The 548,526-nt window shown below is 38.0% G+C and overlaps 1 protein-coding gene and 3 pseudogenes across 4 annotated transcripts; 3 read left to right on the top strand and 1 right to left on the bottom strand.

Annotated features, from left to right (window-relative positions):
- Window positions 1-214,817: 214,817 nt before the first annotated feature.
- KCNH8 (potassium voltage-gated channel subfamily H member 8) lies at window positions 214,818-483,923 on the top strand (the record flags this gene model as incomplete). The annotated part of the gene is made up of 16 exons (XM_084903270.1): window positions 214,818-214,893; window positions 312,689-312,922; window positions 340,149-340,280; window positions 368,661-368,788; window positions 374,123-374,363; window positions 392,621-392,778; window positions 397,473-397,680; window positions 422,373-422,576; window positions 429,504-429,703; window positions 430,701-430,950; window positions 438,497-438,711; window positions 458,223-458,261; window positions 462,144-462,499; window positions 463,690-463,796; window positions 466,403-466,479; window positions 482,965-483,923. The coding sequence occupies 16 exons, from the start codon at window positions 214,818-214,820 to the stop codon at window positions 483,676-483,678; spliced, it is 3,339 nt and encodes a 1,112-aa protein (XP_084759396.1). The 3' UTR covers window positions 483,679-483,923.
- LOC311631544 (ferritin light chain-like) lies at window positions 272,266-272,799 on the bottom strand (annotated as a pseudogene). Its single transcript has one exon. The product of its transcript is annotated as a ferritin light chain-like (transcript).
- LOC311632142 (large ribosomal subunit protein eL6-like) lies at window positions 432,331-432,908 on the top strand (annotated as a pseudogene). The gene has a single exon. The product of its transcript is annotated as a large ribosomal subunit protein eL6-like (transcript).
- Window positions 450,928-452,200, top strand: LOC311632145 (small nuclear ribonucleoprotein G-like; annotated as a pseudogene). Its single transcript has 2 exons — window positions 450,928-450,981; window positions 452,022-452,200. The product of its transcript is annotated as a small nuclear ribonucleoprotein G-like (transcript).
- Window positions 483,924-548,526: the final 64,603 nt, after the last annotated feature.

The raw sequence follows: 548,526 nt of genomic DNA on the forward strand, positions 1-548,526 counted from the left end.
ATGTCAGTTCCTCCAATTGTTCCTTTGACTTCATCATCTTCTGATTTCTCAAGGATTTTTTCCCCATCTGTCCTTCCTTTCTCTATATTTTTCCCCATCTGGGATTTTCCCTATCTAGTGTACTTAAGTCTACCCCCATGTTGACAACAATAGCAAAAATGCCTACATCTTGCTGCCTCTTCTCTTAGCTCACCATAAAATATGTTTATATTTTGTTTCCATCTCTTTACAGTACTTAACTCAAAACAATTGATGTGATTTCTGTACATCTGACTGTATTAGACCTCTTCAAGTATCCTTTAAACCAGTTTTAAAAACAGTGTCCTTTCTTCAGTCCGTATCTTAGTTGACCTCTTCTTAGCATTCACATGTCTGGCCACAGAGCACCTGGCATCTTTTTTCACTTTGGCTTCCTTGACCTTACTGATTTTTCTTTTCCCCTTTACTTGTTACACTTTCTCTTCCTATCATCTAAATGTCAATTTACTCAAGGTTGATCTCACTTTTCTGTAATTATATTGAGTCAGGCATTATTCTTTCATTGAGACTTTATTATATGGAGATAGATGTCTCTGACACCTGATCTAGAACATGCTCCTCTATTCCACTTCCACAAAAAAATCTCTGACTGCCTACCAGTTACTTCTACTTTGAAATTTATCTATCATTACCCACTTAGAGAATCTGCAAACAAAAGGCTTATCCATGTTCACAAATAGTATCATCATTTTTCACCTAGTTATAAGAGGTTCAAACATTGGAATCCTCCTATCCATACCCACAAAATCTCTGTGAGTCTTCCTTCATAAAGACTTACAATAGATTATTTAATTTTATTTCCCCATCATCATCCCATCTTTAATCTTTAGCAAATCGATCTAAATTATAGTCATGTTCTCTCCCCCTGATCAATTCGACAAACTGGTGACAAATTATGTAGTAATATATATATTTTTTTGCCAATTATTTTCTTCTCCATAAGCAATGGTTAAAGAATTTTCTTCCCCTTATATTCAAGACCTTCTCTTACTCAATCCTAATCTTACTCTCTAAATGTTCATCTCACTCATCATAGGGAAATAATGAACAACATAAACTGATGAACAAAAACAGACCTGGAGACAGGGAGCATCGATCAGACTGTCAAACCTCAGAGGGAAGGTAGGGGAGGGTGAGGGTAAGAGGGAGAGATCAACCAAAGGATTTGCATGCATAAGCCTAACCAGTGCTCAAGGACAACAGGGGGGTGGGGGCATGCATGGGGAGAGGTTTAAGATGGAAATGAGGGGATGAGGACAAATACGTGATGCCTTAATCAATAAAGAAATTAAAAATAAAGAAATAAAATATGTTGCTATAAATTAAAAATAAATATAAGTTCATGTTCCAGAGACCTGTAATCAATGGGTGATGCATCATTACCTTGCATTCCTGTCTCCAAGCACGGTATTTTTACTTCTTTGAAACATTTTCTTTCTGTTCTTTTCTCCTACTCATCCTTTGGTTACCACTCCAAATTCTGACACTTGCCTTTTGCAGTTGCCAATAATGTGCCATTTATGTTAGCATCTATCTTGCTGAGCAGGTCTTAACTCTTTCAAAGTCACGGGCTACTTTTTTGACTTACAAATTCCCAATATCTAAAAGAGAATTTGTTGCTGTTGATGCTAGAAAGCTTTACTAGCTTTGTTTCTAAAACAAAAAGGAAGCAGCATTTCATAGTGGTAAACAGTGCAGGTGTAAGACTTGAGTTTGTATTTCAACTCTGCTATGCATTAGCTGTGTGACCTAAGTCATGTTATTTCAACTTGCTAAGCCTTATCTTAAAAATGCACATAATAATAGTACCTGTCTCAAATGGTTGTAAGAATGAAAGAGATAATATATGTAAAGTGTTCAGCATACTGCCTGGCACATATTAAGGAGACAATAAATGTTAGCTATTTCATAGTGCGTACTCAATACCTGTATGATGAAGGACTGAATTAGTATTGTATCGCTGAATTAGAAAATTATACACTTTATAATTTTAACATGTTCTTCAAGTCCTATTTCTACATTAGTTTATCAAAACTTGAAAGACTAAAATGAATTAAATGTGTATTGCTGAATTACTTTTTACCAGGCTTGGGCTGGGAAAAGTCAGTGATATTTATTCAGTCGCTGTTGAGTGTACAATGCTGTAGGAAGCTTATAGTGCTTTTGGGTATAGATTAGACTGACTTTCTATTTCAGAAGAAAAGGTAGATTAGAAATATTTGAGTCTTGACTCCATTAATAATTAGTTTGTTGATTCAGGGGAGTTGTTTACCTCTGTGAGTTTTTTAGCCTTTTTGAAATGTAAAAAGAATTCAGTAAAATATGTATTTAAAATATTCAAATATTGTGTTCTGTAAACAAAAATGCTATATGATTGATGCCCTTACATGAATATTTTACCTTTAAAAGGGCTATAATATAATTTTTAATAGGTTTAGAACTATTTTCACTGATTTTATTATTTGAAATATATGCTTTATTTATTTTCTTAAACTTTAGGTCTTTGGTTATTCAGAGTCATTTTTCTGGCTAATGTATTATAAATGTATGGATTACTTACTATGTGCTAGGGACTGTATTAGGCATACACAAATACATACACAAATAGGGAATATGATGACGTTTAAAGTATTACTAAGTGGTAAGTGACCACAGAAAAGGGAGAACTTAGACCAGACACATCAAGGCAATTATTACATGATCTTACTTAAATATTAAATTCATAATAGTCAAACTCATAGAAACATATTGTAGGATGGTGATTGCCAGAGGCTGCAAGGGGTGGTGGGAAGGCAAAATATGTTAGTTGAAGGGTACAAAGTTCCAATTATGAAGATGAATGAGTTCTGAAGATCCAAAGTACAGCATAATGATGATAGTTAATACTGTATTATATACTTAAAATTTACTCAGAGGATAGACTTTCAATTTCACTACACACACACACACACACACACACACACACACACACACACACACAATTATAACTATAAAGAGGTGATAAGTAAGTTATTTAGTTTGATTATAGTGCACATATATACACATATATCAAAATACCAAGTTGTACCCCTTAAATATATACATGTTTGTATGTCAAAGGTATTTCAATAAAATTGTTTTTAAAAATATAGTGTAATTAATTATTCCCTTAAGGAGAAGTAGCAAAACAATGAACATTTAACATTTTTCTTGGACTTTAGAGATTAAGTAAGACTTTTCCAGATATACACTTGGGTAAGTAATAACAGCATAAGCAAAGGCAAGGAGGCTTGAAAGTGCTATGGTATTCACAGTCTTAGATATTCTGCTCTGATTATAACATTGAAGTGTGTATCTGTCTTAGAAGTAGTGGTGTGCTTGGTGTCAACTCATACAAGCTCATTCATGAGAGCCAATTATCCATATCTCTTCCTGTCTTTGCATTCACTAATATCATATTAGTAGCTTGAAATTGGCCATTGTAGAATTATTTATATCTGGAAAATTGGCATACATTACAAATCAGAATTTGTTATTGTGTTGTTATTGTTATTTTTCTTTAGAGCTGATTGTTAAACATTAATCAGCACAAAACATGTTAGAAGTGGAAATTTTGACAAGGTTAATCTTAAAATTAAATGAAGTGATTTTGTGAATGGCTTGGTAAGACAAAATAAAAAAGTTGACTTTTTTTCATCCTTACTTGGGATGTTTTATTTTAGTGGCCAGATTATTATGATCTCTGAATGCATAATAATCTGTCCACTCAGTGTATATTCTATATAATAAAAGGCTAATATAAAAATTGTCCCCTTGACCAGGAGTTCGACCAGCAGGCAGGCCAGCCAACTGCCCTTGTCCCTTCCCCCTGGGCAGGCTGGCCAGACCCAACCCATGCACGAATTCATGCACTGGGCCTCTAATATATACACTGAGTGGCCAGATTATTATGTGTTCAGAGATCATAATAATCTGGTCACTCAGTGTGTGTGTGTGTGTATCAATTAGTTGCCTCCTGTAGGCACCCACAAGGAAAAACATTTAGAAAATACTTGGTTGTCTTATCAGGTGAAATAAATGTTCTCTGCAAGTGTTGAGAATTGTTAAGAGTCATTTTAACTATGTAAACACTTCTTGGTGTTGCTGGCATTTCCTCTTGACAACATTTCATATTTTAGCAAATAACAGGTAAACATTAAAAATTATTTTAAAAAACCTTTTGTCCTTGTGTTCCTTTTAGGAAAATGTGACCGGTGGAGTCTTTAATATGTATTAGGAAAGCATACTAAAGTGGAAGTGGCAAATTAGGTAACTCCCTTTAAAGAGATGATCAAACCCAGTTCTATGTAGCTTGTTGTTCTAGAAATAAAATAGTCAATGAGAGCAAGCTAATTACTGAACTAATCTTGAATATCATTTAACTATGTTATACAATCTGAAAGAAAGAACAAAAATAAAAAGAGATCAAAGTAGAAAGGGGGGAAAAAAAACTATAGAGAAAAATGGCACAAGTTTGTGCATGTCGACATTGATTTTTATTAATAGATAAGAGCTTTTAAAGTGTAATTTTGAGCAAACTCTCTGTTAATAAGGATAAATGCACTTTTTGAGTGCTTATCATATGCCAGGATTTGTTCTACAAGTTTTACATACGTTTTCTTGTTTGATATTCTCAACAATTCTATCATTTGGATTATTCTTATTGTTTCTATTTAAGTATGAAAAGGTGTAGATACAACTTCAAAGAAAAGAGTGAGTGGCAGATACAGGATTCAAACTCAAGTGATCTGCCACTGTAGGAACACTCTTAACTTCCACCCTATAAAATAGTTGTTTAACTTCCACTTAACTCCCACCCTATAAAATAGTGTTTGTCACAGTGTGAGCCCTAGAACAATAGCAGCAACCCTAACTGGGAACTTACTAGAAATGCATATTTTATAGCAGAAGGAAATCTGAACATCTCACAAATACATTGTAATTTAAAAACACACATGGAACAACCAACGGATCAGAGAAGAAACAAAAAGAAATTTTAAAAAGTCTTGAGACAATGAAGAAAACAAAATAACAAAACTTATGGGATGCAGCAAAAGAAGATGTAAGAGCTGATTTATAGCAATAAATGCATACATAAAGGAAAAAAAAAGAGCTCAAATAAACAACCTAACATTACATTACACCTCAAGGAACCAGTAAGAGAACAGATTAAGCCCAACATTAAGAGAAGGAAGGAAATAGCATCAACGATAATAAAATACTTAGTAATAAATTTAACCAAGAAGTGAAAAATCTGTACACTGAAACCTGTAAGATGTTGATAAAAGAAATTGAAGAAGACACAAATAAATAGTAGAAGAATATTCCATGCTCATGCATAGGAAGAATTAATATTGTTAAAATCTCTGAACAATCTAGATCCATTTATAGACTCAATACAAACACTGAAGTTTCTTATGACATTTTTAACAAAAATAGAAAAAAATCCTGAAGTTTATATGAAACCATAAAAAAAGCTAATGGCCAAAATAATGCTGAGGAAGAACGGAGCAAGGGGCGTTAGAATCCCCAAATTCAAAATATATTACAAAACTCTAGTAACCAAAACACTATGTATTCGCATAACAACAGGCACATAGGTCAAAGGAATAGAAATAAGAGGTCAAAAACAAGCCCATGCATATGCATTCAGCTGAAATTTGACAAGAGACAAAAACATTCAATGGAGAAAGGATAATCTCTTCAATAAATGTTGGGAAAAGTGGATCTTACACAAAAGGATGAAACTGGACCCCTATCTCAAAGTACTCATAGATATTAACACAAAATGGATTAAAGACAAAGGTAAAACCTGAAACCTGATACTCTTAGAAGAAAACATAAAGAAAAAAAATTCCTTTACTCCTTGAGTTTGACAAGAAATTTTTAGATATGACACCAATCACAAAAATGACAAAAATAAACAAGTGAGACTACCTTAAACTAAAAAGCTACTGCACAGCAAGGTAAGTGATCAACAAAAGGAAGATACTCTATGAAATGAGAGAAAATATTTGCAGACTTACATGTGTGTAAAGGGGTTTATATAAAACACCTAATACAAGGATCTCACATAATTTAATAGCATAAAAACAAATAATCCTCTTTAAGCCCGGGCAGAGAACCAGAATAGACATTTATCCAAAGAAGATATTCAAATAGGCACAGATACCTAAATAGGAGCTCAGCATCACTAATGATCAGGAAAATGCAAATCAAAACTGCAATGAGATATCACCTCACACCTGTTAAAATGGTGATGATAAAAAAAAAAAAGACTGAAAATAACATGTGCTGAGAAGGATGTGGAGAAAAGGGAACATGTGTGTACTGTTGGTAAAAATATATATTGGTGTAACCATTATAAATAAGAGTATGGAAATTCTTCAAAAGTTAAAAATAGAAATACCATATGATCCAGAAATTTCACATCTGGATATATTTTGAAGGAAATGAAAACATTATTTTGAAGATATATCTGCACACCCCCCCCCATGTTCATTGTAGCATTGTCTACAATAGCTAAGACATGGAAGTAATCTAAGCATCCAATGATGGGTGAATGGAAAACACACACACACACATACACGCACACACACACACATAAACACATTATATCTAAATATATAATATAAAATATATTCAGTCATAAAAAGAAAAAAATCCTGCCATTTGTGACAACCTGGATTAATCTTGAGGGTATCATGCTCAGTGAAATAACTTAGATGGGAAAGACAAACACTGTATCATCTCACTTATATGCAAAAACCTAAAAAAACAAAAACAAAACAGAACTGAACTCTATAAAAACAGAAAATAGACTGGTGTTTGCTGGAGGTCGGGCATGGGTGGTCTAACAGTACAAACTTCCAGTTATAAGATGAATAAATTCTAGGGATGTAACTTTTTGCTTGGTGACAATAGTTAATACTGTATTGTATACTTGAGAATTGCTAAGAGTAAACATTAAAAGTTCTCAACACACACACAGTTGCAACTATGTGAGATGATACATGTGTTAACTAACCTTACTGTAAGCATTATTTTGCAATAAATACATATATCAACTTATCAATTTATACAACTTAAACATACTATGTTATGTGTTATTTATAGCTCAATGATGCTGGGGAGGAGGAATAAGAAGGAATCAAGCAACAACAACAACAACAGCAACAACAAAACCAAAATCCCAATTTGAAGCTCATGTTTATTAAACCAAGAAAGAAAAGCAGGTTTTTAGGCCCCACCTCAGACACAGAAAATCTGCAGTGGGACCCATAATCTGGATTTTTAACCAGACTACCAAATGACTTTATTTTTCCTGCTAAAATTTGAGAACATCTACCCTATAGTAGACAACCTATATTTTCTAAGGATAATGTTCTATTGAAAGTGGCCTTATATTATATAAACAACATGTGGATGAGTGATCAGAAAATCCTTGTACGTGTTCAAAAAGCAAGAACTGACACTTTTTTCTATTAATACTTCCACTGTGAATGTGCACTTCACATTTCACAGTCAGGAAAAAAATTTCCCCCTGACACAAACTAGTACTTAATAGGATCACCCTGACGGCACAGACATGTCCCAAGAAGAGTCAAGTCTTTACTATTTTCCATTATTTTGGATTCTAAAAATAATAATAATAATTTGATCCCTGCAAGAAGCCAGGGATGTTAAGGAAATAGACTCATGGGGGTAGATGAGGCCACTGTCAACATCTTTTGACACAGTGCATTGCCTTTATTTGATATATGTCTCTCGTCATAATCCTCTTAAATTCTCCAGGGCAAAGACACATCATATTTTTCTTTACATCCCTTATGTCTCACTCGATTTGATTTGATGGATTAGTTGATAGTTAGACTGCATCAAACATAAGATAGGGGTTAGACTGCATCAGATATGCAGAAATTAGAGGCAAATAAAGAAAGAACTAGTCCTTGCAGAACTTATATTCTAGCAGAATATCCTACATAATAAAAGAGTAATATGCAAATTAGCCATTACTCCGCTACACCCACCAGCCATGCCCACCAGCCAAGTATGCAAATAAACCCAACCAAGATGGCTACGGCCACAGAGAGCAGGAGGAAGGCTTGGGTTTCCCAGGCAACAGAAGAAGTAAAGCTTTCCGCCTGCTCTTGCCAGCCTAGGCCTCCACTCAAGGCTACAAAGTTTCAATTATAGAAGGTAAATAAATCCAAACAGAAATGGCAGCAGCCATGGAGCTGGAGAGAGCAGGCTAGGGTTGCCCCCAGCAAGGGAGGAAGCAAAACTTTCTGCACACCCTGGCTGGCTCAGGCCTCTGCTTAAGGCTACAAAGTCTAAATTATAGAAGGTACATAAGTCCCAATAGAAATGGCTGCCGGACAGGAAACTTGGCTCCGCTCTAGGCTACAAAGTTTCAATTGTAGAAGGTAAATAAATTCCAGATACCAGGGCTTCTGCTTGGGTCACCAGGGGGCATGGCTGGCCTGCAAACCACCACAGGCCCCTTGCCCAGGCCACCCCACGCCCCAAGGGAACCCCCACCCTGATCCAGGACACCCTTTAGGACAAACCAGCTGGCCTCCACTCATGCACCAGGCCTTTATCCTATCTAATGAAAGATTAAAATGCAGATTGACCATCACTCCAACACACAATATGGCTGCCCCCATGTGGTCAAAGATGGCTGCCCCCATGTGGACACAAGATGGCCTCCACAAGATGGCCAGGATGAGAGGGCAGTTGGGAGGAACCAGGCCTGCAAGGGAGGGCAGTTGGGGGTGACCAGACTGGCAGAAGAGGGAAGTTATGGGCAAACAGGCTGGCAGGAGAGCAGTTAGACATCAATCAGGCTGGCATGGGAGTGGTTAGGGGTGATCAGGCTGGCAGGCAGAAGCGGTTAGGAGCAATCAGGAAGGCAGGCAGGCAAGCAGTTGAGAGCCAGCAGTCCTGGGTTGTGATAGGGATATCTGACTGCCCGTTTAGGCCCACTGGGATCAGGCCTAAATGGGCAGTCAGACATCCCTGGAAGGGTCCCAGATTGGAGAGGGTGCAGGCTGGGCTGAGGGACACACACCCCCACCCCCGTGCACGAATTTCATGCACCGGGCCTCTAGTATAGATAATAAATTAATGAACAAATAAACATCAAGTATTATGCAAGGTGGTGATAAGTACCATGAAGGAAAACAAAGCAGGACCAACAGCGGCGACTGTAGTATGCTATTCTAGATAGGGTGGTGAGGAAAAGCTTCTTTGAGAAAAATCTCAGAGCTCCTGCCACTTATTTGCCAAAGGGGTAGGTGGATGCTTTGGATATGCAGCAGTAGTCCAGAGGCCAAGGTGAGGGCTTAATGAGTGTGCATAGAAGTGTCCAGTTGTGTCTTAGTTTGGGTATTAGAGTACTAATAAAGTCTTCTTCAAGTAGATAAAATTATCTTGGGTCCCAAAAGGCAAAGACAGGTGAGCTGTGCTTGGTTAGTAGAATTTTCAAGAGGTTAGGGATCACCTTTAGACTGGATCTTGTTGAATGTTACCTTGTCTTATCTTTGTGGTAAAAGTCTAATACACACAACAGTTGTGGTGTGTTTAGAGAAATAAAAGAGGAGCAGCAAGTCAGGGAGAGACTAGTAGCTGTAGAAATGAGGATCAAGATAATTTATGGGTATACATAGAAGTCATGAATAGCCCAGAAGGAAACACAAGGCCTTTGCACCATCTATGCCAAAACACCTCTTTCTCCAAATACCCCAGAGGAAGTTAGTCCTCACAGAGCGTCTGGGTAAGATCTTGCTGATCTGTCAAAGTGGCAAAACCCTGTGCATCACCGACATCTTTAAAAGATGAAGAATTGGCGAGTCATAAGCATATTGAGCAACTGCCTGGGCTGGCTCTTTCATCTTTACATATTTAAATATTCTAATCATCATCGACATTTTAAATCTGATATGCATATATTCAATACATATTTATTGAGCCCTTCCTAGATACCAGACACTAGCCTGGAATTGTTGCGACCTCAAAAAAAAAAATAAAAAATCAGTACAATTACTTTATCAATTAAGGATATGGTACCTTGTTGCACTTGAATAAAAGAAAGGCCTTCATTGGTTCAAAGCATGTTTCCTTCCTATTTGCTTGCCTTTCCTAGGAGATGCTGTATAAACTAGTCATGAAAAATTAATTGCATGTTTAAAGGTACTGGGGTCTGTATGAAGGCCAATTTCAGCTTTGAAAATGTGCCCTAGCTCTAAGCCAAACCACCAGTCATATAAGCCATGGTTCCATTTAATGCATGACTCCTCTATCTTCTCAGGAACAAGCTTCTTCCACTTCACATTACAGAGGAAACCAGGGCACACAGAATCTCAGAGCTGGGTAGAACTTCAGAAGCCACTGATTCTGTTATCTGCACTTCCTTCACAAGTCAGCTAGGTCTCTGGCTTCTCTTTGTAAGAAAGCTGAAAAATCACCATAGAGAAAAAAGCATGGGGTTCGAAGATGAAGACCAAGGTTAATTCTAGCAATGCTTCTGCTCAAACATTAAAAAAACACACACCAAGTAATTATTGATCTTTTACACTCTGGCCCTATTCTAATAAATGAAGCTATAGTGGTACTCACAATAGAAAAAGTTTGTGGTATCATGGAGCTCAGCTTAATTTCTGATTGGGGAATAAAATAATAATCCTACAACTAATTAGTGAACTGATAAGTAACCAGGATAATTTTAAACAGTCATTATGCTACTGTAGCAGAGTTGGTTGTCCACTAAACTGTGCCTCTCTTGTGTTATATACTGCACTCGTAGCTAGGAAGTGGCTGGACAGTCCTTGTAGCTGGTTGTGTGGTCATGAGATTCGCTCTCCCCCAGTGGAATGTAAGAGAAAGCAATATGTCTCACTTCAAGGCCAAGTCTCTCTTTCTGTCCCAGCAGCTAAATATAAGTTTGGAGAAGGGCAGAGCCACCATATGGAAGCATCCTGGGTCTTTGCATCATTGCAGATAAAAGACTCACCCTTTTGTCAGGCATACTCAAAGTGCTATTGAATGTGAGAAATACATGCAATATTGTCTTTGAGCCATTCTGATGTTGGGGAGTTGGGTGTAACTCTGCTGCAAACATAACAGAATGAACTGCTAGAGAACAACAGAGGGTTGAGCAGAGGGCAGTCTGGCAGAGTGATAGAGGAAGACCTCTCTGAGATGACATTAGTGATGCTAATGTGTATGCTAAGTCCAGTCATGTTATGATCTGGAGAAGAACATTTCAGGCAGTTGGAATAGCAAATGCAAAGTCCCTGAAGCTTGTAGATATCTGGTATTTACATTGTATTATAGTCACTTACCCACTTGGGAATAAGCTCTGTAAATCAAGAGGAATCTTTGTTTCTATCATGTCTGTTGCCTATTGGACATTCAACAAATAGTTATCGAATGAAACAAAACCAATCCAACATTAAATTTAAAGGACTTTTTCAAATATATAGATGAGAGATGAATCCATGATTCAGAAGCTGGGAGAAATTCAATTGAAATGGGACAAGGCTGAGGGAAGATGACTGAAAATAGTCTCATATGGTAAGATACCTCCTCAGTGGTAACTGGTGCAAGAATATTTTGGCATATTTCAAGATATAGAGTCAAGCTCACCTCTGCCTCAGAGAGAGCAAATGGACTGTGACAGCACTTTGTAAATTGGAAATCATTCCACAAATATTAAATGATATTTTAATAAACTACACAGGTAGTATTTATTGTTATCATCCTCATTATTATTAGCATTTGTGATAAACTCATTTTTCCATCCAAAAGATTAAAACATCTTGGGAGTTTTCTTAAACATGCACATGTTCTTGTCTGGAAGAATGCTTGGTGATAAAGGTCACTGTGAACTTATTGAGGAGCTCAGTGGGATGGAGGCGGCATTTATTTATGTATATTTATGTGCTTATTCACTGATGGCTTTGCTGAGGAAAGCTATTTTGTCAAGTGCCCTAATTAAGAAATAATAATGTAATTGATTTTTTATGGATTATCTTCAATCGAGTCCTTTTACAACAGCAAGCTCTCATTGACTACTGGGGTAATTGATGGCTTCTTAGCACAATGCCCTTGGCTGATTGCAGAGCCGTTGATGATGTCTGACAATGATCATGAACAATTTCCTTTCTCACAATGGCGACCCCTAGAAAGGCAGCAAGCTGAAGGGGCAAGGGTACTGTTAATCCACCCAGTAACAAAGGTCAAGTCACTTTCATTTCTGTAGAATGAGGGGGCTAACCTAAATCAATGGTTTGGAAACTGAAACTAAAAATTCATCTGAACAAATTTTACATAGGAGCTATGTAGGTAACAGGGATCCATGTGGTGTAAAATGACATGTAGTTGGAGTCAGCCTGGGTCTCCTACCACCAGAGAGAACCAGGATGTACAATTTGAAAGCTGATTGGCTAGATGACCTCCAAGTATGAGTCTAGTTCTAAATTCCCAGGATTCTGTGAAATGACCTCAGTGACTTAGATAAACCAAAATAACCATTTGTCTCACCTTGCAGTAGATGTATCTCAAAGCATTTGCTTCATGGTCCAGTCAGAATATCAAACATGGCTTGGAACACGCGGTGGCATTCGTTAAAGCCCAGTGAAATAGTCTAAGCCCTTGAATTTAGTGATTTTGTGTGAGTAGGCTAAAATTGAGATTATTTTGATGGAGACATTTGGAAAACTCAGGGCATTTGAAATGCTGTCTTAAGAGCCAGGTAAAAAAATGCCACAAGTGGGTAGAGAGCCCCTCTCCCCATTGTTTTTCATGGATCTGTAAGTGGATTCAGTTTTTGCAGCAGAATTGAAAAGTTGTCCAGAGGAGAAAAGTCTAGTGAAGGTCACACTTGCAGCCACATGATCCAAAGACCTCCCTCAGAAGAATGAAGTCATTGGGGGTGAGGGTGGGGTGCTCAGATCACAGCTTTATTTATATATGTGCATATCTTATTTCCCATTTTTAGCTAATAAGTTTTAATTGGATAATATCTCTGAATGAGCTTCTAGAACATATTTCTCATGATAGGTGATCTACAAGTGTCTCTTGAATGAATTAATATTTAAACAGGTGAATTTATTTAAGCAGACTAAGGAGATTTAATTATTTTATCAAAAATTTAGCAAATAGCAGGTCAAAAATGTTTTTGGAATTTTTTATTATTTAATCTTGCATCACAATGCCTTGCACAATGCTTTAAAATAAAATACTTAACTTTTATTTAGAGAATACCCCAGTGCTAAATCTAGTCAAGCTATGTATTATTATAAGTTTGGCTAATGGAATATCAACATTGAATTTTTGTTTTTGAATAAGAAAAGCAATGATTCTGTTGCTCCCATGGAAAAAATATACCCAACCAAAAAAATCTAATACAATATAACTTTCTAGATTTTTCTATTAATAGCCCCAGTGAGTGCCAACAAATGTTTGGAGTTTACCGCAATGCCCAAATCAAAACCCTCAAATGGTGTGACCACAAAGGCTGTGAACTCTCAAGCCAGTAAGCTAATGGACAAGATGCTAAATATCAACTTAGGACCAAGATATATTTTTAATTACTGTTGGCGTTTTGCTCCTGCTTAATCCATTACATAGGAGCCAACCCCATGTCTTTACCCCCCCCTCCCCCCAATTTCTGACTTCATCCATTGCTGGGACTCAGCTTCAGCCAGTAACATTAGGGAGGAGGCCAACCACTAAGGAGGGTGAGTGATTGACCTGGATGACACATCTGTACCACAGACAAAACCAAATGAACCTAAAGCAGCATACAGACAAAGTCTTTAGATAAGCACTGCTAATGTTTTGCAGGATTTTATGGTTCTTAAGCAAGATGCTATATTGAATTCCAGGTTGGGATAAGATCTTTATTTTTCTCTTTTCTTTTTCTGATAAGAGTGAGATGAAAAGCATCATTGTGAAAAGGGCCAGGCCTAGGAGACAAAAGACTTAGGGTCAAACCTTTGCACTGGGTAACAGTAGATGAGGCATTGAATCTTTTGATCCTCAACTAATTTCTAAAATGAAGATAGATACCTTCTCTATTTTTTTCATTGCATAATGTGAGGGTCAAATGACAAAAAATACTATATACATCAGACATATTTTTTGGTAAAGGTTGATGACTCTATTTTTATAATCAACATCACAATCCCAGCTACCAATGAGGTATAATGTGACTATGTCTAATTTTCCATGGTGATTTTCTTTTGCTCATTTTTCTAAACTTATTTGTTCTTCTCCTGACACTGGTCCCAGTCATATTTCCCCCCCCCGTCAGATGTTTATATCAATTCTCCTATGTACAGATTTCTCTCTCTAGTGTTTGATGAAGCGCAGCCAAAAATCAAAAGAGTAAATAAGCAGTATTTTAGCAAATGCTCTTCAAAAATCCACTTATTCCTTCCTCCCAAAATCTAAGAATTATACCAATCAAATAATGTCATGTAATAGACATTTGCACACCACATGTGCAAATATTTCTTACCTGTCTATAAGTCACTTGGTGTCTGAATGTCTAGGCTGAGCTCTACTGGGTGGGTTTAGCTACATGTCCAGCTGGGTTTGGTATTTTGCTCTCAGCTGATGTTCAATCTGTTCTCCACATATTCAGTCTGTGGCCCTGGCAGAACGGGTAGCAGCTACCCTGCTAAATCCCTCCCTGCCTTAATATGAAAGAGGTGTACTTTGGCAAACACAATGAATCAGATACCTGGGTAGATTTGGCCTCAGAGGATGTTGGGCAAAATACTTATTTTGCAGCCAATTCTATACTAGTAATTCTCTCCTCAGATAAAATGTTCAGTTTTATCACACATTTCATCATATGTTTTCAGATGAACCTTTTCTGTGTGTTTTCAAGTTTAGACTGACCACAATCACAACTTGTTCACCTGGTTGAGTACCGCACTGTTAAAACTTTTGTGTGTATGTATGGGTGCAAACAAATGTGCATGGACTGTTTTGATTGCTTATTGTGAAAGGTAAATTTTCTTCAAATGTTTTATTCTTAATTTTCAGAGTCTTAAAAAGTTAAAACATAAAAATGATATTTTAAAGCAATTATTAAGACAAAATATGGATACAGGAAATATAGGAAGATTTTTCTCTGGGTGTGAGTCAGTGAGTGTGTCTTGAAAATGAAAGTTTTATGAGGGGAGGACTGTGTCTTTCATGAGTCATATCACACTCAGATTTGCAGACCAGGACTAGTTGACTACTCCTACCAGAGTTTGTTCTACTGTTAAGCAGTTTTGGCCATTTCATTAAAAAATGTTTGAGTTGAATTGTATGCTTTATCATTATGATACTGTGTTCTCTACTATGGTAGAAACATGGTCAATTTTCATGAAAGAGAAGGAAGTCAAGTTGATTTGTGATAAAAATCCAGTTAAAAGCTATCTTTTTTCTTTGAAGAACTACTCAAGTTAACATTGCAAGTATTTACTAATGAAGAGAACTGTAATCATCTCTCTCTCTCTCTCTCTCTCTCTCTCTCTCTCTCTCTCTCTCTCTCACACACACACACACACACACACACACACACACACACAGGCAGATACACACACATTATAAATGTCTACTTTGTAGAAGGGTATCTTGTTTGGGCCTTTTAATATTAATTAAACAGTGAATAGATTTTAGACAATTTATATGGACCTTTACTAAAAACTGAAGAAATTTACTTTTAAGATGAAATTAGGGCTTCTTTGCAAATGCTATTTAAACATTGCATTTAACTGAATAGGTTTACCTTTCTTGGCTTAAGAGGACTAAATTCTTATGTCACAATAATCAATACTTTTTCATGGTAGCATTTCCATCATTGAACCTACTTTAGGAAAGGCATCCATACTGCTCAAAATACAATCCCTGAAAGGAGTATGTCTAACACCAAGCCATTTTTGATAGAGTACTTCTTGGCAAGTTAATTTATTAAAAATATGTAGCATTCAAATCATCGTCCTCTCTCTCTCTCTCTTTCTCCCTGAATAATTCTTTTTAAATCTTAGTTCTGAAATCTTAAATGGTTAACATATAATCATATTGTTTAAATTAGCTTTAAAAGGTACCTAGTGCCAAGTCTCTCATTTTCATTTTCCATCTACCTTGTGCTCATCTCCCAATATACCCATGTTTATTAATTTTCTTACAGATATACAAATGTAATGTCTTATTAAAAGGTTTATTTTGCACCCCATCTCTTTATATTACAAATATGCAAGAGTATATATTATATATACTTGTCCGTATGCATACACCATGCACAAAATCTGTGTCAGTTATGTATTGCCATACTACAAACCACCTCAAGACACAGTAACATCAAATAATTTGTTATTTCTCACTATTTTGTGTGCTAGGAATTTGAGTAGTGCTCTCCTGGGACTTTCCACTGCTCTATGGTGTCAGCTACAACCAGTTATTTAGCTTCATTCAGCTACTGACAGGACTGAGCTGAAAAGTCTAAGAAAGCTCTGCTTACCTATTTGGATTGTAGCACTATTCCAGGTAGCTTCTCTCTTTCCAGGTGACTTGGGCTTTCTAAGGGTAGATACACTTTTTTTTTTTACGTGGTATCTGGCTTCGTAGCGAATGTGCTAAGAAGTAATGGTACAATTTCTTGGGTTCTAAATCCTCATGTCATAGTAATCAAAGGGTCCAACAACCACCAGGGGACCATATTTGAGATTTAATAATTTTTCATGATTGCTTTTCCATTGATGGGTCCATTTTAAGATTACCTTAGGACTAATATCTTAAATCTGAGCCACAAAAGAGTCATTTCTACCAGATTTCACCGGATAAGACAAGGCCCCAAGTCACCTCTGCTTCAAGGGGAGGGAAATAGGTTCTGTCTTTCTGTTCTTTCAGTGGAATAAGTGGCAACAATTTTGCAGCCCTCTGTAATTCACCACAATATCTGTTTTATTTTAAACATGTTTTAAAGCCCGTGGACTTCAGCCAATCAGAGCTAGAAAGATGTCCGCTAATATACTATAAAAGATTTGTTTTAGGTTCTCAAAAAATAATCAAGTTACTGGAAAATGTTGATATAAGAAATACAAATAGTTTTTTAGAAATAAAAATAGTTTTGTTTTGTTTTTTTAAGATAAAGGCTTCAACACCAGCTTATAAGTTGACTTTAAAGCCCACATTTTTGTAACACAATATGTTGTTAATTTTAAAAAAACAACCTCACTGAAGTATTTTTAATCACTGGGACATGTCCTGACTGCCAATTTGTGGAAAGGCCAGTTCCTTCACGCATGTTTTGACATATACATTAAACCCTCCCTTACTATTCTCCTGATGAATCTAATTCTCATCAAACCTGTGACATAACCTATAACTATCACCAGCTTCTTTGTGGGAGTTTACGATCGTTGTGATATATGCCTTCTGAAATATACGTCCATAGGCTTATGGTAAAATTAATAAAACAGAAATTAAAACTGACAGCGCTGAAATGATATGCTACCCTTAGCATATGGAATAACTACCGTGAACACTTATGGGGTTTGTTGCAAGATTATAGACAGTTACCCAACGGGGGATAACTTTCTGAACTGTGCTGCTAAATCTCATTTGACAGGTTTTGGATTTGGTATAATTTTTATATAGCATTTTAGTGTTGGATGAGCAATATGTTAACTGTGATTCAGCTGACATTTTATGCCGAAGTCCTTTAGTCTTTCCCCTCCCTCTCTTCCCTGTCACACACCCCACTTTAGTTCCTTCCCCCTCTCTCCATACACTCAATCTTATCTAAATATTTTAGCAGTTAGTTCATGGCTAGGGGATTCTTTTTGAAATATGATAATCAAAATCCCTTTTGTCTGGCTGCAAGTCTGAGTGTGCACATCTGCAAATCTAAGGGTACATATCAGAGTTTTATCTACCTTCCTACCTATCTGTGTATCTATGTATTGATTTATTATGGTTTTCTTCTTCATACCCTAATGTTTATACTGTTGTTACTTCTATGAGGGCAAAGATATAAATTGCAAGGATGTAGTCCTGTTTGTTGTGTTCGGTGATTCAAACTTTTATAAAATTTGTGTTGGCCCCATTTAAGAAATGCATATGGACATATACACACACACACAAACATACATGCATAGCCTCCCCCTTCCCTTTCATAGATCTGTGTATCTCTTTTTCTTATGAATGAAGGACAGTCAGCCAGATGTTGACTTTTTAAAGGGTAGCACTATCCTTAAAAGAAAACAAAAAGGATTTCTGCAGTTTGGAGGAAAAAGAGTTAAGAATTGGTTGTTACACTAGCAGAGAAATACTCATGCATTGTAATTATGCTAAAACTTCAGGATTCCATATTCTGGAAACTATGTGCTAGATTAAAATAGAAAATGGGGCCAGAAGGAATTTGAGGTTCTTTTAAATGTATCCCTCCTTCCCTATCCCAGTTTTACCTTGAAAACATAGAAGTTATATAAGCATGCTTCCAAGTGAATTAAAAAATGAACACATATTAACCAATTTAGTCATAAATAGATATTACTCCCTATTTAAATTTAAAGTACTTTCTAAACTTTTTCTAAAATTAGGTAAACAGTTGCTTTTGTTATAGTTTAGATTGGTCTTTAAACAACTTTTTAATAATTGTTCCTAAATGATTTCTATCCCTGCAGTTGGGATCATCCATTGACGTGAAGTTGTTTTATAAATAATAAGATGCTACACTAGTGCTGTGGACATTCTTGGTTATTGACTCAACATCAAATTCACTTTTCTTTCTTGGCAACAGGGATGCACTGCCCTCTTAAATCTTCATGTCTCAAGCCTTACTTCAGTTGAGAGTGAACTTGGCTTTGAACAATGAAAATTGTAAGCAGAGGTCCACTGGTTATGACCTGGGAAGATTTTCCTCTTTTTACAGAAGGGATGGTGCCACTTTCCCATCACTTTTCCCTTCTATTGCTGCCTTATGAGGTTGAGATGTAAAATATGTAGCAGCCATATTGTGACCACATAGCAAGTTAACATATTTAAGCACCCGTGGCCCTGACAATGTATCATTGCTGAACCCATGCTAGCAACTGTCATCTTCCATGATTTATTACAAACTAAAAAACAAACAAAAAACAACAACAACACACCTATCCATTTGTTTCAACTACAATGCGAAGCTTTTTGTTGCTATCAGCCAATTCTAACTAGTTTAACTGATGAGTAGATATAAAAACTCTATGGATATTAAGTTTATAATTTTGATGTTTGCATTGTTCTGCCCGTATTTTTTTTCTGTTTTTTAACCCCCAATTCGAATAGGTCCCAGACTCTGTGCTTTGGTGCCTAGAGATGTTTGCAATATACTACCTGGGTGTTTCCTTCAAAAGCTTATTTAGCCAATGTGGAGTTTCAAGTTGGAAAGGGGCATCTTTCAGTCTAAAACATTTCCCTGGTTTGGGGTCTATAGGTCTAGTAAACCTTGAGGACTAAGCTTTGTGAAATGTGGGTCTGTGGAATATCTGGAGCTTGGATTTGAGGCCCAGAAATTCCAAACCTCATTAAAGAGTCTGCATTCTAACTATAGAGTCCAGAAGCAGCAGAGACAGTGGATCTGTTAAGAAAAACCATCTTGCCAAAACCGGTTTGGCTCAGTGGACAGAGCGTCGACCTGCAGACTTAAAGGTCCCAGGTTCGATTCGGGTCAAGGACATGTACCTTGGTTGCAGGCACATCCCCAGTGGGGGATGTGCAAGAGGCAGCTGATCGATGATTCTCTCTCATTGATGTTTCTAACTCTCTATCCCTCTCTCTTCCTTTCTGTAAAAAATCAATAAAATATATATAAAAAAGAAAAGAAAAGGAAAACCATCTCAATTGAAGTCACCATCATCCTCACACCTCTGAGTGAAAATCTCTTGTCTGATCTCTCACTATTCTTTCCCATTTCCTTGCCACATGTACTCTTCAGGTGAGCTGTCTCTGAGAGTGACATTGGTGTTCAATAGGATGGCCATCTGGTGCTCGCCCATAACCAGAGGTGACACAAGAGGTCTCTTCAAGGCTGCTCAGACAGGGCCATCTAGGCAAACAGTGTGAATACCGTCTCTATGCTCCTGATCTAAGGTAGGAAGACTTGTTGATGACACTTGTTATCACCTGGTCAACTAGAATAGTAGTAGGATACAAGGCTCCTCTACTCTTAGAGCCATAGAATTATGTCAGGATTCTACTGTCCCTTCTTCTCTTTAGAGATAACTCTGAATTGAGGGAGGGTGCATGGGCCAAGACCCTTTGCCAGAAATAATTGCCTTATTTTGTATTGTGAGTCATAAGTCCCATATGAAAAGTACACAAGACATACATATATAGTTCAGTGAATTCTCACAAAATGAATACCCATGTCCCTCTTTCCCAGTCAGAAAATTTAAAAATGCCCCTTCCCCCAAACCCTCCTCAAGCACTCTTATAATAATCACTCCATCATTCTTCCCTGAAGACAATCCTGATTTATCAATTATCTTTTCCCTTTTTAAAACATATTTTATTGATTTTTTACAGAGAGGAAGGGAATTGGATAGAGAGTTAGAAATATCGATGGGAGAGAAACACCAATCAGCTGCCTCCTGCACACCTCCTACTGGGGATGTGCCCACAACCAAGGTAATGCCCTTGACTGGAACCGAACCTAGGACCTTTCAGTCCCCAGGCTGACGCTCTATTCACTAAGACAAACCAGTTAGGGCTCAGTTATCTTTTTCTTGATTTTACTTGTAGTTTTACTATGTAAGTGTGAATGACTAAACACTAGCTTTGTCTGTTTTTAAATTTTGGATAAATGGAATTATACAGTATATACTTTTTTTGCTTTGGGCTTTTTTTCACTCAAAATTACTTTGTGAATTTTATACAAATTATTGTATGTAGCTGCAAATCATTAATTTTCTATTGCTGTACATTTTTCCATTACATAAAAAATACCAAACTTTATTTTGCATTTAATTGTTGAAAAGGATTTGAGTTATTTTTGGTTCTTAGAATAAGAATTCAGATGGTTTTAGTAAGAGCATCCAGGCTCAATAGTAATACACAGGACCCATTTCCCAAACCACTCCCACTCCGACCAACTCCCATTTTAGCTGCTTAATCTGTAGTTGAACCTGTGTCATAGAAAGAGTTCATCAAAGTGTCCTTAAGAGAACTCTCCCTTTAGATCATACTCAGCTGGTTCAGGAGGATGCATGGTATGAAGTTTCTCCAATGAGTGCCTTCCTAGGAATTTTGAATTGAACAGGAGAACGTATGTCTTGGAGTTGCTAGACTATAGCCTGTAAACTGAGGAGCTATTGACAACTATGTTTCCCCACTGGACTGGAGAAAAATATTAGAAATCTCTGCAGATAGTTTAGCAAATGGTGCATTCTTTATTAGAATATTTCCTGGTGCATAGCAGGCACTCAATAAATATTTGTCAAATGGAAGAATGAATGAATGACTCTCCACTTGAAATATTTTATATCCCAAGATCTAGAACATTAAGCACATGTCCTAAGGATGTCTGTTCTCATTTGAGCCTTATCATAAATCCCTATTCCTTATAAAAACCAAATGCAACCATTCAAACATGTGCGGGCTTCTGCACTGGGGGGTTTCAGAACCGAAGGGGTTAATGTGGAGTCGGATGCCTCCACAGGATTTCTGTGAAGCACAAAAAGTACAGTGCCAAGAAAATCCCCCGAAGAGTAAACAAAACTTGGAACTGTTGCAAACAATAAATTGTCAATACCTTATAGAAGCAATGGATAATGAAAACTTATCATGCCTATAGTTAGTATCCTCTTTAAAAGAATTTACAGAGTCTATGAAATTAAATTCTGTGCACAGTTCTCTTAATTTGTCCTTAATTAAACAATACTCCATAAATGGTGCATTCAGTGACCAAATGTTCAGAGACAGCAAAATGGTGGGTCCCAAGCCATTAGGAATGAAATAAAGGCAGTCCCTGGGGAGTCTGCAAGAATCTGGTCTCTCTAAGTGACAACTGATGGTTTAGGAAAGATAATTAACTTTGCAATTACAAACTGCAGCATTCACCAGTGCTGTTTTCCCCGAGTATCATCTTTAAAATATTGGATTATTTCCTACAATGTTGAAATAGTTTGCTTGGAAAGGGGAATAACAAACAAATACTCCACCTTAGTCTGCTGAGTTCATCAGGAATTTAAACCTTATTGATTGATTTAATGGGTCTTTTTATTCCTAATGTTAAATCAATATCCATGTAATGTGCAACCCTATGCAGATTCTAAACACTAAAATTTCAGCAGTAAATTTATACAAATAGTAAGACAATACTTAGATTTTTACACAAAACCAGAAAAGATGGATTTTTATCAGAAAATAAACATGAAATTACTGTTCAATAAAGAACTAAAACTTTTAAAGAACCCTCATTTCTGCGGTAGATTTAGTAATGTTATGCCACTTTTTTTCCTGCTTAAGTGATTCTCTGAAAATCTCATTACTTTATTTATTATGGATTTTTAAATTACCTCAGTACGGGAATAACCCAGTTTTCCCCCTTCACTCCCTAAGAATTCAGTCTACCTTAAACTCTACCTGGCCAGCTTTTCTAAATGTAAACTGACACTATGCATTAGGCAAATGTTAATGGCAAATAAGAATTTTTTTTTCTAATTCTAAGATTTGGCTGCAGAAAGAACAAGTTCATTGTGTTTATGCAGAAAAAAAATTGTGAACTGTAAAAATGTTCTGATCTAATTTTGGAACCAAAGTATCTATCTTCTCCTCAATACTATACAACTCATCAGATGGCAGTGTCCCTCTTTAATTTTTGTGGACTGGTCCTGCCTTGGGGTCTCATGGGATTTCTCAGCTAAGCCTGGACCACATCATTATGGGTGGGGAAAAGAAATGAAGGAACACATTCAACTGCTAACCCCTAGTCCCAAACTTCATTCCCTCCTTTTTGGATAACATGTGACTCTGGCTTATTCCCCCAGCACTCAAGTTTATTATCTGCAATTTCAAGATGAATATATCTATGGCCCTATTCTGATCATACTGTTCACCAAATCGAAATCATGTTATGAATCATGTGCTTTATTTGCTGCACAGAGCTACATTCCTCACGGTAGGGAATGTATCTTGTGCATCCCTGATAACTAACATAGGACTTTGGTGGAGTACTTCAAAACATTTACTCAAAAGATGCTAATTTTGCTGAACATCAATGTGCATTTTGCATGGACAGTTTCCACCAGTAAATTTAGGAATCACTAGCCTAACAAAACTTAAATAGGTTTCTTCACTGCAGGACTTGCCTGAGCCTTAAATATGTGAATGTACTTGTAGTATTCCAAAAGGAAGACACAGGATATGTCAGGTGACCCTAGAGCATTTTTAACAGCTGGTGCTAGTGCTCTGTGGACTACGCATTTAGTGAAATACAGTTACACAAAATAGAGATTAAAAAGATTTTGTGATATGATCTCATTTCCCTTCCCATTTTATCCTATTTTTCATCTGTAAATTTCCCTTTATTAGCTTGATATTCTAGGCAAAAAGACCATCTGTTATTCTAACATAGCCGACGCTTTGCTGACCACTTGTGTTTGTTCCTCTTTTTATCTACTCTCCCATCTAACCTTCTCCAGTTAAAAATGTACCTTTAAGACCCCAAGAAATGTCTTCTTACCTATTTAGCCTTGGTTTTTTAAATAAATATGACTTCCCATGTTCTCAAACTCTATAATCCCATTTTTATGGCATATATCTCTATCTTTTGAATATTGTGGCTAATGATGATAATTTCCATTACCAGTTTACCAATTCTTAAAGGAATACTATTGTATGTTTAGCTTTCAACATGAGCTAGCCACACTTATAGCCATTTTATTAACTTATTTACTCATTCATTCATTCATTCATGTATCTAGCCCCTTCTTTGATCCAGCAATTCATCATATTATTGAGTACCAAAGCATGTTCTGGAGTCAAGCATTGGGACTACAATAGTAAACAAGGTAGAAAAAGCACATTCCTCATAGAGTTTATATCCTATGAAAGAACATGGATCATAAAACGGGATAATGGTATAGAGAATAACCACTAAGGATAAGATGATTGCATTAAGTTAGAGTGGCCAAGGCATTTTGCATACACTACCTCATTTAACCTTTTGAATAACACTCTGAACTACTTACTGTCATTACCAGTTTATATATGGGCCAAATGAAGTTAAATAAAGAGTTCTATGGGTTGGCCAAGGTCATTTAGATCATCAGTATTAGAACAGAACTAATGCATATGATTGTACAGGGGTGCACTGAAAAACCCCAAACAGTAGCAAGCATATCCTATGCTATGTAAATAATATATATATTAGTTAGAATGTGATAGAGAAGCAGATCCACTAAGAGTGATGTGAAATAAGGGTATTAGATTAGAGATCGGGCCTTACATAATTGTGAGATCTAATAGTCTATGGAAAGTTGTTGCCTCTGTCTGGTGTGGGATGGAAGTCATTGTGGGTGACTTAGTGCTAAGTAAATATTACATACAGTAAGGGGAAGCAAGAATAAGCTGACAGTCCAAGGAAAAAAAAATGGATCCCACAAGGATAAACTGGATCCCAGAGGAAAAACTGGTCCACGTGTCTGTGTCTCACTGCCTTCAAACTTATGGATGTGGGTGATACACCAGAGGAGCTGGTGCCTTTCATCTGTGGCTGTACTAGTAGATGCACCTGGCCCAGGTCTCAGAGAGGCTGAAGGAGGAGCTTCTGTGGGACCTGGAGGAGTTGTGGCCTGGCTGCTGCCTGTACCTACAAGGTGAGCCATGAGATTGTACCTACCAGGTAAGCCACAAGATCGGTGACATTGTGCACAAGCTATAACAGTGCACACCTGTTCTACTGAGAACTTAGGGTGTAATGGCTGCTGATTCCAAACCTTACACAAATTTCTCTTGTGACTCATCCCAGCTAGAATCATACAAGGAAAAGAAAGAATTCCATCATAGTAGCTCCAGCTTAACTAAGATGACACAGTGGCCCTGAGTTGTGCAATGCAAACCTTGCATGGCCATACATAGCATCCTTTATGGCAGAGATAGGCTTTGACCTAGACTTTGAGACTCCAAAAGTTGCATGCCTTTTTTTTCCCTAAATATATGGTTTATTGATTTTTTTTTAGAGAGATATGAAGGAAGAGAGAGAGAGAAACATCACATGAGAGAGAACCAGATTGATTGCCTCCTGCATGCACTTGGACTGGGGATCGAATGCAAAACCCTGGCATGTACCCTGACTGAGAATCAAACCAGTGACCTTCCAGTTCATGGCACAGTGCTCAACCAATTGAGCCACATTGGCCAGGGCCAAAAGTTTCATACCTTTTGCTATATACCTCCTTCACAGGAGACACAGTATATCTCATATTCCTATAGCTCACAATACCTATCACTGAAAGAATAGTTAGTAAATAAATAATTCCCATGGTATTAATGGTATAGGCCTGACCTGAAAGGGACTTTAGAGAAAAAAAAAATTCTTACATAATTGATCAGACTGTAGCAAAGCACACAGGCTGAGGGGAGGGGGTGGGGGGGGATGGAAATTGACCAGAGAAAAACAGAATAATCTCTTTATCACCAAAACACTGCTTTTAGGAGAGTGGGGCTAACAGTCCCATTTCTATACAGCATTTCTGTTTCTGTATTACTAGACCAGTATTACCTGGGAACTTGTTAGAAATAAAAATTATCAGGTTTCACCCCAGATCCACTGAAATTCTAGGGGAAAAGTGTGGTGATCTGTGTTTGAATGAGTCCTCCAGGTGAGTCTGATGCATGCTCAAGTTTGAGAAGCCCTGATTTGGTAATGCCACATTGCTGGGCCAGTGAATAAAAGCAGAAGCTGAAGTAGGACTCCTTTGGTGAATCTGCATGTTTGGTGAGTAAAAGAAATAATACAAGGAAGCAAAAGTGGAAATGGCAGGAAGCACCCCTAGAGGCAAACGCATGCAGCTGCAAATAGAAACTCAGTCACCATAGGTACTGTCCGGGATTTCACCAAAATTCTGTGACAGATCCTTTTCCACTGATGCTCCTGGCGAATGGGTTGCTGATTTCTTGTTATTGGGCAAGTTCTGGTTAAACAGAGGAATTACGTCCTGGGTTCACACCATGTTAATTATGCAATTTGATATAAATGTTCATGAAAATGTTCATGAAATAGTGGCAAAATCACATTGCCTCTCTAAGCTTATGTGTGGTCATGTCTCTCAAAGCTAGCTCCTGTAGAACCACCCATTAAAAAGCCCTAGTGATGACTCGGTTCTGAAGAAGGCTAAAGGATTCTCTTGGTTGCCTTTTCCATCTACCTGCAGTTAGTTTTTAATCCAGTTCTAATCTCCCTCGTTCAGGGATCCTGCTCCATTTCCTCTTTGTAGGCACATGCTTATCTCTCCAACTCAATGAGTGACATTATGGTAGAGTAACATTTTGAAGTGCTAATCTGTGTGGAGATTTTTTTTCACCCTTTGTTTCCTCCTTGCTCCTCTGTCCCATGATCAAAGCTGAAGACCTAACTCTGTGGCTTTCTGTTCCAACATGCTAAGACTTTAGGGGATCTTGGCATATATTTTAAAGCCAAAGAGAGAGGACTGAGCTATAGACAAGAAGTCTTTGTAAAAAAACAAAAAAACAAGCCCTAACCGGTTTGGCTCAGTGGATAGAGTGTTGGCCTGTGGACTCAAGGGTCCCAGGTTCAATTCTAGTCAAGGGCATGTACCTTGGTTTCGGGCACATACCCAGTAGGGAGTGTGCAGGAGGCAGCTGATCGATGTTTCTCTCTCATCAATGTTTCTAACTCTCTATCCCTCTCCCTTCCTCTCTGTAAAAAATCAATAAAACATTTTTTTGGGGGGGCGGGAACAGAAGAGGGGAGAGATTTCACTTTGGTTGAGGGTTAGAGATTCAAAAGAGAAGAGAGAGGAAGACTGAACTAGAACTTCCAAATAGCCTAAGAGTGGAGAAGGATTTCAGGAAAAGACATGGTTTATCAGGTATATGTAGGCCTATGGGAGCAAAGAAAGCCCCAAAGAGGGATCCCAAATAAGAAATGTCCTGCTCCTGTTTACACAAAACATAACATAAATGACCAGTTCTGTATGGTTTTTAATATTATTTTGCTCCCAAAAAGGTCCATTTTTTACCATAAAACCAGTGAAACAAGCATTAAGGTCCACCAGTTACATTGACTCCCTCTAAATCCCTGTGCCTAATCTTATATTCTTAATTTAAGGTAATTTTTTCCCCTTAAAGAGGGTAATCTAGATGATGTTAGCTTTGGACTCACAAAACCTGGATTCATTCTTTATCTCAACTTTTGTTGTTATAACCTCCAACCTCAGCCAGTTGCTCAGCATAGTTTGATAGCTGTACATCTTAACTCCAAACATGCTCTCAAATGCATTGTTCTTATCAACAACCACCATTAAAAATAAGCTCAAAGGAAAATACACCAAACAAAAAGAACAAACAACTTGGAGAGTCCTTGAGCATAGAGTGTGCTGGGCCCTGTGGGATTCCAAAATGAGGACAAGAAGCCTCCTCTAATCTGCACCAAATGGTGATCTTTGTTTTTTTATTTATTTATGTATTTAATTTGCATGAGGGTTCCGGTGTCCAGTGAATTACCTTGGGGAGAAAGACCATTTATAATATTCCTGGTCTCCCACCATTTTTTCCAGGTTGTGAAACCTCAATTGCTTTGGAGAGAAGAAGGAATAAAATTAAAATGACACTCATTAGCATATGTAAATGGAAGCATCCTGCCTTACTGTGTGTACTCATTAGGAGCCAGCAGCCACGGACTCCAGAATTTGCCTCATTAATTAGGTGGTAGAATAATCCACCTGCCCGGTACTCCTGAGCCGGATGGGAGGACCCTGGGTGTTATGACCTGACCTGGCGGTGGCTCTGGGAGATTTCTGTATCTGTAATTTACACATCCCCACTACAACACGGGCCCTACTCCCATCTGTCATTGAAATAACCATCTTCGGGTGTCAAGTATGCACTTAAATTTAAATCCTATTTTAGAAGGAAAAAAGCAGACATATCTCTTAAAACTTTATGGAGAATTAGGCAAGATAGCCAGGGTACTACTGAGATCATCTCAGAGAAAACACCACCACCAACAACAAAACATTTGTGTGTTTTTTTTCCTTTGCCCTGGACAGCAACATCCCAGCCATGCTGACTAATGGGAAGTTGTAGACTTCATACAAATCACCTGATATTTTATTTTGTATAAACATTGTGCATGGCTTCTACTCAGTGTTTAGATAGACCATTTATTCCCTCATGCTTCTATATGAAGGGGACTCTAAAAAAAACAAAAACAAAAAACACTTTAGGCTCTTTAGCACTCTCTTACTCCTTCCTACCCCAGGGAAGGAGAAATCATCTGATGTGTGAGTTTGGGAGGAGGGTTTGGGAGTTCCGTGAGCAGTGCCTTCCTTCTTCCTCTCTTGGAATTTACTTGTCTATAGAAGTGTGCTGTCTACCATGTGGTTAGTATCCCTGCTTCAGGGATAACAGCCCTGATGTTATCCAGTGATACTTATGACTAGATATGGTAGTCTGTTTTGGATTATCCCTAAAAACAGGCTGCCAACAATGTCTCCTCTTCCTATACTTGCTTGCCCATTCTCTTATCAACAAGTGGAATCTACTGCCTCACCCTTTAATCCAGGCTGGCCTTTTGATTTATTTATACCAATAGACTGCAGTGGATGGGATACTTTATGAGTTCTAGTCCTTGAAAGATCTGGCAGCTTTCATTTGGACCCCTCTTGGAATCTGGCCATGCTATGTGGAAGTTCAGGCTATCCTGCTGGAGAGAGAGGTAGTGGATAGAAAGCATCATGTGAAACAAGAAGCAGTTTGGAAGAGAACTAAAGTACCACAGCCAACTTCCAGCACCAAAGGCTCTCTCACCAACGTGTGAGAGAGCTCCCTGAGACCATTCAGTCCAACCTACCTGCTACCTGAACAGAGCCATATTGAGTGACCCCAAATGATATTACATGGAGCGGAGGAATTGTCCAGTCAGCCCACAGAATCATCAGAAGTAACAAAACATTGTTTTAACACAAGATTGAGGGGCTTGTTACACAGCAATAAATAACTCATCTTTTTTATAATTTTATATTATTTTAGGGTTGAAGACTTAGCAAGCCCATTTGGATACAGTCTTAAATCATGTCCCACAAATAGCTTTATCAGTAATTAAGATGATATTCTAATCTTCATCTTTCTACGCTTGGGTCTGCTTATTAATTAAGTCCAAGCCCTGGAGAGGAAGAAAACAGTGCTATGTATTGACAGGCTGATTCCTCAACTGGAAAGTATCTTATTGATCTACCTAAAAACCTATATATCCTCCAAGATCAGCCCAAATATTGCCTCCAAAAATTCTTACATGATTCCAATCCCTCATCTTTGTATTTTCCCAGAGTAAAGATTTATCACAACATGTATTTTCACTGTTTTCCATATTAGTCTATCCATGTTGAAATCAGAGGACATGTTTTGTTTGTAACTACATCACCACATTCAGAATGAGGCCTAGCATAAAGGTATGTTTAGAAAATGCCTATTGAATGTAATACTTGAGAAACTTTAACTGGTTCATTTCAGTAAATAGTATGAAACTATTTCATTTTCTTAATCTTTTTGTTTGTCTAAGTTTTCCTTTCAATGTTTTGGTCTACCATTAGTTGATGTGGGAAGAGCACTAGCTTCTGGCCAAGATGGAGTTGGATTTTAAATTTAATCTCTGTTACTTTTTACTTATATAGCTTTGTGCAACCACTTTACATTTCTGAGCTTTAATATACTCATTGTAAGATAAAAATGATTATTGTTAGAATTTCGATAATGACTTTTAAAAGTTTTGTTGATATAATTTACACATCATACAATTCATACATTTAAAGTGTATCCACTGACATATAGCAGAATAATACCATTATCCTCAGAGAAATGAGGATGCAATTTATATTGCTCATGTAAACTGCACACACTTACACACACACACAGAACCTGAATAACTCTATAGTCCCGTCTATACCTGAGATGCCTTTAAAATAATTAGTACAACATTTAATTTGAAATAAAATTTAAGTCTATTTTTAGGTCTCTTGTAAATGTTGATAGAACATATCTTTTGATATCATCATATTTTTAAGTTTTTAATACCTTAACAACTTTCTTTCCTGTAAGTTAGATACTAAGTCTTCTTTTATTCTCTCTGAAAAGAATTTTCCTCCCCATCTACCTCACAACACAACCCATCTACATTGGCTTTGTTTTTTTCTACTCCTCCCCCACTTGAATATGTTAATTTTTCTTCTACCACTAACTATGCTTTTACCAATGTCAGTCACTCAGGCCATTGAGAGTGACTTGCTGTTCTCTCCCTGAATTATTTTCCTAATTCTATACAATAAAGACACAAAGTCTAAGCTGGCAGGCACTGAATTCTCCTTAATAGTGTGGGGGAAAACGTTTTAAAAACTCAAACACTAATTTTTGTTTCCTGTTCACTATAAAAAGATTGCCAATGTTGAAGTCATCTGGTGATAAAAATGTCAATCATGGAATGGTAAACTGAAACCCTAACATATAATGTCAAAACAACAACAACAACAAAAATTAATCTTATTTTAACTCTTATTCTCACTTATTTTATTCTCATTCACTTTGAGAAATGTAAGACATCTTAGCAGACATTTTAATAATACCTATCTCATAAAATTAAATTATATACCTAGCATAAAAACTACTTCTTCTTCAATAGGTTTTCAATTAATGTGGATTATAATTCTATTCTTTGCCTCCTATTGCATAATAAAATTTGTACATACTAAGAACAGGAGAGCACCCACCACTCCTGTAGGCTTCTACTAGTTCCTTTAGATCTTCCTGAACATATAAAAATATGCCTAGAATGCTGGCAATGATTTTCTAGGATTTAGCAGGTGAGAAAAGGATCTTCTGAGAGTGTCTTAGGGTTATTCACTAACATATTTACTGTACAGATGTACATTGATATAATTTTAAAAGAAACTCATGCAGTGTTCCACATTTGCATTAATTAACACAACACTGGCAATTGACACTGTGCCTAATTTTTAAAATATTTTAACTCACTATTATTTATGTCAACCTCTTGAACTTCTAAAATGGTAATATTTCCCTTACCAAAATAGTTTTTTCTTCTGCTTTTTGAGCCTTCTGTTTTCTCATTGGATGCCTTCTCTTAACTATTTTCTACCTAATAAAGTTTAAAATTAAACATATAGAAGAATAGAAGATAGACAGATAATTAGACAGACAGCCTTGTTTTGAGGTTCTAAAATACTAAATTATCTAAAATGCTAGAGTTTAGAGGTAAGCACCCTTAGACTGGAGAATTTCTGTATTCCAAATGTATACAGAAAATATCATTCATCAAGAAAGTGAATCTAGATGCCACAGAGCTATGAAAACATTCCACCACCTAGTGACATGTTATGAACCACTATCACCACTCCTATTACTACCACCACCATCATCACCACCATTGCTACCTCCAACTCCTATCTCCCACCAGGAAATTGTCACTGGGGAAAGAACTCAAGGAAAGTCCTCTTGTCAAATGCATAGCCTATATCTACTAGCTCAGCTAAAGTGAATCTGTGGCAATAATTGGGTTAAATTCAATCAGTGGAGGCAATCAAACATATATCCTTTAAATGCATAAAGGATTCTGCTTGACTTTGATAATTGACACATGTCTACTTAAATATAACATGTACCATGAATTTCTCCTTACATTTCAACCTAAGGACATGTATGTATATTTTACCTCGCAGGAAAGAAAATAAGAATTTGGCATTGGAGACATAAAAGAAGAAAATGATGTGACAAACTAAGACTGGGAAAGGAAAGAATCATAAGAACAGATGATAAATTCACAGATCAAGAAGACCAGGCTATAGGTCATAGGTAGTTATAGAAGAGATATCTGTCACTATGTTTATCACAGCATTATTTATAGTAGCTAAGATATGGAAACAACATACTTTGACGGCTTTCTGCTAAGTGAGATAAACCAGATATAGAAATACAAATATTGTGTGATATCACTTACATGTGGAATCTAAAAACGCCAAAAAAACGGAGAGTAAAACAATGGTTACCAGAGGCTGGGGCGGGGGTGGTGGGACTTAGAGAGATGTTGTTTAAAGGGTATAAACTTGCCACTAGTAGATAAATAAGTTCTGGAGATTTAAAGTGCAGCATAGTGATTATAGTCAACAATACTTAAAAACTTCCAAGTTGCTAAGAGAATAGATCTTATGCTCACTACAAAAAAAGGGGGTGGGGGGAGATGACAATATTGAGGTAGTAACTAATACTATAGTGGTAATAGTATTATAATATGTAAGTGTATCAAATCAACACATTGTACATCTTAAACTTATATTATGTTATATGTCAATCACATCTCAATAATCAAACGTGTCTTACAGAAATAACTAAATTTATCTATCCATTGCATCATAATGAACTTCGATATTTAAACTTTGCCAGTTTTGTCTTCTGTCATTTACATTTATTATTTTACTCTGATGTGTTTGCAAAAGTGCTTCATCTCCAATAAAAATTATAGAAAGAGTTCTGAGTGCAGGTTTCTGAAACTTCCAGCTCATACCATTGAGCTGCATAAGAATAAGCAGAACAGAGAAAATGATGACTTCATATAACTACTCAGAAAAGATCTAGATAAACAAGAATTAATTACATGGACTAAATAAAATAATGAAGAAGAATACATTTTATGCCTGTTTATTTGAAACATCACTGGTTCTTCAATTTTTGTTTTCCATATATAAGACAAACTACCTATGACCTATAGCAATTTGGTGAAATATATCTTTGTAAGCAAAAGTAAAACATTTATCTTTTTGTCCCTATGTTATCCTTTCAGAATTTGGACACTCTTAGTGAGTATTCTTATTTTTATGGCAATATAGCTACTTATGTAAGTTCAAGGAGCGTGTGTCCTTACAACAGGACATACTTGGTTATATTACTACAGAACACAGTTGGAAACATTGGTTATGTTATCAAGCTTTGACTGGAATGTCATTTTTGAGATAGACATACATAGAATCAGATATGGCCAGAAAGCTTTAAGGAACAAAGATTGATTTTATGGCGCTAATAAAACCCATTAGAAAATCAGCCTGGTACCTTGCTTACTTACAGGGTTCTTGGCAGCCTTACAAGGACAATCAAAAGGTCACCTCCTGATAAGCATAGGAAGCTGAGAATATTTAGAAAAACTTGATGAGAGGGATTAACCCAAAAGAAGTTATTATGGGTGAAATCTGAAAAAATATTTGGCTTGGCTTCTTAGCCACTAGAGATTGTTAAAGTTTAATCTGGAGATTCCTTATTAAGTTCCAGCAAAGTAGACTTAAAAGAACCCAGGTGATCTATTGCTATCCTTGCTACATTTATGCAAATAACAAGCCATGTTGACTGAAACTAGATTTAGTTTGCAAGCAAATTGGTCTTAATTTGTCTATCTTTGGTTCAAAAAAATCAGAGTGATTTTAGAGAAAAAACATGCATTCCAGTGGAAACCATAATTCACACTCACAGGTATTAGATTTTAGTTCTATTAACTTCTTTTGAGGTCTGTTATTTACCCGTAAATTGCACTGAACTGAATTTTTCTAGGTTCCTCATTTGGCAACAAATCTCCAAACTAAAGTTTTTAGTTTCCTCACATTCTTTGATTTGAAACAAAGTCCCTGAAACCCCGTAAATGGAATGTTTAAGACTTGATATAAATAATTTTAGAGAAATTACAACAGCTCATGTTTAGACAATCTTCTTCATGCCCACTGTCATTCAGAAAGTTTACCTGAACACCTGATGATGCCATCTGAGACATTTCAGATTGCCTAAGATGCTTTGACCCTGACATCCAGAGATCTTCTTGATTGCGTGTTCCCTAGGCTCAGAAACTAATTGATAGTCTGCTCCAATCATTAACCTTTGTTTTTCTCTTGTTTCCACAGAAATGCTTTATGAAATAACTGATTTCTTGCACAGTATAGATCTACCTTTGGGAGCCCACCTGCATGACCTGTGTAATGAAATGAGACACAACTTTATAACCAAACTATTTCCCAGGACTGGGAGACTGGTTCATTGAGATGGAACAATTTACCAACTTAGTTTCTGGACTGTAAAACCTCTTGGAGAAATTTCAAAAGCCAGACTACAGGGGAACAGAATTTGTCATTCCATAATTATGTTTAGACTAAAGATTATATTTGGATAGTTATCTTTAAGAATAGAAGCTCTGAAAACCAAGTAGAAGTTACCCTTTTGTAAGAGACATTTACATGTATAAGGAAAATCTCCATTGCAAGGTGTCTCCCTCACTTTACCAGGAAAAAAACTTATCAATGGGGAAGACCAGACTTTAAATCTGCATATCAACCTTACCCCCTTACCCTTTTTTACTGCGCTTTTCCTGGTAACTTCCTATAACTGACATCCCACCTTCAACATATTCTTTTGTCTTTAGCTGAAGATGTTATTTAAGGTAGTGGCCTCTGCTATTTCAGTTTGTTTTTTCAGTTTTTCTGGGTCTCTCCCATGTGTACAGAAGTTATAAGTGTTATTAAACTTCAATTTGTTTCTCTCCTGCTAATCAGTCTCACGCCAATTTGATTGTTAGACCAGCCAGAGGAACTTAGAAGGGTAGAAGGACATTTTTTCCTCCTCAACACACCAAAATCAAGTTGTAGGTAGGGTTGGCTTTTTCTGGGAACTGTGAGGGGAAGATCTGTTCCAGGCCTCTCACCTGGGCTTGTAGATGGCCACCTTCCTGTTCATAGGGTATGCTCCTGTATGCATGCCTGTGTTCAAATACCCCTTTTATGAGGACACCAGTCATACTGGGTTAGGGACCTATCCTACTCCAGTCTGACCTCATCTTAATTAATTACATCTTCCTTGAGCCTATTTCCAGAAGAGGTCATATTCTAAGATACCAGGGGTTAGAATTTCAACATGAGGATTTAGGGAGAGCCACAACTCAATCTATAGCAATGTTGGTGAACAAAACTCTGTGGAAGTCATTTGTAATGATCCCCAAATAATTCTGAAGGGCCCTATGTGCCTTTGAATTTTATCCTAAAAGCAATGAGAAATCATTTAAAGGTGCTAAAATGAAAAAGAGTAAAACACTTTTCAGATTGGGTAGATAACATGAGCTGTGTAGCAGTTACTCCCCTTAACCCACTTAATTTTATTGCAGCCAGGATAACCAGCTCTGCATTTCTAGCAGCTTAACATCTCCAGTGCACACAGCAGTGTTTCCTCACTTTTCTGCCTCACAACTTTTTCTAAAGCCATGGAAAACAAAGCTAGGAAGTGCAAGAGAGTGGATACCCTTAAGGCAGTCCTCAAGCTATAGGAGACAGTGGTTGAAAAAGAGACTCCCCAGTTTTTTACCCAGTGGAGGAATGATTACAAGGTACATGTTCTATATGGTTCTTCAGAGGGTCCCCTAGCAGGATTGAGTCCTGGTGCCACTAGTAGTAACCACTCAGTAATACACACACTTGATCAATTTTCCCTTGTTGTCTTACTTGCTTGCTCTCCCTGCATCATTATATCTTTCTGGGGTCACCTCCAGAAAAATACTTGTGCCCAAATTTGTGTCTCAGGCTCTGGTAACTGGTAAATCTGAGTTGATATAAATAGCAAGGTCAGGTACGATGTGTTGTGTGTTCAAGTTTTGTTTTGTGTTGTTTTGTTTTGTGTGTATGTGTTTTTAAAGAAGATAAACCCTGGCTCTCCTACAAACATAAGATAAATACATGTCAATTATTTTATTTAACGTATTGATTAATGAGGGAACTAGTAAGATGTTACCACTGGTTCAAAGGAGAATTCCAAGCACTACACAAAAATAGCTCAATAGGGATTACTGACATAAATTTTCAGATGCAAAACTGGTGTTTTTTTTTTTCTTTTGTTTGTTCCCTTTTTGTTTTTTTTTTTTTTTTGAGCAAGAAGAGGTCAATTGTTTATTCATCAAGCAGAATAATTTGCATGTGTATGGACTGGATTCATTTGTATTGCTATCATTTATCTACAATTAAAGAATTGTAAATAGGTCAAAGGCAATAAAAGGCTGAAACAGCCTGGGAGGATGCCCAGCAGTTTGTTCAGTCTTTCACAGCTTCCCTTACAGATGAAAGAGGGGAAGGTTGGCAGAGAAATCTTAGAAGCCAGCTTAACATCCACATGACAAGTAATAAGAATTAGAGTTTAAACTAATGGGGAGAGAGTGAACCAAAGGAACTTTTGGACGATAGAAAGAAAGTGTTTGTCAACAGACTGGATGTGGGGAATGTAACCTGGAGAACTGAAAGATAACCAAGTTAATGAAAGGCAATGGGATGCTCTCTCCCATTTATCAAACTGAATTTTTTTTTTTTTTAAATGGGAAATAATGGTAGTAAAAAAAAATTGTTGCAAACATTGGTGAGGGAGAACAGTAGTTGTCACTAACCAAATGAGGCATTACCAACATCTTACTGCTTTCATAAAGGTGAAGCAGTTAGGAAGTGGGAGGCAGTGCAGCTCAATAGGTAACAGCATGGGTGTTGAAGTCAATCAAACACAAGTTGCATCATGATTTACCACTTCCTGGCCATGTGCTGTTGAAAAGCTGTGTAGCCATTCTGAGATGCGGTAGCACGGTGTTTTTTTTCCAAAGTTGATGTAAGGATTAACTGAACTATTGTTTGTAAAGATCTTATCTTGGTGCTAAGCAGGTAGCACAGAGCCATCTCTTCACATATAGTAGCTGTTATTATTTATTCAGAATTGGAAGAGTATTTTGGGCTCCATCTGAACGCACCAAAGGTCTGGAATTATTCTGTTGCAAGGCTAACACTATTAAGCCTTTTATGTGGAGTTTCCTATCTATTAAACGGGGACATGGTTATAACTTGCACTTGCTTTTGTATTTGAAAGTGTTTTACTTTTCATTAGCTAAATGAGATTTACACGAAGCTGGCATTTATCTGAAAATAGAGGAGGCATCATCACCAGTGAATTATTCACTGCTACCAGCTCACCTGGAGAAGCCACTTACATTTTAAAGTTTAAATTGAAACTATACTGGCAAGCTGATTTATTTAGTCATTCCAATAATATCTGCCCTCCCCCCATATATCATGGTGGTTAAAATTTTATGTTAGAAGAAGATTAGACTTGGTGAGAAGACTCTGAGATATTGTGCAATGGAAGGCTTTTTTGGTACATAGACATGCCTTAGTCAGAAGTTAATGCCTTTCCAGCTAGAGTTTCACATTGTCTGTCCTATGTGTTCACAAGAATAACAAAATATCCCAAACTATTGCATCTTTGTCTTCTTTTAGGAATCATGAAGTGTCATGATTCTTAAAAAGGAGTTCCTGGCATTGGTGGCATGAATGATAATGATGGTGATGGTGAAGGTGATGATGATGACAATGGTGTTGGTGATGGTGATGATAGTGATGCTGGTAGTGACTGTTGTTATGGAATAGGCTCATTACAACTTATGTTTAAATACATACACTTTGTCTCACTCAGTTCTAAGTGTTATTCCCCTTTTTCTCAGGAGATGTGTGCCCACCCCTTCTAGTATTTAATAAAGCCCTGGACAATCTAACATGGGATGGTAATAAAAAAAACCTAAGCCTGAGGACAGGGGGGAAAAAAGAGACAAAAAGTGAAGATAGAGATTTTTCTTAGAGTGGAAAAGATTACAGATTGGCATGTCTCAAGACTTCTCATTATTCTGAGTGGACACTCTGGCCTCTGAATATATGAAGGTAAGGGGCATGAGAGTAGAATTTAGGTATGAGAATTCTTATTCTCACAGAAGCATCATATGACCTTAGTATTACTAAGAAACAACAGAGCCCTTGGTTAGACTTAAAGGAGCCAGGACAATGGGAAGTCATTAACCAGCAATGATAGAAGGCTTTCTACTACTTTATTGCTAGGATGATAGTAGGGCCTTTGGATAGAACTTTGTGTGTGTGTTAGAGACTTGAGGTTTGGACTGAGTCAAGTGACCATATGATGATGATAAGAGGTGTGACTGGTTTCAGGGGTTATTTATCTCAGGAAAATATCACATTCTGACAACAACCCGAAGATAGCTACTACATGTAAGTATGGGAAACTGGAGAAATTAAGTGAGTTGTGCAAGGTAGAGAAGCAAAGGAGCTGTGCCACCATGACTAAAGCATGGTTCTATTCAACCCCCAAACTCCTCTTTTAACGACTATAGCAGAGACTTTCACTTCTGACCTCAAAGCTGGCTTTACAAGGTCGACAAACAAGATAGCTGGCACATCAATGGCATTTGATAGCTTAGAGAAGATGCCCCTGCAGAAAAGTATTTCCCTCTGAGGTTTAGAATTCTGGGTAATAAAGCCATTCCCAGAGGAGGTGGGTGTGAAGTTCTTTCTTCTATTTAGCTACTTCCAAATGGAGTTGGACACCAGCTCAGAGGTGAGGATGAGGTGTTTATATTGAAACAGCTGTGAGCTGTGAGGCTATGGAGATCTGGGGCAGAGTGAGGAATCTGGAGGCAAGCAGGGCCATCTTTACATAGGAAATGGAGACTGATAATTATGTGCCTACTTCATAGTTTTCAAAACGCTAACTCTGCCCTTTTTTCCTGGTGCCTCTGGCAGCCTGACAATCTGCCAAACTAAAGTTTGGGAAAGGTGGTAAAATCTTTGAATATGACAACTGGAAGGGAACTTAATATCATCTTGTCCAGTGGTGTGTCAAGTCATTCTGGATGAGGAAGGTGGTTTTTTTTTGTTTTGCTTTTTTGTTTGTTTGTTTGTTTGTTTTTGCTAACAGATCCTATCTGAAAGCCAGGATCCAGGGAGCAAAAACATCTACCTTCTTATAACCTCACAGCCAGAGTAAGAGCTAAGTTTTATCCCCCTTTTACTGATGGGGAATCTGGAGTTCAGATAAAGTGACTAGCTGAAGACTGCAAAGAAGTCAGTGCAGGAGCTAGAACTTAAATGCAATCTGTCTGACCCCCCAAATTGTCATTCTCCCAACTATATCACACACACACACACACACACACACACACACACACACACACACGTTGATCATACAGGTTTATACTTAAAAAATCACTCAACACAGAATGAAAAGGTTTCCACTTCCTTAATTGAAATCACTGGACAAACCTATCAAAATAGTTGTCGAGTCCCAGCTATAGCTGTGTACTTGGATGGACAGTGCCTCAAGTCCTAGTGGGAAGCAAAGGACAAGAGAAAGGTAAAGGGAGGAAAGACACTGCCCTTGAAAACATTGCAGTTCTGAGCTTGGAGCATACTCCACAGGGGTGCCAGCAAGATGAGAAACTGACCCTATATGTTCAGTGGGAAAATCAAAAAGTAGGCCAAGTGCACATTAGTTAATATTAAAGTGAGAGTCTCTGGAATTGTTTCTGCAAATCCCTCACTCACTGGTCTAATTAGGGAAAATGGAGGATCCCAATGTATCAGTAATTTCACACCAGTGGAAGCATCAGAGTTACATAAATGTTTACCTCAATAATCCAGGCACTGGGTTATGCATTCCCCTGAAGAGTTTGTGAAGGAGGAGGGACATGAGCGATTGCCCTGGGTTAGAGATGTTGCTCCCAGAATAAGAAAATAAAAGCTTGCCACTGGTCACTGGCCACTCAGCACAGAACGAAACGGTACGACTGACTCCCACAAATTCCATTTTCTGGTTGCTGCCCAGCACTGCTTCTCTCCCAGTCAGAAGCCCCCTTCCACTGGGTGAAGGCCTGGGTATAGAACTCTGCAGGTCTCTCATTTCTGGCAAAGCAGCTCTACGATGGAGGAAATGAATTGTCCCTTCTGTCTCTTTTTCCTCTTGTTTACATTTGTCTTAAAACACCACTGGAAACACATGCCATGAGTGACTACAGAGAACAGCATCACTCATCGCCTCAATGTATTATGTCTCTGGCTTTGTGCAATGAGGATGCATATCTGCATAGCTCTGTGAAGTTTACACAACTCTTACACAGCATCAATTAATTACATTTTCATATAAATACTGCTGGGAAGCAGGCAGGGCTTTTTTTTTTTTTTTTTTTTTTTTTTTTTTTTTTTTTCTAGAGCTGTAGAAACTAACTCTCAGCCAAGTTCAGCAACTTTTCCAGGCTCACACAGCTTATGGGTTATGAAGCCAGAGTTAGAACCCCAGGTCTCTGACTGAATTCAACCATATGGCCCTCCTCACTGGCATGGGCCTCCTTTGTCACTAACATGTTTTCATCTGTCTTCCTGTTCACTATGTCTCTCCTCAGGAAGACCTATCTACCAGCCAATGACAATGTAGCAGGTTTTTTTTTTTTTCTTCAATTCTCACTGAGTGGTTTTCCAATAATTCCAAAATACTCACCAGTAAAACATTTCTACAAGGTTATTAAGTTCTTCACAAGCATGTGAGAGGGCCCCTTTGCTGGCAGCCAAAAAATGTATTAATATGTTCTTGTGTGAGAAGTAGGTTAAAAATAACATGTACGCCGGAGATAATGGAAACATGTTGACATTATTAAGGTTATAACACATTTGAAGTTACCTTAATTGTGATATTGAGCAAATTAAAGACTATCAAGTACAGTGTCCCTGAACATTCTGGAGCGACATCTTTCCCCATTTGACTAATTGCTGTGACACTTGAGATCTCAGTGTGATGTTTTCCTCCACACAAGTGGAGGCCACCGCACCTCTTCAAATAAACAGGCAGATGTGCTTAAATAATAAATTAATTTATCCGGAGAAGTCAGCATGGCAGCCTTGATCCTTTGGCTCTGCCACACACATCCCCTGCCAGCTGAACAAAAGGGGGGTAGTTTCGCATTTGCTCCAATGAGCATCTGGGAAAAGGAGTTTGTGTTACTGCTTTCCCCGTAAGTGAGCCCATGTCCCCAAACAACTATGACGCAGAGTAAGGGCTATCAAACATTTGTGTCCAGATAGTAAATATTTCAGGCTCTGTGGGCTGGAGGTTTTCTGTCCCTACTACTCAACTCTGCTGAGGAAGTAAGAGAGCCAAAGAGGACAGGTAAACCAATGGGCATGGCTGTGTTCCAATTAAACTTCATTCTCAAAAGGAGGCAGGTGCTGGGTTTGGCCGATGGGGGCACTGTCTACTGCCTACCCCTGAGCCAGTGGATGGAGGCACTGGCTTGGAGGTCATGAGAGAGACAGGCGCATCCTGTATTTGAATCAGTCATGCTGTGTGACCTCAGATAATTCATTTGTGGTCCTAAGCCTCTGCCTCCTCAAAAGTTACTTCTCTGACAATCTGAGACTGAACCTTATTCCTGAAGAGCAGTTAGGACCAGAAGGGGGTCTAAATCAGAGATGAAAAATGTATTGATTGCAGGTCCGGTCTATGTTTGAGTTCCCCTCCAACAGACCCTAAGATGGGATTTGGGTGCAAGTTATTTATTTTGGAGGTGATGCCATGAAGCATGCAAAGTGAGTCAGGAAAGTGGCTATGGTTAATGAAGTGTTTTGTTGAGTGGGTTACCATGGTAGGCAACTGGGACCCAATCCTGCTGGGAACTCTCTGAGAGACTACCTGGAAACACTTCAAAACTGTCTCACTGGGGTGGCAAGGAAGTTGGGTCTTTATCCAATAACTCTCACCCCTCATTGGTTGATGGTTATTGGGGAGTAGTTCTCTGGTACTTCTGGCCTGGTCCACAGATGTGCCAAGTACACTCTGCTGGGAAGAGAATAGCCTCAGGCAGACAGATACAGGAAGCCATCTGAACTGTCTGAAGGCAACCTCCCAGGCAGGCTGAGGGATTATGGGTAGGGTTTGACAGCATCTGCTACCTACAGCTCCCACACAGGAAATGGGAATGAGTGAAACAGGCCAGTCCAGGAGACAACAGGGAATAGTGGGGATTGTGCCAAATTGAATGGCACTTCTCCAGTCTAAAGGAATTATTGATTTAGGGTGCACTGGCAGATTGTATTAGTCAGAGTTCTCCAGTAAAACAGACCCACAGACCCAATAGGAGAGAGAAGGAGAGGGAGAATGAGAGAGAGATTATAGGAACTGGCTCATGCAATCATGGAGATCAAGAAGTCCCACTATTGGCTAGCCTGAGAACCAGGAAAGCTGGTTACAGAATTCAGTTCAAGTCTGAAGGTCGGAGAACCACTAGTGCTGGGATAGGAGAAGATGGATGTCTCCATTCAAGCAATGAGAGCAAGTTTGCCACTACTCTGTGCTCTGTTCGGACCCTGGAAAGACTGGATAATGCCCACCACATTAGTGAGGGTGGTTTTTACCCCTACTGAGCTAAATGCTGATCTCCTCTGGAAACACCCGCACAGACACACCCAGAAATGTTCACCAGCTATCTGAGCATCCCTTAGCCTGGTCACATTGATGTTTCCATTTTTCAATTGCAGTCAGAAATGCATTTTTTAAATATGAAATGATTTTTATTTTTTAAATCTTAGCAACTAATTCAAAGTTTGAAACCCACAGCACTGACTAAAGAAAACGAAAATCAGGGTTAGCATACTCTAATGATGATATAAAAGCAAAGAATCAAACTTCCAAAGTGAATAAACCAATGAATATAGGATTGGCTGCTTCAGAACCACTTGGTTCCTCTGTGCTTTATATACAAACTTGATGTTTTTTTTTCCTTATTTGAGTGACTGGTCCCAACCTCCATCCATCCACTTACTAAAGCCAGAAGAAAGCTATCTTGAGATTTTTTCCTAATCCTTTTTTTTTTTTTTTTTTTTTTTTTCCATTGAGTACTGTTTTGATTTTGTTTTCTGGATGCCCTTGAGTTCTTTCTGTCATTTTCATTCCCAGTGCTTCTGTTGCTTTATTTCAGGAGCTAATCACCTTTTACTTCTATCTTATGATCTTATCACTTTCACTGTTGGTATAGGCCAGTGGTCAGCAAACTCATTAGTTAACAGAGCCAAATATCAACAGTACAACAATTGAAATTTCTTTTGAGAGCCAAACTTTTTAAACTTAAAATTCTTCTAACGCCACTTCTTCAAAATAGACTCACCCAGGCAGTGTATTTTGTGGAAGAGCCATACTCAAGGGGCCAAAGAGCGGCATGTGGCTTGTGAGGCTGCAGTTTGCTGACCACTGGTATAGGCTGTGTGAGCAGATTATCCAGCAGCTGGTAATGTTGTCTTCAACCTGACTTTCAAACTGCAGGTAAACTACTCATTCTGAAACACTGAGCTGATCATATGGCTTTCCAATTTAAAACCCATGGGAAGGGATCTCCATTGTCTAATTATTAACTAAAGTATACATTCTTACTTTGGTTTTTAATGTGTATCATTATATTGGGCTCCATTCACTATCCCTCTGCCATTGTGCAGGGCCATTCCAAGCCACCTGCTGTTCTCCACAGTCTTTTGCCCACTGGTCTACAATCTCTTACTGGAACCAGGACTTCTTTTTTTTTTTATAAATATATTTTATTGATTTTTTACAGAGAGGAAGGGAGAGGGATAGAGAGCTAGAAACATGGATGAGAGAGAAAAATAAACCAGCTGCCTCCTGCACACCCCCTACTGGGGATGTGCCCACAACCAATGTACATTCCCTTGACCGGAATCGAACCTGGGACCTTTCAGTCCACAGATCGATGCTCTATCCACTGAGCCTAACCAGTTTGGGCTGGAACCAGGACTTTTTCACCTTCAAACCACCCAAATTTTCATGCACTCACACTAGTATCTCCATCACCCAGTAGCCATGAGATGCCTGGGGTTTTCTTGATACCAGTGAAGAAAAGGACCAACCTTTCCCAAAGAACATGGAGAAATATGATGCCCACCTTCCCCTATAGGTTAGACTAGAGCAGTGTTTCCCAACCTTCTCTCATGATGAGAATCACCTGGTGGAGTTGTTAAAACACAGATTCCTGAATCCCAACTAAGAAGTGCTAAACTAGGATTTTTGAGAACATATAGGTAAAATTGCATACCTAACTTAGTGCTCTGTATATAACATCTGTGTTAGAGCATTAGTTAAGTATACAATTTTACCTATATGTTCCCAAAAATCCTAGTTTAGCACTTCTTAGCTGGGATTCAGGAATCTGTGTTTTAACAACTCCACCAGGTGATTCTCATCATGAGAGAAGGTTGGGAAACACTGGACTAGAGGATAGACTATCTCATGCTACGCTCAAAGGAATAAAGTTTTCTTGATGCTTATAAATGGAAGGCACCTTTCCACACGCTACTGTCTCCATGCCCCTCCTAGTCTAGCCCAGTCCCATCAACATGGCAATCTACTTTTCATAATTAACAAATAAAATGGAGACATCCTTGAATGTTTCTCTTTAGGGATCCCACAAAGTGGTTATTTCTTGAAGCTTGGGAGATCTTTGTACTTGTGATGCACAACACCTGGCAATTAGCTCTGTAACCGTCCCCAGATGCACCCAGGTGCTCAGACATTGAGGCACCAAGTGTATCACTTAAATCTATGCATGTCCTCCACCTGTGTCCGGATGCACACATCAAATTAAGAGGAGCATTACAGTACAAATCTGACATAATAAATGTGGACGGAGGAAAAAGTCTCTCTTATCTAACTATATTGTAATTATAAATCTACCAGACAAACCAAAGCAAAAGGATATGTGGACTACTACCAGATATTTAAATACTAACTGTAAGGTTATAAGAATTGTGATCCATTATAAAGGTCTTAACTAGGGGAACCAAATCTAGACAGGGGAGACAGCCCTGGCTGGTGTTACTTAGTGGTTAGAGCATCAGCAGGTACACAGAAAGGTTGCAGGTTTGGTCCCCTACCCTTGTTGCAGGGTGTTTGGGAGGCAACCGATTGATATGTCTCTTTCAATAGATGTTTCTCTCTCTCTTGCTCTTTCTCTTTCTCTCTCTCTTTTCTCTCTCTCTCTCTCTCTCTCTCTCTCTCTCTCTCTCTCTCCCTCCCTCCCTCCCTCCCTCCCTCCCTCCCTCCCTCCCTTCCTCTCTCCCACTTTCCCACTCTTTCTAAAAATCAATGGGAAAATATCCTCAGGGGAGAATTAAAAAATAATAATAATAAACATATAAGGCAGCTTTAGAACCTCTATGGACCTTACAAAAAATGCAACATGTATGAGAGAATGTAATGCACCAAACCTGATAACAAAACAATAAGGTGAAAGCCTGCAATTTTTTGCCCCTGAACTTGGGACCAACTACAACCATAGTTCTATCTGGGTGTCCCTTTCTTTTAAAGAACCATCACCAGGTCATGTACCCACAATGCCCATTTTCATTGTCCATGTGAATCATTTTCCAAACTGGTCTCTGGGGTCATCTCTGGGAAGGCCGCTCTGATGGCTCCAGAATTTGCTTTTTTCCTTCATGGCTCCTTTTGAGCCTTGCTGAGAACTTTATAATTCTCACCACAGGGCTGTTATGCGTTCATTAATCTCCCTTAGATTTTGAGCCCTTCTGAGGCTTGATATTTTTCTGCCTATGAATTCTCAGTCTCTCAAGTAACTGACCTTTAATAAAAGCCTGTGGGATGAACGAGGAAATAAGTCTGTAGGTGAAAGGCTAAAGGCCCCTCAAGGTTGGATAATCCAGTAGGAAACCAAGCACATGCTCAGAATATCCACAAAGCAGAGGCCCCCAAAAATTAGAAAAATATTTTGAAAGATTTTATTTTATGATCTTATTAAAAAGTACCATGGGAGAAATCTCAATGTTATTGGATTTCTTTACTCTTGTTTACAGTTCAGAATTGTTTTTATATTATTTTGAATTACACAGGGAGGCCTACCATCTTTTAAAAGCTTAGGGTTTTAAAAATCTAATTTCATCCATGAGTTTCCTTTTTTCGTTTATCTTTCAACATTTTACCCATTCACAAGGTATCAAGAACTGCTATATAACAGGTCTTATGCTAGTGCTAGAAATGTAAAGAAAAAATTGTTCACTACTTTTATTTACCTCTGCTTCAACGTGTACTTCAGTCTTGTATAGGTTATATATTCTTACTGTCCAATATTTCTAAGAAGCCACTCAAACTTTTTCTTCTAGAATACCAATTCTTCAAGATCCTAACTCTACCATTTTGTCTTGTAAGACATCCAGCTCCTAACCAGGAAGATGTTGCAAGTTTGTGAATGTATTTGATGATCACAACTTTTCCCCAAATATAGGAATACCTCTGTCAAAATAAAAGTACTTTAGAACTCAATTTGTCTCTCTGAAATATTTATTGCAACAAACCCAAACTTGTCCAAATTTTTTTGCTCTTAATTTTGTTCCCCAAGAAACATAACTATTTGTTGTTATTGCTGAAGAGAAAGAATATGATGCAGAGATATCAATGGAAGGGACTTGTTTCCTTAGGTGCCTCAAGCAATGAAAGGAAGATAGGAGATAAGAATCTACGACCACAATGCTTTTCAACGTACATGTGAAGAATGCTCACATTTGTCAACTTCAGTTGATTAATGGGCCAACCCTTTCGGGTTGATAAAGGTTCTTAAAAATGTGCAGGTGTTTCTCTATGGGAAATTGTTTTGTTTTGGTGAAGAAAAGAGGTAGTTCAGAGAACGTTTTGGTTTTTTTTAATCACTAACAATGTGCCCAGAGGCACGTGCAAGAAGAGGGTATCCAACCCTATTCTTTCTTCACATTAAAGGGTTATTAGAGCATGAAACTGGAGTATCGGTCATGGTTCCCAATGGGTTGACCAGAGTCTGAAAGCCATGTGGATTTTCCAGGCTGCTACATCCAGTAGCTCAGTTCCAATCAGTTCATTTCTAAGTCCTGAAAACCCAGGAGCAGAGAGTATGCATGCCCACGCTACCCAGGGTTGGGGAACAATGAGGCCTAAAGCAGAGCTCATGCCTTTTTAAACTAAAACCCTATTCCCAACACCAGTTTAATGGAGTATGTGCACTTAGAGGCATCCATCAGGGCTGCCCTCAAACAAATAGCTCCACGGGAAATGCACAGATCCCCTTGCCAGTCCATTGTTCAGCGGCTGTCCTTGGGGTTGATTCTCTGCCTTTTCCTTGCTGCAGAAAATGGCACCATGCAGTTGCATAAAACACCAGTGAGCACTGTTCCAACAGCAGCTATCCTATCCCTCCTTGACAAGACTTTGTCTTAAAATCACCCCTTAGACACAGGGAGCCCAACACAAACAGACTTAGATCAGATGGGCCTCCCACTTGTCCCCAATAAATTATTTGAAGTTAGCAGCACTTCCACTTGGAGCCAATCAGCATGGGAATGCTAGAGGGCAAATGCCAGGCTACATGGGAGGACGTAAAAGCAGCCCCACAGGCAAGGTTGAGGCTACGCACGGCTCTGCATTAAGATGCCACTTTTATTATAAGGGAGAGAGAGAGAGAGCAATCTTTATCCAGTCTCTCTGTGTGTTGGATTGTGGCTTTAAATAAATAATTCCTCGCTCAATGTTTCAGTCTCCCTTATCTAGTTAGAGTTGCAAAGGGGAATATAAAATGGCAGAGTTGTGCCACTGGATTGCCCCAAGGAATGATCTTAATATTTGACTTGCAAACTCTGATTAATACTGCATAGGTAATGCTTTTTATGGAAGGCAGAGATAGTGATCCACATGTTGTTTGGGGAAACTTGAAGCCAACTAACGATACATAAAAGGAATCTGAAGAGTTCCTCCCTGGCATCAAAGAGTCCCGGTGGATATCTGAAGACTCTGGAATTCTCCCCTGGAGGAAAAGGAGCCAGGAGCCACAAGGAGGAAAAAATCCTCCCATCATTTTGGGAGGGTACTCAGGTGGGAATATTTCCTCCAACAGAACATGGAGTCTGCTTCACATTTTACTTGCCACCAATTGTGAAGCTCATTTGCATATAAAGCATCTGGAATAAGCAAAACTAATTTGAATCTTCTTTTATAAAATGTTAGCTGGATTAAAGGATCAGGTAGCTGGTTCCCTTACAAGATTCACTGGAGGAAAGTCATACAGAGAATGAGATAAAATCATTAGGCCAGTCCCACACTGGCAACTGTTCCTGTGTAAACTCAGTCTCTAAAAAGGGGTATACTGATCTGGCAGCGTCCTTTCTTACCTTCCGACCGCCAAGCAATCTATAGCACAGCATTCTTCAACTGTAGATACACCTGTGACCCCCTTATCTCCCACACATTTCCTAGGTCCTCTGATCTTTGGCCTCACCACAGGCCGGGGGGCACCCATACGGTGTCCCACTTTAAACACCTGGGTAGGTCAATGCTATCGTTTCTACTGGGGACTTATTTTCTGGGTCCCCATCGCCAGTCCTGATGGTGAGGACAACATCTAACCAAAACAACAATGGCACCATTCATGTATCTAAAGATAAGTAATTTTTAAGTATAAAAATTTGTAGCATACACAGATTTACAGAAGGCAGAAATCAAAAGACTTCACAATCACCTCTAACTCCTTCAACTGCTAGGAAAGGAAACAAACCCAAAGATCCAGAGGGCTCTGGGCAATGCGACTACACTTCTGTTCTTGAGACTTCCTGCAGCCATGTTTAGACCATACATTTCTTTTTTTTTTTTCTTTCTTTTTTTTTTTTAATATATTTTATTGATTTTTTACAGAGAGGAAGGGATAGGGATAGAGAGCCAGAAACATCGATGAGAGAGAAATATCGACCAACTTCCTCCTGCACAGCCCCCACCAGGAATGTGCCCGCAACCAAGGTACATGCCCTTGACCGGAATCGAACCCGGAACCTTCCAGGCCACAGGCTGACGCTCTATCCACTGAGCCAAACCGGTTCCAGCTAGACCATGCATTTTTTATACATACTTAATTTTCTTGTAGTTTCCAAGTGACTTAATTTTTCTTGGTGATAAAGGAAATATAAAAAAGAAAGAAATATACACATTCACACTAACAGTCTTGTCTTAGATGTGCAGAGCCCGTTCCTACTGTTGAAAACTACTTATGAAATAGATGCCCTGGTACTGTGGATATCTTCCAGCATTAAATGGCAGTTCCTACGAGCCCATTCTCAGGAGAAAGGACCACTAGTGGTTCAGTGTAAGGTATAATGAGGTTATCCTCAAACTAACGCTCATCAATACTTTTTCATCCAAAGAAGGAACACTCATTCATACTGCCATCATTCACTTAAAAAAAATTAAGCATAGATTGGTTTACTTTAAGATGATTTAGACATCACTAAATCTTCGCAAGTCATATCATAAAAGTCATTATTCCTATGTATGGATGAAAAAAAGAAAACAAGGAGACTTAAGAGATAGTTTTTTGTTGTTGTTTTTTTTAATTTCAGCACAAGCTAAAATGGTTAAAAACAAAACTGTCCAGCTTGAAGTCTCGTCAATCCTCAACCCCATTTATGACTTCAGTGCATCTTAATATGTCAACCAACATTCATTGAGCACCCAAGCTCTGGCATCTCCTACTTACTATGTGCTTTTGGTTCCCTTCTTTATGAAAGTATTGGGATTTTGAGCACAATTAATTTTAAAAAATCTCAAATGCCCTATTAGTAGAAAGAGTCCATACTTGTGAGATTTGATTGGATGTTTTTCGTGGAAGTAATTGGCAATGTCCAAATGAGTGTTACAATGTCATTGCCTCCCCGCCCCCATTTTTTAATTTGGCCACGCAGCTAATTCCAAGAAATCTTTTTGCAATATTGTTCCAATTTGCCTGGAATTCTCTTATCTCCTGACCTCATCTGCCTTTCTTTAGCTTTTTAAAAACACTGTCTTCACTATTTATATTCTCTCTACAATGACTCTTAAAGAATAAAGATACATTGGAAGAAAACTATACATTTCTCGATCTTTAAAAAATATCTGACTGCATACACATCAAACTGCTTGTGTTTGCTGTCTTTTGATTATGGAAGTATGGGACATTTCTATTTTCTATTTATTATATGTTAACTATGTGTGCATTTTGTGTGTGTGTGTGTGTGTGTGTGTGTTTTTCCTGTATGATTATTGAGGTATTTTAATTGGTTCCACCTGAAATGTGAAGGAAAATTATTAGGTAGATAGGTTTACTTTTGTACTTTGATAGACAAGTGTCAGAGATAAGTGGTGATTGTCTTTCATTATTAAATGAAACACAAAATCATTTTTATCAACTTGCAGTGAGTATTCATAAACATTTCCTGGTCATCTGACTAATCTAATTTTCCTATAGTTTTTTTCTTCATTTGTATGATTCTCTTCTTTGTACTTTCTTTTTCAAATAATAATAAAAAAAATATTTCAAATGTAGTATGAAAATGGTCTTGAGGGTATAGATTTTTATCTTATTTGGCTTTGGTTTTTTTTCCTAATCCCTGATGAAAGTTTGTATCTTAGAATGTGGTTATCAAAAGATTTAAAAGAGAGACAAAAAACAATGCTTCAATGGAAAATATGTTGGGCATTACCTTCTACCTGTCCAAGGACATAGCTTTTCATGCTAATCCTACCTAATGATATCCTAAATAATAAAAGAGTAATATGCAAATTAACCATCACTCTGCTATACCCAACAGCATACCCAACAGCCAATCAGAGAGAGTATGCAAATTAACCCCAACCAAGATGGTTGCCACCACAGAGAACAGGAGGGAGGCTTGGGTTTCCCAAACAATGGAGGAAGCCAAGCTTTCCATACACCCTGGCCGGCTCAAGCCTCCACTCAAGGATACAAAGTTTCAATTATAGAAGGTGAATAAACCCCACAGTGCAAGCAAAAGGCTTGGCTCCGCTCCAGGCTACAAAGATTCAATTGTAGAAGATACAATGAATCCCAGATACCAGGGCCTCCACTTGGGTCATCAGAGGGGGGGGGAGGGGGGGGCGGCATGGCTGGCCTGCAAACCACCACAGGCTCCTCGCTCAGGCCGCTCCACACCCCAAGGGAACCCCCATCTTGATCCTGGATACCCTTCATGGAAAACCAGCTGGCCCCCACCCATGTACCAGGCCTCTATCTAATCTAATAAAAGAGTAATATGCAGATTGACCATCACTCCAACACACAAGATCAAGATAGCTGCCCCCATGTGGTCAAAGTTCCTGCCCCTATGTGGACACAAGATGGCCACCACAAGATGGCTTATAGGGAGGGCAGTTGGAGGCAATCAACCCTGCAGGAGAGGGCAATTTAGGGTGACCAGGCCGGCAGAGGAGGGAAGTTGGGGGCAAACAGGCTAGCAGGGGAGCAGTTAGATATTATCAGGCTGGCAGGACAGTGGTTACGGGGTGATCAGACTGGCAGGCAGAAGTGGTTAGGGGCAATCAGGAAGGCAGGCAGGTGAGCAGTTGGGAGCTGGCAGTCCTGGACTGTGCAAGGGATCCCAGATTGGAGAGGGTGCAGGCTGGGCTGAGGGACCCTCGTTTATAATATTTGACTTACCACTAACTACCACAAGGTGGCAAAACTTGTGACCTGAACCATTAAAATCTCATGACCTTTGGCTGTTAATAGGCAAAGGCCTGTATTCTAAAAAAAAAAAAAAAAGAAAAAAAGAAAAGAAATTTAGTGACCTTTTACTTTAAGACCAATATTACATTTTTAGATTGCTTCTCCTGAAAAGAAAAACAATAAAAATCTATAATTAAAATTTATCATTCTTAACTAAGCATTACAAACATGAAAAATAGCTAATTATTCACTGTGAGTAATTTTGTAGAAATAAGATTTGCTGATTAACAAATAAACTTATAAAATATTTCCAAAATGTTTTCTCATAAATCTGCTAAGAATAATTTTAAAAAAATTGTTCATAATAATAAGTTTTTAATAATAATTAACATAATAAACACAACAATAAATTAATAAATAATAATAATGTTAATAATAAGCATAATAAATATTTTTTATTATTCTCTTATTCTGAGAAATCCCTCCAGATCTGAGGCCTCTCATATAATCCCCTTGAACACATTCTTAAAATCCTTTAGCTTGCATTGGTAGTCATCAAATATATTTAAATATTTGGCAAGAAAATTAAAATATAAAAACTCATATGGCAATTGCCCCCAAACACTGAGCTTCCCAAGGAGACTGCGATGATTCTCCTTGGTAAACTATAGAGGATATTTGGAATTTAAATAATGGTGCTACATTCTGACAGTGCTTTTAACAAAAATAAGCTGGCCCAAAAATATAAAAAATAATTAGTATAAAGTAGATAGATTTTATCTGAAAGACAGGAAACAGGTAGAACGAAGTTATCTGCAGGGCTATCTTCTATTGAGTAAAGTTGATGTATGAAATCCACATATTTAAGGAAAGCATTTTATGGAGTACTTATTCACCTACAAAATAATAACTTTAGAATATTTTTCAAAATAACTATACTTTGTTAGTGCATTGAAAATATGATTCAATTTAGGAAAAAAATTAGTTCAACTTTTTACAAACATAAATATTACATAAAATTAAATATGCATGATTATTTTAATTTGTATCACCCAAGAGAGCTCAGTTATACTTGTATGCATTATCTTTATATGAAATTAGAATCTCAAGTCACAGAAAATATCATAATGGAATTTTTAATTGAGATAAGGTTAAATTTATGATTATATTGAGGATAATTAACATTAATTTTTTTTCAATTACACTTGACATTTAATATTATTTTATGTTAGTTTCAGGTGTACAGCACAGTGGTCAGACACATATGATTTATGAAGTTATCTCTTTGATAAGTCTACTACTCATTTGGCACCATACATAGCTATTATGATGTTATTGACTATATTCCCTATGCTGTGCTTTACATCCCTGTGACTATTTTGTGACTACCAATTTGTAATTATTGATCCCCTTACTTTTTTCACATAGTCCCTCACACGCTCTCCCATCTGGCAACCATCAGTTTGTTTTTCTATATCTATGAATGTTTCTCTTTTGTTTGTATTTATTTTGTTCTTTAGATTTCACATGTAAGTGAAATCATAGGGTATTTGTCTTTCTCTGACTTACTTATTTAACTTAGCATAATATCTTCTTAAGTCCATCCATATTATCACAAATGGTTAGATTTCATTCTTTTTTATAGCCATGTAAAAATATATATATCACTTTTTATCCACTCATCTATTGATGGGCACTTGGATTGCTTCCATATCTTGGTTATTCTAAAATAAAGGCCCAGTGCACAAATTCATGCATTGGTGGGGACCGGCCAACCCCACCCCTGATTGGGGTGTGAGGCCAATTGGAGGTGGGGCTGTGTGGGGGGAAGGGACATGGGCGGAGGGCCAACTGGCCCCACTCTCTTGTCCAAGTCCTGGTTGAACTCCCAGTCGAACTCCCCATTGAGGGGATAATTTGCATATTAGCCTTTTAATATTTAGGATAATGCTGCAATGAACATAGGGGTGTATATATCTTTTCAAAATAGTGTTTTGGATTTCTTCAAATATATTCCAAGAAATGGAATTATTGGGTTATAAGTAGTTCTATTTTTATTTTTTTTAGGAACTACCATGGTCTTTTCCATAGTGGTTGCACTAATTTGCAATCCCACTAACAGTACACCTAATAGGTTCCCCTTTCTTGCCAACACTTTGTTGTTTGTTGACTTATTGATAGCCATTTGTTGATAGCCATTCTGACAGGTATGAGGTAATGTATCATTGTGATTTTAATTTGCATTTCCCTGATGATTAGTGATGTTGAGCATCTTTTCATATATCTATTGACTATTTTTTATCTCCCTTTTGGAGAAATATCTATACAGGTCCTTTGCCCCTTTTTTTAAAATAAAATTTTTATAGATTTTAGAGAGATAGGAAAGGAGAATGAGAGAGAAACATTGCTAGGCTGCCTCCAGTCACACCCTAAAATGGATCCTAGCCCACAACCTGGGCATGTGCCCTAACTGGGAATCGCACCAGTGACCTTTCGTTTTGTGATGCCCAACCAACTGAGCCACACCAGCCAGGATTCCTGACCATTAAAAAAAAATATATATATATATATATATATATATGTATATATATATATATATATAAAATTGATGTTTTACAGAGAGGAAGAGAGAGGGATAAAGAGCTAGAAACATCCACCAGCTGCCTCCTGCACACCCTCTACTGGGGATGTGCCCGCAACCAATGTACATGCCCTTGACCGGAATCAAACCTGGGACCTTTCAGTCTGCAGACTGACACTCTATCCACTGAGCCAAACCGGTTTTAGCCCTGTCCATTTTTTAATTGGATTGTTTGTGGTTATTTTTATGTTAAGATGTATGAGTTTTTTTTTATAAATTTTGGATATTAACTCCTTATCCAATGTATCATTGGCAAAGATCTTTTCCCATTCAGTGCACTTTTTTTTTTTTTTCATGGTTACCTTTGCTGTGCAAAAGCTTTTCAGTTTGATGTAGTCCCATTTATTACTTTTTTTTTCTTTAGTTTTTCTTGCTCAAGGAGATATATCAGAAAAAAATATATATTTCTAAGAGCAATGTCACAGAGTTTACTGTCTATGCTATCTTCTGGGAATTTTACGGTTTGAGGTCTTAATTTAAGTTTAATCCATTTGGAGTTTATTATTGCAAATGTATAGGAATATGGTCTAGTTTCATTTTTTTGCATGTACCTGTCCAGTTTTTCCAATATCACTTATTGAAAATACTGTCTTGATCCCATTTCATATTCTTTCCTCCTTTGTCATAAGTGACCATAAACATATGTTTATTTGGGGGATTTCTATTCTGTTTCATTGACCTATGTGTCTGTTTTTATGACAGTACCATATGTTTTGATGATGATAGCCTTTTAGTGTAGTTTGATATCAGGTAGAGTTATAACCACCAACTTTTTTCTTTGTTCAAGATTACTGTGGCTATTTGAGATCTTATGTTGATTCCATATAAATTTTAGGGTTATTTGATCTACTTCTGTGAAAAATGTCACAGGTATTTTTATAAGGATTGCATTGAATCTATACATTGCTTTGGGTGATAACTGACATTTTCCCCACTTTCAGCCTCATATCATTCTCTACAGAAGTGGAAAGGATAGCACTCAAGTACTTTGGTCAGAAAGATTAGACACACACAAAAATTGGCAGTAGTTGTCTGCAAGTATCTCCTTGGCCAGCACCATGGCGAATGGCCACCCTAGGAACTGGGGTGGAGCTTAGGAGAGATCTCAGGTAGAGAGACTGCTTGGGCAATTGTCAGTTATGGAAACTTGCAGAAGCTTTGTGGTGGATGAAAGAAATCTCCCAAGGATGGTGTGCAGAAAACAAATGATTTAGGCCTACAGCCCACACCAGTTAAGATGAGCAAAGTGAATGACGTCTACTAAGGAAAAAGAGGAGTCAGCCAAGGACACTAGGAAAACACCAGCGACTGGAATCACAGAAGCCAAGGGAAGTATTTCAAAAACACGTGAAATTTTTAAAAATCAAGATTTACAGAAAGATAAGGATGGGAGGATATGTTTGTGTCAGGGTGTCCATAAGTGTGCAATGTTTTATCTTCTCTTTTTTTCCTGCCACGGCACATGGCATCCAAAACCTGCTAACATGCCCTCAAACACACGAAAGGTCCTCATTGAATTTAGCGGCTATTAGCTCTCATTCTCTTCTCCTTCATAATTTCCTCAGGAAACATTTAAAAAATAATATAGTCGAATTTTGAAAAGAAAGTTTATTTTTAAGAATGTTCTGTGAGTCCTCTAACCTCCCAGAATGACCACTTCCCTGTGTTTAAGCAGCAGCCCCTCAACGGGGCCAGGAATAGGGGACCATTCCTCTGCTATATTCTGTTTCCTTCCTATCTATCACACTTAGTTCAACAAAAACAAGAGCAAAATCAGAAAGAAAGAAAAAATTTAAAGGAGGGGTGAGGGTGGGAAGCTCTTATCTGCACAGTTGTGATGAATAGACTTGATTGGGCTCTCACACAGCAGGCAGGTGATGGCCATTGCCTGTCTATTTCAGGACTAAACTTTAGACTGGCCACAGGTGTTTTTCCTTTTTTGGCTCTGCAGCCCTGCCATCATTAAGTTTGCCTGAAGCAGCAGACAGCTTCTGGGAGACCAAGAGATGGGGGGAGGCAGGGTGCAGAGACAATCCAGCTGACATTTTAAGCAGGAAATGCAACCATCTGAATGTAAAGAAGATAAGCCCCATCTCTACACAGCCTGTTCACTCAGGGGAAATTGAGGTAAAACATTACAGAATTCAGAGAAGGGAAATACGAGAGCATGTGCCTTTGAGACCACCCTTGCTCTTGCCATTTTATTATAAGTGGTCCCATCTCGTTACCTAAACATACTGAAAAAGAGGGGAAGGAAGTTCTAAGATGCCACTGGCAATTTATAATTTGGTGGAAATGTTTTTTTTCTTTATCAACTTCAATAAATATTTCCAACATGGACTCCACCTAACAATATAAAACAAATAATATAAGACAAATGCAAATGTAAGTGAGCATTTTGAGGCTTCTCCTTAGTGTGGGGAGGCACTGTGACTGAATGCAGTCAATATAATGTTTAGGATACTGGACAAGATGTCTTGCCTCCTCTTTCCCACTCCCATCCCCATCCCCAGGAATTTCTCATGTTCCAACTGGTGTTCTAAATCCCTTAACAGGAGGCAAATTTGAGTTCAGGCTTGATATATCAGATAATAGGAAAAAGTGAATACATTATCTTAAATTTATGTTAGGATATAAATGAATGACATTGTAGCTTGAAATCAGGTTATGATACAGGCCTCTCATTAGAACCAGAAAAGACAAGATGGTGTGGTGAAGTGACAACTGTGAAGACAAGTATCATTAAGAATTTCACAGGAGTCTGGACTTTTTTACTCTGACGAGTTTGTAAACTTCACCCTTGAGTATGTATAAGTAAATATATGCAAAATGCACATTGAATTTATGCATATGAAGATTTTTAAGCCAGAAGAAGAAAATTATGTAAAATAAAATGAACTACATTGCTTATATAATTCTTAGCTTAAAAGTACAGATTCATATGCTTTTAAAATATAAGACCCCTGGTGAAAGTTAATAGTTTTGTTTACTTGTGTGTTTGTGTGTGTGTTTGTTTTTTTGTTGTTGTTGTGTTTTTTTGTATGTGTGTGTGTGTGTGTTTTGTTTGTTTTTGGGGGTTTTTTTGTGTGTGTGCGCGTGCTTTTTTTGCTTTTTCAACAGAGTAGATGGATTCTTCACCAGTTATTAAAAGCTGATTTCTGGGATACATGGAATCACAATTCTTAAAAAAAATGACCGAAAATCTTTTATTTAAGACTAGAGACCTGGTGCATGAAATTTGTGCACTCGGGTCCCTCATCCAGAGCTGCGCCCTCTCGCAGCCTGGGATTCCTCAGGGGATGTCTGACTGATGGCTTAGAACCGTTCCCTGTGAGGAGTGGACCTAAGCCGGCAGTCACTCAGGAGGTGGAAGAGGCTCCCACCACTGCTGCTGCACTCACCTGGCGTGAAGTCGGCTCAGAGCTTCTGGCTGAGCAGCACTCCCCCTGTGGGAGTGCATTGACCACGAAGGGGAAGCTCCTGTGTTGAGCATCTTCCCCCTGGTGGTCAATGCATGTCATAGTGACCAGTCATTCCACTGTTTGGTCAATTTGCATATTAGCCTTTTATTATTTAGGATTACCTTAAAATCTTATGAGAGCTCATTTATTTTGTAATTGAAAAGTGTTTTTTTAAAAAAATCAGAAAACATTATCTACTGTGATATTCCTATACTTTAGGGAAGAAAATGATGCCTTAAAACATTTAAAAAAAAAAAATACTTTTCAAAGATCAGCCCAGCAAATTGTCAGCACTTCCAAAGTGGTTTTTCTTCCAGGTCCCTGTTCTAATCCACAAGATGGTGTCTTTTAGTTATCTCATAAAACTAGCCATGTAGCTCCAGAGAACAGATACTTTTTTCATCAAGTAAGCCAGGGACATTCTGGCAGCTATTTTCTACATTACTACCAAGACTTTTTTATGCAAGGTCATCCACTTCCACCCCATCTCCAATGCGAATTGAATTCAAATTGCATACTTATTGCTCTTATAGGAGTAGGTATTGTTTACATGACTGTGTATATTTGCATGTGTTGTTTTCTTTATGAAGGGAAGGGACCTCATTAAATATAGAACGTTTGGTCTACTCAGTTGTTGCTCAAGGACCTCCACATTTGGCATCTGGGACAGGTTTTCTCAAGCTGGAATCACTTAAGGATGCTCTAGGGGAAACCTGGATGCTGATCGGCTGGAGGAGCTGTGGTGAACAGAATCTGGACTTGCATGTGAATCATTGCTTGGAGGAACTAACGATGATAAACAGTCATTGACTTTGAGTTTCATCCCAGAATATGTGTGCTGGGCTAACGGATAATGGAGAAGGATTAGACAGATCAAGTATGCATTCCAATGGGCACACACACACACAGGCATAGTCTATTAAGAGACAATGTCCTGGTACTTGCAATTTGTCAGTATAATACTTTCAAGGATGGACAAGACAGACATAGTTTTTGGAGTTTTAAATTCCTCTATGTATTTATGAATCATAGAAGTGTACAACCCAGTCCCTTTGCGTGGATTAAGAATAAAACTAAAATGAAAGAAATTATAATTATAAATCAGCTGTCTTTTTTAGCATTGTAATGGGATACAAAAGAAATATCTCTGTTTATAGTTCTCCATTAATAGTTCGCAAGAGTATAATCTTCCTAATGGCGAGTTCCAATGGCAGTAACAGAAGGAAGCCTCAAAATTATGGGCAAATCGATCATGTTTAGTAAAGAAACCTGGTTGAAACATGCTGCTCAAGGAAGAAGGACCAATTCTAGGATACAGAGTGGGAGTGGTAATGGTTCTACCTGCCCTCAAGGATTTTAGAGTCCATCAAACTAGTAAACACAAATGTAGATAATAAGAGTGTAGAATAAAAATCAGTAAGTTCTAGAGAAGAAACTGTGGGAAGAGCTATAGGAGAAGAGTGGACACAGATGTGCTACTTGAAGCCATTGGCAATCAGGGAAGGCTTTTCTGTAGAAGTGAGATGCGATTCTTGCTTTAAACCAGGGGTGGGTACATCTGGAGGATTCTGTCATATAAGGTCTCAGAAATCACTTGTTTTGGCCCTTCCAAGGCATTATGGGTGATTTAATTAAATGTTTGATAGAATATAGCAAGCTAATTTTTAAGTTGATAATTTTGTATGGCCCACAAATCTATATATCTAAAAGCCTAAAAGCCTAAGCAATGGAACGGAACGACCAGCTGACCAGTCGCTATTATGCACACTGGCCACAAGGAAGCAGATGCTCAATACAGGAGCTGCCCCTTGGTGGTCAGTGTGCTCCCACAGCCAACCTCCCACAGCTGGCCAACCTTCTGTAATCCCTCCTCCGGGCTGGCTAGTCTAGATCGGCCCATTCAGGGCCTGACTGCCAACCTCTCAGGGTCCCTCCCCGAGCTGGCCAGCCTCTTGCTGTCCCTCCCCATGGCTGGCTGGCCACGATGGCCCCAATTGCCGGCCAGGCCAAGAGACCCCACCCATGCACAAATTTGTGCACCAGGGCTCTAATGATATTATAAAATCTAAATGACCCTTTGCAGAAAAACGATTCCTCACCCCTGCTTTAAACAATAAGTGGGATTTGAGTGTGGATAGATGGGAAAGAAAGGAATTCTAGGTGGAGAAAACCATACAATCAAAAGCTTGGAGAGCCAAATAGAAAAAAAGCCAAGTTTTGGAAACAGAGAAATACAGTTTGACTAGATTTTTAAATTACTCTTTTCATAAATGAATTTGTTTAGTATGCCTAGTAAAATGTATCAAGTTGCAAGAATATTTCATCTACTCGACATACAAGATTAATGCTTAGGCCTGGCCAGCATGGCTCAATGGTTAAGTGCCAACCTGTGAACCCAGGATCACGGTTTGATTCCAGGTTGGGGCAACTGCCTGGGTTATGGGCTCAATCCCCATTGTGCACTGTGCAGGAGGCAGCCAATCAATGATTCTCTCTCATTATTGATGTTTCTATCTCTCCCTCTTCCTTCCTCTCTGAAATCAATAAAAATATATATTTTTAAAAAGCATTAATGCTTTTGTAAGAAAGAATAAGAAGTGATAGAGAAGACCATACAGAACAACTGAGTTCATTATATGAAAAAAAAGAAGAGTCGGTGTTTACTTGGGTAAAGGTAATGGCTCAAGTATCTCAAAGAAATCCTATTTGGAAGTAAGTTTATTGAGTGTGTAGAATGCTCTATTGCCTAGAATTTCTGGGATAAAGTTTTTTGGACCTCTGGATTTTATTGCATTTCAGGAAAGATGTGTCTGGTTTTTTGTTGTCTTTCTATGGGACCATGGATCATTTTCAGACTAACTTAGGTTTGTCTTTAAGATTCAGCAACCAATGCTACCACCTCCATGAAGTTTTCTTTCCTCAACACTTCCCTGAAAGTGTTTATCATATTGCTTATCAGACTCTAATATAACCTTTACTTTTAACCTGTCTGTCCCACCCCTGCCCCACCCTGGAAGTGGCACTTACTCATCCCCAATTATCTCTCAGTAAGTTCTCAAATAACATAGTTGATTGGCAAAGGGAAAGTGATAAATAAAAAAATTAACTAATGATTAAAGCAATATATTTTAAAACTGTATTTTTAATTTTATTATGAGCCACATGTACATATGCTGGTTCTATTTTTCTTTCTACAAAGAACTATTGATTTGACTGGGTAACTCTTCTTAAGGAAATTAATACCTACAGAGTCCATTCCCTCTGCAACCCACCAAACCCACCTAGCACATTGAGCTTTAGAGTCAGTGCTCTGGGTGTGTGACCTAGGTCCAGTGTTTTACCCAACCAGGGTCAAACAAAGGTATCTATTTACAAGACGTGGAATTTTTTTGTGTGTGAGACAGGGGTTAGGCAGGGTATGGAAATACTGTCTAACTGGAACAGTCTCTTACCCACAGTTTTAGAATCATTTCAGAGATTATCACAGTCAATTTTGATTTATTCTCTTTCCAGAATTCCATTTCTTGTCCTCACTTTCCTCCCTTTTGGATTTGTGACCACTGAGATTCTTGGTGTCTTCTTGACTCTTCAATAGTGCTGACGATCTGCAATTCCCTCCTCCAGTTTTTGAGTATCAGTTTTTTTAATATAGCCTATAAACCACCTCGTTAATCAGATAGTGTAAAATCCAATTAGAAACATTAGAATCCAGAAATACAAGTGTTAAGGAATATATTTCTTGATTGACAAGGAAGCCAAATAGACCCATCTATTTAGAATCTTAGCAACAATTAGCTGCCTTAGTTTCATTTATTGTGACATAAAAAATCTGGTTTATTGAGAGCTCTATTGAAGAAGATTTCTATGATATGCACCATGAGAAAATATCTTCAAACTAAAATGATTGTTTTGCTGTAATAAATTGAACCATATGTACACTATGTTATTCAATCTTTTTTCTTCAAGGCATAAATTGATATTAAAGAACATTTAAGTCATAACACATGGTTATCCAGGCATGAACGAGGCAATAACCCATATAAGTTGTCAAGGTGAAGCCAAAGCATTTATTAGAGGTTTGTGTTGTTTTTGAAAAGTGCATGGTTGGATAAACATGGATTAGTGCTATTATGCTGCTACGATGACTCAAGTGTGTTTTTACAGTGTCAGTAATTTTTATGTTTAAAAATCACTGGTGCAGTATATTAGCTATAATTTATGTTTATCATCTTGTGTACTTTAATAGGTTTCAACAAACCATTTAACACTTCAGCTTGTGCATATACATTACTTAATAGGTATTTATCTTAAAAAAAAGAGATACTTAACGGGACTTTCAAAGCTTGCAACTGCATGCTAAGAGAGAATACTGCAGTGTGTCACATTAACTTTCTTTTCCCTGTTTGCAGTTAACTTTGAGCATTCTGACCACTTGCTTCTTTGTTCAGTGCACCTCCGAATGGCATAAGAAAAACCTAGTCTGTTAGTGTCCTTGTCAGCAGGAATGACATCAAGTTCTCCCAGCACCCAGTGTCCGTCACACTTGCTGAGAAGGGTGGATGTCCTCTATAGCCAACGCAGCTGAAAGTGTGACGAAGGTCCAGCGATCAATTGCCACATTGGGGTGCCCTTTCAGAAAGGGCTAGTTTGCTTCTGACAGTAGCTGTGTCTATGCAGCTTTTCGGGTTCATGTGACCTAGACTCTCGCTTTAGAAGAGTCTCTGAGAGAGCTCCGTATGTATAGGAGGAGGGGTTGGTGGGGAGTCAGTTGGGACTTCCTAGTCACAGGAGGTTTGTTGCAGCAATACAAGAGGAGACTTCATTTATCATGACACTATTGATTCTTCCAAATAGTGCTATGCTTATTGTTTCTGCTGCAATGATGACCTATTTCTCTTTTGGATATTCTAGTAGATGAATTACCAGTGTTTAGTCTTTTCATAAAGGAGATTGATTCACTTTTAAAATGTACCCAGAGCTGGTGATGCAATAATACAGTTTTAGTCTCTTTTTTAAGTTAACTACTTTTTGACTTATTGCCAGCAGAGGTGGATTTAGAGGGGAAATACACATGAAACTCTAGTTACCACTTAAATAAATGATTCCATTTTATCCATTTGTGACATGACTGGATAAAAGTTTGTTTGGAATCCTGAAATTATGACTATGGTGATCCATTGAGTAATAAATTTTTAGAAAGGGGTTATAAATTCTCTGAAGTCAATCAAGCACATCAATTAGCTGAGTTAGCAAATGGAGAATATATTACTCGCTGGAGACAAATCAACCAAGATGGGCTGTGTATTATTGTGAACTATCATTTTCTTTGTAAAACTAGTAGTGACATTTTGACATCTTATCAGAAAGACCTGTTAAATCTTGATCTTTTCAGTCTTGGCAACTCTGCTAACTGAATCCAAACTTGCTTCCTAAATATTTCAAACTTCACTATTTTCACGATAACATCAAAATTATACGCAAAATACTATGGGCAATTTATATAAAAATACACGTGGAGTGAGTTTTCAATGAAGAAAATAAGAGAAGAAAATCTCGTTAGCATCTTGAATGAATAGTAACAAAGATTCAGAAGAATCACAAAGAATAATAGTCTAGCCCAAAACTTCTAATGGACTTTCTAGAATTATGGAGAACTTTCTGGAATGATGCACTTCTTTGCTTTACAATATAGTAGCCACTAGCCACATGTGATGATTGAGCACTTGAAATGCTCAACTTAAAATGCAAGTGAACTGAACAACTGAATTATTAATATACTTAATTCTAATTTTAAGGTACATAGCCATGCATGGCTAGTGGTTATCATGTTGGACAAGGCAGAAAATTTCTTTAAGAAAATGCTTGAAGAACTATTTACCCATAGGAGTAATACTGGGTGGAAGGAGCAAAAGTGATGATAGCAGACTGGTGCCCTCTTTTAAAGGAATTTAGAACAAATCAAAATACTTGAGAAAGAAGGGTCATATAGGTTCTGAAATTTGAATAGTAAGAGAGTTTACTATAAGAGTAAAGATATCCACACATGGAAGTTAAGAGCTATACAAATGGGTAAATATGGGACTTAATTTTATGAAACATAAAACGGTAAAATATTAAAAACATATTTAGAGAACATAGAGAATATTTAGTAATGAAGTATTTAAAGTACTTAGGAACCATTATTGATGTTATTATTTACTTTTTCCCCTCAATGAGGCATTTTTATAAGTAAAACATGAATATATGTGTTTTTAAACATTAAGAAAGTACTGAGATGCTATCAAATGAAATACCTTTATGAATTTAATAGTTCTCATTTCAGTAAATGATAATTCCATTTCTAGACACCCAAGCTTTTTTCCAATTTCTTCCAGTCTGCTCATTTTTAAAATGTAATCAACACCAATCCCTGTCTTTATGTGATACAAATAATTCATGGTGCTTCTCTTCTTTTTATTTCATTGATCATTACCTTTCTTTATGCCCTTTTCTGTCCAGACTATTTGATGTACATCCTGGTTATCTTCTGGCTTGAAGTTTCCCCTCCCCTTCCTCTTTCTAGTCAACCCTCCCTTTAAGTACCAAAGTCATGTTTCTTACTTGCCTAAAATTCTTATGAGTGCTATGGACTGAATGTTTGTGTTTCCCTCCACTTCAAATTCATGTGTTGAAATCCTGACCTCCCATGTGATGGTATTAGGAAGTGGGTCCTTTGGAGGTAATAAGGCATGAAGTGGATCACTCATAAATGGGATTGGTGCCCTCATAAGGAGAAATGTGTGAGAACTTGCATCACCTCTCTCTGCTCTTTGCCATGTGAAGATTTGGCAAGAAGACAGCTGTCTTCAAAACAGGAAGAGAGCCCTCACCAGATCTGCTTAGCACCTTGATCTTGAATTTTACAGTAACCAAAACTATGAGAAATATATGTTGTTTAAGTCACACAGTCTATGATTTCCTGTTATAAATGCATTATTAAAACAAAGGACTACTAATTAAATAATCTCAAATAGATGGATTAATGAAGAGGCTTGTTAGGTAATTACTATATACAAATATTACTTTTCAGAATTTTGCGATACTGGTGGTATTTTCAGCATTTAAAAGTATGTCATTTAACTATTTTCCCATTCAAATACTTCTCAACATATTCATATTTGTACTAAATTTCATGTTTACAATTCTATTTCCTTTTTCTTAAAAAGCATTACCAAAAATTGTATAAGCCTTAGGTCTTAAAAAGGAAGGCCAAGGTGCTCCACTTTTTATGTGCAAAATATCAAATCAGAATTGACATTCTCTTAAAAAGACTGAAGATAAACCTTGATGTAAATTTGGGAAGTCAATTAAGCTCCTTGTAGTTCCATATCCTTTCTACTAAAAGAGTAGGATTAGATTATTGTAACACTCCTCCAGCTCTAAATTTTATGACTCCTTTAAGTCTAACAAAAATTAAAAACCGTATGATTAATTAGTTCATACTCATAGCATGCATTGTGTTCTATGATTATAAATTAGGAAAATATTCAACCTCCTCCTTCAAATTACCTTATGTGTCATAGAGAAATGGGAAGACAGGCTCCATGACTGGTGGCAGGGCATATTAGTACATTTAGTTGAAAGAATTTAAGTCTGGCTATTGTAACAGGTATTTTGGCAGAGCTTACTAAACAACTTAATTTGCTCAGTTGACAACTATAAGAATACAAAAATACAACAATACCTGCCCCAAAGGACCATACATGGTAGTAAGACAGATAAGCAAGCCCCAAATGACCCATCTGGAAAGCCCAATGGAAGGGGGTGAGTATTAAAGGTTCCAATGAATCTAGACAGGTAAGGAAACATTGTGTAGAGGTAGGTGAAGAAATGAGGTTGGGGTGGGATTGGGGTGAATTTCAGGCAGAATCTTCAATGTATATAAAGTCCTGAACCTGAGAAAGAATGTATTGCACATGAGGATCTAAGAAGAAATATTGCTTCAGAGGTGGTACCTTTAATGGCTACAATTTTCCAGGCAGGATTGAGAATAAGACAATACAAACTGAGGAAGGATGTGCTCAGCCAGAGCTCTCACTCTCTCTGAGGGAGGATGTCAGCTCACAGTTCCAGTAGACTTATGTCTCAGAGAAGGCAAACCTGTTACTACCCTGTTTCCTTGAAAATAAGACAGTGTCTTATATTAATTTTTTCTCCCAAAGTTGCGCTAGGTCTTATTTTCGGAGGATGTCTTATTTTCGGGGAAACACGGTATTACTACAAGGCAAGAGCCACAATCATAATAAGAAGGGGTCACTTTGGCATATAGGAACAACATGAATATGGATGACATGAATAAATAATAGACATGAATATAAGGAAATACCAACTTCATATCACTGGTCTAAAAAGCAAGACATGATTTCAAACCTGTATGTTTTAGAGGCTTAATGTAATTGGTATTATTACTATATTAAAATTAAGAAGTTCTCCTTTATTATGGTCTTCTTAAAAATATATCTTTGGGAATGGATGGTATTTAAAAAATGTGTTTTACTGATGAAAAAATGAAAGCATGCACCAAAATAGAAAGATTAACATCATGAACCCTAAGTACATATTATCCAGCTTCAACAATTATCAACATCTCACCATTCTTGTTCAACCTCTCTCCTCACTCTTCAAGTTCAAGAGAATGCATTCCTTCAATATTTCTCCAAAAGATAGGAATTTAAATTATTATCACACTAAAAATATTCAGCAATTCCTTATTTTCTTCTTATTTTCTTTCTCTGATTGCTTAAGAAATGATTTTTTTTCTTCCAATTTGCTTGCCTAAATCAGCATCCAAAGGTTAGTACATTTTAAGTCCATTTTAAAGCACTTCTCAAATATGATTTTGCAACAAAGTTATCTTAAAGAAACAGCAATACCCTCCATAATAAATGCATAAAATGGGCTGTGCTTAATGATCTTGCTGGTTGCTTTTACTCTGGAGTAAGTTTTCCTGAGTTTAAATCCAGACTCTGATCATTATTACTGTGTGATCTTGGGTTCAACCTCTGGCTTAAATTTCTTCAATGTAAAATGGAAATTAAAAAGTATCTCATAGAATCCTACCCAGATTAAATTAAATGAGCTAATATTTGAGCATCTAGAATAGTGCCTAGTCTAAGGCAAGCCTTATGTAAGGGTTTGTTAAATAAATAAAAGCAAGTAAATAAATTCAGCTTTTACCCATGACATATTAAAATGAATGAATTACCTAAGGATGGTAGGAATGATTCACTTTTAGGCTAGAAATGATCTACAATGCCTGATTTAAAATTCTGTCTACAAAACATTTTCCACAGAAGTAAGCAGGCCACACATGAGCACACACATTTGTGCAATAAACAAAATCCATAAACCATATACTAAAGAGTTGTGGAGAATACCAAGCTGAGTCCCTGGAGGTCTGATTTCCTTGGGTGGTGGCACTTGGAGAGCCAGGCAGGAGACTGGAAAATGGGAGGAGAAGGCGGTCTAGGTTTTGTGTACTCTGGTTCCTTCCCTGCCAGGCCTAGGTCAGCAGTGATGCTTCCTCCACTGAGGACCACTATGCATCTCAGGCAGCCTCTGGAACTGGTCCTAGCAACTGCTCCCTGCACTGTGCCCTTCGGTCCAGAGGTGTTCAAGTTTCCCCAAAATTATCATCTAGCCTTAGGTGTTCTCTTTCCCCTGTTAGTTTTCCTTTATGGTCTCTTCCTTAAACTAATCTCCATTATTCATAGGAGCCTGACTGATATAACCTAGTAACGGGTCAGATATGAAATATGACCTCATGTTCCAATTGATAATAGCTACAATGAGGGAGACTGTCCTCTATGCTGGGCATTCCAACATGCATTGCATTCTTAACTACAATATAACCCTGGGTGGAAGGTACTATTGTTTTTACAGATGAGTAAGCTCAGGCTTAGAGAGGTTTCCTGGCCCATGTTGTGAGATCTAGCTTAAGAGTCAGGTCAGCCCAGCCTGGTGGTTAAGAGCACAGATTCGAGAATGTGACTGTCTGGGTCTAAATTCTGGCCATGCCACTGTGTGCTCTTGGCCCTGGGTACATTTCTACTCACCAATTTCCTCAATTATAAAAGGGATAAAAATAATACCTACTTCAGAAGGTGGTTGTGAGGATGCAATGCATTAATTTATGAGAAAAGCTGGCTTATAGGAGATGCCAGTATGAGTTTGCTATTATTATGTATGAATCCAAAGTCCACTCACTACTTTATAGTTTCTGCTATCAGAGATGGTGTACATTTTCTTTAGAGTGGAGGATTCTTGTCCCCATTTTTAAATAACTTGTGTGATGTTCTCTATTGTGTGTAGTGGATAGGCTGTTATTTAAACATGATTAATCTTATGTTTAAAAGCAAAATAGGATACTTGTTCTTTTTTCATTGTCAGAAAGGCAAGTGTCAACAGCATCGTGGGAAAAGTGGTGGAATCTCCCTGTTTGTGTATTGAAGGAATTACAAGAACACAGATAAAATCTTAAAGACGAAGGGCTTATGATTCTTTTCACTTATATGTAGAAAATCTCGAGAAATTTGGCTACAGTTTCATTATTGTTATTCTAGTATAAAAAAAGGGGGGGGGGTTCTTTTTGGACATTGGTGTGTTTAATATGTAGATAATCTTCTGCCTTGGATAACACAGTGAGACTCAGATTCTAACACCCTTTCCTAACATCCCAGAATGAATTTGTGCAAACTTCATGAACATCTATAAACTCTGTATTCTTTAAAGACCCAGGAAGCACTGAGCTGAAATACACTTGGGAATGGATGGGTCAAGCTATTCCAGATATGAAAAAGCATACCAGATAGTTGCTGCTCTTAGAGAAATATTCTGATCACCATCTTAGCCTTACTTTATCTCTATTGTCATATCAAAGGAATACTGTGACTATGTAACAAATCAGTATATATACGCAAACCTAAACTCTGCATTTTTGCCTCTTAATACAAGATATCAAAAATTATAACTATCCAAACATTTAAAAACAGTCCTCATAGGTAAAACCATATTTTGGTATGCATACTCCCACATTGTTCCTTATAGTGTACTATGTATGAATTGTTACATAAAGAAAATGTTACTTATGTTACTATTTTAACTTGGCTTTAAATGTCTTCTAAAATGTACGCATTTTTAGCAAAGAGATGGCACTCGTAGTAATTATCAATCATATTTGCCTTTATCCCTGCTTTACTTATTGACACATTCATTCCGGTACTCATCACACACCTGACACTCCATGTGTCTGGCATTTGCCAAGCACTGGGAATGTTAAGGCACATAAGACATGGTAGCTGTCCCAAGATGCTCACAGTTTAGAAGGAAAGACAGAGGACAAAACCATAAAATTACTAATGACTTAGGGTGCCATGATTGGAATTCCATGGTTGGAACAGGCAGAGCTATAGGCACATATGTGTGAAGTTTCCCCTCCTGGAAAATTCAAGGCTATTGAGAGGCTAAGTCATAGAGCGGGCCTCAGAGAGGGAATGCTGGGGGGTGGGGGTGGGGGGGAGGCATGTTTGGACAGGGTGAATTTGAGGTGCCTGCAAGATATCTAGATGGAAATGCCAGGCCTGCTGCTGGAAGTAAGGGTCTGTGGTACAGGAGAAAATACTAGCGTGGAGATTGGGGAGTCAACAGCATTCCAGCAAGAGTTAAAGCCAAGGGTGTGGAGAGGTCCCCAGAAAGAGCCCGCTACAGGCGCTCAGAGACAGTGGGCTCAACCTTGGGGAAATTCACCCCAGTAGAGGCCAGAGGACAAAAAGTGGTCTACACTGCCTGAAAACCTTTCAAATACTTTACGGAGAGTGAGTGTGAAAGGGCATCATCAACACAAGAAAGCAGGAGAAGGTGCTGTGAAGCGGGGAAGAGAGGAAAACATTGGGTTGACTGTTTCCATGTCAAAAATCAAGAATGCAAACCTAGTATTCACAGCCCACCCTGTATCCCCACGGAAGCCATGGGCCTAGGACTCAGGGAGAAGTTCTGAGTATGCACATTCTTTGAGAGGCAGAATAAGAGGTTTTGTGAACTTAAAGATGGGTTTCAGACCCACTGTCCGAGAGTGATTTGTAAAGATATAGATTAAACTTCCCCATAAAGTTAGGTTGGAAACCAAGGATGAAAGTGCTTGCTGAGAATGCTGATGCAAAACTGTCTTGGAAAGGAGAAGAGTATTATTTACCTACATAAATATGCCTCCAGGTTTGACTTCTCTTGTTATTATAGACAGTTGGGAAAGAAGGTGTGTAACAGGTAATAAAGTATATGGAGGACAATACCTTTGATGAGCTGTCTCCTAGTTATCACTCCCTGATTTCATCTCCTGTGGGTCTGTGCGGACAGACACAGGAACTCCCGGCACACAGGAGCCTGGGTTGGGCTGGGAGCCTCAGGAGGAGGTCTGCTATGAGTTTCTAGACACCTTTCCATGCTGACTTGCTATCTCTGTGGCCTTGGGAAACTTCTGGAACATCTCTGAGCTTCAATTTTCTCATCTGTAAAATTAAAAGTCCTTACCTCTTGAAGATTCAATGTGATCATCTGAGCACCTGCAGAATGAAGAATTTGCCTTGTTCTGAACTGGTTCCCAGTTCTTAGAATTATAGGTACTTCATAAACATTTGTTGAATGAATCAGTGATTGTATATACATAAAGTATGTAAAAGTAAGTGTGTCTAGAAGATATTAAGTGCTTAATGATTATTTTAGTATATATATATACAATATATATATATATATATATATATATATATATATATATATATATATGAGAGAGAGAGAGAGAGAGAGAGAGAGAGAGAGAGAGAGAGAGAGAGAGAGAGGAGCATAAAGTGATGAGAGAGAATCATTGATCAGCTGCCCCCTACTGGGGATTGAGCCTGCAACCCAGACATGTGCCCTTCACCGGAATCAAACCAGGGACCCTTCAGTCCACAGGCTGACATTCTATCCACTAAGCCAAACTGGCTTAGTAATTATTTATTCTTTTCCAGAAATTAGTTTGAGCACTGCCTCTTTCCATGTCCCAAGCTCATTTGAGTATCCTTCCATCTTATCTGTCTTCACATTTTATAGAAGTCTATAGATTAAGCAAACACTATTGATCAACTTTCATGGATGTAGAAGACTATGTCTGAAAATGAATAGAGATGAGTGGATGGAATATTGTTACTAACCAGTATTTCACAGTGTTCAAATGGTTTCCTATGGCTGTGAATAGGAGTGATGTGGGAGTAAAAACATGCCAAATCTGAAAATGTTGGGGACTACTGCCTTAAACAAGTTTCTTTACCCTGGACCTTTCAAAGCCTTCACTCTTCGTATGTACAAAACTACACTCTCCAAGAGGGGAACAGAAAAGTTGGCTTCCCAACTGTATTTGACTGGAGGAAGCTTTGATCATAGACTATCTCATGAGCCTTGTATTGGTATACCTCCTTAGGAAATGTGGATGTAATTATTAGCTAGAAAAGCAGGCACAAAACAAAAAGGATTTATTTTTATAGGACTGTAAAATGCTCTTTTTAGGTCAGGGAAGGCTTATTTAGGAATGAAAAGTGGAGTTCTCACACCCAAGGCAGTCATCGAGGACATTCCATTTCAATGAAGCACTTAGATGTGTGAAAACAAATGAACATAAAATAAGTATATAATAACACCTTGGGAAAATGAAATGTCTCTCCATTTAACATCTGTCACATAGATAATCATAGCAACTAGATTGATTGTGGAAGAGGAAACTGAAGGTTGGGAAGGGAAGCAGCTGAATTTGCTTATACCACCTGCAATGGGGACTACTTCCTTTGGCAGACTGATATTGCACAACGGTTTGAAGTTTCATTAAAGAAGCATGGTTGGATGGCGGAACCATGTGTGACACAATGTGGGTATGTATTCAGACACAATACATTGCATTTAGACTATCAGCGGGTATATAGTGGTAGAATACATGCATTCTGGATTGTGTTATGCCTTAAATGACGTCTTTTCGCAGGGAACTACATAACATGGTGGCATATCTATAATGATGAAAATATGACCAGCATACTGATTATAAAATGACAGGCAGATTCCTCTGAATCATGATTTGGTATCAGTTGGAACTTTTCCCGCCTTATGTAATTTGATGATATTTCCATGTCTATTATAATTTCAAAGTCCTGCTTATGAAAAATGAGGAAGAATTTGTTAAGTGAACAAAGCCAAATGGCACAACAAATATCCTGAGTTCAATTCATTTTCACTTAAATTCTGTGTGGATGAGTGTCCACACCTGCAGATTATACTTTCTTCTTTTCATGTAAACTTCCTGCTGAAAGCAGGTCAGAGTTAACAGCTGGATCAACTTGGAGGTTGTTGTTGCTTTTTTCTTTAAAAAAAAACACACAACAATTACTTTTATGTTCTTTTAAATAATTGCTTCATTATATTTTGTACATCTGTGCAGGGTTCTGATGATGACATTGGTAAATTTCCAAAGAGCTGTAAAACTGGGGAATACCAGTTAAGCAATAATATAACCGACTTGTGGGTGAGAAAAAGAGGCTTTATACAATAGTGCCCCCCCAACACACACACACACACACACACACACACACACACACACACACACACACAAATTCCTTAAACAAAAGAATCGATTCTGCTTTGTGAGGAAATGGCTCTGCCTCAGGGGAGGATATCAGACATTGTATGTTTAAAGACAGGCTGTAGGTAGTTCAGAAGAGACCCACAAAAATGATAAAAGGTTTGGAAAACAGGACCTGTGAGAGAAGGGTAAGAGCATAGGGATATGCATTCTACTCGAAGGAGGCTGAGGGGAAATATAACTGTCTACCTAAAAGCTAAATAAAGTTACAAGCAGAAGAGGTATTCCTTGTTACTAGAAGTAGAACAGGGCATTTAGAAGCAAAAAAAAAAAAAAAAAAAACCTACACCCATTTTGCTTAATATTAGGAATACTTTTTCTAACAAAGAATATCCATATGATGAGTTATGTGCCAGAATTAGCAGCTATGGAATCAGAGTGACTTTATAGCAAATCCTTCAGAATAATGTGAAGTATAATGACATCAGTCTGTGACCTGAAAAATGGGTTGGGACTTGGCTCTTCAGTTATAGGTGAACATGTGAATTTTTCATTGCTACAATAATGTGTTGGGCCAGGAAAGAAACGTGTATCATGACATTCACAGATCCATAAATCATCTCTAAGGATCAAGCATCAAAATTCAAAATAAAAATATCTTAAATATTTAAATCACAAATGGCTGGCATTTTCAGCAGAGATGCATAATTAACAAATGCAAGAGTTTTGTATCACTTTGATTTTCATGTGGGAAACCATACTACTCTCAACCTCACACCATGAGTTTCAGGAGGAGTTGATCCTGCTTGCGGCCCCAGGCATAGGCATGGGACTTAGGCCTGGCCAATGAGAGCTATTACACTCCTGGTCTCAATGACAGATTCCGAAATGGACTTGAAAGCCAGGCTTTAGTCTTACATTGGGACTATTGGAAGGGTGACATCCTCTTTACTTTAATAGTGCTCAGTTGGTAGAAAGTAAACTGGAGTTGCTGGGGGTCCCACTGCATAGCAAAATTTTCCTTAGGATGAAGGGGGAAAATAAAGCAGAAAAGGTGAAGAAACAAATGCCACCCTGGATACAGCCATGCCTGCAGTTGACTATTCCTGGACTTTTATGCAAACAAATAAATTCATTTTAGCTTTTGTTTTTTACAATATTTTTTAAAAGCAAGGTCTCTGCCCCATAGTGGAGAGACTAACAAGTAATACACATAATTAAACAGTAAATTGTATAGACTGGTAGAAAGGGACAAATGTAATGGAGAAATGACAAAAGCAGAGCAAGACGAGATGTGTGTGTGTGGGGGGGGGGGGCGGGAGAAGCACGATTTAAATAATGGGTGGCCAAACTAGGGCCCTCTGAGATGGTGACATCTGTGTAAAGACTTGAGGATGTGAGGGACATCTGGAGAAAGAGCACCACAGAGAGTATTTCTGAAAGTATAGACTTTAAGATAGGAGATTAATAAAAGGTCTTTGCAACAAGACCCAAGATGCAAAGCAACAAGAGCATCTGTATTCTACCTTCCTTTCTCAGACAGAAGAATGCTATATTATTTTCAATGTATTTCAATTGACCTTAGACAGTTACTCATTAATAAGGAGTAAAATTTAATGCTCAAAAGAACTTTCCAGATTTTAAATGCTGAAATTTAGAGCAAACTTTATTAGCCTAATCCATGTACATAATTCTTCATGGGCATTTATATGTATACATATATATATGTGGGGGGGGGGCTTTTAAGTTTTCTCAATTTCACTTATGGATAAAGTTTCTAAATATGAACTATTTGCCCTTTTCCTTTGAAGAATAAACCAAATTTAAGTCTGTGTACAATGATTCCACAATCAGAGTTTAGAATATTTTCTAAACAACCACTTAGACAAACTATACTAAGTAAGAAACAGAAGCAACCCTGGCAAACAATTATTTTCATCGCAGCACCGACAATTATGTAAATGTGTTTGGAACAGCAATGGGCACCTAATTATGACACCTTATTATGCCAATTTATTTATACACCTCCTTGAATAACACTTTATTTATAACTCCCCCACTTATTCAAAGACAAGGTAAAGTAAGCAGACATCATCCTTAGATGATTGCCTCATCTTTGCACTATGAACACAGCCAATCAATATGAACCTGAACTATCTGGAGTATGCCCTCCCACGTGAGAGCATTGGCTTTTTGCCTGATCACTTTTGCGGGTCAGGAAGTGAGCAGAAGTGACTGTGGCTCAGGCTGGAGAACTGATAACATTAGCTGTCCTGGTAAATACTCCTGGCAGAGAGAGCTATCCCATCACATCCTACTTAAGCAAAAAATCAACACTGGTAATTCCTTCTAAGTGTGAGTAAATTATTATATTCTAAACCACAAATAGAGTGAGAATAACTCAAGAACTTAATACTATCACCATAGCACAGGGTCATTTTCTGTCATTTAGATCAGTGGTCGGCAAACTCATTAGTCAACAGATCGGCAAACCGTGGCTCGCAAGCCGCATGTGGCTCCCGAGCCACAGCTTGCCGACCACTGATTTAGATGGTTCCTTTCTTTAGGTTTTATTTCTTTTATTTTAGAACCTAATAGCATTTATTGGAATTAAATGGCATTTATTTTTTTATTTTATTTTATTGATTTTTTACAGAGAGGAAGGGAGAGAGATAGAGCTAGAAACACCGATGAAAGAGAGACATCAATCAGCTGCCTCCTGTCCACCCCCCACTGGGGATGTGCCCACAACCAAGGCACATGCCCTTGACTGAAATCAAACCTGGGAACCTTCAGTCCACAGGCCAATGCTCTATCCACTGACCCAAACCGGTTTCGGCTAAATGGCATTTCTTGACTTTGATAGAGGAAAGTGGCATAACCTCTCTCAGATTAGTTCCCTAGGTGGAGAGCCTGGAATGAGGACCATTGGGTGAAAGAATGGATTAAGGGAGTGCTCAGATAAGGGAAGTGAAGGAAGCTAGGTGTGGCAGGGAAAGGACCAAGCAAGGAGGTTAACTCATTTGGAGTTAACTCCAACCTGAGCAAATGGGGAGTTCTAGAGCATGAAATTCACTACAGGGTTGAGCCTTCCTTGAGGTGAGGGAGCTGGTGTTTGGAATCCCAAAATGACCTAGTCATCCATCAAGGTCTTGGGGCATTGGGAGTGAGGGGTAGGGATTCATAGCCTCTGGGCCAGGAGGTTCCCATCTGACCCAGAGATACCCCCCTCCAATCCTGCGCTCACAACAGGGAAAGGGGGACATCAAGAGATCTGGACGAGGTACAAACAGCAACCTCTACAGCATCACATATAACAGATGGCTGGCACATTGCTTGGATTGTCCTACAGAGTTTGAAGCTTGCCCCTTATATCAGCATAATGGTTTTAATTTGAGAAATGTGAAATTAAGCCTCAAATATATTCTTTCCTTATATTTGAAATGCTAAAATGATGCTGAACTAACTAATGGACACAGACAACAGGGGGGTGAGGGCATGAATTGGGGGGGGGCCATCGGGGGGTAATGGGAAATAGGAAGACATATGTAATGCCTTAATCAATAAATTAAAAAAATTAAAAAACAAAATTATGCTGAAAAATGTTAAAAATATGGATAATTCTAGGGTTTTATTTATCTATAAAATAAAGAAATTAGGAGATACATTACCTCTCAGTTCTAATCCTCTCCAATTCTAAATGACTTTTGAAGGATTTTTCTCTTTTCAAAATGTGGACCTTAGCCTACTATTGTGAAATATCTACTTTGTACTTGCATATTGCATAGTTAAGGGGCCAGGAGTAAAGGGATTCACCCAGGTCTGAGGTTGTACTTTGACACTTGAACTAAAAGTGTGTTCAGCAGACAAGCAGCATTCCCCGGGGGCTTGTTAGAAATGTAGCCCCAACTGAGAACTATTGAATCAAAATCGGCCTTTTGAGAAGATCCACAGGATCTTTGCATATTAAAGTTTGAGAAGCACTAAAATACTGGATCTTGATGGAATTAATGGATAATAACTTGATAAGCCCTTCAAACTTGGGTCCTTTGGCTACAGAGGGATTGGGGAACAGGGACAGGCAGTTAAAATTTGAACTTATTTAAATATCCCCCCCTAAAGCTGGAATTGAAACATTTTCTGACCTGGTAAATAGTGAAGGCTGCTGTATATGGACCTGTCTAAATACCCCATTTCCATCTTAGTATGCAACTGTGAAAAAGTTTGTGTAAATTATTAGCCTTTATAACCTATCATATGCCTCTTCTGGTTCCTGTTTTGGCAAATCAACTGAGGTATCTGAAGGAAACTATTAAACAAAACTTTAAAATTTTTAAAAAATTTTTCTACTAAAATAGAAAATTTTACTTTCATGGGTTACAGAAAGCAGAAAACCCGAACTGAATTTTGACTGCCAAGGAGAAAGGAGTGACTCATTCTCATTTGATGGTTGCCAAATCATCAATCATTCTAAATTAATTCTCATTCCCTCTGACACTTGAAAAGCACCAAAACACACTTGATGAAATGTCCCAGAGAAAGCCTAGCCTGTAACAGCCGTTATTTGTACTTGTAAGGGCTAACACCTCGAGAAGTTAATATTCCACACCCATTGATCAAGCTTAGGATTGCCAATCAAGTTGTAATATTTGGCAAGATTCATTGGAACTCTGTAGGCCTGAGGGCACCCATATATTCCATACAATTCTTTTAAAAAGTATTATCAACTTTTTAAACGATACAAATATGTGGAAGAGCTATAAATTCTCCTGTTTTAAATATCATGCTGTCCCTTTGGGAGAACCTCATAGGCATAGATAATTACTTCTATATGGGGAATAATGAATCACAGCGTTTTTTGATTCATATCTACACTCTTCTGGCAGATCTCTGGCAAGAATCACATGTAAATAAATTAAATGTTTTCTGAATTTTACTAGTACAGATATACTATACCTTAAACTCAGAAAATATATGTAAGATGGGGTAAGATAGAATATTTTTGTTTCACACATTCCACTTCAAAGCACGGTATAGAAAAAAAAAATAGAATGGACCAATCTCCCATCTCACTTGATAGAGTATTCAAGAACAAGGTTGTCTACAGCCCAAGACAATATATACCGAGGGTGGAATGAATTATTAGGATTTTTTTTAAATGTCTAAATTCTATTCAAGTTTTTAGATAAATCACACAGCAGTCTTATTTTCCAGTGTCATGTAACATATGTTGTTTGTTTAATCAGTAATTAGTTACTGTGCTCCTACTGAATGGCTGGCACTTGGCTAGCTTTCTGGGGGATCCAAAAAAGGAATAATATCTTCTATTTATTCTTAATAATATAAAAGTTTAACATAGGAAGCAAATGCTCAAACCAATATTTGATTTAAAATCAGGCAAGTGTATAGTTAGATAAATGAAGAAAGTACTGTAGATGTGCAAGGTGGGTTTACTGTTGTTTGTATGGAAAATTATACAATAAATAAAAATAGTAGAATAAACTCTGCTTTGCATACTCACAATTGTAAACCTACTTTTGACCCACTCTGTATAGAGACGGAGTTACTCTCTCTGCTAAGTCACAGATGGCTTCCCAAAGAGGATGGTCTTTAAGAATCAGATTTCTCCCTGAGGATAAGGGGAATAAAAGCTTCCTAGACTAACAGTAATACTTGGGTGATAATAACCACAATAAGGGCTAATATTTGTTGCAAATTTGCCATGTGCCAAAGCCTGTTCAAGGGCTTTACTTTTATTAGTCTATTTTAATCCTCACACCATCTACATAAAGTATTTAATATTTTATCTACATTTAATACAGGAGTAATTTCAGGCCCATAGGGATTGATTTGTAAAAAATGACACTCATGGTCCTGGGAATATTTGTGAGTCTTGATACCAATCACAACATCACATCAAGCATGGTGGGAGCAACCTCAGTGTATAGGAAGACAAGAATGGAGAACTATACTGGGCAAGATCAGAGGTACCTTGTCATCATGCTAAGTGAATGGAAGTGTATCCTGTCAGAGATGTGGATATCAGAAGAGTTTTGAAGCAGGAGAATGACATATGAACTTAGTTTTAAGTAAAAAAAGTTAGTGGTCCATGGAGAATAAATTGAGAAAGTGTCAAAACTTACTGTATTGTGTTATGGAATTGCTTATACAGCTAGGTATGAGAAAATGATAAATTTCAGAACTACAGATAATAAAAGAAATTTATTTCTGAGATAGTATGGGTAGGTCTTGAGGACTAATTGATTGGCCATTCTTTGGTTTACATAAAGGGGCTTAAGATGACTTGTACATTTTTAGACTGGGTCTCTCAACTAGGCAGATTTCTAGAGTGGGTAGCTATGTTTCCCCAAATCAGGATACTACAAGAGAAGCACATTTTAGGGAGACTGGATTTTTCTGTGCCTTTGGAATTGTAGCTGGAATGACTGGGATATCCAGTTGAAGACTTCTAGCAGGCAGTTGGAGTTCAATCGGTTCAATCATTAAGTTAAGAGCATTGTTGCAGGATCTAATGCTTTGCATACTGCAAAATCTAAATAAATTAACAAGTACTCACTGAATGATGTCACCAACAAAAAGATGTAAGCTCTATGGTTGAAGTAGGTTTTAATCCACATCACCCGAGCTCTTCTTGACATTTCAAGGACAAATTATTGTTGCCCTCTTTTCTAAACCTGAAATGTTTATTGATGAAGTGGTAAAAATTGCTGCTTTTCTTTTTATCATATTTTAATGTTTTGCAGATTGAGGGCAAGGTAGATGGGGGAAAATCCACTATCCTTCAGCGGCTATAAAAGGATATTCAGAAAGATGTAGAAATTAAAGTTACAGTTGATCTAAGTTGGAAATAAACCTTTACACTAATGCCTATGTTAGAAAATCTGTTTCATCATCTGTGATTGTTTTGAAGTTTCTCGAGAGCTACCTTTGTTTTATTATAAAAGTCACAGCCATATTCTAGTGCCTCCATTTCTCCCTGAAGCAAGGAGCAGGAAGTGATCATAGACCAATAAATATTTATTTCACAAAAGATCTTGTACAGAAAGATCTCTGTAGATTTTTAAGAGCTTACTGGCTCTTTAAATATCCTAAAGATGGGTCAACCTCATGGTAGAAGCTATTAAATTTTTAAAAATGCATTTGCTTATACTAAATATAGTTGTAGCTTGAGGCAAGGCTTTATTCATATGATGCCTTTCACTATTGTCAAATATTAATTGAACATCATACAAACACAGAACCAAATAGAAATGAAAACCCACTATCTCAATGCCAGAATCTCTTCTCACTTTGCCATTTCTCTATCTCAGTGCCAGTAAAGCAAATTGCTGGTAGATACAGTTCTCCAAGCAGTGTGGCTTGACTACCAAAACAGTAGTGAGAGTAAGTAAGGCTCAGAAGAAATTCAAAGGATAAAGAGGAGGAGGAAAATGCAGTGGGGGAGAAACTGATTCAATTCAAGGCCTTTTAAAAAACAACAAAAAGAAAATCTTAGGTGAAAGAAAATTTTCCAGTAGGAAGGGATGTCCAAATGCTTAAAACAACTCAGGCAAACCTCTATTAAAACAAATGGCATATTATAAAATATGTTTAAATGATCATGCAAAAGACAAAGAGGAGATAACATGCTTCCTTTGGATATTTAAAGAATTGCACTCCCTGCTAAAATGATGAAAGGAAAAACAATGTCCTCTCTTTAAGGTGAAAAATATTCTTGTAAAGCATATGCTTACTGGGTTCCGCATTGAATATATTTTAGCATTATTGCTTTACACTCGTTTCTTTTTTTTAAATATATATATATATATTTTTAAATATATTTTATTGATTTTTTACAGAGAGGAAGGGAGAGGGATAGATAGCTAGAAACATCGATGAGAGAGAATCATCCACCAGCTGCCTCCTGCACACCCCCTATTGGGGATATGCCCACAACCAATGTACATGTTCTTGACCAAAATCGAACCCAGGACCTTTCAGTCTGCAGACCGACACTCTGTCCACTGAGCCAAACCTATTTCAGCTAAAATATATTTTTATTAATTTCAGAGAGGAAGGGAGAGGGATGGAGAGATAGAAGCATCAATGATGACAGAGAGTCATTGATAAGCTGCCTCCTGCACGCCCCTACTGGGGATCAAGACCTCAACCTGGGCATGTGCCCTGACCAGGAATTGAACAATGACCTCATGGTTCATAGGTGGACACTCAACCCCTGAGCCACACCAGCCAGGCCCTACTTGGTTTCTTATCAGCATCTGGGTGAAGAGGGCCTTGCTATTTGGGTTGTTGTCTTAGTAGAAAGAAAAAAAACAAAACCTGGAATCAGCCTATGTGGGATGGACACCCAAACTTTCACTTTCTATATATGTAATCTTGGCCAAATCGCTCTGACACTTTAAGCCTCAGATTCCTCATCAGACAAGTGAAGCAAGCATCACAGACCTCTTACGAGGCTTAAATGCAAACGGCCTTGAAACAGTATACTTTCGTCTCATGGGATTCAGTTTGAAAACGTTATCTCAAGAGCCTGCCGCATCCATGACAACTTCAGAATCTGAGAAGCTGGCTTCAAGAGTTTTTCCAACCATTAGTGTATGGCAGCCTGGGCTGGGAATACTGTAGGGACGACTGAAGAGGAAGGAAAACATGTGGGAGCCTGCTCTTCATTCCTGTTTCCAATAAACTGCGCTGACTGTGCTGAGCCAGACTAGACACTGAATGAACAGAGTTCTTCTCTGGGTCATCCATAATACAGTTTCTCACTCAGAGAGGTAACAAGATAGAGTGTGCATGAGAGAACTTGGAAAGCGATAGCTCTGTTTAAATGCATGACACTGTCATTATTTCTCAAGCCTCCGGAGCAAGGTATGCACACGCCGTGTTATGCTAGCTTTGGGCAGTGTGCATCCCTTAAATGGAGGTCAAATGCCCGAATCCCTACTTGACTTGAACCACTGAAGCTTCCATTATCCTCTTCATTGATCCGGAGAGGCAAGCACAAATAAAACCCAGATGACTGTCTCCGACAACAAGGAATCTTTAAATGTGCATCATTTGGCAGTGGCATTATCTTTAGACGATTATCCAGTGTATAAATGTTTATTGCCTTGCTTTAAGATGCACAATGTAAGATTAACAATCATGGTGATTTTTGTATAAATGCAATATTTCTGCTATTGTGTTTGTGGAATTCAGCTAGATAATAATTGATTCTGTGACAGGGATTGGCTAATTTGCCGACAGTATAGTATAAAACACATTTATACAGTCAATTACACCCAAGTGCATGGCCTATTTGCTTTATAATTTCATAAACTTGCCAGCAATTTAAATAAAAAAGTTCCATTAAATTATCATATCGTGTGATGGAATGATATTGCCAAGTATATTAAAGCATGTGTGTTCAGCCAGAATTAATTAAATATTATTACTTTTTTCTTATTAACACATTGAACCTACCCTTCCTACTCTTGAACTTATCCTTCCTACTCTTTTCTCGAAATAGAAGCCTATTAGTGAACAAAGTAAACTTAAGGGCAAAGTTTAAACATTTTCCTGAGGGTGTTTCATTAAGAACCCTGGTTCTTTTGTTTAAACATTTGCTCTTGGTAAATGTACTTGTATTGTGAAAATATTTTATGTTCTTAGATATGAATACTGGAAAAGTTTAAAGAAATACCTTTTCTTGAATTATTCACATATTCAAAAGGGGGACATTAATGTCTTCAGCTTTGAAGAAGTTGTGATATAAACTATTTCAATATTATTTGTTTATAAATCTATTATTATTTGTGATTCCATAAATCTATCTAATCTTAGGAAGGAAAAGATACAGGGCTGGATAGTTCAGGCAATTCAAAGATGAATAAAATATAATACTTTTCAATACAGAAGATACCTGTTTCATATGAAATAAATTAACCTGGCCTCCTCAAGGGACTCACAGTTCAATAAATCCACAGTGAACAATAAGAATTAAACCCTTAATATTAAAGCCCTTGTTTTATTTTATGAAAAGTGAAACATAGAGGTGAATTTCTTCCTGACATATACTAAATATACTAATCAGATGCTCATGGTTAGTCACACACTTTGACCTTTATTCTCAGTCTTTTTTTTTTTTTTTGTCCACATAATTTATCAGGTTGCCCCATATTTTGCCCATTTAGAATTACAAGGGTTTTGGATTTTATTTCTAAACAGTCTATGCTACTTCTTTCATTACATAAATAAAAAATAGTTTTTTCCTTATTCATAAAGCAAAACATACATAGTAGTCAGAAGCAGACTATGGCCGGGACTGGTTTGGGTCAGTGGATAGAGCGTCAGCTGTGGACTGAAAGGTCCCAGGTTCGATTCCGGTCAAGGGCACGCACCTTGGTTGCGGGCACATCCCCAGTGGGGAGTGTGCAAGAGGCAGCTGGTCAATGTTTCTCTCTCATGGATGTTTCTAACTCTCTGTCCCTCTCAATTCCTCTCTGTGTAAAACCAATAAAATATATTAAAAAACAAACAAACAAACAAACAAAAAAAAAAAAAAAAACCCAGAACCTGGAATGTTCCAAGAGCTGGGCAGCAGGACCCAGAGCAAGAGTCACCTAGAGGAATGGCTGGGTTCCATGCCACCTCTGGCCCTACAGTGAATCTTATAGCTAAATTCTCCCATGTCTCTGAGTCACTCTGTTCAGCATCAAAGTCTTAGGAGAAAGAGCATCACTTGTGTGCCTTAAAGCTCCCAGTGAAAAGAACAAAGATCTGGTCTCTTCAACACCCTTGGGGACGGGGGGCGGGGGCACTGTCTCAGCCAAGAGCACAGGACAGGGACTTCTCTCAAAAGGAAGAATAAAGTGAAAAGAGAACAGTGAGTGTTTGGATGCTGGAACACAGCACCAACATAAATAACATGAACAATTCTGTACTACAACTTGATAGTTGTGAAGACTTTAAACAATGAAGAAGTAAATAAATAAAAAACTGAAAATGCCTTCATAATTGGACTTGGGGGATTGACAGTTTTACAATTTTTAGTTTCCATCTTTCCAGTGTTCTATATTTACATATATAAATATATTTACTATATCATATCATGTATATTATTCTATAACTGTATTTAAACTTTTACTAATAAATAATTACCTGTCATAAATATATATATATATATATATATATATATATATATATATATATATATATGGCACAGAGAGAGAGATTTATTCAATCCATCTTTATGACTTCCTAGTAGTCCATTAATTGGATTTTCATAATTTATTTAACCAATTTCTATCGATGGGTATTAAGGCTGTTTTTCATTTCCCCCATTACAAATATTTTTCACATTCGTCTTTGCCTTCTTCTCCAATTATGTCCTTAGGAATAATTCTCACAAGTGGAACTTTTAGGTCAAAGGGGATTCTCATTTGAGAAATACTGCCAACTTGCCCTCCAGAAAGATAGTGACAAGTTACACCCCCACAAACAGTCTGTGAAATATAGTCATCAGCATCACCAACTTCATCGTTTTTCTTCTGAATCACCAGAAAGGTGTGAAAAAACCCTACACTTAAACGTAAAGATTTATAATTACCAGCACTTACCTTAATAAGACAGTGCTTGGAATTGGGTAAGCATAACTTTAATGCCTCCTCAGACTCAGCAGAAAAAAAAAAAGAAAGCTATTGCAGATATTTAATTATTGTAGTCAAAAGAACCCACCTTGAATAACACTGTCGACAAGAGTCTTTCACAGACTGTATATTTTAACTTGCTTCCTGTGTACTTTGTTAAACATAGTGTTAGTTATTCTCTGTAGGTGACTTTAAATTTATATAATTGTACACATCAAAGCTATGGTCAGACAGAATTCTGCTTATTTGTGGTGAGATAATATTGTAAAGGAGACTTTGCCAAGAGAATTCGAGTTTGGACAGTCATCCTTTTCCTTCCACATGGTTACTGAAAATCCACCTAATTTCAACAATCACTCAGAAAAATTCTCACATTGATGGAATCCTTGTCCCCTTAAAGTTTTATTGATGCTTATTTTGAAATTTTACAGTATTTCCAAAGTATTCCAGAAATTAAAAACAAACAAACAAACAAAAACTCCCTGGACAAGAGGAGACTGTGTTAATGCCAAACCCGAAAAATGTGAAGATTTTGCTTATTCCAGTGAGTGGTAGTTTTGAATAAAGCAAAATCTATAATCTTAGTAAATATTACATACTATTATTAAGAAAGCAAAAAGGAATTGTGCTGGAGTTAATTAAAGCTTTAAGAAATGCCTGCTTTTATTGGCAATTTTTTTTTTTATTGCAACAAGAAAACTAAAAATTAAGAGGATGGTTGGCAGCAATATTGATATGCTAATGGATAAACATGCTAATTTAGAAAAAACTAATCAGCAAAGACATTACTAATGGAAATGTACAGGAAAATGGCTAATGCTGTATGCAAACCTGGTATCTACAAAATTAAGCAGAAACCAGTTTTGTTTTCATAATTGTAACTTGAGAGCCGGCTCTTCTCAAACTAAGCTTTGCTACAGGAAGATACTGACAAATTTGCTGCATGCTGGGGGGGGGGGGGGGGCGAATTCATGTGCACACACATACACATGTAGACATACATATATGTATATACACCTGTGTGTATATATTTATATAATTATTATTATATCCACTTATATCCAAGAGGGTACTTAAGCTTCTATTCTTCCTGTCACATGGGGTCTAAGTGGCATTCTCTTTATGAGAAAAGCAGGCATTGACTTCTTAGGTAAAACAGCTCTGAATTCAATGGGCATGAAGTGGTAATGTCATTGACCAAGTTTAATTTAATAAATATAATTCTTATTCTCCAGCTAAACATATATCTTTCAAGCAGTTCCTTTCCTTGTTTTGTCCCCTAAACTGAAGATAGGCACTTAAATACCACATGCCCCAGACTAGTCATTTAAATAAATGAAGTGCTCCAAGAATAAGACACTAAGGAGTGGTAGGGATTGAGGCAAACTAGAGAACTAAGTTTAGGGGGGACAGAAAATAACCAGTTTCAGTGAAGAAACTGCAGAAACCACTGGTGTTGCCAGATCTTCTAATTGTATTAGATAAGCTGGAAAGACAAACTTGATTCAAGTTTAAAGCCACTCAATTATAACTTTTTTCTCCTCCCATTCTCATCCTCCTTGGTTGATAGCTAAGGTCTAAGAGGACATGAGGTGTCATGGCCTGGAGGGGGTGGGGGTGGGGGATTCCTACGCAAGTGTTCACATTCCGTCCTGGCTGGGATCTGCTGATAAATACAACTGCACTTAATCCTCAGGGAGGGCCAGCCATCCATATTGTCATCAGAGACTGAGACTGAGAATGCTTATAGTATAGTGCCTCCTTCAGAGTGAGCCTCCAAGCACTAAACCTACTGCTTCATTTCTAACTTTTCTTCTACCTTCCTGCCATCCTGTGTGATTGTAACCTAGTTTGGGCTGATGGCAATAATTTATTCTGACTCTCATAAGTCCTTTTTGTATCTCGTTTTTGTGACTGGGTCTTGGAATCTGATGCTCCAGAGGCACAGGCTCTTGATACTCTAAACTGCTGATTTTCTCAAAACTATTACTTGTTTGCCTTGGAATTACAGTGTCTTTTCAGAAGCTCATGAGCTTAATATAATCAATTTCTGTTTTTATTTTTGCGGAAGCAACTAGGCCCAAAGACTGGGAGTTAAGTTGAGAGAGGATATTGATTCCTACGTGAAATAGTATCCCAACTCATTAGCTATCATTATAAAGATTTTATTTTACCTTGCATATCCAAGCATCTTATTGAAAATTGATAATTACATGTGGATTTAATGAAAAAAGGGTAACTTGGTCAAATAAATATATTCTTATAGCAGAGAACAGAAATGTAAAAAATAGTAAATGTAAAAAACAAACAAACAAACAAACAAACAAACAAACAAAAAAACACCTTCCTTCCTTGATTTATGTATAGGATATTAGGCTTTACTCTATTTTATAAATATACTATCTTTATTAAGAGGCCTTCCTTTGGAATACAGAGTAACTTGGTAATATAGCCCAAAACTGTGTCTCCCAAATGTAAGGAAAAATATGCTCACTCTGATGACATTCTGAGAGTTACACTTCATTTGTCACCTCCAACTTAAAGCATTCACATCTCTGAGTAAAGAAAGCAATTGTTAACTTCTGTAATTGATTAAAGTCAGCCGAAACCACTTTGGCTCAGTGGATAGAGCATTGGCCTGTGGACTGAAAGGTCCCAGGTTCGATTCCGGTCAAGGGCACGTACCTTGGTTGCAGTCACATCCCCAGTAGGGGGTGTGCAGGAGGCAGCTGATTGATGTTTCTTTCTCATCGATGTTTCTAACTCTCTATCTCCCTTCCTCTCTGTACTCTGTAAAAAACAAGCAATAAAATATATATTTTTAAAAAATAAAATAAAATCAATAAAGGTCTTAAGGCAATAGCCAACAATTGAAAAGTATCTTAGTTGCTACTTTGGTTGGGTGAAGGGAAATTTTATTTTTCAGAGTTGTATTTGCCTTACTTATCAGCAGAATTCTTGCCTGGGAGCTTCTCTAACATTTGGAGATAGCTTTGGGGGTTTAGAACTAAAATAGGATTCACCACTAAGAAGTTAGAGCCAAAGTAAGTCCTGGAAGTAAGAAGTAGAAAAGAGCCCGGCCAGAGTGGCTCAGTGGTTGCGTATCAACCTATGAACCAGGAGGTCATGGTTTGATTCCCAGTCAGGACACATGCCTGGGTTGTGGCTTGGTCCCCAGTGAGGGGCATGCAGGAGGCAGCTGATCAATGATTCTCTATCATCATTGGCATTTCTATGTCTCTCTCTCTCTCTCTCCCTTCCTCTCTGAAATCAATAAAATATATAATAAATAAAAAAAAGTAGGAAAGAGAAAATAAAATAAAAAACACCCGTTGCTCTGTCATTTCATTATGGGAAGTTTGAACCATAACCATAATGAAAAACTTGAATCATAGTATTGGCTAATGTGAAATTTTAAAGTCACCATTGTTTTTCAGAGTGATCAACAGGTAGACAAACTCCAAGTGAAGATCTAATAGCAAACAAATCTAGTCCTAAAACATGCATTTGTCAGTCTGAAACTTTTTACACCTGAATTTAGCATACTTTGGGACTCTAAGGACAAGGAGGTCAGTAAGACATTTAGTGGCCTTTCAGGACTGTTAGCTCAATGAATCCTGCCCTCCCTGTTATGGGAAGCTCATGCTGGTATAGAATGCAGCTGTTTACAAAGTGGTCCCAATGGGCTTGTGTACCAGCTGGCTGTTTGCAAATGCAATTTCATGTGTTGAGTTTCCATCTAGTCATCCCCTGCCAGTTTGGTGCTGTGTTGCCTTAGAGACTGTTTTCTCTATATGTTGTCCCCTAGCAGCTGATGTCAACCAGAAATTTCCTTGTCATCACATCAGCTGGAGATGGATGAGAGCATTAACAAGCAGTTGGACATAATCTGAGATAGTCTTGCTCATGGAATTTTCTTCTCCGGAATCTTCCTTATACTGATTATTTTGTATATCATAGCAAAATATACCTCACACTGATTAAAAGACTGGAAGGTTCATGGCTCCAGAGTAGAAAGAGTATCTGGGAATGTTTTTCTCCCCACGCCTTCCTTCTCTCCCTCTTTCCTCCTCTTTCCTTTTCATTACATCCTGTTCTATCACTCCATTCCATTCCATTCCATTCCATTCCATTCCATTCCATTCCATTCCATCCCACTCACATCCAGTCCATTCTGTCTTGTTTCATTCCATTATATTAACTCTATCTTCTCTCTCTCCCTCTCTCCCTTTCTCTCTTCTTCTCCTCTCCCCACAACCCTTCCCTCCCCTTTGCATCTATCCTCTCTGCTTCTCTCCCTCTTACACCTGCAGGAACACGAACACACACACACACACACACACACACATTTTCTTAGACATCTCAGAGCAAACTTGCTAAAAGAGCTTCAGGCTATATCAAAAGTGAATAAATGTTGTCTTTACTGAGAACTTTAACTTTTTCTTTGAAGTTTAATTTAGTTTCTTAATGTTAAAGACGATATATTTGATATCTGTAAATCTGTCTGTACTCGTCTGTGCATGTGAATGTATATACATGAGCAAAATGGAAAAAAATAAAAAAGAGGAGGAAAAAAACCCTCAAACTTCTGCTTTGACTGCAAGATTAGAGGTTCTAACTTCTTGATTATTCCTTAACAAGAACATTTTAGAGAAATCAGTATCTTTTGTCCTCATTCCATATAGATTACTGCAGTTTGCAGACAGCCCTTTTTGCATATTATGTAAATAGAAAGTTACATTAACAACACTGTAGGTAATGTAGGAACATTTTTTTTAATTTCTCTCTTTTTTTTTTCCTTGTAGAAAGAGCTTCTGATTAAGCGCCATGAGTGCTGCTCATCTTTATTTCCTTGCTGACTCCCCAAGTGCTGCCTGGGATGCCTGAGACACTTTTTGTGTAACCATCATTGCTGCCATTTGCATTCAGCACCACCTAGCCTGAAAAAGATGGCAACTTGGCCCAGTGGAAGACGTAGTCTTTTGAATATATCCTGCTCCAGGTTACTTAGGTGAGGAGTAAAGCATGTGGAGAGGGAGGGGCGGGGAGGGGAAAGTTTGTTTTCAAAATTAAATTTAGTATCCAAAGGTAGCATCTTTACCAGACAGAGTATTGGAGATCTGGGAGGTGGTGGGAGGAAGCAGACTTGCAGAGCACTTCAGAGCTGGTTAAATAAGCTCTCACTCCAACAGGGAACAGGAGGGAGTGGGAGAGGGAAAGAGTGGCCTTGATGCCCTTCACGGGGTGTGTCAAGTTCTACATACATAAATAGAGTCAGTGCTTTTGTCAAAGCATGCTGGGAATTTTGCAAAATATTAGAATAAAGAAATGCTACTTGATAGCTTAATAGACAACAACATGTAATAGGTGCACAGAGAGACATCTAAAGGTATTTCAAAATTTACCCCCAAGGATAATGCAATAGTTGCGAAAGGCTTCACTTAGAGCAGGGGTCTTCAAACTACGGCCCGCGGGCCACATGCGGCCCGCAGAGGAGTCTGATCCGGCCCGCCAGGTTTTTTGGGCAGTGAGCGCAGCCGAGGTGTTACAGTAGGAATTAGTAGTTCATATAGTCCGGCCCTCCAGCTCTCTGAGGGACCGTGATCTGGCCCCCACTTTAAAAAGTTTGAGGACCCCTGACTTAGAGAGTGACATTAATTTTTAATAGAAACGAAACAGTCACTTCGCAAACTAAATTGGTAGCCCTGGCCCCCTGGCTTACCAGAAACTGGAGCCATGTGGTTCTGCCTCAGCATTGGCTTCCTCAAGGTCCTTAACAATCTATGGAAGTGAATGATTTGCCAGCTTTCTCTTAAGGCAGAGGAGAAAGTTGCTCCATAGAACCAAGTATGAGCAGTGTCTCGTTATAATTTATCCAGCTACCAAACATTATATGGTTCTATCTGTTTAGGAGACTGTCTCACCTTAATAAGTCACTCCAATTTCTCTCCTTGAGCAAATAGAGTTTATAATGTTTCTATACCATCAATGTGGAATGGATTCCCCCATGCTCTCTTTGCAAATGTTTGTTGTGATAGCGTATGGCACAATTTACTTATTATTGTGGCAGAAGTTTAATGTGATTGAAAGCCATCAAAAGGCAAAGCTTCTAAATGTCATACATGACTTGTGTCTGTAATTCCAGAAGATGTGGATGCCTGTTGACTTTCTTTCTCGTCCACAATGATTTTCCCCCCTTTCCACTAAGTGGCACTGTGTCATTTGCATTTTTTTCTGATCAGGTCAAGTATCTGAACATTTGGAATGCTGGTATGAAAATCAATTTAGAGCTTTGCTGTAAATTTCTGCTAAATAGGTTAGATAGGGGATGGGGGAAAGCAGCAAATATATATATATATATCCCATGAAGCTTACTCTTTCTGTATTTAACTCTTTCCCACTTTTTCTTTCCAACTCCATTAGCCTCCAAATAAGCACCATATTATATATGTCAAAGGAAGTTTTATTTAGACTTATAGGGGCTGATCTATTCCCATGCTGTTTAAATTAATGTTCAAAAAAGAATTCAAACCACATTCTAACATTTGGACTATGTAAGAAGGAAACAGATTTTTGGGGGAAGAAAAGATGTTGTTTTAGCTAGGCAGAATGGGCGGTAGGAACACAGACACGTGCAGACGGATTTCTAAATGTGTGTATTATCTGATAAGATCTGGGCTGCTGGTGTATCAATTCAGAAAGTGAGTGCATGAGCAGAATTTTTTTCCTTCCTTCTTTCTTTTCTTCCTTTTACATTTTATTTTTTCTTTCTTTCTCTCCTCCTCTGCCTCCTTTACTTTTCTAAAAATTTGGAATTTGCTTTTATTTTAGACATTTGCAGCCTAAGGCTTAGAAACACGGGTGCTTTACCTAACTGGTTCCTTGCAGACCAAATTAGCTTCAAAAAAGAAGGGTGAGTTTGAAAAAAAGAAATGAGAATCTCTTGAAATAGAATGGCCTCGATTTGCATCAGAATAACATTTTGAGAATTGAGTTCTGATAATCCTCTCCAAATACAGCACATTATGGACAGACAGAATGCTGTTATGGTGGCATCTACACAATGATCCCATCTCAAAAATAGTTTGGGGGGGGGGCAAGACACAGTGTTACTGATTATGTGTGTGAGTAGCCATATTTAGATTTCAATGCAATGAATGTTTCCAGTTTCTCAAGCACAGAAAAATAATAATAAAACCCAACCTGCCAGATAAAGAAGCGTAAATGCAACCTTGGGAAAGGGTTGAGAGGCCAAAATTCTGTGCGTATGTGTGATTGTGTGTGTGTGTGTGTGTGTGTATCGAGTTCTGTTGGAAACTAATGAATTACATTTCAATTAGCCAGCTTTTAGCAGCAGTTACTTTCTTGGTGTGTTGGCTTCTATTTGTAGCACGTATGGTAATATATTTTTTCTTATAAGTGAAGGGTATGTTTTTAATCAGAAGGAAAAAGAAAAGAAATTAGTGAGCCAGAGGAATGTCAAAGTCTACCTTTAAAACATATATATACATATATATATGTATGTATGTATATATATGTATATATATACACACATATATGTGTGTGTATATATGTGTGTGTGTATATATATATATATATATATATATATATATATGATCACCTTCTAAAGAATAACACCACTTTCTTTTCCATGTGCAAAATATTATACACTTGCTTTTGAAACTAGCTAACTTTCAAGAAGAGAATGAGTTTATAGACTTCCTCAAATAAGTGGATTACAGAGACCCTGGAGCAGCATTGAAGCCAGTACCATGCCATGAGCTTCTGTTGACAAGGAGGGAGGACTGCCATGATGTCGTCTCATGAGGACAAAGGCTGGTGAGGTGGTGGAAATTGGCATGCATCCATTGGTACACAAGGCCTTTTGGATAGTCCTCAAATAGGCAGTATTTTATTGGGGATGTTTTCATTTCTTTACAATAGGCTTGTGAAGATTCATAAGCCATTGATGAATCTGAAACAGCCTAAGTAGTTTATTCAGTTTTTGTTCAAATAAGTTTTCCCCAAACTTGTTTGGTCTTGCATCCCCTTTTGCACATCACATGTATTGTCGTCCCAGTGAACTAGCTTAATAGTCAGGATAGGATAGTTTAAGCTTCGGTAACAAAAAGCTTCCCAAATATCAATGTCTATTTCAATATAGGTATATTTTCTGCTTAGGTTCTATGTCCAATATGTCCGTAGGGAATAGTTGGAATATTATATACATAGGAGTCACTGGTGGACCAAACAGGAAGAAAGAACTAGCATATAAAGTGGGTCAGTTGCTTTGCTAGAAAGAAAAGATAAAGCTGTATAAAGTCTCATACACACAATGACCATTAAATGCCCTGGATCAGAGGTGACTCAGCATTTCTGATCACAATTGTGTGAAATTAGTCTACCCAAATACAACGATGCAGGTAATGTAATCCTAGCAAGCATGTGCCCAAAAGGCAAAGATCCTAAAATAGTTTGAGAATACTTGGATGACTATCATATTTTTTATTTTTCAGAATATAGAGTTGCACCTGGGAGAAAGGGAGGAGAGACTGCCACAGTATTTTGGAAATACCTCAGTTATGTGAGCAACACCTTTTTGCATTGGAGCTACATCACAATCAGTAATGTGAGTAGGGAACAGATTATGATAAGCAATTTTTTTTTCTTATAAGGAAACTGAGACATATGCAATGACCCTTGTGAGCTGATATGGCATGTAAATGGTCTTTATAAATCAGAAGGAAACACTGGGATTTTGAGAAATGTGAATAGGTTCAAAATCTGAGACAGCTGGACTAGCAAGAATGATCATCACAGTTCAATTGTATTCAGAATTCTACCAGATTCGTCTGGGACTTGTGCGAGTGTTGGGGAGATTACACAACAGACATGAAGTGTGAAATAAAGCTCACTAACAAACATGTGAAGGGATAAAGTTTTGGTGAGGTGACAATTTGTTTCATAAATACCTTAAGAGCTTCTGGCCACTGAAAGCAATGAGCACTGAATCATTAAGGAAAAAATTCACAGTGCTTTGTGTGAACCTATTGCTTTAGTCAACAAAAGGACAGTTCAATGTAACGGGGGGGAGGGAAATAAAAATAAATCCTCCCCCTTTTATGTGCTGTTGGACTCCTATTGAGGAAAATAAATTCTGGTTTATTGCTGTCTGCCTGAGAAAGAAGGATGGAGGCACAGAATATTTTAGAGCTTTGTTTGGTTTGTCGGTGTAGGTGGGGCACCAGGTCGTGGGAGCTGGTATGCCATGACAAGCCACTAGCAAAAGCCACAAGCCACGCTGTATTACCTATTCCACGTCCTGCCTCACCTCCATCTCCCCCAGCCCTCGAATCTGCCATAATCAGTCTTGCAAGGCACACATTGCCACAGCCGCACGCCTGAGGCATTATCTCCTATCTGTGGTCTGATGCGCTGTAATCCCACAGCTAAATGTGGTAACCCAACTTTCAGAGAGCCTCCGTGGCAGGCTCGCTGAGATAACCCATCTCGGTCCATGAGTGCCAGGTCGCACGGAGCCTGCAGGCTTGGAGTGCTGTGGATTCTTTGTGTCGCTTCATCCCACGCACCCTATAGCTTACCCATCCTTCCAGAGATCACAAGAACCCTAAATAGCAGATATGGCATCCTAACTAGAACACCACCTGTTTTGTGCAAGTATACATGGGTTTCTGCCACCCGGCTGCTTCTCTCTCTCTCTCTCTCTCTCTCTCTCTCTCTCTCTCTCTCTCTCTCTCTCTCTCTCTCGGAGTTTAGAGTCTGCTTCTGTTGTCTGGCTGACCAAATACACGTAAAACTGGTAGCTATAGGCTTCTTGTACCCAGGCTAACGGTACCTATGCCACCTACACAACAACAGTGACCTACATATATTTCTCACACATGATGCTTTTAAATATGCTTGCAGGTGCTGAGATCCTAGGCAATGAAGACTGTTGCTTGACAAGCCTCTTTGTTTCATGCTTCAGAATTTTTTGTGGTTGTTTGTTGTCAAAAGAGATATTCTCTCTTTTTTCTTTCTCTCACACACACACTCTCTCTCTCTCTCTGGTACTGATATGGAATTGCTTAGAAACATGCAGGTTTTGACATATGCTTTTACCTAAAAATGTATCTATTCCTGCTGCTTTATTGGACCCCCTAATTACTTGTAAAAAATAATAATAAATTGGGCAGGTGTTCGCTCTTCCAGTTGATTAATTGACAATGATTTTACTACAATTGACGGCAGAAAGCTAGGAAGCTGCCGGTTGGAGTTCAATGAGGAATACACATTTTCCTACTCAGCCGTGTGCATCAGCTTGAGAGGAGAATTTACAAAAGGCTCAAATTGCCAGCAACTATCTCTGTGTTTCATTCCAGACTTGGAGATCTCTTCATTCCTGTTATAGACACGTGAAACTCTGGAGCTGACAAAATGAGTTTAAAAATGTCTTCCCCCCTACATGAAAAAGATCACCCAGGTCAGTCACTATTATGTGTGGAAAGCAGTGCATCCTAGTAGGAACAATGAGATCTGATGCAAAGTTAACTGGGCTTTTTCACTGTGTCAGTGGTGTTTTGCTTTTCAGTTTTGCCAGCAGCAGAAACAGCAGCCTCCAGATTAAGATGGTCTCTGAGGACTGTGCCTCCCAGAATATCAGCACTGCGAAGTTGGGGCCATTCTGTTTTAATTTTTTAAAGAGCGTCAAAGAAGACCACACAATGTTTTCAGACCACTGAGTAAATAGAAATAAATCTAAATTTCAGAAACAGAGAAACAAAACCCAGTATTTTTCTTCCTTTTTGACTACTATGAAAACTTCTCAGGTCTTATAAGAATTCTAATGATCTTCAGGAGACGTGGACAATTATGATTTTATTAGCTTAATTAAGAAGAGTCCAAAGCATAAAGCATGACTTCAGACCACCAGGTTTGCAGAAAAGAAGTAGTTTGGATAATAGAATTTTGCATAAGATAAGAAAGTGGTGCACCATATAACATGAGTTAGATTCAAGGTCTGGCTGGAGTTCAGGCCGTATTTTTATGTTGATCCTTAGAACTCATTCATTCCCTCTATTTTTATTTTACAGCTGGGCTGGTAAGCATGAATAATGTAGATACACAAATAGCATAGAAAGTGAGTGTAGCCAGGAGGTAGTAAGAGAGAGAGAGAGAAGAGTCCATATTTCCTGAAAACAACTCCAAATAGAAAAGACATTTTCATGCTTTTTAAAAGACAATAACAAATAAAGAAAACTTACCAATGATGTATATCAATTCAAAGTACCCATGGAAACATTTTTTTTTTCTAAACATAGATGCTAAGAGACCAACTTTCCAAGAATTACCACAACCATTTTATAGCATTTTTCTTACTGATCAAATTTATAAAAGAAAAATAATGACATTCCTGAGTCATATCACTGAAATCATGAAATTGATGGCCTTCTTTTATCTTTAAAAAAAAAAAAAAACCAACCCCTCAACATATGATTGAGATTCAAAGTGTGTTAAAGGAGCATTTCAACAAAACTAGCAGGTCATTTAAGAAAGACTGAATATATAAATGAACTCTTAAAAGTTCACATAGATCAGTGATCGGCAAGCTCATTAGTCAACAGAGCCAAATATCAACAGTACAAGATTGAAATTTCTTGTGAGAGCAAAATTTTTTAAATTTAAACTTCTTCTAATGCCACTTCTTCAAAATAGACTAGCCCAGGCTGTGGTATTTGTGGAAGAGCCACACTCAAGGGGCCAAAGAGTCACATGTGGCTCCCGAGCCGAGGTTTGCTGATCACGGACATAGATGAATCATATTCACTTTGATGAAAACAATAAGAGAAAGACTGGGATTTTTTAAATATTGCGTATTTTCAACAAAGGGCTCTGTTCTCATCCCCACTCTCTGAGACGCCTACCTTTGGCCATGAAACTTCTGGTTATTTTGATATTCTGATTTGTCAAGCAGTTTAAGGGTTCAAATCTTCCAACTTATCCATTCAGAAACACGAGGTTGACCTCTCTTTGTGGACAGGGTATGAGTTTTCTTCTCTTGCTCCTAGGTTAAAAAAAAAATCTCTTCTCACACATTAACCTTACTAAAGATTTGCATGGTCAACATTTTTAGCTCTAAAAAGTCAGATTGAATGTTATCACTCTGATGAGTTTACACACCACTCTCCCTGCCACTATACAGTTGGAAAATAAATCAGATGTTCGTTCTAAGCCTCAATGAACCAAGGGTACTAAGCTTCTGTACTTGACTCCAATGATGTGTTTTTAGAATTAAGACTTTTCTAAGAAAATGGTAGCAACCATTAAAAAAAAAAAAGTATGTATTTTATACAGGTGAATTAATCTCACTGCCCCAAGAAAACATAAAACACAGCTTCTCCAAAGATGTCCAAATTAAATTCACTTTTCAAAAGGGAACATTTGAGAACTATGTGTAGAAAATATAAGCTTCCCTTTCATAAAATTCTCCATTTCCCAAGTTCTAGCTAAGCACCTTGATTGCTTTATGGATTAAACTGTGTATACTCAATGCCTGCTCAGGCTAGGCTGTGAGTCAGGGAAGACACAAAGCAGACAGGCATATCCCAGCTGTAAAATTGCACATTCTACCATAAGTGAGCCATCCAGACTACCTACTTCATCTCCTTCTACCAAAATATTGCGTTTTCTCTCCCAATAAAGATGTTTTATAATGGCAATGAGGTGCCGTAACTCATGGAGGTTCTGCTGCTTACTTGCTCTCTGTGTCCTGTAACTCCCACTCTATCGTGAGAGCATATGTTGTATCTCTGTCATGAATTACTATTGGGCGATTCCATGTTGGAATTTGCACTTGGAAGGCAGTTTCTCCACCCCCAGCGCAAAGATTCCAGCTCATTCATAAAAGGTCCATATTGTCTATTGGCTTCTGTGTTGTAAAACAATTCCTCAGGTGCTGCATCCAGGAGCTCGGTCTCCTAAATTCTCAATTAGCAAAACCATCCTGAACTTATATAGGTACCTGAGGTGCTGTGCCTCTTCATTTTGAAATAACCATTTGTACGCGCTGCATTCTAGGAGACGATTCGCTCCACAATGAGCAAACTCAATGGCAAAATATTTCACGTGACAGTGCTACAAATCTCACTGGCACAAACCAAGGGGAAGACATCCTTCTCCTCCCCCACCCACCCCCATGCACTCCATCCTACCTTTCTCCCAACTTGTTCATTAGAGGATGGAGAGTAATAAGATGAGTTTTGTTTTAGCCTTTGTGATTCTGACTTTCATCAAAGGGATTCCAAACTCTTTTTCTATGAATAGGTTTTCTTTCAAGTGAGTATGTATGGAGCATCTCCTATTAGTGGTACATTGGCGCCTGTTCATGCTGGCCCAAAAGAGCCGACAGGGCTCATCCCTTCTCAATCTGCACATTTAGCAGATGACTCATTATTAACGATATTAGCCAGTGGGGGAGTGTTTACACCATGGAATCAACAAATGCCATTAACCAGGGCTTTCTTGGGAGAAGACGGGGGTTAGATGCTAAGCAGGTATCAGCATATTGCTGTCTCCTACCTAGTAAGTAAGGTATTATACAAATACTGAAGGTATGAGATAGAGTAGTACTGAAACAAAAGTGGTTAAACTCTAGTTGCAAAAGTGAATACATAAGGCAAAGTTGAAATAGTTCAAACTAGCGGTAGGAAAGATGTTAGGATGGCAGTATAACTTACTGGGTAAAGGCTTAGGTTTGGTTGGTCTACTTACTAGTTAAATATCCTTCAGCAACTCACTTCTCTGAACTTCAATTTTGTCCATTGTATAATGAAAATAATAAAGGTTAGCTTCCTTATGCTGTCATTTTTTTTAATTGACTGAGATAATGCCTGGTGCTTGGCTCATACTAAGGGCCCAATATATTTTAGCCACTATTATTAAACACAGGTAGTTAAATAAAGACCAATCTCAATTCAGTTGCAGTTACTTATTTACTTAGTTCCAAACACATGTCTTTTTTTATTGTCCTAAAATACACCCAAGTATTTTACTCGGAGCCTTTGCATCTGCTGTTCCCACTGCCTGAAAAATCCCTTCCTTGGACCTTTGCCTGGTTGGTGCCTTCTCATCATTCCAGCATCAGCTCAGATGCTAGCTTTTTAAAGAGGACATCCTAGGTTACTCTTCCTTGGCATACATTTCTATTCGCCTCCCTTTAGTCAAGAAGCTCCAGAATCCCTGTACTGTGTTCTTGTATAATTTTTCATCATAAGAAGTTTCTGCTTTATTTGGTGATGTGCTTATTAACCATCTCTCTGACTGAATCTAAGATCCTTGAGATCAGTGACCCTGCTTGCCTTTGCACCACTTAACCCTGAGCCCAGGAATGGTGCCTGGTGTGTGGTAGGGGTGCAATAATTATCAGTAAATGGTGAATAAAAAAAGGTTGCTTTGGAGCCAAGAAAGTTCATTCACTACATAAGTGGAGCAGATAAATCCTATCTCTAGTCCAATTAAGGGTTGTTTCTGATAATAAAACAGAAATATTTATGGATCCACAGGAGGTAAAGAAGTTTATTAATACTCTGGGTAAATAACAGAATGAGCAGTAGAAAATCCATTGACAGATTTAATCAGGAAATTGTGAAAACAACCAGATATAACTGATTTTGCAAGGCATGGAAAGATTGAATTCAGAATAACTTGATTGGATGAATTTGAAAATATTTTCTTTCCTTACGCACAACTAAAGGTTTATTTATCTCTGTGATCTTAGCATAATGATTGGAAATAAGAAAGCAGAATTTAGTGTGGATCATTAACCATTCTGATTATTACAATTTTGGGTGGGAGGAAAGATATAATGTGGACTAGCCTTCTTGCTGTGAGTTTCCATAGACTTTTATGTAGGTGTGTGGGTAACATTTTTCTTCCCTCAAAGTATTTGTTTGAGCTTATAAGGAGGGGGGATAGTGGGTCCTGGAAAAGGAAAGAGAAAATAAAACTGTTGGAATAACTACTTTGTAATTTTTATGGTATCAAGTAAGGAATTAAATATTTCTATGTTAGGATATTTTTTAAAATGAGCATGAGAGATTTGGAGAGCTTTAAAAAAATTCATTCCAAAAGTGAAGGACTTCAACTAAAAGAGAAAATATTTGCTACATATTACACCCATACAATAGAATTAGGACAGTGTTATTAAGAAGAAATAGAATTTTAGCATAGACATCTATGTCTTGCCTTATTGGGGAAAAGACATTTTATAATTGGAAAAGAGAATATAAATGCAAGATATGTGGAGGTAGAGCTCTTTATCTTGTATCTGGATTAAATGCTCAAAGTCCAATATTTTTCTTTAGTTTTCAGATTAGCTAGGATAAAACAGGGGTAACATACATAATGTTGGGAGGGTTTTCAATTAAATTGTAGCTAGATAGTTAGGTTGAATATCTGAAAGAATTACCTACAGTTTCAGTGTGTGTGTGTGTGATGATCATATTAATCATATTATCACCATTTATTCTTTCATAACACTCAAGGGGCCAAAGAGCCGCATGTGGCTCATAAGCTGCAGTTTGCTGACCATGAGCCTAGATGAATCAATAACTATGCAGAATGGAAAGAGCCAGAGAACAAAGAGTATGTACTATATAATGCCACCTATATATAACACTAAAAAGTTTAAACTAATCTGTAGGGACAGGAAGTAGATAAGTGGTTGTCTGAAAACAGGGTTGGGAGTGAAGAAATTATTGGGGATCATGGCTATGTTCACTATCTTGATTTTGGCAATGGTTTCATGGGTTTATAAATTCATCAAAGTTATCAAATGATATACTTTACACATGTGCATTGTACTCTTTGTCAATTATCCTTTAATAAATCTATTAAATGTATGGTAAGTACTTATGGTGACTAAAATGTAATCTAAACCATGGGACAGATCATGGTATTCTTTCCAAATATTCCTGAAACCCCCAAATTATGATACACTGCTTACAGGAGTACTCCCTCTTTCCACCCCACCTGAATCCCTCACTGAAATATCGAATTGCAGGGAAAGGATAGCATCGGCAGGGAAGTCTGGCTCACAGCAGACAGAATTCTAACTCTTCATGCCATTTAGCTCTTTCTAAAAATGATGGAAAGTTGCCACCTTTAAAAAAAATCACTATTTTTATTCTCCACAGGTAAGTATTTTTAAAGCAAATTGTACTATCAGTATCTGATTGAGCATATTTCTATTCCCCCTAGATTTAATGTTTTCCATCTGCAATATAAAAGGAAGATAATGCACAATTATGCTCCTAAGATTTGTGCTTTCAATAGTGTTTGCGCTTCTCAATACCACGTTTAAAAAAGAAATAGTAGCACTTGAAAAGTTAAGTAAGAAGATGAACAAAATTGAACACAGAAAAAAAAATAACTGTCTGAAGATGCGCTGAAAATACATTTAAAGACTGTCTGGGACAGCAGCTGATCCGGCGCACTTATCTCTCAAAATGTTGAGAATCATTCAGGTGTAAATATTGGACCTGGAGACCCAAATGGGAGAAGGAAGTCCAATAAAAATTATCAATGGATGAAAAATTGCTTCATCCCAGGAATCAGGCAACTGAGGTCCTAAGTTCTATCTCTCTGAATAGTATCAAGTTGTCACTTCTTTCCACTGTGCACTTTGAATATACACAAATACTGCGCTTAATGACTTTCATGTATTTCTGAAAACTCTATCCCTAAGGGGAAAGTTATTAAATGGAAAAAGGTTTCTTTTATTTTATTTACATATTTATTTTTTTAATTTATTGGGGAGACATTGGTTAATAAAATTAAATAGGTTTCAGGTGTATGATTCTATAATATATCATCTGTATTTTGTATTGTTTGCTCACCACCCCAAGTCAAGTCTCCCTCCATCACCATTTACCACCCCCCCATCCGCCTTTATCTTCTTCTACTCTCCTCACCCCTCTTTCTCTCTTATAACCATCACACTGTTGCCTGTGTTTTTTTAATCCCTTTATCTTTTTTATCCAACCCCATATGTCCCTCCCCTCTGACAGCTATCAGTCTGTTCAGTCTGATTCTAATTTTTTTTTGTTAGATTATTTTGTTCATTTGATTCCACATGTAAGTGAAATCATATGGGACTCGTCTTCTCTGACTGGCTCATTTCTCTTAGCGTAATACTATCCAGGTTAAACCATGTTGTCACAAAAGGTAAGATTTCCTTCTTTTTTTATAGCCAAGTAGTATTCCACTGTGTAAATGTACCCAGCTTTTTCATCGACTCATCTACTATGGGCACTTGGGCTGTTTCCAAATCTTGTGAATAATGCTGCAATGAATATAGGGGTGCATATATTCTTTTGAATTAGTGTCAGTGTGAGTGAATCAAAATTATACCTATTTTTGTCAGATTGGCGAAAATATATATTTTTTGTGTGCCACAGAATTTTAGTAATTTGTTTATATGTGCCATGGGATGAAAAAGGCTAAAAGTCGCTATCTTACACCAATGGCTCATTCCTTAGTCTAAATATTTCCCACACTTTAGTACATGACTTAAGCAGCCCTCTGACCTAAAGCCCAATGCGGTATGATGAAAATTCTATTGACAGCATCAGCCAATCAGCAGCTCCAGATTTAGTTTAGAAGTGGTTCTGTAGCTCAGTTTCTTCTCTGTATAACTAAATGGTTGGAATAGATGATTCCACAAGTCCCCTTCCACTTGAAACTCTACGTACCACATCCTGAGTTTCTCTTAACACATTCAGCAATCATCCCACCAGAGTTTCCAAGACTCAGTGTAGGATGGAAGTTTCTCTCTTTGATGATAAAAATGATTTGCCATCTAAACAAAAACCTTGTGATCTTTACAGTTTTGGATTCTTCCCAGGTTCTAAGTCCTGGCCTATAACTATAGAATCTAATAAAAAAAAGTGATGAGTTTGGAACAATGTTTTTGTATACCCATAAGTTCAATGTGGAGTCTGACTGTAGTGGCTAGCAGATAGGTTCCTTAACTGGAAAAGGGGTTTTAAATGAGGTTTGATGGACTAAATATCTTTTGCACCATCACAAAGAGGAAAATAGAGAAATCTCGTAACTGAAGAAAGTGAAATCCACTTTACTTAATGTGGACCTCTGTCTCTGGTGTGTAGGTCCTCTGTGTCCAAAGATAATTAGCACTTCATAATGCTAATTATTATAATTATGTCTGAGAAAAAAAATCATTAGGGGGTAAGTCCGTTCACGGATTTTCAATTGCCCCTCTATTTAAAAATAAGGTCACTTTTCTATGAAATAGCTTTAGGAGCTCAAAGCAGAAAGAGGGTTATGGGATATTCTGTGTAGGTATAGTCCTGAGTTTTTAATATTCTTTTAAATCTGTGATGTGTCTGGGAACTGAACAGGGAGGAAAATTGGGAAGCTATTTAGTCTAGGAGACTAGTACTTGGGACCCAGAAGAACAAATGTTTCTGTAAAAGTTAATCATCAAATAGTCATTTATTTACTATTCACTGTGTGCCTGGCTCTGCGTGGCTATGCTAAATTGTTTCCACATGCTACCTCGTTTAATAATCTTTTTTATTGATTTTAGAAAGAAAGGGAGAAGAAAGAGAGAAAGAGAGAGAGAGAGAGAGAGAGAGAGAGAGAGAGAGAGAGAGAGAGAGAGAGAGAGAGGAAGGGAGGGAGGGAGGGAGGAAACATTAAATTGTTGCCCCACTGATTTATGCATTCATTGATTGATTCTTATATTTCAAATATATCTTTATTGATTTCAGAGATGAAGGAAAAGGGCAAGAGAGAGAAAAACATCAATAATGAGAGTCATTGATCAACTGCCTCTTGTGTACCCACTACTGGAGATTAAGCCCACAACCGAGGCATGTGCCCTGACTAGGACTCTTAACTAGTGAGCTCCTGGTACATGGGTTTACACTCATTGAGCCACACTAAGTGGGCCATTGGTTATTGTATGTGTTCTGACTGGAGATTGAACCTGCAACCTTGGCATATTGGGACAATGCTCTAACCAACCGAGCTACCTGACCAGGGCTCATTTAATAATTCACCACAATTCTATGAAGTAAATATTAGCACCTCATTTTTATTTTTTATTTTTTCAAAGATAAAGAAGAGTTGTGTCATTTGCCCAATATCCTGTATATAGGAAGTGGAAAGCTCACTTCTGACTCAGGTTTGCTCACTCTAAAGTTCATGCTGTTATGACTTCACTACCATGTGTTTATGCGAAAATACACCATTTATGTTGGTGTATTAATTAATTCAATATTGAAATACTGAACTCATGTAGGGGAGGATGGAGTGGCCCAGAATGGAAATCCTATAATACAGGTTACTTGAGAGAAGCCCATGATCAGTTGGTAGGGAATAGAGCCAAGAGGAAAACTGAGAATACTTTCTGAGAGCCTGGAAGTACAGCTGTGGCCCAGAGGGAAGAATTTGGATATGGGGTGAAATAGCCTGCCTATGAGGACTTAATCCATGTCTGCCTTTTGGGGCCACCATGAAAGTCCCTTCACTTTGCCATGCCTCAGTTATTAATTCCTAAAATGACAATTCCAATTGCCCTTTTACTACTAATCCTACTGCTACTATTATCACCCCTGTGACCATGTGCTGAGAACTTGCTAGGAGCCAGGCAAAGTCCTGAACACATCCTATGCATTGTCTTACTAAATACTCGCAAAGTGTTGCTGTTAACCCAGTTTTAAATATAAGAAAAGTGAGGTTCAAAGAAGCTAAGTAACTTATCTATGAACATGCTTTATAATATATAAAACACCATACATGATAGTGATTGCTTTTACTAAAAAACTGTCAGCTGAGGAGGAGGAACTGGCCTTTCATCTTTTTAAGATGAACAGTTATCTTTCTGTTTAATTGTTTTTTTTTAAGAATCCCCTTGTGACAAGCTCCAGAGGACAAATAATTTATTTCTTGTGGTGTATGGCTCGCTAAATGAATTAATTGATAGGCAGCCCATTGTCAGTCTGAAGGATATGGAAATAAAACAGACATAAGATGTTCTCTACCAAACTAATTTGTACTTTAAACACATAAATATTATTATTTTTAAAAAGTAAGTGTATGTGTACTTTCTCCTTCTGCTGGTCTTAGGAGGGGAAAGGAAAAATAGTAATAATAATTATAATAATAAAATAACAAGAGCCATCTTTTCAGGGGCCAGAAGGCCAAAAGTATATTCATAATATTACTAAGATACTATTTGCCTTATCACTGTGGTGACACTTGCATTGCCCTTGACCGGAATTAAACCTGGGATCCTTCAGTCCTCAGGCCGACTCTATCCACTGAGCCAAACTAGATAGTTAGGGCTAGTAGTTTATTCTTAACAAAGAATCGTGAATTGGTAAAGACATTTACTTACGAAAATAAATACAAGTACATTATATAAGACCAAAAACACCTGTAAATATCCAGGGTATTGTTTGCATTAATTTTAGTATCCCCTCAAGATGGAATATCATACAACCAGTAAAAATATTTTAAGATAACTTATGGCATTGAAACGTTAATAATATATTGACTTTAGAAATTATATAATACAGTAGCTATAAAATAAACTTATTTTGAAAATCTAGATTTAGAGGATTAAAAATGGCAGCAGAGTAAGTGGATGCTGCACGGACATGCTCCCAGGAAAATCTAACATGAAAACATCAAAAGTGGTTGAATAGTAGCACTTGTATATTGTTCAAACTAAATAGTTCATCTATACTAATAATAGAGGAATATGCAAATTGGTCAGGATGCCACCATGTAATGGCCAATCAGGATGGGGGTGAGGGCAGGGCTGAGGCAGAGAGCTCTTAGCACACCTGCACAGGGGGTCCGCAGGGTGTAGAGAGGAAGGGAGAGGAGATAAGCAGTTAGGGTGATCAGGCCAGGAGGGGAGAGCAGATAGGCAATTAGGGAAATTAGGCCAGCAGCAGATAGGCAGTTAGGGGATCAGGCTGGCAGCAGAGAGCAGTTAGGCAATTAGGGTGATCAGGCATCAGGGGAGGGCAGTTAGGGGGATCAGGTTAGCAGGGGGGAGCAGTTAGACAGTTAGAGTGATCAGGTCCGGAGGAGAGAGCAATTAGGGGGATCCAGCCAGCAGGGGAGAGCAGTTAGGCAGTTAGGGGGATCAGGCCAGCAGGGAGGGCAGTTAGAGGCAACAGGCAGGTGAGCAGTTAGGAACCAGTGGTTCCTAATTGTGAGAGGGATCCTGATTGGAGAGGGTGTAGGCCAGGCTGAGGGACCCTCCCCATTCTTTGCATGAATTTTATGCACTGTCTCTAGTTTAATATAATAGATTATTCCCATATATAGTTGAGGAAATGAAAATCAAAGGTTGAATAACTAGCTTGCAGTAACACATGTTTTTATAAAACAGATCTTCCTTTCTCCAAAGTTTTCTCTTAGACCAGCTTGAGGGCATGATATTCTAAATAGTCACATGGGATATTTTCAAACCCAAAAGATTGCATGCAATTTCTTTCTAGAAAATCTTGGTCTGCATATCTAAGATGGTAAAGAACTCCCTGGATAAATAAGGTGATTAAAACTATTTGATGTGCCCTTAGTCAATAATTAGTTTAACTATTAGTAAAGTTTGTAAACAAAAACGTAATATTTAGTTATAATATGTATTATAAATTAAGACCAGATACATTTTCAAGAATTCATCACTTTGTCTATTCCAAAAATAATTTTGAGACTCTGTTTAGAAGAGGAAAGTAATCTATGGAGTTCACCAACCACCTGACACCACCCCTTTAAAAAAAATAACCTTAAATAAAACAATGATACATAAAAATGTCAACTGCGTTTTGGGTAACAAAACCAAATAAGAGCCCATTGAAGGTAAGGAGGAAAAAAATACTTCAAGAAAAAAATAATTGGAAGGACATACCAAAAGGAAAAATATTGGTCAAAAAGTAAGCTCAAATAGAGTCAACCTCTTCAAAAAAAAACTGGAAGAGACAAAATTAACAACAGACAAATCGTATTTTAATAGAAGATGTAATTCAAAAAATAAAGTTGAAAATTCTGAAGCACACTCTAAATGTTAAGCCATAAAGGAATAGAGATGACCTTGAGAAGGGAAAAATGTAAAAAACTTGGATGAAGCTGCCCCAAGACCATCTGGGTGATTATTTTTGAACATAACTTACTCTAGGCATAACCAGGAGAAGCAAGAGCTGCAAATAGAATTGAAAAAGGATGATATTAATATTTTACTGGAATGATTATACAGAGTCCTAAAAACAGAATGGAAGATCGCAAGAATCAAGTCAAAGGTTTTGAACATAAAGAGCCAGAAGACACTCCTCCACGGAAGCAAGAAGGCAAGAGAATCCAGAAAGTTGAAGATAATGTAAGAAACCTCTGGGACAACTTCAAGTGAACCAACATCAGAATTATGGGGGTCCCAGAAGATGAAAGAGAGCAAATATCGAAAACATACTGAAAGAAATAGTGACAGAAAACTTCCCCCACCTGGTGAAAGAATTAGACTTACAAGTCCAGGAAGCGCACAGAAATCCAAACAAAAGGAATCCAAAGAAGACCACACCAAGACAAATCATAATTAAAATTCCAAGAGCAAAAGACTAAGAGAGAATATTAAAAGCAGCAAGAGCAAAGCAGATAGTTACCTATAAAGGAGCACCTATACGAATGTCAGCTGATTTCTCAACAGAAATCATACAGGCCGGACAGGAATGGCAAGAAATATTCAAGGTGATGAATAGTAAGCCAAAAATAATCTATCCAGCAAAGCTATACTCAGAACTGAAGGCCAGATAAAGAGCTTCACTAATAAAAAAAAGCTAAAGGAGTTCATCACCACCAAACCAGAATTATATGAACTGCTGAAGGGGGTTCTTTCGGAAGAGAAAGTAAATAAAGATAAAAATTATGAACAACAAATACGTAACTATCAACAAGTGAATCTAAAAACCAAGGAAATTTTTAAAAAAATCTGATGAACAATATTAACTGTTGAATATAATAGAATCAGAGGTATGGAAGGGGAGTGAACTGACGATTCTTGGGGAAAAGGGGAGAGGGGAGTGTGGGAAGAGACTGAACATAAACTGTGCACCTATGGATGAGGACAATGGGGGGTGGGGAAAGGGCAGAGGGTGGAGTGGGAACCTGGTGGAGGAAAGCAATGGGGGGGGGGAGAGGAACATTTGTAATAATATGAACAATAAAGATTTATTTAAAATACATATATATATATATATATATATATATATATATATATATTTTTTTTTTTTTTTTTTTTTTTTTTTACTGGAATGATAAGTTTCAACCTGCGTGAGAGAAAAAAACAAAATATAGGTTTTCCTACCAATAGGTGACCCTTTCTCATTGGAGCAGACTTACAGGAAGTGTCATTCTGTCTTCTCAGCTTTGAGGGCTTCCCTTATTGGACTGGTGGACTTTTCCTGGGACTCCAGGGTATTCTGAAGATTAACTTTTTCTTAACTCATTGTATTTTTTTGACACTTTAAGTTTTCATCAATAGATTACCTCTCCCCTGACTTTGTTTGTGCTTCCCATAACACAGTTTTTCTTCTAAAGCAAAGCACAATTAACCTCAATATAATCATTTCTGTACACACCCATTTTTTCCCCTAAACAGTAAGTTCCTTTGGGGCAAAGGCCATATCCAGTTCATTATAGCAAACATTCTAGTTGTTCCCCCATATCTGTTTTCTTCTTTAACCATAATAGAATATTAAGTTTTAGCTAAGCACACAATCACCCAGAATTAAAACTATATTTCTCAGCCAGTCATCTTCATAGCTAGGAGTAACCACATGATAAAAGTTTTATACAGTGGAATATGAGGGTTAGTTATGCATATATTTTCTGGGCATTTCCTCCCTTTTGCCAATTTATATTTCTGCTAAATATCCCATAGATATGGTGGTGTAGCTTAGAATATTAGTAATTACCAATCCTACATGTAGTTTTCTACATTTACCATCCTCTGATACCAATAAGCTGGGATCATGTAATTATTTATTACCAGAAAAATGTGATCAAAGCCTGAGTTTTGTCACTTGCAGAAGGAGCCAATTATCTTCCAATGTGTCTTCTCTATTTCTCTTCCCTTGTCACAGTGACCGTGTAGTCCACTAGTTCCAGATATACAGCAATGAGGATCACTGAGCCCATATAAGGCAACTCAGATTTGGAGCATATTTTTCTCTGTGGTACAGCCTCATGTTATTTGACTGGAGTAGATAATAAACCACGTTGAGCCATGAAGTCAAGGTCAACACATCAGTGGTAACAGAGCCACAGTATAGAAGGACTGAGGGTCCCTGACATTGTGGAAATGACATACCACTTCTAAACAATTTACTTCTGAGCTTTATGTGAGAAATAAATACCCATCTTGTTTAGTCCACCACTAATTTAGGTCAAGTTTGCAGCAGTCTAATCCATTCTAATACCTTTCCATTTCTCATAGTGTCTCTTCTGGTATCTCAGTTATCCGAGATACTCGATTAAACATTTAGTGAATTGTCATTGAATAGATGAGATGACAGCATGACAGGGTAAATGGAGGTTAAGCAAGAGAAGATTGAAGGGTAGTCCACTGAAGAGGAAACATTATTTAAAAAGTCTAAAATTTTGGACAAAATTTCCAGGCATTTCCCGACATATCAATTGGGAAATATAGTCCTAAACCAGAAGTGTCATCCTGTCAGCCTACAGATCTAATCACACCTACAGATGGGTTTGGTTTGGCTTGCATTACACTTCTTTCTAAATGTGAATTAGTTGCCAATGTTCATAAATAGAGTTTACATGGAAATCTATATTTCTGGCACCTTTTGAAAAAATATGGCAAATTAGGGCACATATTCTTGTAGGGTAACAAGTTGGTTAAGACTATTTAGTAAGGAAAAGAGTAACCAGTTAATAATGACTATGACAGTGTCTCTCTGACATTGAGGCTATGTGTCTACTGCCATCTAAATCAGAGTGCTAGCTTTCTTGCTTTTCAAAAACTTGGCCTCCTTCCAAAGGAATCTTACACATAACTGCAATTGAAAGTCTTACCTAAGACACTGAAACACATGCCTCAGACATTTGTTTAACAGGTAAGATCCTAGGGCACAAGGATTGAACAATAAGAAAAAAAGGAAGAAAGAGGTAACAACAGAGTAGCACTTCCAAGAGAGAGATCTCAGACAATAAGTATAGTAAAGGTAAAAGGCATGTATTTGAGCGAGTGCGATGAGAGGACAATGGTCCCAGTAGGCTTATGACCATCATAGTCTCTGCCTGTTATCTTAGCCCCACCAAAAGATGAAGTGGCCCCCATACCCCAGATCTAATGTAAGAACCATATGCTATTGTGCTCCTTTGAGCTCTGCTCCTAGATCTTGATAGAATTCTTGACAACTAGAATGGTGATTGGTGCTTCTCCAAAGGCTTGAAAGATTGAGAGGAAAATAGATAGTCCATACGTCTCCCCCTATTCATCTTGGTTTCAATAAGACATGTTATGATGAAAGGTGAAATGCAAGCAAAGACAAAATGAGGTTGTAAATCAAACACTTTCTTGCTTTCCTTGCTCAGTAAAGCCTGTTGAGTGCTTAAAAGAGCAACAGAAAGCACAAGATGTGGAAAGGGGGAGAGGGAGGGGACCAGCATTGAGACAAAGGGAAAGTTGTATTGTTGTGTTTCAGCTTAATCTCTTGATGTTGGTGGGTGTAGAGCCCCAGATGTTAGAGCTAATGCAATATGCATTAGTTCATCACATTGGGAAATCTTTAGTCCCCGCAACAAGGAATTAATAAACCTGGTAATTGTGTCATGTCTGTAATATAGGCTAGGAAAAGAAGTTGTGTAAATCATTTGGTAAATGTGCATGCCCAGATAGCATGTGTTTCTGAGGCCTTCCATAGGGATTGACCCAAAAGGTTGCCCAAGCATTTCCTCCCTTCCGCTGGGCCCTCTTTAGGGGGAGCTGGTATGAAACAGAATGGTTATTTTTCAGTGTATCTCTGGCCTTCAATTAATAGCATATAAAACCGATTCTCTATGCTTTATTTCTTATCAAACCCTCCCCAAAACACGAGTTCTCTAAGGTAATCAGAGATAATCACAAGCTTGCCAAAAATGTTCTTTTCAATTTTCTAAACATTAAAATCAAATATGGTTCAGTTTAGCTCTTCAGAAGCTCAGTTTTTAAAAAAAATAAAATAAAATAAAATGAACAACTAAGCAGTTGTCTCCAGCATCAGGACACTAAATATGTATCCAGAATGGCATATGCAATATGCTTTGTAAAACATTTCTGAATTTCTCTTTTGATTTTTCTGCAGCATGGTGAAGGATATGAAATTTAAAATTATTGTCACATCATCATCGATTTTTTTGTACCTCTTCAGTGTGCTAAATTCCACACAGAAGTATGGATGTGGGAGAAGTAAAAGAAATTTGAGAAGTGAAGGGAGTCTGAATAGGAAGTGTCTTGAGGACAGAATCATATTTACCACAATTGCATCAATTTATTTGCTGCTGGAAGATTTCCATATTATTTAGTATGGTAAGTTGTGTAAGCTTGAGTAAACCTATAGACAATAGAAAACTATGCCCCCATATGTACTCAAAGTGATTAATCTCTTAGAGGCTGAGGACACAGCAATTTGAAGGTACCACATATCACAATCAATACAAACTATTATTGACTATATCAGCTTGGATGAACCCTTTAGCAGGATTGTCTTATGCTAGTCAGAAAACTAACATATTCATATTGCTATATATATGCCTTCTGTCATCAGTAAGTTTTGGAAGGAAAATCCACCCCCACAGTCTTGCTAACATTAGCTTGATTTTGCCTCTTTCTAGCTTGTGGATCCAAGAGGGCCAAATATTTTTAAAGTGTATATTTTTATTGATTTTTGAGAGAGAGGGAGGGAGAGGGATAGAGAGATGAAAACATTGATGAGAGAGACACATCAATTGGCCACTTCCCACACACACCCCATTGGGGATCGAGCCCACGACCTAGGCATGTGCCATGACCAGGAATTGAACCATGACCTATTGGTTCATGGGTCCATGCTCAATCACTCCAGCCAAGCAAGAATTTTTTTTTTCTTGTATGTCAACCAGGATAGTTTTATTTGTAGCAGCTCTTAGGGCACTGTGCTCAGGCCACTTCCAACTGCAGTGCTGCAATCAATAGCCATGTCTAACATAGGTAAAGTAAAGGGAATACTGTGGCACAGTCTCTGAGAGTTTGTCAGCCTGCCCTGAATTCATCACTTTTCACTTCCCAGAGACTCTCTAGTTGACTCTTAGCTATCTCCTTTGTGAGATTCCTTTTGCTGTGAAATGTTCGTGAATCAACACTTTTCACTCAAGTAATATGGAGCTTAGAATCTTATTAGAAAGCCTGACACTTCTCAGTCAGACCCTCAGTACTCTTGCATAACTTCAGTACCTTATTATTCAAACAATAAAGATCAGCTTCTTTAGTAATGTGAAATGTGATAATATATCTTTAAAATTAGTCTAAAAATGAATGAAAGACAAAAAAAATTGTCTAAGGATCTAGAAAACCATTTTAACTCTGAAGTTTAGACCTGGCTAGAGCTGGGGGAAAATGGCAGAAGAATAGAAAAAGCAACAAAATAAAAGGAGTTGGCTGAACTTCACATGTTAAGTGACAAAGAAGCCAATGAGAAATTTGACTGCAATAGTGAAGTGTGTGTGTGTGTGTGTGTGTGTGTGTGTGTGTGTGTGTGTATATATATATATATATTCAGTGGCTTGTGGAATTCTGTCTGGGGAAGGAAGAAGTTGGGATGGCTCTACTATATTCCCTTAAGATGATCATTACTATAAAAAGAAAAGTGGGAGTTACTGATTTATTAGAGGGTATGAAAGGGGACTATGTATAGAGGGAGAGAGAGAAAAAAAAAAAAAGAGTGAGAGAGAGAGTAAGAAAGAGACCAAGAGAGAGAGAAATAGAGAATACAAGGAAATGGCTTATGCAACTATAGAAGCTGAGAAGTACCACAATCTGCCTGCCAGCTGGAGACCCAGAAAGGCTAGTGGTGTCATTCCAGTCTGAGCCTAAAGGCCTGCGAAGTAGGAGAACTGATGATGTAAGTCCCAGTCCCAAGGCAGGGAAAGACCCATATCCCAGTTCAAGCTTTCAGGCAGAGAAAGCGAATTCTTTCTCTCTTTGCCTTTGTTCTATCCAGGCCCTCAATACATTGCATGACGCCACCCGCGTTGGAGAGGATATCTTCTTTACTCAGTCTGATTCAAATGCTAATGTCTCTGAAGACATACAGACATACCCAGAAATAATGGTCAACTAAACATTGAGCACCTCATAACCTAGTCAAGTTGACATATAAAACTCACCTTCACACATAGTAAAAGAATAAACTATTAGACTGGGGAGGAAAGGCTAGATATAATATGAGAGGTTAAATGGTTTTGATCAACATCCTAGGAGAAAATATAGAACTGTGAAGTTTTAAAACAGGCCTGCACATTGTGCTCAGGGAAATGAGTTAAATAGTATGTGATTCTGCTTATATGAAGTACCTACAGTAGTCAAGCTCATAAAGGCAGAAAGTAAAATGGTGGTTGCTAGGAGCTAAGGAGAGTCACTGTTTATTGGATATAGAGTTTCTGTTTTGCAAGATGAAAAGAGTTCTGGAAATGTAAGGCGGTGGTGAATGCACAACAAGGTGAATGTACTTAATACTACTAGATTGTATTTGAAGAAATGGTTAAATGTTAAAATTTATGTTATATGTATTTTACCATAATATAAAGTTAAAAAAAATTTTTTTTAAAGTCTGAAAATTATGACATTTCCATAGAAAGATAAGGTCTAGTTTTTCACCTAGGGCTGGTAGTAGTCTTAGTGACTTATCTTCAGAGGCTAGTTCATGAAAAGGGGTACAACTTCATATCCTCTCCCTTTCTCTCTCTCTCTCTTTCTCTCCCTCTCTCTCTCTCTCTCTCTCTCTCTCTCTCTCTCTCTCTCTCGCTCGCTTTCTATCAACATGAACCTTTGGGACCCTGAGCCACAACAGAAAACATTATGCTGGAGAGACCATGTCAAAAGAACAAAAAGATAGAGAAATAAGGTGGACAAACCCCAACTGTTCAGCCCCCACTTGACTGAGCCACCAGGCAGTTTCAACCTTCAGACATGCAAATGAAACAAGCCTTCAGTGTCCTGGTCACCACTGTTATCCAACCATGTAGAGACTCCAACTGCCTGGCTGAGCTAAGTCAACTCCAAGACCATTAGAAATAATAAAGATAATAATAAAAAATTTGTTTTAAGCCACTAAATTGTGAAATGGGTTGTTAATAATAATAAAGAACCTGAATTATCTTTAAATCATCTTTTTTTCCCCTTTCTGGACCTCTTTCTGCTCATCAGCTATAGAAGGAGGCCAACTCTAAAAGTCTTAACAATTCCAAAATGTAGTGAAGAATCTATGCTGAAGCTGATGCCGCTGGATAATATTTGAGATAATTTTCTGATTAGATTATCCCCATATTGTGCCTCTTTCCCTTCTTCTCTTTCAAAGAACAGACTTGCTGTCTAGCATTGCCTCAGGGGATGAATGTTGCAGGCCTGGAACCAAACCGAACCCTTTAGAAAATTACATGCATTTTGAAAAGGTGAAAGGAAAAAAGCAAAGTAGCATGCAGGAAAAGCAGAGTATCTTGAGAAAAAAATTTAGAAGCAGGAGAGAGACACCCCTCCCCAACTAGAAAATTCCTCTGGACTAAAGATGAGGTGGAAAGAAAGAAGGCTCTGAAGGTCATGCAAACAGAAGGGGCTGTGTGCATCTCCCTGGCAGCAGCCTGAGGAAGGAGTAAGTCTCCAGAGGAGAATGGGATGCCTGGACAGTGGGATTCTGGGGGGGCCTTGAGATAGACACCCATGTCCCAAACATGACATGAAACCCCAGAGAATGATCAAGCAAGAAGAGCCTGAAAATCAACATGGGTTGATTTATAAAAAATAAAGAGATGTGATTTTTCTTGTCTCCTAAGTCTGTGAAGAATGATTCATATATCACACTGGGAGTTAGACGTAATCAGAGATATTTCAGGAGCTGATGAGCTGAGCTTCCAGGATATGAAGAATTTTTGCTGGTTTGGGAGAAGGGTGAGATTGTTCTTGCCTGTGAGAGGGTAATGAAAGTCCAGGAGAAATAGGGAAAGAAACCAGAATGTGCCTTTGAAGATGGTCTTTTCCAACCACATAGATTTCTGTAAAGGAAGGGGGGGGGAAAAAAAGGAAGTGTGTGAGAGAGACGGATTAATTGTGGGCCATGAAAACACAGTCACACCAGTGCCCACTTCACAAATGGCCACACAGTGTGGAAAACTGAGACCTTTTCCCTCTCATCTGAACAACACAATTCTGCTGCAAGAAAGAAGTGGGAGGCAACACCGCTGAAAGTCAAGGAGGCACGAGCAGCAGCGACAAGGTGGGGTTCTAGAACTGTGGGCTGCATTAAGACAGAGGAGCAGGGCAGAAAATCCAGAAAAGACAGCTCACGTGTTCATGTGACATTTTCCTGAGGATCTCCAGAAACATTTAGATGAGACTTTGAGAGGGTGGAGTTTTTAAGGTCTGCACATTGAGACAAGATACACCAAGAATATTATTTATTTGCCATAAAAGTAACACAATATTACTTATAGAGTGATAGAGTCTGGGAAAATTTAGGTTCCAAAATCCATTTTTTGGAATCTAGAATGAGCATTCTAAAAACAATTCTATGATCTAATTGACAACAACTAAGCTTCTGATAGACCACTGTGCAAATCTAATTCTATGATTCTTGGTAATTGAGAAATTAAGTTTAGCCAGAAAGCTTCATTTCCCTCTATTTCTTAAACCATGATCTAAATAAACACTGCCTTTGAGAATTAATCTCTTTCCTACATGCACTTGTAGAAGTGTGATTTTTTTTTTCATAGTAGCAATTATAAGAACCCTATTTGGGTTAGTCTTATGTTGGTGGCTGACTCCCCAAGAGACTGTGAGCTCCTGAAGGGCAGTGACCTTGCCCTTTTCTTTGTGTGCTTCTCACTATCCTCCTTACAGTCATCCATTCATTGAAAACATATACAGCATATCTGTTTTGTGCCCAGCACTCTGCTCAATAAATAATTCAGAGAATTGAAAATTAAAAGCTTCTCATTTGTGGTAACAAAACTATTAGGAAAGCTAAGCTATTTCTCCAAAAATAAATTTTAAAGAAAAAGTAGTTACAGTCTGACTGGCATGGCTCAGTGATTGAGCATTGACCTATGGACCAGGAAGTCACGGTTCAATTCCTGGTCAGGGCACATGCCCAGGTTGCAGGCTCCATCCCCAGTGTGGGGTTTGCAGGAGGCAGCCAATCAATGATTCTCTCTCATCATTGATCTCTCTCTCCTCTCTCTCTCTCTCTCTCTCTCTCTCTCTCTCTCTCTCTCTCTCTCTCTCTCTCTCCCTCCCTCCCTCCCTCCCTCTCTCCCTCCCTCTATCCCTCCCTTTTCTTTCCTTTCTGAAATCAATAAAAATATTTCTAAAAAGAGAAAATAAAGTAGCTATAAGAAATCTGCCTAATCACATTTAAATATTTTATTTAGGACATTTGCCTCAATGTTTGTTCATAAATAGAAATGAACCTACAATTTTCAGGTTTTCCGCTAACTGGTATTTATATAAGGGTTATAACAGATTTACATATTATGCTGAAATCATCGCTTTTTCATGATCTCAATAATTTTTGTACTGCAGGGATCTGTTCTTTTAAGTTTAGTATAATTCATTGGTAAAATCATTTAGGTCTAACATGTGAAGAGTTTGGAAGTCATCACTGCTGTCCTTGCTACAAAAAATAAAATAAAAAGCTGACCCAACTGAAAATCAATGACTCTTGGATACAATAGAGAATTGAGGTCACAGGGCAAACCACTAACCCCAAACTGGAGAGACAGAAAGATGGGTATGGAGAGTATCGTAGGTGATTGGGAACAGAAGCTACTGGAACTAGGAACTGGTAGGAACATATAAATGGCAACTGACCAATTGCTGGAGACTGAGCATGGACTAGCTTAAGAGATAAAGAAAAACTACTGGAGGCTTAATATTAGAAGGCTCCCCACACTTCTGAGAATTTTACCCTCAAGACTCAAGAGCTTCACTGGCTTATCACTGTGAACATCAGAGACAAATCTCCAGGTGCTTCTGGAAAAGTAACCATTATGGAATATTCCCAGGGCATTCTGTTCTCCTTCACAAAGACCTCCCTTCAAGGGAAACCACTTTGCTGGAACCTACCTGATATCTACCCAGCCTGAGCTCTCAGGCTGCCCTCCACTGCTCAGCAAACAACCAGGACCAACTATCTCTGTTGACAATCACACCCATGTCCCAGATGACCTCCCTGTTCACCTTCTCCCTTACCTCATCCCAGAGGGGTTTGAGATACCAATAGTATGTGCCTTTCAGTAACCTAAGCTACCAAGAAATTGAAACAATGTCTCTCTGTTGGTACAGATAACCTTTAAGGTGTCTCCAAAAGTGAGTAGTGTGAACTCTCTTTCCCCAAAGCGGGAACATTAAACTTTACTGTGCTGTGAAAACATTTTTAAAAAATTAAAAGATGAAGAGTATATTATGTTAATATTAATCAAAGAAAACTGAAGTGGCTATATTAATAGCAGATAAAGCAGATTTCAGAAGCAAGGATACTTTTTCAGAGATAAAAAGTTATTACATAGTGGTAAAAGGATCGATTTTCCAAGAACACATAATAATCCTTAATGAATATGAGCTGAACAACAATGCCTCAAAATATATGAGCAAAAACAGACTTGAAGGAGAAATAGACAAATCTACTATTATAGTTGGAGACTTTGGTGCTCCTCTATTCATAATCAACAGATCCATCAGGCAAAAGTAAACCCTACTGTCCTTGGATATTCTCCTGTATTTAACTCCCACCAGCACTAATTCCAGAAAGTTGTGTCTTCTATCTTCCTCATCTCCAAAGCTTTACTTCATATTACAGCATCAAGAATTATAATGGTTTGAACTATGTAAGACCTCACAAATCTATAGGTTTGTAGACATCAATAATCAATGACCAAGAATCTATGCTTGTAGAAATCTGACCAATGACTGAGTTATGTCAATCCCCAAGAAGCCCTGGGCTTGTTCTCAGATGTGCTTTGTGTTCCACTTATTTGATTATTTTCACATGTATAAATATTAAACAGTATAAGTTATACTGTTCTATGCATCTTTAAACTGAATATCTGATACCAAAACTTTTGATTTAGGGAGGAAACAAATCCCAGGACAGGAGACAAAATGATCTCTGCAATAGCATTGTCTGTTTTCAGTCTATTTTACCTTGAAGATTTTTACATTAACATTACTTTTTAAATTTTTCTTATGCTAAAAAAAAATGCTCTTGAAAAGTGCACCATCTGTGCTTTGTCTGATTAGCTGGTCCAAATGGAATGGATGTCAAATTCTAAGTCTCTTTTATTTTTATGAAAATAAAAAGAAGCTTCACTTTTAACTCAGCTTTATGACTGAATCAATGAGAAGTCATCTACTGCATAATCTTCCCCCTAGAAAGTGATAAATATTTACAGTATATAATGAGATTTTATGTCAAAAATTGATGGTATTTATTGTGTTTTAATAAAAGCAGATTTGAAAACATTAGTTTTATTAAACAAAAAAAAACAATATTGTTTTAAAAAATGCCATTTTCGTATTTGCTTTTTCTGTGGAAACTTATATACAAAGGCAGACTTTTAGCTAACTATATTACTATGGAAATCAGCTCCAACTGAATAGAAATAGTACAAAATAATGAAAACACTAATACATCTTTACACATTGTATTATTCATCTATCAATTACTTTCCCTTTTGTGGGGCTCCCTGTTCCAGGTTTGGCTGTTTAACAGTCGTATTTTTTCCAATATTTATTCTCAATTGCTTTTCTCAATCTTGATCCTAAGAATTAACTAAAAAAGAATATTTAAAAGGTCATGTTGTCCTTTCTTGTGCAAATCTGGGAGATAATGCTGTTACTAACGCATTTTCTAATTTTTTAGGTAAATGTTAAGGGGAACAGTTGGTTCTTTTATGAAAAAATTTTCACAAGCAGGTCAAAAAACACAGATTTTTTTTCACCTAAGTCCCCTAACTCCTGAGCAACTGGGTTCAAAGGGATCATCTCTCACCTTGGTTAGAGGATCATCGAAAACTCTTGAATTGTAGAAGTTACATCTCTCCCACAGTGAAAAGGCTGCTAATGGTCCCTACAGCCAGCGATGAAAACGTCTGGTCACAAGTGACTCTGCATCCGAGATTATTACTCAAATGCTTTTAAGCTTCTGGTATGAAGTGATAGATGTTTGGTGACTGCCACAAACTGGAAAGTGCAGGCTCAGGTAGACCCAGGATTCACACTTTGAAACAGCAGTGTGCTGTCCAGAGAAAACACATCTGTGTGCTAGATTCAGCCAATGGGGCACCAGATTGTCATCCCCAGACCACCTACTATGTCAAAGCTTATGAGGCTGATTCTGTCCTTTCCTGTTTCACACTCATCTATTAGTCTGCTTCTTCTACTTTGAGTTATTTATTTGTGATAACACGCTCCCCACAATGTGTTTTTAGTTATTTGCTCTTTCACTGAGGTTTTGTTTTCCTAAATAGATAAGACATTTTTTTTATTCATGTTGTTCAAAGTGAAGAAAAAAAAATAAAGTGATATGAAGTACCTTGCTCTCACCTCTACCTGCCTTTATGTATTCGGTTCCCATTTTGATTTCTATACCTTAAAGATAACTTCTATTACTGTTTTTAGTGTTTCCGCCAATCCTACCTAATAAAAGAGTGATATGCAAATTAATCATCACTTCGCTCCATAAGCCATGCCCACAAGCCACGCCCACCAGCCAATCAGAGCGAGTATGCAAATAAACCAAACCAAGATGGCTACAGCAACAGAGAGCAAGAGGGAGGCGTTTCCCTGGCAATGGAGGAAGCCACGCTTTCCTCCAGCCCTTGCCGGCCTAAGCCTCCACTCAAGGCTACAAAGTTTCAATTATAGAAGGTAAACAAATCCAAACAGAAAAGGCTGCCTCAGGGGCAAGCAAAAGGCTTGGCTCCACTCCACTCCAGGATACAAAGTTTCAATTGTATAAAGTAAATATATCCCAGATACCAGAGCCTCCACTTGGGTCACTGAGGGGTGTGGCCAGCCTGCAAACCACCACAGGCCCCTGGCTCAGGCCACCCCACACCCCAAGTGAACTCCCACCCTGATCCAGGACACCCTTCAGTGGAAACCAGCTGGCCTCCACCCCTGCACCAGGCCTCTATCCTATTGAATAAAAAAGTAATATTCAGATTGACCATCATTCCAACACACAAAATTAAGATAGCTGCCCCCATGTGATCAAAGACTCTGCCCCTATGTGGACACAAGATGGAAGGCAGTTGGGAGGGACCAGGCCTGCAAGGGAGGGCAGTTGTGGGTGATCAGGCAAGTAGGGGAGTGCAGTTGGGAGGTACCAGGCCTGCAAGGGAGGGCAGTTGAAGGCGATCAACCCTGCAGGGGAGAGAAGTTAGTGGTGACAAGGCCGGCAGAGGAGGGAAATTGGGGGCAAACATGCTGGCAGGGGAGAAGTTAGACATCAATCAGGCTAGCATGGGAGTGGTTAGGAGGTGATCAGGCTGGCAGGCAGAAGCTGTTAGGGACAATCAAGAAGGCAGGCAGGTGAGCAGTTGGGAGCCAGTAGTTCTGGATTGTGAGAGGGCCGATCCCGGTGGGATCAGGCCTACATAGGCATTCAGACATTCCTTGAGTGGTCCTGGATTTGAGAGGATATAGGCTGGGCTGAGGGACAACCCCCTCCCTGCCCCCATACATGAATTTTGTACACTGGGCCTCTAGTTTTATTATAATTGTATGCAAGCAGAAAAAATATACACAAGCACATATACATACAAATACTCTTATACTCCCCATTACAGACAAAATATTATATTATATACATATAGTTTAAAGCTATTTACTTGAAAACTACTTTTTACTTAAACATAAATATCTGTCTATAAATATACACACATTTTAGCATATATGTACTCTAGTGACATATGTCCTTATTCTTTTATAAAGCTGCATTATATTCCTTTTAATATATTATATATATTACATATATATTTGAAATATATAATATAAATTCCATATATTATTAATATAATATATATTCCAAAATATATATTATAATTTATTTAACTAGTCCAATATTTATTTTCTTCCACATTCCAAGATTTATTCTAAATGAATAAGGTACAGAATTATATTATCAATTAGCTGTACATTATTATTTATGTTATTTCAACATTCTATATACTTATTTTCATCCACTTGATCTGACATGGACTGAGAGTGTTTAATCAATGTCTCCCACTAATGTTGTTATGTCTATTTCTGCTTCTATCACTTGTAATTTGTGCTTTATGAATGTTTGATGCACAGATATTCATAACTGGAATATGTCCATTATAAGTTACATACTGCTACACTATTAGGTTATCCCTTTTAATACTATTTGGCTGGAGTCATTATTTTTATTTGTATTTTCTAATCTACCCTTCTTAATTTTTTTTTTTAATTTCCACCCTTACTTAAGTACTTTATTTTAGATGAGTCTGTGCCATAGAGAATAGAATTGAGTCATATAATCCATGTTAAAGATTCTCTGCTTTTAAAAGCTAAGTTAAGCCTTTTAATAGGTGGGTTATTGATATAAAAATTATGTCCTTTGTTCCATTAAATCTTTTGTATTGAATTTTCTTTGTGGTTTTAAAAATGGTCATTTATTATATATTTATATTTTTCACTTTTTGTGTGTTGTTTTTCTGCTATTCAACTAATGTGGACTTTTGTTGTTGTTATTACCTTTATCATAATAATTTTATATTGGACCCTTAGTAATGTACTTCTTTAACTACGTCTCTAAGTTTCCCATTATGAATTATATTTAAAAATTAGACTAGTTCCTCTTCCATTTCCCTCTCCTTTCTCTTCTCTCTTACCTGACTCTCATTGCTATTAGTGTTTCCTTTTATTTATTTTTATTTTTAAATATATTTTTATTAATTTCAGAGAGGAAGGGAGAGGGAGAGAGAGATAGAAACATCAATGATGAGAATCATTGATCAACTGCTTCCTGCATGCCCCCTACTAAGGATCAAGCCTGCAACTTGGGCATGTGCCTTGACTGGGAATCGAACTGTGACCTCCTGGTTCATAGGTCTAAGCTCAAACACTGAACTATATGCCAGACAGTGTTTACTTTTAAAAATTAAATGAGACAATGAATTTGTTAATTTCTAACCTCCTTTCTTGCCTTTTCAATGTTTGTTAGTTATGTCATTTCTACATAGTCAAGGCACATGCATTTATTGTACATTTCATTTTAACATCTCAATCCCCATATTCGGTCTTGTTTAGATTCTACAGGTGAAAAACATTCAATATTTATTTCCTGTTCTTTTGCCACTATTTACCTACTTACTACTCTGTTAGCTAAAATTCATTGTCTAATAACTCTTTCAATAAGGTCTCAATGACACAATATTTTCTGAGGTCTTGCAAGACCAAAACTGGCATTCTTTACTTGGATATCTAGTTGCTCTACAGCTTTCTTGTATTGAATGCTGATAAGAAATCTGAAGCTAATATCTTGTTCCTCTTCTAGGGATGTTTATTTTGTTCCTGGATGCTGCTGTAGTGGTGGCTTCTCTATCTTCTCCTTTATGTTGAAATCCAAGTATACTTAGAGTTGACCATACCAGATTCATTTTTCTCATTACTGTGTGTCTATTTAAAATATTAAATCATGATTCCAGAAAACAACAAAGGTTTAAAAAAAATCCCCTTACTCTTTTTTGTTCTAGGAAACTGCTTATTGCAAAGAAACACCTCTCCATACATGACTTAGAGAAGACTCATGGATTCCTCCTGCTTACCCCTGACAAGGGCAGCACAGATCCTCCATAATCCCATTCTCTGCCTCATCAATGATTAGCTGAACTGTTTTGTCCTCTGATCAATCAGAACAAAATGCCTGTCAACTAAACTTTGGTTAATTCTTCTCTTCTGCCCCTAGGTATCTGAACTTGGACTTCTGCCTACACCAGCATACTATTCCTTGTTAATGGTCTGAATGACAATAGGCTAGCCTCAGAGTAAAATATTCTCTGTGTTATTGTCTGATCATAGATATTTTCCTGCTCCTTCACCATTTGGGCACAAGGAAACTTAAGTCTTGCCTTCATCCTCCCATGCTACTAATGAAATTTTTGCATTTTTTTCACTTATATTGAAATCCTCAAACTCCATGGGTATTCTACCATGTCTCCTGGGACTAAACATACATGGGGAATTAAGCATGGAGAAAGCCTAGTTGGTGACTCAGAGCCTCATTGCTGGAATCCATAATTATCCAATTTTGGTTGGTACTCTCCACTTTTTCTTCACCATTCCCCTATTTCATGAAATATTTTCCTCTCCTCAATAGCAGGAAAACATTGATTCAGAAAGATCTTTAATTCTAAATCTTTTTATCTTGAGCATAAAACAAGACTTTTAAAAATTAAAACTCTCCCTGCATACCCCCTGTCCCTGCCCCTAGCTTTACTACATCATCCTGTGAGGTAAGCAGTCCTGAGTGAGAAGTCACCAAGGCCTGAACACAGAGTAAGGAGGTAGAAGACAAGAATCACAAAAGGAAAGAACAGAGTCGTGTCTTATAGAGGATATGAGTTGGGAACTGTCTCATTCGTACGGTAGAAGTACCCCGAGTCATCTACATTTTCAATCTGCCCTTCCCCCAGGTCCCACAAATCTGCAAGATATTTGGGTGAGTTTGGGGAAGGGTGTCTCCATTCCCTGGACAGAGCTCAGCAACATTTATGAACATATCAAGTCCAAGGCCAATAGATAATAAAGGCTGGAATTAACTTATCTCGAGGACCTCTGGCCAGATAATAACCAATTATATCTCTTCTCTCCATCACTGTTTTATGTTCTCAAGATACAGTTTGCTGCTCAGTTTCCTGTGAATAACTCCTTATTTTTCATCCCAGAATTTACATACTCCTCTTCCTTTTATAAGTAGAAAATATTTCCATCTCCACAAGTCTCTCTTTTTTTAACCCATAAAATGAGGGTTATTAAATCAACTGTATAGGTGACATGCATATGACCCTATCCTGAGAACATGCTAAGGCTAAAGATCTGGTCCCATTGTGGAAACTGGAAATGGCCATGTTATAAGTAACAGTTTATAATATACAATAATTATCATGATTATAGAAATATTAGCACACAAATCTGAAAAAGCCTCTAAAATAGAGAGGGGGGGGGGATTAATCACTGGGAATGCTAACTTTCCCAAAGCCACTCAGATTCTAGGGCTGTGCATTCATTTAAAAATTAAATATTCCTTGAGTTTTCTCTCAAACAGGTGCTCATCTAGCCTCAGTTTGCAACAGTTAACATCACATAATATGATCAAACTCAACTGGCTGAACTAGATAGAGCTATGATGTCTGTATCCAGCAAGATGAAACCATCAAATGACAGTAGAGTGACTGGCACCTAAAATGTGCTGTATCTGCTGTTTTAACTAGCCTGTCCTCAAAGGTCTAATCCACTTTCAGGAATTCCTACTTTCCTCAGGGAGGGATCTACTTCTTGATATGGCTTATCTTATCTTCAGAAAGAATGGAGGGGGGGGGGGGTGCTTGTGTAGCTCCTATACATTTATTTTCAGCAGAGCCAAGGAGGGAAAAGGAGGCCTAGAATTCAGCATGAGGTTTCCTTCTGATCCTAAGTGAGAGGGCATCCTGGTAGCTCCATGGCTAGCTGACTTTCATTATTGTGGCAGGTCACTGTGATCATTCCGTATAACTGGCTGACAGAGCCACCTATTGTCAGAAAACCCTGACCAGAACCATCCAATCACGAAGCTCTGAATCACAGGACAGAAGGAGAGCTGCAATTATCTGCATTTTTTTCCTTTAAATAAGGTTTTTTCCTGAAAGCAGGTGGAAGGATGCACCTTACAAGGCCTCTGTGATTGGCTCCCAGCCAGTCTTATGCATTTTTCACAGCTGGCATCAAGATAAACTAATTTTTTTTTCTAAATTGACCCCTATTACTATCATTTTCATAGCTCATAACTAATTGATGGAATACAATTTAATACAATGCAATTAATGTTGCCGCATCCTTCATAGCAAAGCATTTTTTTTAAAAAAATGTTAAAACCTAAGTCTCTCACAAGTGTGGGTTGAAGATTGAGATACAAAATAGAGAAGATAAATAAACCTAAGAGGAAAAAACAGTTCTAAGATATAGAAGACAGATTTCTGCTGCCTGTAGTGAGAGGGAAAGGCATTTTGAAAAACAAGAGAGACAACAAACGGTCAATAATTACTTCACAAAGATGCTTCTAAGAATTCAAGAAAACTTCCCAAAAGAAGTGACATATAAGTGGAGCCCTGAGAAGGAGTGAGGGAAGGAGGACACCAAGCTGTTGAGAACAAGGGAAACTATTCCAAGCAGAGGAGGATATATGAACAGGAGCAGAGGGCTGTGTGGAAAAGCAGATGTGGCCCCCATGATCTGACACCTGCCTTCACCTCTCTGTTAATTCCTACCACCACCTGACTACCTGATGCATTTATTCATGTATTTATTTCTATATTAAGTCAGACTCACGTGTTTCTATGTTATGGGATGGATTATAATCCATTCCTAGCATTATTTATATCAATAGTCAAATTGCTCTAGATTTCAGACATCGATAGCCCTTTCAATGTATCTTCTGTGTTTTTTAGACACACCTCCAACATTTCTTGAATACTTTCTAGTTTCTTGAACAACTCACTTTGTACTTTTTCAGCGTTAGCTTTGATATTGATCTTTCCTCAAAGGGGCCCTGGTGTGTTGTTTTTTTTTAGTGGTAAATGATATTTAGGAGCCAATATATGAATGAGAGCTGCGCTCATCGCTACCAGTATGTCATTGCTTTCAACCTCTTTCAGTGTTCAGAGCTAGGAAAACACCAACAAAAATACACACATATTTCTGTATCTACCTATTTATACATTAAAAATAAGTAATTTATCTGATTATTCCAAGTCCAGTCCAACCTCATGTGTTTATTCTAGTTGTTCCCTTTCCATATTTATAACTCCAACAGAGAAAAATCTGGCACTCTTTGTGCAATCATAGAACACATAGTTATTTTGAAATTAGTTGTCTATACCATTATGAAAATCATTCTTCCTAAGTAGACTGTAATATTTATTTTTAGAGAGTAAAGAGTACAATACAATATATAAATCTGAAGTGTACAATTTCATGATAAATGCCTGTATCCATGTAACTTACACTGCTATTAAGATATAAAAGTTTCCATCACTGTAGAAAGTTCTCTCTTGCCTCTTCCTGGTAAATCCTCTGTCCAATATTTAGTGGTTCCTGTTCTGCAAATGCATACATTAAAAATCCATAGAGTGTGTTGTTGTTTTTTGTTTTGTTTTTGTTTTTTTTAGTATGCCTGGCTTCATTTGCCCAATTTATTGTTTGAAAGATTCACCCATGTTGTAGTTTAAGTCAACTGTTATTTTTATTTTATTTTATTTTATTTTATTTATTTTGCTTAATAATGTTCCACTGTATGAAAATTATTTATATATGAATTTAAAAGAAAAAAAAGATGTTTTTAAGAGATAGCACTGCCAAAACCACTTTGGCTCAGTGGATAGAGCGTTGGTATGGGTACTGAAAGGTCCCAGGTTCGATTCGGTCAAGGGCATGTACATTGGTAGCTGGCATATCCCCTGAGGGGGGTGTGCAGGAGGCAGCTGGTTGATGTTTCTCTCTCACCTATGTTTTTAGCTCTCTATCCCTCTCCCTTCCTCTCTATGAAAAATCAATAAAAAATATTTTTTTAAAAAAAAAAGAGCACTAATGCGAGGATATTTGACCTCTCAGTACCCTACCTCCCTTCTGCCTTTCTACTTTCATCCTACTTACATAATGCTGTCAATTTAAATTTCCTAAACTATTCTCATCCTATTACTTCTTACTCATCAAAAACCTTTAATGGCTCCTGATTGTCCATATAATAAAGTCTCAACAATTTTAATATGTCATTCAAGGTCTCTCATGATTTCTCCACAACTTATATTTTGAATCTAAGCTTCTGCTGCTCATTTTCATTCACCTTCAATTTTGTAGAAATGAATTTTGATAAGTCCTTGACCCTGAGACACCACTGATTGAAGAGTCCATCGTTCATTTAATACACATCCTACTCCAAAGCCTAACAGATAATAAGTTTCTTTTGAAATTGATTCTAAGACAACTCATGGTATTCTAGACATTATTATTTTTTTTAATGTAACTGGGAATTAAGGAGAGTTCTCATTGTTTTCCATATATTTTCTGCTTTCTCTTCCTGTCTAGAACAATTTCCTCTGCTCTACATGATATATATTCAAATCCTAACTATCTAAAAATCTATTCAGATGTCCCTTGTCCTACAAATTCTGAAGAATGTGCCTCTTCACTGAGGTCAGTATAATAACTCTACATGAACTCTCCTAGAAAAGTATTAAAACCACTCATAGGCACTTGTCACTTCCTACTCTGGGTTGGCAACACTTTTTCTCTGCTATTATTCTACAAGTTGAGGGCAATTCAGCATTAATTGGATATTTCTCACTCTCTTTTTGTCATGCCAACTCTAAGTTCTAAGTACAATGCCTATTGGGTATTGTGCAATATATATTTGTTAAGCAAACAGCTCAATGAAAAACACACAATTAATAAACCTGGGGTTTCTAACAGTTTCTTTTCATTTTGTCACTAATTAACCATGTGACCTTAGATAATTTACTTAACCTCACAGGGCTGAAGCCTCACATAATAGATGCAATAATGGGTGTGTGAATTCTCTGTATAAACGATAAACGGAAAGATCAGTTCCAGATATTAGCATTGCTTCCTCTTCAGAGAAATGAGGCAGTTGAACCTGATCTATTTCAAAAAGTCTGGAAGTAGCACTTGCCAATGATATGAATACAAAATGCTGCTTTTTCCTTAAGTCTGTTGGCTCAAAGCATGAGATGACTAGAAACCCCAGTTATGGAAGCTGCCTCAGAAAGCTGCTCTGGGTAGTTGTGATTACCATTCCAGACAGCTTTGTCCCATGTGGACAGACCAAACGAGACCAGAGTATTAGGAACCAATGCTGATCAGGCCTCTCACCTGCGCTCTGACACCAAAGATGCCATTCTCACAAAGAAAGAGTTAGGTGTCATTGCAGCAATATTAATCACCCAAGAGTTTGGGCACAGAACTTTTTTTATTAGCTAAAACTTTTATTAATAAAAGTAGATTAAAACATATTAACAGTTCAAAATTTTAAAGAATCACCCTTAGGAAATAGGCATATGGTGGTTGGTGTTGGCTCTAATGATACACCATCATTAATAAAAGAACTACAGAGTCATGAGTCTCATATCTGTGCATTGTGGCAGATTTTTCCAGGCCAGTTCAATATGGTTCAAATCAATTCACTTTAATTCACTTTATATTTGTTTCCACTCGAGGCAGCATTAAGATATTATAGAAAGAACATAGTCTTTATTTCCCATCTTTGAATTCATGGACTTCAACATCAACTCCTGTGTGCATGGTATTTGGCAATCTACCTAATCTCTCAAAATTTTAATTTCCTCATCTGCAAAAAGAAGGTAATAACCCAGCAGGTGTGGCTCAGTGGTTGAACACTGACCCAGAAATCAAGAGATCGCTGGCTTGATTCCCAGTCAGGGCACATGCCTGGGTTGCAGGCTCAGTCCCCAGTTTGAGGTTACTTTTATAGATTAAGAACTGAGGTCACTTCTGTATGAACCCTTAATCTATAAAATGATTCTAACAACACCAATCTTTTTAAAAAAATATATTTTATTGATTTTTTACAGAGAGGAAGGGAGAGAGATAGAGAGCTAAAAACGTCAATGAAAGAGAAACATCAACCAGCTGCCTCCTGCATGCCCCCTACTGGGGATGTGCCTGCAATCAATGTACATGCCTCTGACCGGAATCGAACCTGGGACCTTTCAGTCCGCAGACCAATGCTCTACCACTGAGCCAAACCAGTTTCGGCAACAATACCAATCTTATAGGATATCTATGAGGTTCAAATAAGAAACTAATATATTTTCAGGTTTCTAAGAGACTTCTGAATATCAATGAACTATTTTTTATGTGTCCCTAAAAAAGAAAAGATGGCTGATACCATGCTTTCTTACCACATAGAATAGTTGTTTTATAATTATTGAAAGAGATCTTTCAGTGTTAGGTTGATATAATTATCATTTATCACCTTTGGGTGATATATAAAAGAAATATAAGTGAAATAGTTTGGTTTGGTATTCTTGATGAGTTTGACCACTATGAATGAGTTTTTACTCTGTTTTACTACCCAGCATCACCCTTGGTTCTATTAAAGTGTTGTTGTTGAAGATAAAGCTTTTAATAGATGGCTCCACCACTGTCTCCAGGAATTCTTCCAAGTTACTGACACTCATTGAATCTTCATGCTGACACTTTCTTGATCTTACCAAAAAATGTCAAATGTCAGACAACACAGAGACTTGTATTCTTTTCTTAAATGGTTCTTACGTTGAAGATTGTTGGCTAAATACTCAAAGGATTTCACTTGCTTAGTCATTTACCAGGATTAACAACAAAAGTCGTGTGCATACACAAACATTGGCAGCTATGTCATAACTGTTGTTTGGCTGAGGAGGACTGTCAAAATGTCGTTGATTGTAAGATATTTTTTCTACATTTGGAGTGTAAAAAAAAGAATATGTTAAATTTTATCCCGCAGAGTCTTTGCAAAGCTCTGAGAAGATAAAGGAATATCAAAGTATTTGATAAAGATAAATGAAATAGAGAGGAAAAAAAACTAGCAATTTTACTCATCTCAGTTCCATTATTAATTACCTGCATGGCCTTCCTTAAGACATGAATCTTTTTACCTATGAAATAGGAATAATCTATGCTGTGCTGATTGTATGTGACAATACATAGGTGAATGGTGTTTACCTGTAGAATGTCATGCTAATGGGGAGTTGGAAAAATCGACATTGGAGCACAAAAGGAATCATGGGTTGGGTCTCTTTGGGAAGGGCAGACTGAACTAGTATAGTTCCTCAGAAAAGTAAAACCAAGAAACCCCTAATATTTGCTTTGGCCACAAACATAACCTGTTGGAGGTGAGAGAAGATTTTGATCAGGAAATTTTGATCAGGAAAAAGAGAAAATAGTGTTGAGGTTCTAGGCCAAAGTTGGACATGCTAGCTGGATAGTCTCAGACCATCTAAGTCAAAGTTGTTCTGTCTGTCCTGGGCTGTTTGGCCACAGTGGGTCAGGAAAAGCCATTGTTTGTGATGCTGGGGTTTGGGGAATCCCACTTCTCCATTTAACCTGAATCCTAAAGTCCCTCAGTCTGAGAGAAAAACAATGTTGCCTCAGCTTTTTGGTTCTGAATTGTATCAGTTTGACCCCCACAGTCCCCGGATGTATCAAAGACTTAAGATAATGAGGCCAGCACCAGAGAGAAATCAGTCAGGATAAGGGTCACCCCTCTCCTACCCCAACTTCCACTGTTACAGAGGATCCCACAAGTTGCACAGGGCGTTGCATATTTCACTTGCAATGATTGTACAACAGCTGTGTCATCGATGTTGTTGAAGATATGAACATTGCCCAGAGTGTGGCATAAATGTCCACAGTGAGCTGCAAATGTGAATAAGAATGGCCCTGCCTGCATAGTAATTGGTATTATTATTGAAATGGATGGGAAAGCCACATATGGATGAATGGGTGGGGCCGTGAAAGGGTGCAGCATGGGAGAGGAATGATAGCTTTATTTTTCTCTTATTTGTGCCTGTTCTTTCAAAATCCCCAGCCCGCGGAGGCGGCGGAAAGGGATACGGAGTGGGAATGTGGTGGGGAAAGAGTGAAGCTGCTTACCCTCTATTGTATATCACGCTTTTCCTCTCTGTTAGTGCCCACTCTTGTTAGCTGGAATAAAGCACATCACACATCCCCTCCCTGAAAGACTATCTGTTAGGAAAGGGTAGAAGGATACACTCAGGTGAAGTAGGTGGGGGTGCGGGGGAGACACAGGGAAGAGAAACACTTCAGGTTAATTGGAGCTGAGAATATAAAATACTCGTCTTAAAGAGCGTGCTTCAGTTATGAGAAGGAAAGTGTCGCGATCATAATGTTTTCTGTGCAGGATTCAACACAGCATGGGTGTTTTAAAACAAGCGGTAATCATTTCTCATGGAGAAATGAGAAGCCGCAGCTCCAGGCTGAGGACAAACGCTGGGGAGACTTTCTCTTCATTTCCCCAGGGAGACACAACGCGACACAGGTTAGCGGCTGAGCCCCTTGCACCAAATGGCAGAGTTAGTGACAGGGAGAAGGCTGTAATTCGTTCAACTGCTTTACATGTTTAGCAAGAAAGCACATGGAATTCCAGAATTCTGAAAAGTAAGGAGGCAAGACATTTTGGTTTGGAAAATCAAACTGCCTGGCTTCCCAAGTGATTGTGAGGCAAACTGGTCGACTTTGGAATCAGAAGCTAATACAATAGTGTAACAGTGATGTCTTGGGCCGGGCTGGCTATATTCCTTCATTTAAGAAATAGGACCTCTTTGAGCCTAATGCAGAAACAGCCCCAGCCTCCTTACATAGCTTGCTGTCATCCTGTGTGCATTCAGGTTAGGTCTCTGTGTAAAGATTCATTTTTTACTAAATAACTCCTCTCAAATAATAAACAATGCACTCTATAACACCAAGTTTAAAATTCTTAGAAATAAATGCAGGGAAATTAGTTACAATTGCTCACAGAGTTCTTCAAAATGGCAACACATGAGAAGAAAGAGGGGTCCCTCTCAATCTTTTTTTTTTTTTTGAAGACCATCTTTGTTTACTCCATTCCCAAGTATTAAGAGATTGCATGAGCCATTTGCATAGGATAACTAACATATACCACATCATTTGCACGTCTGCAAGTACACGTGAGTAACCGTAATTACACGTGACACCAATTACTCTATTACTTTGTATTAAATTATAATGGAAAATTCCACTAGAGAATTGAAGCCTAATTGCATCTTAATTTGCATAATTTTGCATATTAATTACATCTCAGATGAATAATAAATTTCAGCAGATTTTTAATTTATGCATAGACACAAAAACAAGTGGAGAAATAATTTAGAAAAAAAAAATACCAGCAACTATTACTTAGGGCATTCAACTAATTTTGCTTAGTTTAGCAAAACAAAACTTGGTTTGTTTAATATAGCATCTTTAGGCTGATTGCTGTTTATTGCACAATATGTCAGTCTCGAAACATAGGTGCAGACATGGCTTTTCTTAAAAAAAAAATGGTCAATTAAAGCATTTTAAATTTGGGACTTTCTATTTTGATAAAACTGTCTTGGGGATAACATTGTTTAGTGGAAAGTATCTTTAATTGTGATACATTTTTATTGAGGCTTAATTCCTGCTGCAGTTATTTAAATGCAAAGGATTACCAAAAAAAGAGAATGCAAAACTATCATGGTGAGGGAGATCGCTAATAAAGTATGTCAAATGCTTCCTAATTTCAAGTCTAGGAAGTCACCCAAGATTGTTTTTGATAATTTTGCATGAACAATTCAGAGGGAGAAATTCCATACACTTTTGTTTTGTGGAGAATAGCAATTTATAGGAATGGCTTTTAGAGACTATTAGTATTTCCTAATTGTTTTCTTTGTTTTTCCTTGCCTGCATGGTTCACAGTAACAGTTTCTGAGAGCTAGAGACTTCGGTTTGAAATTTAATCACCTTTGCTTTGGATTTATCAAATAAACGGAGTTATTTCTATGAGATAATTCATGCATTTTAGTTACATGGCTGGATGTGGGTTGACAGTGGTAAGAAAACCCCAACTTGGGGGTCCTCAAATGACAGCATGTAACTGAAAAATCCATTTCACCTGACTCGCGCCTAAACCCAAGCCTATCTCTTTCTACCTGCTGCCACTGAGAGGAGGGGGACCCTTAGCTTTGCCTCCACTGAGTCTAATACTGTGATCATTTGCCAAATTATACAAAAGAAGAGGATGACAACGTCCCAATAAATCAGGAAACTGTCAAGATTCATAATCTCAGCCGTCATCTGGTTTCCTATAAAAGCCCTACTGGCATCCAATATCTCCCAGTTTGTTTTGCTGCTCTGCTGGTGCAGAAACTGGACCTGTGCCAGCCGGTGCCTTGCGGCCTCGAAGAGGCCATTCTATATGTCCTTCACCACATTAATCTGGGTTTCACAACGGCACTGGTTTGAAGGGCTGTAAGCAAGAATTCTTTATAAACATATGTTCCCCTTCTCCGGTTACCGATCACTGTGATCCTTTGCTGTTTAACAGACAACACTTGGAGCTAAGGGTTTGGGTTTGTCTTTGTTTCTACATATTTCGATATATCCTGTGCACATCCAAAAATAAATAAATAAATAAAAGTTTGCCTTGTTCTTAGGCAAACTATGAGCAATGGAAACATAAAGACCGTCCGTGCTTTCTTTATTACATGCGTTTCTATTAGATACTTGACTCTGGTTTTTAGTTTCTGTGAGTCAGGCTGCAGCCCTAGCAGCCACCTTCAATTATGTGAATGCTAAAAAGCTGAAATACTTCAGCTATCGAAAAATAGAACTGCATCAACGATGGCATCTGTCCCTTTACTTTTTTTGTTGTTGTTGTTCAACCCTTTTGACCAGGTTCTTATGTGAAAGAGAAATCTGAGCTGGAGGAATTCCTCAAAGGACCCAATTCTTCCAACATTTAAACAATGGTTCCCCCTTGTGGCGATGCTGGAGTACTGCTACTTGAGGAAGTGGGAAAGTAGCATTTCTTGCAACATTAAAACGGATTAACTACGAACCATACTGTATTAAGCTACTTGCAGATTTTATTTGGAGGGCTTCCCGGGTCTCCCGGGCCTTTCTTACCTGTTTTTCAATCAAGTACAAGGACTTCTCCTTTGAGATAGAGTGTCCACATGTTAGGACTATTTTGAAAATGTTAATGAGGATGTTGGGGAAAATGCCTTTTAGGCTTTCGTGGAAGGCTTCAGAGATGGAGGTAGAACTTCATTGTTCACAACATCGTCTCCTGAGGAAACATTACAAGCACAGAATCAAATCTAAACTGTTCTTGTTCTTTTGGGCATTTTATCATCAAAGTTCGTTGGAGAGAGGGGGGAAATCTTACACACTTAACCAGTTGCTCAAAGATGTTCTTTCCAAGTACCTTTGATATAATGCTCTCAAAGATTTATTTTCAGTAGCATTTCCCAAGGGGCCACCATCTCACACTCTCCAAATTACTGTGATGGAGAGCATTCTTCTAACACAGCAACTGTAAACAGCTCGCAAATGCTTTCTTTGGATGTTAAGCTCTGTGCAGAATGGCAACAGCCGAGAGATGTCCCCGAAGTAGATTTTTCTTCAGATCATGTTTAATGTAAAAGTAAAGTGGTGTTAGCAACAGAGACAAGAAGCTGCTCTTGCGGTCATTTGACCAGAAGTATCTAGGGGGGATCAAGATGGATGCGATGTCTCTTAGTATACTTCAAAATCCCGGGTAATAAAAATACCATCTTTCAATGCGACGCCAAGGGTCCTTTTTTGAAGAATAAAAGCATTTGTATTTGTCAGGCCACTTTCAAGCTACAATCCTTCTCATTCACCACAGAGTTTATTTATTTAGAAGTTTAATGTGGGGACTGAGGTTTGGGGTGGAAATGAACACTTTATGGGTGTTCAGGGGGGGTGGTGGAAAGAGAGCTATTTGCCAAAAAGCGAGAATGTAGAGATCATATCATCACTAACACCAGGTTACTGACTCTCCTGTTCCCAATCCCTTCCTCTCTCCCCTACCTCCAGCCACTTCAGGCTCAGTCACCACGTGCCAAGGCAGCAAGGCCAAGGCTGGCCACCTCTGCATACTTCACTGACCAGCCTCCGCTTTATGCAGAAGAGCACAGGCAGTTTAATCTTTAACTTCCCACCTGCAAGATGAGTCATCTAAGAAGCTCACGTAACAGAGGGAGGTTATATGTTCAAGAAAGAGGACTAGCATCAACGTCACATTAGCCAGAATTCCAAAATGGAAAAGAATGACTTTCTTCAAATAGTGAACTTAAAAAATAATTCCTGGTGGTTTTTGGCTACCTTTTCCATGCTCAATGGGGTTGAAGGTGTCCCTGTCACTTCCCAGGGAGTGAGTGCCAAACGGGTACCTGGGATTGCTTTCCCTAGACTTCTCTTCCTGCCTTTTGGTACATGACAGCAATACAAAAGCAAATGACCGGTGGCAAGCTCCTCCTACAAATGCACAATTATTAGCATCTTGTAGGGTTGTTTTTAATCATCAGCTCGTTTCTATAGGATGTGTGCCCTCAAACTCTTAATCTCCCCCTGTCCTTGCTTGTGCTGAGTCTATCACTGTTACTCTCTCAGGTTAGCAGGCTAAAGCCGAATAATTCCTTAAAGGCACATAGAAAAATAATTTTAGGCATGATAGGAGGTGGAATTGATCACATTCACAGATGCTAGCAATGAGAGCAAGGACCCAAGAAGATGTAAATTTCCCAAATGTGCCTTCTATGTTCAACCACTGAACCATCATATCACTATATAGTAAAGATCGATAGATAGATAGATAGATAGATAGATAGATAGATAGATAGATAGACACATACATATATGTTGAGATATTCATATATACACATATGTTGAGATATATACTCCCGGGACCCTATTCTCATTAAGACTACAACCTAGGGTTTAGCTACGGGAGACCATATGTATTTCTTACTATTACCCTACAATATTACTCTTGGCCAACCCCTTCTATTGTATTTTCAGATTCTCTTTGATGAACTTGATTCCTGATACTTAGAGCTCAGAGCCTGCGGCTATCATGGGCTTGTGGGTCTTTAGAGTTAGAAGTGATCTGTCTCAGCCTGCCAACTGCTTGGAAGAGGAAACTGAGGCTCAGGAGGACAAAACAAACTGCCCTTCTGAATGCCCAGCTGCTGCCTTTCCACCCCAACTACTCGAGGGACAGAAGGGGAAATCATGTGACAATTTCCCACTTTTTAAAAGAGAATTTTTAGGGGTAATCTAATTATTTTATATTGCATTAGGAAAGAGAGAGGGAAGGAAGAGCAAGCTGCCAAAATCAGCAGGGCAAACTCGATGGAACACTTGCCTTTATCCAGCTGGTCATAGCCTTGGGAGCCAGACCAGAGGCCCAAGGACAGTCCAGGACCAATCCATTCTTGGCAGAAACCGTTTTGAGGGGGTGAGAAATCCACCCGCTAGCCTTTTTTCCCCCATCTCATATTCCAGATAAAAACAAGTGTTTAAAAACTGTGCTAAAATTTTCAAAAACACCTTAAAAAGATTCCATTACTTAAAGTGATTTGGATAATTGTGTTCAATGGTAGCCATTATTTAAAAATATAATTAGTTGCTGAACTCAGAGAAGGAGGGAAATTTCTGCAGGTGTTTCTCATTATTTGCTATGCATACAAACTATCTGCATAAATTACCATTATTATTCCAATGTATACTAAGAGACAATAAAGCATTAGCAAGCGAAGAAGAACGCTGTTGACCCACAGACTGTGAGAGAGGCCTGGATCCGCAATAATAGCGTGCTGGCCTTCAGAGCGATTGCTGCACATGTGCGACGCTTTCAGGATTGAAAGAAGCAATTTTTTCACCTGTAACAACATTATATATGGAATGTAACGCCATCAGAGAGATATTGAACATGGAGGAGGGAGCAGAGGAAAACAGCCAGGACACAATGTGAAGAGGAGCAGTGTCTGCTCTAATTGTTTCCAGAGCTTCCCACGTGCTCTAGGTGGGTATTTTGGGATATGTCTTTGAGTTTAAAGCCCCCACAGAATGCACAAATGGGTGTTTGTTAAGTATGTGGAGTCTTCCGCATTTTTATCTTAGGGTGTTTCTAGCGTTTAATGGCAATTGTCAGCACTGTCCAACAGAACTTACTGTGATGGTGGAAACTGTCCGCACAGTTCAACACCACTGGCCACATGTAGCTATTGAGCACTTCAAATGTGGCCAATGCGACAAAGATACTGATTTTTTAATTTAATTTTAATAAATTTAAATAACCACATGCTGAATTGGACATCCAAGAACAACTTAATGTCACTGAATTGTCCCTTGTCAATAAACATAGTAACTAATACCTCTTGAGTATTTACCACATACCAGGCACTGGGCTAAACATTACCTCATTTAATTGCCACAACAAATTTATGAGGTTGGTACTCATTTATGGTAGAGGAGACTGAAGTCCATAAAAATTAACTTACTTATATTGAAGTCACCAGAGTAGCATGTGAAGGCGTTGGGATATAATTTAAACAGTCTGACTCCAGATTTCCCCCCATGGAACTCTTGTTGAAATGGTATCGAGAAACATGCCATTGGATTCACTCTAGTTATCCACAATGAGTCAACTTCTATAGGCATATAAGAGGCGATCAAATGATCAATGAATGTTATAGAAATGTGTGACACTGGAGAAAAGATTACCCAAAGATCACTCCAGTCTTACTATTGATAAGATGGGATCCCATAGGAGCTGAGTTCCAGTATATTAGTCAGTGGTTGGAAAGCCTAGAACCAAGGCCATTGATATGTGTGTGTAATATGTGTGTGTGTATTATATATATATATATTACACACACACATACAAACAGCATGCCACATAGTAAACATGTATAAAGGGGTGAATTTGCACCCCAGGGTAATCTGATGCAGCAGCCAAGAAGGAAGACATGTTGGGGCCTGATCGTTGCCTGGCAAAGAAATGAAAAACACTAACTTGGAAATGAAAGCAAGTTATTGACAGCTTAATGCATAATTCTGCTTTTTATTTATCATCCTTGCTTTGCATGAGGAATGCTCCACCAATATACCCCAGCCTCCTGTAGTTCAAGAATTCACAAGCCTCCTCATGCTAAGGCTCATCCAAGAAAGGAATGATGGATGCTAAAAGGGTGGTCAAGGAAATAAGAAAGACGGAAAGTTGGTTCAGCTTATTTATCTCTCATAGTGCAGTAGGTGTTAGGAAAAAAAAAAAAAAAAAAAAAAAAACATGTGGAATCCTGCTACTATAGCCTTTGCAGTACTCCTGGAATTCATGTAATCTTTCTGGGGGTTCTTCTACACCTCTACTGACTAGACATGTAGCAGCATAGAAGGCCTTTAGGCTAGAGGGTCCAGAACATAGAAAAAAAACTTTCTTTTATTAACTGTGTATTAGGCATTGTGCACATCCTGGTTTGGTAAAATTCCTTCCACTAAATTTCAGAGAGGTTAAGTAACTTGCCCCAAATCATATAGCTCATGATCTAAAAAGTTAGGATTTCGTTTCTGACCTATTGAGATTTGAGGATTGGCCCTCTTTTTATTACTCAGACTTGCTTCTCTCTGCCACACAATTGGGTCTGTGACACTGGCTTTTAATCTGAATTTAATACAGTCTCAGTTTTTACATTCGATGCAACAAGTTTCAAAGACACATATCAACTCATCAGACCTGCATATTGCTTGCTGATTCTGTTCAACTGAATGAGACACCACACTCTCTATCCCTACCCCCTGCGTTGTGCCATCTCTCACAACTTTCCAGATTTCTCACTTTTCACAGTGATTTTACCGCTCATCTGCCCAAACTTCCTCTGGGGAACAGAGTTAATTATCCCTCCCTTTAGCTCCCACAGTCATTCTTCTGTGTTTGCACCTATTGCACAGTATCACAGTTACTCCTTTAGGTGCCCATGTCCTCCCCTCTGCTCCCACAGGTGGGTTCTAACCCTGATCCTTTCTGCATCTTCAGCCACCACGAAGAAAGTGCTTACACACAGTAGGTGCTGAAATGTGTGTTGGATTGAATCAAGCAGCAAATTCACACAAACTCTAGCCAAATACTAATTAAACCAAGATATGCAGCATTTTCACCTTGACAATATTATTCAGTGAGCTAGCCATAACAATGACATTTTCATGGTTTTATTTACATACTACTCTTATAACTGTTTGCGTTTGACCCTGCTCCCCCACCGACTGTGAGCCCCCTTTAAGGGAGTATCTTATTTATATCAGTATAGCACATACATTAAGAACACTGACTGGAGCCAGACAGCCTAATGGGTCCCAAGTTCCTCCTCCTCCTTACTAGCTTTATGATTGAATTGTACCTGAGTCGTAATTTATAAAGGTAACTGAGTGATGACAGGGAGAGGTTGATGTCATTGAAAAAAAGCAAGATGTGTGGCACAACACTAGGGGGCAACAGGAGGAAGTGCCAAGTTCAGGCAGGAGGCAGATGAGGAGTGAGAGGAAAGCCTACATAGGTCTGCCTTGAGAAAGGCTGCAAGGCAGGGCAGAATAAAGCTCAGAATGGACTAATTTGAAAAATTTCAGTAGGTTTGGAGCTATCAGGATGATCTCTAGTTGCCTGATACCTGGCCCTATGATTACTTAGGCAAGGGAAATATTGGCTTGGCTTGTGAGAGGTCATAAAAGGGGTAGTTGGGAGAAAGACTAGGGATTGGTTTGCATATACAAGTCATGCTCCCATCTGAGCTCTTTGCCATCTGAGAATTGGCTAGCCCTAGGAGAGGCAGTCTTTTCCCAGACAGCAAGGGTTTTAAGATGTTAAAACATTATAGAAAATAAAAAACAAACACATGATCTATACAATGACTTTGACAAGATGTTCAACCTCTTTGTCTCGTGTTCCTCACCTGAAAGATGGGGATAATAATTACAACATCATAGGGCTGTAGTGAGAATTATGTGAATAAATATGTAAATCATACAGAACAGTATGTGACATAGGAAATACGATATAAAAATTAGCAATACCCTTTGTCACTATAACACCTCTCACAATGACTCCCACTAAGTAGGAGATACTTGGAAAGAAATGAATGAATGCATGAATGAGTGAAGAAGTTCCCATGATTATGCACCTTAATGTTAAGCAACCAATATTTTCACTTTCTTAGAGACAGAAAATGAATCCATGAGTAAAATTGGCACTGGAGTGGAAAGATGAATCAAATCTAGAAAAGGAATAAGATTCCCAGCAAGTAAGTACAGGCTTTGCTGCCGTTTTCCTATAATGCTTCTTTTAGTTCATCTATCTCTGTCTCAATATTTAAGGCAGGCATTTGTCTTTCAGGTTTCTTTTGGCATCACTGCAGTCATCAAATGAAACATAATTTCCCCCATCCATAACCCGGTGAAGTTTAGTTGGACTCGGTACCACTACTCCTGCTCCCAATTTAAAAAAAGAAAATTTGCATCTTCAGACATCAGCAGCATGATACAACCTAAGAAATAAGTGCGCATTAGGACTCCAAATAGACTTTTCCTTTATTATCTGTACATAGCATCTATCTAATGGAAAACGAAGCAACAGCATCCATCTCCTTCTACTGCCATTAAAATTCAATGGAATCCAATGAACTCTCCTTGTTACAAACATAGGAGCTAGTACCATGCTCTACTCTTAATGAACCTGGCATCTCGGGTGCATAAGATGTTTAGAGTAAGCAAACTGGATGACATTTCATCTACCCCCTAAATTTCCCTAAAGGAAAACAGTCCAATGCCCCATCTGCCATCTCTTAACAATTATGGAAAAAGGTTTCATTTCTATGCATTCAAGACACTGAGAATAATGTCTTGTTTTCTTAAATCACCACTGTGGCCCAATCAATGCAGATATTTACTGGTATGGATACAAGATGCTTACTTCAGTGAACAATGAGGCTTGAAAATGTCCACCTAATGTATGCTTGATGCCAAAAGCTTGGATGAAACAATCCATATTACAAGATAGATAAGTAACTTCTCCTCTTATACATTGGAATGGGCTTTGGATGGAGACTTTGGAGGACTAGATTTGCCAACCTCTAGCTCAGAGAATGAGTAAATTATTTAAACACTAGAGGCCCGGTGCACAAATTTGTGCACCAGTGGGGTCCCTCGGCCTGGCCTGCAGAATCGGGCCAAAACCGGCTCTCTGACATCCGCCAAAGGGTCCTGGATTGTGAGAGGGTGCAGACCAAGCTAAAGGATCCCACTGGTGCACAATCAGGGCCAGGGAGGGATGCAGGAAGTTGGCCAGCCAGGGAGGGACCATAGGAGGGCTCTGGGGCATACCCGAACTGTCTCGCTTGGTCACGATTGGCCAGACCCCAGCAGCAAGCTAACCTACTGGTTGGAGCATCTGCTCCCTGGTGGTCAGTGCATGTCATAGCAACTGGTCAACTGGTCAACTGTCTGTCTCCTGGTGGTTAGTACACATCATAGCAAGCGGTTGAGTAGCCTTAGCATATCATTAGCATATTATGCTTTCATTGGTTGAGTAGACAACCAGACATTTAGCATATTAGGCTTTTATTATATAAGATTTAGAGTCTTTATTTTCTTATCTGTAAATTGAGAACATTAAACCAGATATTTGAGATCTTGCATTTCCTTGTTTGATTAGAGGTTTTATACTCAAACTTTATGGCACTAATTCCCTACAGGTCAGTTTAGTAAGTCTGAATATCAACCCATTTCACACAGACATGATGTGAAGTTAAGCAGACAGTATGATAATTTCATAAATGTACTTATTTATACATTTATCTTTTTAAATTTTTGTAGGCTATTTCCTATAACAAGAGGGCCAATTAAAAAATGAGTTGAGTTATAGTTCTTTATATGGCATTCATTTTTTACACACTTGAAGTAGAAAATGTTAGCTACTTAATTAGTCAGTCTCGTAATTTAGTTTGTAAACTCAGAGACCATATCTAGGTTTTACATAATATTGATTACATGATCAGGGCTCATTAAAGGATAATAATTTAAAAATCACTTTTAAGTGTTAGCTTTCTCTAGCTAATTTCCTTTCCATATGAATGCTTCATATTTTAATATATCACCCCTTTCTCCCATTTATTTATTTATTATCTTTACTCTAGAAAACCAGTGAGAATTCATCTAGAATGATGACAAAATTAATGGAAATTTAAATGAAAGTGTAATCTTATTGGCATTTCGTTTTTGATGACATAATAATAGGCTTATATAGCACCTTTCATCTATGGACCTCTAAGCACTTTACAAACATTAGTTAATTCGTACAACAATCCTGTGAGGTTGGCAATTATAATCAGCCCCATTATGTAAATCAGGGAAGAGCAACACTGGGAGGTTAAGTTCCTCAGGCAGAGCCAGCATCAGACCACAAGCTTTCCCACGCTGAGCATTACACACCCAAAAAGACTTGTGGGAAGCCTACCATTTGTATTGGTTGCAACGGAAAGACCTCTTTTCAAAGTCCCAAAGTGGTGTCTGATGTTGTCACTTTCTCAGTGTTCCCCAGGGGATGAGCAGGAACCAGAAGGGTAGGGCAAGGCAGAGGGGAACTTGCCATGAAATGTGAACAGAACTGGTGTTGCCATGAATTTCCCACCATTGAAGGCTCCAGCCAGAAGACTCTGTAAGACTCCATCTATTGATCAGAAACACTTAATGGAAATACATATTATCCCAACTACTAATGTGACTAGCAGAAAATTATAATAGCAGAAAAGTTTTATTGCTTATTGGTTGAAGGGCCTTATAGTGGGTACTTTATGTTTCCTCATTTAATCCTCCTAATAACCTGAGTGGGCATTAGCCATTGCTGTGTAACAAAGCATCCTAAAATTCAGTTACTTCAAATAACATTTATTCTCACTCACCTAGCTGTGGGCACCTGGGGTTGGTTGGATATGCTGGGCTTGGCTCCAAGCTGCAGGTCAAGCCCAGGTTTGCTCCAAGAACCTCACCTCCTCGTAGACGGTAAGATAACTAAAGCATGTTTTTCTCATGGCAAGCATACTTTCAACTGTTACTGCATCATCTCTACTGATATCCTTGGCCTATGCAAATTATATAGTCAAGGTCAAAGCCAAAAGGTGAAGTACCCTCTGCCATGCATGAAGTCAGTCAAGTTGCAAAGCCAAACCCACCATCAGTGAGGTAGAAAAGTTTATGATGCCCATAAGGTGGTGAAAAAAAAGTGTAACTTTGAAGAATAATATAACCTATCGTTGTAGGTTCTTGTTCTCATTTTGCAGACAAGAAAGTAGGATGCAGGCAGGAAAAGGTTTGGAGGGGTTTTTTTTCTATATTTCTCCCAACTCCTGCTCCCACTGCTATTTCTCTTGAAGCACTGAGCATACCAAAGGCTGCTTTCTCATCCCTCAGATCATTCACTCAGACGCGATACAGACCCACCTTATACTCTTCACTGGAGACTGATGATTGAAATTACAGGGCCATGGACCTCTCTCCATTCTGGTTACAGCTTAAGCAAAGGCTAAATAGCCCTTTTTGGTTCTGTGCCTACAGTTCCTCATGGGACCAAGAAGCACTGAGCCCGCCTCATCTCTTCATCACTAGTGCATTTAAGCCATTAAACCATCCTGCTGCATTTCAAAGAACGATGCAGACAATTCACAGAAAGCACCCTTTAGCTTTTGGATGTATGAATTAATCATTTTAGCTTAACTAGATACAAAGTTCACCTAAGGTCTCTGACCTCCTCAAGATAAATATTAAATGTGTCAGGCTCACTCAGTAGAAGCCATGCAAATTACCAACAGTCCCTGGGTCAAGGATCTCAGAAGAGATACGAAGTTCATATAAATCAGATCAGGAGGCCAGGCAAGAATTTTATTACTGGTGTGAATACTGTGCATCGTCCAACACCAGCAGGGACACCAGGAAGTGCGAGATAGGCTGAATCAAATCCTGTTATTTTGCTGGCTGCTCTATGCTTCAACTTTATTTTCAGGCTGCAAACCCATGAGCATAGGAAGAGAGAAAGATTTGCAACTTCATTAGTGTATGTTTATTGATTTAAAAGGCACTAATAATATGTAATATCTGCGAAGCTATGAGGTGCCTAGAAGCTGCGACAGTCCAATGTTTGCTTTGCAAAGTCAGCTTTGCAGAGGGCGAGGATTCCCTGGCAGGGCTAGGGGAGCAGCTGCAGGAGGGAAGAGAGAGGCAGAGGTACAGTGCCCTTGGCCTCCCCTCACTCCACTGGAGCAGCTGCATTTTTATCTGCTTTATCAATTGAAGTCCATTATGATTACATTTGAATAAAAGCATTCTGCTGCTTAAAATGTGGCTGAAAAGCCATTGGTTTTGATGATGTCTTTCTCTGCTATCATATCTGTTTTCTATTCCCAACAACAGTGTTTCTCTTGAACATGGCCTTAACATTTATTTATTTACGTTTTGGCTCTTTGTGTCTCAGCAAAGAATGGAACTATCGTTGACATGCTTTGGCTTCTTCTTTCCCCCCTCCCCCCCCAAAACATGTCCCATTTTATTTTGATGGTTTGACATCTTTTTGTGCTCTTCTCCTTCTGTTCAAGCCTCAAAATTGCTATTTTACTCCTAGCCTAGGGACAGGCATGTTAGATACCATTTCAAATAAACAGTCTAACGGGAGATTAGAGAGGAAAACACTGTGATCTCTCAAGTCTAGGAATGGCTGTGTTTCACTTAACTTGGGCAAAGCCTTCTGTGGCTCATGCCCTAAAGTTTTCTTTGGAAACCTGACCGCTACCTTTCAGGAGAGAATCAGCACAACCCAAAGGGCTTTGTCCAATCACATCCACTTCCCATCTCTTTTTCCTAAGTGTCATGTATGGAGCGGAGAAACTGCAGACAACATGCAGGCTATTCCCTGAGAACCAAGCTGCTCTGTATTTATACGTGCCCACGGGATCTCTTGGACAGGTACAGCGGCCCTACATTGAGGAGGATGCAGCTTTCTCTTTTAACACAATATCCCAAACCGCCCCTTTTCGTACCAAATTGAATACTGCCTCACGTGGAACCGTTCCCCAGTTCTTGGCTCTTGGGAACTGTTCCATCAGTGTAGCAGAGAAGGAAAAAACAAATTTAATCTTCGGTGCTGGCCATGAACTCCTGGTGTCTTTTTGTGGCACCATCCCTAGTGGCAAACCTCTGACCCACTTAGATCGCTGCAGCTGAGGACTTCATGACAATCTCTTTGTTGAGTTCTTTATACATGATCATTGCATCTGCAATTATGTTGAAATAGAATTCACGATGCTTCTTGGTCATGTTTGAGGGTTGTTAAAATAAGTTGGAATAGTCATTATGATCCTTAAACAGTGGGACTCTATTGACCCTTGTTAAATAAAGCATAGTCCCCTTCCATGTGACACAGAGGTAAGCCTAGGTGAGATCCTACTGACATTTTAAGTTCTTCCTCCAGCACTCAGCATGGACTTACATGCAAATCCTGATTCTGCAAAATGCTATTTACCCAATACCTTGTAGTAGGTGCTGTCAGTGCCCATAGGTGCTCCATGCATGGAGAGCCAACTGCTAGACCCTGGAAATCCTTGTCTGAAGGCTTTCCCTAGTGGCCAGATACATGTGCAAATGTATGATAGGCTGAAAGCACAGAGCATGAAAGCCCTTTGGGGAGCGGCCCAAACCCATGACTGATAGGAGTCCGAGTATAAATATTCCAGGTCCATCAGTGTTTAGGTGGGATAACTCTGAGGGACATCGTTCTACCCTGACTTCCAGAGTCCTCCTGTGGGATGAATCTCCAATTGTCCTCAGTGGTAGCTGACATAATAACACATAATTTTTCTTTTTTCTTCCCTTCCCTGACTCATTTCCCAAATGTCTTATTGGAATCTTCTGGAATTACCTCCCAAATAAACAACTTGCACTCAGATCCTTGTCTCAGGATTTGTTTATGGAGTAATCCAAACTATAATACCACTTCACAACTTAACTCTATCATTACTAACAGGAGGTAAAGTTTTTCATAATAAAATCTTTTTCAGTGTGCTCTTTATATATTTTAGGGTATTTATGGTTAGACTCAACCATCATTAATTAAGTGCCTGATTGGCACAAGGTATAGTGTTGACCACAAAAAGACAATTTCCATGCACCTCCAGATCTGCTACATTTTTATGTAAAATGCTGACAGAGCTCTCTTTCCAAAAGGCAAACCAATGCCCTCTCATGTTGAAACCTGTCTTCATATTTTACCGGCAATCTTTCTGTCAGTCAGTTCAGGATCCTATTACAGAATACCATAAACTAAATGCCTTAAAAAAAAAAACCTCAGAGTTGCAGCCTCGGTCCAACGTGCAAGAGGCAGCCAATCAATGATTCCCTCATCACTGATGTTACTATCTCTCTCTTCCTCTCCCTTCTTCTCTGAAATCAATAAAAATATTTTTTTAAAAAACAATTTAAAAAGCCCAGAAATTTATTTCTCACAATTCTGGTTGCTGAAGTTTGAGATCAGGATGCCAGCATGACATGGTTTTGGAGAAGGCCCTTTTCTGCACTACAGGCAGCTTTTTCTTCACATTGTATCTTCCATAGTGGAGAGAGGGAGAGAGAACTCCTTGTGGTCCCTTCTATAAGGTCACTAACACCATTCCTGAGGGCTCCATCCTCGTGACCTAATCACTTCCCAAAGCCCCACTTTCTATTATCATCACATTGGGAGTTAAGATTTCAACATATAAATAAGGGGAGCAGTGCAAATATTTAGTTCATCATATTTTCCATCCCTGGAAGGTAGATTGTAGTGTTAGAATGTCGAGGCTTATTGTGCTGTTGCACACAAAGGATAAGGGGAGAGGACCCATGTAGCCCTTACCTACTACATTGATGTATGATCCTAAGTTTATGTTGTTTTCTCTTTTATGCTTTTATTTCATCTTTTTTATTCCTAATTCCTGAGAACACTTGTTATATATACATAAGAGAGTGGTATACCAGTGTCCTAGACAATAAGGTGTACAACTAATTTAGTTTTGCTCAGGATTTCTCCATTTTTTTAGCCCAGAAAGCCCATATCCCAGGAAAACAAGAAACGTTAGTTACCCTGCATAAAGAATGATGACAAAAGGGTTGGATCTGTGAGGAAGAGTGGTAATTAGCTGGTGAGTGGTGATCAAATAGAGCTCGGAGCAGTTTTCCAACCAGGAAGTTACAGATGCTGAGAGAATAAAGGTACTTTCCTGAGAATCACAGTGGTCGGCAAACTCATTAGTCAACAGAGCCAAATATCAACAGTACAACCATTGAAATTTCTTTTGAGAGCCAAATTTTTCAAATATAAACTTTTTCTAGCCCCACTTCTTCAAAACCCACTTCTTCAAAATAGACTCACCCAGGCCTTGGTATTTTGTGGAAGAGCCACACTCAAGGAGCCAAAGAGCCGCATGTGGCTTGCTAGCCACAGTTTGCCCACCATGGTCCTAAGAGATGCAGGACAGACAGATCATTAGATGTCCCCAGGAACAGGGAAGACAGACTATTTAAAAGGTATAACACCAGAAGACTGGGGAACAGATCCCAGTGTTTCCAGTTTGAAACCATTTTTATAATTTTGGTAAGTGCTGCTAAGAAACACAGGGCTCGTTGAGGACATGTATCTAGATGTATCTAGAAAAGTCTCCCTGAGGACATGAGTCCCCACTCATATTAAATTTGAGATCTTCCAGGCGGATTAATTCTCTAACATCACTGACATAAAGTAGTGCCTTCTAATGAGTACGATTTATAGTGACTTTTAGTGACTCCAAAAAGGACTTAGAAACCAGTATTAGAATTATTATAATTCTGATTTTAGCTACTTAGAGCAATTTTTTACGGGCTTTTTCTCTTCCTAGGCAACTGCTCTATCCTCAAAATGTGCCAGACTTGAAATCTCTTTGCTTCATTTCTACCCTAAGGATGATATTTTCCCATAAACTAATTCTGCATAATGTACTAATATCATGTAATTAGAGAGTTTATCTTCTCAGATAAAGTCATCCAACACAAAGGAGTGGTGATAACACTGGAACATTTTAGCCATCGTGTAGAGTGTTGGCACGCATAGTTTTGACTACACAAATCTCAAGATCTCTCCTGAATAAAGCCAGTTTCCAGAATAAACGAGAAAAAAAGTTATCTTTAACCAGGTGGTGGCACCTTCCTCGAAGCCCCACTGAACCCTGCTACCTGGGTAGCTTGTCCATGCAGGAAAATAGAGCATGCAGCTTTTTAAAAAAATAAAGAATGAAACTTTTTTAGCTTGTCAATAAAGTTCAGTGTTACCAGAGTCATATTTCTGCTAATAGGCTGTGATCATGTGCTTGCTGTTTCTGCTTACAAATGATATCTTTGCTGCTTATTGGGTCAAAAGACCACTAATAGAGCTTCTCTACCTAAAGAGAGCACCCACAGGTATTCTTGAAACTCATTTTGAAAACACAGGCTGCAATGAAGACTCTATATGGCAGATGCTTGTTCTTCAGTAAAAATCCTCATACATTCTGAACTGAATAAATCCAACCTAGATTATAAATATTATATTATGCCATATGATTTCACTTATATGTGAAATCTAATGGACAAAATGAACTAACAAACACAATAGAAACAGACTCATAGATACAGAGGACAGACTGACAACTGTCAGAGGGGAAAGGGTTAGGAAGCTGGGTGAAAAAGGTAAAGGGATTAAGCAGAGAGAAAAAGAAAAGCTTATAGACAGACAACAGTATGATGATTACCAGCAGGAAAAGGGAGTGGAGGAAGGTAGGAGAGGGTAAAGGGAGATAAATGGTAACAGAAGGAAACTTGGTTAGGGGTGCAAATATGCAATACAATATACAGATGATGTATTATAGAAGTGTACCCCTAAACCTTATAATTTGATTAATCAATGTTACTCCAATAAATTCAATTAAAGGAGGAGGAGGAAGAAGAGGAGGAGGAGGAGGAGGAGGAGAAAGTCTGGTGGTTGCCTAGGAGGTGATGAACAAGAGCCATTTGGCCAAAGTTCTTTGTCATTATTCAGTGGCTGGGTGGCGTATGGGTAGATCATCACCTACATAATTGTCATATCAGCTAATGTCAATGTGTGTGTGTGTGTGTGTGTGTGTGTGTGTGGTGGGAGCGAGGGAGGAGGGACTGCTTTCTGCTTATCAGCTCTCAGTGCTAGAGAACCAAAAAGAGATTGGTTATGGCCAAGAGAAAGAAATCATGGAGCAAACTACTTTGACTTCATTCTGTTTGGAACTTTAAAGGTCAAAAGCATTCTCGATGGTTATACTTGATGCAGCCCAGCCTGCTGAGCTAAGAAAAAGCCCTGGAATTCAACTCCAAACATGATCATTATGTGTGAATGATACACCTTCTTATCACCCAAGCCTCAGAAGCTGAAAGGAATGTGCGAAGTCAAGTACAAACCATGGTTTCCCAGAGAATTCTTTTCAGCCAAAAGTCAGTTATTCTCATAACCTGTTTTCATGTGCTGAGTGGTATTTTACTGTATAAGTTGTCTGAGCAGCACACAGTGGATTTCCACCAGCCTCCAGAGCTGTACGAAAAGAAAATGAATGCTTCCGTATCTCAGTGGCTTATCAGGAAACATGAAAGAATTAATGTATTTATTCTTCCTTCTGAGAGTAAATGTAATTGCTTTAAAAAGATAATCATGGTATTGTTTGAATTGTATGCATTTCTTATGAGGCACTAATACACTTTCCGGTAGCCTGACACAGTGTATGGTCTCTTATCCTCATTTCCCTGTGGATAAATACTTTGTTAATTAATAAAGTATTATATGAGCACTTAGTGTCTGCATTTAACAGTGCAAGGATTTCATTCAGATTATGTTAATAGATTGTTCGCATTATTTCTTGCATTAATTACAACTTCTTTCTGTGGTTTCATCATAAGAGCATTGTCTCTGTGAATACAGGGGGCTTTTTGGATTACATTCTTGTTTGACTGCTAAAGTAATGCATATAAAATATTATTATATTGAAAATGACTCGCTAGAACTTGGATCAAAGAAAGAAACAGATATTCAATTATTTCAAACTCTTAGAGGCGACACAATTAGAGTCCGCCCTAGTTGAATTAAAATCAAACAATTAGGGAATTTCTCTGGAACCCACAGTATCTTAATAACAAATTCATGAAATGGGTATTCCCCATCATGATACTTTAGGCATAATTATGAAAAAATAAATAAAAGGTTTCCTCCTCGTAATTGATAAATGTGAGATGCAGAGGAAGCATTTCATTCATACCAGTGGAGTGGGTGTGAATCTTAGGCCACAGGTGTGCAGGAAATTTCACTTTATTCTCCACGAATCAACTTAGTTCTGACTTATCCTGCTGGTCTTTTGGGAAATTTAATCACAGTTATTACATGACATGTCCCTCCCGCTCACCTGAGCCCAGTGCTATACAAAAGTTCTGGAGCCTTAGGTAACTTCTAGAGATGAGGAAGCAGCAGGGTCATCAGTCAGCAGTCTATCCTGTTTATCGCTGAGCATCATGGTAGTTCTCAGGGTCCCTTCCGGTCTGACTGTGCTCTGTGCTCAAGCAATGTGGCATATTTTGGAAGGCTGGGAATGACTGTGTCCACTCCAGCGAAGCGCTTCCCCAGCCATACAATAAAATGCATCCCCTTATCGGTCTTCAGAGGGAGTACCCCACAACAAACAGAGCATTGCCACCCTCTGATTCTCTGTCTGAACCTCTTCTTTTCTTTTCTAGGAAATAGCTCCCTCCTCACACCTCTTGCTCTAAAGGCCCTTGTTGCTCTCAGAAGTCATCTCAGCGTTACTATTTCAGGGAGACTACTTTTAGGGAACTGAAGGATTCTCCCAGTCTCAGAGATCTATTTGCAAAAGAATCAGTTATTTGCTTAGAATTCAAGTGAGAGGAATTGTCAGGGCAAACATTATTGTCTTGGAACACAAATATATCCTGGAACATTAACTGTTTTCCAAAGAAATGGAATTTTATTTTTAATAAATTAAACTTTATAAAACACAGTTGAGTTGTCATTATTTCATGTCAAAAGAGAAATTATTTAGCAAAATTAACTAGTTTGAATTCAAAATGTACAAAGGTCCATATTTGATGTTCTAGGTGACAATGTGATAAAACATTAGCAGTTGATGTTTTATCTGATTTTATTTGTTTATAAAAATACTTAGGTTATTTTCTTTTTTATTTCTTAAATATCCCTATGAAGCATAACTCTTGAAAGTAGGAAGCATATTTTTTCTTCCCTCTTTATGCCCACCCACATTGTCATCCTCACTTCTCTAGTTCTGTTCCAAACCCTTGAACACACACCGTGCCACATGTGTCTCTCTCACTCATGACCAGCTCTGATTCTTTGTGTCTAGGCTTCTCCCATATCTAAGATAGTAGAGTAAGCGAATAAAAATATAGAACAGGCAATTAACTTTGAATTTCTGATAAGAATAAAGTATGTCCCATGTAATATATACTAAAAATGTCCTCATTGTTTTTCTGAATTTCAAAGTTAGCTAGTGTTCTTCTGTCTTTTACTTCATTGTTTTTCTGAATTTCAAAGTTAGCTAAGTGTTCTGTCTTTTACTTAGCAACCAGGTTAAGATTTTTCTCCCCCAACTTCTCCCACCTTCTCTCACAGAAGACTGCTCCATTTAAAAGCTATGGTCACAAATGTGAAAGAATCTTCAGAGGAAGCCACTGTTGTTTGAATACCTCCAGATCTCTAATGAATTTCACAACCTATGCTCCCAGACCCTGAGCTGTCTGAGAAACAGGACACTGGCCTTCAGAGGCTCAAATCTAACAGCTTCAGGATTCCGCATTTAGGTAGAAATAAAGAGTCGAGATAGAAGTTAATTTTAGGTTGAAAGAGAGTTTGTGCTACATTAAAAAAAATGAATGGTTTAGAATAATCAGGCACTCTGAATTCATGAAATAAACTTGAAAATGATTTTATAGTGCAGTTGAAATGAAAGAAGGTTTGGGATGTGTGATTTTTTTTTAACTTGATAATAGATTTAGGAAAGTAGTCTTATTCCTTCAATAGTTCCCTTTAGAAATCATCCATTTGAAATATGAGACTCTTGTTATAGCGAGAGGTGTAGCTGGGGAGGCAAAGGCCATTGAACTTGGCAATTGTGCTTTGTCAAGCATTTAATGTAGTCAAGCAAAGGTAGAGTAGCAAGGATTGTCCCTACAGGAAAACAGATTTAAACTTACAGGCTAAGCTTCACAAAATAAGAGTGCAAGGGCAAGGAAAGTAGAGGCTTTTGTTTCCAGGCAAAATAAGAGCTGTATAGGATATGGTCCTTCTGGTTCAATCAAGTCTCCAAGATGCTTTCAAGTTGAACATGTTTCTGAGCCTTGCAAGGATATTTCATAAATGGTTTTTCTTAAGTTGTTGCTTATTAAATCAAATCGGAATCTGGCAAAGTAACATCATGGGCCAGGGGAAAGCCAGTAGATGATGCATTAATGCAGCCTTGAAAATAATTTTCAAGTCTTACTCAGCAACAAAATTTGGTTACATTGTGCTTCATATGGAATGATTTCATTCCACTGTTTTCCTGATCAGCCCATCTTCTACAATATCCATTTACATAAAGCATTAAGGTTATCAAAAAGGTATTTCTCATTATAATTAATTCTAAGGGATAGCCGAAACCGGTTTGGCTCAGTGGCTAGAGCGTTGGCCTGCGGACTCAAGGGACCCGGGTTCGATTCCGGTCAAGGGCATGTACTCTGGTTGCGGGCACATCCCCGATAGGGGGTGTGCAAGAGGCAGCTGATCGATGTTTCTCTCTCATCGATGTTTCTGACTTTCTATTCCTCTCCCTTCCTCTCTGTAAAAAATCAATAAAATATATTTTTAAAAAATTAAAAATTAAAAAATTAAAAAAAAAATTCTAAGGGATAGGAGAATACCACCTTCTTTAGCAAACAGAAATGAGATTCAACCATTCAACCATTTTTATACAAAAAAAGAAATGGCTGTAGATTAAGGCAGATCTGTGTTTAAAGCCCATCTCTGGCACTTACTAGCTTTGTGACTTGGGTAGGTCCATTAACCTCTCTGAGTCTCTTGCCTTAATTGTAATATGCAATAATAATGTCTCGCATACATGACAGTTGTAAGAATTAAAAGTAATATGTGTAAAGTGCTTCACACATAATAATACCTGCCATTTAATGAGGTTTATTAAGATACCCCAAGGCTCATAAAAAAGAATTGCTAAGACCTCTAGAGTGACATTTCTCAAAATGTGTTGGGAAAACATTAGTCCTTATTAGTCTTTTAAAGGGATTCTACTATCAAGTTAGTGGGGGGGGATGTGTTCTATAGGCACCTATTAGAAATTGTCAAACTCATTCATTTTTTTAAAGACTCTAAGAAACCCTGCAACCAAGAGATCTGATTTTTTTGTTTGTTTAACACTGAATTTTCCAAGCTTAAGAATCTAGTAGCCTTTCATTTGGCAGTGACAGAAATTTCAGTCTTGGGAAAATCTTGCTTCTTTCATCAAAAAAGAGAAGGTAATTTATTGACAATTTATTCGGTGGAGGGCACATTTCCACTTGTGTTTATTTCAACATTGTTACCTCTCTTTTTCGCTGATTTTTTTTTAACATCCAGTTTTAATTCATGAAATCTGGAGGAAGTGCCATTTATTAAAAATGTACCAATTCATCTTCTTTCTGAGGGATTTTTCTTGTACAACTATTAAGTTTAAAACTATTAAGGGACCAAGAAAATACATGGATCCTCTACCTTATGAATAAATCATTCTGCTTTCCCAGAATCTATGGATTTAGATCCTGAATTTCCTGCACTTGCACACTTCAAGCCCCTCTCCTCAGCTCATCTTCCATCTGCTCTGCCTTCACTGCTCTCTTCACCTAGGTCATCACTTCATCCCGATAAATATATAATACACTCATCTGTTTGTTTTGTCCTCAAACTTTATCTCTTCCACACCTAGGATCCCCATTCCCATGAGCACTTGTCTATAAGCAGCATTTCCATAAACAGCTGTACAGATTGTTGATAAAACCAGGCCATTTCCCCACCTGGGTTCTACATTTCCTGCATCTGCTTGACTCTCCTGCCTCTTAGATTCTCCCGACAGAAATATTCTCACCTGATCTAACCCAATTTCAAAAGTTAGCTCCAGATATTTTTTAATAACCCGGAAGCAAGTTGCTAATAACCAGGAAATCACAAGTTGTTGGTAATACATAGACAGGGCATCAGCAGTGGTTGTTACATGAATGGTAGAGATGACTTGGCATTCAAGACAATGACATCTACTAGCAGATTAATAAGACTCATGTACTGTGGCGGTTCTTGGGAAGAAGTAGTCTATTGGTAATAATCTAGAAGCTGCCAATTTTCTCCCGTCGAGCTTTTTTGAGCATTTTCATACCTGGCCATTGTGCAATGAGCCCAGAGATCAACAGCTCCAATCCCACAGGCCTTGTAGAGCGTGCCAGTGTGAGAGGCAGCCAGAACATTCATCTCACAATCTCACTTTCTAGAACATCAAGCCATCAAACAGCCTGCTGGGTTGGCAGGGGCTGCCTCGGTGATGTCCAAGACCAGGGCCATGGCGGGGAAAGGGCTGAGGTGTTTTGGCAGCAGGGATGGAGAATGGTTTCTCAGCACCTGCCCACAGTATGCTTGCTTCCAGGTGCTATGACAAACACCTTGGCTCTTTTATGGCTCTCTGAAATTATTCCTCAGCCCAGCATAAGACCATAAACAAAGAGGAATATGGACGAGCTCCCCGAATAGTGAAACATAAGACCCCTATTAGAGCAGAATGCAATCTACCTACTCATAATCCATCTCCGGTCGTGTGTTTTTTATGTTGTTGACTTCTTGCATATAAAAACTCATTGCAATAAAATTTAAGTGTAGGTGTTCCATGAGGTTTCAACTTCCCAGGACAGGAGGCTTCTGAATAAAAACTCTGATAACAGCTAACACACACAGCGTATATTTTCCCAGTACAAGCACTACTATTCTAAATAACTCACGTCTATTGACTATTTTAATCCTCACAACAATCCTATGAAGTAAATACTGTTATCATTCCCATTTTAGAGATTAGAAGTGAAGTTAAAGAACTCAAAATATGGGTATGAAGCACTATGGCTGATGGTGAGCAGATATAGAACCAATAGTCCTATTGCGATGAGGAGGCAGTAGGTATGAAAAAAGGACTTGAGGTTAACAGGAGACCTTTGACATCATGACTGCCTGAATGATAATTGGAAGAAAGTCATTGTACTCACATTTGGCCTCAGTTTCCCTATCTGTAACATAAACATACACTCATCTTTTCCCAGAGTATTTAAAAACCTCATGGAAATTCATTATGACTATTGTGAATGACAAGGGAACTACTATTAATAAGTAACTGAAAGCTATGGAAATGTAACAGCCAGGGTCTGAGCCATGATTACACCCAATTCTTTGTACAGCGTTTTGTCTCCTGCAACTAGAATTAGGAAATGACTTAGAGTGCTTTTTCTGGAACCATTCAGAGGACAGGACTCTGAGTATCAAACTCTTAAGGAAAGGAGGCAGTCATATTTCATTCTGAGAGATTTTTCTAGTTTGGTTCAACTATTAGGTTGAGCCAAATAAAATTTCCATATTCAATCACTTTTGACTTAGAAAATGGTAATTACATATGATCAATCTAATATAAAGTCCTACTTTATGGAGTTTCTAGGGAAAATCATGTTTGCTTAGGTTAGGTCCGCAAAAGTATAGACTAAAATATCTAGACAAACCAACTAACCTATACCAAACCTATAGCAACCTTGAATACATGATGGGGAGGTTGATTTGCAAACTCTATGCATTCTTTTGTTGAGTCAGTCTATGAGATCACAGGTACAAGAAATCTTGGTGCAACCATGCTTAACCTTTTCAGCAGGAAATTGTAAATACAAATCTGTTAGACCTCTTGCAAAACAAGACAATACTAATAAATCCTCTGCCTGTGATTATTCCTGTTTGTTTTTTGCAACGACAGTGAGGTAATACAATGGAACTCTGTAATATACTTCTACAACCCCCACCATAATCTGTGATATATCCCTACAAAAACAGATTTGGAGTCATTCCAGATCATGCTGTCAGTTTGGACTAAGACAAGAAATACAAACGGGCAGACAATTTTTTTGATAATGAAATCTAGATATTTGTTTGGAAGACCCTGAGCAATATCATTGGCTGTCTGATACTGCAGTGCCATCAGCATGAAGTGGAACAGCTCTGCTCTAAAGTGCCTGGCAAAAAAGGCGCATGTCTCTGCATCTCAGGAGCACAAGCAATAAACATCATGTTACTGTAAATTCCGTTTTTATAGCAGAGATTAATAATGCATCAGCGTGCATTGCTTACTGCCATTCCAATGAATTTCCAGAACACTTTTAATTCTAAATTTTAAAAAGACTTATTTATATTTGTTCACATTATGATGTGTGTGCTGTACGTGTAGTAAAAGATACAGACACATAAAGAGAAAAAACAAATTATGAATTTTGGAAGAACCATTTTTCTATCCACAGCCATTTTTGGTGTCTCTGGAGAGATCAAACGTGTCATTGCAAATATTCAGAAAGTAAGACGAGAACAGAAGCATATTGGTGCTATTGCTTTCTGGAGATTTCATTATTTACAACAAGTGAATTGTGCAGGTGAGTGCAAAAGAATGTTTTCTCAACACTCCTCCAAGAAATCCCTTAGGAATTGAAAATTAGTGTGAAGGTAGACTCTGGATTGACTGACCTGGAAAATGCCATTTATGTGAGGGTGCATGTTCATCTTCGCATAACACACACACACACACACACACACACACACACACGCACACACACACACATGCACACACATAATGTGTGCACTCATAAAGTGCACAAATATACACACAAAGATACATGCATAGGTAGAAGGTGAAGACTAAGACCATCTTCCTGCAGCCAAGATATAAGTTCTTAAATTGGAAATTTCATTTTTCAGTCTATGAAGTCATTCAGCCTCGCACTTGGACCACAGGTGGGAAATTATGTTCAGGAAGCCCACCTGTGAGCTCTTTGGCCAACTGTGATGAAATTAGCCAGCTATGCAGTTGGGTAAAAAGTACTTGCTGTACTATCACTTGGATTGTTGAATGAGCTCTACAACTTCTGATTGTCTCTCCATTTTTAGCTCCGCCTCTTCTTTATTATGTTATCCTAGATTTTTTAATCGATCTTATTTTTAGATGCTAGATACTATCTCTCCCCAACCCACACTATATGCACACAATGTAGGTGGGCCACTAATTGCATGAGGCCATTAGAATAGTCATGCACCTATCTCTAGGGTCCATTCTTCAGAAATTGATTTTACAAAATAATCTCCGAGGGATGTACCGATCCTGCTGTGAGATAATTGGAGTTTTGCTTGGGCTCACCTCATGTGGAAGATGATGGCAAATGGTGACCTAATATTAACTCCTCAATGCCTTCTTCTTTGTTCAGGATGGCAATGTATCCTGCTAAAAATAGTCTATTGCAGCTAAGAGATGACCATGGGACATAATTCTAGCCAAGAAAAATGGCCAAGATTTCACAATGTAGGTAGTATACCTTTCTGTTTGACATTCTTTCTTCCTGTAATGGAAGTGAGATGAAGGTGTGGCCATTATATTGCAACCAGAAGGTGTCAAGAGGCTTGGATTTACTAACTTTTTACTTTTTATTATTTGATCAAAGTAAACCTTATATGCTTAAGTGACTAATAGTCATAATAATACTCATACTTTCTGTTATTTATAGCTGACCTCTTCCTCAACTGACATAGAGCACTAGTCAGGGTTATCCAGAGTAACAAAAGCAACAAAGATATATTGAAAGGAATTGGCTCACATGATTATTAAAGTAAGAAATCCCACAATCTGCCATCTGCACCCTGGAGATGCAAGAGAGCTGATAGTGTAGTCCTAGTCTGAGTCCAAATTCTGGGAACCAGGACAGCTGATGGTATAAGTCTTCATCCAAAGGCAGGAGAAGATCATACAAACAGAGAAGGTAAATTCTCCTCCCCTCTGCTTTTTTTGTAATCAGTCCCTCAGTAGGCTGGATGTTACCTACCTACATTTGGGAAGGCTATCTGCTTTACTTAGTCTATCACTTTACTTATCTAGTCCCTAACCACTTGCCCAGAAACACCCTCATAGACACACCCAGAAATATTTTTCCAAATATTGGGGTACCCTAGGGTCCACTTAAGTTGACACATAATTTAGCCATCACAAATATCTCACATTGCCTATAAGGTATCAGCAATGGAAGTTTTGAAAAATACTACATATAAACTAGACTTCATGTTATTTAGGGAACTAGAGACCCAATGCACAAAATTCATGCAAGGGGCTCGGCCCTCATAGCCCTAGCTGTCTTGGCCCTCACAGCCTGGCTGCCTTGTAGCCCCACAGCCCTGCCCACTGGTGGTTTCAGAAGGTCATTACACCATCCAGTCTAATTAGCATATTAGCTCTTTATTATATAGATACTCTACCCAACCACAGCAGAATATACATTTTTCTTAAGTACACATGAAATAGTCTCCAGGACAGACATATGGTAGGCCATGCCACACTCTCAGTAAATTTTGAAAGATTTAAGTAATATTCTAATGTAGTGAAATTAGAAATTAATAACAAATAAATTTAAAATTTTGCAAAAATGTAGAAATTAACAAGACTACTAAATATTCAATTGGTCAAAGGAGAAATTATAAGGTCGAATAGAAAACATATGTAAAACTTTAATCAATAAGGAAATTTAAAAAAAGAAAACACTTCAAGTGAATAAAAGGAAGACACAGCACAGCACAATTTATGAAATGCAGCTAATGTAGTGCTTTACAGGAAAATTTATAGCTATAAACACCTACATTAAAAGAAAAAGGAAAAACATCTCAAATTAACAATTTAAATTTTCTACTCTAGGCACTGGGAAAAGAGTAAACTAATTCCACACAAAGCAGAAGAAAAGTGATAAATGCATTTGGATGGGATTTACATCTGATAATAACATTGAAATAACAACTACAGTGGCTAAAACAAAAAAGACAGATAATAACACATGTTGGTAAGGATGTGGAAAAATCAGAACTTACATCAGACAATGTCATGGGTGTAAAGCTGTACAGGCACTTTGGAATAAGTTTGGCAGTACCTGAAATGGTCAAACATAGAATTAGCATATAATCTGTTAATCCCCCAGCTATGTGTATACCCAAGAGAAATAAAAACATAAAAGTTTCACATAAAAACTTGTACAAGCATTTTATAACAGCCCTATTTACAACACTCAAAAGGTAGAAACAACTCAAAAGTCCAACAAATTGGTATATCCATACAACAAAATATTATTTGGCAATAAAAAGAAATGAAATGTTGCTACATGCTACAAATGGATGAATGTTGAAAACTCTGTGAACTGAAATAAGCCAGTCATGAAGGAACAAATGTTGTGTAATTCTATTTATATGAGATTCCAGGACAGGCAAACCTATAGACAGAAAGTAGATTAGTCACCTAGGGCTAGAGGGATGAGGTAAGGGAGGATTACGGATGACAGATGGTACCTATGGGGTAGAGGATTTCTTTTAAGTTGATTGTGGTGATAATGCATAACTGTGAGTGTGCTAAAAGTTATTGAATCACACACTTTAAATGAATAAATGGTATAGTACCATACCAATAAAACAGTTTAACATAGAGTAATAGCCAAATGTCAGGGTCTCAGTAAAATGTAAAAAGTAGGAATGCATGCAAATACATAAACCATATATTTTTATTTGTCCAATACAGTAGTCCCTAACCACTTGTGCCTATCTAAATTTATATTTTATTAATTAAAATTAAGCATAATTCAAAATTCAGTTCTTTATTTGAAGTTACAATACTTCAAGTCTTCAAAATTCACATTGGGTAAGTGGCTCCATGTTAAATAGTGTGTATGTAGTGCATACCCGTCATCTCAGAAAATTATATTGGTCAGCATTGATATCTACAATCTATACATTATTTTTTTTTTTTTTGCTGTTTCTAATAAATCTTTATTGTTCAGGTTACAATTGTTCCTCTTTTTACCCCCATAGCTCTCCTCCACCTGATTCCCACCCCACCCTTTACCTTTACCCTTCCCCCCCCCCCACTGTCCTCATCCATAAAGTGTACGATTTTTGTTCAGTCTCTTCCCACACACCCCACACCTCGTTTTCCCCAAGAATTGTCAGTCCACTCCCTTTCTATGCCCCTGATTATAATCACTAGTTTATTCTGTTCATCAGATTTTTTTATTCACTTGATTTTTAGATTCACTTGTTGATAGATATGTATTTGTTGTTCATAATTTTTATCTTTACCTTTTTCCTCTTCTTCCTCTTCTTAAAGGATACCTTTCAGCATTTCGTATAATACTGGTTTGGCAGTGATAAACTCCTTTAGCTTTTTCTTATCTGTGAAGCTCTTTATCTAACCTTCAAGTCTGAATGATAGCTTTGCTGGGTACAGTAATCTTGGTTTTAGGTTCTTGCTATTCATCACTTTGAATATTTCTTGCCATTCTCATCATGCTTGCATAGTTTCTTTTGAGAAGTCAGCTGACAGTCATATGGGTGCTCCCTTGTAGAAAACTGTTTTTCTCTTGCTGCTTTTAATATTCTCTCTTTGTCCTTTGCTCTTGGCATTTTAATTATGATGTGTCGTGGTGTAGTCCTCTTTGGATTCCTTGTTTGGAGTTCTCTGCGCTTCCTGGACTTGCAAGTCTATTTCTTTCACCAGAAAGTTTTCAGTTATTAATTCTTCAAATATGTTTTCAGTATCTTGCTCTCTCTCTTCTTCTGGCACCCCCATAATTCTGGTGTCAGTACACTTGAAGATGTCCCAGAGGATCCTTACACTATCTTCATATTTTTGGATTTTTATTTTATTTTATTTTATTTATTTATTTTCTTTTCTGGTTGGGTGTTTTTTGCTTCTTTGTATTTCAAATCTTTGACTTGATTCTTGCAATCCTTTAGTCTGCTGTTGGATCTCTGTATAATATTTTTTTTATTCCAGTCAGTGTATGCTTAATTTCTAGTTGGCCTTTTTTCATATCTTCGGGTGTCTCACTAAATTCATCAGCCTTTTCTAGAAAATTCTTGAAAAACCTTATAACTGTGGTTTTGAACTCTATATCCAGTCACTTGCTTTCCTCCATTTCTTTCATTTGTGACCTGTTTCTTTATCTCTGCATTTTGGCTGCTTCCCTGAGTTGATAAGAGTGGCTTTGTGTGCTAGGTGTCCTATAGGGCCCAGTGGCTCAGCCTCCCCAGTTACCTGAAGTGAACACTCTTGGTGCAGCCCTTTGTGGGCTGTGTGCACAGTCTTGTTGTAGTTAAGCCTTGATTGTTGTTGGTATCACTGGGAGGAAGTGACCTCCAGGCCAATTTGCTGTGAGGATCAACTGTGTCTACATTGTGAAAACTTCTGTGCTGGAGATATCTTTATGATACAAGACTTGCAAAAGCCTCTGTACTCAGCTTCGATGGGGTGGAGTTTCAGAGCAGATGGCGTTGGCTTCCCATCAGCCTTGCCCTAAGAGGCCCCTGGGTTTTAGTGTTCCGTGGTAATCACTGCAAGCACTTCTGAGAGAAAGCCACCCTCAAGTTTTGCCCACTGCCATACAGTCCAGTTTCTCCCCAAATGAGTCTGGGTCCCTAGAGTATCACCAGGAACTAGAGTTCAGAGCATTCGGAAGCTTTTGTCTCCCTCCCAATTGAGAAAGCCAGCCATGTACTCAGTTGCCTGCCCTCTTCCCAAGTTTGTGCGAGAGCCTCGGTACCTCTGCCTTCCACAGTTCCTCTGAGTCTCAGTGTGCTTTTCTCTTTCCTGACAGTCCAGTTTCATCCCGAATGAGCCTGGGTCCCCAGAGTATCGCCCCAAACGTCAATGCAGTCAAGAGCTTTGGTCTCTCTCCTGCTTGAGAAAGCCAGCCACATACTCAGTTGCCAGTCCTCTCCACATGTCTATACCTCTGCGTTCTGCAGCTCCTCTGTGTCTCAGTATGCTTTTCTCTTTCCTTCTAGTTATAGAATTTCCACTCAGCCAGCCTTCCTGTAGTTCTGGATGATGTCCATTTTGTCTGTTAGTTGTAGTTTTGAAATTTTTGTGCGAGGCAGCAGTTTAGGTGTTTACCTATGCTGCCATCTTGGTTTTCTCCCATAAATTTATTTTCATATTAATAAATTTATAAGTAAAAAATTTTCTTACCTAAGAACAATTCCTGACTTGGAGATGTTTGTCCTTTCTGGTTGTTTTTTAAATAATAATAGCCAAAAACTGGTTTAGCTCAGTGGATGGAGTGTCGGCCTGCGGACTGAAAGGTCCTGGGTTCTATTCCGGTCAAGGGCATGTTCCTTGGTTGCGGGCATATCCCCAGTAGGGGGTGTGCAAGAGGCAGCTGTTCAATGATTCTCTCTCATGGATGTTTCTAACTCTCTATCCCTCTCTCTTCCTCTCTGTAAAAAATCAATAAAATATATTTTTTTTTAAAAACAAATAATAATAGATGTTATTTTTTTAAATGTTCATACCTTGGAGCAGCAAAGGGTGGTTAATCTATTTTAGTTGCCTGCTCCTGTCTCCAATCTCATTAGGAAGTCTGGATCCTTTGATGTATATTTTCAACAGCACTTCAGTTTAAAATTTTATACAGAAGAAAAGTAGTTTGTAAGAATAAAGGCAGAGAGAGATGAGAGTCTTGACATATTAAGATCTTTTCTATTAGAAGGTAACTAATGAGTGTTAATTTAAAAACAAAGGTGGTTTTGACAGTGAAGTGCTAATATTTCAAACTGAGAGGGAAACATGCAGCTGACAGATCAAAGGCATTCAAGAAAGAGAGTAATTTCAGTTGCTGCGTCACTCAAGAATAAGAAAAAAATGGTAAAAAGGTATTCTATTGATATATATTGTCTTCTGAGTTTGCTTTTCCATAGTCCTGTGTGTGTGTGTGTGTGTGTGTGTGTGTGTGTGTGACTGTATTTTATGTCATCTTGGTAAACACAATATGTCAAGACCATTAAAATTCAACTACAAAGGATCTAAGAAGAGAGTTCCAGTGTTCATGTCTAGCAGCATCTTCCGCTTAGATTTGGAGGCCTTAAAATTAACTCAAGCAATATAAAAATATATATATATCAGATACAATGCAGAGCAGACAATCTCACAAAAGACTTCCTTCATGGCTTATCAGAGTATATTTAATGTCAAAATACTCCCTGAACTAAGTAAAAGTTATTTATTCATATGAACACCTGACTTATAAAATCAATCAGGGCACAATAAGAAAGATGCCTGTTTTTTGCATGCATTCAGTTGTTGCTTCCATTAACTTAACTTCCTAAAAATATATTTCTTTTTTTTTCAGTCTGCTCTGCAGAACTCATTAACATCATAATCGCCAGCAATAATTGCTTGAAGTGAGTAAAGAAAATCACGAAAGATGAAGAGTTGAATTACCACTTAATGAAAGAAGAAGAAAAAAAGACAATTTAAATCAACAGTCTACCATACTATCACCACTCGCTTCCTTGAGAAAATGTATAGTAATTGTGTTTCTTGGAGCTTGATGTGCTTATAAATGAGGATTCTCAGACAGTGAGTTCTCAAAATGATTCTAAGGGCTTAATTGATGATATGAATCAGATGTACTCAAGAATATTTGCTCAGCAATCCAAAGATGCATTTTTATAGCAAGTTGCAAGATAATAGTATTTAGAATATTTCAAAACTATCTCTATGGTAATTAGAAGCTCTGACCAAAAGAAATGTTTCCTCTAGGTCTTCAAAATGTGTAGAATCTATAAGGACATGTTTAATGACTTGGGGACTTAATGAGTATCCCCAAACCAGTGCTTCTCAACTAGAGTTGCTTTCAATTCCCAAGAAACATTTGTCAATGTCTGGAGAAATTTGGGTTATGGTAAGTTAGAGAATGCTATTTGCATCTAGGACAGCTTCCCACAACAAACAATTATCTGGCCCAAAATATCAATAGTACCATGAAGTGGAGGAATCTTGATTAATATCAACAAAAGGACCTAAAAGCTTCCTATATAAGGTAGCAACTAAAATAGAGATGATGTTTCTTAATAATAAATAGGACACAAAGTAGTATGACCAAAGCTTAAAAAATTAATACAATATTTTACAAAACAATCATTTTATAGTTTAATGAGCAAGCTGGAGCTAGGGAGATGGGAGAGGGAGGGTAATGACACATTACTCCAGCTGCCCTTTCTGGCCAAACCTTCAGGTCCTGGTGATTTAGGTCTGATGACTGTCAGATAATCAGCAGGCTCTGTAGTAAAGTGTAATTATGATTTATCATCTTTATAGCTATTTCTTGAATCTGTAAACATATGAGTTATTATGAGAAACAGATTAAGTGGGTTGACAAGTTCAGCCAAGTGCACATGTGAGAGGATATTACGGTGGAATTTTGGCAGATGCCTTAAAACAGTGGTTCTCAAACATGAACATACATCAGAACCACCTGAGAGTTTGCTAAAGCCAACTTCTGAGATGAACCCCTTGAATCTCTATGATCTAGTAGCTCTGGGATGGGCTCTGAGAAGTGGTGCTTTTAATGAGCTCCCAAGGGATACTGATAATGCTGGTCTTGTTTCACTGCTTGAGAACCAGAGCCCTAACTCAATGCATAGTCATCTTAAAATGAAGTGCAAGGCTCCTGTGATGCAAATTTCTTAGAAGAGGCGGATGAACTCCTCCCCACAGCAAGGATGTAAAGGAGAAGAAGTTTAGAGATGAGGGAAGTGGAGAATTTTGTGTCCTGTGAGTCCCATCTCCTCATGGATGATAGGTGGTGGCTGGAGAGCGCAGGTACCTTCTATCATCAGTAGAGAAAAAACTTCAATATGACCACTTAGACATGTTTCTTACAGTTTGTAGATATGGAGTGGGCTAGTATTTCTCACTGAGACATCTAAACAGCCAGAGGAACTGGTTGTCTAGCTAATCTGATAGCAGGACAGATGGGAAGTGAGCACTGTGTTGGAATTAGCCTGTAATGCTAGCATTTTTTCAGGAAAAAATATGGATGTGTCCCCCATCTGTATGGGTTGTGTGCAAGGGACTCTGCATGGATCTTCTTAAATTATGTCCATGAGGGCAACCTACATGGCAGTAGGTAGAAAGGGCTGAAGGGATTGCTGTATATAGGGGTTAGGAAGAAATAAGATATCTGCCATGATAGAGATACATTTTCCTTCAACAAGGAGATGACAGGTGGAAAACTTATCCCAGAACAAGGGGCATGAATATCTCCAACAACCCAGTTGAGTTTACTTTTAAATGCCTGACAAATCTCAAAAGCAATGAAGCTAGGTAAACAGGAATCTTCCTGTTAGAATGTTTCCCCCTCAGTGCATCTTCCTCTCTCGTGCCAACTCCGGAAGGGTCACAGGCAAGGTTTGTGAAATGATGGAGAATGAATCAAATATGGAAAAGATGCCAACTTCACTCTCATTCCTGACTCTAGCCTTCCTGTCTGCAGGAGGCCTGAGCACAGGAGGAAAGGATAGTTTTAATTACATACAAGTGAGACTTTTAAGTTATTAAACCAAGGGTGTATTTGTGATTGCAATTGACTGTAGAATTGGAGAGGGGCCAGAAAGGTCAAGGGCTTGCCTGAGATCTGATGGAGAGGAAGGATTTGTTAACAGTGGAGATTTAGAAGGAGAATCGAAAGCTAAAATTAAAGTTGCTGTTTCTTAGTTTAGCATCTTTAGGCCCCCTCCGCTAACCAGAGGGAACAAAACTATCATCCAACTTCCTACCTTCCTTCCCCTACCAGGTTATGATTGGTCATAACACAACCCAGGATATCTATTGGATCAGGTCATATATAGTATGGGCAAGGTTCCTGTAACAATTGTATGACCCTAGCTTCCACCATTCATCTTGACCTTCTGACTTCATCCTTAGAAGTTGATGCCTCAAGCTTTAGCCTTATTCTCCAATTCATCTTTTATAAGAGAGTTTTTAATATGGTATTGAATATTCTCTCAAATATCAGTGAAGGCCTAGTTTGATTTCTAAGTTGCACTATCATTTCTTTTACACACAATTTCCTTAGGATGTCAAAGAGATGTAGACTGATTAGCAGGCAGAATGCAGACATTTCTAAATTCCTTACTCTGAGTTAAGCATATTTTATTTAATAAAATTAAAATCTCAGCCTTAACTACTAGCAAGGCTTAAAATTGGATCCTCTTCCCCCACCTCAGCCCCTTTTGTTGAGTCTCCATGTGTCCACATCACTTGCATTCCAAGACAAGATAGAAAAACACACCTGATGTCTCCATAAATTAGAGCAATTCCTAATGACCCTAATGGATTTGTTTTATTCCAAATTTCTAAGCAAAATTTTTCTGTTCATATTCTTGGTCTTCCTGAGTTATTGGTTCAGTATTCTATTCAAATCAAGCCCTGGTGTCTAGTAATGAGTCTCTTCCTACTAGATTTTAGTATTGACTCTCTTTATCCCTCCTGGTCTTTGGTGATTTACCCTGCTACCTCATTTTGAGTCCTGTAATTAGGCAGAATTATAAGAGAGCCCCCAAATGTATCTGCCCTGTATTATCCCCTCCCCTTGAGTGTGGGTGGGGCTAGAGAGTATGATGGATGTCACTCCATGATCAGTTTGCATTATATAGTCAATTGCCACATAATGATTTTTTGGTCAACAACAGACCCCACATATGATTGTGGTTCCATTAAAATTATAACGCAGTTGAAAAATTCCTATTGCCTAGTGACTTCATAGCCATCCTAACAGCTTAGCTCAATGCATTACTTACCTGGTTGTGGTGATGCCTGTGTAAACAAACCTACTGAGCTGCCAGTCATATGAAAGTATAACACATACAAGTACATATGGGACATAACATTTGATAATGATAATAAATGACTATGTTAGTGTTTACTACACTATGCTTTTTATCATTAGTTCAGAGTGTACTCTTTCTACTTATACAACAGATTTGCTATAAAACAGTGTGTGTTGTGTTACACAGGCGGCAGCCTCATACATCTCGTGTTTGCTGTATCTCTTGATTGCACCATTTTCTCTTGTGATTGATTTAATCTCTACTTCTTTTGTACAGTAACGTGCTGTGCAAGCTTGTAGCCCAGGAGCAACAGGCTGTATGCTATATAGCCTAGGTGTGCAGTAGGCTACCATCTGAGTGCACTCTACGATGCTGTCACGATGATGAAATTGCCTAACAATGCGTTTCTCGGAAGGAATCCCTCATCATTTAGTGGCACATGACTGTATATCAAAAGGTCAGGGATTTTGCACTCAAGTCAAAGTCATTGAATTGTGAGAAAAACCAAAGTGAGATTATCCAGGGTGAGCCTGGCCAAATCTAAATCCTTTCAAGGAGATTCTAGGAGCACGCAAAAAGCGACCACAGAGATGCTTGTTCCCTGCTGGCTGGCCTTGAAGAAGCAAACTTCCCTGTTAAAGAGAGGGCCAAGTGGCAGGGAATGCTGGGGGGCCTCTAGGAAATGGGGGCCTCTGCCCCTCAAATGCAAGGATCTAATTCTACCAATAATCACAAGACCTTTGAAGAGGAACCCAAGTTCTCAAAAGGCATGCAGCCCAGTCAGCATCTTTACTACAGCCCTGACTCGTATGGCTCAGTTGGTTGGGTGTCATTCTGTGCACCAAAGAATTTCCAGTTCAATTCCTGGTCAGGGTACATGCCTGGGTTGTGGGCTCAGTCCCGGAGGGAGGGGGGGAGGGGAGGATCATGCAGAAAGCAGCTAATCAATGTTTTGCTCTCACATCATTTTTTCTCTTTCTCTTTCCCTCCTCTCTCTCTAGAAATCAATAGGGGGGAGGGGGAGAAGCATCAGGAGACCCTGAACAAAGCATCCACTGAAGCTGTGCCTGGACTCCCGACCCAGAAAAACTATGAAATACTGAATGCACATTGTTTGAAGTTGCTAAATCTGTGATATTTTGTCACACAGTAACAGAAACTAATATAGGTTCCCAGGTTATTGTTTCTCCTAGGAGGAAGACTGAAGATTGCAGTTCGGAAAATGACACATGCAATTCCAGGGTCAGCCAGAAATTCTCTTAGCACTCTCTTCCCCTAACAAATACGCACAGATGCACTTCTGTATCTCCAAACTGCCAGGATCTCTTCTGCTGTAGGAGGCCAGGATTTAATAATATTAGGCTCGGCTCCTCCCCATCCTGCACTGGGCTGATACCTGCAGACCATCTATCTCAACTTTTGCTGAGATGAAACAACATTGTCCTTGGGGGCTCCCAGGCTCAGCTGGGGAAGTTGCTTCCATTAATTGCAGTACAAAGAAACCTTTGAATATGATATTGTGAAGTTTGTTTTGAAAATCATATTCCTTTTGAAAATTACCATTCATTATGTTTCACAGCCAAATCATTTTACTTGGGAGCATAAATGCAATTTTCTACCAGCTGAAGGGACCCTCCACAATGAAGCCGGAGGATCATTTCTTGAGCAAGACTGCCTCTCCTGAAGCTAAGCTCTTCTTGCATATTCGGGGGCGGGGGGGGGGGAGAGAGGAGGGGAGGATGCAGGGAAATGGACAAATCACATGTAAGTGGAGAAATAAATCTTTGAAAGCAAGAGAGAACTCCCTTTTGGTTCATTTCTATGACTATCTTTTTCTCATTTTGTTTGTAAAATGGAAAGTGATGTAACTATTTTTGGTGACTGTAATTCATCACTTCAAAATCTAAATTTTTCTTTCTGAGCTATAATACCTCATGGCCTCAATAATAAGACAATCAAATCAACTCAATGTGTCTCAAATACGCCATTCTTTGCAGCATTCCTGTTCAAAGTCATTTTTGGCTCCTTGACACTGTAGTTTCTTGATATATGCAAAACCCTATTTATAGCTGTGAATTGTATTTGCTGGATAGACTGCAATGATTTGTATAGTGATTTGTACTGTGTGTCCTGAAAGCAACCACACAGAAATAAATTGCATTATAAAAACCACATCTGATGCCTCAATCAAGCCTATTCATTATTATTTTGAAATTTTCACCACCCACAGGTCAGAGCTACTGCTTTGCATTTATCGGTGGTTTTTAATCCTCGTGAATTCAAAGTTCATAAGTTTCTAGTTATTTTCTAGGTGCAACTGAATACTAATACTCACGAAATAACTATTTAGTTTCTGACTATTGCAGTGACATTCTGATTACAAATAAATGAAACAATTTTTTTTTTTTTTTTATCAGGATCCTTGCCTGGATATGCAGGTTGTGGCAAAAGTAGGCATACAGTTGTAAGTACATGAAACAGAGTTGTTTTTCTTGTAATATTATTTATTAGTTATTGTGTTATTTGCATACAAATGATTATGTAAACCTACTTTTACCACACCCTGTATAAGTACTGAAGTGGGCAATATTAAGGAAGGTCAGGTTTTTTTTGTAGATGCAAAAGAAACACGAATGATTCCTTTCTCTCCTTTGCTTTCTTTTTCCACCATCACAGGATAAGAAATGAGGATGTAACTTTCTGCATTTCCATTATGGGGATCACCTGAAGGCTTCAACTATGTATGTATGTGCCCCCACAAGCAAAGAGTGCAAAGTATTCATCTCTGAGTCTTCTGTACCTACATTCAACAGATGTTAAATAAGTATTATGTTGAATGGCTCATAAGCTGAAAGATACTAAAAGGTAGAACATGCCACACACAAAAAAAAAGAAATGAAGGTACAGTAATTATTTACCATGTTTAGTTATTGACAGAAATACATACGCTAATTAATAAAAACAAAATATATCCTAAAATGCCATGACTTCCTTTTGCATCTCCAATCATTGCCTGGAATAATTCAGAATCTCATGAGGTGATTTGAGCTGTATTTGAGAAAAAATAATTTTGAAATGACCAATACATCCAAGTTAAAAAAAAAAAAACTTACGGCCGAAACCGGTTTGGCTCAATGGATAGAGCGTCGGGTTGGGGACTGAAGGGACCCGGGTTCGATTCCGGTCAAGGGCATGTACCTTGGTTGCGGGCACATCCCCAGTAGGGGGTGTGCAAGAGGCAGCTGATCGATGACTCTCTCTCATCGGTGTTTCTAGCTCTCTATCTCTCTCCCTTTCTGTACAAAATCAATAAAATATATTTAAAAAAAAAAAAACTTACATTATTCTTGCTTTATATCCACTTCCTGAATATGGTCTATTATGATTTTTTTCTCTACCTTCTTTGGTCATGCCTCAGAGAGTGCAGGTTTCATGAAGGTTAAAATGGTTCCTTTCCTATTAACTGTAATATTCTTACAGTTTAGCAGAGTTGGACACATAGTATGTCCTTACAAATATTTGTGGGATACATGAATATCTCTAAGCATTTAGAAATATGCGTTTCCTTAAAATCAGAAATTGGATTGGATAAATCATGTTCAGATTGAAATTTCCCATCAATCCTTTAGCCAACCACTGTTTAGGAGAATTATTAAACAAATATCTAAATATGTAGGAGGGTGAGGGGACACACACTCAGCAATATTCACAACTCCTGAGAGAGATATAAATCAGAATCTAGAATATAAAATATATTAACTAAAATATTCGGTTTTGAACAAAAAAAAAATACAAAGCATGCAAAAAAAAAAAAAAAAAAGATCATGTGGCCAATATAGAGGAAGAAACAATTTCTGCATATGCCTGTCAGCTAGTCATTGGATGTGGGTCAGTTGCCTCAAGAATGGGTGTGACCCTGGGCAAAGGACTACCAGGAATGATTTCTGGAGATGGCTGACAGCTGAAAACTGTCAGCTGGTAGTCTCCCAGTCATTGGGAGAAATCACCTTCTTATTCCTAAAGGGAATTTTGGGCAGATCACCACAATATCAACTATATGTTGACAGTTAAGCTAGCTTTCAAATATATACTTTTGTCGGCTTCAAGCACATGCTTTACCCCTTACATTAATACACCTGTTGAATGCACAAGGAATACTACTTACAACCGTTACCAGAGTTTTAGCCTCTCTAATGAAGCTTCAAAGTATTTGAAAGAGCAAAACATATGCTCCTAGTTGATTGCTCAAGTAAATGTTTGGTTTGACTGCAACAGTTGTGAACTAGAAGTGTGAGGAGGCATGCTGTACCCTGACGTCCCTGCTCCCTTTCTAGATATAGTGCAGTAATTCAGAGAACCTCCTCTGGTTTGTAGGCATGGGGAAATGTACACCAAGGCTCTGTGTAGGCAGGCAGCCCCACAGCCTTTCCTGATTTCCAGGAAGTGCTCCGCAGAAATGAGAGTTGGGTCTTCAGTAAACTCCCTGCAGCCCTCGTTTCCTATCCTCAAAGAGTAATTCATAGTTTTTTAAGAGAATACTTGTAGACATGAACTTTTGTTTTTTCCCCAAGAGGTGCCAGATAGATGGCTTAAGATTCACTGCAGGGAAGCCAGGGTGAGTTAAAAGTGATTCTTGAAGGCTTCTCCTGGCCAATGAGGAATGACCTGTAAAAGAGGAGCCAGACACATTCAAACCAGAAAATGGGGTCTGTTTGGGTTCATTTACAAGCAGAGTCTAAAACAAGAACGACCGAGTAAGACTTTTTATTTTTATTTTCTTGAGGGAAGAGGAGGTTATCCCAAGAATCAAGAAAGAAAACTAAGGAGAATGAGAGACAGAAGAGTTTTAAAAGGAGAGTCTGTCCTCTGAACTGAGACTCAATCCTACTGTAGACCTTTTGAGAAAGCTTGCCTAACCCACCTCAGAACTGCCCAACAATAATGGATGCCTGAGGCATTATTCTAGAGACAATTTCCCATTGTGAAACCACCTCCCCTGGGGTAATTAAATCTCCCCTACTTCCTTAGCAAGCTCCCCAGGTTTAGAGAAAACATTGAATAAGAACAGTGGCAAATCCAGGTTCACCATGGTCTGCATCCACGGGAACTGTCCAGCACAGCTGCTGCTGAAATCAGACATGAGCTGAGGGAATATTGTGTAGAGCAGTGTTTCCCAACCTTCTCTCATGATGAGAATCACCTGGTGGAGTTGTTAAAACACAGATTCCTGAATCCCAACTAAGAAGTGCTAAACTAGAATTTTTGGGAACATATAGGTAAAATTGTATACTTAACTAGTGCTCTAAGACAGATTTTATATACAGAGCACTAAGTTAGGTATGCAATTTTACCTATGTGTTCCCAAAAATTCTAGTTTAGCACTTCTTAGTTGGGATTCAGGAATCTGTGGTTTAACAACTCCACCAGGTGATTCTCATCATGAGAGAAGGTTGGGAAACACTGGTGTAGAGTGCCCAAGGTGTCTGCTACAGCCGGTGGTTGTCTAAATAGGTATCTATGTGATTGTTTGAAATATTAGCTCTCAATAAAGCAAGAGTAAATAATCAACTGGACTGTCAACTCTGTTCTTAGACATTTCTGCTCTCTGATGCTCAAGGGACCTTCCCCTCTGTGCTCACATCAGAAAATATTTGAGCCAATAAGAATAATTTCTCTAGGGCATTCCTGCCTTCAGCTCTGGCTCAATACTCTAAGAGGCAAGAGTAATTTATCCACACTGGACCTCTCATCTTATCCCCAGTAAATATCAGCTCCTACACCTACGAAAAGAAGAGGATGTCAGGAGATTATATAAGTAAACAGTATTTACAAACTTGGCTGGTTTCTCCAAACTACATGTGTTTTAAATGATTAACCAGTACTTACTAAAGAAGCCAGTCACCAATAAAAATGTCATTTTAGTGACCTTTCATTTTGTTGGTTACAAATCTGCCCTTGGTATTTAGAAGGGCCTCTGGAGTTAGCCTTCACAGCTAACTTTGTTGTTTCTTTGGGTTTCTGTGTGTCTTACCTTCAAATTCTATGATTTCATTTTATATCATGAAATGGGCTTCTGTTTCTTTTCAATCATTCAAACAGTAGATATATGACATTTCACTTCATTTTGATTCACTGAATATAATTCAATAAAGGGTGGAGAGAGAGCTAAACTCTAACAGCAGATACCTTGTCCTTGCAAACCAGTTGGCTTTTCTCCTACTGTTTGGAAAACCCTGATAACATTCATGCTTCCAAATTTCTATCCCCATACCTTTTTTTGGTGGCATTGAACCTTCAAATGCAATTTTTAGCACAGAAAACAAGTCCGCCTTCTCTGGCTGACATCTAGAGAAGAAAAATAAATATGAGGGTAGGTTTTAGGCTTCCTTCCTTTCTAACTGTGAAATGTATTATTCTAAAACTAAAAGCTAGCTATTCAATAAAGAACAGAATACATCATTTTTAAAAATGAGCTAGATTTCTTTGTTTTGTATAATTCTCACAGCATCCCTATAATTGCTATTGCTAGTCTAATCTACAGATGAGGAAACTGAGACACACTGACATAAGGTAACACGCCCGGCAGTGTACATAGGTGGTAAGTAGGGGAGCCAGAATTCAAACCCAGGCATCATGGCTTTAAAAATCCATGCTCTTTACCACAATCCTATGCTACCTTTTAGCTTAAGTTCTCTCTTTATAGTCTTTGGCATGAATTCACTGATACCTTGTCACACAATAAGGAAATTAAGGACACCAACATTATTTATATAAACTGTTTAAATTTGTTTGAAAATTAGCAGCAAAGCAAGAAAACATCTGCTAATTCTAATCTTTATACACATTATTTCATCTTGGCAATTCTGATTTTAGAACTCAAGATTGTGCCCCTGTATTGTCTTATGCCAATGCAAAGTACCCCAAATGTGAGGGCTGCATTTTGTATATTTTTAGTCATAGTAAAATATGTGTAAGAATAGAGTTCTGTTAGTTAGTTTTGATCTGTTCGCATCTTAAAATCACCAGAAAACCTCCCTAATAAAGCTCATAGTAGCATATCAACATTCATACATACTGCAATTCTAATTTTTCTGGTTTAAGAATGTAATGAAGTCTATAACACACTAGATGGCAGCCTTGCCACATGAGCTCCCAATGTAAGATCAGGGTCTGAGACTAGTTCTCATTTCTAAGTAGAATTAAATTGTGAATACAGAACTAATAATGAGTCACCGGCTTCATAATTTGAGGTCAATACCTCTAAAAGAAATGAGTCACATGAAGTTAGAGAATTGTCCCCTGCTCAATAGCTCAATAAGACTTGTCCTAGGGAGACTTTTTTTCCTATGAGGCTAGGAAAGCTCACTTTCTGCTCCTTGCACAGTTGGAATAATTATAAACGAGCTTCTTTGGGGACCCATCAAAAACTCAAACAGTTTATTTGTAATTATTGTATATGCAAAATACCTGATTTCTTACAGCTCTTAAATTACATGTTTAATTTATAACCATATATAATGCTAGACATTGGGTATGTGTGAGTGTGTGTGTGTGTGTGTGTGTGTGTGTGTGTGTAATTTTTATTAAAACCTCCATTTTCTAAAACATAAGAGATTTAAGGTATGAATAAAAAGTTGATAGTCCCAACATTATCTATGGTCCTTTAGAGTCACTTACCATCTATTTTTTTCCTCATCCCAGAGATGCCTCCCCTAATCTATATCCCCATTTAACTCAGTCCAAGGCAAACATTCCATGCAAATCCTCGAGTTAGCATAGTCTCCTCTCTACTGGAAGGAAGTTAAAGAGATTAGAAGGGAGATGGGAACTCTATTTTACAGTCTAAAGTGGCAGACATATTCCTACCACCTACGGGAAAGCCTGTAGATGAAAAGACTGCTTCAGGCGTACTAGCCATTAAATAGGCTTTTGTGGGTTGGCTTTGGAACCAAGCACCATCAGTGAGCTTGTGAGATATAGGTTCCTTGAGCAGTGCAAACTGTTCAAGTAATTGAACTACAACTACCCTGTTACCCCGAAAATAAGACAGTGTCTCATATTAATTTTTTCTCCCAAAGTTTCACTAGGTCCTATTTTCAGGGGATGTCTTATTTTTCCATGTGCTAGGTCTTATTTTCGGGGAAACACGGTAGTTCCTAGAATGGCACTTTAAGATATTAATCTCTTTTGCCATGTCTGGGCAGCTCAGTTAGTTGGGACATCGTTTATGCACCAAAAGGTTGCAGGTTCAATTCCCAGTCAGAGCACATACCTAGGTTGCAGGTTCAATCTCTGATCAGGACACATATATTAGGTAATCTCTCTGTCTTCTCTCCTCTCTCTTTCCCTCCCTTCCTTCCTTTCTCTCTAAAATAAAATCAGTAAAAACATATCCTTGTGTGAGGGTTAAAAAAAAGAGGAAAAAAAAAGTTCATCTCTTTTATTTTGTGGTGACCTCCTACAGTTTTAATCAGCTCTCCCAAGTCAGATGGCTGCTGGTGTTCCCACTTATCTTGTTACAAGTATACATTAACAAAGCAATAATTATGACATGACATTCTCAGTAGGATAATAGTTCTTTATGATTATCATCGTGAAGATAAAAACAAAACTGCGCACTTGGGGGTGAAATACACAATCTAGGTGAATGTTTTGTAAAATCTATATATATAAAAGCCTAAGCGACGGTCCAACCATTTGTTCTCCTGTTCGTCTGGTAGTTATGACATGCAGTGACCACCAGAGGGCGGACACTCTGACCAGTAGAGGAGGGAGCCCAATCCCTCGTAGAATCAGCAGTGGGTTAGGTTGCTGCTGGAGTACTGCCGGCCAGAATCTGCTTCGTCCCTAGACCCAGGGAGGTCCCTCGGCCTGGCCTACAGGCATTGGGCCAAACCCGGCTCTCCAACATCCCTCACGGGATCCTGTATTGTGAGAGGGCACAGACCAGGCCAAGGGACTCCACTGGTGCATGAATCCATGCACCACACCTCTAGTGTGCAATAAAAACAATTGATCCTAAAAACTCATAATCAAACTCTAAAGGTATCTAACAAATCTATATATAACATACTTGCAACTTATCTTGCTGCCTGTTAAGCAAGTTTATGAATAATTATAGATTTTAAAAAATAATTTTATGGTTATGTAGGTTGGCTTTTCTTCCTCTCTTTAGCAAAATAAAATGAGTATCTTTGTGTCAGTTACTGTTTAAGGGCCATAGTAAGGATACGCTCTGTGTTATAACTCTTTACCTGTTCTCTGGTTGATAACTTGAAATCACAGGAAAGCATTATACAGTATGCACAATGAAGTACCATTTAAAGATTTGTAAGGACATTTCCAGCTCTGCTGTATGCTGTCATGAATAGTATAGCATTCAACTCTCAGAACAACTTTTGAGTTGGAACAGATGCAAAGAAATTGAGGATATTGTTCAAGAGCATGTGGTGAGTTCTAGAGCCTGACTTTGAATTCAGTTCTCTTGCATTGATGTCCAGTGTACTCACTGATTATAGTCATGAGTAAATATTTGGATACTTACCTAATTTTAAAACTAAACCTAACCACTCTCTGAATGCTTAAGCCAGATGAGTTTGCAAGTTGTGGTCAATCCTGTTCTGTTAAGGATAGCTGGTTGCCCATAACAGTGACCTCCTCAATTATGGGTTTGGTTTAGATGAAATCTGCCTAAAATTTGAAAAGAAGAATTCACAACCAAAATAGGTTTTTGCCTATGTGATTGCATATAAAGGAATAAGTACATATAATTATTTACATTTGCTCTTGATTTTATAAGAAATTTATCAGACCAAAAATATTAACTAAATGTGGTCATATTAAGTTCTACTTACTTCCATTTATTTTCTGATTCCTTGCACCCCCAAACCTGATTGTAAAATTGATCAAGTGATAGCCAAGGTCACTTCCAGTTCCTTGGACAGGAAAAGACAGTATTGGGTGTAAGAAAGGCCTACTCTTCAGGATCTAAATCAAAACCACTAATAACCTAACTTAACAAAAATGGATTCCAGGTCTATGGCAATTTTAACACTCTCCAGACCACAGGTGAAGCTTTATAGCTAAAGCAACCCTATAGTTATTGGGAGCCTGTTGATGTCATCCGTGCAGGTCACCATCCACAGGGAATAGAGTGTGATGGAAACAGGTAGAAAATAGACCTGAGGATGAAGAAGCAAATGGAAGATACCTGCCTTACAGCATCAAAATTGGTACACACTTGAGATTGAAGATAATATCAAGTGATAAAAATAATATGGGAAACAGGGGTAAGCCAAAATAGTCCTGGGCCTATAGGATACCTGATTCTACCTATCGCCAACTTGGTTTGAGAGTGAGACAGTAGCTGGAATCCATATGTCTTCTCTACTGGTTGCTAGTAAGAGGGGCCACCTGACCCCTTTGATGCATGCCATACTCTTTGCAAATAATACTGGGAATAATTTAGTCATTCTCATTATGGACTATTCCTACAGGTTTCTCAGTCTGTGAGACATACTTTCTTGATGATGCCATTTTGAACTTATCTTCTACTTAAGCCTATGCCTGTCATGATACATGAGAGAATGTCCCCAGCAAAGTGTGTTTAATTATTTCTGTGACCATTTTATGCTTGGTAAATATCTACCTATACAGCAGATATTTACTCAGTTTCTACATTTACAAGAAAGGGGATAAAAATAAATCAATTAAGAAAAGAAGGAATTTAAATAATTGAAGAATTTTAAGGGTCATTAAAGTTCAGGTGAGGAGTATCTGTGTCTATATGAGGGTTAAAGTTCAAGATTCAGCTAAACCAACTATTAGCTATTATCAGTCCTTCTCAACAGAAAATGCATAGCCCACTCACGGTAAAACAATTTGAGGCATAAGTTTTTATAAAAAGACTAACTACAAAGTCATGCACAGGGAATAGGGTACCACCAGGAGATGCAGGACCCAGGTGGTCGCAGCAGTTAGGACTTGTACATTATCCCATGGCAAAGTTTATTAAGGTATAGGCGGTGTCTAGTAAAACACAGTGAATGACATTCCAGAGACCAAAATGCCCAAGGAAAATATAATTCTTACTAAGAAGTCACAGAAAGGAAATTGTAGCAGGCCTCACAGGACTGACAGGAAGTTGGATGTTGCAAGGGCTCAACCACTGGGTGGGGAAGGAGAGGAAGGGAGCTGTGGCCCAGAGTCTTTAATGAGGTCCAGAACACGAGGCAATGGGATTCCCTTGCTCATGGCGAACTGGTTAGGTTAAAGGCAGCTGGTGGTCCCAGGAGATTTTCTGGTGGGAACATGAGGGACTTACTATCAGCTGTCCCATATGTTTGATGAGCCAGAGCAGAAGTCCAGGAAGACAGGTGAAGTCAGAATGTGGACCTTATCTAAGTAGAAAGGAGAAATGGAAAGTTTTATTTTGTTTAACTGGGTCAGTTAAACACGCACAAAATAGATGCTGAGGCAACAAAAATAATAGAAGAGTAAGACCCCCACTCCTACTAGACTGTGAGGAATGAGAGAAGAGAGCATTTATTTAATAAAATATTAACTGGAACCCAGCAGAGAGAGTTGTATGAAGTGGGCCGCCTTAGAGCAGCAGTGCCTGTAGTTAAAGACTACAGCCTCAGGCAACTTTGCCAAGAAAGAAGCAGAGAAATGATTCCTCTGACCTCTATGTAACCATCCCTCTGAACTGGCTGCCATAACTGGACACTAGAATGCAAAGGAGCCTGTTGATGTCATCCATGCAGGTCAGGTCAGCATCCACAAGAAATAGAGTGTGGTGGAGACAGGTAGAAAGAAGATCTGGAGATGAAGAAGCAAATGGAAGATATCTGCCCCATAGCATTAAACAGTTGTCCTAGTTACCACTGCTGCATAACACTCCACCCCTAACTTACTTCAGCATCAGGACAACTCAGAGTCCAGAAATACAGACTATTCCTGGCATCCCATGGGAGACGGAGTTGGAAATTCAATCAAGGTCATGAGGACACAGCTTAATGCTACTCCAGGATGTCTGGAATATCAGTTGGGGAGGCTTTGAAGAGTGGCTTGGTGTCTGAGAGTTAGAGTGATCTGCTCACTTATCCACATGTGAGGCAGCTGATTTGGGCTGATATCTGAGAATGTAGCTGGGGCTGTCAGCTAGAATGCCTGAACATGTAGCATCTCCACGACCTGGGCTGCTGCACAGCACAGTGGCTGAATTCCAAGAGCAGATGAAACTAGTAAAAGAGAATGAAGTGGAAGCTGTGTGCACATTCCTTAGCCTGAGATTTTTGCACAACATTACTCATACTACTGTCACAAGTTTGCCCAGATTCAAGGGGAAAAAATAGAAATCCATTTTTTCCATGAAAATATTTAGATGGGAGAGAATGTGTCATCACTGGAAAATGCAATCTGCCATACCAGGTTGATAGAACTTCCTCTATTATTTTTAATAGCATCATTTATATGCTTTACATGCTTTCCAAAGTAAACATTGAATTAATGTACATTTAACATAATTTGATTGGTTGTATTTTTTGGACATTACTTATTTGGTTTGTACCCTATACAAATAAGCAATACATTGGCAGAAAGAGCTAAGCCATTTTTTGAAAATAGATGTGATTCCTTATGTTATTTTTATGTTTATAATATTATATAGTTGTATACTATTAAATAAATTGCTATAATGTATTTATAAATTATGACTTTTCTTTCATAATTTTGATGTATTAACTCTAGAATAGTGTTACTTGTCTATCCAGACATTTAAAATATTAAGTACAGTCAATCAGTTTTATAATGTAGCGATATATACTTGAGACATTTTATGTTATATTGGTACTTATTTCTAAATGGTTGTAGAAAAGACATAACATTTTGTATTTCTCCATAAAATCTAGAATGGAATCCATAATGATACAGAGTTAAAATCTAATTCAAATATAGGTAATTTGAATCATAAGCTGGATGTATTCCATGTGCCTCAGAGTGACTCGTTACTTGCTCCATGCATAGTTTCATTGTGAAGAAAAAGAATTCTCTCTTGGGATTGGATTAAGTATTGGTAAAGTGATGACTCAAAACATCAAAATATGGACACATTTAACACTCTACATTGTTATATTTGACATCAGTGAATGGCATTTTTCTTTTTGGAGAACAGCTCATGTTAAGAGCTGAAAGATGAGAAAAGCCTCAAAAAAACTTTCAAATAAAGAAATTTAGGGCTGTGGTATAGAATGAAAATAAGCATGGAAAGCAAGGGACATAATCAAATTTGATAGACAGTTTGGTTACAAAATCAGAAATGTAAATGCTTTCATATATATTTGTTGGAACTCTGTAAATAATTATTAAATGTTACCATAAAATAAAAAAGAATAGACAATCTGAATAGGCTTACATCTATAAAATAAATTGAATCAATAATTAATAACCTTCAAAACAGAAAGCACCAGGTCCATATGGGTTCACTGGTGAATTCTACCAGCAGAAAAAAATACTTTTTAATATATTCTACGTGGTCAGCATTATCTTAATACTAAAATTAGACAAAGACATTACAAGAAAATTACAGATCAACCACTATCTATCATGAGCATAGATGCAAAAATCCTCGATGAAGTATTAGTAAGTCAAATACCGCAATGTATAAAGATAAGTATATATCATGACCAAGTGAGTTTTATCTCAGGTAGCAAAAGCTGGCTCAACTAAAATAAATTAATTTAATTTAAAAAATTAATGGAATCCATCACATCAACATACTCAAGAAGAAAAATTGCATGATCCGGTCAATAGATTCAGAAAAGCATTGAACAAAATTCAACACCCATTCATGATTTTTTTTTTTTAAATCAGCAAAATAAGAAGAGAGGGAAATCCTTCAACTTGATAAAGAGCATCTACAAAACACAGCTAACACTGAACTTTAAGGAAAGGATGTTACCTTTCACTACTCCTTTTCAACATAGTACTGAAATTCCTAGCTCATGCAATAATACAGGAAAAGGCATAAAAGGCACACAGATTGGAAAGGAAAAAATAAAGCCATCTCTGTTTGCAGATCACATGATCATCTATGCATAAAATTTAAAAGGAACAAAAAATTTCCTAGAATTAACATAAGCAATTACAGCAAGGTTGCAGGATACAAAACGAATGTATGCAAGTCTGGAATTTGAAGTGAAAAACAATACCATTTACATTAGCATCCTCTCAGATGAAATTCTTAGATATGTATCTAATGAAATGTGTACAATATTTTTCTCTTATAAGAAAAACTGTAAAACTCTGATGAAAGAAATTAAACAATACTTTCACAGTCATTTTAGGTCCACCTTTGAACCCATGAGGGGCAACAAATAAAGTGTAGCTTATTATTAGGCATTTGAAATTCAATCTTCCATTGAGAAGAAAAAAAAAGTGTTTTCTGCATGTAGGTGCTACTTTACTAGAAGAAAGACCTTTCAAAGGAAAAGAACATCACTAGCAATTTTTACAAACAATCTTCTTATGAAATGTATGAAAAAATGACTGTAGATTCATGGGTTCATTGTCATTTCTGGCTTTGTAAATGTCATTTTAGAGCAAAGGCATCTTTTATGCAGATATTATATTTTAAATCCTATATAATAAAAGCCCAGTGACTGAAATGGCAAACGACCAGAGACCAGAATGACTTTGGCCCCTCACCCTTGTTGGCCCTGCCCCCCAGTAGGGACCCCCACCCTGATCGGGGGTGTGGCCAACCTGAAAACCACCTGCAGCCCCTGGCCTCAGCCAGCCTGATCCCCCAGCAGGGACTCCCAGCCTGATGGGGGTGGGGCTGGCCCGCAAACCACCCCTGACCCCTCACCTGGCTGGCCCCATCCCAGTGGGTACCCTCACCCCGATCTGGGGCCCCCATCAGGGCAGGCCAGCCAACCCCCACCAGGCCTCTATCCTATATAATAAAAGGATAATATGCAAATTGACCCTAACAATGGAAGGACCAGAACAACCGCTCAACCAGTCACTGTGAGGTGCACTGACTACCTCTCGGTTCCTTTAGACTCCGATTGCCTGATGGCAAATGGGGAACCAGGCATGTGTGGCAGGGGACACAAGTGGTGCCATACCAAGGCCCCTACCCCACTGGTCACCCCACACATAGAGGGCAACCTGCAGCAGGGGTGGGGAGAACAGCCAACCTCTTGGTTCCTCCCCCTGGCCGAAGGCTCTGATCACCCAATGGCAAATGGGGAAACAGGGATGGGTGGTGGCAGGGGGGTGGAGCCAGCTTTGAGCAGCTGGGGAAGATGGATCTGATTGCAGGCCAGGCCTACAGACTGTACCAGCACACAAATTTTGTGCGCCGGACCTCTAGTATTTGAATAAAATCCAAAATGACATACTTACGTTACTTTAAAGAAATGTATAAGGACAGACAGCATCACCCATTTGATAGTAAAAAAGAATCCTAATTTGGAATGTGGCTTCGTGAGCCACACATTGTTCTCTTTTCAACTGGTACATTGAATAGCCCTTATTGTCGCTGGAAAATTGCATCCCTTTTAAATTACCAGCAAATGAGCTTGAGGTTTGCTTTTTTTACAATCTGGGTTCAGGAAGCTGCTAATGCATCCTCTTCAACTCAGAGAATATACTTTCCCAGAGCCTAAATAGTCAGGCTATCCTTTTAACAGCTGTAATTTTATGAAGGTATTTTCCTCGAGCTAACTTTTCTTTGAGGGTGACTCAACACTCTTAGAGGTAAATCAAGCCATCTCTCACCCTCACCCTCACTCTCCCACAATTAAATGCAACAAGGAGCAATCACTTCTGCTCTCTTCCTCCCAAGTGGCACCTCCATTGGGGAGCATAACTCTAGGATTATCACCTCCTTACCTGGGCACTGCCCTGATGGGTGGTTCTGACCCAACTAGTTTAGTCTGCATGTGAAAGGCAGCTCCTTACTTTAAGAACAGTTTTATTACTATTTTATCTTTAACTAGAGGCCCATTGCACTAATGCCCTGGTGAGTTCCTTGACCTGGCCTGTGCCATCTCGCAATCCAGGTCCCTCATGGGATGTCAGACTGCCAGTTTCAGCCTGGTCCCTGCAGGCCAGGCTAAGAGACCCCACGGGTGCACAAATCTGGGCACCAGGGCTCTAGTATGCATAGGAGATCTTTGGTTAACCTCTTCCCAACCTCCTCCTTCCTCCTTCCCACTGGGGTTCATAGGGCTGTTCCATGTTTCCAGGCCTGTGCATTAAGCATCTTCCCCCTGGTGGCCAGTGTGTGTCATAGCTACTGGTTGAACTGTCACAGAGACTTTTTTATATATATATATATATAGAGAGAGAGTATATATATATATATATATATATATAGAGAGAGAGAGAGAGAGAGAGAGAGAGAGATTAGAAAAAAACTCATTTAGCTTTTATAAAACCTCTGATTAGTCACCTTCTGATATACTGGTCCTGTGCCAGCGACAATGGGCTTAAACAAAGAATCCATGTCCATATCACACTATACCTTATCAAGCACTCTTACATATCATTTACCAGCAAGGGACACGTTATCTCCATTTTATCTTTGCAGAGTGCTAGGGGTGGGAGAGGAAGAGGTTATAAGGTCTATCTCAAGATCACACAGGGAACAAATGGCAGAGTGAGCACAGGAGACTAGGTCCCCACACTCTTCTTTCTGGTTCCGGACTTGAGTAAGCATTAGAATCACCTGGGATTCGTTAGAACAGATCTCTGAGCTCCAGGACCCGAGTTCCTGAGTCAACAGGGCAAACTGTATTTCAAACAGTTTCCTAGGTGATGCTGATGTGTCCTGGACAGGGACCACATGTGGACAACCATTGCGCTTGAACTTGACACATTCATGTGTCTGCATTATCTGCATGCCCTTCACTCCAGACCTAGACACAGTCCATAAAATGAAAACAAATGTGTCACAAAAAGGAGATGGGAAGGGAATCAAAATCTCATTAGGCCTGCTACCTCCCTGGCCCTGACCCCTCACTCTGGAGTCCAGAGTTTACCATCACTACTGTTGCACCACAATGCCCTGAGATTTAAGTGGTCACAGCCAGAGGTCATGGGGAGAGGAGAGTGGATGGGCTTTGTGTTGACAAAATGCAATTCCAGGATAGGATCATTGTGGTCTTTTCTGTCGATTTCATCACATGCTGTTCTCTCAGCAGGCTTTCAGCATCTGGCCTCCACAGGAAACTCCAGATTGATTCTAAGACTGAGGTAAGTCTTTATTTTTAGAAAATATCCACCATTGCTGAATGTATTTGGTTTTGCTTCAGATGTGAACATAGATTCATTTTTAAAAGGTACTGGGGCCAAAGGAAAAATAAATAGTTGTGTTTGTTATGGGAAAGTACTGTCTTATTATTAGCCAGGGAAGAAGTTAGCCAGCTACAATTTCAAACATTTTCAAAGCAAAAATACCATAAATTTAGGTAGTCACTTGGATTTAAATGCTAAGATAGCTTAATAATCATGAGCATTTACTATGTGCCAGACACAGTTTTGATATATATATATATATATATATATATATATATATATATATATATATAAATTAATTTCAGTTACATTTTCAGCATTTTTTAAGAAGCAAGTATTAGAAATATTTCTATTTTAGAGATGAGAAAACCGAAGAGAGAAGAGATTAAGCGTCCTCCCTAAGAACACATAGATGGTACAGATCAGTGGCTGGCAAACTCATTAGTCAACAGAGCCAAATATCAACAGTACAACGATTGAAATTTCTTTTGAGAGCCAAACTTTTTAAACTTAAACTTCTTCTAATGCCACTTCTTCAAAATAGACTCGCCCACACCGTGGTAATTTGTGGAAGACCACACTCAAGGGGCCAAAGAGCCACATGTGGCTCATGAGCCGCAGTTTGCCGACCAACAGTATAGATGATTAAAAGGTGGCATTTGAGTGCATTCACAGTCTGGATTCTGTGTTTGGGCTCTGAATCACTGTCTCTTCACTGTAAGACCCAACTTTCTGGCATGAATTCATAGAAAAGGGAAAAACAGGAATAAGGAAACTGTGCCAGGTTTGATGCAATGCCAGGACTGGACTGGCAAAAGGCAATAACTTTCCATCATGAAGGGATTAACTTGCAGTTGAGAACCAACAGTCTGAGTTCAAGACAGGTAATCTCAAACCTTGGATGACCCTGGATACTCTTTGCTTATCTAGGTAAACTGCCTTGACAATAATAACAAATTAGTGAGTAGTAATGAGAAAATAACACCAATGAATAGCTTAACTCAGACACAGAGATAATTGAGGAAGCAAACAGCTCTGTTTTGTCTGATGGGTCTTAGTTTAATATGTCTGTCTAATGTCACTCATTTCTCCTTTGAAAGAAAAAATAATTAAGATGACTAGTCTTTTGTTACATAATGAGTCCCTTTGTGACAATAACTAGCATCCAGTAGAATGAAATACGCCCCCATAGTTTTTTGGCTGATCTATCCAAGTGATTCTCTCCTTCACTTATTTTTATTTTCGTTTTTTAATTGTTTAGAAAATTAAAGTTGGGAAAAGGAGAGGGAAGAGCAGAGGTTGTCACTATAAAGTGTTATTATTTCCTCCTTCACATGGTTACAGGGTGGCCAAAACCCGAGACTGAGACCAAGTCACATTAGCTCAAATTGTGGCCTCTTTGCTGGTCAAACTGTTTTCAAAGCCCCAACTTTCAAACTTTTTAAAGAAGTTTTGGACTTCTTAGTTTAGCCGTGGGAAAACAAACAACTTTAACATACCAATTTCAGTTTTACAATAATGGTTATATGTTATCCCAATTTATAATAATTCATGAGCTAATCCTGGTGGTTTTTATCATCCTCATTTTCCAAATGCAAAACTTTATGTCATATTGGAAAGCTTCTATTTAGTAAGTGACAAAAGTTCAGACTGAAAACCCAGCATACCAACTGTTAGGCACGTTATTACACTCCATTATGCTCTGCTTGGGCTCTTGCCCCTCCCTGGACTCTTAGGTACATTCTTGGGCTCCATTACACCCTACTGAAGGCTCTTGCCCCCTCTTCCCCCCTTCCCCCAGGCGATTTTCTGATATTCTCACTGTAGGTTTCCTGATTAACAACAGCCTTCTGCTTCCAGTAAACCACCTCACCCAGTTTCTAGCAACCGCCTACACCTGGCTCCCACCTGCACCTGCTCCTACCAATTACTCTGCCCGACCTTTACCAGAGACATAAACATCCCACTTCTCTACCCTGCCCTGATGATGCTGTTTTGGCCTCAGCCCTTCTGCTAGCAGCTGAAACAATAAATTTATAATTCTTTACCCATTTTGGCCTCGTGCTTTCCTCCTTAGGCGATCCTAACACAAGCTATAAAATTTTAGTTCCTTTTATTTTTTTTTTTACTCGAATGTAATTCTGGAATGCATAAAACAGCCTTATTGTATTACTTTCGTTGCAATGGAAGATATCCCCACATAGATATTTTTTAAAGGAACAAATAGCAATGTGTTTTTCTCCAGGCAAGCTAGGAGCGATATTTGAGGAATGCAACGATACAAATCAAAGTTCTGCTTTGAAATTGGGAGAAAAATATCAATGAAGAATGTTTAAAATTTAAACTTTAAATTATGAAGAGCCCTTCAAACTTATTTACAAAGTAGTTCTCAAATGTTCTGAAATATTAATTTGTTGACAGGGGCTAATTTTCCATTTTAAAAATGAATGTAAAAGGATAGGTTAAAAAATGAAGAAAACCCTTGTAAATGGCCGACGCACTTTATCAAGTGAACAATCTAGGGAAAGCCAAAGACTCGGTGTTTAAGGCATAGATGCAGATACGGCTAATTTCTCGAAAAAGATGGAGAAGTGATATCCTCTCCAAATATATAATGGTGAGAACAAAAATATAAGAATAAAAACTGAAATATAACAACAGTGGCAAATAAATAACAAAATGCATCAATTACAAAAAGTTGTGATCTATGAATTAAATGTAAGTTTCTGGTTAGGCTTGGTGTAGCTCCTAAGGCTTCCCACCAATAATGTAGAAAGAATATGAGTGAAATAAATCCCAAGAATTCCTTCTAAGTAACAAAATAAACTGATGAACGAAGTGGATCCAGAGACATGGAAGCATGGAACAGAGTGTGGAATCTCAGAGGGAAGGTGGGGGAGGGTGGGTGGCTGGGAGGTAATCAACCAAGGACCTGGTTTGCATATATGCATGGCCCAAGGACACAGACAATGGAGTGGTGAGAGCCTGGGGGGAGAAGGGGCAGCAGGGGGAACTGAGGGGATCAATGAGGTTAAAGGAGACATATGTAATATTGTCAACAATAAAGAATTTTTTTAAAATCCCAAAAATTCTTCTTACCAATTAGATAGAAATCAATTCAGCGTATGAGTAAGTGCAGGTTAAGGAAGGGTAATGACAAGTTTCTCAAGTGTATAAGTTCCTGATTTCTGCTATAGAATCTCAGCACAGCCAACAAAAATAGTCAGAAATCACTATATCACTGATCTCTATGTTGAATGGAGAAAATGGTCCAAAATCTAACTGTATCTCCCCAAAGAAACAGCATTGCTGTCTGTTCAGAGTGAATCCAAACGTAAGATATTTAACGCAATACAAAAGAAAGAGCAATGTGGCCTACTTCCTTGGGAAAATGCAAACTGCTTAGAGTAAATGAAATAGAATGTCTAAACAAATGTTATCACCGTATTATGAGAAATATGAGGGATGTTGTGTGGCAAATATCAGAAAGAAAGAGAGAGATAGAGACAGAGAAGGAGGGAGGAAGGAGAAGGGAAAAAATAAAAAATAAAATAAAATAAATGGAAGGAAGGAGAAAAGCCTTTAAAAGGCAGATAAAGAATTCAGTCTGGAAGTTCAGGAAGTAAATTAAAAGACTGAAAATTTATTCTTTAAATGCTTTACATTATAGCAGAACTTAAAAGGAACAAAAATTAGGTAAAACAAGCATTTTGATATTAAAGCATGAACAAATGTAAAATTTAAAAGTTATTATTAACCTAAAAATAAAGATTAAAACATCATTAGAGATTAATAAGTTAGCAATAGCAAATAGTAATGATAATAATAGTTAACATTTACATAGCAGTGACTCTACCTGGCACTGTTCTAAATAATACACACATTATTTGCACACAGAGACACATATGGAACCCTAAAAATGACACCATGTTACATCTAACCTCACACCATAAACAAAAATTAATTTGACAGAGTTCAGAGACTTAAATGTGAAAGATAAATCAACAAAGCTTCTGAAGAAAAACCTAGCTGAAAAATCTTCATAGCAGAGTAGGCTAAGATTTCTATACCAAAAGCCCTAACCAGGAAGGACTGGTGAAGTAGACTTTATGAAAATTAAGATTTTCTTGTTATATGTGCTCTTCTGAGAACCTGCAAATTATTTTTTGTTTCTAATTGATTTGCTTTAAATACACTGAAGAAACTTACAGTGTAAATGACCCTAAGGGGATGACAGCAACAACAGCTATTCCTTTGTATAAGCCACATTCTATTGTATCTGTTTTATTTTCTTATTATAATTCTGAACTGAAGATATTTTTCCATTGGTTTTGAGAGGGAGTGGAAGAGAAAGAAAAGACAAAAATATTGATGTGAGAAAAACACATTGATTGGTTGTCTCTGGCACATGCCCTGACCAGGCTCCGGGCCTAGGTACATGCCCTTGACTGGAATCAAACCTGGGACCCTTCATTCCACAGGCCAATGCTCTCTATCCACTAAGCCAAATGGGCTAGGGTTGTATCTGTTTTCTAATTAAATTTAATAACAATATTCAGTTGACATATTCAGATAATCTTTAAAACAGCACAGAGAGATATAAATAGTTACTCATTCCATCTTTCTTTCACACTTGCATCCTCTTGAGGCAATCTGTGGTTAAGAGCCAGATATTTACCTTTCCCCATTCTTTTCCAATCTCAAACATACAAGATTTTATAAATCTACGAGGAATGTTTGTTTTCTGATATTGCATGCACATCTCCAAACTTTTTTTTCCCTTTGAACAATCCATCATAAATAACCCTGGAGGTCAGCATATACAGATACAATTCTCTGTTGAGCAAAAGCGTCCATTCTCCAGCTGCTGGGAATTTCTGCTGCTGACAGCTCACACCTGTGCTCCCCCTTAGCGCTACCCTGACAACAGAGAACAGCCTCACCCAAGGTAATGACCCTCCTCGGACTGCCTCAGCCCATGACTGACTGACATGGGAACACAAAGGCCAAGTCTTCGGTTGCCACTGGGGGGATAACTCTGGAGGGCTGTCTCAGCTCCAGAGACCCCTCACAGAGTAAGCTGAAGCCTCAGTAGAAAGTTATTGTGTTTCTGCCCAACCTTGCCTTCGCCTACCTCCTAGCTTGAGTATTTCTTGAGATCTCCGAGCAAAACCTTCTTCAAACAAATCAACATCTCAGACTCAGTTTTAACCCAAACTAAGACAACTGCCCCTGTGAAGGAGAATGGGTACATAATGGGGACAAAGAGAAATAAATACAACAATAGAGAGATGCTGTGTAGAACAATGATTTGGGTGCATTAAAAACTTGATTTTCAGAGAGATTTGAAGATGGCAGCATAGATAAATGCCTGTCCTTGCTGCCTACCACAACCACATCAAAATGATAACTAAAATACAGAACAACCATCACCCAGAACCTCTAGAAAGCTGACTGAATGGAAGTCCTATAACTAGAGAAGTAAAGAAGAAAGCACACTGAGACCGTTAGGAGATTCATAGGCGCAGAACAGGCTGGTCCAGCACTTATGTGGGCCACTTTTCTAACCAGGAGGGAGATTCTCTCTGCTGAGGCCTCCTGTGAGGAGCCAGGGGTCCCAGCCCCATACCAGTGCCACCCACTCTCACCCCAGCTATTCCTCTTTTCTGAGAAAAGAAGTCCCTACGTATAATAAGAACTATGGGCTGTAAAAAAAAAAACAGTGGAGATTGGGGCTCAGTGACACAGAAGCTGCTGGAACCCAGCTTTTACTCTTAAAAAGCCGAAACGGAACTGAACTTACAAGGTCTGGCTTCCTCTGAACTCCAGCACAAGGGGGAGGATTTGGGGGACACAGACACATACCAGGAGGAACTGGATTGTCTGGCATCGGGGCAGGAACTGAGGGGCAGCTTTCTTCCAGACAAAGGTGCTCGCAGGGATCCTTGCTCCTATGCTGGGACCTCCGGGGTCGCAGGACTGACTGGCAGCCATTTCTCTTCGCTCCACACTGGTGATTCCCTAGGACCACGCCCCACCCAAGCTGTGTGCAGCAGCTTCTGCATATGAATTGCCTGTCCTGGATCAGGCTAAAATGTCAAACAAGCTGCAGCTGGGTCAGGGAGCGCCTACCCCCTCCCCACTCCCCCCGCCCCCCTCCACCTATCAATAAAAGACCAGACACCAGCACCAGTCTGCCTTGCTTTATAGCTGGGCTTCATCTAGCCCTTCCAAACCTGATACCAAGAGGAGGAATCTGCAGATCTCTCTGTAACTCCTGCTGGGTCGCCCCAGGCAGTGGCTGACTTTGCACCTCCCTGGAGCCCCAAGAGCCAGTGTACCCAGTCAGTGGTCAGTGTCAGATCATACCAGAAGATCACAACTCTACACATCCATAAGCGACACACACAAGGGGAAGACTCAGAGCACCAAAGACCCACTGAAGCAAGTCCTGCTCCCTAGGGGTGTCTCCTGCACAGCAGCTCTCCCACTGTAGTTGCAGCTGGTCCTCACAGCCAACCGGCCTGCCTGAAGATCAATTCCTTCCAGTGACACCAACAGCAATCAAGACTCAACTACAAGACTGGGCTCACAGCACACAAAGGGATGCACCTACAACTCCCAGCTCAGGTGACTGGGGAGGCTGAGCTATTGGGCCCTATAGGACACCTACTACACAAGGGCACTCTCCCTTCCTTCCTCTCTAATATCAATAAAAACATATCCTCAGGTGAGGATTAAAAAAATAAAACTAGTTTGAAATACTAGGTATAATAGGTGGATTGATGTGGATAAGTAGGGGGAAAAAAGGCAATTAAATGGTTGTGGATACAATTACAATATAGAATTTGCCTTAAAGAAAACTCTGAAATGAGCATCATACTTAACAGTTAAATGTTAAAAAGTATTAATTTTAAAATCAGAGTCAAATAGGACTTAGGACTTCTGATTAGTATTATACTAGACATTTTAGCCATTTATTAGGAAAATAGAGAAATATAGAAATATATGGCTTTCAAAAGAAGTAAAAGGCTTGCTATTTGCAGATGAGATACTTTCTAAATGAAAAACAAACTAATATATAAATAAATAGTTATAATTTTAAAGAATTAGCAATATTGCTGGATTCAAACTCAATAAAGAAAAGTCAATTATATTCTGAATACTACGGCAAAGGTAGAAATTTAATAAAAACTAACATAAGGATATAAGGAACCTGGGAATAAATCTAACAAAAGATGTATAAAACTTTCTCTAGAAAAAAAGATAGAAAATCTTATTGAAAGACATTAGAGAGATTCTTAATAATGGAGAATTATACCATGTTCGCAGATAGGAAGGTACAGTACTGTGAAGATGACCCATTTTCTCAAATTGATCTATAGTTCAATACAATCCTAATACAATTTCCAATAATAGTATTTTTGACCTTAGCACCCCACTGCCTCTCCGCCCACTGCCTTTTAATTCTCTGCCTGGCAAGAATGGGCCCAAAAATCATACCTTTTCACAAAGCCTCCCCCAGACCCATAAACCTACTCTCAAAGCACAATAAAATTGCGCTGAATTGCTCTGTTCTCTGTGATTTTAGAGCACTTTGGACATCATACAACTCTCCATTACAGCACATATCACATTTTCTAAAACGACAGCTTTCCACCCACATCTCTTTTAACTAACTTGTATCAGATGCAATCAAAGGTGAACGAGAGGAGTCTTTTTTTTTTTTTTTTTTTTTTTTTTTTTGGCTGACAGTGTTGGCCCGGTAAGTCATGCATGTTAAAGTGAGCCACTGGAGAAAGGCAGCATGAGTGACAGGGTCCTGAAATTTTTAGAGACATCTCTTCCTCTAGTCTCAAGCCTCTGGAGAAACACGAACCAATAAAGTGGTTATTAAGAAAAGGAAGAAGTTGATGAGCTGGAGAAGATTAAAAAGCAGATCAGTGAACGGTATGAACGCTGAACCACTGCCCTCTTGCTGAGCTTAGACTACTGTGCTGTGTCTTAATTAACAAGTCTTTTGCCTTTGCCGGTTCAGAAGGCTTCAGACAACAGTGCTTCTCATAGACTGGGTTGCACAGCTTCACCCTTTCAAGGAACCATGTGGTTAAAAGCTTATGAACCAGACATGGGTGTTTGAGATAAACTTGCAAACAGAGTCACATGATCTCAGTGGACTGATTCCTCGATTAAAATTAGATAATGTGGGGGACTGCAGATTTATCTGTTAGCATGCTAAGTATAATCAGAATAATACTGCTGTATCAAATGAAATAATTTTAAAAAGTAAATCCTACGGATGCAAATTCTGGGAGAATCCAGCTCACTTTCCATCCTACATTTATAAACCATAGCTGGATATTTGGAACCATATCAGAGAGCTCTGCAAATCAATTAATTCCTGTTTTTGTTTTTGCATCGAGATCAGCTCCATGACCTGGTTTTCATACACTTGGGCTTTTGTGTGGTGGCCAAGTAGACAGATTTTCCTTGCAGACATTGTTTTTCAAAAATTGAGCAATTTTTTTTTTCATGGTTCTTCTGGTATTTTCAAGAAATTTTAATGCCTTCTAATCACTGTCATGTATTACTTTGAAATCTATTGATAATAAAAGATAGTAAATAGTCCTAATTGATAATGACACTAATGGAAAGAAACTATAAGCTATTTCTAGAATATGTATTATCTATCACATTATTTAGTTATGCTAGTGCCAAACAATAAAAAGAAACACTTCTCATTGCTTTTGTTCATTTTTTCTACATATAATTGTTATTAAATATTTTGTAAATAGATAACAAAAGAACATTTTCCTATTATGCTGTTTTAAAATTAAAACTAATAATAAAAATTATGCATGTCTAATTAGATAATTAGAAAATAAAAACCTGTAATAAAAAGCTATAGTCGCACATAATCCCACCATTAAAGAAAGCCTATTATTAATATTTTTGTGAAGAATTTTCACGTCATTTATCCAAATATGAGCTTATTTTTTACAATTTTAAATTATAATGCACTATGCTATTTTTATAGTGCTCTGTTTAGTCAATATGTCTTGAGAATTTATTTATGTTTTCCATTTTCAAAATTTTAACAAGTAGCCTTATTTCTGTCTCATGTCTTGTAATTTGTTCCATAACATGATTTAAAATGACTTTAAAATGATCCAAAAATGATTGAAAAGCAATCCTATAGAGAAGCTCTAGCCCAGCACTATGCAAGAGAAAATATAAGCCACACTTATAACTTAAAAAGTTCTAGTAACCATATTAAGAAAAATCAAAATCTGGTGTGTAACTCACACACAGCACATCTTACTTCTGATGTGCCATATATCAAGTACCTAATAGCCACCTGTGGTGAGAAGCTGCTATATTGGGTAATATGACATTTTTCACTTGACTACACTAGACATCAAACTAACAAAATAGCCAAACTAGTATATAAAGATATGTGATTTCTTGTATATGGCTCTGTTTAGCAATTTTCTTCTTTTCTCCTATCACATTTCCCCTGGGACGCTAAGAGAAGTTTCACTTATATATCCCCTATGATCTGGAGATGATAAGCTTCTTAAAGACCCACCCCAGCCCTAGCCAGTGGACCTGCGGACTGAAGGGTCCTGGCGTCGACTCCAGTCAAGGGCAGGAGGCAACTACTCCATGTGTCTCTCTCACTCATTGATGGTTCTCTCTCTGTCTCTCCCTCAATTCCACTCTCTCTCTAAAAATCAATGGGAAAATATTCTCCCGTGAGGATTAACAAACAAAAAACAAAAGACCCCCCCCCCCTCTGACTTTTCCTGACTCCCATCCCCAGTAAGTAGCCCAGGGTTCCAGAACAGTGGTCCTGAATGCCTGCTGCTGCCACTTTGTGCCCTTGTTGTAAAGAAGGTCCTCGGTCTCAGGCCTCAAGGTTTCTTTGAGGTCCTGCTTCTCGGGGATGTTTTCTGGTTATCACACTCATTTGCCCCCTTCTACCCTGGGCAGCTGTGCAGTCTGACTTCTTAGCAAGCAGTCTTCACACTGGCGTCTGCGAATTACCGAGTTCCCAAGGGGTACATGGGCATGTAGATATTCTCAGAGAGTCCATTTCTAAATCCTCAGCTTCCATATGTATTCTCATCTAAAATGAACCTGCTTGACACTATTTCACAAGTTCTCTTTTCTCACCTCCCATTTTACAAACAACCCTCAGCACACCTTCTACTCATGCCTGGTGTCACTCCGCTGCTGGAAAACCCCCTAGTGCACACGACAAACAATCATTTCTAAATGCAGGTGCAGGTGCCAGGAAGGGAATACTGAGGTAGCAGACCCTCCTTCAGGCCAGGTGGTTTCTAATTCTCTGGTTTCCACAGCTCATCTAAGTGGGTTATCGGCTTATAAATTATGAAAAATAATTTTGACATGACAGCAGATCAGTATGTGATTTTTGTTATGCTACCTGGAACAGCTGACAGAATTGAAGGGCTATTACTGCCGTAGTAACATAACTCTTTTCATTTCTATCTATTTATATATGCAAACACTTTTTCTCAGTACTTAAATCAGAAAAAAAAAATTAGAGTAAAACTGGTGCTAAACATTTTTTTTAATTAACCTTGTATACATGAAGAAAATCCCCATCCATCTCCTTAAGAAACTCAATAAAACTTTACTTTTTATGTTTATTATTTATTAATTTATGTTTATTGCTTATTATTTGTGTACATTTTTAGCTATGTAATAATAGCTATAAAATAACTCAATCTGGAGCCTTTTTATAATAAGAAGTAAAATATTTAAATTTAAATTTAAATTTATATGCACCATTTTGTTACAGAAAATTTTTATTGAGTAATCAATTCTAGCCTTTCACATATAAAAATATATTTTCAAGATAGTATCCTATGAAGAAAGTATATTAGAAATATGAATTCAAGGAAATGTGAATTTGATATAAAAAGAGAATATGTAAAGATTTTTAACTCTTAAAGAAATTTATATATGTTTTAAGAAGAACAGTGATATTATTATTAGACTAGTGGCCCAGTGCATGAAATTCGTGCACTTAGGTGGGGGTTCCCTCAGCCCGACCTGCTCCCTCTCACAGTCTGGGAGCCTTAAGGAGACGTCTGACTGACATGGAGGCGGGAGAGGCTCCCACCACTGCCACTGCACCCACCAGCCATGAGCCCCGCTGAGTGGCAATCCCCCTGTGGGAGCACACTGACCACCAGGGGATAGCTCCTGCATTGAGCGTCTGCACCCTGGTGGTCAGAGTGTGTCATAACGACCAGTCATTCCATCATTCAGTTGATTTGCATATTTTATTACATAGGATTTGTTAGATTTAAAAGAGAGGCATCAAATTTTCATTATACTAGAAATTGCTTCCTGTGCACCTAAAGATATGATGAAATTTCTTCAATTAATCAAGTGAAAATATCCAATAGGACACAATTTTTAAAAATTACATAGTACACAAAAACATTAAATAACCCCTAAAATTAACTCACCTGCAGCTGGTCCTCTGGTAGACCCCATTGCCAAGACCTTTCTGTAACTCAGGGTCCAATTAGAATAATACTATAATACTAATAATATGGAGTAATATGATTTATTTTATTAATATAATGTTATAGGGATAAAATGAGATAACTTGCCCAGCCAGTGTAGGTTAGTGGTTGAGCATTGACCTATGAACCAGGAAGTCATGGTTCAATTCCTGGTCAGGGCACATGCCTGTTTTTCAGGCTTGACCGCCAATAGGGGGTGTGCTGGAGGCAGCTAGTCAATGATTCTCTCTCATCATTGATGTTTCTATCTCTCTTGCTCCCTTCCTCTCTCTGAAATCAATACAAACATATTTTTTTAAATGAGATAACTTAATGGAAAAGCATTTTATAAACTATGAAATATTGAGATGTTTGTTATTAATATTTTTTTTCATCTGTGAACTCCTTTACCCAAAAATATTTCTTAAGCATCTACTCTGTAACAGGAATTCTTTTAAATTTTTCACATACAATTAAGAAAAAGGGGAGGTCCATGTTTTTGTAAATTTTACATTACAATAGGACAATACACAAATAAGCAAAAATCAAGATCACTGTAGGCATAAGTATTAGGAAGGAAGTAATACCAGTTATTTCAACTCTCACTGAATTTCCATTTCATAGATTTTGAAAGAAAAGTACAGTGCTTTCATTAGATAGAACATCTCTTTCTCGATGTTCTTGGACAACCAAGGACCTCATTATAGCTTACAGCCATCCCCTCTCACATTGTCCCCTACATGCTCCACTTTGTACTCTGTGTTCCAGCCACTGTGACCTCTGTACTGACCCTTGACCAAACCACAAGCTCTCTCCTTACAGAGTTTGTATGTTTGTACTGGCTTTGCCCTTTCTCTAAACTTTTCCAATATGCATGTGGATAGTTCCTCCAACCCCTTACATTCTATTTTTTTAAATAAATTTTATTGATTTTTTTTACAGAGAGGAAGACAGAGGGATAGAGAGTTAGAAACAACAATGAGAGAATCATTGATCAGCTGCCTCTTGTACACCCCTTACTGGGGATGTGCCCACAACTAAGGTACATGCCCTTGACTGGAATAGAACCTGGGACCTTTCAATCTGCAGGCCGACGCTCTATCCACTGAGCCAAATTGGTTTCGGCCCCTTACATTCTTTTCCTTACATTTCATCTTCTCAATAAAGCCTACCCAGACCATCCTAGCTAAAATTATACACTGTCTCCCCTGTCCTCCAATTCCACATTACCAACCTACTTTGCTCTATTCTTTCCCATTTCCCCCCATGGGACATCACATTCTAACAAATCATATTATTTATTATTTCTGTATGCACCTTCTAGCATGTAACGCCACAAAGGTCTCTGCAATTTTGACTCAATAGTACAGTCTAATCACTAACCAACAGTTATATTTCATTGCAGTGCTCTCTCAGAGTGTGCTAATTGGCTTATTATTGCCATCTAATTTAATCCTAACAGCCACCACATTAGATAGATTCCATTGTTGTTTCCATTGCTACATAACAAGGCACTCCAATACTATGTGAGTTCATGCACAACACTTCATCATCTGTCACTGTTCATTGGGTCAAGAATTCAGACAAGTCTCAGCTAGAAGGTTCTCCAGAAGAAGATTCCACTCAGATATCTGGGACCTCAGTGATCCTCTTTGAGGCCTCTCTGCATCTGCATTATTCTTCCTTCATCTAATAACCTTGACTGTCTTTATAGCATGGCATCTGGCTTTCCTGAATGGAAGCTACCAGGTTTCTCAAGGTTTATTACTGGGACTGGTACAGACTCATTTCCTCTGCAATCTACTCATTTCCTCTGCAATCTCTGTAAAAGGAGATCACAAGGCTGGCTTACATTTAAGGGTATGGGAAATTGAATCTACCCTTTGATGGACAAAGCAGCATGGGCATATGGAGAGAAAAGGAAGTGATGGAAGCCCATTTTGGAAACTGTCTACAGTCATTTTTCTATTTCAGATGAGGAAATTGGTACTCAGAGGGATTAGGTTGACACATTAATAGATGGCAGAGATGAAGGTCAATCTAAGTTTCACTGATTCCAGAATCTACATCCTTAAGCACTCTGTTTTCACAGCCTCCGGAAAGTGGCTTCCACTCTGGCTGATGGAGGTCTGGACCTTCTGAGACAAATTCTTAGAAGGCTGGAAAGCAGGCATGCCACTGGGGAGGCAACTGTAAGGATTCCAGGATCCCATCCTTGCTTCAAGCAGAAGAGCTCAACCACAAATTATTTTACCCATTGAGCTTTCCACTGTATTTGATTTAAAGAAGGGATTCCACAGATTTAGAGTGCAACGTATCCAAAACAAGTATCTGAAGCAAAAATGAGTTTATGTTCCTGTGAGTTAAAATCTCTAACATAATCCAAAACTGTTTATTTTTTTAATAAAAATAAATTTTAAAGAGATAACAGTTTACCACTCATAGGTGTTTCACGCATATGTCAAGGGTGATTTTTATATGATAATGTAAAAATAGTAGTTTTTGTGGGAAGGTTCCTTTTGAGCTCTTTTGAAATGTTAGAGTGTGTGAAATATCTAATTTCAAGCTGATAGAGCAACTTACATTTCTGCTGAGTTCTTCACAGGGATATAATTTGGGGAGCAATTTTCCATACAGTTGATGAACATGTTACATTACAATTTTGTGCAAACTTGGCACAATATTATTGGAAATTCTAATAGCTGTTTTTGTGGTGTTTTTTGGTTTTTGTGGGTTTTTTTTTCATTATACTATATACACTAGCAGGGAGGGAGAGGCCAAATCATGAGCAGTCACCCTCCCCTGCTTAATCCAGAGGAATACTCTATCTTTTTCTTTTATATATTACATTTCTGTACAAAATTTTATTTGAAGAAAGCCATCTACAGCAAAAAAGTAATAATGCAGTTTTAAAACAACTACCTCAATCAATGTCCTCTAAGAAAAATAGTTTAACTATAAAGTTTATGGTTTTCTAGTCACCAAGTAATTCATTTTCCAAAATCTGTATCAAATATATTACTGGAGTAGTTAAGGAAGTTGATCGTTTTATGAGAGTTTTTGGCAAAGGTATATTAATTGGAAATAGACAATATAAGAAAAGATGAAAAATTTCCCTCCATATGCTACTGAGGAGCTGGTATAAATATTTTGTCCTGGTGTTGTTGTTTTTTTCAAGATCTCTTGAAGATAGTTAAGATGCTCACAGATTCTGTAGAAATATTTTTAACTTTCCAGAAAACTGCTCTAGGTGACAAATGCATAGACTTTCCATTCAAGACATCAGCGGATGAAAAGAATAACTGGCATATTTCTAACTGAGAACTACTAGAGAATAGAAATGGTCTTAACTTTTCAGTAACCGCAGCTCAAATTTAATTCAAAATCCATTCCACTTTCTTGATTAGTTTTACTTTGTTTGCATCCAAATCCTACTTTCAATATGTGCTTTTAATGGGCACTCTATTCTCAGAACAATTCACTTTGGTTTCTGAAGTAGCAATCTGAGAAGCCAAGATCCCTCTAACTCCTCTTGGATGAGAAAAGAGCATTGTGGGTACTCATTCCACATGGTAAGTGCTGAAATCATCAGGTCCTGTCAAGTCACTAGAGAAAATATTAAGTTGCTCTACATTGGCTTTGACACTGGCAGTTTTGTTGATGCACAGTGGATCTAGAAAACATAGAGCATTTCATAGAACCAAAATAGATCATTTTCCATAGCCCAGGGATGCTCTCTTCAACTATTAGAACAACAGATAAACACCAAAGTTCTAGCAGAGAGTTCCATTTTAAGACAAATTAGATACAGAACTAACTTCAAGATATACAGTTTAGAAGCTATGTGTGCTCTGGGTTCATAAACTTGAAAATGGGTGCTAAATTAAAAAATGTATGGAGCCAATGATAAAAGTAACAAAACCAGTTAGCAAGCCATTATAACAATTCAGATTAAAAAATGGCAAAGAGATGAACTAAGCTAGTAATAAATAAAATGGAGAGGAAAGAATGAATAGTGTGGTGAAGGCGGGGGGAGAGGGAAGGGGGAAAGTTGGGGTCACTAGGGGAAAGGAGGACATTGGTAATACTTTCAACAATAAAGATAAATTTTAAAAGAGAGATAATCTGATGTAGGGTGATCAATTATCCTGGCTTTTGCAGGACTGAGAAATTTCCCAAAATGTAGGAATTTTAGTTTTAAAACCAGAATATTCCTCAGCCAACTGCAAACTGCCTAGTTTTCATGAGGCTGAAGAGATTCCCAAAATACAGGACTTCTAGTGCTAAAACTGGGAATGTCCTGAGTATGTAACAAAGATAAATTGGTCACTTTACCCCACTTTCCTCCTTCTTCTTATAATGGCCCAGCCACTTCCTGCCTGGGAGTCACTGTAGAAGCTCTTCCTTCCACCGTTGACATTGAAACTATGCCTCTTGACACTCAATTACATCTGGAAAGCTTCAGACAATCCTATTCTAAATGTTACTGGAACATCTTGAGATGAGTCAGAGAGGAAAAAGCATATTATGTGAATGAACTATGATAAGATTACCACTAACTTTTATAAAAATCAATGCAAACCAGAAGATGATAGTATGGAATCATTTAAATGCTGGGTGTGTGTGTGGGGGGGGGGCAGCATAGAATTCTTAAGTGAGGCTGTGCACTATTCTTATGCATCTAGTACTGTACAGTGGTCGGCAAACTGTTGACTAATGAGTTTGCCGACCACTGTCATATACCACCCTTTACCTCTTTGCACACAATATGCCACAACTGCCTAATCCTCACAGCTTCCAACTAAATGGTAACATTTAATCTAGCAATGGTCAGCAAACTCATTAGTCAACAGAACAGCAAACTGCACCTCAAGAGCCACATGTAGCTCGCGAGCTGCAGTTTTCCCACCACTGATCTAGGCTAACATACTTTTGAAATGGCAGAGTAATTTTCTTTTCCACACCCTTGGAAGCCATAACCACAGACGCCAGAGCATAAGACCACCAGAGCATGAGACTACAGAGCCCCTCATTGATATCTTATTACCCAATACCACCCTATGTACTATAAACGTTATTATTAACTATCTTGTACCCACTGATGTAAAAGCAGTATGGATTTCTCCAGTTTGCTTTTTATCCAGTCCTAAGCTTTCCCTGCTATGCTTTCTCCAGCCCCCTTAATCTACCTCCAGTGTATTTCATGTGATTCTTTTTACTTCTTCTCCTTTAATTCTCACGTATAAAAAAGCTACAGAATTGCCATTCTCTGGAGCATTTTCCCAATCCATTGAAATCTTGCTTCCAGGCATGTCATAAAAAATTTGGCTCAAATAAACACTTACAAAACTAATCAATAGATTTGAGTGTTCTTTCATTGACAATATCTAACATATGAATCCATTCATACAAAGTTCAGCATCAGGAAAAATTAATCTTTGGTTGTGAATCCAGATAAAGGCAACCTATTTGAAGGAGAATATGATAGTGACTGAGAGGGCATGCGAGGTGCTGACAATTTCTTGATTCATGTGACAATTACCCGCTTGCTCACATTGTGAGAATTCTTTTAACTGTACACTATGGCTTGTGATCATGCCTGCATATATGTTAGAATTCAACAGCATGCATTTATCTACACATATAAAAAGCCAGCTATCTTAACAACCAGAACACCAGCCCCTAGCCCAGGCTGGTCCCAGCCCCCCTGGGAGCAGTGTGGGGAGCCCCTAAGCCAATGGTTGGCAAACCTGGCTCCCAAGCCACATGCAGCTCTTTGGCCCCTTGAGTATGGCTCTTCCACAAAAAGCCATGGCCTGGGCCAGTCTATTTTGAAGAAGTGGCATTAGAAGAAGTTTAAGTTTAAATAATTTGGCTCTCAAAAGAAATTCCAATCATTGTCCTGTTGATATTTGGCTCTGTTGACTAATGAGTTTGCTGACCACTGCCTTAGGCAATGTGATAGGGTGCGAGTTTGATGGGGGAAAGTCGAAGACATAGGAGGGAAGGTCTTAAGGGTCTGCAGGGTTGGGCGATCTGCCCAAAGTAGGTTTGGAGTGTGCTGGGGAAGGAAGAGGAAGATCTGATTGGAAAACCGCTCAGGACAGTACCTTTCTCATTGTGAACCAGGATGGCACCAGCTGTGGACTAGATGGCTGTTGTTTCATGAGTGAGCTCAGGACCGACATGTTCACGGCACCTGCAGTCCTCCCGAAACTTCACTGATTCCAAATAGTAAACAGCTACCAACGTCAAAGAACAGGAAAATCCTCTCCAACTAGAGGCCCTGGACATTGAGAGGGGACTGGAGGAAACACCATTTGAGGAGGAGCTAGAGAAACCGGAAGTGTGCACCTGGAGGATTGTGGGATTGTGGGGGACGCCTGAACGCCTAAGGCTAGAACGTGAGCCTGTTATTGCACGTGTGCATAGTCAGCCCTGTAGTCCTCAGTCTCACAGTATTTGTACTTCTGGCAAAAAAAAAAAAAAAAATATATATATATATATATATATATATATATATATATATATATATATATATATATATATATATATATATATATATATATATATATATTGTTACTTTGGTTTGAAGCGGAGGACAAGAGCAGAGAGGACAACCAGCTATATGAGGAGTGCAAACGCACCTCCCGGAACTGCAGATAAAGCGCATCGCCGCCGAAGCCTTCAACGAAACCATCAAGGTCTCCAAAGAGCAGGGCCAGACTCCAGAGAAGTTTAAGTTTAAAACATTTGACTCTCAAAATAAATTTCAATCCTTGTACTGTTGATATTTGGCTCTGGAGCACTTCCGGGGTGAGGGCAATGGAAAAGAGATGCAGAGGCTCCTGCTGAGCTCAGACCTGCTCGCGTCTTGCTTGGCCAGATCCATGAGAGCAGCACGAAGCTGGAGCAGGAGCTGCGGACACAGGCCTTGGACAACCTGGAGATCAATAAGTTTATGAACAGCCTGAAGCCAGACCTCACGCAGCTGCGCAAGATCCGAGACCAGTGCCTGGTATGGCTCACCCAGAAAGGCGCCTGGCAGAAGAAAATCAGCGAGTGGTTGGAAATCAAAATTGAGACTGAAGACCAGTATGCACTGATGGAGGATGAGGATGACCTCACCCACCATGAGGGACGAACCTGGCATGTGGACAAGATCAGCCACACGCAGGCTGAGGAAATGCTGAACGGCCAGCGGGAAGGTACCTTCCTCATGCCTGAGAGCAGCCAGCGAGGCTGCTGTGCCTGCTCCGTGGTGGTGGACGGCGATACCAAGCACTGTGTCATCCACCGCATGGCCACAGGCTTGGGTTTTGCAGAGCCCTGCAACCTGTATGGGTCCCTGAAGGAGCTGGTGCTGCATGACCAGTACACCTCCTTCGTGCAACACAACGATGCTCTTACTGTCACACTGGACATCCCATGGGAGCCCCGGGCTCCAGCCCCACCTGACCTCCTCTCCCCCCCAAGTCGCTGACTCATGCAGAGCAGGGCTACCTCTTCTTTGTGAATCTTTCTCTGTCTCAATCTCTCTCTGGCTTTCTCTGAGTTTTTCTCTTCCTGTCACTCTTTCTATCCCCATTTCTGTACTCTCTGTACCTCTAAGTCTCCTCCACCCCATGCCCCCATTCGCCATGGGCACTGCCCTCCCCTGGCTCTAGCTGCCCCCACCAGTTCCTACAGTTCCCCCAAGCTCCCCCTGCCTGTACCTGCCTGGTGCCCTGATTTTTAAGTCATTGACTTGGGCCATTTCCAAGAACCTCAGCTGTGACATTTAGGGCGGAATGGGTCCCGCCCCACAGACCCAACTTCCCCTCCAAACCCTGAAGTGAAACCCGCAATGGTTACCCCCACATGGAGCTGCTGCCCAGAAGCCCTCCTCCCCCAAAAGCAAAATTATTAAAAATAACCTCAAGAGCTGGACCCTATCTGATGCCAGGCTTCCCAGGAGCCGAGGCTGCTGCAAATACTGCTTGGCCAGCCGAGATGCACCTCCCAATTGGTAGGTATGCTGTGCCTTTGAGTTTTGTGAGATTATTATTTAAAGAAAGCGCCCCTCCCAAATTTTGGTTTGTTTAAATTATGTCTCAGGAAACAACAAGTAAAACTTAATATTTTGTAAATGAGCAAAATAACTTTTCAATTCAATTAACTTTTGACTACCTAGTTCATAATACGATTTTTACGTTTTCCTGAATGCAATCAATATGATTAAGTACTGTTTATCTTCTGAATATAAAATATGCTATACATTATTTTTAAAATAGAGTAATCCATTCGAGAGATCTCATTATTAGGAGAAAGATAGAAAATAGAGGTGATTTTAGCTACTTTCCCCAAAATTCCTCCACGTGTATTTAAATAAGCTTTTAACAGCAATTAAAATTGTTAGATGTTCCTGTTTTGTTGCCTTTGGCAGTGAAGAATGAGTAAGCATACAAAACGCTATCTAGGGAAGTGTTTGTTGAAATTGAACTTAATATAAAGGTGCTGCAGTGTAGGCTTGTTGTTTGATAAAAATACTCTTCATTTCCAAAACTCATCTAAGTCCCCACTTCTGTACCATACTGTACAGAAATAGTATATGGAGCCAAGGCATCTGCCATTTGTTCAAGTCCTGGACTCATGCATTCATTCACTCACTCATTCCTCATCGGGGCAATCACAGTCTCCATGGTGCTTGAATTAGTTTTGTGAATGGTTTTTGTATTGAATCATTTTTCCCACTAACCACATGTATAATATTGATTTTTTAACAACAACAACAAAAAAAATTAAAGCCATTGAATGTTAACAATGCTTTCTATGCTTTGTTTCTTTAGATCTAACCTCCTAGCTCCCATAACAGATTGTGTCTACTTCATAAAACTATAAACAAAAAGAAAGAAATGAAAAATTACTACAAATTATATTCTTTAAGACATTGATAATTTTCTTCTTGGAAAACAACCTCTTCATAATTTTTGCCTTACAATGTGAAAATGTTGACTTTTTTTTTTTTGTAAAACAATAAAAACCACAAGTGAGAAGATTTAAAATTCTGATGATTTCATTATTTCAGGAACTGCATATTTTTATTCTTTTAATTAAAAATTAAATATTGTACTGTTTTAATATTAAAGAGGAATTTTTTGTGTGTCTCTCAGAAAAAAAGTAAAGTCAGGCAGCATATAGGACTTAAACAATTGTGTAATCAAATGATTAATTAATGGGCACGTAAAAGTTACTAAGTTTTAATTCTTATTCTTATTATACACCACTTGCAAAATAGGTTTTGTTGAACTTTCCATCTATTTTCTATCATATTACCAATTCAAAATGAAGTTATTCTTGAACGTAATCTGAAATTATTATTTTCATATATTTCTTAGAATTTAAAATATTCTCAAAGTGCTGTACTTTATCAATTCCTATGATACCTACTATAGTATAATATATCTAGATCTTCATACTTTCTGAGTCAGAGCCTGCTATGTCCTCTGCCTCTACACACAGTCTCAATAACTATTTATTATTCTTTTTTTAATATATTTTATTGATTTTTTTTACAGAGAGGAAGAGAGAAGGATAGAGAGTTAGAAACATTGATGAGAGAGAATCATTGATCAGCTGCCTCTTGCACATCCCCTACTGGGAATGTACCTGCAACCAAGGTACATGCCCTTGACCAGAATTGAATCTGGGACCTTTCAGTCTGCAGGCCGATGCTCTATCCACTGAGCCAAACCGGTTTTGGCTATTTATTATTCTTAATATATGCCCTACATTTCCTAGGTAACAAATATGTATTGTGGTCAATACTAAATGCGAGGGAACCACAAAAATAAGATTGACAAAGTCAAGCCTGAACTACAAGTCATGCAATAATTACAGACAGTTTTAACTGACACTGCAGGTGTTTTGCAACTCATTAGATATTATTACATTCTCTCCTTCGACTTTACTTTTTTGATTTCTGCTAACCTCAGGACTGCCTGAATGCATATTCCAGGGAGAAAAACCTGAAGTAGCAGCCACAACTTTGAAATTAAAACCATATATATATATATATATATATATATATATATATATATATATATATATATCTCAAATCCCTTTATTAAAAGGAGACACATAGCAGAACTTGAATATGAAAATTAAGATTCTGGAAGATGTGTCTTATTTACCCCGTGGTTTTAGAAATAACTTTATCACATACTATGCATCATCAGAGGCACACATACTGTAGCTTAGGAAACTTTACAGGTGATCTACAAAAGCTAAATGCCATAAATATTTTATCAGAAGAATTCGAACTCAAAAGATAAAAGGGAAGTTAATTTTCAATGGCCACATCATGCATCGAGCATCAAAAGTTCACCACCTTGGTAGTTTGAAGAATATGGATCCGGGAAAGAGCAGAGATACAAAGAAAAAGTTACAAGGGTCCTCAGGAGAGACTATTTAGATTTAAATGTCCTCTCTTGAGTTGACTGTTTGACCTTGGGAAAGTCATAGTTTTCCTAGGTACCACTCTCCCTCTACAAGGATAATTGCATGGTCTCTCTGATCTTCTCTAGGTTTGGCCAGCCTACGATTTAAAGATGTACTGAATTTTTTGTCACTGTACTGCACTCCACTTTGAACTAATGAACATGTAAGAATGGCAATAGCTCCTACGTGCCAAGCTCACCACCAGAAATAACTTTAGCAATGTAATTGTAACATACAGTTCGATTGCCTACAATTTTTAGGCTTCTACGAAAGGAAAAAACTAGCATTTATTGAGCCATTATAATGTGCCAGTCATTGCATATTCCACAGTAATTTATATATATATAAAAAAATAACAACACTGTTTAGGGCCAAAGTTGATAGAATGGAATTATATAAGAAAATAAAAATCACAATTCAAAACTGGGCAGCAATTAAAAAAAGAAAAAAGAATCTTGAGAGTTGAAATGATGGCCAAGATGGGGGGAAATAATGAATATTAGAATTATTTTAGAGAAGAGGGATTTTAAGCTGAATCTGTGAGAAGATAATACTAAGGAATAGAAAGAAAGAAGGAAAAACAGATGTTTAGTTGGGGAAGGAACAAGAAATGCAGTTGAAGTTTCTCTAAGGTTCAAGACTTTTGAATGAAGTAGTAGAATAAGAAGAGAGCAATATGAAGACCATAGTTAAGATCTTTAAATCAATGCACATTGTGCAAATGACCTACTATGTGCAGGAGACATACATCTGTATTGAAAACCTACAAATAACAGCAATTCAAATTAGATACCATGAAAAATACAGAGCAACTAAACTACAATCCTGGCCCCTAAGAACTCTCTAATCTAAGTAAAAGAACCAAAGCATTCAAACATTGCAAGGTAATAAAATAAATTTTACGAAAGTCAAGATGTTAAAAAAAAAAAAAAGACATGTCTTGATATTTCATGAAACATTACCAAATGAAGAAATTAGATAGTGCTATTAGAATTCAGAAAAGAAACATTTCACAGAGCTAGCACCATGAGGAAAAAAAAAAATGAACAGTATGATGTCTGACCACCAGCAACTTATAATGTTTAAATATCTACTTCATCAACATTTAGAACTGCTCATACTCCCTTCCCCCTTTTCACCATTTTATTTCTGTTTTCCATTAGCTGAGTGATGACGGCATTGCCATTTACATCAGCACTAAGCATCTATTCTAATCTTCTGCTAAAACATTGGGTTTAAATACATACAAAGGAGCAGCAGGGGATTTGAAAAAGGCTAACTTTATACATATTTTTTTTCCTTGTGTGAATGTCTAAAAACAGAAACCAGGATAGACTAGGAAAGAGAGGAGGGTGTAAAAGTCATTTTCATCTTTAATGCACTAGACTATTCTGTGATTTGTCTTCATCTGTATGCAAGCAAAGTTTTCCTTTCAAGTTCTTAGGGGCAGCAAGGATTGTAGCTGGGGTTCAATTTTCAAGTCTAACAAGATGGCTCCCAACCTTATTTTGAAATTTTCAACTAGAACATGAATTGAATTATATAAAAGCTGGAAGGATACATTGATACGTTGGCAATCTGAAATGGCTCTTCTTTCTTTCTCCATATGAACCCCGGAGATATTAAATGATTTGCACAACAAAGGAAACCATCAACAAAATATAAACACAACCCACCGAATAAAAGAACATATTCATAAATGATACATCTGATAAGGAGTTCATGTAAAAAATTATAAAGAACTTACACAACTCAACACACACAAAAAAGCAAACAATCCAATTTTTAAAAAATGGGCAAAGAAATAGACACTGCTCCAAAGAGAATATATACTACTAGATGGCCAATAGACATATGAAAAGATGCTAAACATCACTAATAGTCAGAGAAATGCTAATATAAAACCACAATTTTATATTAATTTATTGGCTGATTGGTATAAAAGAGCATATAAATAGATATGCTCCTAGATATCACCTCACACCTGTCAGAATGGTTATCATCAATAAGTCAACAATCAACAAGTGTTGGTGAAGATGTGGAGAGAAGGGGACCCTCATGCACTGTTGGTGGGAATGCAGGTTGGAGCAACCACTGTGGAAAGCAGAATGAAGTTACTTCAAAAAATTAAAAATGGAATTGCCTTATGACCTACCAGTTCCACTTCTGAGAATATATCTTAAAAAAAATAAATAAAAAGCTGAAACATTAATTCAAAATAATATATGCACCCTATGGTCATTACAGGGTTATTTACAATACTTAAGATTTGGAAGTACCCCAAGTGGATAAAAAAAAAAAAAATCTATGGTACATTGACACAACAGAATACTACTCACCACAAAAAAAAATAAATAAATAAGGAAATCTTATATTTTGTAATAGCATGAATGGACCTGGCAAGTATTATGCTAAGTGAAATAAACCAGTAGAGAAAGACAAGTACTATATGATTTCCCTTATTTGTGGAACCTAATGAAAAAAAAAAAAAAAAAAAAAAAAAAGCTAACAAACAAAATAGAATCAGACTTGTAGAGACAAAGAACAGACTGATAGCCATTAGAAGGGAGGGGGTTAGGGGAATTGTTTAAAAAGGGGAAGGGATTAAGCAAAGAAAAAAAAACCACCTTATAGACACAGAGAACAGTATGGTGATTACCAGAGGGAAAAGGGGCTGGGGACAGGTAGAAGAGGGTAAAGGGGGGGGACTAAATGGTGGTGGAAAGAGATGTGACTTGGGGTGGTAAACACACAATATAATATATACAGAAGATGTATTATAGAACTGTATACCTGAAACCTACATCATTTTATTAACCAATGTCACCCCAATAAATTCAATATAAAAAAATAATAAACACACACATGTTCCATCAGAATATCGTTTTCCCATCTCCATCAATCTAAATCCATGAAAATGTAAGATTAAGGAATAGCATTGTTGTCCTGGCTGGGTAGCTCAGTTGGCTAGAGCATGGCCCTGTACACCAAAAGATTCTGGATTTGATTCCTGGTAAGGGCACATGCCTAAGTTGTAGGGTTTGATTCCCATTGGGGCATTTATAAAAGGTGATGTTTCTCACATTGGCGTCTCTCTCAAATCAGTAAAACTATATCCTTGGGTGAGGATTAAAAAAGAAAGAAAGAAATATCATTGTTTTAATAAACCACTGAAACATTATGTTTTTATTAAAGTATAATCTAGATTATCCTGGCTGTGACTATAATTCTGGTGGTTCTCCAGAGTATCCCAGTTTCTTCAAACGTTGAGAGTATATTGGGAACAAAAGGCAGTAATCATATCACTAGAATCAAGTTTAGTTGGACATCCAAACTGGACAATTCTAAAGCATTGGTAAGAAAAATGAATGAACTTAATTTTCCTTCTGAGCTTCTAAGAGCCATTTATATTAAAAATGAAAAGCTTAGAAGTCATAGGTTGTGACAGGTTATTAATATATGAATGTATTTGGAGTTAATAAGACCACACAATATAACAGTTAATATTTACTGTGTATAAAGAACTTTGAATTAGGTGTTTTAGAATACAGAATAAAAATGAGGCATATCGCCTAAACCGGTTTGGCTCAGTGGATAGAGCGTTGGCCTGCGGACTGAAAGGTCCCAGGTTCGATTCCGGTCAAGGGCATGTACCTTGGTTGCGGGCACATCCCCAGCAGGGGGTGTGCAAGAGGCAGCTGGTCAATGTTTCTCTCTCATCGATGTTTCTAGCTTTCTATCCCTCTCTCTTCCTCTCTGTAAAAACTCAATAAAATATATATTAAAAAAATGAGTCATATCTACATAGAATATAAAAGCCTAAGAGACCATCACAACTGAACGGACAACTGAACAGGCTGTGTGGGATGACCAGGCCAGCAGGAGGGTCAGTGAGGGAGCGACCAAATGACTGAGCAGCAGGTTGTGTGAGGTGACCAGGCCCGCAGAGGGGGCAGTAAGGGGCAACCAGGTCAGCATGGGGGGAGAGGGTAATTATGGACAACCAGGCTGGCAAGGGGGGGCAGTAAGGGAGGGCAACCATGCTGGCACGGGGACAATGAGGGGTGATCAGGCTGACAGGGGGCCAGTTGGGGGTGACCAGGCCAGCAGGCAGGATAATTAGGGGTGATCAGGGAGGCAGGCCAATCTGCAGTTAGGAGCCAGTGGTCCAGGGTTGTGAGAGGGATGTCCAACTGCCGGTTTAGGCCCGATCCCAGGGATCGGGCCTAAACCGGCAGTCGGACATCCTCTAAGGAGTCCCAGATTGGGGATGATGCAAGCTGGGATGAGGAGACCCCCTCCCCCGCATGCACAAATTTCATGCACTGGGCCTCTAGTCTTGTAATAATCTCTTCTATGCCACACATTACAAGTTTTAAAAATTATACACAAATATTTTGTGCTAGTCAGTGAAGTAGATAGGGAAAGTATTATCTCTATTTCACAGGTGAATAAATGGAAACTCACAAAAATTAAATGACTTGCCCAAGGTCACCTCAAAGTCACAAAGGGTAGAGACAAAACTAGAACAAACACCTCTGAATAGATGCTCTTTTATACCAATCAGCCAATAAATTAAAAGATTTCCCTTGAGGAATAAAAGTCTTGTTTTCAGAAAATGTTTAAGAATATTTTCAGCCCTCGTTGATTTGGCTCAGTGGATAGAGTGTGTTGGCCTGTGACCTAAAGGGTCCAGCATTTCATTCTGGTCAAGGGCATGTACCTCAATTGCAAGCCCCTCTCTGACCCAGGCCCTAATCGGGAGGCAACCAATTGATGTGTTTCTCTCACATTGATATTTCTCTCTGACTTTCCCTCTCTCTTCCACTCTCTCTGAAAAGCAATGGAAAAATATCCTCGGGTCAGAATTAAAAAAAAAAAAAAAAGAATATTGTCAGATCCTATAGTCAAATACATGAACATCAGTACAGCATTTGTCTGTGCCCTGGTGAATGCTATAATTAGAAAATGGATGAGAAAAGGGCCTAAAACTATCAAACACACCTGGGATAGCTCTTTTCAATCTCACCTAGGCTGCAAAGACAGCATGAAGTGTTGGGAAGATGTTAGTTTGAAACCTGAGAGCTTCAGGTGAAATCTTACACTGGCTCCTGTACTTGGAAGGCAAGGAGAGACCCAAGAAAGGCCTATCACCCCAGATTAGTGAGTGGTCAATTTTAAAACAGGGGGAACTTGCCCTAGCTGGTTTGGCTCAGTGGATGGAGCACAAGCCTGCGGACTGAGGGGTCCCAGGTTTGATTCTGATCAAGGGCACGTGCCTGGGTTGTAGGCTCGATCCCCGGGGACAGGGAGGATAGTGTGTGTGCAGGAGGCAGCCAATCAATGGTTCTCTCTCATCATTGATGTTTCTATTTCTCTCTTCCTCTCTGAAATCAATAAAACTTGAAAACAGGGTGAACTTACAGAAACTTGTCTTGAGGGGTCACATGATGAGTAGATCTCCAAACTGGCCGTTAGAATCTTAAGAGTTTCCACAGAGGCCTTAGTGGGGTTCAGTCCTGTATACCATCCAGGCCCAGAGAGTCTCAACATCACATTGTTCTCTCTGGGCAGCATTCCTGAAAATGGCATCAGCTTGGGAACAGTGGGCAGGGTGTATATTCCATGCCAAGCCCAGGGGCCAGCTCTGGAGTCAACAGGCGGTCATGTCCTCTTGGTGACCTCCCCCCAACAGGAAAGAATCAACTTGAAACAATAACAATTGCCATTAATACCTGACTTCTGTTCTCGAGTGAGTTTAATGTATACTTCTTTATTTGTCTTACAATTTCCCTATGAAGCGTTATCGACTTGAGCCTAGATAAACCCCAAGTTCTTATGGAAATACGTAGAATAGGTAAAAAGGGATTTTTTTTTTCCCAGTCATATTTTGGAATACTTGTGTAAGGCAACTTCCTTTGAAACAAATGGATGTGGAGATTTTAACCCATGAATTTATGTTTCCTTCCACTGCATCTGGGCTCTGTGCCTGCTTCAGTTCTGGCAGGTTTTGAACCAAACCTCAAGAAGCTGGTAGCTGCTGCATTCTAGTGATGTTGTCTTATTGAGGTCCTAGGGAAATTCACATCTCCATAGGATAGAGTGGGTCTTCAGTAAAAGGAGTTGCAGTTCTTTTTGTCAATCGTTGGGGAACATTTCCTTTAAGGAAAAAGAATGTGATTTCTTTTGTGACAGATAATTTCTAATTGCATCTCTTTTTCGTGCTTTTTTGATTTTAAGGTGCCAGAGGACTTAAAATGTTTACACTATTATTAAGATCATGTTTGAATTCCCAGGTTTGGCCTCTCCCATGCCACAAACACTGAGGAGGAGCAATGGGTCCTTGTTTAGGAGAGAGGGCCTGGACCCCCAGGCCACACAGGTGATGCCAGTTTTCATTAAGACAGACTCCTGGGTGATGAAACATTAAAAAAAAAAAAAAATTTGATGAGATCTACCTCTGACAGACCAACAGGATCCAGCAGACTGTCCGGATTGAACATGAATTGAGGGTCATGCCTACTCCAGTCTCTGACACATAGTAGATGCAGGAAAGGACAGTGGGTGATAAATAAATGCTGTGGTCCCTTTGCAATAAATGTAAGCTTTCTTTGGGATTGTCATAAGCCTCTCTTGCTGCTTGTTTCTTGCAAATGACTTTATGCATTTGGCAACATTGATCAATTCCACCAGGAAACCTCTCTCTCTCTCTCTCTCTCTCTCTCTCTCTCTCTCTCTCTCTCTCTCTCTCTCTCTCTCACACACACACACACACACACACACACACACACAGCTCTAAAGCGCAAATTTATAAACCTGCACCGTGGTTGTCACTTACTATAATTTACGATGAACTGATGAACTCCAAGTCACTTCGAGGGAGGCATTTTTTCTGGCTGAATGGGCGTTTTTGTGAGCAAATTTCGCAAGAGAGAGATTCAAAAATAAATAGGTACCTTTGAATAAGTTCAGCATTTGCAGTTCATTAAAGGAGGCTGAATAATGGTAGCAGCGACAACCAAACCGTGCTTTTTATTATTATTAATAATAATCTCACAGAAATACAATAATCCCACTAACTGACAGCAGCAGTCTGGATTTTCTGGGCCCCACGCACCGCCCAAACAGAAGCAGGGACTCCCTGGTCTCTCTCTCCAGGCTTCTGCTGCAGAGGGAGCCAGCCGCGTGGGGGACACCACCCGCGCGAGCTCCGTTTCCGCGAAGCTCAGCTGGCTCGGGAGCTGCGGGGTTCAGGGGAGGACATGGGGTCGCCGGAGAGAGCCCAGCGCAGAGTTTATCTGGGCAGGGGGGGAGGGGGGGGGGAACCAGTGCCCAGCGCCAGGCCTACGGAGGAATCCCCTCTCCAGCCAGGCGCGTCCCCACCCCCCCGCTAGAGGCGCACCGCAGCCGGATCCGCCAGAATTTCAACACAAAGGGAATCCTCGGCCGCAGGAAGTGCATCACTAGGAAGCGGGGGCGGAGGCGGGGAGAGGGGGTGCTTCCCTCCCTCCCTGCCTGCACCCAGCCCTCCCAGAGCCCTGGGCAGCGGTGACGAAGCCCTCAGGGTTCCCCTTGGCCGCAGGAGCCAGGAAAATTCAAACAAGGAATCCCACCCCCCACCCCCCCACAAAAAAAGAAATAATAAAATAAAATAAAAACATAAGTGGGGGAGGGCGCTCTCGCCTGCAGCCACGCCCGAGGTGCCTCTCGCTCGCCGGGGCTCACACACCTGTTCGCTTCCCCCTCCCTTCCTTCCGGGCGCCCAGCACCTGCGCCCAGGTTTGTTTTTCTTCCTCTAAACTCTCAACTTTCTACCTCTCCTTTCCTTCCTGTATGTCCCGTGCCGAGTTTGGGCTTGGTTTTCCCGGGCAGGCCGTCGGTGGAGAGGGAGTTCCCGCGTGGGAAGAGGGCAGGGACGGGGACGGGGACGGGGACCGGGACGGGGACGGGGCCGGGGACGCGGACAGACCACTTTCGCTTTCCTAGCTGTTTGTTCCAGGGACTCCGCCGGCCTTCCCGCCCGCAGGTGCCGGCCTGGGAGGGCGCTCGCCCCTGAGCGAAGGCAGAGGGGGCAGCTGGGCTAGTGAGTCTGAAGCTGGTTCTAATAAGGCAGCCTTACCGGGTTTATTTTTTTTTTTTACTTGCGCTGTCATTTTGCAGAGCAATAAAAAACAGCAAACTTTTCAAGAAATGTTTGGTTCCCATTTCACCGGAGACAGAGGGAAGCCACCCATTGTAGGAAAAGCTGTTATTTTCTTCTTCTTTTTCTTTTTCTTTTTTCTTTTTATTTATTTATTTATTTATTTATTTATTTATATAGTTTAGAATGGCTTGGGGAGACCCATGGCCATTTCCCGGGTGATGGGCGAGGGGCCGCGCAGTGAAGTCCAGGCCGCCGGGCGCTGTCTGTCGCGGGCGCCGGCAGGGGGCCACCTCCCCCTCCCCGGGGGGGCTGGGCTGGACACCACGGGGTGGCCTCCCCTCTCAAGTTCAAGGCGGAGGAGGCCCGGCACCTGTCCGGACCTATCTCCTCCCCTTTCTCCAACACCACACCCACGGGACTCCCTCCGGGCTCCTCCCGAGAGAGGGAGCGGGAGCGAACAAAGGGGTCTTTGTTCCCTGGCTCCTGGGGGGTGGGAGATGCGCTCGCGTGCGCTTCCTGGCAAGTCCCCTTAGAGACGAGGAGGCCCGGCGCTGCCCTCCAAGACCCCGGTGACTTGGGTCAGGGCGCGGGGCCCGGCCGCCCTCCGAGGGCGCTTTCCGGGCGGGCGGGCGGGCGGGCGGGGTGGGGGGACTAGGCACGCGCCCGGCGCCGGGCGGGCACCGCCGCCAGCGGAGGGACGGGGAGGAGGGAGGAGGGAGGAGGGAGGGGGCCAGGCGGCTGGCAGAGGTGGAGGAGGCGGGAGAGGAGCCTGCGCGGGGCTGAGCCTGGAGGTGCGGAGCAGAGCGCTCTCGGGGCTGCTCCTGTCTGAGCAGCGGCGGCGGGGACTCGCTTCCTCCCTCCTTCCTTCCAGCCTCCCCCTTCCCTGGGCTCGGCCCCACCGCCACGCCCGGGCGGCCCCCTCCCCGCCATCCCCTCGCTCCCCTTCTCCCTTCTTGGCACTTTCCTCTGGAACAACCCTCCCGGACAAACTTTGATGGAGAATTTCACACCACGCTGGAAAGATGCCGGTGATGAAAGGACTGCTGGCGCCCCAGAACACCTTCCTGGACACCATCGCCACCCGTTTTGACGGCACCCGTAAGTCCTGCCCTTGGGCCAGTGGCCCGGTATTTTTTTTTTTTTTTTAATAATGATTTTTTTGTGTGGGTGTGTTATGGGTGGACATGACTTTCGCTCCCACCTTCTTTTTGTGCAACAGCGGAGTGGGTTTCCTTCTGTTCCTGCCAAGGTGTCTTTTGTGCGGAGAAATGTTTTCATTTCCTTCCGTGGTTGGGTGCAGCCAGTGCCCACTTTGGTGTTAGCTGGGCTCCTTGATTACTTGGGGCTCCAAAGAGCCTGAAGGCTGGTCCCCGTTCCCTTTGGGACCTTGTCTTTTCGTTACCTCTTTCGGGGATTGGTTTTTATGAAGTTGATGAGGTGGGAGTGGGGATTGTCCATAGTGGTGGCTATGCCACCGTAATCCCACATTGTCAAGCCTTCCTCGGTGATAGGGAGAGTTTGGACTGTTCTTGGTCCCTGGAGCTTCCTTCCGTGAGGTCTTTCGGATGGCATGATTTCCCATGGGAGTTTAAGAAACGCAGACTAGAACCAGGAATTGCCAAGTGTAAGCTTTCTGTGGGATTCTAAACATTGTGAGTCTGTCAGAATCTTGATCCCTGCTTTACACTAGCAGAGAGTACCTTTCCATCCCGAAATGATCCTAACACTCGAGGAGAAATTGTTGGGGAAGGAGGAGCTGGGCATTAGAAAGGCTGATCTTACCAGAAAAAGAAAGTTTTGACATTTTTAAGGGGAACTGTTACTGGACATGTAGCTTGTTTATATGGCAGGTGTGCGTGTGTGTGTGTGTGTGTGTGTGTGTGTGTTGTGATTGTTGTTGTTTTAAAGAGAGAGATAGTGTGTTCTATCGGGACAACTGTTCTATAATATTTCAGGACCACGGTCAGGTCCTGATCCCTTCCCAGTCTTTCTCTAGCTCCCTTCTCCAGCCCTCTGGTCTTCCCAGTCAGCTTTCTCCCTGTAATTAAAGTCTGTAGTCACTTCTCCAGCAAATGTTCTCAGTCGGTTTCACTATGAATATCCATTCACACTTTCCTCCTAGCGTATGTTGCTTCCGTGCTATCTCTCTTTTTTTCTTACTATTACACCAGACTCTTGGAAACTCATTAATTTAAAAGGCTTTTTTTTTTCCCCCAGTGGTTCAGGTATTATTGTGTGTGGTGGGTTTTTGAGATTTTTTTTTACTATGATGTGTTTTGGAGCTGGAATGGAGACCTCATTGAATTTTATTTCCACTCCAGTGTTCTAGATACACACTCTAAAGATGCTGGAAGTAACTCCTGGACTTTTGAACTTCGGGAATACTTGGGAAACTTTACATAAGGGAGAGATGAAGCATTGACTTGATTTTGTTCAATTTTTGTTCTTGACATCCAGCCTACGCGTGGTAGCTGGGGTGGATAGTCTTCCGGTGTTATCTTTAGCTGTAGCCACTCTGTCCCTTTTTACATTCTAGATGTGTCAGGCAGCATAAGAAAAGTGCAATGCCATGCTATATCTGTCTTCCTTAAATAATAATACGACCAAAATTTGCAATAAAATGTCAAGTCCCTGCTACTGCCGTTACCTCCACCACCTAGCCACCACACAAATTCACCCCTGCAGCCCTTAATCATGCATGGTTGGGGGGTGCTGTGTTTATTACCTTAGGAAGTAATTAGTTTTATGTGGATGTTTAGTCTTGACGTTGCCAATGTAATACTCCTCCCTCAAAGCCTTCTGACATTGGTCACAAGACATCTATTGAAAAAAAATGAAGTAATTGGTAAAAAGTAGTTGCTTATATCATTGTCATTTAAAGTTGCATGGAGAGCCTTGTGCAGTGAGTCATCCAGGCATAGCCCTGGGAATTACCTCAGGGTTCTACTTAGATATCAATTGCTAATGAGGGGCTTTGGATCCTCAGTATGAGGATGCCTCTGTCACTATCATATTTGACAAGCAGAGGGCATTTAGAAAGAGAGAGAGGTGCACTAGTGAGTAGGTCTTTTTCTATCTTAACTACACGTTAATGTTAATAAAATAGAAGGTAAGACATTTTAAATCCTTATCTGGGAAGACATTCACATATATCAGCATTTAGAACATTTAAAAAAAAAAAACACACACACATTAAAACTGTTGGAGTGCATGCTTTGTTTGTGATCCACAGCTTCTGGGGAATTCCTGGAGGGAACCACTTTGGATGATATCAATCTGAAAATCAGTGAAGCACATTTCAAAGTGATGAGTAGCACAAATGTTTTGTTTACAACATTTGCTGGCTATTCCTGGTCCCAACAAACCTCACTCAATGAAAGAGGATTATACTTTCACATTTGCTCTTTGTTTGAATTGCAGGATGACTTGAATAATCGGACACTTAAAAAAATACTTGAAGCAAATCTTCACCCCCAAATTTTGCCGTGTCTAGAATCATATGCATACCATTTCCCCAGCTAAATATTCAGTTTATCATGTTGTGCTATCTTTTCTGTGTTGACACGATTTCGTTTAAGTAAAATTACTATCCTGGAAACTCTTTTCCTATGGTTTTTCTTCTTTCTCTTGATTTTTTTATAGTGGTCATTTATTTTCTTGTGCAAGATAAAACTGTTAGCAAGTTTTAATATTGCTAAATTATTACCCCCTCAAATAAAAATGATCCTAGAGAATGAACAATATTATTATACTAACAATGCAATGTACTTACTTGCTAAAAATTTTCTGCATTATTTTTTGGGTACATTTTAGTGTCACGTTAGTTTCTTATTTTATTTTGGACAATTCTGATAAAAATCCAGTCAGCAAACAATAACCCTGAAAAACCACTTTGCTAACTTAACCATGATATCTATAGTATTATTGTTAGCCCTCTTGATTTAATATCTATATATATAAAAGTCTAATATGCAAAGTATCCCCTTGGGAGTTCGACCCGTAGACAGGAGTCCAGGAGTTTGATCGTTCGCTATAACATGCACTGACCACCAGGGGGCGGCCCAGATTGGCCCTGATTGCCAGCCAGGCCTAGGGACTCTACCCATGCATGAATTTTGTGCACCAGGCTTCTAGTTATAATAAAAAAATAATAAGACAAAACAGCATCTAACATTTCCCCCAGGAAAAAAAAACAAGTATATGACAAGAAAAGCCTATAACATCATCTTACAAATATATTGATTGATGTATAATCACAGGGCAACATAAAACAAGTTAATATACTTTTTCACCTAGTGACATTTTATTGTTTTATGTAATATGATATCTTTTACTTTTAATATTTAAAAAGTGAGTTTTCTGTCAGTATTAAAGACAATTGTGGACCATTAATTAAGTTGTTTTTCTCATATACAATGTTATTTTTAAAAAAAACTATTAGAAAATATAAATCTTTGTATATAAAACTACCCTAAAATATATTTACTCTTAAAATATCTTCTCATTTGTGTTTAATTCAAGTGCAAATGAGACTTAGAAAAACCAAGACCTTGGAAATATTGAATATGTCTACCTCCTTTAGCAGGAAAAACAACCCCAATTACTTTATTTAACTCATTGCATGTAGCTATATTTCTCATTTAAAATACTCTAAAACACACACACAAACACATACACACACACACACACACACACAATCTTAGCATTATGACTTGCATATAGTTTACTCCTCCATAGTTCCTTTTTAAAAACACATTTAATGTATTTAAAAATATATATTTTGTTAATAGAATTTTGCTTTAAGTATATGAATATTAATTTGGACAAAGGGAACATAAAATAAGAGGACACAAGTACTTATTTTATAAAATACTTTTCGGTGCAAATATTTGCCACAGAGTACCATTGGAGAAAAACACATTTTTTTTGAGAATATAATACTTATTCTCAAAGTAGCCATTCTCAAACATAATGGTACATTAGCCTACATTTTCTAGTCATATCAAAATGTGGCAGGACTACTTCCTTTTTGGGGTTAATGAGGCAAGGTTTAAGCTTTAAAGGAAGTCTGGGGCCCAGTGGTCTCTGTCAAGGAGATTTCCATCAAAGCATTCAAGAACCGTGCTTCAGAAACTCATTCATGTTTGCATATATTTTATGCACTCCAGTTATAGGATGTTCAAACTGTCCAAGAAAATGTGTTCAAATCAAAATACTTTCTTCTCAGAGGCAATTCTCAGTGATTTTTTTTTTTTTTTTTTTTTTTTTTTTGGACTAGAAAGAAAAGGGTATGCTTTACACTTTCATTAAATTACATAGATCTCTTAACATAAAAGTATAGAGAAAATGGTAATATACCCAATGTCCTCAGAAGGGGGAAGGATAAGGTGAGACTGTGGAGATCTGAAGTCTTTGCTTAGTTGTAGTGTGGAAAATATCTTAAATTAAAGGCAGGTAGCCAATAAAAAAAGATGTGCTCCGTTATTACAGGTCTGTGTGTATAAAAGGCTATTAGGTGAAAACAGGAAAGGAAATGCCTAGCACTTCATAAATATCTTCCCACAAATGGAAGATTCTACAGACTTTTTAAATTTTCACATGGTATTACAGTTTCTTTTATTGCTCTTCTTTCTGTTTAGGGAGGTAGTTCCTGTGTTAGTTTTCTGTATCTATTTAGCAAATTTTCACAAACTTAGTGGCTTCTTATCTCACATTTTCTCAAGGCCAGACATCCAGGCAAGGATTAGCTGGGTCCTCTGCTCAGGGTCTCACAAGACGGCAAACACGTTGTCAACTGTGACCTGATCTCAGCTGAAACTAGAGGCCCTCTTCCAAGCTCATGTGGTTGTTGGCAGAATTTAGTTGCTTGTGATTTTATGATTGAGCTCTCTTTTTTTTTTCTTGCTGGCTGTCAGCCAAGGACTTTTCAGCAACTAGAAGCCACCTTCAGGTTCTTGCCACATGGCCTCTTATATAGGCCCTCTCATAATAGAACAGCTTACACCTGTCTTTAAGACCAGCACAAGTGCCTTTTTTTTTTTTTTTTTAAGAGCTCATCTCACTAAGTCAGGCCCAGCTAGGATATTCTCTCCTTTGATGAACTCAGAGTCAACTGATTATGGATCTTAATTTCCTCTGTAAAATCCCTTCTAAAATCATATGTCCTGTCTACATGCATGGGAAAGGGATTAGACAAGTGTGTGTACAGGAGTTGGGAATCCTGGGTGCTGTCTTAGAATCCTGTTCACTACAGTTGCTATTGTACTGCTGTCCTGTCATACAAAGGGTAATGTTCTTGCATTTGTTCTTCATGAGGCAGGTTTATAGAGCACACCCTGTAATCCTACGTGCACAACTCTGCTGAGTTTATGGCTGAAATCCTTGTGAATATGAGGCCCAACTTACTGGAGGGTGGGTTTTCCTTCACAACGGGGGATGGCATGAGTAAACCTTACCTAGGACATGTTCAGTCAGTTGTGCTATCAGATTCTTCATTCTCTGGTCTGAAAGTAATGTGGGAGACATAGGTATATTTTCAGAACATGACTCCCTGTCTCCTGACAGGGTGCTCCATCTTTCCAGATAAGGAAGGTTACATGGGGTCTATTAGCCTATGAATAAGTATCTTAGTCTGCCCTGGATAGGGTACCAGTACAAGAATGTGGCATCTGCAAAGAATGACACCAAGTCAGGTCCATGCACACTGAGGTGACTGAGCTGTTTCCATCTTATTAACTTTATTAACCAGGTCACTTCTGGGCCAACTATGTGGACTGTTTCCGAAACAGTATGTTTCCATCTCTTTCTCATGCCTATAACCATGATTCAGGTTTAAGAAACTCCCTACAATGCACTGGTGCATTGAGGTTGACTGGCTATATTAAACCAAATAAAATTTTTAATTTAAACTTAGTTTAATTTAAACAGGTTTATTAAATATATATATATATATAAAGAAAGAGAGGGAGAGAGAGAAGTCAGAAGAGGAGAGAAGTGAGGGAATCATTTATTCTCATTCTTTGGCTTTTGCAGATGAAATCTTCATCCTGCAAAGGACTCATCACAGGGGCTCTCATAATTTCCCCACAGGAAAGTATTTGATTTTGCTATACAAGAATTGGATTTATGTGTTTACCAAAATACATTTCTTTTGATGGGTAAGACTGCAAATAATAAAAAGCATTCTATTACATAATCTCTAAAATATTAGATAATTTTGTTTTAACATCTTTATATAGAAGAAAGTAGATAGCTAATGTGTCCACATGGAAGTTACACTCACAATATTTTCCTTTTAGGCTCTGGCGTTTGGCCTCAACTGTAAACCAAAGGCCATGGCATGAGCCCTCTTCCGGCTGAGAAACATGAAAAGTCCTGAGTTACCAGTTTCTGGGCTATCCTAGACTTCTGAGAGGGCGCAGTCTTTCTGAAGAAATACCCATTCAATCAGCCAGTCAATCAATTACTCATTTCTTCTATAATATTTAATTAACACCTACTTTATACAAAGTTATTATGCTAGGAACTTTGGCATGAATTGGGCATGTCCTGCTCTCAAAAAGGACAATGAATGTATGCCCAAATTGCCATATATAGGAGGGAAAGGAATAAGAGTATTCAGGAGCTGTAGGCAAAGGACTGTGCACATTTGGATTGGATGGGATAATTTCTGTGAGGGAATGGCCTGAGATGGCTTCATATAAGTGACTTCTGGGTGAGAATGATCGGCTCATCTTTCTCCCTCTCTCTTCCTCTCTCTCTAAAAATCAATAAAAATATTTTTAAAGAGGGTAAGAGCAAAACCTATATTCTATTTGCCAATTTGTGTAGCACTTCTCACTGAGGCTAAAATGGGAGGGGGGAGGGGTCTTCAGAGAGAAGAGCAAGTATCTTTGAGAATGGGAAAGTGGCAAGGTGGAGGAGGCAGGAGGATATAGAAACTCTATGAGGCCAGACATGGAATGTCTTCAAAGCCAGAGTGCTTTGTCATAATAAGCCATTGGAGCTGATAGATCCATGTCTTGGCAAGAGAACCATGGGACCATCTATGCCTGGTGTAAAAACTCTCGACCTTTCCATATTCCACAGGTTGATGCATAATACTGGAGAAATGTCAACCTTGAAACTTAAGATGCTTCTCACAATGCCTTTACTCTTGGACTGGGGTCCCATAGAATGCAGTGGAATGGATGTATTCATTTTCTTTTTCTTTTTTTTAAAAATATATTTTATTGAATTTTTATAGAGAGGAAGGGAGAGAGATAGAGAACTAGAAACATCAATGAGAAACATTGCTCAGCTGCCTCTTGCACACCCCCTACAGGGGATGTGCCCGCAACCAACGTACATGCCCTTGACCGGAATCAAACCTGGGACCTTTCAGTCCGCAGACCGAAGCTCTACCGCTGAGCCAAACCGGTTTTGGCTGTATTCATTTTCTTATGAATGCCTGCTCTGCCCCGGAAGCTAACTTTGTCTCAGGAAAGGGAAAGATTGATTTCTGACCACAATGCTGAGTCCCCTTCTCCACCCCTGTGTTGTACTATAGAATTACAGCTGCGGAGAGGAAAAGGGATTGAGAGCATGCTAGCATTCAGTCCCAGTGAAGTCGATTGGAGAAATGCCAACAGTAAAAGGTACAGAATTGCACCTGCTGCCGAGATAGTGGGGTTCACCTGGCAATGTATTTTGCTGATATAGTCTGACTGTAGGCTTTTAAATCCATTTTGGTTTAGCAGAGTCTACAAACAAGAAAGAAGAGGCTCCAACTTTTCCTATGGCATGTTTAGCAACAGGAGCAATGAAAGAGCTTTTTTAGCAAGTTAAACAGTCAGATATATTTCTTGGCTTATAAATTCCCTGGAAGATGTATTTTGCTTTTCTTTATAGCTGTTGATGCAACTATCTACATTCCTAAAGCCCTCCAAAATTCACGTCCCCAGATGAACTGGTAATCTCTTCTAGCCTATGAAATCCATCTGTCTTCTCGTGTTTTCTGGCCCCATTACTGGCATCACTACCCACCCATTTCTCCAAGCTCAAAAAAAGGAGTGGGCCTGGACTGCCCACGTATCTCAGTGGTGATCAAGCCTTTGAGATTTTACTTTAGAAATGCCCTAATTTGGCTCCTCGTCTCCCTCTTCACTGCCTCTGTCTTACTTTGGATCCGCTGTTCCTTATCTACATAAATACCACCTCATTCTCATTAGACTCCTGTGGTCACAGGCCCTGATCCCACTCACTCGAAACCCCTGCAGGCAACATTGTTCCCGGAGTGATTTCTCTCTTAAAAAACAAAAACCAGTATGACTATTTAATCTCGTAGCCCTCCTACTTAAAGCTATCTATTGGCTCCCTGCAATCTCTTGGAGAATGTCCAAAGTCCTTAGTGTCATCAACTCCAAGATGATTCTGCAAAATCTTTTTCAACCGCTGCCTCCTGGACTGCAGACACACTCACCCGCAAACATCTGCTCAGCCCTGCTTCTGGGGCTCTGCATGTCACTTGAGCAGCAAGATCCTTTCATTGTCTTCAAACTCCATCCCGAAGGTTGCTATCTATAGGAGCTCTTTCTGTGAAGCTCCCGGTAGAGTTAGGTGATGTTTCCTCCATGCTCCCACATCACCTTGCCCCTCCCTCTAGTCAGGGAGGGAGCTCTAATAACGTGCTTTCATGTTTTAACACTCAACCACCACCTCCTTCAAGCCCCCTATTCCTTCATTTTGCATCCCCTTAGCTTGGACTTGTGCTTGGAACAAAGTCTTTGTTCCATAAACGTTTGAGTGAAAGACTTTAAATTCCTTTAAAGCCAGGGTTGTATATTAATTAGTTGTCTGTATTTCCCTTCGGTGGTAGCTGGTGTTCCTTTTATCCAGTAATGGGTGATTAAATTTAGCTTTGAAATATAATTCGGAGAAGACTGGCTTCTAGCCCTTCATTTTCACATGTTTTAAGTACTAATTTCTTTAATAAAACTTGAATGATAACAGTGACTAGGATGTGGGGCATGTCTATTTATAGGTTCCGTGCCGCGCTGGCGTTTTCTCTGTTCCTACCACAATCCAACCACCCTGCAAGGGGGATGGGGCCCCCCTTTCTGTTTCAGTTGACAGAACTCAAGCTCAGAATTTTTCCACATAATTACACCAGCTTACTATAGCCTGTGACTTTTTTACTATATCACACTGCCTCTAAATGTGGCATTTTTTTATAGTACATATAAACAGACTGGGGCAATCTGTGGTATCATTTCTAGTTTCTATCTCTTGCAAAAAGAGATTTCTGCTTTAAAGTTTTAGCCATTTCAGGTTATAGGTTTTTGGTTTTGGGGTTTGTTTTTTTTCTGTTGATATATTATGCTTTGAGTACTTGTTATTTATGCATTGTTCTTAAATAGGCATTTCAGACATATCTGGAACTATTAAATGCATTCATTGTGCAAAGCAGTTTTACTCGTCAAAGAAAATCTACTGTTCATTTTGTTTGTTTCTTTGTGTGTGTGTGTTTTTTTTGTTTTTTGTTTTTTTTTTAAGAAATAAAGATATCAATTTTCTTTGAGATTTTGGTGCTCTAATTTGCTGACTTTAGAATGTTTTTGTGATTTTTAAAAAATTGTCAGGCTAATCTCCCCTTAGAAGATATTCAAAATCTCATAGCTATTACATTGAAACATTGTGTTTTTTCACTTAATTTAATTTTATTAATTTTATTAATTTTATTTTTCCATCATCATATATCTGCCCCTACAGAGGAAATTCTTCTATTTTGAGTATGCTTTCATTGGCAGAAATATAGTCTCCATTGGCAGGTGCTATTGACATCTTTTAACAGAAATCATTTACCTTTTCTCTATAATGAACATATAGGAAGAAATAAGAGTATCTATCTCTCAGACTCTCAAATCTACTAAAGCTTTTTTTCTTCATGTTTTCTTTTTCCTATTATATCCTTTGGACAGACTTCCTTATTGTCCTTGTCAGTCCAACTGAGTTTCTAGTTACTGAGCTAGAGGGAACTGAGTCCAGAGCACCTAATCTTGTCATGGTTTATTTGATTTTCTAAAAAGAAGGCTGCACATGAGAAGTTCAGATGCTATTGACAAATCAAACACCTAGTTGGACAAGAAGTAGACTTGTTCTTAAGGGTAGTGTTCTGGCTATTCCTTCAATGGAGAGAATAAGGTGGAAGGTAAAATTTGGCATATTTTTTACCTTAACACCTAAATAAATGATTCTACTATGATTCCATGAATGATGGAAAAGAATTAATGTCACTGGACTGGAACGTTTGTGCTGTAGTATTAATTTGGTATGCTTTACTTAGGTAACATCTGAAAATGAACCCACAACTCTCTCTTAACAAATGTGTGAATCCAAGATTTAGGATGTAGAGGCAATAATTACCAAGAGTTGCTGCCACCCTGTAAGGTGCTCCATATCATATGGTGTATTTTTTTGTTTAAACAAACCAAACGTTACAAAATTAAAGATAGTAATAATTATAAATATTTGAATAGCATTTAAGTATATTCATTTTTTATCCCATCACTTGAGTTGCTTTTTAACTAGTAATAGACGAGAAGTGGCTTCCTATTATAATTTTAATGTACATATGTTGAACATCGTTTAATATTCTTAAGATTTATTTGAATTTCTTTTTCTGAGCATTATTTGTTTATATTCATTGCCCTTTATTAATTGGATTGTTGGCATTTTCTTTTTTACTTACTTTGATGTGTGCTTAAATCTGAAAGACACCTGGCAATAATACATACCTTTTAAAAATAATGTTAGAATTTTTTTTTTAATTTTATCCATAAATATAAATAAAGCTTTTCAAATTGTATTCTATAGAAGGTAATTTATATATTATTGTAAACTCAATAAATGATCATTTATTTTTTGGTGACATGACAAATATAAATCTTGGTAGAATCCAATATCATGGGAAAGAGAATGTTTGTTAAAAAAAAAGTGTGAAGCAGAAATGTGCTTGAACTTGGTTGTGGTGTACACATAATTAACTTTTGCGTTAAAATTTATAATGTTTTATCAATCACTACGGAGGTTGTAGTGGTCAAAATGACCAAATATTTATATATGAGAAATTAGTTATATTAATTACACTACATGATATGTGATGTCAGATACAGAAAAATATTTGACATGACAGTACATGGTTTCTTTTTTTTACTGCCAGCATCAGAAGATAATATCAAAGGTAAGTTACACACACACACCACACACACATACACAAAAGTAAATTACTTAAGAAGTCTAAGGAATTGGGGGGAAATTTATCCCATAACTTTAATTATTAATGTAAATATAAAATATTAAAATAAATATTTATTCACTTATTTTAATTATATTGGGTCGGCAGCTAAGTAATTGCGGATTTTTTAAAGAAAATCAAAGACAATTTTTTCATGGAACTAAATAACTTTATTCTTTAATGTATTGCCCATTTTGATCAATGACCTTTTGCCATCTTTCAGGCAGCATCATAATCCCACGTTCAAAAAACTTCTGTTTTTTATTAGCAAAAAACTGAATCAGGTACGATTTGACATCATCATCATTATTGAAATTTTTACCATTCAAGGAGTTTTGTAAAGATCGAAACAAAAAGTAATCAGATGGTGCAAGGTCAGGACTATATGGTGGATGTGGCAAAACATCCCAACCAAGCTCCATTAATTTTTGCCGAGTGACCAAAGATGTGTGTGGCCTTGCATTGTCATGATGGAATACAACACCTTTTCGATTTGTCAATTCGGGCCACTTTTCTTCAACTGCATTGTTTAATTTCGTTAGTTGTTCAATGTAGACATCAGAATTGATCGTTCGGTTGGGTGGTAAGAGTTCAAAGTAGACAATTCCTTTGTAATCCCACCAAACTGATAACAAAACCTTCTTTTGATGAATATCAGCTTTTGATGTTGTTTGAGTTGGTTCACCTGGCCTGCTCCACGATCTTTTCCGCTTGATATTGTTGTAAACAACCCATTTTTCATCGCCAGTTATCAGTCGTTTTAAAAATGCATCATTTTCATTACGTTTCTTTAGCAAATCGCAGCTGCTAATGCGTTGCGTTAACTGTGATTCTTTCAGTTCGTGAGGAACCCATGTATCGAGTTTTTGAACATAGCCAAGTTGTTTTAAGTGATTTTCAATGCATGTATGTGATACATGAAGCTTCTCTGCAATCTCACGTGTTGTACTGTGACAGTCTGAATTGATTATTGCTTTGATTAGGGCGTCATCAACTTCAACTGGACGACCAGAGCGTCTTTCATCTTTGAGTGAAAAATTACCAGAACGAAATTTGGCAAACCAATTTTGACACTGCCGTTCTTTTAAGGCTTCGTGACCATAAACAGCACATAACTTTTTATGAGCTTGTGATGCGTTTTTCCCTTGCGGAAATAAAAAAGCAAAATATGACGAAAATGTTCCTTTTGATTTTCCATTTTTTAACGAACGCCAAACAAAAACTACAAAACAGATCAAAAAACTTTTTTTACTGATTAACAGCTGAATAGCCAACTATCAAATACAAAATGTGTTTTACATTTGTACTACGTCTGCAAACCTAAAAATTCAACTGAAGCCATATATGTGTGAAACCCGCAATTACTTAGTTGCCGACCCAATATATATATATATATCCTTGTTTGATATGTCTTTACCTTTGCTATGCTAGAATCTTTGAAATGGAATTCACTTGAGTCTATATTGGCCTCTGATTGTTCCTAAATATTTTTATTGTCTTTACTTTAGTTGAATGGAGGCAAAAGGAAACTTGAGGCTCAAAATATTTTGTCCCAAAGCTAATAGCTGAGAAGGCTGAGCTCTTACTCTTATCATATGACTTGAGGCCCACTGCATGAATTGGGGCAGATTGGGGCCAGGCCTGTTGGGAGGAGGATATGGTGGGAGGTTGACCAGCCAGCCCCACCCCCAATTGGGTTTGGAGATGGCTGGGGGGAGGGGCCACAGGTCAATTGGGGTAGTGAGAGCTGCAGCCCCACCTACCCCGCCCCTTATTGGGGTGGGGGGGTGATCAGGGGTGGGGCCGGCCATGGGGAAGGGCTGCAGGGGGTTGGCCTGCCACTCTGCCCTCAATTGGGGTGGGAGTGTCCAATCATGGGCATGGCCAGCTGGGAGGGAGGGTCTGGGGGAAATTGGCCGGTCAGCTCCACCACCAGATCTGTAGTTCACTGGCCACAGTGGGTGTCATAGCAACCAGTCGTTCTGGTCATTAAGGTGTTCTGATTGCTGGCTTTTTATATATATAGATTGCAAAACCCAAGTTCTTCCTTCAACTTTACTCGAATTTTACTTTGAAAGAAGGAAAGGGAAGTGAATTGACATTTAATGAGCTACCATGAACCCAGTGCTATGCTTAATATTTTCAGCTATATCAGTTTATTTAATCTCTTAATAACGAAAGGCAGATGTTTTTACCCCTACTTTAGGGATGGAGAAATTAATTAAAGCCCAGAAATGTTGAATAAATTGTCAAAAGTCACACACTTTATAAATAGTGAAGCTGGAATTTATACACATGGTTTTGGCTTTAGCAGTCTGTGTTTAATAAAAAGACAGAAAAATCGGAGCTAAATTGTAAAGCATTAAATTTATATGACTAAGATCTTAATGGTTACGGCTGACTTCCCTTGGAGACCCTTACAAATCATTTTCATGCTTTTTAAGAATACATTTTTGGGAAAACTCAATTTAGAAAACTGCAAAGTGGCAATGTTTTATGAACAGCATGGAGTGGATTATCCAGAAATTTATCTCCCTTGTTAGAGTAAGTACCTTAAGCAGTTCTTCCTACTTGAGAACGCATGCCCAGTGGTGTTGGAGATCACCTGAGAGCTATACCACAATTTCAGATGTTTGATTAGATTGGAAAAGATTCAGAGTTATCAATATAACACTCTCACACTAAAATTTAAAAATTCTTCTGGCTGATCATGGTTGCTTAGGAGTGGCACTGGGGTGGAGAAGGGGGAATTATAAAGGAGCATGAGGAAATTGGGGAGGGGGATTTCTGGATATGGTCACTGCTTTGATTGCGGTATTGGTGTTTCAGGTGTATACTGGTATATCTGTTGAATGCAGTTCCAATTGTACAATCTAAATATGTGCAGTCCGGCCAGTGTTGCTCAGTGCTTGAGCATCCACCTATGAACCAGGAGGTCATGGTTCGATTCCTGGTCAGGACAGGTTTTGGGCTTGATACCTAGTAGGGGGTGTACAGGAGGCAGTTGATTAATGATTGTCTGTTATCATTGATGTTTCTATCAATCTCTCTCTCTCTCTCTTCCTCTCTGAAATCAGTAAAAATATATTTAAAAAAATTTTAAACATAAATTATATTTTAATAAAGCTGTTAAAAATGTTTTTCTGGGTAATAGGGAGAAGGCTAGAGTTATAGCTACAGCAGTAGAGATGACAGTACACTCTGTATTCAATCTTATCTGTCTCTCAACCCCTGGATGAGCAGCCTTTACTGGTCCATGATTAGTTGTACTGACCCAGATTGTTGAGTGTATGAGACCTGAGAAACAAACAAAATTAGCAATGAAAATATTGAAATTCATAATATAAAATTACTATTTTAACAGTAAAATCATATTAAAGGTAATGTTGTTTTTTTTTGATAGTGCAGACTTGTTTGCAATATTAGTTATCTACTGATCATTATAGCTCAGATGTTTGTGAGTTGAGTACGACATCACCTGACCCAGATCTGGCTTCCTGGCTTGCCTGGGGTCTTGGCTGGGCTTGCTCATGCATATGCAAACTTTCTACAGTTTCTGCTCCCCTTTAGGCTTGGCCAGGGAAGTTTAACTGGGGGAATTTCTGCTCCACATGCCTCTTGTCATATGCTGGCCTGAGCATGATCTCTTGCGGTAGCAGAGGTGCAACAAAGCCAGCCCCATAACACAAACAATTCTCAAGGTTTTTCTTGTGTCGTGTTTGCTAACATCTCATTGGTTAAACTAAGTGAAACGAACAAACATAGGATGCTCCTCAATGAGTAGGCACAGAAAATTATATGTCACAGGAGAACTGGAGTCAATAACAAAATGTATCCCACTTGTCTTATTATTATCTTTGAGAAGGGGAAAGATGTTTCAGAAATTACAAGTTTTTAAAAAGAGATTAGCCCTGTTTATTTTCTTTGTAAAATGACTATCTCATATCTTAAAATAGTTTCTTTGTTAAAATTTAGAAAATTCTATCTTTAGGATAGAAAATTTGTGGTGCTACTTGTGAAATCTATAAAACTGTTACAAAAAGAGCTGTTCTTAATATTTCTATATAATGGGAAATTATACATTAAAAAACAACAACACAGGACTCTTTTGGAATTGAATTTTGTTCCGTTATCTTACGGGCATGCTGTCAAACAATGGACACGCCAGAAGCTTGGGGATAACAACAACAACAACAACAACAAAAACGAATAGATTTCTTTTAAAGTTAAGTTAAAGATGGTGATGGCAAATAATTTTAAATCTGTACTCAACCAAAAAGCAACAAGTATATCTAGAATCCTTTTATAGGTTTAGGCCTTCAGTGGCTTCTGTAACAGAGTCACCAATGTGTGCTATTTGATAGCAGAGGACAAGACCACTAATGGTTAGTATATCAGGGTTAAAGCTTTGCTTATTGCAGCTCAGTGTGGGGCTGGAATGTCTGTTTAAAAAGACTTGGAGAGATTACATTGCACCTCTTCCATTTGTTAGATATTGTAATATATTTGTATACTATTTCCTAATTTTCTCTGTTACAAGTGTCTCTTTTATTTGTTACTCACAGCACAATGAGGCAGAAGCTTCATCCCCATTCTACAGATGAGGAAATTGAACATTGACTGGTTTGTAATGACTGAGCAGATGAGTGACACAGACAGAACTGGGTGATCATCCTAATTGTTAGGCCTGTGTTTTTAAATTACATTATATTGCTTCCAGAAAGGGTTGTATGGGGGAATTAAAGAGATTTGCATAATAGAAACTTCATAAGCATGAAAGCAATGTTGCTTCTGCTAATGTAGATGTATAATAGCTCATACAAAATGTTTATTTTTGTAAATCCCCAAATCTGGACAATTTTCTGTTATTTCTTCTTCAATAGGAAAGATTGCACATTGATTTTTTTTTTTTGTCTCAGACCTAGGATGTGATTCTCTTCACTCTCTTGAAATGAGATATTTCTGAATTACTGTTTTGCAGGACTTTTTACAAGTTATTCATTTATTGAATTAGAAGCATTTAAGGCATGAGAAGTGAAAAGTGAATGGTAATTTACTTATTGCACCAAGAATTTTCCTATTCTTACTCACTGGAAAGCAATTCTATTCTACTTTTTCCCCATATTTTTAAGAGATAATTATAGATTTTCATGTAGTTATAGGAAGTAATATAGAAAATTTCCATATACCCTGCATCCAATTTTGCCCATCGTAACATCTTGCTTTACTTTGCTATAATTCATCTACCTCATTCAGATTTCATCAGTTTTACATGTACTCACTTACGTTTTTGTGTGTGTTTAGTTGTATGCAATTTTATCACACATGCAAATTTGTGGAAAACCACCACAGTCAAGATACAGAACAAGCCTGACCAGTGTGGCTCAGTGGTTGAGCATCAACTTATGAATCAGGAAGTCACAATTCGATTCCATGTCAGGACATATGCCCTGGTTGCAGGCTCAGTCCTCATTGGGGACTGTGCAGGAAGCACCCTATCAATGATTCTCTCATCATTGATGTTTCTCTCTCTCTTTTCCTCTCCCTTCCCCGCTGAAATCAATAAAAACATATATATTTAAAATATATATATATATATTTTATTGATTTTTTACAGAGAGGTAGGGCATGGGATAGAGTTAGAAACATCAGATGAGAGAGAAACATTGATCAGCTGCCTCCTGCACAACCCCTACTAAGGATGTGCTTGCAACCAATGTACATGCCCTTGACTGGAATCAAGCGTGGGACCTTTCAGCCACAGGCTGATGCTCTATCCACTGAGCCAAAGTGGTTAGGGCAAATATATATATATTTAAAAGATACAGAAATCTTTTATCACAAAGATCCCTCATGCAACCTTTTTACAGTCACAGCCACCTCTCTCCCTACCCTGTGACAACCACTAATATGTTCTCCATCTCTATGATTTGTCCTTTCAAAAACATTATGTATATAGAATAATATGGTAAAGTACTTTAGGGGATTGATTGATTTTTGTTTTTTATTCAGCATGAATTCCTTGACATCTATCTTAGTAGATACATCTATGTATAAATAGTTCATACTTTTCATTGCTGAGTAGTATTCCATCCATTCTTGAGGGGAGTGTTTTAGCTTTAATTTTCTCATCTGACAATTATATGAAATGGACTATTAGGATTTGTAATACCAAAAGGCTAAGATGATTTGTTTGGGGGGAAAAAAAAGGCTTTAAAAAATGCTGAAATTTCTCCAAATTTGGCTACAAACCTTAAACCTTAAGAAGATGGTCTGTGCTACCTCAGGTATTTGAGCATAATATCAGTCACATAATAATTATTTTCACATATAAAGGATGAAGACTGACAACTTTCACTATGTATTTAAGACGTGACTTATTAACTTCTTTCCTCAGAAAACTTGTGGAGATCCTGAATTCTCATCTCTCAAATTAAAAAAAAAAACACAAAAACAAACACATTAAAATCATGAGTTCAAAGGCTTATCTATTAAAGGGATTCATCTGTTTTATTCTTAACTTGCTATTTTTTTTATTTTTCTTTAACAGTTCCCCCAGCCCTAGCCCCAACACACACATTCACACATCCTATATAATAATCCTATATAATAAAGAGGTAATATGCAAATTGACCATCACTCCAACACACAATATGGCTGCCCCCATGTGGACACAAGAAGGCCTCCGCAGATGGACGGCAGGGGAGGGCAGTTGTGGGTGATCAGGCCAGCAGGAGAGGGCAATTAGGGGCAATTGGGCCAGCAGGGGAGTAGTTAGGCATTGATCAGGCTGGCAGGGGAGTGGTTAGGGGTTGATCAGGCTGGCAGGCAGAAGCAGTTAGGGGCAATCAGGTAGGCAGGTAGGTGATCAGTTGGGAGCCAGCAGTCCTGGATAGTGAGAGGGATGTCCAACTAACTGCCTGTTTACACCCAATCCCACTGCTATCAGGTATAAATGAGCAGTCAGACATCCCTCAAGGGGTCCCAGATTAAAAAGGGTGCAGGCTCAGCTGAGGGACACACACACACCCCATGGATGCACTGGGCCTCTAGTATAATACATACATATATATATATATATATATATATATATATATATATATATATATATATATATATATATATATATTTAGCTATTTATAACTTAGTATTACTTCAAATAAATGTTAATTGTTTCCAAAGTATATCTTATATAATGTAGTTATGTCTCATGCTTAAATAATTTAGAGTTTTTTTCAATGACAGGGAGTTAGAGGGGGAAAAGTTTTAGAATGCTGTGAAATGCATTGTGTTTCCTCCTTCCACAGGCTTAAGTTGTACCCTCAAAGTTGAATGTTCAGCCTTCTTTAGCAAGTGTAAGAGTTTTTGTGGCATATATAAATAAATCTAGTATTTTTAGCCCCATAGTCTCATTCTTGTTCAAATTTCCTTATTTATTTTTATAAGTTATATGTATTTTGTGAGCCATATGAATAATTTCTTCTTTGGAACAATTCATCATATACATAAACATAAGTTTTAAGAAAACTTTATTTTTTTTAACTTTTTGAGAAACTTTCTCACTGGCTTGGTGTTTTCTAGGTTAAATTAAGTCCCTTGGAAGATACAGCTCATATTTTTTTTTTTTGCTCCTGTTTATCCAATATATCTGCTTATTTTTTTCCCCAGAAACTAAAATTCGGGAGAAATGAATGATCCCTGCTTGCAATATATTTTTGAAGTTGTCATTTATTAAAGGTTGATGCAAATGGTGGAGCTACATGGCCATACTTCACTTCTTGGGTCTATAAATAAATGAGTCTATCAAGGGTAAGATTCCATGAATGACAGATGTGGTCCTCTGATTACTTAATTCACTCCAATGAGTTCATGTATATGCTCGCATTCAGTGTCTGTGACATTTTTTTGAAGTTGAGAAAACATGCTAATTACTTCCATGGCTGAGTCTATCTCATTACCTGGGAATGAGAAATATCCTATTACCTGGGAGTGAGACATGGCTCTGGGTTGCCGGTATAAAATGAGAAGCTGAGATGGGTTTGAAATCTAGAATAAGAACTGGGCCAATTTTGCTGTGTTGGAGCTGGTTAGTGACTGAGTTTTCTGTGCTCACTCAGTGGTGAAGGATCTTCATTCTGAATGTATGGACACTTGACAGTGTTTTTATTCAGTGTGACGATGGGCCAATCTCTCCTGAGGGCAGCAGCTCCCTTTCATCAGTCCTGTGGGAGGATGGACTGGGAAAGGCTTTTGATTTTTGTAGAAAGTTGCTGTCTGTGAGGGGGATTTCTATGTAAACCTCGCTCTTTTTTTCTGATATTTGTTACTGCACCATAATGAGAATACGTTACCTTCCTGGATTGGGCAAGTTATGAAAGAGCGATATTTTGTAAATCAGGCTGGCTCTTGGCACCTAGATTATTTTAACAAAAAACTGTATTTGGAACTCATTATGGTGTTAGTTTATTATTTTTATCACTTTATTATTTTTTATGTGTAGACTTGTCTCCCCTACAAGAATACATACTTCTTAGAGATAGTCTTCTCTTTTTTATAATCATCTCTTCAGTGTCTTACAAACTGCCCAAAACATGGTAAACACATCAAAAAAATATATATATATTTGCTAAAGGTTTTAACCTGGTAAGTGTGAAACAAGAATATAGAAAGTGGTTTTCTATTCGACTACTTAAGGTTTTTCAAAATCCCTTGATCACTTAAACTCAGGAATCATTAAACACATTATCATCATCTTTGTCATTGTTATTACACCTCCCATTTATTGGCCTCTCTGCTGAGCATGTTTTACACTTAAGCTCATTTAATTCACACAACCTATGTTGTATTTCACACTTCCATTTTACAAATGAAGACACTGAAGTAGGGAGAAGGTAAGCAATTTACCCAAGTGTCACAGCTGAAAAAGTAGAAGAGTCAAGATTTAAACTTAGGTCTGTCTTATTTCAGGTCTGAACCACCATGTGGTTGTGCTAGAAGATACCGTTTACTGCATCCCACCCCAAATCTACTTGATTGTATAAGTTTTTGTTTGTTTGTTTGTTTGTTTCATAATTACTTCATTCCATCCTTTGCTATTTGCTTACTTTCCTCCATGGATGTACTGTTATATATTGAAAAGAAAAGAAAGGTTGTTTGGGGTTAACTAAAGGAATAAAGATAACAGGTACATATTTATATATTATCAAACATAGGAGATTCATTTCCTTGTAGGTGATTCTCAACTCTGGCTGTAAAATCAAATTGGCTCATGAGCAGTTAAAAACTGGAGATCACCAGGCTCTGTCCCAGAATTATTGAATCAGAATCTCTTAGGAGGGACCCAGGCATCTGATTAAAAAGATACAAGTGCCAATGTGTTTCTTATGTGCAATTGGGGTAAACAATCACCGCTTAAATCTGTAAGATGGAGAATTGAAGCTATTTCCCCTGAACAATGGACCGTCAGTGTGAGTAGTATTGCCTTGAGTGACAGATGCTTGCACAGCTGCCAGGTTTTTCCCAATTCTTTTATTCTATAAATATTTATTGAGTGTCTACTAGGTGCCAGACAATGTGTGAGAGTTTGCACTTCCAAGTGTAGAAAGCAGGAAATAGTTCAACCACTTAAACTGTTTTATTTTTTCTTTTAGTGAAAATTGTGAGATAGATATAGTGTCTACAGCACACTTAGCTTCTCATTTTTTAGTTCTTAGCTTAATTTATAACTATTGCATAGAGATAAGGAATTTAAAGAAGAGGGAACAGTGGGAAAAGGCACAAATATATATGTGGATATATATTATAGCAGAAGAACACACTAAGTCATTAATGTAAGCTATTCATAATGTATGAGTTATAAGATAATAAAATGATAGAACATTTAGACCAATCTATATATATAAAAGCCGAAGCAACCATCTGACCAGTAGCTATGGTGAACTGACCACCAGGGGGCAGATGCTCAACACAGGAGCTTCTGAGCTGCGGTGACTTGGCAGCTGCGATTCTTGGGTGACACACCTGGAACCAAAGAGGAGGGAGCCTGATTCCAGGGTGCATCACCTGAGAACTGCCCTCTCCCAATCCGGGACCTCTTGGGGGATGACAGGAAAGTCAGTTTTGGCCTGATCCCCGCAGGCCAGGCCAAGGGACCCCACTGATGCATAAATCCGTGCACCGGGACTCTAGTATTTAAATACATTCACCAAAGAACAAATAAATTATATCTATGACTACGATTCTCACTGTTTGTCCTATACATTCACATTCACCCTCAAAGTAAACAGTTATCTTTGCTTCTGCAGAACTTACATGAACACACATTCTTGGCAACTGTGTTTGTAAGATTTGGCATCCAAAAGTTCCCACAGATGGTCTCATTGATATTTGATCTGTTCTGGTGTCTAGTATCTATGTGTTGTGCTCACATTACTTTTTCCCCTCCCATCACTACAGCTACACCACAGTTGACTCCTGCTCCTCAACATCCCTGCCCCCATCATCCACTGCAACCCCTCCACATCATCTCACTCTTGTCTTCTGTGGCTAAAATTTTTTTAAATAATCCAGAGAGGAAAAAATGCTTAGAGGCAGATACCCTGTGGTAGGTGTTTCCTCCTTACTGTTCTTCATATCCTCTCTAGGCTCCATATGGGTGGGTTTCTTCAGTAGGGTTTCAACATCATTATGTCTGACCTTAGCTCTAAGCCTTACAAAGTAATTCTATTTTTAAGGATTTTTTGGGGGGGGGTTGTGTGTGTGTGTGTGTGTGTTTGTGTGTGTTCCTGTATATTTTAAAATATATTTGAACAGAAGCGCTCTCTAAAACACAAATATAGTGGTTTCTTTAAAAATAGTATTTAAGATGCCATCTAAAGGACCTATAAACATTCTGGCTTGACAACAAGTTAACAAATATCCGAATTTACCACAATAAGCTTTAGAATTAAGTATAACTATTAATAATCTTTTAGAATTAAGAATGAAGATTAAGTTTACACAGTTCTTTTGGCAAGTTCACAAATCTCTGTATTCTCTTAACTTTAGGGAAATGAAAAAATATCTCGGATGAGGTCAAGCAACTAGTTAAGAATCAAAAATTTACTTTCAAAGCTCTAACTTGGACCTCCTTCAACTTTTTAAGGAATGCTGATTTTTAGGTGTTCTCATTCTTAAGAACTAAATTAAAACTGAATTCTCATGTTTTTGTGAATTTATTTTCCCGTTGTGTCTTAAAGTATGTTTATTATTCAATTCACCTGGCAGCTATTGCGTGCTTTAGAATGTAATTCACAAAAATATATTCATAACCATCCTCCAGAAGGGCGTAGGAAAAGCATAGGAGCATTATCTCTAACAGTAAAATCTGGAAAACTTTACAATGGTGAAATGTATACTATGATTTTTGTACAGTCAAAGTCTGTACCAGTTTCTTTTAAGACAAAGATTTGTTTAAGTCAATTCATAATGGGTTTCTTTAATTAGTGAAAAGTATTGCAAAGGATAGAAAGAAATGTGCCCGTGTATCCCTTTGAATTAGATACTAGTCATTTTATATTTTACTTTATAGAGGACTTGACCAACTAGTCATAATATAGTGTGTTCTTTTTTTAAACCATGAATCTTATCTCATTACCATAGATGAAGTTTCATGAATTTTAAAAGACATTATCACACTGGAATAAATACTTTCTGAGTCAAAACTTCTGATAATGGATTAACTTTGTCTAAATATAGCAATCTAGAAATCCTCTGTTCACATTTAGCTGAAAATAAAAGTGCTCTCTAAGAAGTGGTTGATTTAAAACTTGCATAATTACGGTTCTGTTATTTTATCAGTCACACTTTTTTTCCATATTCATCCATAAAATGGCAATGAATTTGTAACACTTAGTTGAGGTGCATTTTATAGTAATATCTCCTACAAACTCCATGAGAACATAAAGACTAATTCTTAAACACTTTCTAGTATATTTCTTCTGGGAATATTGTAATATTACCTTTTAATCAATTCTAAAATAGTTTGTTATCTTGATTTTTTTCTGTTAATCATATATTGATCCAGTTAAATCTAAGGACTGACTATAACTTGGCTCTTTTAATACTCTCTGTGACATTTCAGAGGTGGGAAAAATCTACGCATTACTTATATTTACACTTGAATTTAAGCACAAGTTCCCATATAATACTCAGACTTCACATTAGACATTTTCTTCCACTAATAAAATTTTAACAGCTGTGTGGAAGTTTTAGATTCAATTTAGCTACATTAGCCTGTTTAGAAATAATGCTACCTAAAATGATACAAGTTCAAATTATGATGTACTTTTTCTGGACTTGTTTCCTATTATTAGAATTTTCTCAGAAACTGTGTGCTGCTGAATTTGGTGTGAAATATTTGTTAATCTCTTGTCTGTGAATATTTCGCTCTCAAGTAGATTCAGAAGGCCTTTTTTTGAAAGCCCTGGAAGAAATCTGAAGAATTATCTTGTTTCAGCTTCTTTGAAGGTAAGGAAAATGAGGCTTAGAAAGGCAAATGGATTTGTCCAGGGACACACAGCTGGTTAGAACCCATGTTTATCCAATGTCATGTCCATTCTATAGGTGAATAAGTGAAATTGGAAAGAATATTTGACTTTGATACTTTAAAATCTCTTCTCTATGTAGACTTTTGGCCCATGGGAATTGACCTTTAAGATAACAAACATATTAACAACAGGGACTATAATACTGATATTTAGTATATTCTTTGAAATGATCATTTTATAGGCATTGTAAAGTTGAGGTTAGGCAAAAAAAAAAAAAAAGAAAATATAATAAGAACTCAATAAAAAAGACCGACTAAGGTTTAAAATCTGATTCTGAATCTGCCAGATTTTTTATAATAGGCAGTGTCTTTATAGAAATTGCCCTATAAAAACACTCTATGAATTCTTTTTAAAATCTATATTAACATCTTTGGTTATTGGTTGAGTGTAAAGCCTTATCCTGAATGTCAGGCATATTCCATTGGGCATCTCTGTTCTCCTAGGTTAGAATCTTTTTTTTTGCTTTCTGTAGCAAAAGTGGCTTTTAGTATACCTCCTCATCCCCCAACTCAAGGCAGGGAGAGAAGAATCACTTTTTTTATTTTAATCTTGGCAAATTCAAAGTACCTCACTGAATCAATGTTTTGGGATTTGGATTAAGGTTTCAGTATCTAAAACTAATAAAAATTGCTGTTAAGTTAAATATCTGTGTTCCATATGGTATGCATTTTGTTTTCATTGTGGATAGTCACATCCTTGTCATAGAATGACTTTCCTTCCTTTAACTTATAGAAGCTGATCTAGCAGCATTCTGCTGTCTTCCTGTGGAGGCAGAAATACGAATGTAGATAGAACACTATTCTATTCTTGAAACATACCTTCCCTAACCAGTTTAGCACACAAGAATTTCCTTTTCCCCAATCAACATAGCACTATATTCTATATCATTCTGTACTACTTTGTAATATGTTTATCTTGTAATAATGAGACACTATAAGCTCTAAAAAAGCTTATCGTGGTAAATTCAGATACCTGATCACTTGTTGCCAAGTCAGAGCAATGATTCATTCAGTAAATGAATATTGAGCATTTACTTTATGTCAGTTACTCTTCTAGGTACTAAGATATATTTGTGAATAATTCAGAGAAAGCTTCTTCCTTCCTGAAGCTTATAGTCTGATGGTGAGCATGAGAGGGCTTCCCAAACACACAAATAGATTGAGTTGAGAGAGAGAGATTTAATATTAAGAAAATATAAGAGAAAGGAAGAAGAAAGTAACTAAGGGAAAAGAGGTTCTTTAGATAGGATGATCATCAAAAGACTCTGTAAAAGTGATTTTTAAGTCAATAATTAAAACAAACCAACATTGGAAAAATTGGGGGAGGAGATGGAACATCCAAGTTGAAAAGTCCAAGTTGTAGATGTGGTGGGACAAGAGGGGAAGTGTGATATGAAACAAGTTCTGAGTAACAAGAAAAGGCCTGATCAAGTAGGGCCATATAGGCCATAGTGGAAAGGAGTCTGGATTATGTTAAAATTGAAATAGGAAGCTAGGTAAGGTTTTAAGAAATGGATTAATATTATCACTTTGGCTGTACTGAGAGACATAATTATAGAAAGACATGAATGAAAGCTATCTCTTCTGAATGGAAAGGAATATACTTGGTGAGTCTTTTTAGATTGTGTGTGTGTGTGTGATTGTATTGTGTGTTATATACTGTTGATCCTCTCTGTTTTCAGTAGTTATATTCGATAAAGGTGCTATGAATACTGAATTAGCTACAATTGAACCAGTGCTTCTAGAGGAAATATAGGGTTATATTCTAGGAGCCTCTGGTCACAATATTTTTGTTAACTGATCAATACACTTTTTTGTTTCACGTGTGTTTTTATTTAAAGACACTTTATTTAATATGCATTGTTGATTCATTAACATTGGACTTGTAACCAACAGCACTATAATTCGAGCCTGAATGAAGCTTATCTAACACATATTTTCTCCAGAAGGCACAGCATTCTTGTGCTCAGGAACTCTAGACAGAAAAATCACTAGGCAGAACTACTCTTGATGACCATTTAGACAGTAAAATCACTGATTGAAAGGACAAAAATGTGAAAAACATGGCATCAAACAAATTTTGCAAAGGACACAAAGTATGAAAGCTGAAACAAGAAGGCAGAGTTGCCTTGTTCAATCTTAGGTGGGGACACGTCAGGTGACTTATTTTTCAATGCTCCATGGGTGTCTGTGAATGACTGTTAAAAGCGCCAAAGTATTGATTTAGTGGTTACAAGTAAATTTCAGTGAGTAGTCAAATTCACAGATAAGAAATTCACAAATAATGAAAATTGGCTGTATAAGGATGCATTTATGATATTTTGGTTAGTATAGGATAGAAATTATCTTCTGTTATGTTCTATTATTTCATAATACTTGATGGGTAGCCCAGCCCATTCCATGCTTTCACTTATGTTAGTTATAGGAAAATATCTCTAAGTGTAACTATTATTATATTTTATAGACATATATTAAACTTGAGTATTTAAATGCATGTATATTTAAACACATGTGTATTATTTATATGTGCATAAAGAGACAGAGAGCAAGTGAGAGAACAAGAGTGAAAGAGAGAATGAGAGAAAGGACATGATGCCTTGGAGAAAGTAATTTTTAGAAGTAATCAATTTCCTAATTATTCATGTGTTACTATAGCAGCCTGCTCAGAAATTCTTTGAAGTATATAAAATTGACTTAACCTCCTCTGTTTATAGACAATTGAATTGAAAAGCCTTCATAATTAATATTATTCTTAATATTATTATAGAATGCAGTTAATAGAAAGACATCCATCTTCTGACATAGTTAATTCAGTTTTTGCCACACTTATAGCATCTGAATTAGAACATGTTATTATATATAAAAGGTGCTCATTTGCTTTGCTTTTTTTTTCTCCTTCTTAATATGAAGGTCAGTGAAACATTTGTTTAGTATATTACCAACTCAATTTTTGTTTATTTATTGAGATTAATTTAGTTATTCTAGTAACACTGAATAGCTCAGAAAAGTAAATATAGTAATTGGGTGGCCTTTCCCAGGAAATTCTGCACTGGATTATTAGTAGGACCTCGAATTGAAACCCCTTAGAAATAAATAAATTCACCAGTTTGTATTATATTTTGTACTTAGAGATTTTTTTCATGGCCATATATTTTGGGGAACAGAAATACTTGGTCATTTTATCTGTTTGGTTCACTTAAAAAATAATTGGGCATAGGGAATAGAAGGTGGGTGCTCTGTCAATTTCCTAATCTTTGCCTGGTAGGCTCCAAATGAATGTCTCAAACACCAGTTCCATCACTACTTATGCAAGTCACTGTTACATGTTGTTGAAGAGGTTGCTGAAACAGAAGGATAAATCTTTCCTGTCTCTATACACTTACACTACAGATAGGTAAGATTGGAATGACTGGGAAACAGAATAGAATGGGAAAGTTATATAAGAACTAGCAACAGGGATTATGACTTGATATTTGAAAAGAAGGCTGCTTTTTGAGAATAGAGAAGGGAACATTCTGACTGGGATCTATATTCTAAGTAGAATCTGATAGGTAGAGAGGGAGCATGGAATTCTTCAGCAGATTTTGCTGGAGTGGGGCATTCTTAAAAGTAAACAGTAAGGTAGTAAATTCTAGCAAGGCTGGAATGGTAATTTGGACATATTCATATCTTAGAATCAGATCAATATGGTTGGACTTTAATCAATAGACAATGGGGAGGTTTGCAAAATATTGAGTGGTAAAGTCAGAGCCTTACTTTGAGATGCTCCCTCTAGTAACGGATGTTTAGATGGATTAGATAAGATGAGATACCAGAGGCAAAGAAACCAGTTAGGAGTTGCGTTAAGGGTATCAAGGGACTTGAAGGTACTCTTAACACAAGAGAAAGCCATTTGAACTAGAAAGATGAATGCAAAAGATGTTGTTGAGAAAAGAGTCTGTTTTTAAGGTAAGAAATGCTTCTCACTTGTCTGAAAGACTTTTTGGCCCACAGTAGAAATTACATTGTTCTGATTGTACTTGGAATGAGAAAGTTTAATTGTTTCTCTGCAGTTTTGACAAATGTACTTATCTGTTTTGTTAGATACCATATAGGAATTATTAATTTTTGAGTAACAGATAAAATATCTCAGCCTTAAAACTGTGCTGATTAATAATTTAATCTTTATTAAACATTCAGAAGATACTTTAATTTTATGCATGGGCCTTAGTGTCAAAATTAAGAATATCAGTTACTTGTGTTCCATAGCATTGCTGATAAATAGAATTCAGAGGGAGAACCTACAGTAATATAATAATTTAATCGTAATTTATAGATAGTGGTTAGAAGAAATGGAATAAAATATAAATTAATTTTTTTCTAGTTCAATAGGGACATGTCTATATAACATGGTCACATGAAAGATAGGTAATTTGGGGATGGCCACATATTTACAAATATAAACTAATTTAAGGAGTATTAACATCTTTATTATGTTGTATTTTTTCAATTAGATGGTATAACTTTATTTTTTGAAATCTATCTTTATAAAAGTCCTTTTCAGTCATACTAAGACTGAGAGAGTTTATTCCCAATAAATATTCATAGAATAATTTTTTAAAGATAGACTTCCTTAAAAGGAAAAATGAACTCAGAAGGGTTGTCTGCTGGTCTTTTCTTTATTTACTCTCATGTCTACTTCTTACCATTCTCTTGCTTTGTTCTGTGTTTTATTCAACTCCAGATGTTAGGGGAAATATAGAATAAAATTAAAGAGAGGAAGAAAGGATGAGGAACAAAGAGATGATCACCAAAACCAAAAATTTGTGTGATTTTTTTAAGAAATTAACAATATATAAATATCTGTCAAATTGATGTAGGAAAAAAGAAAAAAAAGGAAATGAATTTTGGAATTAAAAGGAGTATATAGATATGTTTTAAATATCTGTCATTTCCATGAGCATCTCTAAGCCAATGTAAAGACACATATGAAATAGATGAATATCTACAGAATTATAAATTTTCAAAAATCAATAGATTTTTAAAAATGCATCACCACATAGTAATAACAAATGGATTGACTCAAACATGTTATACTCTTCTCTCATTTTACCCAGAAATAGACATTTAGAGCACCCATATTTATGGAACACATACTTGCCAATCTGGACAAACTATTTCAGCAAAGAAAAGCACTAGTAAATGTTCTTAACTTAGAAATCTTGGCCAAAACCTGGACAAAGATAGAAATAGAAAGGAAAATTAGGAACTGATTCTTTCTGAATATATTGATATATATATATAAACATATGTGTATATGTGTTCGTATATATGTGTGTATAATAATAAAAGTGTAATATGCTAATTAGACCAGACAGCTATATCACCTTCTGGACATCATTCCAGACAAAGCCATGGTGGCAGGAGCTGAGGCAGAGGCGGTTAGGGGCAATCAGGTAGGCAGGCAAGCAATTAGGAGTGATCAGACAGGCAGGCAGAGGCAGTTATGGGCTATCAGGCAGGCAGGCAAGTGGTTAGGGCTGCTGAGGCAGGCAGGTAGAGTGATTAGAGGCAATCTGGCAGGCAGGTGAGTAGTTAGGGGCCAGCAGTCCCAGATTGCAAGAGGAATGTCCAACTGTTGGTTTAGGCCTGATTCCTGGAATCGAGCCTAAACCGGCAGTCAGACATCTCCTGAGGGGTCCCAGATTGCAATAGGGTGCAGGCCTGTCTGAGGCACCCTCTGCCTCCTGTGCACAAATTTTGTGCACCAGGCCTCTAGTATATATATGTGTGAGTGTGTGTCTGTACTATATAATAAATTCAGTGTTTTGTGTGTGACATTTTTGTAGAAAATGACCAAATACCTGAATATCTGTATTACAGGAAAAATATAGTTTTACATCAGAAACAACTGTTACTATAGCACGCTATAGTACTAAAGAAGACTCCAGACTATAAAGAACGGTTGCTCCTCCCATCATGAAGTGGAATCTGGTTCTCCACCCTTGAATCTGGACTTGGTCATGTGCAACAGTAGCTTTGGCCCATGGGACAGTAGCAAATCTGATGCAAGAAGAGGCTTAAAAAGTTTTGGTGCATTTGGGTCTTCCTCTTTCTTGTGGTTCTGAGTCCTGATATGAGCATGTGAAAAAGTGTGGGCTCGCCTCCTGCAGAATGAAAGGAAAAATGGACAAAGAGGTCACAACAGTCCCAGCTGAGCCCTTGAGGGCCTGCTGAATGTAGCTCTGTGAGTGAGCCTAAAAGAAAGCAGCAGAATGGCTCAGCCAACGTGCAGAATCGTGAGAAAATGATAAATCATTGTTACTTTAAGGCACTAAGTCTGGGGGTATCTTGTTAGTCAGCAAAAATTAAATTATACATTAAAGCATGATCATATGCAGGAAAAAATTTATAGTTGTTAATGCTTCTTTAGGAAACACCATAGCAAAAGAGCAGAACTTTCTTAATCTGATTAAAGTTATGTGTCTAAAACTTCCAGTTAATGTATTTAGTGGTGAAGGTTTAAAAGCATCCTCTTTAAAATCTGGAGCCAGTCAAGAACCCTACTGTTACCACTTCTATGTATTATTATGCCAGAAGTTTCAGCCAATGTAATATAATAAAAAGAGAAAAAAGTATACAAATTAGAACTCTCCTAAGTGCAGCTGAGTAGACTGTGGAGGAAGCCCTGGAGAATGTAAATACAGTTAGAAAAAAATACACTGAAGATTATGTTAGAGTCACGAGGCACAGAGACCTGCTCTTCTGGATCGCAAGATTTATTACTTATTAAATTACAGTAAGTAGATAGCAAGTTAATGTGCAGACATAGAAAAATGACTAATGGAATTGAAAAGAACCTGGAAACAGACCTAGATATTTATCAAAACCTAAATGAGGGCAGAGTTGACATTACAAATGAGTTGGGAAAAGGTGAATAATTAAATTCTAAGTGGACACAAGAATTAGATCAATAAATAAATAACTTTAAAATGAAATATAGGAAGATATCTTTCTGATCATAGGAAGAGAAGCATTTGAAAGTACACACACAAAAAAAGCACAAACTATAAAAAAAGATCGACAGATGCAATTAAATTAAACATTTTTAAAATATTATTTAACCACCACAACAGAAACCTCCATAAACGTAATTAAAATGCAAGCTGCGAAACTGGAAGTGCCACACATATGGCTGACAAAAAATTACATGTAGAATTTTAAAAACCTTCTACTGGTCTTAAAAAGAAAGGGTCAAAAGAAAATCATAGAAGAGGAAATGCTTCCATTAATCAACAGAGGTAAGGGAAAGGGGCAGATGCTCAGACCAGTAGGTTAGCTTGCTGCTGGAGTCCAGCCTATTGGGACTGAGCGAGATGGGCCAGACATGCCCTGGAGCCCTCCTGCAGTCCCTCCCCAGCTCAATCGTACACCAGTGGGGTCCCTCAGCCTGGTCTGCACCCTCTTGCAATACGGGACCCATCAGGGGATGTGGGAAAGCCAGTTTCAGCCCGATTCCACAGGCCACTCCTCTTGGGAGGGCACCAGACTGCGGGGCTCATGCTGGTAAGCACTTCAGGCCACCCAGAGGGACCCCACCTGTGCATGAATTTGTGCACCAGGCCTCTAGTAATATAATAATACACTACTTCATATAATGGATGCAGCTGTAGAAGTAATGGAATTTGGATACATAAGCACTTTGACTGCATATGTAATAGTTTGCATTAAATAAAATCTAAAATAGAAATGAAAATTTTATTAGTTAATAAAACTGGTTGAAGAATACAAGTCTTTCTAGATGGTAAAGATATTTCATTTTTTAAAGTAGTGTTAACTCAAATTATTTTTGTTGCTGATGCAGGACTTTTCAGAACTTTTATTATTCTAGGAAACACTGTGACTCACTAGGAGGTAAATGTAGTATGCAGTGCTTTTCAAACTCATTTGACAAGGGAATGGATTTTGAAGATATATATGGAACACTGACACTAGATTATTGTAGAACAATGCTGCGAAATTGTTTTGTAATGCAAGTCCCTAGGGCTTGAATGAGCATCTGCCTTCTGATTAAAATATTTAACCAAATGGGTGAGGCTTCGTTAATTATGGTTTAGTTTTGAGCAATTTAATCTAAGAGTTATCAAAACTTGTGCCATAAAATAGGCTTGAAATTTAAATGATTTAAACAGATTGTTTACAGTTTTGCTAAGGTCTACTTTATACCCTGTGATTTTTTTTTTTTTTTAGTAACTGTACAATTCAGTGATTTTTAGTGAATGTATAGAGACTTGTGCCACCATCACCACTGTCCAGTTTTATAATATATCCATCATCCACCAAATTCCCACCAGCCTGTAGTCAATCACCGTTACCACTCCCAGGAAATAACTGATTTGCTTTCTGACTCTATAAATTTGCCCTTTCTGCAAATTTCATACAAATGGAATCATAAAAAGCATGCAGTCTTTTGCATCTAGCTTCTTTTGCTTCACATGTTTCCATTCCTTGTTGTAGCATGTGTTAGTATTATGTTCCTTTGAATTGTTGAATAGTAGTCCATTGCATGGATATACTGAGTTTGGTTATCCATTCACCAGCTGATGGTCATCTGAATTATTTCTAGTTTTGGGTTATGAATACTACCACTATGAATATTCATATACCAGTCTTCTGTAGACAAATGTTTTCATTTCACTTGGGTATATTTTTCTTGTTAAATTTACTGAAATGACCTTGGTTAATAGGATCATGTATGTTTCAGTAGTACATTTCTATGATACAGGATTTGTATGTTGCATTGTGTGCCCACACCCAAAGCCAAATCATCTTCTATCACCACATATCTGTCCTCCTTTACCTTTCACTGCCTCCACCCTCTTCCCTCTGGTAACCACCATACTATTGTCTTTTTCGGTGAGTTTCAATTTTATATCCCATATAATGAGTAAAATTATATGGTTCTTAGTTGTTGTTTTTTTCTGACTGACTTATTTTGCTGAGTATAATATTTTCAAGGTACTACCATATTGTCTCAAATGGCTGTACTTCATTGTTTCTTATGACTGAGTAGCATTCCATAGTATATATGTACCATATCTTTATCCAATCCTCTATTGAAGGACACTTTAGTTGTCTCCATGTCTTGGCCACTGTAAATAATGTTGCAGTAAACACAGGGATGCATTTTTCTTTGAAGATAAATATTTTGAGGGTTTTTTTTATAGATACCCAGAGGAAAGATTGTTAGATCATTATATTAATAATATTCTCAATTTTTTAAGGAACCTCCATATTTTTTTCAATACTGGCTATACCAATTTACATTACCACTAGCAGTGAATGAGGGTTCCTTTTTCTCTACAACCTCTCCAACACTTGTTATTACCTGTCTTGTTGGTAATTGGCATTCTAACAGGTGTGAGATGGTACTCATAGTAGTTTTGATTTGCACTTCCCTAATTGCTAGTGAGGTTGAACATCTTTTCATATATCTGTTGGCTATTTATACGTCTTCTTGAGCGAGATGTCTATTCAGGTTCTGTGCCCATTTTTTAATTGGGTTGTTTGGTTGGTTTTGAGTTGTATGAGTTTTATATATTTTGGATAAGCAACATGCAAAAGAATGAAACTAGATTACAATTTGTCGCCGTGTACAAAACCTAATTCAAAATGGATCGGAGCCCTAAATGTAAGATCTGAAAAAATAAATTACGTAGAAGAAATCATAGGTACTAAACTTCTGGACCTTAATCATGCAGAACATTTTATGAATTTGACTCCAAAAGCAGAGAAATAAAGGTAAAAATAAGTGAATGGGACTATATCAAACTAAAAAGTTTCTCCACAGCAAAAGAAACCGACAACAGATATTTGCAAACAATAGCTCTGATAAGAGGTTAATAGCCAAAATATATAAAGAACTCATACAATTCAACACTTGGGTAGATTTATAGGGATGGAATTGTTAGGTCATTGAAAGTTTATGTTTGCCTTCTGAAAATACTGTCAAATTATTTCTAGAGCGATTGCACTAATTTACATTTCTACCGATACTATATGAGGGTTCCAATTCCTCCACATCTTTGCCAAGACTTGTTATTGTTTTGTTTTTATTCATTCCTTCCAAGTGGGTATGCAGTGGTATTTCAGTGTGGTTTTAATTTGCATTTTCCCAGTGACTAATAATATTGAATGTCTTTTCATATACTTACTAGCTATTTGATGTCTCCTTTAGTGAAATGTCTATGTCTTTTGCCATATTTTAAATTAGATTATTATTATTGTTTATTGACTTATAAGAGTTGTAGGCTGGATAAGCATCCTTTACCAGATACAAGATTTGCTAATATTTAAAGTGGGGTTTTATTTTCACCTGCCTCACATTTCTCACATGATCTTAATTTGGGCAGACAGTACTGCTGGGAAGACTATTTATCGATAAAAGAGGGTCATTATCACTGGGCCTCCTACTTTGGGTGGTTAGCATATTTGTGCTGCTATAATTTATTTACTCTTTTTCTCTCTAAAAAAGACTTGAATCTTATGAAAAAAATTGATTCTAACTTATTAGAATGCATGCATCCCAATGACCAGATGACTTCTGTCAAAGTAATTATCTTATATTTACTCCCTCCTTTTATTCCAAAAATATTACCCTGTTCAAAACATTCTTTGAAGTTTTCTCATTGTTTGCATTCCTAGCCAGAGTTAAACTCCTGCACACAATGTACAAACACACACACACACACACACACACACACTCACATTCATTTTTTCTTCTTCAAAATATAAGTTAATATTTGGCTAATTGCAGGTGTCACCTCAAACGCCATTTGGCAAGATTAGTATCTCATGGAAAATAGGGACTTAGTGAGAAAATGATAAAAATTATTTTTAAATATGCTTTAAAAAACAAGAGTAAGTAAAAATTCTAGAAGTTAAATGCTTGTACTGCAACAAGATTAATCAGCATTAAAACTTGCTGCGGTCGGTAACTCTTCTCCTGAATCACCTTCTCAGATCCTCTAGGAGACATTGCTGTATGGACACAATCCACTGGGGTGCATTATCCCCCAGTTTTATTTTGGGCAGAGCTCTTCTCTTAAGAAAAGGGGGGGAAAGTTACCGGCTTGAAATGAATGTCCTTTGCACTTGAATATGCCTTTTGTTTCATTTTCAAAAGTCTCTCTAAAAGAAATCCTTGTACAAACACCTGGCATTTCACAAATTATTGTGTTGCTTAAGGGCACTTTTTCTGAGCCTAGTCTTTTATTCATATATTGAAAGGGCAGAGCATAAACAGATCACCTTTGTGTGCCCTACCCTCACATGATGGGAGAGGCAGGGCAAGGAGAATAATGCATATACTTTGATGTGTTCTTTCTGTTCTGTTGAAGGATAAATGTAAAAAAAAAAAAAAAAAAAAAGGAAAAATTAACTTCCACATGGATATAAAATAAGTATGTGTTAAAGGTTTTATTTAACCTATTATTTAAAAAGAAGCTATGCAGATGTTACAAAGTTCAAAGGAAAAGTCAATGAATCTCACATTGACATGGAGCAAAGACATATTGAAATGAATTGACAAGAGAAGAAATGGGCTTTTTTTCCCTGAGGGATGAAAAGGAGCGGGAGACAATGCATGCTATTTCATTAGAGTCATCCAGTAATCTCTTCTACTTATTCCCAATATCTGCATCCTCATCAGCAGGGCATGTTGAATGTTTTCTGTAATATGCCAGGTAGCAATTATTTTAGGTTTTAGAGGCCTTATGGTGGGAACTCAATTCTGCATTATAACATGAAGCAGCCATAGACAATATGTGAACAAACGTTCATGATATGTTTGAATAAAACTTTAATTATGGGCACGAAATTTGAATATATTATTTTCATTTAGCATGAAATTTTTTTTTTTTTGCTTTTTATTTTTTTTCAATAAAATTTGGATTGCAGGCCATATTGGGCTAACCTCTAATCTACAGGGAATAACCTGAAAAATTCACAACTAAAATTAGCACATATTTTTCAAAGCACGGATTAATTATAATCAATTATCTTATATAAAAGTATAAATATATATGTATTTACCTGTCTGTGAATATAAATAAATAATAACAATATAAGAAAAAATAAAACCTTATGCAAAAACAGCTGGAAAACCCAAGATTGGCCAAATAAAGAATATGATACCTTATTGTTGACTCTAGCTATATTACCTCAGTTTATCACCCACTTTGCTCATAAGATTCAGCAACATATTATCAAGTCAATATTGCCTTTGAAAATAAAATTCTTTACCCTGAAGTGATTCTCTTTCAGATGCACCTTTATCAAATCATATGGAGCTCCAAACATATTTAAAATATACAGCTTTTAATGCTACCTGGGGAATATCACAAAACTTAGAACCCATTTGTTAACAAATATTTAAGAAATAAGCTGAACTGTATAAACTAAACTATAGATATGAATATTTTCTTTCTAGTAAAAATATTTTTTAAATTTTACAATGAACATGTAAAACAATCAAAACAGTCCCTGAGAATAAACTTTTATCAGCTCTCATATACCCATTGACTAATTATAGTTCCATAAATCAGGAACAGCTATAAAATTAGATCTTTTATATATTTACTAGAGGCCCAATGCACAAAATTCATACAAAATTAGGCTTTCCTTCTTCCGGCTGCCAGCACTAGCTTCCCTCTGGCACCTGGGACCCAGGCTTCGCTCGCAGCCCTAAAAGGTTGTCTGGGAGGTCATTTCGAAGGATTTCCACTCTAATTAGCATATTATGCTTTTATTATAATAGAAGATGTTTACATTACCTATTGTTGTGTTTATTACTGCTATCGACATACGAGGGAAATCAGATATATTCTTGAGATCCTTGAGCTCTTAATAGGTTTTTAAATGTCTATTTTTATTTTTTATGAGTGATTTAATAAAAATATAAGCATATTGTCTATTATCTGGATTCCCCCTTTATGACCCAGACTGCTATACAACTTTTATTTTTATACATGTGTTTATTTTTTAGTGGGCTTTAGCCTATGTTTTAAAGTCTATTGTTTACTATAACATTGGTCCTACTATGAGCTTTGGCTCCTTGTTGCAGGTTATACAAACACTAGGGGCCCAGTGCACAAAATTCGTGCACTGGGGGTGGGGAGGTCTCTCAGTCCAACCTGCCCCCTCTTACATACTGGGAGCCCTCAAGGGATGTCTTACTGATGGCTTAGGCCCATGCCCCTAAGCCACAGTCTAGCTGCCCTTTGTGGGAGGCAATCGGGCTGATCAGGGGAAGGCACCAGCCCCATCATCCCGCTGCTGCAGCCACTGCCAGTCACCACAGGCACCAAGGTGTTTTCATCAAGACGGAACTCAGTAATCTTTCTGGAAGGGTTAAATATTAAATATTTTAGGTTCTGTGGGCCATATGGTCTTCATCATAACTATGCAACTCAGCAGTTGTAGCATGAAAGCAGCTATCAACCGTATGTGAATGAATGAGTGTGACTGTGTTCCAATAAAACTTTATTTTCAAAGACAATGGTGGGTTGAACTTAGCCAAGGACTTAAGTTTTCTAACTCCTATTCTAGAGCATCTGATGAATTCTCAAAAGTCTAAGAAAAAATCATTCTATAATTATACACTATTTAACAAAATTATACATATAATACCTTACGAATAAGAAATTGAGAAAGCTATTATCTGCTTGACAACCTCATCCTTCTTTTATAGAAGTATAATTTAAAATTAGGTCATTGTTAACACTTTATGTTAAAATAAAGATTACTAGGTTTTTCAGATTTGTTTGTTTTTTAATAAAAAGATCTTACTTGAAGAAAATTTGCCTGGATTCAACAAGTTTTTACACAGAATATGAGTAACTGCTTTTTTTTCTCAGCCATTCCCCTTTATATATTTGAGTAACTACATAAATTGCTAACCATATTCCTAAGTACTATATAGGCCTGATCTTTTCATGCTCATCTTGAAAGTGCAGAATTTTTAGACTATTAGCCAAATCCAAGGTGTTTGGATGAAGAAATTTCAATGTTAAAATATAATAGTAGTTCATCTTCTAACAGACCAGAAAGAAAGTTTAAAAGTTCTCAGTTCCCCCAAAATCTGTTAGGTGAATGATTTGCAGAATTTGTGAAAATTGACATTTAAAAATATATATATTCAATGAACATTCAATTACTAAGTTGATTAATTTTTACAAATGCATCTATAAATATACTTATTTTTTAATTTTGGTGAATTTAACAAATGTTTTCTATATGAATAATTCAGGTAATATAATCTCTTTTAAATTGCTTTTAAAGTTACGATTTTGTCTTCTAAAATACCTTTTTAATTCTCAATTAATATTGATTTAACTTATTTAATTATTTATAAATTTTATAGCAATTCATACTGTAGAACTATTAATACATTAATAGTTTTTAATATTTCTGTAAATTTTAGCCTATTGGCTCTTTTGTCTTCAGAGCAATATTTTAAATAATTACTTGGTTGAAAGGTGATTTTTACAAGATCAAAAGATGATTTAATCTTCTTATGGATATATTTCATATTTAGAAATTTGTAATTTATATTCATCAAAGTTTAGAGTAATATCACCATCAAAAATCTGATTTACAGTTACCATAAACATAGCTTTACCTATAAATGTTCAAAAACAAATTAATTGATTTAAAATTTTAACTATTTTGCTAGTAGTTATTACAAAATCATGGCTAATATGCCATTTAAAAAAAAAGTTAAACTTACTTAAAGCCTGAAAGAATAAAAATGAAATTGCAAAGTTATACTTACTTAAAGCCAAAAATAATTCCATCACATATGAAATAGCCTAGTTTTATATTTTAATTGATAAAAATAACAAAATTAAGGCTGATGTATTCACAACAGATTTATAAAAGGAATATATAGTTATTGGTCATAATTTTAAAAATTATTTACACATTCCTCTAAGAGTTTATGCACTTGGTAAAAGCTAAAATGTTGGTGATGGTTTAATTAATTGATTTTGGGCAGAATTGATCTACAACCAGCAGAGATAGCCCTAGTTAAGGAAAAGAAAATAGCTTTGCTTGCCTTCAATTGAAAACTTAAGCTGGAATACCAGAATCAGTATGACCGTGAAGTTCTATCTATAGTGAAGTAAACGTTTTAAAACTTGTGTTCACCGTTGTTGTTTTTTCTTGATTCAAGAAACTAGTAAATGCTTTCCTCCATTTTCACCTACAAAAGTTCTCAGAAAATTTTTATTCGGTATCCTCTTTTTCGTATCAGCAACTGTCCACATTTGCAACAAATCTACTTCCCTCTAATTCTCATACGAAACCTAAGCCTCTTGTCATTTTCTGTCATGGAATAGCCCTTCTCATCAGTTGTTTTCAGGTGCTCTTTGCATGTTCTCATCATTCCATTCTCACTTCTTTTTTTAAATTTGTCTTTGTTGTTGAAAGTATTACGGATGTTCCTCCCCCCCCCCCCCCCCACATTGACCCCCCTTCACCCTGCACCTTCTAGAACTTCACCACAATATTGCCTTTGTCCATGGGCTATGCATATATGCATATAAGTTCCCCCATTAAATCTCTCCCATTTTAACTCCTTTTAGGTTCCGGCACTATAATCCAGTTAGAAGCTCCATGGTTCCTTTATTACAATTATGATCTCTCTCTCTCATTTTCCCCCTCATCTTGCCAAGAGCAAAAGTTGAATGGATGATTCACTATAACTAGTCCCACTCTTGACTAGACAAGACTATATGCATCCAGTAGATCAAGGATTTGTTTTACCCAAAAAATATTTTCAAAAGAATAAACAACCCAAGTGAAATTAAGTTGACCTTTGATGAGATAAAAGGGATAAAAATCTATAAACCTGGCTTCTCTGAAGATTTTTTTTTTTTCGGGAATGATTTTGTGGAGGATATAATATGCCTGATTTATTTATTGCCAAACAAATATTAATTACATGGGCAAGAAGCCTAATGGCTTTAATGTGGAAGAAAATGGGATGCTGGTGGGAGTTAGCTAATTTCTTTAAACAACGTGTGGAAATGACAATGTGGCTGTAGTTTGTCACAATATGTAATGGATGGAATAGCTTAGGACAGAGAACACTCATGGTCAATGTCATCTTTTAAGCCTCCACCTAAATGTTCTCCAATTCAAACCTTATGAAGGTAGGGGTGTCTTTTCCAAGTTTGTATGATAGTTTCTTTCAAGTATAGTGTGTGATTTTATTTTGAAGAAAAGAAATATACTATATATAGATATAGATATAGATATAGATATAGATATAGATATAGATATAGATATAGATATATCAACAGCATTATATATATATATGTATAATGCTGTTGATATTTATTAGAAAGTGGTTGTCAATACTTTGATTGTCCTAATTATCCTCAACCTGTGAACTAGATTATTTTGAGGAATTGAGGAATTGCCATATCTTAAAACGTTCAAGGAAACTTTTGTCCTGATAAAAGAATAGTAATGAACTGTCCATTGGAAAATATTTTCAAATTACAAAATTAATACATGAGCATGCAATTCAAATAGTACATACATAATATGTATAGACTATTATGAAATAGTGAAATCCCCCATAACTCCATGATTTACACACACACACACACACACACACACACTCAGTTGAAGAATTGATGCCTGGTAATTATAGTCCCCTCTGAATAGGGTTTTTATATGCATCCTTAAACACTTTCTTATGCATTTTCATTCATGTACATAATATAAACTGGTTCATAGTTTGATGTTTTGTAAAAGTTTTCTCACCTCATATATTTTAGAGATCTTTCTGTGCTAGTAATATATATTTCATTGTTCACACTTGCATAATATTCCATAGCATGGATAATTTATGTAATGGAAATACCATAGTTAATTCCACAGTATTGCTTCATCATAATATATTCCATAGATTTATCACATTTTGCTTTTTTATTGGCATTCCAGTTGTTTCCATTTTAACTATTTAAAGAAGGCTGTAATAAAACTAGGTTTATTCAAATTTCCCTTGGGATAGTAAAGTAAATACCTGTTTTCAAGTTATTGGCTTTCCTCCATAAATGTGAAATTGTATGGTCTTGTATTTCCAGACTGAATGGTAATTGTTTTTTGTTTGGCAGTAAAAAGTTTTAAAGAGGAGAAAAGAAACAGAGCAGTGACCTTTAAACAGCTTAAGCCTTCCTTGAGTGTCCTAAAAAATGTTTACCTAGGACTTTGTCTTGTAGTCCTAGTACCTGTGCCCACTGTTGGAGTCTCTCGTGTGAGAATGCCTGCTTTGATTGGATACACTCATGTTTATTTTATTTTATTTTGTGTTGTTTTTAAAACAAAAGTAGTCACCAACCTTAGGAGTCAGCTACTTTTATTGGTACCTTACAGGCTGTAACTTTTCTCTTGACTGTCTATATCCCAATTCTTTTTTAAAGAATGTCTTTACCTTAGGGTTGCTTAAGGTCTTCAATGGTTGAGATCATCATAACTCAGTTGGATTTTGACCTCAGTTTATTCCCATCTGCTTTATATCTTCCAGTAAATTAATTATCCAAAACTCTCAGTGCTCTTTCCTATTGACTTTTATTTTTTCATTTTTGTCCTTTTTCGAGGGAATTTGGGGAATGAAGAGATTTGTTCCGTCAGTTCTCTTCCATCTTGATTTAAGACCGCATTTCTTTTATTAGTGACATGAAATGTTTCTAGTTAAATAAATGATGGACTCGTTTGGGGTAATTGATTATATTTTTCCAAATTATTCCTTTTCAGCTTTTAATGGAATTGCTTGGGTTTGTGGTTGAATTTGATCCATTATATTTCTTTTTACTCAGTCTGATTCCAGTAAAAGAGATGATTACTTATCTTGTTTTCAGTTTGAAATAATTGTAGCAGGTATATTTAGAAATGGTCTTTGAACTTGCTGGACATTTAAGCTAATCAAATATTATTAGAAGCATTATTCTTCAGAATTTTCACAGATTTGTCATCAAAGATTTAACATTTTCACATCACAATCTAGAAAAACTCTAAACTGAATCTTTCTCATTTGAAAGCATCAGGAATGAGAGAAAGAATTTACTTTGAAAGGTGAAGGCTCATTCCATGCAGGGATTATTTTCATTACCTATTTGACTGAAAGTTTTAGATTCTTTAACTTATGCCATTTTAAAAAATAGTAAAAAGAACATCTTCTAGTTCCAATATTTAATAAATCCTCTCTTTGCAAAACCTGCAATTTAGTGCTCAACACAAAGCATGGTGTGAGAATTGAATATTAATGCAATTTAGCAAAATCTCTGCACAGAGGAAAATAAGAATAACCTTCTGTATCTCCATGGACACTAATCTCTCCGTGCCTTTGAGTCATATCATTCTCTCTCTTTCCTCTATATTTTTCCTCACCCTCTTCTTTCACAATTAATTTCACACTTATTCAATGTCTCATGGAACCAGGTACTGTATTAGCATCAAAGATAACTAAATAAGAATACAAAGATAAATATACAAAGATAAATAAATAAGCCATCATTCTGACCTCATATTTTGACCTTTCTGTAAGCGCAAATTCAAATGAAAATAGTAGGGATGGAAATGTTCTGAAACATGCTGCATAAATATAACTTGCCATAGAAGGTAAAGGTAAGAACAGTACTTAATTTAAATTTTGGGAAGAGATTTTTTTTTAGTTATAAAATTAGGCCTAAAAGCTTTTAAATTGTTGTTTAAAATGCTAAGTATTAAGTTGAAGGTAATTATGCTATTGCAAAAGGAGGAGACTCAAAGGAAGAGCTGTGCCACTGAGGAAAGTTTGCTTTAACTTTAAAGCTGCAAACATTTGGAGGAGATTATTACGTATGAACACTTTTCTCCTGTGCTTTTTGTTAGTGTGGAGCAAAGATCAAGTAAGACAGTAGGTGTGAAAGTGTTCTGTAATCTGTAATGCTGTATAAATATAGGGTGTCCCAAAAATGTATGCACACACTTAGAATAATTATAAAGGCAGTGTTTATGAAAATACATATCATTTTCAAAATTGAGCTATCAGTTGTGTACATTTTGGGGGACACCCTGTGTAAAGGGGCTGTTTTTGTGAAGGTTCATGGTGTTAAGAGACTACGCAAATCTGAGCTTATCTGGAGCGCATTGGGACAGGAAAAGATAGTAGACTAAGTTTTAAGCAAAATTCTAACACCCTATCTAAAATAATAAAAGGGTAATATGATAATTAGACCGAACATGCTTCCAAATGAAGCCAGGGCTGCGAGGGTAGAGGCAGAGGCAGCAGCCATGGCAACCATGGTGAAGGCTGAGCCCCTTGCACGAATTCCGTGCATCAGGCCTCTAGTATGTTATATTCTGAGATTCCATTTCCAAAAATATCTTCTGTCTACAACCTCTTATCGCTTTTGAAATTAAGCTAGAAAAATTGCTTTTTTGTGATGCTGATAGTAGTATACATAGAAAAGTCATGTTTTCATAATGCAGTAGATTAATGTTTGATATATTTTTGCTATATGTTTTATTAGCTCATAATAACAACTTCGACTAGGTCTTTGTGATGCTATTTTTATTTTCATCATTTTTATTGTTCCGTTTTTATTGATGAGGAAGTAAGGATCAACAGTTAAATAACCAATGTGTGATAGGCTTAACCAAGACCACCTCACTTCTGCTTTCTTTCCATTGCATCCCTGAAGAAAGAAATGTCTATTAAGTACCTATTACAGGGTTAGAGAATTTTAAGGTCTGATAGTACGATTTTTTTCATAGAGCCACCAAATTGGGTCGGGAGACAAATATTCTGGGTCAGAAATAATTAGAGAAGATCATAGACAATGTTTGATTTTAAGTACAGAAGTGTGTGCTTAGAGCAACTTAGATAATGGAAAAAACAATATGGTTGGTTTAGGTCAGGAAATGCTTTGTTAACAGGTGGGGGTGTCCAATTATTTTTAAAAGTTAGAAGAGCCGAAACGTTTTGGCTCAGTGGATAGAGCGTCGGTCTATAGACTAAAGGGTCTCAGGTTTGATTCCGGTCAAGGGCATGTACATGTATTGCAGGCACATCCCCAGTAGGAGATGTGCAGGAGGCAGCTGGTCAATGTTTCTTTCTCATTGATGTTTCTAGCTCTCTATCCCTTTCCCTTCCTCTCTGTAAAAAATCGGTAAAAATATATTTAAATAAAAAAAGAAAGAAAGAAGGGGTAGAGGACCATTTCAGGGTAGGTTAAAGACATGATGAAAAAAGACAGTCATAGTGAAAGAGACATCAAAAGTGATTAATATGACATGATATGCTTTAAGGGGAAATACCAATAACCCCTATAAACAAATATTTTCCTGAGCTGCACCAGTTATGAACATAGGAACTAAATCATCTTTTGCCTCATTGAGGCTCCCAGGAGCACTGACTTGCCTTTTCCCTGCTGTCTTCATTTACCCGTGTACCTTGGCTGGCCTCCTGCAGTTTCAGGACTACAGTGTGTGTCCTTGCCTCTTGCTGGTGGTGGAACACTTCTTTCCCCCACCTTTTTAGATGACATCCCAGAGCAGAACTGCTTGGCCCTGGCATTTAGGGATACCCCCCTCCTTGATTCCTATAGCCTTTCTCCTCCTCAAGGTACATTCATGCTGACAGAGTAGATCAGCCCAAGATGGTTTCACATCCCATCTCTTCCTGGTCCCCAGCAACCGGACAGCCGTAGTCATTTGCTCTTTGGTTTGCTATGGAGCACCTATCACCCCCTTTGTATTTGGGCAGAGTTTACCACTGTGCATCGGATTGGTGTGCTGCAGTGTGCTGGCCTCTCCTTACAAAAGTGAAAGGGGAAGACATACCATTTACCCGATAATTCTGCAGGAGCCAGGGCACAGCCTGTGACCCAAGCTGAGTCTATCAGATGTTGCAGCCTGAGACCTTGATTCTGGAGGAAGGGACTCAGGAAAGCAGGGTCAGTTAGCAGCCATGTGACTACAGCAAGGCTTAGCATTGATGGAAGTGGCTCTAGCTGGGGTCACATCTTGCAGAAGCATCAAAGACTTTTCATTGGACTTGCCTACTTCTTAGTCATCCAGCTCAAATCTTCCCTGGGTCTTGTGTGTGTGTGTGTGTGTGTGTGTGTATGTGTGTGTGTTGTTTGTTTTTTTAGTTTGCATTGTACTCTAGCCTTCTTGCAGATTCTGATTCATTTTTTTTAAGTTAAAATATTTCAAGTTTATTTTCTTGTAAGGAAATTCTGACTCAAAACAAAAGACTCCTTTGCCAAGTCTGGCTTATTGCTCCATGCTGAGTTTTTCTTGTACTGTTTTCTTCCTAAGAAGTGTGTCTTTTTATTTAGCTCTTATCTTCCTCTACCACCCCTGAAGTGGCCAGGTATAATCCTCATGAAAGACTGCTCTATGCCTTTTCTGAATCTTCTACTTCACAGATATATTGAGAAAATTATTAAGTACTATTGAAGGGGTGAGGAGAGGGGAAAATACCACCTAATTGCTTGTGTTAGGAATTTTGAATCTGTGTTCCGGTCCAGTATTAATAATATTCTCACTTAATGTTTACACCGTTTTCATGAAATAAACACTTTTACAGAATAAAAGACTTTGAAGTGGAGAAGAAGAAAAAACACACTACTGAATGTCTTCATTGGAAAACTAGGCATTCTTTAGCAATGCTCTCTTCCCAATGATCTGATAATAGGGAGGTCTCTGTACAGTTCATTGTCTTTGGATGCTCTACAACTCTGTAAATAGATAACTAATGGCAATGCAAATTGTCCATATCCTTAGATGTACAAATCCATTTTGTCTGATGAGGTTAAATTGATTTCCTTTCCTCACTATGGAAGAAGCCAGCTTTTATTTTATTTGTAAGTTCATTTCAGCATTTCTTACCAGAACCAATGTAGATGGGTCTTTAGATTCTCCTCTGAGCTAGATGTAACATTTGATTGGTTATGTCATTAGTTAATAAGTTAAATATAATCTTTTGACACCTGTACACTGTAAATTTGTATGAAAGATTTAATGTTTTTTATAAAAAGATCTTTAAACAAAGTCAGTTTAGAAAATATTACACTTGTAGCCTCTAGTGATTTGAACATAGCTAATGAATGATTGACATACAATTTAAGCCCAGCCCTGGCTGATTTAGCTCATTCGGTTCAGTATCATCCTGTCCACCGAAAGGTTGCTGGTTCCATTCCTAGTCAGGGCATATGCCCTGGTTTCAGGCTCAATCCCTGGGAGGGAGCATGCAGGAGGCAGCCAATCAATGTTTTGCTTTCACATTGATGGTTCTCTCTTGCTCCCTCTCCCTCCCTCTCTCTCTAAAAATCAATTAAAAAAATTAAAAAACTTAAACCCAGTTTTTTTAATTCAACAATATTTTTATAGGAAAGAAGTGTAAAATATCGGTCCTATCACTTCTGTCCACACCTATAAAATACTTTTAATGAGCTTTCTGCCATTCAGCACCCCCTCTCCCCATTTTACTTTAGAAACTACTGACCAATTAGTATTCTGAAACAATGCTTTATCCATTTCTCTTTTGGAATTTCTCCCAATGAATTCCATGGTCAATTAAAAATATTTTGAACTACTAATCTGTACTTCACTACTAACTGAAGAATTTAATTTTCCCACTCACATCTTGCCCTATATACCCTCCAGTATTATTTCACAAATAATATACCTTATACTTACTTTTTTCTCTCTGATTTTTTTATTGTGAAGCCTTTTTCCACTTTGATTTGTCAAAACAAAAAACAAAAAAACAAACAAAAAAAAAACCCTGAAAAGTCAATTCTAATAAATTTTAATCTAACCCATAAGTTTTCCTGTCACAAAGCCACTGCTCCCTTCTCTAAAGGTATAGCATGTATCTATCCAGTCATTTGGCAGTCAATCTTGCAATTGTTTTGGGACATGTAGGCATTTATGTACTATGTTCCTAGAGGCAATATGGTGCATAGATTTTGAAATTGGCTGTCTGTTTCAAACAGAGGTTTGAAACAGACTGTCTGGCTTCAAATCTCATTTCTATCAATTCCTCCCTCTAGAACCTTGGGAAAATTATATAACTTCTTAAAAGTATGTTTTCTTTACCCTGACATAAAGAGAACTTCTATTTGAATGGATTGTTGTGAGGATTAGATGAGTTAATATATGTCAGATACTTATAAATATAAGTATGTGGTATATGTTGTGTAAACTTGACCATTATTGTTATTGTTTCTACTTTAATCATTCTTGGTTTATTTTCCTAATTGAATTTTAAGTTATGTGTGGAAAGAAGTAATTTTTAATATTTTTTACAGTGTATGTCACAGCTTTGACGCTCAATCATTTTGATGAGGGGAGCTACTGAAAGTTTTGAATAGGGTTTTATGTGTCAAAGGCAGTGTGAAGCACCATTCATCAAGGGGTTGGAAAGGCTGGCTCAAGGACTACTACAGATATTCCAATCATGCAATAATTTTTTATTCTTCTCCAATCAACAAACATTTATTGAGTATTCATCATATGCCAGACATAGAGATAAACCATGGGGATTCAGAGAGAACAAGTAAGAAACCATTACAATCTTTAGATCACTTAACATCCAGTACAGGAAAATGAATAGGTAAGTGAATAGAAGCAACCCATTGCTGAGCTTTCTAATGTTTATATATACTACCGTGTTTCCCCGAAAATAAGACCTAGTGCATGGAAAGATAAGACATCCCATGAAAATAAGACCTAGCACAACTATGGAAGAAAAAATTAATATAAGACATTGTCTTATTTTCGGGAAAACAAGGTAGTAACAGCCTAAGCTACCAAAGGACTGAACATCAGTTGACCTGTCGCTATGATGTGCACTGACCACCAGGAGACAGGCGTTCAATGCACAGGTTATGGGTTCCTCCTGTCTGGATCGGGCCTGCAGGGATTGGGCCGAAACTGGCTATCTGACACCCCCAGAGGGGTCCCGGGTTATGAGAAGGCACAAGCCAGCGGAGGGACCCCACTGGTGCAGGAATCTGTGCACCAGGCCTCTAGTAGAAGTAAATGTAGGCACAGGATACAGTGGGAAACAATGACATTGACAGAAATGGTTTCTCCAAAGAGGTGATTCTCATGATTCTGAACAGGAGGCATTGGGAGATAATGGTACTACAAGAGTACTCTAAGCGAGTAGAGCATGTTATTACAGCATGGATGCCATAACCAATATGGCGTGTACTAGAGCTGCAGCAGGATAAGGCTTGGCCATGGCACAAGACAAAGCTGGAGAAGTTACGGGGCTCCACCCTGCCATACAGAAGATTTAGACCTTTTGCTATGGCCAACAGAGAAAGTGTGGAGATCTGAATTCCTATAATAAATGATCAATAAGATTTACAGACTATTGTGATCCTAAGTTATGCTTCATTTTAATATTACAAAAATAAGGACATATTTTTCAGGGGAACAATTAATGTGACAGTGACTGCTCCCCCCACCCAAACAATGAGAATGTAGACTTTCCCAAGCAACAATAATAACAAATTCCATCCTCCCCGTTTTCTTAACACAAGAAAATACACTCTATTTGTTTTTTAGGATAGCTCTTAGAATGTAGAATTCCATTAAGTATGCCATGGCTTTTGTGATGAATTAGCTGTCTCGGTGAGAATAGGGATTTGCAGATATGAGATACAGATCAGAAATAAAAATGAGAGATGAAGAGATGGGAAGAGCGAGGTCCCAAACAAGGCCACTACCTGAAAGAACCACAAAGTTCTTTGAAGCTTGAAAAACTAGAACTTCAAAGCAGTGGCTGCTGGCAGGCGAACAGGTGATGAAGACTGGCTGGCTGACCAACGTCTGCCTATTATCAACTTCATGTTTATGGAAGAAAATTACAAAGTAGGAAATATGCAGTAAGAAGGGATAGCTTGACATTTCAGAAGCTATTTTGGCTCTCCCCTCAAATATTTGACTTCTCCTGCACTGCATGTTCTTGCATTCATTGTATTGTGACATCCTACTAATATATGAAGTCTGATGGTTAACGTCGCTAATCATGTTGAAATAAATCACATTGTGTATAAAACTGAGTTTAATTCTGCCCTCTCTTTCTATCTGACAGGGCGCTTTCAGAACAATAAGTTCCACAAACGTCAGCGCACAAACAAGCCTTCATTATAGAAGCAATTTACTAATGTTACATAAATCATGGTGAGAAACAAAGGACATCTTAGTCTAAGAGGCAAACCTTTCAATCATCTAACGAAAGAACACTCCCTCAAATTTGTAAATATGTATTCTCAGGTTGTAATATTAAAAGTTCTTATAGCTGCTGAATAAAAATTATTTACGTATTTCATGCAGCAGAAATGTGCTTATCATTAATTGCTGAGAACTATTCCTGTACATATATTATGTATTTACACATTTACATAAAATAATATGTAAAATAACAAAGTACATCAAGATATCTATTTTAGAAATTCCTTAGCAGTGGATACCTGCAGTTTTTAGTAATAGGGAACTACCTCTCATTCTCATACGCAAGAACTATATTCGGTAAAATATGTAAGTCACCAAGAGTCCTTGGCATATGACAGATGTGGTAATAAAACAAAGTAGTGTGTAATACAATAATATTATTTCAATTTTAAAAATGTGTGGTGCTGTCTATCGTAATGAACTTTTATTCAGCTGATTTCATCATCTAGTGCCACGGTTAATAATGAAAGAGTTCAGATTAGGAACTCTCTTTAAACTCTTTTAAACTGTCTATAAACTCTCATGTACTATGAATACTTTGGTACAAATTTTTATTATGAAACCGAAGAATATATATCCTCTTCAATGAATTCGTAGGCCTAAAATAAAACTAACTAGTCAACTTATTCCCTTATACTATTCCAGAATCTTATACGAGATAGTTTTCAGAGATACAAATAACTGATTGCAAATAACATGTTTTTCATATAAAAATAAAAACAAGAAAATAGGCAAAGGAATAGAGTGAAGAGAAAAATAGAAGTAGAAAAAAGGTAAAGTCCTAAGGAGCATCTTGATATAAAAGATGATCTTGACAAGTTGCTAAATGTGGTTTAAAAATTTATTCAGATATAATAGTAAACACATTTAAAAAACATATATTTTTATTTTTAGACATTTATTTTTAAAGATAATTTAAAAATTAATAATAATCTATTAAATAAATAATGTTTACTAAAATTTTGTATTCTAAAAAATTAATATTCTAAAAAATAATTCTTAGGAATACTAGAAATCTAAGCAATATGGTACCCATGGGAATTTGCAATGATTTTACTACATGGATATTTGGGATTCCCACTTTTTTTTAGGAAGAATTTTATCTGGAAAATATTTATTGAATATAACTTTTTTTTATTGGTTCTTGGGTTTTCAAGAAGCTTGGGTCATGAGACACCATTGAAAGGATGTTGTGGTGGTGGTCCATTTTAAATCTAGAACAGGTTTCTCAACCTCAGCACTACTAACATTTGGGTCAGATAATTATTTGCATGTGGGGTGGGAGGACACTGTCTTGTGTGTTATAGAATTTTGAGCAGCATCTCTGCCCTATACCCTCTAGATACTAGTAACATCAGGAAGTTGTCACATCCAAAAATGTCATCAAACATCGCCAATGTCCCCTGAGGAGCAAAACCACCCTCAGCTTTAGATGAACCACCCAGAGGATGAATTTCAGGGGATAAGACAAGTGGTAAAATCAGACAGATAATTTGGAAGACATTGGGATGGAAAATATTGGAATAAAAAGAGAAATGGGGGGAATAGGGGTGCTGGGAGAAATCATGGGTTTGTTTTGTTTTTTTTGAAATGGAGATTCAAGGTACCTGGGTTATATTCAAGCAGATGGGTCTGACAGATAGATGAATATACAAACCTGTAACTTTGTAAAGAAGTTTCCACTTGAAGGGACGTTTTGAGTGCTGTAAGCTAAAGTGAGGATGGACTTGTATAGAGGAGCAAACAAGTGGGCCAACAATACAACCTGGGAACGTAAGGAAATAGAGGGGTGGAAAGCATGAGAGAGAACCAGCTATTAAAGACAAGGAATGGTCCCGGGTAGGAGAAGAGCTGGAAAAGTGTGAGATCACGTCTGACAAAGAAGCCTTTCAAGAAAGAAGCTGTCTTAGGAGCAATGCTACAGAAAAGCACATTCAAGCAATAAATGCAAAATGTTCTTTGGGCATGGCAGTCAGTTTGAGAGGGAAATACAAGACTAAGTGGAGACTGTTATTCTGCTCTATAAACTTCGTGGCTGACACATAGGGAGTACTAAAAAATGTGAGATGAATGAAAGAATAAATAAGTAAATTGAATTGAATTATATTGAAAAAGCACCTCTTTTGAGAATAGAGAAGCAGATCTCTGTGCCTATAATAGTTTTTTACTATAATAGTATATCAGATATCATATCTAAATATTTTTTGGTAATGCAAAATGTCCAATGACTATGTATGAAGTATTTTGAGACTCTTGGAAATAGGCATTTCAGATATATATTTTTTAATACATCCCTTTCTATACCAATATGCACATATAGACAGTTGAATTATGCCAGTCACAAAAAAACTTCACTGTGGAATTGGACTCATTTAATTTATAAATGGTCATTTGTACATCCTGAAATATGCCAAGGTCTGTTTAGAAGGCTGTGAACAGCTGTGTCATGTAGCTAATGGATTTTACCACCAGAGATGTAAGAAGTAGATATAATACTTATCACCAGCATGATGTGTTCTAGATAACAAAAGTAGAGACAAGGTTTTCTTGCATGAAACTTTAATGTAATTGGTATGGATTTAAGAATTACTTTTTTTTCCTACATGTAGTTCATGGTATTCAGTACATACACTTAATATCAATTTCCAATTAATATTAAGATATTTTTTAAAATAATAAACTAGTTTCAGCTGAATTTCATTAAACACTGGCATATGTAGCCTTTTTGCTTACTCTACAAGTTGAGAAAATCAAATATTAAATGCTGTAGAAATTCATTTTCTAAGTTGCAATTGCAGTTGAAGGAAATTAGTCATTTACCCTTCTTGTCAATGCTACAAGAAAAGAGCAGTGCTAAACTTTGCCAGTTTGAAATTTTTTACATTATGATTTTACTCACAAGACACTTTTTCTGTGTATGTACTCTCAGAGTACACATTTAATGGCTCAAATGTCATTATTTTTATTGCCATTGTGCATCTTCAGTATATAATAAAATACTATGAATAATAAACTATTGCAAATAATCTCTTCAGAAGTTGTTTGGGTGCCACCAAAGAATAAATTTGCTCTCCTTTTGTAGTTAAATTTAATATCTTAACTCTATTTAGACATACGTTTTCAAGGACTTGAATGATTGAAAAGAGTAATGCATGATTCTCAATCAAGTTAGTATGACTTGCATACTTGTCTGTATTGATACATTACTGAATAATGACAAGGCATAAATAATAAGCATAAATTATAATTCTTATTCTCAGGATCTTGCAAGCCTGTGGGAGAGAAGGGACCATATATAAATCAATAAGAAAATAGTTACACGCTTAGCACTCTAGAACTCTGTGCATGGGTAGAAGGTATTTGGCATAGAAGACAATCAAGAAGGCCAGATGTGTTCTTCGTCTATTTTATGTTGATGTTGATAATGGTCCCAAAGAGAAGCTTGTTTTCCCAATTTCTACTCTAATCTTTTTTATGAGAAAGGCGGAATTAAATTTGCCATTTGAAGGATTAAAGCAAGGGATCAAGAGACAACAGATCTTGAGCATTTTTTTAATCTGAAGGGTGTTTTACTATACTTTCCTAATTGAGGAAAGAGAACCACAGGTCTGCTTTGGGCATAGCTAATTTTACTTAGTCTTTTGAGACTCACAGTAGTAGGGAAGTGGGTCCTTAAAAAGAACTTAAAGTATATATATTATCCGTCACTTAGCTTTTTTGGCAATAGCTTTATTTTTTTGGTTTTTAAATAATATGCCTTTTTACTTAAAAATATTCATTGTAATTGCTACCACAAGCAAACCAATAATCTGTTTTGTACTTAGAAGTTCATTCACTGATTAAAATAAATCACTAAAACGTGCTTTAGGAGAATAATTTATATTCCTTGAGTACAAATATCATTGTACTTCCTGAGGCCAAGAAAGTATATTCATCTAGAAAGTAATACTGATAAATTTAAGAAAAGATTGAACCATTTTAAAATAGAGTAGGCTCTTGCAAGCAAAGCTAATTTAATCTTGTGGAGTTTGGAGGGTTATTTCACACTGACCCAGAGATTGGCTATTACATTGGAAAGCATTCAGAACAGTCATGTGGACTACCTCAAATTATCCAAGAGATTTAAATTCCCTTGCAGAAGTAAGCAAATGATTGTGTCTTCACATCTGCTCTCAGTACAAAGCACAACTTCGTCTACTGGATTCCAGACCAAAGCAGCTTTACGTAGAGGAAGATGTGTTATCAACGGATCATGAAACCTGAGAGAAATACTGTCTGTTCACTCTTCTTAAGTTGCCAAGAAGGGAAGTCACAGACATGAGCCATGTGCTTGCTAAAAGGCCGGCAGAACCATGCGTGGAAGAATTGTAGGTATCTGATGAGGTATCCGTCATCTGTGTAACATATACTTCTGTTTTCTCAGTGTTAAGACAGCTCTGGGCTAAAGTGGAGGAAAAAGCCTCAGGCTCTGATCTCCAAGAATTGAATTCTTTGTAAAGGTACTGGATAGGTTGAGGCTAGAGATTTGTCTCAAGAGACCTGCGTTCCTCAGACCTTCCTTTGCCAAAAGTAACTGAGTGAACCTAAACAATGGACACGCTCTCCTGGTCTTCTCTTTCTTTCTTTGTGCCATATGGAGCTTGAACAAGGCAATCTCTAAGGTATCTGCTATCAATAGTTTTTTAATAAAAGGCCCTTTTAGGATTTCCTATTTATTCCCAAGAAAGCCTTGAACATTCTATGAATGAACAAACTTACCATCACATTTGAAAATGGAGAAAGAACCCTAACTGGTTTGGCTCAGTGGATAGAGCATCGGCCTGTGGACTGAAAGGTCCCAGGTTTGATTCCGGTCAAGGGCATGTACCTTGGTTGCGGGCACATTCCCAGTGGGAGGTGTGCAGGAGGCAACTGATCAATGTTTCTCTCTCATTGATGTTTCTAACTCTCTCTCCCTCTCCATTCTTCTCTGTAAAAAATCAATAAAATATATTTAAAAAGAAAAAGAAAATGGAGAGAGAAAGGCAAAGCATGGACAGCAGTGTCAGCTCTCAACTGTGATTCCTTTTCTCCTTCTACTCGCTCTCTTTTCCCATCATCTGATTTTCTTTAAAGTGACATTACCCAAATACATAAAATGAAATTATGTCTGTTCAGATTGAATGCCTAGTAGATGATGATGAATGCCCTGGTTTTTATACAAGACTTAGTGAAAACCAATGCAAGAGCCCTATCACCAGGTTGAATAACACCTTTTATTTGACATTCCAGTCTCTTTTGAAGTGTGAGATGTGAGAGAATTCATTTTAATATTTTACCTTCTTTTATAATACTATCTTTTCAACAATGCTTTCTTAAAGATCTGAAATCCCACTGTGTTGGGTTCTGACATTGTGAAATGGCTGCTTTAGTGTTGGCACAGATTGTTTCATATACTTATCAGTTTTTAGAAAGAGTAATAAAAAATGATCATTAACCTGTTTCCAAATAGGAGTTATTCATGTTTCCTAGTGAGTCAAATAGGAGATCAAAATAAAGGACCTTGGCAAGAATATGACAGAAGATTCCTTTGGTAGCACCACCTAGATAGAGTCCTGTTACTACTGCACCCTAGGGACATGGTGAGTTCTGCTAACAGTGCTTGTAAGTACCTTTTTCACAGCAATAGAGTCAAAATCTCAGGAAAACTTTTCTCTGCTACTCAATATTCAAATATTTATATTTTAATAATGCCTAGCTAATGTCATTCTTTTTAGCCCTCATCTAAATGGTCTCAGTTCTCTAATATGGCCATAATACCCAATATTCTCTTTGACCACACATTTTAGTCACTTATTCTGCATATATCTGCTACATGCCTATTGTTTTCAAGGTATGCATGAGCAAGATAATATGTGCAGAAAAGTCAGAGTTACCATCCACAATGACTTAGATCAGGGGTCCTCAAACTTTTTAAAGTGGGGGCCAGATCACGGTCCCTCAGAGAGCTGGAGGGCCGGACTATATGAACTACTAATTCCTACTGTAACACCTTGGCTGCGCTCACTGCCCAAAAAACCTGGCGGGCAGGATCAGACTCCCCTGGGGGCTGCATGTGGCCCGCGGGCCGTAGTTTGAAGACCCCTGACTTAGATTGTGGAAGGGAGTACAAAAAAATAATATACAATGAGAAAAACAAAAGAGCAAAATCCAGCATAACAGTCATGGAACAGATGTAATGAGGAAGGGCTTTGTTTTGTTTTGTTTTGTTTTGTTTTTTAAACCAAGTACTTTGACTTAAAGTCAGGGAGCTTAACACTGAGTGAAACCATCAGGGAAGGCTCCATGGAGGAGGTATCGCTTGAGGGTGCATTGAAAGATATGAAGGACTGAGATAAGCAGAGAAGACAGGATGGTGTGAACTAAGCCAATGTTTCTCAAGGGCCATCTGTACCACTGATGTGTATAACATACTAATACAATAATTAAATATTGAATAATATTCAACCACACAGTGAGAAAGTTTTCTCTTTTCACAACCACCCTAAGAGGAAGGAATTGGCCCGAGGTTAGGAGTGAAGGATCTTACTAATGGGCACATAACTATTTGGTCATACAAATGAGTTTGGAACCCAGGCCTGTTTCATTCTAAAACTGATGTTCTTCATCATGCCTGGAAACCCTATTCATCTTCAGGCCCCAACCTCAATACTAGCTTTTTCGTCTAAGCCCAACTTTCCAACAGATGGCCAATTTCTTTTTGACCATTCTGCACTGGCATTATGTGTTTCTGGGTAGGGATTTCCTTTTTCCTTCACTAGAATTGTTTATCTGCCCATCTGAAGACTAGGTAGTGAGTACCTAGAGGCCTATTCACATGTTCCAAGGCATCAGCCCTGTACTTTCCTCATGGTTAAGGCTCATATTGTTTGAACTGAGCTAAATTCTCTCCCTATGCCATGGCCTATCACCGAAGTGCAGCTGCACCTCCTCAGAGTGGAAGTCAGAGCAGGAGTTCTGGAGAAGATAGCTCATGAGCTACCTAGAAAGGCTTTTGTCAAATTCCAAGAATCTAATTAACTAATTTTGAGCGAATCATCCATGCTTTGAATTTGTTTTTAACTTTGGACTCTTTTTATTCCTGGGTTTTATAATGCCTGGGTTGAGCAGCACAGAAATGGATACCTGGTAATTATAAACTTCTAGATCCCAAAAGATAATTTTAAAAAGTATCTCACCAAAGAAGGCATACAAAAAAAAAAAAAAAAATGTTCAACCTCACTGACAATTAGGGAAATGCAAATCAAAACTACAATGAGATACAACTCTACACCTGTTAGAGTGGCCATTATCAACAAGACAAGAAATAACAAGTGTTGGAGAGGTTGTGGAAAAAAAGGTTTCCAGAGGGAAGAGAGTTGGGGGGGGAAGGCGGTCTTAATACAAGGTGACAGGATAACATTTGACTCTGGGTTGTGGGCACACAGTACAATACACAGATCTTCCACATCTGAAACCTATATGCTCATGTTGACCAATGTCACCCCAATCAATTGAATAAGTATAAAAATATTTTAAATAAAATATAAAAAGATTTTTTAAAGTAAATGTAGCATAACAAAAATTTTAATTTTTATCATCACATTACATCCCTCCCCCCCTCTCCAAAAAAAAAAGTATCTCTCCCAACTCTTTTAATTTTATCAATGTGGGAACTGCAGACTAAGGAAGTCTCATGAGTTGCTTAAGGTCAATAGGGCAGGCCTCAATGAAAGGTCTCTTGATTTCTGGCAGTAAATTATCTTCCATACTGATGGCTTTTTGCTTGGAGGTCATGTGCTCTTCTTCCCGCCCATTGTACGAATTCCTGACTACAGTAGCAGTGATGTCAGCAGGTGCTGCTTTTGAGCCTGGAACAGGAGCTCACTATTTTTTAAAAATCTATTCATTTTTAACTTAAAAAGTGCCTTTTTCTCTACTGAACCCAATAGAACCTTATATTCATACTCATTGCTCTTAACCCTAGAGGCTTCCTTCAGTGATCCTCTTCTCCCAAGACTTTATCTACGTCTGTAAATTGAGGGCTTTCAAATTTGTATCTCCAGACCAACCTTCTTCTCTGAACTCTAGGCTCATATACTGCCTGCTGGATATCTCTCTTGAAATGTCTAATAAGCCTCTCAGATTATTATTTATTATTGCTGCATAAAGTGTTATTGTTTGCATTTGGTCCAACGCATGGGAGAGGGCTGCAGGGTAGTTAAAAGGATGCATAGTGGGCTCGGGGAGAAGTTCAGGCAAAAGCCAGACTCCAGGGGGATGCAGAGGGGCCCCTCAAAGGCTCCTAGTCGTGCTTGAGGGTGAGCCTCTGAAAGAGATACTCGCCCCGCCCAGCCTGGGGCCCGGCCAGCCTGTGGAGGTGAGCCAGGTGTGACCCATCTCCTTGATGAGTTTTACCTGCTCGCCCCCCGGAAGTGGTTCTCCAGGAGGTCACAGAGATGAGGGTCTGAGCACGAAGAACCCAGGGCCTGCAGCTCCACAAGGGCCTGGCTCAGGTTCCCCTCCAAGGCCAGGGCGGCTTCCATGGCGGCCTGAGTTTTGCCCGCTCATCCTGGGAGGCTTCAGCGTGTCCTGGAAGAGAATGCGGCCACCGCCCTGATTTTGCATCTTTGAGATGCGGAGCCCTGGGCTTCTCTGCCAACTCGCAGAAGAAGTGGCCCAAGCCCCCCGAGAGCCACATCATCAAGATGGGGAGAAAAAAAAAAAAAAAGAAGCCCAGAGAGAGGTAGGTGGGGGAAGCCCGCAGTTGCAGGCTGGCCAGGCGGTTGACAGCATCCACCTCCTCGGTGGAGTAATTCTGACGAATCTGGGAGCTCATGGTTGTTCAGCAATAGGAGATTAGTAGGGGGAAAATTTGTGTTGGCTAGTCTCTGAGTTGGTTCTGACGGTGCTGACTGGATAAAACACTGGAGAGTGGTCAAAGGCTGGAGAAAGGGGGCATCCCTGAGTCTGTTCCATCCAAATACTGTTGAAGCAAGAGAGAGATCCAGGCCTGCTGGGGGCACTGTCAGGCCTCTGGCCTCTCTGATTTAATACCAGAAAACAAAGTCTTGATTATACCTTGCTACCAAAAAGCTCTCTCCTATCCCCCAGTCTTTTTCATCTCATGAAACTTTATTTTTCCAGTTTCTCAGGCCAGAAACCTAAATGTGTCTTATTCTTTTTCATTGTATACCTAACCCCTCAGCTACCATATTGGCTCTACTTTAAAATTACTTCCAGAATCTTAACAAATCCTTACCAACTCCACTGATCTCATTGTAGTCCAGGCTACTATTCACTCTCGCACAGACAACTTTAACTTGTATAATTAAAAAAATTGATAATGCCATCTTAATATAAACCTTTGCCTATATGTATTGAAGGGTGTAGAGGTAAGGACAAAACATCACATAGCAAGAAATTCTCTCTACAAACTACCTGAGCTTTATTCATCTGTAACAAGGTACTGGTTGGTATGGCACCTTCTAGAAAGATGGCTTAAATTTACCAGTCTGTTCTGCTCATCTGCTAAAAGATTATATCCAGATTGGGCCCAGACCACTGGCTCTACTGTTCCCATCTAGAGACTTTTACTTTCTTCATCTACTGTGATTATAATGACCTGCTAGGAAATCTAAAAAGAAACTCTGAAGTCGACCACTTTGGGCAGGCTGATCTCTAGCTAGCCCTGTTTTTGGCTTTGCTGGAGGTTACCTGGAGGCTTTGAACTTCTAAAAAGCAGTAGAGATGGGCAACCTGCCATTTCTGTGAATGCTTTGCATAGCTTGGCATCACAAAGTAATAAAGAACACAGCAATAACAATTGGTACTATTTGCCTAATATTTACCATGTGCCAGGCACTGTGCTTGGCACTGTACAAAACTCTCATTTAATCTGCACACCTTTATATAGTAGATGGAACCCCTGTTTTCTAGAAGAGGAAACTGTGCAGAGTGGGCATTAGTAGGTGCAGTGGGTGCCTCATCCCGATCCCCTTTGTTGGGTGGGGTACAGTCGGTTGTCAGTTTGTTGCGTCTCAGCTCCGAAAGGACCCTTCAATATATGCTCTGTATTAAGAGAATTCCAGTAAAGGGCATGAGAGGGACACTGTGGGAGGAAGAGGCTCTTCTGCCTGTTTCCTAGTGGCATTGGAGGTTGGCTTTGGGAGTGTGAGGACATCCGGTGAAGCATGGATGTTACACTGTGGACAGACAAGTGGACAGACAAGTGGCCTGGGACCAATCTGTGGTGGACCAATCCTTCAGGCAGACAAGTCTGTGGTGCAATTTACCTTCTAAAGTTCTCCTAGGGATCAGGTCAAAGAGAAAATTTACGAGAAACCCTGTCCTGTCTGTTCTCAGCTCTCTCTCTCCCCTTCTCAGTCCTGCCCTCCTCTTTCCCTCATGGTCTTTTCCTGAGAGTACTTCCTTACGAAAGTGTGTGTAACCTAATCCTGTGTCAGGCTCTGCATTGGAGGAATCTGACTCCTGACATGTACCAAATATGTACCCCAAACACAGCCCCTCTATGAACCTGTGGTCTTAGCCTAGCCGTAATCTTTCCAGAACCCCAGCACAGCTCGCACCCTCTTTCCCTATCCCCGCCAGCACCCAGACCTCATAACACCCACAGCATCAGTGGCTGATCGCCTGCTCCCCACTTGCACTCAGCACTCCAGAGGGTGATGGCTGTTGTTTGCCCAGCAACCCATATCCTCTGCAGCCTGGCCAGACCAGCGGACTTCTCTACTGTCTGGTGAGCTGAACGTTACTTTCTTCAAGTTATTCCTTCTGTGGATTCTGTTCCCCAGTCCTAGGATACTATGCAGTTATTCTTTTGTTATCATTAGTAATTATTTATATTAAAACGTTCCTGCTTTACTTATTGTATAATTTTTATATCCAGATTGGACCCAGGCCACTATAGGCCCATCTCATAGCTGCCGCAAGCATTGGCTGCTAACGCCGCTGCCAGATTCCTCAGATAATTGCTCTCAGTCCATGAGAGCTGCTTTGCCCAAGAGATGAGCACCCTCCCTAATCCTCCTGCTCACCTTTGGGCCGGAGCCAATGACTGGCCCACAGAAACTAGCTCCTTCAGGCAGACAAGTCTGTGATGCAAGTTACCTTCTAGTTACCTCCCCTATGAATAAGGTCAAAGCGAAAATTTATGAGAAACCCTGTCCTGTCTGTTCTTAGCTCTCTCTCCCCTTCTCAATCCTGCCCTCCTCTTTCCCTCATGGTCTTTTCCTGAGAGTACTTCCTTAAGAAAGTGGGTGTATCCTAATCCTGTGTCAGGCTCTGCTTTAGAGGAACCTGACCTCTGACATGTACCAAGGCCACAGAGCTGGTGAGTGTACCAGGTCTAGTTGCATCAAATCCTGTGCTCTTACCCAGCAACTTGTCTTGGATGAGGAATCTCCCACCTCCAATGTATTCCCCCTAACCCAGTGGTTGGCAAACTGTGGCTCGAGAGCCACAAGAGGTTCTTTGGCCCCTTGAGTGTGGCTCTTCCACAAAATTAAGTTAATAACAATGTACCTACCTATATAGTTTAAGTTTAAAAAATTTGGCTCTCAAAAGAAATTTCAATCATTGTACTGTTGATATTTGGCTCTGATGACTAATGAGTTTGCCCAGCACTGTCCTAACCCAGTGTGCTTTCTGTGCTCTGCTTTGAGGATGGTCTGTGACTGGTTCAGAGGGAAGTTTGTGATACTGGCTCAGCAGTCTCCAAGGTCTGTGCCCTCTGTTCCCAGGGGGCCATATGTGCCTAATTGTTTCATGGAGGTTTACATAGCCCCTGCTTTTCATCGCCCAAGAGTGTAGCCCAACATCCTGACCCTCCCAGTTCCCTGAGCTGAGTCGGCTTGTTTAGCTAAACTATGCTCCTCCTGCTCAGCCAAATTTATTTGGGCTAGACGAGTTCTCCGTGCCCTGAGTTTTGTGCACCAAGGTTCAGAAACTAAGATGACAGCTTGACACTCGCATGCCTGTTAGGTAAATAATAGTTTTTATTGGGGGCCATAGCAGTGGATTTATTTATAACTCCTGCCACCACACACTAGCACTTAATGGGGTGGTGGGGACAGACACTCGAAAGGCTGCTTAGGGACCCAGAGGAACCAGGAGGATGGAGACTTGGCAGAGACTGTAGGTGTCAATCTTAAAAGATATTTGGGCCAACACTGAGAGAGAGCAGCTTGTTCCAGTCCGTTCCGTTTTCAGATGCTCTAACACAGAGGGAAAGACTCAGCAGACGAGTCAACAAGTCTTGGCTGTAATTGTCTCTTTTCCATGATCCCAACATGTATTTTGGTTTTGTGGATTGTTCTTTGACCACCACATGCAGATTCCTTTGGAGAGTTATCAGCCTTGTCAGTGCTCCCTGGTCGACTCTGACTCCTGTTTTCCCATTTGGTGGTAATTACTTGACAGTTACCCAGCTTCTCTCCTTTCGTCAGCCATGCACACATGTTAATAAATAAAAGCCTGGTGCTCTTATGGGCTCTCCTTTTTTCAGAGAGGCAACCTATTTCACTTCAGAGGTGGTTCCGCTCTCTTCAGCATTGCCACATTTCTTACAGCTGTAGCTAATCCAGCCACAATTTCACTTGTCCCTCAGTTAAGTGAAATTATTAGCCATCCCTGCAGAGTGTCAGCAAACTGCAAATAGAAATGCGCCCTGAAAGGCAGCTGAATCCAACTGAGAGGTGAGAAATTAATAGAAATTTAGAATAATGGGCAAGCTTGCAATGAACCGTTCATGAGTTCAGAAAGCTAGTTCCTTTGGTAATTTGAATGAGCAGCTTTGCTAATAAAGTTTGGCTGTGTCTCCTGAACCTTCCAGATCTAGCTGTCATTCACAAACAGCTTGAATTATCACTATCCCATCAAAGGTTGCCCTTCCCCTCAGCTTGCCGACTGGCTCTGAAAGCAGATTTTTCTCCACTGTAGGCAGGGAATGGAGGGAGAAAAAAAGAGAAGAAGCTTTTAGCACCAGCTGAGGCAGGCTGGCCTACATCAACATCAAGGATGAGGCATGTTTATTTCATGAAGGTAACTTTGGATGAGTTTCAAGTGGAACAACGTTTATTGGAAAGGGCAGCTGTTCTCCATAGAAATTCCCAATTATGATCAAGATCTACCCATGGTTCTTGACCCCTCTACTCAGTAGATCTGCAAGTAGATCCCCACTCCTCTGCCCACAGTGGGCTCTAAACTGCAGAAAAATGAGCCAATGTCACTGGCATCTTCAAGCTTTTCGCAATCCTCTCCTTCCCCACAGGAGTGAAGCACATTAGCATTTGCTTATCACCTTTATTTACATGCTCTTAACTCTTCTCTCCCCAGTAGCACAGAAATGTATGTCCCTCAGGGAAACACAAAGCATGGCCCACTCACAAATACATCAGGAACCCCTTTTGCATTCTCGGCAGTTTCCCGGGCAGTTGGAGTGCTGTTCTCAAGGAAACGGTTATCAACAGGATTGATTTTTCCATTCGGCCCCTGGGATTGCAGCAGCCTGGCAGCTGGCCAGGGGCAGGGCGCTGAGGCCTCCCGGGAGGCCGAGGAACAATTCAGGGATCCGAGGGCAGGGTGAGCAGCCAGAAGGCATGGCTTTGATGCAAGTAAAGCAGTTTGGTGAAGAGCTCAAACGCTAGGTTTCCCACTACATTGCAGCCATGTGATGGTACAGAAGACATTTAGCCTCCCGGAGACCATTTCTTCATATTTCCATGGAGACTGTTGCAAAGTTACTGTTGAGGGCTATTTGAGGGATCCATGTAAAGTCTTAGCATAAACCCTGGTAGAAGGCTAACATTTTTGCTGGGTGAGTACAGATATCATCACCGTTAACTAAGATTGAAGGGCTATTATCTGCTTTTCTTCAAAAGTGTTCTTTCTAGTTTATTTAGCTACAGGGAAAATATATATGGAAATTAAGGAATTTCACCTTATTCAATAGTTTCTAAAAATCAGTTGATTTTAATTTTTAGAATCTAAACTTTTAAAAATAGGGGGCCAGTTTATGAGCACGTGAGCACCTATGTGTAGGTATGAGTGGTTGTAATTAATACACATGTTGCTTTCTGGTGGCAAACTTGTAAGAGCTTAAAAATTTGTCTTGCTCTATGAAGTATTTTTATTTTTTTATTTTGTTCATCAAAATTTGTTTGTAGATAGATCCAAGATGGCTGCTCGGGTAGGCAACTAGCCGCAGCCGCACACAACAATTTTAATAAAATACAACTAAAATATAAAATGGACATTACCCAGAACTACAGGAAAGTCGACTGACTGGAAATCCTACAACAAGAAGCAAGGAGAAAACCAGAAGGAAGCACGGAGGAGCTGTAAAAGCCTAAGGTACGGAGACACGCGGCGCGCGGAGAGGACGGAGCTGGAGAGGAGGGAGGCCGAGTGCCTGGCGGGCGTTCCCTAGCGGAAAGGAGATAAAACTCCGACTGTGCTGGGCCCCTGACTGCTCTGAACCCCAGATCTGGGCCAGACCCCGGGGACTCAGGCTCAGCCATAGGGAGCGGGGCTGTAAGTCGGAACCCCGGGGAAGCGGAGAAAGGAGGTCCCGGAGGCGCTCACACTGCCCCCAGAGAAGGGACGGTCGGCTGTGCTGCGGGATTGCCCTGACGGGAAGGAGACTGGGGCTCCAGACTGCTGTGAACGCCACCTCCAACTCCACTTCCAACTGAACTGAACCCCAATACCGGGCTCATTGTGGGAGAGCATAGACTGTTTGGCAGCAGGCGAAAATCGAGGGCACCTTTCTCTCAGAGGCACCGGCACCGAGCACTGAAGGACCCGCATAGGGCGGGGCTGACGGAAGCCAAAGCTGCAGGCTCCACCCTGAAACCCCGTCCCATCTGTAACTGCGAAATGCGACAACAAAATAGATCACAAACGAAAGAAATGGAGGACAAAAAGCGTCTGGATATAGAGTTCAAATCTACGCTTATAAGGTTTTTCAAGAATTTCCTAGAAAAGATGGATAAGGCCTATGAGGATATGAAAAGAGATCAACTAGAATTAATAAGGAGTCAACAAGAAATGATAAGGGATCAACAAGAAATAAAGAATACATTGTCTGAAATAAAAAATATTCTACAAAGTTCTAAAAACAGAAGGGAAGATCGCAGAATCAAGTCAAAGATTTGGAACATAAAGAGCCAGAAGACACTCCTCCACAGAAGCTAGAAGGCAAGAGAATCCAGAAAATTGAAGATAATGTAAGAAACCTCTGGGACAACTTCAAGCGAACCAACATCAGAATTATGGGGGTTCCAGAAGATGAGAGAGAGCAAGATATCGAAAACATACTGAAAGAAATAGTGACAGAAAACTTCCCCTACCTGGTGAAAGAATTTGACTTACAAGTCCAGGAAGCGCACAGAACTCCAAACAAAAGGAATCCAAAGAGGACCACACCGAGACACATCATTATTAAAATTCCAAGAGCAAAAGATAAAGAGAGAATACTAAAAGAAGCAAGAGCAAAGAAGGTAGTAACTTATAAAGGAGCACCTATACGATTGTCAGCTGACTTCTCAACAGAAACCATGCAGGCCAGAAGGGAATGGCAAGAAATATTCAAGGTGATGAATAGCAAGAACCTACAGCCAAAAATAAGCTACCCAGCAGAGCTATCACTCAGAATCGAAGGCCAGATAAAGAGCTTCACTAATAAAAAAAAGCTAAAGGAGTTCATCACCACCAAACCAGAATTATATGAATTGCTGAAGGGGGTTCTTTCAGAAGAGAAAGTAAACAAAGATAAAAATTATGAACAACAAATACGTAATTATCAACAAGTGAATCTAAAAACCAAGGAAATTAAAAAAATCTGATGAACAATATTAACTGTTGAATATAATAGAATCAGAGGTATGGAAGGGGAGTGAACTGACGATTCTTGGGGAAAAGGGGAGAGGGGGGCGTGGGAAGAGACTGAACATAAACTGTGCACCTATGGATGAGGACAATGGGGAGAGGGGAAAGGGCAGAGGGTGGGGTGGGAACCTGGTGGAGGAGAGCAATGGTGGGGGGGGGGGGGGAAGGAACATTTGTAATAATATGAAAAATAAAAACTTATTAAAAAAAAATTTGTTTGTAGGAAAAATACATACTTGTTTTTTATGTATTTTACAAATACTTAACATAATTTTTACTGAGTGCTAAGCATGTTCTAGGTCTGTTACAAATATTAAGTCAATTAATCAGTATTACAACACTATGAAGTCAGGTCTATTATTATCCCCATTTTACAGATATGTTCAATGAGGCACAAAGAAATTAAACAAGTTGTTTAAGAGCCTATAGGCAGTAAACTGCCCAGCCAGGATACTAATCCAGGCAGGCCGATTTCAGAGTCTGTCCTTTCAGGCCAGTGGTCGGCAAACTTATTAGTCAGCAGAGCCAAATATCAACAGTACAACAAATGATTGGAATTTCTTTTGAGAGCCAAATTTTTAAAACTTCAACTTCTTCTAATGCCACTTCTTCAAAAATAGACTCACCCAGGCCGTGGTATTTTATGGAAGAGCCACCACACTCAAAGAGCCAAAGAGTCGCATGTGGCTTGCGAGCCGCAGTTTGCCAACCACGGGGCTAGGCCAATCTAGCCCATTTGTATTGTGGGGTTTTTTGAATAATAGGAGTTGGGATTGTTTAAATTGTTTTGTGTGGCTGTTGGGATGGGATTTCTGGGTTGATACACAGTCACCTTCTTTAGTCAGGGTAAGACTGTGCATTAACCAGGGATTTCCCCTTTGCGTGAGAGAGGCAGCAAAGTGGTATGAAGGACTCCCTCTTAAGAACTTCTGTCATGTGTATGAAGAGCCACTGGAGTTGAGTAAATTAGCCTGTGTTGTGTATTGTATGGTGTTTTTTTTAAATGAATCTAAACAAGATTCTGATACCTTTGGCATTCTGAATCACTTTAAGAATTTATTTTACAGTGACTCAAAGTAATCCCATTCCATACTAATAGAACTCTACATTGAGACCAAGATTTATAATTTATCTTTTATTTCTTCTCATAAATAAACTCATAAGTGTAAGAATATGTAAAATACTAACCATAATGAACCACATGGACTTCAAAGATTTTTTTTTTAAGTTTCAACTGGCTCATGTATGTTTTGGAAGAATTTGGTGACTTGCTTGTCTTCCCTCTTCAGTAATTATCCCTGACTCACCTCCAGAGTTGGAGTTGCTTTGACAATACCATCTCACTGTGTTTTCAGTTTGAAAAAACACCATGAGCTTTCCTCGTGCACATTCTCCTTGTTTCCCTCCTATATCACTGGCCATTCCTTCTCAGCTGCTTTGCAATGTTCTCCTCTTTTCTGAGATTTCATAAAGTCAAGTGCTCCAGAACTCAGCCTCTGAGCAGGGCATAGCACCGCTCTGCTCAGAATGCTATGATGACTATTCATCCGAAGTCCTTGGGTTAAGACCCTTTATCATCTGTCCTTTAACTCTTGCCTAATTGCTTATTGTATTAGTTTCCTTGAATTCTTAACACAGTACTACTGAGTGACTTAAGCAACAAAAATTATTGTCTCACAGTTTTGGAGGCTAGAAGTCTGAGATCAAGGTGTCAGCAAGGCTGTGCTTCCTCTAAAGGCATGAGGGAAGGATCTGTCCAGGCCTGATACTGTCTTCTGGTAGCTTCATGGCTTGTGGCAGCATCACTCCACTCATCACATGATGTTCTCCCTGTGTGCACAACTCTATGTCTACTAGTAAAGTTCTCCTTCTTTATAAGGACACTAGAGCTACTGGAGTAGGGATCCACTGTATTCCAGTATGACCTCATTAATGGCATCAGCAATGGCTCTATTTCCAAATAAGGCCATGTTGTGCGAACCTCAGCACGTGAATTTTGGGGGAACACAGTTCAACCCATAACACTACTAATCTTCTTGCTCAATGCGGGGACACAACACTCCTCTCTCTGCTGTTCCTTGAATACTTACTTGGATGTGCTCCTGCCTTGAGGCCTTTGCATTGGCTGTTCCCTCTTGCTTGGAACATCTCCACACCCCAGTTGTTCACATAGCTCGCAAACTTCTCTCAAGTCTGTCTTCAAATGTGTGCTCCTCAGTAATGCCTCCTTCCCCTAATCCTCCTGCATAAATTCAAACCTCCACTCTTCCCCATGCCCCTCAGTTTCCCTTATCCATTGTTTTTCTTTCTTCTTTTCTTTTTTGTAATACTTACCACCTGCTAACATACAATACTTGATCGTTTGTATTATCTTATTTACTGGTTTTACTGTCTGTCTTCCCCCACCCCAACATCAGAATATAAGCCCAATAAGAAGTTCTCTGTTTTATTCTCTGGTGTATTCCAGACACCTAGAACAACAGTACATACTTGAACATAAGGGCAGGTCAAACATGTGTGTAGCTTTTCTAGTGTTCTTTGTGGGTTTCGTTGTAGAGATGCTTACCTTTCATAGGTTGGAGTAAGGCAGGTGGGAGGAGGGTGGAACATGCCTTAGACCATTTTCTTGAGCACTGTGGCATCACTTTCCCTTTGGACTCTCCACCTGGGACCTTTAGCCAAATGTCACGTTCAAGACAACTGCAAATCCTAGTGGGCTTGCCATCCCTCCCTTCTGGGAATTCAGGGTGTTTAGCACATACAGAATGAAGCCACAGCCTTCTGATGATACCATTAGAGACCTGATTTGACTTGTTACATTGAGGCTCCTGGAAGAAACTGATAATCAGGTTGAGAACGGAGGCACCACGACTTGCTGTGATTTTCCTCCTAGCATCAGAAAGCAGAAAGCTCCTAAAGTGACCGCAGAGTGCTCTGGGAGACAGTTCTCTGGCTTCACCAGAGTGGATGAGGTTTAAATGGCCCACAGATGTCACTTCCAATTTCCTTAGTAATTATATCAAGGCCTCTCATGGGCCCCTGGCCAATGTCAGGAGTCGTTCCCAGCAGAATCACTGAGCTAACCAACCCACTGTGCACCTCTTGGTCTTAAAATCCATCATTTTACCTCCAAGTTATCTATTCGTTATGATCCTTTGTCCTCTTAAATATTGTCTATTTTTAATAGAAGGTGGAGTTTAATGACAGCAAGCATTGTTGGTTTTCATTCTGGTGTCCGCATGGATGCTGGCACAGGTAAATGCTTAGAAATGCTTCTTAAGCCCCACCTGAAGCACAGCCTCAGAGGACATACAGTCTTGTGAAGGTTGCATTACCACCCAGGCTTACCTTGGCCATTTTGATTTTTTTTCGTGTGTGTGTATGTGTGTGTTTTATTTCTTTAACTCATGAATGGCTTTTAAAAATAAATGCTTTAGCACCACTTTAAGCCGTTTCTCTGTCAGAAGGAAGATTGATGGTTTTAGAAAAGCATGGAAAATGTTTCTGACAGCATGAGGCCCAGGAGGCGAACCATCTCAACAAGGCATCGAAAATGGATGAGACTTCATAGGGGAAGGCCTGGCCACATAGATGCGGGAAACGTGCCATTGATTTTTTTTCCCCCCTTCATACTCATTCATGGATGACACCATTATCCATGACTGACCATAAAACAGCAGGGGTATTGGGAGGTAGGAGCTGATTGAGGCAACACATTTGATCCCTCAATCCACACATAATAAACCCATCTTATTCCTTGTTCAGCCACCTGTCATATGCTTCCTGAACAAACTCTTGTTCCTCCCCAGTCCTGTGGGTGTTGTCCGCATGCACCCATCCAGAAGAAAATGCTGGGTGTGTGTGACTGCAGATGTAGCTCTTTTTGATGGGGATGGATCCTTTCTGCAGCGAAGTCATGAGAAACTTATGAAGCTCAAATTTCAGGGCCTCTCACTTGCCTTTGGTAGGGGCCACAGAATGTCCCATTCATCATTTCTGTTTAAAACTTTTCAAAAGTAATATATATATTTAATCATAATAAGTTTATTGCCCTGGCTTTTTCTGTTCAAATCTCCCCCACCTCACCCCCACCTCACCCCTGCTGCCACACCTTTTTCTTCATTGGTATGCAGACAATTTAGGAAGCCAGCTAAAGTGGAAGTTGAATTGCAAATGCATTTACTTAGCTTAGGTTGAACAGAATATATTTATGTATTTACTGGATTTGCAGTAATTTCCAACTGTAGGTATTGCTAGCTGTCCTATGGAAGGAATGAACAACTTGCAGGAATACTCAGGCCACCCACTCTCCCACTCTGTGACTCAGCAGGTGGCAGGGCACAGCAGCGCAGGGCCTGAGCCTTGTCTCTGTGATGCCCTGCACCAGAGTTATGTGAACAGGAGAGGAGAAAGGAGGATGGAAACAGGCAGAGCCAACCATTGGTCCGTGGAAAGTATCACAAAGGGTATGTCAGGCAGTCGATAAACAAAGCCATTATGTTATTTTTCTGCATTTTATGATGTTTGTGTTTGTCAGCTTTTTACAATTTGTTATTTTGGGATTATTCTTATCCTACATGAACCTTCATTTTTACTTCTAGTGTATTTTTCTTACAGATTTCCCCCTATTTAAAAAAACACACCAACACTTTAGGATTTCCAAAACCTAGATCTTTCCAGCCTCTACCTTATCAATTCTCTTTCACTTGTTATATTTTGACAAGCCCTTTGGGGTCCAGTGCATAACATTTCAAATAAAATTAAGTTTAATTTTATTTTCAGTTAACATTAATAATTTTACTGCCCTCTGCAACTTCTGAAAAATATATAGATATTAAATGATTCATTCTTATCAAGTCTTTAAATGTGGAAAAAAATAACCCTAGCATTCCATTTTTATAGGACAAGTGGAGTCAGGCAATTTGAGTAGGTTTTCATAACCTCAAAGCTTCAGTGAATTCCCAGGATTCTTATCTATCTGCCTTCCAAATGGAGCTGTGTCATCTACATAGAAAATTACACTTCTACATTAGATTTTTTTAAAATTATTTGCACATACTATGATAGAACTTCTAAATGACGCTTTGTTGGATGCCTTTATTCTATATATACAATAAATACTTTGGTTAAAATAGAAGTTTTATATAGCTAAAATATTCTTAAATTTTCTGGGAGAAAAGGAGTTGGTGAAATGTTTATAATCATTTCTACTTGAACTAGAATTGACTAGTTAGAATAAGTCAAAAGCATGGGCATTTGTGTACAGGGGATAATTGTGTTTGGCATTTCCAATCATCCACATAAGTGCAGTAAAGATATCAGAAAACATCAGTAATGCCTTGGAAGACTGCCTGTGGGTGACAAATAATACCAGCTCACCCTTTGAATAAATTGCACTCTAAGAAAAATAGTGATAGTAAGCTTTGATAAAAAATAAGTGATTCAGAACTTTCCAGCTCAAGTGTAAGCCAGTTGGAGAGCCTTTTGAAACCTTTGAAACTGCTGCTTTGACAACAGATAAATCTGCACCAAGATCACTAACATCCCATTGTCCCAGGATAATTTATAGGAGGAAACCCATACACAAAATAAAAGAAAGTCTCCCACAATAGGCCTTTTGAATGAAGAAGAACTTGCATTTCCTCTCCCCAGAGATTTCCCAAGTGATTTCCATACAAGGTTGACCTTGACCAAATCCCTGAACTTCTTTGGGTCTGTGTCCTCATTTTATAAAACAAAGGGTTGGAGCCACATCCCAACTCTACATTCCAAGTACAAATATTCTGTGGTCTATATCTCAATTAAATGGGTCAGATCCATAAAGGAGAAGAAAAGTAATTAGAATAATTAACAATTACTCTAGGTGTAACAGATGGTGTGGGAGATGAAGATGCCACTGGAGCCCTTAAGATTCCGAGTTATTGTTTGATACATGGGTAGAAGTTACTAGAGAGGATAATTCTATTAATAGTTTGAGATCAACAATTCGAAACATAGAGCATTAAAACTCGTTATTCAACAATTCTTTTTCTTTTTAAATATATTTTATTGATTCTTTACAAAGAAGAAGAGAGAGGGATAGAGAGTTAGAAGCATCTCTTTACAGAGAGGAAGAGAGAGGGATAGAGAGTTAGAAACATCAATGAGAGAGAATCAAGCTGCCTCTTGCACACCCTCTATTGGGGATGTGCCCGCAACCAAGGTCCGTGCCCTTGACCGGAATGGAACCTGGGACTTTTCAGTCTGTAGGCCAACGCTCTATCCACTGAGCCCAACCTGTTTTGGCTATTATTCAACAATTCTATCCTAAGATCTCTACTTAAGATTAAACTTGCATGTGGACAAAATTACCCACCACTGTCTCCAGTGAAGTAAGTTTATTGCAGACTGACAATTATTGCAGTCTGTTAAACAGTCATATTTTTTCCAGCATTAAACAGGGAACTGACTCTTGAGTTGAGCCTCTGAAGAAATAATTGTCTTATATTTTGGGGCCACATTATATTTAAACAAACAACAACAACAATAACAAAAGCTTATATTGAAACTATTCCAAATGAATGCTCAAGTTGCCTATACTATTTAAATGTTTACTTCTTTTTCCTCTCCTTTTTAATTATTTGCTTATTTACATATTTGTACATTAATGCTGATCTCATAGATTAGGTTTGTATCAGATAAAGGTGCTTATTTGGACTCTACCGCCTCCAAGTCTCACTGAACATTTGGGACTGTAAAACTTCAAACTTTTGGCCTGTCCTACAAGGGCTTTACCATTTACTTGACATTTTCTTCAATTTGGGGTGAAATTTTTTAAATAATTTCTGCCTTTTTAAAGATTGTACTGCTACTTCATTTTCTAATTTCATCTCAAATATTTTAATCTTTACTATCTTTTATGAGATAAAAAGATATACAAAGTCAGGGAGGGAGAGATGTATAGGGAATTATTTGAAATCATATAAGTCTCATTTAGTAAAGCACAGAGAAGATAATAAAGGCAGATTTAGATACATATTTACACATTTTATTGATTTGTGTGCTTCCCCATAGGAATATGTGTGCATATCTTAAAAGACAGAACCAGGTCTTCCCTTAAAGACTAATTGCCATGGGGTGGTTATTCACTTAGTGATTTCAAAGTAAAGATTTTTTTTTTTACATGGGAAATAGGATAGCCTAATTCAAACAGGAGACCAATTTTTCTTGGACACAGAATGAAGGTAAATTCTGACATATTTCCATGGTGAGTACATTACATGTTTCAACTTAGAAAATATTTAACCTTATTCTAGCCATTCGTTATTTGAAGCACTTGACAACATAATTCATTAAAGTCTGCTGTGGAGCCTATGAGCAATTAGTCTGGCTATGTTTATTTTGTTTACCTGAATCATGCTTGCTTTGAAAATTATGAATTCTAGCTAGTCTATTTGCAAAGATTAAAAAAAAAACCACTATAATTATCTGAAATATTGTTTAATTCTTCCTCTTTTTCAGTGGCATTTATTGCCATAAGGGTGAGAGGAATTGATTTTTGTTAGGGCTCACTGTGTTCTGATTTTTAAACAAAATGTATCATTGATTAGAGTACAATCAGACCTTTTGCTATTTTATCAAAATTAGAATCACTAGTCATTCTCAGAGATATACAGGGTAGGGCAAAAGTAGGTTTATAGTTGTGAGTACATGAAGCACAGTGTTTATTCTTATATTATTATTTATTAATCTTTGTATTACTTTTCATACAAACAATTGTAAGCCTATTTTCCCTCACCTGTATTTTGGGTGATGTGTTGCTGGGTACTATACTAACAGATGCAACCATATTTTAGGCCCAGCCTCTGACATCAAGGGGCTTGTAGCTTAAAGTGATGGCAGATATACAGATCTTTAACACAGAGATGGTTTTGGGAAATGATAGAAAAGCTAGCTAAAGGAGTTCACCGCCACCAAACCAGTATTATATGAAATGCTGAAAGGTATTATTTAAGAAAAGGAAGAAGAAGAAAAAAGATAAAAATTATTATCAACAAATACATATATATCAACAAGTGAATCTAAAAATTCAAGTGAATTAAAAATCTGAGGAACAGAATAAACTGGTGAATATAATAGAATCAGGGGCAAAGAAAGGGAGTGGATTGATAATTATCAGGGGAAAATGGGTGTGGGGGGTGCAGAAAGAGACTGGATTAAAATTGTACACCTATGGATGAGGACAGTGGTGGTGGTGGGGGAGGGAGGTAAGGGCAGAGGGTGAGGTGGGAACCGGGTGGAAGGGAGCTATGGGGGGGGGGGGGGGAGGTGGGGAAGGAGAAACAATTGTAATAATCTGAGCAATAAAGATTTATTAAAAAAAAAAAAGAAGAAAGAAAAGAGTAAAAGATAGTTCAGCTGATGACAAGGGAAGAAAACCAGAGGTAACTGAGATGGAAGAGCATGAGAAAAAAGATCTGAATGATGCATTGATGTGGCTTTTGGAATAGACCAAGATAAAGGGGGAGATAAGGTTGTAGTCAGAATATGGAGAATTGATGCTAACCTGAAGGGTTTGGACTTCATTGTTAGCCCCTGAAATCAAGAGCTTCTATGAAGGAAGATTTGGAGACATAATAGAGGTACAGAATGTTAGAACAAGAATGGTCCATAAATTCTAGTCCATTGTTCTACAGTAAGGAAACTGAGGCACAGAGAGGATAAGTAACTTACCAGAGGTCACATAGAATATCAGTAGCATAATGGGGCCAAACACCATCTGCTGAATCTCAGTCTACAAACATTTCCCATTACATCGTGCTAGGCTATTCAAGGTCAAAGTCTTCAGCAGTTGCTGCTCCTTGAATATGTAGTAAATTGGCCTCGTTATCATTGCATTTTAGTATCTGTTTTTCTCCTAAGGGCTTCTAGGAATGATAGCTTTCTTCCCGGTTCCTGAAGGTGGTATGCTCACCATAATAACTTTCCTTTCATGTGTAAAACTCGTAATTCGTACAAACTCATTGGCTAACTGCCTGGCTTGTGGCAGGTGGTATGTTTTATGGATGTGGAGTTGACCGTTCCTGTAGTCCTTACCCTTGAGAACAGGCTTTCCCATCTATCCTGGGAGTCCTTTTGTTTCTTGTGCTCCCACATTCCGGGATGGCTGATTTGAACACTGTCTTTATAATTATTCAAAGTGTGTGTCTATATTTTGGGGTCATTCTATATTTATTTTATAAAATGTCTGGATGCATTTGGTATAATTATATATATAATTTGTATGTGTGTAAAATTTTTCATCCTGGGTAGTTGAAATACCCAGAAACTTTTTTTTTTTTTTTTTGCCTCAAATGTTATAAGAGCATGCTTAGTATTTTCTAGAAAACATGGCCCTCAAACAAAAAGTATATGTTATATAGTCCTTGTCTTGGCAAGGCCTCAGCACCAAGAGATTGAATTGCCTCTCTCTCTCTCTCTCTCTCTCTCACGCACACACACACACACACACACACACACACACACAAACACACTAACACACAGAGGAAATTTCACTCTGCAAGAAAGGCAGCTGTCAACTGGCTCATGCTCAGGCTTTGTAGGTGCCATTCACATGAGACTACTAGGCTGTGGTCCAGATAGCGCTCCTGGAGCTCTGGAGGGCTCTGCAGGATCTGAACTCATCTTAAAATATTCCCAGAGTTTTCAGTTACAGGAAGCAATGCTAGCAGACATGAGGTGTCATTCGTGTACACTTCTGGAGATCCATAATATCACGTTCTCTCATCCCCGACATTAAGACTTAAGGTCTGTTTTTGAAGCCATACTCTTAAGTCTTCACCTGGACTCTTCACTGGGTTCCTTTTTTGTCTGAATAGATCCAGTTACTCCTTCAAAACACTGCCTGGAACTTGTTACTTACATTCAGGCATAATAACGTGAAGTACCATTGTTCCCCTCCAAAGCCAACATCACTCTTTGTGTGCCTCAGTCTGGTTTTCCCACTAATCTTAAAAACATCTCCCTCCCACTGTGCTATCTTCTTTAGCCTCTCTTGTCCTTGACCCCTCCTTTCACTCATTTCTTCCCAACCCAGGCAAGGTTGCTATTCTCCATAGTATTAGTAATAGTAATCTGTGCCCCTAAATGAGCCAATATTTTGTTTTCTTCTGATACCACGGAGAAGTGGGGGAATGGGAAGTAAGATGATAATACATGACACTTTTTTTCGTATTGAAAACATTGTTTCTACCCTGTTTCCCCAAAAATAAGACAGTGTCTTATATTAATTTTTGCTCCCAAAGATGTGCTAGGTCTTATTTTCAGGGGATGTCTTATTTTTCCATGCGCTAGGTCTTATTTTTGGAGGATGTCTTATTTTTGGGGAAACACGTTAGATTGGGAACCAACAGATACATGAGACCTCAAGACTTCACAGCAATCACCATTGGTTATATTTGAATATAACCACTTATATTCAAATATAACCAATTTTTGTCAACTGACTCATACTCAGGCTATGCAGGTGCCATTCACATGAGACAACACATCACCCAAATAACAGGGTGGGGAAAAATAGGCTTACAATTGTTTGTATAGAAAGTAATACAATAATTAATAAATAATAATAATAGGATAGATAGATAGATAGATAGATAGACATGCACAAGTTATAAATGGTTCAGAGATATAAGATATATAAACTACCTATCTCTTATGAAGATTTGGAAAAAGAGTTTAGCACAAAACAACAACAATGAAAACTTTAAAAACACCCTGTTATGCCAGAGACACAGTGAAACATTCGGTTTGGACTATACTCTCACAGCAATCTTGCAGGCTCAGCCTTACACCTCAGTGAGCTGTAACACAGTACAAAGCTGGTGGCCAGGTTTGGGTGCCAATCTATGTAGGTTGAAGGATCTTGTGTTTCCACCTTACATGATGCCTATGAAGATAACAATGCCTAGATGGGGAACGTGCTACCATTTGAGGCAGCCCTCATTCATATTGCTATGTGTTTTCATGCATTCTTTATTCAGATCAAATTACATAAAAATCACACTAGTGAAGTATAGGTTATTGTTCCAAATTGGACCTCTGTGCGGAGAGAGGAGACTAATTTGCTAGGGATGACATAACCACAAAGGGATAAGCCAGAATTTGGGTCCAGACAGTCTGACGCTGCAGCGGGGTCTGGAAACTGCTGCCTGCAGGCCCTATTAGGTTCACCTCCTGTTTTTGAACAACATGTGATAGAAACAATATTTCATGGCAGTACCAGTTTATGTATTTTCTATGGCTTCTTTCCTGCAATGACAGAGAGAGTTGAGTATCCATTATGGAGGCTAGCTGGCCTTCAAAGCCTAAAATATTTTGTCTCTGGCTTTTTTACAGAAATAATTTGCTGATCTCTACTCTAAAACCTTACCCTTTAGGCTCTCCTTTTCCCACTGTTTTATGTTAGGCTTATATTCAAATTTCTAGTTGGTTTTGCATTATGTGAGAGTTTTAAAATGAAAATAATTATCTGGGACCCTTTGGGTGATAGTGGCACAGATGTGAAAATTTAGGAGCAGCTCAATGAAACTGTAAATTTGATTTGATATTATATTGATGGAAAGCATGAAAATGTTCTACACACACCATTACTAGCTCTGTGACTCATTAGAAAAATTCATCCCAATTGACAAATAAAATGAAGGTTTATTCATGTGTTACATTACCGATATATTTAGCTAATTTCTATTCATTTGTATTCATCAGGTTTTTTTCCCAAAATAGATTAAAAAAAGCAGAACATTAGCTAGAAATTATGAATAAAACCACACACTTAATGGTTGCCTCTTAAGGCCTATGAAAGAAGTTAAGGAATTAATCTAGCAATAAAAAAAATTGATAAGCAAGACACCTACTATGTGCCATGCACTTTATTGGATGTAGCTGATATTACTCCTATACCATTTCATAGCTAAGGGCACCAGAGCTCAGAGGTAAAGTAACAGCTGCAAGTCACGCTGCTAGTGAGTGACAAAGCCAAACCAGAGGTTCCAACTCCAAAATTATTATATTTTTACAAACAAATTCCAAGACAGTTATCATTTCAGCTTGTAAACTAGCGTAGAATTATTCATCCAGCCAGGGGTCCAATTGATTCTATTTCTAAATGTTGCCCATCAGTTGACTCTTACTTCTATTCATTATTTGTTGCTCAAAGGTAGAAAAGTATTATAGTTGAAGTGGCCATTGAGACATATCGCGCGCGCGCACACACACACACACACACACACACACACAAATAGTTGAAGACGACCAAAAATAAATGTGTTTTTAATAATTTCAGATTATCAATACATTTTAATTCCCAGTTTTCATAGAATTCAGCAATATAACCTTCTTGGTATGTGGGTAAATTTTGCTTGTGATGGTGGTTATCTCAATTTTGCAAGTAGTATATGATAAACACAGAAGTTTAATAAAGACTATACAAGCAGTGGGCCATTTCACATTTAGAACAGATAGCACGGATATCTGGCTTGATGAGAGAAGGGAGGTCAGCTACCAGGCCAACTTAAAATATCATGGTTTTAGATAATGGTAACAAAAGGTTACAGCATATATGTATAACATGTCATTGGTTCCATAACATCAAAACATGTTCCTTTTCAAAATGTTTTAGTCTTAAAATAGGTATCTTTTACAATCAAACAAAACCAACTATCATCTCTGAGTCTTTACATAATGCAAATATGTATTTGTTTGTGCCCAAGAACAAAGAGATTGTTTGTACTTATGCTTAGAAAACCTTGAAACTGGAGAAATCAAGGACAATGTGAATATTTATGAGATGAGTATGTACTTGTGTATGAACCTTTTAAAAGACTGAATTCCTGGTGGGCATGTAATTTGGCACAACAGTTTTGTTTTTAAAAAAGCAACTTTACAATTTGTGCCAAGCGTTTTAGAACTGTTCTTACCTTTTGAAACAAAACTTAATTTCTAGGAATTTGCCTTAGGACACGTGTGAAAATGTCCACCTTTACAATAGGTAAACAGTGAAACATTTTAAATAATCTAAGCATACAGGCATAAGAAAAAAGTTAACAACCTATAGTATGGCCAAAGCATGAACTACTTTGCAATCAGTAGCATGATGCTAAAATACATATATATTATCATGGGTCAAACTTATATTAATTAAAAATAAGAGATTTAACTTTTTTACAACATGATTATATCTCAGTACAAAATATGCATATGTACTAACAACCGTGATCAAAATGTATTGTATTTTCTTTTTTAATTTATACATGTTCCCCAGTAGATGACATGATTTGAGGCCAGTGACTATCTTACTCAGTGCATTCTTTTTATTATGCATAATGCTTGGTAGACTATGGACAATCTATGGCTTCTTTTGAATGAGTAAGAAAGGTGAAAAAAGTTTTAATGTAGCAGAATTGTGATTTGGGTACATTTTACATTTTTATTTAGTACTTTATTACACATGTGACCAGAATAAACAATCTTTTTAAGCAATAGTAAATTTATATATCATAAAAGAAAGATGGCCAAAACTGGTTTTGCTCAGTGGATAGAGCGTCAATCTGCGGACTGAAAGGTCCCAGGTTCAATTCTGGTCAAGGGCATGTACATTTGTTGCGGACACAGCCCCAGTAGGGGGTGTGAAAGAGGTAGGTGGTCGATGTTTCTCTCTCATCAATGTTTCTAGCTCTCTATCCCTTTCCCTTCCTCTCTGTAAAAAATTAATAAAATATATATATTTAAAAAAAAAAAAAGAAAGATGGCATCTTTTCTCCAGGATTGCTGGTAGTTTAGACATCTATTGTTGAAATGGCTCTTTGTAATGTGGCTCTAAGTTTAAGTAACCCTGTCTTAATGGACCCACCTACAAAAGCAGAACTATTGCTTGGCTTCCTCTCTACCCCAAGGTATTGTTTTACAGAATGAAAGTATCCAACAATGCAAACCTGCATCATTATTAGCGCTAATTTGGGGGATTGAGCCTTGAGGTAATGAGTGTTTGGGGTCTGATTCTGTGAATGCTACTCACTTTCAGCTTTCATTTCATCAGAGAATCTCATCTCCCTTCACCAACATTCCTTTTCCCTTAGAAACATCTTCTACAGTGGCCTGGCTGGGTAAACACATCTCAGCCTGAGATATAAATCAATACTTCAAATTAATTATGATGAGTTGAGACCTGACACCAAAAGAGAATATATAACACCTCGCTCAAGTCAGAGGTCACTATGCTGACTTGTTTTTAAAAATCTTTGAATTACCCATTTGGGATGTTTGCTGCTGTATCTCAGTTGGAATTTATTTTGAGCCAGAGAATAGTGGAGAGGAATTAGTGCTGCAGAATTTCTTTATCTTTTTTTTTTTTTTTTTAAAGAAAAATACATTGTCAAACAGAAGCCTTCTGCATGATAGGCAAACAAAACACACCTTACAGGTTTCTAACTTCAGTCAATAGACTGAGAATGTCCTAATGTAACTAGAATACGTCATCTTAGTTTGGTTGCCAAGAAGATAATCTGATTCCTGGTTTTATTTTCCCAACCATATCGTTTACTCAGAATCTAGAGCTGAGAATCCTTCAATAATTTCAGTGGAGGGATGTTTTATGTAGAAAGATTTAATCTGTGAGAAAATCAAGGGGCCTAGCTAACAGAGGAGAATTGCCATTTATGTGTGTTCCGAATGCCCAATTCACCATTCCCATTTCATCTTATGCTTCAATTCTTCAGGCTCCCATAAAATTAGAAATAACCTACAGTAGCCTATAGGGTGCTTTTGTGAAAATTAGAAGTGGTATACTTTCAGGCAGATCAATTAGTAAAAGAGGCCTCTTCGGATGGACTAAGTAACACCCTGAGGTGCAAGGATGGGCATCAGCCCTGTGTGCCCCTTTGGCTAGGGTCCTTTGTGAATCAAAAGCACAGCTCTGGATGGCAGTGCTGGGTAAAGGATGAGTCTCCTCCCTTCAGGGTAAGAATTACAGGAAGTATCTGCAAGGTATGATATGAAAGGAATGCATCCAGATCTGCATTGGCATGGGTCACATGTGTTTCAGTACCCACAGGTCTCTTAAAAATAGTTCTTGACTATTTCAGAGAATAGCTAATGCCAAATCCAGATGTATGAGCAAAAAACTATTGTAATGTATTGCCAGTATTTGATCTACAAAATGACAATTTTCTATGGCTCAACTTAAGTACTTCCCTAATCAGCACTTCTTGGCCCTTTCTTTTATGTTCTAATTTCAAATGCTTTTGTCTGTTTTCCTCACACCTCATAGGTTGATATTCTTTCTCCATATGTAAGCCGAGGTGGTATCTTCAAGTTTTGCCATCTCTATACCTGGCCCTGTTAACTCTCGATAATGTTGAAAACAGCTTTGATTTGATGTTGTTAGTGTCAGCATACTTGAGTGAGTGCCAATATCAGCATACCATAGCGTGAACCAAGGATTTTTAATAAGTGGAAAGACTGTAGCAAAAGAGTCGCCAGCATCATTTTGTTAAAAATACCTAGGAAAAATGATGACTGGATTATATGTGGGGTAGATAGTTTGCAAAATGCATATAGTGGTTTTGTAGGTTATAATGCTCTGATATGGTTTAGTTGTTTGTATGGAAAAAATTAGTTCTTGCCTCCCAATAAGAAAGATTATTCAATTTTTTATTAAAAATATAAGATGTTTGAATGAACTTTGAGAAACTCTGACACTCATGTTTATGAGCTTTACTGATTGTTTTATTATAAGAAAAGAAAGGAATAAAGAAAGAAAGGGAGGGAGGATTGAAGGAAAAGAAGACTGGAGGGAAGAGGCAAAAAGGAAAGGACGGAAAGAAGAAAGAGGAAATTTGTTAAATACCCATCTGTAGAGGCATGAATGGATAATTGCACTAGATGCCTTCAGTGGAGTAGTTAGAATGAAACCGTTCAATGTATAATTATCAATGTGGATAAATCTCAAAAACAAAGAAAGTATGGGAACAGACTTCAGAATGATCCATAACAATGATTCAATTTTTGTAAAATTTTCAAAGACATAAAATGTTTCTATATGCTGCTTATATATTCAACAATACGATGAAAGTGTAAAAACAAAGGTGAATTGAAAGCAAGCTCACTCCAGGATCATGTGTGCTTCTGGGAAGGATGAGAGTGAGGAGCATTGAGAAATGCATGTTGACTACATCTGTAATATTATAAAATTGGAAATTAGTATGGAAATGTTAGTACTCATTCATTATGGATGATGGGTACTGAAGTGTTGGTCACATTACTCTGTAATTTTTATGTTTGGATATTTAATAATAAAAATTACATAACAATGATCATCTACTTAAGTCCTGTATAACTAGGAAGGATCAATATTACTAACTAAATGGATTTTTTTCTTGAAAGTTTAGATGCTATTAATGTTTTTAATGCCCTCAGATTGTCTTCGATATCAGAGTCACAGTAATCTAAGGTCTTGAGTACAAGGTTTGCTAGTTGGAACCACTTGATTTTTTGAACAATTATTTTAGGAAAAATAGCCAAAATTAAAACCAAGAAAACTGACTTTGGCCCAGATATTTATTATCATTACTTGGAAAATAGGCATTATACATTTGTTTGATCAAGTAGAATCTAATCCAGAGCCTTGTAAGTAGAGATAATTTTTTTTTAATTGGTCATTAAGTAAGTGGTATTTTTCTGTATCCAGATGGGGAACTGTGGTGTGGGAAGGCAGGGAAAGCTTGGTGGCACAGTCTTCCTCGTATATTTATTTTCTACTATAAACAACCGAAGACTCGTTTAATGGTACATAAGTGGCTTCACAGATTCCCAAGCCTCTTCGGATAGACTAAGTAGCACCTTGAAGTGCAAGGATGGTCATCAGCCCCGAGTGCCCCTTTTGGCTGGGATCCTTGGTGATTTGCCCCTCCATAGCTCTATAGAACCAGTAATCTGCATGGAATACTGGGGCTGTAGGGCTTCATAAAAGTTGTTCATCTCTCTTTGCCTCATTCAGAAAGTCTTCCTTTGTGTGGGGTTGAGTTGGGAAACTTTTTGGTGAATAGCAACAACAATAAAGGTGTAGATAGCCATATCTGGATAAATCACATGCACAACATCACAGGTAGAATTAGGTAAAAGTATTACACTCTCACCATGTTATACACCCATTCCTCAGAATCTAGCAAAGGAAGGCATGATATAAATTTACCATAAGGCAATGCATAAAATTATTCACTTTGTAAATTAATTAAACAAGGAGCTGTTCGACTGAGGTGGTTCTAATACCTCAGCATCCTATGTGAGCAAACCAAAACCTAAGCCTATAAATGCCTTAAGGTTAAGAAATTGAAACCTAAGGATAACCAGTTATAAACAGCTAAGTAGGCTTTAAGCTATAGCCAATCAAATAAACTCCTATTTTTGCTTTGGCACCTTCTCTATGTCTTTCCTTTAGCTCTTTTTGGCTGGGCCCCTCAGTCCAATTTCAGTTTGGCCCTGCTGAATTAAAATTGATTTTGCTCAAATGAACTTACAATTTTTAATATACTTCAGTTTTATCTTTTAACTGCCCAAATTGCTGCCTTAGAACGGCACAGTTTCCATTAATAGGTGTTCATATAGAACATGACTAAATGGAGCTATCTAAAACAAAACCAAAAAAAGATAAAGAAATAAATTTTAAACAGAAATTAATCATACCTTTCTGAAATACAATGGGTCTCAATATTGTATTAAGTGCCATGCACATATTTGCTAAAAATATTTTAATCGTTTTAAAAATTAGTTTTAAAATCCAGTTGAACTTCACTTTATTATTCTACTTTGACTAATTGCAATTTCTTTGGAAGCCACTTTATCTATATTTCAATATTTTTAGCTGCATTATAGAATGGTATAAGTTGGTGGGATGTAGATGCATCTTTCATGGTCAAGTTAAACGATACATGGAAATGAAAAAGTCTAGACTTTGGTTATTTGCTTTGTTTCTAAAATGATCTATAATAATAAAAGCATAATATGCAAATCGACCAAATGGCTGAAGAGCAGAACGACCATCCGGATGACCATACTATGACACTCACTGGTGCCAGGCCAGTCAAGGTGGGTGCAATGCAATTGGTCGGGGAGCCCCACCATGGCCCCACAATCACCCCCGTAGAGGAGGCCCAGGCCACTGGCCAGCAGGGTGATCAATCAGGGGGCTCTGCGATCACCCCAAAGAGGGAGGCCCAGGCCATTAGTAGGGGGTGATTGATGGGGAGGGGAGGTTCCATGATCACCCTGTCAAAGGAGGCCCAGGCCACCCTCTGTGGGGTGATCATTTGGGGGGAGGAGGCGGCTCTGCAGAGCCATGTATCAGGCCTCTAGTTATTTATAAATCACCTGGGAATAGCATTTGATGGGAGGTTACAAGAAGCATTGGCAGATAATTGTTGTTAACTAATGGAAGAGTCTCCAGATAATAGTCAGGCATTGTTCTCAGAACTGCTCATAGACTTTGTGGGAATTAGACAAAGGCCCCCATTTTCCAGTGGACATGGCCCAGTACCAGGGCTATGGCCTGATGAGCTGGGTGCAGACTGGATTTCAGGCCCCAGGCAGCCCTCAGCTGGGCACACTTGATCAAACATGATCTGCTCAATTATATGTGCCAACCCTGGGTGTTCTCTCCAAAAGCAATCTATATTAATAAAAGGGCAATTAGACCAGACAGACCGGACATCTTCCAGACATTATTCTGGACGTCCTTCCTAACAAAGCCGGGACCGAGCTCGGGGGGAAGCAGCCGATGATCCAGGGTGCCTATTGGCAGCCAGAGGAGGGAAACCCAGGTACCAGGTGCTGGAGGAAAGCCAGTGCCAGCAGCTGGAGGAAGGCACGCCTAATCTTGCATGAATGTTTGTGCATCAGGCCTCTAGGGATAGCTTGTAAAATCCTGCCCTTGACTTCAGCACAAGGACCACGCCCCTGCGTATTAAAGGGCAGCCATAGTAAGCACACTCACTAGACAGCAGTGCATTCCTTGAGTTCAGTGATTTACATGAATCTGTACAGGAGCAAATACCAGCAAATAATTAGGGCCATATAAAAGCAGGTGATGAATTTCCTGTACTTTACTGACTGCGCTTGGAACAAATGCAAATAGCAAGACTGAGAAATCTGTTCCATTAGTGTATCAGCTCTGATAGATCAAAGTGCATGAACCACTGTGGGACCCAGAACAAGATCAAGGGATAATGTAGATTCAGAGAGTGTGTGTGTGTGTGTGTGTGTGTGTGTGTGTGTGTGTGTGTCTATTTGTATTTGTGTGTTCTAGGGACCTTTTGTTCCAAAACAATTTAAATCCAATATCTCTGTTGCTTAGGAATACTGTGGTCTTCCATTTTGAGATTATTGACCAAGGGGTGAATATATACATATATGTTTATAATAATTTACAATTTATATATGTAGATCATAAATCCTTATATGACTTATGGTGACATATTTGGCAGTTGAATTTGGAGTGTTTTATTCCTATACTTAGAATAGGAATACTTAGAAATAAAGATGTCCTGCATTCAGGGCTTGGTTAGAAGAAAGTCTTCAACAAATCATGGCAAGATTATTTCTTAGATTACTTTTTAATGGATTTAGAAGTCATCTAGGTCAAATTTCTGCTGTTCTTTGTTGTTCCCTTCCTATTGCATCTGTGCCAGTCATCCATTTCAGCATGAGTACTCTTGATAACAGGAAGTTCACATCTTTGAGGTAGCTTGTGACCTTTTAGGCAGCCTTCACTGATATAATGATATTCATGGTGAGGAGAAATCTTTTTCCTTGTGAAGCCACCCGCAGGTCTTGCTTCTGCTTCTTACACCAACCCAGAGCGACACAACTCTCTCTCTCTATGTGGCAATGATGCAAATATATGAAACGGTATAATGTTCCCATTTCATTAAACAAACTACGAAGGGATAGTAGGGGAATCAGGAAATAGAGGTTACTCCATGTCTTTGTTTTTGCAGATATTTGCACCCTTCTCTGAGAATTTCTTATTTGTGTAGAAGAATAGCACTCTTTTTGTGATTTCATTATCACATGGTGAGCAAAGGCATTTTGCTTTATAACAAACAATGCCAGAAAAGCTTTACAAGGACAAAAAAACCAATAACTTAACCTCCCTGTCTCCAAGATTATAGACTAACAGAAAGCAAAGCAGAAAAAAAAAGGTTCAGGAAGATGCTACTTAGGGTACGTTAATATTGTAAGATATGAGATACACATTGTAGGCTTTTCTCTCAATCTACTTTTGTTGGAAATTATAGAATTTCATACATGTCTTTAAAGTAATTTGGTATCAATAAATGTCTAGCCGTATATGGAAAAAGGGTATCTTATAGTCTTTTTTTTTTTTATTCTAGAAAATGTATCCAAAATTCTAACTTTAATTTTTCCTAACACCAAAATATTTTAAGGAGCAGGCCTAGAGATTTTCCAGAAAACATACGTAATTCCCAGAATAGAGTATTAGCTAAGCAATTTTTGTTATATTGATGATTATGTCACCATTCAAATCGTGATTATAAAAATAGGAATAAGTGGGGAAGATATTTATGAGATTGTATGTTTCAGTTAGGAATGCTTTCAGCTTCAGGTATAGGAAAACCTAAATATCAGTGGTTTAAACAAATAGGACTTTATTTTTCTCAGTAATCTAAAACAGGATATAAGCTTTTGCTGGCATTGGCTCTGCTATTTCAAGATGTCACAAAATATCAGGGCTTTTTCCATTCTTTAAATCTGAATTACCCTGGGTCTGAACCCTAAAGGATCTTGGAGATCATATATTCAACTGCCTCATTTTATGCATAGGGCCAGTAAGGCCCCGAGAGCGGAGGCGACAGGGTACAACCACCCAGCTTGTCATTGAGAGAGCCAGAATCCAAATCTATAATAAGATAACCTGGTAGGTAGACCAGTGTTCATCCAAAGTATAAAATGTCTACTAGCTCTGTTATACTTCACATTTATTTCCCTCATGATTGAGGTCACAAGGGTGCTCAACCTGAAATCTTATCATCTCCAGAAATGAGTTTTTTCATAAAAAGCCAGTCTTCTTTGTTGCAGATTAGGTGGCTGCCATGGTGGTGTCAAGTCAGCATAACTCAAATGTACCAATAAACATTTACTTCAGAAGAATGTGTGTGTGTGTGTGTGTGTGTGTGTGTGTGTGTGTATGATAGTATTTAATAAGAAGAAAATATGCAACCACATAATGTGCTTGAAGATGGGATATGCAACAATGGACCATTTCCTTATGGAGTTTATAGTCTAATGTGTGTTTATAGTTTTGTGTAAAATGGGCTTGGCTGACAAATCATAAATAACCTAGCATGTTGAATACCATTAAATATTATAATACTCGTTTTTAAGGGGAACAAAATAGGCTATAATGACAGAATAGTGGAACGGGGGACGGGGCCTGCGGGTCACCTATTTACATAAGATGATCAGGGAAGAACTCTTGGGAAAAGGGGCATTTAATCTGAGACCTGAAAGGTGATACACAGGGAAAAGGAACCACATGGGCAATTTGAATGAACTGAGAACATTCTTAAATGCCAGATACTAGGAAAGGAGTGAGTGAAATCCCAGACAGCATATTACAGGCCATGATAGAGGGCATTTGAGTTTTATTCCAGTTGCAATGGAAAACCTTTAAAGAATTGAAAATAGGAGACTGACAGACTTGATTTGTTTTTTGCAAATACTATTCTAGGTGATGAGACCAAGAGCAAGTGTTAAATCCATAGGTGGGGGTAGGTTAGCACCCTACACAGTCATAGTATAGATATCACTGATTCATGAAAGAGTGAGGTCTCCATTACTAGGGTATTCATACAACTACAAGATAGAGTGTCATAGAGGGGTAGAGGGGGGATTAAAGGAGTATAGGTTGGGCATTAGGTTCTACATTGACCTTTATCATCCTTCCTAAACTCTGAGCTTCCATAGTTTTATGAACTAAGCAAATTATTGAAGGTCTCTTTAATAATTATAGAAAAACCATAAAATCAAAGGGGTTATTACTTAGAATGGAATTCTTCCAAACCTTAGAAATTGACTATATACTCATCTACAAAGGAGATACCTGAGCTGACAACTGAGAAGCTGCAACATTCATAAGCACATTGGGAAACATTGGACTTAGTGACTGAATCCTATCAGATCCTAACTCTCCTTCATCTCTAGCTGTCCTCCAGTGACACCCAGGGTATTGTAGTTCTAAATAGATTTCTACTTGCTGTGCAGCGTTGTTAGGCTGTTCAGCCTTTCTGAGCCATGGTCCTTTCATCCATAATGACACCGTGAGATGTTGTGATGACCAAACACCCAAAATGCAAAATGCTGACCTGAGCTTCTGGCATCCCACAGCTGCTTAGTAAACAGTGGCTATTGTCTGCTTTATTTCCACCTGTCTAATTCGGCTGCCTCCTTCCGACTCATCTCAGTTTCCTAATGCAGAGTCAGCATTCGCCTGTGTCGGTTTGTTTCTCAATTATTGTCTTCCTCTTGCCTCTGCTTCTCCCATGCATTCCCAGAGACCTGCCTTTTGCAGCTATCACCTTAATTAAAGTTTTGCGTGCTCTCTCTCTCTCTCTCTCCATTATTATGAAGACAGTGGAATAAAAACAGTAACGTCACAGTCATGGAATATCTATAGCTATCAAATTAGTTTACTCTTGTGTTTCCTGCGACTTAACTTCCAATTATCTCTTGTAAAAGCGCTCATCTTTCCTGTTTAATCTAACATGAATACTGTGAAGCAGAAGAGATGAGGCAGTAGACAGATGAGGTTCTGGAAAATGATACCATATTATGGAAAACATTTGAATTGCATTAGCTTCTGCAGAATATAAACAAGGCTTGAACGGAGAGAGAAAGGTCAGTCCATTCTGGGGCACTGGGCACACTCATTTGTATATGTTTTCTTCAAAAATTCAGATTTAAAAGGAATCTAACTTGTAAAAATAAACATGTATAATGACTAAAATTTGGCTGAATTAATCACTTTTTTCCAAATTGTTATGAATGTTTAAGGTCAAGAGCCTATTCTAGACTGTTTGAAATTAAAAGGAAATATTCATTGAATTAAACATAATTGCAAGGAAACTCTAGGTTGTGCTGGAAGAGAACCAGGGGACAAGTTAAATCACATCTTTGGGGAATCTGGGTATTCATGCAGCGTGGCTAGTTTCATCTGCTAGGTTCCATGTAGGGCCAAAGAAAATGCCAAAACAACTAACTGTTTTTCAGAACAAAAATACTGTCATGTGAGCGTCCATTGTCTTTTAATAAACACCTTTGTAAAGTCTCTCAAAGGTATAAAATTTGAACCACTATTAGCCACATATTTGGTAATTTACATTTATTTGAGAGAATGAAGTTGTGCTAACTGAGGGTTGTGCCAGAAAATCCAGGCCCCACGATTGCCAGGCACTAAACCTTTCCTGTCACTTGCCACCTGACTCTCTGTCCATCTTCCCCTTCCTCCAGGCTAGTTGGAGTTGGGATTTTTATATCATCCAGTCCTGTATATTGAAAAGGGGGAAAGTATAGCAAACACTGAGCTTTCTCCTCCCTTGCTCTCTGCAAAAGCAGAGGAAAAGCTTGACCTTCCCAGGAAGCTGAAACTATGGTTCATATTGGAATCGGGGAAAGAGGGGTAGCAAGGGACAGGAATTATAATTATGAAGATGCAGGAATAATAGATGCACAAAGGCAGAGATATTTACATCAGACCTAGTTCTTTTTTCTAAGCACTACTAGGAACAGGTTAGCCTACCCTCAAGGACAGTGGTTAAAATGCAGCACCCGGATTAGAATATTACAAAGTAGCCCCTTAAGGACCCATAAGACTATTGCATCCAAAGTGCTTAATTCATGTGCACTCAGTAGTTTCCTTTCCTGAGTGGAAGTGCCTCATAATTTTTGTTTGTTTGTTTTTGTGGGTTGTTTTTTTTTCATTTTCTATTATGGAGAAAGGTCTTTGTTTAGCATTATTTAGCTCTCTGATTTTGCTTGATCAGTTTTCTAATAGAAAATAACATTTTCTCTTTCGGCTTACCAAGGTCTTTACTGAAAGGAACATGTCAGGATGAAAACTGCAAGTATTAGATGGGCTATTTAGGGAGGTTCTGAATTTTATTTTTTAAAAGTGAATGTGCTAATTATAAGTGATTTCTGTTAAATAATAGATTCAGCTAAAAAACAAACAAAAAACAAACAAACAAACAAAAACAACAACAAACCACATTGCCCTAATTTGGTATCCTTTATAATAAAAGGGTAATATGCAAATTGACCCTAACAGCAGAATGACTTCCAGTCACTATGACGTGCACTGACCACCACGGGGCAGACACTCAATGTAGAAGCGGCCCCCTGGTGGTCAGTGCTCTCCCACAGGGGGAGCTCCACTCAGCCACAAGCTGGGCTGACGGCTGTGAGCATAGTAGTGGTGGCAGGAGCCTCTCCCCCTCCTCAGCAGCCCTAAGGAAGTCTGGCTGCACCTTAGGCCCATGGGCCTAAGCCATCAGTTAGACATCCCCTGAGGACTCCCGGGCTGCCAGAGGGATGTCTGACTGTCAACTTAGACCCAGTCCCCCATAGAGCAGGCCTAAGCTGGCAGGTGGACACATCCCCTGAAGGGTCCTGAACTGCAAGAGGGTGCAGGCTGGGCTGAGAGACACCCCCCCCCCCCCCCCAAGTGCACGAATTTTCATGCACCAGGCTTCTAGTGCTTTAATAGAAACTAATAGGTTGCAAGTTTATTTCATTCATTTGCTTAACAAATATTTGTTGAGTACCTACTATGTGCCACGCCCTGTTCTAAAGGTTGTGACTCCATCAATGGATAAAACTAAACAAAGCCCTGTCACTTGGCATGTGGATAGGCAACATGGCAGAGGAGAGGCACCAATAATACTATTTTTTTGTAAAGTAAACAAATGATGTGAAAGACCATTTTGTCTAAATGATTAATTCTGCAAGACAAGAACCAGGGAAAATTGGGGCATGTTTTAATATTATTTCAAATGTGTTCATAGAGAATTAATTATGAATGAAAAACCATTTTATTATTACCTTTGAGATTTTCTGAATCTTGTCCACTCATTTTACTTTTGATGAGCACTGTCACCTGCTATAGTTAAAAATCATCCTTTATCAAAGTTAAACTTATGTACTGAACTCTAAGAGACTATGCATGCAAAAAGAATTAGTACAGCTCAACCTTAAGCTCACGTAGTTTAAAAAGTGGAATTTGCAAGACTTAGTGATGATTTTGCCAATACCAAATTAAGATAAATTGTGTACTAAATTTGCTTACAATTTATTTGTAGTAATGAATTTTTTATTATTAGAAAATTTAAAATTTATCTAGTTGTTTTACTTCCCCATGATTGTTATTTGTTTTTATCATTTTATTTTTCAATGAATGGTTAAATAAACTTTAAGAGGATAATTTTGAATAGGTATTAATACATATAGTACAAAATTCAAAAATTAAAAAGGATATATAATAAAAATAATTCCCTTTTTCTTTTATTTTATCACCAGCCACCCAGAGGCCCTCCCTAAGTTATTTACTATCACTAGATTCTTGCAAATCTTTGTAATGATATTCTAAACTTCTCAAACTTTAACATGCATATGGATATTGTCAAATTGCAGATCTGATTCAGAGGATGTGGGGTGAGGCTTAAGATTTCACATTTCTAGTAAGTTCCCAGTTGAGGCTGATGTTGCTGGCCCAGAACCACACTCCCAGTGGCAAAGTGATGAAGCACATTTGTTTACATTTGTTTCTGTGTTTATTTATTGGAATGAAGAAAGAGAGATATTCTTATACACAACTTACCAGATTTTTACTATGATTTCAGCACCAGAGTTCCAGCTTTGGGCTTTGCTTTGTTACAAAGTTCTCTTCTGATCTTTGTCTAATGAACGATGAAAGCTAGCAATATGACCATTTGGAGCATGCCAGTAGGTGATGCTTAAATTGTAAGAACTATGTGAATCTCTCTTTGCACATTTTTCATCTGTGTGGTTTTTTAAATAAGGTTAGAAATTCCTCAAATCCAAGCAACCTCTTTAATTTTGGCAGAGGGCACACTGAGAACTTTAGCTTGCAGCCAGTGCCATTAATCTGATAAAGATGCCATCATATTTGGAAAGGATACAATTAAGATCCCTGAAGTCAGTATAAAGTGCAAAGATCATTTAAATATTTTAGTCATAGACATATTCTATCTGCCTGGATAAAATAGCCTCAAGAGATGGCTATGATCAGTATCACCGAGGGTACTGATGTTGTCTTCATTGGACCTATATGTATAGGAATTCAAAAGCCGTGGGGCAATTAATTTAAAAAAATGAAAATTTCAGGCTATTATACCAAGAAAATGAGGCCTAGAGGACTCGAATTTGCCCATCTACTTCAACTGCCAAGTCTGTTTCTACGAGTACTTGCTGACAACACAAGATTTGGTTTTAAAAGGCAGCCAGACCGAAACCAGTTTGGCTCAGTGGTAGAGCGTCGGTCTGCGGACTGAAAGGTCCCAGGTTCGATTCCGGTCAAGGGCATGTACCTGGGTTGCGGGCACATCCCCAGTAGGGGGTGTGCAAGAGGCAGCTGGTCAATGTTTCTCTCTCATCTACATTTCTAGTTCTCTAGCTCTCTCCCTTCCTCTCTGTGAAAAATCAATAAAATATATTTTTTTTAAAAAAAAGAAAGAAGAAAGAAAGAAAAAAAGGCAGCCAGTATCAGAGGCACTTTTCAGAAATAAAGATTTGGACCACTCATGGTCTCAAAACCTGTGTCAGTGGCAGAGAGCCATGGGAGTACAGGTTACTCTTTGAGGCCGAGGTGGTGCCTATCCGTGACTCCTTTGGTTTGAATGGCTGCAGAGGTCTGCCATGTGGAGAGTTCTGAGCCTGGGTTTTGAGATGGTTTTGCTTTGAAGTACTTGAGGCTGCAGGGAGAGAGTCACTTGAATCTACCTAGTCCTCCTGAGCATGACTCACAGCCCTAGGTTACATAGACCTGTACTAAACAGTGCACGGTGTCATAGACAAAAAGGGCACAACTTGAAGATTCAATTGAACTAAAAATCTGTCAGACCCTTTTATACAAAATAAAAAACACTCAAACCAACATGAAGACACCACACCACAACATTCAACATTCCCATGGGATTTTTAAGTTGAATGTGAGATTTCAAAACAATATGGAGCTTACATTTATGCCTGTAGGCCCCATGGAAAACACATGTGTTGGCTTTAGCCAGTAGAAGGATGTTCCATGGGAACGTATTTACTGTAATATGCATTAAAAATATACGAGGAGATAGGAAACAAATATTTTGAACAGCAGCTACATTTCCTTGCCTTCCTGCATTGCCTCCAGTGGGCAAAATATTTTGGGACCAAAAAAGATGCTGTCATATTTTTGAAATAATTGACTTTCTGTGGGAAATGAGAAAGTGACATAGAAGTTGCTGAGAGACCCGGGCTGGTTTAGGAGCTGTCATCAATGAGCTTTTAATAAATAATCTACATAGAGAAAAATCTGTGGCTGGGCTCCTTGTAGGCTAGAAGAGATAAAAATATTTCTCTAGCTCTAACCCATTGCTACTGCAAGTAGACAAGAAGTCACTTCTTTACAGGAAAAAAAAAAAATTCATGTTGTAATAAGCGTACTCTATCACATAGACTTGGTTTTAATTCCAAGCTTCAGACCTTGGGCAGGACACTGAAGTTGTCTGGGTCTCAGTGTTCCCATCTGAAAAGAAAAGGGGGGGCAAGTACAAGGATGTAAGAGGTTAGCAACGGATGGATATTTGCTTCTCCTCATCTTCTCATTATTTTTTCCTTCTATACCTTTGCATTCCAGCCCTTATTCCCTTTGTTGCCTGGGAATTCAACAGTGACCAGGGCAGCTCCATTTGAATGAGGAAATGCTCTATATGAGGAAGTCAGACCCACTGACCTGGGACTCCACCATCCCTGAGACTCCCTCTGCTAATCTCTGAAAGCTCTCTGCCAAGAAAGCATTGAGAGAAATAAGCTGCCTAAAATGTAAACACATTTAGATCACGCTGCTTATTGGCACTTCAAAACCGAATATACCTAGAAACAAGTAGAAAAAGGCTGTGTAGCATTTAGATGCGTATCTCATATGCATAATTGGTTCCTTAAAAGGTTAAGTACCCTTAGCGAATGTATGGATAGTGATACACCCATGATGAGCTCATAATCATTATGGCAGTGGCTTTGTTTTGCATAATTCTAAAGTAAATGTCACATTTCTCCTTTGGAGATTCCAGAACTGGTATTCAACAAAGCGCGTGTTTGCAAGCAGATAGCTGGGTAAGAGGAGCTACTCTTTCCCAGGCAGGGGACTATTCATGCAGCTATCCAAGCTTTAAAAGGCGCCAGCTAATTTCTCTTTGGAATTGAAATGCGATTACATATCGAGGACAAGTTCTAAATATAAACACAATCTACCAAATACATGACTTTTTTTTAGCTTTGTTTTTGCAGCATATTTGCAGGAAGAATTAACCACCCAAACACACTATAATCCTTCCATAAAGCACACAGATCAGGCAATTTGGTGAATCCTTTAAAAGCTTTCTTCAGAAGCTTAGGGTACTTTTAAAGGAATGGCCTTTCATTCATAAACGGTTATAAAATTGCTAAGAAAATTAATAAGAGAATCAAGTCACTAAAATATGCAGAACGAAATACCATAGTATATGCCATAATAAGCAGAAAAAAATATGCAATATACAGCATGAGGATGTGTATGTAAGTGGTAAAAATTATATAAAAGGGAAGGATTATTACAAAAGTTCAAGTTATGGGTTCTTCATCGGGGAAGGAGGCAAATACAATTTATATGGTACACACAAGGGTTTTTGCTGGAGGAATGTTCCATGGATACTTATTGTAGTTTTTATATACTGTTATAAAATACTTTTAGATGTTATATTTCCTAATATTTTAAATGATAAAAGCAAAATAATAAATCAAGGTGAAGAGAAAGTACAAATTAAGTTGTTTAAAAACCAATGTGATATAGTTGAAAAAGTAAATATATTTATCTCAAGTGGATGGACGTGTCTTCATATTATACTTTTTAAAGATTTAAACACATGACATGTGCAAGGTACCACTGCGTAAGTCCCTAGAAGGGTTGAAGTATAAGTAGACGGATGAGAAAAGGTATATCAGATAAATTACTAACAAAAGATAACTATTGAAGCTATTTGAACAATGGGAAAATTTTACTTTAGGACAAAATGTAATGTTGCTTATTCTCTTTGTCTCCAATTCCTCTTTCTCCATTTGTCCTCCGAGCCTTCTCCATCCCGGCATCTGTTCCAACCTCCCAGTTCTTTTGATAAATCATCTCCAGCTATTTTTGTCCTATTATTAGCGAACCATTTCCAAAACCTAAGATCTTTAATCTTTCAACTCTGGTAGGACATAGTATCTGTGTACCACTAACTTGGTAATCATCATATGCTATATTTTAGTGTTATTGATATTCATAAATTTCTTTAATTAAAATATAATGTCCAAGAGCTAGAGGCTATACCTTATTTATTTTTTAACACCTCCTGTCACCTCACGCTAGGACCTGCCATATGGTAGAACCATGTCACCTGGCACATAGTAGAAAGTCAATAAACATGTCAGCAGTCGACTGAAAAATGGCTTCTGAAAGCGCATAAAAAGCTCTTTCGAGACGTTTGAGTTCTTTGCCAATGCTAGGCATTTGCATTTTCTAAGCAACTTCTCAGCCAAAGTTTTAAAATGGAAAGAGCGAGAGTTTGAAAGTGACTAATCCAAAACTGTGAAAAGTTGGTGAGGTGAGAGTCAACAGGAGGACACTCCCCTCTGGATCTAGTTGGGAACTCCCATATGTTCATGACTGATCTTCAAGAGTGGGGACTGCATGTAATGAACTTCTTGCCTCTGCACCTGGAGCAAAGTCCAACATATAGCACAAGTCAATATACACTTCTGTAGAGTGTGTGAGAATTAAACATTAGTCTTGGATTATTTAATTTGCTCCCATGGCTTCTAAACAACCTATCATTCCAGGCCTTCCACTGTGGGTCTTTAGGTCTGGCTTCTCCCCACAGGGAGAGAGTAATTGGCACTTTAAGGAGGGAGTAGTGAGGGGTGGGGGGTGGGGGGAGGTGTAAAAGGCCCAGTTCCTCCCATGTGAGATGCAAATGTCAACGCCAGAATTTGTACTCTGGGTTTAGGGGCTGATTGGAGCAAAGCTTAATTGAGTGAATTTGATTCGGCCAGCTGATGGTAGACTAAAGAAACACATGACAAATGTTTCAAAGGAGGGTGTTGGGGGAAGCCCATGGAATTGATTTTCAGCGCTTGTCCAGCTGGCCATCAAGAAGTAGGTATATCATTGTTCAAATAGCTTCAATAGTTATCTTTTGGAATTCCTCCTTTCTCATGACATACAAGATAGGGTGTCCGCTGCAAATCTCTTTCACGGTAAACATACTGTTTTTTTGAATAGGCAACACATAAAGCATATGGTTTAAAATTCAAAGGGTACAAGGTAAAAAAAAAAATAGTGTTCCTACTACCTTTGTCGAAAGTTGCTTTCTCTAGAGACATCTACAATTATTGGTTACTTCACTTAATTTTAGCTACATAAGCATTTTATATTTGTATATACATATAAAGGTTTATATGTATTTATATGTTTTAGACAAATTTTGAATCTTGATTTTTTTTATTTATTATGTTTAAAATCCCAGTCTCTGTTATTGTCTGGGATATTGACAGTGTTCAAGATTTTTATTCATGAGTGAATGAATGAATGAATGAATGATTTAATAATAGCCTCTAATTCATTCTGAACTTAAAAGTCACCCAACATTTTATAAATGCTATATCTTTTATTGCATCTATAATATGCAGCTATTTGGCCTATAGAAATCATATGCATTCTTCAAAGTTCATCTTGCAAAAATTGGTTCTGCAGGAGGAATCTTCCCTGAATATTGGCTCTCAGTGTCTCTCCAGTTCTCTCTAAACCCTTAGCAATAAGTGTTTTTTGTTTTTTTTTTAACACATTTTATTGTCCTACTATTCTCATTTGTTAGTATAACAGCCATGAAGATGTGAATAATATTCTTAATAATTATTTTTTAGTGTTTACATGTATCAGACACTTCGCTAAGCACATTATATGCATTATCTCCTTAATCTCTACAGCACACCTATATAAGTTAGTAACATCATATCATCCTGTAGCATACCTTCCAATATCACCTTGACTCATCCTTGAGATCATGAGCAGGCTGTTTCCTTAGGCACCACTGGTTTCCAGCATCTTGCTGCCCAAGTCATCTCTACAAAATGTGCTTAACCCAACATACTGACACCCCAGAGGTGACCCTTAACCAATGAAGTATAGATGTTGATGGATAACCACACCAGCTTTCTCTCCTCTCAGTGAAGAGAATTTTAAGTTGCATTCTAAACAGTCACTTCTGGGGTACCTATGTGATTGAATCTCTCAGTTGCCCATAATAATAAAACCCTTTTTTTTTTTTTAATCTCTTTATTACCTTCCCCCCCAACCCCCTTTTTTTTTTTCTTTTCAATTTTCCACTTGTTCACTTTCTGGAATCACCTGCCAAATAAATTACTTCAACTCAAATCCTTGTCTCAGAGTCTGCTTCTGGAGAAATTAAATCTAAAGAAGTTGAGGTTTAGAGTAACTTTCAAGTTCATATATACATCAAGTGGCAGATTAGGATATGAGCAAGAAGTCCTGTTCAAAAGCACCATACCCTTTTTACCGCAGTGTAGTATTCCATTGCATAGATGTACCACAGTTTTGTTTTGTTTTGTTTTGTTTTGTTTTTATCCACTCATCTGCTGATAGGCCCTTAGGCTGTTTTCAAATCTTAGCTATGGTAAGTTGTGCTGCTATGAACATAGGGGTGCATATATCCTTTTTGATTGGTGTTTCTAGTTTCTTGGGATATATTCATAGAAATGGGATCACTGAATCAAATGGGAGTTTCAGTTTTAGTTTTTTGAGGAAAAAGGAAGGAATTCTTATCATTTGCAACAGCATGGATTGGACTGGAGAACATTATGCTAAGCAAAATAAGCCAGTCAGAGAAAGATAAATATCACATGATCTCATTCATTTGTGGAATATAATGAACAACATAAACTGAAGAACAAAAACAGATCCAGAGACAGAGAAGCATCGATCAGACTGTCAAACCTCTGCGGGAAGGTAGGGGAGGGTGGGAGTAAGGAGAAGGGATCAACCAAAGGACTTGTATGCATACAGATAAACCTAACGGTCACAGACACCAGCAGGTGAGGGCATGAGTGGGGGATGAGGGCAACGGAGGGATAAGGACACATATGTAATACCTTAATCAATAAAGAAGAAGAAAAGCACCATCCTTTCCTGCCAACTAGATACTAAATGCCTCAAAGCAGGCCATGTACTGTGCTCCCCCCACAGTATTTCAAAATGCAAGCCAAAGTCAGAATGTAATACATACTCTGCCAGTCAGTAACATTCTATGTTTAGAGTCTCTTTTCCACCTCAGCACATCAGGACATGCATTTTAAGCATCGTTAGCTAAACACGTGTGCCTATAAGTTGTTACTGAAGGTGATTTAAAAAAAAAATTATGTGTGTTTGTTTAGTGTCTGAAGGTCTTCTCATTATTGTTCTACAGACAGCAACTTCATCCTCGCGAATGCCCAGGTGGCTAAGGGTTTCCCCATAGTCTACTGTTCTGATGGCTTTTGTGAGCTTGCTGGATTTGCCCGAACTGAAGTCATGCAGAAGAGTTGCAGCTGCAAATTCTTATTTGGGGTTGAAACCAATGAGCAACTGATGCTTCAAATAGACAAGTCACTGGAGGAGAAAACAGAATTCAAAGGAGAAATTATGTTCTACAAGAAGAATGGTGAGTTGGCTTTCTTTGGGGTTCATTGGACGGTGGTGAAAGGTCACCTTCTTTAAAATTCAGTAATTGCTCCATAACTTCCATTAAGGCTTAATGGTATTCCACATAAATACTGTCTGTTATAGAAGTTCCACAAATGACCTGGACAATAACCTTGTTTTAGCCATTAGCAGCCCCAAAATTTAGCATGATAATTATAACTTCAGTGTCAATATATAAATTAAATTAATATGTGTCAAAATGAAGTATATGACTCTTATATATCATTCTTAAAAATATATGGTAGATATAATAGCTGTTAGTATATTAACAGATGATCTTTTAAATAGAGATAGTTTTCCAAGTCTTATGCCTTTATGAACCACAACTCCACCTCAGTCATTAAGGACAGAGACCCAAGCGTTTGTTGGGAGAAAAGCAAGTGAATTTAAAGCCATCAGGATAAGCATTTTTCTCCTTCAGTTCCCCAACCACCGAGCTTTTCTCACTACTCTCTCCAATTCTACAGACAAAATAAGAGACACACATTGTCTGAGGGTGAAAGTAAATTTGCCTGAACTATAAACTGCCAGTGGGAAAATACTAAGTATTTTCTTGAGGCTAAAGTTTTATGATTCTCCTCTAAATGTAAGAGGATCTAGGGATGCGTATGGTATCATCAGTGCTTGAGTCTTAAGTGAGAATAGATATTATCCTCTGGGCCCTGGTAGTTAGGAGTGAATCCAAAAGGCATTATGTTGGGGGAAATTCTAAATAAAAATTAGAACACATCATTGTTTTCCAGTTTTATCTCTTTCTTTAATAGTTTCCTTTAGGCAAACATACACCCCTGAGTTTTAGCTGGCACCTGGCTGCCAAGCTAGAGAATATATTTTTCAGCCTTCTTTGCATTTAGATTTGGCATACGACTAAGTTTGGGGCCTATGATATGTGAGAAGAAATGATCTATGAAACTTCTAGGTAAACCCCATAAATAATGAAATTGTTTGCCCTGCAATTTCTCTGCTCCTTTCTCATGGTGCTATTGACTGAACTGTATCTTCTCCAAATTAATATATTGAAGCCCTAACCACCTCCCTCCTCAATGTGACTATAAGTGGAGATGGGGCCTTTAAAAAGGTAGTTAAAATTAAGTAAGGTTATAAGGGAGGGCCTTAATTCCTTAAAAGAAAGGAAGACATATCAGGGATACCCCACACTCAGGTCATATAAAAAGACAGTGAGAAGGCAGCTGTCTGCAAACCAAGGAGAGAGGCCTCAGGAGAAACCTACCCCTCTGGCACCTTGATCTCAGACTTCCAGCCTACAGAACTGTGAGAAAATAAAATGCCCGTTGTTTAAGCCAGCCAGTCTGTGATACTTGGTCATGGCAGCCCTAGCAATGTATCATTGTTGAGTCAGAATGTCAGAGAACGGTTGGAAAGCCAGCTTCCACCATTGACAAGGACATCATAGAGAAACTCAGAACAGCAATATGGAAGGAACCTGAGTATTCTTAGGGACCCACCTTCTCTAACCCAGACAATGACAAATCCACTTCTATCTTGTTGGAATCACTGTAATTTAGATTTTTGTTTTGTTAAAACATTCAAATGATACTCTAACTCAAAGTTTCTCAACTTTGGCACTATTGACATGTGGGGCAGGTAGTTCTAAGTTGTGGGAGGCTGTCCTGAGCATGGTAGATGACTAATAGCATCCCTGGCCACTATATTCATTAACAAGTTCCTTACAAGAGTTGATACATTTGGTAAATGGTAAAATGTTGGTGGTTGTTTAATTAATTGATTTGGGGGAAAATTGTTCAGCAGCCAGCAGAAATAGCCTAATTAAGGGAAAGAAAACAGCTTTCCTTGCCTTCGATGGAAAACTTCAGTTGGGACACCAGAATCAATACCAGTATTTCTGTGAAGTCCTGTAGTGAAGTAAATATTTTAAAATGTGTTCACAGGTTTTTGCTGTTGTTTTTTAATTTATTCAAGAAACTAGTAAGTGATTAACAGCATACCCGGCCACTACATCTTGCTCTAAATACCCAGTTGGGATCTTGGTCAGGAATAGAAGCAGGAGCCTAAATATGGCAGCTCCATCCCCATTTATAAGCTATCTGTCCCTGAAGGACTTTCCTTGAGGTTGTGAGTTTTGGATACACAGTGATCATGAAGTATTGGAGAGTGCCCTTCGGGAAGGAATGGGATAGCCTAAGTCTTTGACACTAGGAACAGAGTTCGGACCAGGATGTTTTTTCCCAGAATCAATAGATGAGGCCTACATAGCAAATATGAGAAAATAAAAGGATCCCAGCTCTATCTAATTATAGTATGATAATTGAAAAGAGGAACTGAGATAAAAGAAAATGGAGGCTGTCATGAGAATGCAGACTGGTAGGGAGTGATAAAGCGGCCCTCTGGTAGAACAAAAGAAAAGGGATGTCCTTTGTCTGACATATCTGCTGGCTGCAGACCTGTACAAGTAACCTTGGATAGGTCACTCCAAATCCAAGTGAGTGTCTTTGTTTTGAAACCTCCTCAAAATACCCAGACATGGCACTTGAGAGAGGTTCAGGCCAAGAGGATAATCTAGCTGGGAAGCCCAAAGGACAGAGTTTTTAGAAGCCATGTAAGTAGAATATATCTCGAGTCAACACCTAAAGAATTTCCTGAGCCCCGTTTTTTATAAGATGCCTGCTGTGTTTGACCCCTTTGGGTGGAAATCATTAAAGGCAGTAAGAAATAATAGGTTCTCTTATAAAAATTAGGTAATGATTAGGAAGACAGATAGTTTCACAGGTAAACATAAGATGCAAACATTTCTTTGTCTAAAATGGAGATAGTAATATTTCACATTGTTATGTTCAGCATCTAACATTTTTCATTTATTGCTCTCCCTCTAGATAAGTTGTTCTCAACCTTTCTAATGCCACGACCCTTTAATACAGTTCCTCATAATGTGGTGACCCCCAACCATAAAGTTATTTTCGTTGCTACTTCAATAACTGTAATTTTGCTACTGTTCATGAATCGTAATGTAAATATCTGTGTTTTCTAATGGTCTTAAGCTCTCAACCATTTCATGACCCACAGGTTGAGAACCACTAGCAGGGTTGCCTAAGACCATTGGAAAACACAGACATTTACATTATGATTCATGAGTAGTAGCAAAATTACAGATATGAAGTAGCAACGAAAATAATCCTTGGGCTTGTGGAGGTATTATTGATTTGAGAAAATGCTAAGTAACTGATTAACTATCTGAAAAAGTTAAAGTTATGAAAGTTTAAGGTCTCTTGCAAAAAAGAGGTTTTAAAGGCAACACCTTAATTTTAATGGAGAAAGGGGAAGATGAGAACCTTCCCACCCAGAACAGGTAATCCAATTCCAACCAGCAGCTATCTTTAAACAATGTGTCCATTTACACTTGAATGGCTACACCTTTTGATAGCCTAAGGGAAAGTTTACATGTAAACAAGTTTGCTTCTCAATTCCCAGGGCAGAAAAAAAACAAGGTTTAAAATTATTAGATTTTAAAATTTATTCTTAGAAGTGTAAAAGTTTATTAATTAAAAAAAACAACAACAACAACAAAAAAAAGGAGATTGAAAAACCCGATGAACAATAATAGCTGTTCATTTTAGTAGAGTCAGCAATATGGGAGGGGAGTGGACTGACTGTTCTCAGGGAAAGGGGGAGTGGTGGAGGGGGTAAGAGACTGAACATAAAATGTGCACCTATGGATGAGGACAATGGAGGGTGGGGAGGGGGTGGAGGGGGCAGGTGGGAACCTGGTGGAAGGGGGAAGAAATGAGGAACCTTTGTAATAATATGAACAATAAAGATTGATAAAAAAAAAATAATAATAATAATAATTTTATGGTTGGGGTCACCACAACATGAGGAACTGTATTAAAGGGTCGCAGCATTAGAAAGGTTTAGAACCACTGCTCTAGATAGTTCAGTGTCTAATAAACATCAGAAGTGAGTACTACTAAGATGCCTTCTCAAAAAGCAGTCCCTTCCACTTCTGTTGGTATACAGGGCTGTTCTAGTCAAACAAAAATATGGTAACTTTAAAGGTAACCATTTTATTAATTTTATATTTATCTTATTTATTGAATGTAAGTAACACATATCTTTGTGGGAGGGAACCCACAAAGCATACTTTTCATACTATTCGGCATTGTGTATCCTGTAGGGTTGTATACACTTTACAGAACAATATATGCAGGAGATTTCTCATTCTTTTTTTAAAGCTGCATAGTTTTACATCATGTGGATTTATGATGGTTGATTCAACCAATCCTCTATTAATGGACATTTGTGTTCCCTTTAGAATGTAGTCTGTTCTCTTTATTTATTTTTTATTTATTTTTTTGCCTCTCTCTGTTTTAAATACCCCTTTTGTTAATTTAAAAGGTTTTGTGTATTTTTCTAAAAATTTATCTTTTACATGAGATGTTCACCTTTATATAATAAAAGTACACGTATCCCACTTTTTAAAGATATTGTCATTTTCTACTCTAAGTAATATTTTAATCAGCCAGGCACCACTCTGCCTTCTTCTCTCTCCCTCAACTAATTTAATGTTCTAGTAGTACCTGCTAGTATCTATCAGCACACTTGTTCTGCTTTCCTGTCTCTCACTTCTTTCACAGTTATATTTACATTGTCAGAGGACATAACAATTACATATATATTGAATGTATTCCTCCATCACTTAATCATATTGCTACAGTTAAATATGCTTAAAGTTCACCATATATTCCATCCTAAAGCTTCTCCAATCATTTCTTATTTGTCTAAATCTTGTTCTTGGGAAGAGCTCATGGGAATTTTTTTTTCTTCTGAGCTCTCTCACGTTAATAACAGTATGAATGTGGCCCTTATACTTGTTGATCAATTTAGCTGAAAATTTATCAACTTAAATAGATGAATTATGTTAGTCCCTTGTGGAGTGGCATACAGTATTGTTTTACCTTACAAAATTAAGTAACTTCATATTTGTCCTATTAATTAAGTAACTTCATATTTGTCCTGGGTGTTCATTGAATTTTTTATTTTATTTTAATCTAATAATTTTACTGTACTACATCTTCTCTGTAAGGGGCTGGATAGTAAATATTACATGTACTGCAGGCCATACATTCTATGTCACAAGAATTCATTTCTGTTATTGTACTATGAAAGCAACCATAGAAAATATGTAAATGAGTGGATGTGGCTGTCCTATCTAATAAAGGGAAATATGCTAATTGACTGCCTCACCCTCACAAAGATGGCCCACAGCGAATAAGGAGGGGATAAGCTAATTGACTGCCATGCCCTCAAAGAGGGTGGCACCCATAGCCACAAGATGGCAGCACCCACACCCCTCAGCCCTGCCAGGGCAGCAGGTGCACAGCACAGTTGGGCTCTGCGCGCCTGCCTCCAGAGTCCCCCAATCCCCTCAGACCCCCAGCCTCCCAGGGCCGGCCTGAGGCACAGGAAAGCCTCGAATGGCAGCTGCCCAGCTGATGCCCAAGGTGCAGGCAAGCCTCGATGGTGGCTGCCCAGCCACCCAGGGCCACCCGAGGCTCAGGTAACCAGGGCCAGACAAGGTTTGCACTGCCAGCAGTGGAAGCAGCAGAGGTGTAATGGGGAATTGGCTTCCCCGGATCACCGGTCACCTCCCACCCCTGAGGGCTCCTGGACTGTGAGAGGGGACAGGCTGGGCTGAGGGACCCCCCCCCCCCCCCACTCCAGTGCATGAATTTTCATGCACCAGGCCTCTAATATTCTAATAAATCTTTATGAACAAAAACAGAAGGTGGGCGGTTTTGGCCTACAGACCTTAATTTACTGATACCTAATATAGAATATTTTGGCTCAGATATTTCCCCTTTAATATGGTAGGCCCTATAATATTTATGTTTAAGGCCCTTTTATTTTGGAATTTTTTTCTGAACTTTAATTATAATCATTGTTCTGTTTTATCCTTTGGTTTTCCTCTTTATGATCACCTATTATATGTACGTTGGATCCTCTTTGTCTGTCCTCAATTATCTAAAATTTTCTCATTTTATTTCTTTTTCCAGTTTTCACCTTGTGCAATCTGTTTTGTTTAATTTTGTGATATCATTCACACTTTTTATTACTTTTCTTTAAATCTCTAGATTTTTATCCTCTATTCAAATTCTCTCTTGTGTTCAGTAAACTCAGAGAAGCAGAGAATAGAATGGTGGTTACCAAAAGTTGAGGGGAAGGGAAAAAGGAGAATTATTGCTCAATTGTATAAAATTGTAGTTATGCCAGATGAATACATCGTAGAAATCTGCTGTACAACACAATTATGGTATTGTTCACTACATGCCTTTTTAATGCCCTTCTGGGCTTTACAAGAAATAAAACACTGGTTTCTAATTACCTAGATGTGGAAACTAACAGTGTTTTCTGGAAGGCTTTAATATCCTACTCAATTACCTAGAATAAAACAATAGTGTAGTGAGGGAAGATTGAACTTTTACTTGTTCAGGATTTCACCATTTCAGAAAATATTGTTACTGACTCATAGGACTTGTCAGAGAGACAGCACATCTGCACAAATTCCGTACTTGGAGCTATTGTATTCACAGTGACTCTGGATATTGATCCAATTATCCAACTTCCCCATTATAGCTCCTATTATAGTCCACCCTCTCAGAGCATTTTGTGTTGAGATGCATATTACTTAATCAGAAACTACTTCAATTTTATTTATTATTATATTATTGTTAATAATATACAGTGTTGTGTTTTTGAAAATGTGTTTAAGTGGCCAAGTTTTATTATTATAATTTTTCAGTTCTAAACAGAAAAGAGAAAAATACAAGTATTTGTTACAAAAGGTAGTCTTGAGTCTGATAGGGTTGTGGATTTCTTAACTCATTGACTCATTCCCATGTCACCTCCAAGATTTGTCATTTATTTTCGTGTACCTCCTGTACTGTTGCTTTTCTTTAAGTTGACTCACTTTTAAAAACTCAAATTGGAAGCAAAAGAAAATATTCACCACTCTAAATGGACAATCAGGATCACTAGCCTCAAAGAGAAGGTAACCATAAATAAATATGCAATAAAAACATTGTTGTTTAACTTTTATAAATTAAAAAACTAGAAAGTAATCTATAAAATCCAAGTAATAATAAATCTAACTATACTGTGCCACGTAGCACGTATATTATTTTCTTTTCCCAATAACACCTTAAGGTAAATATGAATTATCTCACATTTCCAGATGAGGAAACTGTGATGCAGAAAAATTATTTGAACACAAGTCTATGCATTATGTGATAGACAGTCCTCAGTTTCTCATTGACCCACCAATTTCCCCCTTGTTCATTTCTTTACCCACTAATGCACTTTACATTTTTTTATTTTCCCATTTCTTTATTCAATTTTCTTATGACATAGAAAAATGTCTAGAAAAATCAATCATGAATCTGTTGGTTTTCTTTCTTTTTAAATGTAGTTAGATTTTCAACTTTCTATAATATATGACAACAAAAACAATTTATAATTTCCTGTTTGTTTAGGGAGAATGCCTCCTAAAGATCCTTTGTTTACTCAGCTGCTAGATGTATATTTATATCTGAATCAAAATTGAAAAACTGAATTGTTCCATAAATAAACAGTTATGTTAAGGAGTGGGGAGAAGGCGGGAGCCAGAAAGCCGAGGGGGCTTCCCTTGGACTGGGATGAGTGGAAGAAGAGGAGAGATTGGGAAATACATGAAGAGATGAGAGCAGGGGAGAGAGGAAGAAAGAAATGAGGAGACATCCGCTGGTATCTTACCCATGTCCCTCAAATTGTCCAGCTTATTATGTACTAGTTGCATATTTTTGTTCCAATACACATTAAAACAGATATTAAGGTGTAAGATAAGTATATACACTACTTAAAATAATTTTAGCACAACCAGGAGTATGCATACCACTAATTGAGCAACACACTGTCTTCATTCCAGTGTACAAATAAACTTTTTTGAATTACGCATATTCATATTCAGTGTTATGAAGTCAGCATATGATAAAAGACAAATGAAAGCTGATTTTTTCATGACCTTCCTTTGTTTTTACATTGAGCTGCTCATGGCAAATAGGTCTGTAAGAAACATTATTTTCCAACTAATACTAAGTATATATTTAAGATATTCTTGGTGAGTTCTATTACATTCAGTTATTCAATATGACTCTGCAGAAGATTTGCAGAATATTTGATTATGCCCTCTAGGTATTTTAGAACTGGAGCTCAATATAGAAAAAAGACAAAGCCTTAGGGCTATAGAATGTCAACTTATTCTCAAAATTAACATTTAAAATGTACAGCAAAGTTGCCTCCTTATTTGACTGTGAGGAAATGCCATTGGAGCATTGAATATAGAATGGCTTTATGTAAGATCCAAATTTTGGAGCAATGGATGTTGTGCCCATTCATGTAATAAGTGAACAATAAGAAAATGCCTTTTATTGCAAAGTGTAGTGTCTAAATGGGTGTATTTTGTGGATGTTGGGGTTCACAGCATGGGCATCATTTGTAATCACCTTAGATTTTCACCATATCTGGAGGACAATGAAGCAAGCCAGCCGGGGACCTATTTCAACAAGAGCTAGAGAAACCAAGTTTAGGATTACATAAAATAAAAGAAAAATTCTCTTAGGGCTGAGTGAGATCCTGGGAGAAAAGAAAGAGAATTCTGAGCAAAGTAAGATTATTTCCCCAACCAGCCCTCCCAAAGACTCAGACCAGAGTCCAACACAAAGACAATACAAAAGCAACTTCAGTGTTTTTCATAAAGATCTCCTTGGGCTATTGAGGCTGCCCAAGCCACAGTATCATGAACATTAGCCTTGCCTGGTATGGTCCCTTGGTCAGCATCCAAGTAAGCCTGGAGGACAATGCATAACTTTGAGTCCTCCATTCTTGGGAGCCAGATTACTAGCTTGTGGAGACATTCCCTGTAGGTATTAAATATATTTGTGAAGATCCCAATGGGAACTTCGGTTCCTAAAAAGCTAGTGAAGGTGGGATCTTGGAAACTTTTTTCTGTAGAAAGGACACACCATTTTCTTAGAGGCATGTAGAATGAAGAAAGCACACAGTTTACTAGTGTCCCACTTATCTATTGTGGTGTGACAACTACCTCAAAACCTAGTGGCTTACAAGAGCAACTATTATATCTGAACAATAGTGTGGGTCTTAGCCAAATGATTCTCCTTTCTTACGGAGCCAGCTGAGGTTGGTGTTAGGTGGGTCCAGATGAGAGACACACTGCTTTGGAGGATCTTGGATGGCTTCTCTCACATGTCTGGCATCTTGAACGTCTAAATCAGTTGGGACAATCCTCTCAAGTGCCTACACATAACCACTTCAGCATGGAGACCTCCAGGAGGTCTCATCTTCCAGAGGCTGCAAGACCTTTTGTGACTTAGTTTAGAAAGTCACCCGGCATACCTTCATTTAATATTGTGGTTGGAGAAGCCACAAGTCTGCCCAGATTCATGAGCAGGGGACCTAGACCCCAACTCTTGATAGAATAAGTACCATATTTAACAAGCTCCACATCTAGCTTTTCAGAAACACATTGGTTGAGTATGTGTGTCTATAGGTGTAGCAAGACGCAAGAGAACATTTCATTTTTATGCTTGTAAAATTTGGGGGTTTCATCATGTCTGAAGGGCTACCAAATAGGGACCATGCTTCCCACAGTTAAGTGAACTAGCTAACACTGGGTCAGATTTTTGTTGCTATTCTCAGTTTAATTCCTCTTAGGTCTTCCTTGAGACTTTGCATGCCCCGAAATAGAAAGCATTTTATGATGCTTTTATGATTTGATGATGATTCCTCATATGTCCTTTCAGTCTTAATAGAAGATTAGTATTTTATATTTCCATCCTGTGTCTTTTGCATTCAAAAGATGAGCCTCAGAAATGCAAATACAGTAGACAGCTTCAAAGTGATCATAGTAGGAAGGCAAAGGGCTCAGAGAACGTGCTCTGAAGAAAGCATGTGCAGCCTGGTTGAGGAGCCTGCCTTGCAGTTTATCTTATCGCTTAAATATGTAGTCAAGCTTTGCACTTGTAAACCTAGGCAGCTTTCCTGGTCTACTCCCCTTGTGTGTGAGCAAGCTGCTCTAACAGAAAGCTTGTTCTTTTTCTGTGCACATGGTTACTGGTTGCATTGTTTAATCAATGAGCTGAAGTTTCACATCAGTCCATTTATTGAAGTGCTCACCCAGGGCTCTGCAGCCAGGATGAATGGAACAGAGTGAGCCCGATATATAGAAGAGGCATCTGGGCATTCATCAGGAACTGCTTAGCTTTGCCTGTCCTGTGGAGATTGAGCAGTCACTGCCCTATCTAACCAGATTGCTACATACCTTCACTTCTTCAGTGTCAGCCTTCCTGACTTAACACAGACAACTGCATAAAAGAGCCACAGCTAGCAATTACTGAGCGTTCACTGCAGGCCAAGCTCTGTGCTCTGTCCTTTGCCTGTGTTCATTTAATCCTCTCATCAGCTCTTTGAGGCAGATCCATTAACCCCCCAATTCAGAGTTAGAGAAACTGATTCACAGAGAAGTTAAATGGAAGGCTGGGATTCAAGTGCTGGCCATCTATTCCTGACCCCTGTCCTCTCAAACACTAACCCACGCTCATGGGCATGGCCAACCTATGCTTCCTACCAAGGAAACATGTGGCTCTGCCTTACCTGCCCCTCATCTATAACAGTAGATGGATGCACTTCCCAGGGCTATCTGTACCCCTTGGGGAATAACTGGCAAACTAGCAAAGAAAGAACCCATAGAGACAGTCATTTTTGTACCTGTGGCTGCTCATTATTCCATCTTTATTAGCCAGAAATGAAATATAACCACAATGATTGAGAATCTATGGAGCTAAACAAGTTCACTTTGGAATAAGAGAAGCTTATTCTTTTAAATGTTCTCTCTCTAGGGAGAGAAGAAATGATATTGAATTTGGAGGATCAAGCTCTGGTGAAGGCTGTGCCCAGGCCAGGGACTAGCTCTGAATAGCTGCTATACATAGAGCAGTGGTTAGAAAGGGTTGGAGTACAATCTTAGTTCTCTTTCACTCCCTAAGGGTGTACCCTCACTAAGTGACTCTGCTTGTCCGAGCCTCAGCTTGATCTTCACAGAAATACCACCTCATAGATGTCTAGTGAAGGACTAAATGAGATACCCATTGTACATAGACATTGTCAGGAAAAGCTACATAATTTGCAGGGCCCAAGGCAAAGTGAAAATGCAGAACCTTTGTTTAAAAAAACAAAATAAAACACACACACACACAAAAACTACAAATTTCAAGACAGCAACAGTAGAGTATTAAGCCAAAGCCTAGAGCCCTTCTGAGTGTGTGCTGTGTGTGACTACACAGGTTGGAAGTGCACCAGCTTGTTCCTGAACATTCTAGCAATTTAATAAATACCCCTTCCTCCCCTGATGTGTTCCATCAACAAGAAGAACCTGTCTACTCCCATGTCCCAGTGCCATACTCTCAGAACCTCACAGTTAGGTGCCTGAATCCAGTGCCTGGTCCTGGGTGACTCTGAGCCCTGGCCTGAGGGCTGGTTGCTAGTTCCCCCTAACCTCACTGGAAAGCCATGCACATCTAACCATCTTCACGAAGAGCCTCTAAACGTTCTGTGATGTCTTAGCTGAGAGCTCTATGTCTTTGTATAAGAATTATAAGATTAACACACACACACACAAAAAACAACAACACTATTCTAGTCATGCTTAGAGTATATCTCAACATGAGTAATTATAAATTTGACTGGTTGCAATTATATAAAAAAGAGCTATACTTTATTTCTCCCTGATGAACTTTTACTCTATGACTTCCACCAAATTTATACAGTAACAGGTGCCAGAAATTCAGTTCTCTAGAGAACCCACCTGAACCTGTTTGCTCTTATATAGAAAGCCATTCTTCCTGCCACTGCCCTAGTTTCAGACTCTCATAATTTAAGGTCTGAGTTGCAACAATTCCACATACCCAATCACCCCATTTCCAATTGTGCCCTCGTAAATGCCCCCTCCTCTCTGTCTCCAAAGCCCCTTCAGGGGTTCCTCGTTGTCTTTCAGGATAAATGCAAACTGTTGAGTCTGGCATTTAAAGCCACAGATGAGCTAGCTCATCTATAATCTATTCCTTTAAAATCATCCTTTCTCTTTCCTCTCTTTTTTCTCTCTTCATTCCTCACTCACGCTTTAGCACACCCCTTGCTGCAGCCCATTTTATTGTTTTGGCTTTTTTTACTATTCCATGTTCTAAATTATCTTGTGCCTTTCTAGTTGATGTTCCCCTTGCTAGGAATGGTATGGCCTATCTCCTCCCACCCCACCTCATTCTCATTAAGCTAACACAATCAAGATTCATTTCAAGCCTATGTCCTCTATAACCTGTATCACATCAGATTTCTATTCTTTGTCATAGATACCATCCTGCAATGAACTGAATGTTCTTGTTCCCCTAAAATTCCTATGTTAAAACCCCAATCTCACTTGGTGTAGAAGGTGGGGTATTTGGGAGGTAATTAGGTCACATGGATGGGGCCCTGGTGCATAGGATTAGTGCCTTTATAAGAAGAGGCCAGGGAGCCAGCTTGCTCTCTTTCCATGATGTGAGGATATAATGTGGAGTCACCAGTCAACATCTCAGAAGAGGATCCTCACCGGACCAGCCTGGCACCCTGATTTTGGACCTCCATCCTTCAGAGCTGTAAGGAATAAATTTCCTGTTGTTTATAAGTCCATCAATCTATGGTAGCAATGAAATTGCAAATGTCAAGAATCATTTGTTTGATATTTGTGCACTAGTTCATCAACTGTTACCGGTTTGTACCATAAACTTTATCCTTTATGTAGCCCCATAAAAAAAAAAAAAAAGTCTAGTGGCACTTTAGGATACATTTTCTTTGTTCAAAGTTTGGTCTGGCTTTACCCATTGTTTCAAATCAGTTAAACCTGAAAAGGGGTGAAAATTAAGTGAGTTATCAGCTGTTGTTCTAGAAGCCCAAACCAACTAAGACACGCTTTCAACCTTCTCTTTATACATCTATCTCCTCCATGAGATTATGCCTGGTTGATGGTGAACATTCAGGAATCATATTAATCTAGGTATCTGCAGTGCCTAAAACAAGCCCTTGGTACATAGTACTTGCTGACTGGTTGAATGAGTAAAAATGTCTGACTTGCTGTTTCGAATGAAGCTCGGCCGAACTGGGATAGGCTTGAGACTCTGTATGAGTCTATTTCTACATTCTCCTACAAACTCATTTTGCTCTTCTGTTTCAACTTCACAATTAGCTCTCCTTCCAAGTTTCCCCAGACCTCTGACCCCATTCAGTTTATTTCTTTTTGTTTTTAGGCCTTGGTTTAATTATTAGACTTTTTTTTTTTCCTTTTCTACTTGGAGAATTTGTTTTAATTTTCTATTTTGCACAGGTAGAGTGGCATTCTGGAGTTTTCTGATAGCTTAATATATCAACATTTGCTAGCATGGAAAGTTCTCCAGGTTATCCGGAGGTATATTAATTCCAGAGTGCAGGATTGGGATCTGGAGGATTTATTCATTGATATCCTTTGCTCTTAGTCCTTTCTGGCACAGCTGCCTCTGGGAGGTTGGGCACAAAGGAGGTAAACAAATAAGGCAGCCAGGACAGGTGGGTGCCTCCCCAGAGCACACTGGCAAGACAAGGCAAGGGGAGCAGCTGGAGCGAGAGCACCAGGGAATGCAGACAAAGCCAGACAACTCGGGAATCCTTGTGGTTGGTGTTGGAGAAAATGGGAACATTCCGAATGCAAGAAAATAAGTTTTGTTGCTCTACCTAGAAGCTCTGGAATGGGAATATCTTTCAAAGCTGATAGAGCTCCTCAAGAAGTAGTCTAATCATTGGCCTTTAACAACTTGGCATGATGCTCAAATTTTCAGACTTATAATTGAGAACAGAAATGCAATACAAATCATCTTATCATAGAGGGTTCTTTATTATCACTGTCAGTGAAAAAAAAAGTTACAAGCTTTGTGTGTGTGAGTTCCTAGCTAAATCATTGGCAAGCTGTACATTACCTTTGCTAAGTCATTTTTTCCTTCAATGTCTAATCCTGCCTCTAAGAGGTAGAGATAACATTTTTCTCTTAAAGCTGTTAAGGGGATCAGAAAAAGAATGTGATAGAAAATGTAAAAACTACATAAATGTTTGCTGTAATGATTCTGAGTCTCAATTTGTTCCTACCAGGGAAAAAAACTCCCGTCACTTATGAACTATGTCATTTGGGGCAATGTACTTCAACTTCCTGAGCCTCAATTTCCTCATCTGTAAGATGGTCATAATAGTAATAACATCATCTTCATAGGCTTAGAGGAAATGTTGCCTGCAAAGTGCTTTGCATGGTGCCTGGCACATGGGCACTCAGCAAATGTTAGCTGTCATTCTTGCAACCAATAGCAATATTATTATAAAGGTGGAATTCATCTTAATATGGGATGTTTGGGCCAGGTGCTCACTATGCTTTGAATGCGGGAGAGTGTAAGAGAAAATAAGACATAATCCTTGTTCTCTTGACTTTTATAGTGTGCTGAGAAAGATATATCAAATAATCACATGAACCTGTTAGTAGTTTGCAGGCAAATTAAAGGCTGTTAAGGAGGGGATAGAGGGAGGTGGGGGCGGATCCAACCCAATCTCAGGTACAAGGAAGTTCTTCATCAAGGAAGTGATGTTTGAGTTAAATCTTGAAGGGTACATAGAAATTGGCCACGGGGATGAAAGAATAAAAGCATTCTAGGCAAAGAAAGCCACATGTGCAAAGGTCCCACGAGAGACTGCCTCATTTGAGAATAGGAGAGAAGGCCAAGTGTCATGTGGGAGTGGGAAGGTAGACAGGAGTGAGGTCACGTGGGCTTTATAGACCATGCCCAGGCTATCGCCAGTAACTAAAGGCACTCGTTGTTCTAAGCAGGGAAATCACATGATGAATATTTCATTTACAAAGGTCACTTTTGCTGGTCGTCCACATAACTGATGCTGGTTACTCAGACAAGGGCTACTCAGAGTGTGATCTGAAGGCCAAAAATATTGGTATCACCTGGAACTTGTAAGAAGTGAAAATTAGCCGAAACTGGTTTGGCTCAATGGATAGAGCATCGGACTGCGGACTGAAAGGTCCAAGGTTCAATTCTGGTCAAGGGCATGTACCCAGTAGGGGGTGTGCAAGAGGCAGCTGATCAATGTCTCTCTCTCATTGATGTTTCTAACTCTCTATCTCTATCTCTCTTCCTCTCTGTGAAAAATCAATAAAATACTATATATTTTTTTAAAAAATGCAAATTAACATATAGCTCAGTGCAGACCTACTGAATCAGATCTGGAGGTGGGGCCTCACAGTACCTGCTTTCACAAGCCTTCAGGGGACTCTGACTTAGGTGATAGTTTGATAATTTCTGGCTTAGTCTAGGTAGGACAGTAGTCTGCAAACCATGGCTCTCAAGCCACATGGGGCTCTTTGGCCCCTTGAGTTTGGCTCTTCCACAAAATACCACGTACCCTAATTAAATTAATAACAATGTACCTACCTATATAGTTTAAGTTTAAAAAATTTGGCTCTCAAAAGAAATTTCAATCATTGTACTGTTGATATTTGGCTCTGTTGACTAATGAATTTGTCGAACACTGATCTAGGATGTGGCCAATAAAGACAGCAGAGTGACTGGGTTGAAAACAGATTTCAGAGGATTAGCTACTGGAATGGACAGGATTTGATCTCTTTGGTTTGGGGGATGAGAAGGAAGAAAGTGTCAAGAATGACTAAAATGTGCATCATCCTTTTTATACTTTGTTGGCTGAATATGTTTTGATATGAGAGGGGAGGGAAGTCTGGGGTATGGGTGGTTTTTTTTGTTTTGTGTGTGTGTGTGTGTGTGTGTGTGTGTATTTTCAAAATTTACTAATCCACAAGCACTGATGATTGGATACAAGATGCATCATTGTTAAAAATTCAAGTGACAAAATATGGCTTGTATAACCAAATTATAAAAGGAGAGTTGATTTCATCTGATTAGAAGAGCTCTTTTTCTTGAAGCCTTTACTTTCCCAGAATTCCTCAACTTTGAGTCCACTAAATTATCTTTTGAAGCATCATGTTCCATTATTTTTATTGTTGTTGTTGACAGTATTATGGATTCCCCCATCTTTCCTCCTCTTACTTGCCCCTACCCAGCCCCCACCCCAGGCCTTCCCCACACTATTGTCTGTGTCCATGGGTTATGCATATACACATATATGTTCTTTGGAAACATCATATTCCACTTAAAAAAAATAAATAAAAAGGAACTCTTTCAGAAATGCTAGAGTAGTCAAATAGCAAGAGCAATCTTAACAATGCTCCAAAAAGCAGATACTATTAGAAGGGAAAACATTAAACTCAGAATGTATTTTAAGGTGTAAAAAAATCCCCTTTTGCCTAAGGTTGTTTCATTGTGTATAATATCTACAATGATTTAGGAAACTACCTGTTCTGCTCCATGCATAAAAGAGATTGCCAGAGAAGTGTGGAACATATTTTAGCTTCTGGATGTTTTGGCCTGAGGCTTATAGACTCTGACCATGATCTCCATTTCACTCCTTTAGGCTCCTGGTTTGCTTGTAGTTTGCGCTTTTTTAAAAAATATATATTTTATTGATTTTACACAGAGAGGAATTGAGAGGGACAGAGAGTTAGAAACGTCAATGAGAGAGAAACATCGACCAGCTGCCTCCTGCACACCCCCCACTGGGGATGTGCTCGCAACCGGAACCAGTGCCCTTGACCGGAACCAAACCTGGGACCTTTCAGTCTGCAGGCCGGTGCTCTATCCACTGAGCCAAACCGGTCTTGGCTGTAGTTTGCTTTTTAATGCAGCTCAGAAAGTTCCTATTCTTTGCTATCATCTCCAAAGTAGCTTCTGTTTTGGAATGGGAAGTAAGGCCTTGTCCTTGATCCTTTTAGATAATTGATAGTTAAGCCTATTTTTCTGTTGAAAAATAATTAAGTCCATTCTTGTGATCAAATGGGAAAAGAAGTGACTACATTTTACTTAAAAAAAAAAAATAGGGTTGTCTGGATAATCTTTTAGAATGCACACCACTAAGACATTCATAGTCTAGTTCTACCTAAAGAAAAACTTTACCTGTGTTCCTGCACCTACAAATAGTACTTCTTATCAAATATTGTGGTAGTTCAGAGTCTGGTCAAAACTGCCAAGGAATCAAGTTTGAACTCCTAGCCCTAGACAGTTTGGCTCAGTGGATAGAGAGTCTGCCTGCCGACTGAAGGGTCCCAGGTTTGATTCTGGTTGAGGGCACATGCCTAAGTTGCAGGCTCCATCCAGAGTGGGGGGGGGGGGGTGCAGGAGGCATTCAATAAATGATTCTCCATCATCGTTGATGTTTCTATCTCTCTCTCCCTCTCCATTCCTCTCTGAAATTAATAAAAATATTTTTTTAAAAGAATGAACTCCTAGTGTACAGTAATCAGTAGGCTTCTACATAAGGATAAAGTATGAACAATGGACCATAAACAACTGGATACCTATTTCTGTAAAGCAGTGTTTCTCAAAGTGTACGCATACCCCCAGGGGTAAGGGAAGAGTTTGGTGGAGTTTGGTGGGGATATGCACTGCACCGTGCTTAGCTGCACCTAATTCTGCATTTTCATGAGTACGAGGGGTACTCAGCGTTATGAAAATTATAGAAGGGGTACACATATGTCAAAAGTTTGGGAAACACTGCTGTAAAGGATGCGTATGTTTTTTTCAATAGCCATGCTCATTTGTTTATGTATTATCTATTACTATTTTAGCACAATCCCATTAGAATTAAGTAGTTGAGACAGAGACTATATATAATGCAAAGCTAAAAATATTTAGTATCTAGTCCTTTATAGAAAAAGTTTGCTGACCTCTGAAGATTAATAACAAATTAGAGCCCACATGGTTAGAAGAATTCTGAATTGTCATATTGTAATTACATTCTAGATTCCAAATGTCCTCTTTTGTTTTGGAGGAAAATTCCTATAATCATATAGAGGCTAGAGAAAAAATGCTATGCATAAATTTATTTTTCGCTAACCATTAGTCTGTCTTGGGGCAGGCTTATTAGTGCTAATACCCCAGCTGAGCACGGTGGGTACAGCAATGCTTTACCAGGCACCAGGGTTTGTTCTGGAGTTTCTGGTGGGGTATCAGCTCCATTTGAAGGCAGAAGCATCTAAGTGTTTTATCTCATATGCCTGCCAAGTTGTGACTCAGGGCAATCTGGCACAGCGCTTCTGAGTCTTCACTGAGTAGAGTTTGCACAATAGGAGAAATGTTCAGTATGTTTGTTGTCTGCGTGTTCTTGGAAAGTGCTAATGTGACACCTCAAACTGCCATCTTCTATTTATACCCTGGAGAATTGCCAGGAGCTCCATAACCATATCTTTTCCATTTCTGTTTCTTTATTTCCAAACTCTCATCTAGAAATTTTTGATCGCTCACAGAAAATATTTCTCATCTTTTCTATTGTCTTTGCCCAACCTTTTAAACACAAACTCTAATTCTGAACCTAATTGCTTAAAAAGAATTTGATCAATGCTGAATTTGTTACATGTTCTGGCTTATTTAATCAATAATATATACAAACACTATACTTTTTCCTATAAAGATAACAAACTAGATTAGTCACTTACATGGTATTTTTCCTTTGGTGATTTTTTTGTTTTAATGTTTGAAGAAATGCACTGTGTTTTAGCACAAACCTCATAAAACTGAAAGTCATAAGACTCGAGATCTAGTTTCAAATCTTCCAACAATTAACACTTTGACCTTAGACAGTTTACTTCACCTCTCTGAACTTAGGATTTTCATCTTTACAATAAAGAGTTCCACCTCATAATCTCTAATATCTTTCCTAATTCCAGCAATTTAAGATGACTTTGTGCATTACAACTTAAAAGTAGATTAGATGTTCAAGGAAATGCTAAATAATTCATCATTTCCAAAGTGATGTTTCCTTAATTAGAAAAAAAAAAGCATGAAATATTTCATACGTACACAGAAAACAGAGATTCTTATAATAAAAATTCTCTTCCCGTACTGTCCTCTGGCTTTAACAAATATTAATACTGAGCCATAGTTGTGCCTGATTGCTTTTGATGGTGGAAAAAATCAAATATACAGGCAAAACTTACTTTATATAACTATTCAAAGGGTATAAAATTCTTTTATATATATATATATATATATATATATATATATATATATATATATCTCTTCAAAGCCCTTAATCATGAGATGTGGCCATATATCCAGTATTGAGATGTGATGCAGACAGATGTAAAACTTATATCTGAGGATACTCAGCAAGGAAATAAAGAACCCAGGACACAACTACATGCAATGTCATCTAAGCCTTGTGTTCTTTCCATTACATTTTGACTACCCTTTTCTAAATACTATATCGCTTTGTAATTAGGGCTCTTCATAGTCAACACAAATTGATTCTGGTTATCTTAGGCAAAAATAATAATTTACTGAAAACATGTTACTTATGGAATCAGAGAAAGTAATGGGCAATCAGCTCATGAAAAGATAAGAAGCAATTTGTTCTGTAAAGTCTGAGTAGTAGGAATAACTGGAAAGATTTTTTCTGGCTCTTATTGTTGAATGAATCTGCTTGTTTCATTTTTTATTTTGGGTCCCTCTGTTCAAGATTAAAATTATCAGACCAAGAGAATGTACTAGTAATTTGGTCCAGGATGGACCATTTGCTCATCCTTCCAGTGAGGACTAGTCGGAGCTCCTGGCTTGATAGCTCCATCAAGGCTCCATGCAGAGAAGAGTTTGGTTCCCAATGGAATATGGAAGTGCGGGGACAAGAAGAAGGGGCACGATGCTATTCTGTTCAATACTATACTAATATGTCTACTATACTAATACGTCAACCATGAGAATGTGCTTCTTGTTTCTCATTACAGGAGAGCAGTTGGCTGACAACCCCAGCTGCTGTGCTCTGAAACGCATCACTGTGTTGGCACAGAGGCCAAACTTTCCATGGGCTGCTCCCAGCCAATGACAGTGAAGCAGGGAGATGCAGAGCTGCTTTGATGGCTGACTTGACTAGATGACTCCCTGAGGGCCTTAGTGAACTTTCCTTAGAACTGCACTGCAGTCTAAGATACCATACTCCAATTTCCCTTCCTTTCTTCTCTCCTTTGCTTGACCTCAGACCTGTATTATGACCTTCTCATGGTTTGCTTCTAAGAGGACCAGCAATAACACAGAAAGGTTAAGTAGCACTTGTGTGAATCATTCCTTAAAATGTCAAGCTGCATTTCTACACCACCCTTTTCTACATTCTAAATGCCCTTACCCTGTTCTATATTTTTTTTTTTGCTGTAGCATTTAAAACCTTCTAATAAATTATATAATTATTTATAACTTTATTGTTTTTCTCTCCAGAGTAGAATACAAGTTCTTTCAGGGCATAGGATGTTTGCTGATGTATTCAAATACTTAAAAAAAAAAAATTTCTGGCCATAACAGGCACTCAGTCAATATGTGTTACATGAATGAACAATTTTATGTTCAATTACTTGCAATGCAATCTCTAAATATTTTATTTTGGATCCTAAACTATTTCCAGAGTCCCCAAACCCCCTAACCATCATGAGGTCATGTGTGCATTATGTTGATTGGCCCCCCAAAATAATTTCTTTTGCCCTGCAAAAACCATAAATTCCTCCAAAAAAATCTTTGTGCAGTTATAAACAGGTAACTTGATTCTCAAATTCTCATTTAAACAAGTTCTTTTCCACCAGACAACTACAAGTTTGAAGAAATCTTAAAGTCAATTATCAAGGGAATAAGTCTCTTTCAGTGGCTTATTCTCAGAAAGAAGTGGCTTGCAAGTAGCAATCACAAAACAAAGCCTGTTGGGTCAGACATTTTTCTGCCAAAAACTGTCCCTCATTTCTGGCCTTTTTTCCCCCAGAGGATTATGAGAAGTTGATTGGGACTCAGTTCTCTTTGTTATTTCCAGTCTTAGAAAAAAAATGAGTCTAGAGAATGTTGTCATGTGTCCTACCTAAAGCTGGAGATCACCTTTTCTGAAGGTTTCTAGGAAATTGAGAAGCAGGAACATACAGAGATGAGAACTCAAAGGCTTTCTGAATGAGGTCAGAATATGGTGCAGCACAAATCAATAATGGGTCTTGGAGGAAAATAAGTCTGAAACATTTTTGCTGGAGGCAAAAATGACAAAACTGAAGCTGTCCTATTTTGGGAAGATCATGAGAAGACAGGGTTCTTTGGAAAAACAATAATTCTGGGATAAAACTAGAAGGCAGGAGGAAAAGAGAAAAACCAACTATGAGATAGATTGACTCTATAAAAGAATCCATAGTCATGAGTCTGTGAGCCAAGCAGGACTATTGAGGACAAGACATTGTAGGCATCACTCATCTTGTCGTCAGGAATTAGAGCCGACTCAACAGCCAGTAACATACATACCCATGAGCAACTAGGTACTTAGAAACTTCAACCATGAAGCTTGTATAAGTACATTCTCTTTGTCTCTATTGAAAACAAAACCAATGGTGGATTTTCTGATCTCATTGTCTCATTGGCTACTCAACCAAATTAAGAATGAGTGCCATGTGTACCTTAATTAAGGATGTATTCCAATCTGAAACCAAAGCAGTTGAGTCTGATTTCAAATAGAAGTTATACTCTTATTATAGGGTTGAGATTGAAATTTGTTGATCAGTTTCACTTTATTTTCTTTTTTTATAATGTGACATTTTTAAAAGTATATCATTCATTATGTCCTCTACCATGGGTAAAAATAAAAATTAAATGGAAGTGAAACTCAATTCCTAAAACATGGTTCATAGAATAGGATCATTCCTAAAGTATATAGCAAAGCAAAATTAGAATATAAGACTAAGACTTGTGTTAAATTCCGGTCTTTGGCACTTATTAGATAGAATACTCTGAAGACAATACTACCCAATTTTTAGTTTTGTAAACTATGGTTCAGTTTGGCAAAATATTGGCCAGATTGATGAGTGAGAAATTTAGATATAATCTATATAAAGCATGTGGGACAGTGTCTAGTACATAGTCGAAGATTGATAAAGTCCTTGCTGTGTGCATTATATTGTCAGGACTCCTTTATCTGTATTTCTCATTAGACTAATGTCCTGGCTCCTCCTCAAAACCTATCCCAATTGAATTTGTGCTTACACTGTATTGAAAATCCTTTCAGTTGTAGGTAAGAATTATCTGTGTTTATCATCAGAAGCAGGTTGGTTGTCTTAAAACAAGTAAGGTTAATGATTCAGTAAATGATTTGCTGAGCCCATTTGGAGATATTCTTTAGATCTCAAGTTCTCAAACTTCTCTTCTACATAATTATTAGAGATTTATGAGATGTGGCTATACATACTCTGAAAAGAAGAAGAAAGTATTTTATTTAAGGACAAAGGGAATTTGGAGCAAAGTGGAAAGAGGGAAAAAAATACTCCAAAGCTTGATACCTTCAAAACAGTTAAGCATCACTTGATCTGATCTTCCCTATTTCCTCCCTTTTCTTTTCCCTTCCTTTCTTTTATCTTTCTCTTTTTACAAATATTTTAACTTTTCTTAAATTTTGAAGTAGATCATCTATCAGAACTTAAATCATTGAGAATATGTAAATTGATTGCCCCAGAAATTTGGCCTCATCATTCTTATAGCCTAGTCTTGAACTCCTTATGTTCTTACTCTAAATTTTTAGAGTTGCCAGAACTCCACTATGTATTTTCTCATGCTTATTCTAGAAAAACTGAAAATAAGGAAGGACCCTGAAAAGAAAAAAAGTAGAAATGACAGTCCCACAATCCACCACCATTAATGTTTTATGTATTTTGCCAATATTGTCTACACAAAAACAGTTAAAATACATTTTTATGAGCTCTTCATTAGTCATTAAACATTGAAATAAAAGGTGTTTGTAGCCACTGCTCAGCTCAGGGAGGTCTCCAGATGATTCAATTCATCCCTCATCAACCCCACTCCACCCTTCACTGCTACACAAGGTGCCAGGGCCCCACTGCCCTTACTTTGGTCCATCAGTATCCTCACGTGTTTGGAGGAAAGGTGTCTACTCAAGGCAATTTCTACAGGGACTGAACAAAATTCTAGAACATATACGGCCTGCACTGTAGACGAGTGGTCCTTGAAAGAGGTGTTCTCTGCAGATAAGGTGAAGCCTTTACCCAAGAATTATTGCTTTTATCCCTTAGTATAGTACAAACACCAGAAAGAGCTGGTGAGGTTGCTGTAGGGGCTTGTCTGCTCTGGGGACTTCTTGTTTTTTTTTTGTTGTTTTGTTTTTAATATGACACGTCCTTTAAGTTCATTCTTCACAACACCCATCCTATCCCTGTTTTCCTTTCTAGTCTCTTGAAAATAGACCTTTTATATTAATAATTGTTTGGAATGTTACGCTGATGCTTTAAGCAAACAGTGGAAAGTCATCGGGTGTTTTTGGAAGTAGCATGGGAGAAAGACTAGAGATAGGGAGAACACTTGAAGAGTGGGTGAGAGATGACAAAGGCCAGAACAAGGCACCAGCAAATGGAGTAAAGAGGAGGGACAACTAAGAGCTCTGCAGTGACTCAGTAGCATTCCCATGATGCTCTACACTTTCTGCTACAGATACAAGTGTCCCAGCGTTCAGCTACCATTAATAGTGGCCTTGTCCACCTAGCTGTGGTCCTTGTCCCACCCCACCCCAATTCACCTCCCCTGGACTAATGTTTAAAACCTGTCAAACATGTCCCACATTAATAAGTAAGTAGCACTAAGGCAACAGTTGTTGAGAATAAGACTTACAGATTTCATGTGATGAACACCTGAAAATATTTAGGTCGCATGATACTGACTCTGATAACATTTAGGCTATCACCTTAGTGTTGCATGACTATCATTGTGCTCTTAGGTACAGAAGGAAGAGGCAGACCCAGGAGAATTTCTGTGAATTATTACAGTCGTGTAAGGTTGAAGATTTTTGTCAGAGAGCCAAGGCAGAGGGTCTGGTAGAGAGATGTGGGAGAGCAGGGAAGGATAAGTAAACAAATTGTGTGAAACGCTTTAAACCTGTTTAGAAGCTTTTGGCACTCATCCTCTTTCAGGAGAAGGAAGCAAGTGTCATATGCTTTCTAACTTTAAAGGTACCCAAAGCCATATTTGTAAGGCAGTTCGTGTGGATAAGTGTGAAGGAGCAGTTGAGAGAAGGGAAGGAGGTAGGGAGGGAGAAAATAAGTCTGTAGTTCCATATACTATTACCCTTAATACACTTTTTGGGGGGTCATTTATGCAATGGGAAGGGAGACATCAGCCTAGTTTATGCCAAATCATTATAAAACTTGAATTTAGAGGCACCCATATTAATGAAGTTTTCTTGAATTTATACAGTGTCAGAGATCACATCTCATTGTATCCTAACAGACAGACCTCAAAGTGATCTTTCAGCTCTCCCAGAACATGATATGAAATGACAGATGTACATCCTGGGTTGTGAGAAAATATTGTAGTGCTGGCAGCTATTTCCTGGCTTTCATCTCATTTTGTGCTTTTTGCCTCTCTTTAAAATGCATCGGTGCACCTGTGCAAAAGCTCTGTGGAGACAATAATGATGCTTGTTGGAGTGTACACATAAGATGCCTTTTCAGGAAAATTAATAACCTCTATTTTGATTTGGATGATGCTCTTACAAGGTAATTGACAGAGAGATGCTTTAAAATGTGAACCAAAATATCAAATTCATACCATTATCCATGTCCCCGCTGTTACTGACTCTAGATTCTGATTGATAGGTTGGCCCTATTCTTTTTGTTCTTACCATTGCTGCAGAATTCGTGAAGAGGGCTTTCAACTTGAAGTAGTAGCCATAAAAAATTTGAAGTAAAACCCCTTCTGAGTTGATGGAGATAGCAGTGTTATGCCAAAAATATGGCTCATTTATGAGGTTTCTTGTTAGTCATAAACAATAGAATACATTTAATGTCTCACATTTTGGGGGTCCTATATCCACCCTAGACAGGAGGATGTAAGAGAGGGATCCAGGTTCCAGAGAAGTTAATTGACTTCTGTATGGTAGTCTCATGGCTAGTTAATGTGGAAGCTATGGTTGGATCCCAGGTCTCATGGAGTCTGGAGATGAAGTGTTGAAATGGAGTTGCTGTAATATAGATATTAAGAGAGATGAATTAAAGGAAACCAGAGATGAGTCAAATGAACAAAGAAAATCGTGGCTTTAAAACTTTTAGAAGGATGGATGGGCAGATATTCCATTCATGCTTTATATGTAGACACACATCATATACGCATTTATTAAATGTGAATTCAACCACACTTTAAGAAAACTACAACTATAATAAAATAGGGTGTTTATGTCAGGTGACTCCTAATACAACCAACCGTTTCATCTGGTGTTCAACTAAAGAACAATGATAGATTCCAAGGCAGGGTAGACACATCAGCTGTGTTGGTTAGAAATTGTGAGATCTGATACTGTAAAATATCAAGTCTATTTCTGACTGTTATTCTGTCTTATACACAAGATCAATGCCCACGTAAGATGGAAATTTATAGTACTGAGGCTTTTTTTCTGATCAAAAGAAAAATTTCTGTGAATCAATTAATAGTTTACTTTATAAGCAACAACTTTTTCCTAATTTTTCAAATATTTCTGCCCAGGAATCATTTTCAGCATGAAATTTAGAGCAAATTTTTATATACTTTTAAAATATGTATTTTAAAATACAGGTATGGGCAAAAGTATGTGTACAGCTGTAGGCAAAACACAGAGTTTATTCTTTGGACTTAATAAAGGTATTGTAATAATCGTTACCTGTATATGTTTTTCCATACAAACAACTATAAACCTACTTTGAGCAACCCCTGTATATAAAAACATTTCAAAACATGAGCTTTAGGCTTGAACTTGAGTCTATTAAAGACATTTCTCATGGTTCTTTTGCTCAAAAAATAGAATTGAACATTATTGCTTTTTAAAATATGCTCTTGAAATGAAACACACATAATGAAATATACACATAGCAAAAGGGTAGAGTGGATGAGTTTTCAAAAAACTGAACACTCCTATGTAAACAACATGAAGATCATTAAAAAAAAAAAAAAAGTTGAAAGATCAACCGAAGGACTTGTATGCATGCATATAAGCATAACCAATGGACGAAAAACTCTGGGGAAGGAGTGCATGTATGGGAGTGGGGATGGGGTGGGGATTGGTAAGGCATGTACCTTAATAAAAAAAAAAAAGGGGGGGGGGGAAAGTTGACCAGCATCCCTGAATTCCCTGAGATGTATCCCCTTCTAATCATGCTATGCCAATGCTAACCACTCACATGACTTCTAACACCATCAATTAGTTTTGCCTCTCTTTATATTACTAGTATATGTGAGTGTATTCATATTGCATTCCACTCATTTGTGTCCGGCTACTTTTGTTCAACATTTTCTTCTTGATATTTCTCCATTGTCAGTTTTTACACATTGTCCATTCACATTATGCTGTGTAATGTTGTGTTGTGAAAATAGTATATCTTAATACTGCCCAAGTGTTTTACAGTATGTACTAATTTTCTACCAGCCAGCAAAATAGGACAGTTTAAGTGACTACACATTTGAGCCCAAACTTGGTATTTTCCATCTATTTTATTTTAGTGTTTCATTGATTTTTTTAATCAACTAAATAAACCTCTAGCAAACTCATACCAAACACAGCTTTTATTGATGGACTAGTGTGTGATGGGGGTGGGCGGGGGCAGTGCTTCATGGAGTGGAATTCTTCATCATCAACAAGTTCCAAGAAGAAATACAATTTGAATGACATAAGCAGAAATGTCTCAGCACAGACAAGTGTTTTTGTTTAAAATGCGGCCTTATTTTTCAGAGAATGCATTTCATTTAGGAATGAAGAGATATGCATATGGGCTAGAAATTTATGGAATCTGAAAACTGACATTTTTAAGATGTTGGGGGGGGGATTGTAGTAAAGAAGAAAACAGTAAGAACTTTATTATCTGTAGCACTAATTTTTGAGATCTTCATAGAAAAACCATACAAAGCAGTAGTTGATCTGAATTTTTATTACTGTTGCAGGGTCTCCATTTTGGTGCCTATTGGATATTGTTCCCATAAAGAATGAGAAAGGAGATGTGGTACTTTTTCTGGCATCCTTCAAAGATATAACGGATACAAAAGTGAAGATTACTCCCGAAGATAAAAAAGAAGGTTTGTACTGTTTTCAGAAAACATTGACAGATGGGGCAACATTTTGAAATTGTTTATTCAAAACTCTGAAAGAAAGTCTTTTTAAATAACAGCAACTCATGAATATTCATAACCTAAATGATCAGTATTTGGTACCTATTCCAAAATCATAGAGACTCATAGCAATTTACATTCTCTTTTTTTTTTTTTTGTATTAAAAACTCAATTGACAAGAATCAAAAGTGCATAGCCCTACACAAATAGGATGAAGATAGGAAAATAATTTATCAAAATAAAAAGATTTTTACCAATTTGTTTTATTAGGGGGGAAATGAATTGATAGTGACAAGTAAAGTTAAAATAATGTGATTAAAAATACATCTCTCCAATTCACCTAAATTGCAACAGCTCAATACTTAGATGTGCAAATTTCATTTTATGTACAAAATTAAGAACTCAAATTTAGTGGTTTTTAGGGTGGAATGTTGCAAAGAAATGTGTATCTGTATTTGGTAGTATAGGACCATATAATAATTTGTTTTATTTGCAAACAACCTTCTCAATGATCCTTGAAGGATTCTAAGAATATGTTGCTTACCTTTTATTTCCTGTCTATAGTTAACTAAGAAGCAAACTGCATTTTATGTCAAAATGACAAAGAGTAATACTGAAAAAATGCTGCTATTGTTTTGTTTAACCAGCAGTAGAGTGAGATAATTTGGTGACCAGAGAAAAAGAGTTGCCACTGTAGGGCTTTCCTATGTTGTAAGTTATTTGTTAGAAACGGCAATTTGACAGTTCAAAAGCTATGTCTTGTTAAGAATGTGCTCTTTTACTCCAGCTTTTTTGAAAAATGTGTGAGAGTGTTTTAAATATATTGCCTCTTGAAATGACAATACAAATGGAGAACAGTCATGGTTTGCCCCTCCCCCCTTCCTATCGTTTAAAATGTTTGCAAATACATGACTTTTTCCTGTGTATTTGCATAACTAAACACTGTGGCATGTTTTACATACTTAAGGGAAGAGCTATCTTATAATTAAAGTTACTTGGATATAAGAGCAAGTATAATGGCCATCCAATGAGAGAAAGGTGTGGACATCCCTATGTATAGTTTTGTTTTTACTGTTTTCTTTGATATTTGAGAATACAAAAGATCAATATGTACTGTCTTTATTCACACTTCTGACACCAAATGAGTGAGGGTTTTCCATGCCCATTCTGCAGCTCTCTGGACACCTACTGAATGTCCTATAATTTAATTCAGTTCTGACACTAAGTACCCAGAGTTAGTGTCAGATTATTCAGGTTTAAGGGTTCCTTCCCACACTTCAGATGCTAATCACAGTATTGGGTGCCCAGGGAACACAGAGACTTTTCTCCAGCTTGACTCAAAGTTGGGGATTCTCACTTGAATAATTTTCTGGAATGTATCACAGAACTCAAGGAAACACTTTACATATGATATTACAAACTAGAGGACTGGTGCACGAAATTCATGCACTCGGGGGTTCCTCAGCCCAGCCTGCACCCTCTCGCAGTCCAGGAGCCCTCAGGGGATGGCCAACTGATGGCTTAGGCCCACTCCCTGTGGTCCTAAGCCATCAGTCAGACATCCTTAGCACTGCTGCGGAGATGGGAGAAGCTCCTGCCACCACCTGCTGCACTCGCCAACTGTGAGCCCAGCTCAGGGCTTCTGACAGCAGTGCTCCCCTGTGGGTGTGCACTGACCATCATGGGGCAGCTCCTGCATTGATTGTCTGCCCCCTCATGGTCAGTGTACATCATAGCAACTGGTCATTCCACCGTTTCGTCAATTTGCATATTAGCCTTTTATTATATAAGATGATACAACTCGGGGACAGTCAAATGGAAGAGGTGCATAGGGCAAGATATGGGTCAGAGAATTGAAGGGTTGCCATGCTCTTTCAGAGTTTGCCAGGACATATTTTTTCTGTTGCTATCTTATTGTAAATGTTCCACAAAAATATGTAGTACTTTTTATAGAGGTAAAGCAACTATTGCAAGCCAGCATGATTATAAAATTATCATTAAAAAATAGTGAGGTATATATTTCTCTTTTCTTACCTACCCTTGTTAGAGGAAAATATCTAAAAATTCACAAATTGATGGCATGTTAGCAGGAAAGGCAGCTTCATGCACGATATTTTTAGAACTTTTAAGATAGTATTTGAAAATCATTAAAATATCACCATCTAGCTGGAGCAGTGTTGTATCATAGAACTAGGAATCTCTGAACTGACTTGACCCAAGATTGCTCCTTATATCAGTGTTATCACTGAAGTTCAGCTAAGTTGTAAAAATAAGGCTTGTGTTAATTAAATCAATTTCCTGCTAAGACTCATATGATGGCCTTCTTTTTAAGAGTATAAGTTGTATACTTCCATTTTTAAAAATACTTCAAATCATTAATATCTACATTGTCAAGTTTTTATTTGAAATGAGAAAAAACATATTTTATAGAAAAGGCTAACAAGGTATGTACTCAGTTTCACATCTCAATTTTCCAATCTTTTGTCACAGCAGCTCATTCATCATGTTAATTTTATTTTTTATTTAAGCCATTTTAGTATAATAATGTGCCATGTTTTTTCCAGACACAGGACCCAGTGCAATTATTTTGTTTATTTCTTGCAGGGTGTCCCAGATTTGGTTTGAAATGAGAGCTGACACTGGGTTATTCATTATGTGGCAACATCATCCATTATGCCAGAACTGGGGAATTCCAATTCCAATTTCTAAAAAGTGGGCACTTTGCTAGTACATTTGTCTTGAGAATGTAGGGGTTTCTGTATGAAGCTTTTCACGTTATTTTCAGTGGTCATGCAAATCAGTATTCAAATGCAATGGGTGTCTTTTTTGCAATCTGACTTTTGACAGGCAGCCGCAGGTTACTATTAAGTACACTGACAAAAGTTTTTTGTTTTGTTTTTTTTAATCTGCCCTTTCCTATTACTAAATAGATCCAGAAGAAAAAATAACAGCTATACTAAATAATGACATATGCATTTACCTATAAGAACCTGAGCATCTAATGTAAGCATAAATAATCAGGACTTATTTTTCTCATATGTTGAAGAGTCTGGAGCTAAGCAGCCCAAGGCTAGAACAGCAACAGCAATATTCATGGGCACTCAGAATCTTGGCCTTTCTTCTCTGCTGTTCTTAACATGCTATTTGCCATCCTCATACTTGTCACCTTGTGGTTGGAAGATGCCTGCTGCACCTTTAGAATTTATTGCTGTTGCGTAGACAGGAAGAGTGAAGGACAGAGGGCAAGGGCTCTTCCCTACGAGGCTTTGTCTTTGAATGGAGGAAGGAAATGTCCTTCCTTCTGCATCCCCCTCCTGCCAGGGATTTCCATCAATGTGTCGTTGACCTTGACTGTGCCCTCTCTAGCGGCAATGAAGGCTATGAAATCAAGGGGTTTGGTCTACTTTTTACCCTTAAAGTAGGAATAGCCAAAGAGAAAGGGCTTGAAAGTGAGGTTAGATCAGAGTGTCTAGTATTTATTGATTATTTTCTATAAGCCAGATGGATAACCCAACATCCTACAATGTAGAAGAGTGAGACTTATGAGAGTAGGTAGAATGCCCAAAGCCTCAGGGCTGTGAAGAGGTAGAGACAGGATTGAAACCCAGGACTGTCTGGCCTAAGAGCTCATATCTTTTCACTGTGCCAAGGAGCCTCCTATGCCAACAAATGAGAGGGAATTGGAAATGAGGTGGAAAGAAGGCTGGGCTTGTCTCCGTTCCTTCCACAAACTCCTACCAATGATTGCTATTGAAAATGAACACTCCTGCCCCAATTTGTTTTACCATTCTCATTTCTTATTTAAAGTCCTGAATATTCAAAGTGGAGTCCAAGAGAGGACTTAGTGTATTGGCATCACCTGGGAGCTCATTAGAAATGCAGAATCTCAGAATTAGATTCTGAGATCTCTGAATTAGAACCTGCACTTTCACAAGATCCCCAGATGATTCACAGACACATCAATGTTTGTGCACATGCATCCTTTAGAAAGGCCTTCTCTGGCCAAAACCGGTTTGGCTCAGTGGATAGAGCATCGGTCAGTGGACTGAAAGGTTCCAGGTTCGATTCCGGTCAAGGGCATGTATCTTGGTTGCGGGCACATCCCCAGTAGGGGGTGTGCAAGAGGAGCTGATCGATGTTTCTCTCTCATCGATGTTTCTAATTCTCTATTTCTCTCTCTTCCTCTCTGTAAAAAAAAATCAATAAAATATATTATTTTTTTAAAAAAAGGCCTTCTCTGACCATATGGTCAGAAGTTACCCACTTCCCCTCTCTATCACATCTCCTCCTTCATTGTCTTCATAGCATTTATGGTTATCAGTGACAATCTGTTGCCGAAAGTTTATTTTGAAATTGTTCTCCACTCCATAAAAATGGAAGCTTCATAAGAATATAGGCTTTTCCTCTTGTGTTTAGGATCATAAATCCAACATGTAAAGAGTGTTCTAATAGTAAAAAAAGTAAATAATTTGATTGTCGGGTGGATAAATAAATGAATGCATAAATGATGTCCAATTTAGGTAATTTGACTATTTGGAGATGGAACACAGTAACATTCTTGCTTTTTCTTAATTATCAAAGCTATGTGTCTCAAGTGCACATTCTGATGAATTTATTGTTTGGTTGTGTTCTGCTTGATTTAAGTCAAAGATAATTTGACGGGTATTTACCAAAATCAGTTCCTTCTCAAAATGTGTCCATGCTGTTGGTGTTGAGTAGCCCTTTCACTTCAAGTAGAATCTCTGCTGTTTGTTAATTTTTTGTTCTTGTTGACTCTGGGTCCGCCTTTCAGTTTCTGAGAATCTCAATTTGGTCACAATATTTGAGACAACTGAAGTTGTTTGAAGTTCTCCAAAAGGATAGGTGTTAAGCCACTGATCAGATACTAATTTAGGTCTGACATGATTATATGTACTTTGAATATTTTAATTTTCAATGTGGAACATAGTAATAATGTCCCTTTCACTTGATGAAATATTCTGCCTGATTTTTTTTGTTTGCATAATGAAAGGACACATGCAAAAATTCTAATAGATAGTAGCAGCCTGAAGAAAGAACTATTATAAAAATTGATACTTTTTTTGAGGATATAGGTTTCGGTTTCAAGGAGATCTACACCAACACTTATCAAATCCTTTATAATAATCCTATATAATAAAAGGGTAATATGCAAATCGACTGAGTGACTGAACGATTGGTCACTATGATGTGCACTGACCACCAGGGGGCAGGCACTCAATGCAGGACCTGTCCCAGTCATGGTCAGTGCCCTCCCACAGGGGGGAATGCTGTTCAGCCAGAAGCTGGGCTCATGGCTCACAGCTGGCAAGTGCAATGGTGGTGGCGGGAGCCTCTCCCTCCTCTGTGGCAGCACTAAGGATGTCCGACTGACAGCTTAGGCCCGCTCCCTTCGGGCTCTTGGATTGCAAGGCTCCCTTCGGTGGGTGCAAGCCAGGCTGAGGGACACCCCAAGTGCATGGATCTCATGCATAGGGCCTCTGGTATGTGATTAAATTTAAAATGGAGAGCTGAGATAGATCTTTAAAGTGACTAAAGAAATTGAATCACATCTGTATTTTATTGTATTACCTATATTTAAAAACCCACAGGTTGTGTGTTTGTTTGTTTGTTTGTTTTAACATACTCACCAATATCATTGTCTCCTAGAATCTTCTTAAGGCAAATAGTATAAGCCGGGGTTCCTGAGCTCGGTTGCCTTTAGAGACTGGGAGGCAATGTGATAAGTGAAATGCAGTGATCTTCCATGATGAGAACTTGAGGCCTGATACACATGGACTACTTCACCAAGTCGGTCCATTTTAAAGAAAAAGTTTCAGTATTCTACAGTCAATCAAAACATATCTATGAACTAAATTTCTTCTATTCATCAGTAGCTTATGATTACTGGACAAAACTTTATTGAAGTAATTATTCATCTACTTTTTATTTTTAAAAGTTTCTAGTTTTATTATTTTGAGAATGGAAATATGATTTTAATGCTTTTTGGTGAATTTAACATCTAAGAACTTATGTATAATTGAATGACCAGTCACGTAAAGCACCAGATAAATATGTAGCATGCTTGGGACTGGCAGGACATCATGGGTTTGTGCTTCAGTGAATGGTAGAGGGGTGATGTTTCCCCTTTTGCTTTTATTTTATACTAGAGGCCCAATGCATGAAAATTCATGCATGGGTAGGCTTTCCTTCCTTTCCTCGGCTGCCGGCACTGGCTTCCCTCTGGCACCCGGGCTTCCCTCCTCCAGCCGCTGGCAGGCACCCTGGACCTGGGCTGGCTTCCCTCCGCCCCGGCTTTGTGAGGAAGGACGTCTGGAATGACGTCCAGTCTAATTAGCATATTAGCCCTTTAATTATAGTTACCATTTTCCTTTAAGCCCTATTATTATAGATATGGGTCAATGTGGAATGGATTTGCCAGTGTGAGGAAAACAGACTATTGAGTGCCAAGAGCATAAGTCCCAGTGATTTTGAGAACTGCTAGTTACCACCAAGTGGTTTCTTGAGGTAGAATCTACTTCTGTCACAGATGCTGTGAAGACTGCTGAAAGAGTGACAAGGGGGTTAGAATATGACATAAACTTGCTTGATAAAGCAGCAGCAGGGTGGGGGAGGATTGGCTCCAATTTTGAAAGAAGTTCTACTGTGGGTAAGATGCTATCAGAAAGTACCGAGTGCTACAGAAAAATTGTAAAAGGAAGAATCCATTGATGCATCAAGCTCCATTGTTGACTTATTTTAAGAAACTGCCACTTGAGCAATCACTATCCTGATCAGTCAGCAGCTGTCACACCTTTCACTAGCAAGACCCTTCACCAGCAAAAAGGTAAGGGAACACTAAAGGCTCAGATAATGCTTAACATTTCTAGCAGTAAAATATTTTTTAAATTTTTTAGACACAGTGTTATTGTACACTTAGACTATAGTAATTATAATTTTCAAATGCACTGGGAAACCAAAAAATTCAAGTGAATCTCTTTATTGCTATACTCGCTTTATTTCATTGGTCACTAACTAAAGCTGCAATATCTCCAAAGCATGCCTGTAGATGTAAAAATTCTAAACAAAAAAAAAAAAGCATTTATTAATTTAGTCCTCTCAATAACCCTGTGGTGTAGGCAATACTATCATCAATGTTTTCAAAAGTTAAGTAACATGCCCAGGGTTACAAAACTAGTAAGTGGCAGTCAGGACTTGAACCCAAGCCTTGTTTAGCTTCAGTTTGATCTCCTTTATTCACTGTACAATGGAATATATCCACAATATCATGTTGTGATGAAAATATAAATTGTTCAAATTTGTATCCATTATAAAAATGTTACCTGGTCATTGATTTAAAAACATGGGGGGGGGGGGAATAGGAACATATAGAAAAAAATGAATGAGGAAATGCAACATTTCGAGGATCTCTTTGGGAAAAAAATATCTTTCTCACATCCATTCATCTATTTCCATTCTTTTTCTATGTCAATTTCAGTTTATTAAGCATTGGGTTTATCCTATAATAAACCTCACTTCTAGGAATTCTTATATAAAACTTCATTTGTTTTTGTTGAAATTAAAGACCATTTTATTATGTTTGGATCCTTTACGAAAGAAGAAAACTAACATTGAATGGCCTACTATCAATAAAATACTTTGATCCACCAATTATCCCATTAAGTTTTCTTAGAAAAGGCACTTTAAAAGTTGAAAATGAATAAGTATTGCTGTACTGTATATGCTTTAGGGACATTAGAAAACCACCTAGTTTTTCTCTTCTGAATAAACTTTATGTTCTTCTGCTTACTGCTTAGGTTCCCCTTATCTCAGCCCTTTAATCATAGTTACCATCTTCCTTTAAGCCCTCTAAGTCCACCTACTCCTTTGAGTCTGGACTGGCACATACTAATGCATATTATATCTCATCACTTCCCGAGTACAATGAAAGAACAGCTTTTAAATACCTGCATTTTATGTATTTTAGCCCCATCAGGATGGCTGTTAAAAATAATTATGACACTCATTCAAGTTATAAGCCTATCATGATCCTTGAGAGAATAGATATTATCTATACTTAGTCACATATCAATCTTGTCCTTGCAAACCTGTAAAAACTCCTTTCATGCTGATAGTTTCCCATCACTGACTCCCTTAAGAATCAAATTTCAAGATATATAATCCCTTTCTTACTCATTCTTCTTTCCTGGATTAATGCAATCAGAAAGCTTTCATGATGAATATTTCTATTTGCTATACAGTATGGCCTGCAAATAAAAATGTCAGAAGTTCTCAATGCAGGGTGAAGGCCACATCAAGACACTGAAAGATTAAATGTATATATTTCTAAAATTTCACTAAAATGACAGTAAAGTCCAGCTGATATGGCTCAGTGGTTGAGGGTCAATCCATGAATCACGTGGTCATGGTTCGATTCCCAGTCAGGGCACACGCCTGAGTTGCAAGTTGCGGGCTCCATCCCCAGTAGAGAATATGCAGAAGGCAGCCAATTTATGATTCTCTCAACCACTTATCTCTCCTCCTCCTCCTCCTCCTCCTCTTACTCCTCTTCCTCCTCTCCCTCCTTTTTTCCCCCTCCCCCTCTGCTCCTCTCCCTCTCCCTTCCTCTTTGAAATAAATAAAAATATATTTAAAATTAAAAAAAAAACCTTAGTGGGAAAAATTTTTGGAGGTTTAATTGTGTCCCATAAAATCAGAAAGCACAAAGTCATAGGTGAACTGTTCCTTTATTGCACTCACTTGCTCGGAAAGAGTCACCAAACATCTAGGGCAGTGTTTTTCAACCTTTTTTGGGCAAAGGCACACTTGTTTCATGAAAAAAATCATGAGGCACACCACCATTAGAAAATGTTAAAAAATTTAACTCTGTGCCTATATTGACTATATATAAAGTAATTCTCTTGAATAGGAATCAAATAAACACAAAGAAAGTATTTTATAATTACTTTATTATGAAATATTAAGTAAACAAAATAGTGAAAAATTATAAAATTCTTGTCTTGTCTGCACCTACGGCACACCAGGCAACATCTCGCGGCACACTAGTGTGCCGCGGAACAGTGGTTGAAAAACGCTGATCTAGGGATATCAATAAAAAAGAAAAATTCTTTCCTTTGCATAAGCCACTAATGGGGAGTGACACAAATAACTAAAATGCACTATTCGATATAGTAAAGCGGAGCTGTAGAAAATGTTTTGAGCAAGTGATCTGATTATTTCTGAGTAGGAATGGAAGAGAGTGGGAGAAGTGAGGGAAGGCTTCTCAAAGGATATAGGAAGGACAATATTTGGATAGGATGGTATAACATAAACCAAAAATTAAATTCTTATAACAAGCTATTAGGACCACTAAAAATAATAATTGATTCAGACACTATGGAAATCTGACATCAAAGTCACTCTATATAGAGATGGAATATGGTAATTTGCTTTGACATGGTGCTCAGTTTGTTGATAGGTTAAGTGTCTCCCTTCACCGACTGTTTCTGTGTTTTGCGGGGGCCTTTATTGCTTTAAGTAGCTTTCTTGATCTTTTATATTTAAGAACTTCCTGGAAGAAAGAATGAGAATTCCATACCCAAGATATGTATAAAATATGTGTAAGACAGGTCTATATCTTTATTTTCTAGCTCCTAGCACAGTGTTTGCCATATGGTAACCATGTCTTTAAAAAAAACAAAAACACATTTTGACCAAAACTGGTTTGGCTCAGTGGGTAGAGCGTCAGCCTGCAGACTGAAAGGTCCCAGGTTTGATTTCGGTCAAGGGCATGTACCTTGGTTTCAGGCACATCCCCAGTAGGGGGTGTGTGCAGGAGGCAGCTGATCGATGTTTCTCTCTTATTGATGTTTCTAACTCTCTATCCCTCTCTCTTCCTCTCTGTAAAAATCAATAAAATATATATTTTAAAAACACATTTTGGAAAGCATGGGTATTTATGAACAATTGGTGTATTGATTAGCAAAGCATAACAGGATGAGAGAATTTTCTTTGTATTTGTTTTTTACCTAAGTAAAATTCCAATGTTTCTCTACATAAATGACTATTCTAAAACTACTTAATTGTATCACTGATTTATTAGGAGATTTTGACTGCTTGTTAAAGAATAAAGCTTTCATTAATATAAAGCAACTTACCAGAATAATTACCCATCTTGGTGCAGATTTCTTACCTTCTAGAAAATGTTGTCAAATCCTATCCATGGATGGATATAAAATATCAATATAAATAATGCGATTTTCTATTTGTGTTATTTATAGGTTTTCATAACTTAGGAATCATAACAGCCTTGCTTTTATGAAGTCTCTAAGGAGAGACTATGAAATGGAGGTTATCAAGTGTAAGGCAAGCTTTTGAAATGAGAGCAATAATCCTTAGATCATCTCATCCATATTGGTAAAATAGACTGCTGTTCTTGAGTTCAAAGGGGTCAGTTGTTAGAATCTGTTTCTTAATAGAGTAATTTTATGAATATATCATAAAAACCATGTAGGGATGCCTTCATATAAAATTATTTTTAATAAATGGCTTAAATAAAACAGGATATGTATCATTATTTTACAATAAAGGACCTATAATCCCAAACTGAGAAAAAAAATAGACTTTTTAAAATTACATTTTAGGAGGAACACAGACTTACTCATACCCAGAATTTTTAGAAAAAAATTCTAGCACTTGAGACCTTGTTATAATTTTCCTCTTCACTACAGTCAAATTGGTTGGTCTACTATGACTTTTGCTTTTTTGCATCATCACACTTGGGCATGGGCTGTTTCCTCTCAGAATGCCATCTCTTCCCCACTCTACACCACAATTACCCACTTCTCACTGTTAGTGCAGATCCACAATTTACCCCACCATTAATCCCTTTATAAATGTTCTCTCCTGCCTTTGATGTTTTGTAATACCTACCATCTTTGCCTCTATTAGATATGAGAGGCAAATCTATGGCATAGATACATCTACAGCATAAAAAAAGAATCTAATTACTTTATCTCTATCCCCTCAACTTCCCTATTTCTTTTCTCTTTTTAGAACATAAGGAAACAGGGCTATGTAACTGGTTTGCTATTGAAGATTTCATACTATAAAATAGTAGACTATAATTGACTTAGAAATGGGAACCTTGGAAAGTTGTATAAACTTGGGTAGACCTTTAATTACTCTCTCAGGCTTGGCTTAAATTATTCCATACCTACTCTGCATTTACTAGATTATGTCACTTCTCCTTGGCATTGACCTTATTAAAAGAATGGAAACTGACTAGGACATGTTTTTGCACAATTAGTCACATCACAAAGATCTTCCTGATGTCATCAATAGCTAATCAGAGCTACTAGTCACGTGATATTAGTAAATACTAGAGGCCCAGTGCATAAATCGTGCAAGGTGCTCGGCCCCCACCACCGCGGCTTCGTCTGGAGGTCTTCTGGAAGGAGGTCCAGAAGGACGTCTGGTCTGGTTAGCATATTATATTCTAGATAAAGTCTAGATGGGAAATATAATATAAATATGGCACTTATGGGTATTAGGATAATCAAAATGATTTCTCCTAGGTTTTATTCAATATTAAAAGTATCTCAAGGAGTTTGCTCCTTCACTGCTTTTATGGGCCATAAATTGAAACTATGGAATAACTGGATAAGTTGTTACACAAGTCCCTTTCAGCCCGCCCACTCCTATGAAAATACACAAGGCCATTGTCTGGAATGATCCTTGTGTCATACCTTGTATAGTCAAGATGGGACCTCTTTTCTCTTGTTCAGGGTGCCTGTGTTTTTGGAATTGGATGAGTTTAGTGTCCTGAAGGTACTTTTTCTCTAAAACTGCCCTCGGCTATTTGGACTTCATGAGGACATGCTGGCCTGTGAGCTGTTCTAGAAGTCCAGAAATATGAGTGGGTGCCTTCGATGGAGAATATGTAGGTAGTTAAGGCCTTTCACTATAGGTCACGCTAAGTGGTGGGTGAATTCTCCTGCTAAGACATGCCATCAGAAAAGGTTGGAGGATTGTTTATAGTTGTCTGAGGACAGCTTTTCTCTAATTCATAATTGTATCCAGGGCAGGTCAGCTTGCTATATTTGTGATTTAACTTACGGGTTCAAGGTCCATCTCTGCCACCAGCTAGCAGTATGATCTTGGGCCAGGCATTTTTCCTCTCCCAATTGCAACTTCTCCAGCTGCAATATAAAGTAATTAGACTAGATGATTTCTAAGGCTTCTTTTATTGCAAGGATGTTTATTTCCTTAGTCATACTACATGACAAGAAGGCTTATAGTATGCTATGTCACAATCTAGGTAAAATTGAGAATTGAAGGCCCTATATTTCGAATCTTCCATCTGAGCTCACCAGAGGAAGAGAATACTCAGTGTGTTTGTCACATGCACGATTATCAACCAGAAAGAAAAGAAAAAAAAAGTCCTGTTCTGGCCTAAGGTTTTGAAATTGAAGTACACACTCTTTTTTTTCTGATGCTTCCACAGATTCAATTGGGAAAACCTAGTAAATACATTTTTTGTGGTTAAGTAAAAAAGAGCTTAGGGAGTGTCATGTATAACATTGTAGATGGTCATGTGAAATTTCCAAAGGTCTGCGGGTAACTTAGGGTCCTATTTGTGGAGGAGAAAGACAAAAGTAGACATTAGTATCCATGCTGAAGTTAGTGAGAATTTGCATTTCAATGCCAGTCCTTAAATGGTCTGATTCTTATAAACCCTACATTTTATGGAGTTTGATGTTACATAATGGTGAAATGAATAGAATTGGGGAGTATTTGAACTTCAAATGTACTTGCTGATGCGCTTTTTTTTTTTTTTTTTTTTTTTTTTTTTTTTAACCACCTATATTCAAAAACCTAGGATCAATTATATAAACTTTAAGTTTTAAAAGTTTTTATAAAGTTGGGTCATTATACTTTCTCCTTTTCTAGCAAGTTAACTCTCAAATAAAAATATATTTGGGAGAATGGTTAGTTCAGATTTTCATCCTCAGTCGCTCTTTCTCATTTGATCTAGAAGGGAGCAGCAAACTTTTTCTGAAAAGATCTGATAGTGAATATTTTAGGCTTTGTGGGCCATATAGTCTCTATCAAACTTAATTCTTCCTCCATAACAGAAAAGTAGTCATAGCTAATAGTAAACAAATGGATGTAGCTGTGTTTCAATAAAACTTTATTTATAAAAAACAGATACATGACTACTTGGTGGGCCAAAATTTGCAGATTCCTGATCTACCTGATTAATTAACAAGTGATTCCTTCCTCAACCCGTTTCAATTCTAGAGGTTTTTATACTGAAAATAGCATTTTTTTATGGCTCTTCTAATTACTAGACATGATTCCCTGGAAAGTCTCATTGACATGGGTCATTATATTTAGTACTCACCATGTATTAACAAAGAGCTAATCAGGTTGTTGTTGTGTTTTGTGTCTTTGGTAGTCCTTTAATTATCAGGTCATAGAAAATTTCATAACCTTAAGAAATGTAAGTTATGTTAGGACTCAGATCCATGGGACCATGCTTCTGGTCTAGAGGAGAGGGAGGAAAGAAAGGAGTTTCTTTATAGCATGATCTAGAAGTGCTCATGTTCTAGAATCATAACATACATGGCGCAGAATTATGCACTGTTAAAACAGGGGAGTAAGGTGTCAACACCAGAGGTAATAAAGAAAATGTTGGCTTAATTTCTGATTTAAGAGGTTAAGATGGGGAGAGTCCGATCTATGCAAGGAGGTTCAAGGACATCCTAGAGTCAAATGGGCAGAGTATTAGGAACCCAGCAAACTGGTGGATTCAACCATGATAATGAGAAATGGAAATCTTGCACTCTCTCTGTGATGGTTCTACAGACCCTTGTCAGCTTCTTTCTTATCCAAGACTTTCCTTTAATGAATTGAGGGATTTTTCCCACTCTTGTCTCACAAAACATGCCAGCAATTGCTGGCACTTAACAAGCTCATGGTAAATAGAGGCAGAACCATAAAATGTTGATGTACACAGATCATTTGGAAATCTATTTTGGAGAGTAGAAAAGAATATGTGTTAATCTATTGGTAGTTTGCCACTATGCTAACCCATCTGGAATGCTTGAGTATGCCCCCAAAATAATTTTCTCATACACTTACATATGTCCCCTGACTTACATGAACTATATTTACAATCTTAATTTAATTAGGAAATCATAGCATCACAGCTAGAGACCCAGGACCTTTTATCTTAGATTTTACTGAAATTATTACAGTCATCAATTGGACTCGAGTGAGATGCTATCATTTTTCAATTAAGAAAAAAATAAGAATATCTTATAGTTTGCCATTATGTACTAGTATATGCGAATTTCTACAAAACAAAATTTCTAAAGTTGTCAGAATCCCAGATCATTATTTGGCGAATTGATGAGCATGACTGGAGAAACAAGTTCCAGTTGAGAGTTAACTGATTCTGAATTAAACATTTAATGTCACCCTGATTATTAATGCCTGACCCAAAGATGTAAAATAAATCATTTATTGATTTTTATAGTCATTTGATTTCTGTGTAAGTCTATTTCCTTATTTTGAAAAAGAAAACTAAAAAAAAATTAGTAGTTCATCTTTTGTATATGATTGGTTGCATCATTTTATGACTGAATTATATTAAAAAAAAAAGTCAGAGTTCTTATAAAATTAGCATATACTAAGCAGTTTTGCCAAACTTGGCATTATTGACATTTTGGGGTCTGATGATTCTTTGTTAGGGAGGGGTGTCCTGTGTGTTGGAGGATTTTAGCAGCAGCCCTGTTCTCTACCCACTAGATGCCAGAAACACCCACATCGCAGTTTTGACAACCCAAAATGTTTCTAGACATTGGTGAAATCTCCCCTGGTTGAGTGGCATTACTATAAAGCCGCTGAGCCATTACCCTATAACATATAGTATTAAAAAACAGAAGAGGGATTATATTACTAATGTTTCAGTAGTAGTTGAATTTTGGTGTTGAGGTGAATACATTTGTGTTATTCGGTAATTGTGAGTGGTGTATTATTATGCAAAACTTTTTAAGGAAGTCCATTAATTAGACATAAAACAGCCTTCCACAAAGGGCTCTCTCTCTGTCTCTCCATTCTTGCATATATATCGTGTTATCAATAAGAGGATTGTACTAGAAGACTCCGTCCTTCAGTGGGAGATTGTGTGCAGAGTTGCCTTGATGGAGTTATATCTAAGAATAGAAAGTGAGTTGGACTTTATATTGGGATGTCCATGAACTAGCTGGATCACCTTCAAACCTCCCAGCACACCTTTTGTCCGGATAAATCAGGCTCCTTACTTTTTCTTAAGGTCAAGAAATCTGAATTATTTATCTTTGTCTCCCCAGCTCAGTGGCTGGCACAAGAGAAATAGATGCTTTAAAATGGGATGAATAGGTTGAATCTATTTGTTGATCTTGTAGACAAAGAGTTCCCATTATGTTTTCAACATTTGTTCTCCCTTTTTCTCCTTTATCCTTACACTTTCATTCCTGCCTATTTCTTACTGGCCTGAATTCTTCACAAAAAATCCTATTCCATCACTGGCTCAAAGGATGGCCAAGACTTTGTTGCTTTGACTTCTATAAACCTGAGAAGAACCCAAAACAAAAATTATCAGTAAGGAATTTTAATGTAGGACATTGGGAAATACCAGTGAGAAAAATATTGAATCATTTCAGCACCCACCATCAATGTGATAAAATTGTTACTGCTACAATTTATTAAGGCAATTCTTTTTATTTTTTATTTTTAATTGATTTCTACTTTAGAATTCCTATAAACTTCTCATCTTAAGTAATTTTCAATGTACTCTGTAACTCTTAAATATAGACCAGTTTCCTATAGAACTTATTTTTTAAAATCATTTACCAACACCCTTTTTGAAGTTGGCAGTCCTTAAGAAAAAAAGTGCCCGTAAATTTTGAGAAAGTAAATGATAAAGCAAAGAGCAAAGGCTTTGGAATTGGGTATTAATTAACTTGCTGCCTCTTGTACTCTACAAGGATGTAGGTAAGTTATTTAAAACTATTGAGGTGTATAGTAGTATCGTTATCTTCAAAGTGGGACAATGTCTACAGATGTCATTATGAGAATTAGAGAAAAATAATTATTTAGGATGATATTTGCATAAAAGAGGTGGTTATAAGTCAGTCATTAGCACAAAAGTGATTATGATAGGTGGTGATTGTGGAGGTGATCATAGTGATACTCATTAGAAATGGACATGTCATCTCTCTGGAGCTTTCTTACACCCTTTTCTGGGTCAGGCTTAAATAATATCTTTCCCTCCATCCTGTGCCATATGTTGGTACTCTGTTGGCTATTAACTAATTCTTGCTAAGCAGCTAAGTATCCTTTCCGTAGTATTTATATCTTAATAGAAGTGTTCTTTAATGTCAAGTATAGGCTCAAGGATGTGAATGAATATGGAGACTAAGGTGACACTACCCTTATTGTTCTGTCTTTTCCTGATAGTTTGTTTTCTCGACTCCAGGACCCCAAAACCAAGTGTATCAGTTAGCTTTTGCTGCATAACAAATTTTCCCCAAACCTGTAAACAATAGTTTATTATTTCTCATGATTCTTTGAGTAGGCTATGTGGGTTCTTCTATTCCAAATGGTGTTGACTGGAATCACTCATGTAGCACCATCAGCTTGGAACTCAGCTGGGCCGGAGCATCCTAAAGAACCTCACATACCCAGGGGAGGATGGCATGACTGGGAGTTGTATAGCTTTCTCTCCCTCTCTCTCCATCTTTATCTCTATATCTCTATCTTTGTCTCTATCTCTATCTCTACGTCTGTCTCTATAATTTCTATCCCTGGCTCTAGCTATCTCCGTAATTATTCACTAGTTGAGCCCTTGTTACTTTGCATGGAGGATGGGTCCAAAGAGAGCAAATATGGAATATGTGTAAGTCCAGAAGTCACACACTCTTTCCTGCCATATTCTTTTAGTTAGTGAAAGCTACAGGACCAGCCAAAATTCAAGGGAAGAGGAAACAAACTCTTAAAGAGAGATGTGTATGAATAAGAATGTGAAAATTAGTTGGTGGCCACATTTGCAGACAGTCTGCCACTCTGGAAATCATTTCATTCCACCCCATGTTTTACCCTCTCTTCCTCCTGCGTCCCTTTCTCCTGTCAGGATTAGTGAAATCCATGGTTTCTCAGTTTACAAGGGGTGAGTGGTTATCATTATTCTCTTTAATGCAATACAATTACTAGAAAGTACATGGGTGTAGAGACAAAGAGATCTACAAATAGATGCCAGGTCTACCAATTCCTAGTTGTATGACACCATTCACGGCACATCAGCTCTTTTACCTCAGGCTTCTCATCTACCAAGTTTACCTTATAGGGTTAATACAAGGTTTATGTTACTATAATTGAAACTTAATAAATGCTCAATAAATGCTAATTCCTCTACTTCTTGTTTCTATCTCTTTCTCCCAGTTTTCCTTTTACTTATTTTTGGAAGAGGAATACACACACACACACACACACACACACACACACACACACACACAACTTCTAAACATTTCTTAAAATAAACACATTTGTCCTAAGCCATGTAATAGTTTCCATGATTTAGAGAGCATTTTGATAACTACTCTTCTCTTACACCGATTGCCTTATTCTTTCTGGAATTTGCCATGTAATTTCTACCCTGAAGTCTTGGTTCACATTTTCCTCTTGCTTAGTAATCCATCTTCTTTGCCTGCTCCTAGATCCAGGTGAAATCTTCTTTCTTTTAAAAGCATTGTCTAATGTTTCGGGTACCTAATATTTACGACTTTGTGTTTTCATTTATATTATGGCCCTATTCTCCTTTTCTATCAGTTTTATGCTTCAGAGTGATTTTAGGAATCTTTTAAACCTTCCCGCCAACCCACAGCAACTACCCACTCTAAATTTCACACACAGTAACTAGAACTAAACCACTGGCGACTTTTCAGTAACAGCATGTTGACTTGGATTCTTCCACAGAACACACGCATTTACAACCTTGTTTTTAGGGCCACATCCATGAAAAGGTCTGGAAATTACATTACTCAATGTCTTATAAGCCCTGTGGGAAAAATATATGTAAATAGAAACTAATAACAATGATTAGGTAATTTTTGAGAGAACAAAATTGAAGTAAACACATTAGCTTGCTTGATTCATGCATTATTTTTTATAATTTGAATTTCCATTAAAAACTCCTAATAAGTGACTAAGCATTAAAAACATAATAGTGAATCTGTTTTTATCATATTATATACCTTTTATATATGGAATATGCAGGGACTTTATTCTTTTGTATGTGTTTCTGAATAATTTTTAAATTTATGTCCTTGATAAATATTGTCAGGACTGTGTCCTGAGTAGATAGTTAGATCACAGTTCTGACCAATTCATTAGCATTTTTTATGACTAAACACAATTTCTTTGGTCTTTCTACCTCTATAATTCTCCTTTGGTGCATACTTCACTCTAAATCCAAAAGCAAAAGTCATCTTCCCTTTCTAGACTACTCTAATATTTTTCAGAGTTAAAATTAAATTATTTAGCTCAATCCCCAGTAAACTTAAAAGTTTTCTCCCAGTCTGCTACTTAACTGGCAATACTCAACTGAAAGAAGTTTAGTTAAAAGCAGAAATGCATGGTCCTATATCAGATTGGTGTGTTATTTCTGATTTGTGTATATGCAACTCTCTCAGTGAAATTGTTGGTGCTCATTAAAAGATAATTACCCCAGTGTTGGTCCGTTATTTGAATTTATCACCGAAAAACACTTTTATGATTTCAAAGGATTCAAAGAATAATTCATCAAAGTGTTTTCATTTTTATGATATTTTCTGAAAATGTATTTCCACCAATATTCAGTAGATTAAAAAAAAAAAAAAGGAAATGTTTACGCTTCCATTTACCATTCCTCCTCTGTTAACTGTTTTATGGATTTTTTTCTGATTTCAATACCTACATATTTTAATTTTTAAATGTAGGGAGTGGCAATTTCTAAGATTCAAATGGCTAGTGTTTTACTACCTACATAGATTTATAACCACAAACTTTAATATCTTTCAGTATGTATAAATGTTTAAAAGAGGTTATAATAAAACCCCATGTATCCATTATGTAGCTAAAAATTCATCAACATTTAAAAGTGAATAAATATAAATTTGCTCATATAAATATCAAAGTAAATAATTCTTAAGAGTCATTTTGTAAGTTGATATATCAAGTTAAACAAAGGAATTTTATTGCTCCTTAAGCTATTCAAAGTAAAGTAACCTTTAGCTTCACTCCTAGAATTTATTATAATTAATACTTTTATTTTTTAACTTTATTTTTATTGTTGACACTATTACAGATGTCTCCATTCCCTCTCAACTTTTGCCCACCTCCTCTCAATCCCTCTGTTCCTTCTGGCTATCAATCACCACACTGTTTTCTGTATTAATACTTCTAAAATTCCTGAGTTTTTAATATCAGTTTATCTTAATCCCTCACTTTCTTTTTATACTGTTTTGTTGCTTGAACTTCAGACTTTTAAAAAAAATTAATTGATATTTTTGCTTCTTACTCTTAGGCGAGAGCTACTTGCTCTTGTAATAATCCTGTGGCATTATTCTGATTTCTTACAACTCAATAATAGGTCTATTCAAAGGAAAGTGAAGGCCTGCCATTAAATTCTAAAATAATTTTTCTTTGTCTTTTTAGACAATCTTGCATAAATGCTCCTCCCAAATTTTCCCTAACCAGTGACTTAAATTCCTCACACAAAACAACTGAAATGAATATATAAGGACATTAATAAAGAACCGTATTAAGTAATAGTAATACCCACTAATAACTCACTTGCGTCTATCTCTGTACTAAATTCTGAGTAGCGTGCTTTTTAAGTAATATAATTCTATGTCTTCTAGACAAGAAATTGAGTAAAGCTAAAACATCTGCTGCATTATTCAATACACTTTTCTAAATGTACTTTTTTTTCTAGTTGAACAAAGTAGAACTAATACTACTCTCTTATTTTGACTTGAGAATACCTATCTAGTAATATCCATTTTCTTTAAATGACAGTTCTTTTATTGAATTGAATCTCATTTTGAAGCTCATTTTATAAGCTAGATACACAGAAATGGGGCTTCTTAACCAAATGCATTATCTGCTGGATTTTTCCTGTCCCACACTCTCACAATTCCATCCCTCTGACACTTCCCTGGGAATCTAAGAATCCCAATTAAAAGTCATGGTTCCTCAATGACTGAATATTTGATAATATTTTAAAATATGGTTATACACTTATGATATAGTGGCATATATTGATTCTGCTTTTTAGATAATAGATCAATGATAGATAAGCAGATAGATAAGTAGATAAGTAGCTATGCTGCCTCAAATTTTCATCAAAAGAAACTGAAGGAGGGAAGTGGGTGGAACTAAACAAGACTATACAGCATTCATACTTATTGAAGCTGGGTAATCAGAGTCAGAGTTCTATAGAAAAACAGAGGTAGGTGGGAGATACATATAAAATGTATTTAGATATTCAAGATCAGTACCAACCAGAAATCAAGCTGCACATTTTTTATTTGTCTGTTTTTTTTTCTATAGATATATGTTACACTCAATAAAATGTTGACTTCATGATGTAAGTAAATAAACTGAAAATAATGATATCAGAATTGGTATAAAACATAGATGACTATAAAATCAAAACTATGCACAGGATTTTGAGTATTTTTCTGAAAAATAAACTAAAAAAGATGAGTGATGAAAATAATGATGATGATAATTATCTGATAGGCGAAGCTCATAGCCAAATCCCCCACAATCCATAAATATGCAAATACATAGGGCTGTACAAAATATTTAATGAAGTATTTTTTCTTATTTTGTTCATTTCTTCATTAAAAAATTTATTATGGAAAAGGCTCTTTTAAATACTAGCAATAACAGTAAGTCATCTGTGTCTTATAAAATGTATAAAGGAGAGATATACAAATATATGCATTTGCTTTATAGATGTGTGATTTGTATATTTTTATAATAGAATATAACAATCAAGTATCATATTCTAGTAAGATCATTTTAGTGTACCAATTCTATAAAAGACAGACGTAATATGCTTTGAGGAAGCACTGCTTTCGCCAATTGACACAAACTCTCGGGATGGGCCAGGAAAAACCAGCTCCAGGCTTTCATGCAGCTTCAGTTCTCCAGTGTTGAGAGCTCTTAAACAGCCTCAATATGCTGCACTCAAAATCAGTGAAAGCAGACCAATACCTGGACATAACATGAAAACTATTTTTTGACCCTATTTTAAAATAATTACAGATTCACAGGCATTTGCAAGGACATGAGAGGGAGAGAGAGACAGAGAGAGACCCCAGTTGTTCCCAATAGTACAACTTACATAATTATGTATAATATCAAAACTAGGGAATTGCCACTCGTATGTGTGTATAGTTCTGTGCCATTTTATCACATGGGTACATTTGTGTGACCACCACAAGCAACACTTTATCACTACAAATGTTTCCCTCTTACTACCTTATATAGTCATACTACCCCCTACCCTGCACCATCCCTACAGATAATCTGTCTTTTGTCTCCAACAATTAGAAAATGCTATATAAATAGAATCGTGTCGCATGTAACCTTTGGAGATTAGCTTTTTTCACTGACTATAAAATTAAGTCATTGATGTCAAAACAAAACAAAAAGCCTAGAACAAAATCAAAAATCAATCCACCAAATGTTAAATTATTTCTGGAAGTCAGTATTATGAAAGACATTCATTTTCTACTTTATGCTATTGTACATTTCTCAATTTTGTAAAATGTACACGTTATTTTTTCATATTCATATAATGTTTATGTACTATATAAATGCAATTGAGTATGAAAAAATGCACTAAAATTTTAAAAGGAAATGCACACAACTCTTGACATTGAAAATAACCAATCATATATACATTTTAATTTGTTGCTATTTTTAAATTTTTCATAATGAATTTGCATTTTCTTTGGAAAGTTTTGGCCCTTTTGCAAATGACAAAAATTGTGAAGCTTCTAATGTCACCCATAAAATATGAGTTTTCCCTTGATTGCTGATAAATATCCTCTATTAAAGAAGACTCTCCTATTGCTTGCTTATCATGAAGTTTAAAACACACACACACACACACACACACACACACACACACAGATATTTATCAATAATTATATTTTTTAAATCAATACTTAATTGAGATTATATTATGCCTTGCTTCTTTGTAAATCATATTAAGATTCCCTAAAATTAAGCTATCATTGGCATAATACTACATAGGCATGGTATATTTCCTTTTAATATTCAGTACACTCATGTTTATTTAAGATCTTTGGATCAATATAGTTTTGATATCAGTTTTCCAGACTTGTAGATTGTATTCAGAAATTTTCAGGCGTTTTTGTTCTCTGAAGCTTTAAAACAATTATTTGTTCCTTTAAGGATTGATAATATTGACCTTTAAAACCATCTGAAATAGGCTTTAGTGTGGAGAGATAAGCAGTGTAAGATGGACTCTTTCTTGACTTTTTACCAGTTATTGGTCTATTCAAGGTTATTACTTCTTTGGGTGCCTATTTTAGTATTGGTTGTATCTCCCTCAAAATATTGTTAATCTAGAAGACTATGTTGATATAATTTTATGCAAAGTAATTAATAATTTTTAAGATTTTCTAAATTCATGGTGCTTTTAAAGTGTTTGTGTTATCTCTAATTTTCTCTCTGAATACAATTGCTATAAGTTTATTATCTTTTTTGTTTTATTGATAATATTTTAGACTGTTTTTTATTTTATTTATTTTACTTCCATTTCTATATCCTTTTAGTTTACTCCTATTTTGATTTCTCGTTATAAAATATGGCATTTATTTTGTGACTTGAAAAGTTCTACATAATTTACATTTTAAATATATTTTTTGTCATCTGTTGGATATTTATATGTGATATCTTTTATGATGCATGCACATTAAGTATTCATTTTTCTCTGATCCATCTTTGATCTTATCTATTGGGTTTGGATATCAAATATTTGGTAACATTATTTCTTTTTAAACATAATATTCACTTATTTTCAAAAGTCTATTAAATTTGTTTACTAAGTTCTTTTAAAATGAAATTATATAAAAACTTTGGGGAAAATCCAAATGCTTAGAATGTGAAGTAGAGGGAAGATTTTTTTTCACCCATATGACCTACTTTTTGGAATCTTTTTGAAGTTGTCTTTGCAGAATAAAATCAGTTGTTGTAAATATTCCATAAGCATGTGAAATGAATGGACATTCTATGTTGGACATCACTATATATATATATATATATATATATATATATATATATATATATAAAGAATATATATATACTATATATAGATATATATACTATATATATATATATATTCCCATTAATTATTGATAATAGTATTTAAATTCCCTATGCTTTTATTTATTACCACCATAATCTACCATAAGACAGGTTAAATTATTTCACTGTGATTTTGTTTTTGTTTTTCAATTTGAATTGGGTTTCTAATGATTTTCTGCTTTCAAAATTACATAATTCAGAGCATATGAACTCATTTTTTATTATATGTTCTTATAGTTTCTAGTCTGGATTAATATTTAAATGGAACACTTGTTCTAATATGTAAAAGATATATTATTAAAGTATTTTACAACATAAAAGAGAGGACATGAGGGGAAGTGAAAAGGAAATGTAACCTTTCCACTTCCCCTCAAAAAAAGGGAGAGGGAGCATTTTCCAGTGTATGTCTCTTTCGAGGCAGGGCGTAAAATGGGAGAAGAAAAGACCACAAAGGAAACAATTTCTGTTTAGAAGATCCATTTTGACTCAACCTCAACAGGTAGCACAGATAAGTAAAAATATCCAATAAGAATGTACTTCCTAGTTGTCTACTATAGTGAGGTGGGAAAAACATGAGCTTTCGAATAAAATCAGTAAGGATTCCAAATCAGCCTTCCCACTTTGAATTTTGGCAAATTACACAATTTCTATGACCTTTAGTTTGCTTTTTAATAAATGGAAAAACTAATGCCTATCAAAGTGAGAATTAAATGAGAATGAAGTCAAAGTTTCTAGGCTAATGCCTAGAACATGTTGGGGGCTAAGGGAATATTGCCAATACATGATGCTTTGTTGACAAGTCCTAACTCACTGGAGTATAAACATCAATTTTTTTTTCTGGAAATTATCCTCAGTATTGCTCAATAACTGAAATTGCTTATTTAATAGTCCTGCTTAATAACAAACCTAGTACCCCCTCCCCTAACATGTTACTCATTTACCTATAATTTTTTACTCGATGGTAATCTCCAAAACATTGCAATCTTCACCTTCTTCCTGTTAGTTCACTACTGTTTCCTTTTTCTTTACCTTAGCTTTCACGGTTCATAATTCTAAAGTCTTGTTTGCATATACCCTAAACTCTTACACCTCTGTATTTTTTTCTTTATCCATCTAGCAAAGCTGTAAACGCATAACCAACTATTTTCTCTGGCCTGCACACAGGTTGCTAAGGATTGCTCGTATAAAACCTACACTAGGACAGATGGGAACCCCCCTAAATTTATTATTTGCAGTCTCAAATAGGGCAGTCAAATTCCCCAACAAATCTATCACTTTCGCTCCACGGCTTGACAGCCCATCCTCTACAACAGATGTTTCAAGCATTTGTTGTCTTCAAACCACCAACTCCTAGCAATTAAACCCTCATTCTTAGCATATGACATTTGACTTAACCTCCAAAATCAATGAGAAAGAGAGGAAGGGAAGAAAGAAGAGAAGGAGGGAGGGAGGGGAGAGAGTGGAGGGAAATGGAGGGAAGAAGGAAGGATATAAAGGAGGAAGAGAGGAAGGGAGGGAGGGAAAGGAAAGGGGGAAGGAAATCCATTAATCATTCATCTTAAGCAATAGATGGTCCACCCTCACCATCATCACCACCCCAAAGAGATTAGTCAGGTTCCACTATTCAGTGGTTCAATACCACTCTTGTATTGTCCCTTTTTAGCTGTGAAATACTTTATAATTTAAAAATATAATATATATGTAATATGAAAATATTATTACAAATCCCTATACACCAAAAATCCAGTTTAAGGAATAGAATTCTACTAATGCTACTTAGTAAGAAACATGGTGGCCCAGCTAGAGACTATATTTTCCAGTCTCTCTGTAGGCGGCTGTAGGCGTGTGAGTATGCGTAATTTTACAGCATATCCATTTCCCTAAAAAATATGTTCTTTAGTTTAGTTTTGCATGTGTGTGAACATTATAAAAATGTTGCCATTTTGTCTGTGTTCTATTTCTTTTGTAATCAATATTATATTTCTGAGGTATTTCTATGCTAATATTTCATTCATTTTCCATTTATTCCCATGAGTCCAGTTTAATAGAAGTTGTAATAGCCCATATCATGACTATACCAGCATTTATGCATTCTTTTGTTTATGGACAATTGGCTAGTTTTACACATGAATATATATGTATATTGCCTATGTGTATACATTTATGTGTTTGTGTACATGTGCAAATTACAAATATTGCTATTGTAAATATTTTGTACCTACAAATTTTTTTAAGTGAGCTGTTTTCTATTTGTAATTTTTTTAGTAAGGATCCATCAACCCAGGACCACTTTAACTTCTTTCCTCTGCTGGGGAGATTTTAGATCACTAAGTGAAATGATTTTCAACCCCAATCTTGCATGAGTGTGTGAATTGTGACAAAAGCTTTTAAAGAAACATATTTTTATTCCATTTAGGGCCAAGACCAATACAGGTACTTTGTCATTTCCCTTTGAGGGGCTCTTTTTAAGACTATCAAATTGCTGTTGTTGGATTTAGAAAATCTCAGCTATTAATTAGATTTTTTAGTGAGAAAGGAACTGGCTTATTGGCTGTCAGAAAGCTAATCAGGTCCATTTTGTAGTTAGCTTTGCCATTCCTCCTGGCATTGTGATGCTCCCTCATACTTCATACGCAGGTGTTGGCTGTTACCACCACATTTCTATAGACACTGGCTTAAAAATCTGACATGCTTGCACATTTGCATATATTTAAAGTTATTCCCTGATGGATTCATAATTACATTTTCAGACACAACTTAATAAGAGTTCCTACAAACTAAAAAGTTGAGCGCATAAGGACATGATCCTACCTTCCAGCAGTACAATGAAATATGCTTTGTTCAGCCAGCAGTTTCCAAAACACTGCTCCTTTTGATGTTCTGCCTTGTGTTTTCAAATCTGTTATAAGTGATCAAGTCTATAGAATATACCATGTTTTATTTTAAACACACTTTCAATATAAATCAAAAGGTGAATAATTAAAAGCCGACAACCACGTAGCATCAGATTAGAGTCTGGCAGTGAATAAAACATCCTGTTTTCGTCAAAAGCATCCCAGGGTGAAGTGGGAATGGGGAATGATGAAATTCTTTGAAAGACTTGGAGTCCAAGCTCAGATAGGCAGGGACAGTGATACAAATTAGTCTATATGACATTCAATATGTATTGGCTTCCCATACTGTTTATATTCCTTACTAGCTGTGCGATCATATGATATTAAACCTTTCAATTCTCTCATCTGTAAATGGATGATAATATTTATGAGGATTAATTGAAACAATAAATACTGAGGATCTAGGACAGGACCTGGCACATCTCAGCCATTGATAATAGTTATTATAGTCTATCCCCAAGGTAGCAGCTAAACCAAATTATTTTCATGAAGAAGAGGAATCAAAGAGCCTTCATAATACCACAGAGATTTAATGATGAAGCTTAAAGAATAGTTTTTAATTTTTGTATTTTGCAGTTATTGCAATAATTTACTTATGATTAATTATATGTTTACCGACTAACCAAACAAAGACTAATGTTTCTTAACATCATATAATTTATTGATTTCTTTATACTTGACAATAACCCTTTGGAAAAAAATAGCAAGACCCTACCTAATTTTACTGACATGAAGTTCAGTCAAATTAAATATTTAATTGCTGAAAATAAAAGTAGACCTAAAGAATGGGAGAATGCATGCATATATTTTTTAAAATAATTTTTTAGTAAAGACAGTTTTGTTATGTAGGTCATAATGTCTAGACACCTCAAATAGATTGATAAATGGGAAAACGTAAAATTTTTTAAATGTCTATTTATACTGCATAAAATAAATCTAAACTCAGGTAACAAAATGGGAACACTGGGCAGCATATACGGTATGACAAGAAAGTGGCAATTAGTACACAAAGAGCTCTTACAAACCAATAGAAAAATACCAACTTAACTTCAAAATTGGCAAAAAATATGAACAGACCTCATAAAAAACAAATTCAAATAGATAATGGATATTAAAATGAAAGTTCACCCTCATTCATAATTTTGAAAATGCAAATTCAAACAATATGATGTTTTAAACTATCAAAATGTCAGACATTTTGATAGTTTATATTTCATAATTTATATTTCAACATTTATATTTCATAATTTTGATGTACGTGTGGTAAAGCAGGCTCATCCATTCACTCTGGCTTGGAATGTAAATTGCTAGAATGAAATTTGAAATACGTATATCAAAATTCAAAATGAACATACCCACTCCTAGTCATTTATTTGCTGAATATGCTGACACACAGTGCAAAGCTCTATGCAGAGTGTTTAAGAACTTTTATTGTAGGATTAGCTATATAGTGTTTTGGTGTGTTTTTTAATCCTGGATAAATCTAAAAGTGCATGGTAAGGAAATAGTAAAATAAATAAGGTAAGCTATATACTTAATATGGTATGTTCTTAGCTATTAAAAATGAGGAGAACTACAAAGTGCATTTTGGAATAGTTTACAAGTTATTATAATGTAAAAAAAATAATATGTAAGAATTTATTATAAACTTCCATTTATGTAAAAATTAAATGTAGATACAGGATATATATTAGATATTTTTCTGGGGGAAATAAAAACATATTGGGAGCAGAATTTGGGGTATGAGTAAGAAATAATAGGGAAAAAAAGAGGTGAAAATTTCTTAATACCTTAATAGTTTTCTGAAACTTTTAAAAAGTTTCTCTATGCTCATGTATGTTCTACTTTTACTTTAAAAACTAGTGCAATTATTATGCTCATTAAAATATATCAATTATAAAGGACTAAAATTTTAAATGTCAGTAGAAGCCTTGTGCTCTTGAAAGGGAACTGTCTAAACTTGACATTCTTGAGATGAAATGATGTATTTATTTGGTGCTTAATGAGTTTTATTTTCCCCTAGACAAAGCCAAAGGAAGATCAAGAGCAGGGACCCACTTCGACTCAGCCCGGAGACGGAGTCGAGCGGTCCTTTATCACATCTCTGGGCACCTGCAAAGAAGAGAGAAGAACAAATTGAAAATAAATAATGTAGGTGGATATGTGTGTACACTCTGAATGCTAGACTTTCCCCTGGTGGCAATGTTTGATTCCCTAAAGAAAGGCTCCATTTACTCCTTTATTGGCTTTCCTAGATTTTTTTTTTTCCACTTTGGCTTGTGCTTTCCTATAAAGAACAAACTGGAAAAGGTCAGTAGTCATGAGGCATTTCTGTAATAAAAGTGCTTAATCATTGTGTTATCACAGCAGAGAGATTAGAATATTGCGGTCAGTACAATAGGATACTAGAGGCACTGTAAATGGAGAGACACTGGCTATATTTTCTGGACAGGAGGATGCAGCAAGTCCTATTACACATTCACAGCATGTTGGTTAAAATTTCTCAAATTAAATTTTAGCGGCATCTACTTTGCACTTTATCTAATTTCATGTACTGATTTTATCCAGGGGGTCCATGAAAAAATCAAGATCATAACTCCTCTTTAAAAAATTACGTTTTATACAAAACACAGTTGGAAATTGCACACAGGAGAACATTGAATTTGAAATTTCATGCCATACATTATTCAACTTTGTAAAAAGTTGCACTCTTAGTAACAGTAGAGCTACTTTCTGAAACCTGGTGCTTATCTGTCAAAAAGCCATGGCGAATAACTGTGCCTGTAAAAGGTAATTCTACAGAGTTTTACATGACACATATCCGCCAGGATTTCACTATTGGTTCTTAGCACTAACAGACCTCACTAAGAAGGCCAAAACTATGTCTGTTTGGTGGTAGATACTTAAGGGTAATTTTTCAAACAATAACAATGACCTTAATTTGCACTGTGGAATCTCTAGAGCATACACTTTTTGGGGGGTGTCTGACTAGGGGTGGCAGATATAAATACTAAGGTTCTAACTTGCCAGTGACATTAGACAAAGTTACATCAAACAACCAGAACTATTTGGGAATCAATCTAAGATCCATAAGTTCTGGGAGTTAGGGACACAAGAGGATTCTCTGGCATCTTACTTTGTACGGGGGAGCTAGAGATGACCTAATCTGACATACAATTGCTCTGATAAAATCGAGTCATGCATCAGATATACAAAATAGCCACTTCTCTGAGTGTGACCAACAAAGGAGGATGCATTTGCCCAGGTGTGGAGGGAGATCTGACAGTAAAATGCTGCAAACCTGGTTCTGCTTCAGGGTGACTCCCTCTGGAAGCCAGAACAAGTTGTTGGGTCCATTTATGCTCCAGAGCCATTGGCCATGCTGGGGTTGACCTGCCATGCACCACTGTTTTTTGTTTGTTTTAAATTGATTTTTTTCACAGAGAGAAAGAGACAGGGATAGAGAGTTAGAAACATCTATGAGAGAGAAACATCAATCAGCTGCCCCCTGCACACTCCCTACTGGGGATGTGCCCGCAACCAAGGTACATACTCTTGACCAGAATCGAACCTTGGACCCTTCAGTCTACAGACCAGCGCTCTATCCACTAAGCCAAACCAGTTAGGGCAATGTACCTAACTGCAATGCACCTAACTAATCTCTGCTGTGATAACTAATCAACAGTGTTGAGAGTCAAACACTGTTTACCATATTTTGTCTTGTCTTAAAGATTTTCTGAGGATATCTGTGCCCCAGTGTCACATGGATTTCCTGAGAGTCTAGGGATAGACTTGAGAGAGGGCACCCAACTTGATCTGTGGATCCTACTCAGGTTCCTATTTACATCTCCCTCCAGTTACCAAGTCAGCCTTAGTGACAGTAAACAAGTTCTGGGGAGAAACAATGGTAACCACATTTGGGTTTGATTCTATTCAAGTCACCCAGCAAAGCACCTAAACAAATATTAGCCCAAGATTCGGCAACGCTGAAAGCTGACACTGTCTTCTAGCCTTACCCTGAGAATCATTTGAACATAGCAAGTAGTACTGATCTTTAAAACGCAATTGCTGAACATGCTGTTTTCCCCTTTAGAGTCAACAAAGTACAGAACACTACTTAAAAAACTCATTTTAAAAAATCATAATTCCCACCACTTAGCTAATTAGCTAAACTGCCATTCATTTAAGAAGTACAGACATCAAGATGGAGCATAAAAATAATACACGGTAATAAAGGACATCTAATCCACAAGGTGATTTAACAACTCGGGTAATTCTTCTGGAAACAAAGTACAGAATTACGAATGGCCCTGTCCATTATCACCTTTCCAGAAGAACAGGGTATACTAGTTATAAGAGTAGGAAGAGAGAAGGAAGAAGAGGAAAAAAGATCTGGCCAGTTTATTAGCTAAACAATCAATCTTTGGGAAATCTTTGGCTATTCACACACACACACACACACACACACACACAGAAAGACTCCTTAATATTTGTGTAGCTCTCTATTTCCAAATTCCTTTTACATACATCGTATTATTTTATTCTTACACTAAGCCAGTACCAAAGGTGATGTTTATTAGTGATGTTTGAATGATGGAAAAGAACAACCTAGGGAGATGTCCAAAGTAGAGCAGTGGACGTGGGATCCAGCTGTGAATCCTCTGACTCAAAGGCCCTGTGCCTCTGGCCTTATCCTGCTGCCTCTCTGATGCAGTTCTGTGGACGAATAATACATGATCCAGCCACAGATAGATCTCAGCAGGCCCTTAGCAAGGTTCCATCCCAATCAAGATGCAACACCTTTTAGTCACGGCTCTTACTCTGCCGGAAACATCTTGGAAAAGGTGTTTCATTTCTGCTCTCCTTGATTTGTTACTCCATTAAACAGCATTGGGATGATACAAGTGTCTCCAACATGAGCACCTTGGGGACTTGAAAGGAGGGTGCTTTAAATGGTCGAGTATTACCAGCAGGCTACTACTAATGGTCATCAAAGGTACACTCCGCCAGGATTACTCTGTGTAGTGACTGTAGAAACATTTTCTTCTCTGTCTGCTCATTGAGAAGTTAGTTTTAAAGAAATACTGGAAAAATAGTTTTGGAAGCAGTTAGCATAACTAGATGTTAGTCTTAACCATTGTGTTTCAATAATTTATGGGGTACAGGTTAATTAGCTAAAACACCATCGATACTAAAGAATAGGCTTCAAAATTAATGAACAATATTTGAGAATAGTTGCTTGTATTATACTTTAGGCAAGCTCCATGTTTCAGGGTTACAAATAAGGTATTTTTCTCCCTACTTGCTAAAAGAATACTTTTTAATTATAAGAAACCTTCTTCCAAAAAGATTTTTGATAAAACTTAACAAATGCAGTGGTGGGAAGAGAGAAGCATCTGGGTGTGTGTGTTTTTTTTCCACTCAGGTGATTGTGTCAAGATGTATACAGGATTTGAGTTTAAATCTAAACTCAATGCTTAAATCTAACCTGAGATGTGTTAGATTGTCAGTATCCTTTAAAATTAACTACTACATTTTAAGTAGCCTATAAAAATGAAATCTTGTGATTTATTTTGTGGATACATTGCTGACCTTTTGCTTCAGCATCACCTGTGATTCATATAATCAATATAATCCAAAGAAAATACTTTAATTCTTGGCCTTTCCTGACCCTCCTCCCTAGGGTCGGCTTCTCCCACAAACAAGATAACATTTTTTATTTTGAAACACTATCGGAAAAGACTTACTTGGATAGAAATTAAGATAGTCCTTTATGGTTTATGGTGATGTCTGACTGTAGTAAATATTTTAAAAAGAATTCTATTAGAAAGCATCGTGTCCTATTGCAAAGTAGATGCAGTGCTTATCAACCTTGAGGAGGTTAATACCTATGGAGCCTAACTCTCTCCTCTGCACCAACCTAAGCTTTGAGAAGCCCAAGAGTTGTACTTCCTTCTCCTCAATTTTATGCCAAAATCTGTCTTTGGAATCTGATCCTGGAAAACTAGAGGAGATGAAGGAAAAGGGTCAAGTACCGATTATTCTCAATTTTAGACATATATTACTGATTCATTTTGAAGTGTATTCTCTAGTGCCAATGGTGTTTCAGTAGGCGCAGTGGCAGATGGGCATTAAAAAGCAATCTGAAAGTGGTGAAGGCATTTCTCACCATGAAACCCTAACAATGCGAGCTTCCTGTGTTGGTTAAGTAAAAATACTAACAGGAAATAAGGTTTGCCTACCAAGAAAAGATGTGAAATGAAGGGTGCCTTCTTATTAAGGTAGTAGAAATATTTCATTGCTGAAATATTTCAAGACTATAGAGCTGAGTCTTCCGATCACTCTGAACCTTCCTGGAGTTCGAGTGTCTCAGGGCTTCCCTGAACAAAATACATTAATTGGTTCTTTCTTCAATGACTGAAATGAGAAAACACATTGTGACCCCGTAAGTAACATGCATTCCAGAACTTTTAACTGTTCCGTTCATTCAGCTTCACTTTGACATTTCAGCTTCCATTCCCAGTCTTGTATTTCTCATTAATTGAGGTTAAACGGGGTCGACGAGTATCTGGCCATAGGCTTGTCAAACTTCCACACACGCTATTGTTGCACCTCCCTTTGTCTCACAGCAGCGAGGAGAGCTGTGCATCAATCCTGACTGCTTTCAGAGTGAAGTGCTTTTGCAGCTGTAAAAACTCCAGCTCTTCTTCCGCATTTAATCAGCTGCAGGGTGAACATTGCCTTTCTCCTCCCATGATTTGAATAGTGACTCTAACGTGATCATGTCTCCCTTCCAACCTCAACCAGAGCTGGCTAGTGTCAAAATGAATCCATATCAATCAAGGTTATGAAATCTGGGTTCCCAACTTGAAACTTCACAAAAAAAAAAAACAAAAAACAAAAAAAACACAACAACACACAACTCAAAAATGCAAGTGGTTAGCAGATCTTGGGTATATTTTGAAAGAAAGATACACAGCTGTTTAAAATAAAATATTGATCATATTGTCTCTATCTAGAAGGGGAAATTGTATCTTCGTTATCAGAAGAATTTCAGGTCCAATATATTCTTTAGCTAAGGACTGTCACCTCAAAATTATAATTACATGCAGTGATCCCATGACAATAGGAATATAAGTGTATCATTGTGTTTTAAAATGTTATAGGATTATATTTACAACTGTGGAAGTTATAGGCAATATTTTAGGTAATGATCTTTTCATTTTTTAATGAACAAAATCTGGATTGCTCAGTTAACATTCATAACTAAACTCTGCCTATTTCTATTACCTATAACAAAGACCTCTGCTCAGTTTTAGTTTATACATCTCTACTTTTTGCATCACCACCTTCTAAAATCCACTTTTCAGATAGACTGACATTGTATGTCTAAATGATCCTCCTCAACAGACATGTGTCTAAGGCTGTGTGATCCAGGTTTCTAATGTTGTGTCTCCCTTCTCCCCTTTTTGTCTTTATCCACAGAATGTTTTTGTAGATAAACCGGCGTTTCCGGAGTATAAAGTTTCCGATGCAAAAAAGTCCAAATTCATACTTTTGCATTTCAGCACTTTTAAAGCCGGCTGGGACTGGCTTATTCTCTTGGCGACGTTTTATGTTGCCGTGACCGTACCTTACAACGTTTGCTTCATTGGCAACGACGACCTGTCCACCACTCGGAGCACAACAGTGAGCGACATTGCAGTGGAGATTCTTTTTATTATAGGTAAGAACCAGCGCCCGCTTTCCTAGGAGATTTGCATAGGGGAAGCGAGTGTGTTCCAGACTTTTCCGACACAAATTGGAACTAAGAACCATTTGCATGGGCATGGCTCGGCCTCTGATGCAAATGTTGGAGATGCAGATATTTGAATGTCTGAAAATTACCTCTTCCTTCCAACTTTCTCTCTATTCCTTTACTGCAAACCAATATGAACCCATGCGTTGTGCTTTCATCTTTATTTTGTCAAAAAAAAAAAAATGGGCTTTAAAAAAAGAAAGAGAGTTAGTGACTGTTGCGTTTGTACTCACCCATCCATCATGATCTTATTAAATGAGTCAGAGGTGGGGCGTGGCAAGAACTCATCAGTGATGTTCTGACAATGGTCCCATGTGATGTTCTGACAATGGTTCTCCATGCCCTTCCGTGTTCTCTCAACACACTGACGGTGGTCGCAATAAGAGACCTGTTGCAGAAGCAGAGGATTACATAAGCCTTCCAGTAAATCAGGAGGAGCAGTGAGTACCTAATTTTAACTAAAAAAAAAAAGGCCGCCAGGGATGTTTGCTAAGAGTGTTTATCTTTAGAATAGCGGGAGTGTCAGGTGAAGCTGCATCTCTTCACTCTTATAAGCCTTTTTCCTACATTCTATGCCTTAAATCTTTGTCTTGTTTAGACCAAAGCCTAGCTCTGGCTTGCTCATTTTTGGGCAAATACTAGATCTCTGCTATGGTTTAGACTAACTCCCTGTGGAGTTCCCTGTACCTTTAATTCATTCCTATGGAGTTCTTGGCCTTCATTAGCAACCTATGCCTACTTCTCTGCCTCATTATGGTGATGTAAGGCAACATCCTTATTGTAAATATAAGAGAATGTTTGGAAATATTTTCAGACAGTTTGTGAACAAAGGGATGAGAAATGGATTTTAAACTTCAAAGGAAAGGAAATGGGGCAGATCAAAACCTTGTTTCAATAGTGGTGGTACTCTCCATGGAGCTGGTCAAGCTTTGGGAGAGGGAGTCTTCCAACTGAATGAGCGTGTTTGTTCTGGATGAGTTTGTATGGCCTATGTGTGGCTTTGGTGTCACTGTTAGCATTGCATCTGCTGGACACGCCCCTCAGAGCTATCTTAGTACCCCTGCCCCCACCCCAAAAACATTGGCTGTGGTATGTTTAGGCCACTAGATGGCACTGTTGTCTAGTTGGGTAGCTTGGGAAGGCTACAGATTCAAGGAAAATAATTTTTTTTAACTTAACTTATGCATTATTGGAAATAATGGTAAAGGGATATTAAATCACTATTAAATGGCAAATAACAACATTCTTGTTTGTGAAGGAATTTAAAATGAAAATTGTAATCAAATTAGTTGTGTCCATGTACCAATCCATTGTGGTTTTAGAACCTTTTACTTGCTAACTCTTAATGTCTTTTCCCGCCCAAGACATACACACAAATGAGCACTCTAAACAGACTACTCCTAACCTGGTCAAAGTACTCAAGAACTTGAGAGGTCATTTAACATGTATAAGCTTAAGAATATCCTTAACAAATATTTTATATAATAATTATTATTACTATTATATAACCTTGCTTATAGGGACAAGGTTACATCCTAGACTTTCTTTTCCACTATCTCTGGTTCTCAGATATTTGAAATTCCAAGGGCTTAGAAGCCACTTCTGATACTACATGCTCATTGGCAGATGATGACATGTTTATACTCAGAATTGACACTTGTGAGAAATTTGTTTTTGGTTGCTTTCCTCTGTTAAAACAATAGAGTCTGGCTTGCCCTCCATACTTGCCTCTAAATCTTCTGTGTTCTTTTTTTATGCCATTTCAACCATGTTTCAGGGAGCAAGATGTTTCTCTAGGAAGACAATACAGTAGTCTCTCCTTATCTACAGTTTCTCTTCGCTCTTCCATGGTTTCAGCTGTCTCTCCTTATCTATAGTTTCTCTTCGCTCTTCCATGGTTTCAGCTATCTGTGGTCAACCACGGTCTAAAAATATTAAATGGAAAATTCCAGAAATAAACAATTCATACGTTTTAAATTGAATGCCATTCTGAGTAGCATGATGAAATCTTGCACCATCCCTCACCACTCTGGATGTGAATCATCCCTTTGTCCTTCATATCCAGGGTGTGTACACACCTGCCTGTCAGTCACTTTGTAGCCATCTTGGTTGTCAGATGGACTGTCTGTCATGGTATCTCAGGGCTTGTGTATAAGTTGGGAGGTAACATATTTCTTTTGGAGAGTCACAATGAACTTTATAGCATTATAAATCCTCTGGGAAATCCAGTGGTCAAGAAATCTTTTTAACTGTGATTAGTACAGCATCTTCTATAGTTACTTTTACCTCAGAACTCACTCCTCCCCAGACCACTTGGTAACACTCTTTTGGGAAAACTGAGTTTAAAACATTCTTCCCTGATAGATCCACTATAAATAAGGTATCTGGATATAATTATGCTAGTCAAAATATAGATAGGAATCATGATCTTGAATCTCTATTCTCTTCCCCTTAAAATGAAATGTTTGTAAGCCATATTCTTTTTTTAAAAATATATATATATTTTTTTATTTCAGAGAGGAAGAGAGAGGGAGAGAGAAATAGAAACATCAACGATGAGAGAGAATCATTGACTGGCTGCCTCCTGCATGCCCCCTACTGGGAACTGAGCCCACAACCCAGGCATGTGCCCTTAACTGGAATTGAACCCCAGGACCTTTTAGTCCATAGGTGGGCACGCTATCCACTGAGCCAAACCAGCTAGGGCCATCTTAGTCCTTTAGAATCATCAAGACACAAGACTTAGCTTTAAGTTACAAAATAGTTATAAAATTACTTTTAGTTTGAAAACCATCCTACATAACTTAGCTGTTGATTCAAAGCCTTTGGGAAACATAAAATGAGAAGTGAACTACCAGTGATTTATAGAACCTAATCGTTCTTACTTTACAGGTGGGAAACTGAGCCCTAGCAATATGCCAAGGCCCCATAGCTAACCGATGGCAGACTCAGGTCTCCTAGCTGTTGGAAAATGTTTCGTAAGAGTTTATAATCAATATGATTCCATTTTCTGAAAAATTCCACTCAACTTAATTTCTTTTATTGAAAGCAATGAGGTGGAAAATGAGAGAAAGAGGTGCCAACTTCTTTCTCTTTCTTCCATGAATGCAGGAATTAATAGCTTGAATCTGAAATCTTGGTACTTAAAACTGTAGTATACCCATAGGTCCAACAATCACTTCTCCCATTTCCTTGTTAAAAACCCAAAGAACCCAGTTTTGTGCAGGCAGTAGTATGCCCAGACAGACACAGAGAATGAATTATGAGTATTCTAAGCCAGTGGTTAAATTCCTTTCCCTTTAGCCAATTTCAGGAGTAGGAGTAAAGGTGTGGCCAATTCTGTCCAATAAGATATAAAAAGATCATTTCTGAGGGCTTCTTGGAAATAACTTTTTCCTTGAAGAGAAGCATGAGGGGGAAATATTTGTGTTCCTGCTCCTTCTTTTCCCCCGGGGGTTGGATATGATGGGAGGATATGAAATGTGTAACTTCTGCAGCCATCCTTAATCATCAGGAGAGGCATAGGAAAGAAGATGTGGATGGCAGAGCAAAAAGTTGAGATGTTGCACCTTTTGGACTCCTCGCCAGATGAGGTAATAATGTTCCCATTATTGGAGCCAGGTAATCAGATATCCTGTGACTGATTATCATTCTAATAACACCAAAATAAGTAAGAAAAATTCTCTAGCACCTTGACCCCTTGCACTGAGTCATTTCATAAGTTCTATGATATGGCCTTTCAAAGGAACAGAATGCTCTTCTGTCTTGTCTTTCCACTCTGAGACAGGCTATCTAGGAAGTGGTCTGTACATTCTTTGTATCTGAGGTTATTACCACCATAGCTTCATAGGCTACACCATAAAACTATAACTCTGATTGACTTGGTCTCTCTGAGAGCCCCGCAGAAAGTAAAGGTCAAAGGAAAGTAGATGTGCAATTCTATTTCCGATTTGCTACATTCACCTTAGTCACAAAAGGGCAGTTGAGAGTCATGTGAGATAAAGGGCAATTATACACTGTGTGGACGATCCTTAGCCACTACTCACCAGCAATGCTCTCCAACTATTATGACAATCCCAAAGGAATTTTTCCCAATATTATATATTTTTAAGATAATACTCTGTTGATCTAAGTAGTTTTAGGTCACTGGTTCTCCGTATCATAATAGAAAACATTCCAGAAACATGTGGGTTTGACTTTAATTCGTTAATCAGCACTACCATCATTTAGTGTTCCTTTTGTGCTTTTAGGTCACAATTTACAAGTGATTTTACCCCAACTAAGGAACAGAATTCTTATAAATGCAGTATTTTTTTAATACATTTTTATTGATTTCAGAGAGGAAGGAAGAGGGAGCGGTAGAAACATCAATGATGAGAGAGAATCGTTGATTGGCTGCCTCCTACACAGCCCCTACTGGGGATCAAGCCTGCAATCCGGGCATGTGCCCTTGACCAAAATCGAACCTGGGACCCTTCAGTCTGCAGGTGGATGCTCTACCCACTGAGCCAAGCCAGCTAGGACTAAATGCAGTATATCATATGAACATATGTCTAAATTTTTGTCATTTCTGATTATTTTATTTTTTTCTCCTTTTGTCTGCAATACTTTATTAACCAATGCTTTTTATTCACTTGTATGTCAACAAATTTTGCTATTTCAGAGTTTATTCTCATTTAATTTTTAATATAACCTTGTGACATAATCATGGCAAGTATATCTATTCATACTTAGAGAGAAAGGGGAAAAATAGAAAGCAATTAATTTATCCACGATCTAGCTAACTGCTGACCAAGCTAGAATTACAGCCCTAAACTTAATTATAAAATGGGCAAAATAGTATCAATCTTGTCAGGTTTTAATGAAGTAATTTTATTTTTAAAAAATAATCTCATTCACTGCTTAATCAGTAATAATGAGTATTGTCAATAATGTTACCAAGACCTTATCTCTTTGATTTGTTTTAATTATCCACTATTTTCAGAAAATCAGCCCTCTTCAATTCATACTGAAAATCCAACCTGAACACAAGCCCTGAGATACCACAACAGTCCATCTGATAACCAAGAACATTCCAATTCCCTCAGCTTTCAGGAACACAAGTGTCTGGAGACTCATTTACCACTTCAAGGATCTGAGGCTTTTACAGCTTCTTCTACAGACTTGCCTCAGCATTCTTTTAGAAAAGCCCAAAGTAGATCTTACATCTCCTCTAGTCCTGCATTCTTTATTTGCAGCACTTCAGGATCTGGTGTGCATTAAATGATCCCAAATAACATTTTAGGCAATTATTGCAGTGTCTTCTTCCATCCAGTCTTCCATCACCTCTTCTAGGAACAAGAAAATAAGCTGATCTGCATTTCAACTCTTCCCCTTTTTTCTTCCTATCTCTGATGGGGCCTAAAAGGCACAAGCTGGGCTTCCAGTAACAGTCTAGAACAGTGGTCGGCAAACTCATTAGTCAACAGAGCCAAATATCAAAAGTACAATGATTTGAAATTTCTTTGGAGAGCCAAATTTTTTAAACTTAAACTATATAGGTAGGTACATTGTTATTCACTTAATTAGGATACTCCTAAGCTGGCCTTTCCTAAAAACTCAAGGGGCCAAAGAGCCGCATGTGGCTCATGAGCTGCAGTTTGTCGAACACTAGTCTAGAAGTTTTAATCATCAGCTTCAGAGTAACTGGGACTTGTCTCTAGTCAACAACTTCATCATTTTACTGAGTCTGTGTTCAATTTCTAATAGTTTTTTTAAATACATGTTTGTCTTGTACATCTTTCCCCATATCCCGTATAAATATGCCTTTTCCCACTTAACATAGAACTGAGAAGTAATGTTCTTATACTATTCAACTCCAGTTCAAAAACTCTCCAATAGAAATCCAAGGTTCAAAAGAAATTCTTTCAGCATTCTTGTTTTTCTTTTAATATTTTTATTGATTTCAGAGAGAAAGGGAGAGGGGGAGAGAGATAGAAACATCAGTGATGAGAGAGACTCATCATGCCCCAACTGGGGATCAAGCCCACACCCAGGCATGTACCCTGACTGGGAATTGAACCCAGGACCTCTTTGTCCAGGGGATGACACTCAATTCACTGAGCCACTACAGCCAGGCCTTTCAACATTCTTGAGTGCCTTTTTCTGTTAGGGTAAAATATATAAATCTCACTGGAATGTGAAAGAGTAGAGACATTTTATTATACAAGAAAACCTGAACTTATAGTTCTTTTCCTGAGATGTACAAACCAAGACATGTCCTTTCCCCCCTTAGATAAATGACTAAAATTAAAGATAAAAACTTGGATACTGGAAAGGAAGACTTATAACAAGAATTGGGGTTGAAATGTCATGATGATAAGGGAATTAAAATAAACTTTACTGTTACATGCTTTGAGCATTCTAGTATTCCTCTACTACATATTTAGAAGCGTTGATTGGTTAGCATTCATTTATCTCTTAGTGTTTGAGTCCCACTCTCCCTCCCTTTCTTTCTCATCCATTTTTTTTTCCTAACTCTCATAATCACAGTCTCCCTCCTCTCTGCTGTTCAAACATAGGATAGTAACGAAAGTCCACACATAACACCCCATATTTGCACATCTGCACTCCCACTAAGAGTAATTCATAGCCATACTTCAGATTTGATCTTTGTCTCATGTGCCATTTTTCACCCAAGTATGAGAACATTCCCCGTGCCCACACTCCCAGTAAATACAACTAGAGTCTCAAATAAATGGAATGTATTGCATTGAGCATCAACCTTTCGCTAGAAATGAATCACTGCCCACTTGGCTATTTACCAGCTATTGTCTGCTAAAGAAGTCTAAGCCTGAGGACAAGAACAAACAGACAAAAAGCAGAAAATTACCCTGCCACCTGAGATTTCCGGAGAAGTGGCACATACCCAGTGTCTTAAGAGTGAAGAGATTTTGTATGTCAGAGTGCCTTGAGGGGGGAAAACAGTGCATTGTAAAGTAAGGTACTATTTCATTATTTCTATTAAGAGCTCCCTTATAAGTTGGCTTAAAAGTACCTACATAAGCCCTTGAGCAAAGACTGGAATTGCATTTATTTTACAAATATATTATCAGTTTAATTATTGTTTCTTTAGGCTTCTCAGAGTTTCTCCTGGGAAGATGAAATGCTATGATAAATGAGCTATTGAATGGATACCCAGGATACGTGACCACTGTATTTTTCTTAACCATGTGAAACTGCAGAGCAGAGTTTTCATTTCATTTGTTCAAAATTTGCAATTAGTAGTTTCCTTACACTAGAATAATCCTAATATATAAAAAGCCAGGGGCTGTCATGACCAAAACAACTCAACAGACAACTGAACGGCAGGCTGTATGGGGTAATCAGGCCAGCAGGGGGGTTAGTGAGGGTCGACCAACAGCAGGCTGCATGAGGCAACCAGGCTAGCCAGGGGGAGTTGGTGATGACCAGGCCAGCAGAGGGGCATTTGGAGATAACCAGGCCAGTGGGGTGGGGGGTAGTTATGGGCAATCAGGCAGGTGAGCAAATAGGAGCCAGTGGTCCTGGATTGTGAGAGGAATGTCCAACTGCCAGTTTAGGCCCAATATCCAGGATTAGATCTAAACTGGCAGTAGGACATCCCACGAAGGGTCTTGGATTAGAGGGCTGAGGGGACACACCACCCCCCCCAGTGCACCAATTTCATGCACCAGGCCTCTAGTGGATTGATGCTTGATTAGAAAAAGTGCTTTATTGGACATCATTTCCTATTAGACAAGTAAATTTTTAGAAATATTTCCACTATTCTTTGCTATGAACAAAAACCACTAAATGGCAATGTTCTACCAAACCAACAAATTACATTCTCCAGGCATTTTCTTTTGATTAGTTTAATGTCTCCTCTGTGAATATACCATGCTAATTACATAAGGTTTAAAATAGAAATAGTGGCGAGAAACAAATGGCCTTCAGCAACATCGATTCCAACACAACTACTGCCTCCCTGTGAAATGTTTCTGGTATTGTTTCCTCTACTTCTCTTCATGTGGCTGTGATCACAGTCTGTGCAAATTAGGTGCCTCTGTGTTTTATAAATATTTATAGACATTTAATATTTGCATAACATCCCTTCATGTAAAGGAGCTTTTCTGTTTAGTTAACCAGGTCTTAATTGTTGCATATTTCAGGTGATATATCTTGCCACTTACATAAAAAAATAATGAGGAATACCTCTGTGAAAAAATATATTTATTCATTGACAGAACAAATATATATTGAATGCCATTGTTTGCTCTGCACTGTTTTAGATGTTAGAAATAGAACAATGAAATAAATAGAGATACTTGCCCTCAAAGGTTTTATAACCCAGTAGGAGATAAACAGGAAACAAAACAAATTTTAAAAAAAATGGATAGCATGTTAGATAGTGATGAGTTGCACAGAGAAGTAAAGCAGAGAAAGGAAAAAGATTAGCTGCAATGGGAAGCTAATGGTAAACATGACATGTAGATAAAAATGGGGGGGGGGGGGAGAGCAAGAGGACAAGGAGCTATATGAACTACATGTCTTGATGAAGAACATTCCAAAGAAAGGGAACATCAAATGCAAAAGACTCTACTTTGATATTTCGAATTCTTTTAAGGAGTGGAATTACTAGGCCAAAAATACTAAGAGATACAGCTTATAGCATTTTCAGAGTGTCATTTTTTTAATCACATTACCCCTAGAGCATTTATTTGTCAAAGTTCTGGTTGAAAAGCAATTTGTTCCTGCTAATATATATTTTTTTACAGTAATGGCTATTGTGAGAAGTTCTAGGTGCATGTTGCTTTCTGAATTTCTTTAATGCCAAGAAGCATTTCATTTAATGGAATATATCAGCTAAAATAATGTTATCAATATTGTACTACTGTGATTAACTACTATTTTCCTCCTTAGGAGATTAGATTATACATAGAAAATGAGTTGTATTTGCCTGACAAGCACAACAGTTATTTCACAATGTACCTGAACTCACTATGTTTAAATATGAAACATTTGTGAGATGACAAATTTGGTGGAAAATTGTCTTCACTGCCCTGAAACTTATTTATTATTGTAAATAGACTACAGGAAGGAGCACATACTCATAAAATATGAAACAATAGTGCTTGTTTTGTACAAGACAAGGAAATTAAGAATGGAATATTACTAAATTTAGAAACCCAGAGGAAAATTGAGTTCTTGATTTAGAAACGTATTGCACAGTAATGAGGTGGGGTTTTTGTTTTTTGTTTTCTTTTTTCATTTTCCTCTTAGCAAACATGAACTCTGCTATGTCATTCTCTCCTCTTCCCACATTTTCAAGTACATTTCCTTGCAGCATATAAAAATACTGTATTCTGTAAGTTAATGCAAAAAAATTGCATTATTTATGTGGCTTATACTACTCAGTTCAATCCATGCATTTAGCATTTAACCATTGAAATAATCTCCTCCCCCACTACCCCAATAATTTAAAGATAAATAGATAATTTTTAATATATTTTATTGATTTTTTACAGAGAGGAATAGAGAGGGATAGTGAGAAACATCGATGAGAATCATCGATCAGCTGCCTATTGCACACCCTCTCCTGGGGATGTGCTCTCAACCAAGGTACATGCCCCTGACCGGAATTGAACCCGGGACCTTTCAGTCCACAGGCCGACGCTCTATCCACTGAGCCAAACCGGTCCCGGCAAATAGGTAATTTTTAAAAACCAAATATATTTTAAATATATTGAAAAGTTGTTTAATTTAGGTAACAAAAAAATTATGACCACCTGTCCCTAGATGTTATTCATTATGTGTTATTCAATTCATTAAATATTTGTTGAAGGTCAAAATACTGTCACCCAAGTGATTGCACATGGCAATTCTCCACCATGCCATAGAAGACCCTTTATGATCTGGACTCTATCTTTTTACTTATCACCACTTGCTTCTCCTTTCTGTGGCTCCAGCCATATGAGAGCCCTTGCATCCTTGGTATTTCCATATCCTTTTTATTTTCTACTCTCAGGAAAAAAAGTAGCAAGATAGCTCTTTACCCAATCAAATTCTCCTTATCCTTGAAGTACCATCTTTGATCTCTTCTACAAAGTCTTTTTTTTAACTCTTCTTACTCCTGTCACCATGAGTCTGGGTTAGACTTCCCCTCTCACATTTTTCAACCCTATTTCATAATTGTTTATTTATCACCACACACATGCCTTAAATAAACTATGAGCTCCCAGAGAAAATGGACTGAATAATATATTTTTCTCTAGTTCCTTCAACTATAATAGTATAGTTTCTGACCCATAAAAGGCAGGAAACTAATGTTTACCACTACCATAATTCAGATTAAAAAAATCAAAAGTTAAGCTTATTGAGTTAAACAATGGTCTTATTTTTAAAGGCAGGCCTGTATGGTTATTCATGTGGTCCCACAGGTATTAGTTATTCTTTCTTGATGCACTCATCATATAATTTTTTAATTTCCAGCTAATATCCCCTACTAAACTAATTTCTTTGAATGCAGGAAGAGAGGGTCAATCTTAGTACAACCCAAACCCAGCCAATATATGTACATACTAGGTGATCAATAAATATTGGTTAAGTAAATAGATGAGAAGCAATCATTTATTAGCTCTATTTTACTTAAATAGAAATTGGAACTTTGGAAAGATTTTTCTTTTTTGGTAACCTTTTCTAAGGACACTGCTACTTGTGGGAAAGCCAAAATTAGGACTCAGTTGTATTTTGGCTCATAACATTTTATTATATCACCACATTTAACTGGACTAGCATTATAATTTTAAAGAAAAAAATCCAAAAAATGTATATGTATTTCAAAATTGCTAATGTTGTGCCCATGATATGATTATTATTACCGTTTCCATGGAAACGAGTAATTTTGGTGATATTCCTCTGGAGAGACTCCAAACAGTTCAATTTACATTGGATAATCCGAATAGCATACTAAAAAGTGTAGAAGAACTGAAAATACACTGGAATGAAACAAATGTATAGGTTTCTGAAGAAGCAGTTCATCTCTTTGGGAAACCAGTTGTTTGTTTCTAAACAAAGAGGAGATGCCCACAATCAGAAACTCTTCCAAAACATAGGTGTGAAGACCTGGAAAGGTCACTTCATAAGGAGCACAGCCATGCTGTGTACATACAAGGCAGGGTGTGAGAATGCACAACCATAAGAGCAAATGGGAAAAGGTGAGTGGAATGATCCTTGCTGTGCTTGAGTTAGTGGTAGAAGTAACGGTCTAGAATGTACGTTGTATAAGTTTTATAAAACAGAAATTGCAAGGAGGTTAATTGCTGTTGCAGACAACAAAGGTTTGTTTTGTTTTGTTTTCAAAGAATGGAAACAAGAGATAGTAGTGCAGAGAAACAAATGAAGATGTGCTGTTTCTGGTTGAAACATGTTTCTCCTGTATAATTCACTTCCCCATCAGGATCCATCTGGTGGCACATACATACACCACACTTAAGTTCCTGGCAAGGACATTAGGTAGATTTACGCATGTATGTTGGTGAGATGAGGAGAGCTGATCAATTTTCAGATCATCTTGTTTTCTCCTGAGAGGCTTACTAGCCCAAGGATACTTACAGCAATAAAAGGACCTTTTCTTTTTATAGGACATATTTCTGCCAAAGAATTGTTCATTCTTTGTTTGAAATCCAAATTTAACTAGCTGTCCTGTTTGCTGAAATTGCAAGTATATATTGGGGTGACCTCAATGGATCATATTAATGCCTCGCCTTTAGCAACACCAAGGAGGTTAAACTCCCAGGAGCTGCCACAGGAAAGGTTTATATCGAAATGAGACTGACCAATTTTTTGCTAGATATTGGGGGGGTGGGGGGGAATACAACCCTGCAGCTGCCATTCTTAGTAGAGTCTAGAGAACTGGATCTATCACTTGCCCATTATGAAAACAGGTCACATTTTGATTGGACTGTCAAGACCAGCCACCAAAGCACTATTTTATGGGACTAGGGACTGTTAAATTGCTAAGTTAATGAAAGGATGAGAGCTGCGGTCTTTGCTTTGAGTATTACAGGTTTGACCAGCTACTGCAACACGAACTGCAATAATAATTCAGTGGCTTATGAGACTTAGAAATGTATTTCTCACCTAATGTTCTGGGGAATACATTGAAGGCTGGCAGGGAGAAATAGGAGGAGGTGGTTCTCTTACATAATTATTTAAGGACTGAGACTGACAATGGCTCTACTAGCTTTAATGGGTGGCTCCTACGGTCACTTTGTTATTAATTCCAGCCAGCAGAAACGAAAATCAAAGAGCATGCCAAAGCAAATCTGCATAACTTCAGCTAATAGTAATGCAAGATTCTTTTTAAAGATACCCAACAAATTGTTAAGGCTGTATTCCTAGAAGTAAAACCAATTCTAAAAGCATTACTAGAAGTATAATATACCTGCCCAATTGGCAAAGTCTAATATCAAGTGTCAATGAGACTGTGGAGGAATAAGAACTGAAAACTCTGCTGGCTGGAGTGTGTATATTTGCTAATGTCTTCCACCCTGGACAGGCTGTGTCTGGAGATTAGCTTTTGTCTTTCCTGGTACAGAGAGGAGGAGGGTGCTTTTGAAAAGTATGTCCTGCTTTTAAGCAAATAGGGGCAGAGCAGGTAGCTTTTCAGGTTTCTGCTTCTCAGTTGCCTTCAGCTCAAAATAATTCTAATGGCAAATTGGCATATTTTTGGATGGCATATACTGCTACCTTTTCCATATCTTACTTCCAAAATGATAGTATTCAACTATGTAAGTGTGATTTTTTTTTCTTTATTATGCTAGCACTTGAAAATTCCTTTATTTATTTATAAAAACTGATAGGGAAGCTCACTATGTAAAATGAATAAAAGCTCGGCCTGAAAATAGAAAGAGGGAAATGAGGGGTGAAAACCCAAAGTCATGAGACTTGTGGAACTAGAGAAAATCGCCAGGACTGGGACAAGGAAACCCTATCAGCTGGAGACAGTAGGAAGAAATTGATATACATATTCATCCTGGGTACAGAGTCAACTTGGTGACTGATCTTGAGTATATATGGAAAGGGCTTTGGGGTGGGAGAGGACAGCGTGTTCTGTGTTGCTGCTCAGGGTGAAACTAGAGCCAAGGAAAGGGTGCTACAGGGAGGAAGGCATCTTGAGGAAAGGTAGAACAACTTAGTGATGGGCACATCAAACTAAGGGCTCTCAAAAGGCAGGGAGCTTACCAATGCTGGGGGCATTTGAAGTCTGGTTGGCCATATCCTTATGAAGGATGACATGGATGGAGTGCCTGTGTTTGAAAACATTAGGATAGAGGACTTGTAGGTCTCTTCCCTCCTATGTGGGTTAATGGGATGCTGATATTGATGGTCAAACTCATATAAGAGTACACCATGGTACCATTGGCCAATAAAACAGAAGCCAATACCAGCTTCAGCCACCCCTCAATCCACCTGGTTGACTCTTTTAGCTTCACCTTTTCTTCTAAATGCAATTGCTCTTGTTCCATTTCTCACTAAGTCTGCTGCTCTTAAATGCTATTTCTCACTGAGTCTGCTGCCCTTTCTTTTTCTTTAAATTTTTCACTCTAAGGTAAACAAAAGGGACAAATGCTGACAAGATAAGTAAGGGTTGAGTGGTCTGAAAATGTCATCTGCTAATATTGGCAATTGATTACAGTCATTCTTAGGATTATTAGTCCCGCAAGCCTCTTCATTAATCAGCTCTCTATTATTCATTCTTCCCACATCTTATAGCTCAAATTTGTAGACATCATATAGTGTTGAAAGGAGAACCTCACAAGCCATCTTTAGAACATTAGTCTGGCAGCTGGTTTAGTGAACTATCTCTTCACCCGCACTGTACTACATTGATTAATTTTTAAAGGAATAGCTAAATGAAGATATTAATTATTTGTATGTGGTGCATATGCTCTCATGCACACAATTATATTTTAATTTACTTTTTAATGAGTAAGCCAATATGATTTTAAAATTATTTCCCATCTGGCATGCATGCTAATAAAGAAAAGAAATCTACTCATTTGTGCCATATTGAATTTAACCTTTTTTTTTTGTACTTCCTAATTACATAGTTCTCAAGGAAATCAAACTATAAAAAATGGGTTTAACCTTTCTGATTTTTAGTCCACAAACATAGCCATTTAGTGTGGGAGAGAGAGGAAGCACTGATTTTTAGAGGTCCTTAACAATATGAAAACAGAACATGCATGTATTTGTCTGTTATTTGTCTTGGCTTTAATTATGTTTTTGTAAAAATGAAATACAAGACAAAATGATTACCCTTCAAAACCATTAAGTGGCACCTGAATCACCATATAATTCAATTCAAAGACTGCCTCATTTGGGTGGGGTATATTGTGATCGATTTTTTGAAAATTCTATAAATCGTATAAAGAATGGGTAATAATAGTCTTTCTGATTCAAACTCTGTATATACTTCTGGACAGTTGCACACATTAATAAGTGGAATTAATAAAATCACACAAAAAATTGGATATGAGTACACTTTTACGTACTTCTCAACATAAAAGTTGAAAAACATCATACTTAGATCTTTCCATATGCCTCAAAATGAAAATTATACTGCTACCTTTCAGATAAATTGTGGATTGTCTGCAGGAGACCACATTCTTGCTGTAACATTTTAATGAGTTCCTGATTTAATTTGCCAAAAATGCAAAATCTCATGTGAAATGAGACAACTATGAGGAACAGCTGTCCCAATATTCTTGAGCCTCCACTTTGCTCCCATGATTCACATGAGGGACAACGTATCTGACAGCTCTTTGCTTTCTCATCACAATCATTTTGTCCTATGCTCCCTTCACTCTTAAAGAACTTGTACTAGTCGCCTCTGCCCTTCCATTTAAGGGAATATTTACAAACATGGAGTTCTGTTTCTAGACACCACATCCATTTCAGTAGAGAGAAAGCAGAGTGAATTCTCAGTGATCCCTAGACAAAAAATTAGTTCTCTTATTTCCAGAATCAAAAACAGTTCATTTCCTCACATTCAATTCTGTGACTCTGATTTAAGTTTATATTTTTTTAACCTGAGGGGTACTGATGTTGAATGTGATCTAACAGCTACATATCAGGACTGCATTTTCCTGCACTAACCCATTGTTATTCTCTCTAAAATATACTTAAGATAATGATAAGAAAATGGGACTGAGTATCTAAAAATGCTGTCTCTTTGTTGCTCATGACTTTAAAGATATAAAATCTCCTTCATAAATTTAAGATTTCATTAAATCTCCTGAGTCATTGGTAAAATGACAGTAATAGTATTATACATGAGAGAGTTGGCATGGAAACCACACTAAGAAATGTGAAAAGTTTTATAAATCACAATACACTAGAACTTTCTATGCTTATCATGTGACATAACTGGGTTTTTTTTAGAAATTAGTGTTCAAAAATGATACTGATCGTTTGCACAACAATAGTACCATAACCCTGAAAATGTTAGAATATAATATATATCTAGGTTACCCCCCAAAAAAATATCTAAAGTATTTACATATTTCAAAAATAGATTTATATCCATAGATTTTTAAATAGATTTAAAAAATAGCTTTTATTCTTTTATGATTATCACTATTTGTGTATATTTTTAATGACTACTTCTGAAACCTAAAATTAGCATAACTTCATTTAACAAATTATTTTTTTAAGTTTTCTAAACTTTGTAATGACTTATTCAACAGAATATATTTTATCTATTTAGAAGTCTGCACTTCTCTTTACTTTATAATAAATCACATGATTAACCCCATAGCTTTATAAATGCTTGCAGCACCCATCAACCAAAGGGCAGTCCATTCATTCCTCCACTTAGGGAGTGCCTCACATATGTTAATGGTGGCAGTGGGTTTTCTGTGAAATGTGTGGTAGACCTGGCAATCAGTTAATAAACATGCAAGAAATGTATCCCTTCAATTTTAGAATGAATTTCTAAACTTACCTTAGTTTCTGTTTTAGAAACCAAAGCTTGGTAAACAACATTTGGATCGCTCACTCCTAAGATGAAAACCTAAATGCCTACCCTGAGTTTTCTTTTGGAAAACATTAAGTTGAAATCTCTGCTTGATTTCTGCAGCTGGTGGTCTGGCTTGTTAAATTGCTTTGCTAATGCAGAGTCTAGAAAGTTAAAGGGAAAGGAAAAAAAAAAAGTTCATGTACTACCATAACAACCTCATGGCATTCCACTGTGCTCGTTAGAGGAGCCATGCTTCACTGATGCTTTGGTACTTGGCCATCATAGCATTTTTACTCTGCAGTGGAAATCATTTTGGGATTATCTTCCAAGCTTTGTGAGTAGTTTATCCACTGGCTTCATCCTTTCATATCCTCAATATTAACAATGGAAGAATTTTGATAATTTTAGGTTTTGACAAAAAAATAATTTTTTAACAATATTGTTTTTTGAAGTTAGTACTCACAATGGACTAGAGCGATTTTTGTTTTGTTTTGAGTTACCTGGAACAAGCTTCCAGACCAGTGATGTGATTGGTCTGGAATACCCAGAGTGCTGAATCAGAATTTAGGTGGCTTGGGGTTGAGTCTGTCTCTTTCACCAACTAGCTGGGGGGTTTAATCCTGTTCTTTGGTTACATCATCTGTGTGACCCTGAGCAAGTCACTTGACCTCTTAGGTGCTTCACTTTTCTCATCTGTAAAAGAGTTGATGGAACTGACTACTTCTTAGCATTCCTGAAAGGAGTCAATGAGATTTATGATTCTCAAGGGCCTAGAATACTACTGAGTTCATGCTAAGAACAAAAGTGTTTATCTATAATACATAACAGTAATCAGTCTTGTCATAATCCCTAGATCAGGGGTCCTCAAACTTTTTAAAGTGGGGGCCAGATCACGGTCCCTCAGAGAGCTGGAGGGCCGGACTATATGAACTACTAATTCCTACTGTAACACCTCGGCTGTGCTCACTGCCCAAAAAACCTGGCGGGCAGGATCAGACTCCTCTGCGGGCCGCATGTGGCCCGCGGGCCGTAGTTTGAAGACCCCTGCCCTAGATTATCTCACCTCAAATTCTATAAAAGTCAATTAACATAATAAATGTTGTATTAGTTTGTTATTGCTGCAGAGCAAATCATCACAAACTTGTCTTAAAACAACACCCAATTGTTATCTCATAATTTCTACAGGTCAGAAGTCCAGTTATGGCCTAGCTTAATTCTCTGCTCAGAATTACACGTGGCTGAAATCAAGATGTCAGCTCAGCTGTGTTCTTTCTGGAACTCTGAATCCCATTCCAAGCTCATGTGACTGTTGGAAGAATTAATTTCCTAATGGTTGTAGGACTGAGGTTCCCATTTCTCACTTAATGTCACCTAAGGGCTGTTCTTAGCAACTGGAGGACTGCCTACTGTTCTCTGCCAGGTAGCTCTTTTCACCCAGATAGTTGCCTTCTTCCTATCAAGCAAGAGTATGTCTCACTGGCTTCTAATCCCTTCCCATCAGCTGAAAAAAACCTCTGCTTATAATGGTACCCGACCAGCAATGGTAACCTTTAGTCATATACTGCAACATGATCATGGCTGCATATCTCCTCATGCTCACAGGTTTCACCCTCACTCAAGGAAAAAGATAATATGAGGGTGAGGATCCTGGAAGGTCATCTTGGAATTCTGTCTTCCACAAATGTGAATATGAAGTGAAAAGTAAAAAATTATATACATAAAGTGCACACTATTGTATGATTTATCCTTGTCCTCATCATGCTCATGATATCAACAAATTTCTAACCTCATACAACACTATTCCACTTATGTTCAATGATTTAAATTAGCTTCAATTCATCTAATATGTAACTCAGGACTTAGCATTCACTTCATAATGTCTGGAATGTATTAAGTGCTCAGAAAATATTACTATTTTCACCCTTCTTAATACACGTTTAAGTTCTACTGCATCTGCCAAGATTATTTTGAATGTTTATCAATCTGAAAAATGCTAAGAGGTAACCATTTGTCTAACTTTACTTAATTTTATACTATTTTCTGTCTTCCTCCCTTCCTCCATGCCTGTCTCCTTTTTGTCCTTCCACTGTTCCCCTTTGTCTTTCCTTATTCTCTCTCTCTCTCTTCCTTCCTCTTCTTCTCTACCATTTTTCTTTCCAAGCAGATATTATTTTAAATTTCCGAACAACCTATGTCAGCAAGTCTGGCCAAGTTATCTTTGAAGCAAGATCAATTTGCATCCACTATGTCACCACTTGGTTCATCATTGATTTAATCGCTGCTCTGCCTTTTGATCTCCTGTATGCTTTCAACGTCACAGTGGTGAGTAAGGAAAGACCTCCCTTGCACATGACCCTGAAGGCTGGTTTACCCCTTTGTTTGTTTTTCACATGTTCAGGTTTTAAACGTTTGTGGCAATTTGGCAACCAGGGTTTTATGCCCTTGTTAATAACGACACCAAGGTGCCCAATGATATGCAGGTCAGATTCTCCACTCGAGGAAGAATCTCCTCTTGAAATTTGTATTACCTGCTTCTCGTTATTTAAATACCAAGAACAAGGATATACAAAATGGCTAAATATATCAGCAATACAGAGTCACTACACAAACACTTTGATAAGGAAGCCATCTATAAAACTATAGCATAACTTTATCTTGCTTGGGCAGATATTTGCCTCTAGAGATTGGTGGAGAGTTTGAAGATTTCCTTTACTTTTATGAGCTTTATTCTTACTTCTTGAGTATTTTATTACTCATTGGCAAAACAAACAGAAGACCAATCAAGATAGAGAAAAACGCTAAAATTAAAATAAAAAAATTTAGCTGCTTTTTTGAAGTCTTTGTAAAAATGTTGCATGAGGCAGCAACCTAAATGACACAATGACCGACTTGAGCTCTCTTTGTTATTAATCTAACATGTCTCAAAATAATGTGTACACAATTTGGACAATTCTTAATTCCAATGGGTTAAATCTGAAAAGAAACATCAATTGAGCTATCAGCTATTAAATGTGTATGCATTTTTGGGGGGACATCCTATATTTGTAATGTCTCTTCATCAAAAGCCTTTATCCTATGTCTCCTCACAGAGAAAAACATATTTCCTACTTGTAGTAATAGCAATTTTTACTATTTAATGATTGATATCCTTATAAGATTAAGTGCTATCTAATATATAGAATTTTGGGGAGGTATAATAGCATTTTTGGACCAGTAATGCAATTTGGTGCTAGCATAAACAATTTTTACTGGAAAAAAAATTTATTAACCATTAATTCTAATTAAATATATTTCCTATGCAGTTAGCAAACTCCTGTAGAAATGTTTCCTATCAAGAATGTAAAAGCATAGTTTTCAGTATTAAACAAAGTGATCAATATTTCAAATACAATTGGTATCAACTTCAAAATGAAGATTGAACTGTAATCCTTACTATTTAGTACACTTTTGTCATTTGTTAATTTCATGTACAATAGTATTTTTTTTTCTTTTTCTTTTCTTAAGTTGGGAAGTAAGGGTGTCAAAGTCTTTAAGAGGTTTATAACTCAACTGAAATAACGCTCTGGGGGAATATAGTGTGTAATATCAATCAGTGCTACATGAGTTATTACCGAGGCTTCTTAAAGTGCTTTTTAAGGTTGAATTTGACTAGATGCGTGTACTATAATGAAAGTATACCAGGTATACCAGTTAAGAACGCGGATTTTTTTTCAATAGATGGGAGTTACTCATATGTTGATATATATGCGATTTGATATGTATGCTATTTTGTTGTATCGACAGCAAATTTCATATGCCAAATTTGCTGAAAGTGTTAACATCATAGATATTTTTACACTTAAAAATGTCAAAATTTGTGCCAAAAAAAAAAAGACCATTTGCAGGAAGTTTTAATTAACTTATTTTGGAGAAAAGAGCTGCTGAAAGTTATCATATACTACGGGAAGCTTATGGTGAACATGCTCCATCTCAAGATACTTGTGAGTGCTGGTTTAAATGCTTTAAAAGTGATGATTTCAATGTGAAAGACAAAGAACGTCCAGGTCAAACAAAAAAGTTTGAAGACCAACAATTACAAGCATTGTTGGATGAAGATGTGTGTCAAACTCAAAAACAACTTGAGAAAGATTAAGTGTTGCTCAGCAAACAATTTCCGATCATTTACAAGCAATGGGAAAGATTTCAAAGGAAGGAAAATGGATGCCACATCAATTGAACAAAAGACAAATGGAAAACTGAAAAGTCATTAAGTAAAATGTTGCTTTAACGGCATGAAAGAAAGTCTTTTTTTGCATTGAATTGTGACTGGCAATAAAAAGTGGATTTATTTTGAGAATCCCAAATGCACAAAATTATGGGTTGATCCAGGTCAACCATCAACATCGACTGCAAGGCCAAATTGCTTTGGAAAGAAGACAATGCTCTGCGTTTGGTGAGATCAGGAAGGTGTGGTGTACTATGAGCTTCTAAAACAAAGTGAAACTATTAATACTGATCACTACCAACAACAAATAATCAATTTGAACCACACTTTGATTGGGAAATGACAAGAATGGGCAAGAAGATGAGGCAAAGTAATTTTGCTTCATGATGACACACCATAAAACACTTCAAAACCAGTTAAAGACACGTTAAAAGATCTTGCCTGGGAAGTATTAACCCACCCGCCTATTCACCAGACCTTGCTCCTTCAGATTACCACTTGTCCTGATAAATGGCACATGCACTTTCTGAGCAGCACTTCAAATCATACTAAGAAGTGGAAATTTGGGTCTCTGAATGGTTTGCCTCAAAACATGAAAAGTTCTATTGGGATGGTATCCACAAATTACCTAAAAGATGGGGGAATGTGTAGCTAGCGATGGACATTACTTTGAATAAATTTTAATGTGTCTTTCACATTACTTTTGATGTTTCTCTTGAAATTATTGTGTTTTATTTAATTACAAAATCCACATTATCAACTGGTTAACAGTTAATCCAAATGTGTAACCGGTTAAGAGTTAATCCACATTAATAATGAATAAAACCAGGCTTTTGCTATACTGAAAAAAATATATATACAAAGGAGTATATTACTCACAAAATACTAATAAAATGTTTCCAAATCCTCCTGAAAGATTGTTAAATAAATGCTGTTTAATAGACTGTACTCTAGATTAACTAGCTTCTTTGCTACTAAATACTAATAATATTTTTATATTCCATTTCTCTTTGGACACTGGACAAATAAAACAATTTTAAATATATAATATAAAATATAAATATAAACATTCACATATCAACATCCTTGTTACCTAAAATTAACAGAAATAAAAGATTTATTAAAAAGTTTAAATCTCCTGATGAATTTTAAATACCTGTACACTTTCACTGCACTCCTGTACCCTTCTGTTACTCATTCTGACTTGTTAAATCTGGTACGAATGCTTTAGAAATAATGCAAGTTGTAGATTAACATCTGAGTCAGAAAGAAAAAGAGGAAGGAATGAAGAAATCTTTCTTATCAGTGATAATTTATTTTTATTTTTTTTTGCTTTTTACTGGAGTAAATAAGTAAATATTTAACAAATTGATACATAAATTTAATATTCCCCCAAATAATCAGATTGAAATATTCTAGTTTGAATAAGCTGTTCAACATATTTACTTCCCAAGAAACATAAATATGATCTGCCATTGTTATACTTCACAGCCATATTAAAAAAAAAAAATGGAAGAAACAGACAAAGGTGTTGTCTTCCAGATCTGAAATGTGTCCAGTTAATGTATCTCTATAGATGACACTGAAAAACACTACCATAAAAATATGTTTTAGCTTTGGTTCTGCCTACAATTGCTAATGGCAAATGTTTTATATATAGCTCACACATTTATTATTAAAGCCTACTATATACACGCCCTATGAAAGCACTAGGATAGATAAAGTTATGAATGAGATATAGAAGTATGATAGAGTAAAAAAGGCAATAGTACACATCCTAGTTTATCACTTATCATATAGATTACTTCCTTGGGAAAGTTATCAAAATAGGTCTAAAATAAGCATAAAAATCCCTTCAGGGTTTTTGAGCAGCCTCAAAATATGCTATTTATCACCCCCTGCCTCCAAAAACTTAGATAAAGTAAAAAAAAAAAAAAATAGTCAAACTCTATTTGCATGAGTTAATATTTTATCTTTTTTATTTTCGGAGGCTGTTTGAAGGTGTGAAGGGAGTATATATTAGGGCATCACCAACGTTGTTAATAGTGACAGGGACCATTCTGGTGAATGCCAATGGTACACATTTGTCAGTTGGGCCCTAAAGTCAGGAAAATAACCTTTAGCTCCAAGTCTAATGCTTTAGTGCATGCAAAGGCAGAACCTAGGAGATTTTTTTAAACTATTTTGTTCCCTTTGATTTTGGTTCACTGGATATATCTGAGAATTGTATCGCTCGGACAAACGTTTTCTTTCTTGATATTGTTAGAAGGAAGAAGGTTTAGCACATCGAATGGGAGGTACTACTCTACTTGTGAGCAGAACTTAGTCGAGTTTTACAGTTCTAATTATTTTTCAAACTCCTAAGTTACCTGCATTACCACTTTACAGGCTTTTACTTCAGTCTATATGAATTATTGCTGTAAAGAATTCCCTTCCACAGAGGAGGGGATGTGGAATTGATAGAAAATGTATCTAAAGATATGAGATGTCCAGTGTACAATCCCTGGTTGCATAATGTGTTTCAGTTGTGTATCAGAATAAATAAAATTACATTCAATCAAACAGGTAGAGAAAAAAAAATAAATCTTAATTAAGGAAGATAAGTATTTACTCAAAGGAAAAAAAAAATCATCCTTCTTCCTCTTTTCATTTTCTAATACATGCCAAGAGATGATATAGAAATGGTCATACAGATGGAATCATGATTATACTTTATTTCAAGAACTTTCCAGAATGCTTGTAAGTTCAAGAACTTGTCTCGGCATGAGGAGAACCCCTGAGCCAAGTTGTGTTGCCCTGTCTCCCACCACAGGTTTCCCTTGTGCATCTCCTGAAGACCGTTCGGCTGCTGCGTCTTTTGCGTCTCCTGCAGAAGCTGGACCGTTATTCCCAACATAGCACCATCGTCCTGACTCTGCTCATGTCCATGTTTGCGCTCCTTGCACACTGGATGGCGTGTATCTGGTATGTCATTGGAAAAATGGAGAGGGAAGACAACAGCCTTCTGAAGTGGGAAGTTGGTAAGGGTTTACATTTGTCGCATTTTCCATTTATAAGTGAAAAGGAAGATAGTCTAGAACTTGGAGGAAGTGAAAGATGAGTCTATAATATATGTCCTCTATCCATTTGTCACGTCTTTTTTACAAGTTAATTTCTTTTGAGAAGGTTTTCTACAACAACTTTTTTCCCCCCAAAGTTTTGGATTAAGAACTCAATTGGTTTGGTGATTTAAATGACCAGCAAATATGTAGATGTGTGTGGATAAGTTTAGATAAGTAATGTGTGATCTTATCTTGGCATACCCAATGCAGGGCTGGTAATAGCAAGTCACTAAGCAACTGGCCTATGGCCGACATTATAATCATAAGAAAATGATCATTTGGATTTTAGGTGGCAAGTTAATAGAAAAAAAATCCATTTTTTCCTTTAAGAGAGGAAAAGCTATCATAGTGAAAATCTTTCCACATTTAGTATATACCTTGAGAATTTGTGATATTTATTCTGGATAAATACAAATATAATTTATAAGGACTGTGTATTTAAAATATTTGTAAAATTTTGTGTCCTCATCAAACAGAGTTTAAGGGAAAATTTCCAAGTGTTATATAATTCTGCATAAATGAATTTGAAATGTTGACACATAAACTTTTTTTTTAATTTATGTCATCTACAACAATTTTCAAAAATGAAAATTTGTGAAGACTATAACCCTCTATCCTAAAATATCTGCATTCTTCTCACAGTCATTTCCTGAGTTGTCTGGTTGTTAAGATTAGGGACATTAATATGTTTCTGGCTCACAGAGTGCCAAGTGCTACTGTTCTTAAATGAGTTCAAAGTTGGAGACGTATCTCACACAGAAAGCACTAATTTTAGGGTAGCCCAAAAGGTAATGTGAGCATCCAAAAGAAAAGAGGTTCACTTTTGGTGATCAGAGGGAGGAGCTAACCTTACACATGTATGTATGTAAGAATGTAGATAGGTAGGTAGGTAGGTATTCCTACCTACCTTCCTATCTACAAAAATGCCTTCCTCGTTTTCCAGTATCATTTATCATTATTCCATTTATTACCACTAATTAAATATGGCATTTTAATCATAATTATTATGCATACAGATGACTGTTACTAGGTTTCATTTCTCTTCACTGACAGTCTAATTTTATGCCAGTGTTGCAGAATTTTAATTATTGTACTGTTTCGATTTTGGTACAAAAAGCAGAGCAGGCCATTCTAGCCATTTACTCAGATCAATATAAGAAAAACTACACCCTTTCTCCAAATCTAAATGGCTTTTTAATTGCAGTTCATTTCAGAAATTAACTTTGGGAAATTAATGCTTTTGTAACACAAAGATATTTTTATCATCCAAAGTTATAATAGTTGATCTCCTTACTTAAATTTTTAAAAATATAATTAAGATTAATTATATCCTTTTATTCACATGGGTTACACATATTTCTTATTAAATTTATTTCTAAGTACTATACATTTTTGTGCTTATGGATTTCTATATATTTTTCATTAACTTTGTTCCAGTTATTGGTATAAGAAAATCTGGTGACTTGAAAATAATATTTTATAGAAATCTCAAATGTGTCTACTAAATTTTAATTAATTTGAGTTTTTAAGAAGATAATCATATAACTTAAAGTACTAATAAATTTCTCCCTGACTTATCTAAGTCTATGCTATTTTTTGGCTACTGGTTTGAGAAAATTATTTTATTAAATATTTACTCTAACTTCATTAAATTTTACTGAAAATATATTTTATAAATCACTGACATTATTTTTTTATTCTTGGTACTCCACTGAGTCAAACCAAACTTTAAATCATAGCCCTCAAAAATATTTTTCATAAAAGAACATGTTGTAATAGAGAAATTCTTAGCTAGTAAGTTAGGAACCTCTATTCTAACCACAGTCCTACTACTAATTAGCTGTATTATCTAGGAAATTTTATCAAGCCATATTTGTCCCAATTATCTCTGAAATGAGATACTTGACTGATTCTTAGTGAGTCTCAACCCTTCTTGAGTCACAGCCCTTTTGGAAAGTGAATGGGAGCTGTAGATCGCTCATGATAAATCCATATGCCCACATACAACTGGTTTGCATAAACTTATGATTGTGTATTCCATGATGTTCTTTCCTGGACTCCTTGTAAGCAAAACAAAGGAAAACATCTTCGTGCTAAGATGACTCTAAGATTATGTTCAACTTGGAGAGGATTTAGCTAACAATTCCTTTAAGAAAACTGTCTTACTCTTGAAGCATAGATATGCTGAAGAAATAATATCTGAGTCTGTTGACATGTCTTTCATAATATTAAGTTAAAACTGGGTCAGAGCTGCCCTAACTCAAAAGTAAAACATGTTTTACCCGTGAAATCCCTTTTGTTTAATCCACTTCATCCTAAAACTCCTAACCATTGGAGGATTTTAGCCACAGCCATCACACTTCCAATTTTATGATGCAAACAAGCTCACTAAATAATTTCACTTCAAATGTAACTTTTAAGAAATGTAATGACTTCTTAAATTGAGAAAAAGCAATACCACTCTTTAAATGGGAGGGAGAAAGTGTGATTAAAATGTTCAAAATTTTATTTCCGATTCAGTTTCTTATTTTATCTGAAGAAGGGGAAACAAAGACTTTTTACTTCTAAGGTATTTCTGAACATAACTATTTCTGAAGAGAGTTCTTTTACTCTAAGGTATTTCTGCATAAAAATGCACAGTTCTACTTCCAAAAATATGCAAACTGGGTTTTGTAGCTTCTGGCCTCTGTTTTAAAGAGTGAGTAGAGTTGACCTGATACGCCTTTTTAAAAATTACTTTTTAGTTTATATATTTCTTTTCACAAATCCGAACATAAAGCTTTTAATTCCCCATGCTGAGTAAACATTTTAAAGAAATAATAGAAAATAAATTGTGCTTCAGGAAAAATGACCAGAATGTCAGTATTTTTAAGTTAGTTACGTTTACCTATTTCCTTCCCTCACTAAATTTAAGAATATTGGATCCGGATTAAAAAATGTTTTTAATAACAACCTTTAATGAAGCCTCTTCCATCTACCCAATAACTTTCATATGAAGGGCAGGATAAAGACATAATGTTACATCTTAACCTTCACTGAAAATTAAGACCAACCATTTATTTATCATTACAAGAAATGAAAGCACTAAAAGACCGGTAAATAGAATTAGATTTTTAAATATAATTAACAGACAACTTGAGTTTTTTAAGAGAACCACTCTAATGGAAGCCCTTTTTCCCATACTCACACTATGTTCTTTGATTCAGAGAGATTTGGTATCTGAGAAAATGGAACAATTTTTTTCTCTACTGCAAAGACATTGCTTTAAAACAGAATGGTAGTCCCCTCAGGCCCATTAGCTTTTTTATTCCAACCAAGAATATCAGAGTCTTTAAACTGTGCAAAATTTCCCACCTTGGAGATGAAGGTAGGGAAAGGAGGTATATATGCAGAACCCATGGACACAGACAACAGTGTGGTGATGACCAGAGGGGGCAGGGGCTGACTGGAGATGGGCAAAGGGGAGGGTGGGGGAGCAATGGGGGTATCTGTAATAGTATCAACAATAAAAATAAAGTTATAAAAAAGGACAAAAGGGTAAAATAGTTGTAGTTTTTAAAAATCTTCTTGGATTTATTTTAGTTCTGTATATCATTAAAGATTTTTTTTTCAAGGTTGTTTAAAAAAATTTAATGAATAAAATGGTAGGGGAAATTATCGATATTGACTAATAAGTAGAAAACTATAAGTTAAATGGGCTTTTTAAAATTTAAATGACACCATCAAATTGTAGTTAAAGTAGCACATATACCTTATAAATCACACCAACTATGAAGCACAGAGAAAAGGACAGAAAAAGGGTTCTCCAAAAACCACAAATGTAAGAAATAATAGATCATTAAGCATCTTGATTTTAATGACTATTTAATGACATGGAAGTAAGTTCAGGCTATTTCAGGTGAAGAGCTGAAGCTGCAGATTTCTATATATTACCTGATTCCTATTTAGGACAAAAAGGAAAATGCACACAGAGAGAGAGTGGAAATAAGTTCAATAAGAAGTGGAATTACTTGTGAAGTTATTTTTTCTTTTTACATTGTTAAAAATAATTTATATCAAATAAATATCTAGCTTAACATTTATTAAGCACAAACTACATGAATGGTGCAACACTTAACATATTTGTGTGCCCTATCTCAGCTGATCTTTTTTTGTTAATATGTTTTTTATTGATTTCAGAGAGGAAAGGAGAGGGAAAGATAGAAATATTGATTGGCTGCCTCCTGCACGCGAAACACTGGGGATTGAGCCCACAACCCAGCATGTGCCCTTGACCAGAATCAAACCCAGGACCCTTCAGTTCAAAAGCCAATGTTCTATCCACTGACCCAAACCAGCTAGGGTTCAACTGATCTTTATTGCAAAATTGAGGCAGATCCTTTCAACCCCATTTCACAAAAAAGGGAACTAAGTTTGGAAAGTTTATTCCCTGGAGATTTGTTTTATAAGTTAGTAAATATTTTTAATATATAAAAATGTTTAGAAAGAATATAATAGACATCTTTGGGAAATTATATATTTATAACAGTTTTCTATATTTGCTTAATTTCTATTTTCAAGTCAATGCAATATTACAGATAAAGTCAAAGTCCCACTAAAATATAATTCCCACTTGCACCTTCTTCCTTACTATTCTTAGATGCTTTTACTACATAAATGTATTAGTAAAACAACTTGCTATTATTGTGTTCCTTTAACCTTCACATAAATCACTACAAATGGGAGTAGTAGTGGTAATAATAATACTGATGATAATAGTAGGCATACACAGAACTTTTTCTTAGTACCAGACACTGTTCCAGGTACATTACATGAATTAATTCATTTAATCCTGCTATAATTCTATGAGCTCAAAACTATTAGCCCAATACTCAGAAAACTGAGGCATATGATTAAATAACTTGTCCTAGATCACACAAATAGTTTACACCAGAGCTGGGATTTCTTGCTTTCTTTAACTTTTTACATCCCACAGAGTTTAAAATAAATAAATAAATAAATAAATAAATAAATAAATAAATAAATAAATAAATACTATAATAATGTATGTAAATCCTATATATTTATTTTTAACTACTTAATAGAATTCTATTTGACAATAAGCTAGTTTGCTCATCCTTTGGGTTTATTTATCTATTTCCTTACTGAGCTGTTTTGCACTGCTCACTATTACAATTGGTAAGCAATCAGCAATCAAATACAAGTTTTGTGCACATATGCAAGATTTTCTCTGGATAAGATGCATAGAAGTACACTTGCTCAAAGAGCATGTGTATCTGCAGCTGTAGTAATTTATTATTTGGCAGTATTATATGCCTTTTTGCCCCAGATTTTCATCAGCAACCATTACCGGTGTCTTAAAAATTGTGAAAATTGGGTGTGGGGAGGAGAGTGGAGGGTATGAAATAGTGTCTAATTTTTATTTTCATTTCCACTTTCCTAAGTAAGATAGAATATACTTTCACAGTTTTAGGGGCCACTCTATCTAGTTTCCTCTTTGGAAAATTAGACATTTAGCTCGCTAATTTGCAATTCTCTTTGTTCATAAATAAACTATTTAATGTTGTATATTTTTAAATGTTGAAGTCTTTAAAAATTAATATTTAGATTACTATATGGGACTTTTAAAGTTAACTCTTCATTATTGATTTCTAATTATATTCTTGCTTGTCGCAGAATTTAGTCTATATAATACTGATTCTTTTGTGCTTGTTAAGGCTCGATTTGAAATACATTCTCTGTATGTTTAAACAGAATAATTTCTTGCATATTATCTGTAGTTCAAGGTTTTACATATACCCATTAGATGAAACTGCTGAAGTTAATTATACACGTATTATAGATCTTTATTAACTATTAGAGGCCCAGTGCATGAAAATGCATGCACTGGAGGGGGAGTCCCTCAGCCTGCCCTGCCCCCTCACAGTCCAGGAGCCCTTAAGGACGGGAGGCCACCTGGCGATCAGGGGAAGGTGATGCCCCATCACACCTCTGCTGCTGCCACTACCGGCAGTGCAAGCCTCAGCCAGCCCTGGTTACCTGAGCCTCCGGCAGCCCTGGGTGGATGGGCAGCCTCCATCTGAGGCTTGCCTGCACCTCAGGCCAGCTTTGGGTGGCTAGGGGGGCTGAGGAGACTGGGGGACTTCAGAGGCAGGTGTGGAGCCTTGCCACACCTGTCACCCCAGCAGGGGCATCGCCATCTTGTGGCTCTGGGTGCTGCCATCTTTGAGAGTGGGGCAGCCAATTAGCATATTCCCTCCTTATTGGCTATGGGCACCACCATCTTTGTGATCACATGAGGATCAATTAGCATATTCCCTCTTTATTAAATAGGATTTTATATCAAACATATATAGAAATTTTATTTGGTGCTTTTTCAGATTTCCATTCATTTTCCATAGTGTTTAATTTCTTTTTTATAATTCCAATTCCTTATTTTTTGTCTATTAGATCAAATTTCTGAATTGAATTTAAATATTTTAAATATACTCTTATTGTATTTCCATTTATTAACGTAAGTTCATCATGTACTAATTTTCTGTTCATCTAACTCTTGCAAAAGGTAAGTTATTTTCTCATGTATTTTGTAATATTTTTTAAATTTTTGTCATGAACTCCTCTTCAATGGATCTTTTAAAAAAAAAATTCTGTGCAGATTAAAGTATGAGAATAGCCAGAATTTTTCAGTTGTTTGGTATTTTCTTGTTGTCAAGTACAGCAGACATATCCCTTGCCTGAGGATCAAATTTTTTTTTCATTTCTTAGCTTCAGGGTTCTTGTGCTTCATGAATAGTGTAGCATCAGACACCAATGCATACAAGGCACAAATTTGAAATTTAAAAACTCTCAAGAGACTACTTTATTCAAACTCAAATTTCCTTGTCATCTTGTAAGGTTTGGGCCAATTATTTTCTACCCTTCTTCCTGCAGGTACCACACTTTCACTATCCCTGTTGTATACAGGCATCAATTCCAGTATTTGTAGGATTTAACTGTTCTCTCTTGTGCATATACAGGCAGGAAAATAAGCCCACAGACATTATCACTCTAATGAGCTGCCCATCCTTGTCTCCCAACCAACAGCACACCAGCACCACCAGCACCACCACCACCACCACCACCATAGTCTAAGCTAACAAACCTGCTACTTCTCAGTTTTACATATTTCCAGGTGTTTATGTCAGAGAAGCTTGCACATTATCTAAGTTCAAAATCTTGCCAGAACCACATTAAAAATTTCTGAAGCCCTTCCCCGCCCCCCAAAAAACATAGCCTAAATTCCAGTGCGATTTTGTTATGTTTTGTTTGAAATATAAGAATAATTGTAATTCAACCCATAAAAGGCGAGTTGAATATGACTTAATTACTCAACACCTTATTTGCACTTGGAATGTCTTTCTGAGGGAAAATCATTTAGACTTAAGACTCCCAATCTCTAACTCTTCAAACAAAATTGTCCAATTACCAGGAAAATAAATTATGCTTCTGTCTTAAGAAGACATCACTAAATGTGCTTAATATGCAATTATTTCTTCCGAGTTACTGTATTAATCATAGTAACTCTTTTAAAAGAGGTGACAATTTAATGAACGGCAGATTATTTTCCTAAGAGTTTATAGATAAAGAGAAAAATAGAAGAGGAAAGGAACTGTCTTTGAGGTTGTTTCATTTAAACCCTACAAAGTTTCTAATACTTACTATAAAATAAATACTTGTTGAGGCCTTAAGGACGAGGTTATGAGCAATAGAAAGAATATAAATTAGAGTCTGCCTTTTAGAAGTGTACTCTGTTGTTAGAGGTGATTAGAGCATCAGCATAAGCACTGAAGAATAGCAGGTTCGATTCATGGTCAAAGGAATTGTACCTGGGTTGCAGGCTTGATCTCAGCCCTGGTCAGGGCAAATGTGGGAGACAACCAATGTGTCTCTCTCACATCAATGTTTCTCTTTCTCTCTCTCTGGTTCTCTCTCACACACCCACATCAGTGTTTCTCTCTCTCACCCTCCTCTTCCTCTCTCCCTTCCACTCTCTCTAAAAGTCAATTGAGCCGAAGCCGGTTTCGCTCAGCGGTAGAGCATCGGTCTGCGGACTGAAAGGTCCCAGGTTCGATTCCGGTCAAGGACATGTACCTTGGTTGCGGGCACATCCCCAGTAGGGGGTGTGCAGGAGGCAGCTGGTCGATGTTTCTCTCTCATCGACGTTTCTAGCTATCTCTCTCCATTTCTCTCTGTTTAAAATCAATAAAATATATGTTTAAAAAAATAAAAATAAATAAAAGTCAATGGAAAAAAATATCCTCAGCTGAGGATTAACAAAAAAAAAAGTCACAAGGTGGGCACAGAATTTTTTTTTTTTTTAATACTAGAAAATAGAAGTGATTCTAACTGAATCTCTGTGAAGATAGTATTTGAACTGGGTTTCAAAATGTCAGTACTATTTTGGAAGAAGATTCATCAGAGAGCAATTAGGTGGGGGGTACAGTGTGAACAAATGCACGGAAGTAGAAAATTTCACAATGTACGTGAGGATCAGTGTGAGTGGAGGAGATGCATTTGTTTAGAGTAGAACAGCGTTTTTCAACCGCTGTTCCGCGGCACACTAGTGTGCCGCGAGATGTTGCCTGGTGTGCCGTAGGTGCAGACAAGACAAGAATTTTATAATTTTTCACTATTTTGTTTACTTAATATTTCATAATAAAGTAATTATAAAATACTTTCTTTGTGTTTATTTGATTCCTATTCAAGAGAATTACTTTATATATAGTCAATATAGGCACAGAGTTAAATTTTTTAACATTTTCTAATGGTGGTGTGCCTCGTGATTTTTTTCATGAAACAAGTGTGCCTTTGCCCAAAAAAGGTTGAAAAACACTGGAGTAGAAAGTTCTTAAACAGCCAGGGTCACAAACTAAAAAGTCCAAAGGAGAAAGAGGAGAGCACATGGGCTGAAGTGGGGCAGGTATTGAAGTAAAGGTCAGTGAAGTTATGTTCTGAAGGAAGTGGAGAACCCAAGTCCCATCTGCGGGAACCAGCCAGGACCTGACTCTGGCACCATCGTTGGTAAAGTGTGACATCTGCTTTTTTCTAGAGAATTTGGGAATCAGAACTTTTTGGTCAGTTGCCATTTCTTTGGTAAATACTTGTGACATTTAAAGATTGGCAAACAATTCAGAACTTGAAAAGCATAGTGTAAACCAAACAAAATGCCTGTGGGCCTAAGCCCACAAACTTAGGTTGCCTGTTTGCTATCCCAGAGGCAGAGAGACTAAAGAGAGGGATAAAACCAAAATGATGGGTTGGAAGCCTCGCAGAGATGTGCTGACGTAACCCCCAAGACAACAAGGCCAGAGAAGGCACGGCCTCGTTCATACAGAATTTTGGGAATTTCATTACAAACTCAAAGGGAGAAACACAGAAAATACTTTTCATGATATTTGCCACATGATTTAGTCCTCATGAAAAGGAGTGCACGTGCAATTTGTAGGAAATTGGTCTCACACGCTATAGACTTGCACTAATGAAAAGTTTTCCTGTTTATTATCCTGATTATGTGAATTATAAAGGGGTATCAAATTTATAAATTTCCACTAGGATACTTCCCCATTTGAGATTTTTTAAAAATATATATTTTATTGATTTTTTAGAGATGAAGAGAGGGATAGAGAGTTAGAAGCATTGATAAGAGAGAATCATGGATCAGCTGCCTCTTGCACACCCACTCCTGGAGATGTGCCCGCAACCAAGGTACATGCCCTTGACAGGAATCAAAACCTGGGACCCTTCAGTCCGCAGGCTGATGCTCTATCCACTGAGCCAAACCGGTTTCGGCCCCAGTTGAGATTTTTATAAACATGAATATAACTCAGAGATACATAATAAGAAATACAAGATAATTAAACATTTCATTAAACTAATTAGATATCTGGCCTAAAAATTTGCAATATCTCTTCTCTCCTCTTTTGTCATGTGTGAACATGTCGGTGTTTGCTTTGTATTTGTTATTTCTACAACTAGCCACAAACAGAAGAAATAATTAAGATTGTGTTTCATAGTCTAAGACTCCACGGAGGCTATTGACGAAATCTCTTTGTTGATAAATCTTCTTTATATGGACAGAAGAGTCATTTTGGTTTGTTTTTTTTGCCATTGAGACTAGTCAGAAAAGACGAAGACAAAACCTAATTTCATTTCCTCAGACACTGAGAGCCCATAACTCCATTCCAGATACAAGTGATTAATGAGGGCCCTCTTCTTAAAAACTGGATTTGTATCCCAGGATATGGGTCCATGCCCCTGCTCCCTACACCAAAATTAAACAGGCTGGCATTGGATGCCAGAAAATTCCTTCCATTGAAATACTAAAGACAGAAATAAAAGTTAATGTAGCTTTTGAACTCTATGTCCGTTCTCTCTTACGAAGGTATCGGAAATTAACCTTCAGCTTGACAGCTCCCTGTGAACCCGTAGATGGTCTCACAGGGTACGATTCTCTATGACAGTTCTAACGAATGTGAGTTCTAGGTTCAGTCTTCAAAGTCTGCCTCCTCTACTTTGCGTCTGTCAGTTTGCATGTATTAATTACCTCTCTGCTACGGTGCTATCTCCCTGCCTGCAAAAGACAGATAGGATTAGGCACTTCCTGGGGTTGTTGTGTGAGTTAAATACGAAGGCTCCGTACATGTCAACTGTTAACTGATGCCACTGCTCCTGTTGTTTTAGCTGTCATTATTGTTGTTATTGGCGTGCAATGGGCTATTAAAATCTCTTCCACAGCAGCTGATTTTATTGCCAGGAGTCTGTATTTACAATATTGAAGCCAGTGCCCAAACTGCCTGCAAGTCTTTACTGAAAACCTGTTACTGCTGGTCAGGGATTACAGGCTTATTTTTAGCAATCTTTCTAGTTTAAAATGGAATTCTGTCAAGGTTGGCTTTTTTGAATGTGACACACAAAAAGGAGGGCAGTATTTCTAATTTTATCACCTGCCCATAAAATCATGTTTTAGTACTGGGCTAATTCCATTCATTTAAAAAAAAAAAAAAAAAAAAAAGTACCGGCTTAGGTATACAAATTGCAAAGCTATTCAGAGGCTGAAATGGTATATTTGGGAATAAGCAGTGACTCTTTCTGACCCACTCAGGAGTAACCTATAAAATGATTTCAAAGAGAGTCGATTAGCATGTGATTTATATTAGAGTATACCATAAGTGAGGGTAATGGTTCCTGTCTCCATAACAGTATTTTATAGGTTTCATTAAAAAAAAATGTTTTGTTTAGCACTAGCCAGTTTGGCTCAGTGGATAGAGCACCGGCCTGTGGACTGAAGGGTCTCGGGTTTCAATTCTTGTCAAGGGCACATGCCCAGTGGGGTGCATACAGGAGGCAGCCAATTAATGATTTTCATCATTGATGTTTCTGTCTCTCTCTTCCTCTCCCTTCCTCTCTGAAATCAATAACAATACATTAAAATGTTTTTTTCGTAACAGTGCAAATATATTTTCAAAAATCCAAAAAATAATAGGATTTTATTATTGGTGTAATAGGATTCTGAAGAGTTAGATATTTTTTAATGCATAACCAAGCATGATTTTGTTGACAACTGAGCATATGTAACTCTGTGACTTCTCTATCAACCACATACCTGGTGAATGATGTAAGCAAGGCATGTTATGGTAGTCGTGATTTACAAATGTTATGGCCAGATTGAGTGTGTGTGAGAGAGAGAGAAATTCATTGCCACTGTCAAATTTTAGAACTTAGTATTCTTTCAAGTTAGTAATCAAACTCTTTTTATTCTTTAGAGGGGAAGGATTCCATATTTGAGTGGAATTATTTTAGCAAAATTTTCTGAGTCAATAATTATATTCAGAAATAGCAATCTATTGAAAATCTTTATTTAATCAAATATTGAATTACTTTTGGTAAGTAGAAGATGTTCTGATCCTACCATTTTGAACTTAAAGAAATTTCCATTGTATGTTCAGCAATTTGGGCATTCTCATTGGAATAACAGCAACATTTCTGAGTTCTCAGCTAGAGGGTGCTTGCTAGAACTTCATTATCCTAATACTAGAGGCCTGGTGCACGACATTGTGAATTGGGGGCTGCAGGGTTGGGGGGGGGGGTCCCTCAGCCTGGCTTGAGCCCTTTTGCAGTCCAGGAGCTGGCAGGGAGACATCCTTAGCGCAGGAGAGGCTCCCACCATAGCCACTGGCGCAGCTGTCAGCCCAGCTTCTGGCTGAGTGGTGCTCCCCCTGTGGGAGTGCACTGACCACCAAGGGACAGTTCCTGCATTGAGCATCTGCCGCCTAGTGGTCAGTGCGCATCATAGCAATGGTTCGTTCTGTCATTAGGTCGATTTGCATGCTACCTTTTATTATATAGAATAATTTTTGGATCAAATACATATACAGCAGGTTAAAACAATTATTTTGTATTGCCTTTTCAAATTTCTATTAGAATTATTTTTATCAAGACAACTTCTTTTCTACATAAATATTACACCTAAAGTTTAATTCATCAATATGCTTTTTAATCCAGAATCTGAAAAGATGTGTTCTTTTATAAGATTTTTACCAAACCAAATTTTCTCAGTTTAAGGTTTCAAGATCTAATTTTTCAAAATTTAGTCCTCCATCATTTTTTGGTCAGCAACAAATTTTACTTTGTGCAATTTGAGATATTATGATTATTTCTGTGTTGAATTTCCCTCTAATCAATGTTTCCTGTTTTCAGTGTTTCTAAAGAATGTTTATTTTCAATCAGGTTGTTTTGGGAACTAACCAATTTTAACATGCTCAGTTTTAAATACTGTCATCTGTATTTATCTCATATTTCTACAAATCATGTTTTATTGATTGGACAAAATAATTTAAATATGTGTTTATTTCTTTGAACAAGAAGCCAAAGAGTATAAGAAAAAACAAAAGATGGTATCCAGATTGGGGGAGGGGGGTCCAAATGGCATTGCAGTCACAATAGTGAGTCAAAATATCCTCCTTTAAATTTTTAGACACCTTGGTGGAATCATTCAGGAGACATGATTTTGCTAAGTGACAGTGATACCTTTGAGATATTCAATATATTTCATCCTCTGTCTACATTTATGGGTCATTTGATTCTAACAACTAAATTTCCTCACTGACATGTTCATTTTTAGTTATATAAATGATATATGATGAAAATTGTCAACTTATCTTCTAAGTTAGAAAACTAATTTATTTTTGAATAATATGGTTATTTATGAGAAGTGATAGAAGATTACAGAAGAGGTGAAAAGAAGGCAGCATTTTAAGCAGTAATCACACCCTAGGCACCATGACAGATGTTTTACACAACTGTCTTTTTCAATCCTCTCAACAACAAAAGAGGTATTTTTAACTTCACTGCTTAGTTGAAAAAGTTGGGCTAGCTTACCTGAAGTCAAAAAGTTTAGTAGTAATGTGGCTGCAGCTCAAGACATTCTGCAAACCCAAAGCCTGTTTTATATACATGGCAAGAGCATCTATTTAGAAAGTTATGCTTTACCACTTAACAAATACACTGAGTGGCCAGATTATAATGATCTCTGAATGCATAATAATATGGCCACTCAGTGTATGTGTATTTGTGTATGAATTCATGGATGGGTGGTGAATGAATTTGTGCATGGTTAGGGTCTGACCAGGATGCGGGGACAAGAGCGATTGGCTGGCCTGCCTGCTGGTCAAACTCCTGGTCGAGAGGACAATTTGCATATTAGTCTTTTATTATATAGGATATACACTGAGTGGCCAAATTAATATGCATTCAGAGATCATAATAATCTGGCCATTGAATGTATGTATTGAGTGTATGTTCAGTAATTTGGACATTCTCATTGGAATGAGGTGCTATACCCTGAGCTAGGCTTGGGAATCAAGTCTAGCTCAGGATATAGCAAAGTATAAAGAGATCATAATCTCACAAAGCAGCCTGTCTAATGGGAGCTACAGGCAAATAATCAAATGAGATTAAAGTGGGAAATAAAAGAGCAGAGGGCTAAAAGATTGATCAATGAAAATGAAAAAATAGAGCACATGCATACTGAAAAGTGACTGGGGATAAAAAATACTCTCTAAATAAATGCAGCTGAGAAAATTTTGCAATATCCTGAAAGATCCTTAAAAATATTTATGTGATACATCATATTGTTAATTTATAATGATTATAAATTATTACTTATGTTGACAGTAGTTATAAATATTGTAAATGCTGTCATTTTATGGAGGAAGAGAGTAGAAATAGGTCTAAAGGATAACGAACCAGGAAAGGCAGATTAGGTTTCCAGACTTAGAGAGAGAAAGAGAGCCAAACCCGTGACAACAGATAAATCATGTGTTCCTGAAACCTCAGCAGTTGGAACTGGGTTCTCCACCAAGACCTGGGCTTATCAGGGCCCTAAGTGCTGAGTTTTTTCCTGAGAGCCCTACCATTGCCCGGTCATGCTACTCCTGTTTCCATTCATTTTTGCCCAACATATTGCTGTTCATGGATTTCCCTGTTCCCATTATTGTGTGCCTCTTGACACCTCTCGTATGCACCCAAAGTTGCTCAGCATTCTCACTGAATGACCTACCAAAGCTGCCCCATGGAATTTGAAACATGTTTTCCAGAAACTGGACTAAAAAGATACCATCTGATAGAAACCTAAACATATTTTCTTCCCAAATTTTTAGGGCAAGGCTTAGGCAAATATGTAAATAAACTATATACTGTACATGGATTGCACTGTGAGTTAAACCAGCTTTTGTGGACCTGGTTGAAGATTAAACCATTTCCATTGGTTCAAATCCATGAAAAGCGCATTATGGTTGCCAAGTAATGGATTTGTCAGCCGAGAGTTGGTGTCTATAGATGAAATTAAAAATCAAATGTGAGTTAATGGAATGGTTAAAACATGTTTCAGAGTCAATATTTAGTTTGTCAATATTTTTAAGGTCTAAGAAATTACATAGGAGAGTGGATTCTTGTAAGAAAAACAAAAGCTATGGAGTCTTGAATTTCTTCACACCATAGGTCTGACCTATATAAAGTCTTCTGCAAAGTCCACAAGAGGGTAACCAAAGAGTTCTATTCTTGGAAAACGAAGCGTTGGGATGTTTGTGAGAGTTCAGTCTGTGGTTCCAAAAAGCTCTTATATTACCCAACCTTTTGCATGCTCAGACCATTAACACATCAATTTCCCCCAAATACCTTGGCAATCATGACTAGAATTTCTATGAGGGGTTGTGGGGTGATGATGAAGAACATCACAAAAGCTTTCATGCTCAAAATAAAAATAACACCAAGTCTCCAGACAATGTGTCCTAGATGAAGGTGGCTGTGAGCAGAAGACAATGTGGGAAATTTCCACTTGCAGGTGGAGGGAAGAGTAATTACAGAGAAAAGCCCACTGGGCAGCCATTGCTCTGAAAGAGACGAAGTCAATAAGGAGTGCACTGACCGACAAGAAGGATGCGGAGGTGACACAGCATATTAAAAAGAGATACCAGAACACTTGTTCATGAAAAATTGCCCATGTTGAGACACAGATCTGAAAGCACTGTGGATTGCATGAGCATTTTATATAGAAAGGTTAAGTGCAAATAGTTCATAATTTATGTTCTTTTAACATAACCACAAGCATAATCTTTGTTAGAATTTTCTCTTTTTTTAGCTAAAATTTGAGAGGCATTTGGAAGTTCCCTCATTGGCTGGAAACAGATGGCCTGTCCTGCCTTTTCTTAGGATCAATCAGAGAATCTACAGAAGCTGCTCTGTGGTTTTTGGGTCACTGCACATTTCTCATTCTTTCTTGTGTATTTTTATTTAGGTTTGGGTTTTTTGGGGGGTTTTTTGGGTTTTTGGTGGTGGTGGTGGTGGGTTTTTTTGTGTGTTTTTTTGTTTGTTTGTTTGTTTGTTTGTTTGGTATGTATGTCCTAATTCGGCAGTTTGCAATAGTGTATAATCTTTCAATTAATCATTGCTTAAGTGAAATGCCATACTTTAGTAATCAATATTCAGGAAGTTTCTATTATATACACTTCAAGTTTAAGTAGAGTTTGAAGAACTGGCAAACTCTGGACTGGTTTTCGCACAAGTGGCACCTTTTTTTCTTGACAGTACTAATAGCACATAATATTTCTTGCTCTGAAAAATTGTTCAGCATTGGAAATAGAGCAGAAGTAATACATGCGTCCAAATGTGAAAACCTTCCATCCTTATCCCATCAATATTTGCTGATGGGCCATCACTCAAATAATTAAAAACAAATAAAAGATGAAGCCACAGAATCATGGATTATTACACAAACATTTTGCCTTAAAAAACCAACCACTTGTGAAGAAACATTACAGAATCTTATTTCATAAAATAAGATCTGAAAAAGAACCGAGAGATTGCTCGGTCCAATCATGTTTGTTCAAGTCATGCTCAAGTTTGAAAAATGAAAGACCAAAAAGACTACTTGATGCATAAAGGATCTACATCTACTTAATGTTAGGACCCCTATTTCCTACTCAAAGTCCAATCTCTACTATTTTATGACTTTTTTTTTTTTGCTTCAGACTTTTGCCTCAAAAGTAGATTATACCATTTCAGAAATGTAAGACACCTCTTAATTTAAGAGAATCAAAGTGTGAGTTAGCAGGAACTTTAATGAAGTTTCTGTCCAAATGAGACTTCAGATTTTCTGATGCCTCCTTCTTGTGGAATCAATATCAACTACAGCCTTGTGCCCTTCAGCTCTTATCCTTGATCCTGTAAAATGGGGACAGGGTGGGAGGTTGGGAGTAGGTTTTGGAATCTAAGTCTCCAAATTTCTCCTTAATTCTGTTTCTTAAATTATAAAATAGATAGTTCAGTTTAGTTTGTAGTAATGTACCGATGTTTATTTCATAGTTTTGACAGATGTTAAGATATTAACATTAGTGGTGAGTGAGTGAAAGATATATAGGGATTCTCTGTATCTTTGCAATTTTTGCATTAATCTAAAATTAACTCAAAATAAAGTTTATTTAAATAAAAAGCAAAGAAAAACAAAAAACAGGTGGCAGGCACTAGGTGAACCTTAAAAAATGGAAATAAGTATATTACTTGAATACTATAAAGTATAGATATTTTAAGAGAAAATAGAGATGAAATCTCAAGATCTTTAATATTTTGTTCAGAGTTACAACTCTTTTTGAGTAATAGTAACAGTAAATACAATACCTCACAAATGCTTTGGTTCTTCATTGCCACATCATTGCGACCCCCTGCCACACACACACGAACACGTGCACACATGCACACACACTCACACTTCTGACACTTATCTTGAAATCTTTCAATCACTTCTGCAACTGAGCGGTCCACACTTCAGCCCCTTGGTACGAAGACTGAAGAGACCTAAGGTGTGCCCCACCCACAGCAATCATTGTCTCCCACTGCCTGGCCAGCCTTATGATTCACAGGAATCACAGTGCTTTTCCATGCCTTACCTTAATAAAGTCCAAGAGGATTAAGCAGTTCTTCAGAATTATAGAGGGAGAGGAAGAAAATATTAACCATAGTATTTCCCATGCTTTTAGGATTTACATTAGAAACTTCTTAATCGTTGTTGAAGTAATATTCACATTCTAATTAATGTCATCTCATGTCTACATTGTGGATTATGTTTGGGTAGTTTTTCTCTTTTCTCTCATGCAATCTGTGAGCACTGGAAAAGCAAACTTATTTAATAATGGCTTCAATAAGCACAATTAAAATGATAATTTTAAATGATTACCACTTTATCAGCAGTGTAATATAATAGAACGATCATGAATGTCTAAGTTAGAGAGTTATGGATTTTCCTCTGAGTTCTAATAGCTTCTAAAAGAAGAGAGAAAACTGCTCAACCTCTCTGTGGGAGTCCATCAGTTAAAACTAAACAAAACAAAATAAAAAATACTAGAGTTATTGTGAGGATTGGATGAAAATAATGTTATATGAAAGTCTAGCAAAATACCTGGCATTTGGTTAGTTTTGGCTGCTGTTGCGAATGTTGTTGGTACTCCACCATGTCCTTTCAATCAGTATGATTCTCAGCCTTAAGATCTGTGTCTATGCCTGAGGCATTGTCCCACGCTGTGGAGGGCTCCCCTGCTAGCAGGAATGGCACTGGTGGGAAATCAATACTTCCTAGAAGCAGTAATCAATCACTGATTCCCCTGCTCCAAAAGGGTGTATGTTCTCTGCTGGTCCCAGAGGTTCCCAATGGGATAAAGTTCCAATTCCTTTACTGGGAACCTGACTAAGCATACTTCATTGCCTGCCTACCATTTCCTATGTCCTTGCCCCACTCTCTCCTAAAGATATTTACTTAAATAAATTACTCATAAATTACTTAAAACCTTGTCTCAACATCTGCTTCTGGGGAGCCTTCGCTAAGACTGCATCTTTCTTCACCAAGTATGTATACCATAAAAATAAATGGCACCTCATTTGCAAAGGCATTTAGTTAGACTGCAACACCAGCGACCTGGGGTCTATTAGCTTAGCATGTGAAGCACTATGACATAGCGGTCAAGAACTTGGATTCCAACAGCATACAGATCGAAATTCAAATCCTGGCACTGTTACTGTGAACAAGTCATTCAATCTCTCAGGGATGATAATTTCTAAATTGTTGTAATGACTAAGGAAGTAATGAGTTAAAATATGGGTGATAATTGTACCTATTCCATAGGGTTAGTGCACATAAATGAGATGAAAGATGTGTCATCCTAACAGAGAGTCTGGAACACAGGAAGAACTCAGTAAAGTGTTATCTGTATGCCAACCTAAACGAGAAAACCCTAACATGGGCTCCATTCTTGTTTCTAATTAAACCCTATGACAACTTGGTTCATTCATACCAAATTAAGTAAAACACTATTTTGAATTATAGATGTTATTATGCATGTGCTGATGCTTTCCTTTTTCCCTATTCATACAATCACGACTTTATATACACATATACATCTGATTTAAGAAGCTTATATTTTACCGGATGGTTTCTCATATTACTGAAGTATCTTGTATGACCAAAGAGATTCAATCAGGGGCTTTCCCTAAATAACCTGCTTCTGTTTCTTTCATTAATCCTAAAATATCTGTTCGTTTACTGACTGCTAATACAAACTAAATTTTTCAGGGACATTTCTGTTGTAGAAAGCAGGTTATGCCTATAGAAACGGCACACACACACATGCACAGTAAAAGTAAGTATATTATTGTAGGAAGCCTAATGAGTAAAATAAGGCTTATTTTACTCAACTTATTTTAGAGTTAAAGTAGGTAATTTAGCAAAATACTGAGCTCAGGATAACTATGCAATGGATTGAATTATCATGCCAATTATACAGGCTCTTCTAGACATGGTCATTTAAGAATCATTGTATCTTTGAAATTGATATTTATTTCACAAATCTTCTCTTTTATTCACTTAATCTATTTTAGTAATGATGGGACTCTTTTATATCTTTTTTTTTTCAGATGGCAGTGTATTCAGTATATTTAGATTCTACTTTATGTTGTGTGTGCTTTTTTTCCTTCAAAATGTTCTGTAGGAAAAAAAAATTTGAACAGGAGCAGACAGAGGGATGTTCTAGGACATCCCTTCATTTAGAGATGAGTTTCTTCAGCATTTAAAAAAAAAAAAAAAAAGAGCGACTTCCAAATTGGTTAAATTGCTTCTTTTGTACAGTACAGTGACATGTTGTCTTGTGACAGTGGAACATGTGTTCTCATTTCAGACGAGCTGTTCTGTGAAGAAGTTTTATTTAGCCCACAGAGCCAGGCCCCGGATTTGTGGGTGTTACCTCCTTTCCATGTCACCAGATTTTTTTAGCAGCATTATTGCTCTGCTCCATCAGTTATAACACAGTTTAGTAGCAACCATTCTTAAAAAACAAGATGTTTCTAAAAATAGAACAGTTGACTAGAAATAAAAGATATCAACAAAAGTAGGTCTGCTATTTGTCTATGTTTTGCTCCCTGAATCACTTCTGAGACAGTTTCACAGATATGTAAATGAACAGGGATGGAGGAGTGAGAATATTATCTGTATGTCCTAACATGAACTCTTATCCTATTTAATTAAGGAGATCAAATTATATAAAAACTGATTTGATTCAAAAATTTCTTAAATGTGTCACTTTTATTCCAACTAAGGAGTTTAACCAAATGTGCTGGCTAAATAATTTTATTATTTAAATGAGAAAAGCTTGGATTCCAGAAGTAAGAACAATTTAATTCAGCTCAACATCAATAGATGGGTCCAGCCGGGACCAGTTTGGCTCAATGGATAGAGCGTCGGCTTGGGGACTGAAAGGTCCTGGGTTCGATTCCGGTCAAGGGCATGTACCTTGGTTGCGGGCATATCCCCAGTAGGGGGTGTGCAAGAGGCAGCTGATCGATGACTCTCTCTCATCGATGTTTCTAACTCTCTATCTCTCTCCCTTCCTCTCTTTACAAAATCAATAAAATATATTTTAAAAAAAAAAAAATAGATGGGTCCAGTTGGTAATTCATGGTCTAATTGTAAAGCTGACTCAACTGAGAGGAAGCAGTGGCTTTATCATGGGGTTTTGTTCCTCTCTATGCATCAACTAAAACAAAAATTAGGTCGTGCAATATTTACTCTCTGGGCAAAATAACATTTTTCAGCTGCTCAGGCTACCCACTGATTAGCAGGAATGACCAATATGGGACAAAGAGACAGCTCCTCTAATCACTTCTTTGTCTAGCAGAAATGTGACACCCTTCTAGAGCACAACTCAAAAGACACATGAGAAATAGCCAATGCACAGCCATTCGGCATCCCACAGTTGTCCATACTTGACAATGCTTAGGTCAAGTGCATAGAAGAGCACTGCTCTGCAGAAATCTCCATCCTGAGTACAATGATATATTCAGATGTCATCTCTGCTTCTTGATTTTACCTGTGTCTCGTCTTTCTTCCCACAGTGCATGTATACACATCTATATCTCAGTAATGCTTTTAATGCACACCGTTGATTTGCTTTTGTGATCTCTCTTTAATCTTGACTGTTGCCTTTATTTCCAAATCTTTTTCCATAAAAGATTAAACTAAGTTACCAAATCACACTTTATCACTTCCTCCATCCCCTCACTTAAAATTCTAGAGCAGAGCTTTCTACTCTGAATCTTTGGTCAAGACATTTATGAAAGGACTTCAAGAGGCCTTGAAAAATACACAAAATCATGCCTGTGTTGTCCCATGTACTTTGTCCTAAGAAAAAGACCAGGTTTTCTTCAGATTCACCAATGGGCGTAAAATTTTCCAAATTTTAAGAACTGCTGTCACCTGGATTTTCTCCCTCTCATTTCTATTAGTTAGATATGCCAGCTTGTATCACATGCCACCCCGAGGTTCTACCAAATACATTACATTTAGTCAGCACCTTCTTTTTCCATTCTAATGCACTGCTAGTCTCATATTTTCTCTTGCCTTTCTGAAATCGGTGCTTTCTCTGTTCTAATTTAAGTATCAGAAGAAAGGAGGAAGAGAGATATCATGCACTAAACCTCTGCCAGTAACAGTGGTTTAAATAGTGACTCTGTACAAATGAGAAAAATGAAACTAAAAGAAGTTAGACAGTCCTACATCCTATAAGTGGAAGTGTCCATATGTAAATCTGTATTTGAATCTAGACTTTATCCTTTCATAAAACATTAACAGTCAACATAAATGGTCATGGGTTACTAATGGCTTTATCTTTTATAATGTATAACTGAACATTTTATAATTTTTCTCTATCATCCAAACATATAGTCATTATACTTTATGAATAAATCTAGTACAAATTTAAAAATCCACATGTGTTGCTACATTACATCAATATTGTCCTATTACTTGCACTACACAGAGGGCAAGAACCATTTTATCCATTCATTAATTCTTTCACTTTTAAAAATAACATTTACTAAATTCTACTCTTGTCAGGCGTTTTACTGAGTACTGGAATAGAGGTTCTAAATTCTCTCTTCATGTTCTAAGAAAAAGACCCAGAGTGTATTGGGGAACTTAAAAAAGAAGAAGAAAAGTGTAGGCCACTGGGAATTTTTATTCAATTAATAGAGGTGGCACTTGAGCAGTGGATTTTTTTTAAAGCTGTTCTAGCTGCAGTCAATACTGAGAACCATTGTTCTAGAGCAGTAGTTTTTGACACGTGATCTCCTAAATCTGCAAAATCAACATCATGTGGGAAATTCTCAGCCCATCTCCCCACCCTCCCCATGTACTGGGCCAGAAACTCCAGGCATGGGACCTGGCTAGCTGGCTCTGTTCAACAAGCCCATTAGATGTTTCTAAGGCAAGATTAAGGCTGAGAATCACTTCTCTGGGGATGCAGGATGAATAGGACACAGTACAAGCATTTTTCCTTGGTCTCAAGAAATTCCTAGTGTTTCAAATTTGCATTTTAATTACCAGTTCCATAATTTCTACCTTTAGTTGATAATGACAACATTATTACTACTGAATAAGTGTAATGACTTCATCTCTTCTTGGGCATCCATTAAATGAAGGGTTTATAAGAAAGTAGTGGTCAGTGAGTAGCATCCTTTAACAAAAGTCTTATGAATCCTATAGATAGAGCTGAAATGTCATAGTGTTTTGTAACATACACATACAGAAAGAGAAAAGAAGAGTAAGAGTACTATAAAATATAAAATCTTAGAAGGCAAAATATTCCTAATTATAAAGTAATATTTGTGTTGTGTTTACATTCTATTATTAATATCATACTTACTATTTCCCACCTTTATTAATGTAGCTTTTTACAGATTTATGACACTATAATTTACATGCAATAAACTGCACATATTTAAATCATTCAATTTGACAGATTTTGACACATACACCCAGATGTAGGGAGAGGCATCCAGTACTATATAGGTGCCTCTTATTTGTGCAGTTTTCCTATCTACCCCCAAACAGTAGGATGAAATTGCAGAAAAGGCTTCCTTAGAAAGGTTAACATGAGCTGACACTTGTAAGACAACTACATATCAGCCCAAACAAAAATAAACAAACAATGGAACTATATCAAACTAAAAAGTTTTTTTTCACAGCAAAGGAAACCATCAACAAAATGAAAAGACAACCCACAGAATAGGAGGACATATTTGCCAATGCTATATCTTATAAGGGGATTAATATCCAAAATTCATAAAGAACTTAAACAACTCAACACCAAAAAAAAAAAATCCAATTTAAAAATGGGCAAAGGATCTAAATAGACACTTCTCCAAAAAGGACAGACAGATGGCCAATTGACATAAGAAAAGATGCTCAATGTCACTAATCATCAGAGAAATGCAAATTAAAAACCACAATGAGATACCACCTCACACCTGTCAGAATGGCTATCAGCAATAAATTAACAAACAATAAATATTGGATAAAAGAGAACCCTGTGTGTTGCTGGTGGGAATACAGATGGCCCAGCCACTGTGAAAGCAGTATGGAGTTACCTCAAAAATTAAAACTGAAACTGCCTTCAGACTCAACAATTTCACTTCTGGGAATACTAGTATATCTGAAGAAACTCAAACACTGATTGAAAAGAATGTATGCGCCCCTATGTTCATTGAAACACTATTTACAATAGCGAAGATTTGGAAGCAGGCCAAGTGCCCATCAGTAGATGAGTGGATAAAAAAGCTGTGGTACATTTACACTACGGAATGCTACTCAGCCATAAAAAAGAAAATCTTACCTTTTGCAACAGCATGGATGGACCTGGAAATCATTATGCTAAGTGAAATAAGCCAGTCAAAGAAAGACAAATATCATATGATCTCATTTGCATGTGGAATCTAATCAACAAAATAGTTTAAATAAAACAGAACAGGTTGGTGGCTGTCATAGGGGAGGGTGGTTGGAGGGCTGGGTGAAAAAATGGTGAAGGAACTAAGCAAAAAATTATAATATTATATACATACACACACACACACACACACAGACACACATATATATGAATGACACAGTGACTGAGACAAAAGTATGGTGATAGCCAGAGAGAAAGAGTGTGGGGTAGGTGAAAGTGAGCAAAGGGGGAATAAATGGGAACAAAAAGAGACTTTGGGTGTGAAGCACATGATGCAATATGCAGACATTATATTATTGAGCTGTACTTCTGAAACCTATATGGTTGTATTAACTGATGTCACACCAATAAATTTAATAAAATTTTAAAATTTTGAAAAAGCACGTACTTGACCTTCTTGTCTCTTAAAATTCCAATTGAGAAATTAGCTTTAACACTAGTGAAATATACAACAGTTACTGAGAGTAGCAATGCTATTTGCAGTCTCCACAGATCGTCTCTTACATTAAAGTCACCTGTTTAGCTTTGACCATGGATCCACTCTTGAATGCGTATTTCTCTGCTTTATTACATATAACAGTTTAATAAAGTGATGTTTTTGCTGTTATAGCAATGAAATCTAATTCCTTACCTTTAACTTCCTTCTCCTCAGCAAATCCGTGCATCCCCTAAATGTTCATTATCATTAGGCCAGGTGTTAATACTGACACTTTACCTTTTGAGTTTCAGTTCTCATTGTTTCTTCTGTTGCAGGCTGGCTCCATGAGTTGGGAAAGAGACTGGAGTCTCCGTACTATGGCAACGGCAACAACACGTTGGGGGGCCCGTCGATCCGAAGTGCCTATATTGCAGCCCTGTACTTCACGCTCAGCAGCCTCACCAGCGTTGGGTTCGGGAACGTCTCTGCCAATACCGATGCAGAAAAGATCTTCTCCATCTGCACCATGCTGATCGGTGGTAAGGGAAACTCTTCGTTTAGGCCAAGGAATCAATGAGTGTCCGCCAAACTGCTGCTCTGTCCTAAAACACAAAGAAATATCTTGGTTCACATCGGGAGAGTCTAAAAGCAATTAAATGTCACTATTTAAGCAATCAGTGACAAACATTAATAATACACGTAGAGATTAGCAATGAAAGTCTGTGATGTCAAAGAGTTCCATTTTCTGGGCAAAATGAAGAAGAAACCATGTACCTGATGCTGATTTCAGAAGGGCAGGCACTCTGTTTTCTCCATGCTCTTTACCCCCTGTGTTTGTGAATGACCTAAGTTTAAATTACAGGGAACTCCATTTTATAGTCCCAAACAGATCCATCTTATAAAATTTTATTAATACTAATAGAATAAGTTAAGGATGTTTGGTAGATCACTTAACTAAAAATAAAAACAACATGAAAAACACCAATGTAATAATAATTAGTTAACATTTATTGTTTCTGTGCTGCATTCTCTGTGCTAAATGCTTCAACCACATATGCTAAGTAGTTATTAAGGCAAATCTAAGGGTTGAGCACTATTATTATCCCATTTATGAAATAAACAGTAGGTGCAACAGAATGTACTTTCTGTACTCTGCTTTGTATGCTGGGATTTGGACTCAAACTTCATCCTTCTTTGCCAGCCAATTTTAGTTACTTCTGCCAGTAGGGGGAGCCAGAGGGAGACTGAAAAGCAGGAGGAAGGGAGAAGGGGCCTCTGGATTCTGATGTGTATGATGAACCTGGTGGAAGGTCTCTCAATCAGCAGCGAAAGTTTCCAACCATACGCCTTTTCAAATACTCCCCCACCCCCGTGTCATTGGGCCTTCTCAGAGACCCCGGCATCTGGTGGGAGTGCCCCGACATCCAAAGTCAGAGCCCTGGTTCTTGTGGCTCCTCACAGTTCTTCCTCTGGGCTTCTACATTCCAATGACCCCATTTGATCCGTTTGTTTACCCAGCTCCAAGGTCAGACGCCCCGTTCTTCAGTTATAGCCATGTTTCCCCTCCACTCTTTTTGCTCATTCAGCCTTTCAACACCAGGGAACACAACCTCTCTACAGTAAATTCCCTCTTGTTGAAGTATTCAGTATCATTCTCTTTTCTGAACCTCCTAAATAATACAGGAGTGATACTCTTATTATCCACAATTTTTCAGATGACAAAGCTTGGAGAAATAAAGTAACTTTCCCAATGCTTTTCAACCAGTAAGTAACAAAGGCAAGGTGTGTGAACCCAGAAGAATACTTATCTGTGTCTTTAAATACATAAATGGAAAATAACTGAATTATAAGACTGCTGTCACAGAGCAGTAGGAGATGTGGATGTCTATCTAGAAGAAGCAAGCAATCCTCTTAGACCAGTGTTCTATTACTATGTATTGTCCCACAGTATTCTCCCCAAAGCCTGTTAATTTATATTCTCTTCCTGGCTTTAATCCCATTTTTCACTTTGCGTTTTGAACCTTATAATCAAGGATGGCTCCTACCAGCTTCCTTATTCTAAATAGAGTGATCCAACTTATGGTGAAATAAAAAATGCATAAAACAGACCCTTCAAGAATCTTATGATCCAGTTTGGAAGAGAGAGGCTGAAATGTGTAGAAAGAGTTTTGGGGGTTTTTTTATGTGTAGAAAGAGTTTTGGGGTTTTTTTTAAATATATTTTTATTTATTCAGAGAGGAAAGAGAGGGAGAAAGAGATAGAAACATCAATGGTGAGAAAGAATCATTAATCAGCTGCCTCCTATGTGCCCCACACTAGGGATCAAGCCCACAACCCAGGCATGTGCCCTGACTGGGAATTGAACCATGACCTCCTGGGCCATGCCAACTGGGCTGTGGAAAGAATGTTAAGGATACCAGGCAGTGATTGCTAAGTGCCAAATCACTTAGGAAGTTCAGAAGCAGTGAGAAACGAGGGCCATGGATCAGAAGAATTTCCTGGAAAGGCAGTACTTGCTGAAGTAGCATTTTGAGACCGCAGTGATTGTCACAGGCTCTTGACTGATGTGTGGTAGTAATAGTCTGGGGAGCAGAGAACAGGAATTCTCATTTTCTGAAGAGCTACCCTGTGCCAGACCCGCTGGCGGCTGTTTAATACCCAGCATTACGACATTCATAATTGCCATGCTTCATGGCCCATCTTTCAGCCTAGAAAAATGACAATCATTTTTCAAATAAACACAGTCTATATTTATTCAATATTTGCCCATGTTTCTTCTATTCCTGGTGGAAATTTTGGGAAATGCTCAAATGCTTAAGGCTTAACCTACTAATTTGACATTCAAAGGACCTGTTAAATAATTAAAGTTATTCTCTATTGATCCACCTACCTTATTGTGAGTGACTTTGAGTCATAAATTGTTAAGGGATAAAGTATTCCTGCTGTTCACTAAAAACAGGCGCTATGCTGACCACAAAGCCTAAAGATATGGGGAATAATTGGATAACCCCACTTTGTCATTTGTTAAACGCTTATTGAACAAATTATCCGGGTGCAAAACCAGTGCTCAATTGTAAGTGGCAAAACTAATAGTTATAAGATTTTAAAGGATTATAAAAAATCAAAGTAGGAATAAATGCTTAAAATGTGCAATACTACCTACATAGGAAACTACAAAACATTAATGAGAAAATTTATAAATGGTATAAAATAATGGGAGGATATGCAATGGTGATAGCTTTAAGACTCAATATTACAAAGATACTAGTTGTACCCAATTAATCTAAAGATTCACTGCAATCCCAATAAAGATCTCAGGAAATGTGTGTTTGTATATATGAGTGTATATATATATATATATATATATATATATATATATATATATAATATATATATATATATATGTGTGTGTGTGTGTGTGTATGAACAGTGACAAGCTGTTCCTAAAAATCAGTAGTAATGCAAAGCTAAAATTAGTCAACACAATTATAAAGAACAAATGAAGATCTGTGCTACAGATATCAAGATCTATTAGAAAGTTACAGTAATAAACAACATATGGTGTTGGCTCAGGAATTGACAAATAGGCCAGTGGAATACAAGATAGTGTAGAAACAGGCCCATGCTTTATTTATAGCACAGGAGACACTGCAATGGAAAGGGGAAATGATGATACTCTCAAGGAATGTTACTGGGTCAAATTTACATGAAACTCTAAAACCTGTACTATAAAATTATGTCCAGATAAGTTTTTATCTAAATGTAAAAGAGAAAACAATAAGGTTTCTTAAACTTAAGAGAATAATTTTTATGACTTTGGATTTGACAAAGTCATAAAAATTATTTATGATACAAAATTATTTATGATACAAAAAAAATTATGATACAAAAAGCCCTTAATCATAAGAGAAAGATTGCTAAATTGAACTTCTGTTTATCAAAACACTTTAGTAAGAGTGTGAAGAGGCAAACCACTGGATGGATGATATTTGCAAACATCTGACAGGAATCTTATATCTTAGCTATCACATTAGAGAACTTTTGCAAGTCAACAAGAAAAGAGCAGACAATCCAAAAATGCATAAAAATTGTAAAAGCAGCTTTAAAATAGAACTCCACTTGTGTAGCTATCTAGAAGAGGGTTTATAAAATTTATTAATTGAAATTATGTAAGTATCTACAGAGAAACTGGGATGGCAGAGAATATTCATATTTTTTATATATTTGGATTTTTATATATTTTTATATATTAGGACGCCTCTATTTTCTCAGACATTTTTATATATTAGGATGCCTCTATTTTCTCAGACATTTATCTCAATTATGCATGTTTGCCACCAAACAAAATATATGGAGAACATTTTTCCATGCCTTTAAAAGTCCTTTCATTATACTTAGTAATGGTTGCCTAATAGTCATAAAATAAGTTAGCCCCAATCAATGAGACCATTGACTCAACCTCTGAGGTTAGATAAAGCTTCTTAGTGAAGATGACTCATCACTGAGAACTTGTCCAGTTGAGATGAGGCATTGTTGCTACGAATAAAGTAGAGTGAAACTCTTAAGTCAAGGCTTTCCTCAAGTCGGCTCATCCTATATATGCTCATCCTGAAATCGTTTTATTGGGCCCATATGGGTTATGGTGTTCACAAACTCAGGTTGTTGTTAAGATGTCTTTACATTGCCATTTAAATTCATCATTTAGGAAATTGTTCTCACTCTTGTTTTCTCTCCCATCTGCCACCATAATCCAGTGTACTTGTAGCAAAGAGTGGAAAATTCCAGGGCAATGAGTAGGTGGGAGAGAAAAGGAGGGCAGCTAAGATTACCCAAAGGCTGAACTCTGGTCTCTTTTTATAACAGCAGAAAACAAGTTCCATGTAGAATCTGAAGACACTGGCAAGTATTTGGCTAAAAAAAAAATCAGCAACAAGGGCTATAAATAGTTTGCGTTGAACTATTCTATAGGGTATATATGCAAATTTCACCAGTTGTTTTAATCGTGTCCTTTAGAGCTATCCTCTCACCTCCAATCCAATCCAGTTTCCTGCACTGCATTGAATTATCATGTATCTTTAATCTAGAACACATGTGTCAAACACAAGGCCCGCGGGCCAAATCCAGCCCGCCAGGCCTTGCAATGTGGCCCGCACCGCGCTGTCATCACTGCACTCCGCTGTCAGTTTATGACATTGTCAGTTTATGACTGTTCAGTAAACCATTCGGCCCGCGATTTAGGCTGGATTTTAGATTTTGGCCCCTTCTCTGATTGAGTTCGCCCCCCCTATTCTAGAACATCAATTCCTTAGTCTTTGCCTGACTTCCATGACCTGAACACTTTTGAAGATGATAAACTAGTTCTTTTGTAGAAGGTCCTTCAATTTGGGATTGTCTGATGGTTTCTCATAAATAAATCCAGGTTATGCATTTCTATCAGGATACCAGAGAAGTGATGATCTGTCCTTTTCAATGAGTAATATGAAAATAATATGTATGTCTGATTACTGGCGATATTGACTTAGACAATTCGTCTGTCAGGCTTTTCCCACTGCAAAGTTACCTTTCTCTGCTTCAGTAAAGAATTTGTGAAGAGGGGGGAAAAATAAAATAAAATCAGCAATGACATTATACCTCAGGAAAGCAATATTGCCCCAAATCCAGAGAAGTAGAAAGAAATAAGGGAAGAAGACGAAGGGAACAAATGGGGAAAGGGAGAGCAGCTGGGGGAAGGAACAGAGAAAAAGAGAGAAGAATCTTCATGATCCCAATTAATGGGGTTCCTTCAAAGACCTGCTATTAAGATGAGATTTTATAAAATACATTTTATGTAAAACTCCTACAAAAAGAAAAAGAGCCTCCCACAGACTCAGCAGCAGGCCTAGCATCCTACTTAAAGAATCATATGCATCAACTCTGCCAGGAGTAAAAAGAAAATCTTTCCCAAACTGACCTGGATAGAGAAGTTAGTTCGAGTCAAACTTTCATAGCAGATGGAATGATTTGGCCTGACACTTTCACACACTCTTTGCCAATGTGAAAATTATAACCAGTGACAAAGAGGCAATAATAACTTTGGAAACTGAAAAACTGAGAGCTAGGGTTTTCTTTTTTAACTACTTAAATTAGAAGCATTTTTCTACGTTGAAATGAGACTTTGAAATTATGGTGACTCAGACGAGTACTTACCCACAACACTTATGAATGCTACAATTAATCCAGTAATTCATTTTATTGATAGTGTACAATTAAGATGCTAAATGATCTGAACATATTACTTCTTTTACTTTAAGTGCTTTACACACATTATAATTAAGCAAAGCAAAGTTAAAATCATACACATAATTAAGGAAAGCAATGTTAAAATAAATGAAATAAAGTTGTTCTCAGTATTCAGTTTAATCTCCATAAAAGACAATTACATATTTTTACAGATGGCAGGGCTTCCAAACCCTTAGCTCGTAAGTATTAACAGAGCCTGAAATCGGTGTTTGATTTCTTTGACTTGGAACAGAATCAGTTCTTTTCTTTACTGAGTATTTATCATAAATAGGAGTTTCTTCTTTCAAGTAAAATATTTAAGCATCAAAACTCTTGTGTTTCTAAAACCATATGGAATAAAACTCTATTTAGGATTCACTAAGAACCATTCCACAGTAAATTGTTAAGTGATAAAACACTTTTCATGATACTTTTATGGCCTGTTGGAAGGCATTCCATTTTTTGAAAATTTAGAAAGAGTATAAATAGACTTATTTTTTAAGTGTGTTTGTTATTACAATAAAGAACTATTAAACTATAACTTTAAAGCTAATTTTATGAATTATTAAACTTCCATCATAGTTATTACACTATACATAACTAAAGTAATACAGATGTGAATCAAGTACAAAATAAAATATATGTCACAGCCAGAATGGCAGATAACAGATGAAGTGTGGGTCAAAGGGGCTTATTTTTCTCTTTCTTTTTCTTTCTTTCTTCTTCTTTTTTTTTTAATCATTCAGTCTTCAGAGATGTTGCAGTGCGTTTTTTGTTGTTGTTATTTGTGTTTTTTTTAATATATTTTATTGATTTTTTACAGAGAGAAAAAGAGAGAGATAGAGAGTTAGAAACATCAAGGAGAGAAAATTATCGATCACAACCAAGGTACATGCCCTTGACCGGAATCAAACCCGGGACCTTTCAGTCTGCAGATTGACGCTCTATCCACTGAGCCAAACCGGTTTTGGCTTATTTTTCATATTATTTTTTTTAATACTTTTAGTCTGATCAAGCCATATAGAATCAAAATGACTGCATCAGGATGCACCTCATGACCAATATGTTTGTATCAAAAGGCTGTATCAATGTGGCCACATAAGCAAACTCTGCTCTAACATAGGATATACAAACAGTAAATATAGACGTAAGGGATTAGCTCCTCCTCCATATTTATCTCCCTTTCTATGTGGCATTTTTCTCTTCAGCCTTGATGCATGCCTTGGTGTTTGGAAATGTGACGGCGATCATACAGAGGATGTACTCCAGATGGTCCCTCTATCACACTAGAACTAAGGATCTGAAGGACTTCATACGTGTCCATCACCTGCCCCAGCAGCTCAAGCAGAGGATGCTCGAATATTTCCAAACAACCTGGTCAGTCAACAATGGAATAGATTCCAATGAGGTAATGTTCATTTCTCATGTTGACATTTTCAGGCAGAAGGAAAAGGCAAGGTGCTCTCGGCTAGGTCTCAGAAGTGAAAGACACACCTACCAACTTCTTTATCTCTTTATTTTTTAAATCCTCTAAAAACCCAATCCATCTTCTTCCATCTGCCTTGGCTTATGTTTCCATGATGCTATTTTAGATTGACCAGTGACTTATATTAATTTGCTAGTTTAGTCAACAAGGTGGATTTATTTTCATTCTTTTTAACCTGCTTTGAAAGGAACCAATTCTTATGGCAGTTGAATGGTGTAATTTGGAATACAGGGTGGGACAAAAGTAGGTTTGAAGTTGTTTATATAAAAAATAATATAATAATTAATAAATAGTACATAATAAACTTTGTATTTTATATACTCCCAACTGTAAACCTATTCCACCCTGTATTAGATTAATTAAATGAATGTTTGCATTTAAAACCAACAAAGTAAAAAAAAAAAAAAAAAAAAAAACATGCTTTTCAGCAAAGGTGTTAGCTGTGGACATCCAGAAATACCCAAGACCACCACTGTATATATAAAAAAAAAAAGTCATATAAATTAAGCAAACATTCCACCAATTACCCACCACCATCACCACCACACCAGTAATCAACATTTTTATGTGATTATTTTATTTCTTCTCTCTTCCTATAATCGTGACACCATATTCCATAACTTCTGCCTGGAGTTGAGTCTTTGTGAGAAGCAAGTCACAATGAGCTGTATGATTTCATTCTAGAATCTTTTATTTATTCGTTTATTGTGTTTCTCTAATCTTCTTATCAGCTTGTAATTCAGGAGCACATAAACTGGGGTCACAGTCATTGAAAATTCTCTCCAGGACTATACATATTGATATTTCCTCTTCTGCATTCTGGTTGGTCAAACAATGGGAAGAACATCCCTATTGACTTGCAAAGCAAATAAGTTAGACTTACCCCAACTTGATTTTTCTCTTTCATCTTTTTTGGCAGCTTCTGAAAGACTTTCCAGATGAGCTGCGTTCTGACATCACTATGCACTTGAACAAGGAAATCTTACAGTTGTCCCTCTTTGAGTGTGCCAGCCGGGGCTGTCTCAGATCTCTGTCTCTACACATTAAAACCTCTTTCTGTGCTCCGGGCGAGTATCTGCTGCGTCAAGGGGATGCTCTGCAGGCCATCTACTTTGTATGCTCGGGCTCCATGGAAGTTCTTAAAGACAGCATGGTGCTCGCTATTCTTGGTAGGTCCAAAGTTGAAAGTTCCATAAAATTCTACTCTGGATCATAAGTTAGAGATGAAATGAGGGTTGGAGGAGGGAGGGATTGCATAAATTAAGAAAATTGTGGCTGCATAGGTAGACTCAGGATTTTCCTTCATATGGGTTTAAACCACATATTGAGTTTATACTATGTTAAGTGTTATATCCAACATATTATTTGAATCTTGCTAAAAATCCAGCTCCCATTTACAAATGAATAAATAGTACTTTAGTATCACAAGTAGTAAATAGTCCCCGTTACCCAAGGGGATATGTTCCAAGACCCCCAGTGGATGCCTACAGAAATACACATACAGTATATTTCTATTCATGTCTTTCCCCACAAATTTGATGCCTTTTTCATCTTAACTAAGCATTTATCACACTCCGTGGCCATAACTTTTACAGTTTGAGGTGTAACAGCAAAACTAGCACAAATTTCCTTTTCTTCTTTTACAATTCCATAGAAAGAAGATTCCTTCTTACCAAAGAGTTTAGCAATATTAGCATATAATTTCCCCCACCTTGTTGAGTGGAGAACTTCTACTGTTTCACTTTAAGGCTTGTCTTTGGTGTATCCAAATTGCCAGCATCATTACTGTTGCACGTTGGGGTCATTATTAAAATAAGGGTTACTTCAACACAAGCCCTGGGAAACAGTGACAGTCAATCTAATCATGAAGACAGCCATAATTTACTAACAGGCAGGGAGCATATACAGCATGGATATGCTGGATGAAGGAATGATTCTCATCCTGGGTGGGAGAGAATGAGACTTCATCTTGCTACTCAGACCGGCACACAGTTTAAAGCTTAATATCAGCTTATTTCTGGAAATTTCCATTTAATTTTTTCAGACCACAGTTGATCGCATGTAACTGCAACTGCACAAGGCAAAACCTCAAATAAGGGCGCGGGACAGGGATACTGTGATAAGAAAAATAATATAATTCTTTCTGACTCCTGAAGCCAGGTTATTAATCATGATGCATAACTGCCCCTTGGTAAATGGCTGGTCAGTTTTTAGAGGCCATTCAAGTATCTTTGTGGAGAAATATTTCAGAGAAGAACATGAACATTAAGTTTTATCTGTGCTAGAAGTAGCTCAAAAGTGATTACGCATTAAGCCAAAACCGGTTTGGCTCAGTGGATAGATCGTCGACCTGCGCAGTGAAAGGTCCCAGGTTCAATTCCGGTCAAGCGCATGTACCTTGGTTTCGGGCACATACCCAGTAGGCGGTGTGCAGGAGGCAGCTGATCGATGATTCTCTCATCGATGTTTCTAACTCTCTATCCTTCTCCCTTCCTCTCTGTAAAAAAGAGTAAGCTCTCAGACCTTAGCTCTCTTTCCCAACTTGCAAGATGGTGGGTGAAAAGAAAACTGAGAAGCCAGATATTAAGGAGAAGAAGCCTGAAGCCAAGAAGGCTAATGATGGCCACAAAGTTAAGGGACCTAAGAAGGGGAAGCCCCGCTGCAGCCAAAATCCCTTCCTCAGCAGAGGAATTGGCAGATATTACCGACGATGTGTTCCCGAAAGGCCATGTACAAGAGGAAGTATTCAGCAGTTAAATCCAGGATTGAAAAGAAAAAGAAAGTTCTTGCTACTGTCACAAAACCAGTTGGTGGCGACAAGAATGATGGTACCCGAGTGGTTCAACTCCACAAAATGCCTAGATGTGATCCTACTGAAGATGTGCCTCGAACGCTATTGAGCCATGGCAAGAAACCCATTAGTCAGCACGTAAGGAGATTTCGGGCCAGCATCCCTCCTGGGACCATTCTGATCATCCTCACTGGGCACCACAGAGGCAAGAAGGTGGTTTCCTGCAGCAGCTACAGAACCGCACAAGGTGTAGATTCACAGATTCTGCCAGAAATCAAAGATGATCCTCTCTTCGCTCTCACCAATGGGCTTTATCCTCACAAACTGGTGTTCTGAATTTCTTATAAGAACCCGATTAAACAACAACAACAACAATAACAACAAAGAATAAGATCTCATTGCCCAGCTGGTATAGTTCAGTGGTTGAGTATTAACTTATGAACCAAGAAGTCACAATTCGATTCTCAGTCAGGGTACATGCCTGGGTGGTGGGCTCAATCACGGGTAGAGGGCTCAGCTGGTCAATGTTTCTATCTCCCTCTCCCTTCTTCTCTCTATAAAAATATTTTTTAAAAGAATAAGCCCTCATAAAAGTTATTATGCTTGGTTTTTCTACCTCTAACTAATGCCTCTTTTTCTCTACAATCATTGTAAACCTGCAGACTCTGGATTCTAGCCAGTAAGCTTCAAGGTAGAATAGAATTTGGAAGAAAGAAAAATACTAATACTTATTTAATTCTTAATGTGAGCTGGGTGTTTTATGTCTATTACCCAACTTAAACCTTGCAACCCTCTTAGGTTGGTGTGATTCTCCCCAGTTAGGTGAAGAGATGGAGGGTAGTAAATGGTGAATACCCATGTTTTTCTTACACTTCCTGTTAACTTCAGTTTACCTCTTAGCAGAAGAAATGTAGGGCTTGCCTTTCAAAATTCTAGCTCAATTCTTGACTCACCATGTTTTATTCCTTCATACAAAGACATGGAATAGCAACTCAAAGAATTGATTAACAGCCTGGCCAGTTCATTATCACTGCTAGAGCGAGGCTCAGTATGGGTGTGTTTTACTTAAGAGAAAATTTAACACTTTTCCTGCCCACTTCTCAACTTTGTGAAGTTAAAGGCCAGTCATTCTATCATTCTGTGAATCTAAATAAAAAGTGACAGTTATTTTTAAATTTGCTTCAAACACTTAACTTTAATCATAAAATACTTTTCCCTGTACTTCCTTAGTGCCACTAAAACTTTTATAGCCTGCCTTTTGACATAGCCTGCTTTGAAAAGGATCTATATAGGATGGGACAAAAGTAGGTTTACAGTTGTCCATATGAAGAAAAAAAACACCTATCTAATAAAAGAGTAATATGCAAATTAAGCCATCACTTGCTACACCCAGAAGCCGCACGCACTAGCCAATCAGGAGTGAGTATGCAAATTAGTCCAACCAAGATGGTTGCAGCCACAGAAAGAGCAGGAAGGAGGTTTGGGATTCCCTGGCAATGGAGGAAGCCAAGCTTTCCACCTGCCCTTGCCAGCCCAGGCCTCCACTCAATGATATGAAGTTTCAATAATAGAAAATAAATAAATAATAATAGAAAATAAATAAATCCCAACAAAAATGATGGCAGCCATGGAGCTGGAGAGAGCAGGAGGCTTGAGTTTCCCTCAGAGATGGAGGAAGCCAAGCTTTCCACCTGCCCTGGCTGGCCCAGACGTCCTCTCCAAGCTACAAAGTTTCAATTATAGAAGATAAATAAATCCCAATAAAAATGGCTGCCGCCACAGAGCAAGCAGAAGGCTTGACTCCACTCCAGGCCCTCACCTTGGCTGCCCCACACCCCAAGGGAACCCCCACCCTGAGCTAGGACACCCTTCAGGGCAAATCAGCTAGCCTTCACCCATGTACCAGGCCTCTATCCTATCTAATAAAAGAGTAATATGCAGATTGACAATTTCTCCAACACACAAGATGGCTGTCCCCATGTGGTCAAAGATCCTGCCCCCATGTTAACACAAGAGGGCCTCCACAAGATGGCCAGCAGGGGAGGGCAGCTGGGAGGCACCAGGCCTGCAAGGGAGGACAGTTGTGGGTGATCAGGTCAGCAAGGGAGGGCAGTTAGGAGTGACCAGGCTGGCAGAGGAGGAAGTTGGGGGCAAACAGGCTGGCAGAGAAGCAGTTAGACATCAATCAGGCTGGCAGGGGAGTGGTTAGGGGCTGATCAGGCTGGCAGGCAGAAGCAGTTAGGGGCAATCAGGAAGGCAGGCAGGCGAGCAGTTGGGAGCCAGCAGTCCTGGATTGTGAGAGGGATTTCAACTGCCTGGTGGGATCGGGCCTAAACAGTCGGACATCCCTCGAGGGGTCCCAGATTAAAAAGAATGCAGGCTGGACAATCCCTGCCCCCTCCCCTGTGCAAATTCCATGCACCAGTCCTCTAGTACAATAAATAACAAGTAATATAAGAATAAACTCTGTTTCACATACTCACAACTGTAAATCTACTTTTGCCCTACCCTGTGTTTTTCCAAAACCTATGGTTTGCTATACATGTAAGCCAAAACAATACACCATTTTAAAACATATGTGGACTTCCATGATTGCAGTTGTTTTGTTTTTTGTGTTTTTTTTTTTTTAATTTAGTAACTAGCAACAATTCTAGTAATGGAATATGAATGTATCATCCATAACATTAGGGCACAATAGCACAGATTTGATGGCTTCTATATAATTATCATTATTCATAAGACATAATTCAATTGAATTTTCTTATTTTTTTAAAAATCTACTTACAGCTAAAAGACTTCATTCACTGTCTCTTCCTTCTGGCCCCAATTTCTTCCAAAAATTATGTTTTTCATGATTAACATTTTCACATATTTGCTGCTACCATGTAACTATCAAAAGTGTTTTAAATGCAAATTGCCACATGATCATTCTAAGCAATAGTATGTGATACTGGAACTAAACCCAAAGAAAGATAATAAGTGATTAATATTCTGTGTGGTTAACATTATTTCACTAGAGGTTAATTCTTTTACTTTACCTATGGGAATATTGTCTTATAGGGCCAATTCAAATCAATACTGACTTTGATAAACTTAGACACAGGACTTCACATTTGATCTGTCAACATTTAATACATGTTCACTCTGCCAACAAAATGAATATATAATGTAGGGAAGAAGTTATCACCAAACAGCTGTCAAGCCATAACTTATTCAAACAACTCACTATCCAAACAATACACAAAGGCATTTCTTAATCTGAAGCCTGGGAGGCAGCTGACACAAAGGCAGGGATTCTTTATGGGGATAGAATTTGTTTGCCTTGTACACCATTTCATGTCCCGTTAATTGTGTTTTCCCACCAATTTCTTCATTGTTGTTTAAAAGAAAATAACAAAGCACTGATAAATGTGCTCTTCACAGGTGGCATTAGTCTGCCTAATTATAATTAAACATAAGTTACTGCTCTTACCTGGATGATTTGTAAATGCATCTCATCAACTCTTTTTCCCCAATGAAAGAATAACTGATTAGCAAACATCAATAATGGAATTCTGAAAAATGTAGACTGTAATGGGACCATCGATATCTTTCTCTTCTTTTAGAAATAAGGATAACAAAACCCAGAACAATTAAGAAACTTATATCTGGGTCCTGAATCTAGACAGTGAGAAATCCACAAGACATTAAACTTGTTGAGAGGGAGAATCATGTTGTTAATTACCAGTGCGCCTGTGTGCCAGGGCTCAACCTGAGGCCCCACACATATGTCAATTATTTCATAAACATTGAGTGACTAAATAAACTGGAATCTTTCTTAAACTGCCACATTAAGCAAGATGATGGTATTGTTTTTATAACTGGTCATTGTGGCTGAAAGACTGATCCTGTGGTAGCTCAAGGTATGAAAGTATGATAACCCTAAAGATTCTATAGATAACAATTGCTTAAAAGAATATGTCAATGCTCGTTGTAGCAAGATAAGTATATCATGATCAATTTTCCTTATAGATTCAGAACTTAAATTGTTTCTGTATTCAAGGCATCCTGGCTGTATTTATATCTGGCATCAGTACCCAACGTTGAGTTTTTAGATTTCTAAAGAAAATGTGAAAGAAACGAAATGTCCAAGTTTAGCAGTATTGGTGATGGCAATGAATCAAACTGGAATTCTTCAACACCATGTGGCTGTTCATTCCCTACTGTCTATAAACAGAGATTTTAGTCTTTTTTCTTTTGCCATGTAGTCTCAATTTCAAGGTTTAAATCTAACATTAATTTGAAGATAATACTTAAATGGAATTCAATTATTTTTAAATGCTCAGCTTTTCACTGCTGTACATATTTTTTATTATCTTAGGTATTCGTGGTTAATTTTGCATTGCTTCCTTTTACTGTCAAATTCTGTAAAACAGACTTTTGTTGAAGCAAGCCTACTGCCTTCCAGGGACGTGGCTTCCAGAACTTCTGAACACACACACACACAAAAAAAATAACAATTTTAAAGTTAAAAATTAATTGAATGGGAGGCAGAGGGGGACAGTTTGTGCTATGACATTCTGAAGGTGTTATTTTCTTGGTGGGTTTTGGTTGGTCAGTTGTTGGTTATTGTTTCCATTTGAAATGGAGAAGCAAAGTGACCACAAAAAGTGAAAGTTAAAGTCTAGGCAAGATGCTATGTGAGGACAAAGCAAAGATGCAGAAACTCCTAAGTTAATGCCACTGTCCTCTGTGAACTTGGTCATATCACCTCAGCTTGTTACCTAAGTTTGTCTGAGAACTGAATGGATTTTTTTTTCCTATTTCTCATGTGGATGCCAAGTGAATGAACAGTTATCTAAAAGAAATCTGAAGCGGTAATCAGTTTTTTGTTAGCATTTACAGCCATGCTCACCTTCCTGCTAAATTAAACCGAGTCAATTCAAGCCAAAGATTTTAAAGGTTCAAATAAATTGCTCAGTATACTAGTATCTAATCAACAAATTCAAGGAAGCAAGCTAGTTCTAGTCAGGTAAATTTTGATAGGCTGGGGTATTGTAGACAAAATAGCAAAGGTTGGGGGAGTGAGGGGCAGAGAGAGCACAGATAACTTGGGAAAATTGCATTAGATCCTCCCTCTCTGAGTGGCACAAATGAGGAGCTTCTGTTTTTCATGACGAAAATTGAGTTTACACACTGCCATGGAGCATTAGAACTAAGAATTGTGTTTTACATTTCTATGCAGTAAGTTTCATTGTCTATAATGTCCAATGGTTATCTTGCCTCCCAACTCTGAGAAGCAGGATGGAGGGCTCCTCCTCCAACATCACTTGTCTGGTAGACACATTTATAGATAAATAAAGTAAACTGAATATGCTAGAAAGCTGATGGTAATACTTATATTATTTTCCAAAGTGCTGGAATCAAAATTACTAATACACCTCTTGATAGTCTACCTCAGAATCACAGAGACTTTCTACACTCAGAAAAATCTCAGCTATTATTTCCTTTGAATGGGTAAAGCAACTGAGACAAAAATGCCAAATGGTTTGTCTAAAGTCACTTACTGAATCCTGAGAGGAGCCTGTCTTAAGCCATCTATGACCTACAATTCCTAACTCTTGGTCTCCTGGTCTTTATCCTCCACAACAGAAATCTCAACTAGAACCAGTTTTTCCCACCAGGAAACATTTGTCTGAAGATATCTTGGGTTGTCACCACTGAGGATGGGGAATGTGAGGTGTTGCTAAACATTCTACTATGTGCAGAATACCCCCCCAACAAAAAATTATTAGACCCCAAGTCCCAACACTACTGAGATTGAGAAATCCCCCACCAGATAAAGGTTCCACTTCTCCTTTTTGTGTAATCTCAGAGAAATGAAGTTACTAGTCTGAAGCTTGTTTTCTTTGAAGTGATATATCTCTTTTTTTCACTGTTTCAAGGGAAAGGGGATTTAATTGGAGCAAATCTATCAATTAAAGACCAAGTGATCAAGACCAATGCAGATGTGAAGGCTTTAACCTACTGTGATCTCCAGTGTATCATCCTCAAAGGACTCTTTGAAGTGCTAGACCTTTACCCAGAATATGCTCACAAATTCGTGGAAGACATTCAGCATGACCTCACATACAACCTTCGAGAAGGTCATGAGAGTGATGTAAGTCTCACTTCTAATTAATGCTGAGACCTAGTAACATGGGGCCTGGGTCATTTACAACAGTAAAGGCACATGTCAGGATAATCTCTGAATGTATAAGGTATGACTAGTTAGCCACTGGGTGAGCAATTAAATAATGAGCTACAAGTCCAACCTGGCATTCTAGAAAGCACAATGACTTCTCTTTAACTCAGTTTCTTTCTTATTTTCATGTGCTTATAACTGGAATCGATTTTAATAATATACTATTGAGCTAGAAATGTGTGATTTCTGAAGTTTTGGATAGAGTATTTGGAAATTTATCTGAAATAGATGGTTCAGAGTTTGCTGACTTTGTAATTGTTCAACACTACACTTGCTAGAAATGAATTTTGCCTAAAAGTCCTTATTTTGTTAACCGCTACCGAAAGTCTATCTTAAAATGACTAAATATGCATAAAAGGATTCAAGCCAAAGATTGTCACACTCAAGACACAATGAACTTTTCCTAAAATTATATATTTGAGGAATGTTTCAGTTTATACAGTTTTCCTGTCTAAATGTGTACTCTACGACATCCTGTCATTAATCTGATCATGAACATGACCTCATTAGACGTGTGTGAGAGAGAAAAATGATTTCATAGCAATGATTGTTGAAAAGCAAGCTGGAGCATGCATAGCATGTAACAACAAAGGCTTTGATCTGATGTCTTGAGCTTTGTCCCAGATATTTGCAATACTCGATTGCTTTCCTAAAGGCTTAAGAAGCTATTGTTTTTGACTAACCTCTATTGTGCAGACATTTTGTTAGTCATTAAAATCTTCCACTTTGAAAAGTAGAGAAAAAATCCTAACTGTGTATTAGTTCATCTGGGTTAAGGATGTCCAGTGACAGTCAATACACTGAAGTTCAAGATTGCGTGTTTTGAATGTGTGCTTCTCTCCACTGATGATAGCAAACAGCAAAGGAGGCATCATATTTATTGGGAACCTATTTATGCTAAGCCCTCTACCTGCCTAGAGCATTTCATTTAGAGCTTAAAATTACTTTTTAAGGTAAGAGTAAATCCATTTTTATGGAACAGAAAACTGATGCAGAATGGTTAATAACTGGTATGAGAACACAGAAATGTGTAGGTGGCAGAGACAGTGTATTCTGTCATTTTAAAATCTGTACAGTTTCTACTAGTTATGTCGTCTCTCCTTCTTGAAGGTACTTTTCATCTCTTCCCATTCAATAGATCCAGTTTTAAAGTTACAGGTTCCCTTTGTGCTCTCCATGACAGCCTAATGTGAAAACTATTTTTGAAGAGTGGAGGTGAGCTAGGGGATAGAAGCAACCAAATGGCAAAGAAGAAATGAGAGAATAACCAACACTCCTCCACTCAGACAAATGTGACATTGGATATCAGCACCTGCTTTCTTTTTATGTGATTACTTTTGAAGGATCCTTACTTTTGATCAAATTTTTTATCCTTTTTTTCCTATTTGCTGAGACATGAATCACATTTGATTTTAAAACTTTAATATCTGAATCGCTTATGGGATTATTTTCATTATTTGTTACTTTCTTTGGATTTTGTTATTGTTGTTTTGTCATTTGATCCCTTTTTATTGGCAGATGCCATAACTTTGTTTAACTGTAGATGTGGCTTATGAAAGAATGTATATATTGTTTTCTGCCAAATAGGGTAGGTTTTCTTTTGACTGGAGGATAGGGTACCAGCAAATCACTTTCATTCTGTTCATGGTTTCTCTTCTGCTTTGTTAGGCTCTTCAGTTTTGCTCCTATTCCCTGGGTGTAGCCCTCACTCCCAAATCATGGTTTTTCCAGGATATCCGCCAAGAGCCTGGAACCACATGACTGCTGAAATCTCTGTTCTGCCTCCCAGTTGCTTCTCCATTTCTCAGAGCCCTACCCTGTGCACACTTAACTCAGGAGCTGGCTAATGCCTCATGGACCACATTGATGAGCTGCCTCCTCTTTGGAATTTTACTCCTCAAATCCCAGATACTTTGGTATACCTGAACTTCAACCTCTATCTCCTCAACAACTACTATTGCTCCTTTCTATTCTACTCTGTTCCACTTCACAATGAAATAGTGAATTCCCTCAGATATGAGCACCATATCTACCCAGGCATTTTTCTGAGGGAATTCACTATTTCAATGCCTGGATAGATATGATGTTCATGTTAGTGCTTCTCTTTCTCAGGGATCACAGCTCTTCCAGTCTTACCTAGATGCTTAGGGTTAGGGTTAGGGTTAGAGTTAGGGTTAGAGTTAGCACGGCTCTCCAGTGCTTTCCAACAGTTATTTTATGTACTTCATCCAGCTTTATAATTATTTTTCCCTGAAGGGTTAGTTCAATGTACGTTACTTCAATATGGGTGGAACCAAAAGTGTAGCTTCTTTTCAGAGGGCTCCTACGAGCTACATATTTAATGGAACTGAAACTTGTCTCTTTATTGTTTTGCATTTCCTAATCTTTTATCACTTGAAACTTCCATGTACATGGCAGTGTCCCAAAAAGATGTTATACACACTTTGAATATTTACAAAATCAGTGTCTATAAACATACAGTTCATTTTCAAAATTTAAAGGAATCTACAGAAATAATTTTTTTAAAGCAGTGGTTTTATTGTTCATATTATTATAAATGTTCCTTCCCCCCCCTCCATTGCTCTCCTCCACCAGGTTCCCATCCCACCCTCTGCCCTTTCCCCACCCCCATTGTCCTCATCCATAGGTGCACAGTTTATGTTCAGTCTCTTCCCACATCCCCCTCTCCACTTTTCCCCAAGAATCATCAGTTCACTCCCCTTCCATACCTCTGATTCTATTGTTCATCAGATTTTTTTTTAATTTCCTTGGTTTTTAGATTCACTTGTTGATAGTTATGTATTTGTTGTTCATAATTTTTATCTTTATTTATTTTCTTTTCCGAAAGAACCCCCTTCAGCAATTCATATAATTCTGGTTTGGTGGTGATGAACTCCTTTAGCTTTTTTTTAATTGGTGAAGCTCTTTATCTGGCCTTCGATTCTGAGTGATAGCTTTGCTGGGTACATTATCTTTGGCTGTAGGTTCTTACTATTCATCACCTTGAATATTTCTTGCCATTCCCGTCTGGCCTGCATGGTTTCTGTTGAGAAATCAGCTGACAATCGTATAGGTGCTCCTTTATAGGTAACTACCTGCTTTGCTCTTGCTGCTTTTAATATTCTCTCTTTGTCTTTTGCTCTTGGAATTTTAATTATGATTTGGCTTGGTGTGGTCCTCTTTGGATTCCTTTTGTTTGGAGTTCTGTGCACTTCCTGGACTTGTAAGTCTAATTCTTTCACCAGGTGGGGGAAGTTTTCTGTCACTATTAGAAATGAATAATTTTTTGGTCAATGCCTGTTTTCATATTGATGAACGTTTTGGTCCAGGCACAGCTGATAATGCAAAGGGAATCGCAAACATCAAGAATCATTTCATTGGTTATTTGTGTGCCCTCAATTCATTGACTGCTAGTTTTGTACTATAAACTTCATTTTTTATGTATCCCCATTAAAAAAAGTCCAGTGGCACTCTAGGATAAATTTTATTTGTTCAAAGTTTAGTCTGGCTTCACCCATAATTTAAAATCAGTTAAATCTGAAAAGGAATAGAAATTGAATTATCAGCTGTTAAAGTATGCATACATTATTCTGGGAGACCCTATATATTCAAGATCCTGGGATGCCAATCCTTCAAAAGACTAGGTAAACTTGGACCACCCTTCCCCATAATCTGTGGGGGGAAGTCTTGCTCTTCCTAAGCATAACATCACTATTAGAGGAGGTTATATCCTCTCTGTCTGCAACTCTGACCTGGTGTCAGACCACTGTGGAGCCCAGCTCTACTCCTTAATGTCCATGCACAACCAAACAAAAATATCCAGTCACACAGGGTTTGGGTGAGTGGAAGCCTTTGTTGAAGGTTGGTCAATGGATTCTAGAAGTAACATTTGCATAACATAAATGCAAATAATAATAAAAAATGTATATTTTACATGTATATATCCCTGTTCTTAAAAAGCATGGGGCCACTCTGTCACACTGTTTAGTTTCTTATTATTGTTCTTGCCTATCTCTTCTCCTCTCATCTATGCACTCTCTCCATCCCCAAATTCTCCATCATTTCTGATACATATTTGCTTAACTATGTCTTTGATTGTCCTGTATGTTTCTTAAATATATATATATATATATATATATATATATATATATATATATATAATTTTTTTTCAGAGAGGAAGAGAGAGAGGGATAGAAACTTCAATGATGAGAAAGAATCATTGATTGGCTGCCTCCTGCACACCCCACACTGGGGATTGAGCCCACAATCCAGACATGTGCCCTGACCAGGAATCGAACAGTGACTGCCTCATTCATAGGTTGACATTAAACCACTGAACCAGGCCAGCCAGGCTCTTTTGGCTTTATAATTTTGCCTTCTAGATGTCGCCTTTTACCACAAGTAGCATATAACCTACCAGATGACATAGAGAATTACCAGAATATTTTGGGTAAAAAGAAGACTGATAGTCCACCCATTTTGAAATAAATATCAAAAAACATTTTAAGAAATAGTCAAAACTAAAACATGCGTGAAACAGTGAGATATGACAACTAGAACTGTGATAAATTACATAACGTTAGAATGACAGCTCATCCAATTCTCTCAGGAAAAATCATTAAAATGCATAAAATATATTTTGAGTTTGTGAAAAGTCCAGCTAACACTGCTTTGGCCTCATGCTAATTATGCATATTGTGCACCCAGTGTATTTTCTATATTTGCCCTGATTTATATCTCCTGAATGGCCAATAATGACAGAATAATTTTGCATCTCTCTATGCAGTTTGAGAAATATGCTTCACTGCTTCTCATGGTAAACCCTTTAAAATGATTTTAGCAAAATGTTGATTGTAAAATTTTGTTTTCATTAACACAAGAATTTTGAATTTGTGATAAGCAAATAAAATGATTCAAGTGTATGTACAATATGTGATGTAAAAATTAATAACACTGGTGATCAGATATTGATATGGCTGCACATAAACATCCTATGTGCTTTGCACATGATAGACGCTGACTTAATAGTGGAGTGGTGTTTGTGGAGCAATGAATGGCAATCGTTGTTGAAAAAAAAAGATAAGTTTTCCAGTTTTACCTTACTGAGGGGTTTCTCAGTGATGAGAGCCATCATATTTTAACTGTGTTGACTTCCTTGTTTTTCCCCCTCAATTTTCCATTACTGTCATGTAATCTGATCAGCATAAGAAAATAAAGTCCCCTTCCTCAGTCTCTCCACCTCTTTAGTATGTGGAGGAATATTTCTTCAATTTCCTGAGGGTCAGTGAACTCTAGGTGAAGGTCTTTGAACTCCCATCTCCAAATATAGAGGGGTAGGTATCATGCATAGTCTCCCTGACCATGACAAGTGAAAAGTGATATAACAGTTCTCTTTGCCTCTATTCTTATTCCCTTGTCACCCACTTTCCTCAAGGCTAAGGATCCCTCTTTCCAAAAACATAAATTGGATCATGTCATTCTGTTACTTAAAATATTCCAATGGATCCCCCCATGGATTGTTAAAATCCATACATCTTACCATAACTTTCAAGATCCTATGCATCCCACCCTGCCTGCCTTTCAAACTCCTCTGATGCCATCCAGTGCCCAGCACCATGCTCCAGAAAACTCACCTACTTTCCCTTCCTTACGCATGCCAGGCTCCTATCTGCCTCTCCTGCCTTAGGGCCTTTGAATTGCTATTCTTTCTTCCAGCAATGCTACTCCCCTATTCTTACCTCTCCCAGTTATCCTCTGTCGTATCACTTTATTTATCCTTTCCATAGCATTTAGCAAAATCTGAAGTTATTTTATATGTATATTTTCTTTTTTGTGGTCAGTTTCTCCTACCAGAATGTCTATTGTATAAAGGCTTTGTCATGCTCCATTTTATACCCTCCATGCCTAAGTCAACTCCTAGTGCAGAATTAATCTTTAATACATATTTGATGCTTGAATAAATAAATGTCAAAAAGTTTACTTGGCCTTGGTACCTATATGAAATTTTGAGAAAATGAATAAAGTCCTCAGGGCAGCAGCCTAGAATGCCAGTAAATGGAGTCTAAAATGAAAAGCTAAGGGAATTTAGAATTATATTTCTTAGACCTAACAACGCCAAAAGAGTGTCAATAGTAGAATTTGAAAGAACAGCTAAATTGAAAAACAGCCATTTTTTACTTCCCCTAAGTTCAGGACAAGAGGTTTTCAAAAGCCACAGGACAAATTTAAGCTGAAAAATAGGGAGAAAGCTTTACAATATAGATAGTGTAATTCTGACTGTTTGATATAGTAGGATGTATTTAGATGAAAAAAAATCTACTTTCAAACCTAAGCTAACACTCCTTTTTGGTAGAAATAGATGGACTATTACAACACTAATAACCCCAGAAAGTAGTGAATCAATACTGTCAGCCATTGAATTGGGTTGAAGGCAAAAAAAAAAAAAAAAAAAAAAGGCCAGCCTGAGAATACTGGTAAGTTTTGGAGCAATTCAGAATGAGGACACTAACTGCAGGCAATAGAAATCCAATTCAGAAATTAGAGGCAAAGATTTCTTGAAAGAATTCCAAGTATCTCAGCAACACTTTCTTAGAAACCAAATCACAAACACACGAGAAGAGAGGGAGGGAGGGAGAGAGAACACAAAAAGCATTGAGCATCATGAATGAGCTCACGTTTCATCTCTGGGTTCTCCTCTGTGTAACCTTTTGTCCATCAAATAGCATGATGTATGCATTGCAAAGAGGTCAGCCACATTTTGGAGATATCAGAGCATTTCAGCTTGTGCTTACAAGTTAACATTGAGCAGTTAGCTTTTTAAACTCCTTGTGGGGAGAGAGGGGTTAGCTGAGTTGGGAAAGTCAAAGGATAAAAGGCTCCCTGCCACCCAATGAACAAGACAAAAAGTCTTTCCCTATTTCCCTGATTGCTTCCATCCTGCAGGGAACCACCTCTTCCCCCACCTCCCCCACCCAGTGCACAAATGTCATGCACTACACTTCTAGTATACATATAAGTTCCTTGAACACAATAATTATAGTTTATTCATGTTTGTAATGCTTTTGCTAGTGAAATTGATGGCAGATAGTATATGCCTGATGAACCATTATCGGGATTTAATTCATTTACTTATATATATTTTTATAGTCACAGAATAATAGAACTTTACGACTAGAAGGAACCATATGTACCATCCAATAAAACTCAACTTTTATTTTGATTACAAAGTGTCTTAAGGGGAGAGGAAAAAATTTATTCACTCACAGAACTAAAAAATCCAACCATTGGTTAGTTACGTAACTTGAGGGAATTATATGCCTAAAAGAGGCAGCCTATTCCCTGCGCACAGTCAAAACAGACTTTCACTTTTGGGTAACATCTTCCATCAGCCACACCAAGCATATGTTTCAAATAAGATTCAATCAAAAACATCAACATGTATCTCATCGAGTTTTCATTTCTCTTGTCAACCAAATAGTAGCATATCTACTGGCTAATGTTTATTAAGTATGATTATGAACAAGGCAATTTACTTATATTACCTCATTTAAATTTTAATTCTTACATTATCCTGAGAGATTGGATTATGTCTTTTATTTACAAATGGAAGAATTGGGGTGTACTGAGTGTCTTAGCAGTCCACTGCCTTAGATTACAGAATTGGTAAAAGAATCAAACAGAATAAAATTGAGTCAAACTTGCTCCGGCCAGGTGGCTCAGTTGGTTGGAGCACTGTCCTGTACACCAAAAGGCTGTGGGGTTCAATTCCCAGTTAGGATACATACCTAGGTTGCAGGTTCAATCCCCAGTTGGGCATATACAGGAGGCACCTCTCACATCTCTCTCTCTCTCTCTCTCTCTCTCTCTCTCTCTCTCTCTCTCTCTCTCTCTCTCTCTCTCTCTCTCTCCTCTCTCTCTCTCTCTCAAATTAAAAAAGAAGAAGAAGCCTGTCCTCAGATAAGGATGGAAAAATAAATAAATTGAGTCAAACTCTGGTATTCTGAATCCCAACCAACACATTTGTCCACTAAAGCACTGTACCACAAATGAAAACATGACTCTCCTAATACAGGCTGATTCTCAGGCATTTGGATTCACAGCAGAAGCTAGACTGAGTCCTCAGAATCACACTGACTTTAATCTTATTAACCTTAACACTATTACTTGTCATGTCTCATCAAAAATCCATGGTGCCTCACTACCATTTCAGGAAAGATATTTCATTAAACAACAATTCAGACAACAGAGCTATTGTAGTTTGGCCATTCAGCTTATCCTCTGTCCAGTATTAGTGTTTTTATTTGCTCATAAATCCATCCTTTTATTAAATAACCCTGTGGTCATGGACTAACTCAGGAAGAATTTCTTCCCATTCAAGTATGTGCTTTTTAGTCTGCTATACACATCATTGCTCTTCATCCTTCCCTTGCTCCATGTTTAAGAATAAATTTGTGAAATCTCCACTGCATCATGATTTCAGTTTCGTCGTTGTAAGAAAGTGAAGATCTTCTTACTTATTGAAATAAAAATCTCTTTAGAATATGAATATATAACATTTGCCAACAAATAAATTCCCAGCACTTCCTGTATGTACACACAGCACACTCATACACAGACATATAATTATGAAAAGGGGTAAAGAATATAAGGGGAAGAATCGATATTTTTAGAGTTTTGTTCAAAATACTTCATCTGAGAATATGTTTCAGAAAAGTTTCAATATCCTTTTTATACTGTTATTTTTTTTTGTGTTCAAAATTTTGATTTCCTGGGACTTGGAATAATCCTGAACATTTTACTGCAGAAAACATTGCACTGTTTGGGCTCTGCCGGTCTGATAATGTTTCACAGGTCATCCTTGGGCATGTGGGACATTCCTTCAGTTAGCCCTCTAATCCCCAATACAGACTCAACTGTTACAGTATTGATTCAGTGGGTAGCATGATTAAAAGCTTTTGTAAAGGAGCAAAGTTGGTGAAAATTAAATTTTTAAAAAAAAAATTAATTACAACATCCCAGGATAAACATCTTTAATAGTGCTTTTCCTGTGAAATTCCCCAGAAGGGTGTAGACAGCAAGGAGGGTGACATATGGCGGCGACAGTCTGCTTACACCGCAAGCACAGTCTGTGCTCAACAGGCAGATCTGGAGGCCTCCACTCTCATCAGATTCGAAGCATCTTTTGGTTCAGCATTTAATCCTGCGTTCTAGGACACCAAAAGAGCTGCAGCTTTGACAGAAGGAAATAGCCAGGCAGTCAGAAATCTGAAGCCAAGAAGATGCCAAGTTTCGGGGATAACTGAAGTACTACCTCCAAACTGTAAATTGGCAGGCCCGCGTGCGGTGAGAATGACTCTGTACAGGTGGAGGGAACCAGGGAGCCGCATCTCTGGCCAGTGAGTTGGGATTTACAGGATTTGGTTTCCATGTCATGGAGGAGAATGATTGAGGAAGATTCTGAGATAAACATCTGCAAGATGCTAAGCTTTTAGTGATGTGGTAATCCCACTTACATTTTTCTACCCTGAAGATTAAGGTCTTTAAAAACAGAGCATATGGTGACCGATCTGTGTCACTGCCTCGTGCCAGCATTCATAAACAGTCTCAAGTCTGACAAGTGCTAAGGAAGCATATTTATATTCCAGATTATACAGTTTATATATTTCCTTGAGGCTATTAGTCACCCTTCCATCTTGAAAGTACCAAATGTTAGCATCCAACATGGAAAAACAACAACGAGATTCTGCCAAAAAGAGCAATGAATGCTAGGTATCGGACTCACCACGCACACACGTTGAATGGCTTGGGACAAGTTGCTTTCCTTCAATGGACCTCCAGTTTCTCATCTCTAACCTAGGTGATCGCTAAAGAATTTTATCAGTTGGGTCAGACAACCCCAAGTCTCAGTGACTTAATACAATAGGTAGAATAAAAGACTTATGAGTTCTGTCTCATTCATATCACCATGTACAGCTGGTGGACAGATAGAGGTGATTAAGGGAACCAGGCTTCCTCTACTTGGTGGCTCCATCATCCCTTAAGCCAAAGATTCCTCTGGAACTCAAATCTGTCCACTAGATCTCCTGAAGATCTAATGGCAATTTATGGGGTGGGGAGGGGAGTGCATGACTTCTGTGGGACTCCACATGCCTTATTTTGGAAGGATATTTGTTATTTTAAAAAAATGTGGTGTGCCTACGCAGTTCACTAAGGCCAGATATATTCCTTCAAGCATCCAACATCACCAGTTTCCTGCAGTCCCCAAAAAAGCAGACTTATCAAGCAAAGTTCAATCCAGTAAATTGGACACATGAAGGGCCAGATTTGGTTAGCACAAACAAATGTAAAAAGTTATGAAAGCATCATCCTTCTAATAGAGTCACTTACGCATATTTGTGATCTTAGAAATAAATTGGAAAGGAAAGGTTGTACTGAATAGAATCATGTGTATACATTTCATGTATATAACTAAAAGAACAATGTCTTTATATGAATCTATAAATGAGTTAGACAGTTCTATAAATTCAGAATGACTTCACTCTAAATAGATATGCCTTATTCACTATTTAAAGTTCATGAAGAGCCGAAACCGGTTTGGCTCAATGGATAGAGCGTCGGCTTGGGGACTAAAGGGTCCTGGGTTCGATTCCGGTCAAGGGCATATCCCCAGTAGGGGGTGTGCAAGAGGCAGCTGATCGATGACTCTCTCTCATTGATGTTTCTAACTATCTCTCTCCCTTCCTCTCTGTACAAAATAAAAAAATAAATAAATAAAATAAAGTTCATGAAGAGAAGTCCCTCAATGGATATCACTGTGATTTTCTTTTTCCTTAAAATATTTTATTGATTTAGGGAAGAAAGGAGAGGAAAAGAGAAAGAGAGAGAAACATCAATGACAAAAGAGAATCATTGGTTGGCTGCCTCCTGCATGCCTCCCACTGGGGATCAAGCTCACAACTCAGGCACGTGCCCTGACTGGGAACCGAACTGTGACCTCCCAGTTCATAGGTCAACACTCAACCAGTGATCCAACCAAATGATCACTGTGATTTTTCCCCAAACTTGGGAACAGCCACTTTGTGACTAGGCTGCCATGTGAAAACTGTAAAAGCTTAGCCACATGATGTAATTTCAGGAAAGGGCTCATTGCTTTATCTCTCCCCACAAACCTCTTCCCTAAATTTTTAAAGGATACAGAAAAGTGTATTCTATGATAAAAGCTCCAACTCAAAAATTGAAATTTAAGAAAACAAATATAAAATACACACACTGTATAAATAAGTAGAGAATGAGAGAGAGAGAGAGAAAGAGAGAGAGAGAGAGAGAGAGAGAGAGAGAGAGAGAGAGAGAGAGAGAGAGAGAGAGAGAGAAGCAGTTCTCTCTTTAGGTGAGAACATTATTAGGAAAGAGACCCAGAGAAGGAAATGAGATATATCATACATATCTTATCTGTGACAATATTTGTTCTGGGAACTTCTTAGAGCACCACTGAGGCAGCAAATATGCCAAATCAGACACATTTCTTCCTAAATTTCAATGGCTTGTAATCCCATTGTGAAATTTCACAAAGACTTGTTTTTAGTCGATATATAATTAGGCAATAGGATCTTCCTTACAGTGTTCCACACCTCACCTTCTAATACAACAAAGCTAACATAAGAAGCTTGGCCTCACATCTACTCACTGTGAGACAGTCTTCCTCACCTAGAAATCATTGAATATTTGGTAGAAGTATGAATATTATGATGAGTAATATTCTTCATGTTCAAGTTTCAAAGGTTTTTCAATTAAAAAAAAATACATTCATTTGGTGGCACAGAAGCTGCCTGTGACTCCACTATTGTGGTTCCGTTTCGGGCCTCTTAATTCTGTGACAGTGTGAGCATAACGGAAGCTCAGATGAGAGAAGTAGCTCGCTCATTACATTATTCCGGTTCAAACACTGCCTTTGACATGGAGGGCTGTCCAGCTTTTTTGTTACAGTTTGTATAATCCACAATGGACTTCCTAGACTGCAAATTAGGCATTTCACATTATCTTTAAAAGTGGCATCAAGAGTTGTGATGCACAAGCCACTCACACCAAATTAGGCACCTTTCTTCACCGGCCTGCTTTGGAACCAAAGTACTCAGCATGTATTCTGAAGATCGTATGAAACCAGCTATTGTGTTTCCTTACAATTACAGAGTAGCTGTTTCTATAGGCTAACCGGGAGCTATTGTCCCCTCATCAGAAGCAGGTCATTGAGGGGCATGGGATCCCAGCTCAATATAATGAGTTTAAACTGCAAATTCTTTTAGCATGATTACCTGCTGACCTCCCAAATCATTGATTTGGTACATGGCTCCTTAGGCCTGAAATCTGTAAACTGTGTGTCACTGCCAAGAGACTTCTGGTTAGATTGCTTCATGTGATAGGGTGCGTTTCTTTCTAGATTGACATGAACCACATATTAGCAAGTAACTCTCTCATCCCTCTAAGTCATCCTGCATTTTTCAAGTGTTAAAGTAGTAATGAACTCTTTGGAGTTTTCTTTTCATTCCAAAACCTTGATATTCGTGCCTTTGAATTCAGAATAGAAAGTTATAATTGTACTTGAGTGCATTTGTATATATTGTCAATGTCTTATTGGCCGTATTCATACCCATAGAAAACTTAAAAATGTCTTATTTAAAAGGAGTAGATAAAGAAATTGAGAGAGAAAAGAACAGAATGTCAAATGATGACTTTCCACCTACTTTTGTGCAAAGAAAATTGTGTTTCTGTGGCCCTTCTGCTAGGAGAGAAGTTTGAGAAAAACTGGTGTTTCAGAAGTTTATGGCCTCTTTGGTGAAAGTCTTCCACATCTTTTAGTTTCAAGTTGTACAAACCCATTTTTATGAAAGTTTAGATATTCATGACCTAGCTAAGAATGCCCTATTCCCCACTGACTCAATTAAAAGAAAACTTTTCTCTGTAATCATGATAGCAATAATAACATAATTATCACTTATGAAGATGAATTGCCCTTTATTCCTGACACTGGAATTAACAAATGTAATAATGTGAGGACTAGATGCAAAGCACCAGGCCTACCGCGGGAGCTCCAGAGAAATGATGAATTCCATGTAGAAGTATCTTTGAGCTCGCTTGGACACTGAGCAAAGCTCACCCTCCCAAGTTAAATATATATATATATATATATATATATATATATATATATATATATATATATATATATGAACTAGAAGTTATCGTTGAAATTAAGTGGTGGCAGCCATGTCCAAGGAATATTGAGGGGATTTGATCCCTTTAGGAATCTTGTGATAGATGAATGTGTGGAGATGGCAACTGGTGGGCAACAGAACAATATTGGAAGGTGGTAATACAAGGAAATAGTGTCATCATGTTAGAAGCCTTGGAATGAGTATAAAGAATGGCTGTAACCGAAACCGGTTTGGCTCAGTGGATAGAGCATCGGCCTATGGACTGAAGGGTCCCAGGTTCGATTCCGGTCAAGGGCATGTACCTTGGTTGCGGGCACATCCCCAGTAGGGGTTGTGCAAAAAGCAGCTGATTGATGATTCTCTCTCATCGATGTTTCTAACTCTCTATCCCTCTCTCTTCCTCTTTGTAAAAAATCAATAAAATATATATATTTTTTTAAAAGAATGGCTGAAGTTATCAGAGAAATCAACTGCTTCCACAAGTCCCCTCTCCACAGCACAGTTTACTACAATATAAAAATTGAGTCCTGTCCATTTTCACATTGAACTTTTGTTAAATAAACTTTTACATTTCTCAAAAAATAATAGTAATAATGTGAGGACTTTTTTCACTATAAATTCTATGTGAGAATTCTGGATGGATAATTAACTTGAAGTGATGGGACACACTGCCCAGCAGGCTCCAAGTGCCTTCTCTCCCTGGAGAAACAAGAGAGTCCCGAAAGTCATGGCACCACCTAGTGGTTACATCTGGTAGAAATGTCCTGCTTTATGGTCAGATATTATATTATAGAAGCAGGAAGATAGGTGTGAACAGAAAGGATGGGGACAGTTTCAATGAGACAATTGAGAGACAAGGGCCTTTATTACTGATAATAAATTGGAAAAGGATGGGTAGTTTTTGAAAAGTCTTACTATGGGTTATTAAATATATTACTTTTAGGGTTCTTGAGAGACAGACAAAAAGATAAATATTTGTAATGCTTTTGATTGCTATATTGCATTACTCTTAATGTGCCACAATGCCAAATGTGGCCAACTGAGCTTCCAAGATTTGTTCAATTTGCACACGTATATCTAATTTAATGTTCAAAATAACTCTAGATCTTATCATCATTATTAAGAGAAAGAAAGGAAACTCACAGAATTTTGATTGACAGTAACCAGGACATGGTTCCAGCTAGTAGAACAGCTAAGGTAGTCAGTCACATGCCCAATTTACCTTCCCCATCCTCTCCCTCTCATGCTGTCAACAGGAGGATGCCAGGACAAACCTGAGGCCATAATGACAGGACCACAAAATAGAAGCCTGTGTCCCTGAATCACTACTTAAGAGGAGAACTGCTTGACATACATCAAACATGAGTGAGAAATAAAATTTGTTTTAAGCCAAGGAAATTTAGCACATTACTTGTTACCTCGGTATTATCTATCCTATCCTGAATAATAGGCCTCCCAAGTTTACAAAGCTAACAAGTGATAGGACCAGGAAAATCCCGACTCCTAACCACTATGCTATACAACCTCCTAAGTGGGTCCCCGCCCCCAGCACACAGGCCTTTGATTATAATGCACATGGAAGAAGAGTGTTTTTGGTGATTCCTACACTATAGCTCAGTAGCTGATTCTGCAGCTCTAAAAGTGAGTAAATGTTAAATTCAGGACTCAACTACTTGGTTGGTGCTTTCTACATCAGAGTGATAGTATTTACCTGGGGGAAGAAAATTCTCCTTTAAGTCTTAATAGTTTGTCATGACCTCAAGGCTCAGTGTGAAACTGGGCAATGTCAAATTCAGCAGTTTTTTTCATTGACGTCTCATTTCGGTTTCTAAGTTATATAACCAACAGAGCAGACAGCAGAAACTATATTATCCGCGTAGGATTTCTGACCAGCTTCAAAAATCTCCTCTTTAGATTAGATGGTGGTGAGCCCTCAGACTTGTTCAGTGGAAAATGAATTTCCCCTGTTCAAAGCCTAAACTTTTCCCAAAGGTTTCTAGTTATTCCTCCCATCTGCCACCCGCCCTTGGTGTTGTTCATTACATATTGGCACCTTCACGTGGGTCTAAAAGATAAAGAAGTAGATCAGAAACAAAAATGAGATCTATTCATTTTCTACTTGCTTGTATTAGATGCCAATTACGTATGGTTTTTATAAGAGTAGACATTTTAACTATGTGAGTTATGGGGTTATGTGTGAATATCCTTCATTCATATTATCTTTATCCCGAACAGCCACCAATACTGCTTATGTTGCTGCCCAGTGAACAAGATAAAATACGTGCTGATCCCCTTTTTGTCAATGAGGACATAGTATATTCCTTCGATCTATTTTGTGACTGAATCAATGTGGCATTATTAACAAAGCAGAGGATACCATGAATCAGCCAGAAAGAAGAGCCTTGTAATTCCCGTCTCATTTCCCAACTGAGCAATCAGCTATAGATAACATGCCTACTAGAGCCCCTTAGTATCTTATGAGATTCCACAGTTGAGAGGACATTTGCAGACTCACACAGGGACTATAATTCTGACCTGTGAGGCAAGCAAAAAATGGAAATAGACTTCCTCCCTTCGTGTGGGTGGGACTCAAAATTGGGCAAGACTTCCTTCCTAAAAACTTTCAAAAACTTTGAGTCTTATTCTAGTGGCTGGAACAAGAAACTACAATTGATAAACATATTCCATCCAAAGGTTATATCCAGAACTGCCCACTCACCCCCTGCCTGGGGAGAGAATACCTAGAACTCATCAGATTTCCTGAAAGATCTGGGACTCAGAGAAGGTTAAAGAGGTGGTTGAGTAACTCAGTGGTTGAGTCTGCTTTGTGGCAATCATCAAACCCTGTGCTTAAGTAAAATCCACAGTACATCAAGCATTTAATCTTTCAGCCTAAGTAACAGCATTAACAGCTGGAGAAGGTACCTGAGAAAACTATGATTCTGTCTACGATTCACTGAGAGTCAGGACACATGGCTTCTGGTACAAGTTCTGCCACTAACATGATGCATGAATTAGGCAAGTTATTTCATCTTCCTGGGCTGCAGTTTCCATATCTCTAATTAGGGAGTTGGACTACCTCAGAGGTTATAAATCTCACCTGGAGACCTGGACCCCACCCACCAACAATTGGAAGAGACTTGCTGGAGTTGGTGCCCTGGAATCTGATTTTTTTAGGAAGCGTCTCAAAACATTCTGTTATCTGCCAGGTGTGCAAAGGATTGTAGCAGACATTCCTTACGGTCACTTCTGGCTTTAAAAATTAAACTCATATTCTCTGCACTTGGCAGACTCTGAATCAGCATGAAGTGTTAAGTCAACAGAGTGAATATATTGTGATATTCTTCTTAAATGCAAATGGTTAATACTATATGTAAATGAAATAATTTATTTAGAGAACCTACCACAATAGTGTTCACCAAACAATGCACACTTACTTCATATAATTGCACTGAAAATTAATGGACGGGAAGCATTTGTTAAGGTGCTTATCCCATAATGAAAACTTTATGTATCCTATGCACATAGTGACTATAGCAACAATCATGATTCTCACTCACATCTAACTTCACAATTTAAAAAGGTTTGTTAATATAAATTATGTATTCAAGGTAAAAATAAATAAATAAAATGTAATGAATTGATAGATAATAGGATGATGATGACAGGGACATTGGTTTGATGACTGCCACAAAGCAGACCCAACCACTAACCGTTAGAGAACTTGTTACTCAAAGTGTGCCCCAAGGGTCAGCAGCATCAGTCTTACCTGGGGAGAGTTTCAGGCCCTATCCTGGACCTCCCCAATCAGAGCCTGACTTTAATGAGAGCCCATGTGATCTGCATTACACACATAAGTTTGAGAAGCACTGATTCAGAAAAAAAACAAAAAACAAAAAAATGGGATTCAACAACAGAATGCAAACCAAGGAGCTGGGAATCACACCAAATCAGAGGGTGCTAAGGCCAGTGCCTTACACCTCAGGGGGCATCTCTGACCTGCAGCTGTTCAGGGCCCTGCATCCACTCTTTTGCCCATCTGAGCTATAACCCAAAGCCTTTCGTGTCTACCACAGTAGCAACAGCACCAGAACTTTGTTTTATTTTCACTTCTTTAATCATTCAGCTGTTGTAAATGTCACCATTTGGTGCATTATTACAAACCTTATGTCTATAATATTTCTGATCAATGACTATCTAGGCACCTAAACAGATATAAAATAGGTTGACTGTTTTGATAACATTCAACATTGATGAAACATACTATATTTTCACAACAATAATGGTTCCAACATTTGTATAAACAGCAACAGATCTATTTCCCTAATTGTCTAGGAAAATAAAAGCAACAGTGAGCGGGTGACAGAAATACCAAATAAGTCTCACTTACTAGGTGGATCATTTTCAACTGCAATGATTTTTGGGTTTTTTTATGTGAATAAAATTGTTAATTTATAGTGTGTAAAATGAAAAAGTCTTTTTAAGCACGAAACTATGTGAATGAGACCGGAAGCATGTTTTCAGATTATGTCATAATTTTCAGAGCTTTTTATACATCATGGATAGTGCATGTTCTTTAATGTGCTTCTCCACAGATAGTATCACATAGTTTGATTTTATATGTCCTGAGATCCAAGCTTAAGTGATTCTACATTACACATTTGTTTTCACATTTTAGTATCTTTGAAATCAAGATCTGTCTTTCAACTGATGGCATGTCACTGTGATTGGCAGCATTTTTTTTTATCTTTTACAATCAATGTGATCTTTTTCTTTCTTTCATTTTAATAAATTAATTGGGGTGGCATTGGTTAATAAGATTATATAGGTTCTGACTGTACATTTCTATGCTCCATGATCTTCCATTTCATTGTGTCTGTTTCAATCCCTTTTTTTAAAAAATATATTTGTATTGATTTTGTTGAGAGAGGAAGGGAGAGATATAGAGAGTTAGAAACATCGATGAGAGAGAGTCATCGATCAGCTGCCTCTTGCACACCCCCCACTGGGGATGCGCCTGCAACCAAGGTACATGCCCTTGACCGGAATCGAACCCGGGACCCTTCAGTCCCCAAGCTGACGCTCTATCCACTGAGCCAAACCGGTTTCAGCCAATCCCTTTTAATAGTGCTTTGTAGTTTTCAGTATATAGGTCTTTCATGTCCTTTTTAAGCTTATTCCTATATACTTTATACTTTTTGTTACAATTGCAAAAGGAATTTTTTTCTTTCATTTCTTTTTCTGAAATCTCATTGTTAGTATATAGGAATGCAGTGGGTTCAATGGGATCTTAAATTCAATTAAATAAGGGATTTGGATCCCCAGTAAACCTAATCCCAGTTTACAAGGAACATCATAATGAGTAAAACAAGTGGGACAGAAAGAATACATGACTCCCACCTGTATTCAAGTAAGAAGGAGAGATGGTTAAACAAAAAGAAATGAGACTGAATAAGTTTCCATGGATTTCTATTTTCACAGAGCCAGAGGAAAAAATCGTGGAAGATGAAAGAATTTAGCAAAAGGGTAGCAAAGTGGAATAAGAGAGATGGAAAACAAAGGAGAGTGAATGAAGTATCAAGATGGAAAATGTAGGCAATAAGCCACGATTCTGATCATTGTTCCCTAGGTGCGGTGTCCTATACCAGACATTCCATTTTCTGCTCCCCATCTCCTTTTTTTCTTTTTATTTTTATTTTTTTAGTAACACACACTGGCCAATAGAGCTCCTTGAGTGTGGATTGTAGGAGGTGTTTTCAGCATCTTTCAAGATGCATTTTCTGTTCTCTGGCCTACACAGGTGGATCAATCAACCCCAACACTCTCTGAACCCCCATCTCTTTCCTCTCCTCCTACATTTCACCCAGTCCCTAAACCACCTGCTAAGGTTTAAATCAGCAATTTTCACCCAATGTGCCACAATAATTTTTAAAACATGCAATACCTGACTATTTAGTCAGCAGCACTGACCTCCTTTTCCCTTAGATTGTCCAATTAAAAAAAAAAAAAGACAACAGCCAACACAATGAGAGCCAATAGTGTGAATGAATAAAAATTATACCTATTTTTTTGTCAGATCAGCAAAAAAATATATATTTCTTGGTGTGCTGAAGAATTTTAGTAATTAGTTTTTGTGTGCCATTAGATGAAAAATGTTGAAAATTTTTATGAAGATGCAAGTTTGAATGATTGTTACAACTTCTACTTTGTTTGTTGTTTCAGGTGATATCAAAATTATCAAACAAATCTACAGTCTCACAGGTATGGCTTTTCTCTAAGAGAAAAATATGTATATAAGATCTGTAGGATTCCCACTAAACCTGTTCCCTAATACACTTCTCAACATGAGATGTGGTGACAGACTTTCTTCAGTTTGCAAATAGAGAAGCATTGAAACTCATCTATTTAAGGGGTTTTGTTTGTTATTGTTGAAGAGTAGGTTGTTACCAAAACCTGACAAAAGTAGCAAAGTCGTGAGTTAGTAATCTTAGAGACACTTTCATTGTGTTTGAAATTAGTAGCCAAATGTTTTCTTATGAACATCCCATGGAGGGCACATGTGATTACCCATAATGTAAAAAGTATGGTTCAGAGGTATTTTGGAAGTAGTCTCACATGGTCTCTTAAGAGATTCCAAACTTTTAAGAATCCTCTAATTTCAAAGAAAACTTTCCCAAGAAATAGTTATTTGCCAGATCTATTATCTAATAGAAACAGACTCATAAATATAAAGAACAAACTGATTATGGCTAACCGAGGGGAGAGTGAAAAGGTAAAGAGACAGAAAAGTACACATTGGCAGTTACAAAACAGTCATGGGGATGTAGCATACAGCATAGGGAATATAGTTAATAATACTGTAATAACTATATATGGTGCCAGATGGGTTCTGGAAATATTAGGGGGATTGCTTCATGGAGTATATGATTGTCTAGCTACTATACTGTACATCTGAAATTAATACAAAATCATATTGAATGTAAACTGTAATTGAAAAAAATTTGAATAATAATCCTTTGACAACAACCCTGTAAACAGCTTTTTTTCTTGTTCTGTCCTCTCCTTGAAACAGAATCCAAATTTCACACACTTGCATACACACACAGACACACAGAGGCACACAAATACATCCAATCACAAAACACATCACATTTTTTTTTTCTTTGTTTCATCATCCTCAATGTACGACTTCATTCTTTAAGATGTCCTTATTTTCTAAAATGACCACTGGTGAGCCATTCATTTCATCAATATTTTTCAGTCTAGAAAGTAAAGGAATGTGAAAGAGCAGGATAGAAGCTCCCCTCTTTCTAGACATCTTCCTAAAAGTTCTTTATAACCTGTTCATTTACATGCTATCATCCCAGAACCTAGCCTCATTGCCAAACCACGCAGCAAGGGCAACTGGAAACAGTGACCTCTGGTCAGTGGAACAATTATGTAACAAAGGGGTAACAGTACTCTCTGGAGCACCTGCCCTGATATAAATACTGTTTTTATTTTCTTCATGATTATCATCGTCTCAAGGGCAAGCATTTACTAAACACTTGCAATGCATATGGCTAAGTGTTTAACTTCCATTGTCCAATATCTAATTTTTCTCTCATACCATTCCCAATTCACATGCTTTATACAATTCTATTACTTGACCAAGGTTATAGGTAATAAGTCACAGGTTATAGGTAATAGGCTTCTAGGGCTGGAATTCAACCACTGGACTTTATTCTGCTTTTCCTTTAGTCAAGAATAGGTTCAATGAAATTTAGTCATTTTTGAGTGTGAAATGACTATCCAAGCAAAATGTCATGAGCTAAATTAGAGGTTCCTTTCACTAGGGAAATAAAAACCTTACTGCCCTCATAAGAGCATTTGTCAGGGAAAGATGAAGGGGAGGGTCAGAAGAGAAGGAAGAGGTCTACCCTGACCAGGAATTGAGCCTGAAACTTTTGGTGTATAGGATAATAACCCCAACCAAGCCACACCAGCCAGGGTTCTACGGTTGAACTTTATGGCAGTGTATGCATAGGTGGATCCAGCTACACAAGGTAAGTGGGAGTTTCTACAGTAGATAGATACTGAAGAAAGTAACTGGTATTCCTGCAGAGCGATTGCATGTAGCTCTGAGTATCTAAAAATCTAATAAATATGTGCCCTGTCTGTAATGATGGTAGTTGGGAGAATTACCTCTTGATTTAAGAAATGTCAGATGCCTTGTTCACAAGAGTCAGTATCTAAGCAACTTTTTCAAGGCATCAAGCCTCTGTGACAAAATGGATGAAATTTAAACTTGTAGAAGAACAAACACGATAGGTTATTAGTCAGACAATTCTAGTATAGCCACTAGAGCCTCCTAGAAACAAAGGAATAAATTGCCAGTGCAAATGTAAACAGAAGTCCAATTAGAGAATGCACTCATTGTTTTTCATTTCTTTGATAAGTTTGCCCTGTTGTGTCTTTAGCTGGGTGAGCTAGTTTTTCTATTCTACAATACTAGTATACAAATGTTCACCTGCAATTCATGTGGAGCTTTTGTTAAAAGTGCAGCATTTTTTAATGCTGTGAAGAACAAAAAAACAAACAAACAAATAAAAGCAATACCATGACTATTCCAATAAATAACTTATGGCTTCACCATCAATTAAAATAACCATACGTAGTTGGAAAGATGAGTCTAATACCATATCCTCAAGAAATTTTGAGGCACTAAGAATAAAAAAATACAAATATATATATATATATATATATATATATATATATATATATGTAAATTAACCATTTATTTCACTTAGCACTTAAACTAAATAGGCTATTGCCTTTAAGATTCAAATTCATTCTTTTATTATATCTATTGTTATAAGATAGCAAAATCTATATACATCAATAAACCAACTATTTAGCCAAAACCGGTTTGGCTCAATGGATAGAGCATTGGCCTGTGGACTCAAGGGTCCCTGGTTAGATTCCGGTCAAGGGCATGTACCTTGGTTGTGGGCACATCCCCAGTAGGGGTTGTGCAGGAGGCAGCTGATTGATGTTTCTAACTTTCTATCCCTCTCCCTTCCTCTCTATAAAAAAATCAATAAAATATTTTTTTAAAAAACTATTTATTAAAATGAAGTAATAATGAGAACTTGTTGAGATTTAAATAGTACTAGTAGGTCTTTTCAGTTTCTCTCATTTTTATTGAAAATTATTGATGGGTAGGTATACTAGTAAGTGATTGTATCTTCAAAAGAAAACAAGGCACAGAAAAATGAATTGAGCTTTTGGAGCAAGGAAGCCATGTCTGGGGCAGAGCTATAAATATTTACAGTTAACTCTACCCACAGCTACTAGTTTAGCCTTTGCCCTCTCTACCCTGACCCTCCATCATCACCTCAATTGTCCTTTCCCCTTCTCTCCCTTACTTCTTCTTAGCCTATAAGGTTTAATGACCCCAGTCAAGAGCCCAGTGGTACTAGGATGAGGCATGGCAAGACTTTCTCCTTCCTTTCCCAAGGCTCTTCAAGGGAGCAGATGGAATGGTTTTCTCCATTTCCTACCAACCAACTCAGAAAAGGGAAAGCAGGAAACAGTAGCTGAGGACACTGCTGATCTTCTTCCATCTATGAGATCCAAATAGGAAAGATTTTCATTCTCAAGGATATTTTAATTTTGCTAGCTGATCTCCACATAATGTTCTACTGAAGACCTTGTATATTTAAAATAACAAAGGCCAAGAACTTCCAGTAAAATTTAAAACGTCTTTATTCCTAATAGCATGCCATTATATACTATCATAAGTGGCAGGTTGATTAAAATCTAGGTGCAAACTTTGGTAAAGTACACCTTTCACACTGCTCTCCAACAAGAGAGTTTAAAAGACCAAGAGAAGAGTTGGTGGGCTAATCCCAGGAAAGCAGAGAGGTTAGGCTAGGAAAAGTCATAAGTGGAGACACTTTTTTTTTTTCCTAGAACCATTTCTCAATGGGGGAACTTTTAACACCTGGATAACATATAGCAAAATCTTGAAAGTCTTTCATTTTGATGAGAAGTAAGTCTCTAAGAGATTGGACTCAGTTCTGACAGAATCTCCAATGTAAATGATATACCTCTCAAGAGGTCTTTGCAATTCATACTAATCTATATTATCCACTGATTTAGTCAGAGCCCAAGGGAAATGGCAGCATCAACAGGAGACTGCCGTCCATTGTGGAAGATGAGGAAGATGAGGAGGAGGAGGAAGAGGAGACCGCCTCCCTCTCTCCTATCTACACGAGGGGATCCTCCTCAACACGAAACAAGAAGGTGGGAAGCAATAAAAGCTATCTAGGTTTAAGCTTGAAGCAGCTGGCCTCAGGAACAGTGCCATTTCACTCGCCTATCAGAGTCTCCAGTTCAAGTTCCCCAAAAAGCAAACAGGAAGCTGACCCACCTAATCACAGTAAAAAGAAAGAGAAGAACTTGAAATTGCAACTTTCAACCTTGAATAGTGCTGCACCCCCAGACCTCAGTCCAAGGTAAGAATCCACATCATCTAATTCTTTCCCAGGTAAAAATGGCTGCCTTTTATTCAGACCAGAACCTGGCTAGTAAATTATTCAGCCTTCTGGGTCTTTCTAGTGCACAAGATTCTAGCCTGGATGTTTCAGCTTTCCTGAGTTTTTTGTGTAATTTTTCCTCTATATGGAGGTATGTGCAGATATGAGAAAAAATAAGAATTTTGGTAGGTTTGGGGTTTTTTTAGAATAAATAGTTTTAATCATATTCTCAAAAGGATTCAATACAATACAATCTGAACTAAAAGTGTGAACCAAATAATTTTACATTTTCTAGTAGACATATTTTTAAAGTAAAAATAAAAAAGTGGCCGGGACCGATTTGGCTCAGTGGATAGAGTGTCAGCCTGCGGACTGAAAGGTCCTGGGTTCGATTCCGGTCAAGGGCATGTACCTTGGTTGCGGGCACATCCCCAGTAGGGGGTGTGCAAGAGGCAGCTGATCGATGATTCTCTCTCATCAATGTTTCTAACTGTCTATCCCTCTCTCTTCCTCTCTGTGGAAAATCAATAAAATATATTTTTTAAAAAGAAAGAAAAGAAAAGCCGAGACCGGTTTGGCTCAATGGATAGAGCGTCAGCGTGGGGATTGAAGGGTCCCGGGTTCGATTCCGGTCAAGGGCATGTACCTTGGTTGCGGGCATATCCCCAGTAGGGGGTGTGCAAGAGGCAGCTGATCGATGACTCTCTCTCATCGATGTTTCTAGCTCTCTATCTCTCTCCCTTCTTTGTACAAAATCAATAAAATATATTTAAAAAATAAAGAAAGAAAGAAAAATAAAGAAAAAAAAGAAAGTCCTCAAAAAAAAGTGAAATTAACTTTAATAATATATTTTATTTAAAACAATATGCCCCAAATATATGGTCATTTCAAATGTAAACAATATAAAAATTACCAATAAAATAATTTACTTTTTTTACTGAAATCTTCAAAATTCCGTGTGTATTTTATACATACAGCATATCTCAATTTTCACCTGCCACATTTCAGGTGCTCAATAATCTTATAAAGCTAATGGCTGCCATATTGAATAGCATAGCTCTATAATATCTAGAATTTAGAAATTTAACAGAATATTTTTAAGTCTTTTAGAAACTTTGGAACCCATGAATATAAATTCACAATTAACCAATTTCCTTTATCTTAAACAGGATTGTTGACGGAATTGAAGATGGAAACAGTAGTGAAGAAAGCCAGACTTTTGACTTTGGCTCTGAACGAATCAGATCAGAACCCAGAATTTCTCCTCCTCTTGGAGGTAAAGATATTTAGCCTTCTCTCAAGGGGAAATATTTCTTTTTAATTTCTAATGTTTGGCATTAGAAGTTAAAAAGAATATTTTCCATGTCATAGGACTGACCAATGCCATGGAATAATTTGACTTGAGTCTGTGTTATCTCCAAGTTATTAAAACACCATTTGTAATTGCTCCTCTGTCCAGGTTAGATGTCCTGACATTTACCAGCCAAGGTAACTGATGTTGTTAGAAGACTCAATTTTCTGAGTTTCCTAACACACCATCAGAGGATGACCATGTTTTCCTATTATAAATGTAGACTAATCCACAAAAACACTACCCAGAGGAAATGCTGTGTTGGTTGCGCACTGTAGGAACATTGGTTATATTTAACCAATTTATTTGGTGAGAGGTTATGTACTTGCATTTTGTCAGAAGATAAACAACTTCAGAAGTATGTAAACATTTTAGAAATGATGAAAAACTGTTTGAAGTGCTAACCTCTAGTGATGGTGAATTAATGTAAGGGGTAGCCCCAAACATAGCTCAGACTCCTCTCTCTCCCTTTCATTCTTGAGTTCATTGGCCATAAAAAATGAATCTAACAACATAAAAGAGGCCAGAAAGGACAAATAAATTATAAAGAAGACACCCCTATAGTTAAGCATAATAAAGAAGTATTAAATAGGTATAAACTATCTAAAACAATTACCAGCAAACTACCAGATGCAAGGCCAGCAATCCCCTGCCAACCCTCTCCTCTCCTTCATGCCCAGCTGATATCTCCTCCTGCTAATTGGTAAATCCCACCATGAACAAAGCCAAGCCTAAGAAGAACTTTTGAATGTACAGTTCTGAGGGTATGTCTTGGTTGGTAGAATACCAATATTCTATCTCAATCAACAGTTGTTTTTCCCAACACTCATCATCTTCTAGGGTAGGGGTGTCGAACTCAATCAGAGAAGGGGCCAAAATCTAAAATCCAGCCTAAATCGCGGGCCGAATGGTTTACTGAACAGTCATAAACTGACAATGTCATAAACTGACAGCGGAGTGCAGTGATGACAGCGCGGTGCGGGCCACATTGCAAGGCCTGGCGGGCTGGATTTGGCCCGCGGGCTTTGTGTTTGATACATGTGTTCTAGGGAAATGGGAGGGTCCTTGTAAGACTCACTGATTGGGAGGGGAAGGGTAATGCAGATGTCAGTCAACAATCCTGATTAGTGTATTATTTTGACTTACATGTGCTGCTATTACTCTGCTTAGGGCAAGGGGCACAGAAATCATAGTTATAGTCAAATTGGTGCATTTGCCATGAAAGCTGTTTGTGGGGCTCATTTGGAAGTTTTCTTTGTTGGCTCACCTGGGTCTGGAGATTCTGCACAGAACCTTACTGTGTCCATCCACCTATTCCCACTAACTTCTTAGCTTCCTCTTCCCCCTTTTCCCATCATCGATCCCTACACTCATTCATTCAAGCAACACATTTTCTTGATTCTATATCCTACATCTCTCTCAGTTGTAGGACTTTCTATCCTTACTGCCTCCACCCTTTTCCTTGCCACATTTATCTCTTGCCTGCATTGCTACCAAAGTCTCTTCTCTTATCTCATACTTTTCTTTATATAAACATTTTTAAAATATAAATTGATTCCGATTACTCCCTATTTCCCTTAGTATGAAATTCAAAACTATTGCATAATTACTTTTCAAATGTCTCTTTTCCCTGCTAGATTCTAAGCTTCATGAAGGTCAATTATATTTTATTTATTCATTGCTATCATCTCTAAAGGAGGCCTCGCCTGTGGTATATGATCTCTCATCATTCATTCATTTTGCATAGCTTTGCAAATTATCTCTGCAAAGTGAGTCCTTACTACTCTGCCACTTCTGGTTGTTTTGAATGAAATGTTCTCCCACAAACAAGTTTTCTACCTGCAATTGACCAAAATTAGAATATTAGAATGATCATAGCATAATATACATATATCCTTTCTACTGAAGCCAACAATGATTCATCTGTACTTTTGTCCCTGACAGAAATAAATGCATTTGGAAGATTAAGGTAGAAAAAATAGAGATGAGAGAACCAGGAAATTGGAGAAATTATCTTTTAGCACGACATGGGAGGAGACGGAAAACCTGCAGTGGAGATTAGGAATAGAGGTGGGAGGAGAATACTCACATGGGCAGAGAAATCAATATTTAGTGGGGAGGGGGGGGAATAAAAAGGGAAAAAAAAGAACATCCCTTTTCTATGGCTTGGGCAGTGGCTGTAATATATATATTTAGAGAACTGTTAAAGAAGAGAAAATGTGACCTCTTGCAACATAGTGGTGATTATATTCAGACAAAAGGGAGGATTGCCATGTTTATACTCAGTCACTACAGTCACAGTCACCACCCTGATGTGTGCCTGGTTCCAAAGAGTGTATCGTGTACCATGCAGAGGAGTACTAGACACTTTCCCAATCTCAGGGAGACAGAAACTACAGTACACAGACATCAGAAATCTCTAAAGGCAGTAACTCAGGCTTCTTTCCCTAATACTATTGACCCAACTCTCAAATGTGATATTTATTCCTAAAGGACTCATTCTGTGTGTGTGTATGTGTGTCACTTTTCAGACCCAGAGATTGGAGCCGCTGTTCTCTTCATCAAGGCAGAGGAGACCAAGCAGCAGATAAAGAAACTCAACAGTGAGGTATGGAGCTCTCATTTCTTTTAGTCATGCTGGAATGGTAAGAGGAGAAATGTTGTAATATTGTCATTACAAATAGGGGCTCTGCTGTCAGACCACCATGGATAAACTCCCACTAAGACTCATATGAGCCGGCACTGGTTTGGCTCAGTGGATAGAGCGTTGGCCTGCGGAGTGAAAGGTCCCGGGTTCGATTCCGGTCAAGGGCATGTACCTTGGTTGTGGGCACATCTCCAGTAGGAGGTGTGCAAGAGACAGCTGGTCGATGATTCTCTCTCATCGACGTTTCTAGCTCTCTATCCCTCTCTCTTCCTCTCTGTGAAAAATCAATAAAATATATATTTTTTTTAAAAAAAGACTCATATGAGTTATGTGACCTTTGATAAATCACTTTCCCACTCTCAAGCTCTGATTCCCCATGAGTAGAAGGGGATAATAATTATGCTTATCTTGTAGTGCACTATGAAATGGAGATTATAATTAGCATATTAAATATATTGATATTTGGTTTAATTGGGGCTTTTTCACTTCTTTCGTGTACTTTAGTTTTTAATGGGTTAAAGCAAGATATTAGTCCCCAGATGAATCAAAAGTAATGAGTCATAGCAATCAAATGTCCTGAAACTTTGTTCCTTTCTCTGACACATATCTGCTGTGTAACTCTGAACAATTTAACTCTGTGAATCTTATCACCTATCCTTATAAAATAGGTAATTTTTTTAAACAACCCTATTGAGATATATTTCACCTAATATAAAATTCACCCATTTCAAGTGTACAATTCAATGATTTTTAGTATCTTTATTGAGTGGATCAACCTACACCATAAATTAGTTTTAGAATACTTTTACCTTCTCAACAAGATCTCTCATACTCATTTATAATTAATCCTGTTCCTACATCCAGCTCTAGAAGCACATTTATCTACTTTCTGGACCTTCTGTATAAGTAGAGAAAGTAATTTCTGAATTACTGTCTTAATTTATGCTACCCAATCCCCAATATAATAAAATTTGGAGAAGGGGAAAAAACAGATTTTGAAATAATGATTTGGATGCAAATAGCTTATTAGGGATGTGATTCAGGAAGCAAGATGAAGGAGTAGAGAAGCAAGGCAGAAAAGAAATGAAAGCAAAAATATACAGGTGTGTTAATGAGATAATTAACTCTGTGGGCAACTGGGGTGCAATCCTGCTGAGAAGCACTAAAAGATGGTAGGACAACTCAAAAGTGTACCATCATGAGGCAAGGAAAAGTAGAGTTGAGGGTGGTTCCTGGGGGATTAACTCTCCAGGCTTCACTGCAGAGAACACTGGAAAGACTCCTCAGACAGGAATATGGTGACCTTCAGGATGGACCTGGGGTAAGGACATGTGGGCAGGCACAGAGAGTATAACAGAATCCCTTGCAAGGACTCAAGTTTTTTATTACATGATGAAATTTTAGCAGAAAATGTAACCAGTTGATATTGATGAGATTTGAGAGCAATTAAATTCATATCATTATAATCATTTTCCAATTATCTGTAATAATGGAAGGCTGGGTAGCTGGTCATCAAGTTCAAAGGTTTTTCTTAAACCTGTATTTCTTCAGCTTAGTGAAAGTTTATGTTTTACTGCCATCTCTCCTTCTGAACCTATCTTCTCTGAGACTGTCACTAACAAGAAGTTAGATGACCCAAGGGCAGATTAACAAAATAGGCAAAGAAAAACTAAATAGTGGGGAGATGGAGGGGATAATGGGGGGATAAGGACACATATGTAATACCTTAATCAATAAAGAAATTTTTTTTAAAAAATTAACTAGAATGAAAGTTCTTCAATTACAAGGGCTTGCTCAAACACTGAATCACCCCCCCAAAAAAATCTCTGGCTAAAAACGCACCCCCAAAAGAACGCAAAACTAAAACTAAACACCCTGTTGGAAAATTGGTCATTAACCTTCTACCCAACAATTTCTTTTCAGATACTGTTCTTGACTAAAACCACCCATTAATACTATTTGAATTCTTTGCCCTCACATTTGAGATCATTTGATGGTTTAAGAACTGATTGACCCAAATCTTAGCTCAAGTATTGGACTTAGTGATTATTCTTGAGGGGAGGGAGGGAGCGTTTATATCTTCACTCATTGGAATGTAGGTAATTTCCCCAATTACAGCTGTAAATCTAAGTGCTACATGATTTTCCTTTGATAATGTGAGCCAGTGGTAGGTGTGTTAAAACAGAAAACTACTTGAAAAACAAAGTATTTCCCCAATGTGATTCTGTATTCATGATTGCTTTTCCAGTGAGATGGAATAAATCTTTCTTATCTTGTCATATATTGAAATAAAAAGAGCAAGATAAAATACCAATGATCCAATTTTCCTTCCCTAGAGAATTAGTGTTTCTTTATAGAAAAATATCTGATTTCATCATGGCTGAAACTTAAGTTAAAAAAAAATCTTATCCTTTACACATAATTTAATTTATACATAGCCTTGACCCTTTGGGTAGTGCATTAAAACCCACTAAGACAGGCAGAATGAAAAAAACAAATGGCCTTCCCTCTGTAAAATTATTCTCTATTAAAACTTCCTACTTGTCTTTTCTTCCTATCTCTTACAAAGTAATGTTTACATAGCAAAAAAAAAAAGTCCAAGCCTCATTTTTTTTCCATTTCACCTATTGTCTACTGCACACATATGTGGTCATTTAATTGCTCTGTTGTTTATTCTATTCTTTTAGGAGTAAACAAGAGAAGAAATGACAATAAATGTGGGATGTACTGCATGACAGTAACTGCAGCCAAAAGGTCAATCCCCAGTATCTGTGAGGCATGCTGAGCATTGTGCACAGCTAAGAGCATTGCAGAAACCCCACTTTGGTATTTGCCAAACAGCTTAGGTGTAACACAATTGTTCACTGACATGTAGATTTCAAAATCGGCTGGTTAAACATTGAACAAAAATCAGAAAAGAAACACTATTGGTAATAACCTACTTTTCCAGAACAGTTAGGACAGTTTAAAAGATGTAGGACAGCTGCTAATATTAGAACACTTTAGAAAACATTACCATTATTTTACAGCAGAGGGGGGAAAAGAGTGCCATTCGTAGAGAATTGTTTAAGAATAACAACAAAACATCACTGTGGGGGCCATGGGCTGTGCAGATCAAATGCTCCATTTCTGAAAGGGTTTGTAGAGAAGGGTTAGTGCTTTCTCACTTCTGAAACCTGGCTGGTCCAGACAGACACTGTGGCAAAGCCTGCCAGGGGAACCTGCACGCTCTGCTCCGGCAGGCGCAAGGCATAAAACACACCGGGAGAGGAAGGAGAATAAGCTTTGACACTTAGGTCCCTGTGACTTCAGCAAAGTGTTCGTCTTTCCCAAGATTCCTCCTCTCTGAAATGGTAATAAAACCTGTAGTGGAGGATTGTTATGAGAGCTTAATACCAAATTCAGAAAGTTATTTGTCTTACCCTTTACAACTCCATATATTGTAAATTAACTTATGTTTAGCCTGCATTGACTAAATACATTTTCTTTTCTTTTTTTTTATGTTTTTATTGATTTCAAAGAGGAAGGAAAAGGGAGAGAGAGAGAGAAACATCAATGATGACAGAGAATCATTGATCGGCTGCCTCCTGCATGCCCCTTACTGGGGACTGAGCTTGCATTCTGGGCATTTGCCCTGACTGAGAATTGAACTGTGGCTTCCTGATTCATAGATCTACACTCAGTTGCTGAGCCACACTGGCCTGAGCTATATGCATTTTCTTATGGACCGCTTTAATGACAAAACAGCTATTAACATGTTGTGGAACCATATGGAAAGGACTGGGCACCTTTCAGATGTTATCTAAATCCTTATCTTCCTTTTTTAGTTTATGCTACTCTGAATCACTGCTTGGTTTTTCCCCCAGTTTATATATCAGGAATTTATTCACTTTCTTATTTCAGGTTCCTTCTTGATAGTCTCACAAAATTCTTGATTTTTGCTTTTACAAACTGCTTAAAGTTTATTTCAAGTACAAGGAATTGGCTCCAACAATTATGGAGGCTGAGGAGTTGCAAAATCTGCCTTTGGCAAGCTGGAGACTCGGGAGGGACACTGGTATCGTTCCAGTTCAAATCCAAAAGTCTGAGAACCAGGAGAGCCAGTGGTAGAATTCCAGTCCAAAAGTCAGTAGGCTCCAAACCAAAGAACAGCTGGGGCTTCAGTCTGAGTCAGAAAGCCGGAGACCACCTCCCAGCTTAACAGTCAGTCAGGAGGAATTCTGTCAACCTTTTCGTTCTAGCAGGCCTTCCACTGATTTGGATGAGCCCGCCCGAATTACAGAGGGAACTGCTTTAGTCAGTGTTACTGACTCAGATGTTAACCTCATCCAGAAAAAGCCTCACCAGCACACTCAGAATAATGTCCCGTCACCCCATGACCCAGTCAAGTTGACAAACTGGCAAATACAGTTAATCATCACATCCATCAAATGCCTTCAGTTTGTCAATCCAGTGGCCTGTTACAATGTTCAAACTGCTTTGGTAGAAATAATCCTTTCCAGAATTGACTTAATTTTTTTTTAAGAAATAGATTCCTCTGTGGCAAAGATGCCATGGCTCTTTTTGTGGGACAAAATAAAACTTTTTTTTTTTTCAAACTCCAGAATTCTTCCAGAAGGTTATTTCAGTCTTACGCTTTATACCTTCGTGTAAGTTATATGTTTGTGTGATGAGAACCAAAATTTGGAAGAGCTCTATTCTATTTTGGCACCCATTACTTTGCTGAAAGTCTCATTAAGTGATCTGAAGCCCTTTGTTTCATATGACACTTGAGCGCATTGTTAACTTAAGAGATATGAAAAATCTATTCTTATCAACTTGGCCTCTGGTATCTTACAGCCCAAACTCTTGTTGCTATTGAGACCAATAGAAAAGCATCTGTTTTTCAGAGACGACTGTGTTTGCACTGCACTTCATAATTTGATCATGCCCTTTAAAAATAGCTATGCCACTCATCAATCTTTTTCTAAGGCTTTAAATGAACATTTTATATCGTCACTAAGACTACAAGCCGAATTTCAATTTTTATTTTGTGCCATTAACATCTTTTAATTTTTCTTTCCTCATTTTCAACCTCCTCAAAAAAGTCTAGTGAATGTTTATGAAATATTGAAGAGTCCCATCTTTCAGATAGGCCCTGTCATAGGATAAATTATACTGATGTAACAAACTCGGAATCTCATTGCTTAGCATTCATTTCTTGTTCAAGCAAAATGCCTAGCACTGGTCAGCACAAGGGGGTACCACCACCCAAACTGTTACTGATTGGCTATGTTGGCAATCATTTGGCTCAAAATATATACACATAACCAGAACTAATTTCATGGATACAATTAATTTCAAGAATCAAGAAATTATAATCTTCTGTGACCCCAGAAGAAATGAAGAACTGGAAATTGGCAAACACTAGTAACAGATAACAGCAGCATTCAAAAATTAACAGGGAAACAATCTCTTTTCATTTTGCTCAAAGTTGTATGCCAAAATATCCCCAATTAAATGTATCATACAATATCCAAGCAAACAGATACAGATAATGAAAAGCCTTCTGCTCAAAAACAGTGAGAATCTGTTGTCAAGATTATACTTAAGAAAGTAGTAAATAAGTTTTATTTTTGTATCACTAGATCAGTTCAATGAAGCTGCCTTGAGTCAAAGAAATTAAATGACAGGTTTTTCTTTAATTAAGAGTTGCTTTACTACTTTTCTAAATAGCTTTGAGATACCAGGGTTCTATCACTTCACATAAGGAAATCTGCGTAAGTAACAGCTTATGGTAAAGTTCATTCCTTGGTTCTCTGATTAGTGTTATCACTGTATATTCCCTTGACAAATAGTTCAAATGTAACACACTAATAGAATTGCCAGAACACCTCAAGTTCTGAATATACAGTCTCCTTTCTTCCTCATCATGGTCATATATAGATCTTGACCATCAATTCTCAAAAGCAAAATATAAACAAAGGCAATACGTTCACTTTTTGACATAGAAAAACAAAATCAATTTAATTGCTGGAAAACCATTCTGCTTTTTTCATTTTAATACATACACATTATTGATGTTAAATGCTATATTTTGTGGACACGGGTTTCTAAACTGGAACATATCAAACTAATTTATGATTTTTAGAATGCTTTTTGGTGATTTTCCAGTTCTCAAGCCTCTTTGCATAGGCAGATTTGTAGCTCTCACGAGGGTTTCACTGATAATAAATAAATCTCTTAAAAGAAAAGAAAAAAGAAAAAACAACTGGCCCAATAACCATAAATATCTCTATGCCTATATTATGGTCTTGAAATACAATTTCCCACTAAAATATACCAGAGTGTCTTGGATAAGTGACAGCCACTATGAGGTCTGATATATGCATGATGAGTCTGGTGAACACCTTGGTATACCAGATAGCAATAAAGCTATCAAACACACTAGGATGATGTCAAAAGAACTCGGGAGCAAATGTGGAGAGTCTTCCATTGGCCAAACTTGGGATAATTTGAGATTCAATAATGATAATAAATACAATGGATTAAAATACATAAAACAGATATCAAATACTCCAAGATGGCAACTGAAGAAACTGATTTCTCTCCTCTGATGGACACACTGAGTGTGCACCTGTACACAGAGCAATTCCCTCTGAAATACAGAAACTAGCTAAGTGATGCCTGCACATTAGGCCAGTGTTTTTCTACCTTTTTTGGGCAAAGGCACACTTGTTTCATGAAAAAAGTCACGAGGCACACCACCATTAGAAAATGTTAAAAAATTTAACTCTGTGCCTATATTGACTATATATAAAGTAATTCTCTTGAATAGGAATCAAATAAACACAAAGAAAGTATTTTATAATTACTTTATTATGAAATATTAAGTAAACAAAATAGTGAAAAATTATAAAATTCTTGTCTTGTCTGCACCTACGGCACACCAGGCAACATCTCGCGGCACACTAGTGTGCCGCGGAACAGCGGTTGAAAAACGCTGCATTAGGCAAATGAGAAAATAACCACATGGAAACAGGAAAGGCTGATACAAACTCATGCCATAAACTCCACCCCTGGCACATTGCCGTATAATCAGGAGGGAACCCCCAATGCCCAGCCTCTCCCTAAGAGTGAAGGATATGGACCACATATAGAGTGGCCCCAATTTTTAAGGCTCCTGAGGAGTGGGCCACAAAATACCTAGCTTTAGAAACCAAAGGGGCTTACAGGTTCACAGGACTGTAGCAAAAAATAAGTGGTTTTTAAATGGGTGCAGTTAGCACCCCTGTGGCTGTATACCCAGGCTCAGCACAGAAGGAGCAAGCAAAAATGCCTAACTCCCAGTTTCTTGTTGATAGGGTTTGACTGCATATTTTCCCACCCGCTGCAAGCTTACATGTAGGTACTTGCTGAGATCCTACCTTTTTGGAGAAAGATGGGTGTTGGCACACCCTCAAATACTGAGTGCCACCAAGAACAAAGACAGCAGCTTTGACAATCACAAACACCATACATCCTCAAGACTCTACATAAGAAAAAAAGCAAAACCTCAGAATTAATTCTGTGAAGTTGCAGGATACAAAATCAATATAGAAAATCAGTTGTATTTCTAAACGCTAACAGTGAAAGACAAATTAAGAAAACAATTCCAATTACGATAACATCAAAAAGAATAAAATGCTTAGGAATAAATTTAACCAAGGAGGCGCAAGACTTGTACACTGAAACTACACAAATATTGCTGAAAGAAATTAAAGAAAATCAAAACAGATGGGAAAACTCAACTATAGACTTGCCAAAGGACTTGAAAAAAGCTGGTTATACTAAACTTGAAACTCTTACTGAAGGGTCAGTACAGGAAGACTTAACCAAAGGGGCTACATAGATCATAAAGAATAGAAACTAATCACGTGACCCCACGGAGTGCAGACCGGCAGCATTGGCACCTCCTGGGAACTTGTTAGAAATGCAAAAATCCCAGGTTCCACCCACACCTACTGAATCTGAATATATACGTGTGTCAAGATCGCCAGGTGATCCGTATATGCACCAAATCTTTACAAGCACTGTCCTATACAGTTGGTATTCCAGAGGAGACGGACTTTGTTTGGTGCTCACTGATAGCAGGGAGGATCCCTTAGCGAGCCAGACAGCAATTTGGATACCAATCAAACTTTATCACAGGAAGCAGGAAAATAGATGAGAAAAGCAAAGAGTTGATAAATAATGGATTACCATAGTACAACTCAAGTAATAAAGTTGTATGTCCAAAGGCCTGGGCTTGCAGAAATTCAGTGAAAACACTGGAGTAATCACTTTCAAGACTCTAATTGGTCATTTTGTATTGGTAATGCTAGACTTGTAATTCTTCTCTTGTTATCATTTAAGAGGCATCCGATGCACCTGCAAAAGTAAAACCCTGGGTACACTATTCCTGTGTGACCTCAGATAAGCCGCTTCACCTCCCAACAGTCTAGTCTCTCCAGCTGTAGACAAGATTTACAACTTGAGTTAGTAATGGGATTGACATCCCTCATCTGGATAAAATTTATGCAAGCGCCGACTATAATTATTATTTTAGCTGACAGATAAGAAGACTGTCACTTGTGTTTGAATGCTTTGTGAAGCAAAAGACACAAGGATGAAATTATGCCGATCATCCTTTTTGTTTTGCCTGCTTGTGGAGTTTGATTGAACTTGTCTGAATCCTATGATAAATATGCAACATAACAAAGGATTGAATGAGACACCATTTAATTACCTTGTGAAAATGTATATGTGTTCGTGGCAGGGGAAGAGAGTTGGTGTAATTAACACCCCAGAATTTAGGAAAATTGTGTCTAGCAGAAAAATGTGTACATGTTTGGCAAAAACTGAGTGATGGGTCAAGAACTCTTCAAGCTAAGAAGATTATATTAACAGATGCGTTCCCCATCTGCTCGCTGAATGCACAAAAATGGAAATCACATTTTCTTCCCTATCAACACAAGTTCCAGTTATACTCAGAGTTCATGATTCATACCACTCCAATAGGCAAGACTGAGAAGTGTAAAACCTGAATAATATAATATGAAAGGAAGCTATTTTCTCTGCGAAATGAAAGGTACTGTCAAAGACACATTCTGGTCTTCTTTATGAAACTCACACTCCTATTTCCAAAAGGCACATTGTAAACAGAACAGCGAATTGCTGTTTGCGCCTAATGCACACAGTCTCCCTCCTAAAAGCTGGTAGTGCAATGTTCCCGGGACAATAGGTCACCAGCGCCGCAGATGGATTCTTTACACCATGTACTAACACAATGTTTTCCAATCTCTCCCCGTTTGAAGTGGTGGGGACTCCCATAAGACACCGAGCTCATGGGAAATTACCTGCTAGAGTTACAGAGACCCTTACTTCTGTGTCTTGCAGTGCTATTTAGGGGAGACTGGCAAAAGTTAACTTCAAAGAAAAATAACAGAAACTCATACTAAGAAATTAACCAAGCAAGTTATTATTCATTAAATTATTCCCGTGTCAACAAAGATAGATAGATGGCAGGGTATGTGCAGAGCCTTGGGCTGTTTATAAAGAACAATGAAGACCAGTCAGACCTGCCCCCAGCCCAGATCCACATTGGTCCTTATTCAATTCTAATCAACACCAAACTGCACTTTCGTCCTTTATCTAGAATTCTCACTTCATCTGAATGCAATTACTCAAACCTTGGATTATAAATACAAGAACTTAATCACATTCTTCAAAGGTTTTGGTTATTGCTATTACTATAGGGTGTCCCAAAAAATGTATGCACACATTTTGAATAATTATAAAAGTGTTTATTAATATACATTTCATTTTCAAAATTGAGCTATCAGCTGTCATAAGTGAGTATACATTTTGGGGGGACACCCTGTATTTACTACTTCAAAGATCCATGCAACGCAATGCTAAAACTTGGGGACTGTTTCTTGTAATATATTTATGCTAAAGTGTTAACAGGACGGGTTTACTTCCCCGTGCTGAGGCTAAAGAAGAGTTGTACAGATAACTGCCTTTGATTTTCTTTGATCAAATTATTCCTAGGTTAGCATTTCCTACCAGGACAAAGCTTTCAACTAAACTTAGCACCTGTGTTACCTTATCAAATTAAGACACCTGGAATTCTGACATAATACCAATTATATGGGGACTACACTTTATCACCCATTATATTATTTCATTCTCGACAAAGCCCTCATGGAAATATGACTCATAGAAGGGTGAGAGGTAAATCACATCAATGGAGTACATTAAACACAAAAGGAGAAAACCAGATATTCTGGAACCATAGCAACAATGACTATTTCTAAGCCAATGGAAGTTCTGAGGAACCTGCTGGCAGTTTAGTGATTCCCTTCTTAGAGGCAGGGAACGATCGGTGTGTGAGTTATTATGGACAGATGATAAGTCTGTGGTCACACGGGTGCTTCTAGTCATGACAGGAGGTGGTGGTCAATAAGAGCAAGTGCACTGCCTGAAAAACCTGCTACATGCCTAACGATTTGTATGGTTAAGTGCATGATGCTGGGAGAACAGACAAGAATCCTTAGGTACTCGAAAGTGTTGGATAGAAAACTGAACCTCTTGGAAGCACAGATGGTGTTTTCGTCACTTCTAACAGTTGGGACATTGGAAGGGATAGAGACATCTTGGATGTGAACACTTGGCTATGCAGATGGTGATGGTGAACTGGTTTGGCCAACAGTTCCAGGCTGATTGATTCTTATCCAAAGAAGAATGAGAAGGTGGAAGAGAAGAAAGAGGAAGTGGAAAAAATAGATTTTTTAAAATGCAACTTAATACACAAGTATGAGAACAGTGCGTTATGTTCTAGTTTCTTTATCTATTATCTTTATAAATAATTATTGTAGAAGACCTAAATAGCCATTCAGGACAGCAAATAAGGATGCAAAAGGTTTTCCAAATTTGCAACTGGTAAAAATAATTCTGACAATTAATTGAATTTGTTTATTGATACTCATATTGCAGTCATGAGATACTAAGAATCAATTAATAGGGTGGGAAATTCCAGGGAATTTAAATTATCCATGAAAATCAAGTTTATGTGGGACCAAGTGTCAAAGCAGTAAAATAAATGAAGTCTAGCAGAAGTTTTGGTCAAAGGAGATCTATGTCCCCAATTATGAAAGAAACACAATAAAAGGGATTCTTCTTAACAGTGGGAAAGCCACCTGCTCCTAAAATCTAGAGGATACTCAAGGATTTGGGTTGGGAAATTTATATTAAAAAACTTAATAGTCAAAATACATATTCTTAATATATTTACTTGAAAGAAAGGATCAATGACAGATATCCCAATATAATTTTATAGTAGTCAGCTTTCCCCTAGGACTGTGGTCGGCAAACTGCAGCTTGCGAGCCACACACGGCTCTTTGGTCCCTTGAGTGTGGCTCTTCCAAAAAATACCACAGCCTGGGCGAGTCTATTTTGAAGAAGTGGTGTTAGAAGTTTAAAATTTTTGGCTCTCAAAAGAAATTTCAGTCATTGTACTGTTGATATTTGTCTCTATTGACTAATGAGTTTGTCAACCACTGCCCTAGGATAAAATCATGAGATAAACTAAGTACAAAATCAAAGGCCATATGAGAACCAGGTATTCAAAGTCGCAGAAATAGAATTAATTTATGCATTTGAGAGTTACTGGGTGCATGACTAGGCATTGCTCAGCATCCAGGAGATCTGAGATAAGTAACAATTTATCCTCAAAAAACTCATAGCCTCATTAGGGACACATAGTCCTATATGATGCTCAAATTGCTCTGTATCAATGAGTTGCCAGGAAAAAGCTCTGCAAAGAAGATGCGGGATTAAAAGTTTGGAGAGAGAGCCCTAACTGGTTTGGCTCAATGGACAGAGCGCCAGCCTGTGGACTGAAGGGTCCCATGTTGGATTCTGGTCAAGGGCACATGTGTGTGTTGTGGGCTTGATCCCCAGTGGGGTACATGCAGGAGGCAACCAATAAATGGTTCTCTATCATTATTGATGTTTCTATCTCTCTTTCCCTCTCCCTTCTCTGAAATCAATAAAGATATATTAAAAAAAAAAAAAAAAGTTTGGAGAGAGAGAAAAAACTTACCCAACAGAAATGGACCGAAAGCACCCAGAGAGAACAACACATGCAATAACAGGGAGCTGAGACTCCCACTGTAGTCATTTCTGATGGAAAAATGTAGGAAATGGGCCCCTAAAAAATGAGGTGGGGCTTGTGAAGGGCCTTATTATATCTGCTAAAAAATTGTACTTTCTAATATGAGTGTCAGAAAACATTTATAGATTTAAGGAACTGTTAAGTGGGAAAACTTTGGTTCATTTGATCTGAAGGATGTTTGTGTATGTGTGTTTTTAATTATATTTTTACTGGTTTTAGAGAGAAAGGAAGAGGGTGAGGGATAGAAGCATCAATGATGAGAGAATCATTGACTGGCTGCCTCCTGCACATCCCACACTGGGGATCGAGCCCACAACTGGGCACAGGCCCTGACCAAGAATAGAATCTTGACTTCCTGGTTCATTCAACCAGCTATACCAGTAGTTTCAGTGTACAAGTTGCTTTTGTTTTTAATGAACTAACTCCACATTACCATGGCTTTAAGTTGTATTCTGAAGACATTTCTCCTTGAGTGGATGGAGCCTTGTTCACAAAGTAGCCTCAACAGCCTTTTTTTAGCAAACGTGTATCTTCTGACTGTGCTGTGAAAAAGCAGTTCGCCTCCCCAGCACACATACAAGTAGAGATGCTGCCTTCTTGGTTTTCTATATTTGATTATGACCAAGGTTTTTCCTGTTTCAGAATGAATTTTTTTAGCAAGCCTGGCTGGAAGCAGTCAACAAAAGTACAATGAAACTTCACAGCAATTCCCGGTGGCAGTATGTTGTCACCTTGAGTGTCACTGGAGTCTCCACCTCCAGGAGATGCCATCTCTCCTGTGACAGCTGGCTTTGTCCTGGGAAGGGAGAGAATCCTTAGCTATCAGGGATTCGTTTCCTCGTGTAACTTTAATAAGGGCAGGGGTGGGTCCCCAGTGACACGGCAACAGGAATCTTCACTAACGTAAATGATCGTTACCCCCTAGAGCTAAAGAAAGCTCCGTTTCCTTGGGTTCTTGGCTTCTTTTAGTGCAAGCTAAAATAGCAATTTTGTTTTCTGAAAATGTTAATGCTTATTTACATTCCGGGAGCCAGTTAAGACTCTGGATTCCCATTCAACGTTCATGGCCTCAAAGTTGTGGCAAAGGCACAAGAAAAGTTAGATGTCAAGAACATGGCCATGCAAAGGTATATCAACCATAGGGAAATATCTGGGCATTTTAGACGCTTGAAATATAGTTCATCAAAAATCTATCTAGTTCAGTCAGTGTGGCTCAGTGGTTGAGCATCAACCTATGAACCAAGGAGTCACCAGTTCGATTTCCAGTCAGGACACATGCACAGGTTGTGGGGCTTAATCCCCTGTAGGAGATGTGCAGGAGGCAGCTAATAGATAATGTTTCTCTCTTGTCAATGTTTCTCTCTATTCCTTGCCCTTCCTCTCTCTCTCTCAAGATCAATAAAAGCATATTTAAAAAAAAAAAAAAAAAGGAAAAAAACCTATTGTTTGGTTTAAGATTTTTCTTTATTACAAACCCCTTTTGTTGTTGTTGCATTCATATAATTTGCTGTGAAGAGCTCTTACTGTTCAGATGCCTAGGGTTTTTTTGTTTTGTTTTGTTTTTTTAAATATATTTTATTGATTTTTTTTATAAAGAGAGGAAGGGAGAGAGATAGAGAGTTAGAAACATCGATGAGAGAGAGAGTCATCGATAAGCTGCCTCTTGCACACCCCCTCCTGGGGATATGCCTGCAACCAAGGTATATGCCCTTGACCGGAATCGAACCCGGGACCCTTCAGTCCCCAAGCCGACGCTCTATCCATTGAGCCAAACCGGTTTCGACAGATGCCTAGGGTTTTTAGAGATGACACTATTTACTTACTTGATGTTGAATTAACATTTCTAGCAGCTTTTATACATGGGCTACTTTTTTGTATCATCTATGCTCTTCACAAATTCTCACCACATTGTCTTTTTCCATGTATAATGTACTATTAACAGAAAGAGCACCAAACTTACATGTCTTGAATTGTAAACCAAAGACTGTCACTCAACCAATAAAGGACCTTAAAAATGACAATTAACCTCTGGATCTTAGTGTCCCCATCTCACAAGTGGGATAATAATAATATACCCCTATCAACTATTTTAGATCTGATAGAGAAAATGTACCTGAAAGCAGGTTGTATTATAAATTTACTCAAACATTTATTAAACAACATAATCATTGATGTATCTAAAATGCAAATTGTTCTTCAAGGACTGTGTCTTTATTCAATCTACATAAAAGGCTGATCAAAAGTATTTGGGGGGGGGGGGGTCCTGAGCTTATACAGCCCCAGTGAATGTGGTACAGGAATTAAACTTAGCCTGCAGGAAAGAATGGTTATTATGTCCCTTCCAACATCTCATTGTCAGTCTTTTCCTCTGAAATATTGATAGAAAAGCTAATCAATTCAGGATAGAACCCAAGGGTGCAAGTCTACAGTGCTGAGATCCAGACACTGATTTAAGACTAGTCCATACACTTTAGGATTGAGACTTGGCCAGGTATGAAATGCTCCACCTGCAGTGGACATTTCAAAACACATAGAATTGTTCTCACATTCACTGTCTCACTTCTTAACTGTGAGGTTGAGAGGTATCTCTTTGTTGCCAGAAGTTTTAGATCCACTGAAAAGCCTGGACAAGTATTCCATTGGGTCCCTCAAGTTCCATGCCAGCAGCAAGGCAGAAATAGTTTTGGCCTGGCAATTTCAAGGCAGGTGTTGCCAGTGGGTTGCCTGAACCATGGAAGATCCTCCTTCTGGCCTTTTTTTAAATGCCTGCTTTGAGAGGCACTACCTCCTGATGGGCCTGCCAGGGAGAATTAGTTTCAGAATCCATTCAGAGGAAGTGGACTGAATTAAGTTACTGGATAAACTAGGAATGTCTACTTAAAAAGTCTGCCCAAAACAATCTTGGTTTTGGCATCGTTGAAATTGAACTGCTCATTTGCTTTATTTTGTTTTCCGATGGTATTCATCCATTGGGTCCAGTTGCTTATATTGGAGTTTTGTGGTTCGTGATAGTGAAATCAACTCAGAGAGAAAATACTTTATAAAAGGTGTCAATGTTATGAATCTAACCACAGGCTAGAAAAAATATATATACCCATGCCCTGCTTTCTGAAATACAGGTCCTCCACATTGTGGAATATAAACTCTCCAGGATTTAAAATCCAATTCAAACTTCTGGTGGTCTTCATGCTTAAAAAACGTCATGTGGTTGTTAGAAAAATAACAGTGAATTTTATTATTGCTTTTTTAAGTGTAAAATGAATAATGAAGACTCTTCAGTGGTTCTTAATTGTTCAAAAATCATGTGTCCTTTCGAACTCTTCGTAAAAGCTGATGTCTAACCTGGAAAAGTGAATGTAAGCCCATACCACACAATTTGGGTTGTAATTTCACGAGGTTCTGGGCTCACAGATGGATCCCAGCACACACACAGTGGTTATCTGTACTCACCTACCTTGAAGGTCTATTTCTTTCTCACATTTTGCAGCTTTCCCTTTTTCCACAGACTTGCTCCCTGGCACATCTGGTTGGGTTCTTGCTCACCGCCCACATCACTGAAGGCGGTTTGTCACTGGATCTATCATGATCTTGATCAGAAAGGACCCAAGGGAGCACTCATTCACAGTCCGCTCTGGAAGGTGATGTGCAGAGTGCTGTACATGCAATGCCCCTCACTCAACATGTTGTGAGGTCTCTGAGGAAATTAGTGTGAACCTCTGTGCACCCAGTAACTCAGAGAAGGTACAAGATACTATCAGTATCTAAGAGATACAGGTACAGTTGGGTGGGGCTCAGTGGTGGAGCATCAGCCCATTGAGACAGGAGGTCACGGTTCGATTCCTGGCCAGGGCACATGCCCAGGTTGCAGGCTCAACTCCCAGTCGGGGGTGTGCAAGAGGCAGCTGATGAATCATTCTCTCTAATGTTTCTCTCTCTCTCTCTCTCCCTGCCTCTCCCTGAAATCAATAAAAAAACATTTTTTTAAAAAATAAGAGATACAGGAGATGATGGGCCCACATTTCAAATGTTTTTCAAGAACCTCAGAAACATGGATCAAGGATGCCAGGCTATGTCTCTCTAAGCTCCCTCAGAATGAGGACGGCTTTAGGTCAGGTTCTCAGTTTCCCCTTCAGCCTTTGGACTTGACTGGCATGGAGGCCGAGCAGCCTCTCAGACCTTCTTACTAGAGATCTCACTTCCCTGCCTCACTGCTCTGAAATCACTGCCATGCACTTCTCACTGTTGCCTTTGCTTTGCTTTATCCAAACAGGTAACAACGCTGGCTCAGGAGGTCTCCCAGTTAGGGAAGGACATGAGGAGTGTGATGCAACTTCTAGAAAACATTATGCCACCCCGGCAGCCGGCGCGGTTTTGCTCTCTGCACACCGTCTCTGCGCACCCCTCCAGGGACGGCTTCCAGAGCAGGATGGCCTGGAGTGCTCGCCAACCCTGCCTGCACTTGCAAGCAGGCGGGGCTGCCTCCACCCAAGCACAACTTTGTCACGCGAATGTCACCTCGGACATCTGGAGTGTGGATCCCTCCTCTGTGGAGACCAGCCCCCAGCGAACTGGAGCTCCGGAGCCAAACCCTGCAGGCAGTGACCTCGATCCTTCTTCTCCAAACCTTGATTTTCCACCCGCCCGCTACCCGGTGGTCCAGGAAGGTCATTTGCAATTTCTAAGGTGCGTCTCGCCGCAGTCTGATTCGACGCTGACGCCTCTGCAGTCCATTTCGGCGACTCTCTCGTCCTCTGTCTGCTCCTCCTCTGAAACGTCCCTGCACCTGGTTCTCCCAAGCAGGTCGGAAGTGGGCAGCTTCGGCCAGGGGGCTGTGAGCTCCTTCAGCCTGGAGAACCTGCCAGGGTCTTGGGACCGGGAAGGACTGACACCCATCTCTACCAAACCCTTGGAGAACTTTCCACTGCAAGTCGTCACAAGCACAGCCGCCGCCGACGTGAAAGATAACAAAGCCATCAACGTATGACCTTAGTGCACGGGAGGCAGCTGCCAACTTCCAACCCGCCAGTGCATGGCTGCTTTGGCTGCCTTTTGTGCCTCTGGCAGACGTGAGGACCGAGCAGAGCAGGGAGTCCTGCGGGAGAGAGCCAGCCGAGGGGCCAGGGCAAGGCACAGGCGCCACCTATAGCCGCTTTCTAGATCCTAGACACACAAGAGGATCACTTTTCCTGGACAGGTATTAGCTTACCGGTCTGTTTGACGGACTTTGGTAAAAATGCAAAGGCCCTGAGCAGCTAGAAGTCCCGGACAAAGAATGTGTGGACTCGTCTTGTCCCAGGTGACTTTTGTGAAGGCCAAGCAAAGGTTCCTCCCGAGCGTCTGTCTGTCATCCTTGAACAATATCCGTAGCACTGTTGGCCTGCAGCGGCGCGCAGCTCCTGCTGACCTGTGTTCCTTTTTTGTGAAGGCAAAGGGACAAACATCACTGCATGTCATCTCCTAGACAATCAGTCAAGTAGAGCTGTTGGCCAGCGGTTAGCGATTGCACGTTATTTGCCATGTAAATGATGATGTCTTTATTTATCAAAACAAAAGAGAGAGCCTATTTTTATATCCTTGGTATGAAATATGTATTTAATCTATTTAAACTATTTATAAAGAAATGAATGTTTTCATTTTGGTATATAAAAAAAAAAAGCTTGCCACTTTAACAAGAAATGCACTACTGCTATGTATAGTAGATCGAAAATTATTTATGATTAAGAGGATGCCGTTTCAAAAGGCACCCCTCGCCCCCTTTTATCTGCATGCAGTTTGCCACAGATGTATCCTCACGCTTCTGGATGATGAGAGAAAAGCGAGGTCAGACCTTCTCATTAGAGATCTCATTTCCCCGGCTCACTGCTCTGAGATCACTACCATGCACCTGGTGAAATGAAATGAAAGCGTGGACTCGGTGTCAAGTTCACAAGCTCCAGCCCATGGTAGGGGCTCCACCTACTCTGCTGACTAGAGGCTGCTCCTGGTGCCAGCATAAATGCCCCTTCTCTAGGCATCACACTGGGTTGTGCAGGAACCCAAAGGCAGTCTGTAGGATATGAAATCACAACGACATTGGGCCGTTTTGGCCTCAAAATGAGGGAGAAGACCTTGGGTGTCTCCCTGTGCTGTCCCTTCAGGAGAGGTTGCAGGCTAGTGCAAATTCCAAAATTGAGCCAAGACTTCTGATTTGTGATTTGTGAGGGAAATGCCAACTTGCATGGGATCAGCACTTTAATTTTTTTTTAAAGCCCTCAACAATGCTCTAAGTGAAGTGGAGCAGGTGTTTTCCTTCTCATTTAGAGAGAGAGAGAAAGAAAGTCCCAGAGATTACACAGCAAGGAGGCTGGAGAAAGTCTGGAACGTATAATGCTCCCTGCACCCTCCCTCCTCCCACCACCACCACCTCCCCTACACCTCAACCAGCACGCAAATTCAGGTGCTGGCTTGGTAAGGATTTAAACGCCTTCTTTTAAATTTTATTTTATGTTTAAGAACATTTAGGACCCAATCGTCCCAGACGTTCTTAGAAAACCTATTGAATTCACATTCTGGGGTCCCCCTGATCTTATTTCCCACCATAGAGAATCAGCAATCCGAGAATTGTGTCATTAAAAACATCTAAACAAGCAAGACTTCTGATGTGTGAATCTTATAACCTAAAATAGGCTAGAATAACAGAAAGAAAAGAAAATGTGGAAACAGAACATGTATATGAGGCAGGTCACTCAAAAATCAATGCTTTCTACTCTCCCACTTCCATATTGAATCTCTCCCTACTTAAGTGAATGGGAAAACTGAGGCAAAGGGAACAGTCTAATGCAAACTCATTAGTCAACAGAGCAAACTCATTAGTCAACAGAGCCAAATATCAACAGTACAACGATTGATTTTTTTTTTTTTTTGAGAGCCAAATTTTTTAAACTTAAACTTCTAACACCACTTCTTTAAAATAGACTCTCCCAGGCCATGGTATTTTGTGGAAGAGCCACACTCAAGGGGCCAAGGGGCCACATGTGGATTGAGAGCCGTAGTTTAATTAGACCATGGGTCTAATATAATCATTCATATTCCCTATTTTGCTCCCTGACCTATGTCATCATTTGAAGTACCATTCAGAAAGAATTCACTAGTGTTGGATGGTAAAATAGCCTCCTGGAAAACCAGCACTACAATAATGCTACTAATAATGATTGACATTCTGTTTTTTGAATACTGACAGCATACCAAATGTTTAGGAACTAACATGCTTCCACATATACTCATCAAACAATGCTAAAAGCTACTTGTTATGATTCATCTTTATTTTGTAAATGAATAATTGGCTCAGGGATTTTGTTTAACTTGCCCCATCACATTGTTTTAAGTGATAGACCCAACACCCGCATGGCCATTCTGGGTACTCCTCCTTCCTCATTCTTGCTGACTTTTAAAATTAATTTCTTCTGAAATCTGCAAATAAAATATTTGCTTTATTTTATTTTTTTTAAGTAAGCATACAAACGGGGTAAATTAGTGCAGCTCTGATGATTTGGGGGAGACCAGTGAGATACCTAGAAACATGCCCACATTTTTCCAGCCCGTCACCTTCGCTGTATCTATTCCACACAACTGATGTTAGCGGGTGTAAGAACCAGCTCCCTACCCCAGGTCCATCTGTAACGGGATGAGAATGAGCGAGCCCCTGGGAGAAGAAAGGGTTCCCACATTTTTCTTACAGGAGGGTTCATGCCTCATCTGAATCAGCCATGCCTCCTCTTCCTTGGTCTTTCCTCTCATCATTATTCTGATAAACAGGACTCTCCCTTATCGTAGGCAGCTTAGAATGACATGTTTTGGGTTTCTGTTTGTTTTTGCATGTTGTGATATTATTCTAGGAAATGAGAATCCCAAGCTGTTCTAGATGTTTGGTTTTCTAACCAATGTTGCTATGCAAGGCCCTTGTCTTCTGATCAGGGATGCTTTTCTGGAGCCCTGTGCTCTCGTTTTCCTCATCTACCTGTGCTCAGCTGAAGGAGCCAGGCAGAGGAAAGAGAAGCACTTAGTGTATTTTTTTGGTCAAGTATATTTTCTTAAAAATAATATGGGGGACTAAAGTCTTCTGTGTAGTTCTAATTAAGAGTACCAGACTAACATTATATAAGACTTTATTTTAATTCAACATAGGAAGAAGTTTCTGGCAATTAAAGCTACTTATAAATGAAGTGGATTGCCTTGAGCGTTGGTATAAAATAACAAGGTATCCTTTCAGAGATGAATAACTCTTTGAGAGGAATATTGTTTTCCAGAATACCTGCTTCAGAATCACATGGGTACTTGTTTAAATTATGGGAAATCTGGCAACAGCCTAGCCCCTTTGGGTGGGGCCTGGGTCTCTCCCATGTACCACATTCCTGGGGTGACTCAGATACACTAAAGATTAGGAAATGTTGGTCTACAATCTGTAGTAGGACAAGACTGAGTCCTAGCTAATTTATACATAAATGGACTAGCATCTACATTCTATTAAAGACATCCCTGGGCCTATAATTATATTAGTAGTTAGGCGGGGTTAACCCCCGTATCAGTAGTCTCAAGCTCTAGTTTGAATAACGTATTTCCAGGGGATCTTAATGAAGTAGAGATTTCAGGGTCCTGACCTCCATGATGTGAGCTGGGTTCTGATATGGATGTTACCGGAAACAAACCCCAGAAACACTGTCCTAAGTGGTGTAATTATCCCTTCGATAATGTAATCATCCCTTAGTTGGTTCTGTGGGAGGTGGGCCCACTAGAATCAAACCAATTCAAACTGACAATTGTGTGCAATTCTATTTCTTTACAGTTGCTAACACATCAATGATTTTTTTCATAAAAATTATTGATCACTTTCTCCAAGAAACCTTCCAACATTTATTCATTATTTCCACTAAGTACCTACTATGTGCCCTCTACTAGTACCTCTTGTTTATTGTAGGTCTCTGTCTTGTTTTATTTGGATTTTCTAGAAGGAAGAAAAAAAAAGTGCCTGCTGAAGTCTCATAATCTGATCATTTCTTCAGAGATAGGGAGGAATCCTATTTGGATGCGAAGCAAGCCAACTATTTAGTTTAAAAATAACAATTGCCCCCCTATTGTCTGTGTTGAAAGCCAGGGCTGGGAGGGGACAATGAGGGGAAAAGGGGAACATATGTAATACTTTCAAAAAATAAAGATTTTTTTTTTTAAAAAAAGTACAAAGAAAAATGAGAATTGCTGTGGAAGGGCCTTGTGTGGACTCGAATCAATAATGTCAAGATTATGACATTAATCTTCTCATGGAGTATGTAAGTTAGATCATAGAATTTACTATAGAATTCTATGATACTCCAAACATAGCCCACCCTAAGTCACCATCATCAATAAAGACAGAACCTCAGCACGCGTGCTCCTCAATTAAAGGCTATTCCAAAGCGCTGTCCGTTGCCTCCTTCTTTCAGGTCACCCAAAGACAAGTACTTCAAATAAACATGATACTGAGAAAGAAGAAGTTTTAGGGGGACACCTAGGAGTGTTTGTTTCCAACCATTTTTCTTTGCTCTGCGACCCCGGATGAGTTAACACTTCTGAGTCTCGATTTCTTCACCTAAAAATTGGAGATTGAAAGGTATCTAACTTGCAGAATGTTGGAAAGGTTGAATGAGGTAATTTATGTGAAAGCACACTGCCTGGAATCTAATGAATGCTAAGCAAATGTCACTGGTCTCCCCTGACTCTCTCCTGCTTCTTTATCCTCCTCCCCTCCTCTCTCCCACCTCCTCTTCCCAACTTTCTCCTTCGCTCTCCCTCCCCCAGCCCTTTTCCTTTCCCCTCCAGCTTCTCTGTGCCCTTCTACTCCCTCCTTCTTCCCCCTCCCCTACCTGTCCCAGGCTAACTTTTGGAAAATGAGTCCCTTTGACATCTTCTCTGCACAGGTCCCAATCTACTTATATACTATGACCCCAACCGTCTATTCGTCACAGTGTTAATAATCAAGTCAACATTAAACAGTCCTTGAAGAGACAACAGGGTAAAAATGGGCTGTCTCTGCTCCCAGCTATCTTAGCCCCAACCCATGTGGCTTCTGATTCATCTTTATCCGAATTTTAGTAATTAAAGTCTTAAACTTTGTAATTACGAAAGGGCCCAGGAAATGTAGTCACTGACATGAATATACTGCATAAACATATATATATATATATATATATATATATATATATATATATGCAAAATTTCTCTATGGAAATTTGCTATTACTTCAGAAATGACACACGTGGTGTGGGCCACGCCCACCACCACAGGCCACAGACCTGAGCTAGTGGGCCAACAGCCTCAGAATTTTCTCTGTGGGGAGTGGCTTTGTCCTCCTGCCTGCAGCTCCTCTGGCTGGAGGCAGCCCTGGAGAAATGCCTGCTACTTCACAGGAATGCTGGCAGAGCTTCCCCTTGGGATCCCTCCCACCCAGAGAACAGGTCCCACCAGAGGAAGCAGCTGAAATGTCACTCCCTGCAGCCTGTGTCCTCAGAGAATCTGTGTCCTTGGGTTGTGCCATTTAACAGAGCCCCGAGGACAGCCAGGGAGGCAGAGACCAGCACACCGTACCTCTTGTTCCAGGAAATTAAACAAGCTGTCCATTCCAGGAAAAAATAAATAAAATAAACAAAAACAGCTGGGTGGACAATACTACGCCTTCTCAGATGCTCTCCTCCTGGCTGAGGTTTCTCCCCTGCGGAGATGAGAAGCTGGGAAGGGGATGGAATTGAATCCTGGGTCTAAGGCGTTGTTTTGAGGTTTTCGTGGGGGTTGTTGACAGTTGGCTTGATAAAAATAAAACATGCGTATGCGATATAATTGAGGACAACAGAGGGTAAAAGTGGAGGAAGTGAGACTTAACAGAGTGTCTGGGCTTTTCATTTTTGTAAGAATCCAGTACACTAACTCGAGGGGACTGCACTCAAGTAAGCATTCCCTCTGGGATAAAGAGTGCCCTATGAGTTTGGCATTCTTGCTTTTAGTAGTAAACTTTATACCACCCCTGAGACTCCTGAGCTCCAGCTGGCAGTTTATTGTTCACTGCGGCTTATGTGTCCTGAGGAAGAGTTATTTCTGAACTCGGCATGGGGGCCAATGTTAACTGCTGCTTGAGGAAGAGGCCTGAACTGGGCTGCATCCCTCAGGGAACTCAGCCCTCTGAGTGGCGGCAGCCACTTGGCTAAGCCTCTGAGTGTCGTTCGGGTCCTTTGTCATGATTGGCAGTGATGTCCAGGAGCCCCCAGGTTGAACGCATATTTCTGAAAGTTGCCATGGTAACCCACAACCCACAAAGAGTCATGATTGCTCCTCCTCCTCTAATCAGGCAACCCCGGAGAGCGAAATCAAATTGTCATCTCTGGCTTCTGGCATCCATGAGATATTTGAGCCCTAGACCTGAATCACTTAATATGTCTCTGGTTTAATTTATAGCAAAACCACATGCAGAGAAAAAAAGGGGCTCTATCCTTGTTTCCTGACTCTTGATTCTCAAAGTGTGGCCCATGGAACAGCAGCAGCAGCTTCGTGTGGGAGCTTCCTAAAAATGCAAAATCTTGGATCCCATCCCAGAGCTACAGAATCAGTCTGCACTTAACAAGATCCTCACATGTACACGTTATAGTTAAGTTTTATTTGTTTTGTTAATATATTTTTGTTGATTTCAGAGAGGATGGGAGAGGGATAACGAGATAGAAGCATCAATGATGAGAAAGAAACATCAAATGGTAAGATATATATGCATATAATACCTTAATAAAAAAAAAAAAAAGAATCATCAATCAGCTGCTTCCTTCAGGCATGTGTCCATGACCAGAATCGAACTCCAGACCCTTCAATCCACAGGCCAACGCTCTATCCACTGAGACAATCCAGCCAGGACCGTATTGGGGTGTTTTATTTTTTTGTTTTGGATTTTTTTTTAATAAACACTGGTCTTGACTCTGGCCACCCTTGAGAATCATCTTTTAAAACCAGACTCCTGGCCCTACCCTTAGAGATTCTGATTTAGTTTATCTGAGTGAGAAAAAAAGTATCAGTAATGTTTAAAACTCCCCCAGAGACTCCAGTAGGCGCCCAGGATTGAAAAAGCACTGCAATTCTAGAACAGCAATTCTCAAAATGTGGTTCCCTGACCAGCAGCATCAGCATCACCAGAAACTCATCCAAAATGCAAATTCTCAGGCCCAGGCCGAGACCTACACGTCGGAATCTCTGGGGATGGCCCCAGTAATCTGTGGTGATACCTGCGCCTGATAACCTTTGAGACAGCTGCCCTGGTCTGGGAAACAAAGGAACCAGCATGGGCTGAAGTAGGTCTTCAGGAGAAAGGAGTTTCATATAGTAATAATAATAATAATAATAATAATAATAAATAATAATAATAATATATGTTCAATAAGATAATTAACATCAGCCTTCTTCCCCACACAATTTACTGCTCAAGGAATATAGCAGAAGCCAACCAAGAGGGCAGCCCAAGGAAACCAAAAGACCCTTTTTTCTGCGGTGTCTCTCCAGCACCCTCTACTGGCAAAGGGGAAATATTTACAAGTTCCAGTCCGATATCTGCATGGCAATGAAGCAGGGCAATGAAGGGTGGTTTTCCAAGTGAAAAGGCCATAATCTGACACAAGGGAATACTACTTAAATAAGATCGTTTACTATATGAAGCAAATGGAATGTGTCAAAATTACTTCTTAAACTGTGAGGTTCTTGATAGTATTTTAAATGAGTATTTTTACTCAAAGACATCATCAGAATTACTGCTTATAATAAAAATGTTTTTCACTGATACTACTTATTACTTTTTTCTTTTAAAAAAGTCTTTAGCATGTGGACTTCTTAACAGAATTTGTATTTTTTGCAAGAATGTTTTGAATTGACTCCTGTATCCAAAGATATTTTCTTTTGCTGCCTAAAATGCTTTTAATGGGAACCAAGTCTTTCTTCTACAACTAACAAGTGCAACAGATACATTTTAATCCATGAAATAGAAGGGCATATCTTTATTCCTTTTACTGAAAATGTTGGCAGACGGCGGTGAGAGTAAGGTGTAGGCTGGGTACAAGGTGAATAAGCTATCACTGAGCATCTGGATTGCCTCCTCTCAAAGACCCTCAGGAAACCACATATCCTCTCTCCCTGGTTAGTGCAGAGTCAAAGTACAACCCCAAACACCACGTTTAAATCCTCTGATATTGCACTCTTGTCTCTCTCAGCCTCCTCACCAGTGATCTGTCAATTACAATATCACCTTGAGATGTCTTTATCACACACACACATATATCCAATTAATTAGCCTTTCCACTAAATAAATTAATCTTCTGGCCCATCAATATGCTTTGGGATATTAATTCATTATTTCCTTTCAATTACAGTTAATGTTCTTAAAAATAGAAAAACAATCTGTTTTAGGGTCTGCTGGTAGGTCAGAGCATCCACTTCCTTCCTCCTTCCCCTCCTCCTCCTCCTCCTCCTCCTCCTCCTCCTCCTGCTCCTTCCTCATGAAGTTTCAACCACCATCAAAGGGATACATTCCCATTACAGCACAACTCACAGGACAAAAACACAAAAGGCAAGAGATGACCATAAATACATCACTTCATTTTTCCTAATCCTACCAGGTAGTTACTATTATCTTTATTTCATAGTTGAGGATAAAATGAGTTAAATAATATATCCAAAGTCACACCCCTAGTAAGTGGCTGAACTAGGATTTAAACCTATCCATATTGGTCCCAGAATCCAGTTTTGGGTGTGTTTATTTCAAGGTTGTAAGGTGTCCCAAGACAGCCTCCCTCTCTCTCTTCTCTCTTCTCTCTTCTCTCTTCTCTCTTCTCTTGTCTCTCTCTCTCTCTCTCTCTCTCTCTCTCTCTCTCTCTCTCTCTCTCACACACACACACACACACACACATACATACACACACACATACACACACACACACACACACACACACACAGCCTGTCTCTTTCAGATTTATTATTTCCTGCACAGCAGTCAAGCCTGGCACATGTGCTGCTGTGAAAATATGACTAGAAGGCCTTACTATCCAGACAATGATCATTATTTGCATGGGAATTAATAAAGGGCTGGTCATTATAAGGCTTCACATGACACTTTTGGCATTCAAAGCAAATAATTGAAATGACATTTAAATTAGCCACTCTGAAAGACCTACTCCCGTGCTTCCTGATCTCTCATCAACTGTGCAGCAAAGGTGGAAATTAGACAGAATTTAATATAATGTACTATCTGTATTGCAAGCTGGAACCCAGAGATGGGCAGGATCTCCAGTGAGTTCATTCCGTGCAATCTTCTCAACCATCCATGTAGCTCTCTTTGAAGAACCTGGTGAGGAGTATCAATTGTCCAGCAAATAATTAACCCAAGGACTTCCACAAAATATGGAGGTCAAATGAGATTGTATCATTTTTTTAGGGCTTAGGATTTCTAAATTTCCCAAGTCAATAGCTTGGATACTGCTAATAGTAAAAAGAACAGCAATACACAAAGGGTTTTATTCCTTTCTCCAAATCAAAATGGCAAGGCATTCACATACAAACATTCAAAATAGGCAGACGCCCTTCTCCTCAATCTCCCATTAACACAGGCACCACGTGACTCTTGTTGTCCACTTGCACTATTTTGAGTTAAACATGAACTCTTTATTGAGACCTCCAATTGCTTATGTTTGCTGCTAGAGTCTTTTTTTTAAAAAATCAAACCCTTTTTTATTTATAAAGCTTAAAAATAATGCTATTCCTTATCTGCCCTTCTTTCTTTCCCCTCTGCACATCCCTTCCTTGATGCCCTCTCCCCCGCCTCCCCTTAACTCATCCCCATTCGGTAAGTTGAAATATCAACACAAGAGAGTTGGTTTAAATGTGAGATAAAATATTTCCATCGTCTGCTCAGAGACCTCCGCCAAATGTCACGGTTATTGACCCACATGGAAGTGTAAATATACTTTGAAAACCGTCTGTCAAGGGACCTCGGCTTACATTATTCACTTGGTCCTGCTCGGAAAGTAAGCTGCTCAAAAACAGAGCTCTGCCGGAGAACACGGTAAGAGCAAGCCCACAGGGTGGTGGCTTTTTTATTGCCCTAACTAATGCCAGAGGCGATGATTCACTTGCTGTGATTCATTTATTAAAAAACAAACAAGCTACTTTGTTTCATCTACAGGGAGGAAATTTGACAGAGTAAAGAGGACTTCTGCTTTTTTTCTAAGAAATCATCTCTATTATTGTAGTTTGCAGTAATCATGATGGGCCCCTATCTTTGCTATAGTTTGTAGACAGCTAAGTGTGGTAGGAAGTGTGTAGATAGCCAAGTTTGACATGACTCTCAATGGGCCGTACTCTTAGTGTTAATGTCCTTGTGTGATCTCCTCCCCTAGAGTCTGAGCTGGACTGGATGACTTTCTTTTTGTAAATAGAATGCAGCAAAAGTAATGTGATCACTCCCATCATTAGGTAACAAAAGAGTGTGACCTCGTTCTTGCTAGCATTTTGTCTCTCTGGGTTCTTCTTACTGTGATGGAACGGGATAGAAAGTGCCACAAAGCAAGAGACTGAGGACAAGCTCTAGCCAACAACCAGCTAGGACCTGAGTCCTTCAACCCAGCAGCCCACAGAGAACCGAATCTTGCCAATTCCTACTGAATGAGCTTAAAAGTGAATCCTGCCCCAAGGGAACTCTGAGTTGAACCTTGCAGCCTCTGATCATAACGTGGTTACAGCCTAGTAATCAGCAAAGAACTCAGCTAAGCCATGCTCAGAATCTTGCCCCACACTACCAGAGATAATTTGCTAAATATCAATAGATGATCAATACAAAAAGAATGGGGCAATAAGCTCTTAAATTGAGCAGAAGCCCTAAAATCCCTTCTCAGTATAGAAGTCGCTACCAAAAAACACAAACCAACAAAAGACTTCTAACACTTCAAGGTCACAGGGTTGCTTGGTGAGCATGACATTAGGGAAAAAGAACTTCATTGGTTTTCAAAGCTTTTTCACCCAGAGTTGAACAGCTCTAAAAGCTAAAAAATAAAGTCATCTCCTTTGTATAGGATAGGAAAGCACTCGTGATTTTTCTGTTCTTTCCAGACAGTTTGGAGAAGGACTGTGTGGAATGAAAGAACAGAAAAATCACGAGAAAGTGGCTTTATCTCCTACAGTTCAATATGTTGCTATTGAGAGCATAGTAAACTACCTGGTGTTTATATTTAATATAAGTTTCTATCTTTTACCTATCAGGGGAAATTGAATAAGGACACTGTGGTTTAGAATAACTCAAAATTTCTCAGCTGCACCTTGGTATGCAGATATAATTAGAGGTGGGAATGAAAATTCCCCGCACTGAGAATTCTGACTTTATTGCTATTAAATCCTCTGCACAAAGGTTGGGCCAGAAGGTCTTGGAGCCACATTTTCCATTCCCCCTCCTACCCTGTCCCCATTTCTGCCACTGAGTAGATTTTCTCCAAGAACAAAACCATAAGATGCAAAATGGCACTTGTTGCCATAGCAGCTAAAATGTTCAGTTCTACCTTCTTCCTCTCAAAGAGACCTTAATGCATCCAGTTCTTTTCTTGGGGTTAGAACATTAGTTAGAAACTAGGCCAGGTTTGGCCTGATATTCTCTCAACCACTGGGATAAAGCATCTGTGGGAATTCAGTGATATTCCAAACATCATCAAATCATTTGCAGCATGAAAAAGAATCGACCATATGATTGATTGATGGCTCCGTATTAACACCATCTGTCTACCGGCTCTTCTAAGAGTCCTATGGTAAGGGAGAACAAGGAAAACTAATTGAGCCTGAACTTTCTGTAGCTTACAGAGTTGGTTACATCTCAAGTTAGATTCCCATGTTTGACTCCCTGCAGTTTAATTTAGCAAGCAATATCCTATTATGGTTGGGCCTCTCTCTGATTGTCAGATAATTACTTGCTTATACTACTCCCCAACTCTCACATCCCTTCCAATTTCTTTTGGTTTCGCGGTAGCAATAGCAATACTTTTGGTTTTTTTTGGTCTGCTAAGTTAATTGAAAGTATGAAATCCTAACTGGAAGAGAAGTGAGATTCTTTGAAGTAACTGCTCTCTGTGTCTCTGTAATAGTAACAGAAAAGGCAGGGAGTCCTACAAACACTGTCACCACATTTATGCTAAGTGTGTCCGTGTTTGTCCTTTTTAAGACATGGCTCTCTGAAGCTGCGGCAAATCAAACAGAAAGATTCTTTGGAAGGAAAACAAGAACAAATAGGCAAGCATATGTATACACAAAGACATACACAAATGTTCACAGCAGCTTTACTCATAACAGTTTCAAACTATGCCCAATCCAAATGTCTGTTAACATGAGATGAACAAAAGGCTACTCAGCAATAAAAAGGAATGATCTCTGATACATAAAACAAAATAGATGAATCTCAAAAGCATTATGCCAAATGGAAGAAGCATACTGTATGGTTATATTTATATGAAACTCTAGGAAAGACAAATCAAATCTAAAATGACTGGATGGAAGGAACACAAGGGACATTTGTGGGATGATAAAAAAAAACGTTCTGCATATTGATTGCAGTGTGGTTATATGAGTAAATAAGTATATAAATTAATGAAAACTCACTAGAACATTTACTATAATTTACATTTCTATATATATTTCTATATTATTCTTCACTTCTACCAAAGCCTTAGCAACACAGACACTGACTTTAACTTTACTTTGCTTTCAAATAGATAAACAGATTCGACATAAAAAATTGTTGTTTCATTGCATTAGGTGCTATATATCAGTAGTAGGCTGGATCATATCCCCACAAATATCAAGTGTTAACCCATGGAAACTGTAAATGGAAAAAGGATATTTGCAGATTTGCTTAAGTTAAGGATCTCATCCTAGACCAGTGGTCGGCAAACTCATTAGTCAACAGAGCCAAATACCAACAGTACAATGATTGAAATTTCTTTTGAGACCCAAATTTTTTAAACTTAAACTTCTTCTAACGCCACTTCTTCAAAATAGACTTATCCAGGCCATGGTATTTTGTGGAAGATCCACATTCAATGGGCCAAAGAGCCGCATGTGGCTCACAAGACGCAGTTTGCTGACCACAGGCCTAGATTATCCAAATAGGATCTAAAATGCTATCACGAGTTTTTACGAGAGAGCGGCAAAGGGAGATTGCCTCTGTGTGAGAAGGCAATGTGAAGACAGAGGCAGATGTTGGAGTAAAGGAGCTCCACACCAAGGAATGCCAGCAGCCACTAGGAGCTGGAAGAGATAAGCAACAGATTTTCCCCTAAGGTCTCCAGAAAGAGTGTGGTGCAGTGATACCGATTTCAGACTTCTGGCTTCCAAAACAGTGAGAGAATACTTTCTTGTTTGTTTGTTTTGTTTTAAGCCACCCCAAGTTTGTGGTAATTGACTACAACAGACACTGAAAACTAATACAATGATTTTCATAAAATCTCAAACATTTAGGATTTTTTAAATTCCATTCAATCAGGAAAACACTTAATGAGTATTATAAACAAGATCTCCAAAAGAACAGAGCTCAAGTCACTTACAGTCAAAGGGAGATGCTCAAATTCAGGGCAGAGAAGACAAGAACTATATCAGAGACTTCCTGGATGATGAGAAAACAGAGAAGAGAATAATGATATTTGACCAAAGAACTGGAGAATGCTTTTGCAAAATGTTGCCTTCAAAGTTGGCCTTGAAATTGTATAAGACTTCAGCAAAAGTTAGCAGGAAACTTAAATGAAGTTGAGAGTCACTAGTACAAGTTTACTCATTATTAAGCTTCCTTGGGACTCTTGATACCATAGACACAGCTAACTTGCAGTTCACATACTCTGTGAAATCTTAGTACCACACTCGCTCACTACAGAAAATATATAATTTTGCATTATAAGAACTCTTACCTCCACCATGGTTCAGCGAAATGCATTGTGCCATTCACTGTGCTTCCACAACCCTAGGATCTAGCAGATAATTGGATACCGGGGGTGGGGATGAGGGGGAATAGTCTCGCCCTGGCTGGTTTGGCCCAGTGGATAGAGCATGGGCCTGCGGACTGAAGGGTCCCTGGTTCGATTCTAGCCAAGGGCACATGCCTGGATTGAGTGTTCAATCCCCAGTAGGGGACAGGCAGGAGGCGGGCGATCAATGATTCTCTCTCTCTCTCCCCCTTCCTCTCTGAAATCAGTCAAGATATTAAAAAAAGAAAAAAAAAACAGTCTTATTTTCTAGGTTTCTCATCTACTGTGCACAAAGATTAGCTGTCCCATCATCCAGGGACCACACAGAGTCTGAAATTTCAAATGCATCAGAGTGGCTGTGTCTCTGGTGGTTGGAAATTGTCATTGACATTCTGACAGTCTCCTTTTTAGCATTTCCTTTCTTTTCTTTATTCTTTACTTTCAGTATAACTGCCATTGCTCAAAGGAACTAGGAAAAGAAAAAGGATGAGGCTAAAGAATGACAGCATGGCAGCAAAAATGTGAGCCAAGCAATCAGAGCATGACTTTCCATGATGTCTGAAAGGTTATAATGCAGTCATCTTCCAGAATCATTTTCTGTATATAACAAATTGACTGCATGTCATTGAGTAGAGGTTTCACCTATTTTATATTTTTTTCTCAATTTGCTTACATGAATTCATTATTTCGCATCCATCATATAACTTAGAGAGACTTTTCTGTGTCAGAAATAGTACAAGGAATGAAGAAGGGTAAAGATTCAGAGACAAAGGAAAGAAAGAAAAAACAAAACTTAGGATGCATGGAATTCGGACAGTGCCAACCAAAACCGAGGAGGGTGGGGAGGGTGGCTGGGCGATTAAGCACTGGAACCCAATCTGAGATAAAACTTCATCCAGTGAGTTCAGGGAATCAAAATCCAATCAATGTTATTGAAATGGGTTAAACGCCTTGTTTAAACAGGATGGAAGTGACTCATTTGAGTGATGAAGGTAAAGCAGAGAATGATATGCAGAATCGTGGTGTCTACTGCCTCTAGGATGATGTCATGGCTGTAAAATAAAATTTATTGTGATTCTGTTTCTATTGCATTAAGGAGTCAAGAATGAGTTCAGAGCTCCCTCTAGCCTGCTGTATTTGTGTGTAACACAGGTCTAGGAGTCATGAAATTTCAATGTTGGAGATGTCACGTTGGATGTGAGCATCAAAGGTTTCTATGGGTTACATTAGTGTTAAATGGATGGGCACATCCCTTTGGGTGACAGTGACAATGCTATAGCAATGAAGGAAGAAGTCCTTCCAGACATGTCTTTTAAGGTCATCTCTCTATATATAATGTTTCTGAATCTCAGCATTTTTATCACAGTTCCTATAGAAATACTCAAACCCAGAGGTCCACATAAGGATACATTTACCAAGTAACCCTAGCAGGAGATCTGTAGTATAACCTCATATAGATGTAAGCTTTTTTAAAATATATATATATATTTTATTGATTTTTTTTTTTTTTACAGAGAGGAGGGGAGAGGGACAGAAAGTCAGAAACATCGATGAGAGAGAAGCATCAATCAGCTGCCTCCTGCACACCCCTCAATGGGGATGTGCCTGCAACCATGGGTGATCCTGTCACCCAGTTCTGGCCTAATTGGGAACTTGGGCAAATTTTCCGAGTCATTCTTTCTCCTAATATAGGTACTGCCACTTCCTCTTTCCTGTTCTCGTTTCCTTTTAGGCTAGGACAGCAAACTCATTAGTCAACAGAGCCAAATATCAACAGTACAACGACTGAGATTTCTTTTGAGAGTCAAATTTTTTAGCCTTAAACTTTTTCTAACACCACTCTTCAAAATAGACTCGCCCAGGCCATGGTATTTTGTGGAAGAGCCACACTTGAGGGGCCAAAGAGCTGCATGTAGCTTGCGAGCCGCAGTTTGCTAGAAGATGGACTTGACACTTGAAGGTGCAGAAGCCATCCAGTGACAATAAGAGAGATCCCACACCCTGAAGATGGTAGAGTGGGAAGATGGAAGAAACCTGAGTCCCTGGAAGCTTTAGAGCCCTGCTGAAGGACTTCTGTACTTTGTGTAAGGGGAAAATCCTTTTTTGTTTAAGCCATTGATTGGTAGATTTTCTCCTACCTTCATCAGAGTACATATAAGTATGAATGAATACCGATTTTATATGTCATAGTTCACATTTAGTGAATTAAAAACTCTTCTTCCCTAACTCTTATTGTAATAAGGTCTTCCCTGGTAGTAGGCACTTCTAGACTCACATACAATTCCTCCTAAACTTTAAACTTTTTGCACATGCCTCTCATCATGGTAAAAAGCAAAAAATACCATGTCCCAAGCACATTCCAGCTTTGGTGCTGCAAACTAATTAGTCAAACTAAATTACTGGGGGAATAAATATTGTGATAGCTACTGCTGCTCTCCAGCCAATTTGCATATGTATCTAGAATTATTATAGATGTTATTATCACCCACATACCTGCTGCTTTGTAGGCATGAAAACAAGCCAAAAGCAAGTGAAGAAGCAAAACATAGCAAGTTTTTTTAAAACTGGGTATAATCCTTAAGCATAGGATAAAATCAGACCTTCAAATATGAGGGCCAGTATGCCTGGTTACTAACCAGTCTCTAACTACTCTAAATGTCCTAGTCCAGATAAGGAGAAAAATAATCCAGATAATTTCTATGTTTTCTCTTCTTTTCATTTATGCTTTCTGTAAAATGGGGGAGGGGAGAGAATACTTCAGATGGTATCTCTGTTCCTCTTTTTTTTTTTTTTTTTTCCAAAGAGGAAGGAGAGAGATTGAAACATCAATGATGAGAGAGAATCATTGATCGGCTGCCTCCTGCACGCTCCCTACTGAGGATCAAGCCAGCAATCCGGGCATGACTAGAATTGAATGGGGTTCTTCAGTCCACAGGCCAACACACCATCCACTGAGCCAAATAGGCTAAGGCTGTTCCTCTTTTTCTTTTTTTTCTTTTTTTTTTTTTTTTTAGCAAACTCAAGTGTTACTTATCTTACATCAACATTTTTTGCCCCAAATATCTTTTAAGTTTCTTTACTCAAAAAGCACACAGATAGCCAGTTGGTGTGGCTCAGTGGTTGAGTGTTGACCCATGAACCAGGAGGTTATGGTTCAATTCCTGAACAGGGCACATCCCCATGCTACAGGTTCAATCCCTAGTGGGGTGTGTGCAGGAGATAGCCAATCAATGATTCTCTCTCATCATTGAAGTATCTCTCTCTCCCCCTCTCCCTTCCTCTCTGAAACCAATAAAAACATGTTGCTTAAAAACACACACATAAAAATAGTAAGTAGTGGAGAAGAAATTTTGATATTAAATATAACTTTTGTGATTTGAACATTGAAATTTTATATTTTAGCTCTTCCCACCAACTATCAGGTGTATTTCCATACTAGTAATTACAAAAATATGTGAGAGGAAGACTCAGACACCAAAGTATTTAGGAAAGAGATTTACTTATTAAAAAGTTGGCAAAAGTCAGACTTCAGAAAGATTAGCTTCTCAATAAAAAAAAAAATACAATATAAATTTAAAGGGGAAAAACTGTGAAAATACCAAGATCACACAGTTGCATTAATCTATTAATAATAAAAAAAACAGCTTCTTTACATAATTATCATATTCACATAGGATAGAATTATCATCTTTAGAAATTAAGTCAAGGTTATTATAATTACTTTGCTAGGAAGTGAATAACTTAGAGGAGATGCTCAAAGTTTCATTTATTTTAAAGGCCACAACTAGACAGGGTGACCATGTTGGTTTATCTCCTTCTGGGACATCATACATATCTTGATATATAATGGTGGCAGATCAAAGTGTTCATATTGCTTCCACATTGGCAATGATTGGCATAGATAGGATAGCCCTAGACAACAGTGAGGTCATCTAAGTAACTGGAGGATAATGAAAATACCTTGTGTCTGACTCAGAAACTATGTCATTGACAAAATACTTATTACTATTAACAATTTGTGGAAGGGAGTGTTAAAGGGAAGGCATTTTAATGACCTCAGACACTTCTGTTTTTCTTAACTTCAAAGAAGACAACATATTCCTGCTGGGGAAAAAAAATATGGACTCAGAGCTAGTGGACCTGAATCCTGACTCCATAAATTATCAGGACATTGACCCCAATCAAATCACTGTGCTGTGGATGATATGAAACACAATGATTGCACTTCTTTTGTTAATGGGGGTTTTGTGCAAGAACATGTGGAAAATAATTGTATTAGTCAGGGACCAATCAGAGAAGCAAAACCCCTGGGAGATATAGACAAAAGATTTATTGTAGGGATCTGACCTTGCATAATCATGAGGCTGTTTAAGAAGTCTATTTAAAGCATCCATTCTGTGTCTGGTTCCAGAAATTGAAGTATATAGGGAGGACAATCAGAAACAGAAAATAGACCGCAGCCAGTATTATGCTTAATGGGCAAAAACTAAAAGTGTTTCCCTTAAGATCAGGAATAAGACCTGGATATCTGCTGTCACCACTCTTATTCAACATAGTACAGGAAGTCCTTGCCACAGCAATCAGAGAAGAAGGAGAAATAAAAGGCATTCAAATTGGAAATAAAGAAGTAAAACTGTCATTATTTGCAGATGAGATATACTGTATATAGGGAACCCTAAAATTTCCTCAAAAAAATATATATGTATACTAGAACTGATAAATGAATTCAGTAAACTAGGATACAAAATAGATATCCAGTACTCAGTTGCATTTCTATACACCAATAATGAACTATCAAAAAGGGAAACTAAGAAAACAGTCCCATTTATAATTACATTAAGAAAATAAAATACTTAGAAATAAATTTAACCAAAGATGTAAAAGACTGTATTCAAAAAATCATGACACTGAAGAAAGAAACAGAAGAAGATACAAATAAGTGGAAGCATATACCATGTTCATGAATAGAAAGAATTAACACCATTAAAATGTCCATACTATCCAATGCAATCTGCACAATTCCTATTAAGATACCAATGGCATATTTCATAGAACCAGAACAAATATTCCAAAAATTTATATAGAAGCAAAAAGACCCCAAATAGCAACAGCAATCTTGACAAAGAAGAACAAAGTTGGAGGAATCACACTGCCTCATATCAAACTATATACTACAAGGCCATAGTAATCAAAACAGTATGGTATTGGCATAAAAACAGACATATAGATCAATTAAACTGAATAGAGAGCCCAGAAATAAAGCCATGCCTTTATGGTCAGTTAGTATTTTACAAAGGAAGCAAGAACATACAATGGGGTAAAGACAGTCTATTCAATAACTGGTTTGGGAATGTAAAGTATGAGAAGCAATAGAGAATATATATTTAGAACTCCTACAATTCAGCAACAACAACAAAACACAACCTGACTCAACAATGGGAAAGGTCTTGAAGAGACTTTTTTTAATGTATTTTTTATTGATTTCAAAGGAGAGAGAGAGAGAAAGAGAGAGAGAGAGAGAGAGAGAGAAGAGAGAGAGAGAGAGAGAGAGAGAGAGAGAGAGAGAGAGAGAGAGAGAGAGAGAAACATCAATGATGAGAGAGAACCACTGGTTGGTTGGTTGCCTCCTGCAAAGCCCTACTGGGGATCAAGCCCGCAACCTGGGCATGTGCCCCAACTAGGAATCAAACCATGACCTTCTGGTTCATAGGTTGATGCTCAACCACTGAGCAACAGTGGTCAGGCTATCTATTATGATTTACTGCATTAACAAATTAATCAAAAATATATACTAATCAACTCAATACATACATAAAATGCATTTAATAAAATATAACACAGAATTATTTTTTAACCCTTTGCACTCTGAACCATTCTGGACATTGGCTACCAGCTACTCGACGCTACTTTGCGAAACGTGAGTTGAATTAACTCAATTCCCCGTAATCACTAGTGAACTGCAATGTCCCCTGAGAGGGGACATCCGAGTGATATGCTAGAATTCCGATATCCCCTGAGAGGGGACAGCAGAGTGCAATTAAAATATATTTTTATTGATTTTGTACAGAGAGGAAGGGAGAGAGAGAGTTAGAAACACCGATGAGAGAGAGTCATCAATCAGCTGCCTCTTGCACACCCCCTACTGGGGATATGCCCACAACCAAGGTACATGCCCTTGACCGGAATCGAACTCGGGACCTTTCAGTCCCCAAGCCGACGCTCTATTCATTGAGCGAAACCAGTTTCAGTATAACACAGAATTATTGTAACATTTAGCAAATGTTGTTTAAATTAAAACTCTACTTCAAACATCTTACTGAATAAAATTTTAAAACAATTCCCATTAAGCTGGCTTTCATAGGAGAATATGAGATATCACTGGCACTATTTAACATGGTAGCTGAGTCTCTGCCCAATATGATAGGCAAAATAATAAAAAGTATAAAGATAAAGAAGATAGGGTCAGAGGGAGTTGTTGGTCTTTTTTTTTTTTTTACATTTTTTAAATGAGGATGTATTTATATACTTTGCATAATTAATTTCTATAATTATCATTATTTTTTTAATTTAAATAACTCAATTTTTTAAATATTAAGATTATTTGCTGTTTTCATTATCTTTTTATATATTTTATTGATTTTTTAGAGAAAGGAAGAGAGAGGGATAGACAAAAACATCGATGAGAGAATCATCGATCAGCTGCCTCTTGCACACCCCCTACTGGGGATGTGCCCACAACCAAGGTATATGCCCTTGACTGGAATTGAACCAGTCCGCAGGCCGATACTCTATCCACTGAGCCAAACTGGTCTCGGCAAATAACCCAATTTTTAAAAAATATCTATGGTATCAATTTAATGTTCAGTGATCATTTGTTGAGCCTTTACTCTATGCCAAGGTGGCAGAAGTATATATTAAAATAAAATAAATGTAATTTATGTTCTTCATTCTAGGATTGCACCCAAGCCTCAGTGAAAGTTTGTATTATAGAGCAGAAAGCAGAAGTTGATACCATGAAATATTCACTAAAAATTGCACTTTATGATTCCTATGTTGTGGTGGCAGATGAGGTGAAAAGTAGAAAGGTCATGACTAAGAAATCCTTAAAGTTAGCCTACAGAGAAAACAGAGTGGTCCATGAACTAAATCCACATTCAGGTTATGTTTTGCATTACAAAGATATAAACAAAAATACAAGAAGAAGAGATCGCATTCAAAACTGATAATATGCATCACCTATGGATACAAACAATAGGGTGGTGGAAGCCTGGGGCAGGGGCAGGGGCAAGCTTTAAGGGGTCAATGGGAGAAAAAGGGGTCATATGTAATACTTTCAACAACAGAAAATTTTAAAATCTATATAATATATATATAAAGCCAGAGATCAGAAAGCTGGAACAACCAGAACAACCAGTCACTATGACACCTACTGCAGCCAGCGAACTACTGATCAGAGGGTGGAACCAGTTGGCCAACCTCCTGTGGCCCTTCTCCCTGGCCAGCCCTACCCCTGATCAGCCTCTCCCACCCACACTGAGGGCAAGGCAGCCGGCCAACACCTCCCCTCCCCCGCCACAGTCCTTCTCTCTGGCCAACCCCAGCCCTGATTGGCCCCACAGCCCAATAGGGGGCGGGCTGGCCAGCCAACCTTCTGCAGCCCCTCCCTCCAGCTGGCCCACCTTCCATGGGCCCCCACCACCCATATCAGCCTGCAGACCCTCCCTTCAGCCAGCTCAGCCCCCATCAGTCCTCCACTCCAATCTGGGCAGGGCCGACCAGCCAACCACCTATGGCTCCACTTATGGCCACTGGCTTCTGATCGCCCCACCCCACCCCATTCAGGGGCTGGTCCAGCCAACCCACTGCCCACAGCCCCACCCCATGGCCAGTCTGGCCCTGATTGGGCCCCATCAGGGCAGGCCAGCCAGCCAACCTCCCACTGTCTCCTCCTCCTGATTGGCTCAGCCCCTATCTGCCCCCATTGGGGCCAGCCAGCCAGACCCCACCCATGCACAAATTCATGCATTGGGCCTCCAGTAAATAAATAAAAAATTGTAATAATGAAATAAAACATATGACATTTATCAGAAGATGGGTAAGATTTTAATTCATAGTTAAGGGGGAGAGAAAAAGAGTTTCAAAACACACAGTAAACATGGGTCATATTGTATCACTATTCATGTTCTCACATAGGTATTTCCTCAAACAAGATTAAAGTACTGTGTCTCTATTTAGCCTACTTGAGTTTTAATCATGACTGTAATTTAGTGACTTTGTGCTTCTGGGCCTTTAATAAACTGCTTCTTTACCTCTAAAGAGGATACAACAATAGTACAAATGCCATAGTGTTCATTGAGAGAATTGAAACAGTATCTGTAAAATGCTTAGAGTAGTACCTTGCATAAAAGCAAGCACTCAATCAATGCCACCTCATCATTATTAATTTGTAGCTGTACAATAATTGAAAGTTGAGACATAACTTATAAAGAAGTCTCAGTATGTAGTATTTGACTTAACCCTATATAATAAAAGCCTAATATGCTAAGTGTCCGGTCACCCAGTTGGCTGTTCAACCAATCAAAGCATAATATGCTAATGATATGCTAAGGTCGCTCAACCCCTCGCTATGATGTGTACTGACCATAGAGGACAGACGCTCCAACCTGGGGTCTGGACGATCGGGACTGAATGAGATGGACTGGATATGCCCTGAAACCCTTCAGCTGGCCAACCTCCTGCATCTTTTCCCAGCCCCAATCATGCACCACTGTGGTCCCTCAGCCTGGCCTGCATCCTCTTGCAAACCAGGACCCCTTGGGGGATGTCAAAGAACCAGTTTTGGCCCGATGATGGAATGACCGGTTGCTATGATGTGCAATGACCACCAGGGGGCAGACGCTCAATGCAGGAGCTGTCCCGATGGTCAGTGTGCTCCAGCAGTGGGAGCACCACTCAGCCAGAAGCCGGGCTCATGGCTGGCAAGTGCAGCGGCGGTGGCAGGAGCCTCTCCCATCTCCACAGCAGTGCTAAGGAGACTACGAGAGAGAACCCGCTGAGGGAACCCGCCCACAAGTGCATGAATTTCATGCACCAGGCCTCTAGTTAAAAATAGATGTGATAAAATGTTAACCATAAGCACACACCTTTACCAAACTTAATTATTATGACTTTAAGCCAGTCATGAACACTAGTAATATTTGTGAGTATTCAAATAGTTTCTCAAGAGAAAGACATTACATTTCCTCAATAATTTGTCATTCAATTAAATTTCTAATGTGTGAGAAGTCATTTCAATTGCCAGAAAAGCCATTCTGAGCAGCTTCATTTTAAAATCGTTGTCAGTGGTTAAAGACACTGTAGGTTTGCATTTCACTCTTACACGTAGATCACTTTGCTCGGAAAAGACATATCTACAGAAAGCTGCCTGTGAATCTAATTATTTTAAATCAAATAGTATTACCCCCTAGACTTTCATTATCATTTTAGAAACATAAAACCATTTTTATGGCTAATTAATTGACTCTTCTCTACTTAACGATTGAGCCTAAGCAAACATTTATCTGCCTAGAGAAAACTACATATAAATGGAAATCAGTGTGCATTCATTTTAAATTCAGGTCTTCCTAAATACAGCCATCTCTTAATAATTCAAGGTTCAGTTTTCATCTAATTTTTTTCTCTCTCCGTGTAACAAACACACTTATACCCTATTTTTAGACTTTGTTTTCCATTTCCAGGTTGGTAATGGCTCCCACAGCAGTGTTCCGATGTAGGGATCATTTCACACCACACGGAGAGCAGCCACCGGAACCACTATTTCACTTCCAAGAGAGGCTGAAGAATTTTCAATTGCACAAGCTGTCCTTTTTCCCAGTGGGGATTTAGTCAGGGCAGTGAAGTTCATGGATTTGGATAAACCTTGCTGAAGCTTTAACAGTGATCAAGACCTCAACTGCAGCGTCTTATATTAAGACCAGAAACAAGGTCAAGAAAAGGCTAGGTCATGGCAAATAGTCATCTCTAGAAAGGAGGTCTTGATAGAATTGCCATTTTGTAGCCCAGGTGTATTCTTAACTTCTTTACACTTAGAAGTATTGAGGAAATCCAAAAATATTTACTTTTATGGGTAAATCTATCAATTTTTGCAGTATTAGAAATTAAAATTAAGCCAAAACCTGTTTGGCTCTGTGGATAGAGCATTGGTCTGCGGACTGGAAGGTCCCAGGTTCACTTCCGGTCAAGGGCATGTACATTGGTTGCAGGCACATCCCCAGTAGGGGACGTGCAGGAGGCAGTTGGTTGATGTTTTTCTCTCATCAATGTTTCTAGCTCTCTATCCCTCTCTGTAAAAAAATCAATAAAATATATTTTTTAAAAGAAATTAAAATTAAGATATATTAGAAATATTTAAATAAATATTTAAAGCAAGTTTATTACATGTTAGCATAAACATATTTTATAAAAAATAACTGTTTTCCAAAACAAACAAAAAATACTAGAGAATTATTAATTTATTTTATTATTTTTTATATCTTTTTATTGATTTCAGAGAGGAAGGGAGAGGGAGAGAGAGAGAAATATCACTGATGAGAGAGAGTCATTGACCGGCTGCCTCCTCCATGCCCCACACTGGGTATTGAGCCCTCAACCTGGGCATGTGCCCTTGACTAGAATTGAACATGGGACCCTTCATTCCACTGGCCAATGCTCCATCCAAGAGCCAAACAAGCTTAGGTGAGAATTATTATTTTACATTTGTGCAAATCCCTTTAATGTGCAGCCCCATAAGAGATAGCTGAAGCTCATATTAGCTTAGGCATTCAGTAAAATGCTATTTATTTTTTGGATTAAAGTATATTGTAAAGACAGGAGTATTACAATAGCCTTTTCAGATATTCATGAATTTTCTTCTTTGTTGCTATGTCGAACTCAACAAGTGGTAGTTTCTTAGAGGTGAGTTGAAATAAGAAATCTGAAATATGCTCAGTGAATTGCGCATATTCTGACATTAAAATATAGCATTCTTGCACTCTGAATGAATTTTTTTTTAACATGAATGATTTTTATAACCATGAGATGGTCATTTGGAAAATATGGGTTCACCGAGTTATGCAGATCTTCAAAATGCTCACACATTTATTATACAACATCAAAAAATATTTGTTACTATTACCACTGACCTCATCAGAAAAGTCTTTGGGAAAATGTCAAGATCATGTATCAAATGCAAGTTTTCTAAAAGTCAAATTTTCACTGGAAAACTTGAGTGAAAGCTTACTCTATTTATTTTTGAGAAAATATATGCCCAATACCCACATCTAAGTAACTGTAATTTATCTGTCAATAGACGTGTCAGGTAAAAATGGAACTTCCAAGTGTCATGAAAACAGATTTAAACTCAAAGCACACAAGTGCTTTATGAATACATTATGTGACATTCCCATTATACCACTCTGAATATTTAAGAAGTGTACTCTAGGGTGATTTAATGTGATTAACAATTTTACTGCTTCATAAGGGGCATTCTTAAGTAAAATTGACTTTTCTGAGTCTGTAGCAGTGGGGAAGGCAATGACTACTAATACAGTTTGGTGGGGCTGCTTTGATTCATACGTAGGCACAAGTAGTTTTACACGCCATGAGCATAAGTAGCTTTTGTACCATGGGTACAAATGTCAACACAATGAAAAAAGCAAGTATTACATTATTATAAAAATATTTTTTTAACTTCACAGACTTCTTGAAAGGGTCTCCAGTACCCGAGGAACTTATGGGACCATATCGTGAGAATTGCTGTGTGCAACCTAAAGTGTGTTGCACTGACTGAGGTTCTTTTTAAATGTAGCATTCTTCTTTCTTACCTGTTTTCATAAGTTCTGGTCTTTTGATTTTAAAACTCTTGTGTTGCTATAAATATGCAAATTTTAACGTTTGGTCACATAGGACTATAATGAGTAATTTTATTAATTTTGCCTGTAGTTAGCAAATAGTCCCTTATCATTATTGGTTGTATTCCTACATAACCAGATTAATGGTATATTCCAGAAAATGGGGGTATATTTAATAGTATATGTTCTCCCACACTCCTCTGATAAAAAAGTTTATTCACACATTAACATGGGAGTCAATTTTACTCTCATTCAGAAAGGTAGAAGCAAAATCTGAGGCGACATTGGTGGTTCCTCCCAGGTAGAATTTCTTTCCCTTTCATTTACCCCAATTTTAAACTCCATTCTCCTAAAAGAGTTTATATTGTCAAAGCAATGGAATAAAAAGTTGGGAGCCAGAACAGCTGTAAATAACCATGCACAGTGCTGGTATCTGTGAAAACTCTTTTTAAAAATAAGATTTCTTCTACAGAATTATGAACTTGATCTGAAATCATTCCTTTTGTAATCTCTACTACATTGATCACTCCCTTCAGACTTCTTCTTTTTCCTGTAGTAAACATTATGTGATTTATTTTTTAATATGCCATCAGGTTTAAATACAAACTCAGGGAATATAAACGTCCATCAGAAGCCATCCTAGTGAGACTGAGCTGTTTTCATAATGAATAATGATCCCCTTCCAGGTGCAGCATGACAACATAAACTCAAGGGAAGCATCCAGATTGCCATAGAGATTAAGAAATACTGATCCAAGATTTCATTCAGCGGGTCTTCTATTCAGACTTGAGATCAGAGTTAGATGCCGTATCACTTACTTAACTTTTTTTTTACTTAACTTTCTTATAATTGTGATAATTCTAAGTATTATCAAACTGTGCTCTTTTCTTTAAAAAAAATGTTTTATTGATTTGAGAGAGAGGAATGGAGAGGGATAGAGAGTAATATCAAAGAGTGAAGCATCATCTATTGCACATATGTCAAACACAAGGCCCGCGGGCCAAATCCAGCCCGCCAGGCCTTGCAATGTGGCCCGCACCGCGCTGTCATCACTGCACTCCGCTGTCAGTTTATGACATTGTCAGTTTATGACTGTTCAGTAAACCATTCGGCCCACGATTTAGGCTGGATTTTAGATTTTGGCCCCTTCTCTGATTGAGTTCGACACCCCTAATCTATTGGCTGCATCCTGCACACCTCCCTACCGGAAATCCAGCCTGCAGCCCAGGCATGTATCTGACAGGAAATCAAACCAGTGACCCTCAACTACTGAGCCACAATGGCTGGGCCAAACTAGGTTATTTTCTACAATGATTATATCTGTAAGTAATACCATAATAGTTTTAGCTATTGGCAGCCAACCAAATGTGCCTACAACTGTATGTCAAGAGAATACTGAAGCTTCTTTAAAATCAGCTGAATGGGGAAGGTGGTCACGGCAGAAAGAACAAGAAAGATCATATATATTTACCTTCCCAATCTCCAGTTTCGCTCAATCAAATGTAAGTATAGGCAGAAGTTTTAATTAGCTAAGAAAAAACAATCCTTTTGGCTGGTTATAAGGAAGTCAATGAGGCTAACTTGCAAAAAGGGGCTAAAGGAAGACCCTCTTATCAAATTCAGTTCTGACCCACGAACTGGTTCCTTTTGTAATCTGTGGGAAAGCAAAAGGCCTTGGTGTACACTCCTCCTCCAAACAAACTTTCTTCTGAGTTCAGTTGCTGTGATATTCACCTACTTCACTAACACAAGGGGACTCTGGGAACTTCTAATTATTGTTGTCTTTGTCAGCCATACCTCTGAGTCCACAAAATATAATGTTGATGCCAGAATGATAGGTGCTTCATGGAAAATGCAGAAAGTTGCTTTGAAAAAAAATTCCTGTTTCTGGAACAGCTCAAAGAGAAAAGGAGTAAGCCTTTCACCATGTGGCCCCATCTAGAATAACTTCGAGCAAAGCAGGCTGCCTCAGGCAGGAGGGCAGCTCTGCTTCTTCAGAGCTGAGCGTCTAAAACAAGACTGAAAGCAAGCAAGGCACAGCCAGTGTCCTGTCTTCGTTTACACCTCCTTGGCTCCGAAGGCCTCCCCTGCTTGTGTTGGTGTGATGTTAGAGCCAGACTCGTCTCCCCGAAAGCTGGGCTCCCCACTTCTGATCCAAGAAGAGTGACTCTATGGATGCTCTATGGACACTGTTTGAAGCAGGACGTTTCATCTGATGCTACCAACTTATTTCCTATGATTAAGAAAAGAGAGAGCAAGGACAGGAAAGCTGCCACTGGGAGTCTCCTGCTGCTAAAGGTCCATGGCTTTTGAAGTGGCCTCACCCTGATGGGTTTGAGCAAGATTTTCGTATTTGGAAGCTCCTGTCACTCATTCTTCAATCTGAATCTACACATTGGAAAGAGAAAAAGCCCGAAAATGCCTGATAAAGATACAATTGGAACATTAAGGTTGATGTGTATCCGACCAATTTTGTGGATTCTAAAGTCCAGCTTGGAGAGGACAAAGGCATCAAACACAGGCACTCAGAGCTAGAAATAGTGAGTAGAGTAAGAAGTGAAAGGGAAAAGAAAAATTGAAACAGACAGAGATCGGAGCAATTCAGAAAGTGGTGAAGAGGTTGTAAGAGAAAGGGTGAGGAGGACAGAGATAGAAAGAAGGCAGAAAGAGAGTGAAAGAGTCAGAGGCAAACAGGGACATGGACAGACAGGAATTGAGAAGAGGAAAAAACAGAGCTACAAAGCAAAAGGACATTTGTAGTCAGCAAGAGGGGGGAAAAGACAAAGAATATTTCTTCAACAAGAATCTATTGAGGTTTCTGTGTTAGTAGGCATTGAGACTGTGCAGATAAATCAATTAAATAAGGCATTGCAGTGAAGAGCAATGATATGCAAAATAGCATGTTCTCTGAGAAGAATATAGCAGGAATACCCAATTACGTAAGTGATCTGGCACCTATTAGGAAAAATACAGATCTTTTCTTTCACTAAGTGTGTAAGAAAAAATAGTTCAGTCATTTACAATATTGGGTTCATTGATACTATTAAACTATTGCTTTTAAGCTGAATTTTATCTGATTTACAGCCTTCCTAAATACTCTCCTTTGAACTCACAACTTAATATAGCTGCCATTAGCCCATACAGGACCATTAAAAAATATTTCATTTCTTTAAGGCAATTTACTCCCATCTATTGAAAAATTATCATAATGTGTTGGCTTTCTTAGAACAAAACCCTACTATCTGCCAAAGAATTTATCTGAATAAATATGTATATCCTTCATGTGTGCAATGTCCATGATGACTCATGATATATGTGTTCTTACATGGTGCCCAGTCTATACAACTGTACTCAACAGCCCTACTTTGAATGACGATATATACCTCTTTCTTAAACCAGGATCTCAGAATTAAAGGAAAACTTTCTGCTTCATTTTTTTGTTCAGGGCTTCAACACTAGGCTGATGTGCCCCATGACTGTGCTTGCTTCTATGTGAAACTTTGAAGAATTAGAACAATTAGGATCAAAACTCAAATGTCTAGTTTCTCTTGAAAAATTAGCTCTGATAATACTTTGTTTCCTCATTGCAACAACTGGCTAGAGCAGAGTAACTCTGACCCCTGTAGCAAAGTCATACCCTCAGAAAAACACCCCTTCTCCCATTCTCCACTCCTCCTTATCAATCTCTGGAACGCTGCAGCGCAGGAGTCAATGTCACTCATAATAGTCCTTTCACTGCTATCTTGTTTGTATTTTGATCTGCTTCTCATATTTGTGTGTCCTGCCTGGACCCTGTAGGCAACTGATTTTGAAAACTTTGATCTAAAGCTGTGTTGTCCACACTAGTCACATGTGACTATTTACATTTAAATAAATTTATTTTTTAATATATTTTATTGATTGTTTTTGCAGAGAGGAAGGGAGAGGGATAAAGAGTTAGAAACATCAATGAGAGAGAATCATCAATCAGCTGCCTCCTGTATACCCTCTACTGGGGATGTGCCTGCAACTAAGGCACATGCCCTTGACCAGAATTGAGCCTGGGACCCTTCAGTCTCAGGCCAATGCTCTATCCACTGAGCCAAACTAGTTAGGGCAAATTTAAATGAATTTAAAGAAAATAAAATTTCAATTTTAATTCCTCAGTTGCATAAGCCACAATTCAGTGCTCAATAGTTACCTGTGGGTAGGGGTGACCATATTGGACAACACAGAATAAAGCATTTCCATCACTGAAGAAAGTACTGTTGGACCATGCTAATCTGAGAAAGAAGAACTAAGACCAGCAGTCCCCCGAGGCTGTTGTCCCCTCACAGAACACAAGATCCAGACGATATTAGTAGTCTATGATCATATAACATTGGAAAACACTGTGTATATTAGTGTTTTACGGCTGCTGTAACAACTCATTACAAACTTAGTGGCTTAAAACAACTTTTATTTTATAGTTTGGGTGGCCAGAAGTCCAAAGTGGATTTTTCTGGGTTAAAATCAAGGTGTCAGTAGGCTGTTTCTTTTGGAGGATCTAAGGAGGAATTATTTTCTGGCCTTTTCCAGCTCTAGAGGCTGCCCTTCCATCTTCAAAGCCAGCCATGCCCATTCAAGTCTTTCTCTAATTCTAAAAGTGACTCTTCTGCTTCCCTCTTCCATTTTTAAAGACATAGATATTACAAACTGAAACACTCATCAAAAGCATTTTTTTTTAATGAGCTACAATTTTGGAGTTAAAACTATTGGATGATATCTATAATATTAAAAGCATAACATGCTAATTAGACCGGAAAGCTAAACAACCTTCTGGACGTCCTTCCGGGAGACCTTTTGGACGAAAGCAGTGCTGCAAGGGCTCAGCCCTTTGCACAAATTTCGTGCATTAAGCCTCTAGTATTAGCATAAGAATAAACTACTTTGGGTGCCTCTGCATTATTTCTGATTTTCCAAAGATTTGGGGAACATGGGATAGTTGGTATCTGAGATATACAAGCAAAGGAGAGATGAAAAATTCTAATTCAGTAGAAGTTTTAGATGCTGTTGGGACCACTGCCTAACACATTTACTGGGTCCCAGGTACTGTGAGTGTTAGCTAAGAGCTCAAAATGCCCCTTTCTAAAAAAAACAAAACAAAAAAACAAACAAACAAAAAAAAAACTGGCCTTTGTTGATGGGAGCTAATGGTTGGAAACATTCACCAACCCCAGATAGCCTATAGTCAATCACTAATTAATATGATGGTACATGAGACTGGACCCCTTGTCTCATGAAAGGAAAGCTTTGTGGTGCCACTGATGCTCTAGAAATACCCAACCCACCATCAGGGAATCAGACTAAGATTTTTCCTAAGTTAACCTCATTCTTTCTTCTTTGCTGTCCTACCTCTCTCCCTCATAGGTTCTCTTAAGAGCATCTCCACCATAAACCAAGAGCAATTAATCCTTCCCTCAGTCTCTGCTTTTAAGAAACCCAATCTAAGATATCAGGGAGTAGCAAGCCATCATGGAGGAGATGATCTTTCAGCTAAACCTTGTTATGTGCATGGGCATTTAATGTTCAATGGGTGGGAAAAGATTTTTGCATTTCATGTGGACAGAATACCTTATTGGGTGCCTTCTTGAGGCTAATGTATAAAAAACTTAGAAGGTTAGGAAAAGTCATAATCCTTAGACATAAGAAGGACTTTAAAGGACCTGTTAGGAAGCCAGGACAGTAGCCTCATTTAGAGCTAGACTTCAGCCATAACAGCCAGAATCCACTCACAACACTTCAATAACTGACACTAAGTCTTGGAAAATTATATCGATTATGAAGTAAACACAGACTTAATGTGGCTAAAAATGTTTTTGTATGGCACAGAAAGAGACTGCTGGCTCAGATTTCAATGTAAAACATTCTAACCTGCAGCAAAACCACACTATTCATTACTGGAACTTAACCAAATGACAGTCAGAAAGACAAAGCATAAAATGAAAGTAAAGGAAGGAGAAGAACCTGCCAACTCAACAAGACTTGACAGGTGTTCAAAAATTTAGGTTAATTAATTGACCACATGGTTGATGAATTAAGACAGTTTCCTTGTTTGGAACTACACAGGCTATCAAATCTGGTAGTGGGGGAGGGGAGGGGGGTGTAGAGAAGGAGAAACAGGAGAGACATCATTGAAGTTGAGATAAAAAGTAATGAAACACATTAAAAAGAGGGATTGAAGACAGTAATAAATAAATAGGACATGAAGCAATTTAGAAAACCATCCCACAACAGAATACAATATGGATCTAAGAACTAGATGCTATATAAAGCTGGCAAAAAAAATGGCATGACCTTCAAGTCTTTTAAGAGAACTACTTGAAAATGATGATGAAAGCTGGAAGCTAATGGACTAAAGATATATTTACCACCTGCCACACCCTAAGCAAGTACTCAGAGAAACTCTACCTAAAGAAGCTAAAAATATTCCAAGGAAAGGTTATTACTTTAATAGCACAAATACCCTGTAATAGGCTTACTGAAACACCTTGATAATGGGTAGCAGAACACAGGGAGGAGCATTTAGCCCAGGAAACGTGGGACACGGGAAACCTGACTTGCTTTGAACATCTTGCACTTCTTTAGTCTCTCTGGCTTAGCAAAATAGAAACAATTCAACCATTTCAGTTTTCCCAGAGGTAAGACAGTGTCAGAGAAAGTACACCATCTTGAGAACACCATATTAGCTTTGGGACCTTGCAAAAATCAGAGCCTTTCTGGACCTCAGTTCTCTTATCTGTCAAATGAAAGGGCTGCACAAGAAGTTAAATCCAACTCTAGAATGCTATTCTTCTCTTTTGAAGCCTGCAGCTATGTGACAAAGAAGGATGGTTCAGTGTATATCTCATAGCAATCCGCTCTAATGATGGCTGTGTCAACTGGCTTGACTTGAAAGTATTTCATATAAACATGGTTTCTATTACTACTGAGAACTACTTATTTCCTTCTGGATCTGACTTGGCACTAGTCCTGCTAATGTGGGATCATTAGATTTTTTTTTTGCAAGTATTAAGTAATCATTTAACCTCTAAGGTTATGTAATCGAGTGGAAAGATTAGGGCATTGTGGGACAGAGGTCCTGAAATCTAATTCCTGCCATATTGCTATTGGATTTCATGGACATTGGCAAAGTCATTTAACTCTAAAAAGCAACCACAATTGATTTGTCTTCATAATATTATTAGGGTCACATGACATGTAAGACAATAAAGAGTGCTGTATGTTGGTAAACCTAAATCTCAGGTTACAATTTGCCAGCATATAATTTTATTTAGATGACTGAATTTAATTTCTAGTCTGAGCTCCCGTTCTTCTAGATGTGGAAAATTAACTCAGTGGATTCAGATCCTTTCCCCCTTCTGCTGCATTTGTGCCCATAGTCCTAGAAGAGCCACATAGTACCAAGGCATTGGAGCAATCTTCATTTATCACTTGTCCCTACTGACATCAGTCATGACGGCCACCCAACAACCCCAACTGGTCTCTGATTGTCAGTCCCTCCAAATCACTGCTGCATTCTCCCCTTAACTGCAAAGCTGCTCCAGGTCTGGCAATACTTGAAAATGAGAAAAAATAAAATAAAAGCCACCAGAGAGGGTAAAAGAACTAACATCAAGATGAGTTTTAGGCCCTGACCAGGTAGCTCAGTTTATTAGAGCATCATCCGGATATGCCGGATATGCCAATGTTGAGGGTTTGATTCCCCAGTCAGGGCACATACAAGAATCAATGAATGAATGCATCAGTGAGTGGAACAACAAGTCAATGTTTCTCTCTCTTCCTCTCCCTTCCTCCCTCTCTCTATAGTCAATTTTTAAAAAAAAAAAAAAATTATTTGTAGCAGCTAAGGGAGAAGAAAATGCCAAAACCAATGGTGGCCTGAGGCATTAAGTAACTCAGAGAAGTCTATGAGTAAAGAAAGACCAACATGGAGCTACAGATAACTTTTCCAAGAACAATTTCTTTTAATTGGTAGATATACCACTCTAATTGCAGAGGTGGAGAAGGAATACACTGACATATGACAATTTAAAAAATATATTTTTTCTTAAAAAACATGATTGCAATTATCTTTACTTTGAAAAGGAGTGAGAGTCATACTCAAAGTTTTAACTTAGAATGCCAACAATTTGAGTAAATGAAAGAAGATACTGGTCAGAAGATACACAAGAGTAATTCAAATCCAGTATTATCAAATTTTGTGGGTTGAAACTTGATATTCCCAAGTTATTTCTAACTCTTCATTTGTTTCTTCATTGCTTTCCTCTGTACACATCACCCATCATCCTTCCTGACACATATACACATGATATAGATATTAATATCACTTTAACTAGTGGCCCAATGTACTAAACTCATGCCCATTAAGAGGGAATTAATTAGAAGAAATATTTTAATATTGCTCTTTGCCCTTTCTCTATAATAGAAGTGTCAGAGATGAAAGAGAATTAGTAAAATGTATATAAAATCTCCCTCCTGTCAGAGTCTGGGGTGTACCATGGGACCTAGAGTCAAGTCCCTGCCCACCAACCACAGGCACTTCGAAAACACAGGAGACCCAGACCAGGCTGGCCCCATCCCCATCAAGCCTCTCCAGGTGGGGGGCGCAGCCTCATGTCCCCCACCCAATGCCAAGCCCTGCTGGGTGGGGGGTGCAGCCTGAGGTACTCTAGACCTGCTATGGGGTAGGGGGCATGGCCTGGGGGCAGAAGTCCCCACCCCAGTCCACACACACAGGCTGGTCGTGACTGGGACAATGTAATGGACAAGTTAGCATATTACCTCTTTATATGTATAGATTTATATATTTGGGAATCAATAAATGCAGAAGCTGTCACAATGCTAAAAAAAAAAAAAAAAAATCTTAAACTCCTTCATTTACAGTTAACAACAACAAAAAGAAAGTTTAAAAATTAAGATCATTGAACCAATCAAAGAGTTAATTTTAGGCACTCAAGCTAGCTATCAGATTAGGTATGACTAGAATTAAGGAAAAGGTAGGTCAAACACCTGTTCAAACTTTTTAGCAGCTGTGCTTCCCAAGGCCCTACCAACTTCAGGATGACAGAGTCACATTTATAGAAACACAGCACTTTTCTAATTCTTCCCTCACCTATCATGGAATATCTTCCAGATCCCCTCACACCCTCTCCCAAGCATTCCTGCATGGCCCCTGGAGACATCCCACTGCTATGGCAGAGTGAGGCCCCTCAGCTACCACTTCCTCCTCCTCTGCCCTGGCTTCAGCTCTGGCTCCGTGTGGCCATATCAGCAAGCCCCCAACCTCTGTGAAGCCTGGTGTGTGCAATTTCACCGATGCTGCCCCCGATGACATTTCTTATCAATGTCATCTGAAGTCATGCTGTGCTCATGTTGTGCTTTGCTGAAGCTGCCAAGTCTCCAATATGGCTGGCCCCCTCCCCTGCTGATTGCTCAGTGCCCTCAACAGAGCAGTGGCTTCCTATGTTCTCTGCTGCAGGGCACAAAACAAAGAGCCTCGCTATTGCTACTTCCCACTAAGTAAGCATACCTGTTAGCAGTTCAGGATGCCACAACATGCACAAAACAAATAAGAAATAAAGTCCGGATTTATTTACAGCGGGAATCTCAAAAATGCTGGGACTTTGGATAAGCAAGTCGGAGAGCACGGTTAGGAGGCCAAAGATGAGGAGTTGAGAACGGGAGGTAGCAGGTGTACCTCCCATTCTCAACCTACATCTTAGAGCCTGTAAGCTCAGGCATCCATAGAGAGACACAGCCGGGGCTGCAAACCTGACTTACATAAATAGTTCCACCATATCCACCCAGTTACACAGAGAACAGAGAGAGCTTGGAGAATGATGAAGGAAAACCGTTCATGATCATGACGGCTCTATGGAAGCCTTGCCTCAAAGATATAATAAGAAATAAACTTTTATAATAAGAAAGCATATATGGATAATACATCAAAACCATCATTCTAGGTAAACTAACTTGTCCATTTTCCTCCCACCTTGTATTCCTCCAACCTAGAGGATTCTTCACTTTGCATGGGCTGTTGAGACAAACCTTTTTGTACGTTTCCATGAGAAGCAAAGCTGCCTCAAAAATCAAGGTTGAATCAGAGGTATGGAAGGGGAGTGAACTGACGATTCTCGGAGAAAAGGGGTGTGGGGGGAGGGGGGTGCGGGAAGAGACTGAACATAAACTGTGCACCTATGGATGAGGACAATAGGGGGTGGGGAAAGGGCAGAGGGTGGAGTGGGAACCTGGTGGAGGGGAACAATGGAGGGGGGGGGTGGGAAATGAGGAACATTTGTAATAATATGAACAATAAAGATTTATTTTTTTAAAAAGAAGAGAAGAAAAAAAATAAAATAAATTTTAAAAAATCAAGGTTGTGGCGTCAGTGTGGACCATCAGATATCCTTAATGCCATGCGCATCCTTTCCATGGCTTGCTCACTGAAACCATAGTAAAGCAAAGCAATCCTAACTTGGACTAATTAAAGAAATCATCCCTGCTAATCCTAAATCTAGATCATTGATTATATGTGGAACTCTGAACAATTACCTCCCCCCCCCCGCCCCGCCCCCAATAAAATTGACAGGTTTATGACATACCAATAGCCTGGTCCTATCCTACAGATTTCCAAAGGAAGACTGCTGGAGGCTATGTCCAGCAGGGCATAATAAATGCAAGAAGTTCATCAGAAGGCTGATGGGCCTTTTCAGCAGGGCTAAAGATCTGCATTTTATTGCCTGCTGCCATACAGCTGAGGTCAGTTCCCCCAACCTGATAATCCTTTACTATTTACCAAACCTTACCTTTGATATGTATATCTGCTTTGCTAAAGGGAAAAATGTGTGCATAAAAAGCTCTGGGTCCAGACATTCAGAGAGCCCACTTCACTACAAAGTGGAGTCTCCCCTTGCTCTCCCATGCCTCACACATTTATATTTCATGTCTAGTCTCTTTATTCAATTACATGCAGCCCTTCTCCAGATTCCTAAACCCTTTAGCTGCAGAAAGACCCCAGCAGAAGACTGTTCACCTCACCAACATTCCACAGCATTCCATCTCTATATTACATAATCCAAGTGAATGTTCTAAAGGACATAGATATAGTGATAGGAACTAGACAGCTACTTTTAGCAATTTACATAAGTACCACCTTAATGCATGTGATCACTATCTAAAAATAGTTTTAATAAGAGAAAAAGAAGTCAATATCTATATTCTACTTTTTCTAACTATTTCCATAAACCTGTCATTAGCATTAATCAGTAAGAACTTCCTAGGTTAGTAAAATCTCTTGAAAGGGCAGAGCTTCATTAATACTAATTTCTTTCTTTTCGTGTTCTTGTCCAGATTGAAATGGCATCAGTCCCTAGGTCTCATGCTAACAAAAAATGTAAATGTATTTGTTTAAATTAACTCAAATTATTAAACCTTCATTTACCAACAAGGTGACTTTAATTAATTACTGAGTGTCAAAAACTATTAAGAAGGTGGTATTTCCTTGCTTTGTTTTAAATTATTGTAGATTCAGTGCTGTGTAGTGTTTTTTTTTTTAATATATTTTTTATTTTATTTTTTACTGAGAGGAGGGGAAAAGGATAGAGAGTTAGAAACATCGATGAGAGAAAAACATCCATCAGCTGCCTCCTACACACTCCCTACTGGGGATGTGCCCACAACCAAGGTACATCCCCTTGACCAGAATCAAACCTGGGACCCTTCAGGTTTGATTCTGTCCACTGAGCCAAACCGGATAGGGCTGTGTAGCTTATTAAGAAATTAAATCTTTATAAATATAAAATACATTTAGAAAAATAAAAGATGAGAAAACTATTTTGCATGCCAAGTAGCTGAAAATTTTTTATTTAAATTCATTAAAAGTAATCTGAAACATTCTAAACTCTGCATAATGTGACCATTCACTGAATCCTGTTTAAGAGTTAGAATTACACCGAGACCGGTTTGGCTCAGTGGATAGAGCATTGGCCTGCAAACTGAAAGGTCCCAGGTTCTATTCTGGTCAGGGGCATGTGCCTTGGTTGCGGGCACATCCCCAGGGGATATGCAGGAGGCAGCTGATCAATGTTTCTCTTTGATTGATGTTTCTAACTCTCTATCCCTCTCTCTTCCTCTCTGTGAAAAATCAATAAAATATTGAATATATATATTTTTTTTAAAGAGTTAGAATTACATACTGTGGCCTCATTTATTAGATATGATAGGAAGGTATATGTAAAATTTAATACAAACCTTCAAAAAACCTCTTTGCCCTTAAAAATATGTCTTCGAATCATTCATTCAAAAATACTTATTGAGCACATATTAGTTTAGGCATCTCAGCAGGGAACAGACAGCATACTCAGATTAGGATGGCCCAGCCGCCGTGGCTGTGGTTGAGCTTCGATCTATGAATCAGGAGATCACGGTTTAATTCCCGGGGAGGGCACATGCCCAGTTTGCAGACTCGATACCCAGTGGGAGATGTGCAGGAGGCAGCAAATCTGTGATTCTCACTCATCATTGATGTTTCTATCTCTCTCTCTCCTTCTCCCTTCCTCTTTGAGATCAATAAAAAATATATACTTTTTAAAAATTAGAATGTTTTCAGTAGGGACTCATTACAAAAATGTAGGCAGGCTGAAGGGAAGCCACAAAGAGTGGGACAGTAGCACTGGACTCAAAGCAACAGATCTGCAGGTTTCCGAAATCCACAGGTACAAAGGGATTAGGTACAGTTACCAGAAGTCAGAAGAAGAGTCCACTGACAGAGGTCTACATGAAGAGAAGCAGTGACTTTAGAGAACTCAGCTAGCTGGAGGCGACCAGAGGGTGGGAGCCAGCCGTCACAGCAATAGAAGTTCTCTTCCTCCCTCCCACTGGTGGTGGTGAATAAAAGGACAAAAATTGCTGCCATCATGAATGTGAAATTCTAGTCTAGTGAAGCAAACTAAGTGCTGTGGAGAAAAATAAAACTAGGTACAGTCACAGAGACTGCTAGTAGCAGAGGGAGGGATTCAACTTAAATAGATGGTCAAGAATGACAGTGTTGAAACAGTGGCATAGAAAAAAAGGCATGAGGGGGGTGCAGGGGTTACACATGCAGATATTTATGGAAGAACATGCCAGGCAGAGAAGAAAGCACAAAGGGGGAGGGGAGGTGCTTGGCTTGTGTGAGGGACGGCCAGAAGGCCAGTGTTCTTTTGCTGACTCTGACAAAATATATTGTTCACCATCTACAGTCTAACATAGACTGTCACCATTTTCTTACTACTTCTCTTCTAGTTCTTTCCCTACTTACTTCCTCTTGAAAAGTCCCTAAAATTTAACAATGTTTTTCACTATTTTTTAGTGTATTCAGTCCTCTCTGCTATTATTTCTAAAATTTGTTCTAAACCTACCTTATGTTGAGTGAGTCCCAAACTGATTATGTGTTAAACACAGCAAATGGCCTACCTATTCTCATGACAACACAGAAGACCAGCAGCAACCTGGTAAGGTTTCCTTTACCAGGATTTTCTCTCCTAAAAAATATCAAATTTTAAACAGTGACTTCACCTTGTTGCATAATATATAAGAAAAGTCACTGGAAAGTGAACCAAATAAAATAAAACCAAGAACAGAGTACACTATAATGAGGAAATGGTTCTTCAAAGGTTAGAATGGTGACCACAGAGAATATTCAATGGTCTCCTTCATTGAGACTCCCACGAAGAAATTTTTATGCCCCTTCCCCAATCTGACCTGCCATTTGAAATGTGGGCATTTTTTTTTTTTTTTTGCTCTTTAATACAGAAATATGCTTTCAAATTCTACTTATACCAGCACAGACCCTGAACAAGCAACACCTTAAAATCTTATGTAAAAGTAGAAATTAGTTTCAGCTATGTTGCTGGTCTGGTCTGAGGATGGTTTGTGTTGTTGTTTTTTTACCAGATTATTTGCATGGATAGAGTTCCTATTTCTCTGACCTACATTAGCCAACCTGACCAGCTACTTCTCTTTATTATCTTCATTTCCTACATATGCAAATATTTTCAGTCAAGGTTGATAGCCTAGGGCGGGTCATTCAATCTTAGTAAAATGACATCACATATTTTTAAAGGGATTGACTGGGCTACAATCCAAGGTTATTATTTCACTCTCCAGGGTCTATATATTATTCCCCTACTTCTAAGTCATTGGAGAAGCACCTCACTGTTATGACTCCCCTTACCTCTCACACAGTTAAAGAAATATGTTCAAAGAAGGAAATGTCAGCTTGCCTATTATACCACCATCCACTTCCTCTCCAAGGTGGAAATTCGCCTACACTTGTCTTGAAAAAAAAACTGGAGGGACCTCCCTCAGGCGCCAAAAAGCAGCCTAAGAATAGTCTTCCCCCCAATATCAGAAAGTCCCTGAGTAATAGCAAGGTATACATCTTAAAGACCTCTAGACGCTGGGTCTCCAGAGGTTAAAAATACAGTTTTAAGAAGTAGAGATAAAGGAACTAAGCTAAGGTTTTTTTAATTCTCCTAGTGCTCTCCTAACTTTGCTCAAGATATTTCAAAATGGCAAAACTTTTAATGAACACTATAGAAGCAGGAACATAGCGACCAATGTACATTTCTGGGTGCTTTCTACATGCCAATTCTTTCAGCAGGTGAGCAAGATTAAGTTAGGCCATGGTCAGAGCTCAAGGATTTACATCCAGGGTAGGAGACAGAAGAAATAAACCAATAATTATAATGGAAGATGAAAAGCACTTTTGAAAAGCAAGAATTGTGACTAGGCCTTCTGCTTATCCTACCCCTTGGGAGGGGCTCGACTGTACTCAGGAGCAGCAGGGTATAAAAATACAATCAAGGCAGTGGTCTCCATTCTTTTCCTGTCCTTGGGCTTTCTCTGATCTAGCACAACATAGGCACTGTAAATGCTCAAAATGCTTCTCCCCTCGACTGGGGATGTAGCTACAGCACAGGTTCACAACTTTGGCTGAATACTGGTATCACCCAGGGAGCTTTAAAAACTCTCAAAGTCCAGTTCCAAATAAAATCAGAATTCCTAGAAGTGGAACCCAGCAGTAGCTATTTTAAAATCTCCAGATGACTCCAATGTGCAACCAGAACTGAAAAACTCCTGAGCTTGTACATCACTATCATCCAAGAAATATCATTTATCTTTGGTATACATAGGCATCATCTAGAGACCTGTTGGTCCCAAAAACCACATGCCTCGTCCCAACTCCTGATTTTAGTAGGAGTGGGAAGAATCCCCACTTGTGTGTTTTTTTTTTAAATTCATAGAGCAAGCATGTCAAACTCACGGCCCACAGGCTGCATGCCTCATTTATTTGGCCCATGTCAGCCTTTGAGCTTGACATGCTTGCACCAGAGGATTCTACTAGATGCCAAAGTTTAAGCACCACATCTTTGGAAGGAAAACTGAGTTTTGAAAAATACTCAAGGTCACCTAAAGGCAATGGGTAGAGATCAGAAAAGAACTCTAGGGGCGGAGCTTGAAGATGGCGACCGAACAGACGGACTTGTTCTGACCCCGGTCCCAAAACAGATAGAAGCAACATCTGAGTCGCTCAGGGAATGTTGATTAGCAGCTAAGGGGCAGCGGATCACTCTAGGAAGGTAAGGAAGTGTCCGCTGGACAATTTTTCCTGACCAAGCGGCCAGCACTCCCGACTTCTCCCGGAGCTCCGGGCTCAGCGCAAAGGCGGCGCCACCCTACCAGGAAGGGAGCAGCTTCTCTGAGGCCTGGAAAACCCACAGCCGAGGAGTCCATCGAGCACCTGTGGCGCCCCGATCGGAGCAAGCGGGTGGATTCAAGGAAGCTCTTCAACCACCCACAGAAAGGTCAGAGTCTGCGTGGCTAGGCTGAGAGTTCAGGCTGCGATAGCGCCATTGCTCCAGCGAGGCCCCGCCCCCAGAGCGGCCCTGAGCGCGCCACCAGGAGCGCCGCGAGGCCCGGCCCCAGTGCGGCCCTGAGCTCCACGGCCCCGGAGCGCCACGAGGCCCCCGGCCCCAGTGCGGCCCAGAGCACCGCGGCCCGGAGCGCCGCGAGGCCCCGCCCCCAGAGCGGCCCTGAGCGCGCCACCAGGAGCGCCGCGAGGCCCCGCCCCCAGAGCAGCCCTGAGCTCCACGGCCCCGGAGCGCCACGAGGCCCCGGCCCCAGTGCGGCTCAGAGCACCGCGGCCCGGAGCGCCGCGAGGCCCCGCCCCCAGAGCGGCCCTGAGAGCGCCACCAGGAGCGCTGTGAGGCCCCGGCCCCAGAGCGGCCCAGAGCACCGCGGCCCGGAGCGCCGCGAGGCCCCGCCCCCAGAGCGGCCGTGGCCCCGCCTATATTGTAGCCCGGGAGAGCTGCGAGGGCCCGCCCCCAGAGAGAAAGAGGGCCAGAGCAACCAAAGTCTGGGAGGTCAAACCAGTAACACTGACACCTAAGGGCTGAACTACAAACTGCCTTTTTTTTTTTTTTTTCTTTTTTTTTTCTTTTTTCTTTTTCTTTTTCTTTTAATTAATCAAAAATAAATAAATGGACACAAATAACTAAGATATAGCCTGCCTAAAATTAAGGACTACCTTACAAAACTGAGGTGCAGTGGAAAGCTGGGAACTGCAAGACTCTCTGATCCAAGAACCAGGCATACCAAATACAATAACAGAGGAAGTGATTGAACTCTACTGGACAATTTTATGCTAATTATACTATTCTTTATTTTATTTTCATTTTTTACATTTTTTATTTAATTTTCATTTTTTACATCTTTTACTTCAGAAACGATTTTTTTTCTTTTTTCCTTACTTGATTTTACCTTTTCAATTATTACATTTTTCAATCTCTATCTTCACTATTACTACTGCTATTTTGCAATTTTTTTTTCTTTTTCTTTTCCTCCCCAGTACCATTTTACTTCGTCTTTATTTTACATTGGGAGTAACCTTCATTCTATTTTAATCTCTACTATAGCATCATTCAACCCTATCTCAATTCGACCTTTACCCCATCACTCTCTTACTAAACTTTAACCTTTTAGTCTCCAGTTTATCCTATCCCTTTCCGGCTTTAGTTTTTCCTCTATTCTTTCTGTATACCCCCTGCTAAAGCTCTCACTATACTCATAGATCTAAGTTCCAACCCCTGATACAAGTGTATAAATATCACTCTCTGCACTATATTAACTAGTTAAAAAAAAAAAAAAAAAAAAACACACAAAAAAAAAAACGGTTCTACTTTCTATCCTTTTCTCATTGTTTGAGTGAAGGTTGATTATTGTGAATATTGGTGCTTTTCAGTGAAATTGTTATGCTTATTCCAGTGTTGTTATTGTTGCTTTGTAATTTTTTTAAATCCTCTGTTTTTGTTTGTTTCTTTGACTTCTGTATATCATAACCTTACTTAATAATAGTGGATATTGTATTGTAGTTTGTATTAATCTCCAAGTATTGTTACCGGCATTGGCTGGGCTCACTGGTTGATCTATGGCAATTTTCTCCACATATATATAGTTTGTTTCCCATTTTTTTAGTTTGCTTCTTCTCTCTCTCTCTCTCTCTCTCTCTCTCTCTCTCTCTCTCTCTCTTTCTCTCTCTCTCTTCTTTTTCTCCCTGTTTTCTAACTTCATTTTGTCATTACTTTATTTCTTCTTTGACTTTTTTTTTTTTTTAATTTTTCTTTATTTTATTTTTACCTTCCTTCCTTCCTTCTCTCCTATACCCTAATTTGCCTATCGCTAGGGGTTACCTTTATTAGAGGTTATTAATATTGTAAATACATTCCTGTTAAGTGCCTCTCGTGTTGTACATGGTAGTGTTGTATTTTGCACCTATAAATTAACGCAAGAGAAAGAACACCACATAACCAGACATCCTGAAAAGAGATACCATGGGAAGACAAAGAAACACCCCACAAATGAAAGAAAAGCAGGCATCACCAGAAAAGGAAGTAAACGAGCCAGAGGCAAGCAGCCTACCAGAGCAAGAGTTCAGAATAATGATTATTGGTTGGCTAAAAAGAATGGAAGAGAAATTTGACAATAACCAAGAAGAAATGAGGAAGAACCATCAGGAATTGAGGAAGAACCAAGAAGAAATGAAAAATGACATCGCTACCATGAAGAACTCAATAGAAAGCATCAAGAGTAGACTAGATGAAGCGGAAGACCGCATCAGTGAGCTAGAAGACAAGATGGAAAAAAATACCCAATTAGAGCAGCTTCTAGAAAAAAAGATTAAAAAGCAGGAGGAGAGCCTACGGGAGCTTTGGGACATTACAAAACAAAATAATATTCGAATAATAGGGGTTCCAGAAGGAAAGGAAACTGAGGTAGACGTGGAAAAAGTATTTCAAGAAATAATGACAGAAAACTTTCCTGAGATAGAGAAGAAAAAACCCACACAAATCCAAGATGCTCGCAGAGTCCCAAGCAAAATGAATCCCAGAAGACAGACGCCAAGGCACATTATAATTAAAGTGGCAAACAACAACGACAAAGTAAGAATCTTAAAAGCAGCCAGAGAGAGACAGAAAGTTACTTACAAAGGAACCCCCATCAGACTAGCAACTGATTTCTCAACAGAAACATATCAGGCCAGAAGGGAATGGGATGAAATATACAAAGTCATGCAAAGGAAGGGTTTGAATCCAAGAATACTGTACCCAGCAAGACTATCAATCAAAATTGAAGGGGAAATCAGGAGCTTCACAGACAAAAAAAGACTGAAGGAATTTATCTCCACCAAACCAGCAATGCAAGAAATGCTAAAGGGTCTACTGTAAAAATAAAGAAATAGGAATTGAAGAAGGAACATGGGTATAGAATAAAAATGCCATCAAATGAGTACCTATCAATAATAACCTTAAATGTAAATGGATTAAATGCTCCAATCAAAAGACATAGGGTGTCAGATTGGATAAGAAAACAAGACCCTTACATCTGTTGCCTACAAGAAACCCACCTCAGAAAAAAAGATGCACACAGACTGAGGGTGAAGGGATGGAAAAAAGTTTTCCAGGCAAATGGAAAGGAAAGAAAAGCTGGGGTAGCAATACTTATATCTGACAAATTAGATCTCAGAGTGAAGGACATAACAAGAGATAATGAAGGTCACTTCATAATACTAAAGGGTACAATCCAACAAGAAGAAATAACCCTGGTAAATATATATGCACCCAATACAGGAGCACCCAAATACATAAAAAAACTGCTGGAGGACATTAAGGGAGAGATTAATAGCAATACAATCATAGTAGGAGATTTTAATACCCCACTGTCACCCTTCGACAAATCATCTAAACAAAAAAGCAGCAAAGAAATATCAATCCTAAACGACTCACTAGACCAGATGGAATTAATTGACATCTTTAGAACATTCCACCCCAAAGCCACAGAATATACATTCTTCTCAAGTGCACATGGGACATTCTCAAAGATAGACCACATTTTGGGACATAGGCAGAGTCTATTCAAATTCAAGAAGATAGAAATCATATCAAGCATCTTCTCAGACCATAGTGGCATAAAACTGGAAATTAATTACAATAAAAATAATCCAAAGAAATCAAATACATGGAGACTAAACAACATGCTATTAAACAAGGACTGGGTTACCAGAGAAATCAAGGAAGAAATTAAAAACATCCTGGCAACAAATGACAATGAAAACACAACAATCCAAAATCTATGGGACACAGCAAAAGCAGTTTTGAGAGGGAAGTTCATATCCTTACAAGCCTATTGCAAAAAACTAGAAAAAATGGTAACAGATGAACTAACTCTACAACTCAAAGAGTTAGAAAAAGAGCAACAAGAAAAGCCCAGTGTAAGCAGAAGGAAGGAAATAACAAAAATCAGAGCACAGATAAATGACATAGAGACCAAAGAAACAATACATAAGATCAACAAAACCAAGAGCTGGTTCTTCGAAAGGATAAACAAGATTGATGGACCTCTAGCCAGGCTAACCAAGAAACAAAGAGAGAGGACCCAAATAAACAAAATCAGAAATGAAAGAGGTGAAATAACAACAGACCCCACCGAAATACAACAGATTGTTACAAAATACTACGAACAACTCTATTCCAACAAACTAAACAACCTGGAGGAAATGGACATATTCCTAGAAAAATACAAACTGCCAAAACTCAATCAGGAAGAATCTAAAAATCTCAATAGACCAGTGACGTGGGAAGAAATTGAAACCGTCATCAAAAAGCTTCCAGCAAACAAAAGCCCAGGGCCAGATGGCTTCACAGGAGAGTTTTACCAAACATTCAAGGAAGAACTAAAACCTATCCTCCTCAGACTATTCCAAAAAATCCAAGAGGAAGGAACACTTCCGAACTCCTTCTATGAAGCCAACATCACCCTAATACCAAAACCAGATAAAGACAACTCAATGAAAGAAAATTACAGGCCAATATCCCTCATGAACATAGATGCCAAAATCCTCAACAAAATTCTAGCAAATCGACTCCAGAAGAACATCACAAAGATCATACACCATGACCAAGTAGGATTTATTCCAGGAATGCAAGGATGGTACAATATCCGCAAATCAATAAACGTGATACATCACATAAACAAATTGAAAGATAAAAATCATATAGTCATATCAATTGACGCAGAAAAAGCATTTGACAAAATCCAACACCCTTTCCTGTTAAAAACTCTTAAAAAAGTGGGAGTACAAGGATCATACCTCAACATAATAAAAGCTATATATGATAAACCCACAGCCAACATTATACTCAATGGGCAAAAACTAAAACCATTCCCTCTAAGAACAGGAACAAGACAGGGATGCCCACTCTCGCCACTCCTGTTTGACATAGTTCTGGAAGTACTAACCATTGCAATTAGACAAGAGGAGGAAATAAAAGGCATCCAAATTGGAAAAGAAGAAGTAAAGTTATCCTTATTTGCAGATGACATGATATTGTACATAAAAAACCCAAAAGACTCCATTAAAAAACTAATTGACTTAATAAATGAATTTGGCAACGTAGCAGGATATAAAATTAATGCCAAGAAATCCATGGCATTTCTATACACCAACAGTGAAACTACAGAAACAGAGGCTAAAAAAGCAATTCCATTCACCATCGCACCAAAAAAATTAAGATACCTAGGAATAAATTTAACTAAAGAAATAAAGGACCTATTTGCGGAAAACTACACGACACTGAAAAAAGAGATAGAGGAAGATGTAAGGAGATGGAAGAACATACCATGTTCATGGATTGGTAGGATCAACATCATCAAAATGTCCATACTTCCTAAAGCAATCTATAGGTTCAATGCACTCCCCATTAAAATACCAACGACATATTTCACTGACCTAGAAAGAACTCTCCAAAAGTTCATTTGGAACAATAAAAGACCCCGAATAGCCACAGCGATTCTGAGAAAGAAGAGTAAAGTAGGAGGGATCTCAATACCAGACTTCAAACTATACTACAAAGCCACTGTTCTCAAAACAGCCTGGTACTGGCACAAGAACAGACAAATAGATCAATGGAATAGAATTGAGAACCCAGATATCAACCCAAATCACTATGCTCAATTAATATTTGACAAAGGAGGCACGAATATACAATGGAGTCAAGACAGTCTCTTCAATAAATGGTGTTGGGAAAATTGGAAAGACACATGCAAAAGAATGAAACTAGATCACCAACTTACACCATTCACAAGGATAAACTCAAAATGGATACAGGACTTAAACATCAGACGGGAAACCATAAAAATACTAGAAGCATCCACAGGTAGCAAAATCTCAGACGTATGCCAAAATAACTTCTTCACTGATACGGCCCCTAGGGCAATGGAAGCTAAAGAGAAAATAAACAAATGGGACTACTTCAAAATAAAAAGCTTTTTTACAGCAAAAGAAACCATCAATAAAACAACAAGAAAGCCCACGGTGTGGGAGATCATATTTGCAAATATTACCACTGATAAAGGTTTAATCTCCAACATTTACAGACAGCTTATACAACTAAATAAAAGGAAGATGAATGATCCAATTAAAAAATGGGCAATGGACCTAAACAGAATATTTTCAAAAGAAGACAGAAGGAAGGCCAAAAGGCACATGAAAACATGCTCAAAGTCACTAAGTATCCGAGAGGTGCAAATCAAAACAACAATGCGGTACCATCTCACACCTGTCAGAATGGCCAACATCAACAAATCAACAAACGACAAGTGTTGGCGAGGTTGCGGAGAAAAAGGAACTCTCGTGCACTGCTGGTGGGAATGCAGACTGGTGCAACCACTGTGGAGAACAGTGTGGAGTTTCCTCAAAAAACTGAAAATGGAACTCCCATTTGACCCAGTAATCCCACTTCTAGGAATATATCCCAAGAAACTAGAAACACCAATCAGAAAGGATATATGCACCCCTATGTTCATAGCAGCACAATCTACAATAGCCAGAATTTGGAAACAGCCTAGGTGCCCGTCAGCAGATGATTGGATCCAAAAACTATGGTACATCTACACAATGGAATACTATGCTGCCATAAAGAAGAAGGAATTCTCATCATTTGCAGCAACCTGGATGGAATTGGAGAGCATCATGCTGAGTGAAATAAGCCAATCAACGAAAGAGAAACACCACATGACCTCACACATCGGTGGATGATAAAGATCTTTATAAACTGATGAACCAAGAGACAGATATAGAGAAAGTAAAGCAACAGGCAGACTGTCAAATTACAGTGGGGAGGGTAGGGATATCAGGGGGAGATAATAGATCAACCGAAGGACTTGTATAAATGCATATAAGTACAACCAATGGACATAAAACTATGGGGAGGGAGGGGATGTGTGGGAGGGAGGGAGGGGGGCAATAAAAAAAAAAATCAAGAAAATATGTAAAAAATAAATAAATAAATAAATAAATAAATTAAAAAAAAAAAAATAAAAAAAAATAAATCTGCAATAATGGCCAAAAAAAAAAAAAAAAAAAAAAAAAAAAGAAAAGAACTCTATCTTTTATCCTGAGCCAAGATACTGTCACTGCCAAGGAGAGACTATGCAGGAATGAAGAGCGAAGATACCACAAGACAAATGATTAAAAACACCTTTTCATTCAGAGAAATGACTTGCTTACCTCTCTAGGCATGTGACTTGTTTCCTGGGAAACACATCAAGAGCTATCTATTGGGCTTCGTATATAAGCCTAATAGTTGATCATCAGATTGACTTATCTACATCTGCTCATGGGCAGTGGTAAGAATGATTCCAAAGTCCTTCAATGAGGCTTCCAGGCAGTTTTATTCCCTCTGAGGCTATATTACAAATCACCTGCTCCTGCATTACTGACTGTGACTATTGTTCCTTCCTTAATTAATTCCCTTGAGAAAAAGGATCTTTCCAATCAAACAAATCTGGAATGCTCTGCAGAGGTAAGCAGATTAAAGAGAAGAAAAATAGGGTCAGCCAATTATTTGTTAAAGTAGTGGGAAGCAGGGACTCTTGTGTACCTCTTTTTAAAAAAGAACACAAATCAAGGACGCAAAAAAAAAAATCCTAAAAGTCATCTGCATTGTCTTTTCCACATGCAAAAGATTTTCTTACAATTTTTTTTCAAAAACTTTGAAGACAGAATCAATGAGCTTCATTGCAGCACAGAAACAAGTTTTTTAGATTGTCAAAAAAAAAAAGAAGTCAGCATTCATTAGTATTAAATTGAGCATTTTCTCTTATCAAAGTCAGTATGCATTCTCTTGTCGTTACAATACCGCACTTATTATCTTGTCTACTTCACTGTTATTGACTAAATGGAAGTGCATGCAGACCTAAAAATTAGGTTTTTTAAATAAAATCAATTCTCAGTTTCTCAGAGAAAATGAGTTGAGATGTGTTGCACTGCTCTTGTTATTATTTATAATAATAATTAATAAAATTTACCTTTTACAGCTATTTATTCAGTACCTTTAATCAAGCTGCTTTTTGAGTTCTTAGTTAGTCTTATGCTCAGAGGTTTTAGCCTGTCCCATAATAGAACATTAATGATTCTGTGATGCCTGTTACTTGCAGACATTTTTCTCAGAAGAAGGCGCTGTGACTTGCTGACGGCCCTCACAAGCACTTAATGTCTACTTCACATCACTTCTATTCCTAAGGCCAGTAATTCACACTTCCACCATATGTACAGCGCAGTATTTGGCAGAATGCTTAGTAGTCCTCGGTGTGCTCAGAACATGACATGTGAGTACTTTTGTACAGTGTCAACTTAGTGAAGCTCAAATAATGCTTCCCAGAATTCTGTCTCTGTAGGACTCTAGATTAGCATTGGCCACAAAAGAAATTCACACAAGGTTTGGAAGGTAGAAATGAAGCAGTAGTCATTGCACTCTGAAGAACAGTGTAGGACACCGGCGCTGTGGCAGCTCACACACATGGTCATTGACCTCTGACCCACCTGGTTGGTCCCTAGAAGGCATCCAAATCTACATACAGCTCTACCAGCTCCCACCAGCGCTTCTCCTTCAGCTTCTACAGGTCTGGGCCAAATGCATGTTGCAACTCGATAGTGAAGAACACCAAGCTTTTCTGCAAGTCAACCTCATTGTCAAGTTTGGAGGTGGTGAGAGCAGACCTGGGGTCTAATTCATCTTCATGGTTTCTCATTTGTCCTTACTGTCATCCACATTGTCTTCCTTCCTGTACATCTGGCTGAACTACAGACTTCCAACCAAATACCAGATGCAGAGACAATAGCCTGCACAGCCTGTCCCACCAGCTCTCACAATTATATAAGTTCTAACCCAATAATAAATCCCTCATTCTATGTCAAAACATGACTGATACATGGTAGTTTTGCGACAAGACGTTAAAATTACGCTATTACAGAATCCATTGTAACTAAGTGTACCAAAGATCAACCTTCAGAGAATAAAATGAGATGTCTGACATACAGGACAGATGACAACAAAAGTGATTATGTCATTCCTCCACTTATAATCCTTTATAGCTCTTCCATTGCCCTCAAGATAAAGTCTAAACTTGTTTATATAGCATACAAGGACTTTCATGCTCACAAACTTCACTACCCTTGAATTCCTTCAATTCCTCAATTCTTTCTCCTCTCTTTATCTACACTTTCCTCTCCCATCCTGCTCTCCCACCACACACACACACACACACACACACACACACACACACACTCACATACCCCTCTTTCACCTTACTAATCTTGACTTATACCTTACTTCTTTTTTTTAATTTAATTTAAAGCATTTATTTAGTTTTACTCACTTATTTCCTGGAATGGGAATATATACATTTTTCACCAGTATATACCTTACTTCTTTTAGGAGAACTAACCTTAAAAAATTTTGTTTGGAAGTAGTTTCCTAAGCATTCCTTATTTTCTCACCTCCTAGCTTTTCACTCTTTCCCCTTGCCACCACCTCTTATTTGTCTCCTTAACTCCCAGTGATCTCTCAAAACTTAGATGCTACTGCTTCCTAAAACTTTCCCTAATCCACATTAAGTTTCCCTCCTATGTGCACTTACTCGAATTATAGTCTTTACCACACATTATTGAAATTGAATCCTTATTCGGCTGTTGTCCCCTAGTAGACCATGAACTCTCGGGCTGCCCATTATGGTAGATGCTGTGATGTGCTGCCCAGATCTCCCTTCAAGAATAAAAGACTTAGTACTGCAGTTTCTGGGAGAGCTTCTGGCCGAGTCCTCTGCCGTCCGTTACTTTGGAGATTACAGAAAGCTAAAAACTGGAAAGAGCTATCTTGCCCAAAACTGCATCCACTTCCAAGGGTGACCAACTTTGATGCAGATGTACAAAGGCTCCGTCTTCTTGCCCCAGTGCAGGGCAGCTCTGTAGGGTCCTTCTTCAACATTCTCCCTAGGATAGGCCAGGCCTCTATGAAGACTACCTCAGAGTTCAACCTCTCCATCTGCCCAATCCAGTTTTTTCCTCCCCTTCCACAGATATTTATTCTAAGAACCCTCCCAAATATACCTCCTGCATTCTGATATCTGTCTCAGAGTCTGCTTGCCAAGGTACCCAATCTGCAGTACCCTGTCACCACCACCCTGTCGCACAGGGCCTACAAGGGGGCACTGTTCAGTGAATATTGGTTGATTAATTATAAGACATAGATGATGAAAAAGCAGAATATAAAACCAAGGAACCACTATTCAGTTGTCTGAACTACTTTATGTGATCTCTAAAAGTCTGAAAACTTGTGATTCCAGAGTTACACAGACCATTTACCCACAATAAACCTTCTGGATGTTGCTACATCCCCATCTGGTAGATCCTATGGGGTGATTTAGTTATATAAGGAACACACAGCCTGGTTGAAGAAACCAAATTCTGACCTGGTATCTTGTGTCTCTAAGAAATGACTAGCAAATTAACCAAAAATTCTATAGAAATTTATTCTTAAATAGCAACTGGTGAACACATTATAGGAAGAAAGATGTTGGCGAAGGAAGAACCAAAAAGAAAGCAAAAAAAAAAAAAGTATTTTTTTTTTATGGCTAGGAAGCAATAAGAAACTCAAGCTGTCTAGAATTCACAGTAGAAAGTGATGGAGGATGAGGTGGGGGCATAGGCAGGACTGAGTTATAGATGAAGAAGTTTTTTGAGTTCATAATGACATTTACTTACAAATCACATTAGTTACCTTTTAATTTTTATTCCATTTTCCAAAGAATAATTTTCCATTAAAATCATTAAATTCATGTTTCCTGTATCACTTCCTCTAAATCTAATCTGCTCCCAAAGATTGAATTATCACATTAGGCTAAGATACTTTTACTTGTCATTTAATGAAAGAAATTATGTCTATTAATAAACAAAAGATATGGAGTATGATAGACGGGTGAAGGCAAATTTCTTTTGTGATCCAAGAAATAAAAATAAAAATGAATTAGTCTGATTTCAAATATTATTTCTGTTGGAAGCAAAATGTTTGAAAAATAATTCCACATCCTTCTAAAACTGTAATGTACAGAGGCTTACATTGAAAATTTCCAGCATCTTGTCCATGTGATTGGATCTAATTAGATAAGGGCATTCATTTGATCTCCACCATAGCAGTAACTAGAGTCTAACATTAATTTGTGCTTTGGTTATTTATGTATCAACTAGAGGCCTGGTGCATGAAATTGTGCACTTGGGAGGGTCCCCTCAGCTCAGCCTGCACCCTCTCAGAGTCCAGGAGCCCTTGGGGGATGTCCCACTGACAGGGGGAGAGCGGGCCTAAGCTGGCAGCTGGACATCCTTAGCGCTGCTGCAGAGGCTCCCGCCACCACCTCTGCACTCACCAGCCATGAGCCTGGTTTCTGGCTGAGCAGTGCTCCTCCTGTGGGAACACACTGACCACCAGGGATAGCTCCTCCATTAAGCATCTGCCCCCTGGTGGTCAGTGCACATCATAGAGACCAGTCGTTCTGCCATTTGATTTGTATGTTAGCCTTTTCTTATAAAGGATCTATCTCCCTACCTGCATAGAATATTAACTCTAAGAAGGCAGAAATGAAGTTTGTTGTTGTTGTTTTCTCATTTTATTTGTATCACCTACTACAGCACCTTTCTCACAATTAATAATAATTAATAGGAGGATAAAAATGAATGATGAATAATTGCAAACTGAAGAAAAAGTCCTTTGGAGGACTTTCACTTTATTGCTAGCAACTATAGAGATACTGATGAAGCTATATTGGAACCCTTGAAACTTGGTTTTTAATTCTTGATCACGTGTATCAAGTGGACTGATGAAAAATTACATCCATTTAAATCTCACATGCTATTTGTGCTTATAACAAAATTTCATCAGGATAGAGTGAAAGACTGGATGATACATTAAACTATTTTATGAGTTATGATTATTTGTTGGCAAGTGACTAAAACCCAGTGGCTAGCTTAAGCAAAATAAAGTGGGCTACTAAAATGAAAATGAAATGAAACAAAACAAAAATCAAACAAACAAAATTTCCCACTGGGATTTTTATTGGAATGCACTGAATTTATAGACCAGTTTGAGGAAAGCCAGCATACTATATTGAAATTCTTATCTACAAAAATGTGTTATCTATTTAGAGACCTTTATATTTCAATACTTTTTAATATTTTTCTTTGTAATGGTATTGCACATCTTTTGTTAGATTTACTTCTAGTTTTGTTTCTACACATATATGCACACATAGACACAAGTATGTATTAGTATTTAAGTAATATTATTTAAAAATTATATATCCTAGCCCAGCTGGTATGGCTCAATAACTGAGCATTGGCTCATGAACCAGAAGGTCATGGTTTGATTCCCAATTAGGGCACATGCCCTGATTTCAGTCTCCAGTAGGGGGCATGCAGGAGGCAGCCAATAGATGTTTTTATCTCTTTATCCCTCTCCCTTCCTCTCTCTAAAATAAAAATATTTTTTTAAATTACATATTTTAGAGATCATTTGCTGTTTACATAAAAATTGAATGAAATAATGTATATTGATTCCTATTACAAACTCAAACATACACAGCCAAGGTTCCAGCCATCAGCCAGCACCAACATCCAGACATGTGAGTGAAGAAGCCATCTATAGAAATGGATTCTCTCGCTCTCAGCCATTAGAGTTTTCCCAGAGGGAGGCCCAGACATCACAAAGCAACCTATCCCTACTATGCCCTTACTGAATTGCCAACCCAAAGAATTTGGGAGCATAATAAAGTGGTTATTATATTTCAAACCACTTTATTTGCAATGGTTCACTGCAGAGCAATAATAAGTGAAACAGAGGTATAACCAAATATTTCTGTGAGCTCCACTAATTGGGGTGTAGAGCCTCATTTCTAAATCCCACTGGCAAAGTAAATCATGCCATAGCAAGTCTATGGAGACCGCTAGTATCGAAATCCCAGCCTACTTACTAGTCAAGGTTCAGAGGACTCATTTGTTCTCAGATTGATGCATAATTCAGAATCAGGGCTTCCCGCTGGGGTGAGGTCTTCTTTGAGGGTCTATATGTGTCTAATCAAGGTCATAACACCTTTCCATCTACTTTGAAGTACAAGATCAAGGGAGCCCACAGAAAAGACAAGCCATGCCTATTGCATCTCTGAAGAATTGGCACGAACTTCAGACCGAGTCTGCTTGTACTTTAGCTTTATTTTGTGTTTTCGGAAAATATGCTTTTCTCAGCTGTTTTTTGTAAATGTTTTTAACCAGGACAACTTGAAAAAGAAATGCACATGGGGTGGAGGGGAGAGGTTGTTGAAAACACCCATTGTGCTGAATAATTAATTGCTCCCCAAAATACAATTTAGCTGATACGAGCTGAACTGAACTCAAACCTCTACGGTCTTCCATGGTCTCATGTTGACTGCTCCTTTGCCCCGAAAGCTGCCTTTCTCCAACTTTCTTCTCTGACTGAAGCAGGGAGAAAAGAATCCACAAGTCTCCCCATTACATTTTCCTCTGTCAAGTGAGACAACCACCCCCAGGAAACTCAGAAGATTTCCTTTAGGGTGTTTTTCTTACTTCCAACATGAGTCAGTCACTCAACTACAAAAGCCCAGATCCTCATAAAAAATGATTGTGCGCTGAAAAAAGACATTATTTGATTGTAAAAATCTAAAGTTTGCTGAGAGGAGCATGGAAGGGAGCCAAATGTATCCTTTGAGGGCAAATGTCTTTTTCATCATTTCCTGAAATTGCTTGTTTTTCACTTTGGAAGGAAGATGCAAGTGTTTCAGCTTTGCAGTTGGAGGGACTTTCCCCTGGAGGCAGAAAATCTAGTTGTCAGAATCCCAGGATAGCAGCACTAATCAAAAGACCTCTCCTTGGGCACTCCAGTGCCAAGGAAGAGCACCAGTGCCCTGTGCAGCCTGCTAACAACCACATCTGCCTCCTTCCGGAATAAGATGCCATCCTAGGATTCCCAGAGGTCTGCTTATTTCTGAAAATCAAACCGGGGTCACTTCTTTTCATGGGAATGTTCCGGCAGCTTACATCTTTGCTTTCAATGACTTTTCATCTCTCGGATGGATATTCTCAGGTGAGATCATCAGAAGGAACCATCGCACTGGGAAACTCAGACCCTAGAAAGATGGTTCCATGGGACAGCTAGTCTCTGGCAATCTCTGACTCTGTTTGCACACACTACTCCTGAAGTCTTATACCACCATCCAGGGAGTCTGTGCTGGATTTTCTATGGCTCTGACCAATTGAATGATGCTACTAAGAAGCATCTGGGTTCATCACAGACCTCTTCATCCCTCAAGGAGCCTGGAACCACCAAGTAAAAAATCTGCTTACCATTGTGGAGAGAAGAATGAGATGCTGAGGGTTGAGAAAAGTCACATGTAAGAGCACTAAGGTGTAAATATTTACTGTTAATCAGCACCATGGCTCATCAAATTATTGCACTTTCCTCTCAATTTCTGAATTTGTACAAAATGAAGATAATATGTATTTCACACTGTTGTGAAAATCAAATAAAATCATTATCTCTTATTTTAAATGTATTGAGCACTTACTATGTGTCAGCCATTGAGGAAACAATAAACAATGAATGGTGCCTTATACAAGATCCCACATTCTAGAAGGCACATGTAAAATTCCTGCACTTAATTCTGCAGTATGCTTTAAAAAATAATAATAATAAGGTCTAGAGTTTTAGAGGGCACCGAGGGGCTACACAGACTATAAGTCATAACTCTTATCTTTATGGAGGTTGTAATTTAGTTTAAAATATAGGGATAACACAAAAATAAATTAAGAATACTGACTACAGCCCTGACCAGTTTGGCTCAGTGGATAGAGCATTGGCCTGTGGACTGAAGGGCCCCAGGTTCAATTCTGGTCAAGGGCACATGCCCGGGTTGTGGGCTAAGTCCCAGTAGGGGGTGTGCAGGAGGCAGCCAGTCAATGATTCTCATCATTGATGTTTCTATCTCTCTCTCCCTCTCCTTTCCTCTCTGAAATCAATACACATATTTTTTAAATAGAACACTGACTACATATTATGTTCTAAACTCTACAAATGCCATCCAATAAATAAGAAATCTAGAAAATGCAGTGTGGGTTCATCTTCCAAAACATTATGATGAGTCAAGCTTCAGTAAGACTAGTAGGTTTTGCAGAGGCGGTAATAAGAGAAGTTGCTATTCCTGGAAAGAAAATAACTTAAGCAAAGTAATGACGAGAGCAGTGTTGTTGATTGAACTTCCTGCCATGGTGCAAATATTCTTTATCTGTGCTATCCAATGCTCCTGACCACATGTGATTATAATACATCTGACCAGTATTGATACATGAGGCCAGTGTGACTGAGGAACTGAATTTTTAGATGTATTTAATTTCAACCAATTTAAATAGCCGCTTGTATTATACTAGAGGCCCAGTGCACAAAATTCATGCACAGGTAGGATCCCTAGGCCTCGCCGGCGATCAGGGCCAACTAGGGCCTTCTGGTGCCAGCTGGCGCCTCCCTTCTCTGGCTGCCAGATGAGGCCTTCCTTCATTCCATGCTGCACCCTGGTGGTCAGTGCACATCACAGCAAGAGATCAAACTTTTGGTCAAACTCCTGAGGGGATAATTTGCACATTAGGCTTTTATAAAGAGAGATGGCATATGCCCAAAGGACTTGGGAAAGACCAACCATGGTCTTTTTTATTACTTTTAGTGATGTCATCCAGCCTCAGTTGACATATTAAGATTAATTGCTTGCCACTACTTCACCCCACTGTCCATTCCAAAGTATAAAATCTGCCTGGCTGGTGTGGCTCAGCTGGTTGAGCATCATCCCATGCAGAAAAGGTCACAGGTTCAATTCCTGGTCAGGACACATACCCAGGTTACGGGTTCAATCACTGGTCAAGATGTGTGCAGGAGGCAATTAATAGATGTATCTCAATGTTTCTCTCTCTCCCTCTCCCTTCCTCTCTCTCTAAAGTCAATAAAAACATATTAAAAGAAAAAAAAGACTGTCAATATATAGTATGTCTTATTTTTATTCTATTTGCACAGCTGCGTTTGTGTTTATCTGAACCAATTCTTCAAAGGATTGTTGTCTCCTATAAAATACAGAGAATAATTTTTTAATTCTGCAATTAAGAAAATGGCAGAGGTGCATGTACCAGAAAACTTTTCGTATGCATCAGTTTCCTATTTACAGGTAATAGAGAAAGGAGATGGGGCAAAAACACTTGAAGCACAACTGGCTGGAACTAGAGACTAAACAAAAGACTTAAAGCTCACAGTAACATTTAGACCACTAGCAAAGCAAAGTGGAAAAAAGTAGGCAATTATCCTGGAGGTCAAGACAGAATGAAACCTTTCACCTGGAAACAGCCCAGATAATTTCAAATGAGAGGATTTTTTTTTTTTTTTTACTTTTTTTTGGGGGGGGATGGTGGTTTTCTGATGGGCTGAGTTGATAACTGCCAGGGTTTTATTTTCTCAATGTACCCTTCAGCACTGCTACAGATAAGACAAGTGCAGAAGGGCCAAGTAGGAGCTGGAGTCTGTCTGCCTGTGATGAATATGATGGAACCCACCTCCCCCGAGGAACTAAATCAAGGCCTAATAGGAAAGCCAGAAAGGAACGGAGTACACATGAATCCAGAAGCCCTGAGGAATATGAGATGAGATCGCTGTTTAGTTGATGTTTCATATGCAGCTGTCAGCACAAGGTATAAGAAGGCAGGAGCTGGAAGGTGGGAAAATGCAATTCCAGGAGCAAGAACGGCAGCTCCGATCCACATTACTGCTTGTGCTTACGTGAGTAGGCACTTGCAGGCTGCTCTGTCATGACATGTTCTATTTCTCTCACAGCAGGCCTACGAGAAAGTCTCATGAGAGTAAGGAAAACATGCAAATGGATGCCCTGATGCAGGGAAATATCCCCAAAAAGTGTATTCATTAGACTAGCTGATGAGGAGAGAGAAATAAACCAAAGAGAAAGAAATAAACTTCAGAATCAGTTTGGATGTATTGACTTGGATTCTAAATACCTCGCTGCCCAGACCACGCGTATCCAGAAAATCGGAGTACCGTAAGTGCTCTCGTATATTATACGAGGGACAGCCCTCGAGTGATGAATTAGCCCCAGCGCGGGACAGGCAGCTGAGAGACCGGCTTTGTCCTGCAGCAAGTTAAAAGGCTGATCTTGTAGGACAAGGCTCTCTGAGTGCACATTAGCCACAAAAGAAGCCCCCTTGCTGTTAGGCACATTGTGCCAGCCCAGTCATTTCCAGAAATAGACGTCTCAATCCCCTTTATATTTTCCAGAGCCAAACCTGAACTTTCAAGGGGCTCGACTCTGCTTTTATTTTTTCTACTCTTCTTTTCATAGATGATTGAATTTCCTGGTGTTGCTTTCAGATCAGATGTTATTTTGGGCACAACTCAAAGAAAGCCATCCAAATACATTGGGAAGCAGTGGGTGGCAGGAAAGTTCAGCTACGTTCCTGATTAAGCAAAGAGACACATCAGGGGGTGCAGGAGGCGGAGGGTGGGGGGAGCACTAAAGGCTCCAAGGTCACTGAAAAGTACAAGTATTTGACTACATAGGATGATACTGGCTGATGCTCAAAGTCTACTACGTTTTAAGAGGGATCTGCCGTTTTCAAAATACCAGAGCTATTGTTCACATGTGCTAGTATGACAACGTATTTAATCATGCCATTTTAAAATTTAAAATTTTAACAATAAAAACTGTACAAAGTCATAGTGAAAAAATATCAGTTGATACAATAAAAGAATTGTTGTGGTTAAAATCTGAGTTAACTTCTCCCAATAATACGGTTGCTCTCTAGTCCTAGTCCAGAATCCTCCTCCGATACCTCCTCTTCCTGACTTCCTCCTTCCCATCCTCTCACCTGCCAGGAGGTGGTGGTGGTTGAGCCTGAGACCCTGAGCAAAAAAATCATTTGCCTAATTGTCTCATTTCATTTTCATAATCACACTGTGAGGGAAAATTGGGGCTCAGGCAGGTAAGTAACTTGCCCACGAATAAACACAGATCATAATTGGATGTGACTACAAAATTGCCACTCAAAAGCTTTCTGTTTAACCACAAGGAGAGGAGAGACTTTATTTCAAATTCAATTTTTGATGTAATGGCCTGAGAAGGAAAGTGCTGGCACTTTCAGTGACTTACCCACTGGAAGATACCCAAGTCATTATTTTTTCTCCTTATTGATCCTAAGGTGTATTAGAGAAACAATATAATCTTAATTTACCTTTCAGGGACTAAATAACAGAACATATCGGCATCTTAAACTCAATAAAATGGGATTAAAAACATTTTTTGGTCCTCCTTTCCTTCTTTGGAAGTCTAATTCCTCAGTAACCACCGGAGACAGCACCCCACACGCTTCAGCATCAGCTCTCAGTTGGGCTCCTCCCCTCCAAGCTCCCAAGTTGAATCTTAGGCAAAGAAAATGTGTTCGTGCTTGGGAAAAAATAACAACAGCAACAAGAGGGAGAAAAACCACACCAGTCCACCCACAAAATCAAATGAGGTGAATGAGAACACGCTTCATATATTGAGAGACTTCAGAGTTAAAACGAAAAAAAAATATTATCACCTACTTTATACATCCCATTAAAAACATCCAAGGTCTCCATGAAGATGTTTCAAAACAAATGGAAAAGTACGTAAGCCTAAAATATGTGTCTCCTTTGTTGTCATGCCCTGTCTTAGGTTCCAGAAAATCTGGTAGAGATAAGAAACTTAAGGCCCACTCTTCTGTTTGACGTTTCCTGGTAGGAGGGGAGTTGGACTCCAGACTAAAGAAGACAATTCTCTTGTTCTAAGCCATCCTTAAAAAGATGAAATAGCCTTGACCGGTTTGGTTCAGTGGATAGAGCGTCGGCCTGCAGACTGAAAGATCCCGGGTTCGATTCCGGTCGGGGGGCATGTACCTTGGTTGCAGGCACATCCCCAGTAGGGGGTGTGCAAGAGGCAGCTGATCGATGTGTCTCACTCATTGATGTTTCTAACTCTCTGTCTCTCTCTCTCTTCCTCTCTGTACAAAACCAATAAAATATATATTTTTTTAAAAAGATGAAATAAGACATCAAATGCTATTACCACAAAATGGAGAGAACTTTTGGGATGATCTTTATCATTTTCCCTGATCTCTATTTTTAAATGGTCGCCTTACTTGCATTTCTAAAGGTTATCTTTTTCATAAAGGAAAGTTAAAGTTTTTGTGTAAAAAAATAAAAGTCTGATATGCTCCTATAATTTCAGAGATAGCTGGGAAATAAATTTTTAAGGCTTTTGGGTCTATATAGTTTTTCAGGTTCCTTTGCCTTTAGAAATTCATAGCTCGAGCATTAACAGGATGTCATAGAAATCCCCCTGGAGCGAAAGGCAGACTCTCTGGTTCCCAAATCCCAGCAAGTCCATGCAGCAGTGAGATGACCTTGGACAGATCATTTAACTTCTCCAGTTCTTGATTTGCTTATTAGGAAAAGAAAAGGATACACTGGATACACTCTAAAGACCTCTTACAGTCCTAATTGTGCTCAAAATCCAGTGCAATATGCCATATTGAAACTGTAATGAATGCTGCTGCTGGAGGTAATTAGGTGTCTTGTGATTGCAAGATGGTGAATGGATGCCTGTTTCTCTCAAAGGATATTATTCCCCCATCTGCCAATTCCCTTGAGCCAAGATAATAATCATTAGTCCTTTCCTGAATTTGTTCTTGTCTCTTTTATTGCACATATAGTTTGAAAATGATGTACACTCCCCTATCCCTTGCTGATAACAAAGCATACACATTCTTCTCTGTCCTCTCACCATGTCTACAGTCAAATAGTCATTAACCTGCTGGAAAACATTCCAAGAACTTAACCTGCTGGAAAACATTCCAAGAACTTAAAAAAAAAAAAAAAAACCCTCAAAAACACAGTGGTTATGTGGAGTGTCATAAATGCTAGGATAGCAAATGCCTGCGGAAGGTCATTTCTACATGGGCTGGCCAAAGAAGGCCTCTTTGAGGAAGAGAGGTTTGAGCTGAGATGTGTTAGATTAAAAAAAATAAAAACCAGGCATAAGAAAAGCAAGGAAACAGCTACCCAAAAGGAAGGAACACTATATACAAAGGTCCTGAGTTGAGAAAGAGATCGCCATATTCCAGGAACTCAGAGAAGACCCGTGTAGTCAACTGGAGAGAAAAGTACAGGAAATGAACTTGGAGAGTCAGAAAGGCCTGTTCACACAGTGCGTAACAGGCTGTGCTAAGGTATACTGCTTTGTGCAACAGGAGCCACTGCCCAGAGGTATGACATTCTCTGATCTAAGACTTGGGGTGGGTGGGGGGGAAGTACTCTAGCTGCTGTGTAGGAAATAGATGTTGGGAGTGTGGGCCAACAGGAACAAAAGTGGGAAGAACGCCCTGGTTGGTTTGGCTCAGTGGATAAGAGCATCGGCCTGAGGACTGAAACATCCCAGGTTCAATTCCCGTCAAGGGCACATAACTCAATTGCAGGCTCCCTACCCCGAAGCCACTTGCGGGAGGCAACCAATCCATGTGTCTCTCTCACATGGATGTTTCTCTCCCTCCGTGTCTGTCCCCCTCCCTTCCACACTCTCTAAAAACCAATGGAAAACTATCCTCAGTTGAGGATTTAATAATAATGATCATCATCATCATAATGATGATAATGATAATGATGATGATGATGAAAAAAGAAAAAAATAGATTTTTAAAAGTGGGAAGAGTCCTGCCATAGTTCAGGGAAGAGTCGCCTGGGCTATGGTGGTGGCACTAGAGATGGGAAAAGTGGATGATGTATTGAGATATACTGTGATGTATCTTGAGTTATATTTGAGAAGTAGAAACAACAGAACTTGTTCATGGATGTGATGGGAGGGGGATTGACTGAGACAAGTGATGTCTCAAGTTCTGGTTCAAGTGACAAAAGATGGAGAAATGTAATGAGAAGGGAAATGCCAGGAAAAATTGCTTATTTATTATATTTGATTCTTTCCATTAGAATATAAGCACCATGGAGGCAGGGATTTTTGTCCATTTCTTACACTGTAATTTGTATTGTATCTACTAGGATGGTGCATGATATATGGTAGGTACTCAGTAAATACTGAATGAATAAATGTTTGATTAAAATATGAAAGAGAATAATGGAATATTCCTATCAATGATGCTTGTCTTTGGGTGTGGGTTTATGGGGGAGAGATGGTTAACTTGTAAATGTATGCCTTCTTGTATAATATGCATTACTTTTATGAGACACATTATATATATATATATATATATATAGAGAGAGAGAGAGAGAGAGAGAGAGAGAGAGAGAGAGAGAGAGAAAGAGAGAGACTGACTGTATGGAAATATACCAAAAAGTAGCTTTCTTTAAATAATAGACTTTTTAGTATTTTTTAAATGTGTAGGTTTTACACATAAAAGATAATAAAAGGGGGAGAAAATACATTTCATTCATGGGGGTGGTGGTTTGAATCAGAATATAGAGAACACAAAAAGAATAAACAATCTCCTGAATACTTATACATCAAAAAAATAGAAAATTAGACAGTAAGAGACTTAATGTATATTTTGTCTGTTAGAGATAATGTGGGCATTTACACTGAAGAGGCTTAAATAATTTAGAAAGAAGGGAAAATACAAGACATTAGATTTATTTGGGATTCAACAATTTGTGCTTTATTCTTACTTGGACACTTAGGTACATAAAGCCTTTGAATCACCAAATGTCTTTAAAAGGTTTTAAATAAGTTCTTGGAAATTCAAGTTTTGATCCCAAATGCCCTACCTAGCAAATGGTGATCAAAAAGAATTCTCCTGACACACACAAAACAAAACAGGAAACCATAGGAGAAGAAGTGTCACAACTTGAAGCAAAAATCTTTTAATCAAGCAATCAAGATATCTAATAAACAGAGCTTCTGGACAGAAGGAAGGCCAAAAGGTACATGAAAGCATGCTCAAAGTCACTAATATCTGAGAGATGCAAATCAAAACAACAATGTGGTACCATCTCACACCTGTCAGAATGGCCAACATCAACAAATCAACAAACGACAAGTGTTGGCGAGGTTGCGGAGAAAAAGGAACCCTCGTGCACTGCTGATGGGAATGCAGACTGGTGCAACCACTGTGGAGAACCGTGTGGAGTTTCCTCAAAAAACTGAAAGTGGAACTCCCATTTGACCCAGTAATCCCACTCCTAGGAATATATCCCAAGAAACTAGAAACACCAATCAGAAATGATATATGCACCCCTATGTTCATAGCAGCACAATCTACAATAGCTAGAATTTGGAAACAGCCTAGGTGCCCATCAGCAGATGATTGGATCCAAAAACCATGGTACATCTACACAATGGAATACTATGCTGCCATAAAAAAAGAAGGAATTCTCATCATTTGCAGCAACCTGGATGGAATTGGAGAACATCATGCTAAGTGAAATAAGCCAGTCAATGAAAGAGAAATACCATATGACCTCACTCATTTATGGATAATAAAGAACATTATAGACTGATGAAGCAAAAGATATAGAGACAGTAAAACAACAAGCAGACTGTCGAATTACAGGGGGGAGGGGAGGGAGATCTGGGGGAGATAATAGATCAACCAAAGGACTTGCATGCATGCATATAAATACAACCAATGGACACAAAACTCTGGGGAGGGAGGATATGTATGGGGTGGGGGCAATGTTAAAATATGTACACAGATAATAATTTAATAAAAAAATGTAATAAAAATAATAATAATAATAATAATAAACAGAGCTTCTGGTTAAAATTTCATGAAGAATGTAGTTTTCTATTAGGATCATTTCAAATCTGATGAATTTAGCTGTGTGTTTTGCATATCAATTTAGGTTAAAGAAATAATGTTTGGATATTGGTTGTAGCCAATAATTTGAACCA

Source organism: Pipistrellus hanaki (assembly GCF_964339955.1).
Source record: "Pipistrellus hanaki genome assembly, chromosome: 13".
NCBI lineage: Eukaryota > Metazoa > Chordata > Mammalia > Chiroptera > Vespertilionidae > Pipistrellus > Pipistrellus hanaki.